A 576716-nucleotide genomic window follows, 5' to 3' on the forward strand; every position below is an offset into this window, starting at 1 on the left:
AACCCTGGCGGTCCAAGACCGCCAGGGCTAAAATGACGGGGGCACCGCCAACAGGCTGGCGGTGCCCCGCTGGGCATTCTGACCGCGGCGGTTTGACCGCGGTCAGAATTGGAAAACCGGCGGTCTCCCACCGGTTTTCCGCTGCCCATTTGAATCCACCATGGCGGCGCAGCTCGCTGCGCCGCCATGGGGATTCTGACAGCCCATACCGCCATCCTGTTCCTGGCGGTTCACCCGCCAGGAACAGGATGGCGGTATGGGTTGTCGTGGGGCCCCTGGGGGCCCCTGCAGTGCCCATGCCAATGGCATGGGCACTGCAGGGGCCCCGTAAGAGGGCCCCACAAAGAATTTCACTGTCTGCATTGCAGACAGTGAAATTTGCGACGGGTGCCACTGCACCCGTCGCACCTTCCCACTCCGCCGGCTCCATTCGGAGCCGGCGTCCTCGTGGGAAGGTAGTTTTGCACTGGGCTGGCGGGCGGCCTTTTGGCGGTCGCCCGCCAGCCCAGTGCAAAACCCAGAATACCCTCAGCGGTCTTCCGACCGCGGAGCGGTATTTTGGAGGGGGAAGTCTGGCGGGCGGCCTCCGCCGCCCGCCAGACTTAGAATCACCCCCTTAGTTCATTGCACCAACTTCAACTAGCAAATCCAGTTAGCCTGCAACACCGACACAACCCACTCAGCATTCTTGAGTAGGAAGTGTTTTCTGGTTCTGATCAGTCCCATAAGATAAATACTTGTACAACAGTGGAACTCTGAACAATCTTTCATTCTAGGCAAGCTTCTTCTTCAACATACTCATCCAGATGCAGGCACAGGTGCTAGTCCAGGAGACATTCGTATTCTTCAGTGATTTTCTTGGACACAAGGAGGTTTTCTCCTCCTTTGACTGACTATCCTCCAACAAGTCTCAACAATCAACAACATTAACACTTTTCAAGATGTACTCATATGAGAAGCTACAAACCTGACATTCCGTTACCAGCTCCCATAACAATGGTAGTGGAGATGCCCGCCCCTCCAGCCACTGCCCCCACTTTTGGCGGCAAGGCTGGAGGAGATAATTAGAAAAACAAGGAGGAGTCACCCACCCACCAGTCAGGACAGCCCCTAAGGTGCCCTGAGCTGAGGTGACCCCTGCCTTTAGAAATCCTCCATATTGAGATTGGAGGATTCCCCCAATAGGATTAGGGATGTGCCCCCCTCCCCTCAGAGAGGAGGCACAAAGAGGGTGTAGCCACCCTCCAGGACAGTAGCCATTGGCTACTGCCCTCCTGACCTAAACACACCCCTAAATCTAGTATTTAGGGGCGACCCAGAACCCAGAAAATCAGATTCCTGCAACCTACACAAAGAAGAAGGACTGCTGACCTGAAAGCCTTGCAGAGACGACAACTGCTTTGGCCCCAGCCCTAATGGCCTGTCTCCAGACTCAAAGAACCTGCACAGCGACGCATCCGACAGGGACCAGCGACCTCTGAAGCCTCAGAGGACTTCCCTGAACCCGAAGGACCAAGAAACTCCAGTGAACAGCTGCACTGTTTCAAAAACAGCAACAACTTTGCAACTTTCTAACAACTTTTAAAGAACTCACTCTTCCCGCCGGAAGCATGAGACTTCACACTCTGCACCCGACGCCCCCGGCTCGAGCTCCAGAGAACTAACACCGCAGAGAGGACTCCCAGGCGACTGCAACTATGTGAGTAACCTGAGACGACCCCCCTGCACCCCCACAGTGATGCACGCAGGAGTGACCATCAGGAGACCCTCTGCCTAGCCCAGTTGGTGGCTGGCCCGAGAAGCCCCCCTGTGCCCTGCCTGCACCTCTAGAGTGACCCCCGGGTCCCTCCATTGACTTCTATTGAAAATCTGACACCTGCTAAGCACACTGCACCCGGCCGCCCCTTTGCCGCTGAGGGTGTATTTTGTGTGCCTACTTGTCCCCCCACCCCCCCCAGTGCTCTACAAAACGCCCCTGGTCTGCCCTCCGAAGACGCAGGTACTTACCGTTGGCAGACTGGAACCGGAGCACCCCTGTTCTCCATAGGCGCCTATGTGTTTTGGGCCCTCTGCACCTGACCGGCCCGGTGTTGCTAGTGCGGTGAATTTGGGGTTGCCATGAACCCCCAACGGTGGGCTGCCTATGCCCAGGAAACTGAACTTGTAAGTGTTTTGCCTGAAAAACAAACCAATACTTACCTCCCACAGGAACTATTGATGTTTGCAGTGTCCACTTTTAAAATAGCTTATTGCCATTTTAACTAAAACTGGGTAAGTTACTGCTCTAATTCAAAGTTCCTTACTTACCTGTGTGGAGTACCTTGCATTTTATGTATTTACTTCAAATCTTGAATATTGTGGTTCTAAAATAAATTAAGAAAATATATTTTTCTATATAAAAACTATTGGCCTGGAGTTAAGTCTTTGAATGTGTGTTTCTCATTTATTGCCTGTGTGTGTACAACAAATGCTTAACACTACTCTCTGGTAAGCCTACTGCTCAACCACACTACCACAAAATAGAGCATTAGAACTATCTAATTTTGCCACTATCAACCTCTAAGGGGAACCCTTGGACTCTGTGCACACTATCTCTCACTTTGAGATAGTATATACAGAGCCAACTTCCTACAGATTCTTCATGTGGAAGAAAACAGAGTTGAGATACTGCTCAGGTTCCTGACATAGTACAAATAATTTACACCAAGGACTGAGACTCCTATCTGTCGCACCTGTCACTGTAGGATCCTGTTTTCACCTTCTTGGTCCACAGAACTGGGTGGTGGGGGGCGTTCCCTCTTGACCCTTGGGTAGGTCGCTTCCCCACCGCTGCAGCTCCGCTTGCTCTGCTCGCTGTAGCCTCGTTTTATTTTCTTTCTGCTCGCTGTAGCCCGTTATTCTGCTGCTCGCTGTAGCCCCGTTTTATTTTCTTTCTGCTCGCTGTAGCCCGTTATTCTGCTGCTCGCTGTAGCCCCGTTCTTTCTTCCCGCCGCTGCCTCCGGTGCGGCCCTGCCCCCCTGCTCCCATCCACTGTCCTTCCCTCCCGCCTCCCGCCTCCCAGCTGACCCCTCCTCCCCTCCTTCCCTCTTATGGCGGCCGCTGCGCAGCGGAGACAGCGACCCTTGACCCTTGGGTAGGTCGCTTCCCCACCGCTGCAGCTCCGCTTGCTCTGCTCGCTGTAGCCCCGTTTTATTTTCTTTCTGCTTGCTGTAGCCCGTTATTCTGCTGCTCGCTGTAGCCCCGTTTTATTTTCTTTCTGCTCGGTGTAGCCCGTTATTCTGCTGCTCGCTGTAGCCCCGTTCTTTCTTCCCGCCGCTGCCTCCCGTGCGGCCCCGCCTCCCTGCCCCCATTCGCTGTCCTTCCCTCCCGCCTCCCAGCTGACCCCTCCTCCCCTCCTTCCCTCTTATGGCGGCCGCTGCGCAGCGGAGACAGCGACCCTTGACCCTTGGGTAGGTCGCTTCCACACCGCTGCAGCTCCGCTTGCTCTGCTCACTGTAGCTCCGTTTTATTTTCTTTCTGCTCACTGTAGCCCGTTATTCTGCTGCTCGCTGTAGCCCTGTTTTATTTTCTTTCTGCTCGCTGTAGCCCGTTATTCTGCTGCTCGCTGTAGCCCCGTTTTTCTTCCCGCCGCTGCCTCCCGTGCGGCCCCGCCCCCCTGCTCCCATCCGCTGTCCTTCCCTCCCGCCTCCCAGCTGACCCCTCCTTCCCTCTTATGGTGGCCGCTGCGTGGCGGAGACAGCGACCCTTGACCAGGTCGCTTCCCCACCGCTGCAGCTCGGCTTGCTCTGCTCGCTGTAGCCCCGTTTTATTTTCTTTATGCTCGCTGTAGCCCGTTATTCTGCTGCTCGCTGTAGCCCTGTTTTAGTTTCTTTCTGCTCGCTGTAGCCCGTTATTCTGCTGCTCGTTGTAGCCCCGTTCTTTCTTCCCGCCGCTGCCTCCCGTGCGGCCCCGCCCCCCTGCTCCCATCCGCTGTCCTTCATTCTCGCCTCCCGCCTCCCAGCTGACCCCTCCTCCCCTCTTATGGCGCCCGCTGCACGGTGGAGACAGCGACCCTTGACCCTTGGGTAGGTCGCTTCCGCACCGCTGCATCTCTGCTTGCTCTGCTCGCTGTAGCGCCGTTTTATTTTCTTTCTGCTCGCTGTAGCCCGTTACTCTGCTGCTCGCTGTAGCCCCGTTTTATTTTCTTTCTGCTCGCTGTAGCCCCGTTCTTTCTTCCCGCCGCTGCCTCCCATGTGGCCCCGCCCCCCTGCTCCCATTCGCTGTCCTTCCCTCCTGCCTCCCAGGTGACCCCTCCTTCCCTCTTATGGCGGCCGCTGCGCGGCGGAGACAGCGACCCTTGACCCTTGGGTAGGTCGCTTCCCCACCGCTGCAGCTCCGCTTGCTCTGCTCGCTGTAGCCCCATTTTATTTTCTTTCTGCTCGCTGTAGCCCGTTATTCTGCTGCTCGCTGTTGCCCCGTTCTATTTTCTTTCTGCTCGCTGTAGCCCGTTATTCTGCTGCTCGCTGTAGCCCCGTTCTTTCTTATAATGCCGCTGCCTCCTGTGCGGCCGCGGCCCCGCCCCCCTGCTCCCATTCGCTGTCCTTCTCTCCCGCCTCCCAGCTGACCCCTCCTCCCCTCCTTCCGTCTTATGGCGGCCGCTGCGTGGCGGAGACAGCGACCCTTGACCCTTGGGTAGGTCGCTACCCCCACGCTGCAGCTCCGCTTGCTCTGCTCGCTGTAGCCCCGTTTTATTTTCTTTCTGCTCGCTGTAGCCCGTTATTCTGCTGCTCGCTGTAGCCCCGTTCTTTCTTCCCGCCACTGCCTCCCGTGCGGCCCCACCCCCTGCTCCCATCCACTGTCCTTCCCTCCGCCTCCCAGCTGATCCCTCCTCCCCTCCTTCCCTCTTATGGTGGCCGCTGCGCGGCGGAGACAGCGACCCTTGACCCTTGGGTAGGTCGCTTCCCCACTGCTGCAGCTCCGCTTGCTCTGCTCGCTGTAGCCCTGTTTTATTTTCTTTCGTCTCGCTGTAGCCCGTTATTCTGCTGCTCGCTGTAGCCCCGTTTTATTTTTCTTTCTGCTTACTGTAGTCCGTTATTCTGCTGCTCGCTGTAGCCCCGTTCTTTCTTCCCGCCGCTGCCTCCCGTGCGGCTCCGCTCCCTGCTCCCATCCGCTGTCCTTCCCTCCCGCCTCCCAGCTGACCCCTCCTCCCCTCCTTCCCTCTTATGGGGGCCGCTGCGCGGCCGCGTGCAGCGGGCGCACCACTGGCGCGCCAAATGTGCACCAAAGGCAAACCCGTCTGCACCTGTCTGCACCTGGCCTGCGCCCAGCGCCAGAACCCCTTGCCCCCACCACACACAAAGCACCCGACTAAGATATGACTTCGCCTCCCTCAACGCCTTCAACACCGGACGAACAGCCACCTGCTACCAAGCCACCCCAAAGCGAACCCATGGACCCTTCACCTGTCAAGCCTGCAAATACACATGCCTCCGAACCTGCAGACTACCCACCGGCCCTCGCAGCAACAACAACTACCTCAAGTGCATCCTCCTCAACGCACGCTCTGTCCACAAGCACACCGTCGAACTATGGGACCTCCTGGACACAACAGCACCAGACGTCGCCTTCATCACAAAAACCTGAATGAACGCTTCCTCGGCCCCAGACATCGCCATAGCCATCCCCGACGGCTACAAGATCGCCCGGAAGGACCGCGTCAACCAAACCAGAGGAAGAATCGCCATCATCTACAGGAACTCCATCAACATCACTACCACCACCGAAGACACACCCCTCGCCGCCGAACACGTACACTTCCAGATTCACACCGACCCCAAGACCACCCTCAGAGGAACACTCATCCACAGACCCCCGGGCCCACGCGCGCAATTCAGCGAAACCATCGCAGACTTCATCAGCCCGCACACCCTAGCCTCACCAGAATACATCCTCCTCGGGAACCTGAACTTCCACCTGGAGAAAAACAACAACAACAACACCACCACCCTGCTCGACAACCTCACCAACCTCGGACTCATGCAACTGGTGAGCACCCCCACCCACACCGCTGGCCACACACTCGACCCCATCTTCTCCGCCAGCAACCACGTCTCCTTCAGCCACTCCTCCGGACTACACTGGACCGACCACAGATGCGTCCACTTCACCTTCAAATGGGAGACTCACCACCATCACACATAACAAATCCCCCGCAGATACTGGAGCAAAATCACCACAGACCAGCTCCTCTCAACACTGAGCCAGAACCCACCAGCCAACATCACTGATGTCAACAACGCAGCCCACAACCTCACAAAGTGGATTACCAACTGTGCCAACAACCTATCACCACTTAAGAGCCCCCAGGCGGGACCAGCAACAGGAAAACCCCATGGTTCACGGACGCCCTCAAAGAATCTAAGAAATCCTGCCGAACCCTCGAAAAAACCTGGCGCAACGACCGAACCACAGAAAACATGACAGCGCTCGAGATCGCCACCTGGGAACACCACCAGCTGATCCGCTCCACCAAAAGAACATCATTCAAAGAGCAACTAGACAACAGCACCCACAACAGCAAGGAACTCTTCAACATCGTCAAAGAGCTCTCCAACCCCAGCGCCAGCTCAAACGACATCACACCGTCACAAGAACTCTGCATCTCCCTCGCCACATTCTTCCACCGAAAGATCGCAGATCTACATGACAGCTTCGGACCCCAGACCCCACCTCCTACCACCGAACCAGCAGCCCCCACCACTACCCTCAGCTCCTGGACCCCTATCAGCTCAGAAGAGACCAGAAGCATCATGAACACCATCCACTCCGGCTCCCCCTCGGACCCTTGCCCCCATCACATCTTCAACAAAGCCGACACCATCATTGCACCCCATCTCCGGAACATCATCAATAGCTAGTTCGCATCAGCCACCTTCCCCGAGAGCTGGAAGCAAGCAGAAATCAACGCCCTCCTGAAAAAACCCACAGCAGACCCCAATGACCTGAAGAACTTCCGCCCCATCTCCCTTCTTCCCTACCCGGTCAAGGTCATCGAGAAGTCTGTCAATAAGCAGCTGACCGCTTTCCTAGAGGCTAACAACTCGCTCGACCCATTCCAGTCTGGATTTCGAGCCAACCACAGCACAGAAACCACCCTCATCGCAGTCACTGACGACATCAGGACCCTGATGGACAACGGAGAAACAACCGCCCTCATCCTCCTGGACCTCTCGGCAGCCTTCGATACCGTATGCCATCGCACCCTAATAACCCACCTCTGCACCACTGGAATCCTAGGAAAGGCCCTGGACTGGGTCATCTCATTCCTCTCCGACACAACCCAGAGAGTCCACCTCCCTCCCTTCCGATCAGAACCCACCGAGATCATCTGCGGCGTACCCCAAGGATCCTCGCTCAGCCCTACCCTCTTCAATATCTACATGAGCCCCCTCGCCGCCATCGCACGCAAACACAACATCAACATCATCTCCTACGCCGACGACACCCAGCTGATACTCTCCCTCACCAAAGACCCAGCCACCGCCAAAACCAACCTACAGGAAGGAATGAAAGACGTCACGGAATGGATGAAGCTCAGCCGCCTAAAACTGAACTCAGACAAGACGGAGGTCCTCATCCTCGGACAATCCCCATCCGCCTGGGATGACTCCTGGAGGCCCACGGCGCTGGGCACCGCACCAATCCCCTCGGATCACGCACGCAACCTCAGGTTCATCCTGGACTCCCGCCTCACGATGACCAAGCAAGTCAACGCCGTCTCTTCAACACCCTAAGCATGCCCCTGAAGATCTTCTGGTGGATCCCCGCTGAAACCAGAAAGACGGTTACCCATGCCCTCGTCACAAGCCGACTGGACTACGGAAACACCCTATACGCAGGAACCACCGCCAAGCTTCAGAAACGACTACAACGCATACAGAACGCCTCTGCACGCCTCATCCTCGACATTCCTCGCCACAGCCACATATCCGCCCACCTGAAACACCTGCACTGGCTCCCCATCAACAAGAGGATCACCTTCATCTATGCTGTATTGGAATGAGGAGCTCCAGCCTGAGATTACTGAGGAACAGTGGGAGTTCTGTTGTGGGCAGCTTGCTGAGCTTTCGCCAAATTACAAGCTCCGTTTAATACATTTTAAGTACTTGCATAGGTTCTATAGAACCCCCATCAGCCTGAGAAAAATGGGGCTTAGAGAGACAGGTGAATGTTGGCGATGTGGGTCGGCCTCTGCCTCTTTTCTACATATAGCGTGGTCCTGCCCAAGGTTAAAGGGTTATTGGTCCCAGATCTTTGTATCGGTAAATCAGATAGTGGGCCGCTCGGATGTCCCCTCCCCTCTGCTTGGGCTTCTGGGATATGTCAGGGACACTCCGCCAACAGTGCGCAGGCTACATTCACTACTACTACTGTTTGCTAAGCGACGGGTGGCAATCCATTGGCGTAGGCAGAGGGTACCTATGGTGAAAGATTGGCTGGCTGATGTAACTTACGGACACACGCAGTTAACTACATTCTGGGAGTTAATGCCGGCTGCTTCTAGGCCCCGTGACATCTGGGATCCGTTTGTGAGTTGGGCTAGGGAACATCGGAGCAGGAGGTTGGAGAATGATGCTCTGAGTGAATGACTCTTGGGAGGGGGGGGCGGTGGGTGTTACATCGCACTTCTCTCCTTTCACATCATGTGAGTGGTGTCCGTATCGCTAGAGTGTGCCTGGTTGCTAACCCTGTTTTCTTCCGCTGCTGACCTCTCCACATGCTAGAACAAAAGGTTGCGGCCCTCCGATCCCTTGAGCCCAGGCTAGAGGCTTGTAATCTCTATTAATATGGACATGATGACTATTGTAACACGTTCTTTTTTTATTCGACACCTAATAGCATATTATATGTAACACACTAATGATGATAACTGGCAAGTTTGTTTGTTGTATTTTTAATATTGTAAAATGCTCAATAAAAAAAAAAAAAAAAAAAAACAAGAGGATCACCTTCAGGCTCCTCACTCACGCACACAAAGCACTCCACGACATGGGCCTGAATACCTCAACAGCCGCCTCTCGTTCTACACGCCCACCCGTCAGCTCCGCTCAGCCACCCTCGCCCTCGCCACGTCCCACGGATCCGCAGACCCACTGCTGGAGGAAGATCATTCTCCTACCTGCCAGCCAAAGCATGGAACTCCCTCCCCACACACCTAAGAACTATCCAGGACCATCTTGCCTTCAGGAAACACCTCAAGACATGGCTCTTCGAGCAGCAGTAACACTCCCCCCTCTCCAGCGCCTTGAGACCCTTACGGGTGAGTAGCGCGCTCTATTAATAGACTGATTGATTGATTGGGCAACTAGGTCCAAATAACAATGTAAAAATATTATGTCCCAGCACCAACATGTATCCCTCAATAAGAATACTCCTAATGTTCAATTTAACTCAGTCAGTTAACATAACACTAGTGTCCATATCGAAAAGCATCAGTAAGTGATTGGAAGTTCAAATTCAGTCACATAAAGAAAAAATAGATTATTTAAAATGTGTCCTTTATTTTTATTTGCATTCCTCTTTCAAATTTCCAAAATAATTCATCCCTCCAAGTAGCCAGCGCATTTCATTTCCCCCCACCACCCTGGGACTTCTTCAGGACTACAAAACACAATATCAGTACCATCAAATATAACATCAAGCATAAAACCAAACATATTCAGGCAAAACATCATAATCTTATTTCCCAAATTTTTTGTTCCATCATCCAGGCATATCCTGTGCCCCCTATGCCGACTGTCCTTAGAGGGCTCATCTAGACCAGTTTATTTATGAACTTTCACGTACATATTCGTGCAATTCCAATCTCAATCCACAGGAGTGTACTGTCCTAAATCGTCTCTCTAGTGCAACAAACTAATTGACTGATGGCCCCATTTTGATTAATAGCTGCATTAGGGTGCCATTTAACATTCTTACTGACATCTAGGCATTAATGTACATCTTATACTACTGAACATGCACACAAGACCATGAGAAAACCTGGCTGACTGCAGAAGCCCCCTAACTTTTTGCCCCCATTTTCCACTTTTTGCTGGTGTTTTTCCACATCTGATTGTGCCCTGGGCACCTCTAACCAGTACCAGGACCTGTGCTCTGATTGAAATGAGTATGCAAATTAGGCTTATTATTATTGGCAGTATCAACCTATCTATAAGTCCCTAGTATGTGGTAGGTCATGTAGGTTTAGGGACCCTAGCATAAGTAGTGCCTCCATAGATGCACTGCTGAGGAGCCCATGGTCATTTTAAAGGCAAGCCTCTCTTGCTGGCTGCTTTTAAATTAAGGTTACATGCAAATTTGACTTTGGAATTAAAAGTACTTCCAAAGTCTTAAACTACCTTATTTTTACATATACGTCACCCCTAAGGTGTGCCCTGTGTGCCCCAAGGTTTGGGTGCAATGTACTATAAGCAAGGACCTTCTAAAAAATGTTTTATAAGCATTGGTTAGGAAAAATAGCCAAATTTGTTTTCCCCTCATTCGTAGTGAACAGGCTTTGTAGGCTAAAATAGGGAGATTTTATTGTAATTAATAAAGTCTCCAAAGGAGCTAGATATGGCAAGTTTGGTCTCAAACTGATTGTTTTAATAAATGCAACAACTTTCTATTTTTGTATTAATATAACTAGTTCAGAGAAAGAGTTTTAGAACTCTTCCTAAAAGTTACCAGCTTCAGCACAGTAGTGCCCTTCTCTGGTTGGCCAGTCTCTGGCAGCCTTGCCAGGCTGCCTTGATGAGGTGTGAAGTGGCCTGGGCTGAACACAAAGGAAGTGCCTGGGGAGGAGATCTGCCTCAGCAGATGGTGAAACAGGATTGGGGAGAGCAGCCAAATTGGTCTTCAAAGGAGGGAAGGGCATTTGGAGCAGCTTAGGACCACCCACAATTCCTTCAAACCCAGACAACCAGTTGCCCTCTTGATTAGATTAGTAGAGGGGTGTGTTAAGGATTGCTGCTCCCTGGGATTGATTTTTGCCACATTTCCCAGGAAGTGGTCATCCAAAAGGGTAGCGGCCTGCCTGTGATTGAACAGTCCCCCCCCCCCCCCCTTTTCACCCCAAGACCAAGGATAAATATGGCAGAGCTGCACCCACACCTCAGATCCCTACAAGGAACAACATCAGAAGAAGGACTGCCCTGCTGGACCCCTGACCTGCACCTGGACGCTGCATTCTGAAGGACTGCAGTTGCTGCACACTTGGGCTTCACCACTGAAAGGACTTAGACTGTCTTCAGCTGGTTCAAGAAGGGACTTCCTGCTTGCTACAGGTGAAAAATAGCTAACCAGAGTCCCCTGCATCAAATCCTGAAGGGCCTAACCAGCTGACCAGTGGCTAGTGGTCATTTTTTTATTTGAACCAGGTGCAGTCTGGGAGTTGGAGTCCTAACCCTCAAGGAGCAACTAAGAGCTTCTGGAACCTTGGGGTGAGCTGTGGACTCCTTAAGGACTTCTGGAAGAAGATCTAAAAGTTTGGAGAACGTTTGGAAAAAAACTCCATAAAGGGACTGACCCGCCATTGTGAGTCAAGCCGGCTTAAGTAGACTACAGCCTGGCCTGACTTGCAGTTTCATCCCCCCTGAAAAGCTCCATAGCCCCAGACTTCCAGAATTTCACCGGGGGCTCCTGGAAAGGCAATCCGACGACCTTGCATCAAAATTAGCTTGCTGAGGAGGGTCGACCCCTGTCGGAAGAAAAAAGCTCCAAAAAAGTGACAAAGTCCGAACATAAAAAGTTGACCGGGACTTCCGCACAGCGTATCCGAGGAGGGCTCCAGGGACGTTGGATCAAGATTCAGCTTTAGCCCGGATAAAGATTTCCATCCTGAAAAATCGTCTAAGTCCGAAGGTAGAATTTTTCACTGAGGTCTCCTGCACTGCATATCCGAAGAGGGCTATAGGGTGGTCGGATCAGATTGGTGACTTTGTCCCACTGAAGAAAATCTTCAGGAAAAAGACTAAGTCAGAAGGTAAACCTTTGGCCGAGGCCTCCTGCTTGCTGTAGCCGAGCAGGGCTCCATTGTGGTCAGCTCCATTGTGGTCAGCCTCAAACTTTGACTTTGCTCCGGTCTAGTGTGACCAGATTGGCGCTTTTGGTGGATATGCGCTAGAAAACATTGATTCTTTAAAAAAGAATATCTCTGGTTCCCCTTATGCATTTTAGTTGTTTTGGTGTCATTTTAAAGATAAAAAATATACCCTATTTTTATAAATTTGTGTTGGATTTTTATTTTGATTTGTGTTTTACTTATCTTCTGTTTTGTGATTTTAAAATGCTTTCCACACCTGTCTTCTAAGTTAAGCCTTGCTGCTCGTTGCCAAGCTACCAAGGGTTGAGCAGGGATTAATATTTTGAGATCTGATTGGACCTAGTGGGGGTTTGTGGCCCATTGCTAAGGGTAGGTTACCAGTAAGCCTCTTTCCAACAGACCCACTCACTGCCAGCTCATTTGCTGGCAGTGAGTGGGTCTGTTGGAAAGAGGATTGTTGGTAATGTGATAATGTGTACCTTCATTGTGTGTACAGAATCCCCCTCATCAATATGGGATCGCTTCCCGAACTCAGTGTCCCTCTTTGTATATCTGTTATGTCAAATTATCACTAACGTACACAACCATCGTCCGGTCCTAAAAGGAAAACAAAAGTCCTGAGATCAAGCCCCCATTATGCCATAACTCCACTCTCATTGGTTCCAACACAGATCATAATCCTATTTTACCTCAAAAGGTGCAATGTTAACAATAAAAGTCTTCCTACCAGCATATCAACGATGTTCTTATCGGTTTCTGTGTTCCCATCCACCCCACATCGTAATCATGGGGCCACAGCCCTCATCGGCCCCTAAAAACATGTACACCTGAATTTTTTACTCAAACTGTACCGTATTTTACAGCTCCTGGGCACTGACTTGTGGCAGCTATTGTGCCGTAAACATGCATCTGTAGCACCAAGCGACACAAATTTGAAGAGAAATCCCGTCACTCAAAAGTCCTTCTCAGCAGGCAGTCCTTTCCCCCATAACACGGTTGCGCAGTACCCTTGTCACAAACCATTCCCGTTCAACCACACTACTTCCAAACACACCACATGGTAAAACTATATCGCTCTAATAAACAATGTTTTACTATACATAAAAATACATTTCTGTATATCTCTATTGGCGTAATACAGATTAAACTATCTAGCGTACGTCCCGCATGTTAGACAATTCCTCACACCAACTCAATCTGATATAACAAAGGAGAATGTCCTCCTACATCCAAGATATCCAACCAACAATTATGTCTAACGTTAAATCCCTATCTCACCTGAGGGCAGTGCTTAATTTGTGCTTGTTGTTTCCGGTGCTGAGCACCGGCACTTATTTTTGAGGGCCGGGCTCAGTCTTTTGACTGAAGCATTTGCTGAGAGCAAAAAACGCATATGGGAAAGAGGGAGGAAGAGAAAAACGAAAAAGCGTCACAAAGGTAGAAAGCTGAAAGTTGCTAGAGTGAGCTGAAGGGGCAGGGAGTGGCTTTAAATGGATTGAGGAGGCCCGAGATGGCCTCAGAATTACGCTGCCTCAGTATTCCGTGCTCGCATATTTAAATGCAGCAGCCGCGTGTGTAAGAGGAGAGATTTGGGCACCGGCACGTTTTTATTTACAAATTAAACACTGCCTGGGGGTCCATTTTGCCAACGCCTCAAGCGCCCCCAGTAGCCACTAACGCCCTAAAGAGTAATCCGCGGCGCCATAACCACGTTTACATTTTCACACAATTAGTTCCTCCCAGTTGCCGAGATCACGTGCTCCACTTCCTGTGCTCAATATTCATTACAAACGGCAGCACTGTGTTAACCAGCCCAGCCTTATATATGTTCCCTTATACGCCAATGGGTTCCTCAGTGCTGTCTCATGTTTTCCTCAACGCAATCATGGTAACATAATCGGCAGTTCCGTCTGTCACTTAATCTTCATAAATTATAGTGTTTACATGAATCCAACTATATTTGCATGGGGCTCGGCATTGATTTACAAGTACCGCCGCGTATACATTTTCAGTCAGTTCCTTCCAGTTGTGGAGAGCACACCTTTACCTCCCCAAACCCAATACAGTTATTCACGACAGCGCCATTTTAAGCAGTACAGCCATATATATGTATCCCAATACAACAATTAATACTTCGTACCGTTTCTCATTTCCCGTAATCTAACCATCTAGTTTTGCGTTTTCCTTACTGGTTCCAGAAAATTCTGTGTACAATTGCGCAAACTGAAAATCGCTATAATCCTAAATTAACATTTTGCACTGACATACGCTTGATAACAGCTCCCCGATTGTTTTAACGTCTTCTTAGCAAAGGAAACCTGATAAGCAGTTAACACAAAAGTGATCTGTCACTGAATATGTTTTCAGAGATTGATGTACCACTAAACCATTGTACTAGAGGACAGTGTTCCCCCCCTAAATTAACCCTCCAACTTTCTACGTCTTAGTACAAAGCCAATGTACCTGTAGACAGCGTACACCCTAAATGATCCTTCCAACCATCTGCTTAGAGGGAGTCCATCTGCGTAGAGGGGTTCAATAACAAGCTGCCCCCAATGTTACCTAGAGCACTACAAAATACCTACCAAACCCAGAGGCAACCATATCAAACCCAGGCATCCTTCCACCATTCATAGAAAATGGTGCAATTCATTGTTCTGCTCAGCCCCATTGGCGCACTTCTCAATCAGCAAATCCATTTGGACTCAGCTCTACATAGAGCAATTTCCCTATTACCAGCCCTTTCATGACTTTCAGATGCTCAAAGGCATGGAACCAGATAACACTGTTCCTCGGATGCATTTCTTGTATGTGTAGCTACTTGGTATCGATCATTTTTTTTGTCGGATAGCCCTCACAATTTCCTCTATTCTCATCTTTAGGGAGCAAACACTAATACCAACATACACTTTATTACACCAGCAACCCAAAATGTATACAATGGAAATGGTCTTACAATAGATGAATGTGGTAACCCCGTCATCTATCTTGGTATTATAACCAAACATTTTTGTCTTGTTATGTCCAAAATTACACATAGTGCATGTCCCACATACATAAAACCCATTTGTTTTTTTGGGAATCCAGGAATTCATGAATTTATACTGCCCTTAATAGTGGTTCCATGTACATAACTAGGACATAAGGTTTGCTTTAGAGTCAGCTCCTGCCATATATAACACAGGGTTTCAGAGGTAGTCACCCTACCAGTAACGTCACGGATTATAATGTGCCATGGTTGCTATAAGCATTATACTGTGTTACAAACAGTACACCCCCACCGTTCTAAGAATCTCCCTAGTACCCATTAGGGTTTGCCTCCAAACCAATGTTAGGGCCTTCTTTTCTGCCTTTTGCAAGCACTGCTCATTATAGCCCCTGTCCCTAAAGTTTTTTTTAAGGTGTTCCAACCCCCTCTCAAAGTCCTTGTCAGACTACAATTCTGACTTGCTCGTTCCCTCTCCCCATAAGGGATAGCCTCTATTGTACTGTGTGTACTTGACGCATGAAGTATACTATTGTATGCAGTAGATTTCACAAAGATATCACTGTGGATAGTACTGTCATGTACAAACAGATGTAAATCCAGGAATTCGATTTCTGTGCTGTGATACTTCAGGACTTGTTTTACATTGAACCAATTCTTATTTAGAAACGCATGTTATGTGAGGAAATCTTCCTCCATACTATACCATAGAATTAAAATGTCATCAATACAACAGCCATATAAAATGACCTTGCCAGTCCAATCCTTAGCAACCCGTTCCCATGCATGTTCCCACTCTAAGAGGCCCATAAAAAGATTTGCATATGACGGGGTGTATCTTTAACCCATCGCTGTACCCTATTTGTGGAGGTACCAGACTCCATCAAGAAGAAAGACATTCCAGGTTAGAGCAATTTCTGACATTTCTAACAACATGCTAATAATTTGTTAATGATGACTAGCATTTCGTTTGAAAAGATAGAATTTGAGAGACTCCAATCCTCATTGTACCTCAATACACGTATAAAGGATCTACATGTCCATTGTAACAAGCATTAACTCACAACTGTCCAATTGGAAATCCTCTAATTTGCACAGGACATCTTTTCTTACTCTTATGTATGAAGGCAAGTTATTCACAAAGGGCTGTAAGAACCCATAAAAGTATTCTGCTGTGTGCTCTGTAGGGAACCCATTGTAGGAAAGTACCATCTTGCCTGGCATGTTACCCCCATTTTTCACTGTATATATGTTGTTTTAGTTGTATGTGTCACTGGGACCCTGGTAACCCAGGGCCCCAGTGCTCATAAGTGTGCCTGAATGTGTTACCTGTGTAGTGACTAACTGTCTCACTGAGGCTCTGCTAATCAGAACCTCAGTGGTTATGCTCTCTCATTTCTTTCTAAATTGTCACTCACAGGCTAGTGACCATTTTTACCAATTTACATTGGCTTACTGGAACACCCTTATAATTCCCTAGTATATGGTACTGAGGTACCCAGGGTATTGGGGTTCCAGGAGATCCCTATGGGCTGCAGCATTTCTTTTGCCACCCATAGGGAGCTCTGACAATTCTTACACAGGCCTGCCACTGCAGCCTGAGTGAAATAACGTCCACGTTATTTCACAGCCATTTTACACTGCACTTAAGTAACTTATAAGTCACCTATATGTCTAACCTTTACCTGGTAAAGGTTAGGTGCAAAGTTACTTAGTGTGAGGGCACCCTGGCACTAGCCAAGGTGCCCCCACATTGTTCAGAGCCAATTCACTGAACTTTGTGAGTGCGGGGACACCATTACACGCGTGCACTACATATAGGTCACTACCTATATGTAGCTTCACCATGGTAACTCCGAATATGGCCATGTAACATGTCTATGATCATGGAATTGCCCCCTCTATGCCATCCTGGCATTGTTGGTACAATTCCATGATCCCAGTGGTCTGTAGCACAGACCCTGGTACTGCCAGACTGCCCTTCCTGGGGTTTCTCTGCAGCTGCTGCTGCTGCCAACCCCTCAGACAGGCAGCTGCCCTCCTGGGGTCCAGCCAGGCCTGGCCCAGGATGGCAGAACAAAGAACTTCCTCTGAGAGAGGGTGTGACACCCTCTCCCTTTGGAAAATGGTGTGAAGACAGGGGAGGAGTAGCCTCCCCCAGCCTCTGGAAATGCTTTGTTGGGCACAGATGTGCCCAATTCTGCATAAGCCAGTCTACACCGGTTCAGGGACCCCTTAGCCCCTGCTCTGGCGCGAAACTGGACAAAGGAAAGGGGAGTGACCACTCCCCTGACCTGCACCTCCCCTGGGAGGTGTCCAGAGCTCCTCCAGTGTGCTCCAGACCTCTGCCATCTTGGAAACAGAGGTGCTGCTGGCACACTGGACTGCTCTGAGTGGCCAGTGCCACCAGGTGACGTCAGAGACTCCTTGTGATAGGCTCCTTCAGGTGTTAGTAGCCTTTCCTCTCTCCTAGGTAGCCAAACCCTCTTTTCTGGCTATTTAGGGTCTCTGTCTCTGGGGAAACTTCAGATAACGAATGCATGAGCTCAGCCGAGTTCCTCTGCATCTCCCTCTTCACCTTCTGATAAGGAATCGACCGCTGACCGCGCTGGAAGCCTGCAAACCTGCAACATAGTAGCAAAGACGACTACTGCAACTCTGTAACGCTGATCCTGCCGCCTTCTCGACTGTTTTCCTGCTTGTGCATGCTGTGGGGGTAGTCTGCCTCCTCTCTGCACCAGAAGCTCCGAAGAAATCTCCCGTGGGTCAACGGAATCTTCCCCCTGCAACAGGAGGCACCAAAAAGCTGCATTACCGGTCCCTTGGGTCTCCTCTCAGCACGACGAGCGAGGTCCCTCGAATCCAGCGACACCGTCCAAGTGACCCCCACAGTCCAGTGACTCTTCAGCCCAAGTTTGGTGGAGGTAAGTCCTTGCCTCACCTCGCTGGGCTGCATTGCTGGGAACCGCGACTTGGCAAGCTACTCCGGCCCCTGTGCACTTCCGGCGGAAATCCTTTGTGCACAGCCAAGCCTGGGTCCACGGCACTCTAACCTGCATTGCACGACTTTCTAAGTTGGTCTCCGGCGACGTGGGACTCCTTTGTGCAACTTCGGCGAGCACCGTTTCACGCATCCTCGTAGTGCCTGTTTCTGGCACTTCTCCGGGTGCTACCTGCTTCAGTGAGGGCTCTTTGTCTTGCTCGACGTCCCCTCTCTCTGCAGGTCCAATTTGCGACCTCCTGGTCCCTCCTGGGCCCCAGCAGCGTCCAAAAACGCCAAACGCACGATTTGCGTGTAGCAAGGCTTGTTGGCGTCCATCCGGCGGGAAAACACTTCTGCACGACTCTCCAAGGCGTGGGGGATCCATCCTCCAAAGGGGAAGTCTCTAGCCCTTGTCGTTCCTGCAGTATTCACAGTTCTTCAGCCTAGTAAGAGCTTCTTTGCACCAACCGCTGGCATTTCTTGGGCATCTGCCCATCTCCGAGTTGCTTGTGACTTTTGGACTTGGTCCCCTTGTTCCACAGGTACCCTCAGTCAGGAATCCATCGTTGTTGCATTGCTGATTTGTGTTTTCTTTGCATTTTCCCTCTAACACGACTATTTTGTCCTTAGGGGAACTTTAGTGCACTTTGCACTCACTTTTCAGGGTCTTGGGGAGGGTTATTTTGCTAACTCTCACTATTTTCTAATAGTCCCAGCGACCCTCTACGAGGTCACATAGGTTTGGGGTCCATTCGTGGTTCGCATTCCACTTCTGGAGTATATGGTTTGTGTTGCCCCTATCCCTATGTTTCCCCATTGCATCCTATTGTAACTATACATTGTTTGCACTGTTTTCTAAGACTATACTGCATATTTTTGCTATTGTGTATATATATCTTGTGTATATTTCCTATCCTCTTACTGAGGGTACACTCTAAGATACTTTGGCATATTGTCATAAAAATAAAGTACCTTTATTTTTAGTATAACTGTGTATTGTGTTTTCTTATGATATTGTGCATATGACACTAGGTGGTACTGTAGTAGCTTCACACGTCTCCTAGTTCAGCCTAAGCTGCTCTGCTAAGCTACCATTATCTATCAGCCTAAGCTGCTAGACACCCTATACACTAATAAGGGATAACTGGGCCTGGTGCAAGGTGCAAGTACCCCTTGGTACTCACTACAAGCCAGTCCAGCCTCCTACATTGGTTGTGCAGCGGTGGGATAAGTGCTTTGAGACTACTTACCACTCTTGTCATTGTACTTTTCATAAGAGAAAAATATACAAAACAAGGTCAGTGTATATACACATAGCCAAAAAGTTTTGCATTTCCTCTTTTCACTCTTTTCTAAGTGCTGAAAAGTACTTCTAAACTTTCAAAAAGTTCTTAAAAGTTTAAAAAGTTTTTTCTGTCTTTCCAAAAAGTTCTGAAAACTTTTTTCTCTTTGTCTATCACTTTAACTCTCTCTAAAAAATGTCTGGCACAGGCCAAAAAGTTGAACTGTCCAAACTTGCATATGATCACCTTAGCTGGAAAGGAGCAAGGAGTCTCTGCATAGAGAGAGGTTTGAGTGTAGGGAAGAATCCTTCCTTAGAACTGTTAATTAATATGCTTAGAGTACAGGATAAGGCCATAAGTGCCCAATCTGTAGAAAAAGTAGCTAATGGTTCTCAATCTGATCCAGGGACTCCCCCAGGAAAAGGTTCAGGAAAGAAACTTCTCAGCCTGCCCATTACTAGACAGTCTAGCATAGTTGGTACAGAGGTTGAATCACATCATACTGATGATGTGCTCTCACATTATGCTGGTAGCCAAGCTGTTAGGGTGCCCTTGGTAAGGGACAGGTCTCCTTCTGTTCATTCCCATCATACCTCTGTATCTAGAAATGTCCCTCCCACCCACCCTGATGACAGATTGTTAGAAAGGGAGCTCAATAGATTGAGAGTGGAGCAAACCAGACTGAAGCTCAAGAAGCAACAGCTGGATTTGGATAGACAGTCTTTAGAAATAGAGAGGGAAAGACAGAAGATGGGTTTAGATACCCATGGTGGCAGCAGCAGTATTCCCCATAGTCATCCTGCAAAAGAGCATGATTCCAGGAATCTGCATAAGATAGTTCCCCCTTACAAGGAGGGGGATGACATTAACAAGTGGTTTGCTGCACTTGAGAGGGCCTGTGCTGTACAGGATGTCCCTCAAAAGCAGTGGGCTGCTATCCTATGGCTATCATTTACTGGAAAAGGTAGGGATAGGCTCCTTACTGTAAAAGAAAATGATGCTAACAATTTCCAAGTTCTTAAGAATGCACTCCTGGATGGTTATGGCTTAACCACTGAACAGTACAGGATAAAGTTCAGAGATACCAAAAAGGAGTCTTCACAAGACTGGGTTGATTTCATTGACCAGGCAGTGAAGGCCTTGGAGGGGTGGTTACATGGCAGTAAAGTGACTGATTATGACAGCCTGTATAACTTGATCCTGAGAGAGCATATTCTTAATAATTGTGTGTCTGATTTGTTGCACCAGTACTTGGTGGACTCTGATCTGACCTCTCCCCAAGAATTGGGAAAGAAGGCAGACAAATGGGTCAGAACAAGAGTGAACAGAAAAGTTCATACATGGGGTGACAAAGATGGCAACAAAAAGAAGGATGGTAAGTCTTCTGACAAGGGTGGGGACAAATCTAAAAATGAGTCTTCATCAGGCCCACAAAAACACTCTGGTGGGGGTGGTGGGCCCAAATCCTCCTTTAATCAGAACAAGGAAAAGAAACCATGGTGCTATTTATGTAAAATAAAAGGCCATTGGACAACAGATCCCAGTTGTCCAAAGAAAGGCACCACAGCTCCTACCACTACAACCCCTACTGCTACACCTAGTGTCCCTACTAATAGCAGTGGTGGTGGGAGCAAACCTACTAATAGCCAATCCAAGGGAGTAGCTGGGCTCACTTTTGGTAATTTAGTTGGGGTTGGTCTGATTAGGGAGACCACATAGGCTACTTTAGTCTCTGAAGGGGCTATTGACTTAGCCACTTTGGTTGCTTGCCCCCATAACTTGGAGAAGTACAAGCAACTAACCCTAATAAATGGTGTTGAGGTCCAGGCCTACAGGGACACAGGTGCCAGTGTCACAATGGTGATTGAGAAACTGGTGCACCCTGAACAACACATACTTGGACACCAGTACCAAGTAACCGATGCTCACAACATAACACAAAGCCACCCCATGGCTGTTGTAAATCTCAACTGGGGGGGGGTATCTGGTCCAAAGAAAGTTGTGGTAGCTTCAGATTTACCTGTAGACTGTCTATTAGGGAACGATTTGGAGACATCAGCTTGGTCAGATGTGGAGTTGGAGGCCCATGCAGCAATGCTGGGCATCCCAGGGCATATTTTTGCTTTGACAAGGGCTCAGGCCAAAAAGCAAAAAGGACAGGGAAGCTTGGATCCTGGAACAATGGACCAAGTGCTCCCTAAAGCTAGGGCTAGTAGAAGCAAACCACTTCCTACTATCCCTCCCTCTACAGTGGATTCTACTTCTGAGGAAGAAGAATTCCCTCCCTGTGCAGAACCTACACCAGAGGAGCTGGAAGCAGACACTGCTGAGCTTTTGGGTGAAGGGGGGCCTGCCAGAGAGGAGCTGAGTGTGGCACAGCAAACCTGTCCCACATTAGAGGGTCTCAGACAGCAAGCTGTCAAACAGGCTAATGGGGATGTCAGTGACTCACACAGAGTTTACTGGGAGGACAACCTCTTGTACACTGAGCATAGGGATCCTAAACCTGGAGCTGCCAGGAGATTAGTGATTCCTCAGGAGTACAGAAAGTTCCTCCTAACACTGGCACATGACATTCCCTTAGCTGGGCACCTGGGTCAAATGAAAACTTGGGACAGATTGGTACCATTGTTTCATTGGCCTAGGATGTCTGAGGACACAAAAGAATTTTGTAAGTCCTGTGAAACCTGTCAAGCCAGTGGCAAGACAGGTGGCACTCCAAAGGCACCCCTTATCCCACTGCCTGTGGTTGGGGTTCCCTTTGAAAGGGTAGGGGTTGACATAGTTGGCCCCCTTGACCCTCCTACTGCTTCAGGCAATAGGTTTATCTTGGTGGTAGTGGACCATGCCACAAGATATCCTGAAGCTATTCCTTTAAGGACCACTACAGCTCCTGCAGTGGCAAAGGCCCTCCTGGGAATATTTTCCAGGGTGGGCTTCCCAAAGGAAGTAGTATCAGACAGAGGAAGCAATTTCATGTCTGCATACTTAAAGGCCATGTGGAAGGAGTGTGGTGTAACTTACAAGTTCACAACACCCTATCATCCACAAACAAATGGACTGGTGGAGAGATTTAATAAAACTCTCAAAGGCATGATTATGGGACTCCCTGAAAAACTCCGCAGGAGATGGGATATCCTTCTACCATGCCTCCTTTTTGCCTACAGGGAGGTACCCCAGAAAGGAGTGGGCTTCAGCCCCTTTGAACTTCTTTTTGGACACCCTGTTAGGGGTCCACTCACACTTGTAAAGGAGGGTTGGGAACAACCTTTAAAAGCTCCTAAGCAAGATATTGTGGATTATGTACTTGGCCTCAGATCAAGGATGGCTGAGTACATGAAAAAGGCCAGTAAAAACCTTCAGGCCAGCCAAGAGCTCCAGAAGCAATGGCATGATCAGAAGGCTGTTTTGGTTCAGTACCAACCAGGGCAGAAAGTGTGGGTCTTGGAGCCTGTGGCCCCAAGAGCACTCCAAGATAAATGGAGTGGACCCCACACAATTGTTGAAAAGAAGGGTGAAGTCACCTACTTGGTTGACTTAGGCACTGCCAGGAGTCCCCTTAGGGTGCTCCATGTCAACCGCCTGAAACCCTACTATGACAGGGCTGATCTCACCCTGCTCATGGCAACAGATGAGGGACAGGAAGAAGACAGTGATCCTCTACCTGATCTCTTCTCTTCCACAGAACAAGATGCTCTTGTGGAAGGTGTAGTTTTGGCTGATTGTCTTACTGCTGAGCAGAAAGATAATTGCATAAATCTCCTAGGACAATTTTCAGAACTCTTCTCCATTGTGCCAGGCACCACTTCTTGGTGTGAGCACACTATAGATACTGGAGACAGTTTACCTGTCAAAAGTAAGATCTATAGGCAGCCTGACCATGTCAGGGACTGCATAAAGCAAGAAGTTCAGAAGATGTTGGAACTAGGAGTGGTTGAGCACTCTGACAGTCCATGGGCTTCTCCTGTGGTACTGGTACCAAAACCCAATTCTAAAGATGGAAAGAAGGAAATGAGGTTTTGTGTCGACTATAGAGGTCTCAACTTGGTAACCAAAACTGATGCTCACCCTATACCCAGGGCAGATGAGCTCATAGATACACTGGCATCTGCCAAGTATCTAAGCACTTTTGATTTGACTGCAGGGTATTGGCAGATCAAATTGTCAGAAGATGCTAAATCTAAGACTGCATTTTCTACCATTGGAGGACATTACCAGTTTACTGTAATGCCTTTTGGTCTGAAAAATGCACCTGCCACTTTTCAGAGGTTGGTGAACACAGTCCTGCAAGGGCTGGAAGCTTTCAGTGCAGCATATTTGGATGATATAGCTGTCTTTAGCTCCAGCTGGGATGATCACCTGGTCCACCTTTGGAAAGTTTTGGAGGCCCTGCAAAAGGCAGGCCTCACTATCAAGGCTTCAAAGTGCCAGATAGGGCAGGGTAAGGTGGTTTATCTGGGACACCTTGTTGGTGGGGAACAGATTGCACCACTTCAGGGGAAAATCCAAACTATTATTGATTGGGTTCCCCCTACCACTCAGACTCAGGTGAGAGCCTTCCTAGGCCTCACTGGGTATTACAGGAGGTTCATTAAGAACTATGGCTCCATTGCAGCCCCTCTTAATGACCTCACATCCAAGAAAATGCCTAAAAAGGTATTATGGACAGCAAACTGTCAGAAAGCTTTTGAGGAGCTGAAGCAGGCCATGTGCTCTGCACCTGTCCTGAAAAGCCCTTGTTACTCTAAAAAATTCTATGTCCAAACTGATGCATCTGAATTAGGAGTAGGGGCAGTCCTATCACAACTTAATTCTGAGGGCCAGGATCAACCTGTTGCTTTTATTAGTAGAAGGTTGACCCCTAGAGAAAAGCGTTGGTCTGCCATTGAGAGGGAGGCCTTTGCTGTGGTCTGGGCTCTGAAGAAGTTGAGGCCATACCTGTTTGGCACTCACTTCATTGTTCAGACAGACCACAAACCTCTACTTTGGCTAAAACAAATGAAAGGTGAAAATCCTAAATTGTTGAGGTGGTCCATATCCCTACAGGGAATGGACTATACAGTGGAACATAGACCTGGGAGTAGCCACTCCAATGCAGATGGACTCTCCAGATATTTCCACTTAGACAATGAAGACTCATCAGGTAATGGCTAGTCTTATTGTCCTTCGTTTGGGGGGGGGTTGTGTAGGAAAGTACCATCTTGCCTGGCATGTTACCCCCATTTTTCACTGTATATATGTTGTTTTAGTTGTATGTGTCACTGGGACCCTGGTAACCCAGGGCCCCAGTGCTCATAAGTGTGCCTGAATGTGTTACCTGTGTAGTGACTAACTGTCTCACTGAGGCTCTGCTAATCAGAACCTCAGTGGTTATGCTCTCTCATTTCTTTCTAAATTGTCACTCACAGGCTAGTGACCATTTTTACCAATTTACATTGGCTTACTGGAACACCCTTATAATTCCCTAGTATATGGTACTGAGGTACCCAGGGCATTTCTTTTGCCACCCATAGGGAGCTCTGACAATTCTTACACAGGCCTGCCACTGCAGCCTGAGTGAAATAACGTCCACGTTATTTCACAGCCATTTTACACTGCACTTAAGTAACTTATAAGTCACCTATATGTCTAACCTTTACCTGGTAAAGGTTAGGTGCAAAGTTACTTAGTGTGAGGGCACCCTGGCACTAGCCAAGGTGCCCCCACATTGTTCAGAGCCAATTCACTGAACTTTGTGAGTGCGGGGACACCATTACACGCGTGCACTACATATAGGTCACTACCTATATGTAGCTTCACCATGGTAACTCCGAATATGGCCATGTAACATGTCTATGATCATGGAATTGCCCCCTCTATGCCATCCTGGCATTGTTGGTACAATTCCATGATCCCAGTGGTCTGTAGCACAGACCCTGGTACTGCCAGACTGCCCTTCCTGGGGTTTCTCTGCAGCTGCTGCTGCTGCCAACCCCTCAGACAGGCAGCTGCCCTCCTGGGGTCCAGCCAGGCCTGGCCCAGGATGGCAGAACAAAGAACTTCCTCTGAGAGAGGGTGTGACACCCTCTCCTTTTGGAAAATGGTGTGAAGGCAGGGGAGGAGTAGCCTCCCCCAGCCTCTGGAAATGCTTTGTTGGGCACAGATGTGCCCAATTCTGCATAAGCCAGTCTACACCGGTTCAGGGACCCCTTAGCCCCTGCTCTGGCGCGAAACTGGACAAAGGAAAGGGGAGTGACCACTCCCCTGACCTGCACCTCCCCTGGGAGGTGTCCAGAGCTCCTCCAGTGTGCTCCAGACCTCTGCCATCTTGGAAACAGAGGTGCTGCTGGCACACTGGACTGCTCTGAGTGGCCAGTGCCACCAGGTGACGTCAGAGACTCCTTGTGATAGGCTCCTTCAGGTGTTAGTAGCCTTTCCTCTCTCCTAGGTAGCCAAACCCTCTTTTCTGGCTATTTAGGGTCTCTGTCTCTGGGGAAACTTCAGATAACGAATGCATGAGCTCAGCCGAGTTCCTCTGCATCTCCCTCTTCACCTTCTGATAAGGAATCGACCGCTGACCGCGCTGGAAGCCTGCAAACCTGCAACATAGTAGCAAAGACGACTACTGCAACTCTGTAACGCTGATCCTGCCGCCTTCTCGACTGTTTTCCTGCTTGTGCATGCTGTGGGGGTAGTCTGCCTCCTCTCTGCACCAGAAGCTCCGAAGAAATCTCCCGTGGGTCAACGGAATCTTCCCCCTGCAACCGCAGGCACCAAAAAGCTGCATTACCGGTCCCTTGGGTCTCCTCTCAGCACGACGAGCGAGGTCCCTCGAATCCAGCGACACCGTCTAAGTGACCCCCACAGTCCAGTGACTCTTCAGCCCAAGTTTGGTGGAGGTAAGTCCTTGCCTCACCTCGCTGGGCTGCATTGCTGGGAACCGCGACTTGGCAAGCTACTCCGGCCCCTGTGCACTTCCGGCGGAAATCCTTTGTGCACAGCCAAGCCTGGGTCCACGGCACTCTAACCTGCATTGCACGACTTTCTAAGTTGGTCTCCGGCGACGTGGGACTCCTTTGTGCAACTTCGGCGAGCACCGTTTCACGCATCCTCGTAGTGCCTGTTTCTGGCACTTCTCCGGGTGCTACCTGCTTCAGTGAGGGCTCTTTGTCTTGCTCGACGTCCCCTCTCTCTGCAGGTCCAATTTGCGACCTCCTGGTCCCTCCTGGGCCCCAGCAGCGTCCAAAAACGCCAAATGCACGATTTGCGTGTAGCAAGGCTTGTTGGCGTCCATCCGGCGGGAAAACACTTCTGCACGACTCTCCAAGGCGTGGGGGATCCATCCTCCAAAGGGGAAGTCTCTAGCCCTTGTCGTTCCTGCAGTATTCACAGTTCTTCAGCCTAGTAAGAGCTTCTTTGCACCAACCGCTGGCATTTCTTGGGCATCTGCCCATCTCCGAGTTGCTTGTGACTTTTGGACTTGGTCCCCTTGTTCCACAGGTACCCTCAGTCAGGAATCCATCGTTGTTGCATTGCTGATTTGTGTTTTCCTTGCATTTTCCCTCTAACACGACTATTTTGTCCTTAGGGGAACTTTAGTGCACTTTGCACTCACTTTTCAGGGTCTTGGGGAGGGTTATTTTGCTAACTCTCACTATTTTCTAATAGTCCCAGCGACCCTCTACGAGGTCACATAGGTTTGGGGTCCATTCGTGGTTCGCATTCCACTTCTGGAGTATATGGTTTGTGTTGCCCCTATCCCTATGTTTCCCCATTGCATCCTATTGTAACTATACATTGTTTGCACTGTTTTCTAAGACTATACTGCATATTTTTGCTATTGTGTATATATATCTTGTGTATATTTCCTATCCTCTTACTGAGGGTACACTCTAAGATACTTTGGCATATTGTCATAAAAATAAAGTACCTTTATTTTTAGTATAACTGTGTATTGTGTTTTCTTATGATATTGTGCATATGACACTAGGTGGTACTGTAGTAGCTTCACACGTCTCCTAGTTCAGCCTAAGCTGCTCTGCTAAGCTACCATTATCTATCAGCCTAAGCTGCTAGACACCCTATACACTAATAAGGGATAACTGGGCCTGGTGCAAGGTGCAAGTACCCCTTGGTACTCACTACAAGCCAGTCCAGCCTCCTACACCCATTACCTGAGATAATTGGTCTACCAGGGGAAAAACACCCAGCCTTATGAATTTTTATTAAGACATAAATACATGGAGAGCGGGAGGCTCCAGCTTTTACATATCTATACTCTAGATCATTTAGTAGACAAGATTCATGCCAGTCTTTCAAATGGGAATTTTTATTTCTCTCTAAATCTGGTATGGAATTTTCTTTTAATCTCTCATAACAAACAGTATCTGACAGTTGTTTCCCAATCTCGTTTATATAGTCAGTCATATTCATAATGACCACATTGCTCCCCTTGTCAGCCTCCCATACCGCAATACTGGAATCGGTTCTTAAACTCATCAGTGCCTTCCTGTCTCTCCTAGATATGTTGAACTTATGTTTACACCCCCAACCTTCCAGTTGTTGGTCCTCTAATTTACACAGATCCAGTGTAGCCCTTTCATAAAACTCACAATTATGTGTAGAAAGTGGCATAAATCTAGACCATGGCTTCAAACCACAATCAACTGAAAGATCCTCACATGCTTCCAGATCCTCCAGGACTTGCATCAAAGTCCCCACACTCTCATGTTCATCCAAGGACATGACCATATGTATATCTCTAATGTCCTCTACTGTAAAGGATGAAATCATTGGCTTGTTTTCTGACAAATCTAAATAGGTCAATATGTATATAAACAAAATTACTTTTTTGTGTAGGGCAAAAACTCAGTCCTTTACTCAGTATATTTTCTTCATCAACTGTAAAAATTCGAGGTGAAAGATTACCAATTCTCAATTTCCCAGAATCATCATTTGTTGTATCCATAAAAAACATGGGCACAGCTAGCTTTGCTATTGTGGCAATGTGTGTATGTGCAGTGATGACTACTAATCTCTGCATGTGTGTATAAATAAAGTGAAAAGTGTATAGATGTGTTCACATTGTGGTAAAGTGAGCCGCAGGTGCAGCTAAGTCAGTGAGGGTTTATTCTGTATCTGCATGCCCCCAGTCAGTCAAGTGTATTAATTGCAGTGTTTTTAGGTCTCACATGAGCACATGCGCTGTTGTCCCTTGTAAGACTTTTGCTTAGCTTAATGTGCCATTGCTTACCATTGGTTGGCTTCATTATCACTCTCATTTGCTTGCTTCCCATTTGCTACTGTGCTGTCTTTATATTCTCTTCTTGTCTTTGGCCCTCACATAGAGCATGGCTGAAGAACTTGTGCCCTTCTACTGCTTATATTTTGGGACCTACAGTTTTCTTTTTGATGAAGGAGTCTATGAGAGTGTATATTTTCCAGCTGTCTCAGTCATGTGCTTCTCTCTATGTCACTCCCTCACCCATGTACTTCTGGCCCCCACCCATGCTCATGTTGCTGTCTCTGACCTGTGTCTCTGTGCCCACCCCAGGTTGCTGTTGTTCATGGGCCTGCTTTTGTCCCATCCCCCATGTCGTTCTCGTTAGCCACGTGCTTCTTTGCATTCTGGATGTCCTCCATTTTGCTCTTCTTCAGATATGTACTTCTCTCTCCTCCCCTTCCGAATTTGCTGCCCCTCACCCTTCCCGGCCGGCTACTCGGACCCCATTGAATATTTTTTTGAAAAAAAAATACCATGACTTGGCTGCTGGGATGCTTCCTTTCGTAGGTGTGAGCATGCATGTTTATAATATGCACGTGCGTATAAAAAATGACAGCCCAGCGGCTGCATCATCATGCTTATTTTTTAATTGCTTCTGTTTTTTTTTTTTTTACTTTTCTTCATGATGTATAGCATCTGTTCTGATGCTGTACAGCATGAAGAAAAGACACTGGCAGAGACCTATTGGGTTTGGCAGTGATTGTTTTGCAATGTCTCTGGGGACACCAGAGCTGACTTGTCTGTTTAATTTGCATCGTGCGTACGACCACATCATACCATGTGATTTAGGTGACTGGACCAGCTATGTCTTCAGTGCTTTCTGAAAGGCTAGGTGGTTGTGGAGATTTCTTGTCTAAGCATGAAGCATTTTCATTTTTGACCAAGCAGGTTTATCCCCCAGTTTAAGATTTTTCTTAATGTAAATCTTTAAGTGGAGACTTTGTCCTGGCGAATACCTGATATTTATTTCTTAGTAGGAAGTATACTCAAACATTTCCTTCCTCATGAGTTTTATCAAATGCACAGATATCGGCTCTCTGTAAATTAGGTAAATCTAGAATTGGCCAAGTGCTAAATGTAATTTACATTTATAGGAGGCTGTAGTGAATCTAACTAACAAGATGTAAAGCTGTTGCCAATTCATTGTTCCACTCATGTCTGGAGATGCAAGTTTTTCGAGGGGTACTCCATTTTTCCAAGACAAGCGGAACCAATATTTATCTTTTAAAAAGTCAGAGCATCTTACTGGTGCTCATAACCTTTGTCGAAATGGTGTCTAACAATAAATCACAGGTTTATTCACTTACTCATTGCATTAAGCATGCAAATTAAAATTAAACATAAAAATATAACTTTTTTATTTAGAGAAGCGAGTTCCCTAGTCTGGAAGAGCACATGTGGTGTGTGTCATGCTACCTTCATATTTTAGAAGTCACACTCGGCAGATTTCCTGAGCAAAAGAAAGAGTTGCAGGTGTCATACACCCTTCCACTGAAATGTGCTCCAGTGCAGAGCAGGTGTAAGGAGTCAGACAAACCTGCTAGATCAACTCTTATATATGCAGGAGATAGAGCAGAGTTCCACTTCATGCCCCAGATGGAGCACACAATTATGGTATTTATAATGGATTGGCATCTATTATGCATTATTCTCGTTTAAATCTGGTGTGCACAAAATATCATCATAGTATTTAACATTTTACCAATAAAAATTGAATTAATACTGAATAAAGGGGGAAAGCAAGACACACTCACATGCCTGCAAGAGATTGGCATCGAAGGACCGGCTCTACGCCAGATCTGCTCCATTTTATTGGGTAGTACACAAGCAGTCAGCTTGGCACTTTATTCCTCAGAAGCCTACAAACTCACCTGCGGAGTGCCTCAACGTTCAGCGCTCAGTTCCACTGTCTGTAACGCATCCATGTTGCTTCCGGCCAACTTCATTGATGCAAATTTCAACATCCTTTCCTATGCTGACAACACCAAATTCATACTCTCTCTAACAAGATTCCCAACAAGGAGGCCGAGGGAAGAGCTCTGGTGGAAGACTGACCTTCCTCTCACTCAGAGGTACCCCTGGCTTCTTGCTGGTATCGTCTCTCTGCTCTCTCTTGAAGGCGAATCTCCCTGTCACACAGGGTACGCCTGGAAAATGACTTACAGATGTTACAGGAGGCAGGAAGGTGTGAAGATGGCAGGCAAATGATAGAGACCTCATGAGAGTCTATTTTGTCCTTTTTTCTGCCACAGAATGGGGATTTGTCAGAGAAGGCATTTTTTCAGGGAAAAATGCCTTAATTCCTGTCAGAAAAAGACACAAATCAACAGGGAAAGGCAAAAGACACCAAGTGAAGCTGTTGTCTCTGAAATCTTTGCTCAATTTTTGCAGAAAAAAACTAAAAAGGTCGAGCTCAATGCTCCATGGTCCTGTCAGCAAGAGCCAGAAAAAAAGAACTGAGGTAACTGCCTCTCACTAGGCATGATGGGATACTGGAGGACCAACTGTTCTTAAAGACACAGTCTCCTTTTAATTTCTTTATAATGACAGCCTATGGGCAACACTGGCCTGCACCACTTCATCCTTATTGTGCATTGAAACATTTTTGTGAATGATTTTTTTTGTTACATTTCCAAATTATTCATGCATTTCAATGCACTTACCTTTGCTATTTGTCCTTTTTAAGGCAAACAAGATGAAGTATTTTGGACATTGTAGCCTTACCTTTGGGTTACATATTGACATTCTTAAGCAGCTTTGCAGGCCTTCCTGAAGTAAGGCGAACATCAACACTTAAGAAGATATATTGGAAAAAGTGCTCCAGGGTCCCAGCTGGTGGGCGAAACTATTCAACATTTATGACTATCATGGAAATACACCTACGAGAGAACTGGAGTTACAGGTAAGAAACTATTCCTTCTCAATTAACCATAGACAGGACTAAGTACACATACCTGCTCAGCATACCCTCATGGTTGATAGTGTGCTTTACAAATACACATAAGTATTGTTCAATACTCACCCTAATCTAATAGTATTGTTCCCAAATAATATATTTAGTTGGCTCACATCTTGATATATTCACCTTGAACAATATTTGCTGTGTCAAGGAAAACATCCTGCACACCTGTTTTCTAGCGGGTTTCAGATCAGAGCCCAGATTTTCAGCATCTCTTCCCAGCAACCAGCCAATCTGATGTCCTGCACGGTTACTGGGAAGCTATTGTGTTAATGTTCTTTGATTCTGCTGGCACGACACAAGCAGAAATTCAGTCTGCAAGATTTCTAGCGATAGTGCAGCAGAGAAAGAAAAAATACTTCTCTATTACATGAGCAAAGAAAATATGTCACAATTTAGCATAGATGAACTTTGTTTGCATTAATCAGAAAAAAGCTAAAAATTTCACAATAACAGATGCCATTACACATTTTTGTTTACTGAATCACACACTGAGATCTTTTCAGTGCACAAACTACTATGATGGCAACACATTATAGTCAACTTTGTTCTCTTTTTGTTCTTTGTCAGTAGTTATCTCACTGTGATTAAAGGAGTGCTGTCTCGCAATGTGTAGGTCTTCTTTTTGCCTTTGGGTTTGTTGCCCGCTTGCCTGTATTTCTGTGCCATGTTGCTTTCCAGCAGACAGCTCGAACTGCATATGTGGTCTTTGTTCTGCTGTATACTCCAACCAACGTAGGAGGTTTTTCAGCCTGGAGATTTGTCTTACTGAATTTGGCACTTTCTTTAAGGAGACTGTCCAACTTTTTAGATTTATATTTCCTGGCTGGGAAGGTAGCTGCAGAGGGACCCTGCCCTTTCCTTCAGATGAAGAAAATAACCAGAAAGGAGTGTCTGTTATGTATAGCACCTGGGAAAACCCTCCAGTGCTAGAGGCAAACTTGCTTAGAAATTGACTGACAGGAGATTAAAGTTTGAAACAGTAGACAGGATAGAGACTAACTAAAAGGTATATATAGGGTTCAATGGGAAAATAAATGAGGTAATAATTGTAGCTCAAACGTATTACTAGAATTAGAGGTCATGGTAAGAATCCGTGGTCATGGAAGTTGGCCAGAGAGTGCTTTAGGCTGTACCAGGTGCCAGCATAAGTGTGGTGCAAAACGACCATGGAAATAAATCAAATCAGAGCCGGTGATATAAAAGAGGTAGTCAAGTAGGCATGCAGTTGTACACCAAGAAGGAACTGTGAATAACGGTATGTGTGCAAATTTGTTGCTGCAATGGTATTACGCCCTAATTTGTCCTTGCTGCGTAACTTTCTTTACCTGCCGCACATTCAAGTGGTGTTCAACAAAAGGAGTTGCGGTTTCTATTCATTTAAAAAGACACACAAAGGCTTTTTAAGTGACTTCAAACAGTTTAATGGAAGTCCAACATCAAGACAACTGTGATTACATCTCTACACATATACAATATGCATATGTGAGCCAGCAGAATGTCCAATTATTAACTCATTTCACCTCCGAGACTAAAACAAAAAAGATTGAAAATAAACAGTGATTAACAAGCTATCGCATGGTTCACACCACGGGAACACCCTCCTTAGTCTCACCCTACAATTATCCATAATACAATTAAAATATCAATATTCTTCTATCATGTAATTCCTGTTAAAGTTGTCTCATAAATATACAATTCTAATTTGTGTTAAGACTAATATAAAATCACTCAATTTTTCTACAACGAAAATGATTACTGATTTGAAGCACATGGACTGAGACAAAGCCTGTTTTGCACCGTGTTTTTGTTTTAATAGTGAAAATGTGATCAACTGCAGTTTATTTTTTGGTTAAAAATACAGGCCTGGATTATTCAGAGGGCATCATGGCTTGGCCATTTCACCTTAAACTCCATACCATTCCCAGCCCAGCAAAGCAAATCGCTGTCAGAATTCAACTGGGCAGTGCAGAAATTACTCATACTCGTGTCTTTGGTGTCAAAGTTTTGATTCTGCCAGTGGGAGAAGTATTACCAATATTGCGAAAAATACTGTTTATGGTCCATATATTTTTCCATAGAGGTTTACAGAATAGCTAGATTTCCAGAAGTAAATGTGTGGTGTCCCAGAATGTACCACAGGAAATAGGCCACACTTCCAAAATCTCTACAGAAAATGTTCTGCATCCTTTAAACTATCAAAAGCATACTTGAATTTTACGACGATTGCGTGGAACGCCCTGAATCAATATTACTAAGAAAAATACTGTGATGTTTGCCTTTCTTCAACAGAAAAAGTCTGGAGATCTACATATTTTCTGCAATAAACCCAGTGGATTCATATGTCTTACATAACTTTTAAGCTATCAGGTAAGAATCTGTGGATATTTCGTACATTCTTTTAAACCTCGCCTTCTTTAATTTGCACATGACCACCCTATCCCTTTAACATGTTTGCATAAACACTATTTCAAATAATTTTGGCAACGCCAAGACATGTTTATTGTGCAGGACAGAACAACCATCAAATACAAAACTTAATATGTGCAACAGTAAATATACGGGAAGCCACCTACATAGGATTTTGGTTGTAATCGGCGCAAGGGTATATTATTGGACATCTTGATGGTGGTAGGGATATTCAGCGTACGTCTGGCAACTTTGTGCTGTCCTAAAGTAAATTTGTTTACTGTGGCATCCACGTAGAGCACACTTTCTCAGATATTGAGCTTTTCTTGCCAATGGCCTTGTCTTACGAATCTTTTTAAAAAAGACAGCACTATAACTTCATATTTATTCACTTTCTAATACCTCAACAAAATCTAATCCAGGCCTGTCCCAAACATATGTAAGTAATAATCTATGGCCAAGCAAAAAGCTGCTATAACAACATACTGAGAACTAGAAGCAAACAAATATCTTTGCTTGTGGTATGATTTTGTTCTCACAAACACTCCTGGACTGATTGCTGAAAGATAAGGATATTATTGCCCAATACTAACTGTACATTATGTGTACTACTTAGACGTGTAAGACATTTACCTTTCTAGAAGATGAAACAAAGAAGGTGCTAACAACCTTTTACCCCAGATGGTGATTTTCAGAATTTTAAAGGAGGTAGAGCATCCTCGAGAGTCAACACACAAAATGCACTCAGTACCTCTAGTTTGAGAGTGCATCTGCATCTCTCCAACTTATATCCTTTAATGAGACTGGGTGTTCCATCCACCCTTGCATGCCGAACTACCGGATCAAATTCGTGGCCTCTTATTTTGTTTGCAATGTTGACTTTTATTGTGTTAACTTCTCTGATTAAGTCACAACAGTTTGAAGTCTGTGGATTTTCATAAACTAATTGCAAGGGTCACGTGTAATTGTACACCTAGAGGAAGGGTACTATGCAGACTTATTTCTTAATGAAAAAATCTCTGGAAAGGCCCAGAATTGTGATATGTCTGACCTTTTTGCCAATGTCAATTAGGCTTTGCTCAGGGAAAATGTAAACATGCTATTTTAATGGTGGGCGAGTTTGAGTAGATAATACCAGTATATATAAGATGAAAATTAGAAGATTTCCTTTACATCTATTGGGTATGCTAGAAAATTTCAAAAATGTACTTCAAACAAACTCTTGTTACAGACAAAGTGAGATCAATCATGACATACCGAAGGGCTTCCTGGTAGTTCCTTGATCAAATGAGGCACTATTCTGGAATCTGCAAGCAGGCCACAAGCACTAGTGGCGTCTGCGTACAAAGAAACATAAAACAACAGAGAGATGGGCAAATAAAAAACCAATAACGGTTATTGGTGTATACAGATTTTACCAAATACAAATGCATGCACCAAAAATGAAAACAGACATAGTTAAACAAATGAAAGAGCAGATGAGAGAGAGCAGAAGGGCATGAATGCAAATTCACTCCATGCCACTTGCTCATCTTCAGTCAACTCTAACCCTTTAGCTGACTTCTTAACTGGCTTCTCTTTCGAGTAAGAAACTTGTATTTTTCCATTTTCAAGTTTAGGCATTTGTACCACTAGATGCACAGTGGTGTTGGGATAAAAACCTGGACCAGCTGAATGACATGACATAGTGCCAAGTCGAAGTTATGTAAGTGTGATTAGAATGATCGGACAGATCTGCTGAGTAGGTATGGCATATTTATTTTACAAAAGTGGGGGTGAAGAGAAATGAATTATTATGTGCTGTTAAAGTATTTCTTTCTATTAGACCCTGCCTCTCTCGTTATAATAATGGATCGTGCTGCCTAATGTAAACGGATATTAGAGCTAAGCCATAATTTTTAAAATAGACGTTATATGGATTAGTTAATTGCTTTTAATGACTGCACCAAGATAAGATAAATCGGAAAGCATAATCCTATCATTCAATTTCTTGACGTGCCCAAGGTAGGATGCTTACGTCCTCTTTACTAGAGGGCTTTGGAAGCATTACCCATATCATAACATGTTGATTATTTGTCCTAGAAGTAGCCATTATGATGTTAAAAAAATACTCTTTTAAGAAAGCAGACACTGAGCATAAATGCAGCAGTTCAAGTTTACCTTGAACTAAGAATCGAAATATTTAAATAGGATACAATCTGATAAATACATCCAGCCGCTGATTCCTTAACTTTGAGTCTTCCCCAGGCGCCAGCCTGGATCTGGAAACCTTTTTCCTTTAGTAAGTCTGGGCGTCAGCAGAGGGCGTTGTGTGACTTCGTAATGAAAATTCTAACACCAATTATGTGCAAAGGCACAACATCTACAGAGCATACAGTACTCAGTGGCCAGACTCATCCTTGACCTCCCTAAGCAGACCCTCATCACCCTTCACCTCAAAAGGCTCCACTGGCTCCTCATTCAGAAGAGATGTCAATTAAAGATGCTGATTCCCCACCTAAAAGCCCTTCACAATCAAGAACAAGCATACGTCAACCACCGTCTGTACTTCCACCATCTCTCCAGGCCCCTTCTGTGCTCCTCCCTCTCCCTCGTGCACACCCCCTGCATCCGCCGATCCAAAAATGGAGGACGCTCCTTCTCCCACCTTGTGATGACCTCCCCCTTCGCCTACAAACCTCATCCTCCTTATGGAATTCAGCAATAGACTCAAAACCTGGCTGTTCAATGGAACCCCTTAGCAGCTCTGCCTTTAGTGCCTGGATATCCTCGTGGGTAGTTATCCACTCTCTATAAACCCTGATTGATTGACATCTGCTGTACTCAAACTGTTATAGCTCACAGAGATGTCAAAAGTAACTGATGTTCTGCTGCGTGGCATGTGGAACCTTATCTTATTGTACACTGACTCAGGAATAAAACTAATGACCATCATCACACGCAGTCACAGTGTATCCAAACAAGCCACAATTATCTAGATTTATATAGGGCCCTGCACATAGGGAGGTTAGGATGAGCTGATAACTATATTACATTGCATTTCTCCACTAAGGAGACCGGTTACAGCCCCTCATGACAAACACAAAACGCTACTGAACTTGAACTCGCAAATCAAGAGATGTCCTGCGTTATGTCAATAACATATATAATTCCTTGGAGGCACAGTGGTAGGGTTTAAATTCATAATGTGTTCAGAGTATAAATGCTCAATTTATATTTTGCACTCTTTTATTCTTATTGCTGTAGATTTCGGAAACTGATTTATCTTTAACATGAATCAAAGGGGTTCAAGATCCTAAGTTACCTCAGCAAGGCCTGGTCCCACCAAGATTTATTACGTGTCGTTAATAAACAATATGCGTAGTTTTTATACTGTGTGTCCCTAAAATTGCTGACTGCCAGAGAATAAGCTTCACTAACTGTACAGTTCCTGCTTCATGAGTGGCAGCCAAAGTATTCCCATCAAAATGGCTTTTAATTGAGCAACGAAAAGAAAGATAGGGACCTGGAGAGCGTGAGTCACCATTAGCTTTACACAATCCTCAGTCTTCTCAAACTCGCTACAACCACAACCTCCTTCACATATGCCCTCCAACAATCCAATATATGTTTTCTATAGAAGGGGAATGGGAATATGTGTTTTTTTTGGGGAGCACCGCAAATTTACAAAATGGATATCATTGCTTTCCTCCAGCATACGGGAGTGCAACAGCATGGCCAGCGGAATCAATCCTCACCTAAAGAAAATCTTGTCTCTGCTAGTCCAGCACTAGGGCCTATTATAGCTGTCAATAGCCTCACATAAATCACCCAGATAATTTAACAACGCATCTCCAGCCTCACCTGAAGCACCTCTATAATTGGACAACCCCTATAATGTTCAATGCATGTCCAGCCTCAACACAAGCACCTGAAGCACCCCTATAATTCCACTGAGACAATCACCAAAGAAAAGGAACAAATGGCTGCTTTACCTGTGCACCTCCAGTGTCCTCCCTGAGCCATCACAAGGGCCTGCTTTAGAAAGGACAGTTTGCCTCAGGCCTTAATCTGCAGTACCTGCTGTGTCAGACTGGTTTCATCACATATGAACCTCTCCCCTCAACTGCGGCACACCGTTCAGTTGCAGAACAAGGAGCCTGCCATAACATTACTCATTGACCTTGAGATTCACCCAAGGTCCCATTGATATGGCAAGAAACAGGCCTGCTTCGTTCAGGTCAATTCACCGTAGACCTCTTCTGCAGCACCGCTTGATGCTGGACTGCTATTTATCACCGTCAACCCGCACCACAGCCTCCTTCTAGTGCGGTATTAGGAGTTCACCACAAATCAATCATCTTAAGTTCCCTCTCATGCAGCCACATGTGGGTTGGCCAAATGTATGTCAGTTCATCTGAGACCTCAACAGCAGCACATTCTCTGTCTGTGCACTGAACTTGTATGGACCTTCGGCTGTACCTGCAGCACCCGCCTTTAACGCTACAGCAAACATCCAACACATCACCATTTCACCTGCAGCACCCTCTTGTAGATAAGCAAAGGAGCCCCCCACATGTCCACCCTCGCAATTCCACAACTGACACAGACCGGCCCTGAGGATGCACCTGTAATGTCACTTGCAGAGCTCCCTTCCAATCAAGTGCACTTGCCCGTCCAGAAATGCCAGTCCCGCTTCAGTCTGACCTGCAGCAGTCCCTCCTTATGTTCACTTTGGCCTTTATACATGAACTGAATTCACCAGCTGTATCGCCCCCTTCTATTTTTTAACAACTTTGCCTCTGTACTTCAGTCGCTACTTGCATTTGTCCATGGTGGCAATACACATGCATTTCATTATTCAACTTCAACACACCATATAATTCCAGTACAACACTTCTGACATCTCAGCCCCTCATAATAAGAAATATTCAAGGGAAACAAGTTGGAAAATGAATAGAGGTAAAATGACAACTGTGCAACTTTGTTTAAGTCAATTGGCGGAAAGTTTAAATTTCTCTTTACTCCCTAGTGGGTGGACCCAATGAGAGAAACTGTAGTGATTTGATACTGAATTTCTAATCAAAAAATTAAATGGAAAGAGGGCTGAAAAGTTACAGGTGGGCTCGAATTTTGTTTTAAGAAGAGGATGTTCTGGCTGTCTCATTTGTCTGCCAAACCAGGTTTTCTATGAAACCTATTTTCTTTTTAAGCACTGCAGAATTGTGTTAAGTATTAAATTACTTTTCTGATGCATGTTTGGTGAGTCATAATGAATTGCTGTGGCTAACTTTCCCGCCAACCAAAGGTGTGGGTTTTGTTTCTTGCAGTGCCCCTTCAGTCACTAAGTCCTGGTGACCTTAGCATACTTGCTGCGCTGTGTCTATGAGGTGGAAGTAGTGTGACCCTCTCCTTCCTTTCAAGATGGCACAAAGCCCTATTGGACATCTGGGCCCTATTACAGAAATGCCCTGGCTGTGTAACAAGTGCCTGCGCCCGCTCTGTGCACCCTTGGGGCACTTTGGTATTACAGAAGTGGCCGCAAATGGTTGTGCAGCCCTTTTTGTATTACACATAGCACTGGCGCACATGTAGCGCCAGCACTATCATGAGAGGGTATTCCCTCATTTGCATGGGGGTTTGGTCAAGCAAATGAGGGAATCTCTTAGCCTCTGCGCCTCTTTACCGACGTGGGTGCAGAGACAAACATGCCTTTAGGAGGCACACTTTAAGTATGCCTCCTCAAGGCAGCTGTCTAGAGGGATGAAAGGAGGCCCCGTGGACCCCCTTAAACATCCCCTTGCTGGCGGGTGCAGTCACTCACTGCACCTGCCTGGAGGGGGATCTTGCTCCCCTTTTAAAAGTGCAGGTAGGTTTCCGCTTGCAGAGAAACATGGAGCAGCTTTTCAATTGTATCTCTCTTGAATGCACTACCCTGGGGACATTGCGAGTTTGCGGCTGCCCTAAGGAGAGAGCATTCAACATAATGTGGTTCACTTTCCCTGGTTGCACCTGGTACACCTGCTTGGAGGTGCACCATGATGCAAACATGGAAAGTGCACCCTATCTGTAATAGGGCCCCTGATGTGGTCTTTAACTATATTTCTTCTCAGGACGTCAGCACAGTCATTGTGTCTCTTCGGTTAATATAAACTGTTGACTATTGTTCATAAAAACGAGGATATTGGGGACCTTGTATGGGATCAAACTTGCCTACAATACAACAGCTAAAATGTGGGTAACCCAAGGTCCAGCCTTCCACAAACAAATGAGTACAGGTGCTGCATGCATTGATGTGTTTGTTTACTTTGAATGAGACAACCCAAAAAAGGTTCTATGTCAATATTCTAGAATTATGAGTGATAAAAGAACTCTGAAAAACTTCGTAGAAAGCTCTGCTTTTGTTCTGAAGTGGCAAGCAACGCCATATTATTGGCTAAATTCAGTATGCCTCCTCTGCTTTCATGATACATGCAATGAACGAGCCAGTGACAGTCGGCTAGTCTCTGCTTCACGGCCACTTGACTTGATCCCTCAGGCACCGGTACCTGGCTATCGCCGTTGACTTAAAGAGATGTAAATACACCTGTTCTGAATGGAAACTATGGAACCTATGATAGGTCAGCCCGCTGAAAAGAGCAGTACAAGATATTCCCAAATACAAGGGCAAGGAATCATACCCGTGCAAGGTAGATCAAATATCAGCAAACAATGGTATCACTGAACGTGGCCTGAAATGTACTAGTGAAAAGTGTTACCCAGTTTTACAAAAAATAAATAGGAGTGAAATTCAGCAGTGAAAAGGAGCGAAAAGGTGAGCAAAGAAAGATACCAATGAAAGGTGGCAGCAAGAGTAGCACTCAAATGTGGAGCTGGGAGATGGCGTGAAGGGGAGCTGTGCATGGAACAGAGAATGAATCTGCGAAGAATGAAAGAAAAGGGAGGAGTGAAAGTTAACTGGAGGGATATCAACAAATGTAGCAGTGTAACCTAGGGGTGAATAAGAGCAGTGAAATGTATTAGTGAGATGAACAGTACTACTAAAAACAGCAGTATTAGCCAGTGCCCTAAACTGTGCCAATCTATCCCCACAGCAGGTTACAGCATTCACCCACCAAAGCCTGGACCCCTGCCACATTCTCATGATAATCACCGACAAAGCAGCATGTCTATGTACTGTATGTAAGCATGTCCCAGGCATGGACCCCCTTTAACATCCCCTTGCTGGCGGGTGCAGTCACTCACTGAACTGATACATATAGCATGCAGCTGTTCCTCATGGACTAGGGTTGGTCAACCCATAAATACTAACCTGTCACAGGTTGGTCATTTTGATTTTCCTTATCTCACAAATGTAATCCTTTCAACCACACAATACTGACATTCCCTAATATTTAATAATTAAATGTATTTAAATAGGAGTGTTAAATGAATAAGGTAGTTAAAGGCAGTGGCTCATTCTTACAATTTAAAATACGACTGGGTGTCGGAAAGACTTTGTCAGTTGCAAAGTTACGTTTTATAGAATGTACAAAACTAATATAAATATGCGTCGTTATTGTGAAAGAAGAAAGCTCAATTCTTCAGTAATGGGCAGGTTAACTGTGCAAGTTTAAACAAATCTGCTTTACAGGGGGACGTAAAATGCCATACGAGTGCTCTTTAATTTGATGCCTTTAACTTGCCTCTGACCACTCAAAAAGAACGCATGCCACATCGGAAGTTATCAGAATACAAAATAGTTAAAGCAGTCCCCTAAAAAAAGACGGAAAAACCCTCGAAAGTAATAAAAAACCAAGATTTTAAAAAGTTGCTGCATGCCTAGAAGGAAAGAAGTATAGGCTTTTAAAAGTTACACTGCAGATTGAAACTAACCTCAACTCTAACAACTCGGGTTTGATTTAAACTACCGATGGTATTGCCAGCTGCAAAATACTCTTATCAACCACAAGAGGACGCTGTTGTTTAAGAAATGTTGATCTATCCGGCTAAACCGTATTCTTCAACGACCCAAAGATTTGTTAGATTTTGCAGCTTCGGGAGCTGCAGGGAGGAGAGGTACGTGACCCGCTGCTTTATAATTCCACAGTACAAAGAGCAAAATCATACATCTTCTGTCAGGGAGAAGGCTGGAGAGTTACTGTCAGAGACCTACTAATAAAATGGAATAGATGCAAATAGCGTACACTAATCAGTATTCCATTTGGGTGTGGTGTTAAACCCCTGTGCACCACTACACTGTTCGACCTATAGATATTCATGAACTTGCCACACTGGGTAAAAATATATTTTTTTAAATCGACTGAAGCCACTGGTCCAATATCCCAAAAAGAGCTACCACTCATGGAGCCAAGAGGGTAAGAGGACCACACAACAAACACGAGCTTTTACATCAATAATTGAACTAAGCTGTCTCGGTAAATTATTGGTTTGTCTTTCACTTTACAGGTGGCAACCTGGCCTGATTTTCAAACGGGGCAGAGATTCCACTTAGAGCAATCACCTCACTCCACGTCATCCTGGGCTCTGTTTCCAATCCTGGGCTTTAATTGGTCACAGAATGCATTTTGGACGTGTAGACCCAGTTTGCTTCCACAGACTTCTACATAGTTAATTCGACTAACACAATTGATACCAATGTTCTGTTGGCTCAAAGTGCCAGGATGGAAAACAGTGCGCATGATGACATAGAGCAAGATAGCAACCATAACCCCCCTGCAGACAGGTGCAGTGAGTGGTAGCTTCTGCCTAGGAGGGCGTGACCAAGGGTTCGATCCAAGGGGTGCTGTCAGGAGATTGGGGGGGGGGGAGTACTTACTTTGCTCCACATCTATGTTGCGCTGTCACTGCACCTCTTTGTCTCTGTGCTCGTGTCTGAAATATGTCGCAGGCGCAAAAGCAAATGACACACGCAAATGAAGTAATGCCCCCTCGAGACTGACCCAGGACATATTTTGCACCAGCGCCATCACTATTACAGAACTGGCTGCACAAACATCTGTGACCCTTTCTGTATTACCAATGTTTTCACAAGAGGCACAAAAGGAGGACGCAAACACCGGCTGCATCCTCAGGGCACTTTCTATAATACAGCTCTAGTCGGTATTACTGCACAAGTGAGTGCTACTCATTTAAAATAACCTCAGGAGAATGACAACCCGAGCTTCTCTGGAGTAAACCTAAAGCAGAGACTGGAATCGTACAATGTGTTTTTGAATTCTTTAGTGTACCGAAGTGACCTCCCCTGATCTTGACTGATGAAAAATGATGCAAACAGATGTACCCTCAATGAGGAATTCATGCCGGATAAAAGTAGGGCACCATCCACATTTCAGGCTCATCATTCCTTCTAGCAATTTCTACTGCTCACCTGCTATTCAGGAAACGGCCAATTCGTCTAATCCTTTGGATTGTGCAGCATGTATTATCCGCGTGAAAAAGCTGGAACGACATGCATGGCAGCTAAAGCACAAGTGCTTCTCACTGCAGAAGATACTGACACAGGCAAACAAAAACTGGATAATGATTAAACACACGACTAGGGCCGACAATGATACTACAAATCATGACAAACACTTTAGATATCAAGGCTGCCGCACTGAAATCACCCACAACAGAATGGACTCCGGAACCATTAGCACTGAAAATGTGGCCATCAGAAGTGAGGTTGTGAGCATTAGCAGCTAAATCATGCCATTAGCATGGCAATCATGGTCTTCAGTATGGAAATCACAAGAATCCACAATGAAATCATGAATACTGGCTTGGTAACCATGCGTACCAGCATGGAAATCTTATCGTAAAATTGAAAACATAAGCATCAGCAAAGAAATAATAAGAATCAGCGTGGAAATAAAGTAAAACTGCACAAAAATCAGGGCCACTAACATCGAAATGGAAATCACACGTTTCACTTGGGTATTTATGTTCATTAGCATGGAAGTCTCACAGTTGGTATCATCCTATATACTGATAATCACATACTCCTTGTACATCTCTACAGTTCTTGAAAACAATTGCTCACTTTTTGCTTGTATAACAGTGCATGTGTGCTACAATTAACCTAACCATCCCATCTGAAACAATGAGATCATATGGCCTACCACGGTGTGCCACAAATGAGGGTCTGGGTGTGAGGAGGTGCAGGTAGATTAACAGGTTTTCATCTGTAAAAACAATTCCTCGAACTTAAAGGGTGAACAAAGTGACAGCTCAAACTCTTGCACATAAGAGGAATGGATTCTTTACATGTTTGATGTGTGGTTTAGGTAAGGGTGTGCCATGTTGGTCAACAAGTGTTGTGCAATTCCAGATATTTAGGATACTGTATGCAACTGATTCCTATTTAGGTCCACTTTATGTAAATTACTCCCGTACTGATACCCTGAAAAATTAGTTGCAGACTGTGTTTCCTCGTGGCCCAACGTTTCCATGTTTGTTTTGATTTCCTTGTCATTTTGAAGAACCTTATTTGAATTCTAATACACCTGCGCCTTATTTTTGATATATGATTGATTGCCGGAAGTAGATAAAAGTTACAAGACAGTGGCAATGCGACTACTTTCTCAATTGAACATTAGTAAGATTGTCCTTTGGAGAGGATGTGGTATGATAGACCAATGTTTGACGTATAATCACAGAAAGAGGTAGGGTCTGCGGTGCAAGGCTCAATGCCCACAACAGCACAATTCAAGTTTGGCTACAAAGAATGGTTTTGATGGTGGTTGGGGGCCTATTTTCTCATTTGAGAGAAACAGACTTATTGATCCAAAGTGAGAATTTAGCCAGTGACTTCTAAGCATACCACACCCAACTGCTTTAAAGACAAATGGCATGCCCTCTCAGGTTTAACTGAACCCTAAGCAAGACCCCATAAACTCATCTCTTGGGGTATACAGTTTAAACTTTTCCAAAACGATCAGCGCATCAGGACCAGCCTCCTGCCTGGTTTCTTGTAGGAAGGCCAAAGCATTCCCCCAACATGGCCCAAAGCCAATGAAAATGTACCACCCAGGAGTCGAGCAAACACCGGCCGAGACACTGTCCTCTTCTGTGCAGCCTCAGCCCGTCTGTTCTAAGAGCACCCAGGAGACATCGGGCCCGCGGGCGACGTCCTTGGGTTCGGTAAGGCACTACAAGAGATGTGAGGCCAGGGCTCTCGCGTCTGGAGGGCCGAACAGAAACAGCACACCCAAACACAGGATCAACAGACACACCTACAAACAAACGTACATCCGTAAAGAACTTAACCCACGTGGAGAGACAACCACAACGTTACATGCCTACGTAATATCACATTTGTTTAGTGTTACTTTTTCATTTTGTGCATTCAACAGTGAGAGGATTAAAAAACGATCCTATTGGTACGAAACTAGATCGAGCACAAGTTTCTGCGTTGGGAGGGTGTGTCCCCGAAACAGTGCTGCATTGAAGGGGAGCTCGGTTGGAAGGAAGCCCGTGTTCATTCCCCTACAGCACTAAAGTGCGTTAGCATTGAATCCTGACGTCACGCCTCCTCACCAGCTAAAACACAGCGCCACTGGAGCACTCCCAAGGACAAGATTTCCCAAAATGTTGCCGTGGTTTTTCAGCTGTTAGAGGAACAACAGCATACTGCTTCTGATAAGACGAAATACGAATCCAGCATTTCACAAGTGTGTGCATTTTTTCCCTCCAAAATGGCGAGAACTTTGACTGAACCTTTATTGAAAAATGCAATATTGGCCCCTCCCTCCCCACTTTTTATTTAAAAACTAGATAAGTAACGGGTTATAGTTACAGCGCTACGGGGGCTCAGCCCTTTTAGAATCTGGATAAATTCCTAAGTTCTTGCAATACCAGATACAATGATTTATTTTCCATTGTTTTCATGTTCCTTTGTGTCTTTGAGCAGGTTGTCAAATTCTGCCATGACTGTTAAATGCTCTATCATTAGAGTCATTTAGATAGGGCCAAACAAGGGCCCAAAATCTGGCCAGCATGGAGCGCAGTGTGGGCTGGGTGTTTCAGAATAATTGTGTATGTCTGTTGACACTTCTTTTTATGAAACCTCCACCATGTCTTCATTGTGTTCTTGCTTTCTTTCGTCCAAGGTGCTTGCCCTTCGGGGATTGCCCGGTCTTCTTTGCCCTGTTTGCTGGTTTGTTCTAGGGTATAAAAAACAGCAGCGCCTCTGCCTTTTTCCCTCCATGGTACCCCATCTTAGGGTCCACATAGCAGCTAGAGGAAAGGATATTGGTTGACCTTGGTGGGGCTGAGCGGAAAGCCCGCATAGACGGCTGACGTTGGAGATGCCCTGATGTAGGTTTGATGGGCAAACTGTGCCTGGTACTGGCTCGGGTGGATGGTTGGCGAAGGGAGGACTCGGTGGGCCATGCTCACAGGCACCTGATGCACGATGCTGGTTGGGTAGGCAGCGTGCCTGGCCGCTCCTTGGGAGGCCACCAGGTGGGCCACTGTGCCTGTGGAGCCCAGGGCAGCAGGTGCGGTGTAGGTGTAGAGGTGGGGCTGACTGGGCAGGTGCGCTGTAGTCAGGTGAGGGTGGACAGCGCCGTGGCTGGGGCTGCTGTGTGGGAAGGAATATGCCGCCTGTGCGATGGTTGGGGCAATATAGGCCTGCTGCCGTCGGGGATTCACAGTGCGATCTGCGGAGAGGTGTGGTGGTGCCTGTTGAGAAAAAACACACATTGAAAAGCTTAGACCAGTGGGCTTCAAACTTTTTAACGCAGCACCCCCACAGTGGGAAATAAATCATCCAACCCCCCTCCGAATGCTTCACAATCATCCTATTAAATTGGCAATGTTTAAATATGTCTACAATTATTTAAATATTGCAATTAAGTTCTGTTACTGTTTTGAAAATATAATCAAATACATGATGCCAAACATACTATTCTAGTCAGGCAGCCCTTACTAATGTCTAAAAGTTTCCACAGTGTGATAATTAGAAGAGTAAGTGGGGGTTTTGAGGAGTATTTGGAGTCCTTTCCTTTTAACACATACCCCAAACTTGGATATAAATGACAAAACATGTTAGAGATGCCCATTACAGAGCTGTTTACTGCTGCTCATTTTTTTTCAGCTTGCAACAAACCCTTTATTAGCATAATGCTTCTTTTGGCCAGATTCTGGCAACCCCCTGAGATTACCTGATCTCTCCACCGCCCCCCCACCCAAAGTTTAAAGACCCATGGCTTAGGCAGTGAAAAAAGTCTTCTTGCAAATGGGAGAGAAGGAACATGCAACATAAGATCAGAGCTAGGCTCCAGCCATTCACAAGACCACAACGAATGGCCTGCCATCTACAACAGAATGCACAAAATACATCCTTAGACTGTTAAGAAGTCCTCTAACATGGGAGCCAGAGAAATTGCAAGGGCAACATTTTCACTCTACACTCTCGTTTTTCAACACAACTAGCTCTTTCTTGGGACACTGTGCTGTCAGCCTATTTGTTGACCTTTTCCTGGCCCCTGGACATAGGACCTTATTTAGACTCGGCTGGTGGTCCACCATGCTAATGAAGGTTTGCGAGTGGACGCCATGTTTAAACTGTTAGCTCAGCAAGCTTCTTTTATTCAGAACTCTCAAAGCAGAAGGTTGTTTTCTCTGAAAAACGTAAGGGGCCCCAATGTGCAGTGAGCATTTTCTCTGCCTTTTGGGGGATAATTTAACATTTACCCAGCCCATTCTTACCATGCCTAGCATGCAGACATGAGCAGGGGAAAGGAGCAACTCTCCCCTGACCGTCATTGTGATCCAGCAGTCCTGTGCAGCAGAGGATCTACCGATAGTAGCGTAGAGGAACTACAAATCTGGCGGGTGGAAGGACCACCAGTTTATGACGTTCTTTCCACTCCGTCAAACCCTTAATGACCAACCCAGATTGTTTTAAGCCTGTCAAAGAGACAGCAATTTCACAACTAAGCTCCAATCCTTTAAATTTCGGCCTGCAGGCTGTGTTTTCCCCTGGATACTTTCTTCTTTGCTGCGTCTTTGCTTCTACCACATCCCCACTGTAGTTTTCTTCCCGTTGTCTATTTGCTTTCAGCACATTTTCCCACACCCCTTCCGTCTTTGCTGCTTCAAGGATTCCCAGTCCGATCGCCCACCTTGCTATAGCATTTCTCTGTTTCTCTTGGTCTACACCACTTATTTTTTACTCACAACTTTCTTCGTAGGTGCTACTTGGTCCATGTGATCTTTTGCCTTCCAGGATCCTTAAGCATTCATCTAGTTTTGCTGACTGCTCCATTCCTCCTCCTGGAAGATGCAGCTTGTTCCAGATTTGTTTTCTGTTACCTCTTTTCACCAGACTTCTCCTTGGGTTGCACTGCCTCTTCACATTCCATCCTTTCTCACCTAGCATGGTTTGCCTAGCATTTGTCGAACCCTTGCTGCCTCTCAGAGCGCATATCCTCTCCCTCTTGCCATTTTCTTTGCTGCCTCTTGGGTGCAGTCACCGCCACCCCCCCATGCTTACTTTTCTGGTGCCTCCAGGACTGTAGACCCTCACACCCGTGGCTGCCTCCTTCTCAAATGTTTCTTGACTTGTGAGATCTACTGATTCTGCCGATTGTCTCCCCCAGGCACTGTGTGCTGTCAGCCCTCAGTGCATAGCCCTCGTGTTTGCAGGTAAAATACCATAATGTTCGAATCAAAGGTTTAGAAACCAAAAGGGCTGCACCTGCATAAACTCTAACTTTCATCTTTTGGTGCTTATGCCGTGCATCACTCAACCTGATTGTTTCCCTTGCTGTTTTACTTTCTGCTGTTTCTTAGTTCTGAAGTCTGTTGATTCCCATTTCGCCTGCCTGTATCACACTCAACTTCTAATTCTTTGACCTCCTAGACCGTGGGTCTCTTTTGCTTTAGCTGATTCTTCTGCTTTCTTATGCAGCCTCTCTCCACACAGCTTATTCATCCTTTCTGAGAGCAAAGTTTTGCAAATAAGCATTGTTCCTTCAGTTTCCAATCCGCTGCTAATCAACTGCAGTTTCTCTATCAGAATACCCAGTATACCTTGTTCTCCCTCCAGCAACTCTACTTTGTGCAACCGGTGGGTTAATGTGTCAGATGCAACTCTGCACTGAAGAAAAGCGTACTTACCTATGTTAACAATATTTCTGGTGGATACACACTTTCTGCAGATTCCTCACTATGAATTATTCTTTCAGGGTTCAGACTGATCTGGAAAACATTTCTATAGCAAAATCTCTCCTGTGCCACCACGTGGTGCTACGTGGCTTCAGCTGTGAAATCAGCACCCAATATAACAACACTAGAGTATATTGTGCACCAACCCGGGCACTCGTGTGCCCCTTCGAGGTGTGCAGTGAGATACTGGGAGAGCATCTTCAACAGCAGCAAATACAGCACAGTACGTTTGCAAGCCATGGAACTCACAAGACACGAGGGAGGGCAGCGAGGTTCCGTAGGAATACTGTTTTCTTCTGACTGATACATCTTTCCGCAGATGTCTCACCAAAACAATGCCCTCCTTGAGGTGGGATTGAGTAGTGACAACTATCCAAAGAAAACAACCAATGCAGCTCGAGCAAAGTACCCGCCAATGTGTACTTAAACTGTGAGGCAGATGTGTGTAACAAAAGTATGCAGGGACAATCGTGTGCACCCATCAAATGTCACCAACCAGGAAACCTCAGATAAGGGTTGTAGAAGCTCCCACAGCCCTAATGGAATGGCCCCAAATGCTCTCCGGTGGATCTTTCTTGACTAAGGCATAAGAGATTTTAATACAGACGATGACCAATCGCGAAATAATGGGTTTGGTCACCACCTAGCTTATTCTTGTGTGCAATGTAAGTGACACCACTCAGGGCCACTCAATGTATCCGTTCCTCTGTCATCGTTGAAAGGGGACGAGGGAAGAAATGTGCAAGGGTAACAGACTGGCCATATCAAATGCAGATATCACCTTTGGGAAGAAGGATCGCCAGGTGCAATGGGCCAACTTATCCAGGTAGAAAAATGAAAAAGGTGGATGAATTCAGAGGGCATGAAGTTATTTAACCCTATAAGCTGAAGTTCTTGTCACTAATAATACTGTCTTCAAGGTGAGAAATCAAACTGAGGAACCTAAGCATCAGTTCAAACTGAGATGCCATAAAGAAAGTTAACACAAGATTCAAATCCTAACCAGTAACAATGAACAGAGGAGGGGAGAAACCAGTAAAGTAAACTTTTGAGAAGATGCACCACTATTAGCAATCTAAAAAGGGATGGCTCTGCCAAAGGAAGACACATGACAAGGCAAGCCAATCCTCTTTACCCATAGCCACTGCCAGACTCTGCTGTGCAGAGAGAACACAGATCAAAGGACATGACAAAAGCGAGTTTTAAAAGGATATAGACCATCCAACTTGCACCACTAAACAAAATTATGAAAGTGTCTTGCGTAGGTGGATTTCATAGCTGACTTTCAACACAAGCTGAATTCGTGGAAATGCGTATAGTTGAAATGATATGAAAAAGATTTGTAGAACACAGCAATTGTCCAAAGGTGTCAGGGCGCTTACAGCAGTTAGTCCAGAGGAGGAAAGGGAAAGTGGAAAATAAATTCCTGGAAATGAGCCCTGGGCACCAGTTAAAGAGTAAAAAGGCAGGTTTTTAAGGCTTTACAGAATTGTTTAGGAGCCTGATGACAGGAGATCGAACGAGGAAGGAAGTTCCATAGTTTGGATGCCGCCACCAAAACGGCTTTACCTCGCCACCTTGCTTTTTGGTATTTAGCAACGATTAGAAGATTTTGACTTGAGGAAGCTGTCTTGAGGGAATATACCTTTGAAACACATTTTTAATTCCCCCAGGCCTGATGTTATTAATGCCTTGTTAATAATACACAGACCTTTGAAGGTAATACGTTTGTTCACAGGAAGCCAATGGAGCTTCTAAATCCCTGCCACAACTGGGCAGAATGAGATTTGGAGACATCAAGAATCCGTCTTGCTGCTGCATTTTGGATCCACTGCAGTTTACCGTCTTGTTGGTGTCCAGGTGTAGACCGCATTACAGTATTCTGAGCTGGATGAGATAAGTGCCAATACCACTTGCAACGTGCCGAAAAGGAAATATTAGAAAACATTTTCCCTAGAGTCTTGATCATCCAGATATAGGTTGAAACCGTCTGGTTTACCTGAAGGCCAAATGATAAAATCAGTATTCCAAGGTTCTTTGCAGAATCTGCTGGATTGGGTAATGTACCCGGCATGTCTGGCCACCAAACACGGTGGACATAAATATTGTATAAAAATATTGTGGTTCACAAATATTGTGTCAAAAATATCGCTGGACTGAATAAGGAAAGTAAGAATGTCATATTTTTCGTAAATACTTCTTTTATATGATATACTTTGTACATAATATCGTTTTACTTAATACAAATGTAAACAATATCTATTTTAATTAGTTTGATAAATATCAGTTATTTTAGTATTATAAGGTATTGTAATAATATTTGTGTTAGCATAGTTTGTAAGTTGATATATTTTCATAGGATTTTTTCTACTTTAATTAGAAATTGTTAATTTATTAGTGGGCTTCTTTCTGGGTTTATAGTAGATTAGGGTAGGGCTTTTTTTTAAATGTAAATTGTTTTTATTTTATAATGTTTTTTTAATTACATTTTTGATTGAGTATTATGTAAATTAATTGATTGCTATTTTATTTATTTGTTTATTTTGAATTAATTACTTGATCATTTATTTAATTAGTAAATTGAGTTAATTAATGTTATATTTATTCATTGCTCTAATTGTTTTGGGATAATCATTTAATATATTATTTTTATTTAATTTTAAGTGTTTTGTAGGTGTTTGTTTTTTAGAGTAGTAAGGAGAGAAGTGTTTACACTTAAATTTTTTTTTTTTTTTATTATTTTACTTTTTTTATTTGCAGCATCAAATTTGTACTTTAAATCTAATTTTGGTTGTTTCATACTTAATGATTACATTTCTGCTTTTGAATATGTTTTACATTTTGTGTCTATATTTACATGCTTTATTTAAAAATTAGGAATGGGAACAAGAAAGCTTTTCCCCTCTAAAGTCCAATACTTTCCTACTGTTGCTTAAATTGGAAGTAGTTAATGTAACCCCTCCAGAGTCTAACACTTTCCCTACTTTTGCTTGGACTAGAGTGGGAATATGAAATCTGACCCCTTCAAAGTCCAACACTTTCCCTATTGTTGCTTAGGCTGGAGTGGGAATAGTAAATCTAACCCATTCAAAGTCCAACACTGTCCCTACTTTTGCTATTATTGGTAACAGAAAATCTAACCCCTTCAAGTTCATCTCTTTCCCAACTTTTGCTAAAGTTGGAGTGGAAATAGTACATTTGACCCCCTCAAAAGTTCAACACTTTCCCTATTTTTGCTTAGATTGAAGTGAGAAAAGTAAATTTGATTGCTACTTTTGCTTACGTTGGGGCAGCAATAGTGATTCTGAAAAGATCCATGTATGGATCCCAAAATCTGTAGAAGATCACCTTCGTCACTGCAGAGTAGTTCCCAGTCATGGCCCTCCAGCAAGAGGTAACGTATAGGGCCTGATTCACAAAGCCACCTTACATTTTTGAGTACGTTTACACTTTTGAATACATTTACTAGTTTTTGGTATTCACAAACTGCATTTTTGTAGTACCTTAAACTTTTGAATAAAATTACTCTTTTGTAGTAGGTCTATCACTACACATGGCCAACCACTACAACACTCTCACACAGAAAATAATGGAGGTAGGGACTTAAAATAACACCTTGTAGGAAAAAATGTTAAATGAAATTATAAAAAATAGTAAAAAATATAAATACATATAAATTAATGGTAAAAAATATATAAATAATACATCTGTATTATTTAAACGTAAACTATTTAATATACTATTTTAAATTTAATACATAATGTAATAATAAACATTCATTGTTAAATATTTTTTAAATTCAAAATAGGTTATAAAACATTTTTACATTATTTTTTATATTAATTAATTATCATCTGCTGTACTTGTTCCTTGACCAACGCAGGGGACTCTGCTTCTGCCACCTAATCATTGGCGTGTGGAAATACATGGCCTCCAACAGTTGTAGTGAAGCTGATACAACCAACTGCACTTTTGTATAGATGGGTCAACTGGCAGTGCTGTGGTCTATCTGTAAACATCAAGGAACATCTGTGGATTGGAAGGTTTGGGAGTTGGAAGTAGACATCCTGGAAATCCTTGGACGTCAACCAATGCCGTGTATTCAGGGCACCAGAACTTGGCTCAGGGACAGCATCTTGAACTTGTCCTGCAAAATTAACAAGTTCATTCCGCAGGACAAGTTCAAGATGCTGTCCCTGAGCCACGTTCTAGTTCAGGATTTGTCTTATTCCTCCTTCTTCTTGGGGATCAAAAAGTAAAAGGAGTAGACTACGTGCCTCTTTCTTACAGATGTGCCACCTTTGTGGCCCAGGAAGCTGGAAGGCCTAGACTTGCACAGGGTCAGCTGATGGAACTGGAAATTCTAGTCTCATCTTTTTTTAATGTCAGAATCTTGGCCAAAGATGAGCATGAGTATACACTGATGGGGAAACTCTGAAAGATTCCTTAAGTGGCATCATTCATTGAGGAGGTAGAACAATTTTTCTTTCTAGGGTACTTTTTGATGGGTTGATTTTTGAGAAATTGTACTTACCTGGAGGTAAAAGGAAGTGCTTTGGTGTATCCATGAAGGCTTTGAACAAAACAACTTTGCTTCCCTCTCCCTGATGGCCTTAGAGTGCAAGGAGGCCCATCTGGAGTCATAGGCCTTGAGATCATGTTCAGAGCCTAAACACTACATGCAGTTTTCATATGGGCTTCACAAAGACATCTTCTTGCGGCATCTGCAACTGGATTTAAGCCCAGAAATATTCAGATGAAACATTTGATCTAGTTGATGTCGAAGTGCTGAGGAATTGCACCAGTGAAAGATGAAGAGAGAGCTCTGGATCTGTTTAGAGGCACATAAAAACAGGAACTGATGTCCTATTCTACGATACAGTCATAGTTAATGCCACCTGGTACCAATTAGCAGAACTGGGAATGTGCTGTGAGGGAAAGGTTTTCTGGACCAGTCTGAAACCAAGAAGGAAAGATAATTCATAAGGTGAGAAATATGTTGTATGATGGATCCATCAGAAATACACTGGGAATACTGCCATACGGTGCATGCTATGTGCCACTCACATCAACAGAAGAGTTGAGTCACTCCACAGAAGGGCAACCCCCCCCATTACATTCTCTTATTAGGAGTAGACCATATACTATTCTCTTTAAGAAGAAAGGAAAAAGTAAAAGGCCATTCTAGCACTTTATATAAGGTATGTCTCCTTTCTCAGAGAAACATACAGACCACTTTCTCATGTTTTGAGATTTCAAGGGGCCAAGGGCAAGATAGCCAAGTGAACCAAATACTCACATCTGACAAAAGTGTTGTTCTGGAAGTCATAAGTTTGATTCCATCTAGACAGAAGCAGTCTTCCATCCTTAGAAAGATCATTAAATTGAGTACCATAAATTGAGTATTCATAACGTCTATTTTCTACAACACTTAGAAATAGGAGAAGCACTATATGAAAAACTAGTACTACTCCTTATGAATGTTTATTTCTTTGCAAGGTTTATTACACATTTGCAGAAAGTTGGGTTTAGGCTGCTCTCAGAGAAACCAAGAAAGAAATAAGCTAGAATGGACACAGAGCGGGTCAATAGGAGTTTGGTGGATGGAAACATCCATCCGCCAAACTCCCGACGAGGAGACCGCCCAGTGCCGGCGATCTCCCCACTGGCCCATTACAACTTTCCCCATCAGCTGACTGGCGGAATGAAAATGTTACTTACCAGTAAACATCTGTTCGTGGCATGTAATTTTGTAGATTCACATGTTCTGCCTAAGCTCGCCATCTAATGTTGGGCTTGGAGTGGTACAACTTGGTTTTCTTTGAAGAATGCTTTCGAGGTACGAGATTGAGTGACTCCTCCTCTTGGTAATAGTGAGCATGGGCATCAAGTCCTTTGTTAGATTGTTTTTCTCTCTGCAGACAGGAGAGTAAAATAGTGTGAAAAGAGTAAGAGAAAAAGATGTCCAGGCAATGTAATTACATGTGTACAATATTTACATGTAACACTGATTGCAACAGCCAGCAAGCATCCGGGGAGGAGGGAGGGCACATGTGAATCTATAGCACTACATGCCACAAACAGATGTCTACTGGTAAGTAACATTTTCTGTTCAATGGCATATGTAGCTGTAGATACACATGTTCTGCATAGACTGTAAAGCAGTAACGCAGTGGCAGGCGTGCAGGAGTTGCAATTGCTTGATAAAGTGTTTTAAGTACTGCTTGACCAACATTAGCTTGTTGGCGTGTGAACAGAAGAATGTTTCTTCCAATGTTAAAGCCTGGAGCTCACTGACATATCTCAGGGAAGTGATGGCCACAAGAAAAGCTACTTTCCATGATAGGAATTGTAAGGGGCATGCATGTAGTGGATCAAAAAGGGGACGCATGAGCCTTGTGAGAACAATGTTAAGGTTCCAGGAGGGTGCCAGAGGGACCTTTGGTGGAATGCCTCTTAAGTCCTTTCAAAAGTGCTTTTATGACTGGAACCCTAACTAAAGAAGTATACTGTCTGTTTTCAAGATATGCAGCTATAGCTGCTAAGTTAAGTCTAATAGATGTGTATGCTAAATTAGCTTTTTGTAAATGCAGTAGGTTACAGATATTTTCTTGGACCGCTTGCTTGAGAGGATCAATGTTTTTTATTTGGTAATATCAGACAAAGTGTTTCCACTTTGCAGAGTAACATTGTCTTGTTCTAGGTCTACGCACCTCTTTAGGAATATCTATAAACTCATTGGGTAATTGTAAGTATCCAAATTCTATGACCTCAGGAGCCATTTTGCTAGGTTGAGTGACTTGGGATCTGGATGGCATATTTGCCCTTGATTCTGTGTTAGAAGGTCCAGCCTCTTGGGGAGCTTTTGGTGTTGAACTAATGAGAGTTCTAGAAGTGTTCTAAACCATGATTGTTGTGCCCATGTGGGAACTACAAGTATCCTGTTGAGTGAAGATTGTTTGAGTTTCCGAACTACAAACAGAATGAGTGGGAGAGGCGGAAAAGTGTAAGCAAATATCCCTGACCAGCTCATCCATAGAGCGCTGCCTTTGGACTAAGGGTGAGGGTATCTGGATGTGAAGTTTTGGCATTTTGGGTTTTAAGCTGTGGCGAAGAGGTCTGTTTGAGGTGTGCCCCATTTTTGGAAGAACCGATGAAGGACTTGAGGGTGAAGTTCCCATTAGTGGACTTGTTGCTGCATCCTGCTGAGCAGGGCTGCAAACTGATTGTTCGTTCCTGGGAGATACTGCGCTACCATGTGAATGTGGTGATGAATTGCCCATTCCCACATTGTTTGTGCCAAATGGGACAGCTGGGATGAACGTGTCCCCCCGTTTTTTAAATTAGTACATGGCAGTCATGTTGTCTGTCCGTACTAGCTCTACTCTGTGTTGCAAGTGTGCAAAGAGCACCTTCATTGCTAGTGTGCAAGGAGCACCTTCATTGCTAGGAAGACTGCTTGAAGCTCCAAGTAGTTGATGTGTAAGGACTGGTGAGTAATATCCCAAAGACCTTCACTGTGAGTAGTAGTAAGAGATGAGCTCCCCAACCTGTGTGTGATGCATCCATGGTGAGAATGACCTGAGGTACAGGGCCTAAGAAGGGCCGCCCTTTCATAAGGTTGGTGGTGGTCCACCATTGCAGAGAGTGATGAGTCTCGCCGTCCAGCAACACTAGATCCTCCAATTGACCCTGTGCCTTAGACGACAGACGAGAGAGACATTGCTGAAGGGGACTCATGTGAAGCCTGGCATGAGGTATAATGGCAATACAGGATGCCATCATGCCTAGGAGGCACATAAATGTTTTCACTGTTTATGAATGGTTCTGTGTTAGTTGAGAGATTAATGACTGTAAGGTTTGTACCTGTGCTGAACTGGGGAACACAAGCCCAATTGTGTATTGAGAACCGCCCCTAGTTAGGTTGCCTCTGGAGAGGTTGAAGATGTAATTTGAGGTAACTGATTGTGAATCCTAGAGTGTGTAGGAGATTGACTGTGAGTTGAGTGTGCTGGTGACATTGTTGAAGTGTGCTGACTTTGATAAGCCATTCATCCAAGTAAGGGAAGACATGAATATGTTGTCTTCTGAGGTGTGCGGTGGCCATTGCAAGATATTTGGTGAATACTCTGGGAGTGGTTGTGATCCCAAAAGTAACACCTTGAACTGATAATGTTTTCCTGCAACTACGACTCTGAGGTATTTGCGGGTATGCTGGATGAATAGGAATGTGAAAATGTGCATTCTATAAATCTAATGCTGTCATAAAATCACCTTGTTGGAAAAGGGGAATGACATCTTCAAGAGTGACTACATGGAAATGTGCAGAGAGAGTGTGTGTGTTCAAGGCTCTGAGATCGAAAACTGGTCTGAGAGATCTATCTTTTTTCATAACAGGAAAGTACAGGGAGTATACTCCCGTGCCTTGATGCTTTAATGGCACTGGCTCTATAGCCTCTTTGAGGAGAAGAGACTGTACTTTCTCTCTGAGAAGTGTGAATTGTTCTTGTGAAAGTTTGTGATTGCAAGGGGGAATGTTTGGGGGATTGGAAATGAGCTCCAGACAGTAACCATTTTAGATAATGGAAAGAACCCATTGGTCAGAGGTGGTGTCTGACCATGGTTTGTAAAAAAGTTGAATTCTTCCCCCTAGTGGTGTGGTGTGTGGCAGTGGAAGCTTGAGAGAGTCATTGTTTAGCAGAAGAGGTAGAGCCTCTGGAAGGTGATGGCTTGTCTCTTCCTTTATTGTTATGTCCTCTGTAGGAAGCTCTATAAAATGTCCTCTGTAGTAACCTCTATAAAGCCCCCCTTTTTTGAAGCTCGAGGGAGGTACTGCAGGAGCTTTTCCATGGCATCCCAGGGCGCCCTGTCATAGCGTGCTAGTAGAGTCTGTGCATTCCCAATGCGCCAGTGGTTCCCTGCTTAAGCTGCCACCCTTTTACCTGCTACATCTATTTTTTTACTTACTTTATCAGGAGGGGGAATGTCTCCTGTAGATTGGCTATTAGCTCTTTTGTGTGCAGTAGATGCGACAATAAAATCCAGTGGAATTTGTGCCTTTATAAACAGAGGATCTGTGAGTGCACCCTCATATTTTTTATTAACTCTGGGAGTGATAATATGTGCTCAAACTGGCTCCTTAAAGATCTCACCAGCATGTCTGGGAGCATTGATAAGAACTGACTTTCTTTATGTGTTGCTGCCATGGAGTCAAATAAAAAATCTTCCTCAAAAGGATCTGTGTGCATTGTCACATTATGTAATGCTGCTGCCCTAGCTATGACTTGTTGATATGAGGTGGAATCCTCAGGTGGTGATGGTCTAGCTGGGTAAAGATTTGGATCATTAGGTGTAATAGGATTTGAATCATATGTATCCCATGGATCTGGGTCATTTAGGATATCTCCCTGTGTTCTTGTGGATGTGAACTTGGTGGTTTAAAACCCTCTGTTTGGTGGCGATGATGGAGCTGGAGAAGGAGGTGGAGGTGGAGAGGATGGAAGAGAAGGCTGAGGAAAAGATGGTGTCCTTTATTTGGTTATTTCTTTGGAGGCGGAGAGCTATCAAGTGCCTCCTGGAAAGTCAATTTTCCTTTTATAGGGACAGGGGGTGATGCAAGAATGCGACCTGTTCCCTCTTGAATATGAAGTTGGCATTGTCGAATGCCCATGAAATTGGCTCCACCGGTGAAGGGCTGGTAGAAGACTGTCCGTAATCTGCTGGAGTGGAAACAGTTTGTGTTTTTTTCGGCTCTGAAGTTATTGGTCGGTGCAGAGTTGTTGGCACCAAAACAGTGGAAGCCAGTTTTTTGGTCGGCACAAAATTTGTGAAAGAGAGAGCACAGTTGGTCGAGTTGGTGCTGAGGTGGTTTTCGAGGCCGAGGTCAATGCCGAAGTGCTAACTTTGGCTTTTTTCATAGCTGAGCCGAAAGGCGGGCATCCAAAACACTCTCTTGGCTCCGACCATGGCCGGAAGGTAGTGACGGACCTGTGACATCTTTAGTTGTGCGTTTTACAGTCTTGGTCGTGGGTGCAGGGGCCTTTGTACTCACAGTCTGGCGACTGCAGCTCCTGGCTCTTGATATCGGACTGAACGTCCGAGTCGGAATCTTGGATTGAAAAAGCCTCTCCTTCCTGTGGTTCCTCCTGTGCGTGCACCTCCCCGAAAATGTCCGGTGTGTTGTCTGGAGTCCGAGACGCCATTTCGAGTGGATGGTCTCTTCTGACGCAAAGCGTCTTTTTGGGCCAAAACAATTGACAAGCGTCACAGGTTTTCTTGTTGTGGTCAGGGGAGAGACATAAATTACACACCTGGTGTTGATTGGTGTGTGGGAATTTTGAATGATATTGCAGGCAAATTCTATATGTGAGATGTAGGCCAGACGGGGGGGCGAATGCCCCGAAGGGTGGAGAGTCGGTTCTGAGATTGAAGATCGAACCAAGGTTACCATATGAGAAAGAACGCGATCTAAAACATACTTTTGCTGAAAGGAAGTCAGAGAGAAAACGGTTTAGGCCTGTATTGAGCTGAGAACTCGGAGCAAGAAGAACACACGTCCAAACCCAGCGGCGGAGAGAAAACAATCTAACAAAGGACTCAATGCCCATGTGCACTATTACTGAGAGGAGGAGTCACTCGATCTCGTAACTCAAAAAGATTCTTCGAAGAAAAACAAGTTGTACCACTCCAAGCCCAACACTAGATAGCAAGCTTATGCAGAGCATGTGTATCTACAGCTACACATGCCATCAAACACCAAGGTTTCCGCCAGTCAGCCCAGTCGAAAAGGTGTGGCAGCATTGTTCCTGGTTCATAATTAAGCCAGTGGCAATGCTGCGGCACCGCTGAAATGTGCACTGTCTGCCACAGGCATGGGCAGTGCAGAGGCTCCCCTGTGGTGAAACTGCCATGAAAAGCTGGCGGAGAACAAGGTTGTAATCAGCAGGGCGGCACTGGGTTCAGCGCTTCTGTGGCTGATTACAATCAGGACCGCTGTCAGTCTGTCGGGATCTTGGATCCTGGTGGGGATGGCGGGAGGTTGGCGGGTCTGCCCGCCAATATTGTAATGTGGCAGTCAGACCGCCATACTCGCGGTGGTCCCAGAGAATGGCATTGTGGGCTTACAGTTGATGTCATTGTAAATTATATTGACTGCACTTATGGTTGTTGGCCAAAGAAAAACATCAACAAAGCCAGTGGGTTTAATGTATTAGCACAAGCAGTTTCAGCACATTTGAGTGAGATACACAGGAGGGAGCCACCAGCAGAAGACCAAGAGCGTTTTAGTTCCAGAGTTGTCCCTTATGAAATTGCAGGACAGCCCTGAGTGGACGAAAAAATATTTGACTCAATAACAAATAACAGTAGGTGATACATCAGTACTCCTCTTGGGCTTGGTCAAGATGTGACTGACAAAGTCTCACGCCAGTGGCTGAAAGAGGCTGGTTGGAGAAAACAAACTGCTAAACGAGGTGGCCCCAAAGTCTAAATAGATCTGGAAAAAATATTTTGCCAACATGTATTTCAAGAATCAACCACTTGATAGAAGAATAATACCAAGCATGTAAATCTAGAATCTTCCTTTGTTGTAAAATTCTAAAACTGAGCCCTTGAATATATATTGCACCAGAACACAAAATACTTGCTGCTTAATGCAGTCCACACCTCCTGAAAATCTAGGCACTAGTATGTATTCAGATTATAGCATCTTAATACTGGAGCCCTAAGTGGAGACGGTATTTTTGGGAGATGGTATTAACAGTATAACAATATCTGAAGCACTCCTAGGGACTCTGGCTCAAGTAGCGCTCTGCAGTGACTAATAACTATGGCCAGATACTGGGCCCGATTTAGAGTCTGGTGGACAGGACCTCCATCACAAATATGATGGATATGTCGTCCATCTTATTACAAGTGGCACTGAATATAATATACTTGCAGTAAGCCAGCCGAGATACCCATCATATTTGTGACGGAGTAACCTGTTCGCCAAATGCTATATCAGGCTCTAATTGGGGCCACTGTCAGAGAAGAAGAGCTCCTGTGTTGCCTACATACCTGAAATTCCATTGTGGATTCTGTGAAGGTTTACTGTGAGTATGAGAGGAATCGTCAGAAGAAAATGGACTGAGAGGGCAATCGCAAAAGAATGAGATCTGTTTGAAGTTGTTGCATTAGGGCATTGATAATGTCACCAAAACAAAGTTTCTGATTTAGAGTTTGGCAGACAGGGTACTCTGTTGCATACATGACCGAGTACCCTGCCACCCAGCCCTCAGTCTGCTCATTTAGAGACAGGTGTACTTTAAGCTGACCAAGTAGCACCGGTTGGCTCTGTCGTCAGAATACTTTCTCCTTTGGCCTAATGCAGTACAGGCCATTGGAGGAAGGAAAGAACACTATCTGCCCTATTTAGGGGTGGATGGTTTAATGCCTTGTTTTTTTCTGTCAGTCATGCCATGAAAACCTTGGTGATGAGGGGCAGAAAGAAAACAATAACGTTCACAGTCTCGCTCGAGGGGAAGATTTTGAAACCGGCCACGGAGTCATCACCACTCGTTGTCCTCCAAATCATCGGGACATTCGGGTAAGAAGAAGAAGTCGGAAGAAAGGTAGGCATTCTTTGACTTCACCCCGTCGGTTGGATGATGTGACGCGGGAAGAGTGTTGACGCTCTAGGCCTCTCTCCGCGGAGCCTGTTTCTGGGCCCGCTACGCACCTCTCCGAAATTCTGGGAGCTGGAGCGACCCAACGTAAAGAATTTTGGGCAGTCCAAGGTCTGCGGCACCTTTGCGACCTGGGAGTTTGGAAGGGGGCCCTTTGGGTTCCGCACCAGCAGCTCCAGCTCCGGCCACCGAGGGGCCCTCCGGATCCGTGTCCAGATCCGCGTCGGCACCAGTCATACCATGGAGACCTTCCCCAGTGCCGGCGAAGTCGTCAACGCTCCCGATGTCGGTTGGGCCCACAGTCGACGTCGACCCGATCCTAATCCCTGACGACCCGGAACGGTGTCAGTCGACGCCAATTCCAACAGGGCCCAGCCACCCCAGATTGGATTCAGACCCTTTTTACTTTGGGTATGAATATGAGGAAGGATTGGAGGGGCCGCTGGACCCTTATGAATACCAGCAAGATGAGCAGAACATGGACTGGGCTCAGGATTTGAGTGACACTAGCGGTCTTGATACCTCCCTAGATACTGACAAGCTGTCTCCTCCTACGGCTGTGGCGGAGGGAGCTTCTTATTCCATGGTGATCAGTAGAGTGGCTGAGGTTCTCTGCCTTGAGCTGCCTACTGTTGCGGTCAGGACAAATCTCCTGACGGAGATGCTTCAGCCCAGAGCCTCTGCTTCGGAACCTCTCCTTCCATTTAACAGAGCCTTCACTACTGTCCTACTAGGCACCTGGTCCAGACCCAGCACAGGGGCTCCTGTGAATAGGACAATCGCTCGTCGCCATCGGCCCGCCCCGAACGACCCTAAATTCCTGATCCAACACCCCACGCCTGAGAGTTTGGTCATTCAGGCATCCTCGTCATCTGGCGGATTCCCTTCCGCTCCACCAGATAGGGAATCAAAAAAGGCTGGGTAATCCTGGAAAGAAGATGTTTTCTTCCTCCAGACTGGTGTTGCGGTCAGTGAAGACCGCATGCCTATTGGGCCGTTATACCCACTCCTCGTGGGACATAGTCGCGCAAGTTTTACCGCAAATCCCAGAGGAGGCCCTTGCGATCATCTCCCAGGCTGTTGCCGACGGGAGAGATGCAGCCAAGTTCACCATAAAATATGGGCTGGAAATGACCACCTCTCTGGGCAGATCGATTGCGTCGACAGTGGCATTATGATGCCAAGCCTGGTTAAGAACTTCTGGTTTTTCAGAGGACCTCCAACAGACCCTCATGGACATGCCCTTTGATGGTGCTCATCTTTTTGGAGATCAGGCAGACTCGGCACTGGAGAGATTCAAGGACTCCCGTGCACCAGCTTGGTCCCTTGGACATTCTGCTGCCCCTCTCCCCCACCGGTCCACCTTTCGTGGACACTGAAGCCATTCCTCGTTGTGTCCCCTCCCTAGCCACCGTGCCATGCATGCTGTACAGCCTCCCTGAGGCCAGGGACGCGGAATCCTACGGGCTCGTGGGACAGGGAACCAAAGGTCTGCCCAGTCCACCCTCGGCTGCAGCCTCCAAACCTTCCTAGTCCACCCCCGCCCACCTCAGACCAGTTGGTGGCAGGATAAGCCATCACCTGCCCCACTTGGAATCCATCACGGTGGACAGGTGGGTTTTGCAGATCGCCCGGAGGGGCTACTCCCTCCCCTTCCAGATTTCCCTTTTGGCCATGCCTCCATCATTTGGCCCTCTAACAGACGATTATTTGGCACTTCTCCGCGAGGAAGTTATGGCTCTTTTGGACAAAGGGGCCACAGAGAGTGTTCCTGCGCCAGAAGTAGGCTGTGGTTGCTATTCCCGATACTTTCTGGTGCCCAAGAAGGGCCTGCGTCCTATCCTCAACGTCAGAACCCTCAATCTCTTCCTTAGGAAGGATAAGTTCAAAATGCTTACCTTGGCTCAGATCCTTTCTGCCTTGGACCCAGGAGACTGGATGGTGGTGTTGTTCTTGCAAGACACTTATTTTCATATCCCCGTCTTGTCTGCCCACAGACGTTACCTACGATTCATGGTAGGTCACAAGCACTTTCAGTTTGCTGTGCTCCCCTTCAGCCTTACAAGCACCCCTCAGGTGTTCACAAAAATGATGGCAGTGGTCGCAGCTCATCTGCGCTGGTCGGGAATTTCAGTCTTTCCCTACCTCGACGACTGGCTGTTGAAGGCAGACACAGCCCAGAAAGTTGTCTCCCACCTACAGACTATGGCAAACCTCATGCATTCGCAATAAACATGTCGAAGTCACACCTGACTCCCTCTCAGATGCTCCCTTTCATCTGAGCTGTTCTGGACACAGTGGAGTTTCGGGCCTATCTCCTGATCAGTGAGTCCGGGATATTCGGGCTATGGTTCCGATGTTTCAGCCTCTATCCCGGGTTTCGGTGAGAATGACTCTGAGGCTGCTGGGCCTCATGGCCTCCTGCATCCTGTTAGTACTAAATGCCAGATGGCATATACAGGCTCTGCAGTGGGACCTGAAGTTCCAGCAGGTGCAGCACCAGGGGAATCTCGCCGACAATGTCCAGATATCAGTGGGGACTGCGAAAGATCTGCAGTGGTGGTTTTTGAATTAGGATTGGGTCAACGACAGATCCCTCTCCCTTCCCCAACCACATCTGACAGACTTGACAGATGGGTAACTTCTGGGATGGGGCAGCCACATGGGAGAGGCGGAGATCAGAGGCCTCTGGTCTCCGGCAGAGTCCGACCTCCACATCAGTCTTTTGGAGCTCAGGGTGATGCTTGCATTGAATGCATTCCTTCCCTCTCTCAAAGGGAAAGTGGTGCAAGTATTCACTTACAACCCCACTGCAATGTGGTACTGCAACAAACAGGGCGGAGTAGGGTTGTGGACCCTTTGTCAAGAGGCTCTTTGCCTTTGGACATGGCTGGAACATCAGGGCATTTCCCTGGTGGCTCAACATCTGGCGGGCTCTCTGAATGCCAGAGCAGACAAACTCAGCCGTCGATGCATAGTCGATTACGAATTGCGTCTCCATCCGGAGGTGGTGCAAGTTCTCTTTCAAAAGTGGGGAGAGTCTTGGTTAGATCTGTTCACCTCCACAGAGAACAGGCAATGTCTGCAGTTTTGCGCGTTGGAGTTTCCAAGGCGGTTCTCGCTCAGCAACGCTTTTCATCTCAAGTGGAGCTCAGGCTTCCTGTACGCCTTTCCACCAATACCACTTCTACCCAGAGTTCTCAAGAAGATCAAGAATGACCGGGCCCAAGCCATTCTTGTGGCTCCAGACTGGGCACGAAGAGTGTGGAACCCAGAGCTACTGAGCATGGTCACGGATTCTCCAATCAGACTGCCTCTTCGGGACGATGTTCTGTCGCAGCAGCAGGGGACGGTTCTTCAAGCGAACCTGTCCAGTCTCTGCCTTCTTGCGTGGAGATTGAGCGGCGGCCATTGATGACTTTTGACCTTCCGACTGAAGTCTGCGATGTTATCTAGGCAGCAAGGCGTCCCTCACCAAAACAGTATATGCCTGTTGTTGGCACAAATTTGTGACATGGTGCATGGACAAGTCCATCTATCCTCTCTCTGCCCCTCTTTCTGAGTTTCTCTTATTCATTCTTTCACTAGCCCATCAAGGTTCTGATTTGGGCACTCTTAAAGGCTACTTATCAGCTATCTTGGCTTTTCTTAGATTGCCAGATCAACCTTCTCTTTTCAAATCCCCTTTTGTAGATAGATTTCTTAAAGGTCTAACCCACTTGTATCCTCCCAATCCATTTATCATGCCTCAGTGGGATCTCAATCTTGTCCTCACTATACTTGATGTCTGCTACCTTTGAGCTGTTACACAATTGTTCCTAGCAGCTCCTTACCCTCAAGACTGACTTCCTGGTGGCTATCACTTCTGCTCGCAGATTGAGTGAGCTTCAGGCTCTTTCTTCCAAGCCTCCATTCTTGTCTGTACATCCTGACAAGGCATTGCTACGCACAAGGGCCTCCTTTCTTCCCAAGGTTGTCACACATTTTCATGTAGGCCAATCCATCACATTGCCTACTTTTTATGCACCCCCACATCCTTCTCATGAGGCGAGACTCCACAGTCTGGATCCAAAAAGAGCTTTGGCATTCTATCTTAATTGCACAAAGGATTATCGGGTGGACGATCAGCTCCTTGTTGGGTATGTGGGTGCAAAAAAGGGAAGGCGGTGTAAAAGCGTACCATCTCACGATGGGTGCTTCTCTGCATCAAAATGTGCTACTGTTTGGTGAAGAAGCAGCCTCCAGAGGGTTTGTGTGCTCATTCAACCAGACCAATTGCTGCTACCACAGTGTTTGCATGCGAAGTTCCTGTCCTGGACATCTGCCAGAGAGCAACGTGGGCATCATTGCACACATTTACTAAACATTACTGCCTGGACAGTCAGGTCTGCAGAGATGGCTACTTTGGTCGTTCAGTCCCGCAGGACTTTTTAGTATGATTTTGGTTCGCAGCCCACGTCCGAGGATGGCATTGCTTGGGTATCTATTCTAAGGTAAGGAATCTGCAATAAGAAGTCTCTATCAGATGAACAAGTTACATATCGTATGTAATGATTTACCTGGTAGAGACATATTCTAGTTACAGATTTTTTACCGACCCCCCATCCTTGTTGCTTGCAAACTGATTTCTAGGGACAGGGATTCCCATTTAAGGGCCGTAGCTCTGGTGCTCCATTTCAGCGATCTTCATGGCTCTGCACTTTGACTGCCTATATTCGACCCCAACGTCATAACCGCGACCACGACGCCAACGATGGATGCGGAGTTGACCGATGCCACCTGACGGTGCGTAGGTGTAATGCTCGAGGAAAAAAAATCTGGATCCAGTGTGATGTCTGGGGAAATTCTAAAGGAAGGAATCTGCAACTAGAATATGCCTCTACCTGATAAATCGTTACCGAAGGTAAGTGACTTGTTCAATAATTTCTTGGGGACTAACTGCCACGCCGAGCACTGTCAAGGTTCCTTGGGAAACGACCTGGGAGGTGACTGATTTTTAGGGGGTGGACAGACAGTGAGCTGCATTTCATACTGGTGGGGCCACCTACAACGAGCAACACTAAAGACCATGAGAGTGTGTTGAGTGTGTGTGTATGTATATATTTGCTTCAAATGCTGAGATCTGACTTTTTATGTTTTATGGATATGTGTATATGTCTAGCTCAATATAGGTATAAAAATAAATATATATATATATGTATATATATATATATATATATATATATATATATATATATATATATATATATATATATATATATATATATCTAGATAGATAGATAGATAGATAGATAGATATGCACATACATAGGAAGTCAGATTTAAACAATTTAAGCAAACATGTAGGCCCATATGCTTCCTTAAACAAGGTCTGCTTTGCAATGAAAGTTACTTAGACAAATGTGTGTGGCAAGGTATAGGCCTATATGTTCCCTTAAACAAGTTCTGCTTTGCACTGAAAGTTACTTAGAAAAATGTGTGTAGCAAGGTGCAGAGTCTGATTTTTTGTTCTGTGTTGCCTCCTGGCACATTTAATAGCAGTCTTGGTGGGGATAAAGGGTGGGGAGGTGGTGGCAGAAGAAATAGAAATGGGACACCATCCTCAACTGGTACCCCCAAGCAACACCACTGGGAAGTGAGCAGCACTGTAGCCAGTCTCTTATGTGCTTTAAATCTGTATTTTCTTTTTGATAATCACTTTTATTAGGTTTTTAGTACAATCACAGCCAATAAGATAAACAAGCAGATACCGGGCCACCAGCCCAAGCCATGAATACAGTATTTCTCTTACAAACATCCGTGCTAGGCATCAGGAAGCAGTCAGCTTTTCTAGGTCCAATCCATAAATATCTGTTTTTGTTTTGTTTGCCTCATATTGTCCCACCACTATCCTTAGGCCAGTAATTTATGAACGCTACCTGTAGGCAACTAGTCACCTGGTATGGTTCGTAGTCTGAGCCACGAAAAATTTCCAAAACACGTGCTGAGATTACAAACATGCATGAAACGTGGTCTTTTTAACTAACGCAATGCCAGATCTAAGACATTTTAGGATGTGGTCCATGATACACTCTGGTTCTTAACTAAGAATGTATGTCACTGACTGAAGTAGAAAAGAAGAAGCAGAAGCAGACTGAATCCCAACTCTTTTGGTAGATTGTGCAGGTGAAGATCTTCTGATGGTCGGTCAATCATAGCTGATGCGCAAACCGTTAATGACATGAAGCTGATACTGTTGAACCTAGAGCAACATGAAGTTAATAGCATAATCACTCTACCCTTCATTCCCCACTCTCAGCAAGTCCCTGGCACCCACGCTGACAATTATACATGTTGTTTAAATATAGCACTTCTTACCAAACGTATTTCTACATGAAAGTCCCTGTGCACACAGAAGACTGATCTTATTCCTTACCTGGCTGAGGTTTAATGGCTGCTGCTGTTGGAAAGTGTGGACCCCAAGCCGCTGCTGCCGGTACGAGATGGCTCCAGATGAGCCTCCTGAAGAGTGGCTGCTTGTTGCACTCACCAGATTGGAGGATGACGTTTTGGACTTGTATGCTGGTGTGGTGTGGCTTGTGGTGGTGTCTGAAATAGTAAAAAGAAGGAAAGTAGTTGGTCAGGCACCTCAATATGCACCCCTTTGCATCAGTACGTACAGGCCGCATTTTAGACCTGTGCATTGGCGCCCACTGGCCCCAGCACAAACCATGCATCATTGCTTGTTGGGCACATCACAGACCTGTGGATCAACACTCATTGAGCATACTGTAGTACAACATTTACATCCTCCTCATGTGTGGTGTTCAATACCATGGCAAAATGACAGAACGGTCCCATTTAGACTACAGATCTCATATTGTCTTCTTTGCTTGGAAGTCAGTTTTCATGCCACTGTGGGACCATTGTTGCTAAGTTGTATAGTGATTTGAGACACATTCAGCTTTAAACCAAAGGCACGATGCAGGCTGTGGTTGGTAACACCCATACCTACACTAGATAGGGCAAAGCTGCAAGTCCCTGAACGCATACTGTTGTCCTAAAGGTCAGGATAAGTTGAATCGGTCAAACATGCCAATGCTTTAAGGGGCAGGTTTTTATACCAGATAAAAAGGGGTGCCAAAGCACATTGTAACTTGAATAATTTTATAGACAAAATTGTTTAGCTAAGGAAATTGATATAAAGACAAGATATCAGGGTCTATTGGGCCAGGACCGAACCGCAACTTACTCAACACCTGGAGGCTGCGGGGAACCAACAGTGAGGACATCTCAACATGTCACCTCAGTGCATCCAATCACCTGCTACATTGATGCGAGGAGATGCAGTAAAACATGTCCAGGTTATTGCTGAGCAGCAAGAGATCATGCAAAGGCTTTACTTTCACTATACTTGACAGCTGTGAGCGGGAGTAAACATTATGTGGAGACAGTGCAGGTGGGCCGTGGTGATAAGCAGAGATTACCTAGAAGCAGTGAATAAACATCCAGGTGATATTTACATTTTTACCTGGTTGGACAGAAAAGGCATCATGAATTTACTAAACACTAGTGAGGAGGGCTCATAAAGACAAGCATAATTTGCATTGAGTCAACTGAGCAACTTCCGACTTATCTCCCTGCTTCTCTATCCAGTCAAAGTGATTGAGAAGGCCATCAACAAGCATCTCTCCATCTATTTCGAACGTCACCATCTTGTAGACAACACTCAATCAGAATTCCAAAAGAACCACAACACCAAAACAGCAGTCATCACGGCAACCAATGACATTCAAATCATCCTGGACCAAGGAGAAACAGCAGCCCTCATCCTCCTTGACCTGTCTGTTTCCTATGACACTGTCTCCAATAACATCCTCTTTAGAAGACTCCACGAGAATGGCACCCAAGGATCCTCTCTCAAATGAATCTGTTGCTTCCTCACAGGAAGAACCCAAAGGGTCAGACTGCCACCCTTCACATCAGAGACCAAGAAACTGTTAAGCGGAGTCCCACAGGGATCATCCCTCAGCCCCACCCTTTTCAACATGAATATGACACCACTCACCAACATCATCTGATCACAAGACATCACCGTCATCTCCTATGCCGATGAGACACAACCACCGCCAGAACCAACTTTACCAACTGCATGACCATGGTAAAAGATTTGAAGCGACCCACCTGCCTGCAGCTCAACTCTGACAAGACAGAAGTACTGGTCTTCAGCAAAAAGTTCTCCCCATGGGACTCCATCTGGTGGCCATCAGAGCCAGGACCAACATCTACACCCATGGACCACGAAGAAACCTAGGGTCATCCTAGACGCAAAGCTCAATATGACGGCTCAAGTCAACGCAGTGTGCACCTCCTGCTTCCATGTCTTACGCATGCTGCAAAAAATCTTCAAATGGTTGTCATAGAACACCAGATGAACACTCATGCAAGCACTCATCATCAGCAGTCTGGACTATGGCAACAGTCTCTAACCTGGAATCTCCAAACAACTCCTATACAGACTCCAGGCCATCCAGAACACCGCTGCAAGTATCATACTTGACATCTCACACCTCATCCACATCACACCACACCTCAGGAAGCTTCACTGGCATAGACAATTCAAACCTCTCACGTATACATACAATGCCCTACACAACACAGGACCAGAATACCTGAACAGCTGCATACACTTTCACCAACCCACCAGACCCCTACGCTCTGCCTCACTCTCACTCACACACAATCCTTGCATCTGCAAAATCAAAACTGGAGGTTGCTGATTGTCCTACATCTTGATGGATTCATATGTAATCCTTGTAAGAAACGGATACTTAAAATGGCACTTCAAAGAGAGCTGTATTTTCAAAAGAAAGACAGATATTTGCCACATTACACATAGAACATGCTTTCCTATTAACTGTGTTTGTCATTGATCTTCAGATTTAGAATTGTACACAACGCAGGCATCAAATAAAGGCTATGCTCGTCCCAAGAAGTATCATCAGTATGGTCCCCCCCAAAGACTTCCATTCTAACATGTTTCAGCCAAGGGGTTTAACTTCAAATGGACTTCTTTGGCTTATCAGTTCTAAAATGTCTATATCATATCAAATAGGAAGACAGAGAAACATATTCTGTCTATTGTAATGTTTAATTGGCAGCAGTGAAATGGTATTATGGGCATATGTATAGTTTATCTGGCAGCAGTGTGTAGGAATGTATTGCCCTACTTAGGCCACCATTTTTACCATTACTTCTCCCCTATATCTACCATTAAAAAGATCATCACTTCAGCCTACCGCCAATTCACCCTCTTATTCTTAATCCCTAAAATTGAAATATAATTTAATTGAACTCCATCATTTTTACACTAAACCTAAACAATGTACAGATTTGATTAACTTCACATTAAATAAAATGGCACCCTTAATCCTAACAAATATGAATGATGTCCTTATATTAATAGTAATTACATCATGTTAAATTAATGTGTGTTATAAGCATAAGCAAACCCTTAAATCTAAACTGAACAAATATTAAAAATGTAATTAAAATGTATTAAGTTAAAATAAATGAAAGGTAAATCCTAATAGTCTAAACGTTCATTATAATGAAACTAATCAATTTAATTTCCAAAACAGTGAACTCTAACTGTAGTAAATGATAAACACATTATTATATTATTTAAATTAAATTCAAACACAACAGGAAACGTTAACCCTATATCTACCCACACCCCCTATAAATGTTAGATCATTATTTATATAGAATTAAATTAACAAAAAAAAAGAAAAACCTGATAAATGTTAAATATTTAATTACATGAATATAAGTTTAGGTAAATTCACTGTCTCTAAATCAATGTAAATATATAGTTATCTTTAGACTACGTATAAGCTTACTTTCAAAGCCAAAGTAATGGTTCATAGGGACTGTTTGTCACTTCGTCTCTCGGATATCAAACGCAGCTACCCTGCCTTTTCCTATTTACAGGATTTGGGCAGAGAGGAGACAATAGAGGCGGTGCTAAATTTTATACATGCTGCTATCTAAATTCGTAATTGCTATTAACTGTTTTAATCTGTTTTTATATGTGACACTGTTATTTATTTTTGTTTATTGAGTTTTTTTATTATAATACTTGTAATTGACTGTCTCTTTTATGGCTCTTTTGAGCCGAATAAAGTGTTTTGATGATGAAGATAATGGCTCATTGAAGAAATGGTATAGGGCGAGGTGATGGAAGGGAAGTAATCTTAAATCAGTGTTAAAGGTAGGACGCATTGGGAAGGACTTGTGTGAGTAGGACTCACTGGGAAGGACTCGGGTATGGTTCAGCAGGCAGTAGTGAGAAGGGGTATGGATTCTGTATGGTTTGACAAGCAGTAGTTGATAGCGCTTAGTAACATATGTATGACGTACCTGGCAGTAGGCTATCACATTCCACCAGCACTTCACTGGGCTGTGTCTTTAGCGGTGGCACGATGATGGTGCGAGGATTCCCGCTTCCATGTGTATCCATGGGGGCTTTGCTGTCCCCATGGTGGTTCACAGGCTGTCGCTGTTGTGCTGCCTTTGGGCTGATGTTGCTGGACGTGTCAGAGTCGGGAGAGTCATGCACAGTGACACAGCTGATGACATTCTTCCTGTGCTTTAGCATGCTGCAGAAAAAACTCCAGTTAGTAAGCCATCATGAACAAATGTGCTTTGACTTTTAATGAGTTAATCTTGTAGCGCATGTGTGTGCTTGGTCATCTCCACGTGATATATGTAGAGTTGGTACTGGAACCTGCCACTGGGCTCAGTCTTCAAGTCAGGCATACTGGGACACACAGTTACTTCTGTGTGTGCAACAGTTACACAGCTCACCCAGCAGCTAACATGAGTTCCTTTGACAGTGGTAAGGCATAATACCTGCCAGGAGTTCACCCTGTTTTCACAATTTGTCTTACTCGTACTCACTCGCTCTCACATTCATACCCGCCTCCTTCACTCTTCCTCACATTCTTTCACTTACTCATTCTAACTGATACTCACCCCCACTTACTGTTACACACAAACATACTCATACTCAATGGTTCTCATTCTCATTTGTATAACACACACGCCTAAACACACTCACCCTTTTACACTTACTGACTCTGAGCACTGGTGCAACTGCACCTGCTGCACCACTGATAGCTACACCCCTGACTCACTTCCACTCCTTCTCACAATCTCCAATCATTCACTCTGAATGCAATCACACTCCTTCATTCACTTCTTCGTACTCACTTTCTCCTATTTATACACACTCAAACTCAGATTCTCACTCATTTTCACTGTTATTGACACTCACAAACACACTTTCACTCAATCTCATTCACTTTCAATCACTCACAAATACCCTTATAAACACATAGTTACATGAACAGAGAAACACATTTTTACTTACCTTGCTTCCTTTGCTGCACAGCAGGACTCTGCTGTTGGACACTGGAGGCTTCCTTTGCTGCACAATGAGGAGTCAGCCATAGCAGCAGAGGCAGGTTTCAAAAGGGAAATACCCACCTCAATTCCTCTCCCAGCTTCTTGAGAGGCACAGCCCTATAAGAAACTGGACAGAGCTGGGAATTCTGCCCCTGCTGCTCTGTTTCGCTTCTCATTGGGCTCCAGGATGCAATGATGTGCCCCAGACAGCCACATTTTAGCAGATTGACTGTGCTGCCTGAGGCAGGCTCAGTTTGTCTGCCAAATAAAATGGATTGTGCGTGTGTGAGGGGACTGTACTTAAACTACTTACTCTTTAGCTGGATCATGCCTCAACCCTCTCAGCCCCCTCTTGTCATTAGGAGCCTGGAGAGGAAGCCGAGAGGGTTGACCAGTGCACTGGCCATAGTAGTGCAAACATTAAATTCGTGTTTTCATGAACACTGCTTAATTAAATACTGTACCGGGTCCTCTGAAGGCAAGGTGCAGAACGTGGGGGCTCACAGGAGACAGGAGAGCTGCGCCATAGAGTCTCGAACAAGGACCCGCTACTGTATGTTGTGTTGCCATGTCAGAATGGGGCATACATTGCTACAAGGAAGAATTTGCACTCAACCGTAATGCACAAGAAACTCCAGTCGTTGCTTTAAAATGACGCAATGGAGTGAACTGCAAAACATCAGGGTCTACACTGCCCCTAAGCTTTCTAACTAGTATAGCAAAAATGGCAATGCTAGGCAAAGAAATGTAGCGGGAGGAGGCATTCACTAAAGTTTTTGCGATTAACCCCACAATGAAAGCAGGAGCCCCAGATAAGATATCGGCACTGAAAGACATGCACTTTTTAATGTTAAGGATTTCAGGGAAAGGATAATAATAATGTCAGTAATATATGTGAGAATAAAGAATATTATAATATTAAAGAAACACAATAATGAGAAACCTCTAATAATGATGAATTGTTTATGGCACAAAATCCGTTTGATATTGCTTTGATGAAAATGAAGTACGTTTTTTTTCTAATTCTAAGACATAGCTGACAATCTTAGAAGTAAGAAAGCGCCTCATGGAACAACGAGTCAACCAAAGGAGGATTACTGGTGACTAATCAGGATAGTAACAAAACCAAGGAAGTGGCTAAAGTCAAACACTTCCCAATTTAAGAAATAGGTCAAGCAAGCTCCATTTCCTCTTGGTTAACATCACCTTGATAGAAAAAATGTTGCTTTGCAAAGCCTCCCTAACGCACAAGGTCCTTCAAGAAACATGTTTTCAATTATCTGGAATTGGAAGCCAGTCCATTAGTCTTTAAGCTCCAGTTTGTTGGTGTTAGTGCAGTTGTCAAATCCATGTGCATTTCAAAGAAAAAAATCCTCTCAGGAAATGTTCTCTCCTGAAGTATCTGCGGCATTCACCTGCTCCCCAGGCCTCATGCATAGGTTAGCTGCTTTCATCTTTCTCTGCGCCTTTTGAGGAAAGGCTTCTACTGGAATCGTCCAAGAAGCAAGTCAAGTGGACCCTTTGCTTTCCCACTTGCATAGCTACAAAGGCTAACACACACAAGCACAACAGTAAAATCAGTAAACAGTCTTGCCAGCACAGATCTGAATACCCGTGTTTGGACACTAATTGATGAATTCTGACCAAATTAAACCAATTAAGCAGAAACTATGGTACTTATGATCTGACTAATTGATGAAACTGGCTAAATCAGTTTGCAATCACCATTATTCCTCCTTAAGTCATTGTTTACTACTACTATGGTAGGAAATCCGCCTAAGATTAAGTTTTATTTCTCTTTAGCGAATCACAAAAAAAACGTTTTCTCTACCTAGTGTTCTATTAGTGACCCACTTAGGAACATAGTTAAGAGAGATCATTAATTTTCTTCTATCAGCCTCTTGGTGGAATAGGCCTCTATTGATGTAGGAGACTCGCCTGTTTGACTCAGTCTGGGGGCCACACATCAGAGAGGGGCTATCAGGGTCTCCTCCCTCGATGCAAAGGCATGCAGGCACCATGCTTCCACTGTCTGGGGAAGGTGGTTGTCAGTCGCAGAATGCTAAATCACAGCTGGGTGATAAAAAACATCATGTGGCTCGGCGCTGGGTGCATTTTTAGGCTAATTTTCCTGCGTTCAGCTCGGCTGAAGACCCTTTGAATTTCAGTGGTGGCATGGATGAAGGCACTGCCATTCTACGAAATTCAGGCAAAACCAAAACAAGCGGGACACACTGGGCAGCGGAGCATGCCTGAGCTAGAGAGACGTATGGAAAGGATTCCGAACAATGCACTTGTCTTTAGGGCATCAGAGAAGAGATTCAGAGAGCCCACGTAGGGCGCTCCTCGGATTAATTCTGACACTTCGGCCTCAGTGCTGGACAGGCTACGCCGGGAATGGGGACACTCACCAGGAGGCTTTAGAGTAGGGGGGCTGAGTTGAAGACTGGAGAGGGACCCTCTGTCCCGCCAATCCTGAAAGCAGTCAGGAAGCAAAAAGATTCTCGACACATACATGCTTCAGAACTGCAGGTAAATCCCATGGCTTAGAAAAATATTGAGTAGAAACAAATATTTGGCCTCATTTAAAAAATAAATCCTGGGGAAAAGACCCCCTGCCCCCCTGGAGAGGATCGGAATGCAGTGCGGGGTGCAACCCAGGGCTTGTACTATGAAACATTTCCGGGGGCAGATTTGAGCTCTAATCCGCCTCCCGTTCCAGGCTCGACGCGGGAGGAGGGGGGGAGGAGGCGGCGGTCGCCTCCGAAGGCTCCAGGCCCCGGGCGGCCCCGGGCGGCCGCGGCAGCGGGCGGGGACTGCGGCGCGGGCTGCTCTCAGTGATCGCATTAGGTTGCTGTGGCAACGCGGGCTCTCCGTGATTGAAAGGAGCAGAGGTCACGGGAAGAGCTGGGTGATTAGAGGAGATGGAGGAGGGCAGGAAGGAAGGCCCCCGTGCCTGGGGACAGGTCTGGCATAGCAATGAAGGAGGGAGCCAAAGATGGAGAAGTGGGGACGGGGAGGTAGGGGAAGAGGGAAGTCAACAGCAAACGAGGGGAAAAAGCCAGAGCGAAGGGAAGGACATGCAGGGTAGGAGGAGAGTGTTATGGAAGTTAGTAAAGATGGACAGAAGGAAGGAACGAAGGAGAAGAAATACGAAGGGGGGACGAACAAGAAAGGAAGAGGCAAACAAAGAAATGACAAGCAAGACAAAAGGAAAAAATAAAACTAGGAGGCAGAAGAAATAGCGAAACTGAGGATTCGAAGGGAAGGACAGACGGCAGGTGGGGATATAGAACTAAACGAAAGGAAATAATGGAAACGAAGGAGGTAGTGAACGAAGCAAAGAAAAGGGTAAAAAAGCAAAGGGAGGAATAAAGGTGTTAAGGAGAAAGAAGTGGAAGGTGAAACGTGTAAGAACAGGCGAGAAGAAGAAGAGAAAATGTGGCAGTCAGGCTAGAAACGAAGGAGTAATAAAAGCATAAGAAATAAGTCAGGAAGGAGGGATTCCACCAGGAATGAGCTGTGGGAGAGAAGAAAGGAACTGAGGAAAGAAGGGAGGAGGACAGTAGAGAGAAGCGAAGAAAGAGAAAAGGGAATGAAAGGAAAGAAGAAAAGAGGCGAGCAAAGGAGAATAATAATAGGAATCAAAGAAGGAGTGTAGGGGAAACAAAACGATCGAAAAAAGAACGGAGGATGGAAGTGGTATAACGAAGGTCGGGAGACTATAATTGAAATGTATAAAATTGTACATCAGTGAGACTGTATATAGGTACTGAAAGAAATGTATTTCGACCTTGCATTTTGCACAGCCCAGCCTCACTGTGGTACCTTTTTAATATAGTCATATTTTCCTTTTAGCTGAATACAAAAAAATAACATTGAGTTGTCTTGTTAGGTGGCTCAGCAACACCACTTTTATTGTAAAATTAAAATCACTGGATTAGCTGGAATATTATTGGATATTATCATTATTGGGAATTATCATTGGAATATTATTGATAAGATGAATTTAATGGTCTGTACATGAAATATGAATGCATATATGCTGTTTTTATTCTGCAATGGTTTTAAGTAACCAAACAAATAAATAAATAATGTTATAGTTATGAGAGAACACCACTTATGCAACCTAATCCAGAAATTACAGGTATAGTGCGGAAAGTGCTTGCGTAGAAACAGATGAGAATCTGGCTCCAAAATCAGCCATGATGCGGATCTGAACAAGTATCTAGGACTGCGCTCTTCTACACTAAACACATTGTCACCCGCTGCACACAAGGGTTTGCAGGAGGCAGCAGAACGACAAAATGTTGCAGCCGTGGAGGGGCATCCAATGGTGCTGTGTGGAAGAAGAATTGTCCACCAGGGACACATACTGAAAGTGGGTAACTTATGCCCCAAGGTGAAGACATAGAATTTAGACATGCTCGTTCTGTGCTCCACAAAGCCCCCCAACTCTCCAAACTTGAGCTAGTGAATCTATGGATAAAGTGACGTGTATCTCAGCCAGGTGATGTGAGGACCAAGCCAACAAGGGCAGCAGTAGGTCGGCAAAATATAGGTGTGGTTGATTAGGGGGCCAAGGCAGGTTGATTGTGGCAAGGAAGACTTGTAGACAGTCAGGGCTTTAAAAAGCCTGAACGCAGGCTTGATGAAGAGCACAGTGATATGGTCACCACTTAAGTCTTCAAACAAGTCCAAGAATTGTGGAATGGGTTCACTAAGGGAACTGTCATCTGCGATCCTAGAAGTGGGACAGAACACAAAATAAGAACAATGGGGGAGTTGAGTGGCCTTCAAAAGCATAGGAGGCAGACACAACTTACCCACCCACAAGTCACACGCAACCATTGAGGTGACAGGAACTCTGCGAGCTGGGGAAGTAGGCAGTTAGAAGCCCACGGGTGCAGTGGAGGTAAGTTTATCTGTTGTGATATTTGTTCATAATTTGTGGGTATTGCTCAATCTCACAATCACCTGCACGAAAGTGGAGTAGCGTCCCACCTGCCGCCCTAACATAGAGGCCATTAAAATTGATATTGTCTTTGCAAAATAAATCAGACTCACAAATGTAACCACATCTTGTCACGTGATGGTATACTAAAAATCTTGCCTGGATCTTGAATGGCCGGAGAAACCAAATTAAACAGGGAATAGTGCTCCAGTACCTTAAGTGATAGTCCTCAGACATAGTCATGCTGCAAGAAACGCACCTGAAAGGTAACAACTGTAAAGAACTAAATAGATATGAATACACAATACTGGCAAACAACTTGTGTTATACCTCTGACTTGAGAAGAGTAGGACTATTCCATAAAAAGTCCACTTCTTTCATCCCTTAAACTGCACACCCAGGCCTACCAGACCTGGAGGCAATGCTCCTGCGCCTTCCCCTGGGCATACTAGTCATGGGAGGCAATTTCAATATGGTAATCAGTGAAGATTGGGAAAGCAAAACCACATAGGACAGTCGAAGGCTGCACAGCACCCTTAGCTGACATTTGGTGATCCCACAGATCTGTAGTACTTAAAGAATAAGGACATAGTGGGACAACTTAAGGAGACAACAGAACTGTGTTTCTGAGAAAACTCTGGAATGGTAGACTCCGCAGCCACGCTGTGGGAGGTCTTCAAAACAATGATAAGGGGACAGGCGATGTCATTTATTATGGGAGACAGCAAGAAAAAATGTGTCCAAATGAAAAATCTTGAGACAGAACTTCTAAACTCAGAGAATCGAGTTTAAAGAAGAAAGGGAACAAACTTAGGCAAAGACTGGACTTGAAACAAAGGAAATACAGGATTGTGGCTGAAAAGAATGCAAGAGCAGTGTACATGTCCCCGCATCGCAAACACTATGATGTGGGGAATAAATCTGGGAAATTGCTGGCCTGGGTAGAGCATAGAGACCAAACCAGTAATTGGGTCCTGGAAATCAAAAATCCGTTGGGGTAGCAGTGAGGGGAAATCCTGAGATAACACAGATGTTTGATGAGCGCTAAGCTAAAATTGATGCACGGGCCACGGCACAGCCGCCATCCAAAATATGAGACTTTCTTAAAGAAATCCAACTTCCTGGTCTGTCAGCAGAAAACTAACACTTTCTAGAGACAGAGGATACAGAGATAGCCGCGGCTAATTGTTGCTGTGCTCAGACAAAGCCGTAGGATCTAATGGCATACCCATTGAACTATACAAAAGCATGCCCATCCCTCTGTTGTAGCACATACTAAGTATGCTGAAAGAGGCCGGAGAGGAGGGGGAGTTGCCACAAAACCAGAGGCTGGCCAATATCGTGGTTATCCCAAAGAAAGAAAAACTGCCTGTTACATGTGGAGGCCAAAATTCTGGCCAAAGTATTGGAAAAGATACTGAAAAGGGTAAACTGACACTGGTACATCCGGACCAATCTGACTTAATGCCCAACAGAGGTACAAACCCAACCTACTCTGCCTATATGGAGTTCTAGAACTGACATGCACAGTGCTGGAAACAATGTCGCTTGATGGCACCATGGCATTTGACACGCTACCTGCTTGAATGTTTGCCTTGCTGGAAAAACTGGGGTTTGACTCCTGCTATGGGTGGGGGGTGGAGGTCTTATACGGACAGCCGCTTGCCAGTGTAAGACGCAATAAGATGGATTCCAGCATATTCAAACTGGACAGGAGAGCTATAGAGGGATGGCCATTATCTCCCGTGATGTTCGCTCTGTCACTACAAACCCTTGCTGCGTGGGTCAGGAAGGACCAGCTCTTCCAAGTACTGAAATGGGCAGACACTTGGGAGGGCAAGATATCGCTGTACACAAACAATATCTTACTTTACAAAGCCAACCCTGAACAAAAGTTCCTAGGTTCTTACAAGTATTTAAAATCTTTGGTAGCTAATCCGTGTACACTATAAACTGGGGTAAATCCCAAATGTACACCCTCATGAGAGAAACGCCACGCCTCCCACCTGACTGTATACTGCACTGGACACTCGAGGGCTTCAAAAAACTTGGTATCAACATAACCAAACGCCGTGACAGATTCCTTACTTAAAGCGAACCTGTACCGTCTGCAATACTGTCATTTAAGCAAGATGTCAATCACTGGCAGACGCGTTCGCTAATGGGCAGAGCAGCCCTACTTCAAATTTTGCCACTGCATAGATTCTTTTATGCCATGCAGAATACCACATACTGGGAACCTGCTGAACTCTTCCATAAACTAGATGGTGAACTGAGGCTGCTCATGTAGAATGGAGGTTCTCTGCACGTAGCGCTCCACAAGCTAACAGGGGGATACATGATCGAGGGATAGCTGTGCCAGACATTAGAAAGTACTACTTGGCTGCATAACTAGGAACAGTCAACACCTGGGTGTTTGCGGCCCAAGATGAGCCTATAATCAGGGCAGGCAGACATGCCATGGCCACTAGTGGGCACCCACCCTACTACAGGGCCCAGCCCCGGGGGAACTTCCATTCTATGAGGACACAGTGGTCTCTGTATGGAGAGAAGCAATGGCATATGTTGGATGGAAAGATACCATTATGGTGAAAATTCCACTTTGGGACCATGACACCCTGAAGGCGGTCGGAAACTCAGAGGGCTTCACGGAAGTGGACACAATAGGAATCTTGAAGCTAGGTGACCGTGGACATGAGGAGATCTGAGCTCCTACAAATCCTTCAGTAGGGATTACCACTCAGCAGCCACAGAACAGTACAAATACTTTCAAATCAGACACCCCCTACACTCTCATATCCTGCAAGGCATAAAACTGGTTGAGTCTTCCCCCTCGAAGACAGGCTGCTGCTGCACCCTCTAACCAGAAAAAAACAGTGTTTCTAGTCTATAAAAAATACTTAACAACGCTCCAGAAGTCCCCCAGAAGCTAAAAGCAAATTGGTAAAAAAGAGCTAGGTACATTTGAAGAAGGGGAATGGGGGGAGGCACTGTGAGTCCCACATGAAATCGCCATCAAAACGGATTCTGAAGGGTCCAATTCTATGTCCTACATATGCATATTATTGCAGATCACACCTATATAAAATGGGGGAAAACTGAACAGGAAGGTGTTTAAGGGACTGTGGCCAAAGGGACCCTACCTTCCACACGCTCTGGACCTGTCCAAAGGATCGAGCTATTAGAGGGCAATAGAGGAAACATGGCACAAGTGACAGAACTGCCGATACATAGAACTGCAAAATGGTTTGTACACAACATATAGGAAGAATAGACAACACCAAAATACTTCAAACTGTGGTTGCACTGGGCGTGGCAGTTGTGAAGCGAAACATCACCAGGTGATCTGGGGTTGTGTGTGTGGGGGGGAGGGGTTGAATGCTGGCATCGATCATGGAATGGATGCCGGATATGGATTGGTGCATGATGGCCGAAAAATGTGGTTAATAGGGGGCATGAAAGGCCTACCAGGGCATATAGAGGAGCACCCAACAACTGCCCAATGCTGGCTTATACACGGCCCTGACCTCGGGCAGGTGGGAAGTCCTAGCTTCACCCCCTTGGCGGGAATGTAAAGGTGTATTACTGTTAGATAATGCATGGATGTTGCTGAAAACCCTTACTGCTTTTATTTATAAAATTAAAAACACAATAAAATGTGTTTATAAAAATAATAATTGTGAAGTGATCTTTTGCAAGCCTCAGGTTTGGGAACTGATGTAGGTGGCAGACAAATCCTTTAGAGGGGTAAATGCAGCGATGACTTCGCTTGATGCATGTACTTCTGGACAAAAAATAAATACATAAAAAACGAAGCTTGAGGTGTCTGTGACCCATGGTCAACAGTCTGGGTGAGATTCAGTGTCATGGACGTCAAAGTCAGCTGCAAAAAGACTGGGCCCAGTTCCAGCCTTGCAACCCAGTGGACGGCTCGCAAAGCCAAGCGGGCCTTGCTACTACTAGGTTTGCTACACTTCATAAATGAAGCTGCAAGTACCAAATACCACCTGCAAACAATAATGAACACAACTGACAAGGTGTTGAGCCCAAGTGTGCAGGGCATCAGCAGAAGATGGGAACCTTGAATGTTTTTTTTTGGGAGAACCACGTTGACCATCGTGAGCATGGACGCGCAAAAGACAGCAGCGAGTATTGAAAAGTTGATTCCACATGAGCGTCAAAGGCAGAGTTCCAGGGCATCACGATTGTCCTAAAAGGCAAGTACAAACTAGACATTCTGAAAGCACGAGCGGCCTGCCGTGGGGTTCTACAGTGCCATGGCTAAGGTGCCAGGGATTGAGGTTCACCACCCACAGGGTGGGAGGGGTAACACACAGGAGGTCACACATCTCAAAATAGCTTTTGAGAGATGATGCAAATCACACGAGTAACAATGGGAAAAAAACGCAAGAAAAATGTTCATTGTGTGGCGGGGACTGGTATGAGGCATACAAGAGGGGGAAAGGGGGAAAAGGGGAGTCCCACATTAGCACTGCACTTGTAGGCAGGCTAGCTGATCCCACAGGACTCAAAAGAGAAGACAAAACACGACGGTAACCGCCCGGTGCCTACCACTGGGCGTTTACTTCTAGGTGGCTACGGGAGACAGGGTAACGTACCTAGAACAGAGACAAAACAGAAGGCGTTTTAGCACAATGCCCAGGCATATAGCGGCCAGAAACTCCCTGCCCTCACTTTGGCCTGAAAATAGCAAGAGTTGGTTGCTGTGTCCTGGGGGCTTGTACGGGAAATGCCCAGGTTTTCAATCAGTGAGTCGTCACCAACTCTACCTCCTCCGCACTCAACTTCTCATTCATCAACAAATGATACTCACTATAGTCTCCTGCCTCATAGTAGCCAACTCTTACCTCAATGCAGCCTGCTCCCACTCACTCCATCAAACCTACTTGCTCACTGCAGCCCGCTCCTCACTGACTGTAGTCCCCCCTCACTCATAGTAGCCTGCTCCTCACTGACTGTAGTCCCCCCTCACTCATAGTCGCCTGCTCCTCACTGACTGTAGTCCCCCCTCACTCATAGTTGCCTGCTCCTCACTGACTGTAGTCTCCCCCTCACTCATAGCCACCTGCTCCTCACTGACTGCAGGCTCCCCCTCACTCATAGCCGCCTGCTCCTCACTGACTGTAGTCTCCACCTCACTCATAGCCGCCTGCTCCTCACTGACTGTAGTCTCCCCCTCACTCATAGCCACCTGCTCCTCACTGACTGCAGGCTCCCCCTCACTCATAGCCGCCTGCTCCTCACTGACTGTAGTCTCCACCTCACTCATAGCCGCCTGCTCCTCACTGACTGTAGTCCCCCCTCTCTCATAGCCGCCTGCTCCTCACTGCCGCCTGCTCCTCACTGACTGTAGTCCCCCCTCTCTCAGAGCCGCCTGCTCCTCACTGACTGTAGGCTCCCCCCACTCATAGTCGACTGCTCCTCACTGACTGTAGGCTCCCCCTCACTCATAGTCGCCTGCTCCTCATAGACTGTAGTCTCCTCCTCACTCATAGTATCCCGCTCCTCACTGACTGTAGTCCCCCCTCACTCATAGTCGCCTGCTCCTCACTGACTGTAGTCTCCCCTCACTCATAGTATCCTGCTCCTCACTGACTGTAGTCTCCCCCTCACTCATAGCCGCCTGCTCCTCACTGACTGCAGGCTCCCCCACACTCATAGCAGCCTGCTCCTCACTGACTGTAGTCCCCCCTCTCTCACAGCCGCCTGCTCCTCACTGACTGTAGTCTCCCCTCATTCATAGTCGCCTGCCCCTCACTGACGGTAGTCTCCCCCATGCTCATAGTAGCCTGCGCCTCATGGACTTTAGTCCCCCCTAACTCATGGTAGCCTGTTCCTCACTGATTGTAGTCCCCCCTCACTCAGTCTCCTGCGCCTCACTGATTGTAGTCTACCCCTCACTCATAGCCGCCTGCTCCTCACTGAATGTAGTCTCCCCCTCACTCAGTCTCCTGCGCCTCACTGACTGTAGTCTCCCCCCTCACTCATAGCCACCTGCTCCTCACTGAACGTAGTCCCCCCTCACTCATAGTAGCCTGCTCCTCACTGAATGTAGCCCTCCCCACTCATAGCCGCCTGCTCCTCACTGAATGTAGTCTCCCCCTCACTCATAGTAGCCTGCTCCTCACTGAATGTAGTCCCCCCTCACTCTTAGTAGCCTGCTCCTCACTGAATGTAGTCCCCCCTCACTCTTAGTAGCCTGCTCCTCACTGAATGTAGTCCCCCCTCACTCTTAGTAGCCTGCTCCTCACTGACTGTAGTCTCCCCTCACTCATAGTCACCTGCTCCTCATGTTTTCTTTTTTCTACTTATGTTAATGCTGCTGTCTAAACAAGGGAGACATATGCTTGCAATAATGAAACCTAACATAGCAGCAGGTGTCCGTCGTGCAGAGGTACTGCAAATAGTAGCTAGTAAACTCAAACTCAACGATGGAAAGACGGATTAATTTTAAGGCCATATGTATGACACATAAAGCTCTGCATAATAAGGGTTCTAGATTCCTTAGGCAATGTATGTCATTTTATATCCCTGCAAGGCCACTCAGATCCTCCGCTGCTTTGTTGGCTTATACTCCCCGTTTCAAGAAAACTATATGGGGAGGCAATTCCTTTTCAGTTAAAGCTGCACACCTTTGGAATTCCCTTCCACTGGAACTCCGCCGAGAACATTCAGAATTCTCCTTTCGTAAGAAATTGAAGACATTCTTATTTTCTGTATAGGCAACCCCCTGGGTTTATGTTTTGTGTTATGACCTACCTTTCAGCGCTGTGAAGCCTTCGGATAGCCATGCGCTCTATACATTCCTTAAACTAAACTAAACTAGTCTATTGTTGCTTTAAAGTTTCAGCATTAGCACCACGTTTAGAACCAAACAAGGATACACTATGGACAGCAGTGTTCCATAATGGTCTCCTGGTTGGGAGGAAGTGGACGCGTGGATGTGGTGCACTGTAAATTAAGTGAGCGGCAAAAAGGTAGCCGGTCAGCACTGCTTGGACAGCTAGAGTAACCTTTTAAGAAACATTTAAATAAAAAGAGCAATGAAAAAGTAACTACAAAAGGAGGAAACTGAAAACTAAAGTAATGGCCAATCAGTCCTGACACAGAAGCACGCTCATTTTCAGGAGTATATACATATGCAATCAGAAAATGCTATTTTTTATGGGGCAAGAGTGCCAATGACTGAAGTCGACTGAGCCATTACCCTGTGTAGTATGCTATCATGGATGGAAGCGGAGTATAAATGACACTCAGAAACACAAATGACAGAATAGAGCAGACCCAAAGGCACTCTGTGTATCTATATGGATATATATTCTGTAAATATGTATTGTTTAATGATTTTTTTAAATAATTACAAGATCCTGGCAGACAGATAAGAGATTGTAGAAAGAATTGTTATGGTGCAAATATTCTCACTGCAAGGTTATCAGAAGTGATAACGAACACTATAATCTTTCCCTACTTTTTGTAGACTTCAATACAGAGAAATAACAATCCACCCTTAGATGCCTATTGACTTTAACATATGACTTTCAGAATAAATATATCAGGTCTACTGGGTTTATCATTACTTTTATAATAAATAGATCAGACCTATGGCACTAGAAATATTTTTCCTAGTGAACTTAGTGTACTGAATTTAAGCTTTCCCACAAGGCAACTATCAGGCATCCAAGTCATACAAATTAGATAGTATACAAACCTACAATTGGCAAAGCAAAATACTATCTTTCTTACATGGGTCTAACAAGAATTCTGACAGTGCAAATCTTTTAAAATCATGGTTTGTCAGAGGGGTAACCAGAATCAAAACCATTGCCTACAATGTTAATCTGCGGTTTCCATGTAACAAAATACCTATCTGTGTTCTTTAACATGGAGATGGAGTAATAACAATCTACTCTTAAATGTGCATTAACTTCAACATATGTGTTTCACAATCAATATATAAGGCCTACTGCCCTTAACATAACTTTTCATAATAAACAATTAAGACTATAACCTTTATATAGCCTTAGAACCCGCCGTAGCGGGCTCTACCGGCTATTAAAGGCCCGCTCCCCGCGTTAAATGCCCGAGCCGAAGGCGAGGGCATTTAACAAGGGAGAGGGACTTTAATAGCCGGTAGAGCCCGCTACGGTGGGTTCTAAGGCTATTAGAACATTCTGCCACACAGTGCAGAATGTTCTATTAAAAAACAAAAATGTTCATGGAGCCCGAGGGGATTTAAATCCCCTCGGGCTCCGTGAGGCTTTGTTCACAGCTGTTGCTGTGAACAAAGCGAACATTGGAATGTTGGCGCTGCGAGCTTTTACCGGCCAGTAAAAGCCCGCAGCACTCCATTGTTTTCAATGGAGCCTCCAGCATTCCAATGTTCTAATCATTGGTGGTTCCCCCAAACTAACTTAGACATACTGTGTTGGTCATAAACCTTCTTACAAGGCAGCTATTGGGTATACAGTAGTAAAATTACAAATATGTACAAAATACAATTGACCAAGAAATAGAAAATCCCCAACAATAGAGCCTAATAAGGATTACCTCCGTGCAAACTGTCTATCCCCATGGTTTGTTTGATAAGGTAATCAGCAACAAAACAGTTGCCTATTATGGTAAATTGCGAGATTCCATGAAACAAAATATATGCTTACAGGCTTTAGCACAGTGTAATCCACGCTTAAAAGCCTACTGCCTTTAACACATGCCTTCCACAGTAAATAAGACTTGCTTGTTTTGTTCATAACAAACAGATCACATCTGAGGAATCTTTTCCCAGAAAACTGAAAAGGCCTCTTGCCTTTACCAATGGCTTGACACTATGTACAACACAGACCTACTGAAAAGCACGTAAAATGGCACCCATCAGGCATACATTTATAAAATTACAAATATGTACACATTTACTGTCAGCAAAACAATATACAACCCTTCTTAACAGGGTCCAAAAAGAATCACAACAGTGAAAGTTTATTCTCAGGTTTGTCAGAGTGGGTGTCAAACGTCAAAGCATTTTGCTGCAATGATAATCTGCGACATTACATGTAACTAAATATCTTTCAGTGGCCTGTAACATAATGTGATAAAGATTCACTGTTAGAGGCTTATTCGCTTTACCATATGCTTTTCAAAATAAAAAGCCAGGCCTACTGCCTTTTTGTTTTCATGTAACAAAAAACCTAACTTTGACAAAATATTTAACAAAATTTAAACAACTAAATCAAAATAAACAAACCAAAACTAAACAAAATGACTTAACTTTTCATAATGAACAGGCCCCAGGCCTATGGCATCTGGTGTAACATTTCTCAGCATTTCAATCAACACCATTAGCTGTTATCACTGGTTTGTCACCATAACCAATTTAGGACTACTGTACTGGGCGTAGGTTTTCCCACCAGGCAACCGTCAAGCATACAGTTGTAAAACTGCACATTCTACAATATTGCAATTGGCAAAGCAAGCTACTATCTCTCCTAACTGGCCCTAACAACGATTCTCACAGTGCAAATCTTCTGTACCCATGGTTTGTCGAAGGTGGTAACCAACACCAAAACCCTTGCCTACTGAGGTAATCTGCGAGATTTCATGTAACTAAAAACTTATCTGTAGGTTGCAGTTCAGAGTAAAAACAATCCACCCTTAAATGCCTATTGACTTTAACCTGTGCTTTTCATAATCAGAATGCCATGTGCCCTGCCTTTACCATCACTTTTCATAATAAACAGTAAGCCTTTATTACTGACTTATCATCATACCCAATTCAAGCCTACTGTACTAAGCCTAAGCTTTCCACAAGCTAACCATCATACATAAAAGTACACATGTATACAAAATAACAATTGGCAAAGCAAAGTACTATCTCTCCTAAGGCAGCCTTACAAGGATTGGTAGTGCATGTCTTCTGTTGCCACAGTTTGTTCAGGTGGATCCCCCAAAACCTTGCCTACTACGGTAAACAGTGAAATTCTATGTGAAAAATACCTGCCTACAGGCTTAAGCACAGTGTAAGAACAATCCATTCTTTAAAGCCTATTGTATTTAACAAATGCTTTTCACAATAACAAGGTCAGTCCTACTGGCTTTGTTGTAACATTTCATAATAAATGAACCAATGAAGCCCTTATCCTTTACCATGGCTTTACACCTTACCCAAAATCGGCCTATGTAAGTACACATAAACTGCCAACCATCCTGCATACAGTTATAAAATTACAAATATGTACACAAATTCAGCTTGCATAACAATATACATCTGCTCTCAGAAGGGCCTATCAAGAATCATCAGAATGAAAAAAAACCTAAGCTTTGTCAGAGTGCCTAGCCAGTGACAAACCCCATGCCCACTAAGGTAGTCTGTGAGATAAAGTATGACAAAATATCTGTTTTTAGCCTGTAACATGATGTGATAACAACCAACTGTTGAAGGCTTACAGCTTTAACAAAAGCTTTTCACAATTAAGCTAGACTAACTTCCTTTGCCACGTTTCATAATAAGCAGACCAGACCCACAGCATGGGACATAAAGTTTCCCAGTAAACCAACCAGACCTATTTCTTGACACCATAACTAACTCAGGCCTAAAGTTTTGAGCGTAAGCTTTCCCACAAAGCAACCATCAAGCACATAGTCATAAAATAAGTAAGGTATACAAAACTACAGTTGGCTAAGCAAAACACCATCTCCCTTAGGGGGGACTAACAAGGATTTTCACAGAGAAAACCTTCTAAACCCCTGGGTTGTCATATAGGATAACTAGAACCTATTAACCCACTACTTCCCTACTATGGTAATCTATGAGACTGTAACAAATACCTATCTGTAGGTTTTAATATAGAGGAATACCAATCCACACTTACATGCCTATTGACCTTAACATATGCTTTCCATGATAAATATATCAGACCTATTTAGTTCATTATCAGGCCTGTAGCCATGATTGCTGGGTTGAAACCATTACCAACTCAGTTCTGCTGTATCGAGTAGAAGTACTGTACAAGCAGCCTTTTTAGTGGAAGCACACAATGTCGACCTAAATAAACCCCGTAATCAGGAGCCAACATGGGGTGGAGTCTAGGCCCCTATTTCAGTAATACTCTGAAATCCCTTTTATGTTGATCAGATAAGGCCAAGCAACAAATGCACTGTCAAGTCAGATGTCAGAATCCAAGTAGATTAGTGTAGTCCTCATCAGCCCATATTGCTATCAAACGCAACACTGCACTGAAGTCTAAAGTTAATGATGGAAGCGGGAGGTAGTGGGACTGCGTTGCATTCCTCATGACTTCCCTCCTCCCAACTGTGCTACTGCTAGAGAAAAACAAGCACATTGGTTTATCTAGTTATCTAAGACACTTTAACACCATTACAATGCCATGTATGTGCTTCTTAAAGTTCAGACTCAGACTCATATTGCTGCTCGCTCAGGCAGCTGGATAAACAAAATAATCAAAGCTGTGTGAAGGGGAAGCACTTTTTTGTGGACTTTAAAAAGCACACAACTTCTGCTCAATCAAATCATGTGCTCCTGGCTATCAGCATGTGGGTGGAGCCAAAGCTCCTTTGTGTAGTGCTCTTGAAAGCTTCTTTTCAGGTTGATCAGATTAATGGCCTGATTTAGAACTTGACGGACGAGTTACTCCTTCACAACGATGATGGATATCGTGTCAGCCGAAATATAAATCCCATAGGAGACAATGGGATTTATAGTTCGGCAGAGAGGAAACCCGTCACCGTTGTGATGGAGTAACTCATCTGCCAGGCTCTAACTCAGGCTCTAAGTCTGATGACAACTGTGCTGTCAAACCAGACCTGGCTCTGCCATAGCTTTAGTACCCTTTCAGCAGCCAGCTTCACTGTGCCCTGACCCTGTGGACATCTCAGTCCCACTGGGTTGTTAATTGTTATGATGTCACTACAGGCAAAGCAACCCTTGTGAACACTAGGCCTGTTTGGTTAGCACATAAGACAAAGGGGAGGTGAAAATTCTGTTCTATGATTCATGAAGCTCTCTCTCCAGAAGTTGGCAGACATTCCTGCAGTTCAAAAGGACAAGCAGCAAATAATTACACTCGTCCAAGGTTCAGTGAATGGACAATCTCACTCAACCCCTGTGAAATCAGTTCACCATGGCAAGTGGTCAATGTTTTGCCTGCTTCTCGGTCGCTGTATTCTGGCTCCCCAGCCACTGCATACTACTCCTCACTCACTGTACATTGTTCACCATTTACTGTAGTGTCCTACTCACTCTGTTTAGTGCATACCAAAAACGTCATTCATGGTTTAATTGGTCACTCTAGTTCTAAGTGCCAGGTAGACCCAACTCAAGACAGTGCTTAATCTGAGCCAGTGGTTTCCAGTGCTCAGCACCAGCACTTCATTGTCCGCACTGGCTCCAGTGACCGTCCACCACAGAGTGCCGCTGTCCGTCAAATTCTGAGACGAGCATAACAACAGTGTTAAACACGTCAACATATATTAAAAAAGGAATCCCTGTTGCTCACACCATTATTATAGCTCTGGGTGGCCTGGAATATTCTGAAGTGTCACACTTGCAGGAGTGCGACGGCTGGTAGTTGTGTTGATTCTGTGACTGGCAGCGCTGGCAGGGGCAATGAGTGATGAGGCTGCAGCGGCCGTCCGAGTAGGGCCCTGGCGCTTCCTTTTATTTATTTTTTACAAATTAAGAGCCGACTCAAAAGCAGTATGGTGGCACAGAAATGTTTTAAACAGATTGAGAAGCAGATGTTGCTAGTAGAAGGGACTTTAGTCTAGGACACCGAGTTCTGAACATTTTCCAACTCGTGTTGCGCAACAGTTATTCCTACGTATAAGTAGTCTGGCCGTCTGTCTGTCACACCGTGAAGGAAATCAAACTAGTGTCTGTCTTGTTTTGCTGTTTCCTCTGGCTCCACTTGGCATCTGATGAATGCATCAATTCAACTCATATCACACAAAGCAAAAGCAAAAAAAATATTAACACGATTAAGTAACTGCATAGAACGGAATCACCTAAAGAAGACCTACTTAAAGACGATGTACTGGTAATGTTGGTTTCAGATTCCAGTGTGTTTGGGTCTCATCAGGTCTCAATATTGTATTCGAACAGTCTTTCTCCTTCTTCAACATTCATAATAACGCATCAGGGAATCACAGGAAAACATGGAAATGTGCACAAAGCCAAGCAAAGGCCTCTTAGAACTGAATAGCTAGAGATTGCAGTTGGTCTTCATACTTAAGACAGGACAGACTACCCTATTAATTTCCAAGCTCAGATGAAGAGCCTCTACTCTAGGGCTACCAGCAACCCACAGTCTCTACAACCACAAGCACAACGAAAAAGGAAAAGGCAGAAATCATTCCAAGCAATACCTGGTCCATCTGGACCATAAATGTTGGACTACTGCTCCACAGCTGACTCAAGCAGAGGGTCAGAAGGCGTGCAATCCCGCTGTGAGGCACTATGCAGTAAAATCTCAAACTCTCGTCTACTCCATGTGAGTGTTGATGGCAGGTTGCAAGACCCCACCCCTAAGGAACAAACCTGGAGGGAAAAACCCACATCCACCTCGTATTTATCCACTGGGATCGGGAGTTTTCTACAGACATCTCCACATAGTTCGCATGGTAGACCCACATCTGCAGATAATCTCTGCACCAAAGCGTTAAAAGGCCTGGTCACTTGCGAAAGTGTCCTCCATTAAATCTTTGTAACATAACAAACAACGTGACATTTGATGACTATTTCAAGATGATGGAAATTCTAACCAGGTTCATGCTAGGATGAATGACACCCTGGTTCGCACAGTTCTATTTGAACATATGCCCATGCCTTTCTAGAGGTGTTTCAGCATCTCAACGATACCCACTCTACTGTGGGGTGCAAGGTCGCAATCGGATGGAAAACATGCCTGGGCACTGAAATAAAAGTGGCCCTAATTAGTGAAGCAGGAAGCTAAAAAGTGGCTCATGTTTACGAACTATGGCAGTTTTGAAATTGTACAGACACCCTTTATAAGTATTTTGCAAGGTATAGAGAACTGTATGGATTTAAGCTTACTGCAGGCAATGTTTTTTTTTAATATCAGGGAAATCAACATAAAAACCGGCCTAGCAGACCATAAAACAGGCCCACAAACAGCCATGAGCACGGTCCACGTGCTGGCCTATCACACCAGCCCATCAGGCACTGCCTGATTGCCCAATAGGCCAGACTGTCATCGTCGGGTGCAAGTTTAGGGATGAGAGGTCTTGGCCAGCAGGGTACAGCGTAGGTACATGGTCATCTGACGGAGGGAAACATACAGCTGATCTGTATGAACACTTGTTTAAAAACCAACTGCAGCTTCCGTGCTTAATTTGAATTTTTACTAAATAAGCTAGCTGTAAGTTAGACACATCTTGTTAGGATATTCTATTTGAGTACAAGTGGACATGTGCTTCCAGTGTAATGAATGGGAAATAAATAACTGCAAGAGAATAAAAAGAAAATAAAACCAAAGAATCTCTAGCAATTCGGTTAAAATTCACAGCTATTTGTGTCTTTTGCCTCGGGCAGTTTTAGAGAAATGTAACGTGGTCTGGATCGACAGTATAACACTTTCCAGGAGGCTGCACAAGCTGACACTCTGCTGTAACACTGCAACCATTTTGCTTGAATTCTGCCAAGCCATGTGCAGCTCGACATCATGTGCAATCAAGGTAAAAGTACCGTCCATCTCGGCAAGGCGCTGCACTGTTCCAACTCCCATCAGACTCCTAGATTTCCTTCTAGAGTCGGGGGCTGCAGAATAAGCATCACCTTTCATTTGAGGACTAACTGGTGATCTGCAGAGATGTCTCACCTCAATACACCAGATTCATAAAAAGGAGTGCATCTACAAAGCAGCGACTTAGTGTTCATATCTGCCATGCTTGTGATGCATTCTGTGCACAGCTCCAATGTGCTCTGCTCAGCCAGTGTGTGATGTCATGGCATTTTGGTGAGTGACTGGAGGAGTTTGACAGAGAGAGTTGGCTGAGCAGAGAGGATGCTGCTCCTGGCGGGGTCTCCTTATTAAGTAACTTGTAACTTATCCGGTAACCTTTTACATAAATCTACAACCTCTATCCTACGTGAACTGGCTACCTGACTCCTACTTACTAAGAAAGGCTCTTTGCTTACAACACTTAGGTTTATGATTTGCATAGAGTCAGGCATTGTTACACCTTTGGATGAAAATCATTTCCAGGTGTATTTGTAGACCTTCATGCGCATTCCAATGCACAGCGGGTAATACTCTGGAGTATGCATTTAGAAATGTGCAAAAGCACATTAAAAGAGAAAGAAAAAGAGTTATTTTTCCCCGTGGAGCAATGCTGTTGCCAAAATCTGCCTGAAACATGGGATGCACCCTTATGTCATCTTTTCTAGTAGTAAAATAAACATTTGTCCTAGAGTGGAAAGCAAGCTGCAAAATGTTTATAGAAATCTGCACACTTGTGAGTTTGTGGGTGTTCACGACATTTTCCCCTTGGATGCCAACATTTCGACCCTTCTTATGTCTCGAAACATCCCACCTCGTTGATGGGCTGTCTCCAATAACATATTCAGGCTGCAGACACAAACATACACTTGTTATGATTCTATAAAAAACAGAAATCCAGCAGTCTAACACTGTGGTGGATGCTTTAACAATGGACGTTTTTTTTTTAGAATAAGTGCAGTCAGAGTCCCACTTGTTTAGTTTTTATACACAAATCACTTCAGTACCGCGTACTGACATCTGGTTAATGACAAGAACTCATTACATATCATTCAGTTAAAATTGGTGTATTTACCCCAATTGTCAGCCCACACGTTGTTCGCCGTTTCTACTGGCACGCAGGCCTGAGATAGCAAATAAGTAAAATTCATTCTAATAGGTTTCAAACATGAGTCCATCACGGGTACAGATTTGGATTCTGGGTTAAATGGGAAACTAAGGGCCAAGTGTTCAGGCTGATAAACAACTAATCCTCACGAGGAATCGGAGCACATGTTTTAAGGAGTCGCGGTCGCCAGGTAATAATCCGTGTGTCAGCAGCGGTCCGGCCTACTGTCAGGTCCAGCATCCTTCATCCAGGACTGATGGGGTCTGAAAGGCTTAATAGTGAACATGACTGTGCGCGAAAATGATGAGACTTGACTTATTACGCACAGCTGCACAAGGTAGCAAGTACGCTTTTACCGATCCCCCCCCCCCAACGGAGAGTGATAAACAACAATCACGATACGTGCATTAATACCCTTTTCTTGGTAGATGGCATTAAGACCACTCATGATTATCCAATTTTCCCTTCGTTGTCTACACCCCAAATACATTTGTTTTCCCTAGATCCTGCTTCATACATTTAACCTTGCTTCCAGTACCCTTAAATCCTTTCTTGCATATTTATAAATCCTTTCTTGCATTTTTATTAATTCTGGCGTTAGCCAAGATCTTGTTGTTTTTAATAAAAATATAAATCCTATGCATGCTTCCAAGGGGCTTTCAGTCAGTCCTCGCCATCCTCGTTCTGCTGCAGTGTCATTCACGTTTTGCTTCTGCCCTACCACAGCATACATGGGGCACGTGGTCAGCCCACTTCACCCACTGGCTTACCTTGCTATGAGTGACAGAATTTTGAATCCTGTACAATGTGCCCATCTGCAGAATAATCAGTCCCCGTTAGTGCCAAGGAGTACTGCTGCACTGTGTGCTTTAATGATTTATTTACATTTCTGCTTTTAAACAAGGCTTTTCATAAAATGCCTGTTTTCATGGAAAAAAACATTTACAAGGAAATAAGCACTGGCAAATCCGAAAGCCCAGTAGCCAACGCCAGACCTATTGATTTGTCAATGCTGGCTGTCTCCTATGTCCTCTGGTTCGGTGCCCAAGCAGGTACCTTAGCGAAATAGCGCTTCTGTTTCAAATACGAGCACGCATATGGGCTGTTTCCATAGGGACGTGCCTTCTGACCTTGTACGTGATCTAAGAATATTCCCAAATCGTAATATTCCCAAACAGTGGAGAGAACTGGGGCGGGATGAACATACTGCAAAAGTCATAATTCAAACGCTAAAGCGAATTGATGGCTCTAGGTGGCGATCTTTCTCTAGGAAAGAACTCACAGCGGAACAATAGTGAGAAGATGTGTTTTTTAGTCTGCAGCTAGTCCTTTCAGACTGATCGCTTCCTTTCTTTAGAGGCACTGGATGCTCGGAACCAGGCATCTCCAAGGAGTAGCGTGAGAGCTACTGGTATCTCTTCAGCTACAGAAAAGGCTGGAGACACCTGCTAAAGGGTGTGCTCCATCCCGCAATAACCGGAAGACGCAGACGAGAAACTTTAAACAATCACCGCGAATAAAGACAGGCCGAGCATGTGGCGGATTTAATACCACACCAAGTACAATAGGAGATTCCACCTCGGCTTCACCGACGGCTGCTGTGTGATCCAGTGGTACGTGCAGGGGATTTCAAGTCACAGGAGCTCACCTGTCGCAGCGGGCAGTGCAGCTGCGCCACCTAGCGGTGCACTACTCATGCGCCTTCCCCCTTTAAACTCCAGATCACTAATCGACCTCATTTTCGGAAAGTTTGGCTCTGTGAACTTCCACACAGACCCCCTCCCCCCACCCACACAGTACACATGTTCAGACGGGTGCCTCGATAGAAGGCCACTCATGTGTGTGCACCCCCTCTTCTAGGCGTGACCCAGACAGTGTAGTCGTTAAGTGTCCGGTTCGGTATCAGGACGATGCTACTTAAATTAGATATCAGGACATGGGATATTGACAGTAGCCCGGAGAATTTCGCTTCCAAATCATTTCTATTAAATGTGTCAAAACTTAATGGAAGCAAACCAGCACCACAACACGGAGTGCACTGCTCTGCCACATAAATGCAGAGGTGGGCGAGGCAACAAGTTACCTGGGAGAGCCGAACCAAGGGTCTGGGTTTGGCTTTAAGAGCCCTTGGACGAGCCGAATCCTTGTTTGCCATGTAAATCATGCAACAAACCTCAAGTAAAATATGACAAAGTCAATTCATTCTTTAAAAGTATTTCTTTAACGTGGCAGCTGTGAGATTAATAAATCACAGTATAAATTCAGTGAGACTATGAAAAACAAGCATTTGCAATGCAACCGGTATCGCGTTTGCCTGAGCTAGAGCAATTAGCATTGTAAACTCCTAACCGGACTTTTCTTGCCACATAAATTGAAAATTAAACTGTTTCACATAACTAACTGGACTTTTCTTGCCACATAAACTGAAAAGTAAAAGTTTCACATAAGCGAGCTGACAGCTGCCATCAGTGCAAAGCAGACACACAAAGGGAAATAAAAGTTCACTCATAGTGAAACCTATAGTCAAAAGTGCAATTATCCATGTAACCGGCAAAAGTGCAATTAACTATGTAAGAGGGTCAATGTTATGCAAAGCGCTCGACTTCTGCCCAGCGAGATCGCGCTGCGAAAAAAGAGAAAAAGTAGTCCAGAAACCAGACGGAAAACGTGGAGCCTCGTATGTTTTCAGTACTTAGTCGCTGCGCTCGAGGAGGGTTAAACACCGGAAAAGACTTATGCATGCCTTTCACTAATGAAAGCAAGCAGATTTTAAAAGGCAAACTCACAAACCAATGAAAGACACTGACGTGACATGGGCGTGGTTTGAAGCCCAAAGAGAGATTACAACACGGGACGGAGCGCTTTGCGCTCGCCCGTAAAAAGGGGGGTTGTTTAAACAAATATTTGCCTAATATTAGAGTTAGGAGGGGAAGCCGAGATTAATCCCAGATATTCTTTGTACAAATTTGCCTTTTTTCAACAAATGTTATGATGCTTTGTTTTTAACTCTGCGCAGGAGGCTAGAGCAAGAGTGCAGGCAGAAGCTACATGAAAGTTCGGCTCGTTTTGGGCTCAAGGTTCCAAGAGACCCTTGAGCTGAGCAAGAGCCAGACATCTGGCTGGAGCTTTAAGCGGCTCGCCCATCTCTACCTAAAAGCAGAGGAATGGAAACATTACTGTGTCTGTGATGATATGGAATAACCCCATCAAGAACAGGTCCTGCTTTATATCTGGTACTGTTCCAATGCAGGGGTGTCAGCGAAGGGATAGAAGGAATAGCTGGTATTGGTGGGGAGTGGAGGGACAACTCGAGATCAAAGGGAGATGCAGTTACTCCTTTTACGGTCACTGACTCTCTGGTCCCCAGAACCCTAAAGAAGGCGTGTCTAAATATCAACCTTTTCTTCTGGGACAGGACTGGGACATTTGTGAGCCTCTCCAATGCTTGTGAATGCCAAGGGATTGACATTAAGTTTTTAATTTTAGCTCACCAATTTACAGCATGTTGCTCAATTTCACATTTGAACTTCCACTGACATATGGACTCTGCTGGCTGAGCAGAGGTTACTGGTTATAATCTAGCACAGGGTCACATGTTTTCAGTGGGCACACACCAGTTTAGCATGTTTTAGTCAATGCTGTTCAGAAATGAAATATTAAATTCTTTGAAATCAAGAATATGTTTTTGAATGCTGTGGTTTCTTCTTTTTAGGTTGAGCCTAGGCAGTGCATGCACCGTCTCTACGAGACATGCAGTTATCTACTCTGTGGGCTTTGCCCACACCAATCGCTTATCATTGGTTCAAGCATCTGCTTTTTGAAATTCCAGTTGCTTATTTGGCAAATAGCTTACATTTGTCCTGCCTTTTGGCTGTTTTGTTCCACTCTGGAGACTGGCCCAGTTACATGGATCAGTTCCCTTCTGGCCATTTATGTTAGTTGCGGAGCACTACTTTTTATTTTGCCTCAGCTACTGTTTCAGGATGTTTGTGTTTATTAGCTTTCTGAGCGTGATCACCCACTTCCCTTCCTGCTCTCCTCGCCTGGGCGTGCTTAATGGTTTTCTCTGATGTGGGCTTCAGTACAGATCGGCATTTGTAATTTTCATTGCCACTACAGATCAGCATTCAATTTTAATTTTGTTTCCCTTCTGAATTTGGTTTAGATTGCCATTGTTTAGTTTTATTTGTTCCCATCCGCATATTTTATGTAGGATCTGGGAGAGCTGATGTCGGGACTCAAACCCAGTTTCCAACTCGAAAGTCAGAAGCTCTGTATGTTACGCCACACCCTCTCAGACTGTAACTTAGCCCCTCATGAGAGGCCTGTCATGACAAAGCATTCTGAAGCAGCTTACCTTAATGCTATTGGTTAAAAAGCTTAACCTTTTTTTTCCAGTGCCCAGAGCACAGTGAAAGTGTTTGACCTCATTAGTGTGAACAAGGTACCTAGTCCTTAATCAGTGGTTCAAAAGGTAGTTGAGGGGCATGCAGATGGCACACATGTGTGGGTACTGCCATTTTACTCACAGGTGAAGACATATCATTGCAAACCATCGCAAGGACCATAAGCTTTCTCAAGGTCATGTGGGAAGTGTAGCAGCCGGAGACATGTTCAATCACAAGGCATTGGTGGGGAGGCTGAACCAAGGAGTTTGTGAAAACATTAATCATTGTAGCACCTTCGGGTGGGCCTCCCGTCTCGTCGGAGGGATCTGAACCCCAATAGGGAACACAGGACAATAGGTGTCCTCAAGATAAATGAACACTTGCTTCCCCTGGGGGGTTGGCAGCCCCATATGTGGGTGACGGCTTTCCCAGCCACTGTATTACCATCTCACCATAGCCTATGAAGATGATCGTAATATAGCGTATGGGATAACCGTCACATTTGTGACAGAGTAACCCACCCGTCAACCTCTAAATCAGGCTCTTAGTGATAACATAAACATTCTACATTACTGAGACTACACTAGGCTCCTATCAAAATTGAAAATACTTGAGCACATCACACAGGCCTTAAAAGCACTCCACTATCTCATGATGAAAACCTTTGTTACAGTTTGTAGTAAAATGAACAAGTCATTCTGGAACAAGCTCACTTGAAACCTAAATATGCTGGCTACTATTAACAAGCATTGGCACAGCTAATAGATCTCGCCTTTTGGCCCTTATAGGTGCTTAGCCATGTAGCACGTTGTGACAATGACGTGATTGAACTTTTACAGGATAAGACAGCATGCGTCAACATTCACTGCTCAGGACGTGCCTTATGTTGCAATAGTTAAGAAGTAGGGAAATACATCTGCCCCAGAGTTTGGTAATAGTGACCAAAAGGCCTCCATGGTCAGATAGTCTGCTGGCTGCTGTGGAAGGCTGTTGTGCATCTCCTGTGTGCTCTGTGCTTAATAAAGACTTCCCATCTCTACTTTGGTGGTGAAATGTACTACAATATCCTCTAATCATCGTAACATAGGTAGGACAAATCAGCACTATATTCATGTTTTTAAAATATAAGAAGCGCACAGTGGCTTGGTTAAGGTAAAGCCAGGTGAGGACGAGGGCAGGTTTTTCGAAATTCAGTGGGCCTTTTGGGGTGGTTGTACTTAAAGGGTTGTAGGCCTGTTAGAAATGGGGTCTCTAGTTGGCAGTGGTTTGCACCCTGTCCAAGTAGGGACCCTCACTCTAATTGGGATATGGGAGGCACACAGCTAACATAACCCCTGCTCACCACCGTCTTGGTAGCTTGGTCCAAGCAGTCCAGCTCATCTCAGAGGCAATGTGTAAAGTATTTGTACACACACACACACACACACACACACACACACACAGTGAAACCACCACAAAAGTACTCCATACCAGTTTAGACAAATAGCCAATAATTATCTGAGTGAAACAAAACCAAAACGACAAAAATCCAACATTCACAAGTAAAGATACGCATTTTTAAAGATTAAATCTTAGTAAAGTGCTTAGAAGCACAATAGCTCCAACTGGGGCTATCACTATGTCTTGACGGAGTCGTTCCCAATAGTCTGACACCACTCGCAAGGGAATGCGGGCCGGTCACGGAGTTGCACGGACCCCAGGTACAGCACCAGAACTCATTCCCAAGGGCTCAGGTACTAGATTTGCACCACTTGGCAAGTCAGGATTGTCAGCAAGAGAACCCAGGATCCGGCAGATGAAGTCTATGATGTTCTTGAAGACTTCTTAACAGGAGGCAAGCTCAGTCCAAGCCCCTGGAGAACCTTTGGAAGCAGGTTGTAGGAAGCAAAATCCAGTCCTTTCACTCCCAGAACAGACGCAGCAAGCAGCAGGCCAGCACAGCGAAGCAACAGGCAGAGTGGCAGTCCCTCCTACAGCATCCAGTTCTTCTTCCTAGCAGAATGTCCTCAGTCCAGAAGAATTCTAACTTTGTGGGGTCAGAGGTTCAGTGCTTATACCCATTTCTGCCTTTGAAGTAGGCAAACTTCTAGGAAAAGTCTTAGAAGTGCACAAGACCATTCATTTCCTGCCCTGGCACCCGACACACTCAGGGGGTTGGAGTCTGCTTTGTGTAAGGACAGGCACAGCCCTATTCAGGTGAAAGTGTCAGCTCCTCCCACCACACTAGCTCAGGAAGACCCATGAGGATAATCCAGGGCACATCTCACCTCCCTTTGTGTGACTGTCTAGAGTGAATTCACAAACAGCCCAACTGTCATCTTGACCCAGACATGTATTCCACAGACAGGCAGAGGCACCGAATGGTTAAGCAAAAAAATGCCCACTTTCTAAAAGTGGCATTTTCAAGCTTACAATTTAAAAAACAACTTCGCCAAAATATGTATTTTTATATTGTGAGTTCAGAGAACACTAACTCCATAGCTCTATCTGCTACCAATGGGAAATTACACTTAAAAAATATTTCAAGGCAATCTCCATGTTACCTTCTGGGGGGCGAGATAGGCAATGCAACAGTGAAAAACGAATATAGCAGTATTTCACTATCAGGGCATGTAAAACACACCAGTACATGTCCTACTTTTTAAATACATTGTACCCTGCCTATACGGCTGCCTGGGCCTACCATAGGGATGACTTCATGCAGTAAAGGGGAAGGTTTCGGCCGGACAAGTGGGTGCACTTGCCAGGTCGAAATGGCAGTTTAAAACTGCCTGCACGGACACTGCAGGGGCAGTTTTGAGATATGTTTACAGAGCTACTCCTGTGGGTAGCACAATCAGTGTTGCAGAACCGCTAGTAGCATTTGATTAATGTCCGTTTTTTTAGGATCTGATGGCTCACAGTACCATAATCCATCATACCATAGTGGTTCCGCTTTTTACCATTAAAGAGACCCCACTGGCGGCATTTAGATGCTTCTGCTTTAAACACCACTAACTTGTAAGATATTCAATAATCCAGCCTCTCACTCCTGCCACCGGAGGGCTCTTATTTTTAATCTACATTGCATTCCTTTCCCAGCTCTCACCTGGCAGGTGCATGCTTTTGCTCTTCTTCCTCATCCGTGTCACTGCTAATGGTGATCACACTGATGGCGGGGCTGGGAGTGTCAGGGATGACGATGGTCTGGCGCTGGCGCTCCCGGGTGGTGCTGGAAGCCCCATCTCCCCAGCCACAGGTCACTGAAGTGGTACAGACTGGGATGGTTTGTGGCACAGCACAGCGTGGTGGCGTGTTCTCCTTCACACGCTTAGACCGTTGTGGAGAGCTGGCACCGCGGGAGGAGGACACTTCGAATGTCGATGTGTTCCTGGGACAAGAGGAAATAAGGAAAAATTAACATCATAGCTGAGAGGAAATCAAGAGATCCAAATCATGTCACTCGAAAACATACTGAAATCTGAATTAGCAGATCAATCCGCTTTTAATTACCTTATAGTGATAAAGCTTGATGTATTTATGCTAGGTTTTCATTTTAGTTTGTGAAATTCAACCCAGCTTACAGGCTTAGGTGGGTTTTACGGAATGTTTAACTATCTAGGCTCCCAAATAATGCAGGAGGCATTATTTTACAACAAGGTCTCTTAGGTTTATCACAAGCATGCTGCCCAAGTCCACAGCCCCATTCCTATGTTGCTCATTTTCCTATACGCCCATGTCAGGTATATGCCACGCGCCTTTACAACCAATCTTTCCTCCACACACCTATCCATCCACCCATCCCACCAATCATGCACCCACTACTCTCCATCCACGTGCCACTTCATCTTTGCATTCACTCATCCCTTTACTAGTTCATACAGATGCCCTTTTACCTCTGCACACAGACCTCTCCATCCACACACAGCCTTCTACAACTCCCTTCACTAATCTCTCCCATTACATCCATCAGATGATCCATCCAACCTCCTGTCAATCCCGGCATGCACATATTGTACTTGTGACTCCTCAATGCATCTGTAGTTATACAAGCCTTCCTTCCTCTTGATCCTAAGAGCACTTGAGTATTATACCAAAAAACCTCTATTGCATCCCAGTATTTGTGCCACTCTGGTAACACCTGAATGCCCCAAGCTTATTGTGATCAATGAATTATGGGCCTGATTCGGAGATTGGCGGAGGGGGTTACTCCATCCCAAACATGAAGGACATCCCACTTGCCATATAACAATTCCATTATAGCCTATGCAACTTGTAATACGTATGGCGGGATATCCATCATGTTTGTGACGAAGTAACCCCTCTGCCAATCTCTAAATCAGGCCCTATGGCTTAAAACGCTGGGAAAGCTATTATTGCAGACAGATTATATTATAGACAGATCTTTGTTGCAACCAGCATATAAGCATATTTCTAATGGATTATCTAAGAGTTTCGATCAATTAAAGCCACATGGGAGGATCCAGTGAGAGGGGCACATTATGAGCCCAGCCATTGTAATAGTCCAGTTAATAAATAGCATGTAAAATGAAAACTGCTGTTTTCATTAGTAGAATCTGGAAAATACTATGGAATTTCCCCTGGTCCATCGTCTCGGCCTATAAATGTTGTAAAGGAGGATTGGCTGCACATGATTTAGGCACATCTTATAATAAAGATTTGGCCCTCATTCACAAGGATTACTTTTTCATAGTGTTTTGGAAAGTGCTACAGCTTAATAGGAAGGAGGAGGGCATCATATAGTGAGGATAGTCTGGCAGTATTAAATGTCCCTGCCTTTGTGCTGCAACAAGTAAAAATATCTGAAAGGCATGATGTACAATACTCTGGGTTCGACCATGATGGTACCCATGAAGAAGCAGACATTTTGTCATTTGCTGCTAAATCCACTCTATGTTTCAACAGTAACAAAATAACAAAAAGAGGTACCCCATTGCAATCAGTGTAGGCTACAATAAGCCTTGGGTCAGACTCTACGGATAAAACTGAGAATTATGTGATTTGTTAGCATCATGTTCTAGGGCAGCGACACACATGGTTTGTCAACTGCTTGGCTGTCTGACAGCATACATAATCACAGGCATGTCTCAAATTTTATACACTGGTTAGTATTGACCCCAGGTAGACTGGCAACTAATAAATGAGCATAAGGCATGACAAAAAGTATGAACAAACACTCTCTTTAAAGCATGCAAAACTAGCATTTAATCTCATAAAAGAGACACACAAGGAGTGATATCAAGAACCCCAAACCACCTACACGAGATGTATAGCGTGGGAAACATCATCTCACGATAACGGGTCTGGTGGGTCATTGGCCATGAAAATGAACCTGGAGGGTATATCGCACAGGGGCACAGTCTAATGGCATCCCGTAGACTGCCCCTGTGCCGCAAGTGGAGGATGCAAACTTTATTACCTTCTTTGTATGAGTACTAGTGCATGCAAACAATGCCTAGGGTAATTACAAAGACCCAGAATGTGTATGTTGCTAAGGAAGTGGTGAAAATTCAATGAATCCATTCCAGGGTAGTAGTTCACACTCATTCATATTTATTTATTATGGATATAAGTGTCTTTGTGAAGTACTGCCTACCACACTTCTGCTGCCTCAGAAAGTGTGAGGTAAGGTTAATGTATAAGGAAGGTGGTAAAGTGCACAACACGGTCTGGCAGCGTGAAGAGGTACTGCCGCGCCACGGTGGAAGCTGGTGCACAAATTCAAAATCATTGGATGCCTTCATGGAATTGTAGTTTTATAGAAAATCTTATGCGTGGGAACCTGAAATGTGAAGGGCCATTTGTATGCATCTGACTGGTTGACTGACAGAAGCTACTGGTTGACCCAGACTATATAGAAGGCCATGTTTGTGTATATGGCCAGAAGGCTAATCTGTCCAGGCTACCGGATCATTAGAAACGGGGTGTTTCAGGCAGTTTTATCAATATACTTCAAGTCTCAAGAGGAAAGGAAGAAGATTCCCAAATGGATTCAGATAGTAATAGTGGTGTATGGTATGCTATTGTAGGAGGCTGGACTGGCTTGTAGTGAGTACCAAGGGGTACTTGCACCTTGCACCAGGCCCAGTTATCCCTTATTAGTGTATAGGGTGTCTAGCAGCTTAGGCTGATAGATAATGGTAGCTTAGCAGAGCAGCTTAGGCTGAACTAGGAGACGAGTGAAGCTCCTACAGTACCACTTAGTGTCATATGCACAATATCATAAGAAAACACAATACACAGATATACTAAAAATAAAGGTACTTTATTTTTATGACAATATGCCAAAAGTATCTCAGTGAGTACCCTCAGTATGAGGATAGCAAATATACACAAGATATATGTACACAATACCAAAATATGCAGTAATAGTATTAGAAAACAGTGCAAACAATGTATAGTTACAATAGGATGCAATGGAGACACATAGGGATGGGGCAACACAAACCATATACTCCAAAAGTGGAATGCGAACCACGAATGGACCCCAAACCTATGTGACCTTGTAGAGGGTCGCTGTGACTATTAGAAAATAGTAGGGGTTAGAAAAATAGCCCACCCCAAGACCCTGAAAAGTGAGTGCAAAGTGCACTAAAGTTCCCCAAAGGACATAGAAGTCGTGATAGGGGAATTCTGCAGGAAAGACACAAACCAGCAATGCAACAACGATGGATTTCCAGTCGAGGGTACCTGTGGAACAAGGGGACCAAGTCCAAAAGTCACAAGCAAGTCGGAGATGGGCAGATGCCCAGGAAATGCCAGCTGTGGGTGCAAAGATGCTGCTACTGGACAGTAGAAGCGTAGGTTTCTGCAAGAACGACAAGGGCTAGAGACTTCCCCTTTGGAGGACGGATCCCTCACGCCGTGGAGAGTCGTGCAGAAGTGTTTTTCTGCCGAAAGACCGCCAACAAGCCTTGCTAGTTGCAAATCGTGCGGTTAGTGTTTTTGGATGCTGCTGTGGCCCAGGAGGGACCAGGATGTCGCCAATTGCGTCTGGGGACAGAGGGGGCGTCGAGCAAGACAAGGAGCCCTCTCAGCAGCAGGCAGCACCCGCAGAAGTGCCAGAAACAGGCACTACGAGGATGCGTGAAACGGTGCTCACCCGAAGTCGCACAAAGGAGTCCCACGTCGCCGGAGAACAACTTAGGAGGTCGTGCAATGCAGGTTGGAGTGCCGTGGACCCCGGCTGGACTGTGCACAAAGGATTTCCGCCGGAAGTGCACGGAGGCCGGAGTAGCTGCAAAAGTCGCGGTTCCCAGCAATGCAGTCTGGCGTGGGGAGGCAAGGACTTACCTCCACCAAACTTGGACTGAAGAGTCACTGGACTGTGGGAGTCACTTGGACAGAGTTGCTGGATTCAAGGGACCTCGCTCGTCGTGCTAAGAGGAGACCCAAGGTACCGGTGATGCAGTTCTTTGGTGCCTGCGGTTGCAGGGGGACGATTCCGTCGACCCACGGGAGATTTCTTCTGAGCTTCTAGTGCAGAGAGGAGGCAGACTACCCCCACAGCATGCACCACCAGGAAAACAGTTGAGAAGGCGGCAGGATCAGCTTTACAGAGTTGCAGTAGTCGTCTTTGCTACTTTGTTGCAGTTTTGCAGGCTTCCAGCGCGGTCAGCAGTCGATTCCTTGGCAGAAGGTGAAGAGAGAGATGCAGAGGAACTCGGATGAGCTCTTGCATTCGTTATCTAGGGAATCCCAAGAGACAGAGACCCTAAATAGCCAGAAAAGAGGGTTTGGCTACCTAGGAGAGAGGATAGGCTAGCAACACCTGAAGAAGCCTATCAGAAGGAGTCTCTGACGTCACCTGATGGCACTGGCCACTCAGAGCAGTCCAGTGTGCCAGCAGCACCTCTGTTTCCAAGATGGCAGAGGTCTGGAGCACACTGGAGGAGCTCTGGGTACCTCCCAGGGGAGGTACAGGTCAGGGGAGTGGTCACTCCCCTTCCCTTTTTCCAGTTTCGCGCCAGAGCAGGGCCAAGGGGTCCCTGAACCGGTGTAGACTGGCTTATGCAGAAATGGGCACCATGTGTGCCCATGAAAGCATTTCCAGAGGCTGGGGGAGGCTACTCCTCCCCTGCCTTCACATCATTTTCCAAAGGGAGAGGGTGTAACACCCTCTCTCAGAGGAAGTCCTTTGTTCTGCCATCCTGGGCCAGGCCTGGCTGGACCCCAGGAGGGCAGATGCCTGTCTGAGGGGTTGGCAGCAGCTGCAGTGAAACCCCGGGAAAGGCAGTTTGGCAGTACCAGGGTCTGTGCTACAGACCACTGGGATCATGGGATTGTGCCAACTATGCCAGGATGGCATAGAGGGGGCAATTCCATGATCATAGACATATTACCTGGCCATATTCGGAGTTACCATTGTGAAGCTACATATAGGTAGTGACCTATATGTAGTGCACGCGTGTAATGGTGTCCCCGCACTCACAAAGTCCGGGGAATTGGCCCTGAACAATGTGGGGGCACCTTGGCTAGTGCCAGGGTGCCCTCACACTAAGTAACTTAGCACCCAACCTTTACTAGGTAAAGGTTAGACATATAGGTGACTTATAAGTTACTTAAGTGCAGTGTAAAATGGCTGTGAAATAACGTGGACGTTATTTCACTCAGGCTGCAGTGGCAGGCCTGTGTAAGAATTGTCAGAGCTCCCTATGGGTGGCAAAAGAAATGCTGCAGCCCATAGGGATCTCCTGGAACCCCAATACCCTGGGTACCTCAGTACCATATACTAGGGAATTATAAGGGTGTTCCAGTAAGCCAATGTAAATTGGTAAAATTGGTCACTAGCCTGTTAGTGACAATTTGAAAAAAATGAGAGAGCATAACCACTGAGGTTCTGGTTAGCAGAGCCTCAGTGAGACAGTTAGTCATAACACAGGTAACACATTCAGGCACACTTATGAGCACTGGGGCCCTGACTAGCAGGGTCCCAGTGACACATACAACTAAAACAACATATATACAGTGAAACATGGGGGTAACATGCCAGGCAAGATGGTACTTTCCTACAGCTATGAGCACAATGTCTGCCCAATACAGTAACCTTAGAGCTAAAGCAAATCACCAACAAGTCCCATAACCATGATAGAGTGAAAAGACACAGAATTGGTCATGGGCACAAGAATAAATTCAGGCGCTTTACGAAACTGTGCAGGCTGTGGTAGGTTTAAAAAGGTGTCCATAGCTAAGGACAGCACTCTTTGCCACAGTTATTTTGGTGGACCTGCAAAATGCTATATAGCGTAATCCGACCTAAACAATACAAGGGCAGGTACTGCTAGTCACTGGGGCTGTTCTAGGCACTACAGGGGTTGTCCGAGTGTTCCTAGATACAGCCAGCAGACGTGCAGATCTGAGGTGGTATGAGGAATAAATAATAGATCCTTATGAAATAAATATAATATAGTATTCGTTTAGCACTGTCACAATAAATTACAGCAACAGATTCTTGCTTACGGAAGGTAAATCAGGACTGTGTTGATGCATCCTTCTCTATGATTGAGCCCAGGGTACCCGAACACCTCACTGGATCCTGTGAATTTAGGGTACACTACCTGAGCTGAGTGCAATCGTGGTCACTGCAGGAAAGGAGGCAAATGGGATGCCAATAAAAAGAAACAAGGGTGAATGACACATCTTAAGAAAAGCCAAGAAGGTATGCTTAGCCAAAGCCACCAGCTTCTTGATAAAGCTAACATTGGCATTTGGATGGGATCATAACCACTTGTCCTGATGGGAAATTCTGAGTACGCGCCCATTATCTAGCCAACAGCAGCATCTTAAATGACTACGCTGTCACATACCACAATCATCTAGGCATCTGAAAAAAGATGCATTATATCCTGAGGCAGTTATATTGCACATAATGCTCAACTTTTACTGCTGGCTGAAGTAAACAAATCCCATAGAAGCATGATTCCTGGCAAGAATGATGAGAATCCAAAATCAATAGAAGGTTGGGTAAAATACGGACTAAAGATGTGGTTAGTGATGTTGTTCCTAGGAAGCATTTAGGTCGACATAGAACCAACACTTCAGTTGTAATAGTTATCACATGACAGGGTCACACTGGAGCAAATTTGATTAAATATGCTGTCTAGCGTTAACGAGGCATGAATGGGAGCAATGGGAACATGATCTAGATGATCTAGAAGGCCCACACAACGCTTTACACAAGGATGGGGTTCAGACTCTTACGCTCTTTACACCATCTGGATCAGACAGCCGCTTGTCCGCGTAACCCTGTGGACCAAAGTGACTTCTTCTTCAAGAAACATCTTATGGAATACAAGTGCAGCAAGTGTCTGGATGGAGACATATGGGTGCTGCTACATAAAACACGTAAATACATATGCATGGTCTGAGTGATATCTGTATTTTAGCACTTGCTAAGAATTACTCAACCGTTGGCACCTGGTTGGTGAATCTGTACTGCCACCATTAGGTGGAATGTTTAATCTTCTTGTTTTTATCAACTCTACTTCCAATATATCTTACACGTGATCTTTTTAACCATTAGCAGCCGACTCTGCAATAATCTTATTTTCAGACACCTGAAGTAGGGTGCAATCATCAGGCATCTTTACAAGTGTGAGCTGCTGAACAAGGCCAACCATGTCCAACTCCCTGTGTCCCCAAGAAAGAACAGACCTAGCAAATCACATTTCTGACAAGACCAATTAAAACTTTTGTTTTGTTTTCTGAAGAGGTGTCCTGTCTCGTTTACTGTCACCGAGATCCATGATAAAAAACCTTTAGGACTCACCTGGTAGATGAATGATGCTGCTTATTCTTCCGGGAAGAGGAAGTGCTGGTAGGCTGTTGCCTCATCACATGTGCTACCCCCACATTTAGTGGCTGAGAGGAGGGAAGAGTGACATGACCTGCCAGCAAAGCAGGCTGCTGCATGATGGGGTTGTAATGTCCAGTGTGGGCATGGGTGTTCCTAGGGAGAAAGAAGCAATAATGTTTGTGTTAGTGTTCTATGACCCTTCTCAGTATGTGAAGCGTTACCCCCACCCTGGCCTGCTGCTCATTCCTCGGTCCACTGTCAAATACTACTCCACATTATTTCCCTGATCTTTGCCAATATAGTAGAAAACATCCTCCTCCTGAGGTTTGAGAATTCCTTACTAAATCAGCAATTTAAATTCTGTTCCAGAAATATAGAACATGCCCATACATTTTCGACAGACCTCCGAGACACAGAAGATTGATCTCTATTGTGAAAGGTGCCCATCTCTCCACTAAAATGTTTCGAGACAACAGAGATTCATTTCCTGTTAACATATACACACAGTACCACCCTAGCCATGCCTAACAGGGCTGCTGTCCCTTGGCACAACCCTATCTTTCTCCATTAATGTCTGTAGAGCAACTGTTACTCTCAGCCCATGATGCGAAAGTATAGCAGGGGCAAGGGCTTGATAGTTATCTGTCCCAAGTCTGTAAACTCTTGGGAGAAGGGTAACTGCTCTCAACAGCTGGGCATCGGTACCTGATATTAATTCGAGGTTGAACCTGTCTCTGAACCTTGGTGATCCATGAACCTGAGGCATATTACGTCAGGCTTGATATTCCAAGTGTAGTGGCCCTTCTCTCTGAGGTTGTCCCACCTGACACGCTCTTGGAAAGTCTGTTCATGAATCGAGCTATATTCATTTTACAACTAGGAACTCAAGTGAACCAGCATGGAAAATGCAGAAGGTACATAAAAGGGACTGCCTCGTGTAACTAAATAACTGAGTCATGCTTTTGCGCTACTGCTACAGCTGGCTTCTACTTCAGTAGCGGATATCCTGTAGGGTGGGCAGGATTCAGAATGTAATGGCAGACAGTAAGGGAAAACAAACTGAATAAACCAGTGTCCTTGGCTGAAGAAGGTTCAAGCATACAGGATACTTAGAGTGCCCCAGTCCACACAAGCGTGAGCTAAAACGCAAAGAGTAATCTTTGCAGAAGGTGGGATCGGCGCTCCAGATATCTGCTTTACACATTTCCAGCAAGGAGGATATTCCAAGTCAGTGTACCTACCTCACTGTTCTCTCTTGTGGTTATAGTAGGGGGCAACTCAGAATGTCTCTATGGAAACACAGACTCAGCTTTAACATTTGCAGGAGCCCAATAGGTAGTATAAAGTTGCCAAGTTGGCATGAAATGTAATCCTTTCAAAAACATTTATATATAATAAATATAATTGACATCCAGTATTTGTAACATCTCTTAAATTTTTTATGAAGATTTGGAAAACAAAACGGGAACAGTGATTTGTTTCCATGAAAATCTGACACAGTCTTAGGGAGAAAAGCTCAACTAATTCTAGAAACAACTATGTTTCTATTAAATATATTTATAGAAGTTATTCAATCTCTATAATTCTCGATTTTGCTAGACTAAGAGTATGTGCAGGATTCGGAAATAGTTTAGGGATTCGTGGACATGTTCTCTTAGTAAACTAAATTTACTTTCATTGTTTACGGATGGCAACCTAGTTAGACACACTTTGATGGGAGGTGTCAGTACCCACTCGACGACGACAGAATAATAGGTTATCACATTTTGCCAAAACATTTCTAACATTTATTTGCCAAGCCTATTGACTTTATTGTGCTAACACATACAAGCACAGGCATGTACAAATACTCAGACTTTTTGTGTTGTGCCTACACGAAGCCTGCCTTTTTCTAATACTCCTATGTCTGTGCCCCAATGCTCAACATAGAAGAATAGTAAACTGCCTGCCTCAATCTCCTACTCAGCCTGGCATGCACTCCTCTGCCACGAGTCCCATGCAATACAGCTAGAGTATGCTTTTTCACCTAACATAAGATCATTAATTGTATTATGTAATGATTCCGTTCCTGGTTTTAATATTCTAGACAAGCGACATGCAATCAGCCAACCCCAACATTTATAAACTAAGAACATATGTGACAACAGTGAGAAAGCATGTGTCTACTCCCACATCCCCATGCAAATCCAACATCCGCAACTCGAGGTGCATTATAATAAGACAGCTGAGCACTTCAGCCCACCATTAGTATGCGTTCCCTCCCAAACAACAAATCAACAAACCTTAATAATACTATACAAAATAGAGTGGGTGAGGTTTCCCTCTTCTACCTTCCAAGAAGAAGAGGAAAGGGGAAGTTCCCAACTGGGACAGGAGGAGAACTAAGGGGTGAAGTCAAGGAGCCCTGGCATTACATCCCTCATCCAAAAGTCACTCCAAATTCTCTCCCCCGGGTTACCATACATGTTAGCGTAGGACACGTCCTTTAACGGTAGAGCTACTGTGACATTACAGCATTGTTTTCATGCAATGTATGACATTGTCTGGATTGGCTACAACATGATCTCTAGCCTAGCCCTTAAGTAGGTGACAACAGGGCCTCTAGTATGCTCTTCTCTATAGCTTCCTTTCCTGTTTGTCATAGGTCCTCCACACAGGAGGACCTATGGCAGTTCAATCCTAAAAGTCAGACAGAAGGAAATCCTATATGTGTTTTACCTGCTTTTACTCTTCTTATGAGTTGTGAAGAGTATTGTCTCCTGTGTAGCCAATCCCAGAGGCTGGTTCTACAAAAGTGTCTTGTGAACCATGAATGCATGCATGCATGCATGTGTGCATATAGGTAAGTATGTATGTGGTATTTCTATCCTGTAAGACCAGCCAAAAGGCAGCACAGCCTGTACAGAGTAAAATATAAACCTAAAGTGAACAAGGAATAGGAGATGTAGCTGGTTTGTGGATGGATAATGCATAGTGATGTAGTGCTCTTTAAAGAGCTTCAACTGTTTCCTAAATTGAGCCGCACTGGGGTAGTCTTGATGGATATGAGATTGTTGTTCCAAATCCAATGATGACCCTACACTTCTAAGTCTTCAATCTGATGCTGTCCTGGCTGACTGTGCAACTAGAACCATCAGAGAGGCGAGTTTACCTACAAGTTAAGTGGGGGTGCTGGTTGTGATGGCTCTATAAATGACGCAGTGGGTTCTGAAGATGGTCTGACAAGGGGAGTTCCATCAGAATAAAGGTGATGCGTTCATATTTCGTGACGCACTGGATGAGACGTACTGCGATGTGTAGGATATTGGTAAGGGATGCTAGTGTGGAGTAGGAGGCCATCGAGCTGGGCATTTCCACCATCCAGATGGGAAAGTATGAGAGCTTGAACAGCAGTTCCGAAGTTGCTTTTTTAAATAAACAGTTTCAGTTTCTTTAGAAGAGAGAGCTGGTACCAGGCTGTGTTTGGTTTCTAACACTCTTTTCCTTGAAGGTAAGGTTGATTCCCAGGATGACTCCAAGTGACTTGGCATTTGGCCAAAGTTGGGGTTTGAATCTGTCAAGGTTCATGTCATTGAGCCAGGTGTATACTATTTATTCTTTGTTGCTCTTGGTAAATAACAGTAATTCTTTATTTGTCTCTTCGAGCATCAGGTAGATGTCTGACATCCAGGTCTGGATAATGTGCAAGCAGTGTTTGAGGCACTGAATGTCTGAAACAGAGGAGACTTTCAAGCAGAGTTGTATATCATCGGCATATTGATGAATCTTAATACTATTTTCTGTTAAGAAGAGCACCAAACAGTTCTATGTAGAGATTAAAGATGATGGAGACATTATGCAACCTTTGGGAACTCTGCAAGTGATGGAGTACATTTGCGACCTTATAGTGCCCATTTGAACAAACTGATAACAGATGGAAATGTAGGAGGAAAACCAGTAAAGGAGATTACTGATGAATCCCATTTGAGACTTTGGGATGCGTATGGGGGTGGAATATTCAACTGTATTGAAGGCAGCTGAGATGTCAACTAATATCAGGAGGCAGGGTCATCTACGTCTGTGGTCAGGATGGCATTGTCTGCTATGTGTAAGTTATCAACCTCTGTGCTGCTGTGTTCTGAATCCAGACTGAGTTACTTGAGTATAATCATTTATTAATGAATGAAAACCATAAATAGTATTAAAATTATACAATTAATATCACAGAATCTGTTAATTAAATTAATTCATTTTGCAAATAATCGGTTTGCAATACAGTTGAATGCAAAGGACGAGCAAAGTGCAATAACGCAGAACTTCTTTCATGACTGATCAAGAGCTGGTGTGATGTCCTCTGTATGAAAGAAGTAGATTTTGCAAATAGTTCACAATACAGTTGCGAGCACAGTGACAAATAAAGTATAATAGTGCAGGTCTTCTGTCATAACTGAACCAGAGCAATGTGGAACGCAGCAGCGATGTGCCCTGATGCAGCCCTGCATCCCACAGTAGCAATGCACAAATATAAGGCACTGTGCTATGTGCAAGATTACATGCAAAGTGCAGTGTACTAATGTTTCAACATGGATGAGCTAGGCCAGATATCCCACACAGCAGGATAGGAAGTCAAAAAGGGAGGATTGTCCCTAGAACCCCATTGAAATCAACAAATACTACGGTTTCTGTTGAGGTCACTATTGACCTTCTTCCTTGTCCCCTTGCTAAGTCTGGCATTTACTTGACAAAGAGAGACAAGGGATTTAAAAGATTCTAAAAATTGTACCAGTCAAATCCAGACTGGCTGTTGTGTAGGGGATGATTAGCATTAATGTTATCTTGGAGTTGAAGACAGACTGCCTTTTCAATAATCTTGCTGAAGAATGGTAAGTGAGTGATGAGCCTGTAGTGAGGTCATCGGCATCTTCTGTGAAGATACCTAGAGTGAGGAAGGCATTGAAAATAATGAGTAAGGGTGCAACAGTGTCTCCAGATAGAGCTGGATGAAGGACTAGGGAAAGACATTATCTTCATAAGTGGCTTTGAGCCAGTTGAGTAGGTTGGCTCGATTAGGAAAAGATAGGGCTTTGACGGCTGACCACTGCAGGAGAAGTGTGGCTCAATGGTTAGAGCGGCAGACCCTGAAGCAGAGATCTGGCTCAAGACCAGGGTTCAAGTCCTGCTTCGGCAGGTCTTGGGCTCAATTCCCCTTGACCAGATAATTCTCGCCTCGGTGCCTAATCTAATTCATGGGTCCCACTCTGCAACTCTGGGCAATAGCTTGCTTAATCTCCACAATGGCCCCAACAGCGCTTGGATGCCTGGCTTCACCCTGGGGGTGCTAAGGAGTGGGCGCCTCACAGGGAAAAGCCAGGAGGGGTTCCATAGCGGTATGAGTACAGCGCCTTGAGACCCTAACGGGTGAGTAGTGCGCTATACAAGTGCTAATTTACATTTACAAGGGGCAGGTGTAAGAAATGAAGCAAGTCTGGTGTTGTCAAGATGCTGTCAGATCTCCTGTATTTTTCTCTGAAGAAGAGGTTGATAGAATTGCACTTTCTGTGGAGTGGGCAATAGCTGTGTCTGAAAGGGGGTCGATACTCTACTTGATGTCTTGAAAATCCTTCTGCTTCTGTTGTTGTCTTCATTCATAGTGTTGGTATACTACTTTGCTTTGTCTGATGTAATGATCTGTCTGCATGTTGCCCACATTGACTTCGGTATCATGAGACCATAAGGAGTTCTGTTTTTCTTCTGTTTTCTTTCCTAAATCAGTTATTGTCAGCAAGATCTTTAGAGTACTCAGGTGCTGAAGGCTTTGGCTTGCACATGGATGTTCACATATTTTTCCCAAAAAGTGCTGTAGTTGTTTAGAAGGATTTTGGAGTCAGACATGGAGTTGATAGGGTGAGAGATGAGCTCAAGCATATGGCTGTCTATGGAGAAGCCTTTGAAGGATCTGAAGTTTTGGGCTTCTCTTTTGTGTTGACTTTTAATTTCTGGGTAGGAGGTTTAGCAGGGAGAGAAGGATGGTAAAGTGAGAGGGCCAGTGTAGGACAAGGGGTGGTTTTCATTGAATTGTTGGTGATGTGGCGAAAACAATATTGCGGTTGTGGCCTTTGGAATGTGCTGGCTGTGTGACATGCTTTTCCACGTTGCGTATATTGACGAGGCTGAAGAGGGTGTCTTGTTTGTGTAAGCTTGTGTTGTGTGGGAGGTAGAAGACACTCATGATGGTGGTGTGGACATGTTGGATGGCTGAGCTGGCAGTGAGAGCTGAGAATTTATCAATGAAATATTTTATATGATGATGCCCTGAACTAAAGAATGAGACACTGAAGAAAGACGCATTAAAAAGCACACAAACATACTCATTACCTCCAGTCTGACAGCTGCTGAGTCCCTGCAATAGACTCTGGGATTACTGCTGCATGCTGGACAGAAGTGTGCGCAGCCACTCCAGTCAGCTGCTGCCAAGTCGGGGGTAGCAGAATCTGCTGGGTACCACTGGGCCATGCCTGCTGTGAAAGAAAATAGGAGGTTAGTAAGTTATAACAATATGAAAAGGTCCATATTATTCTTTCTCAGAAACATTTCTTATAAAATCATATGTGCCTGCATGACTAATGATACGGGACTAAGGGCCAGATGTAGGAGGAAAAGATTTGTGAGTCGGAAATTGCGAGTCATTGCGACTCGCAAAATGGGATCCAACAAAAAAAAGCGACATCAATTTGCGACTCGCACATTTTTGCTACATCTGGCCCTTATTGTAATACAGAATGAGCCAGCTCTACCACCTTCAGACATAAACAAGTGACAGAGAAGATACATGAATCTCTACCACCGAAGAGCTGAACCATCTCTTACAGCAAGGAGGTGGGCCAATTGTAGAACTGAGGAGTTGAATGATCTCTTCAAGTGGGCAGCAAGGCCAAGTCCAACATCTAGGAAGTGGGCTTACAGTGACTACGAGGGACTGGACAAACTCTACCATTGAGAAGTTGCAGAAATTGTCACTGAGGTATTGACCGACTCCACCAACAAGGACCAAGGCTGACTAACTTTGAGGGACCTCATCTTTCGAAGGAAGAGATGCATTAACTATACCACAGAGGAGCTGAGAAACTGTACCATCAAACAAATGGCCGTCTGTAAAACTGGTTATCTACTTCGTCTCTGTTCTTGGTCAGCTCTACCACTGAGGAGCTGGCCAAGCTGATCACAAAATTGTGCTAACTCCATAAATAGAGAGACGGATGACTCCACAACTGAACAGCTGCAGTTTCTTCACCTAGAGGATTTTGGCCAATTCCAACTACAGAGAAACTTGGTCAACTCTGCCATCACAAAGCTGGACTAACACTACCATCAAGAGCTGCCACACTATACCACTGAGGATTTTCATCATCTCTGCCATTAGAGATGAGCTAACCCTGCCACTAAGGAGGCCACCGGGCCTGCAAAGCTGCCGGGTCTGAATATAATCCATCGACTTAGTCCAGTTCTTTCATTAAACGTTTCACTGTGCGAATCAGACTCATTCGTTTGCACTTATCTTTGCAAAGTGGAACCTCCGCATTTGTTTAGTCTCACAATTTTGTTTCTGCTCTAGATGCCCCCTCGATGAGGGTCATATGGCCGTGCTCCATAAAGAACAAGATGATTTCTCTACTACGCGTCCCTTGTTCTCCCCATTACTGTCCCCACCCGTATGCTCATTCAGCTGTCCCAAGGTGAATCACTCTTTCACTCACCACTGCTGGTCCCGTCACATTGCACTTGCAACAACGCCCTCATCTACTGTTGTACCACTGCTGCCCACATCCTTCCCCTACCCACTGCTGCCCACGTCCTTCCCCTGCCCACTGCTGCCCACGTCCTCCCCCTGCCCACTGCTGCCCACGTCCTCCCCCTGCCCACTGCTGCCCACGTCCTCCCCCTGCCCACTGCTGCCCACGTCCTTCCCCTGCCCACGTCCTTCCCCTGCCCACTGCTGCCCACATCCTTCCCCTACCCACTGCTGCCCACATCCTTCCCCTGCCCACTGCTGCCCACGTCCTCCCCCTGCCCACTGCTGCCCACGTCCTTCCCCTGCCCACTGCTGCCCACGTCCTCCCCCTGCCCACTGCTGCCCACGTCCTCCCCCTGCCCACTGCTGCCCACGTCCTCCCCCTGCCCACTGCTGCCCACGTCCTTCCCCTGCCCACGTCCTTCCCCTGCCCACTGCTGCCCACATCCTTCCTCTGCCCACTGCTGCCCACGTCCTTCCCCTACCCACTGCTGCCCACGTCCTCCCCCTGCCCACTGCTGCCCACGTCCTTCCCCTGCCCACTGCTGCCCACGTCCTTCCCCTACCCACTGCTGCCCACGTCCTTCCCCTGCCCACTGCTGCCCACATCCTCCCCTGCCCACATCCTTCCCCTGCCCACTGCTGCCCACATCCTTCCCCTGCCCACTGCTGCCCACATCCTTCCCCTGCCCACTGCTGCCCACATTCCTTCTGCTTACATTGTTGCCATCATTACTCGATATTACCACAGCCTCCCTCATTGCTTCCTTTGGCCAATCGTGCTGTCATTCCTCATTCTTGCCATGGCTGCCGTCATTCGTTCCTAGTACCTCCTCTACATGTATTCCTTCCTCCCTCTGCAACCCTCATTACTTTCACTTTCTACCGCTTCCCTGGCGTTTGCCTGTTGTTTACTATTACCACTGCTGCTCTCACACTTCCCTTTGCCACTGCTACCATCATTCTTTTCTAGTACTGCTGCTGCACTTACTCCTTCTGGGCCTGCTGTCCTCATTCCCTTTATTACCACAACGACACCCATCTTTTCTTATTACATCGGTACACTCATTCCTTCTTGTTAGCACCGCTGCACTCATGCTTTCTTAGTAGCACTGCTTCACTCGTTAACCTTCTTGCCACTGCAGCACCTCCCATTGCTCTCACCACTGCACCCCCCCTGCTGTCAGCACGACACCCCCCGCTCTCACCACTGCACCCCCCCCGCTCTCACCACTGCACCCCCCGCTCTCACCAATGCACCCCCTGCTGTCACCACTGCACCCCCCCCCCGCTCTCACCACTGCACCCCCCGCTCTCACCAATGCACCCCCCTGCTGTCAGCACGACACCCCCCGCTCTCACCACTGCACCCCCCCCGCTCTCACCACTGCACCCCCCGCTCTCACCAATGCACCCCCCTGCTGTCACCACTGCACCCCCCCCGCTCTCACCACTGCAGCCCCCCCGCTCTCACCACTGCAACCCCCCCGCTCTCACCGCTGCACCCCCCCGTCACCACTGTAGCCCCCTCCTTGCTCTCATTTCTGCTGCACCCTTGTTCTCACCACTGCAGCCCCCCCGCTCTCCCCACTGCACCCGCCCTCTCTCACCACTGCACCCCCCCGCTCTCACCACTGTACCCCCCCGCTCCCACCACTGCAGCCCCCTCCTTCCTCTCATTTCTGCTGCACCCTTGTTCTCACCACTGCAGCCCCCCCGCTCTCACCACTGCAGCCCCCTCCTTGCTCTCACCACTGCAGCCCCCCGCTCTCACCACTGCAGCCCCCCGCTCTCACCACTGCAGCCCCCCGCTCTCACCACTGCAGCCCCTCCTTGCTCTCATTATTTCCGCTGCACCCTTGCTATCACCACTGCAGCCCCCCCTCTCACCACTGCAGCCCCCTCCTTGCTCTCATTTCCGCTGCCCCTTTCTCCCACCACTGCAGCCCCCCCTCTCACCACTGCAGCCCCCTCCTTGCTCTCATTATTTCCGCTGCACCCTTGCTATCACCACTGCAGCCCCCCCTCTCACCACTGCAGCTCCCTCCTTGCTCTCATTTCCGCTGCCCCTTTCTCCCACCACTGCAGCCCCCCCTCTCACCACTGCAGCCCCCCGCAGCCCCCTCCTAGCTCGCAACACTGCTGCCCCTCCCCTTGCCATCGCCACTGCAGCCCCCCGCTCTCACCACTGCAGCCCCCCAGCTCTCACCACTGCAGCCCCTCCACTTTCTCTTAGCAGTGCACCCCCTCCCCTTGCTCTCAACACTGCATCCCACCCCCGCGCTCACTTTCGCTGCCCCCCGCTCTCAGCACTGCAGCGACAGCCGCTGGCTCCCCACATCTGCCCCCCCCCCCCTCCCCTGCCCGGCCCGCCGTGTCGTGTGACTGCACCGGCTTCACCGCTGTTCACACCCCCACCTCCCACCCCCTCTCTGCTTCTCTTTCTCCTTAAACCCCTCCGTGCACCCCCCCCCCCCCCCCCCAAGTCTAATTTCCTCCCCACTTCTTCGTGTCCTTTCACTTCTCACGCGTCACCTCTCTCTACCCAACAAAACCTCTTCTCTCGCCCATGACAATCTCTGCGCCCCTCCCAGGGCTGCACATTCACATCCTGGGCAGAAACTTCATTATCTCCTCTGCTTCAAACGAGAAAAACACAAGCAGGGCGCTGCTCTAAAAATACAATTGTCTTGGAATTTTCCGCATTCCTGCATCAGAAGAAAGGCGGCCTGTTTCCCTTCCGTCCCCGCGTCTGAGCCGCCTCTGCAGCGCCTGGCCGAGGGGCCGGCCTTACTCACCGGAGACCCGCACGGACCAGAGGCGCTTTAAATAGTTCCTCTATGTAAAATACGAGGCAAACCTGTGTACGCTTAGGCCGAGGCTCTCTCATAACGCTGGCTTAGGCACAGGCCGAGGGGCACTCGTTCCCCTGAAAGCTGTACACACACAGGCCGAGGGTCACTCGTTTCCATAACGCCAAACAAACACAGTCCGAGGCTCACTCTTTCCTCAGAAAGCTGTGTACACACAGGCCGAGGGTCACTCATTCCCCTGAAAGCTGTGCACGTAGGCCGAGGGTCACTCGTTCCCATAACGCCAAACAAACACAGTCCGAGGCTCACTCGTTCCTCAGAAAGGTGTGTACACTTAGGCCGAGGGTCACCCATTCCCCAGAAAGCTGTGCACGTAGGCCGAGGGTCACTCGTTTCCATAAAGTCAAACAAACACAGTCCGAGGCTCACTCTTTCCCCTGAAAGCTGTGCACACGTAGGCCGAGGGTCACTCGTTTCAATGAAGGCTCTACACACTTAGGCCGAGGCTCACTCGTTTCTATAACGCCATACAAACACAGTCCGAGGCTCACTCATTCCTCAGAAAGCTGAGTACACACAGGCCGAGGGTCACTCGTTTCCATAATGCCAAACAAACACAGTCCGGGTCTCACTCCTTCCTCAGAAAGCTGTGCACACACAGGCCGAGGGTCACTCGTTTCCATAACGCCAAACAAACACAGGCCGAGGGTCACTCATTCCTCAGAAAGCTGTGCACACACAGGCCGAGGGTCACTAGTTTCCATAACGCCAAACAAACACAGTCCGAGGCTCACTCGTTCCCCTGAAAGCTGTGCACACGTAGGCCGAGGGTCACTCGTTTCAATGAAAGCTGTACACACTTAGGCCGAGGCTCACTCGTTCTATAACGACATACAAACGCAGTCCGAGGCTCACTCATTCCTCAGAAAGCTGTGCACACACAGGCCGAGGGTCACTCGTTTCCATAACGCCAAACGAACACAATCCGGTCTCACTCCTTCCTCAGAAAGCTGTGCACACTGGCCGAGGGTCATTCGTTTCCATAACGCCAAACAAACACAGGCCGAGGGTCACTCATTCCTCAGAAAGCTGTGCGCACACAGGCCGAGGGTCACTCGTTTCCATAACGCCATAAAACACAACCCGAGGCTCACTCATTCCGCATATCAGGGGTGCACGCCTCCTCCCTTGCTCCTCACTCGTACTGCTGCCGCCGAAGCTCCCTGATTTCCCATATCCCAGATGTACGCATTGGCTGAGGCTCATTCATTCATAATACCACTGGTATACGCAAGGCAGTAGCCAGAAAATTAAAACACCTCCCACTCTGAACCAAAGCTCTTATGGCACCAAGCAAGCGCAGCAAGTCATCAAGACCCTCCCCAGAACAGCTTGGTTATCTCTTCCATCCAAGTATCGATCCAATCATCCTTTCATCCTCCCACCCACCTGCTGATAGTCACCATTTCACCTTTACATTCTGTCATTCATTCAATCTTTCGTCCATCAGTCTGTCACCATTCAGTCCATCGTCCATCTGTCTGCCCATCCATATCTAAACCTATCTACCCACCGTAAAACCTATCCATCCATCCATCCTTTTGCTTATCCATGCCCCCTTTCATCCATCCACCCATCCTTTTGCTCATTCATCTGTCCTTTCATTCCATAGACCCTTCTACCCTTTCACTCTATCCGTCCATCCTCCCTTATACTTATTCATCTATCCTTCCACTCAGACATCAATACTTTCACTCATCCATCCACACTTTTACCCATCCACTCAGTCATTCATCCATATTCCATTCCATTTCATTCATGAATCCATCGACCCTTTACTCATCTGTCCATCTATTGACCCTTTCACTCCTCCATCTTTCCACTCTTTCATCTAGCCATCCTTTCACTCATCCATCCATCCATCTTTTCCCTCATTCATCCATCCACCCTTTTTACGTAGTCCAGCCACCCATCCAGCCTTTCGCCCCATCCACCATCTATTCATCCATCCATTTACTCTTTCATAGGCATCGTCCAAGACTCACTCACTCTCCTCATTCCTTAAACCTCACACATCGGCCGAGGCTTACTCATTCTTCACACCACTGGTGCACACACCGGCCAAGGCTCACTCATGCTTTGCACTGCTGGTGCATGCACCAGGTGAGGATCACTCTTTCAACAAACTGCCCGCACCTGCATCACTGAGGTTTACTCATTCCTCACTGCTGTTGCATGCAGGGGCTGTCACTCACTTCTTCACACCCCAGATGCACCCCAGATCGGGGCTAAGACTCGCTTATAACTCACAACCGCGGCACATGCATCGGGCAAGGCTTACTCACTGTTACTCAGCCCTGATTCCCGCATCAGCCAAGGCTCTCACTCCTCACACATCGGGAGTTGCTTATTCTCCACACCTCTGATACATGCATCGCTCGTGGCTTCGCTCATTCCTCACTGGTGCATGCACTGGCCAATGCTTTTTCATTCGTCACATTGCTGATTCACACACGGATCTACGCAAAGGCCAAAGATCACATTGGTAACTCGCATCACTCGCACAACTTCAATTCGTGCTCCTCACTCCTGACACCACTGACGCGCACACGTCGGTGGAGGGCAGGGTCTTCACGCGAGGCTGGAGCCATTCGGGTGGGAGGTACTGGTTCATGTTAGGCCCTAAGGTTCAGCCACAGCCTGGTGGCTCTAGTTAGGGCTCCATCCTTCCACCAAGTCACGTTCACTGCCAGGCTGCATCCAGCACACGAGCCCCAGCACTCTGTGCATCATCACCCCCCCCCCCCCCGCAGCTCTACCCTCAACATGCTACAGCATGCACCCTGACCCCTTGCATCACAGATGTCACAACACTGTTCTGTCTCCTGAAACACAGGAAAACACTCATGCCATGTCACCACACCACTCCCTTTCTTACGGATAGATAGATGTCAAGAGAAGCAACAATACACATGCTCACCGTGACCACACACACGTGTGCAGGCCAGCACAACACCACGCCCAACATCCTGTCCTACTGACTGGACAAACCAATGTGACCAAGCGCAAGACGGAAGTAAGCACATGATTCTACATACAGTACCACACCATCTGAACCTGAGTCTATATACAGTATACCTGAGTCTACATACAGTACCACACAATCTGCACCCGATTCTACATACAGTACCACACAATCTGAACCTGAGTCTACATACAGTATACCTGAGTCTACATACAGTACCACACAATCTGCACCTGTGTCTACATACAGTACCACACAATCTGCACATGATTCTACATACAGTACCACACAATCTGCACCTGTGTCTACATACAGTACCACACAATCTGCACCCGATTCTACATACATTACCACACAATCTGCACCCGATTCTGCATACAGTACCACACAATCTGCACCCGATTCTGCATACATTACCACACAATCTGCACCCGATTCTGCATACAGTACCACACAATCTGCACCCGAGTCTACATACAGTACTACGCAATCTTCACCTGATTCTACATACATTACCACACAATCTGCACCTGATTCTACATACATTACCACGCAATCTGCACCTGAGTCTATATACAGTACCACACAATCTGCACGAGTCTACATACAGTACACCTGAGTCTACATACAGTACCACACAATCTGTACCTTATTCTACATACAGTACCACACAATTTGCACATGATTCTACATACATTACCACACAATCTGCACCTGATTCTGCATACAGTACCACACAATCTGCACCGGATTCTGCTTACAGTACCACACAATCTGCACCTGATTCTGCATACATTACCACACAATCTGCACCCGAGTCTGCATACAGTACCACACAATCTTCACCTGATTCTACATACATTACCACACAATCTGCACCTGATTCTGCATACAGTACCACACAATCTGCACCTGATTCTACATACATTACCACACAATCTGCACCTGAGTCTACATACAGTACCACACAATCTGCACAAGTCTACATACAGTACACCCGAGTCTATATACAGTACCACACAATCTGTACCTTATTTTACATACAGTACCACACAATCTGCACATGATTCTACATACAGTACCACACAATCTGCACCTGAGTCTACATACATTACCACACAATTTGTACCTTATTCTCTATACAGTACCCCACAATCTGTACCTTATTCCACATACAGTACCACGCAATCTGTACCTTATTCTACATACAGTACCACACAATCTGCACCTGATTCTACATACAGTACCACGCAAGCTGCACCTGATTCTACATGCAGTACCACGCAATCTGTACCTTATTCTACATACAGTACCACGCAGTCTGCACCTGATTCTACATACAGTACCACTCAATCTGCACATGATTCTACATACAGTACCACACAATCTGTACCTGATTCTACATACAGTACCACACAATCTGCACTTGATTCTACATACAGTACCACGCAATCTGTACCTTATTCTACATACAGTACCAAGCAGTCTGCACCTGATTCTACATACAGTACTACTCAATCTGCACATGATTCTACATATAGTACCACACAATCTGTACCTGATTCTACATACAGTACCACACAATCTGCACCTTATTCTACATACAGTACCACGCAATCTGTACCTTATTCTACATACAGTACCACGCAATCTGCACCTGATTCTACATACAGTACCACGCAAGCTGCACCTGATTCTACATGTAGTACCACGCAAGCTGCACCTGATTCTACATGCAGTACCACGCAATCTGCACCTGAATCGACACACAGTACCACACAATCTGCACCTGATTCTACATACAGTACCACACAATCTGTACCTTATTCTCTATACAGTACCACGCAATCTGCACCTGATTCTACATACAGTACCACACAATCTGTACCTTATTCTCTATACAGTACCACACAACCTGAAGGCAGCAGAAACATCAGACAGAATGTCACCAATACACAGTATGCAAGATTTAGTTTCTGAAAAAAACAACATCCAAACACAGTACTGCCACCCATAATGCCAGTCACCGTCAGTACATCTGAGGAAGCCCTAAGGCAGAGGGTAAATAAGCACCCACATACAACCTACACTTATGCCATCTAAAGGCACACCTACACCAACACACTGGCAGAATCTGTGACTTCCTGCCTTAGGCATCCTCTCACAATAAGATACTTTCCTTCCCCACCTTTACAAATCTAGGGTGCTGCGGGTCCCCATGATGGCATTACCAGAAACTTGAATGAGAGAGTGCTGCTCTTCCACCAGTTCACAACTAAAGAAACACGTGTGACAGGGTATTTCTCTTCCTCATCTTTGCACATACACTATGTACCTCCACAACATCATGCAGAAGAATATTATACAGCACTTCCCCAACCTGCTAACTAGACGCACACAATTACATCACAAACGCACTGAGTCAAAGAAGTAACTGCAACACATTTACAGGTGAGCACTCCCAACTTCCCTCAACCTGCTTTGCAATCTCAAACATGCCTCAAAACACAAAGGGTTCCAATTCACAAACTGCCTCTCTTATCTTTTCTTTGTCTAGATCTCTGCACATGTCAGTTTACTACGTAGCACTGAGTGTGGCAGGGACAGGGGCAGTAATGGGAACATGGGGAATATCTAATACTAAATTGGAGAGTTTTAGGGAAATTTGAGGAGGAGTTTAGGAAGGGACATGCTTATACAAACAAATACACAAACAGACACACAAGACTAAGGTCTTTGCTATTCACAAACTACATTTCTAAGATTATGACAACAATAAAAGTGTCAAAAGAAGCTCAAATGTGCTCCATTCCACCACTGGAGTAAGTCAAACACCAAACATGGCCAATCACTGAAACGGCAAAACATTATTTTAAATATAAGCAGGTTTTAACACTCCAGTAGGATTTATGTCGAAAAAAGACACCCACTGTGACTGAAGCCTGCCTGGCTGGGAGGACCAAAGAAGGGAGCAGGCCAGGGTGCTAGCTACAACTGCTTGAGATAGGATAGGCCTCTTCAAAGTTAATCAAGTTCCTGGGCCCAGCCCACAGACCATCCTGTGATAAGAACAAAACACCACCTCCCTACACTAAAAGCATTTGTCTCAACTCTGGGAGCAAGTTCACATCTCATCAGGGGGGCTATTCAAAGTTTAATTACTAGCTGGCAGAAGTGATAACGCAAAATGCAGATTAGTCTCCAGGATCTTCAAGCAGGGAAAAGTCAACCTTCTAAAAATTACTTTTCATTTATATTTAGTAAAACTCTGACTCCATCACTGAACTTGATTTTTTTAATAACTATTAGAAATATTTAATTGTTTTTCTAGCTTCTCCCATTCCTGAGATACAATATTAACATCTAATATAGCATCCCTGTGTTTTCATATTGAACCATCTTTGCTACAGTGAAAATAGCTTTTGGAGTCCTTTCACAGTAATGACATGTGCAACATTAACATTTACTTGTCCTACTTTTAATTACTATGCACCCTTCATTATGAGCAATAGGACCTACTCAAGCGTATTTATAAGTATTTAAAAAGAATGTTCAGCCGTGTCAAAAGTGCGAATTTGCAGATTAAAACTGGACAGGCCTGGATTTATGTTTACACTGTCACTGTAGTGGATGGCACAGGGGGTGCTGCAGTGCACTAATGGCATTTAACTTACAGGACCTGGGTACACTTTGTAGCAGACAGAAGGGGCTTATAGTAAGTTAAATACATCAATTAGGATAATCACAATTTTACTATGTTGAAAGGAGGAGCACAAGTGCTTTATCAATGGTTAGCAGTGGCTAGGTGCACAGAGCTATACATCCTGCGCACCTAGCCTAGTGAAAAATCTGGTGTTGACATGCAGAAAATCGGATTTCCTACATAAACCTAGAAGCAAGTTATATCTAAATGTGAGTACCGATTGTGAATCAGGCCGAGAGTTTGCAACCATCCTTTGACTTTTGATATCTACCCTAACATCAGACATATGGCAACACAGAAATGCCTAACAAAAGCATTGCTGACATTTTAAATTCACAACAAAGATACCATATTTGTTTTACATATTTACATACATATTTCTCTTACGATATATTTCTAAACAAAAGCAATGCATTTCCATTGACATATTTCCTAAATGCAAGCATGCTGTTTGAATTTTTGAACTTTGGAACAGTCTTAACTGTTCCCATCCATAGTACAGAACTGCAAACCATTTTGTTATCGTGTACGAAGCAATACCATCATGTAGCTTTCTTATCCCATGGCCATGCAGGTAGTCCTTCTTCACTGTCCATTAAAGGCATTCTCAGTCATACCTCACTGTCCTCTAGTGGGATGGCACTGCTTCTCCACAGAATACTCAGGTGAGGGGCAACAAAGGTTTTTTACATTCACACATGGGACAACACTTAGGGCCATACGTACGAACACATTTTCCCATAGACACAGAATGGGCAAAACTGCTTGCTACATCTGGCCCTTAGTTCCAACCAGAGCTACTTTGCAGCAGAATCGACCTTTCCATTGATCTTCTGTGCATCCATTTCAGAGAGAAAATGTCAGCGAACAACAGCCCCCAAGTCTGCACTCCACTGGCATCGTTCAGCTGTGGGCAACGTGCAGCCCCTTAATGCTGTGAAATACTCCTGATTTTAATGCACTTTGCTCCTGCGGGCCACAGGGATTTCAGCACAAATACTCCCTTCCCCGAATAGTGCACTCTGGCTCTCCAGGTCCACGGAGTGCACTCAGTGCCTCACGACTGACTGCAATTGCTCTGGTAGATGACACTCCATCTCCCTCATGTGCCAGCCCTGCCAGCCACTGTTGGCTGAACCACAGCAGCACCAACTGATCATGAAGTGCCAGACAGCAGCGTTGAAGTGTCATGTGCCTTCCACTTCCGCAGCGAGGGTGCAGAACTCACTCTGTGACCAATGGCTGCAGTGGTCCGTTCAAAACACCTCCGAAGACATCTGGATAGTGGAGCGTCGCTCTCTCCTTCCTCGAACACTTTCTGCAGTTTTGCCCACCAACGCATTAATCTAACAAGGTCCCCCAAACTTCTGCTCAATCCCGAAATGTCCAGCAGGATACATTCCTTTGCCCATCAATCTCACCAGGATCCTCCTGCCCAGCAGCGAGTGGATCAGAGCGTGGACGGCTCTCTACTGCTCCTTCAGTCACAGGGTCTCGCTCCATCTTCAGTCAGTCCCCCTCCTCTGCCAGGAACAGGTCCAGGCTGCCGCCAGAGTCCTGCTGCTGCTTTCAACAACTCATCGCCAACATGCTTTAGCTGGAGTGCAGAGTTTTATAGGAGAGTCTTCGGCCGCCCAGGTAGGAGGTAAGTTCTTTATTCCGTGTTAGGCCCTTAGATAACAGCCAGCCTGTCAGGGATCCATCCTGACTCCACCTCTAATTAACTACCCGTTGTCACCCAGCAAAGAGATCCCAGCATTTCATCCATCACACACGCTCTCACCGCTGCGAGTAAAGATTCCGCAGCGCGCGCTCGCGGCCGTGCGTCACAGACACAGCACGTGGCGCCACAGCACGTCGCGCCACAGCACGTCGCGCCAGTCACTCACTCATGTACAGGACAAGCACTCTCAATCCTTATGTCTCATACTATTCAGTAGTCTCATAAGACTGGCCTACACAAGTCTCTTCTTGCACCAGTGACTCAAACTCTGCAAGTCGCGCTCGTTCTTCACTTTGCAGGTACACACGAGTGTCACTCATTCCTCACACCGCTGATGCGCACACATACAGTTTCATTCATGCTTCAAAACTCATGCAGTGAGCCTCATTCATCATGTCACTCAGGCACTTCATGGCCTCAATCCTTCCATACACCAGACCTGGACACTGCAATAGAAGCTCATTCACTCCTCGCACCTTTCATGCTGACACTGCAGATGCCCACACGAACTGAAGCTTCCTCGCTGCCTCACACACCAGCGATGAGCACCAAAGAGTATCACTCTTTCCTGACATTACTGTCACCCAAGCCCTCACACATTACTGGCTCGCACACGCTCCCTCACTCCTTTTATCACTGACCTACACACCCAGCTCCTGGTTCCTCATACCAGTCACACACGCTCTGCAAGAGATTCTCACTCATTCCTCACACCTGACTCATACAAGTCTCAATGATTGCTCCCATCGCAGATACACACAGCAACGAATGCTCACTCATTCTTCCTACCGCTAACTCATGCACCAAGACAACTGAAACGTCCTCGCATTATTTGTGGACTTCACAGTCTGATCCATTCCTCAAAGCAGTTCCTCAACAATGATCTCCTGGCCTGTTACTTAATCCTCACACGTGTCCTGCACCAACACTCAGCCCCAGCCCTCCTGTCACTGGCTCGTGTTCACTACAATGGGTTGTGATTCTTCCTTTCTCATATCACTGACCCATGCCTACAAAGATAGTCTCCCATCACAGCCTCCCATCAGTGCCTCGTGCAGTGGAACGAGACTCTCCCTCCTTCCTCATGTAACTGACTCACATACTGCAATGTCAGCCTCCCCGCTTACTCACATCACTGACTCTCACGCAGCAAAGATAGTCTCCCATCAGTGACAAGTGCATTGCAATGTCTTACTCCTTCCTCACATTACTGACCAGAGCACTGCACTGCCAGGCTTCCTATTTCCTTACACCACTGAGACATGCACTACATTGATAGTCTCCCATCACTCACTCGTGCGCTTTACTAGTCTCCCATCACTAATTCATGCGCTTTACTAGCCTCCCATCACTCACTCATGCGCTTTACTAGTATCCCATCACTAATTCATGCACTTTACTAGCCTCCCATCACTAACTCATGCGCTTTGCTAGTCTCCCATCACTAACTCATGCGCTTTACTAGTCTCCCATCACTCACTCATGCGCTTTACTAGTCTCCCATCACTAATTCATGCGCTTTACTAGCCTCCCATCACTAACTCATGCGCTTTACTAGTCTCCCATCACTAACTCATGAGCTTTCTAGTCTCCCATCACTCACTCATGCGCTTTACCAGTCTCCACTCACTCATGCGCTTTACTAGTCTCCCATCACTAACAGTCTCCCATCACTCACTCATGCGCTTTACTAGCCTCCCATCACTCACTCATGCGCTTTACTAGTCTCCCATCACAAACTCATGCGCTTTACTAGCCTCCCATTACTAACTCATGCGGCTTACTAGTCTCCCGTCACTTACTCATGCACTTTACTAGCCTCCCATCACTAATTCAATCGCTTTCATAGTCGACCCATTAATTCCATAACTGACATCATACACTTCAAGAGGCTCCATCATGCATCCTTTCTGGCTTCTACGTTTGGAGGGACATTTAATTACATCTACTAATTCTACAGTTATCCTTCTTCAGAATGGAAATCAAATGTAACTTTTAGTCTTGATAGCTGTGATGGTGTGGAGGGAGCTGAAACCACTGGGCCTCGACCAGGCCAGACACAGACACAGTATGTCACCTCTGCTGCACTCAGTCACAATGATGATGCAATTCCATTGCCTGGATTTAAAAGGCCGAAACGGACTGTTCTTTCCTAACCAGGACAAAAGAGTGAAAAGCCTGGAACACAATGTTAATTCATGTATGACCGGGTGGACTGTAAAGGTTAATATATGTGGGATTGAATTTGATTGAATTCTGGACTCCTTGCTAGAACTGGTAAGCCAATTACAGGCCCCGAACCCTTCTAAAGACACAGGGCCTGATTTAGATTTGTTACCAACTTAGATGGCAAGTGGCCAAGGCAAAAAAATGCTTCATGAACAGTGGGCCACCAGCAGTCTTAAGTGGCGTTAATGCTGTTGGCAGTACGGCCAATATTGCGTATCCACCACTTCCTGTATCCTGTTTTAGGAACTAAGCCAATCAAAGCTGACCGGTGGAGGCAGTTCTGAACATATTGACAGAAACTGGATCATTAGTTCAATTTCACAAAAGCTTTGACTAAGCGGAATTTGAGATAAATCAATGTAATTTAATGCAACTCCAAGAAAAAACATTTATTGATGCTTTGTCAAAACCTGCTAACACTGTAAGATATTATTTTGGAAAAAGCCCAAAGCCTAGACTTCCACTTGCAATTATAATATTAGACCAGTTATATTTCTAATGACAGATCAGGAGGTCTCTTGTTAATACCAAGACCATATGATCTTTACATGAATGGAATGAAGTTACACAACGTAGGTTAGTGCTGCAATGTCAATCATTTTGAGTAACAACAATAAATACCTGAAATTATGTGAGATGTGGTGCTTTAACGAAAATTTCACCCACGCCTAAACAGGAGCAGACTAAAGAGTACGTCCGTTTTGTGAAACCGTGTTTGGGTTTTGCATTTTCTGATCATTAGGGATGAAATACTATAAGGGTCCTCCTGCTCGTAGTGCGTGCTCGCAAGATGTCACACTCACTAACGCAGATAACAATATTGTTCACATCCTTTGTTCTCACTTGGTTGTGACTCATCGAAGTATTATTAACTTATCAAGGCCGCCTTTTGTTCTAGGCTGAGGCTCCCAGGCACGCGATGACCGCACAGAGCAGGAAGAAAGAAAATGGCCACAGGCCACGAGTTCGGAAATGCAAAAATATGATTCAGTTCCAGTGATTTACAACGCGTGAAAATTAAGATGAGGACTGGCAAAGCCAATAGGTCTCGCCTATGGCAGCTACTGGGTTTGGCATTGTTTTGTAGCCATGCTGTACAGTATGTCTAAAATAAATCTAAAGAAGCTCTATTATGTAGCCAGGGATAATGTGCTTTTTTAAAGTTCATTTGCACTGGATGTATCTCAGTCCCTTTTTTAAGTAACATTTTTATCCTTGCTGCACACCAGCCAGGCTGCTATATAGCATGGCTTCAAATCATTGAGAAAGTGGTAATGTCCATGCTGTACAGCATGAACAAAATGCAGAGGTAGAGCCAAAAATCTCAAAGCAAGACATACTGGCCTAGCCAATGCTTTTAAGGTCTCAGAATAACACCCTTGTGATTAGGAGCAAAACAGTTAACCTCCCCATGTGTGAAAAAGAAAAAAAAACAAGACATTTGGCAAAAGTAATTGTACCCATGTCTTAGTGAATGTACATTTGGAAGCATGTAACATCTCACGTCACAATAAAAGCAGATAACAATAAATATCCATTTCAAAGAAGACAAGCATTTGCAATGCAATGGGTCTCACATTTGCTCAAGTTAGAGCTATTAGCGTTGTAAACTCCTAACTGGACGTTTCTTGCCACATAAACTGAAAGAAAAAAAACAAGTGTGATAGAGCTATGTAAAACCAAGCGCAATCGCGCTGAAATTGAAAGCCCAAAAAACGAGCACCATCGTGCTATGTAACACCCAGCGCGATCATGCTGCGTGGAAAATAAAAAGATAAAGTAGTGCAGAAACTAGGCTGAAAACATGGAACCTCGTATGTTTTCAGTAGATGGCCGGTGCCCTCGAGGAGGGCTAAACACCGGAAAAGGCATGACGTATGCATGCCTTTCACTAATGAAATCAAGCAGATTTTAAAAGGCAAGCCCACGAACCAATGAAAGTGACAGGCGTGACATGGGCGTGGTTAAAAGCCCAAAAAGAGATTATAAAAGGGACAGAGCGCATGTGCCAATATAGTTGCCTATAAGTGTGACGTCGCAAACTACTGCAGTGTCTCTCTATCGGACCGCGGTCGGGCCGGCAATCCGCATTTTGGGACACCGGCACTGCCGCGGCCCGTTTTTCTATGTTCAATTTGCTGCGTGCGGCCCAGGAGGCACATTTCGTGCTCTGGGTCGCGTCGCAGCCCCTGACAGCCTCCATGATTTTCCCTCTACTCACCTCCTTGAGTCTTTCCTCTTCTTTCCTTCTTTTTCTTTTTCTTCTGTCTTCCTTTCTTCTTTGTCTCCATATTGTGTTCTTCCTTGGTGTTCTTCTTCCCAGCATGCCTTTTTTCTTTTCCTTTTCTACTCAGTCTTTTTCCTATTCATTTATATATGATCTTTCCCAATCCAAGATGGTGTCATAATTTCTTCCTGTTGTGTCACTTCCTGTTTTCTGGTATATAAGCATTGCAGTTCCTTTCTTCCTTGCGTTGCAAACACTCCTGTTTTGATGGTGATCCTCGCTCCTGTTTTCCGTTTTTTCCGTGCTCCTGCTTTTTCCTGCAAGATTATATTCAATTTGTTCCCTTTTTTCATAGTTTTTTCCTCTTTTTCAGGAGTTCCAGTGGTAAAGGTTTTTGTCCCAATTTTAGGGTTTTTCCTCTGGGACTCCTTCTGGAGGGTACAGTCTGCCTTGGAGTCTTTTCATATCAGCAGCACCGGTGCTACTAGAAAGGGTCACCCCTATCTTGGCCAGTCCAGAACCAGTAAAAGACCGGGTGTTCCTTCAAGTTCTTCAGCCTATGTTGGTAAGAGACGTGAAGCCATGACAATAAGACAATATTGCCAGCTCCTTATAAAATCATTAGCTTTATTTTGGTTTGACATGCACATTCTGCTTCAGAACCCTCTTTCGAAGACAAGGCATGATCTGAGCGTGGCACCTAGAATGGGCTTGATGTCACAAGCTGCAGCTTCGCTGTTCGCCTAGGCATTCACTCATGCCGTCTGCCGCTGACACTACAGAGCAGGTAACATCTCATATCCTACTTTAACAGATATATCATATTACGCTGTTTCTCCTGCCCCTTTCCTATTACTATGCATTATGAGGACCAATATTTCTACAAGAATATGTAAAAAGCATATAGTAAAACATATGTGACCTCACAAAGCAAATCAGCCACATAGCTCTAAATCAGGAGTGCTCAACATAGGTCTGCGCAAGTCAAATGCACGCAAGGTTGTCATGATACTTGCCCACAACAAATTTATACATTGTGGATACATACAACTTATTTACATAGTCAGTGGTTATCCTGAAAATATGACCCACTTGGACGAACCATGAGATGTTTGTGCACTAAATGTCCCCAAGCTTTCTGCTAGTAAGGATATGGGTTATTGTTGAGTCTCCTGGAACTATAAGAATGTGTGAAAACACTGTTTTTGGGCTTCCCTGAACATCATTCCAAGCAGTTTTGTTCCTTACATGCCCATGGTGCCTGGACCAGATACTACTGCCTCTTCTTTATAGATAACCCTGGCTTCATCATCATGATGAACCCCCCACATCCTCCTTGAGGATAGGGAATGCTCACTATGCCGCCTTATAATCACCCTGACTCTTTATTCAGGGCATAGGATTTGGTGCTTGGCATCCCTTAATGGTCATCTCAATAAATAACTTCAGTTGCAGTCACCCTATAATATCGCCAGATTTGTGGATCAGCAGGTCCTGCATTGAACCAATGTATCCGTGTGCTACCAAATTCGTTGATTTTTCTAAAACTGGGTGTATGAATCTTCAGCAGATCTGGACCCACAAATTAACAGTCAAGATATACAATTGATTTATCCTTTGGAACATGCCAGTCACCTGTTTATAATGCAACCATCTAAAAAATATCTAAACCAATTTATGCTAAATAGCAAAAAGAACCTATTCAGCTGAAAGGTCTAGATCTATGCACATTTACTGTGATTCAGGTAGACAGTTTTTGCTAAGCCCAAATATTCTTATGGAAGCAGGACTGAAAAATACAACTTTTTTGCCCCTCCCTTTAGCTTTTCCACTCAAGAACAGATCTGCATGAGACTGGCCTGCTAAGAATTAGCCAACTGCACCACATTTTATGCAGATTCGTCAAATGTGAACAACATTATAGCACGAAAATCTCAACCCATTGTAGTTTTGGTTGATTATGATGGTCTGCCTTCATCAGTATCCCTGGGCTGGGATCCCTGGGCCTCTTTCGTTCGCAACTGGCCTTCGAACAATGTTTTCCTAGATGTCGTGCTGCCTTATGTAATTTTTTTCTCGGGGATTTTAGTTTTCGAGCGTTTCTGCCTTCTTTCGACCTTCTCAGGTCTCTTTTCGATGTCCATCGCCACCTTCTTTGCCACAGGAGGATTTCTATGTCTGATCCTCCATGGGCTGATTCTGCACCCTGACATTATCCTCCTCATCGCTGGAAAGGCCCAGATCCTTCCGCGACGCCTGTAGTTTTGGGCTGCTCTACATGTCTGCATGGTGTTCCTCTCTCTGTTTCCAGCGAACCCTGAATGTCTTTGGCATGAGCAACGGTGCAGGCCTCTCAGTCCTCTTTCACGTGGTCTTTCCATAGGCTGAGGTTGCAAACTTTGTGGGGGTTGCACTGCTCAAATTTATGGTGGCAGTTTGGGCAAAATTTAAAGGCGATGTTTTCCATGGCCTCATTCTCTAACCATGTGCGAATACCAAAGGCTCTCTACTGTTCTTCTTTCATCTCTCGTTCGGTGATTTGATGTTTTCTTACAAGAATCTTACTTTCTCTAAAACAACTTCAATGCTCCTCCTTTTGCTCCCAGAACCAATGGCAGAAAAAAAGAATCTGAAGAAGGCTATCATGCACAGGAACTTCCAGGGTGCTGTCTGATGTCACAGCGGGGACGGAAACACCAAATGGTGGTCGATAACGTCCACGAAAAAAAAGAAGAAACAAGGAAACAGACAATTCCGGATCCAACCACTAGATGGTGGAATAATGCACAGCATGTGAATCCAGAAACTGATTTATGCTGAAAAACCTTTTGTCTACCAGCAACACTTTCAGATTCTCCATCCGGAGTATTGATTGAAAATGAGTTAGGGTTCACCTTACTGGTAGACTCTGAAGAGGAGGGTACTAGGTGAGAAAATCTGGATCACTGGGCATCAGTCCATTACGTGTGGCCACCTGCCGTCTGACAGACTGGGAAAAACATGGTTTAGATCAAGTAGCCATCAGTTTATCTGTGAGGACATCATTAAATGGGAGCAAATGCTTAGATGTTGCTGGCCCAGGCTGCAGAATTTCCGTCAAAGCTTCAGTTATAGTCTCAAAATATGGCAACTGTAATTCTAGTACATTGGCTGTCGTCTGAAACACTCTGAACCTCTGCTGCCTGCAAATGAGGCACTTTCTCCTGTTGGTGGTCCATGGTAAAGTCTAGCTCTCTCTTAGGGGAGTTATCCAGCCCATTGGAAGTCTGTAAATCAAGGTATAAGGCATCTTCATTATAGCAAGAGGGGATGAAGTCATCCCCCTCACCATCACCAACCTCAATATCCTGGGGTGCACCCTACTCTGGCACAAAATCAGAGTCAGAAACAAAAATATAATGGAGCGTCAGCTAATAATTGTGACACATTAGAGGAATTGGGTTAGAGTCTGGCTGGTTACTCTTGTTTAATTTTGTACCGTGACATCATTGAGCTCAAGCTGCTGTCGGTTTGGGATCTGACATGAGCACCGGCACCAACATCAGGACCCAACATGGGCTGGATTGGAAGTCCTTACTGGAAGTTGGTACAGGAACAGAATTGGGCTGAAGGGGACTGGCAGTGCTGAGGAAGGACCTGCCAGTGGTAACCTAACTCAAGGACCCTGCGGTTTTGTGGGGCCCAAAAGTGATCCTGGGGGAGCTGGAAGCACACTTAAAATTTGCAGCATGGCCTCTTTAAAGGCCTCGATCTGCTGCAAGGTAAATGATCATTCGGGTAACTCAGAGCATATTTGGAGCAATGGAGGAATCAGTTTCATGGCAGATGACCTTGATAGAGTGTGACGTAATCTTGCTCTTTCTTTTTGGAGTCAGAGTGGCGGGATGGAGATGAGCCCACTAAACTTTCTTATGCTTGCTCTTGGATTTGGAATTACCTGAGGATTTTGAATGGGAAGTGAATCAGCTGGAGGAACGGCCCGTGAACAGTTCTAGAGTTAGGACTGGGGCCGCAAGTTGATGCTGGAGCGGAATCTGTGTGAAGACCACAACCCTTTTCTGTATTCAGAGAATTATACCTTCAGTGCATTATGGTGCATTTATCATACTACTTGAAGTCATGTCTCGAGCCCAGACACTAAAGGCACACTTCGTGGGGAGCCATAACCAACATCTACTTTTTGCAGTTGTAGACCAGCTTGACTCCTGTCATTTTCAGTGGGGACATTGTTACCTAGCACACTGTGGAAAAGATTTAAAGTCATCAGACAACCCACAAAGTTGGGAGCAGAGCTTCAGATCCACATCAGAAGGTGCAGGAAAAAAAGGGACTGATAAAAGCACACAGAGGTGGTGCTTCTATATGGCTTCACTCCATCACTTCCATGGCAGTATGGAGTCAGCACTGAACCTCAAAAAACCACCGAATGGTGTGCGTGGCATGTTTGGCATGTGGGAGATATTCTAGTTTGGCATGTGAGGAATCAGCAGTTATAAGTATCCATCTGAAGTTTTGTTTTCAAACATGGAAATGGTTCTTGAAAACAGTAAGTAAAATACTAGAAAATACTGTTTGGTTATTTGTAGAAAAAAGACGACAAAATAATTATGTATTTAAGAGTAAAGAATTTTAGGAAAAAAACACTTTGCTTTGTTAAAAAGTACATTCTACCTTTAGAAGGGAGACATGTTGAAGCTGCACTCTACAAAATGCAGCAAACCCTGGGCACCAATTGGGATTAAAATGTTCAGGTTTTATTTACCTTTTATTAATTGGATTTTGATTAAACAGACAAAGCTGTGCAGAATGGTTGAGAGTCTCCCCTCTTGTTCTAATGTAGCTCATTAATCATGTTATTCTAAGTGATTTTTTTTAACGTTTGTTTTTCTTTAACTAATTTGTTGTTATTTTGGATCCTGACTCTTGATAGCCTATCTGTTTAAATTCATTCTTAGATGTTTGTGCACTTTTACCATAGTTGCGTATGTTTCTATCATATTGGTAGGCAATGGTACTGTACAGTTTTTCAGACAAAATCATACATAAGTTTGCTATCAAACCTATCAGCCAGGGAATTCCAACTAGTAGCGTAGCTTAGTTTCCCAGAATAGGAAACAGTTCCAAAACAACAAGTCTTTCTGGTAAAAACACAATCCAACTGAAGATTCTTGACCTTTGGAATTTCCCCAGGTGCCAGACTGAATCTGGAAGGTTTCCAGCATAGCCCATATGCTCCGGTCGGTGCTATTGTGCTCCTCCACGTCGATGCTGCTCCACCCCAGAAGTGACAGCTGGAGACGCATATAGGCACCACTCTATCATGTTGATGCCAGTTTCTTTCTGGACACCATCTATGCCCTCCTAAACAGAGCCCAAAAGGCAATAGTTTGTGCGAGTTTGCAGATCTCTAATTTGGGTTTGTTTTAGATCAGGTGTCTCCAGCCAGTCGATCAGGAGCTACCAGTAGCTCGCATACATCTTCAGAGTAGCTCTCAGTCTTGAGTTCATTTTTAAGCAAGCACAGGGTCACATTTGCCTTTTAAAATTAAGGGACAACTGTGTTTATTTTACATTATTATCATCAGACAGGGCCTGATAACAAGCAGTGCTCAGTCAGGCTGGGGAACAGAGGTAAAGAACTGAAGCACAAGGGTATTTAATACTGAAATTAAAGTCCTTAATAACGCAATATTGGAGCTTGAGAATAAAATTATGTTTCTGAATGCTTTTCAATACATGAAAAGTTATCTTAATGATTAACTTAACTCTTCATTTTAATTTTCTCCCATTTCAAAGTGTTGCATTTACAAACAGCAGGCCTCTTGTAGAGGCCAAAATACATTGTGCTATATTGATAACTGAAAAATAAAGTCTTTTTTTTTTAATGGGAGACATTTAATGTGAAGAAAAATATTTCTATATAACATTAAGGGGGGTCATTACAACCCTGATGACTGCCAGGGTTGTTTTGGCGGATTTCAGAAATCCTTGGTATTACGACCGCGGCGGAAGCGCCGCGGTCGCACCACCGGGACCGGCGGTTTCCCGCCACTTTAGTCCCGGCGGGAGTAATCCTCCAAGGCAGCGCTGCTTGCAGCGCTGCCCACGGGATTACGAGTCCCCCTCCCGCCAGCCTTTTCATGGCGGTTTGCACCGCCATGAAAAGGCTGGTGGAAAGGGGAGTCGCGGGGCCCCCTGCCACGGCCCCATGCAGCTTTTCATTGTCTGCTATGCAGACAGTGAAAAGTGCGACGGGTGCAACTGCACCCATCGCACGGCCGCAACACCGCCGGCTCCATTTGGAGCCGGCTCCTGTGTTGCGGCCGAGATCCCCTCTGGGCAGGCGGGCGGAAACCAGGTTTCCGCCAGCGGCCCAGCGGGGATCTCATAATGGCCGTTGCGCGAGTGCGGTTCATAGTCTTAATGTGTTTTTCCACTTTTAATTAAGGACAATTATGTTTTACTGTTTTATGGAGAACGTTTCTTCATTTAAAAAAAAAAAAATCCTCTTATTTTAACAGATGACTGTATTTTTCCATTATAAATACAGCGCCATGTCAACAGGCCACTGGGGCAAGATGCCTGCTGTTTGTAAATGTGACTCTTGGAAATGAGAGCAAATCTGAATGATGAGTTTTATGGAATCAATTTAAACACACAGATAACTCCTCAGTTTAATTTTCTCCCATTTCAAAGTGTCTCCTTTACACACAGCAAGCATTTTTCTCCTAGTGGCTGGTAAACACAGTGCCATTTAAACATAAAGGAAAAATACAACCATTATATTAAGTGGGAGAAATTTAAAGTGCAGAAAATTGTTCGATATTATAAACATTTTTGCAGACTATTTTTCTGCATTTTAAATTCTCCCATTTAAAAATAATGGATGTATGTTTGTGTTATACATGTAGCGATGCTACATATGATGAACAGTATGTCCTGTGCCAGAGGTACATACAGCACAAGCTCTCAGTCACCCATACACATATATCCCATTCACAAGCACGTTTACATCCCCAAAGACCACATTCTCATTGACACTCATTGCAGCCCTGTCATACTGCCCCTAGTCAAAGTATTGTGTTCAAACCATAGAATCTGGCTCTATAGACATTAGGTTTAAAGAAAATGAAGCTGGGGGTGGGAATGTCTGGTAACAATGCATGAGTTGCTTGGCCTTCCATAGCTCACAATGATTTTCATTGATCAGAAGAAGCTCCCACTAAAGAAAGAGTTGGAGACCTCTGTTTCAGATAGAAAGCAGTTAATTCTACAGAACAGGGAGGTGGGAGAGGGAAGTGAAGAATCTGCAGTTAGATAGAGTATCCACAAAACAGAGCGTTTTAGAAAGGTTAAGTAACTCGTTCCTCTGATGGATGCTTCTAATCACAGATTACTTGCCTTTAAAATAGATACCAATGCAGTATCTCCATAGGTGGTGAGTCTGTGAAATGACCCACATGTCCTGCAGGACCAACCAGCCAAAATGCCCTTTCTGTCGGATCTGGCCGTCAAGGCAATAATGACTTGTGAAGGTGTGTACTGATACCCAGGTTGCAGCTTGACAAATATCCAGAACAGGCACTCCACATGCTAGCACAGTGGTCGCAGTCTTGGCCCTGAGTAGGCTCTCAGCCTATCGAGAGCTGATATTCAGCCATCTCATACCTGATCTTAATGCAGCGGCCTGTCCGCCTGGATAAGGTCCTCTTCTGCACTGCCTTGCCTTTTTTTTTTACCCCAGAGAACCCCACAAAGAGCTGACCATCCACTTGATGTTCACTGGGACGATTAATGTAGAAGCTGAACTCTGTTTTGGGGTCCAAACAATGGAGTCTCTCTTGCTTTTTTGAGTGAGGAGGTTGGGTGAAGGACATCGGAATAGTGAGGGACTGTGTGATGTGAAAGGGAGTCACAATGTTTGATAGAAAGGCCCTTGAAGCCTTCACCACCATTTGTTTCTGAAAGAAGATGGGTAGGATGGCTGGACTGACAAAGCTTGAAGCTTACTCATGCGACAAGCTAAGGTGACTGCAATGAGAAAGACCATTTTCAGGATCAGAAGACAAAATGAACAGCTATGTAATGGCTCAAAGGGATTAAACATAAGGAAAGTAAGGACCAGATTTAGGCCCCATTGCAGCATCATGAAAAGCTTCGGAGGAAACACGTGGACCAAACATTTGAGAAAATGCATCACAACGGGTGATTTGACCAAGGACAACTGGTCCAGTAAGCGCACAATTGCTGAAAGAGCCAACAGATAACTTTTAACAGTGCCTATTGCAAGCCAAAGACAAAGCAAACAGTAACAATATTTGGCCTGCAACAAGTCTGTGTTATGGGTGCTACACCAAACAGCAAACGTGCCCCATCAACTTGCCTAAAGAGATTTTGAAGAAGGATGTCTGGCTGTCAGGATGACATCCGCTACTTCGAGAGGTAGACTGAATGCAATGACCTGCTGTCGTTCAATCTCCATGCAGGAGGTGGCAAGAAGACACATGCTCATAAGTTCTCTGTACCACACTCTCCAAGCCCAGTCTGGGGTAACTAGGATGACTTAAGACTGGCCGTTCTGGACCTTCTTTAGAACTTGTGGCAGGAGAGGCAGCAGCGGGAAAGCATACAGAAGTCCTTTGTTCCCTCTAGGAAGAACGCGTCTCTGAGAGACAGCCTTCTTGGGAACTCCAGCCCCAAAAAGTGTTGACACTGCACGTTCTTGGCAGTGACAAAAAGATTGAGCCAGGGTTTCCCCACTGCTGGAACACACACTATGCAACCTCTGGGTATAACTGCCATTTGTGATCCACTAGGCAACATCGACTAAGTCTATCTGCCATTAAAGATCCTGCCAGGTAGTGTACTATCAGGGAAATGTCGTCAGAACTCAGCCAGGTCTAGAGGCGCAGGGCCCAAGACCCCACCCCACTACACCTTCCTGGACATTGCCTGCTTGATCCACTACCCTGACCCGCAGGTGCTTGTTGTTGGCATGTTGTGCCTTGATGCTGTCTCTACGTGAAACCCCTAGCAATGCTTTAAAAGGGGCAAAACTGTTGGGAATAATGCCTTGCGAGAGTGGACAAAGGGAACGTGCAGTGGCTCTACCCTCTTTGAAGCACTGGAGAGGGGAGTCTGTCTTTTTGCCAAAGAGGCGAGATCCATCCAAAGTCATATCTGAGAGTGATGCCTGAACATCACCTGGGAACACCAGAGATCGCCTCAATTCCTGGTGCCGGAGTCACATGCTAGTTCCAATTGTTTTGCCTGAACAGATTGGCATGTCAAGGCCGGACAGTATGAGATACTTGGCTGCATCCTGGCCATCCAAAATTGGGCCAAATTGGTGTGAAAGTTATCTGGGATTGGCAAGTAGATTTCAGAGAACGGGTCTCATAATGCATGGGAGAAGCTTACGAGCAAACAGCTGGTGTTACCAGAACTGAGGGCAAGTATAGCAGAAATAAAATCTTCTTCCTAAATGCCTCAATTCTTTGCGACTCTTTCGAGGGGGTGGAGGTAGTAAGAAAAGAATTGGGATTAAGCCTGCTAGTGGAGACTTGCTCTACCAGCCTCTCTGGAATAGGGTGCTTCTTCAGAAAGGCATGGTCGCCCGTAGCGGGTCTGAAATGATGTGCCATCTGTCTATTTACAGGTGGGCATGAGCAGGGTGCAGACCAAGTGCCCATAAAGAGTCACGGCATCGTAGAACATCAGAAGGGGTTCAGATAAGGACTGTCCGGGATGTAACCGTGAGGACGTTGTTTTTTACCTCAACAGAAGGCAACTGCAAATCTATAACTTCAGCCACCTGTCTAATGACCATGGCGAATAAAGTAGACTATTCTATAGTTGAGCAAGAGGGAAAAACCAACCCATTGTCCAAACCACTAACCTCCTGTAGGTCCAGGTAAAAACTGGCATCTTCATAGTGTGGGGAGAACTTGAACCCACCATTACCATCACCACCATCACCAAATGCTGGTTGCCTGTGGTCAGAATACGATCCAAACAACTACTGGAGAACTCGCGGGGAGGGGAGGAGTGGGCATCCACCGTCTTATCAGTGTCAAAGCGTATGGGAGCTGGGCACGTTGGGACGGTGCCAGAACACGGCTTTGGTGACGGTCGAGTTCGGAGTCAGACAGGACAATGGAACTGATGTCCTCCTCTGTCATTGTTGCCGGCATCAATGTGGCAGTAACTGCCATGGATCATAGTCCTGAGCATGGAGATAACTCCAAAGTCAGAGCTGAACCCAAAGCAGGTTCAGGACGCACAGATGGTGCCTAGGCTAGACACACCAGCGATAACTCAACTGGAGGCCTCTGCAGATCTAAGGGGCTCAAAGGTGCACCAGAGGGAGGCAGTAGGGAGCCGAATATATGGACCATTTCCTGCTTAAAAGCAATAATTTACTGTGGTGTCATGATGGACCGAGGAATTCGGATATCAGGAATAGCTGCAGAATCAGCTCCTCAATAGAGGACTGAGAGCGAGACTACAGGGAAATGCGACAACCTTGCGACTTTTGAAACAATGATTGCCGAGACTGGGAGAAGGCCAGACTGGACTTGTGCTTCTTTTTAGATTTGCACTTGACCAAAGACTTGGACTGCAATGACAATCTGTTGCAGGACTGGCCCAGAGAGTGTGAATGGGTCAATGTCTAAGACCCTGAGCGCAAGTCTTTATGTGAATTCCTGCACTGCTCAGTGATCTATAGCTTGGTTTTGTATTCCTGGATTGCATTTGAGTGCATCAGGGTATACTCCTCACACGACTTGAAGTCACTGCCCCAGCCCAACCACCAGAGACACACCTAATGAGGATCTGTTAAAGACATTTCTTTGCAAAAGTCATCACAAGCCTTGAACCTTGTAGTTTTACAAAGTGAAAATGTTCCCTACTGGAGAGAAAGTTTGATAGAAAAAGCTTGTCAACAGATAGGAAAAGGTTAGGAACGAGCTCCAGATCCACATATGAAGGCACAGAAAAAATGGAACGGACATCAATGCGGTGTGGTAGAGCAGAATCAACACAGGGCTGTACAACGCCACATTCTGGTGTGCAGGGGCTATGCTAAAAATCTTCCGGATCCAGTCTGGCACCTGTGGATATTCTAAAGGTGAGCAATCCAGCAGTATCCTTCAGAATCGCAGTGTGCAGAATGTTGAATGCTGTGGGGCTCGTGTGCAGTGACAGAAGAAATGAAAATGTCACTTACCCAGTGTACATCTGTTCGTGGCATCAGTCGCTGGAGATTCACATGTTCTGCATAGCTCGCCATCTGGTGTTGGGTCGGAGTGTTACAAGTTGTTTTTCTTCGAAGAAGTCTTTCGAGTCACGGGACCGAGTGACTCCTCCTTCTGTCTCCATTGCGCATGGGCATCGACTCCATCTTCGATTGTTTTCCCCGCAGAGGGTGAGGTAGGAGTTGTGTTGTAGTAATAGTGCCCATGCAATGGAGTGACTAAGTATGTACCTATTTAAGGTTAAAATAATATATATACAAATGTACAAAGTTGAAGCTAACTTCCGAACTGCTACAGGCTCCCGGGGAGGCGGGTGGGCACATGTGAATCTCCAGCGACTGATGCCACAAACAGATGTACACTGGGTAAGTGACATTTTCAGTTCGATGGCATCTGTCGCTGTAGATACACATGTTCTGCATAGACTAGTAAGCAGTTATCTCCCCAAAAGCGGTGGCTCAGCCTGTAGGAATGGAAGTGGTTTGAAATAATGTTCTTAACACGGCTTGACCTACTGTGGCTTGCTGTGCGGATAGCACGTCTACACAGTAGTGCTTGGTGAACGTGTGTGGCGTAGACCATGTGGCTGCCTTACATATTTCTTGCATTGGGATGTTTCCTAGAAAGGCCATGGTAGCACCTTTTTTTCTGGTTGAGTGTGCCCTTGGTGTAATGGGCAGTTGTCGTTTTGCTTTAAGGTAGCAGATTTGGATGCATTTAACTATCCATCTGGCTATACCTTGTTTTGATATTGGGTTTCCTGCATGAGGTTTTTGGAATGCAATAAATAGTTGTTTAGTCTTTCTGATGTTTTTCGTTCTGTCAATGTAGTACACTAATGCTCTTTTGACATCTAATGTATGTAGTGCCCTCTCAGCTACGGAATCTGGCTGTGGGAAGAACACTGGTAGTTCCACTGTTTGATTTAGGTGGAACGGTGAAATAACCTTTGGTAAAAATTTAGGATTAGTCCTTAGGACGACTTTATTTTTGTGTAGTTGTATAAAAGGTTCTTGTATTGTAAACGCCTGAATTTCGCTTACTCTTCTTAGAGATGTAATGGCGATGAGAAATGCAACCTTCCAGGTTAGGAACTGTATTTCGCAAGAGTGCATGGGTTCAAAAGCTGGACCCATGAGTCTTGTTAAGACAACATTTAAGTTCCATGAAGGAACAGGTGGTGTTCTTGGTGGTATAATTCTTTTAAGGCCTTCCATGAATGCTTTAATGACTGGTATCCTATATAGGGAAGTTGAATAGGTAGTCTGCAGGTATGCAGATATTGCTGCAAGGTGTATTTTAATGGAAGAGAAGGCTAGGTTAGATTTTTGTAAGTGAAGCAAGTAACCCACTACATCCTTTGGAGTTGCGTGTAAAGGTTGGATCTGATTATGATGGCAGTAGCAAACAAACCTCTTCCATTTACTTGCATAGCAGTGCCTAGTGGACGGCCTTCTGGCTTGCTTTATGACTTCCATACATTCTTGGGTAAGTGTCCGAATTCTAGGATTTCAGGAGCCAGATTGCTAGATTCAGCGATGCTGGATCTGGATGTCTGATCTGGTGGTTGTGTTGTGTTAACAGATCCGGCCTGTTGGGCAATTTGATGTGGGGTACTACTGATAGGTCTAGCAGTGTTGTGTACCAGGGTTGCCTTGCCCAAGTTGGTGCTATTAATATGAGTTTGAGTTTGTTTTGACTCAATTTGTTTACCAGATAAGGAAGGAGAGGGAGAGGAGGAAAAGCGTAGGCAAATATCCCTGACCAGTTCATCCATAGGGCATTGCCTTGGGACTGCCTGTGTGGGTATCTGGATGCGAAGTTTTGGCATTTTGCGTTCTCTTTTGTTGCAAACAAGTCTATTTGAGGTGTTCCCCAGAGTCTGAAGTAAGTGTTTAGAATTTGGGGGTGAATTTCCCATTCGTGGACCTGTTGGTGATCTCGAGAGAGATTGTCTGCAAGTTGATTCTGGATCCCTGGAATAAACTGTGCTATTAGGCGAATGTGGTTGTGAATTGCCCATCGCCATATCTTTTGTGCCAGCAGGCTCAACTGCGTTGAGTGTCCCCCCCCTTGTTTGTTTAGATAATACATTGTTGTCATGTTGTCTGTTTTGACAAGAATGTATTTGTGAGTTATAATTGGTTGGAAAGCCCTTAATGCTTGAAAAACTGCTAGCATTTCTAGGTGATTTATATGCAGTTTTGTTTGATGTACGTTCCATTGTCCTTGTATGCTGTGTTGATCGAGGTGTGCTCCCCACCCTGTCATGGAAGCATCTGTTGTTATTACGTATTGTGGCACTGGGTCTTGGAAAGGCCGCCCTTTGTTTAAATTTATACTGTTCCACCATAGAAGCGAGAGGTAAGTTTGGCGGTCTATCAACACCAGATCTAGAAGGTGACCCTGTGCTTGTGACCATTGTGATGCTAGGCACTGTTGTAAGGGCCTCATGTGCAGTCTTGCGTTCGGGACAATGGCTATGCATGAGGACATCATGCCTAGGAGTTGTAATATCATCTTTGCTTGTATTGTTTGTGTTGGATACATGCGTTGTATGATCTTGTTGAAATTTTGAATTCTTTGTGGACTTGGAGTGGCTACTCCTTTTGTTGTGTCTATTATGGCTCCCAGGTATTGTTGTACTTTGCACGGCAAAATGTTGGATTTTGCAAAGTTGACGGTGAAACCTAGTTTGTAGAGGGTTTGTATGATTTGATTTGTGTGGTGTAAGCACTTTGTTAGTGAATTGGTTTTGATTAGCCAGTCGTCTAGATACGGGAATACATGTATTTGCTGCCTTCTGATGTGTGCAGCCACTACTGCTAGACATTTTGTAAAGACTCTTGGTGCGGTTGTTAAACCAAAAGGCAATACTTTGAATTGGTAATGTATTCCTTTGAATACGAACCGTAGGTATTTTCTGTGCGATTGATGTATTGGTATATGGAAATACGCGTCTTTGAGGTCTAAGGTTGTCATGTAGTCCTGTAGTTTTAGCAATGGTAACACTTCTTGTAGCGTGACCATGTGAAAGTGGTCTGATTTGATGTAGGTGTTTAGTATTCTGAGGTCTAGGATTGGTCTCAGTGTTTTGTCCTTTTTTGGTATTAAGAAGTACAGTGAATAGACTCCTGTGTTTGTTTGTGTGTTTGGTACTAATTCGATTGCATTCTTTTGCAATAGTGCTTGAACTTCTATTTCCAGAAGTTCGGAATGTTGTTTTGATAAATTCTGTGCTTTTGGTGGTATGTTTGGAGGGAATTTTAGGAATTCTATGCAATAACCATGTTGGATAATTGCTAAGACCCAAGTGTTTGTAGTTATTTCCTCCCATGCTTTGTAATAATGACCTATTCTTCCCCCCACTGGTGTTGTGTGGAGGGGGTGAGTGACATCTGAGTCACTGCTTGGTTGTAGGGGTTTTGGGGCTTTGAAATTTTCCTCTATTCCTAGGGAATTGCCCTCCTCTGTATTGGCCCCGAAAGCCTCCCCTGTACTGTCCCTGGTAGCTGGACGGTGTTGCCTGCGAGGTGCTGGCTTGTGTGGCCTGACCCCGAAACCCCCCTCTAAAGGGTGTCTTGCGGAAGGTGCTGTAGGTTCCTCTGCTCTGCGGGGAGTAGAGTGCGCCCATGGCTTTAGCAGTGTCAGTGTCTTTTTTTAGTTTTTCGATTGCCGTGTCCACTTCTGGTCCGAACAGTTGTTTTTCGTTGAATGGCATATTGAGCACTGCCTGCTGTATCTCTGGTTTGAACCCAGACGTTCTTAGCCATGCGTGCCTTCTAATGGTCACAGATGTATTAATTGTTCTTGCAGCTGTGTCTGCTGCGTCCATAGAGGATCGTATCTGGTTATTTGATATGTTCTGTCCTTCCTCAACCACCTGCTTTGCCCTCTTTTGTAGTTCCTTGGGTAGATGCTCGATGAGGTGTTGCATCTCATCCCAATGGGCTCTGTCATAGCGCGCAAGTAGTGCTTGAGAGTTAGCGATGCGCCACTGGTTTGCAGCTTGTACTGCGACTCTTTTCCCAGCTGCATCGAACTTGCGGCTCTCTTTATCTGGGGGTGGTGCATCCCCAGATGTGTGGGAGTTGGCTCTTTTCCGAGCTGCTCCTACTACGACGGAATCTGGTGGCAGCTGTGTGGTGATGAAAACAGGGTCTGTAGGAGGTGCCTTATATTTCTTTTCCACCCTTGGCGTTATTGCCCTACTTTTGACCGGCTCCTTGAACATTTCCTTTGCGTGCCGAAGCATACCTGGCAGCATAGGCAGGCTTTGGTAGGAGCTGTGGGTGGAGGAGAGGGTGTTGAATAAAAAGTCATCCTCGACTTGTTCTGAGTGGAGGTTTACGTTGTGGAATTGTGCTGCTCTAGCCACCACTTGAGAATATGCTGTGCTGTCTTCTGGTGGTGAGGGCTTTGTTGGATATGCCTCCGGACTGTTGTCCGACACTGGGGCGTCATATAAGTCCCAAGCGTCTTGATCCTGGTCACCTTGGCTCATGGTGGTGTGAGCCGGGGAATGTGACGGAGTTTGTGCTGGTGAGACGTTAATTACAGGTGGAGGAGAGGGTGGCGGAGTCACCTTTTTCACCCTTTTTGTTTGTGGCGCCTGGTCTGTTTGAAACTCCAGTCTCCTTTTTCTCCTAATAGGGGGAAGGGTGCTTATTTTTCCTGTTCCCTGCTGTATGAAAATACGTTTTTGCGTATGGTCCACTTCGGTGGATTGCAGCTCTTCCTCAAACCTATGCTTTCGCATCTGAGAGGACAGTGATTGCTCCTCTGTATAAGAGCATGGACCTGGGTCGGTTACGGGTTGTTTCGGCACCGAAACCCTGTCTGTATCTTTTTTCGGCTCCGAGGTGGCTTTTTTCTTTTTTGGAGTCGAAACCTCTCGGCGTCGATCTTCGTCGGTGCCGCTGTCTCGGCGTCGAGCCGTTTCTACACCGCTATCTCGGTGTCGTTGCTTTTCTCCAGCACTTTCTCGATCCCGAGAAGGCTGCGTGCCGGTGTCTCGACCGGAGTCGGACGATCTCGGCACTGTTTGGGCCTTTTTCGGTGCCGATGGTCGGTCACCGAATTTATGGGTGGAGCCATGGCCTGGTGGCAGTGGCGTCCCCTGGGCCTTGTCACTTTTCTTATGTGTTGTTTTCGACGTCTTACTCACGGTTCTTTGATCGTCGAATTCCTCGGAGTCCGATTCGTAGATCGAAAAGGTTTCTTCTTCCTCTTGTTCCTCGAACTCTCGGTGCACTGTCGGCGTGGACGCCATCTGAAGTCTCCGGCTCGACGGTCACGTAGTGTCTTTCGGGACCGGAACGCGCGACAAGCCTCGCAAGTCTCCTCACTGTGCTCAGGTGACAGGCACAGGTTACAGACCAAATGTTGGTCTGTATACGGGTATTTGTTGTGGCATTTGGGACAAAAACGGAACGGGGTCCGTTCCATCGGCGTTGTTCTACACGCGGTCGGGCCGAACAGGCCCCGATGGGGGATCGAAAACTACCCCGAAGGGCACCGGGGCGCGTCGATCTTCGATGCGGTGTTGAATCTAACTACGCCGATCCCGAACGCAACAATACCGACGAAAATCTTCCGATATTTACTAACTTTCCGTTCCGAAACTCGGAGCGACAGGAACACGTCCGAACGCGATGGCGGAAAAAAAACAATTGAAGATGGAGTCGACGCCCATGCGCAATGGAGACAGAAGGAGGAGTCACTCGGTCCCATGACTCGAAAGACTTCTTCGAAGAAAAACAACTTGTAACACTCCGACCCAACACCAGATGGCGAGCTATGCAGAACATGTGTATCTACAGCGACAGATGCCATCGAACACACATTTCTGCAGAGGTATACTTGCCTTTAAGGAAATTGTAAAAATGTAATCACAGGCCAAAGCAGTTGCTACAGACTCCATGACTCCACTACAGCCCTACTCAACTTTCAGAGGCACCAGACTGCTGACATTTTCCAACACTTCTATTGGTCAGATCATCATTCGACTTCTACCAAAGTCCTAGGGAGAGAGAGAGCAGAAACAGTACCTGAGTGAGCAGCCCGGGCTGGATCTGAAGGGCCTGAGCCCCGGGAGCCTGTGTTACGATGGGAACGGCATTGTCCATTCGCACTGAGTATCCACCATGCTTTGCGGGGGACGCCTGCAACCCTGGGGAATATATGAAACTGTATGAGTCAAAGGTAGTATTATGACTAGTGAATTCTTCTGAACAGATGATTGCATGATTTGGATATGTATGCAGGGTGTATGTAAGATGGGCATCTCTGACAAAAAGCGGCCACCCCCGTAATCTGGTGGCCACCAATCACAGTTGATGGCTACATCTGACAGTAGTTGGGGGGTAACCCACATAATAGGCAGCCATCAATGGACACTAAATGTGGGCTTCCGAGGCATTATCTGTCCAAGAGGGACAGTCATGAATGTGAATACTAGATTACTTACTATAAAACCAATGGTACTATTATTTGTATTTGAAAATGTATATAAAATCCCATCATCTGCGCCTAATTAGGTATGGCCACTGTTTTGGTTCTACGATTGCCATACCTGTCAAAGAGGAGGTATGGATTCGGGAGTACATGAAAAACTTGCACCCATTGCACTTTAAAATGTAACTTGCTTTCAAAAGCGCACGCTTTCTGCCGCAAAGCTGCAGTGTCTTCCCAAATGAGTAAAATGGATTTATGATTACATAACTTTTGAGAGGGTTCAAATCCCAATGTGTTATCAGAATTAAAGATAATCTATTGAGGAACACTTAGATTTGGAGTACCTCTAAGGGATCATCCAGATTGGGTATATTAAATACAGTCTGCTTAACCTTGGTGAAGTGGTTAATGAAAGTCACCTATCCCATTTACATATGCTTCACACCTTATATAACCACAGCCAGCAGCCCTCACTGCTGAGGAAGAAAGCATAGCGGGCAGGATGGGGAGCAGGTTCAAGGTGCAAGTGAGCACTTTCCCTTTTTACACATATCTTTTTCAATTACATTATTCTCTCTTACAGAAGTTATTAGGAAAATGGGACTCATATTCTTTCAGTGAAGGAATGCACTATTGCCCAGTCCTGCCCTCCACCCTGTGGTCAGTTTGAGAAATGAAGTATTCGTTCAGATTCGGCACAAAGATGAGTTATTTTTCAATAATAATTCCACTTTGCTTTGTAATACTGTTTGATCCCTTCATGAGATTCCCTTCATTTTTTAGGCATTTTACTTATTTTTACTTATTATATTTTTATCTTTTTAAGTACATTAGGTGTAACCTTTTAGATTCTTCATTTCTTAGCTCTATTATTGTTTTTGTTAGCTATTACAAATGAATTATATGCATTACTGGGAGGAAGGCGCTGATACTTTAGCCGATGTACTAACGCGAGTCAGTACTTCCTCACCACTACACCTTTTAACCTTCCCTGGGTCAGATTGTTTGGGTTTGTGGGGGCTCAGCACAGCTCACATGAAGACTGTGGCCTGATTTGGAGTTTGGCAGTCGGGTTACTCCTCACAAACGTGACTGATATCCCATCTGCCGTATCACGATCCCCATAGGATATAATGGAGTCCAGAAACCCCACCCGCCAAACCCTAAATCAGGCCCAGTGCTCTCTCTAGCTCTTAGCTTAACATTCTGATTATTTACCGCTGGCGTTCTAATGCATTTTCAGAAAAATGCAGGGTTGGGTCTGATAAACATTTAAGAGTAATTAACAAAAGAAAAACATACGTACTAATGTCTGAATTAAAAAAGTATTTTTGGCAAACATAAAACAGCATTATTAGAGGGTGAAACTGATATATTCTGAATAATGAAAAGTGATATTTGGGGACAAAGTTAACTAAATTCCAAAAGATATTTAAGACGTATACGAGTGATATTTCATGCTGAGCTGGGGACATACTGCTGATGTCATTTCCTTGATGACGGAGGACATACGTTACTAATGCTGGCGTCTACGGACAGCGGAGGCATGGTATTGTCTATATTGGTAGGATTTATGGTATTATCATAAGTAATCCTGCCTGAGGCCTGTGCCTTTAAAGGAAGTGGTACCTAAGGAACATCCCTGCTATCTGGCAGTGTAAGGGCTCTGTAACATGAGACGTAGGTCTGCAGCCCAGGAATCTAACTTCTGCCTAACCTGAAGCATAGCTTTGCTGTCTATGCCCTAGGATAAGATAAGTGTCATTTGTTAGTTTTCCATTCTGCCCGTTCAAAGTGCTTCTCGTCACTGAATGTGAGGCAATTGGGAGCATCTGAATGGGAAAATGAAAGGAATTTGGAGACCGAACAAAAGACGGGACTATCGACATTTTGAAAAACAATGAGGGTATTTTAAATCGCATATACATATTTTATTAGAACTGCCTTTAAACCCTATTATTTTACTTTAGGGAAGGATACAATGAAAGTGTTGGAATTTGTTGTGCGTGTCCCTTCATCTGCCTGTAAAACTTACACATCAGTGGATTTTTAGTCAGTTTATTTTAGAATTGTTTGATAAAATGTTGTTCTATTTTGTCAATCATCTATTGAGAGTGTTGCCTATCTGTGTAATAATGTGCTGTGATTATCCCCTCCTCCCTGTGACTTCAGGGCTGGGAGTGTTGCCTATCTGTGTAATAATGTGCTGTGATTATCCCCTCCTCCCTGTGACTTCAGGGCTGGGAGTGTTGCCTATCTGTGTAATAATGTGCTGTGATTATCCCCTCCTCCCTGTGACTTCAGGGCTGGGAGTGTTGCCTATCTGTGTAATAATGTGCTGTGATTATCCCCTCCTCCCTGTGACTTCAGGGCTGGGAGTGTTGCTTCCTCTGTGTAATAATGTGCTGTGATTATCCCCTCCTCCCTGTGACTTCAGGGCTGGGAGTGTTGCCTATCTGTGTAATAATGTGCTGTGATTATCCCCTCCTCCCTGTGACTTCAGGGCTGGGAGTGTTGCCTATCTGTGTAATAATGTGCTGTGATTATCCCCTCCTCCCTGTGACTTCAGGGCTGGGAGTGTTGCCTATCTGTGTAATAATGTGCTGTGATTATCCCCTCCTCCCTGTGACTTCAGGGCTGGGAGTGTTGCTTCCTCTGTGTAATAATGTGCTGTGATTATCCCCTCCTCCCTGTGACTTCAGGGCTGGGAGTGTTGCCTATCTGTGTAATAATGTGCTGTGATTATCCCCTCCTCCCTGTGACTTCAGGACTGGGAGTGTTGCTTCCTCGGTGTAATAATGTGCTGTGATTATCCCCTCCTCCCTGTGACTTCAGGGCTGGGAGTGTTGCTTCCTCGGTGTAATAATGTGCTGTGATTATCCCCTCCTCCCTGTGACTTCAGGGCTGGGAGTGTTGCTTCCTCGGTGTAATAATGAGCTGTGATTATCCCCTCCTCCCTGTGACTTCAGGGCTGGGAGTGTTGCTTCCTCGGTGTAATAATGTGCTGTGATTATCCCCTCCTCCCTGTGACTTCAGGGCTGGGAGTGTTGCTTCCTCGGTGTAATAATGTGCTGTGATTATCCCCTCCTGCCTGTGACTTCAGGGCTGGGAGTGTTGCCTATCTGTGTAATAATGTGCTGTGATTATCCCCTCCTCCCTGTGACTTCAGGGCTGGGAGTGTTGCTTCCTCGGTGTAATAATGTGCTGTGATTATCTCCTCCTCCCTTTGACTTCAGGGCTGGGAGTGTTGCTTCCTCGGTGTAATAATGTGCTGTGATTATCCCCTCCTCCCTGTGACTTCAGGGCTGGGAGTGTTGCTTCCTCGGTGTAATAATGTGCTGTGATTATCCCCTCCTCCCTGTGACTTCAGGGCTGGGAGTGTTGCTTCCTCGGTGTAATAATGTGCTGTGATTATCCCCTCCTCCCTGTAACTTCAGGGCTGGGAGTGTTGCTTCCTCTGTGTAATACGGTGCATATGCTGCACTGATTATCCCTTCCCCTGAAAGTCCAGTTCTGGGAGTGTTGCTTCCTCTGTTTAATATGGACTGTGATTATCCCTCCCCCTGAAAATTCAGTACCCGGAGTGTTGCTTTCTTTGTGTAATATGGTGCAGTGTTTACCCCTCCTCCTGAAAGGTCAGTGCTGGGAATGTTGCTTCCTCTGTGTAATATGGTGCAGGGATTACCACTCCCCCCTGAAAGTTCAGTACCGGGAGTGTTTGCTTCCTCTGTGTAATATGGTGCAGGGATTACCACCCCCCCCCCTGAAAGTTCAGTACCGGGAGTGTTTGCTTCCTCTGTGTAATATGGTGCAGGGATTACCACCCCCCCCCCTGAAAGTTCAGTACCGGGAGTGTTGCTTCCTCTGTGTAATATGGTGCAGGGATTACCCCCCCCCCCCCCCTGAAAGTTCAGTACCGGGAGTGTTGCTTCCTCTGTGTAATATGGTGCAGGGATTACCCCCCCCCCCTTGAAAGTTCAGTACCGGGAGTGTTGCTTCCTCTGTGTAATATGGTGCAGGGATTACCCCCCCACCCCCCTCCTCTCGAAAGGTCAGTGCTGGGATGTTGCTTCCTCTGTGTAATATGGTGCAGGGATTACCACCCCCCCATGAAAGTTCAGCACCGGGAGTGTTGCTTCCTCTGTGTAATATGGTGTAGGGATTACCCCCCCCCCCCTGAAAGTTCAGTACCGGGAGTGTTGCTTCCTCTGTGTAATATGGTGCAGGGACTATGACTTATGATGGCACTGCATGATGGAAGTTCTCTCAAGCTGTACCAAACGGAGTGAAAGAATCTTGTGGGAATGAGGTAAACATGTTGGTGTGCACTAATTGTGGGAATGAGATAAACATATTGGTGTGCACTGAACTAACATCAAAACACATGTTTTCAATGACACATAACCAGTTACATATAAAATGCTTTCATTAACATACAAAGAAATGTTCTGTAGCCAAGAAATGAACTCCAAGGCGTGCATGAAACAAAAGGGTGAAATCTCACAATATGGAATCATGGAGACAGAGTGTTAAAAGTCCGACGTCTCTCACCTTGGAAGCCAGGCGGGCACACAATGAGGGCTTGCTGGAAGGGGTCAGGCCGTGTACAGATCTGTGCCGTCCCCGTTGGCAGGGGCATGCTTCGCTGGGCCACCGCAGCCATGGATGCTGCCGAAGGCTGGTAGAGTGCAGATTGGTAATTTAGTATGGAGACTTCAGGATTGGTTAGGGTAAGGGTGGCACTTGTGGTGGTGGGAGCCAGGTTGTTGGCCTAAAGGGATGGTGGGAATCAAGTAACGACAACAAGAACAATGACAACAATAAGGGAAGAGCAACACAAACCAATGAGCCAACGACAACTCAAACATAAGGTGGTGCGAACAAGCAAAGTAAAACCAACGAGCACTAGGGGTAACGGGAAAGAGGCCTAGGGGGTAGAGCTAGAAGAGAGAGTCATGACACTCATCCCTAGTGAATGCAAACCTGCCCCCTGGGAAAGACCCGCTAGGGCACCCACAAAGAGAAGAAGGATGTAGAGGATGTGGGCCAGCAAAACAGACAAACTGAGAGACGAATGTAGGATAATAGATGCAGCCTGAATACAAAAGGGGTTAAAGAGACAGGTGTGTAATGAAATAGATGGGAAAATCACGAGCTATGGAGACATATTGAAAATGTCACTTACCCAGTGTACATCTGTTCGTGGCATCAGTCGCAGTAGATTCGCATGTTCTGCAATAGCTCGCCATCTGGTGTTGGGCCGGAGTGTTACAAGTTGTTTTTCTTCGAAGAAGTCTTTCGAGTCACGGGACCGAGTGACTCCTCCTTTTGTCTCCATTGCGCATGGGCGTCGACTCTATCCTCGATTGTTTTTCCCCGCAGAGGGTGAGGTAGGAGTTGAATTGTAGTAATAGTGCCCATGCAATGGAGTGACTAAGTATGCACCTATTTAAGGTTGAGATGATACATATATAAATAATTGAAGGTAACTTCCAAACTGCTACAGGCTCCCGGGGAGGCGGGTGGGCACATGCGAATCTACTGCGACTGATGCCACGAACAGATGTACACTGGGTAAGTGACATTTTCAGTTCGATGGCATCTGTCGCTGTAGATACGCATGTTCTGCATAGACTAGTAAGCAGTTATTTCCCCAAAAGCGGTGGATCAGCCTGTAGGAGTGGAAGTAGTCTGAAATAATGTCCTTAATACGGCTTGACCTACTGTGGCTTGTTGTGCGGATAACACGTCTACACAGTAGTGCTTGGTGAATGTGTGAGGCGTAGACCATGTGGCTGCCTTACATATTTCTTGCATTGGGATGTTTCCTAGAAAGGCCATGGTAGCACCTTTCTTTCTGGTTGAGTGTGCCCTTGGTGTAATGGGCAGCTGTCGTTTAGCTTTAAGGTAGCAGATTTGGATGCATTTAACTATCCATCTGGCTATACCTTGTTTTGAAATTGGGTTTCCTGCGTGAGGTTTTTGAAATGCAATAAAGAGTTGTTTAGTCTTTCTGATGTTTTTTGTTCTGTCAATGTAATACATTAATGCTCTTTTGACATCTAATGTATGTAGTGCCCTTTCAGCTACGGTATCTGGCTGTGGAAAGAACACTGGAAGTTCCACTGTTTGATTTAGATGGAACGGTGAAATAACCTTTGGCAAAAATTTAGGATTGGTTCTTAGGACGACTTTATTTTTGTGTAGTTGTATAAAAGGTTCCTGTATAGTAAACGCCTGAATCTCGCTTACTCTTCTTAGGGAAGTAATGGCGATGAGAAATGCCACCTTCCAGGTTAGGAACTGTATGTCGCAGGAGTGCATGGGTTCAAAAGGTGGACCCATAAGTCTAGTTAGGACAACATTTAGGTTCCATGAAGGAACAGGTGGTGTTCTTGGTGGTATAATTCTCCTAAGGCCCTCCATGAATGCTTTAATGACTGGTATCCTATATAGGGAAGTTGAATAGGTAGTTTGCAGGTATGCAGATATTGCTGCAAGGTGAATCTTAATGGAAGAGAAAGCTAGGTTAGATTTTTGTAAGTGAAGCAAGTAACCCACTACCTGTTCTGGAGTTGTGTGTAATGGTTGTATTTGATTAATATGGCAGTAGCAAACAAACCTCTTCCATTTACTTGCATAGCAGTGCCTGGTGGATGGCCTTCTGGCTTGTTTTATGACTTCCATACATTCTTGGGTAAGTTGTAAGTGCCCGAATTCTAGGATTTCAGGAGCCAGATTGCTAGATTCAGCGATGCTGGATCTGGGTGTCTGATCTTTTGGTTGTGCTGTGTCAACAGATCTGGCCTGTTGGGCAATTTGATGCAGGGTACCACTGATAGGTCTAGCAGCGTTGTGTACCAGGGTTGCCTTGCCCAAGTTGGTGCTATCAATATGAGTTTGAGTTTGCTTTGACTGAGTTTGTTTACCAGGTAAGGAAGGAGAGGGAGAGGAGGAAAAGCGTAAGCAAATATCCCTGACCAGTTCATCCATAGGGCATTGCCTTGGGATTGTTTGTGTGGGTATCTGGATGCGAAGTTTTGGCATTTTGCGTTCTCCCTTGTCGCAAACAAGTCTATCTGAGGTGTTCCCCAGAGTTTGAAATAAGTGTTCAGAATTTGGGGGTGAATTTCCCATTCGTGGACCTGTTGGTGATCTCGAGAGAGATTGTCTGCGAGTTGATTTTGTATCCCTGGTATAAACTGTGCAATTAGGCGAATTTGGTTGTGAATTGCCCAATGCCAAATTTTTTGTGCTAGCAGGCTTAACTGCGTGGAGTGCGTCCCCCCCTGCTTGTTTAGATAATACATTGTTGTCATGTTGTCTGTTTTGACGAGAATGTATTTGTGAACTATTATTGGTTGGAAAGCTTTTAGTGCTTGAAAAACTGCTAGAAGTTCTAGGTGATTGATATGCAGTTTTGTTTGATGTACGTTCCATTGTCCTTGTATGCTGTGTTGATCGAGGTGTGCTCCCCACCCTGTCATGGAAGCATCTGTTGTTATTACGTATTGTGGCACTGGGTCTTGGAAAGGCCGCCCCTTGTTTAAATTTATGTTGTTCCACCACAGAAGCGAGAGGTAAGTTTGGCGGTCTATTAACACCAGATCTAGAAGGTGACCCTGTGCTTGAGACCACTGTGATGCTAGGCATTGTTGTAGGGGCCTCATGTGCAGTCTTGCGTTTGGGACAATGGCTATGCATGATGACATCATGCCTAGGAGTTGTAATACCATCTTTGCTTGTATCTTTTGTGTTGGATACATGCGTTGTATGATGGTGTTGAAATTTTGAATTCTTTGTGGACTTGGAGTGGCTACTCCTTTTGATGTGTCTATTATGGCTCCTAGGTATTGTTGTACCTTGCGTGGCAGAATTTTGGATTTTGTGAAATTGACGGTGAACCCTAGTTTGAAGAGGGTTTGTATGATATGATTTGTGTGATTTGAGCACTCTATTAACGAATGGGCCTTGATTAGCCAGTCGTCTAGATATGGGAACACATGTATCTGCTGCCTTCTTATGTGTGCTGCGACTACCGCTAGACATTTGGTAAAGACTCTTGGTGCGGTTGTTAATCCGAAAGGCAGTACCTTGAATTGGTAATGTATTCCTTTGAATACAAACCTTAGGTATTTCCTGTGCGATGGGTGTATTGGTATATGGAAATAAGCATCCTTGAGGTCTAAAGTTGCCATGTAATCGTGCAGCTTTAGCAATGGCAATACTTCTTGTAGTGTGACCATGTGGAAGTGGTCTGATTTGATGAAAGTGTTCACTACTCTGAGGTCTAGGATTGGTCTCAGTGTTTTGTCCTTCTTTGGTATCAGAAAGTACAGTGAGTAAACTCCTGTGTTTATTTGTGTGTTTGGCACTAATTCGATTGCATTCTTTTGCAATAGTGCCTGCACTTCTATCTCCAGGAGATTGGAATGGTGTGTTGTTAAATTTTGTGCTTTTGGTGGTATGTTTGGAGGGAATTGTAGAAATTCTATGCAATAACCATGTTGGATAATTGCTAGAACCCAAGTGTCTGTAGTGATTGTCTCCCATGCTCTGTAATAATGACCTATTCGTCCCCCCACTGGTGTTGTGTGGAGGGGGTGAGTGACATGTGAGTCATTGTTTAGTAGTAGGGGTTTTGGGGCTTTGGAATCTTCCTCTATTTCTAGGGAATTGCCCTCCTCTATATTGTCCCCGAAAACCTCCTCTATACTGTCCTTGGTAACTGGACGGTGTGGCTTGTGAGGTGCTGGCTTGTGTGCTTTGACCCCGAAACCCCCCTCGAAAGGGCGTTTTACGGAATGAGCTGTAATTCCCTCTGCTCTGCGGGGAGTAGAGTGCGCCCATGGCTTTGGCAGTGTCCGTATCTTTTTTGAGTTTCTCAATCGCTGTGTCCACTTCTGGACCGAACAGTTCTTTTTCATTAAAAGGCATATTGAGAACTGCTTGTTGAATCTCTGGTTTAAATCCAGACGTTCGGAGCCATGCATGCCTTCTGATAGTTACAGATGTATTAATTGTCCGTGCAGCTGTATCTGCAGCGTCCATGGAGGAGCGGATCTGGTTGTTGGAGATGGCCTGTCCCTCCTCAACCACTTGTTTTGCCCTACTTTGTAAGTCCTTGGGCAGATGTTCAATGAGATGTTGCATCTCGTCCCAGTGGGCTCTGTCATAGCGCGCAAGTAGTGCCTGGGAGTTCGCGATGCGCCACTGGTTTGCAGCTTGTGCTGCGACTCTTTTACCAGCTGCATCAAACTTGCGGCTTTCTTTATCTGGGGGTGGTGCATCTCCAGATGTGTGAGAGTTGGCCCTTTTCCTAGCTGCTCCTACAACGACAGAGTCTGGTGGCAGCTGTGTAGTGATGAAAACCGGGTCCGTAGGAGGCGGCTTATACTTTTTTTCTACCCTTGGTGTGATTGCCCTACTTTTAACCGGCTCCTTAAAGATGTCTTTTGCGTGGCGGAGCATACCAGGGAGCATAGGCAGGCTTTGGTATGAGCTGTGGGTGGAGGAGAGTGTGTTGAATAAGAAATCATCCTCGACCTGTTCTGAGTGGAGGCTTACGTGGTGAAATTGTGCTGCTCTAGCCACCACTTGAGAGTACGCGGTGCTGTCTTCTGGTGGAGATGGCTTCGCAGGGTATGCCTCCGGACTGTTATCTGACACTGGGGCGTCGTATAGGTCCCATGCGTCCTGATCTTGGTCACCCTGGCTCATGGTGGTGTGAGCTGGGGAGTGTGATGGAGTTTGTGCTGGTGAAACGTCAATCACGGGCAGAGGTGAGGGTGGTGGTGTAACTCTTTTCACCACTTTTGGTTGTGGTGTTTGTTCCGTCTGGAACTCCAACCTCCTCTTTCTCCTAATGGGGGGAAGGGTGCTTATTTTTCCTGTCCCCTGCTGAATGAAGATACGCTTTTGCGTATGGTCCACATCAGTTGCTTGTAGCTCTTCCTCAAACCTATGCTTCTGCATTTGGGAGGTTAGCGAGTGCTCTTCTGTATAAGAGCCTGAAGCTGGGTCGCTTGCAGTTTGTTTCGGCATCGAAACTTTGTCTGCGTGTTTTTTCGGCTCCGAGGTGACTTTTTTCCTTTTCGGGGCCGAAACCTCTCGGCGTCGATCTGTTTCTGTGCCGCTGTCTCGGCGTCGAGCCGTGTCCACACCGGCATCACGGTGTCGAGGCTTGTCTCCAGCACTTTCTCGGTCCCGAGAAGGCTGCGTGCCGGTGTCTCGACCGGAGTCGGACGATCTCGGCACTGTTTGGGCCTTTTTCGGTGCCGATGGTCGGTCACCGAATTTATGGGTCGAGCCATGGCCTGGTGGCAGTGGCGTCCCCTGGGCCTTGTAAATGTTTCTCTGTGTGGTTTTCGACGTCTTACTCACGGTTTGTGTATCGTCGAATCCTTCGGAGTCGGAGTCTTGGATCGAGAAGGTACCTTCCTCTTCCTGTTCCTCGAACTCCCGTTGGGCTGTCGGTGCGGACGCCATCTGAAGTCTTCTGGCTCGACGGTCTCGGAGTGTTTTTCGGGACCGGAACGCACGACAGGCCTCACAGGTGTCTTCGCTGTGCTCAGGTGACAGGCACAGGTTGCAGACCAAGTGTTGGTCTGTGTAGGGGTATTTATTGTGGCATTTGGGGCAGAAACGAAACGGGGTCCGTTCCATCGGTGTTCTTCAGCACGCGGTCGGGCCGACCAGGCCCCGACGGAGGATCGAAAAAACTACCCCGAAGGGCACCGGAGCTCTTCGATCTTCGATGCGGTGTTGAATGTAAGTACGCCGATCCCGAACGCAACAATACCGACGAAAATCTTCCGAAATTAGCTAATTTTCCGTTCCGAAACTCGGAGCGACAGGAACACGTCCGAACCCGATGGCGGAAAAAAAACAATCGAGGATAGAGTCGACGCCCATGCGCAATGGAGACAAAAGGAGGAGTCACTCGGTCCCGTGACTCGAAAGACTTCTTCGAAGAAAAACAACTTGTAACACTCCGGCCCAACACCAGATGGCGAGCTATTGCAGAACATGCGTATCTACAGCGACAGATGCCATCGAACATATATATATATATATATATAGATGACACATTTAGTGAAAGCAAAGGGTGGTCAATATAGGTTTAGTAGCTATCATACGGCAAATAGGAGATTAGGAGAAGGATTTTTAAAACAAACATTTGAGAACTGGAACACTTAAAAGGACAAATAAAATTATTGAATTTGAAATTAAAAATATAGGACGAAGCGGAGAATGTAAAGACATAAATGCACGTAAGGTGTAAGAGCTGTTATTTAAGAAGGATGGGCATATGGGCATTTAGGAATGGGGTAGTATGTTTGATCCAAGGGAGCACATTAGGACATGCACAATTTAAGGAGTGAGCTTTTAAAACTGATTACGGTATGCCAGTGATGGTAGCAAGGGAGATGGTAATATTTGTAGGACGCTGGCCCGGTTTGTAGTGGGTACCACAGGTACTTACACTTTATACCAGGTCCAGTTATCCCTTATTAGTGAAATGTAGTCAGTGTCTAGAAGCCAGGCTGTCTAGGGGTAGCTGTAGGCAGAGTAGCCAAGGCCGAACTAGGAGACATGCAAAGCTCTTGCAATACCACTGTAGTTGCACAGTTTTTACACACAAGAAAGACAATACTCAGTGTTACCAAAAATAAAGGTACTTTATTTTAGTGACACAAGGCCAAAAATATCTTAGAGGCAATACTCCTACTGGAGGTAAGTATTATACATAAAATATACACTAGTAACCAAAATCAGGTATGTAAACATTCATAAAATATTGCAAACAGTGAAAATCACAATAGGTTGCAATGGGCCAGGGGGAACACAAACCATATACTAAAATAGTGGAATGCGAAATTCGGTTTCCTACCTAGGCAAGTGTAGTGTAAAGAGGGGTGCTGGGAGTGTAAGAAAACACCTAAGGTAAGTAAAATACCCCACCCCAGGGCCCAGGAAAGCAGGAGTAAAACATAGCAAGTTTCCTAAAACACACTAGAAGTTGTAGTAGAAGACAGTGCAAGAACCAGAAGAGACTGCAAGACACCAACAATAGATTCCTGGACCTGAAGACCTGTGGAAACAGAGGAACAAATCCAAGAAGCACTGAAGAGTCCAGGGAGAACAAGAGCTCCTGTTATCCCGGATGAAGGTGCAAAAGGAGAACCACCGGTGAGAAGACAAAATCAGTATTGCACCAAAGAAGATAGATGCGGGTTCCTGGTGGGTGCAGAAGATGTCCCATGCTGGATGGATGAATTCAGTTTGGTTTGCCTCGCTGGATTCTGCTAACAAGCCTTGGTAAACACAAAACTCGCATTTTGCAAAAAATGGCGCTGCCTGGGCCTAGGAAGGACCAGGTGGACTCTACCCAGGAGGTGGAGACAGAGGGGGCTCTCAGCAACTCAGAGAGCCCTCAGAAGACCAGGCAGCGCACACAGGAGTCCCACAGCACGGGACAAAGGAGTTGCAAATGGTGGTCGTCGCAGCACTACACAAAGGGATCCCACGCAGCGGAGAACAACACAGGGAGCTGAACAATGCAGGATAGAGTGCTGGGGACCTGGGCTGGGCTGTTCACAAAGGAATTCTTGGAAAAGCGCACAGAAGCCCTAGGAGCTGCAAAACAATGCAGGGAACAGGGGTACTGTCTGGCACGGGAAGGTAAGCTCTTACCTCCACCAAATTTGGACAGCTGGACCTTTGGACAGTCAGGGTCACTTTAGTCCACCAACTGTGTTCCAGGATCCCGCTTGTTGTCAGGAGAGGGGACCCAGAGTACTGGTCATCGCTGCAGAGAGGTGCCTGCTGAAGCAGGGAAATGACTCCGTCACTCCTTAGAGGATTCCTTAGGTTCTTCTGGTGCAGGATGAAAACAGGCAGTCCTCGGAGCATGCACAACCTGGAAACTGTTGCAGTTGCTGGCAGGAGCTGAAGTTACAAGGTCACTGAAGTCATCTTTGCTTCTTTGTTGCAGTTTTGTAGAGTTTCTGGAGCAGTCAGCGGTTGATCCGTCAGTAGAAGATAAAGTAAAGGATGCTGAGGATTCCTAGTGGAGTCTTGCAATCCGAATCTGAAGAAAAACCCAGAGGAGAGACCCTATATAGCCCTGAGAGGTGGATTGGTCACCTAACTAGGTAAGCACCTATCAGGAGGGGTCTCTGATGTCACCTGCTGGCACTGGCCGCTCAGATGCTCCCAGAGTTCCCTGACCATCCTTAAAACAAGATCAGAACCCAGGGACACTCTGGAGGAGCTCTGGGCACCAACCCTGGGATGGTGATGGACAGGGGAGTGGTCACTCCCCTTTCTTTTGTCCAGTTTGGCGCCAGAGCAGGGACTGGGGGTCCCTGCTCCGGTGTAGACTGGATTATTCAAGGAGGGCACCATCTGTGCCCTTCAAAGCATTTCCAGAGGCTCTGGGAGGATACTCCTCCCATGCCTGTAACACCCATTTTTAAAGGGATAAAGTGTGACACCCCTTTCCTAAAGGAAGTGCAGTGTTCTGCCTTCCTGGGATTGAGCTGCTCAAGCCCCAGGAGGGCTAAAGCCTGTCTGTGAGGTGGCACCAGCTGGGGCTGCAGTGGAAACCTCAGAGAGCTGATTTGGCAGTACTGGGGGTCCATGGTGGAGCCCCCAGGGTGCATGGAATTGGCCCCCAATACCAGAATCAGTATGGGGTACAATTTCCAGTTCTTAGACACCTTACATAGCCATATTCGGTGTTACCATTGTGAAGCTGCATATATGTATTGATCTATATGTAGTGCACACTTAAAATGGCGTCCCTGCACTCACGATGTCTGGGAAAATGGGCCTGGATAACGTGGGGGCATCTCTGCTAGTGTAGGGGTGCCCTCACACACACACAGGTACTGTGCACCTAGCCTTCAGGGTCTAAAGGTTAGATATATAGGTGACTTTTAAGTGACCTGGTGCTGTGAAAATGGCTGTGAAATAGTGCTTACACTAGTTCACTCAGGCTGCAATGGCAGTCCTGAAGAAGTGCTTGTATGAGCTCCTTATGGGTGGCAAAAGAAATGCTGCAGCCCATAAGGATCTCCTGGAACCCCAATGCCCTGGGTACCTAGGTACCATACACTAGGGACTTATAAGGGGGGTCCAGTATGCCAATCTGGAGGGAAATATGTAGTCATTAGACTATAGTGACACATTTGGAAACAGAGAGGGCATAAACATTGGAGTTCTGATTAGCAGGACTCCAGTGTCACAGTCAAGCATACTGACAAGTAGGCCACAAACCATAAGCTCTGGGGTCCTGGCTAGCAGGATCCCACTGACACAGTCAAACACACCGACAATCAGGCAGGAATTGGGGGTAACATGCTAAGAAAGATGGTACTTTCTTACAATATTTATTTGGGGGGCAATGGAGATAGGACCATTTTAGGGAGGAAGAAAGTACGACTGAGTAGGGGAAGACAGGCTGAGATAAGAATACGAAAGGAGGAAAGATTATTGCGCTGATGAGACAGATTGATTGAAATGCGAATAACATGGAAAGGTAGGAAAATGAAGCAAGTGGCAAGAGGATGTGGAGATAAAAAGGACACCTTAATCAAAAACTTTGTCTGTTTTGTGTTTGTGTAAAAAATCCCGCCCACAATCGCTTTGAGAACAGTGAACCTGAAAATCTAGGATTAGGGTGAGGGAAGGTGCTTCGAAAGACCCGGGGAGTGTATATGAATTCCGAAAGAGTGACAGGGAGATGGAGAATTTAAAGACACAGGAGGTTGCACGAGGAAGAGGTAAAGTCGTGGAGTCAGAGGAAACAACGCTTCATTGGGAACGAAGAGAAAAAAGGAGACTTAAGGGAGAGAGTTTTGGCAAAAGAGATGTGAGAAACAAACAGACACACAGCTGAAGGAAGGAAAAAGAATGACATCTAAACCAGTCAACGAGGGAGAACTAGGGAATATATTTTTATACAAGGGAAACAGTACGAAAAACAACTTATAATTACAAGGCGATAAGTCCGGAAGATCAGAGACTGCATCAGACAGAAACACAGGAATACACAAGACAGTAAAGGGTGTAATACAGAAGGAAAGGAAAGCAGAGGATGTAGAGTTGAACAAAAGAGAAAAAGAAGATGCACCGACGAACTGATAGAAAAAATGCCACCACTGAGATGGCAGGGAGAAAGGACAGTGTTGGACACAGAATGGTGAAGACAAACATAGAAGGGCAAAACCTTTCTAAAAGATCAATGAAAAGAACCATGTGATACCCCACAACCAGAAGAGGTGTGACTACAAATGGGCTGCAGGCGGGACATGGCCCGCTGGAAATATAACACAAAGGCTAGGCCTGGCCCTCGCAGCCCATGAGACCCCATCCCCAGACCCCAAACATTCTTCTGTCTTCTCTCAAGCTAGATAGCATCAGAAACATACAGTCAGCTTGTGGTTTTTTTTAATAAAAGGCAGTACGTGGTCTTACTGAAAGCCTACTATAGAGGCAGAGTTGCTCAGGAATAGAAGCTGTTACACTCAGCTGACCAGTCATCTCAAGTGAGTCAGGTGTGGATTCAAGGCGTTTCCTACTTGGGCCTGTGACAGTTACTTAGCAGTACATAATGAGTGCCTAGAAGCCAGGTACTTTTACATCAACCACAGTACCCAGAAGCTGAATGTTAGTCTGGATTTAATCCGTTTTAGAGACCCAGAATACAGAGGCGTAGAAACTGTAACGACTGAAGTATGTGTGTTTTTTATAGTCAGCATGTTGATTAATTTACATGAGTTACCAGGACATCAAGTGAGTTGGTCAAAATTACAATGAGTGTCAGCTGGAAGTGCACATTCAAACTCAGGGCCCCTGGCAAACAAGCCGAGTCAATCTGCAGCATCCGGGCCTCTTGCAGGAGCTACCATCTTAGGAAACCACACCCACCCATTCTGTGCCTCCAGTTACCCAAATCTGACGCACACTTACAACCCACGACAAGACATCTAACGCTCAGCCGGCGGCGGCACAATACAGATGCTTCCCACTGTCCGCTAACAGGTCACCTGGCTGTGTACAGCGTTTATAGCACGGGCCATTACCTCGTGTCTTATCCTAGCTTCTGCTGCCTGCATCTCCCGAATGCCATTCTGAATCCGCCGCTTCAGGTGAATCAGCAACGCCACGGAGGAAAAGAAATGTCTGGTGTTAGAGGCGGCCAGTGGTGGTACGGCATGAAAACATGGGAGGAGCGGCATCACAGTCTGAGGACCAAGACACTGGGGGGCACGCGCAGCGCTGCAAGCTCGCATCACCTTGGACTTCCGACTTGTGAGTGTTCTACCTCCCATAGCTATGCGACACCTTCAGGTCTTTTTATTCTCTGTGCAGATCACTTGCTGAGGTCCTGTCTCATCTGAGCGATAACTCCTCAGTTATCCCTACACATACCACATGCAGGACCTCCTGAAGTGCTGCAGAACCGCCACACAAGGCCTTCACTTGCTACTTCCCTAATTTCTAACACACTCTGGAGTCTGGTAGCCACATATGCAGCACTCATGGTAACCGCTAGTGTATTGCCAGAAATGTGTGTGTGTGTGTTGTGTGTTTTGTGTGTCTATCTGTATACCTGCTTGATGTATTCCCAGACGTGTGTGTGTGTGTCCATCTGTACACCTGCTTGATGTATTCCCAGACATGTGTGTGTGTGTCCATCTGTACACCTGCTTGATGTATTCCCAGACGTGTGTGTGTGTGTGTCCACCTGCTTGATGTATTCCCAGATATGTGTCTGTGTGTGTGCGGTGTGTGTCCATCTGTACACCTGCTTGATGTATTCCCAGACCTGTGTGTGTGTGTGTGTGGTGTGTGTGTCCATCTGTATACCTGCTTGATGTATTCCCAGATATGTGTATGTCCATCTGTACACCTGCTTGATGTATTCCCAGACGTGTGTGTGTGTGTGTATGTGTCCATCCGTCTGTACACCTGCTTGATGTACTCTATACACCTTGCACCTAGCCCACTGGGTGGCGTATCCCAAAGCAGATGACACCTTGAACTCATGTGCACCTTTAACTCACTGAAGCCACAGACTCTTCCTGAAGTACTGAATCGCCATACCTGTAACTCCTTGAAGCCCTTTGTTTCCCACCTCTATAGCTCCTTGAAGTCCACAGCTGAAGCGGCCCTAGAGGCTGATGCACAGGATGACAATGTAGCACTGAAGTAGGTGCCCCTGTATTCTACGACAGGCAGATCCGCCAATGTCCCACTGGGACCTACTGAGGGTTCTACCTGACCTGACCACCGCCCTGTCTGAGGTGCCACCACCACCGCCCATGCCATGGGGTGGACAAGTCTGGTTGCCGAGCATCGAGCACTGCGACATTCTCCTTTTTTCTGAAAATGAATGTTACTGCAAATAACACAGATTAAAGAATGATTAAAAGCCCGCTCTGTAATTACTGACCACCATGACAACCTCTCATGGACCACTGGGTAATGATGTGCCCTGGCTGTGACAGATCAGAAGGGCTGCACGCCCTTCCCTCCTCCACGGTTACAAATTCTCAGTCCAACAATCTGTGAGGGCCAAACAGAGATAGGAATGCTTAAGTTTTTATAAACTAGGAGGAGGGGCAAGCAATTTCCTCACATTAGTGTAAGAAAATGTGTATAGAAAAATGAGAGGCAAATATTGCTGAAATATATGGGTTTGATGTCAACGTGTCAACGTGTCTCCTGAATGCGCAATATTTATGCATTGAACTGCATGGATAATGCAGAACAATACTGGTGAATTACTCTACAACTCAATGCTACTCATTTTATCATCCGCCAAACAATTAACTTTTGGCCTAGCCCTGCAGGCACTTAAACATACACTTAGCTTGTTACATTCTTACAAGAGGAAGAGGTGAGTAACCCACCGAGGTATTTTACCAGAATTGAAACCTGTTACTCTTTTGATTATATCTGGATATCTGCAGGCAGGCAATGTACAACCCCACTAAACTCTCTTACTAGGATGCAATCCTATAATCTGCAGATTATACACAGTGCTTTGCAGCAGAAACATTAGCCACTTTACCAGCTGTACTAGCACTGAAAAGGGATAGCGGCTAAACAACCATAGCTCTCCACAGAGGCCACCTTACCTCGCAGCGTTATCCTACCATCTGATGCAGTTAGCCAGCAGATACAGCAGTTAAGATCACTCAGTGTGCTAATGCTTCTCCTGCAGGAATATATGGTCAGTGTGAAGGTCGCAGGTTTAAATCTCAATGTCGCGAGCCATTAAATAAATACTGAGATTTGACTTATCGTCGTATCTGATTGGCAAAGTGAAAGCTGCCCCGTAAGATACTTTCTATCTTGTGAATGATACTGTTGTCTTTGGGGGGAGCGCGGAGTGGTGTAGAGGACCGCTGCATGCTTCCTTGGTGTCATTTCCTGAATTACCTTAAAAGGAGAGTAGCCTAACTAAACAAAAAGTTAGCATGCATGCAATGTGAAGGCAGGCATGGAGGTCTGCTGTCCTTGGCAGGTCTCCAACCATGCAGCTATTCCACTTATTGAAAAATGCCTAGTGCCTTATAAAAATCAATGGGTAGGAGGTTTGCAACCTCTTGCAAATGTGCATTTTGAGATGTGATTGATAAGTACATCAGTTGCGTGGCAACGTGAACCCAGGGCAGAACTCATTCAGTGTGCAAAAACACTCAATGGACTGAGACCTGAATGCCATACATCACGCCCTAAGTGATGTCCCAGAATCCTTGTGTAACACGACATAAGCCCTTCTATGTGAAATCCAGTAACCTTTGTGCAACTTGTATCTAACCTGCTGAAATATACCTGGGAAAACTGCGGGGGTGGGGGGCTGTTTATCGCAATTTATCAGGCTGACCATAATCAGGGTATGAGAAATGTTTCTAAATATCTAACAAGTGGGTGCGTTCCACATTTTTATGGGATCTCACACACAAAGACACAAATCTCCAAGGTGGGAAATCTTAATTCACTGACTTGTACAGTTTGTTCATCTCTCTGAATACAGTGAAACATAAGTTCTTCCCATTTCAGGTGTAAGTCAGCCCTAAGGCTGAAATGTGAAAACATTTTGTGGGAATCAGACCCATATTGCCGGCACCGCAGGGTTTGAAATCTCAGATAATTTGTTATCACCCTCAAACTGCACACGGATGAGGGTCTCCACTGCGCTCTCACTGGCTGCGTAAAGGAGAGAGCACCACATTGCGAAGCATGCGCATTTTTTCTATTAAGATACATTCAGGGTAAACTAAATCCAAAGAAGAAATAAGCAACTGGGACCATGGAATTGTCAATGTGTTCAGACACCACAGGAAAATAAAACATGAGCCGTTTGATTGGCATGGAAATCCAACATAACATGTCAGGGTGCCCTTGCGGTGGCTGTAGAAAGCGAGGAGGGTTTTGTCCAAATATTCATTATACGTGTGCTGATCGCTGCCAATGTGGCACAGACATTCAGGGACATCACAGATCTTCTCTCAAACTGTAAAAATGCACTATGCCCAGAACACTACCTTCCCTGTATTTATTTCTTAATATTTTCTTCTGCATTCATCCATATTTATTTTTCTCATTTACTGGTATTTAACCATACTTATATTTTGTGGCCAAGTAAAAATTAAGTTGCGGCTAGTATATTTCCATTTATTTAATTGATAAATATACACTCACACGTTGACATCAACAGAATTTTGTGGGTAAAATGTTTGTATTGGAGTTTTCAACACACATATCATCGCCAACATCTTGAGGCCGGTCACAACCAAAAGTAAACGAAAGTAAATGCTCTCTGTTTGTCGTCCGTCTGCTAAGCAGTCATATAAAATAAAATGCACCAATCACCTTAGAATATTCGGAACACTGTACTAGCATGTGTCCACGTCAACAGTCCTATACGTTCATTTGGAAATCGTCTTTTTAAAGTCTCCATTCTGTCAGTATGCACTCGAATGAAGATCACATTTCTGCATTTTCACATTTTTAAAACTAAAAACACTGTTTTCATTCTGAATCTACTGTAAAATCCGGTCAAAAGAGCCGAATTTGTGGGTATAGCAACAACACGTGCGATGTGGGTACACCCTCGCTGACACCGTGAAACAGAACTCAAGGAGGGAAAGTCCATCTGCCTTCACAACCAGCAGAAGGCTGGTAGTAACTCTGTCAGATCCTGTGCGGGGTGTGGTGGGTGAGGGGTAGAAGGTACAGGGCAGACAGGTGCTACTGAGCCGCCCTGGGGACCTGTCCTACTCCGCTCTACAAACTGGGTGAAGTACACACCTAAAATCTCAGGGCAGCGACTGCGAGCAAAGGCTTCTCAGGGAGGTGGTGTGGGGGGCAGAGACTCAGAAATCAAACAACACACACAATAGATCAGTGCCTACAATAGGCCACTTGTGAGTTCACTAAGCAGTTTCTACACTGGCAATTTGTAGGTGAGTTAAAAGGTTCCTTGAGTCAAAGAGTTCACACTGGCAAAAGATTATCTTCCTAATGGAAGAATCATCTTTGTGCATTCAAGAAGATCTCACAGTCTTTTGAGCTCAGGTCTCATTTCAGCTGCTCAGCAGTGATGCAGCTGTTGTGACACTGCATGGTGAGGACCACAGCACCAGCATCTCCTCCAGTGTCCAGCCGCAGGAGCAGCCTCCCTCAGGCTGCGGAGGGGATCAGCATGGCAGGCCTGTCCTGTGAGTGCTCGCCTTCGGGCCATGGGACAGGTCTTCAGCTTTCGTGGAGGCTCTCTGCGGTATACGTCACACACACGGCAGTGCCAGCACCAGCCCTTTGGCTAAACTGTAGGGGTGCTGGACGGCATACTGTTTTTCTGGCTTTGGCCTCCTCATGTAGTTTGCCACATGAGCCGTGTTCTTGGAGACTGAGTGATCCCCCATGATTCGGGTCAGCATAAGCTTCGCTCCCAATGGTACAACATTTCTTTTGGATGCCTCGCAGGCCGAGAACACAGCTGGGCTACGCTTTCTGGATAGGCTCCCTCCTGCAGGGCCCAGCACTCCCTTGCCTCTCTGAGCATACAGGGACGCTGCTAGGAGATAGGCAGGTTAACAGCTTCGCCATTAAGTCGTGCAGACTTCAGGTGAAGTCTTGTGATCCCTAACAGACTTGATGATACTAGTACTGATCTCACGGCAGCTCTTAGAGTAATCTGTGGAGCACTTCCTTCCATGGTAACGAACTTGTAACTGGAACAAAGTAGCTGGTTTAGGACACAAGTTTGCACTAATTTTTCAGAAATGGCATGACAATGGATTGTCTAAGGTCCTGGACCCTGTTTTTGGGGGTTCCATTCCAAATGTCTTTTTCAGGCTGTATTACAGACAGAACATTTGAGCAAAGTGATGGCTCTTACAGCAGATAGCGATTATACTGGCTGCAAGTAGCAGTATCCAAAACATGGGCACAATCAAGTGCAAAGTCACTACACCAGGCGGTCATCAACCTTGCTGAACTAGGAGTTGGGAACAGCCAAAAGGCAGGGCCTGCTAGAAACCCTTAACAACCAAATCAACTGACTCGTTCATTCTCCTCTACCACCCACCAAAATGGCAATACTCCTAAAATACCAATCGGCAATCCCTTGCTAAAAGGTCCTCATTGAATTTCTCTCACACCTGTGTCTTGTCTTCATCCTCCAGCCACTGGAATGGAGGAATCCCAGTTTTACATGCAGCCGTGTCTTTCAGGGCAGGTGTACAGGCTCCTGTCCCATGCAGGGGATGTTTCTATCGCAATCACCTGCATGGCTCAAAATGTGCAACACTGCATGTTAAGTGTACTACCTTATCTTATATAATCTCAAAATCAAAAGAAAAACACTCGTAAACTGTACTCTTACTCCTGGGGTTTACCGGGCGATTTTGCAAAGTGGCCCAATCGCTTAGATTCTGGATGAACATTGAAACATATAAGAAAGATTTTAAAAAAAAGATTTTTATTTTCTCACTTAATTCTAATGGAGTGGACAAAGTTTTAAAACGGAGAATGGTAACACCTTGTCATGTTTGCCTTTAAAAACAATGAGTAACTGCTCCTGTATGTAGGACTTTATTGAGGATCCTGCTTCAGGGAGTTGGGTTACCTGCCACTATGATTATGACCTAGCTCCTCTTCAATTCATTTTCACAAAATACCCATCCTTCCACCCTTTTCCTGTCCTGCCTTTTACTTCTACGCCTTACGCTGTCAATTTTGCATTTTTGTCAACTGCTAGCCATAGCGCCTTTGTGGATTAAACTCATGCCCAGCACTTGGCATAACCGAACTCAATGACAAAGTATATTTCCCACATTGATTCAGAATTTCCTTTTTCTCTCTTGTGTCTCAACTCTTATAGATATCTGGGGGTTGGAGCTGGTTGGTGAGCGTGTGAAGCCACACTTTCCCAAACCCATTCCTTCCCAAATTTACAGCCCTGCACATTTTGTTACCATATCCCTTCCCATCTCATCTTTGTATTCACCCACCTCATCTTCAAGTCCCTCTCCATATCAATTCCCATCCCTAACTCCCTATTTAATCTCAATCTCTGCATTCTCACACCTCCCGTTCTCTTGGGAGCTGGACATGTCCAGTTTGCAGTGGCCACTAGACCCACATCCTCTACTGCAGGAAGAAGAAACAATCAAGAAACAATTCAACTTTAAGGGTTCTTTTCCTATGTCACTTACCATGTGTAACTTTAAAGGTGTGCCTGGATGCCCTGCTCTAGCGCACTAATTCTATATATTTTTATCCACTTAATTTGCCTCTCATCTTCTGGCTCCTCCTCACCCTATATCCCATACTATTCTGGTAACTCCTCTTTACCCCTCCTCTCATTACCACAATATGAGTCCTTTCTGCCCAAATCCCAGGTCTCGACTATCTAGTCCTTTCTTGGTTGCGGATACTGTTTCTCCCCAACCCTCCTACTCCACTACAACTCATTCATCCTCCTTCCCAGGTGTTTGTCCTATAAAAGTCATGGAAAGTCGGCCTTCACCTACTTTTGGAGACTGCTCCTCTAAAGCCCTGTACCCCTTCTCCCACAATCAGACATTCATTTCTCTTCCCCAGGTCTCTGTTCTCTTATAATCCCACCTCACCTGGTTGTGGACACTGTTGAGTTGGTTGTTGAAGGTCATGGTTAGATTGGTGGACGTGCTTGGTGCCACATGGGTGATGAACGGCGTCTTGCTCTGGTTCACAGTGTCGTATAAATTGACCCTTCGCTTGCAGATCTCCATGTTCTGAAAGCAGGACTTGACACTGGCGAGAGAGAAACCGTGGATTAAGAGAGAGATTCAGAAGGTAGGAAGTGGGAAGAGAACTGAGATCGTAGAGAATCAGATAAGGAAAGTTTCATATGTAGACAATGTGAGGTGAGGTCACCATAAAGGTATCCCCAGAGGGTTTGCGCGCACACAGTTTCTATTAAGCTCTATTTCACAGAGCCAAATAAAAGAGGGTATTACAACCTGTCATGGATCTATTAGGCTAGAGTCCAAACAATGAATAATTAATAGCCATTGTCAATACAGTGCAGTAATTGTTGCATGCACTAAAAACAAAATGCCTGGCAAATGTTGTTCTGCACTAATATTCGTGACTGCTTATGGGGAGTCTAACAAGACAAAGCCTCCAAGAAACTTCTTACCTACTTTCCCTCTCAGGCCCTCTTTTTCCTGGGTGCATGGCCTCAGCATGCTGTCCTTTCCCACACCCCACCTGCCATTCTCACCTTCCAGGAGTGGTCTATCTCGTTTCAACCACTTTCATGGATCCTGCCATTTCCTAGCATTGTCTTCCTAAAAGAAGCTTCTTTGCACACTGCAAATAATAATAAGTGGTACAAAACACACTCCTTGTTACTGGCAGAAAATAACATTAATAGCGAAGGACTCCTATACTGTTGCAATTTATTAAATTGAATTCAGCTCGAAATATTTTCTGCATTGTTTTAATCAAAGTGCCTTCATTTCACTTCATTGCTGTAGAACCTTGGGAAAAATCCATGTGTCAAATAAAGATAAAGCTCCTAAGTAATACAAAAAAGACTACATTATTGCGGAATAACAAACGTTCAAGTCGCAACAAAGTGAAAAAGCATATTGCTCCCTCATAGTGGGCAAAACAGTACTGGGTTGCCTCCATCTTCAGGCACTGGGTTGGAAGGGGCAGACCCATTACACTGCTTTGGTTTCCCACACTGCCCCAGTGCTCTGCTCATTTCTGGCACTGTCCACTGTACAACATTCTAACACCCTCCAGTGATATATTCCTACTAAAGGAAATTGTTGTGAAAAAAAAAACTAAATAAAGACCTCGATAGCTTCTCTCTCTTCATTTACACCGTCCCTTTACCCCCTTGCACTGTCCCTTTTAGGCATTCCCTGTTCGGAAAAGTCCCCGAGTGCTTCCTAATTGAGACAATATCTACCCTGCCCAAAACCCTCCCAGACTGCCCATGTGCTCTGGGCCACCCCAACCACGGTCTGCCCTAGCCTCCTGTCCGCCGCACACTGCCTCCGCTCTCTGCCCCAGCAAAGGCAGCGAGCGGGACAGTGTATGTTGAAGAGTAAGGATCGTGGCCTACATTGACCCAGGCAAAGATGGAGACACTATGCAGCGCAACAAGGGAAGCCGTAGTAGATGTGAAGACTGGACCTATTACAGTTGCTCTGACATGCGTATGTTGAGTCCAACGCAAAATCCTGGAAAAAAAAGATTGGCTGTACTCTAGTATCCCACAGAGTTCAATAGATATCCTTGCTTGGTAAGATGGTGGCTAATAAATCTAGTTTACAATGGGAGCCCACTATTAGTACAGGACTCTGTGTTATAGGGTGACTGCGGCCCATGTGGTCTTAAATAAAGTTATACCCTTGTGGTGGGAACTCCATTGTAATAATTAAGGATACACTCCTGTCTCTAGCTAAATGAATGGATCAGCTGGTTCCTGCAGGTAAGGTGGCTCCTTCCAGCCTCAAAACACGCTTGCACTCGCTCTATGACCTGAGGTTCTCCATCTATCCTCAGAGATTCAAAACACTTATAGACAGAGTCCTAAGAAATGAGACATCCCTAGCACTCAAAGCGCTCTTTGTAGCCCCATCTGTTGCAATAATTCGTGAGGTTTGCTTGGTAAGTCACAAGCCCACTATATAGCCTTGTTTTTTCTCTTCTGCGGCATATAAAAGTGAAAAAGTTGATGAACGGTTTCTTCACGGTGGTTTCAGGAATTACTGTGGTAAAAGCTTAAAACCTGGAGCTTCTCCAGCCCTGAAGAAAGCCTTCCTCTCACCCTAGTGTTTGTATTTTTCCTGCCCCAAGAGCTAACCTCCGCGTTCCAGCAGCATCTTTCTTAGCATTCTCTGAAACCCAGATCTAAGACATAAAAAGAACCTACTGTGTGCTGTGTGGGAAGTCCAGCAGATGTGTCATGGTCACGAAGGGGCTATTCAGTGTTTCTATGGGGGTTATCCTCTTGTCAGCATCAATCGTTAACATCTTCTTTAACAGATCAATAAACTCCCGTCGGTCTGCCTTCTCAATCAACAAATCGCTTCCCTCCAAGTCTGTTGACATATTCACCTATGGATAGCAATGGGAGAAAGTTAAAGTTAACACACTTGAGTTCTAAGCTTTGTACCTGAGTATTTGTGTCCCAGCGTACTCTGCTGCGTAGTGTGATCTGGTCTACACTACGTCTCAGAGTTTAGGCTGCTACTGAACCCAGTTAAGAAAAATCAAGTTTACACTACTCTTCGAAGATAAAGTTACATTTTCACACCTGCACCTCTATCCAATCTGCTAACGGATTCTGCAACTCTACCCATCATACCGTACACTCCAAGGTGTCCACAAGGTGTACACTGGCTTATACATACAGTAATCCCAAAAGAACAGAAGCATCTGACTTGCAAATTTCGATTTACTCAAACATTTGCTTCAGTGGCCCTAAGCTCTGGAACGTCCTGCCACTAACTTTGAGAGCATGTCGCTCCCTCTCGGCCTTCCGTAAATTGCTAAAAACTTGCCTGTTCTAAATCCTCAGACAGAAAATTGATCTGACACATTACCATGATGAGGCTAGTGCTGGTAAAGCTTTGTTAGGTAGCCATGCGCTTCATAATTCGCCTATAATACTAATAACAGTGATGCACTCTTTTGTACAGCTCATTCCCACAACTGTTGACCTCTGGTGCAGTATTCCACAGCTACTCTTACTTACAGTGCACCTGCCCCAATTCCCTCCTAATCATTGTGTAAAGAACCGCCTCAAGTAACGTTCGACAGCCTAGGAGTTCCTGTCCTACTATAGTACTGTTCCTGTTTTGGAACAAAAATACCAAGATAAATTATGCCTATGGATAATAATCAAAAGTTGTATTTCCTTTTGCTGTACTGGCATTTGAATTAATGGTGATTTATTATTATAAAACAGAAAACAAGGTTGAAATTATCAAGTATTTATGATAAATAGTTTGACACTGACTGTACTCACAATGTATTACTGTTTGGATGAGTAAATGCGAGCGTGGCATTTAAAGAATATGCATTGGGACATGTTGGGTAACCCGGTTAATTAACACATCACAGCTACAGACAAAATACACCAGAGTAAAGAAATTAAGTTATATCACAAATCTACTCTAAACTATAAGGGGTGGGTCCAATGTGCTTGTTGGGAAGCATAGGTAAGATCTCTGAAGGTTGGGAAATGTAGTTGGGTTTTAAATAGCTGCACCTTATTGCCGGCAAGATGGCTGGCTGAATTAATCCTTGCTGCTGACGTGTTATGATCACAGGTTTGAATCCCAACAAGTATGACTCAGCCTTCCATCCTCTGGGGATTGATAAGCGGAATACTGTTACCCTGGCTAATAGTACTGCTCCTGTTATTTACAGAGCTTGGAAATGAGAGAAAAAAACAAGTTAGTCTGACGTGAAGTGAAGGCTCTAGTATGTCATTTTTGTAAAAATGTCACCTAACCCTTTACTGTACTGTTCAATTCAACTTACCCTAACTTTCATTACCAAAGCGGGCAACCTGCTTCTACTACTGCCTGGTGCAACCTCCCCTGAATCATCTTAATACTTGGTGCAACCTACCTCTTTTTTAATCACTGTAAAGTACAACTTAACTGAAGTCATGTTTCTGTAGAGTGAAACCTACTACAGCATGTTTGCATTGTGCCTGCTATCCCGGACTCCTCTTCCTTGACAGGGCAACCTACCCAAATTCAATTACTGTAGTTTAGTGGGTAACCTGTAAGAAACTGAATATTGTTTTGGGTGGGTGACCCATCTCAAGGAATAATCACAACCCTGTATCAGGGCAAACGCTTAAAGTCACTAAATTAACTTAATCTCAATCCCCTGGTAGCCATGGCAAAGATAGACAGACTTAACTTAGGGCAATGTGAATTGGTACACTTTTCTTGATTGGACAGCCAGGCCTACCATAGTGAAAAAGACCTTTCGGGTGCTAGTCACTGTAAGGACACGTTAACATTAAATTTCTACTTATAAATACCATGCACCCTGCTTTGTGGGATACAAGGCATACATAGGGGGAGCCTTGTGGGCTACAAGGCCTACGTAGGGGGACCTTTTTTAATATCTAAAAGGGAAGTTTTGACCTGTCAAAAGGGTTTGTCTGCAGGTTTGACACTGCAACAGTCAGTTTACACATGGTAGGCCTGAAGCCATGTTTGCATTGCCAAAGTATTGAATGCCACAATAGGTGCTGCAGTCCATTTGTGAAATTTAACTTCCAGGCCTTGGGCACATTTTATAACATATATTAGGGACTAACAGGCAAGTTATTTATGCCAATTTGATAATGTTAAAAGGAGGAGCACAGACACTTTAACTACTGTTAGCGGGGTAAAGTGCACAGAGTTCTAAATCCAACAACAATGTAGGGTTCAGCAAAAAAGCAGAAAATCCGGAGTGACCATGAAGAAAAGGAGGATTTTCTACATAACCTATTTCTTCTTAGGCAACTGTAGTGTGCAACCTAGTTCAACTCATATTGCAGTACAGTGAAAACTACTGTTGCTCGTTTTACTGTGCAGTTTAACCCACTCAGTCCATCGTACTGAACAGGGCAATCAATCCCAAGTCATTTTTATGAACAGCGACTGACCGCACGTATGACAGGCTTACTACAACCTGGGGTTGTATTGGTGCTAGTCTAAGTGCATCGTATAGCCAAATAAGACTGTCTCGATTTTATTTCTGAACACCATCGGGGAAGAAGGACACCTAACTTGTAATGGGAGGGAGGCTCAGATATGGGAAATTTTACAGCGAAGGAGTCTCTGTCTGTAGCGTTGAGTGGACTGGAGCATATTTGTGTTTTCTCAAGGCAAGAAGTAGTTGGAATTACCACATTTGAGCTCTCTGCAGTTGAAAGATATTTTTTTAAGCAAATCACAATGAAAAGCATTGAAATAGTAGAGGCAGGGTTTATTGCAGCACTAACTATCGTGTGGGAGAAAGGAGGTAAGTTTTCAAAACTCAAAGCAGCAGCAACCTATTACTGAACTTATCTGTGGAGTTACCGTGGCGTCAGCGTTAAAAATACCCGCCCCGATGTCTCATGCTCTCCGTAGCCTCGATGTGAAGCCCAACTGAGGGTAGTCAGCAGAGGCGTGCCTTTGTCCTCAAAAACGGTGGCCTATGTCTTTGGGCTGCCAAATTGTTAGTAGCCTTCGGTCATCCATGAGTAACTATGTAAATATATTTTCTCTAGATCTGATATTTATCCCTAATCATTACTGTAAAGAACTTTATGCTTTACAGTGCAAGCAACCACATCCACTGCACCTCCTCCAAGTTGTCACTGTGGTATTACCTGAACTCATTGTAGCTACCTCAGATAAATCAATGATCAATGCTGTACGTGCACCTAACTTCCCACCATGGAGTCCAACGTTTGCGCCTTTCCCTACTATTACGTTGAGTGTAGCTCAGCTTCTTGGTATGTGTGTTGTCTGCGGAGCACAACCTCCCTGCCTCCTTTAGCAGAACAGAGGCTCTCTTCCTCTGGGGAACTGATGGTCAATGAAAGATTCTTACCTGTGCCATGTCATCCAAACAATTGAAAATGTACTTCCTCGCCTCCTTCGACTTAATCCCGGTTTCTGTCTCATGATCGTCTGGTGTCTAAATAAGACATAAGAGAAAAGGCCGGTATCCCAGCTGTAAACACCACTTATGTTAACACACAGAAAGTACAGACAACACACACACAGACGTGTTTAATTTTCCGCACCACAGACCTAGAATGATGGGAGTATATTTAGCTGATGACTTTTACACTGTACTTAGAATTTCATCCACAATTGTAAGTTTATCAGTTAACCCTGAACTCTAAATCGGACTCTCAGCTTGGTCCTTGACTGTAGCTTTGCTATAAATGTCTCAATAATCTCAGTTAGAAAACTACTCAGAAAAGAGGGGGGACTGTTTCCTCTCATTCTTTTTCTGCTGCCCTGTTTCCTTCCTCTGTGGCCCCTAGACTTCGAAAAAGGTCTTATGGACAGAGGCTGGCCTCCAAGGGGTTGGAACGATCTGATCTCACCAGGTTAGTAGAGTAGGGCACTTCCGAGATGTGCACCAACGCGTTCAGCACAGATGCTATTCTTGGGTACCGGAGACATAAATTCCACGATTAAAGAAGTCAGACAGCAGTGGCAACAAAGGAAGGCTGATGTGACAGCTTATCTTCTAGGCTTCAAGATGCCTTCCTCCTGAAGCCTTCTCAAACACTGAGACCGGAGTGCTAACGATGCTCTACCTTGTGTGTGTCCTTGTTTGCGGGAATGTCAGCTTCACATGTACATTTACCTTTAGCCTCCATAGCGGGTACGGGGAGTCTGTGTCTCTGTTGAAAAACCTGGTGGTCTTCGTCCCAGCACTTAACAGGTACTCAGCTGGCAGCCCCTGCGTCTGCGAGATGTACCGGATCTGAAAGGCAAGGTGGGGGTAGGGTTAGGTTCCAGTATCAAGGCTGTCACTCTTGCAAGGTATGGATTCCTGCACTATTGAGTCAAGCTGCTGGGCAGTACCCTGCGGTGATGCAGTTTCATGCCAGTGTTACACACTGCCCTGCAGCACAGATGTCGTTCATTGTTACCTCTGCAATCGGTATCTGCTTAACTTTACCTATCCTTGTTACCTCAACCATTGATTTCTACTTACCTTTACCTATCTTTTCACCTTAATATGCCCTGATGCTCAAAGCTACCCTAACAAAAAACATGTGGTAACAGCCACTAATAGAGGCCTTGGGGTGACAGTAGTTGTTAGGCCTTCATCAGGTTTTTAGCATGGCAGATGGCTTGTTGTTCCTTTGTTCCAGTCCCCTGTCTACACAATCCCATCCTCCACCACTGCTGTGACTGCTGTACAGCAACCCCTTACAGCTGGATAATGAAGTAGACGATTCCTCTCAGGCAAAGTAATTCAGGGAACAACATTCCTATAGGAGTCACAAGGCAACATTCCTATAGGAGTCACAAGGGAAGTGTAAACTAGAAATCCAGCCAACTGAGGCTCAGGTGCGCTACCTCACTTGCGTAAGAGTCTTCAACAGAAGACCAGGTTTCAGTTCTGTCCCAAACCCACCATGGCAAGAAGAAGCCAGGCAGGAAGAAATGGAAAGAACTGGGATGAAATGTGTTTGCTCCAATCCTAGTGCAATACAGATCAGCTGTGCCAGCTCAGTCAGATTACAGATGTGTTTCACAAGATGCTTCAAAATCTCAGCAACCAAGCTGGCTTATAAACTTTGAAACCTGGGAAACCCACCTCAAAACGTAAGCACCTAAACAAAAAAATGTTGCTCATTTTTTAGAGTGGTGCATATGAGTTCTGTGGGAAACGGGAACACATGCATCAAAGGTCCTCATGAAAGTACTGCTGGAGCTTAACCATTAACAGCCATCCCATCTTGTGACCACATCTGGGGTCTAGAAAAGGAATAGGGATTCTGCATAGTTGTAGAACACAACCAAACTCAACCTTAGCAGCATTCAAATCAATACAGTACATTCCCAAGACTATAGCACTCTCTCTAGGTTTGTCCATAATGCTTTCTCACTGTGCCCCAGACTAATGCTCTTCAAGGGCGTCTGACCCTGGAATACCTACAGCTTTAATTTATTTTTGAGAGAGACCAGGATTCAGAACTTTAAGTTACTGGTACTCTTCACAAATGCATTGCCCACTTGTCCACCACCAACCTGCACGAACAGGCTGACCTTCTCTGGAAACAAAATACATTACTTGGCTACTTTGTATGTTAAGTACCAGTTTCCCCATGGTTCTCAGACCTCAGAGCAGTCTGGGGAACAACTCAACTGGGACTGATCTTTGTAAACTCCACTCGCCATAGTCTTTTCTCCAGTTTCAACTCCATATAACAGTAGTCTCTGATGAATTATACTCAGCCAGGTCATGCTCAGATTCTCGCCCGATTAAGGTCACTTATCTGTGTGCTTAAAAAGTGTAATACTTAAAAAAATGTTTAACTGAAATATAATGTATAAAGGATATAAAGGTCTGGGAGCTATAGAGAGGTTCCGCAAGTCACCCAGGAAGATCCAAAACTAGTACTATTTGGCTGGAGCAGCTAAAGGAGAGGATTGACAACCTAATTCAAATCTGAGCAAACCTACAGAAAATTATGTTAAGAAAACACTGAAACAATTGTGAACTTCTGAGCACTCTCGAGTGGTAAGGGAATTACAACCATCCAGCACACCCCAATCTCAACATGGAATAATCCAAGGTCACCCTAAGAAAAAATATTGTTAGTGGCAGTTATTATGTATCTTAATGGCTGACAGTTTCTCCATTAACTTCATCGTACAGATTGTACACCGTGTTCCACATTTCTAATTAAGTCCTTGGCTAGAATATAAGGAAATCGGTCACAATACCTAGAGATACCCTCAGTTTTGGTAGGTTGCTGGGGTGGTGTGAGCGCATTGGGAAGAGAAAGAGAAGTGATGTTAAATTGTCTCACTGCCATTTCTGAGTCCCAGTGATGTCTGCCACTGAACGGGGGTAGCGGGGCGGGGAATTAAAAAAAGGAAGAAAAAAAAAACACTTACCTCTTTCCTACGGAGACGGGTTAGCCTCCTCCATCCTCTTCCCGGAAGTACACAGGCTTCCAGATTCCCCTCCAATCACAACGCTGCTGTCACCAGCATGGCAGCAGTGCCGTGATTGGTGTGAGCGCCCTGCTTTGACGCTCACTGAGGGAGTGGCACCCTGTGCACTTTCTCCTTACCACTGTTCAATACAGCCGGGTGGGGAAATGCAAAGTTCGCATGCCCGAACACGGCCGGCCAAACACACATGCACACTTATGGTGCACCAACCACTCCTCCCTCCAGCCCCCTCCAAACCTGCCCTGCCCTAACCTAGCTCACGGAAAAATAAAATGATAATAATACCTTGTTATTATCATTTTATTTTTACTTCCCCTGCTGCTGGAAGCAGGGGGCGATGCTCCTCTGCCTTAGCGGAGGAGCCGCCCTTGCTGAGTCTCCTTTTTAAATTTATCACACAAAGTCGTAGTGCTGTGTCTTCCTTGGTGAGTTGAAACTTTCTGCAATGCGGGTTTGGCTTGGAATACTGTCTTGATATTTGTATGAGCTATAAGGAAGCCCTGCTAAGTTACATGACACATCAAAGAGTAGTCTGGGCCAGCACTTCTTTTAGAAACACCTTCTGAGAGCTCGACACGTTTACTTTCATAGTCGTCACTACTGTGCAGGCATTTGCTAAAAAAATACTAATTCTTGGTGCATTTCACAGAGAGGGAGGGCTTGTCATAAGGTCAAAGCACCTTGGTGACAACAGACCAGAAATTGCTACTGGTCATAAAAACATAGTTTTGCAGCTTAAAATCATAGCCTGGGGTTAGTGATAATGTATAAAAAAAATTGTAAATTTATGTAAATTTTGTGCTTCTGCACTGTGAGATGTGTATCTAATACTGCTATGCTGTAAGTGGAACAACGTTCCAACATAGTTGTTATTGAACACTAACATAGTTTGCTGTGATTGTGTAACGTAGTCATGCTGCTTTTTAAAGTAGTGGAAAATGCCAAAAGCAGGGAAAAGGCAAGTTGATGGGCAGCACAAAAACGCAAGATGAGATGGTAAAATAGATGGGCATTTTTGATGCTCAGCAGGTGGGTTGGCAGAGTGACTGGCACCACAGCTGGGCAGACAATGGCGCATGAGTAAGATGGAAGTGAGTGGAGGACAGACAGGTTGGAGTGCAAAGATAGTAAGGGCATGCAACCAAGAGTGGATGGGCAGTGGGTGTGGGCAGAGAAGCCATAGTGGCTGGTCAAGAAGGTGGGCTAAGATGGCTGTGACAGGGCGGGCGTGATCTCAAGAAGGGCTGACGACCATGGCAGGATTTCAGGGTTGATTGAGAGGGTAGATGGGCAATAGATGGACAGGGAAGGGTGGCTGGTGGGCCAGAATGGGCAAGGAACTTGCACATGGCAGAAGAGCAATGAGTATGTACACTGTGAAAACAAAGGGCTCATGGACCAGCAGGGAGCATTGCTATAAAGGACATATAATAGATGCTTGGTCAGTAAATTGAGTTTCAGTGAGACCTGAAATAGCAGAAATGGAGTATGAAGGAGTATACTGAAAACAAGTTCAGAGGTTAGACACAGGACTGGTGATAGGATGCAGGTTAGTCTTCAGTGGGTGTTGTGTTTACTGTTTTTTTTTTTTAATTGAGCAACAATCTGAGTCAGACCTGAAACTCCTGAAATAGAATACGAGTATTGGGATGTGAAACGTTGATGATGCACAAATGCAGCATTGGGGTCTTCAGGCAGTGGAGATTTGAGGGATTTGGGTGGCTAAAGGTCTAAGTAAGCATATCCTGGCTCCTGAGCCAGCGCCTTTGGCACCTGAACTAAGACTGCAGCCCTCCTATTCCAGGCTTAAAATGTGCTAAAAAGACAATTATTTATGTAACTCCATACTCTGGCGACATAACATGCAAAAGGATGTGCACTGCCTTGAGACTCCTGGGTATAGTGCGCTGCACAACTGTTTTGTGAGGAGGAAATCAATCATACTGGTTCTGCAGTGGTTATTAAACTTTCGACTTCTGCGGACCCCAGGGAATCACAACTGGAAGCCAAGGATCCCAAACTACTTCTACAATTTGTATTGCAAACAAATACACAAACAAGATCATAATATATGAACTAAGCACATCTACTTTAATCTTCGAATGCAAGTTAGAATACGGGAAAGTCTACACGCCTGCATAAGACCCAGGTCGTATTCCCAAATCAATAGGTCATCAAGTGAAATCAGAGATCTCAACAGGAACAGAAGCATAGAAGTGGCAAAGGAATTGACAGTGAACTTTGACAGACATTGGGCAGCAATCGTGCATGCTATGTACAAAGTTGAAAACCATGCGCACTCTTTCTGCCAAAAAGTGATAAAACAATGACTGCATAAAAACTAGAAGACCAGGTGCTACGTATACCAAAGAAATGGCTGCCTACTGGGAGGTGGCACTGTGCCGTGGAATTATTTCACCACTGCTGAAAAGTGCAAGCATGTCCCTTTTCCAATACAAGAAGTGTAGGTGTTTGGAGTCTGTCAGTGTCTGACAGTGTAAGGTGGATGGGAGAACTTGGAAGGGCCTTTTGGGCAGTCTACCTGTGCATACATGCATTGATCAATGTGTGCTTAGTACATTGTTCTCTACGTGTGAGATGCGTATGATATTCTAGAGGGTTATAAGCAAATCAAACTTGTTTTCCAGCAGAAGCTGATTGTTAGCTCGTTTCATGAACTAGTAAACAAACAGATTGTTTTTGTTTTCAATAATACATATGTGAAACACACTGGAGAGGCAAAACAGCAGACTTCAAGTAAAGTATTATTGTTAATTGATGAAACTATTAAGCTTGTTAGCTCTAACTGCTTATGGATACTGAGAGAAAAAAATAATTGGAGGTGGTATGTGTCCACAGACCCACCATGAACCACAGGTTAGGAACCACTGATCTAGATGACAGTCATTTTTTAGCATGTTTGGAATTTATCCAGGAGCACTTTTTCTCCGTTCCTCTGTATTGCTGGAATTGGTGCCCCCATCTTGTGACGCAGGATGCAGTCACTTACCTGGTCGTACTCAGAAGCTCCGGGATACAGGGGCCATCCTAAAAAAAGCTCAGCGATGACGCAGCCCAGTGACCACATGTCGATAGCTTCACAGAACGGCAAGCCCAGGATGATCTCGGGAGCCCTGCAGGAAACAGGAGAGGAGAAGTTATTGGCTGAGGCGGTTGGTGTGCAACAGCAGCTGAGGAACGGTTGACGTTCACTTCCATCCTCCGGGAGGTGACAGAAGATGAGAGGTTATGAGCTGAGGAGGTTGGTGTACGACAGCAGCCAAGGAGTGGTTGATGTTCAGAAGAGAGGTCAACGCAGCTTCTCAGCAGCGGGAAGGACAGGGGACCCCGCGGGGTGTTACGCACAGACTACACATCCTTCTATAGACATCGATGGAAACATCCAGACGACCAGAGGGCCTAAGGGTCACTGCAGTGATGTGACAGACCAGTATATAAACACAGTTACCACATCAAAACAAGGTGCTATTATTAATAAATTTGTTTCACAAAAACATTTGCCATATGAAGAGCATCCATTGTACTAAATAAATAGCTGTCAGATGTACTACATATACATAACATGTACTACATACACACATATATATATATATATATATACATAAAACCCTTCCCACCAAGTATTCCCACATCAATATTTTACAATGTATTCAGTTTCTGACCAACATAACATACTCTCTGTGGTTAAAATGTATTTGGTGAACTTCATTGGTGATTTATTGATGATTCAACAGTGCTCATCTGACATGCCATTAATTCCCCAGATCCAGGTTTAATATTAAGTTAATTTAATGGGTCTAATCAAGTCAGTAAATAAACCCTGCTCCTGGCTCCAGACGATGGATGGACCCTCCATTTTTAGCATGAGGTGTAGTTACCTCAGCTTGTCTGTCACCATGGAAAACATAATCTGACATTCTCTGATAAGATTCCATGGGGCTGAGTTGTGAGCACTGCATAGAACAGGAAACAATAATAATTAATAGTGCCTGTGTAGGTGGGCAATTTCGGGGAATTTCACAATCCACCTAAAGTATACACTTTTCAGAGTTTGACCCATCCACGCATAGTTAATCAGGCCTCCAGAAATCTAATCGCCCATTCCCTTGCCCATTCTAGCGAGTTGACAAAAAACAGGTGTTCTGTTCACACAGAAAGTGAGAGAGCATTACAATGCCTTTAAATCTTTTTATCTTGTCACATTTGCCCTGTGTTCAGAGAAAGAGGTCCGTTCAGAGAAAGAGGTCAGGCATCAGTTTACTTCTCTAACTGCAGAGTTCCTGGATTTTGTAGTGAACTATCTGACCTGCTGTACAAAGGTGTGAAATTAAAGTCTGCAGGGTGTCAGATGTTTCCTAACACACAACATTTAAACACCCAACAAGTCAACTGTACAAACATTTCAAAATATGTTTCAGTAGTTGTGAGAGCCCATTTTCTGTACATCTGTGGGATGAAAAACATATTTTATTAGGATGAAAACAAATCATAACATTTTACTTGGTGATGTGCAAATGATCAATGTTTTCCGAAACCCAATATTCACAGATTGTTTTTAATATACTATATAGTTTTATCAGTAAAGCTGCAGGTTTGTGGGAAACGTTTTGGCCATTTCAAAGAGACATTTACTGTCCGTAAATTACAGTGTGCTACCACATCATGCTTTAGTAATGTATTTATTAATAGTGAGTGTTTAAATATGAGCTTAGAAACACCTCTGTCCCTGCCCTAATGGCAATGCTATTAGTAAACTAAGAGGCACGTCAGGGATCATCTGTAACCTATATGTGGGCTAGATTCTTAATATACACGGAGCAAATGTTGGGTCTATTTAATCAAACAAAATAGTTTTCTTGTACAGCAGAACCCACATATTTGAAGGTGCACTTATACGTGAGAATTAAGAAAAATGCACCTCTGTAAAATAAATTTTTGGCCTACGATAACATAATTTGAGACCAGTTTACGGATCATGTACATTTCAGCTTGGTCATGTAGATTATTCAAGTTACTCAACCTGCAGGTCTAGTAACATTTTAAAGATTTTTTAAGGCCTGGTTAAATCTGCTACCTCACTGGCCCTGACATCCTGTTCACAAAGACTACACATTAGCACCACCCTCGGCTAACTTCTGTATTCACCTTTCCGAGGGAAACTTCAAGACCCTGTAAGTCCCCCGGGGTATTGTGTAAGTCTGAAAGTCCCCACGCAGACTTCCAGGATCAGGGAACAGGGAAGCATACACGCCAACATTTCATAACAGGAAAGCAGGAGATTTTAAAATAAAATCAAAGGAATGCATTTTCCCCATTCACTTAAATTAAAGTCATTTTGGGCTTTAAAAATCATCAAGTCTCCCACCTGAGTCGGATCTGTTGGCATCTATGGGGAAGGACTTTGGCTAGCTGACCACAGCAGCACAGGGCACATTACTGCTCATTTCTTGGCTGAGTTCTTGCAAGACATCCCCAGGTATGGCCATAGTGTGGCTGGCAAACTTGAACCAAATCACTGAGAAACTGCAGGCTGGAGGCCTTCGCAACTTCGAATGGTCCCTAGTCTCATATCCAGAGACACACGAGAAATACTCGCAGTCTAAGAGCCGCAAGAAACATAAATATACTGCAGCTGATTCATAAAGGCATTTTTGAGTACATAAAGTAGTACTCACGCAGTACTCTTTTATATACTCTTGCATGCTGTGATGAATTGCCCAAAACCATCTAAAATTGGAATAACATGGGAATATTCAGGGAATATTTATATACAACGCCTATAAATAGAAAGAACTGTGCCCTCTTTGCACTGTTACTAATGGGGAGTTGGACTGATTCACAAAAGCTTGTGTGAGCATTTAAGAAAGTACTCAGAGCCACTGAACAGTCAAAATGTTCTGCAAATGCACTGATTCCCTCTTACATAGTCGGTCAATTCTTAACTGAAGTAACCCTTATTACAGCTCCCTCTCTTTTACACACACTGCCTCTGTCTCTGCTAATGTCACTAAAATACTGCACTACGAATGCAACACCAACTCTGCCATTGTACCTCAATCCTGACCTGTGGTATCCAGCAAATAATGTGATGAAAATTAAAGGCACCTCGGCAAATACACCAAAGTCCTAAACTACAGCACCCTCGGTCCATTGAACTGCTATTAATGTACCTCCACTGTGAGCTACAGCACCCACTGCACCGAGAATTCAACATACCTCTGCCAAAGTGCCTTATCCTGAACTAAAGCACCCATTGATGCTGAACTGAGATCCAACATACCTCTGCCAATGTACCTCATCCTGAACTAAAAACCCACTGATGCTGAACTGAGATCCAACATACCCCTGCCAATGTGCCTCATTCCTGTATTAAAACACCCACTGATGCTGAACTGAGATCCAACATACCCCTGCCAGTGTGCCTCATCCTGTACTAAAGCACCCACTGATGCTGAACTGAGATCCAACACACCCCTGCCAAAATGCCTCATTCCTGTACTAAAACACCCACTGATGCTGAACTGGGAACCAACATACCCCTGCCAATGTGCCTCATTCCTGTATTAAAACACCCACTGATGCTGAACTGAGATCCAACATACCCCTGCCAATGTGCCTCATCCTGTACTAAAGCACCCACTGATGCTGAACTGAGATCCAACACACCCCTGCCAAAATGCCTCATTCCTGTACTAAAACACCCACTGATGCTGAACTGGGAACCAACATACCTCTGCCAATGTGCCTCATTCCTGTACTAAAACACCCACTGATGCTGAACTGAGATCCAACATACCTCTGCCAATGTGCCTCATTCCTGTACTAAAACACCCACTGATGCTGAACTGAGATACAACATACCCCTGCCAAAATGCCTTATCCTGAACTAAAACACCCACTGATGCTGAACTGGGAACCAACATACCTCTGCCAACATGCCTTATCCTGAACTAAAACACCCACTGATGCTGAACTGGGAACCAACATACCTCTGCCAAAATGCCTTATCCTGAACTAAAGCACCCACTGATGCTGAACTGAGATCCAACATACCTCTGCCAATGTGCCTCATCCTGTACTAAAACACCCACTGATGCTGAACTGAGATCCAACATACCTCTGCCAATGTGCCTCATCCTGTACTAAAAGACCCACTGATGCTGAACTGAGATCCAACATACCTCTGCCAATGTGCCTCATCCTGTACTAAAACACCCACTGATGCTGAACTGAGATCCAACATACCTCTGCCAATGTGCCTCATTCCTGTACTAAAACACCCACTGATGCTGAACTGAGATACAACATGCCAATGCGCTTCATCCTGTATTAAAAAACACACACTGATGCCGAACTGAAAACCAACATGCCTCTGCCAATGTGCCTCATCCTGTACTAAAACACCCACTGATGCTGAACTGAGATCTAACACACCTCTGCCAATGTGCCTCATCCTGTACTAAAACACCCACTGGTGCTGAACTGAGATCTAACACACCTCTGCCAATGTGCCTCATCCTGTACTAAAACACCCAGTGATGCTGAAATGTGATCCAACATACCTCTGCCAATGTGCCTCGTTCTGTATTAAAGCACCCACTGATACTGAACTGAGACCTTACACAGCTCTGCCAATGTGCCTCATCCAGCAATAAAACACCCACTAATGCTGAACTGAGATCCAACATACCTCTGCCAATATGCCTCGTCCTCTACTAAAACACCTACTGATACTGAACTGAGACCTAACACAGCTCAGCCAATGTGCCTCACCCATGTACTAAACACCCACTGTTGCTGAACTGAGATGCAACATACCTCTGACCATGCGCCTCGTTCTGTACTAAAACACCCGTTGACTCTGAACTGTGATCCAACATACCTCTGCCAATGTGCCTCATCCTGTACTAAAACACCCACTGATGCTGAAATTAGATCTAACATACCTCCGCCAATGTGCCTCGTTCTGTACTAAAACACCCACTGATGTTGAACAGAGAACTATCACAGCTCTGCCAATGTCCCTCAAACTTAAACCACAGCACCCACTGCTACTGAATTGAGAATCCAACATGTTGTCAATGCACTTCTGTGCGGCAACGCACCAAACCCATGACATTACTAGGAAAGCCTAACACAATGTGGTCCACAACGAACTAAAGCCACATAACTTCATCAATGTACCTCTATCTATGGGATCCCTTGTGCAACCTCCCTACCTGCCCCTCTCCGGAAATGCATGTCCTGAGTGCCAGCCAAGCTCACTCAATGCTCCCCAGTTTTGAGCTGCAGCACATGCTGCCATTCTATGAGTTATGCCAACCTACTTCTCTCAGTGCATGCCAATTACTGTTTGCAGAACCTTGTACTGCGTGTAGTAACTGGACTTCACACAGAACTAAGTGACCAGAACTCCTGTAGTGCTCCTGCCTTTTAACTCTGCATCTCTAGGGTCCTTAATTTGTGGTGGTGTTTGCCTGTGCTCACCACTCGCACTTATTTTTAGACACAGTACTTAACTTTGACAGTATACCACATGGTAGCGTTATTTGACTTATTTGAGATCCGTTTTTATAGCTCCACATACTTTAAAAACATAATGAAAGTAGAGTGTCTATTCCATCCTTACAGCTTGAACTGGCTTGAGATGGATCAAATGCCATGCTTGTATGAGTGCGATAGTGATCAGGTCAAAACTATTGGAAATCCTAACTGACCTTGGAGTCGAGGTTGACCTGGTGCAGTTTTTAAGGGGCCTTCATTATGATACGCCAGCACCTGTGAGGTTTGGTGCATCTGGTGAACGGACGGGGAGCTTCAAGCTTGAGAGGCAGGTACGGCAGGGTTGTGTTTTGGTCCCTATTTTGTTCCTTATTTACATTAATGTTCTTAGCGCAGCCCTTCTTGAACCAGTTTTGGATGCTCAGCTCGTTGGCAGGAAAAGGGTCCCCGCATTGCTATACGCAGACGATGTGGTTCTTTTATCCCGAAGTCCAAACAACCTTCAAACGCTGTTCCAATAATTTGTATCTTCTTTGGGGATCCTGGAGCTGGTCACAAATCAAGCTAAGACCTTTGTTATGATTATATCCATTCTCAATTCACAAAGTTAGTTAGGCTAGCACTTTTTACCAATCCCTCATCAATATGCAAAGCAGATATACTTTGGGTAAAATATGCATTTAAGGAAAGGTTGACAGCTCTTAGAGAGGAAACAGAACTAAAACAGAAAAGGTCCAACAAAGACTATGTGGAGATTCAAACTTCCCCATCTTTGGAACCATATCTAGAGTGGATTGATAGTTCCTGGGACATGTTATTGCTTTCCAGGTTCAAGTTAGGCTTTATAAGGTGGCATCTTGGTTTTCCTCTTGGCTAATTTAAGCCCTCCAAAGTCCTGATAAGCCCCTGTGATGAGTCTTTACTGCAAAGTTTGTTGCATCTTGTTCCTATCTGTAAGGTTTATAATGACCTAACTAGGGGGTTCTTAATCCCGATTTTACACAACCTGGAGACTAGCCCTAGTGTATCTGAAACAGCTTCATTCCCCTTCTAACTATGCCAGTATGCTCCATCCTCTAATGTGCAATTACCAGAAGAAATTCTCTAATGTTTTAATTGAAAGATTAACCTTTCGTCCGATAGTTACAAGTTTTATACTGAATTTTAAATTGCATTTTTGTTAAAATGTTTTGCACTTTACGTGGTTTAACTGGTCATGCAATGTAATAGTCTGCCAGTTTTTAACTGTGCCTTTTAATTTTATGTATGTTTTTGTAACTATGAGGACTGTTTTGTTGTTTACTTTAGCTATTTTGAATGTGTGCTTTTATGGTCACCTTTGTGTCCGAAATAAAGCTTATGATTGATTGCTTGAGTGTGATATTATGTAGGCAGTGGCTGGTGAGCGGGCTGTGGCGGTGGCTGGTGAGCGGGCTGTGGCTGGTGAGCGGGCGGTGGCTGGTGAGCGGGCTGTAGTGGCGGCTGGTGAGCGGGCTGTGGCGGTGGCTGGTGAGCGGGCGGTGGCTGGTGAGCGGGCGGTGGTGGTGGCTGGTGAGCGGGTTGTGGTGGCGGCTGGTGAGCGGGCTGTGGTGGCGGCTGGGGAGCGGGCTGTGGTGGCGGCTGGGGAGCGGGCTGTGGTGGCGGCTGGTGAGCGGGCTGTGGCGGTGGCTGGTGAGCGGGCTGTGGCGGTGGCTGGTGAGTGGGCTGTGGCTGGTGAGTGGGCTGTGGTGGTGGCTGGTGAGCGGGCTGTGGTGGCAGCTGGTGAGCGGGCTGTGGCGGTGGCTGGTGAGCAGGCTGTGGTGGCGGCTGGTGTGCGGGCTGTGGCGGTGGCTGGTGAGCGGGCGGTGGCAGTGGCTGGTGAGCGGGCTGTGGTGGTGGCTGGTGAGCGGGCTGTGGTGGTGGCTGGTGAGCGGGCTGTGGTAGCCTCCAGAGGAAGACACCGGGCGGCAGCTCTTCCAGTAAGCACTGCATCTCTGGGCTCGGCAGGTAATGTGCGGATGAGAGGGAGGACGTGGGATAGTGGATGCCTGCATGCTCCAGTGCCCCTACAAGGCTCCTTGCAGAGATGTGGGTACACCACTGCTGCTGTACCCCAAAACCGGCTCACAGGGCAAACAGCAGAGCTATCCCCCACTTGACACAGTTATTGTTATGCACTCTCATGTGACTTGCCTTACTGCAGTTCCTGTCCTAAGCCCTGTTAACCCCAGGCCCTGCAGCACATGCTCACCCTGACCTAAGACAGGTTCACATTGCCACCATGGAAAGGGTGTTACCTGTGTGAGGAGCACACGGTACCGGGGAGAGTGTGCTAAAGCCATGGGTCCTAACAAAGGCAGGAGCATCCCGATGGGGGCTGCCATGCCTCGACCCACCCTCTGCTCCCCAGAACCTACAGGCCCGTCAGCCGTGCCTCCTTATTGTACCATCCAGGTGACCGTTCGTATGGAGAGACTTCACCTATCCAAGCACTAGAGGTGGGCCGGACAACAAACGAGTAGGAGCCGAGCCATGGTCTGTTTTGGCTTTCAGATCCCTTGCAGGAGCCGAGCCATAAACCTTCTGCCATGTAAATGAAGCAACGTCATGTACGAATATGATGACATCTCTTCAAAAACCAAAACTGCGTATTGCTTTAACATGGAGAGGTGCTGTTCTGGCTTCACATTGTGCAATTCAGCCTCTAAATGGGTATCTCTTCCTCCTGACTCCTATTTTATTTATATCAGAGGATAATAATTTGCCTTAAATTCTTAGTGCAGGAGGTTCGAGCAAATCGCATACAAGATCAGCTTGTTTGAGGCTCGAAACCCCAAAAGGATCCCGAGCCAGGGCCAGGTGTCTGCCTCGAGCCCTCAGTATATGGAACATTTGTTACAGAGGCAGGCGTCTGAAGTAAATCTACATCAGGAGAATTTTCCACAATATCCATTTCAGTTGATTACATTTTTCAGAGCCTGCTGCATGGACAGTCTACTCAGCTGTAGGAAGACAACGGGTTAAACATCCCACCCCTCTGAACTTCAGACATTTACAAAAACAATTTGAAGAAAGGAGGACTTGTCACTCTGACCTTAATCTCATTACTATGGAAATCTCGGTGCTCGCAGCCATCTGCCTCTCAGCCCGTCTGGGGGCTTCAAGGGGGCGCAGACTAATGAGCTTCCGATTAGGCTCCAAGCTCCGCACACTGGGTGACCGTCTCCCCCCCCCCCCCCCCCCCTCCTTCACCCAGCAGCACTGCCTGGGTGCCTGCTTGCCTTCCAGGGAGACCCCTCCTTCCGCCCACTGGGACGTTCAGGCGCACCTCTCACCAGCCGCGATGCCCTTGGAGGGGGTCCCCCCCCACCAGAGGTCTGTCCGTCTCTCCTGTGGTACCCATCAGCTCAGCATTACAGACGGACTCCTGCAGCAGAGCAGGTTCCAGCATTCCTCTCTCTCCCTTCCTCCTTCTCAGCAGTGCATGTCACCCTTCTCTGGTGCTCATTCACTTCCGTTCCAGGGAACCAGGTAGCAAGGGTGCGTGAGGCCCCCAGAGATGTCAACCAGAACACAGCACAGACAGGGTGCAGGCGTTCCTGCCTCTGACCACACTGAGTGGCAGACTCGGAATAAAGGTCGTTCTCCCTGCCACCCAATCTTATCAGAGCGCCTTACCCCTGGAGCGTGGCCTTGCATCCTTACCCCCGAAAAACTGCACAGCACCCAAGACTTGGAAAGGGGTTGTTTGATCCCTAATGTTCATTCGCTCCAGGGCACCTGCAGAATGGTCTTTAATCTCCTCCACTCAATCACTGCAGAGCACAGCCCCTGCAGAGGCGGGTTTCATCCTTATCATTCCATCACTGCAGTGCACAGCTCATGGAGAGGGGTTTCTACCCCTACCACCCACTCACTGCAGAACACAGCCCCTGGAGAGGGGGTTTCTACCCCTACCACCCAATCACTGCAGAGCACAGCCACTGCAGAGGCGGGTTTCTACCCCTACCACCCAATCACTGCAGAGCACAGCCCCTGGAGAGGGGGTTTCATCCTTATCATTCCATCACTGCAGAGCACAGCTCACGGAGAGGGGATTTTCACCCCTACCGCTCAATTACTGCAGACCACAGCCCCTGGAGAAGGGTTTTTCATCCCTACCACCTAATCACTGCAGAACACAGCCCCTGCAGCGGGGGACTTCACCCCTATCCTTCCAACACTGCAGACACAGCTCATGGAGAGGGGGTTTTCATCCCTACCGCGCAATCACTGCAGAGCACAGCCCCTGGAGAAGGGTTTTTCATCCCTACCACCTAATCACTGCAGAACACAGCCCCTGCAGTGGGGGGCTTCACCCCTATCATTCCAACACTGAAGACACAGCTCATGGAGAGGGGGTTTTCATCCCTACCGCGCAATCACTGCAGAGCACAGCCCCTGGAGAAGGGTTTTTCATCCCTACCACCTAATCACTGCAGAACACAGCCCCTGCAGTGGGGGGCTTCACCCCTATCATTCCAACACTGAAGACACAGCTCATGGAGAGGGGGTTTTCATCCCTACTGCGCAATCACTGCAGAGCACAGCCCCTGGAGAAGGGTTTTTCATCCCTACCACTGAATCACTGCAGAGCACAGCCCCTGGAGAAGGTTTTTTTTATCCCTACCACTGAACAGTGTAGAGCACAGCCCTATTGAGAAGGGTTTTTCATCCCTACCAACCAATCACTGCAGAACACAGCCCCTGTAGAGAGGGTTTTCATCCCTACCGTTCCATCACTGCAGAACACGGCCTCTGGATAGGGTATTTTCATTTCTACAGCTCAATTACTACAGAGCACAGCCCCTGGAGAGGGCATTTTGACCCTATCGCTCAATCACTGCAGAGCACAGCCCCTGGAGAAGGTTTTTCCACCCCTACCGCCCAATTACTGCATAGCACAGTCTCTGTAGAGGATGTTTTCATCCCTACCGTTCGATCCCTGCAGAGCACAGCCCTTGGAGAGGGGTTTTCCATCCCTACCACTCACTTACTACAGAGCACAGCCACTTGAGAGGGGGGTTTCATCCGTACCACCCAATCACTGCAGAGCACAAATCCCGGAGAGGTTTTTTTTTATCCCTGCTACCCAATTACTGCAGATCACAGCCTCTGGAGAGGTTTTTTTGCCCCTACCACTCTATTACTACACAGCACAGCCCCTGGAAAAGGGTTTTTCATCCCTACCACCCAATCACTTCGGAGCACAAACCTTGGTGAGGGTTTTTCATCCTTAACTCCCCATTACTGCAGAACAAAGCCCCTGGAGAAGGGCGTTTCATCCCTACCACTGAATCACTGCAGAGCACAGCCCCTGGAGAAGGGCTTTTCATCCCTACCACTGAATCACTGCAGAGCACAGGCCCTGGGAAAAGGGCTTTTCATCCCTACAACCCAATTACTGCAGAGCACAGCCCCTGGAGAAGGTTTTTTATCCCTACCACCGAATCACTGCAGAGCACAGCCCCATTGAGAAGGGTTTGTCACCCCTACCACTCAATCACTGCAGAGCATTGCCCCTGGAGAAGGTTTTTTTTTTATCCCTACCACCCAATCACTGCAGGGCACATCCCTGAATAGCCTGGAGTAGATCAAGATATCACATGTGCATGAGAGTGAAAGTTAATAGGTAGTTCTGGAACTAGCATAGATGGCAGAGGCACTGGGTAGTAAGAAACACAGTGTCTTCCTGAGAGATACACTGGGCCTGGTCACCTTAAGCACTGCATCTATGAGATCTGCATGAAAATGTATTAATCTGTGATTAGGCGCAGGAAAGTGTATGCCTCTCCCTGCAGGCCTCCGGGCAGAGTTCTGGGAATACTGTTTTGTAACCTGAAGAAGCACACACAGAAAGTGTCCTCATAGTAGGTATAGGACCACTGTCCATAACTTGGGTGAATCACATAAAGCAGAGGTGGAAGTGTACCAAGTTTTTGTGAACTGTCAGAGTGCCCAGACCTTTTCTCTGTGTCATGGAGAGTACAGTTTACTGACTATTCTAATTTAAAGTTCTACTGACACAGAGATCCTTACAATGACATTCAGTGTGTGTCTCAAGTAGATGTGCATGAAACATACATAGTGTCAGGACTGCATGCTGTGAGGGTCTGAGTACTTAGACCAGTGGTATCCATTTGGATGGCTCCTGGTTTAGCGAAGCACAATATGGTGGGTGAATACAGTTTCCTGAGGCAAGGGGCGTTTATTGACAGGATGGCAGATAGACACTGAAGTGAAGGAGAGGGAAGGGACTGCAGTTTCTATTGTTCAAGGAGGAAGTTTTTTGGGAGGGCCTGTCCTTCTGTACCTGATGACTGCCTGAAGTTAGCCAGGTGCTGAGGTCTCACTTTTCATTTCCCCTCAATTCGGATATTCCTGCTCGGTGTGAGCATCATTACCAACTGCTGTGAAAGCAATAACCATGCAGGCTGTAAATGAGAAGCATCCAGAATATTATATTTGAAAGAAGATTGGAAATTAACTGGTTCTGAAATCATAGACAGTGCATCCATAGCCCCTATCTAGAAAATGTGTATAACAGTGGGATCCAAACCACCGTACTTTGTTCATAACTGATGAAGGGAGTGCTCCACACTGTACTCCAAGGACTGTTGTCTGACCACGGCTGGTATCTGCATGGTTGCCAGTCTCCCACAGGTGAGGGAACATCACCCAAAATCTGCACTTTCTGGTGGAAGGGGAGAGGTCTGCCTAGAGCCAAGCAGCCTGTCCGCTTGCTGAGAGAGGGAAGGGGTGTCCCTAGCCCTGTCGGAATATTGACTTCCAGGAGGAAAAGCTCAGTGTATAGCATGGGGAAATAACCAGAAAGATTGAGTGACTGCCAGGGAGCAGAGCCAGATGTGACTCATAAAGGGAAGTAGTTACACCGTCTCCCTTTATGATGTGTTCAGGCACTACATCACGCCTCTACAAAATTCATGTCTTGCATATGATCAGCAGTCCTGGTGCTGCTGCTGACGTCAGTCCAAAAACTCAATCAAGGCCAAGGTGAGCACCTTGACTGTCCTGAAGGCCGCAACTGCTGAAGTCATCTATGAGGTTGAGATTGGCTTGGAGCCTGCACCTGCCATACCAATGTCCTGTCGGCACCCAACAAAGGGAAGCTACCGCTGCCAAAGACCAGAGCTTCCGCAGGACTGCCTGGCGTCTTCAGGTTCAATGCAAAGCTGACGCGGCCTCAACTGTATGGACTGCAACTCGCAGACGCAGGACTTGAGAATGGGACTTGAGGAATTACTGTTACAGAGTAACAATATTAGTGGGGGTGGGCACTGAAATGTGTAGCACCTCGAGTTCATGCACAGGCTTTCAGCACTGTGTTACATTTTCCTAATTGTGCTGTTCAGTATTGGGTAACGCTGTGTGAGGAAAGTACTTACTATTCAAAATGCATTGTGGTTAGAAGCTTATGTGAAGTTAAGATTTAGCACTCAGAAAAGGAGGCCAAGTCACTTCAATCCACCCCACACCCACCATGGAAATTCTGAGTGATGCCATACCTGTTAACCCAAACTCTATAGGAAGGGTGGCACCTTTCTCTGACTTGCACCCTTCATGCCATCTAACAATAATTTTACAGTCATCAATTTCAACTGGATCACCATCGAGAAGCACTTGAGCTCTCCACCTCACCTTTCTTGGCGGTGTTAAAGGTTGGTAGTGCTGTGCAGCCCAAAGGTGGCATGAGGAATGCGCACTGACTGATACAGCACAACTCAGCACAACTCAGGAAGGTCATAGTGGCAGTTTAAAATGGTTATGGTTACATTTGTCAAGTGGAAAATAACATAAGATCAAATGACCATGAGATTCAGGGTAGATATATTAAATTGCCACTGTCGTTGATATAATTATAAAAAGGTATGTATTGAAGCATCAAAGCCGGCATTTCTACACCAAATCTCTGGTTTATTTAAGAATAGCCATGCTTAATTATGAAATGATTAGTAGGGTTAAAATAAAATATTGCTTTCATTAAACGCTGATCAGTTTCATATTTACAATGTTTCTTAGACAGCGCACATACTCTATTCAGCAAGCTGTGGATCTCAGTAGAGATTCCCAGCGGGGGAATGGAAAACACTCTGTTTCAAGATGGCGCCCTATTGCAATCTGAGGAGTGACGGGGGAGGGGTCACTGAAATTCCATCCTTCTTCCTATGACAATCTGCATTACCTTGTGTGGAGTCAGTAACATGTGCAATCTCTGTAATGAGGCAGGACAAGCTAAAGCTTCTATGGGAACGAGGTATGGCGCGGAGGAGTTTACTTTTAGGTCAGTAATATATTCTTAGAGCAACACGATATGAGGGAAAGCTCAACTTACTGCTGCATACAGCAAGTGGCTGTTAGCACCTAGGACGGAGACAGGCTAAGCAGCTCAAAGCTACTCAGGTGACAGAACTATTCAATGTGCATGTTACTTCAGTGCTCAACTGAGTAGACAAAGCCTCATATTCAGTCAAATACATGGTACTGAAGAATGAATATTAAAAAAGAAAACTGGGGACAGGGGACCAACTAGGCATTTTAAACTTTAGTCATTACGTTTATAGGAAAACAAAACAATATAAACTCTTTCCTGAGAAAGAAATAATGCGAAATCCATTTAGTGGGCACATGAATTATACAAATACAGTATGGTCGAAGTTAATAGAAAAAACAGCAAGAACAGTTAAAAAGAGTGAATAACAAATATAGAACATAGGTTTAATATTAAAGCAGAACAAGATAAGGAAACACAAGGAGAGAAACGTGTAGAGAAAAGGTTTCAAGATGGGATGAGGGTCACCCACAAAAAGTGATGAGGAGCACGACGGAGAGGAAAAACTAATTTAAAGACTAGATGGGGGTATTTTTTATATTTTCACTGAAGCATGTACCACAAAAAATCAAAAAGACCAAAAAAATGAAATCATGCCACCGTCTATAAGTGGTGGCCATGTGCATGCAATAAAACTTTGAAATTAAAAAAATAACCATGCTTAATAAACTACATAGATGAAGATAAAGATTCCTATGGGTCTGGCAACCAGTGTTAACATATATGGATGATGAGCTTAAGGAGTTGCCATGTCCTCCAAAGTTGTGAACACTATGACTGTTTGATTACTATTTCTGAGCCTCTCCACCACTTGATAAAGAATATGGAGGGATATGATTTCTGTGTGGATGTAGGACATTGAAGGATTTTTTTTTAAGTTGTTGGGTAGAGTACAGGCGGATGTCTGGGTGGGAATCGGGGAAAGGGTGGGATGTTCTTGGGATTTCAAGTTGGATTTTCCAACGTTCCTTGGGATGAATACGATTGATGTAAATGCTGATATTCCATGAAACCAAATAAAATTTATTTTAAAAATATATATATAAATAAAGAATAACCATTGCCTATATTCTTAAAAGGATAATATGTGTGCTTCCAAGCAGACAGGTGTACTTAGAACAGGTAAAGGAACCCATATTATTTTTAATTCCCATCATAAGAAAATATGAATATTATGAATGCAATGAAAAGACAAAATTGGCTATGAATTACTCTAAATGAAGACATAGTGTAAACACAGAAGGATAACAGAAGAATAAAAAAGAATGAAGACTGGAAAGAAAAAAACATTACCAAAGTAAAACATTAGCCAATCCATCCTGGAACTGAAGTGCACTTGTTAGGCAAATGTGCAAAAGTCATCAGACAAAATTCTGTCACTCATAATATAAGATTCTGTCACTCACAATATAGGACAGCCAATGGCTAAAATGGGCTAACCCATTGTCCTGTGCTCTATACTGTGGTTGGTGGAAGCAAAATGTGAATGACAGCCAAATAGACCAGTGGATGAAGAGAGCTGACACAAATCCTTCTATGTATGTATATATTTCTGTTTTTATGTTGTATTTTATTACATGAGTCTGGTAATACAACTAAAGGTATTTCTAGATTAGACCTAAAACCATGAGAAATATTCTCGTAGGAGGAGTTGGAACAGCAGTGGTTGGGGTTAAGGAAAACATATCCATGCAATAGTTGTTGAAAAAACACAAGCAATAGAAAACAATTTCAAGATAAACTGCATTTACACCATGAAAAAAACATGTACCAGGTTTTTTCGAAAAAAGGGCATTCTGTGAATTGGCTTCTACCAAACGGCAAATACCATTCATCTTGAAAAATTCCATTAAACTGTTTTGGTAAAATGATTTCTCAGTGGCAATGTTCTGTGAAGCCTTTTTTCAATGAAATTACGTACAACCTATTAAAACGTATGCCATATTTAGAAGTAAATTAATTTTAGACCTGGAGCTCAGTTACCTAGGTGCAATCATTGCAGAAGGGTGAAGTGATGGAGGACTGGAGCAGGGCACATTTAGTGTTCGACCACAAAATTAAAAGTTCAACGCTGGTGATTAGAAAGGCTACTACAAAGAAGAATTTAGCTGTTCACAATTTCGAAAACGTTTTTTAAACCTACAAATTGCCTTTCAGTTAACATTTCACATGGATGGCAGACAAAAGACTAGAACAATAAAAAAGAAATTATATAGGAGAGCTTGGAAGAAGGCACACAATTAAGCAGAAGCCAACATGGGCTTTTAATATTAAAATGTGCTACACTATTCTAATTCTTGTGTTACCAGAGATGATGATATGTTGATCATAATTCACAAAAAACAAGCTGTTGTTATCGGCGCCTGTTTTGGGGGAAATTCTGGGATGAAAATATAAACACCTTGCACAAGAGGGAATTATCACAAGGATCTGGTCTCCTTCATATAATGAAAATCCTCTTATAAGGAGGGGTGTTTACAAGGATTTTCAACAAAGCAGCAAAGAAAGAGAAGTGCTGGTGCAGGTCTAAGATGACGCTCCTCAGTTGGAACTGAAGATGCTGGACCTGCCACGATCCACCACAATACCTACCTGAGCAACAGCATGAAAATACCCTTTATTAGGTTAGAATAGTTTCAGGACAGGACTAGCCATATGGGAAAATCCCCGTAAACTCAAGACCTTAGAGGATATTTGTAGGGGAGGATGGACAAAGGGATAATTAGCTATCCATCTTTGCAAACAGGCCTGAAGAAACGCATCCACTTCTATTGAACACTTACTACATACACTGCCTACAATATGGGGCTGGTAGGAACACATTCCCCGTGGTTGCTTTTAACTCCCACTTCACCACTGAATAATGCTGTCAAGCGTAGACAGTATTAAGCAGCAGAAAACTGTTCAGTAGTTCTAAAGCTCTGGCGCTTAACACACATATCCATCTTATAACCCAAGTAGGCAATTTTTCAAAATATAACAAAAATAGCACATGTGAAGCCAACAGGGATGGCTAGGATTTTGAGTCCCACCTAAAACATAAGAAAAAATCCTATTAAGTAAAAAAAATAGCTATCAGATTACGTAAAAAATAGCTTTCTGATTATGAAATCTGTAATGCGTCTGTTAAGGCTAACCTAAAACGAAAACAGTAATTGACATATAAGAGCAGAGGGAACGCCATAGCAAAGATAACTCGCCATCAATTACACAAACAAATGTAGGCAAATGTTAGCTACACTGCAAGGATTATTATCATTAGCAAATGCCTGATAAAACCAGTTTGACGGCTAGATCTGGATGTCTGGCCTATTTATTAATGTATTTAAGGAACATTGATTGCTTACTCAGCAGACAATAGCATCTCAAGGATGGAGTGCTCCTGTGGGGGTAGGGAAGCATTTCTAGGGGTCTTAGCACGCGTTTCGGCTACAGAGGCGGTGACTGACGAGGAAGGTGGAAGTATACATGGTCGTAACTGTTGTGTGGAATACATGGTGCAAGGGTGTTTGCTGCACCAGGCATCATAAATAGCATATGAGTGCTGCGATCACTTAGAAAAAAGCTATTTCCCTGGCCCTTTCTTGTTATTTGGCACCATCAACTGCTGACTTCCTAAGGCTACTGTCTCATCTCACCTTATGGGAGAAATCCCCTGGCATGCACCGTCACCTGGCTGTGCAGAAGTGTAAGGCATGTAACTCTTGGATGGAATGAGTGACACGGCACACACAGATACTATACACAGACACCCCTCATTAAAAGGGTTAATAAAAAAAGTGTTCCATCTTTGCAACTTATTTTGAACTGCGTTTCATAAACATTACACATGTGAATGCAGACAAATGATACAAAGGAAACATTGGTTGATGAATTCGTTCTATGCAGAGAGGTTAGCTCAAACTGAGAACAGTGCATCAGAGCGTGTGCAACGCTTCTGGCGTGTGGTTTGATCTCTTGCTGTCTGGATAGGGCACATAGGTGGGCAGTAAAGTTCAGGGGATTAGAGTCTGCAGCAGCAATGTGGGCAAACACGGTGGCTGGGCTCTGCTTATTACCATCCAAGGTTGAATAACTCCCATATGGTTGGGTAAACCTCATATCTATAAGCACAATGTGAGGAATGCTGCATCTGGCTCGGCCAATCGGAATGTTTAGAATGCTGGCGCTGACTGCCAATGAACGAGTGCGTTCTGAGTTCAGTGAGAGAGTGACACGAGGCTGACTGGGACGGTGGGTCCACGTGCCTGCTTGTGATAGGTTAGGAGCGGCAGAGGGTGGGCACGTGCAGGTAGCCATACCACCTAGGTGCTGTCAGCCACAGGCAGCTGTTACCGTCCGCCCAAGCTCATCATAGTGGGGCGGACAATTAATCTCCTGACAGTTAACACCCTGAGCAGAGGGCATTAATGCATAACTAATAAACTGCATCAGAGACTCAAGGCTGGGCTAGTCCTGTTTGCGCACACCTCATTACTGTATTTTATCGAATCGATATTTTTGTCACTGAATACACACGAGAATAGCCCGAGCAAAAGTGGCGGATTCAGTGCAGAGGGAAAAAATTCACTGAACAAACCAGGATGCGAAGGAAGCTCTCCTTACACGAGGGCACACCTCTGAAACATAAATTCAATAGTTTCTCGCTCCTCTTTCACGACCTACCCCCACGTACAAGCTCCCGTTCTCCATTGCTCTCCTTTTTCACCCTCCCACTCTACCCTCGACACTCCCTCTATAAGTCTCTCTCTGCCCCTTTTTTTCCAGCCTCACTCAGTCTCCCTTCTTCCTCATGATACTGTTTCGCCGCCTAACGCTAACTTTCTCTCACTCTATCCCTTCTTGTCTCTGTCCCCACTCATTCTCTTTCTAGCCACCCACTTTGTCTTTCTGTCTTATTGTCATTTTTACACAACACCGGCACTTTCTATGACATTTGGTACTTGATCGTCGGCGCTTCCTATGACGATCAGCAATTCCTATGATCATTGGATCACAATCACCTCTTATGATCATCGGTGCTTCCTATGGTCACTGGCTTCCTATGATCATTGGATCACTGGTACTTCCTATATGACCGTAGGCACTTCCTATCATCACAGGCACTTTCTATGATCATTGGCACTTGCTATGATCATCGGATCACCAGCACCTCCTATGGTCATCAGTGCTTTCTATGATCACCGCCTTATGATCATCGGCACTTCCTTCGATCATCAATCACCAGTGCCTCTTATGATTATCTGCGCTTCCTTTGATCACTGGCTTCCTTTGATCACTGGCTTCCTATGATCACTGGCTTCCTATGATCATCTGCAATTCCTGTGATCATTGGATTACCGACACCTCTTATGATCATCAACGCTTCCTATGGTCGCTGGTTTCTTATAATCAATGGATCACTGGGACTTCCTATATGACCGTAGGCACTTACTATGATCACCAGCACTTTTTATGATCACTGGCACTTCCTATGATCGCCCCCACACAGTTCATATATTCTAAAATGATGCTCTCTCTCTCAAAACCAAGCAAAAAGCAGAATCTGTGGGTCCATCCGTCATAGCTCTTAAGATTCCCAATCCCATTTGTACCCTGCATGTCCAGTTTATGTTTTTTAATGCATTCTGCTTCTTGTACTTCAAATTATCCATTAAAAGTTCACAGAGCATTCACCATCAAGGCAACAAAATAATGTTACTGACAGCTAAAACAAACACAATCAATTAACAGTGGCAGGGAAGGCACACGTGCAAACAAAGGGACTTGCAAGTCTCAAACTGCGATGGGAATTATTTGCAAATACTGATTTACAAATTGAGATGTATGCATCCGAGAAATGTTGGTTTTGCAATATCTAGATTGTCACTATTTCCAAATTACTATTAGTCTGCATGGTGAGGCCAAGCAATTCCTGTAAGTAATAAACAAATGAATATATTTAAAGATATAAAAATGCAACGATCTCTAGAGCGATAATTAAAGCAATATAGTATTCCATGAATTATATTTACATACTCTAAAAGTCAGTCAGACTTAAATTGGATTAATGCCATACGTTTTATAGGTCAGTTGTCATTAATTTGGGGAGTATGAAAGTAAGACTGCAATAATCTACCAAGGCTAGATGCTAAACGGCCATTATGAACACTAATCGCTATTCCTAAATAGTGGCCGAACCCATGGCTCACTCTAATGACATCATAAACAGGAAGTGAGCCACATGTACAACCGAAGAGGGCGTGGTGGTGTTTGGAAATCACCTGTGTTGTTCCAAAAGACTAAAGAAGATTGAAAATGGCCACTGATGCGGAATAAAGAGTGAAGGATGTTAGTAAAGCAAAAGAAAATGTAATCAAGCAGAGCTGGGTAGGCTGGTGGAAGATTGTGTTGCAAACAACAACACACTCTTTGGAAAATCCGTTCCAGAGGCTACCAAGCGACACATCTAGCAAAGGATGCAAGAAAGAATGCAGTGACAGTAGCCAGCCAGACCACTGAAGAAATACACACATGGTTGTGGACATACACAATCCACAAAAGGTAGTATGACGCGCTCCAACACTAAGGAGAAGACTGCCAGCAGAAGACAGGTAGTGGTTCAGGGGTTCTGTCAACAAAACCACCATCCAGAAGGCCAGAGATTCCATCCAACCACCTGAGGCAGTCACTTGAGTAAGTGACACAGTACCATATACAGCACCACCACCGGGTATGTAAGTGTACCTTTTATCCCCAATGCATCATAGGGTAAGTATGACAGTGTGAATGTGATAGCTGGATGCGTGCGTGGTACAACTCCCTATCACTCGTGATGCCTACGCTATTCCTAAATTCTATGTGACTTGAACAGTGCATTATGGGAAGTGAAGTACTGTGAAGTTCAAATTCATGTCAACGGATTGTGAATGTGAGGAAAAACGTTCAGTAGACCAAGACACATCCATATCAGCAAGAGTTGTGTCCCACAATATTAATCTTCTGGTGTCTCTAGAGCTCCAAGTGAAATGCGCTGGACTACTAGCTACAGCCATACACTTACAAATATTCCTCCTACACGGATGTCTTTCATGAGCATGCTGAAGTAGGAAGGGAAGAGGAAGAGATGCGAGAGAGCGCACAGTGAACCAGAGTGGAGAAACATCTGCAACTACCACGCCCACCCAGCACCATTAACATAGATCTTAACAAGAGCATGAACACATACCACACCACACGACAACAACAACCAAGTGGCAGACCCCAATACAGGCAACAGCTCGGAGACGTCTGACTCACCTAGGGTACAGAATGCACACAACTGCAATCCCCATAGGATGGCATCATTGAGGCATGATCCAGGAGTGGGGATCCCCCAAGGAGGAGAGTTTCTCAAATTAGAAAAGTAAACGCTGCAGTGTAGTGCAAACGGTTGTCAGTCATGGGGCATACGGTCCATAGTCTGTAGACTGACATAAAAGAAGGAAGGAGTCATTGTCATTGGCGAAAGGATGGACAGTCTGGCTGATGCCATAAAGGTACACTGTATTGCACCGAACAAGGAAATCAGCAGGAGCAGGCAACAGCAACAACATGTGCTAGCAAGTCCAAGAGTCCCAGAAGGTCTGTAAACAGACTCGCCACAACCACCACCTTCCTATCCCAGCGCACTATCTACATGCAGACTGAGATAGCACACTGCCCCCATGAGAGTGCCAAAGGTATGGCACAAGTGGCTAGTGCCTTAGATGCACTCCAGACCCTTCAAATGGTCTCTAGTTAAATGGATACCCCTGCATAGGATCGCAAGAAGGCATCTCTGGCAGAGATGCATGGCTTACCGCAGGCTCTAGCCCTAGCGCAGTCAGCACGCTAGGGCTTGCAGTGAGGAACAAGCCGACACACGGACAGGCACACAAAGGGACTCAAGCAAAGGTTGAAAGAAACAGCCCTGAACATTATATTTACAAATAGTGCTCTGTTTGTTCAAATTTTGTATACTCAGAGTACTGCTTTGGGAGTTTCGGCCTATCAAAGCTTTAGCTCTCTTACGAGGGCCTGGATGACCTGGCTAGCGAGCCTGTATGTATAGATTTCTTGGTGTGTCTGATTACAGATTGCCATGTTGACCCTATCCTTCCCTGGCACCTTCTCATTCACCCCTGCACTGCCATCAGCCTCACCTTTCCGGCTATCACGGAGAGAGCTGCCATTTTGTACGACAACGAACTTCCTGTTTCTCTTCGTATGATTTCTACGTGATTAACACTTGCTTCCACTTGGTGATAATTTGGAAGTGCAAAACGAGTAAATTGCAATCATTAACAGATTGCGAATGCATGGGACATTTTATGTGTGATTCGTCATTCGGTAATCACATTTAGGAACCCGTTATTCCATGCTGTAAAAACTGTGATTCCCTATTTGTTTGGCTCAGTATCTATATTGTAGAAATAGACCTTATTTAATATTTAGGACATTCCACTTTGAAGCTTTGCCCTCTGCAAACCAATCTGCAACTCACTAAACTAGCATATCTGCCTCCTTGTTATCTGAGTAGCTAATATCAAAAAACATCATTGGTCATGAACCCTACCTACATATTACTTCACCAGAATCCTCAAGAACTCACGTCTTAAAACTCTGGCTTAGAGTGTCACCTACACTCGCTCTTACCATGAAATGGCTCCCAAGTAACCTAAACGCAGGCCTCTGCAACTCTGATCTTTAGGGAAATGCAGGACTCAACCACTGTAATCCAGAAGGGTTAGAAACAATCAGCACTGCATGCCCATCGCTCAACAGCTGTGGCCATAAGAAGGTGGCTACTCTTTCCACTGATTGTGAAGCACAGAGGCAGATGCAATGATGGTACGCCAACAGGCAGACGGCAAGCAGGTTCTTGTACGCTGCGGCCTACATTGCCTCAGCATGGCGGCTCATGAGAAACCAGCCCTTAGGCTAACAAGAGTGACTACTTCTGATGGCAAACCTACGGGTTGCCCTTGACTATACTCTCTGGGCTCTTGATGTGTCCTCTCATTTTAAATGTCTGTGGTGCTTTTTATTTAAATCATATGGCTTTTAGCTGAAACAATACACACTACTGATATGAAAGTAGAAGACTGTAAGTATCAGAACGCAAGGAAACAGAGCTGGACCTCTACGCTGGGACACCTAGGACTTATCTGGGATGGCAGGAACAGAGGGGATACCCACACTCGTTTGTACCAGCAAATCTTTTCATCTTGCCAAGTTTCCAGTTTCTGAAAGTGGTAAAGGTGAGGGTTAGTGCGCCTGAAGGCTGCTCTTAAGGCTCTCTGGGTCCATGATCCATAACTGGCTCTTACTGTTGCTTCAAGAGTACCAGAAAACTAAACTACTCCCTCTTTAATGAAATACAGAAGCTTATTTTGTTCACTCAGCGCCAGTGATCGTCATTTCTAACCCCCCTATTTTCTTTATATGTCGCAGCCATGTATGCGATCAGAAAGATGTTACTGAGCGTTTAAAAACATAACTCGATCACAAATGTCACGAGATGTCACATTTTCTTTATGTATTCCTGGCTACAACTTGATGAGTTTGACATATAAATGACAGCACCATAAGAGTGCGTAGCCTTTTAAAGTAATCGCTCCATTTCTTAGTTGTGATTCATTAAGGCATGGTAGATGGCACACCTGTTCCCTATTCAGACAAGTGTCCATTCCCATCTGCAGCATGGAATGTAAGTAATTCTTCTACAATGCGATGGAGACTCAAGTATTGTCTCAGTCAACAATCAACTACACTGCACAGAAGTGTGGATTCTAAATTAACAGGGCGCACTACGGCCTTGTGTTTAGCCCCACTCTCTAAATCCACATACAGGGATATAAACACAAGAACAAATGCACGGCCTACATGGACAAATAAATAAAAACAAGTATTTATAACATCTACTCCTCAGTGATCATAATGTGACTCTCCAAGGCTCCCCTTCAGTCCAATGCATTCCGAAGGAAGTTTAAGCGGAGCCAGCACGTTCAGGTCAGTACACCTTTAGGTTCCTGGGTAAGCAAGGAAACACGTGAAGATAGTGCTGGTACGGAGGTGGTTTGTGGGCCCGCGGACGTGCTGGTGGGAAGGTGTGGAAGTTGTCCTTTCTGCTGAGGAATTCTTACTGAGGTCCTGCCAGGCCTAGAACTGCTGATGGTTTCAGTTCAGGGTGTACAATGCGAGGTAAACATCATAATGTGTGGTGTGCATAGTGTATCCTTTTGTGCACACGGCGAAGGGAGTGGTGTGGTTGGACGCTCTTTGGTGTAATTCCGAGCCTGAAAAAGACATATTGTCCTGGACGAGCACCTCCCATGTGAATGAGGAACCTTGAGAGCGCTGACATTTTCATTGAGGAACAGACACTTACCACTCATACCGAAACCCTTCGTAATAGCCAATGTAATAAAAAATAACTTGTATTTGTATTTATTAATCATGAAAGTTAATTAAAACCTTTACATGATAAAAGCACACGCTCACCGATGTAAAAAGAATGCAGCCAGTAGAACGGTACAGGGCAGATTTGAGATAAAACAGCACATCAGGAGTTGTCCTTAGTGATTTTAAGCAAGTAGTACCAAAGAATGCCAATGCAAGGGAGAAACAAATGGAGGAGGGGGAACAGTTAGGCGAAACGAATTAGGGGAAGGTGATAAAAATAATTAACAAGTATTAGGAGCAGTTAGAAGAAAGCCCAAAACAAGGACAAATCAAGGATCTCTTCTGTAGTTGCCTTTCATAGAATCAGACCTGCTAAAATTAAGCTACCAGTATTAAGAGCATGCAAACAGGAAGAGAAGCATAAAACAAATTAAAACAGTATAAATCATACAAAGATCAAAGTCTCTACCTCAATAACATTGAATCAGGCATGCCTGCGGCAAAGAGCCAGTGCAAGGAACATGCAAAGAAAACAGTTAGAAATGTTGCACAACACACGAAGGATGAGATCTTTCTGTGATTGCCTTTCGCTGGTCCGACAAACACTTGATCATTACAGGTAATACAGAGCCACAAGAGTCAGGATCTCGACTTGCCGGGGTCAAAGTTAGAGCTACTAAAGTGCCAGGAGCAAGCAAAGAGCGTGCATAGCGTTCAAGAAACAGGGTCCCTTCCATTGTTCCCTTTCCTCCAACGCAACGTCCCAGAGCCAATGCGCCACTGCATGGGAGGAGCGAGAGACTGAAAGCGAGGCGAGGCAAACAAACGTCAGGATCTCTTCCGGGTCTGACATAACAGGGTCAGGGTGCCAGTACATGGGAAATGCAACCGGGGCAAAAGGGCATGTAGAAAAGTTCCTCAGGTGAGCTGAGCACCATCTTCAGTTAGCTTCTCCGCAGTGATGATACATTTTACCAGGCAGGCTATGCTCGTATAATCCACCCTTGCAACCAGAAAAGGAAGGCTTCACGACATGTTCTTATTCCATTGGCATTAAAGAGATTGCGTAGACGTGTGGATTGCAAAATTGGACATACACACATTACGTGCAAAAAAGGTTCTTCTGATCCCAGACACAACCTGCAAGACAGAACGCCCTGCTCCGGGGCCCAAGGTGGCAACTCGTCTTTTGTGGGTAGCTAAGAATCTGGATTTATAGTAACCCTTCATTGGTTCAAAAAAGTACATTTGTGGAGATGGCGATTTACAGGTATTAACGCATAGCCATGCATGCTCACACTTTTGGAAGTGTTTCTTACTTTGCAACGAGGATAGTAACTTTGTTTTTGTTGGGGTAAGTATGCTTACCAGAGGTTTTGCGAGGCCCGTGCCTCTAGGGCCGCACCGCTTGCCTGGGCCTGGCCATTCGTGTGACTGCTGCTCTGAATCTCCATCCACAATAGCGCTTTCAGTGAGTTCGGAAGACTCCTTCTTAAAGATGAGAAATACTTAAGAAGGGCGCTTTGCTGTACTAGCCCCGGCTTTTGCAGCCCGAATTCTAAGCACATGTAGGCAAGAAGAACTTGTACCCGGATTCCTCCACTACTTGGTTACATTTATAAAGCGCCTCGTGCATAAATGATGCTTCGGGGCACGTTAGAACGTGGCGCGATGGGGATCGGCACAATGAAAGCAAAGTGCTCACCAGCTAAGAGCCCAATGGATCTTTGTGTAAGGACACTTTCAGCAGGCCTTGTTAAGAAACAAAATGAGCGTTACAGGCAACAGGAATAGTGCCAACAGTATTTCGTTTATTTCATTAAATTATTTTTATACAGCTCTCATATTGCCTGACGGCTCCAGACGGCTCCAGAAGGCTCACAGAGGGAGGGATAGAACAAATAAAGCAGGCAAGAACGTTTTCCTAGGAAGTGTAAAGGTAAAGCAGGCCTAAATGTTTCACTAAAGAGATTCTTTTTCTGGCCTTTGCGGTGGTAAAAGCAAAACTCATTTTTTTAAATGAGAAATTGCAAATGAGTCATAGCTGGCATTTTGCCTTTTGTTTAGAACGAGGAAGGGTCTGCGCTTAAGAGGAGAGATAGATTGATACATAAGTGTTTCATGCCTCGTGATTATCCAATGCTTCTTTTGCATTCTGTTGTTTGTAATCTAACATTTATAATAGAAATCTAAAAGGACCAGAATTCATTGGAAAGCATGACTAGCTAAGTAAGGCGTGGGTAAGCTTGAGATCTCCCATTTGATCGCTTGGGGTTCTAGACCTGTCTATGTCAGATAGTTGGTTCCATGCTGCCTAAAGCTTAAGTGGGAGGAGCACTGGAATTATATTGGTTCACTGGCCCATCCTGGCTCAAATCAGTCAGCGGTAGGTGACCCACTGACTCTTCCTGCTTGTGGAGGCAGACTGCCCGGGACAGGTCTAGAGTGCCAGTGGAAGAACTGTATTCTTCCTTGGGTAGCACTGCCATTCTTGAAACACATATTAGCAACAGTAGGGCTGGCGTTGGCTGCTTATGGTGAACTTTCGGCCCTGCAAGTGCTTGCTTTGTCTGTGAATATTTTCACTTTATTGCAAAAATCGTCCAGAGATCCCTAAGCATGCATGCACACACAGGCACATGCTCAGACGGTGCTTTTGAAATGGTTTTTGCAATGAAGTTGCCCAAAAACTTTAAAAGGGTAATGGAGTATGACTGTGATGCATGGATATGAAAATACATGAGTGATCCGGTAGCAATGTTGAGGGATCTGCCTGGCGCTTTCCAAAGTAAAAGAAAAAAAATACACAAAGGCCACTTTAGCTCAGTTGTCTCTGCCACTCAATGGGAGTACTTTTTCTGTGGATTTTCACCTGTTACAGAAACAGAATGACTCACTCTCAACCAGGTAAATTTATGGCTGAAGTGGGTGACTCTGTGTCCTATGATGGATGTTGTGATGAATGGAAGCAGCATTTGATGCTATAGGCCAGTGTAGGAAGAGGGCTAAATACTGGAATGCAGTGATGCCTTCAGAATGTTGTGGAAACCTGTTGTATAAGGGAGTACTATTATTTGAAAGGGTAGGTGCCTGAAGCAGAAGGGTGGAGGATGGCTGGGATGAATATCCTGATTTAATAAACTTTGTTTAAAGAAAGCTAACATTCGTCCTTCTTTACTAAGCAAGAAACATACTTTTCAACACTGTGCTTACCAAACTTTTTAGGACCAGAGCCAAATTTTTAGAACAAACTTTCGCAGTCCACCTACCTGTACTTTGAAAGTAACTAAAGCATAGTGTGTGTTGCAAAAAAAACCTGACATACTACAGCTTTTCCTCTCACACTCCCTGTACTCCAACACGATTGTCACATAACTCACTGTAAAAACTCATCCCACTTTACAGTCCTAGAAAGAAAAGTAAACACAAATCCCCATGTTAAAAGAATACGCACCAGTTTGTCAGAAGACAGCCTGACATTTGACCTCTGTCTTTAAAGCACCTCAAATGTGACAAGATAAAAACAGAATTTGAAGGCATCTTTATTTATTGCTCAGACTTTCCAGGCCGACCAAAAATCGGTTTGTGGCCCACAGTCTGTAAAACTCTGACTTGGAAACATTCATGCCTCCACCATTACTGCCCTGACAACAATGCTATTAACCCCTTCCACGCCATGGACGTAATGGTTATGTCCGGTGACGCAGCGCTGAGGCACCACGGTCGTAACCATTATGTCCTAGGACCGGCACATGGGGGGAGCACTAGCTCCCCCCATGTGATGTCTGATGATTTCAGCATGCGATCGCCGGCTGACCTCATCAGAGGTCGCCCCCATCGCACTGGAAGCTCAGCTTCCAGCGTGATCAGAAGATAAATGCTTGCATTTCTCTTCCGATCTGGGTGGGGGTGGAGTCAGGCAGAGAGGCTTGAAAGGAAAGGCCTTTCCTTTCCTTTCATGTCTTTCTGAGCATTTCTGCAACCCAGTCGTAAAGCGATCAGGCTTCAGAAATGCCCACTAGACACCAGGGAGTTTGTTTTTTTAAATATAAACAGCGAAGGGGAGCGACCCATTGGCCAAGGGTCGCTCCCCTGAAGGGCATATTTTGAAGGTCTTTTCTGCCCCCCCCCCCCCCCCCCTCCCCGGGGGAATATCGGCCTATTTTATTAAGGCCAATCTGCCCCAAGGGGAAACCACAAAGCACCCGGATTTTTTTTTGTAATTTTTTTTTTACAGATGTGGAGCGACCCTTCAGGCAAGAGGGGGAGGCAGAAGCCACTAGACACCAGGGATCATTTTTAGGCAAGGGTCACGCCCCTGGGGGGCAAATTGTTTTCAGGCCATTTCTGCCCCTCTTGGGGGCAGATCGGCCTATTTTTATTAGGTCAAACCACTAGGTACCAGGGATTTAAAAAAAACAATTTTTACAGATGTGGAGCGACCCCTCAGGCAAGGGTCGCTCCCCTGGGAGGTAATTTTATTTTAGGCCATTTCTGTCCACCTTGGGGGCAGATCGGCCTATTTTTCTTAGGCCAATCTGCCCCCAAGGGGGTTAGAAACCACCAGACACCAGGGATTTTTTTGTACGGGCCAATTTCACGCAAGGTGCGCAACCCCTTAGGCAAGGGACGCTCACCTGGGGGGGCAAATTTATTTTAGGCCATTTCTGCCGCCTTGGGGGCAGATCTGCCTATTTCTATTAGGCTGATCTGCCCCCAGGGGGGCAAAAACCACTTAGGCACCTGGAATAGGCATGTGTGTGTGTTTTGTTTGGGGAGGCAGGCCCTTGGGCAAGGGTCGCTCCCATTGGGGGCACATTACTGTTGGCCATTTCTGCCCCCTTGGAGGCAGATCAGCCTATTTCTGTAAGGCCCATCTGCCCCCGCGGCAGAAAGCCCACCAGACAAGAATTTTTTTTCAAAAAGAAGAGGGTGGGGGTATGGCTATGCCCCCACCCCAAATAAATGGGGACAAAGTTGTTCTGCCCACCGGTGGGCAGCTGGGGCAATTACCCCCGATCCACTCCCCGGGGGGGGGGGGGGCGCAGAAAGCCTACAAGATGCCAAGGAATAAACAAAAAAAATAGTGGGGTGGTGGCTTCCAACCAGTATCGGCATGGTTATACCCCCACCCCAACTGAAGGGGGAAACAGTCTTTCAGCTCTCCCCAGCACACTAAAAGATCTTATCCTAACGGCATGCAAGAGGACATTTGAATATTTTGGGTTTTGGTTTTACATTTGGGCCATGAGAGCTTGTCTAACTCTCCAAATCTCCCCACTTGGAATGGTGAGGGTTGCAATTTTTAGACTTCGGGACGCTGACATGTAGAAAAATCTACGAGACCTAGACACATCTGAAAACTGAACATCTGGGTGAGTCCAGGGTGGTGTGCTTCACATGCACCCACACCATTTCCTTACCTACAATGCCCTGCAAATCTCCAACTTTGCTTGAAATCACACATTTTTCCCACATTCTTGTGATGGAGCCTTCTGTCACTAACTGGAAGGAGGCTGAAAGCACAAAACATAGTAAAAAGGGGGTATGTCCCAGTAAAATGCCAAAATTGTGTTGAAAAATGTGGTTTTCTGATTCAAGTCTGCCTGTTCCTGAAAGCTGGGAAGATGGTGATTTTAGCACCCCAAATCCTTTGTTGATGCCGTTTTCAGGGGAAAAAACACAAGCTCTCTTCCGCAGCCTTTTTCCTATTTGTTTAAAAAAAAAAAAACATTTTAGCTGTAGTTTGGATAATTTCTTGGTCTCCTTCAGGGGAACCCACAAACTCTGGGAAACTCTAGAATATCTAGTATGTTGGGAAAAAAAGGACGCATATTTGGCGTGGATAGCTTAAGTGGACAAAGCGTTATGAGGGTCTAAGTGCGAACTACCATAAATAGCCAAAACAAGGCTTGGCACAGGAGGGGGAAAAGGCCTGGCAGTGAAGAGGTTAATGAGTCAACATGAAAGCCAGCTGTATGTTGCCCCCATACATGGCCAAGGGTGTTGTCATAGAGGGAATAACATTGTAGTATTTTTCTTAAGTGTAGCACACACCTTGAACTGATGTATTTCAAAGTGCTCTCATGTAATGATAAAGGAAAAGGAGTCACTGTGAAAAAAGTAATCGCTTAGGATCACACAATGTGGTCTACTGGAAGCCAGGACTGATGAAAGGTTTCCTGGTTTTTCATTGTGCAATTCAGCCACTACATGACTATCTCATGGCTCCCTAAGATCAAATCTTAATGCTTTATGTTTAATTCTTTGATGTGTTAAATCAGATCACTGGGTTATTTCTGATTCGCAGTCCCGCCCTGTAGGCCGCTAATCTTTTTACTAGCACCACTAACAGGTGTGGGCCAACAAGATCCAGAACTGAAATTGCTGATGGCTACAAAGCCAGTACTGGCTGGCTCAGGGCATTAGAGCACATATGGAACTGCTTGGAGCTGTGTAGGGTGAACAACAACACTTCTATGACAAACTGTAGTGTTCTAGTTTATTCTTAGAATGCTCGTGATGCTGACTTGGGGAGATTCCACGTTCTAGGTCGTGCAGTCTCCTGAAGTCAGTTGATCCAGAGCCTGTCCCTGAACGGACCTGTTCTTCCGTCCTTATTTCTTAATAAAGGATTGTACCTACCTGGTTTGTGAGAAGCAATTACTTCAATTTGGCGACGAGGATCCAAACCGGCAGCGTTTTTGTCAGCGTTTTCATCTTTTGGATGCTTCTCCACCGTCTTTTTGTACCTTGCTGCTGCCTTGGGGGCTGACGACCTGGGACGGAACGTCGATGTAATTATATTCGTTATATTTGTCTTTGGGGAAATTTGGAAATCCTTCCTCCGTGCGCTTTTGTGCCCTGCCCGGCCGTTGGTGTGCGCGCGTGCAGAGCAGCGCCAGCGTCCTCCTTTCAACAGACGCGCACACACTACGCGCGTCGCCTGGGCAACGCAACGCTTCCCTTCAGCGGGTCTCCTTAGCTACGAGCACGCCAAGGAGACTAACACAGCTTCCGCTAGTGTCTCCTTCGATCTCCAAGGCAGGTTACGTGTAACACATAAAGTGTATTATTTTGAATCTTGTGGATCTCTGCTGACCTCTGCATGTACTGTTTCTTCTGCCATCGTCGGGTTTTCATGGGGTTCTACAAACTGCACATTCAAACATCGTTAGCCTTTGAACATTATTAGCAAAGGAGGAGTCTTGGATATTTAAAAAGATAAAAAAATAAATAAAAAAAATAAAGAGGAATAAATAAAATAAACAGGAAGGAGGGAAGGAAGAAAACAACAATTTTGAAGGCATTTTTCTTTAATTGCAAAACAACATTCTGTTGTAAAGGGTTGGAACAGGTCCGAGAAGGGAAGGTTATTATTATTTTTTTAAAAAAATTAATTAGTATTATTTAGTAGCATTGGAGGTCATTGCGTGTACATTATAATTGGCCACTAACATGGCGCAGGACAATTTTACAATTGTTCCCCCGCAAACTTTTTGGGCAATGGGCAATTCACCACCTATCAAGTGGTTAGAATGGAAAGAATATTTTAAAAATTATTTAGCTGCCATTGATATGGATAACAAAATACCTGCAGAACAGAAAAAGAGGATCCTGTTGCATTCTTTGGGTCCTATGGGTCTAAAAACTTTTAATAAGATGCCCAAAAATGCCATAAGCGGTGATATTTGTGTTTTTAATGCCGCTATGCTGGATCTTGACAAGTATTTTTCTCCAAAAGTTTGTATGGGAATTGTCCGTTATAAATTTTTCCAACAAAAACAGGAAAAAAATGAGCTTGTGGATGACTATGTTGCGGACTTAAAGAAACTTGCTCTGGACTGTAGATTTGGAACAATTCATGATGAACTTATTAGGGATCAAGTAGTCATGCATTGCGGTAATCAATCGATTCAAGAAAGACTTTGGATAAATGGTGATTCCCCTCTGGAAGACATCTTAGCCATAGTAAGGAAAGCAGAGATCTCGGAAAGAAGTTTAAATGAAATAAAATCTACAGGGAATAATGAGGACGGCATTTACAAAGTGTTTAACCGCAAACCTGGAAAAAAAATTCAGAGTGGGGAAACTGAAAGGAAATGTTATAGATGTGATAACAAGGATCATTTGGCTCACTCCAAGTTGTGCCCGGCGTTAAAAGTAAAATGCAATAAATGTGGAATGGTGGCCATTTTGCCAAAGTATGTAGAAGTAAAAAGAAAATAGTTAAGTATATTTATGAAGGTGATTATACGGCAAAGAGTGACACGGAGGAGAAAAATATGGATTCCAGGGTAATGGATGAGGATAAGAGTTTCGTACTCAATATAACGGAAGTACACACTAAGGAAAAACCAATATGTAACATGGAAATTGGTGGAGTACCAGTTACAATGTATGCTGACTCTGGATCACCGTTCACAATTGTGAATGAGGATGTGTGGAACAAGTCCTTTGTAGTGAAGATTGGCAAGCAACTTACTCCCCCAGATATTCAGCCAGAGAGCTACACAGGAGAGAAGATCGACTTGTTAGGTTTTAGATGGTTGGCATTCTCGTTCAAGAACAGGAGTGCCAGAGGAAAGTTATATGTTGCTAAGAGGGGACCGTCTGTTCTAGGGTGGAAGGATCAAGGACAGTTGCAGATGATCCTAGATCCTAACAGTAAAGAAAAAGTGTTAATGGTAAATGAAGAATGCTCAGTGACCGCTGTGATGGAGGTCAAATTTCCCAAGGTTTTTCACAAGGGTTTGGGAAAACTTACCGGTTTCGAGCACAAGATCATTTTAAAGAAGGAAGCTTTACCAAAAATTCATAAGGCCAGAACTGTGCCGATCATGATCAGAGAAGAAGTCTCCAAGGAGCTGGACAAATTGATTTCAATGGATGTGATTGAGCCAATTGAGAGTTCGGAATGGATTTCGCCTGTAGTAATTGCTCGGCGCAGTAACGGGAAAATCCGTTTATGTGTAGACTTAAGATACTTAAATAATAATATCCTGATTGACCGTTTCCCTCTACCCAAGATTACAGAAATGGTTTCTAGTCTTGAGGGAGCGCGTTGGTTTTCTACTATTGACTTGTCATCTGCGTATCACCAGATTCCCTTATCCGAGGGTTCCAAAAGATTAACAGCCTTCATCACACCCTTCGGATGCTTCCAATACAAGAGGATGCCTTTCGGTCTAGCGTCTGCAGCAGCTGTTTTTCAACATCTAATGCATAAACTGTTTGGGAAGGTTAAAGGGGTTATGTGCTTCCAAGATGACATTTTAATTTTTGGAAAGGATAAGTGCATGCATGATGAGCGTTTGGAACATGTATTGGAAGTTTTGGGTGAGAAGGGGTTAACAGTGGAATTAAGTAAATGCAAATTTGCGAAAAGAAGTGTGGAGTATTTGGGACATGAGATTAGTGGTGAGGGTGTTAGACCAAAAACTTCTTTGGTGAATGCTATAATTGAGGTATCTCCTCCTGTGTCTAAAGATGAGGTAAGATCTTTTTTGGGTATGGCTGAGTTTTGTGCAAAATTTATTCTGAACTTTGCCAGTAAGGTTTACAATTTAAGATCTTTGCTAAAAAAGAATTCACCTTTCGCGTGGAGTGAAGCATGTAATCAGGAGTTTGAGTGTATTAAAAGGGAGTTAAGCAAGGCTGCATGTTTAGAAAGTTTTGACCCTAATTTGGATACATTTGTTACCACTGATGCAAGTAATAAAGGTTTAGGTGCTGTTTTGTCTCAAAGGAATTGTAAGGGTAAGGAAAGGATTATACTTTTTGCTTCCAGATCGTTATCTCCTTCAGAAGAGAGATACTCTGTTATAGAGAAGGAAGCCTTAGCCTGCGCTTGGGCTTTAGAGCACTTCCGTGCATTTGTGTGGGGTAAGGACATAACCATTTGCTGTGACCACAAGCCTTTGATTAAACTTCTTACAAGTGAAGGAAGTGTAATGGCTTCTGCTAGAATCTTAAGGTTGTCTATGCGTTTAAAGGACTACACTTATCATATGATGTATGTACCAGGCAAGAGTAATGTATTAGCGGATGGCCTTTCTAGATTACCTAAATTGTTGGAGAAATGTGTTGATGACCCGTGGCATGAATGGAATGTGGCGCTTATACATGACTTTGGCAACCCTGCACTGAATGAGGATAGTTGGAGGAAGGAAATGCAGGTAGATGTTAGTTTACAGTCCGTCTTAAATTTCGTTTTGAATGGATGGCCTAAGAAGGATCTATTACCTGAACTGTGCAGACATTTTTGGGAGGTAAGGAACGAACTTTCTGTTGTGAACAATGTTCTTTGGAGAGGTGATAAGATAGTTCCTCCTTCTGGTATAAGGGAGGTGATCTTAGAATTATGTCATGAGGGACATTTCGGTATCGTTAGAACCAAATCTGTGGTAAAGGAGCTGTTCTGGTGGCCTGGTGTTGATAGATCGGTGGAAAGATTTGTCAGAACCTGTCATATATGTTCTACAGCTGACAAAAGTTTGTGTACCCTTAGGCCTTCCATGCAGCAAACATTCATTCCAAGACAACCATGGGAATATGTCGCTATTGATCTCTTGGGTCCGGTGGGTGATTCTCAAGAGTTTGTAATAGTCCTTATTGATTTGTTTTCCAAATGGCCAGAAGTTGGCATTTTAGAAAAAGCAAACACTCAAGCGTGTTGGAGTTTTTGGATAAGATTTTCCTTGCAGAAGGTATCCCTTCTAAATTGTTGAGTGATAATGGGGTACAGTTTATGTCAGATGCTGCAAGAAACTATTTTAGGAGAGTGGGAATTGAACATAAAACTACTTCTCTGTACAATCCCAGTGGAAATGGAGCGGTTGAAAGATTCAATAGAGTAGTTAAAGGTATAATTCAAGGTGCTTTGAATGGTGGAGAGGATTGGCACATTGCCATCTTTAAAGCTGTGTGGGCGTATAGGATAACAGAGAATGTTACTACGGGTCTCAGCCCTTTCATTATTATGAGGGGAGGAAGACCAAGATGCAAACATAACCCTGCTTGGTTGAGCAAGACTGGTTTTCAACACTGGTATGTGGAGAATGTAAGGGATTGTTTGAATAAATCTCTTGAGAAATCGAAGTCCTATTATGATAAGCTCCATCATGTTAAGTCTGTTGATATTAATATTGGTGATTTTGTTAGAGTTAAGAAACCATACAAGGTTAAGAAGGGCGAGAGCCAATACTTTAATCCTGAACGTGTCATGGAAGTTTTGCATAATGCGGTAAAACTGAGTGATGGCAAGGTGTGGAATCTTAAACGTATTGTTTTACTTCGTAACACACAGGAATTGGGATGTGGTGGAGTTCACACTAACGATAAGAAAGGTGGAAAGGCTGAATGGTTGGAAGATGAAGTTATGAGTCACAATGTGTTTAATAAGGAAGCGCCTCCACCCGTTTTGTGCGAGGAGGAAGATGTGATAAGGGATTCGGTTGTCGAGTCGGAAATTGGGAGTGGTGGTAGATCTGGTGGTGTGCAACAGGGTGAGTCTGTGGAAAGGACAAGGAAAGTGATTCCTCCTGGTTGGTTGAAGGATTACGTGTTAGGATACTTAACTGACGTTTCTGATGACATTTCTGATTTTCATGTTTAAGTTCTTTTTATCTATTGTTATGTTAATTGTTTTTTTTCTTGTTCCATATTTTCTTGTTATAAGAAAAGAAGGAGGATGTGTAGTGTTCTAGTTTATTCTTAGAATGCTCGTGATGCTGACTTGGGGAGATTCCACGTTCTAGGTCGTGCAGTCTCCTGAAGTCAGTTGATCCAGAGCCTGTCCCTGAACGGACCTGTTCTTCCGTCCTTATTTCTTAATAAAGGATTGTACCTACCTGGTTTGTGAGAAGCAATTACTTCACAAACTCAGGTTTGTGAGAAGCAATTACTTCACAAACTCAGTGTTCCACATTTTACCCTGAGCATGGAATTCTGCCCGACGAAAGAACATTCATCAGATGAAAACATGTTTACCGTGCAAAAGGGCCCTTCCAATAAGAAGACATTGCCACAGACTTAAAAAACAAACTGGCAGCTTGAATGAAGAGTGCGAGGCAGCACAATGGGCAACAGTTCTTTAAACAGGGCAGGGGTGTTTGGTATCGCAGTAAGACGTTCAAGGGCAAGAGTCGACTGAAAATAATTGTGTTCTTGAAGCAGGCCGCCTTTCGTGAGGAAGGGAGAGGCGTGTTTCCACCTGGAACGGGTTCCGAGTAGCAAGGCGGACTCCCGCGCGAGAGAGGCTGCACGCGGCCCTTCTACTCAATGGCATTCCGAGAATGGAACTGGCTGTACCCGGGAGCGCCCGCGTGATGCACTTCCTGCCGCTCGCGCTCATCTCCACCCTGGCGCTTCTCGAAGTCAAGCCCAGTTTATTGCATTTCGTAACCGGGAGCCTGCAGAATCGCAACCACCAGGCAGCTTTTAGCTCAGCGAAATCCCATTGACACGAGCCAACAAAAAGTCCTAAAAAACAGTCATGTTTTCCAAATGTTCCAGCTAATCTTTCTCTTTTTTTAAAATTCTGTAGAGCAGGCACAAAAACATCCTGTGCACAAATCATCATTCTTCTGCCTGGTGCAGCTCCAACAGCTGTCCTTTCTCACTTGTTTAACCATCGCTGCTCTCCCTCAGTGAACACTGCCGTACTTCCAAGCGATGCCCCGGGAGACACCCTGGGCCAGCCCTCGCATCTTATCCAGCCACAGTGGTCGAGGTTCCATTTATCATTTTTAAAATGTCTCTATTCTCCGGGCGTACAAAGTGCTGTTGGCTAAAATGCTACATTTTGTTCACTGCGTCACACATGAAGGGCTACTTGACAGAGAGGTAGACAGCTGTGCGTGTGGTTCCTTTTCCATCAGTTATACTTTCCATTGGTGCAGCAGGTGTAGTGGCACTGGGCTCCAGCGGCTCGACGGGCCCACCAAATCCTGAATTCTGGCGAAGTTAGTAGAGTAATATACACTGGGGTTAACGGTGTCGGTCTCCAGTGGTTTTGATGCCCGGTGTCCTGCATCTCATATTTATTCTTAGGTTATACTCACGTCGATTGTGGGAGTCTGACAGAGAGAACCTCTCTGTCAGCGACACCCCTCACTGGGTTTAGGTTTCGAGCTTCAGAATCATTTCCAACATTTAATTGAAACTGAGCTAGATGCACTGCCCCTTGTGTCTGACACTGAAGCGTTTCACAGACTGTGCTCTGCCCCTTCCAGCATGGTTCACCTCGCTCCACGTTACCACATACGCATGTCGGTTCCTATTCTAGTTACTGCAACGGAAGCAAACCAAGACTACAACTCCCAGAACATATTAAGGCATCACTAGAAATCCCACGCCAAGAAACATAGGCTCCATGATGATGACATGGCGTGCGATGGCTACCCACGCTCCTAGGGATCTATACCTTAAATCCCAGCCTCCTGAACTTAAGCGGGCACAACCACTGTATTGGCTGATTAAGTGTTCCAGAGCTCTAAAGGACTATACATCACAGAATGCAAAGGAGAAAACCTGGACTGGGTGAGCTACTTACACATGAGACAGGGAATCTTTATAGATCTGGTTTACTTTTTGGGGCCACTCAATGAAAGCAAGTAAGATCTTACCAGGTGGCGTCAACTCCATATTATCAGGGACACAATATTATATTCAGTATTTCCTCCTACCAACCTAGAAATTTAGATGTGTTGAGATGAGACAGAATACAAATCTCAGAAGTATTGGGTTGTTCAATCAAGCTTCCAGACTGACACTGTTAAGCAGGAGAGGCGGACACGTTGAGGAGTTTGCGGTAAGATTTATTACAAATAAATGCCATCGACGGGAGACACGTCCAGAGTCAGACCGTGTCCAACAGCAACAGCAACTGCCACACCCATCATCTCCTGGAACAGGAGTTCCAATTCCAAAGGTTCTAAGCATAGAACTAAGGAACTTGTGGCCACAGTAAAAACATAACACAACATCATATATATAACCTATTACAACATCTTCGCCCTTATCAATGACACACAAAACAAGCATTTGCAACGCAACAGGTCTCGCGTTTGCTCATGTTAGAGCTGATAGCATTGTAAACTCCTAACCTGACTTTTCACCTATCGGCAAAAGTGCATTTATGTACGTAACCCGAAAAAGTGCAATTAACTATGTAAAGCGCTCGACTTCTGCCAAGCGAAATCGCGCTAGTAAATTAGAGAAAAAGTAGTCCACGAGCCGGACAGAAAACAGCGAGCCTCGCATGTTTTCTGTACTTGGTCGATGCGCTGGAGGAGGGCTAGCCACCGGAAAAGGCATGACGTATGCATGCCTTCGACTAATGAAAGCAAGCAGATTTTATTAGGCAAGCCCACGAACCAATGAAAAACACTGAAGTGACGTCGACAGGGCTCCGAGCCCTTTTCTAAACACTAAAGCGTATTGTTGCGATACGCATGCACAAGCGCATGCAACGCCGGCTCGACCCTAACGATTTCTGAACAGTTGTAAACATATCAAACATTACATCTTAATACATTATGAAATCATTGTAATGGCTTAGTATTTTGATAGTATGTGAAATTAATATTTTTCCATCAGCAATTCACTGACTTTCTGTCATTTCTTGACTCAGTGCATGATGAGGTAAATCTTGAACAATACAATCCAGGTTTTGAACCAAATATTGTTGGGGAACATCTTGATCAACCACATTCTCAGTCTGCAGCCATGCCACCACCCTATTGAGTCATGAACCAATTTATTTCTCTTAATGATGCTTGCTTGTTCAGGAGACACTTTTACTAGTTGTCTTCTATTCCACCAACCTTTGTTCTACACCAAGACAGTCCCTTTCTGACTTTTCCAACTTTCATGGGTAATGACAATTTAGATTCTCCATTTATTACGTTTCTCTGATTTTATTACCAGAACCCAACCTCCCACACTTACGTCTTTATCACATACATTGTGTTTTTGATCATGATGTCTTTTCATCTCTGTTTATTTTAAAGTTACTGTGTCAACCAATTTATACATTTATCTTTAATTATCTCCTCGGAATGAGTACACTTGTCATGTTCTCTAACCAGTTTGGATTTGAACTAGTGGGCTTTTTGCACCCTCTCAACAATGCAAAAGGGGCTTCCTCTGTCGTGCTATGAGGAGTTACATTATAACACCAAACTTTCTTTTTAAAAAATGCCAACACATCCTGACTCAATGGCTGTCTGAGTTCCTTTCTTCATCAATTTATTCGCCCTTTGCACCAGGCCGTTATATGTTGGTGAATACAAGGCAACTTTCACATGTTTCACATCGTGTTGTTTTACAAATGAACATATTTTACTAGACACAAAATTAGTCCCATTATCTGTAACTATCTCTCTTGGAGCTCCCTCTAGGTCAAACACATTCTCTAAAAATCTTATGCTTGTGTTGGTGCTTGGTGACGAACAAAAAATAAATTCACTTCAAATAATAATCAATCATTAATATCAGGTACCTCATGTTGCTAGGGAGCAAAGTGCACGAACCTTCGAAATCTAACCCTACTTTATGAAATGGTACAGGGCATAAAGATGTTTCTCTGCTCTTCCAGTGTTTGTTTGAAATCAAACAACTGAAACACTTATCAATGAACTGCTTTACATTGATGTCTACTGACGTCCACCAATAATATTGTTTCAATTTCTTCAGTTTTTGAGATTCTCAGATGACCTTGGTGTGCCAATTGCAACAACTCATGTCTCAACCAAACAGGCGGTACATATTGCTCACCCCGCATAGGTATCCTGTAAGACCTGGCAGCTTTTGGCATGTCTCCCCTGTTTTTATGGTCTACTGGACTCTGGTTTTGCTGGTTTTATTGACTCTGCGCACCTTACCACTACAGATCAGAGTTAAAGTCCAAGTGCCCTCTATGTAAATTGTATTGGTGATTGGTTTAACCCTAATTGGCATATTTGATTTACTGGTAAGTCCCTAGTAAAGTGCAGCGGGGGGCAGGGCCTGTAAATCAAATGCTACTAGTGGGCCTGCAGCACTGATTGTGCCACCCACATGAGTAGCCTTGTGAACATGTCTCAGACCTGCCACAGTGTGTGCAATCTTGCACTGCCAATTCGACCTAGCAAATGTACCCACTTGCCAAGCCCAAACCCTTCCTTTTACTATCTATAAGGCACCCCTTAAGGTAGGCCCTAGGTAGCCCCATGGGCAGGGTGCAGTATATTTAGAAGGTAGGACATGTACTGGTGTGTTTTACATGTCCTAACAGTAAAATACTGCCAAATTCGGGTTTCACTGTTGCAAGGCCTATCTCTCTCACAGGTTAACATGGGGGCTGCTTTTAAATAACTTTTTTAATGCAGTTTCCCTTTGCGAGCAGATAGAGATCTGGCGTTTAGTGTCTCTGAACTCACAATTTAAAAATACATCTTTTAGTAAAGTTGTTTTTTAAATTGTCTGTTTGAAAATGGCACTTTTAGAAAGTGGGCATTTTCTTGCTTAAACATTTTGTGCCTCTGTGTGCTTGTGTATTCCACATCTGGGTCAGATAGACAGTTGGGCTGTTGAGAATTCTCTCTAGACAGTGACACAAAGGGAGCTGGGGTGTTGCCTGCATATCCTCATAGGCCATCTGGGCTAGAGTGAAGGGAGGAGTGGTTACTTACACCTGAAAGGGCTGTGCCTGCCCTCACACAATGCAGTCTCCAACCCCCTGGAGTGTGTCTGGAGCCAGGCCTGGGCAAGGCAGGATCTTGTCAACAACAGAGACTTTCCTTTAACGTTTGCCTACCTCAAAGACAGAAAGGGGTATAAGTGGTGGACCCCAAACCCCAGACTTTTAGAATCTTTCTGGAATCAAGAGAAACCCCTGCCAAGGAGAAGAGCTGGAGGAGGAGTACTGCCCCTTTGCTGTGTTGCTTTGCTGGGTTGGCCTGCAGTTGCTGTTTCTGCCATAAAAGAGACCAAAGGATGGACTTTGCTGTGTAGCCTGCGTGAGAAAGTTCTCCAAGGGCTTGAAGTAGAGCTTGTTGGAAGTTTCAGGGACACCAAAGACTTCAGTTTCATCTTCCTACAGCACTGGGAACTGTGTGTACTGTGCTGTTCAAGAAGAAAAATTACTGCGACGCTGGCAACAACACTGCTGCTGCACCGTTACCTGCAGACACCACAAAGAGTTGCACTGCCCCGCTTCGCACCGCAACTCTTGTCTCACCGATGCCACGATCTGATGCCACCACCAAGCCGCTGCTTGAACTGTGACCTGTGGGCCTGCACTCCGGCATCGCCTTGCTCACACCGCAGCCTTGACATCCCCGAAGATGCTCCTGCTGACACCAATGCCGCTGCCTGCACTGTAGCCTGTGGACACCACTTGTGAGGAACACAAAGCCCCATCCCGCCCTGCATTGCAGCCCTGGCCCACCGACGCCAGCACCATCAACTCCAGTGTCATCAACAGACGTCCCTGTTTGCACAGCGACCCGGGGATGCTGCATGGAGCCCGTCCCACGCCGGACCACCGACTTGGGCCTTACGACGACAGAGCTTCAGCGATGATGATGCGACTGCCTGAACCGTAACCTGGTGACACCGCACCACCCGGCTTCACACCGCAGCCCTGGTCTCACCGATGCCGCAGGACAGCGTCACTGAGCCACTGCCTGCACTGTGACCTGTGGGCACTGCAAGTCGCATCGTCCCGCTTCGCCTGCAGTCCCGACGCCATCCACGCCAGCACTCCTGACTTCATCAGCCCGGAGTTCAATCCGCAACGCATGTGACTTCAAGGGCCTGATGACCCCTGCACCGACCTTCAGAAGTGACACCACGACACCGCTCTCAAGATCTCACTTCGAGGACGTCCTGCAATTGCAGGGGTAGTGTTTGCGGGTCTTCCCGACACCGTATATGGCCCGCAACACCGCAGCCAGCTTGAACTGTTGGTTTTGTTGAACATGACAGCGTGATATCACCAGGCTGAGCTATCGACTTCAAGGAACTGCACTCTTAAGATAATTCTTGCAAAATTCATATCTTTAATACTGTATGTTGGATTTTTCTCGTTTTGGTCTCGTTTTATAAAGATAAATATTGGCTATTTTTCTAAAACCTGTGTGGTGTCCTTTTGCAGTGTTTTCACTTACTACTGTGTGTTATGTGCAAATGCTTTAAACATTGCTTCTGAGATAAGCCTGACTGCTCGTGCCAAGCTACCAAGGGGGTGAGCAAGGGTTATCTGAGTGGGTATCTCCATTATCCTGACTAGAGTGAGGGTCCCTACTGGGACAGGGTGCAAACCGACTGCCAACTAGAGATCCTATTTTTAACATGTACCATTTAAAACAAACAACTCATCCACCACCTGTGAAAATGTCTTCAATTCACTGGACAAACACCTGGTTTGCGGCCAACCATTAAGTACACATTTCATGACTTCCTGCATGTTCTTGTCTTCACCACATGTTTGCAAACATTCGTTTTTCAGAAATCTTACTTTCACTACCACTCACTACATCCACCACAGCCACTAACTACACAGTCACTATCATCGAAATCATCATCTTCCTCTTCATACTCTAAAGACATGCCCAACAGGCAGTCAGCCCAGAAATGTTTTCCACCAGGCAGATGTTTCACTTCAAAATTGTATTCTTGAAGTTTCAAGACCAATCTTATCAGTCTGGCAGTTACAACATTAGTACCTAGGCCATTCAAAATGTTAAACAGAGGTTTGCGGTCTGTATACAAATCAAACCTGCAGCCCCATATATACATTCTTAATGTATGTTCTGTGCAGACACATGCTAACACTTCCCTCTCAATTCTGTTGTAAAATGTTTCTGATTGCTTGAGTGTTCTTGACACAAAACCTATTACGCGTTCTTTGCCATCAGACCCAGGAAACTTACGTCAAGCCTGTTGTAGAGTAATTTCCAGTGCACAGGCTTGCTTATTGCTCCTGGATCACTCTTCGAGGGCAGGCGTTGGGTGCTGCGTGGGAATGCCACGTGTCTAAGGCATGTGCACGGTGCGTGGGCATCCTCACCTTGCCCTCTGAACCTTTGGTAGTGTGCCAGGCACTGGATAAATGCGACACACCCCGCTCTCCCCATTTTATTATCCCCAAGCCAAGACGTTCCGACACCACTTTTCATGAGAATACTATGTGACATTTTTAAGACCCCCTTTGTGGTGCAGCCTACGTACAGGTATGCAGGTTCCATGGGACGTAAGTGCGCAGTTACGGGGTACAGGAAACATGCTGGCAGGTCTGACTAAAGCACTGGGAGTGTGTGAAGTGGGGGGTTACCGAGCCCCTACTTCACATGTTGTGAAAAACATATTTGCGCGCATCACAAAGTGGAAAGTTCGCCCAGTGCCTACTGCAGGGAAGGCCCGCTGGTTGCCAGCACCACAGGGCAGACATCCTTCATTCACAGCCCTCAGCTCACCTTAGCAACGCTACCCAGGAGTCCTTTGTACCACTAGGCGCTAAACACCAAATGCCAAAGGGCGCTTTTAACAGAGGAGGTCTGAGCACCCCACAACCGTTGACAACGCCCCTTTCCTAAAATAGCACGTATCCCAACACCCTCAACCCTCAGACTGGCCCGTAACCAAAAAACACACATCCTCACCTCACACCAGGTAAACGTATTGAAGTCATTTGAAATTAGATGTCCTACCGTCAAGTCATAGACCCCTCCTGTTGACCCCCTGTTAACCTTGTGTTGTCCCCACCTTTCTTACCAAACACAGTACTCCACCAATCACTCCCCACCCTAACCACATTGAGCTGGGACCTGTGATGCTCCAACCCTCTTAAGATAGAATAAACTGCTTATTCCCTAAAAACTGCTCCTTTAAAACCAACGAACCCTTACCCTTATCATACCCACCCCGGCCGGCAAACCCTACCAGGAAAGCAAGCCATAAAAGGAAGTGGGCGGAGGGCCAAATGTCTTTCCCCACTCCAGGGCTGAATGGACACCTCAACGAAGAGGCTGCCCAGCATCTTTCACCGGTCCTGTCCCCCCTCCCCACTGCCCGAGCAGCGCATGACCTCAAGCAGTGTGGGGTGACACTTCCAGGTGGGCGTGGTCAGGGTATGCGTGGGGCCGGAGCAAAGGGGGAGGATGTGTCAGTCTTGAGCCAAAGTGAAGGCACTCGCTTGGTACTCTGCAGATGACATGGTGAATCCTAAGGTTCCATGCACATAGATGGCTTGAGGTTAAGATTTTGGTTATGTACTGTTATCTGCACCTTAATGATTGTAAAGGGTATGTTCCACTCCCTGGAGTCTGCTGTGCTGTAATAATACACACTCGAGTCTTGCCTCCTTACTAGGCCACCCTGGCATTTTTCTGCTTGGCTGCAAGTTAAGGGAAGGATTTTCGAGCAGGAAGGGTTGTCATAGCCCAACCGTGCTACCACGGTCACATTCTGGTCACAGCTTCCTGCACTGTGGGGCTGGTGTGATTTTTTTTTGCTAGGTTTGGTTTTGATGTCCAGTCCTACCCTGCTCCTAATTCCCCTACACCGTCCGCCTCCAGCCCTCTACAAAAGCACCACATCTATCCACCTTACCTGCACTGTTCCCCATCCGCCTCCAGTGCTCTGTACCTTTTCCCAGCCAGAGGCCAGAAGAATCAAGATTTGATTTTGCAGGATGTCCTGCCCATATGACATCTTGCAGCATAAAATCGTAACTGCTCTTGGATGAGGCATTATGATCACCTCAGATTAATGTGGCTGAAGACGGAAAACTTTGCCTGGCTTCACACTGGCAAAGTATATACCTTACACAAATCTGATACCCTCTGTGACGGGGAAGGGTGGAAGTCTGTTCAAGGTTCAAAAGTTTTGGCCTAGTAGCCCAATGCTTCAAGATGCTAGTCGTATCCACACATGCCAACAGACCCGATTCAGGCAGGAGCCTGCTGACTGTTAAACTTAAAAATAATTTTGCTTTTTGCCTGGCTAAAATTGCCCCCAGTCCAATGCAAGTCAATGTGAAAAATAAACCCCCCACTAATTTGTTTCAAAACCTCCCTTTCCTGTTTCCAAATGTTGACACACATGCATAATCATCACTTCTTACATTTGCAAAGAACAATATGCTGCATAAACAGCTTTAGAGCACTTGACGGAAAAAGGCACCAGGAGGGAGAGGAAGAGAAAGTTCATCGGCACCACGTCAAGCTACGATGACATATATAACAAGCTAATGTTCATCAGCATGTAATGTGAGGAAAGTACAGCCCCGTTTGAAAGTTAAATGTTTAAATTAATCCTTGACTGGAGGCCCTTCAAAATTTCTAACTTGTTGAGAGGCTGCAGCTGGAGATAAGGCGTGCGTGTTATGACAAACCAGATCAAAGGGTGCAGGATGTCCCTTCTGTTACCTCTGGTATTTTGCTATGTCCATGCTCCCCCACAGGTTTCTTGGCAACTACATTGCAAATGCCTAAAAGTAAGTCACTGATACGTCTTTATTTGAATTGCACCAGAAGAATCAGGTTTGTCTCCAACCATAAGATTTAAACCCATTGCTTCTGGAGGGGGCCTTTCTTCCTGACGAGATGCCTCGGTGTTGACTGGTTGCCAGGAAGCAGGCTCAGGCTGTGTTTTAAACCAGGTAAAGACAATAGCAGAAAAACAAAAACCATAGTGTTCCAACTACAAGATGAGGTAATGGGATGATTCCATTATGTGGATAACAAAAACATCAAGGGAGGGGATATATGCCCGTAATCTCCGTGCACTTGTTAGAGGTACCTCTTCTGGTTTAGTAAATGGTCTTGTCATTGTGAGGTACTCCATAATATCAAACTGTCGGGTGGGTGTAGGAATAGCTGGGTGGCCCAAACAAGTGTGTTATTTCCACAAAGGTTGTACTGGCTAAGCTTCCAGGATTTCATTTCGGCCCTAGAGGTTGTATCCATGTCAAGGTTTAAAGATAATCACTATTTAAATTAAGTTCATGGTATGCACATTTTACTCATGTTGATATCCTGAAAATCTGGGTCAGGCTCTCCAAAGCCTACATAGGACATTTTATAGACAGATGTTACCACACAGCCCCAGATACCTGCCCGGTAACATCACCTACTTCTCACTAGTCAAACCCAATAAGTATTTCTATATGTCTGTTCCTATTCTAAACTCCAGTCCAGTGACATTATAGGCCAATCAGAGAGAAGATCTTGAAAAATACTCAAAGTCAGTAATTTAGAAGGTGAACATGATAGGCATCAAAATAATTTCAATAGCTACCATTGGAGCCAACCCTTGACAGAAGGAAGGGGCAGAATTTGCTTCCAGAGGGCAGAAAGGCTCAGGCGTTACACAGACAAATGGGGCAAAGCAAGTCCACTATTACAGACTTTCCATGAGACCTACACTGTTCTTTGTGTGATCAAACTGTGTATATAAATTAGTGCCACAGCTCATCCCTGAGAACGTCTGAAGTATTGAGCCACAAGGAGGCACTTACCTACAAATCTGTTGTACTCTCTGCTTTCAAAAGCAGTAAACTGAAATTTCAATACTTGGTCAGTCTGGCACTCAGAGCTCTACTATGTATCATCTACATATCACATGGATCCGTGTTTGTTTTAAAACCCAAACCTTTATTGGTTGTATGGTATTTACTTGGACACAAGGTGACGTAAATGTTTCAGCACTGACAGCCACCTGCCATGCATGAGCCCCCCGACCGTGAACTGCAACCCACCACAAAGCTATTTCTAGAGGCCGTGTTCAAGCAAATCAGGCATGGCCTGCAGTTACTGCGCCAATGCTATTTTAGTCCAGAGCGCCACTCCGCCATGCTGAGAGCTTCCCTTCAGAGAACCTGATATTAGCCTTCTCCACAGTGTGGCTCAAGCTGCCACTTAGCATAGAGAGAAACTCTATCCTCATGCAGATCATCAAATTAATCCTTCCAGTTGTGCACTGTGTCGGACCCACTCTGTGAGCCCCTTCACCACAAGTGCCAAGAGGTGAGGGGATAGTGGGCAGTCCTGCCAGGTCCCACACTTGATCAAGAAAGGAGGGAGGAGTATGTCATTCACCATGATCTGAGCCCACAAAGGATATTAACATACTTTTTAAACAATAGACCAAAATGCGTATGGTCCAGCACCATAACTATGCACAGCCAGTGGACAGAGTCAAAGGCACTAGGACCAGAGGCGCTAGGTCCCCTAAGACGGCCAGTTCGATCAAGGTCCATGTGTAGGCAGCACAGGGAGTGGCACGCTCCATGCTGTGGCATGAGGTTGCTTTGGTGATGGCAGACGAAAGAGGTGATTACAGCCAGCTAGCGGCTAGCAAAGATCTTGCCTTAAATTTTGGTTTCAATATTAGAGTGACGCCATCAAGTGTTTGCCAGGTTTTATTATTAGAGAGATACTGGCCCTTGTAGATCAGTTAGCAGTGAGCCAGATCGGGCAAAATCATCAGTAGGTGTGGAGCTAAAAGGGAAGCATATTTTTTTTAAGTATTCTACTGAAAAACCATTGGGACCCAGTGCTGCTGGAATAATTCTCAGCGTGGGGATGCTGCCATCAACATTACATCACTGAACTTATGAGGGTTATGAAAAATCCAAGCATCACACAAAGAACAAGTGTCGTAAATCATCCGTGCCCATTGGGCAAGAGAGTGGTAAGTATGTAAATCTATGTAGCGCACAAACAATAACGTGTGGAAAATGCATCTCTGCGGATATTTGTCATTTGCACATCACCAAGAAGTGTCTCGATTTGTTTTGATCGTACTGAAATCTTTGTTTCCATCACACTGTAGAATTACGAAAAAATGTTTCATTTGTGCTTTCCTAACGGTTTATATATTTGTTGTGTGTTAGAAAAAATTACATCCTGCAGTCTTTCATACCAGCAAGATTGTCAAACAGTTCATTTTACAAAATCCTCTCACTGTGCAATCAGAGAAAGAAAGCAAAAGTTTCCATTTTAGACGAATAAGCAGAAATTTGTTAGACATAACCTGACATTTGGCCTCTGTTTTGCAACATGCAGCAAATGTGACAAGATAAAAACACAATATTCAGGCATCTTTATTGCTCATTCACCTTCAGAACTTAGCATGTTTTTTTAGGAGGTGCTGCAGCACCCCCAGCACCTCTATTTCCAGCGCCTATGTTGGGACCCGGTGTTTTCTATGCCAGTATTGCTTGTATGTTTTCCAGAATTTCATCTTCAGATCACGGGAGGTGAAGCGACACTCTATTTTCAGAGGAGGGCCTAAGGACTTTCAGATCCTTTATAATGAGGTTTTATTTACTCCAGTATTGGTATCTTTTATAGATACTCATGCTTGAATCGTTCCTCGTCATCGAGATGGAAGTCCCCGTACCTTATAGTAGCAATGTAATGTAAAACATACTGGATTAAGGCTTCACTTTTGTAGGCTATCTAAGTCGGTTTAGAAAAAAAGACCAAATATAGACCTCAGCCAATTAGGCTGTACCTCCGTTTAGAACACCCCTGTGAGAAGCTCTAGTCCCTCAGATTTTCTTCTGCATGTCGTGCTAGGGAGTCTCCACTGAGCTCTGTTCAGTCACACCTTTACAGAATAATTTCTGGTATTATCTTCCCTCTACCAGTTAGAATCTCCTAAATCATATTTTGGTAAGAAGAATAACTGATTTTGGGCTTCATTCGCTATGCCTGACAAAGAGAAAAAGAGTCTCTTCAGAGCCTGCAAGACACGTGGCAAGAAGAGGCTTTATTATGGAGATCCACACAAAAACGGCATATATTGCCTCTATCCAGCCCATTCAGCAAAGGACTGTAAGGTATGTAGAACATTCTCTAACACGACTCTCAAGGATAGAGAGGGCAGGCTGCTCACTTGGTTCCAGAAGTTAAAATCAAATAAGGATCTTGTTTCTGGATCCAACAGTGAAGAATCTTCTACATCCTCAAGAAAGACTCACAAAAGGGACAAATCATCTCACTCTTGTGCTTCTAGTGAGCAGCCAAAGAATACCTTAAAAAAGACCACTCAAGGGTCTTATAAAGGTCACAGTCCTTCTGGCTCTCCTCACAGGAGATCTTCATCCTCCCACAAAGAACTCCAGTTACAGGTAAGTAACTTATTTTTTTTCTCTTTACACTTTCGGAGAGTCAAGCCTTGTAGAGCTGTTCATAATAACCAGCCACATTCTGCAAGGGGTCTCTGAGTAGCTCTCGACTTCGGCATGCAATAGCAAGTATGAACCTCAGATCGACACCCTGTTAGCGAGCCAGTATAGGAGCTTTCCTGATTGTCATACATTTAGTATGTTCTGAATTGCTTGGCAGCCCAGGTCAGTTTAGCTGAATCTGGTATCTTTTGCCTCAGCAACTATCAACAAACCTTCCCTAGGCGGAAAGTGTCCCTATTGTAAGATGGCATCAGCTTCTTTTTTAAAGCATGAATTTCTTCCTCAAGGTCCACTCCTTCCTTCCTTCTTTTTTTTCTCATGGGCCACCAAGAAGGGCATCACCTGTTCCTTAATTAACACTTTTTGTGACTTCCAGAACGATGTGGCAAAGGATACGGATCCTACATTTATATTGAAGAAATTTCTTCTGCAAATGTCAGTCCCTCAACAAAGAAGGATTCATATGGTAAATCCTTACTCGGGCAACCAATATCAATCTCCACCATGGATTGGTCAGACAACCATCTGGGGAGATTATCAACCATATCATGCAGGTATGCTGCATGGACTACAAAACTGCCACAGCAGGAGAGCCGAGTGGGAAGCATATGGGATGTATGTATAAGTACGCTCCTGGGGGTACTTTGTCCTCTATGGATGGCACAATCCCAAAAAGCGCATTCAATCTGAATCAGAAGATGTCTTATGCGCTGTCCCAGAGCCCTGGGCATCCATGAGAGCATTACGACAGTATTAAAGTTGCTGTAATTTATAATTATTCCTGGATGGTTTGAAAGCAGTATCTATCTCATAGCCTGCTGGGTATCCCCATCAATGATCGGTGGCCAGGGGTGGACTGGCCTATATTACGAGCAGGCAGTGTACCAAGGGCTGGTCTGACAGGTCATGTGTTGGCTGGTTGTTTTTTTTTGCTGCTTGTGGGCCTTTTTTATGATCTGCTGGGCCAATTTCTACTGTTGATTTCCCTGATGTTCAAACAAACGTTGCCTTCAGCAAACTTAAATACATGCAGTCTTCCGTGTCTTGCAAAATACATACTGTGTGTCTTTATAAGTTAAAAACTGCCCCAATTTTCAGTCAAAGGGCACTTTTCTAGCTATCTAATTCACAAATGGGGACCACTTTCTTAGGTCCGAAGTGATGGGTGGTGGTATGTATCTGGGCTTTTAATCACGCCCACTGCACGCCCATCACTATCACTCATTTATGGGCTTGTCTTTCAAAAATCCTATGTTTCCGTTGGAAAATACTTTATATTTTTCCCTCCTTGGGGCGGTTTGGTTACCGCCTTGGACAACGCCCCTGTTACATGGATAATTGGACTTTTGCTGAAATCTTTGTGAGCGAACTTCTTTTTCCTTTTGCGTCTCTCCTTGGCACTCCTGGTGGCAGTGGCACTGAGAATTGGCTCGCTTATGTCAACTATTTTACTTTTTATTTTCAGTTTATATGGCAAGAAAGTCCAGGTAGGAATTTATAACGCTAATAGCTCTAACTCGAGCAAACGTGAGACCGATTGCATTGCAGATGCTTGATTTTGGTGTCCAGTCATATTTTCTGTTGCTGTCTGACCCTGCCAACTGCACATATCTGCAAAGTTTAGACCACGTCTGCTCACCCAGGAGACCCATTAAAGCCACATATCTGTCCATTTTGTCAGTGTGAACTGTGTTACTTTCAGGGGAATTTTTTTGTGTAGGAGTAGAGCTAGCCTCCCGGGGTCCTTAGTAAAGCCCGAGTGGTAAACCTGTGTAAACCCATGCCACCCAGGAAACTGAAGTTGGAGCCAAGTAGATGTGTTTCTTATAGGAGCAATGCTTTTAGGAGCATAACCTTTGATGCACTAACGTATGGAACTTGTGTTAATTTTTTCATTGAGGCCATTCATGCTTACATGATCAACAAAAAAAAAGAAAAATGAAATAGCAACATGGAGAGAGCAGGTGAAGGGGAACGCAGCACACAGGGTTAAGGGCAAGAAAACACATGCATTTTCATGGAGTGTTGGATGCAAAAGAAAAAACATGTTCCATGAATTTAAGCAGTGGGAGGATACAAGTAATCAGATCAAAACGATAGCTAAGAAGCTGTGTTCCAGTGGAGGGACAAAAACAAGATGAGAGAAGGAAAGACATTGAAAAAAAGCAAACAAATGCAAGTGATAAGAAAGCTAACTAGTGATAAGCAATTTCCTGACCCTTGGCGCCCTGGAAGAGGTGAGATTGTACACAATGGGCCTGATTACAACTTTGGAGGAGGTGTTAATCCATCCCCAAAGTGACGGTAAAGTGACCGATATACCACCAGCCGTATTACGAGTCCATTATATCCTATGGAACTCGTAATACGGCTGGTGGTATATCCGTCACATTTTGGACGGATTAACACCTCCTCCAAAGTTGTAATCAGGCCCAATATGTCATTCCACAACAACAATCCAAACCTGACTGCAGGCTAGGCCTAAAAAACATAAGGAGGCCTGAGCAGTGAGAGGTGTTTGGGGGAATTAAGTTCTACAGAATTAGAGATGTTGTGCCGCTTACCCTCCTGCTTGCTAGTCATTATCTAAGGAAAAAAGGGCAATTGCTACTGTCAGAATGCCAGAGGGTCTTAGGGGATGTTCAGTCAAAAGTAAACCAACAATTAGTAAACAGCCATGCAAATTGGGGTGCATCAGCCTTGGCATAGCAGAAGTAAAAATCGTACTGGGACATAAAAAGACCAGGAAAAAGCTAAAAAAAAAAAAAAAAGAAATAGTTTAAAATTGAAGGCACTAAAACACACTGACAAAAAACGTTGCTAGTTATACAAAAATACTTTAGGAAAAAATAAGATATTTATGTATTTTGAGAAATTAATTTTATTGCTTCAATGTTTTCATTTGTCTGTGTAAACAGGAATTACCGTATAAACAGGAATTACCGTATAAACGCATTCAAACTTACTCTTTCAAAAAATCATACTTTCCTACATTTTGAATTGGCATGGTTCATTTTGGCCCCTATTTTTATCGAAGAAATGAAGGGTTCATTGTGAACGTCCTTCTGTGCTCTGCTGTTACCGTTCTGCCTGCACTGCTTTTAACCATACGGGGAGTGGGCTTGCAATTCCGGGGTCTGATGACGTTTTAGCAACACGTTTGAGGCTGTTGGCAGAGGTTGTAAGGTGTCTTTTCCAAAGAGGTCACGTGATTAGTGACCAATAGTCTGCTGCTGACGGACTGCACAGGCATGAAATGAGCACGCGTCGCAAGGCCAGTTTTATTTTTATTTTTTAGTCACATTTTCAGGTCTGGCACGACAGCGCACATGTCTGAACAGCCTATTGTTATGAATTCTTTACAATATCCATAGAATTTGAATACGGCTCCACCCAGAGGAGTATTTCTGTCTCCTTACCTACTATTGTCCGGTGTATCATTCCTCTTCCTGTGGAAGAATTCCACTGCGGTACATGACGGAGTATACCCGCCTCTAAATCTACAGCAACATCTAAATCTATTTCAAATCTACATCAACCTACATCTGAACCCTGTGCATTAAACAGTTTCCTGTTTTGTGTCCCATTCACCCCATGAGATGATCTCACACTCCAAATCTTTTATTCTTCTCCCAATTCCTTGTGCTTTTCTTGCGTTACCTAAGCACCTCTTCACCAGAATCCCTTCTCAAAATCACATAAGCTACCTTTACTCTTACATCATTGATCTTTCTTAAAATTAGATTGCCTACAGCCGATCTCATTACAATATCTGAAAAGTTTCATGTCCTCAATGTTGTTGATGCAGACCTTAACCGTGTTTAATGTACAGCTCCTGACACCATCACATCGAGTGTACTTTATAAGCCATTAATAAAATATCTCAAAAGTACACTAAGTTATCGCACATTATGGGCCAGATGTAGGTAGAAACGGCATTGCGACTCGCAAATTGCAAGTCGGTATTGACTCGCTAAATGGGAATGTGCATCGCGATGCGCATTTTGCATGGCACAAACTGCGAATTTCGCAGTTTGCGCCATGCAAAACGTTACCTACATCTGGCCCTACAATCTTTATCTCACAGATGCATTGCATGCAGAACGTACATTTTTATTTTGTTTTTTCATTGCCACAGTATTGACATTAACGTTTCAGTAGAGACAATTACATCGGATCAATTGGCTTTGCCAATGCTTGTTGTCCATTTGAGGACGCATAAACCAAAACATCTGTGTCCCTAATAAAAATGTAAATATTCCATCAGGGTAGCAACGAAGACCTGCAGTTGCCATCAGAAGACCAAACACCATAAAAATAAGATCTCTGGCCACAATCATACCACAAGTCTTAGGGATTACTGAAAACAGTAGCCAGACTCACAAAACAAACATCCCACCTAGCCCAGGCTTCCCAGCGGATCTTCAAACGACCCACCCTACCGCCGTTCAGAGAATAACTCGGGGCTTCCTCTCCTGACAACTTCAAAGATCATGCCTACAAAGCGCTTGGAAGCTCTGTTTGGAGCTATGTAATTGTCTGCAACATAACACAACAAATGACCTGCCGCCTACTGAGCGCAAGGTATCGTTGGCATGTGCCAGCTAAAGTTCATCTGTTTACAATAAGCACTTGGTGGAAAAGGCGAGAGAAACGCCTTTTCGTGGCAAACTCTGCGTGACCTCGCCTCATAATCGGACATTTAATAAAAACAAAGGAAAAGGAGGGCCCGCGGGGGAGGGTGGTTTCTGAGAATCCGCATTCCAATCTCGCAGAGTAGTGGGAAAGGCGCTTAGAGCTCAAAGCGCCCGGGCAGCGGAAATACGAGCCGGGCTTTGTGCGGCCGGTCCCGCCCCGCGGCGGCGCTGCGGGTGAGACTCCCGTGCCACAGCAGCGGTGGTGCTCTGGGCTAAACTATCCACTAAAGGGGACCTGCGTCTAATCTCTGGTTACAGGGTCGAATCTTAGCGACTGGGTCCCTCTCTCAATGTCCTGAGGTTGATGTATGCGTGACATTTGTATATACATTATGGAGAACGTCCTTGAAACCCCAGAGCCTACTGCTATGGGTGATACGCAGAGGGGCGGACGCGGGCGAAGGATGGATGGAGAGACCAAGTGCATCTTATAGTGTGTGTAAGCCCGTTGGCTCTTCCTGTTACTCAAGTATTACTACCCAGGGCCCAGGAGGTCCATGGGAGAGAGTCGGTGCTGGGAACAGCCCTGCTCCGCATGCAAACAGTGACTTGGAACACACACAGCATATTACCCCATCTGGTGCCTCCAGAGGTCATGCACCAGGATAGGGGGCATGTTTCACAGCTCTTCCAACTGAATGATTAAGTGGGGTGTTGCCTCGAAGAACATGGACGCTTAATTGACATCCAGCGCCTCGCTTCTGGCTTTAGGGCAAAAACTCGAGGTGGGACTCCCCTTATGACAATTTCAACCAGAATGCTGTGAATAAACCAACATAGGCCCACCACAAACATTCATCAGAATGTGAAACTATGATCCAAAACACCACCCAGTGGGAAAGTTAAGCAGCATGGCAAGTGCTTGGATCTCATACTGGGGACCAACATGAATCAAATGACCCGGGTACAGCGGGAGCGAGTTAAGTTCTAGCGCCCCCCACAAAATGTCTGGAGCGCTACTTTGCAGCAAAATCTAGGATCAAATAGCACCATGACATCACTTACACATGCTAACTTTCATTGCTCAAGACCCCCAGAAATTCTTCAATTCATTCCCTTATTATTTTAAAGAACAACACACTTGATCTCATCATCCCATAAATTGTACCCAAACTATATACCACACTGACCTCTGGGAACCTACAAATCGCTTTCAGCGCAGCATTGAGCAGCTGCCTTCCTATATGACCTGCTTCTCCACTCCCCAATCTCCCCTCTGAGACAGAAATGGTGTGGTACAATATTTTGCGACGAGAGGGGTGCTGTTGTGAACTCAGTGATTCCCAACTAGGGGTAGAAAGCAATATACCTGCACCTTAGGGGTGAAAAAACAGAGTACCTGAAATCTAGAGTCTCCTTTTCCAAAAAGGGAGCTGTACCTGGAGATGCGGCACAGCTCTGAAGCACGAGAGCCAGCTGCACACCACGAACTGTGCCTGCCCAGGTTTCAATAAAAGCCTGGGAATTAGAATGGGGTACCCTGCCAACATGGAGGGGCCTAGCAACCCTGTGTGTAAGGTGTTTAATGGTAAAGATTGTGAATATTCTGAAGAATCCAATATAATTATTAAATACAATACTCATAAATCCACCACCCTCCCTTAGGAATTAATTCCTCCTGCAACCATTAAATCCCATCTTAACAATTTCTCATATATAATCAGTCTGCCTAATACCAGAAGCTCTAAAGCTAGGCCAGAGTCGCGTTCATTCAAGAAATCTATGTTAGATTCTGAAATTCAGAGCAGCCACTCGCACGCCCTTTGTTTTCTTAAAAGATGGCATGTTATGGTGGCCACACAAAACTTATAGGTTCTTTCAAATTAACCTGATGATCACCTATCAGTCTGGATAGCACGGCCTAAAACCTGCCAGTCCACATGGGGTGTACGAACTGTCCTGGACTGGTACGCTCCCTTCCTGGCAAAAAAGATGACATGCAATCAAAAACTGGAGAGATCTGTTTTGAACTTTTGACCTTCCTGGGCTGATATGGGATTCCCCAAGGATCAATCGAGCCTGTTGTAAGCTACAACGTTTGTTATCGGACTTCTCTGACGTTGCTGTCCACCAGTAAGCAAATGGTGCACAGGTCTATCTAAAAGTTACTTCTGTGGAGGTTGACGAGCACCTGAGGGGTGCTTGTGAGACACACCGTACTGGATAGTGGATTACTGCCTTAGATTAAACCTTCAAATGGTGAAGTAGCTCCTCCTGACTATCATCTTCAAACTCCACAATGGTTGTAGATGGGATATCTGTGTTACTCTTCTTACTTCACAGTTCACTTCCTTAGAAAACAACCTTGAATCCTTTAAAAATATGTTCCTTCCTTTTGCCCGAATTAACACAGCGCGTTAGCTGATGCATTTATTACTGACGGACGGACTTGATCGTGCCAGTGCTCTCTACTCTGGCCTCCTTGCTGCACCAGCCTCACCGTGCAGCCTACATCTCCTCTGTACACAAGGCCGCTCACTATTACTAGCACGGATCCATATCAAAAATAAGAACCTATGTTCCCCACCACCCCTATATCTCGGAGGCCTTCACTCTATCGGGACAGATTCATTCCTTAATTATTACCTCCTTTGTATACGTCATCTGAAGCCAACTACCTTCAGGTCTGTTCTGTCTCTAAGAGCACCTGAAATCGGAGGACACGCTACTGTATGTGGTGCTTGTCCTCAGGTTATGAAACTACCAGTTCTTCGAAATCTGACTCATTTAACTAAAACTAACTCCAAATTTAGCAAAGCAGTTGAAACCCGCCTCTTCTCTTCATATGATTCTGTCACATGGCTTCTTTTGGCTGGCCCTAATGCCATGATACTGCTTGACAAAAGGAGCACTTTACAATCACCCATTTCCAATCATTTTCTTTAAAGTTGCATTTCATAAGAAAAACAAATTATTTTTTGCAATAGAATCTCTACAGGTAGAAAATAGGGCATTAGCCATTTCTCTCCTAAATGGTGTGAATGCTTCAAAGTGACCTATACTGTCATCTCCAGCTCCTTTTTACTCCATTCTGGGAGCAGAAGTCGATGACCTCACGAAAACAGTGGATGGCAGATCAGAACAACAGCACCAGTTGTGGGAAATTATCCAAGCACTCAAGGAAGGAAAGGAGGTGCTGCACCTCAAACAGGAAGACATGGAAACAGGTCCCTCAGAAACAACTCTCATTAGCAGCGCCTTGAGACCCTACCAGGTGAGTAGTGCGCTTAACAAATGATTGATTGATCGATTAGAGACATTCCATGTGGCACTGAGAAGCAAGTTATACTAAGCAAAGTAAAAAATCTCCTGCAGTCCATCAGGTTACAACAGGAATGCCCCCCTACTGAAACCAGACCATACTTATCAAATTAGATCTGGGGGATCCAACAACAAGGCGCCCCCAGACATAATCATGTGTGTTATTTGAAGAAAAAAAGAGCTAACGTGCCTGGCTCATAAGAAACTTGACTCAATTTTCCAGGGCTACAAGTTCCAACTCTTTCAAGACTTCACACCTTCAACACTTAGAAGGAAATTTAACTCTATCATGGATTTTGTCCACACTCAATTGACCTTGCATCAATAGCGTCAGCCTTTTTGCATCATCTTCACTTAAAAAGAAAATCAAGTCGTCGTCAGTACATTGAAGGCAGCAAGTGATAGTATGATTTCTGATGGAGGAGATGGACTATAGCTCAAATGTTCCTTCTTGACGACAAATGTCTCAGACTCGCAGGTAGGGACTGTGCAAGGTTAGATCCTGCAAGAGACGGAATAAACCTTCCCAAGACCAAGTAGTTGTACCAGGAGCCAGCCTGCTTCAACACATGAGGAGAAACTCTACAGACGTCGAGCCAGAGGAGAAATCTGTGTTGCACAAAGCCTCGGATTTCCCCACTGAACGTCAATAACTTACCACAGCAATATGGGCATGCGTACTCTTCTACCTGGGTAGTCGTGGCGCTAGTGGGGGGCATGCGGGTCTGCGGAGTTTATGCATACAACCTTCATCCCCTGAGGAATTCCACTTCCGATTGGTGGGATAGCCTGGGAAGACTTCACTGGGTGGGCTTCCACCCATAGGTTGATGTATGTCTTTTTTTACATTAATAAGGCACACACCATCACTGAGCCAGTGCTGAGGAGGCCATAAAGAAATACCTGAAAGAGACCAGCATCTTACATCCGGTTGGATCCCCCAAACAGACAGGTGGCCGCGCCCGAGCTTTGGCATACTGTAAAGGGCATTACAATTCATTAACGTCATTTCTATGCTTAGGGAACGATTACAGACATTGTGTAGTTTCTCTGTGGGAGCCCATTATTACACCCATAATACCTCTACCTTTGAGACAGTAATTATATGTATAATCATGTGGCTGAGTCGTGATTACAGACATTATAGCCCTGCTGTCGAGACAGGATGCTCACCCTCGAATTATATAATAAAGTGTTCAAAATGTGTATAACTGACTGAGATTTAGGTAGGACTTACATTCTTGGGAGTGAGCCCACTGGCAGACCACCACGCCCAGAGTCCACGGCTCCACCCTCCTTGCAGTCCTTTATCTTACCACATGCAGATCACACCGCTTTCCAATGATTTCCACTGGTATGTTTGTTACCTTTGCTTGTAAACAGATTCTTGTCTCGTTAATTCCTCCTACAGGACAAAAAGATAAGGCCTGGACACGGTGACGGCGCTTGAGCGAGGGGGGCCAACTGTGGCTGGAAAGGGAAGCTCTGCCTGTCAAAGTTGGCGCTTACGCAATGCCAACCACCACTGCCACAATACTGATCACTGCACTGAGCAGAGTTTGTGATCCGCACAGAAAACCCGCATGACTGACCATTTCCGAGAAAAGACTCGGAAACAGGTCTTGGGCAACAAAAGGTCATGTGCCTTGAAACACAGCGCAAAGAGAATTACTGAAGATTTGCCCAATGTTCAGCCTGCAGCTGTGCAGGACTTAAACCAGTGTTAATTAAACTACTCTGAAGAAAAGGTTTCTATTACTAGTCATGGGTTACTATTACTGGGAACACAGCCCGGTTTTCTACCTTTAGCGAAATGAATAATGATCTTAAATTCTAGGTCTCTACACCAAAGGTCGGCTTCCGGTTCAAGCCCTCCCTCCCCGCATCCTTGACGGACAGTAGAACAGTACAGAAGGAAGGGCAATGGCAGGTTGTAATGTTCTTCCAAGGACAGACCTGAAGTTTCTTCATGAGAAGCTCTGGGCCATGGCGTGAAACTCAAGAAGGGTGGTACGCAGTGCAATCCATTTAATGTGTTCACCCACAGGGATCCAGTAGACGCTACACAAAGGAGCAACCTATTTATGTTTAGGGGTCTCTTTTAGACAGCTTATGTGTCAGCTCATGTATAGAGCCCTGGGCATTACAAGGTAATGACCAGGCCTGTGGAAAAATTGATACCACACAAAAACAACAAAAACAACATTGGTGCGCTTGCCACATAGGGCCATATGTACGAACACATTTTCCGATAGACACAGAATGGGTAAAACCCTTTGCTACATCTGGCCCATAATCTCCTATTTGACTCATATAATATATGCACATATATATATATATATATATATATATATATATATATATATATATATATATATATACCGTACAAAGCTCCTAACAGCACTCTACTCTTCAAAAAATCTTGTAGCAGCCCACAACATATTAGTACCAACACACCATAGTTAGCCAGTGAAGGAACAATACATTCAAGCCTTTCTATTACCTCACAGTCCCACTGACAGCCAGTAGATTTGCATATTAATGTCCAAATAACATCTAAAAGGTGAGAAACAACCTTTTTCATTTCAGCACCCCAGCACACACAAACAGCAGTTTTCAGGTGTAGGCCAACCAAAGCATTCATCTTGACATTGACATGGCCTTCATACAAAATGATCACAGTTTTACTTTCATAAAGATCTCTCATCACGGAATCAAACATTGGCAACTATACCACAAGCACCAACATGTGTTCACACTGGGACAGAGTTGAGTTCTCTAGTTCAGAGGAAGAGCGGCACCACAGGGCCTACTTCCTATGGAAGCACCAAAAAAGCCCGGTCTTCAGCATTGATATGCTGGTGGAGATGGATATTCTGAGAATGCTTGATAAGTGAATTCTTCACAGAGGTAACTACTACTAAATATCCGTGGGTACCAAAACAAGAGCATATGACCAAGTATGTTAGTTAAAACTGACTACCTTGTCTAACTTCAATCTGGGAAACACTGTATTGTTGCTCATAAAAACGTTTCTACATATACAATTAACTGTGGTTTAGTGCATCCTTGTGGTGTGTATCTTGCATACCAAAATCAGACTATCAATGGTACACAATGTCAAGGACAAAATACAGAAAGAGAAATATTGACAGGTAAGTATAGATTTTCTATACCAAACACCACATATATCTACAATGGTGATATATATATATATATATATATATATATATATATTTATATATATATGTGGAAAATGTCAGTTACCCAGTGTACATCTGTTCGTGTCATGTAGTGCTGCAGATTCACATGCTGTGCATATTCCGCTATCTAGTGTTAGGCTCGGAGTGTTACAAGTTGTTTTACTTTGAAGAAGCTTTTTCGATTAACAAGATCAAGTGACTCCTCCTCTCGGTGATAGTTCGCATGGGCATCAAGTCCTTTGCTAGATTGTTTTCCCGCAGGAGGGTAAAGTAAGGAGTGAAGAACTGTATATGTACACATATATAGAAAGTAAAGAAGATGTCCATGCAATGTACATACATATTTACATAAGAAAATACTACAACGGCTACAGGCTTCCAGGGAGGACGCATGTGAATCTGCAGCACTACATGCCACGAACAGATGTACACTGGGTAAGTGACATTTTCCGTTCGATGGCATGTGTAGGTGCAAATACACATACTGTGCATAGACTGAAAAGCATCCCCCTCCTAAGTAAGGTGGCTAGCCTGTAGGAATTGGAGTAGTTTGAAATAGTGTTTTAAGCACTGCTTGACCAACATTTGCTTTGTTGGCGAGATAGCACATCCACACAGTAGTGCTTAGTAAATGTGTGTGGTGTGGACCATGTGGCTGCTTTACATATGCCTGCCATTGGTATATTTTCCAAAAATGCCATTGAAGCCCCTTTCTTTCTGGTGGAATGTGCTTTAGGAGTTACTAATAGTTGCCTTTTAGCTTTAAGATAGCAAGTTTGGATACACTTTACTATCCATCTAGCCAATCCTTGTTTGGAAATATGATTTCCTTTATGAGGCTGTTGAAAAGCCACAAAAAGTTGTTTAGATTTTCTAAAATCTTTTGTTCTGTCTATATAATACACAAGAGCTCTTTTGAGATTAAGAGTCTGGAGAGCTCTTTCAGCAACTGAATCTGGCTGTAGAAAGAAGACTAGCAATTCCACTGACTGATTGAAGTGAAATGGTCAAACCACTTTTGGTAGACATTTTGGATTTGTCCTAAGTACTATTTTGTGTTTGAGAATTTGGAAGAAAGTTTGTTCTAAAGTGAATGCTTGAATTTCACTTACTCTCCTTAAGGAAGTAATTGCTACCAGGAGCTTTCCATGAGAGAAACTGAAAAGCGCAAAAATGCATAGGTACAAACGGTGGACCCATAAGCCTTGTGAGCACAATGTTAAGATTCCAGGCAGGAGCTGGTGGAGCTCTAGGTGGGATAACTCTTTTAAGGCCTTCCATAAATGCTTTTATGACAGGAATTCTAAACAGAGAAGTATGCTGTCTGTTTTGGAGGTAAGCTGATATTGCTGTTAAATTAATTTTAATAGATGAATATGCTAGATTTGCTTTTTGTAAGTGAAGCAAATAACAAACAATATCCTGTACTGATGCTTTAAGTGGATAAATGTTTTTAGGTTGACATTAGTATACAAAACGTTTCCATTTAGCTGCATAGCACTGTCTGGTTGTAGGTTGGCGTGCTTCTTTTAGAATGTCCATACATTCGGATGGAAGCTGTAGATATCCAAATTCTATTACCTTAGGAGCCAAATAGCCAGGTTGAGCACACTGGGATTGGGATGCCTGATTGCTTGATTTGATCTTTATTCTGAGTCAATAGGTCTGGTCTGTTTGGAAGCTTGGAATGTGGTACTACAGACAGATCCAACAGTGTTGTATACCAGTGTTGACGTGCCCACATAGGAGCTATGAGTATCATAGTGAGGGAGGTGTGAGGGATCTTGTTGACCAGAAATGGAATTAGTGGGAAGGGGGAAAAGTGTAAGCACATATTGCTGACCAGTTGATCCATAGAGCATTGCCCTTGGATCGAGGGTTTGGGTACCTGGAAGCGAAGTTTGGGCATTTTGCGTTTTCGCTTGTTGCGAAGAGGTCTATGTTTGGTGTTCCCCACATGTGAAAGAACTGCTGAATTACTTGTGGGTGAATCTCCCATTTGTGTATTTATTGCTGAGTCCTGCTTAAGAGGTCTGCTAGTTGGTTGTGAATCCCTGGGATATACTCTGCTAATAGTTGAATGTGATTGTGAATCAACCATTTCCTAATTGCTTGTGCTAGAAGGGACAATTGAGATGAATGTGTGCCTCCCTGTTTCCGCAGATAATATACTGTTGTCATGTTTATGTGGTAAGTCTGCTGGATTGAGTCCCATTCTCCCTGAATTGTAAGATTGTTGAGATGGGCTCCCCAACATGTCACTGATGCGTCTGTGGTGATTATGGTCTGTGGCACAGGGTCCTGAAATGGCCGCCCCTTTGATACGTAGAGGCCTCTGATGTTTGGGGCTTAAAACCTCCTCTGAAGTGCCCCGAAAAGGTGTTGTGTAAAGGGCACCCATGGCCTTTGCTCTATCGGAGTCCTTTTTTAATTTCTCAATGGTGATATCCACCTCAGGTCCAAATAGTTGCTGTCTATTAAATGACATATTAAGGACCGCTTGTTGTATTTCAGGGTTAAATCCTGAGGGCTGCAAGAAAGCATGCCTTCTGATCATGACACTAGTGCTAATTCCCCTAGCTGCAGTGTCAGCTGCGTCTAGTGCTGATCTAATCTGATTGTTGGTAATAGCTTGTCCTTTTGCCACTACAGCTGTGCTCTTTTTTGTTGATCCCTAGGAAGGTATTGAAGGAACTCTGGCATCTCATCCCAATGTGGCCTATCATACCTGACTAAAACAGCTTGGGAGTTGGCAGTTTTCCACTGATTTGCAGCTTGAGTTGCCACTCTTTTGCTGCATCGACTTTGAGGCTTTCTTTATCAGGGGGAGGAGTATCCCGTAAGGACTGACTGTTTACCCTTTTCCTAGCTGCACTGACCACGATGGAATCAGGTGGCAATTGTTGTGATATAAAAACTGGATCAGATGGTGCAGCTTTATATTTCTTATGCACCCTAGGTATTAATACCTTAGCCTTTGCTGGCTCTTTAAAAATGTCATTAGCATTGGTGTTGCTTATGTGTAGAGGAAAGAGTGTTGAATAAGAAATCCTCCTCTATGGGCTCAGAGTACATCTCTACATTATGGTATGTGGCTGCTCTGGAAATGACCTGGTTATAGGCCATGGTGTCTTCAGGTGAATACAGCCTTGTGGGATACAGATCAGGGCCATCAAATGGAATTGGGTCAGAATCGTACATATCCCTTGGGTCCATGTTACACATGTTGTCACCCATATAATCCCCATGTGAGGAGATAGGAGATTGTGTGGAAAAATGTGTGGGTGAAGGTGGTGGAGTGTGAGGTGGTGGAGAAGAGGGAAGAAAAGGCGAATGCAGTGGAGAAGGCTGAGAAGCTGATGCACTGTCTTTGGCTTCTTCTTGTGCTTAAATATCTTCGCCGGTGAAGGGCCAGTTTCCAAACTTTGTTGGAATGCTAGTTTCCTCTTTGTCATAGGAGGAGGAGAGGCAATAATCTTCCCTGCATAACTTTTGGATCTGTATTCTCATTTGCTTATGGTCCATGACCTCAAGAATTGATCTCATGTCAGTTTCTTCTGTTTCCTGTTCTGGAGATGGAACCTGTTTGCTTCCCATCAATGAATGCTTCGAAAGCTTGGTAATAGGATGCTTTAAATGGGCTGAAAATGTGGTTTCTGCAGTAAATGTAAGTTTTTTTGGCTCCAAAGAGGAGCATGGATGTTTCAGCTCCAAAGAGGAGAGTGGATGTTTCGGCTATGATGTGGTATGTAGCCGTCTCAGTTCCGAGGTGGAAGCCTCCATCTTTTGACTCAATACCGAAATAGGCATGGTAGTCTGTTCGGTGGAGTGAGTTTTGGCCTTTTTCAGCACCGAACACAAGGGTCAGTCGACAATATGTTGTTTTTGGGTCAGACCATGGCCAGCAAGCAGTGGTGGACCCAAGGCCTTTTGTGACTTTTTAATCTGTTTTTGATGGGAAGAGGCTGGCGTACTCACGTGCTGCGTGGCAGGAAAAATGTTGCTGTCCCCTTCTGAGTCACGGTCGGAGTCTGGGATGGAGACTGCAGTCTGTGCCTGTTCCTCACCGAAGATGTCAGGCATTTGTTCCATCGACTTCGATGCCATCTCTAGCCGTCTTTCTCTTCAATCCTGTAAGGTCTTCTTGGATTGGAAGGATCGGCACACCTCACAGGTCTCTTCTTTGTGGTCCGTAAAGAGGCAGAGGCTACACACCGAGAGCTGGTCGGTGTAAAGGAACTTGGCGTGGCACCAAGGGCAGAATCAAAATGGAGTTCGATCCATGAGCCTGTAACGCAGTAGGCCCGAGAAGGGAACGGGTGCCCGAAAGGGCATTTAATCGATCCCGACTCTACAATCAGATTGAGTACAGTCAGAAAAGCATTCAAAAAACAGTACTGAGGTTGAAGGAAAAGATAGAGTTGTTCAGATCGTACTGAACCAAGATCTACTGGAGTGAGAGGGAACACATCCGAACCCGAGGGTGGAAAGAAACAAATCCAACAAAGGACTCGATGCCCATGAACACTATCTCCGAGAGGATGAGTCACTTGATATCGTGACTCGAAAAAACTTCTTCGAGGAAAAACAACTTGTATCACTCCGAGCCCAAATCTAGATGGCAGAATGTGCACAGCATGTGTATCTGAAACTACACATGCCATCAAACATATATATATTTCTTCAAGGTACACAGATGTGGAGTGAGGAATGGTACATCTATACTTCCCTATAGACATTTGCCTTTCGATATTTTGTCCCTTAATATTCTGTTCACATTGTTCTTGTAGGTTGATATTCAGAGGCGTTGGCATTCAGTAGTACAGACCTTCGTGGCAGCCATCTTTAGATACACCTGGTACTAGCATTCCTATGTCTCAGATTGTTCTTCAGTACTGATAAAATTCCTACATGTAAGTGAATGAGTTGATTTTCATGCAGATAATGCTTCCAACTGAATCGTCTCAAGGGAGCACCAAACAATTTAGGGATGCAATCAATACATGGGAAATGTATGTTATTGAAAACACAAGAAAATGAAATATCCCACAATAATGAAAGTTCCTGCATACTGCTCTCCCATATGCATTAAACCTGTTTGTGGGGAGGGGAGTTCAAACGTCATATATGTGACAACCCCCGCCTCCCTCCACTGTGTGTAAAGACACACTGACCAAACTTTACATGCAAACTTGAGGCTCACATTATACCTCTTTTCTTGCTGCCCCTCAGACATCCAAGTTATTTTTTTTTCTGCTTAATGTTGTGCATTTATATATTTGAAATATATCCGTTATAAAAGTATGTACTTTCAGTAGATATTTTTGTGCCTTGTGATTACCTACAATTATGAACAATGTGACCAGGATTCCGATTCTGGGCGTGCTGGCTACACATATTCTCGCCCAAAACCATACTGGCAAGAGAATGGAAAACAATGATAGAAGGGATTCCAAATCTGAATGGCTAGAGCGCCTTGTCTCTGTTCTGCGGAAAGAGAGCGGACGATTGATATCATTTAGATAATCACAATGATTGAGCCAAGGAACACTTGAGTTTGGGTTGCACAAATATCTACCTCTGGGCCCTGGATCACGTGTGACTGTCAAGCCAAACCAAGGACAGCCATCTGGGGCACTAGTTTACTGCGAGAAACCTGACTTTTGGATCAAAGTGACTCAAAAGGCTCAAGGTGCTTTTGCGTTAGGATGTGACACTTCTCCTACAGTAATACCATTCTATATCAGAACCCACTGACATTAGTCTTTATTACATTTGAATTTACTCTGTAGTGAACATTATGGATGTATTTTTAATCTATATAGATTGGTGAATTGTTTTAGGATTCGAGAAAATCATCCAGTTGTCCTTTGGGCCTTTTTAATAATGCTTTTTGCCTAAACTGTTTGGATAACCATTTATTTATTGCCTAGTTCGTCTATCAGGTGATTTGTGCAATTAGCAAGTAAGATATCTGTTTTCACCTTTGAAAGGCAACAATACACATATCATTGTTTCCTATTGTAAGACACTGTGATCTAGAAGCCTGGTGTCAAAACCTAGCCTTCTCGCCTGACCACGGTGCATGCTCCTGGGCGCATCTTGTTACCTTATTTTCAAACGAAGGCAAATATAGGATCACCTAAATGTGATACAATTCAGAGTGTGCTAATGTATAACACATATGGTTAACACACACAGAATAATATTCAGCAGTTAACAGGGACCCCACAAACTGAACTGACTCATGGTTCATTAATGGCAATATCAAACTAGTGACCCACGACTTTCCATCTTGAAACAAGCAATAAATAACATATTACACATACACACACACACAAACACACATATGCCATGTACTGAAAATAAATAAGCAAATAAGTACACATGTATGGTTTAATACTACAGTTCTAATGCCAAACTCAATGTGTTTATCACCGCACTGAAGCTGGCATGAGAGGGGTGTGGTCTCAGGTGTTGCGTGCTCTACAGTGACGTGACACAGAGAAACAACTGTACTGGTAGTCAGGAGGCCTCTTCGATCTGATTTTACTTCAGTACAAACAAAAGAATCCCTTCAATCCTGGCTGTGATTAAATAGAATTTTGGAAAGAAATACACATGAACAAACAGCATGGCATAAACTATACGCGGAGATACACAGAATTTAATATGATAATTGTAACCATTGTTGAGGGAGTGGAGGTGGATCATGGCCGAGGCTTTGCCTCTCGTGCGTCTTGCCCTTTGCCTCTCATGCGTCCTGCCCTTTGCCTCTCATGCGTCTTGCCCTTTGCCTCTCATGCGTCTTGCCCTTTGCCTCTCATGCGTCCTGCCCTTTGCCTCTCATGCGTCTTGCCCTTTGCCTCTCATGCGTCTTGCCCTTTGCCTCTCATGCGTCTTGCCCTTTGCCTCTCATGCGTCTTGCCCTTTGCCTCTCATGTGTCTTGCCCTTTGCCTCTCATCTGGCATGCCCTTTATCCACAATGGGCAATGGTGACAAATACCATATTACACTTGGAGTGCAGGTGCGCATGTGTGTAAAAACTCAAATTCCATACCCACGGGACCACCTTATGTTCAATCAGCCGAAAGGTCACACAGACTTCCTAGTTTTCCTTGCAGCCTTTTACTCTCACTGGGCTATTACAAGGGCTGCAAGCGCACATACCAAAGCTTTATGCGGCATAGTCTCTAAAGCAACACTTTTACCTGTAATATCTTGACTGCAGGTAAGTGGAACACACAGCTTTAGATACGTGGCTGGCAGAGCCGAAGTCGATGACCTTGACCCTGTAAGGTTGTCTTGATGGGTCCACCAGCATGATGTTCTCAGGCTTCAGGTCTGCGTGGATCAGGCCCAGGCTCTTCAGCTTCATCAGTGCCGTGGCTACTTGCTGGAGAATGGGTCGGATGTATTTGAGAGGCAAGGGGCTGAATTTGTTTTGCTTCAGAAAGTCATAGAGGTTCTGCTCTAACATCTCAAAGACCAGGCAAGTGTGGTTCTTGTGCTGGAAGCACTCATAAGCCCGGACAAAGTTGTAGTCATCCGCACTTTCCGTGCTCAGCCGGGCCAGGATGCTCACCTCGATCTGGCCCTGCCTGGCATAGGATGGGTGGTTCTTTAGGATTTTGATAGCCACAATCTCGTTGGTGCCACGTTTCCAGCATTTCACCACCTGCCCAAAGGTCCCTCGACCTAAGAACTCCAAGACCTCATACGTGTTAGTCATTGAACACAGCACCTCGTGCTGCACGAGCTGGTAGTCCCCTTCGCTATTAGACCCACTGTTTTTGGAGGTGGCCGTAGAGGTGGTGGCCGTGGCTACCGTGGCACCGCTGGCATTATTCTGAATCATTGGCGGGTGATCTTCAATGATCTGCACGCTGCTATTGTTCTCAATCTCCTCGCTCTTGCGCTTAAGTCCACATTTTTGGTAGGTGTCCAGGAGGGTCACAGTGCTCCGCCGCATCAGGTTGTGCTGTCCGCCTAGTGCTTGCCCAGTTAAGGCAAGCCCGCCTGTGGTGCTGCTAGCCGAAGTCACTACAATGTGGCCAGTACTGGTGGGGTAGATGACGGCCTGTTCGTAAGGCAGGGCAGGGATTTGGAGGGAAGCGCTGGCGACTGGTTGGACGGCGTGCACGTTCTTTCTTTGGCTCAGCGTGCCGTACCCGGTCATATCCCAGCTCAAGTCAGCTTCAACCTTGAGTTTCTTCACACTACAGAAGGCACTTGACTGAAGTGTGCGAGGAGAGAAGACCTGCACATGTGCAGCCATTCCTGCAGTGGGTGAGAGGAAACAGAACACATCAGACTCATTCTTGGCTGCCTGGTCAATGCACAACATCAACTGATCGGCGAAGTATCATTTTCAGTTATAAAGTCTTAATGGCATGCAGTCATCTGTGGATGTATATCTAAATAACAGCAGCTAAGCTACCAGTGTGCATTTTGGCAGAGCAGCGAGAACAAACTAAAAAACTGGAAAGAGACTTCTTGTACTGTACATTTATTACATTCCTGGGAGGAAACAACGAGTGTGCGTGGTCAGTGCCAGTAATACTGACCGGTTGAACTTTTCGCTCATGGCCCAATTATAAAGAGTAACATTTTCCCATGACCACCACCAACAACATACAAATCAAGATTCCATGCAATGGTTGGGCATTTCCCTTCTCACTGATATGGTGGCACTTTTTGTTTTTCTTGTGATTGTTTTTTTTGTTTTTCTTGTTTCACACTGCTACCCTTTTCTTCTTTTGTTGTGCCCCTTTAGTTTTTGTCCAGAGCCTTTGGTGAAGTGGTACCTCCCAGACAGTTCATGCACGTGGGAGCATTCCCGCAATTCACCCTCATTTAGAAGGTGTCACCAGTTCTGCCTCCTAAAAAGCAACCTGCCCCCTTAAACTCCATTAGGGGCACTCTATACAAACCCACAAAAGTCTCCTAAAATGGTTAAGTCCTTTTTCACTAATAACGGGATCGCCCTCTTAAAGGTCAGGCATCGCCCTCAGTCATGAAGCAAAAGCTTGACAGGTATGTGAGAGGCCAGTAGGGCAGCAGCAAAGTCAGTCACATTTCAAATTGTGTCCTACAGGACCTGCAGTGGCCCTCTTGAAATGTCACAGGTTTTTCCGAAGCGCCGTCCTGCCTAAAAAGCTCCCTTTTTCTGTATGAGCCAGCCCACAGATTTTGTAGGGTTCTCTGTCAGCACCTTGACAAGACAAGGCCCTCCACCACAACTGACTTTTGTACTTGAGAGCTTCCTTTAAGTTGCATTTACACAGTATGATTGCACTTCTGCTATTTGTGTTTCTATTGTCTGTTGTTTCTATTGTCTGTTTACAATTGTGACTTACTCTGTTAGCCAATTACATTTCGGCAAGATCGGACATGCAAATGAACAAATAAATACAGTAATTATATACAACCCAAAAAAGATGTTTTTAAATGTCTACGCCTGCAATAAAAAGCATGCCCTCGTCCTTGTTCAGACCACCAGCCCTCTTGGCTTTCCAGCACATTGTATTGAGTATGGGTACCTTAAGCAGCCTCGCCTCTCCCCGACCGACGGGTAACCTGACACAGCACTAAGACTTGGGATTCCAATGTTGAAGCCCCTCTCTCGGCATGTCGGCCATTTTGGAATGGTTCTCATTCACGTCCGGTGTAAAGGAAAGTACTAAAGACTTCAACAAGTCTTTTAGAAAACCGTGTGGCTTTTAATTATTTTTAAATAAAATGCCTACCGTCATTACATCCAGTAAATATCATAACCTTCTATTTACAAAAGTTTATTTTTTTTACTTAAATGTATGGCAATAGCAGTTCTTTTTCAATTCTTGGAAGCTCTCCAGACTATTGCATGAGTTGTCACCCTAAACTGACTTGGAATCATTCCAGGCTGTTCCGAGGGATACACAATTTTATTGGAAACGACAGGATCAAAGAGACACCAATGAAGAATAGCATATGCTAAAAAGCTTACAACACTTCAGCTGGGCAGATTGTGTAAACGAAAATCAGGGTTCACACTGACACATGGAAACCAGACGAAGCACGCATGTTGTTTCTAGCATACACTGGCAGAAGGCACGATTCCGGTCTGGGAGCAGAAAAAAAAAAATATTCAATGTGCATGTGAGTGTTTGTTGTGTGCGCCCGTAGGTAATCGTTGTATTATTTTAAGCCTTGACATAAACTACTCCTGAAGTAGGAAGACCTGGAGCTATCTGTATCCTATCACTTCCATTATCTTCTGTGCGACAAGTGGAATAATCGCTTCTGGAAACCTCTCTTCTTTGATTGGCAGCGTGTTATGCGCTCAGGAGCAAATTGTTTTTTAAAAAAAATGACATCTAAACACACACATGAAGATTCCAGTTTCTAGGGATAATAGCTGATACCATGGTGACTGACGTGTTTCTATAAATATTAAAATACTAAAAACAAAGGCAACAGAATCCGCTTTCTCATGAGCAGTTTTCTTCCAGCACTGTGTTGAGGAAACTGCGCACCCAGATATTGTATTCCTGGTGTGAACGGTCACATGGCTAAATAAAGGATAGCGTTGAGGGTACAACTAGGCGATGGAGTGGACAAGACTGACACGTGGATGTCAACCATTCTTGAAGCAACTTAGTATCCATTACAGTTCCACATCATTTCCAAAGACACTGAGAAGGACCAGCTGATGGCATCCATTGAGAAGGACCAGCTGATGGCGTCCATTGAGAAGGACCAGCTGATGGAGTCTATTGAGAAGGACCAGCTGATGGCGTCCATTGAGAAGGACCAGCTGATGGCGTCCATGGAGAAGGACCAGCTGATGGCGTCCCATTACCTTCACGGAACCCCCTGACCCAGACACAAGCCTTTACTGCTCACCCACAAGAAATCACAGTGACCTTGGAAAGGCCCGGGAGACAAGGCTGAGATGACCGTCTGCTAGCCACCAATCTGGTGGATGGCTCAGCCGTCAATCCATATGAGAAATGAATTAACAAGTGGAACGCTTCAGGGCAAGAGCCTGGTCCACAACACCTGGATAAAACATAGAAGTTGCTGTCCCAGCCACACTGCGTATGATATGCAGAGGAGCAAAGCTTCTGCACTGACCTTGAAACAATTCTGCTATACTAGCCAAGGCTTCTTTATCACCAAAATTATAATCTGTGGGGCAGACGCCAGAAACTAAAGATGTTTCCTACCTGTATCTCAACCCCTTTCATTGGCCACACTGTAAAGAACATGGTAGCCTGCACATCTTTCATCCTGTGGCCTACACCAATGCTTCTGAAGGAACATTACTTTAACGTAGCCATTTCCACAATGCACTAATTCATGAACTGCTCTTAGAGGGCTACATGCCTTCTGCACCAAATTAAGCCACTGGCTCTCTACCCCTTACAGAACACTGTCCTATAGGTCACCGAAACTTCCAAGCAAAGGGTCGTCATATTTTAAAAGAATTTGAACCCTGATCCAAAAGACAGATGTGGCCCCTCAAAATCATCCAAATAGGGTTTTATGTTTTGCACAGGATTAGGACAGTGAGGATCAGCCTCAATGATGGCCTCATGGTGCAACCAACTGGGGGGAGGCAATGCTGGTTGTGAGGAGCACCTCTTCCCAAAAGACTGCGGAGTGCGGCTGGGATCTAGGCACCTTCCTTGATAGAAACTGCATCACACTTGGAAAAGCAACAGTTTGGGTGACAGCTGGACCCCGCATAGCCAGATTGGACCATCCTGGATTGCACTGTGCAGCAGGACACATCACTTGCCAGATGCTGCTCAACATTTTCATTTCCTCAATGTGTGTTTTTGTTCTGCTTCATTAAGTCTACCACTAGATTGATCTCCGTTTTCACTTACGAAGCACTCTGCGCTTCAAAAATCCCCATATGTCCATGATTTAAAAAGTGGATGGTTGGAGAGGAGCATGCCAGGCATCTATAAAGATGTCTTCTCTAGCATCTCGTGCGGAACTCCCTTTCAGGCGTCCAGCGAGGCAGGAAAAGCTATGCCAAGGACTGAGGTCAAGTGGCACTGCATAGCAAATGTACTACTATATTTATTGGGCGCATTCCCACGGGACTGAAATGGTCCTGGAAAACATTTTGTTCCGGCTTACTCCTCCCCTTTATTCGGCCAATCCGAAATCCACAAAAGCTGTGGCATGGCACTCCTAAGTGTTTCCGTCATGTAGTGTCTCTTCAGCAAACCCAGGGTGATGTATTAGGGAATTCTTGCACAAAATAAGATTTAGGGGGAATCCAGATTCCAAAGCTTGCTAATTCAAACTACGGTGCAGTGTGCATGCTCTGCAGGGTTGGCACACACAAAACAAAAATCCAGTGGCAACAAGAAACACCAGAAGAACAGCTATGCTGACCACCTGTTCACCTTGAGCCAGTGCCTTCCTTAACCTCCATCCTCCATTTTCCCTGTCAGTGGCCACTGCAAGACGGACTCTACTGCAGGTTTCTGGTTAAAGTCTTCAAGATTGCTACCTGTGAGCCAAAATCTCAATTTCTCTATCCAACTCATCATCATATAATAAGCACTTGTAAAGCGCGCAAATGCCAGGAGGCCTCTTGGCGCTGCAACTGTTCAGAAGGATCGTATATTAAAAGGAGCCCACACTAATTAGCACTTGACCAAGTTTCTAAAGCCTTTCTGAAAGAAGGAGATTGCTCATGGATTTCACATTTAAAGGTAGGCTGTTCCACAGTTGCAGTGCAGACAATACAGCTTCTTCCGCCCCAAGAGGAACGCCTGAATTTGGGGACTATAACGTTTTTGGCAGATGCAGAACGGAGCGTTCTGCTAGGAAAATACCATTTATAGTTACCTTTAAGATAGTCTAGGCTAGGGTTCTGAAAAGTTGGTCCTGGAGAGCCGGGTCCATGCCAGGTTTTTAGCATATCCACATTTAGAAAAAAGATGTTTCAGAAATCTACATTTTTCTAAATGTGGATATGCTACAAACCTGGCATGGACCTGGCTCTCCCGGGCCGACTTTGCAGAACCCTGGTCTAGGCCAGGGCCATGAAGAGGTTTGTAGGCGATACACAGGGCTTTAAAGATAATTTGCTTCTTGATTGGTAGCCAGTGCAGCATAGTATAGCCTGGGATGCTGACTAAAGCTGTAGAAGCCTAATTATTCAGCACCCATTCAGGATACAAACGACCGTTAGCCAGCTCTTCTAGATAAACATAAAGGATTTATTAGAGATAGAAATAGAAAGACATGTACATGGAGGATGCTCTGTACTAGTGTACACGAACAGCCTAATACAAGGAAGTGATACACGATCTTTTATAGTATTAAACCACAAACATAATTCAACGTCTTATTGGTTCTTTGGCTTTGACGTATGATTGACGTATGACTACTTCTCCATTATGTCTGAGGTCGTTTTTCCTATCATACCATATATAGTAACAAAAAGCATAGAAAAGGATTTTACACAAGGTGGCCTACGTGCCTAATATCACATGGTCCATCTTGTGACAGAACTTGAGAACATCACGTACTCAGACTGGTACTTCCCAGAAGGGAGATTGCTTCAGCTAGCATGCAATGACGATGATGTTTCATGATGGCTGTTCAGAGAGCAAGTCTTGCAACATAATGCATTCCTAGCAGTAGCGAATTACATTTGTAGGCCTCTTTACTTAATGATAGGCCTGTGCAGAGATTGTCATTGTGTATCACAGGGGCCACTAGGCATAGCATACCTAAGAACTGTAAAATGCGATTCCACAAAGCTTGGGAATTCCTAAGAGCATGCAAGCTGCTGCATTCCGCAGCACCTGAAGTTTATTCTGCAATCGCTGTTGCATGTTCAAATAGAGGGCAATACAGTAGTGTACTTTAGAAAGCACAAGGGTTGTTGCGACAGTCTTCTGTTTTTTCGTAGGGAATGCATGGAAAAAAAATTCTTATTGTTCTTAGAATGTAGAAGTGGGAGATGACTGCACTAATTTGATCTCCAAAGGTGAACTTGTCATCTAATTACATCTAAATTCCTTACCTTCCTACCTAGAGTCAGGGAAGTTCCCAATTCTTGTGGCCACCAGAAGGGGGACCAATAGGAGATGAAAATGCCAAAAGGAGGACCTCAGTCTTCTCAGAACTTACCTTGAGGCAATTATAATTCATCCAGTTGCCCTCTAACTGCATACAGTTGTAAAAACTGATAGCAGTATTGTTATCATTACTAGAAAGCGAAACCACAATTTGTGTGTCCTCTGCGTAAGACACCGAGGAAAAAACAAAGCTTTGTATCAACCTGACTAATGATGTAACGTAAATATTAAATAATGTTGGGCTCAGGGAGGACCCTTGAGAAACCCCACACGGCAGGAAAAAGGTACTGGAGACAAACTCATTCAGGGCAACAAAGTGTTTCCTTCCAGAAAGGAAGGATCTTAATAGAGCCACGGCAGCTCCTCTGATTCAGATACTGTGGAGACGGTCATGCAGCAGGTTATGGTTGAATGTGTCAAATGCTGCCATCAGACACCTCTGTTGGGCAGATCCAGGGCCAAAAAGGTTTAAATATGGAGGCTCCCTGGGCTCTGAGGAAAGATCTCGCTGATCAACCACTGGACCCTCCTAAGTCTTTATTTTCAACTGTTAGGGCTTGTAGGCCATAACTTTTGCAAATTAGGTTCCATGTGAATGCCAGAACTCCCAGGGTATTGCATGAGGTGATTTAAGATTCTCAGCCGGGTCTCTGTTCCTTGAAACTGCAGCTGAAGTACACGTTTTCAGACACCTACCACTGAATGTGGGACTGACATTCACCTGCAATTCAAGATGGTCCAAGCACCATTGTGCAGCAGGGCGCACCACAGTCCCCAATGATGCTCAACATTTTCATTGCCTAAATGTGTTCTTAACATACATGAATGGTGGAAAATTACCTTTACTTTGGGTGAGCCCCGAGCTCACTAGGGGTTATTGGGTTGCCTATTTTTTGCTGGAAATACATGCACTGTAGATACAAAAATGTAGATACAAAACAACTGGAAGCATGCTTGCTGCTAGAGGCAAAACACAAGCATTGTCTCTGTACTAACAGGTGTGGTAGAACAATAACATGAGAGAAACAAGTACAGCCTGGGTGCTGATGGGGGGACACGTGATCCAATGGTAAACAGTACCAGCACCCAAAGAGACAAGGTAAAATAACATGAGGGGAACAATTAGATCCTAGTTAAAAATGGGGTAGCAGAGATGATCCAATAGGAAACACAAGGTCTGGCCCAATACCAGGTATGTATATAGAAACCCACAACAGGAGTGACTGAGGCAAAACAACACGAGAAACACAAGCACTGCTCCAGTAAAGTACAGGAGTGACAGACTGATCCAACAGGGAAGACTAGTACTGTTAAAATACTCCCAAAAGGGATGAGGATGATCCAACAGAAGAAACAGAAGCACTGTTCCTGTCATTATCAGTAGATACGAGTACTGTGTTGATACCAGGCGAATCACGTGATTAAACAGGAAATGCTTGCTGTGTCCGGTACCACGGTGCATGTTGGAGGAGCGCAGCCTCTCTAGCAGGAGAGACACAAGTGATCTTTCTATTACTAACAGGATAAGCTACACATTTACCGGCTCATTCGAAGAGCAGTATTAGCGTACTGAACCTATGTCTCAGTAAAACAGGTACTCTACATGAGACACTAGCTCTACCCAAGTACCAGCGGAAATAACAAGGCTGAACCAACAGGGCAGACACAAGTACCACCAAATATCAGGTGTGAAAGAGGCGGCCCGAAGTAGAGGTACAAGTACTGCCCGAGAGGCAGAACAGAGATGGAAATCAAAGACACCTGTACTGCTTGAGTACCAAAAATAGCAGCAAGGCATGTCCAATATGAGAGACACGAATACTGGCCAAGTACTACAAAGTAATTCAAAGGGAATACATGTACTCTCTAGTACCACCCAGAGTGGCGTGATCTCACACAGATTCGCAAGTACTGCCCCAACATAAGAAGTAACAGCTGACCCAGCAGGAGTGGTAGAGGTGATCCAACAGGTGCAGTCACCATCCCAGTTCCAGAAGTGAGAGAGGCAATCCAAAAAAGACGCACCGGTGCTGCTCCAGCACTAGAAGGGAAAGAGTTCAAAGGAGAGGCACGCATACTGCTCCCAGAGAGGTGATCCTGAGAAGATGGGTTAGCACTGCTCCAGCAGCAGGTACGAGGGCTAGCACTGCCCAAGAGCATTGTGAGAGCTAGCACTGCCCAAGAGCAGGTGTGAGGGCTAGCACTGCTCCAGCAGCAGGTACGAGGGCTAGCACTGTCGAACAGCAGGTGTGAGGGCTAGCACTGCTCCAGCAGCAGGTACGAGGGCTAGCACTGCCCAAGAGCAGTGTGAGAGCTAGCACTGCCCAAGAGCAGGTGTGAGGGCTAGCACTGCTCCAGCAGCAAGTGTGAGGGCTTGCACTGTCCCAGCAGCAGGTGTGAGTGCTAGCACTGTCCCAGCAGCAGGTGTGAGGGCTAGCACTCCCCAAGAGCAGGTGTGAGGGCTAGCCCTGCCCCGGAAGCAGGTGTGAGGGCTAGCACTCCCCAAGAGCAGGTGTGAGAGATAGCACTCCCCAAGAGCCGGTGTGAGGGCTAGCCCTGCCCCGGAAGCAGGTGTGAGGGCTAGCACTGCCCAAGAGCAGGTGTGAGAGCTAGCACTGCCCCAGCAGCAGGTATGAGAGCTAGCACTGTCCCAGCAGCAGGTGTGAGGGCTAGCACTCCCCAAGAGCCAGTGTGAGGGCTAGCCCTGCCCCGGAAGCAGGTGTGAGGGCTAGCACTCCCCAAGAGCAGGTGTGAGAGCTAGCACTGCTCCAGCAGCACGTGTCAGGGCTGGCACTGCCCAAGAGCAGGTGTGAGGGATAGCACTGCCCAAGAGCAGGTGTGAGGGCTAGCACTGCCCCAGCAGCAGGTGTGAGGGCTAGCTCTGCCTTGACAGCAGGTGTGAGAGCTAGCACTGCCCAGGAGCAGGTGTGAGAGCTAGCCCTGCCCAAGAGCAGGTGTGAGACCTAGCCCTGCTCTAGCAGCAGGTATGAGAGCTAGCACTGTCCCAGCAGCAAGTGTGAGGGCTAGCACTCCCCAAGAGCCAGTGTGAGGGCTAGCCCTGCCCCGGAAGCAGGTGTGAGGGCTAGCACTCCCCAAGAGCAGGTGTGAGAGCTAGCACTGCTCCAGCAGCACGTGTCAGGGCTGGCACTGCCCAAGAGCAGGTGTGAGGGATAGCACTGCCCAAGAGCAGGTGTGAGGGCTAGCACTGCCCCAGCAGCAGGTGTGAGGGCTAGCTCTGCCTTGACAGCAGGTGTGAGAGCTAGCACTGCCCAGGAGCAGGTGTGAGAGCTAGCCCTGCCCAAGAGCAGGTGTGAGAGCTAGCCCTGCTCTAGCAGCAGGTGTGAGGGATAGCACTACCCAAGAGCGGATGTGAGGGCTAGCACTGCTCAAGGGCAGGTGTGAGGTCTAGCATTGCTCCAGCAGCAGGTGTGAGGGCTAGCACTGCCCCAGCAGCAGGTGTGAGGGCTAGCACTGCTTCAGCAGCAGGTGAGGGCTAGCACTGCCCAAGAGCAGGTGTGAGGGCTAGCACTGCCCCAGCAGCAGGCATGAGAGGTAGCACTGCTCCAGCAAGAGGCGTGAGAGCTGGCAATGTCCGAGCAGCAGGTGTGAGAGCTAGCACTGCTCCAGCAGCAGGTGTGAGGGCTAGCACTGATCCAGCAGCAGAAGTAAGGGTAAGCACTGCTCCAGCAGCAGGTGCGAGGGCTAGCACTGTCCCAGTAGCAGGTGTGAGTGCTAGCACTGTCCCAGCAACAGGTGTGAGGGCTACCACTGTCCCAGCAGCAGGTGTGAGAACTAGGACTGCCCCAGCAGCAGGTGAGAGCTAGGACTGTCCCAGCAGCAGGTGTGAGAGCTAGGACTGTCCCAGCAGTAGGTGTGGGAGCTAGCACTGCTACAGCAGCAGGTGTGAGGGCTTGCACTGACCCAGCAGCAGGTGTGAGGTAGCACTGTCCCAGCAGCAGGTGTGAAATCTAGGACTGTCCCAGCAGCAGGTGTGAGAGCTAGGACTGTCCCAGCAGCAGGTGTGAGAGCTAGGACTGTCCCAGCAGCAGGTGTGAGGACTAGCACTGTCCCAGCAGCAGGTGTAAGGGCTAGCACTGTCCTAGCAGCAGGTGTGAGAGCTAGCACTGCTCCAAGCAGCAGGTGTGAGGGCTAGCACTGTCCCACCACCAGGTGTGAAAGCTAGCACTGCTCCAAGCAGCAGGTGTGAGGGTTAGCACTGCCTCAGCAGCGGGTGTGACAGTTAGCCGTGCCCCAGCACGAGGTGTGAGAGAGGTGATCCAGTACCACAAGTGACAGCAGTCCAAAAAAGAGGCTAAGTAATGCCCCAATACCACCAAGAGAGTTGATTCAAAGGCGCGACACGTACTCCACCAGTACTAGAAGTCAGAGGTGATTCGAAGGCGAGGCAGAAGAAATCCACCTGTGCTAAAAGCCACAGCTGTCAGCAGAAGGAGACAATTATTCCACCGGTAATAGAAAGAAAAGAGACATTTTCCAAAGTCGAGGCACAAATACTCCACCTCGTACTAGGAGCGAGAGGAGCCGTCCAAAGAGGTGCAAGGGTTCTCCGAGTACCAGCAGTGTAGGATGCGATGGAATAGAGGGGTGCAAGCACTGTCCAAGCACTGGGGCAGCCAAAGGGGCGCGCTGGCTCTGCCCCGTCCCTGCAGCGGACGTGAGTGAGTCTATGCTCCAAGTCCAGGCGGCGGCAGCAGTGACGGGGCCGGTCCCCGCTCCCGGGCTTCGCATGCAGTGTCCGCGAGCCCATGCATGCTGCGCGCGCTATGAATAACCCCGGCTCACTCCCGCCAGACGCACGCGGCTCCCACCATCCCTGACTCAGCTCCCGGGTCCTCGCGTTCACCCTCCGCCCACCGAGGTGCAGACTCACCCCTGAGAGTCACCAACCCGTGTCTCGCGGCCTCTCTGCAGGCGAGTCACGCAGTGACACAGCCGTGCCGGGATGCCCCCCAAGAGTGCTTTCAATGGGCCGGTACTGAGTACCGGCACTTTTTTATTTTGAGAGGTAGAGTACCTGCACTTCTCAAGAAAAACGTAATACTTTTAATTGGAGAGTCCCGGCACTTCTCAGAAACAAGCAGGTACTCACGTACAGAGTACCTGCACTTCTATTTTTCCATTTCAAGTACTGCCAGGGATCGGGGCTAGGCAGAGCAGGGATCGCACACTGGGCTAAATATTTTCATTTGTTTGTGGGGTGTGTTCCATATAGCGCCAAGCGCGACTTCAATGCTCTCAGATATGCTGACGAATAGCCACAGTGGGGTAACAAAGGCCCCCGCGGGAAGGTGGGGGTTCGTAGTGGGGGCGTGAAGCCGTGGGGGCCCTCAGCACAGTGCACGGGCGGCAGGCCCCTGACTGGGTCGAGTGGGGGAGGGGGCTCAAGGTACTTTGCACCCCTCACCCTAAATTTCGTTACGCCACTGAATAGCCAGCGCACCTGGTGTCCCGTGAGGGTCTCTGGGGTTAGGGCACTGGCCCTTCTGCACCTCGTCCCAGACCGGGCTGTAGGGTGCAGCTGATAAGAGGGCCTGAGGATAATTCAAAAGTGTCTTAAAAACTAGGAGATCTCTGGAGATGCGGCTGTCGGGCTTCACACAGGGCCGGGGCAATCATTTCCATGGAAGGGGAGGGGCGTGCCGGGGAAGCAGTTACTTCTCTATAGATCGTAAATATATGTTCAACTGTTGATGCAGCGTAAAACTAAGTGGGCGCAGCAGGGCGCAGTGCAAAACGGCAACAAATCCTAATCCCGTGGTCATTTACCACCGAGTACATGCCAGAGATCGGAGGCACCCAGGAGTAAGGCGGCCAAGTTATTTTGTGTAATGTGAAAAAGGTAAAATTAGCATGCAGTGTGCTAAAAAAAAAACTATCGAATTCACTCTCCAGGTGAACCTGAGAAACATGTGGATTTACGATTTTTGCACTCGCTACAGGCCCCTATCCCCACGGAAAAACTAGGTTCAGGAGAAATACTACACGATCTGCCCACAAACGGGCAGTTCGTGTGGTTCCTAATTGACTTCATTTCGCTACTTAGAACCACACGAAATGCATGAACTAGACAGTTCTCCTCTCGTGAGACTTTTTTTGTTCTATGTAAGGCAGCTGTGAGTTTTGCAGAATCTCATCAGAATTCACATCTATGTACAGCGGGATAAACCCTGATGTCTTGGGTGTTGAACGCCCTTATCGGTGGATTAGGTGCTTCTTGACAAGATGTTTCTTCACATCTGTCTTGGACTGCAGCAGCAATGGATCGAGCCTGATACAAGGAACGCTTGGGCAGCCCCTTCCGGTCATTGGCTCGGGTAGTTCAGATGGTTTTAGGCATTAGCAGGCTTGCCCGTCAGAGCTGATATCAGCCCACAGCATTTCACAGAAGTAAGTCTGAAAGCATTAGGAGTAGTATTGGGAGTACTCACCAACATTGTTCATCTGCTACTCTCTCCATCTTTGCTTGTTTGTTGCTCTCCGGGTGTTCCCACACTCAGCCCCTCCATATTTCACTTCTTATTGAAGAAAAATAAATGTGTGCGTGTGTGTGTGTATATATCTACGCACACATAAGACAGATAGATAAGTAGCTATGAAGTACTACTCAGCACAGTGTTTTTTGAGCTAGTGCACACTTCATTTTCACCTTTATTTTACAATATTGAAACTGCCACAAGCTATGCTGGCATAGTAAAGTGCAGCCAAAATGGCTGCCAGTGTTCTCCTCGCACGTGTAAACACGTGTAAATAAAGCAGCCATCTTTGAATGTTTTTTCTTACCATTCCAAACAGCAACCATGCACACATGCATTGCCATCCATTGGTGACCATTTTGATTTTATTTAACAATTCCAACATTACCAATGGCCATTTCAGAATAGGAGAGTAAAAATAAAGGATGTGTATAGGAGCACCACTGCAAACAAGCACTGTCAAAGCCATGGACTGTCATCAGCCTTTAAAGGGAAAAAACGGTTGACTTTGTCAATGCTTGTTCTGTTTTTCAGTTCTTCAGATTTGGTGAAGTCCAACATTGTGATGCTCTGACTCCAGAAATGTTCAGTTCTTATGCACTGGGCGGGCTCCTGCTGATTTGTAGGTAGTGCAACAGGACTTGATGATGCAGACTCAGGGTGGTAGCCTGTGTACATCTGCCTAGGTGTGTGATAAGTGATTGGATTTCTTAAGTCAAGGATGAGGTGTGTAGCAGCATGGAGGATGTGCATCAGAGGTGACTAAGACCACCGTGGGACTCTAGCTCAATTCATGTCACTAAGATAATTTTGATACATTTGTCTGCTGGTTTGGCAAAAAGGACACATTCTTTCTGAGAACGTCTCTTGACATTCGTGTTTGGATGATGGACAGCTTTTGAGGCAGTTAATGTCTTTCATTGTGGAGAGATTCTAAGTAAGATATATTTGACAGCTGACAGGGTATTTGTGATTCTTGCTTCTCCTTGGTGAGGGAAACTCCATGGGGCTCCATGAGCAGACGGAAGATGACTGGGGAGAGGATGGGGCCTTGAGGGATACACCGGTCACAGTTAAACTTCGAGAGATGTAAGTGCTCATATGAACTAACGGTGATTGACTGGAGTGGAAGTTGCGTAATCCTTGGAGAATAGTTCTGGCGAATCATATGGGTGTTTGGAGGAGGATAGTGAGGACAGACATCAATGGGTTTGGAGGACGCAAAGAAACAGTGGAGAAGGACATGGAGCCAGGCGTTGCCTACAGTTTGCATGGTATCAGTCTCCATTGCTGCTTGAAGGTCTGAAACATGACCGATATTTTTATAGGTAGTGGTTGGAACCCAGAGATGTTCTTGTGGTTGTTGACTGCTTTTTGAATATTATTATTCTGCTTTTGGGAAGATGGGTGATAGGCTAATAGTTTGCTATACAATCAGATCCAAATCTGGCCTTTTATGGAACAGGAAAGATGTGTCCTGCTTGGGGATCTGAAAGATGCCTCCTGTGAGCAATGCACTGATTATGATGGAAAGAGGCGTGAGCACCTCACTGGTGACATTGCACATGTGTGGATGCTTCCCGGTGATGGATTTCAGGATGGTAGAGAGAAGGATGCTGCCCTTGAATTTGATGACATATGTCATTGCCATGAGGCTGAAGATGGTTGCAGTCTGGTTGGTGACGGAGAGTGTTCTGAAATTGGCCTCTGTGATGAGTTGCTGGAGGAAAGGAGTGGTGGGATAGTGATAGTCTCTTTGGTGCTGTCAACGTGCTGTCTGATCTTGAACTTTTTTATCATGCTGTTGATGACATTTTACTTATACATTAAATGACATGCGATAGGGGGTTTCACTGGTTTGAACAGGGCTTTCCTTCTGACGCCGGCATCTGTGGTGGTGGCTGTGTACTACATGGATTTAGTTTCTGGGGAGGGCTCTGTGCATACTGGTCTCAGTTTTTTAGGCCTGTGATGTCATCTTGGAAGAGTGCTATGCATCATTTCATACCTAGTATGGCGCATCTTGCACTGAAAAGTTGGTAAATGTTGGAAGATGTATTTGCAAGTCAGACACTGTCTACTGGAGTAATGGAAAACTCTAACATAATAGTCCACACAAAAGGCGAGTAGATTTCGAGCAGAGTCAGTTGCATGTCAGACAGGGCCTGTAATGAAAATGAGCAACTTCTCAACAAGTGGGCACCGTAGAAAGACCAGTAGAGTTGGTTAAGAGTCAGTTGCATCCAGCATGATAGAGGTGGGCGAGCCACTGGAAGTTCGAGCCTGAAGCCTAGCTCTGCCGCAGCTCGAGGTCCGATTGGCACCTTGAGCCCATAAGAAGCCGCGCTTTCATGCGGCTTCTGCCTGCCTCCCTCCCTCTACCCAGGATGTGGCAAGCTGTGGAGCCGGGGAACCAGGTTTGAGTCTCAGCATCAGCTCAACATCCTGTGATGCTGGGCTCATCACTTAGTTACCTGGTGCCTATAACCAACGCATGCCACCTTGTGTAATGTAGCTGGTGCTCATGTAAAGCGCTTAGCCGCCAGTTGACTTCAAAACCTGCAGAAAATGAACAAAGAGGTAATATCATACCCTTAATATAAGGAAAGACAAATAGAGACCCATTTCCTGGTTGAGGTGTACAAAGTGATTCCAGAAAACCAGGAGAAATTACGGCTTCTCTGCTTAAATTGTGTGATCTTAAGCAACTGCTTTATTTCACCAAAACTCACTCTTCTTCATTATCCCGTATGAAGCACTTTCAAATACGCGAATTCGGGCCACCAGTTGTACATAAATATCACGTTGAATAAGTACTTCTCAGTGTAGTACCAGAATGTGCTGTATTAATGTAAAACTTCCACATGCTAAGGAAATACATTTTTTTTGAACTTTGAAGAGACTTCACCATATTTTATGTGATGTTTGCTGTATGATTACGTAGCAAATGTTTGTCAGCGTTCGTCTCGTGTGAAGGCTCCAACATCCGAGCCAGGCCCTTGGCTCGGCCCTCCCTGTTAATTTGTTGGCTGGCCCTCTCGTTGAGCATGATGGGTCAGTGAGTTATGGCTCACCACTGACGTGCTGTATCTACATGAATGTGAGTCGAAGCGAGGCCAAACCAACGTTCCATCCTTCTGCGGTCGGTAAATCGAGCCCCACTGAGCCCCAGTATAACACCCATTACTAACTGCGCTTAGAAATAGAAGAGATGCCGTAGAGAGCGCTGTATAAAAGGCAAGGCGCTATCATTATCAAGACCTCCAATTTCCCTGTCTCTCGGGATCCCTTTGGATCTCTCTCCCCTCCGGCTCCCCATCCGGCCCAGGCTCCGCCCCCTGCTCTGCTGCGGGTGGGGGTTTGGGGGGGTTGACAGTCCCCGCTTCCCTCCGCCATGAATAATGGAGATGATTTCATTAGGGCAAGCTGTTGTGGCAGCAGAGGCGCTTTAACAAAGCCCGGGCTCTCACCAGCAGGGCACTCAGGAGCGGCTGCTAATGAAAGCGAAGATAAGCGGACGGGGGGGGGGGGGGGGGGAGACACCCCCAGCAGCAGCTGCTGCTGCATGGGCAGTCCGGCCTCGCATGCTGGCCAGCTCCCGCCCACACTCCGCTGTGACCGTGTGCGGACATAGGAAACGCACACCTCACACCTCGCTCTTCATGTACCTCAATATTGGAAGCCCATTTCGAAAGTGATACAGGAGCCTGCTTAAAAGTAAACCTTTCTGTCCTATTAAAGGCAGAAAGTACTTGGGGCTTTTCCGATAAGAAACACGAACCTGCCGTCCATGCAAGACTTAATTCTCCGGCGGACCAGTCCTTGATTTCTCCTCAGACAGGTAGTCAGGGCTCAAGGTAACGTGAAATGAGCTCCATTTATTGGTAATTCTATCATTGGGATCTCCCTGTGGGCCAGTGCTTGATTTATGCCGGGGTTTTCCGATGCTGAGTACCGGCACTTATTTCTATACCAATGTGTACAATCCATCAAGCCTGTTTTTTTTTTTTTTTTATTATTTATTTTTATAAAATCGTAACAGTGGAGCATCTATCATTTAAAAATACTTTAAAAATGCTAAAAGCAGGGCTCCCAGGCAATCCCTACAGTTTGAGATGTCCTGGAATATTCTAAAATGTCACACTTCCTTGAGTGATCGTTAACAGGTAATAATGGCGGCAGCAGCAGCTATAGGTGATGCTAGCTGCAGTGGATTTCTGTGAAATATCTTAGGCCCTGGCACTCATGTTGTTTTTACAAATTAAGCATCCTCCGTTGATGAGAAGTTCAAACACAACAGATCCATAGTAGAACCTCCAGGAAGGGAGATCAGGAGATAGTTGTTCATGTGTCCAGCTAGTTCCTTGTTTCTCCCAGGATGATTACCCCTAGCAGAAGGAGAGATATTCATCCATATATGTCCCCGTTCTAATTTTGCTTCTCCGAGGGTGCACTACCCTCATGGAACTCCCCCATTCAATATTGGGTTCTCCCAGGACGGACCTTCCTTACAGAGGAGACAGCTCTTCTCATCTAATTTTTGCCCATTCTAACTTTCCTTCTCCCAGGATGGCCCACCCTCGTGGAACTCTCCTCTTTCAATCTTTGTTTCTTCCAGGCTGAACCACTCTCACAGAGGAGACAACTCTTCCATCCAATCTTTGCTTCTCCCAAGACACACCACCCTTTCAAAGCAAATAATAGACCTTCCCATTTAATCTTTGGTTCTCCCAGGACAGACCGCTCTCACAGAGGAGACAGCTCTTCCCATCCAATCTTTGCCTGTTCTAACTTTGCTTCTCCCACGATGAACCACCCTTCTGGGGTTCATCACATCGAACCTTCGCTTCTCTCAGAACGGACCCGCACATAGAGGAAGTAGCACCTTCACAGAGGACTCAGCTCTACCAAGTCACGGAGGAAATAGCATCTGCAAGGAGGAGACACTTCTTCTCATCCAATCTTTGCTTCTCCCAGGACGGACTACCATTTATGGAGGACACGCATCCGCCCGGAGGAAGCACTTCTTTCCCCTCCAATCTCTGGTTCTCCCAGGATGGACCACCGTTAACAGAGGGGATAGCATCCGCACAAAGGAGGCACGTCTTCCTATCCAATCTCTGGATCTCCCAGGATGGACAACCCTCTCACAGGAGAAAGCTCTTCTGCATTTCTCTAGCTGTTGTCCGGCACACACATGGCCCCTGAGCCATGCCTAGCAGCTTCCCCTTGGGATACCTGCCTAGCCCTCAGCTGTCCCTATGCTCCCTTATGAGTGAACCACCTTGCTCCTAAGCTGTCCCCAGCATCTGTCCTACAAGATATTCACCTCTCCCCACACGATCTCACCCTGCACTATTGTACAGGAACACCAGTTTTATTCCTAGGGGATAACATCCACCCATTGTATAATGCCAGACAATGTGACTCCTACGGATTGGGCAGCAGTGTTTGAGGAAGACCCAGGGAACAGTTATCCAAGGCTAACTTTCTGCGGTTGAAGCATTACTGCTACCCAGGGACTGTTCTACTACGCACAGAGCCTTGGCTGGCCTCCATGTCTGCCTGAAACCCCAAGAGGTAGAGAGGAGTGGCACCTTATAAATAGGGAAGAGTTCCTGAGGAACAACCCACCAATATGTCTTTGCACCGCACTGGACAGGTGGGGGTCTCAATTCTCAAGAGCCAATAGATGCTGAGTGACAGGAGAAACAGGATGGCAACCACCCAGCAAACCAGTCTAGATGTAGGGCCAAGCATTCAGAGGTGAGTATCTGGGGGTTGCTGACACTCTCCTATTCATCTTATCAAGGGCAGGTTTGAAAATGCAGAAGACCTGCCCTAAAGACAATTTATTATTTAACCCTACGGTGCACTTATTGCCTGGGACCAGACAACATGATGTAGTGCTGTTCTCTATACCCTCATCATTGTTAATACAAATACCTTGACTGACATCCAGGTTCTGTGTGTAGCACTGAAGGCAAAGTGTGACAGAGTGATCCAGGTTGTGTGGACAAATCAGGGCCACAGGCCCTGTAAAAGCCAGAAAGCTGGTACGTGGTTTGAATAGAAACCACACTCATGTCTACATGGGAAAGCAAGTGCTCTAATGTAGCAAGCCCCTAGAGTAAAAGCCTCATTCCTGCGATATGGGTGGAGTCACAGTGCTGCCTCCGATGCAGTCACACACCACATTGATATGGGCCTTCCACAACAAAGCGGGTCTGGAGTGTACACCTTGAGATTGGATGATTATTTCTAAAGAGGTCTGAGAGGCTTGTCCATATGGGTACCAGAAGTACCCATCTTATCTTAGCTGCTGCTCTTTGTCAACCCTTCTCACCCAGGTAACATACAAAAAACGTATAGCCTCTCTGGTATACAGTATTCTCACATCAGGACCAGGAGCACAGTAGGCATACACTTGTTGGCTAACTAAATTAACCAACATCCAAGGTGGCTGTTCTAAAGATGGCTTTGCCTCGATGAGGGAAAGACTGTATTCATGCTGATTTGAAATAATCCAACGAGGAAGGCATGAAAGCCCATTTTAAAGATTATGCTATGTTTTAAGCCCATAAATAAACCACCTCCCGATGTAAGATCTCTATTGGTCATCTTTGAAATTGACCTCAGCTTCAGATCTCGTATATATCGCCCAGTGTTTTTATTCGTTTAAACAACTCAACTGTTGCAATGCCCAGGGATCTCTAACATCCATGCCTGTGTGCTCTCCGATACTACTGCAGTTCGTGTTACATGAGCATCCGTGAGAGTTACTTCCAAACCCTACAAATTGTACTGAAGTTGGTGTGCTCAAATCTCCCCAACATTGACTCAGAGGAGCAGGCTACAATGATATACTGAACTAAAAAATACCTATGCGTTTTCACAAAAAGACAGATTATTTGGCTAATAAGATGATTCTCTCAAGCAAACATTAACCAATAAGAAAACCTAAACCATATTATTGGTGACCCGAGACAGAACCAATAGGGTTCGCCTTTGTTGACCTAATCTTTTTGACAATGCTGTGCAGCATAAAAAAATGCTAAATGTTTTTGCAGATGCTGCACAGCATAGGCAAAAAAGACATGACATGATGCACCAATGAGCGATATGCATCATGATGCTACTGGCGCCCGTGTCATTTGGTACGACGCGCCCATGAGTGATGGTGTATGAGCACGCATGCATGCACACACCTACTGAAAGACGCAGGCAAATTTTTTTATTTTTTTTATTTATTGAATGGTTAAAAAAAACTATTGTGCAACAATGCATTCCTGCAAGCGAGGTGGCCCAGCAGCAAATGGGAGCTACCGGGTGCAAGAGGGTGGGTGAACAGCAAAGCGGGTGGGGAGAAGCAGGTGAGAGAAGCAACGGGGAGTGGGATTAAATAAAAGTAAAGCTAGGTGGGAGGAGAAAGGAAAGGAGAGAGGCAGCAAGTGAAAAAAAGAGGAAGCAGATGTTACAGGCACTGCAACACATGAGGGAGGGAGCAAGTGGGGAGGAGAGGGCAACCTGGATCGTGCAGAGATGGGGACTGGGGAGAAAGAGGGACACGAGGGAGAGAGCTGAAAAACACGCACTTTATGCACTCTCTTACGGTACTTAAAGAAAAAATAGTTCCCTCAATGTGAGCAGTGGAAGGATACAAGTCATCAAAAGGATGGTAAAGAGGGTATGCTCCTCCAGAAACCAAAGGATTTTTAGTTAAGACCTGATCTACAGTTGATACCCTAGTGCTGGCAGACTACTGCCTGGAAGCAAGACTCCAGGTTTCCATTTGCGGCCTCTAATTTAACACATTCTGAGAGCTGTGATCTTTGCTGCCCCAGTCCAACCAGTGGTACTAGCGCACCTGATGATGAAGGAAAGCCTCTGCAGGACAGGAAGTTGGGTGTGTTACTGCCATGCAGGATCTGGCAACCTTTCCTGCTAGTCCACACTGTCTCCAAAATGAATACTGGTTGTTTCCAGGATACATATTTTTTTATTTGTCATTCATGTTTTTTTTCATACTGTCTCTTTCCTTTGAACCCTGGAATCTGTCCTCGATCTTGAGAAGGAAGCAGGGCATCAGCCAGCCCGCCCTGAAGGAGGCTGGATAGGAGGAGAGATTCCAGGAAGCATTGACATGACATGTGAAGAAAGGCCTCTGAGAAATGTTGTTGGTATATGTGTGGGGGTGGAGGAGGAAACCAACCAGAGTCTTCATGGGTGATGGCCAACAGAAACCCTTCAGCTGGAAGACAGAAAGGAAGCCTGGGAAGTGGGTCGAGGAGCTGCAGCCAGACTGGAGGCTGTCAAGCGGATAACATTCATCTCAGACCCAGAAAGTTTTGACAGCACGGAGAGCCTATGTGTGTCTAGAGGGCATCTTTTCTCAATCCTTTCTATCGACTCCATTCTGATAGGCCAAGGAGAGGACGTCCAGGTTAAGGTTGGGTGCCTATGTATAGGTAAAAACTATACCCTAGGGGTGTCTGGCATAGTCCGGGAGGGCCAGACCCAAGCTAGATCCAAAGGATGTTCTCAATCAATGAATCTAAAGGAAATTGTAGACAACTGTATGTTGTGTTGCCACGGTATACATCAGAGGAGTCAGAAATTCGCCTGCTCACCAGTAACACCCAGATTTTTTCGATGTATATCCTTTCTAGAGGCCGATCAGTAAAGAAAAAAAAAATCTCTCAGCGCAGTCCTGCATCTCCGGAAACCACCAGCAATAGGTATCCTAGACGCTTTGTTTGCTTGATGATGTCAGTTTCGGTTCTAGAAGCAGACATTCTCACACCTGTGACTGCTGCTGTCCAGCCGGAGCCAGGGCTGGACTGGGAGACAGACGACGCCATGGCAACAGTCTTCAGGGCAACCCTGTTCCCTCTCTCTCGCTCTCTCTCTTTTCACCTACATCTCCTTCTATCCTCTCTCTCTCCCCCTCACTTTCTCTTTTCATCTCTGTCCCTCTTTCTTGTCCCTCTCTCTCTCTCATTTCATCGCTCTCTTCTTCTGTCTCTCTCTCGCTTTTCATCTCTCTGTTTTTCTGTCTCTCTCTCTTTTCATCTCTTTCTTTCCTTTCTCTCTCTCCCTCTCTGTTCCTCTCTGTGCCTACTGTAATAAACCCCAATGAGCCGGCGAGAGTGGCAGAGGCACCAGCGGACAGCTGCGGCCCTTCAACACGGACACCACTGGCTCCAGCATCTCAGGGCTCCGACCTTAGATGATAACTTTCTTTGTCACTCATTCATAGAATAGGCAGTCACGTCAAATTTCAAGAAAAGCCACCTGAAAAAATGTATTTTTATGAGGGAGCCAGGAACTCTCCAATGAAAGCCAAACATACTCGCAAGATATTTACACAAGTTGAGGCTCGACAACTTTCAAAAGGCCATTGCAAATGAATGGTGGCAGTCACCCCAAGGAAACCAATTTAGAGGGGCCCTCAGGTGAATGACATTACAATAAATCGCGCAGCCCCCACTGACGTCATCACGTACAGCACCACACTAGAAGTCCCACCGTTGGAGAGATGCAGAAGGGCGGGGCTAACCCAAAGGGCAATCCGGCTGTGCCAGAAGGTCTGGCCTGCCCGGTCAGTGTTTGGGACGGTTTTTTTGGCCGGTGTGGGCCTGTCTTATGGGCTGTTGGGCGGGCCTGACCTGTGAGTTCCATAAAATTATCACAAACTGCCCGGAGGAAGCACAAATACAAGCAATCTCCCAAACCTTTCAATGACCTATACAATTACCACAAATTTGCCCCAATTTGCAAATGGGGGGCACTTTTTCAGCTATTTGAGTCACCATGGGGCCACTTTTATTTTGAGGCCCGAGAATATTTTCTGTCCCAGTCTGACCATGGACGCAGGACTGGGAGAAGAGAATTGGTTTTTCTACCTCTAAACTTATGGCCACTTTACTAACAATTTATGGGAAAATCGCGGCGTGATGTTTTTATCTTAAAATGCAGTGGAAGCGAAATCTGCCTTTTAATATCAAATCTTGTGCTGATGTTTATTTTTAAGAGTCTGAAGTGCCCTTTATTTGCATATTCTGGAGGGGGAGGTTACTAAGAAAAACAGGCGCAACTTCCTTGTCCCTCCTTAACAAAGCCCGCCACCTGCGTGTGGAGAAGGGACTGAGCCTTTGTGGGAAGAGAGGAGGGCTGCCTCGAAATAGAGGGGAATGAAGCATGCAGACTTGGATTACAAAACACGGTGTTTGTTGTTGGGAAGGCAAGGTCGATGCAATCCATCTTTCCTGCCCTAAATTAACTGCCTGGCATAAGCTGGCTCACTGTGAGCAATCCACTGTCAACTGTAAACTTCACCATAAATCATGCTCAAACTGTTTAACCCTGCTACAAATACAGAGGCCTCAAGTCTCACGCATTGTGAGTGAGTCTCACACATTTTGAGGCCAGGTTGAGGTTCCCACTCCTAGCAGATTACATGGCAATCCTGCAGAAAAAGCTACGATCTGAATACTAAATGCTCCTCTGTGAAGAGCTTTGCTTTCCCGGGAGCCCCTGGAGCTTCAGGAAGCAACATCACCAGGGAGACCAACTGCAGACTCCTTCATTCTGTGTGTGTGTTTATGTCGTCACTTCCTGTGAGGTGTTCAAAGAGGACAAGTAGTTCTCTCTACCCAAAATATTCAAACCTTAAGAGCTCTGGAGATGCAATAGGAACCCTTCCTTAGAAAAAAAAGTTGTGAGTTTAACATAGTTTTAGATGGGTGAGAGCAGGGTTAGGCGTTGTCAGAGGTCACCTTTGAAGACTGTAAATATGTGCTTTTAGGGGGCACAGTAGATTCTTCTCTCGCGCTTTTGCATTGGTGCCCATTGCCCTCTATACGTGCCATGCAAGCACAGGCCCTCCTTAAATACGTGGAGTCACACAGACTCACACAGCGACCATGTTGTGCTACAGAACAAGCCCTATAAAAAGGAACCCCTACTCAGGTACCCCCGATTCCCTGACAGAACCCTCTTTCACAGCGACGCTGTAATCCATCTGCCCCAGCTTCAGCGAGAGTTAACAGAGTCAGAGCATCAAAGAGATGAGCATCTTAACTCCTGGGTCACATTTGAGTTTTTTTTAACTCCACAGCGAACGAAGGACAAGATCCTTTAGCATGAGGGTGGTGGGTACGAGGTTGGAAGCTCTGGGGCCAGTATTATACAGGTTACGGCCCTCTCCTCTCCTCTGGCAAAACATCAGAAGTGGCGATTGTCTGCGTTCAGTGACTGCCATATTTATTCTCTGTGACCGTGGCTCAGAAGCTTAAGGCGTGGCAATTTGCTCCACGTAAGCAGGTCTAAACTTCCATTTATCGAACCACTGCTGTCCCGGAGCTCTGGTTTCTGTTTCCCTCCCTGGACCCAGGCGGACGGAAACATGAAAAGTGGCCTCCGGGACTGGAGGCAACTGTGGCATCTTGCAGACCTCGTTACTGCTGCGCTTTGCAATCTAGGGTCTTTTGTTCGCGACAAATACGGAAATGGCGCCTTGAAGCGAGGCGAGGAGACCTGGACCTTTTACACACCGTAGCTTACGTAAAAGGGGTGGAAAGATCATCCTGCCAGTACACTTGAGGTCCTCCGTTATTCTGAGTGAGGAGGAGAAAAACAGGCGCTATAAAACCAGGCCGAGCCAGAAAGTATCTGATTTACATAATAATGAGGCTTTTGTGAATCCCGGCATTATAATAACAAAAGGTAGAAAACCTCCCAGACAGAGGGAGGGAGATCAGCCCGAGAAGAGGACATATGAGAGAACCGGTGTGCTTAGGTGCAGGGACACTGGGATTATGCGGCAGGGGTGGGCGAAAGTATGCGGCAGGCTTAATTAATTTGTGTGGCAAGAAAAGGAAAATTATTCAGCGGAATACACACATTTTGTGGCAGCACTAGTTCATTATTTTGTCATTTCTAGATGTTAAGACTGGGCAAAGGTTTCACCTCATTAGTACCAGTTTAACGTCCAAATGCAGCAATAAACAACAACAAGCATTTGCAATGCAATAGGTCTCACATTTGCTTGAGTTAGAGCTATTGGCATTGTAAATTCATAACTAGACATTTTTTGCAACATAAATTGATCAACCTAGCCTCATAATTTCATATTTTCTTGCCATACAATTAATTCCAGTGGCCCTGCATAAAAGTAAAGCACTTCCATTTACCTTCTTCCTCTATTTCAGAGGTCGTCAATCTGGGGGTCGCAACCCCCAGGGGGTTGAGTCCTGGAAAGGGGGTCATGCATTACCCCAGCTGATTGTTAAAATGCCTCAGGTGAACTTTGATTTATTGAGTTTCCAGTGCTGTGAAAGCCCACAGACAGCTAAAGAGGCCTTGATACTAGGGGGCCTGCTTCCTGAATGAAATGCAAATGTGCTCTAGGAGCTGATCTGCAAATGTAAAAGGTAATCTGCAACTGTAAAGGATGCTTGGGAGCTGATTCAATCACTCAAAGCTTTGTGATAACAAACATTTATTCTTTTTTAGGGGTAGTGCAAAGAGTTAAGAAGTGTGTGTGTGTGTGTGCTTTTAATTGTAGTTACACAACACTTACTTCACCTGGAGGTGTTGAAGGGACAGCTATTAAAAAAAGGTATTACTTAAATCTACATTTTGGAAGCACAGTTTTATCTTAAACCTTTATGTAGTGGCCTATCTTATACTGTGTGTAACACAAGTATAAAGTAATGCCTTACATGTTTACAGTGCTTTCTGTCACAGGCTGTGACCTCGTGGCACTAAAAATACACGTCAGTATTCTCCACTGCACCAACCAAGATTTAATTCTGTCGCTCTCCGGTTACACGCAGACCTCTGTGGTGCATTAACTAATATAGGTTTTATAAAGCACTACAGTGCATTTCCCAAAGAGTAACAACTTTCTTTTATTTATTTTTCTTTTAAGCTGGCTGTCATTTTATATGTAGCTACCTGACGGTGAAAGGCTTAAAAACAACGTAGAATATTTTGGGATTTATTTATGAGAGGCTTGTGCTGCTGGAGCATCACTTTTTTTGATGCTGCAGCCGCACAAGCCTCTCAATCATATGTATGAGGTGACGCAAAGCCACCCTGAGTGGCTTTGAATGGCCTCATAGATATGGAGTAAGGCAAAGCAGCGCAAGCCGCTGCATTGCCTTACTTTGTGTCACAGAGGCGCACCATGGGCGTTGTGGTGGGTGTTCCCATGCAACACCAATGGATTTTGATGCTGCCCCAGATTTACAAAATCACGTAAACTGAAGCAGTGCCAAAACCTTACGCCTCCCCAGAGCAAGCATAATGAGGAGATATGTTTTAATTTCTCCTTGTTTTTCCTCTTTCCATGTGTGTTGCTATCTGCCGCACATATAGAAAGAGGTACAGTGCCTCTCTAGATTGTTTTTGCGCACAAAGGTGCCCCTTCCTGCACAAAAACAATCCTGCCTACGTTGGCGCTAGGCAGCAATTTGTGCACCAGCGCAGGGGGAAAGGAAAGAAATGCACTGCATTTCATAAATACGGTCCATTCCTGCCCTTTTGTATTGGCGTAGGGCAGTGTAGCAAGAGGACTTGTGGCACTGTCTTACGCCAAATCCTCATAAATGAGGACCTTTGTTTTTAGCTACACCTTTTACCATGCACCCACACTCACTGACCTTTGGATTACTAAACAGTGTTTAATATTAATATTATTTTCTCGCCGTAAAAATTATTTGCTGTGGGAAATGGTGACATTTATTATTGTCAATGAAGAGGAGTACCAGGTTCTGGACATTTTTATCCAGGGGGGGTCCTTAAATCTAAAAATCTTTGAGAGGGGTCCCGGCATCAAAAAGTCTGAAGACCTCTGCTCTATTTGAAGCAAAAAATAAAAATGTTGCCATTTAGCATCCTAATTTAAATCTGCCATGCTAATTCCAATAGGATACTGCCTTTACCACCCCACCATCAGAGTTGCTGGCTGGCTTACACAATTCCCCTAAAAAAGACACAAGACAGCCACAGAGGAAAAATAAATTAGAAGGGTCACCCAAACATATCAATAGTGTTCAAACAGTCATAGTGTAATAAGGATGTTAGGTTGACCTGAATCGTGGTCATAACAGTAATAAGTAGAGTTTAATAAAACATATACAATTATCATATAAACCTTTATCAGAAATCAACTTTTGGCATTAGACTGTAACGCTCAAAACAGCCCCTAGAAGGCACCATAACAAAAATATCATTTGTAAGAAACATGGTCATGTAACCGTATTGTTAACCCCTAGAGGGCATAACCCCATGAAAAAAAACAGGAGAAAGTAATGCTGTGTAACCATATACTTAGCCCCTAGAGGGTGTTTTCAGGGCTAGCAGGCCTTTTGCAATGATATTACAAACAAGGCTTTTAAAGCAAAACTCTCCCAGCTGTAAAACAAAAGTTCTAGTCATGAGAAAGCTTAAAAGACACCGAATGGTGGGAGGGGTTATTATTTTGCGGTCCCCACTAACCTTGTGTGGGGACCCAGAGATGATGTAGACAGAAAGGGCGTTTTTAAGGTAATCCCATTGTCCTAGGACCACCACAGGCCGAGTTATGAGCAAAAATATTTTGTAAAAATAATGCCCTGCAAAGCAATATAGGGGGAGTTTCCAGAGTGCAAGGAATATTGTAGTATTGGCTCTCCCACTGTGCTGGGAGAGCTGCTTTCACTTTGAGGATTTCTGTTTTACTTAAAGCATTTACAAATTTCAAGTGTTTTAAGGGGAGAGGCACAAGAAACGACTCTGATTAGGTAACTCTGAACAATGTGACCAGCGCTCCAATACCGCTAATCGAGTTCATGTTGTTGTGCCTGTTCACGCTGTGAGCACCATGGCCCCCATGCAAAATGAAGGGGAGAGACAAAATAAAATAAATAGTTTGCCCATGCTGAAGTATAAAGGCAATTGTGCAATAATCCATGTAACAGGTGCAGTGTTTAATTTGCAAATAAAAACGTGCCGGTGCCCAAAGCCCTCCTCTTCCACATGCGGCTGCTGCAATTAAACCTGCAAGCACGGAATACTGAGGCAGCGTAATCCTATCGCCATCTCGGGCCTCTTTAATCCATTTACAGACACTCCCTGTCCCTTCAACTCACTCTTGCAGCCTTCTGCTTTTTCCCATTGTGGCGCTTTTTCGTTTTTCTCTTCCTCATCTTTCCCATGTGTCTTTTGATCACAGTAAATGCTTGAGGCAGAAAAATAAGCGCCGGCCCAAAAAACGAAATGCAGGTTCTCCGCACCGGAAACAACAAGCACAAATTAAGCACTGAACAGGGGCAGTCTGCAAGGCGTGACAAAAACAGCCTTAAGGCGGGACAAACGTAAAGCATTTACCAATGACATCAAGACATTTTTGAAAGGCAAGCACAGAAACTAATATAAGTGATGGGCTTGGTCAAGAGCTCAAACTACTTACAACAGGTCAAAGTACTTTACTTAAAAAGGTAACTGGTCAACCTTTGCAAAGGGCCTTCCCCTACATAGCTACGTGTAACTGCATTCTAGTTAATTTTTGATCCATTTGAGCTAGAATTTTTTTTTGTTTGAGTCTGCAGATTATGCAGCAGATGATGGATTGTGTAGCAATTGAAGTGAATCCATAATGATGCAGAAAACACCGCAGCCCCAAAATCACATAATTTCTGTGGCCCCACATATGTGTATTTATGGGTCGGTGTGTTAATTTGACCAGAAGACCAGGATTTGCTGGGACAGCTGCAGCTTTACAACATCAGCACAATATTTCTTGCAAAAGTTTTACATGTATTGATTCTCTAAAAAAGAAACAATACAAAGGGAGGCGAGCCTTCGTGTGTCTGAGCACCGGATTGGTTAGTAGCAATCACCGGGATGCAAGTTAAGTGACAGATAACAGTGAATTGAATTTGCTTTTCATTTTCATGATGTTCTTACCTCAAAAATACAGATAATGGAACCTTAGACCACACTGCAGTCTATTTACTATGTAGGAGAGTGTTGACAAGTTCATTCTGTGCAGCATAGCTGCAGACAAATTGTAGCACTGCTTCTATGTCTAGCGCACATTAAATTTTTTTGCTTTTCAAAATTGGTCACCAGGAGCCGAATACCCCTAGATGCACTGCCCCTGTTTGCACCGAGGTGCAACTTTATCTGGGTGCTTGCGGCCCACACAGAGGCACGCCATATTACAGTAAATGAGCTGTCCGCATTGCAGCCACAAACTTGTACCTGCACTGGGTATAGTGCAGTGGTGAAAGAAGGACTGCCTATTTGAAGCAATCAGTCCATCTTTCACTGCATCTGGAAGAAGACACTGGGTGGAGTGAGTACCTGCTCCTGCCTGTAGGGCAGTGCTTAATTTGTGCTTGTTGTTTCTGGTGCTGAGCACCGGCGCTTATTTTTGAGGGCCGGCGCTTATTCTTCAGCCTCAAGCATTTACTGCACATATGGGAAAGATGGAGGAAGACAAAAATGAAAAAGCGTCACAATGGGAGAGGGCAGAAAGCTGCAAAAGTGAGCTGAGGGGGCAGGGAGTGCCTTTAAATTGATTCAAGAGGCCCAAGATGGCTTCAGGATTACGCTGCCTCAGTATTCTGTGTTCCCACATTTAATTGCAGCAGCCGCATTTTGAAGAGAAGGCCTTTGAGCACTGGCACGTTTTTATTTACAAATTAAGCACTGCTGCAGGGGGATGTCCGGCGGCCCAAGGGACCCTACTTCACCAATCCAAATGGAGCCCTCGGGAGTGCACTGAGTGAGAGCCGCCTCTATGTGCACCTAATGATGGCCTCTCTGACAGTGTCTGTAATATGGGACGGTGGAGAGTCAAAGTGCGGGACCAGGTCCCATACAAATGAGTCAATACCCCCCTTGTGATCGTGCCAGTGCAATCCGAATTATACAGGGGGCAGCATATACAACTGCGACCCTTTCTATAACACCAAAGTTCTCCTGGTGGGCAAAAATGCCTGTTGTGGCACTTACTTACTTACTGTAATATGGCACAAGATAAGTGCCCATATGGAGCTGCCCATCTACAGGGAGTGCAGAATTATTAGGCAAATGAGTATTTTGACCACATCATCCTCTTTATGCATGTTGTCTTACTTCAAGCTGTATAGGCTCGAAAGCCTACTACCAATTAAGCATATTAGGTGATGTGCATCTCTGTAATGAGAAGGGGTGTGGTCTAATGACATCAACACTCTATATCAGGTGTGCATAATTATTAGGCAACTTCCTTTCCTTTGGCAAAATGGGTCAAAAGAAGGACTTGCCAGGCTCAGAAAAGTCAAAAATAGTGAGATATCTTGCAGAGGGATGCAGCACTCTTAAAATTGCAAAGCTTCGGAAGCGTGATCATTGAACAATCAAGCGTTTCATTCAAAATAGTCAACAGGTTCGCAAGAAGCGTGTGGAAAAACCAAGGCGCAAAATAACTGCCCATGAACTGAGAAAAGTCAAGCGTGCAGCTGCCACGATGCCACTTGCCACCAGTTTGGCCATATTTCAGAGCTGCAACATCACTGGAGTGCCCAAAAGCACAAGGTGTGCAATACTCAGAGACATGGCCAAGGTAAGAAAGGCTGAAAGACGACCACCACTGAACAAGACACACAAGCTGAAACGTCAAGACTGGGCCAAGAAATATCTCAAGACTGATTTTTCTAAGGTTTTATGGACTGATGAAATGAGAGTGAGTCTTGATGGGCCAGATGGATGGGCCCGTGGCTGGATTGGTAAAGGGCAGAGAGCTCCAGTCCGACTCAGACGCCAGCAAGGTGGAGGTGGAGTACTGGTTTGGGCTGGTATCATCAAAGATGAGCTTGTGGGGCCTTTTCGGGTTGAGGATGGAGTCAAGCTCAACTCCCAGTCCTACTGCCAGTTCCTGGAAGACACCTTCTTCAAGCAGTGGTACAGGAAGAAGTCTGCATCCTTCAAGAAAAACATGATTCTCATGCAGGACAATGTTCCATCACACGCGTCCAAGTACTCCACAGCGTGGCTGGCAAGAAAGGGTATAAAAGAAGGAAATCTAATGACATGGCCTTCTTGTTCACCTGATCTGAACCCCATTGAGAACCTGTGGTCCATCATCAAATGTGAGATTTACAAGGAGGGAAAACAGTACACCTCTCTGAACAGTGTCTGGGAGGCTGTGGTTGCTGCTGCACGCAATGTTGATGGTGAACAGATCAAAACACTGACAGAATCCATGGATGGCAGGCTTTTGAGTGTCCTTGCAAAGAAAGGTGGCTATATTGGTCACTGATTTGTTTTTGTTTTGTTTTTGAATGTCAGAAATGTATATTTGTGAATGTTGAGATGTTATATTGGTTTCACTGGTAATAATAAATAATTGAAATGGGTATATATATATTTTTTTGTTAAGTTGCCTAATAATTATGCACAGTAATAGTCACCTGCACACACAGATATCCCCCTAACATAGCTAAAACTAAAAACAAACTAAAAACTACTTCCAAAAATATTCAGCTTTGATATTAATGAGTTTTTTGGGTTCATTGAGAACATGGTTGTTGTTCAATAATAAAATTAATCCTCAAAAATACAACTTGCCTAATAATTCTGCACTCCCTGTATGTGCCTAGGTATTTGTAAGACAAAGGAGGACAATTAAGTCAATACAACTGAGCAGCAAGTGAGCAACTATAATTTTTTTAAATCAGAAATACTCAATTCCTGCAATTTCTTTGGCAGATTATCCAAAATTTGAGACTTGTAATAGCATAGCTAGGCAACTAATGCTAGGGTAAACCAAGATATCCTGGGTAGTCACACAGGACATCGCCTGGGGGACTGCCTCTAGAAGCAGTGAACCTCTTCCCAGCGTCCAGGGTGGCAAACACTTGCAAACCCGTCAATGCACTTACTGTGTTCTAATGACTCACTTGTTTTGCAGCTGTCGCCTGTGCTAAATATTTTGAAGCAAAACCTTTCGCTTGAAAACATGAACTCTTGCTTGTCTGTCATTTTCCTGCTTGTCCCTTAACGTTTCTGTCTTTGCAACAGGACCGCAGCTCGCCATAGACTGAAAATGGTCAGCCCCAAACAGTGGCGTAGCGTGGGTTGTCAGCACCCGGGGCAAGGCAAGTAATTTGCGCCCCCTAACCCGTGGATTTTAGCACTCACGAGTGCGAGCGCGCCCCCCCCCCCCAGATGTTGCGCCCGGTGCGGCGGCCCCCCCCTGCACCCCCCACGCTACGCCACTGGCCCCAAAGAGTGACCTTTTAAAGGCCATATGATTAACTCGCATTTGCTGGGCTGCTTTGGAAAGAAAGTAATTTTTATGTGGTGATTTATTTCAATAATAGGGTACAGTTATCGAAATTATAACACCTGCCACCAGTTGGCCCTCATCAGAAAAGTGATCAAATAGATAGACCTCTCCAATCATCAGTCTTAATGCTGTGCTGACGGGGGTCGCGGATATCTACCGGACACACCTGAAGAGCCGCCTACAGGCAGCAGCTCACCTCACCAAAGATACCTGAAATGCATCAGAATGACAAAGACCTCCATTGGTTCCCTCTTCCTTCTTCACATTCAGGGCCTGCTGCTGCGCCTACAAAGATGCAATGTCAAGCGCTCCACAGTACCTGGCAGCCAAGGATAAAAACTCTGGTGAAACGAGCAGCATCGCTGAACTGAAAATAAGAAAATGGAGGAAGGAAAAAACTAGCCACCAGCCCTTGCCCCGGTCCGCTCTAAGGGAATGGAAATCCACCCAAGATCCACCAGACACAACCTGGCCTCAACTTCTGGAAGGAAATGCAGAATCATCTCTTCATGCAACACCTTGACAGGGTGTCATTGCCCAGTGAAGAAGCATTTTTAAAATATCTAGAAAATAATGCTAAAATAATGTGCAAAGTAATGTTACTTAAAATGTGTGTTAAATACAAAAATTTAGTAGGCAACCATACTTAAACATGGTAGGCCTGTAATGCTGAGATACTGCCATATTAAAGTTAACTGAACTAAGAAAATTGTTAGAATCAGTACAGGACTTGATCTTGACCTTTTAAAAGACTTGGGCGGTCATTCCAACCCTGGCGGTCAATGACCGCCGGGTTGGAGGACCGCGGGAGCACCGCCGACAGGCCGGCGGTGCTCCCAAGGGCATTCCGACCGCGGCGGTAAAGCCGCGGTCGGACCGGCAACACTGGCGGTCTCCCGCCAGTGTACCGCCGCCCTTTGGAATCCTCCAAGGCGGCGCAGCTAGCTGCGCCGCCGAGGGGATTCCGACCCCCCCTACCGCCATCCAGTTCCCGGCGGTCCGCCCGCCGGGAACCGGATGGCGGTAGGGGGGGTCGCGGGGCCACTGGCATGGGCACTGCAGGGGCCCCCGTAAGAGGGCCCCTACAAGTATTATACGCAACAGCACCCGTCGCACCTTCCCACTCCGCCGGCTCGATTACGAGCCGGCATCCTCGTGGGAAGGGAGTTTTTCCCTGGGCTGGCGGGCGGTCTTTTGGGGACCGCCCGCCAGCCCAGGGAAAAACTTAGAATACCCTCCGCGGTCTTTCGACCGCGGAGCGGTATTTCGGAGGGGGGAAGTCTGGCGGGCGGCCTCTGCCGCCCGCCAGACTTGGAATGACCCCCATGTTTTCCACAATGAATAATTGCTACACAAAATGTTTTCTTTCTGTCCATGCAGATGTTTTTACTGTTAGCTAATGAATAGATTTGTTATTTATAAAAACTGATATGAAGGTTCACACACAGGAATGCTGACAAACCAAAAGGATGAATCATGAGAAATTAAGTGAAATGGTTATTTGATAAGACATAGTTGAAGCTTTAGAAGTTGCTTTCTGAGGTCTACTGTGTTCCTGTGAGAAGACAGAAAGTTAACCTGTTCTCATGGACACATCCAACAAAGGCTGGTTGGTAAACTGGAAAAAGAGACAAAGCATTGAATGTGTGTTTCTGATAGTGTGTGTTCATATAGTAGACTATGGCTATGATTCCCACTTACCCAGACACCTTTTATCACTCTTATTTCCCTTTTGCTGGAGACTTTACTAAGTTTCTAGAACCTCTTTCCGTGAAAAGTTCTGCTTTGTTTAGTTTTGAACAACTGAGCTGACCTTCGATATTGAAGCTTTATGCTTTACCGATTTCTCCCAAAAACAGAACTCTTTAAGGGTTTCTGAACCTGACACATTTTATTCTCATTTCTAGAATAGGGATTCTTTCCTTTATGGGACAGACATATTGCCCTTTAGTGTGATTTGTTGATTACTTATTGATTATTGATAATACAAACTAAAATTCTAATAATTGAAATTAATAAGACGTATTTTCTGTGTTCTTAATAGAGATGAATTACTAAAAGATTTGAGGGATAAAACCCTTTAACTTTTTATTTCCTAATATATAACTTAGACATTGTTATGGAAATATTGAAAAACACAGCTCCTGATTAATCTAATCAAAGTCAAAGATCCATCTACCTGAGGAACAGCGGGGATTGATTGTCCTGATGAGTTTGTTTGATTTACTGTAAATCAATTTTAAATAAGATCCCTGCCCAAGCACCTGCTTCCTGACAAAGCAAAACAGATCACCCCCTTTTACTACCTAACCACAGGCTGATGTACTCTAATCACCAGATCCACTCCCCCTCACCCCTTTTGAAATCATGCGCTGTCCTCCCTTCATCACCCCTCTCACCACTATGCATTGAAATTCCCACTCCACTCCAAGGATGGCCCCTCTTTCCAAACTCCCATTCCCCTCAACTTGTTGCTTCCTCCTATGCCACTGTACCCCCTCCTCCTTCCCTACTGTACCCCTGCTCCTTCGCCACTGTACCCATGCTGTACCCCTGCTCCTTCGCCGCTGTACCCCTGCTCCTTCACCACTGTACCCCTGATCCTTCGCCGCTGTACCCCTGATCCTTTGCCTTGTGCCTGTGATCTCCCTGGCTTGTTCGCCCTCTCATTGTTAAACTTCATTCTTACACAGTGCCTCTAAGCTATAATCACAGTATACCAATCAAATACACACTTAGGGGGTTATTCCAACTTTGGAGGAAGTGGTAATCCGTCCCAAAAGTGACGGTAAAGTGACGGATATACCACCAGCCGTATTACGAGTCCATTATATGCTATGGAACTCGTAATACGGCTGGTGGTAAATCCGTCACATTTGGGACGGATTACCACCTCCTCCAAAGTTGGAATAACCCCCTGAATGTTTTAACAATTGTTTTTCCAGACTAAATGATAACGCACTTCAGTTAGGTGATTACTTTTCACCCTAACATTTCTGAGCATAATAAGCCTGAAGGAAAAAGGCACCTATGCTATTGCTAATTTTGGCCATTTTAGTTCACGTAAAAGGGAAATGGGTAATTTTGACCTACCAGCCCAATGACAAATTGAGACCTCTGCCCAGAAAAAATTGGCACAAATGAACCATGAAAAAATTAAAAACAATGTAAAGAATAAATCAATTTGCTGCAAACAAATTGAAAAACACAACCATCTGCCTCTTAAAAATTCAAGTGTCCTAAAAATAATGAACTTTGCAATTCAAAAATAAAAATCTGACAAATAAATGTACTTAACTTACTTTCTGGTATATCAACAAGTATTTCTGATTTTAGCCTGAGTAACAACTTTGTAGGACAAAACATGAAAGATACGAATTAACATACCATCTAACATAGTCCTCAGTCGTCATTTATTTATGATACCCGCAATTTCAATACAAATTTGGTATTTCTTTAAAATGGTGTGTACTGCTTCTTCCACATGCTTAGTTTCTCTTCCCTTTGAATGATTCCACCAATATTATTCCATTAGTAATTTCCTAAGTTTCAGGCACAACCACTTTTCTTTTCTCCATTGGTGTAAGTGCACATCCATCTATCTGTGTTACTTCCAAATAGGGCCACACTTATTTTCTATGCTTTGCCAAGCATGCAAGCCATTTTTAAAAGCACTGTGCCTCACAGGCTCTATATGCCAAACCTTAGACTAACCATGTTGCTGAAGGCAGGTTTCGGCTCAATACTAGGATGTGTATCTATGATGGTTGACTTCGGTGGCGTTTCATAGTGTAACCCAGGTGATCTGCTGAATTTCTGTGGTGTAACTCTAGGTCTGAGGTGTTACACTGTGTACTCAATGATATCCGCATTTCACCATGGTCCTTTGTAGAAGGGATTGAAGTCTTAAAGCCTAACCTATGGCTCCAGAATTTAGAATAAGAACAAGAGAGCAGTTCAAAGTCACATTGATTTGGGCCCACATTTCACATGTTGAGCCAAAGTCCAAATCTATGGCTATCGATGCTGTATTGAATCGTCAGGGTATAGGTTTGGTGGTATGGGCAGAGCTACCAGGGCCTTGTGTCTAGGCCTCAGAGTTTGGACTGTAGTCTCCCACTGTGGATTTGGGTCCCAGTGTTGAGCTCAGGTAATGGATTTTCACCATGAATGAGGGTCCATTGGGCTGCAGTTCTGCCTTTGTCTGAGGTTGTAGTTGCAGGGTGGGCGGTGGATGATTGAGCTGCAGAACAAGAGTGGCGCTTGGGTTTCATGGATTAGACTGAAGTGTCGACTCTGACACCCAGTACCAGGCTGAAATCTCAGTTTTTAAGTCCTGGTTCTGGAGGGTCCAGATTGATTTCTTGGGCCTCAGTAGTTGAGCATTTTCACTTTCACCTACTAGTGGTGTGAGCCTTGCCTGCAACATATAACAGTGTATTCAGCTGCCAATCAGAGAACTAGTTTTGAGATGGTAGGCTGCCTTCACACATTGCTGGTTCTTCAGCTGCATTGGCTGAATGTTCAGCATCCACCACCCCTTACCTGGTGACTAAATACTCATAAGGCTAGTTTCCCAACAGGTCATACCTGGGTATGGTCAAAAGCAGGGTCTTGAGCATGGGGAAGATAAGGGATGTGCCTCTGCGGTACAAGAGTTGATACAGATCCTATATGCCCATGCTTTAGATAAGTTTAATGACTTTGTTATGCTTCTTGTCAATCTGTTGGTCAATCACAAGTGTATGAATTTGTCTGCATGCCTGCAAGTCGTGCTCACACGCCATTTCTTGATGCGAAACAAGGTATCTAAATCTTTTATCTATTCAGCTCTCTTTTGCTCTACCTGTGTGATTATTACTGAATAAGTTTACCTTGTACCTTTTTAGTACTACAGGAACCTCCAGGGAGGGTTGGGCAGGTCTTTTTTGACAGGGCAGGCATAATGGGGGGTTGCGCATGGCAACAAAAACACCCCGCCCACTTGTGAATCAATGTCACACACTGTAGGCTGTGCAAATGAGCATCTTCCTAAACCTGTAGGTTCTTCCTGTAGGGCAAACAGGGCAACATCTCACAGAGTGTATGGCGCGTTAGTACAGGAGATGTGCATCCTCAGGGTGAATGTCAGACCTGTGGAGTGCTCTCAGGTATCACCCAGGATCCCTTTGAAATGTTTGTTTGACCACAGTTCCCTCCCTTATTTATGATTTTAAAATTGTGCATCTTCCCTTTTCTGCCCTGAGAAAATAGGGGTTATGTTTTTGATCAGCTAGTTTCGGGTTGGTCAACACATAAAGTAGAAATATCTTTGTTGTGCTTGGGAAGGAAGAGTGCAGGAAATTTCCTTAGTCGTCAGTGTATTTTTGCCTCCTATGTTTTTGAGAAAGGATGTTTTTGAGCTGGCATAGCAGAACAAATATACACAATCTCCTTGGCATTTTTATGTTTTTATAAGAGCAATTAAGTGATGAGCTTAGATCCCATCACCTAAAAGTCATCCTACCTGGGGTGACCATTGGCACAATCCCCTAGTCCAAGACAGCACTGACCCTCTGGGTAGGGCCCAGAACGGAAATACTGCCTTGAGCATGGGTTAATAAACCAATGCAATGTCTTAAAAATCAGCAACAGTAGTTACACAGTTTCAGATCTTCCACTTGGATTACAAATTGATCAGGTTCAAATTTTAGCATTTGACCCAGAAGATTGCAATGAACTGTTTGATAACGAGCCAACACCAAGTATAATGAATATTTTGTGCAAAATGAACTCATCTCTTCCTTTGCAGAAGAACATAAAACAATGCCACATACCAGCCTGTACCTGTTCGATCTGTATCTGCGACACAGGCACCGCATACAGTATTGCCTTACCGGTCATACGCAGGTGTACTGGAGGACCCAGAATGTCACGGCTCCTCTGTAGCAGACCCCCCTAAATGGCTGCCACTATACTGATCTTCATACAACTTAAACTTTATATCTCCTGGCAAAGAAGGGCACTTAGATCCTGACGGGCTTCACTCCATTCGTTGCGAGCAGTATAGTCAGGCCACTGGACTTATGCAGCAGGGGAAGGCCAAATTATGCAACTGGGTTGAGTAAATTATGCTGCAAAAATAGGCAAATTATGCGGCCTAACACTGCACATTTTGTGATAGTATTACTTCATTATTTTGTCATTTTTGCACTTGTTAACAATGTCTGGGCATTGGTTGCACTTCATTAGTACCAGTTTAACACCCAACTATAGCAATAAGCTACTGATAGGTGACCAGTCAACCTTTGCAAAGGGCCTTCCGCTGTACATGTATTGCTACGTTTTTAGTCACTTTTAAACCATTTAAGGTAGAAACATTTTTTTGTTGTTAAAATCTGCAGACTATGCAGCAGATGATGGATCGTGTGGCAAATGCAAAAAATGCCGCAGCTGCATTACGGCACAATTCAAGCAGCCCCCAAGTATAGTATTCTCTGAACAGCCACTGTAGCTCTGGAACTTGCCCCTGAAGAGCTGTGAAGACCTGGCTGTTCCCAAATAGCAGACCTACCACTTAGGCCCATTCCCAAGCTAGATCTTCATCCACAAAGCAGACAAGAGGAAGATGTCTCTCAACACCTTTCTAACTCACTTTGTGCTACTTTACTGTGAGCCGCACGCACAACACCCAGCACCTCTCCCAGACGCCACACTGCAAACCAACTCTCTATCAACGATGTACAACAGGGTAGGTTCTTACATAAGTGTCCAGAACAGCACTTAGATGCCAAAATAGTGATATAAGCACTACAAATCCTTTTTTTACAATATAATGCAAAACTACAAGATTCCAGAATGTCTGGACTCTGGTATAACAACATAGTACCCTGGGTATCTGGCCTGCTGTACTACAACTAACCAATATCATGTGAGTGTTCCACAGGCTGTCCTGGTTCTTTGTCAAAAGCGCTCAGAATACAGGCACTTGAAGTTCAATTTCCCGCTAAAGTATGAGCCTACAATAGCAGCATTCTTCTTGAAGAAGGCTGAAAAAAATGTGTCTGTCAGAAAGCCAACATGGGGACATGTAGACAGCAATAAAATAAGCATTAGCAAAGTCAATAGGTCTGTCTTGCTTGCTAGCCTCTTGGCTTTGTCAATGCTCATTTAGTTTAAGCAAAACTTTATTGTTGGGGAAACCACCTGATAGTAGCCCTTGATATTGAAGGAAACTACTTTGTTCCTTACTTTGCTCATAATGAAATAGCAGAATGTCGCCACTCACAGTGAAGTAAGCCAATGACTGAAGTGGGCTGACCCTTTGCCCCTTGTAGCAATGGACGGAAACAAAATGCGAATGACACAGTTAAAGGCCAATGGGTGAAGAGGGGTGGCTGAAAGCCCCTACAAGTAAGTATAATATAGATATAATTTTTATGAAATCAAACGGTCTTGGATAACACCAGATTTAAACATTTTGGTGGTCGCACTGGTGAAAAATAATTTTTAATCACAAAAGTCTTGTAGACTTAAGACAACGTTCATAGTTGCCAAAATGCATTGGTAAGTGTGTCCCATTGAACCAGATATCAACTTTTTTATCCAGTACTTTGCATGTAGGTTTACTTAAATCATACCTAAAATATATAAAAATGAAACTACAAGTCCCAGAAAGCAAAGTGCTTTTGAGTAAAGAGTCAGGCCTGCCTGAGGCTGTCACGGGTGACTTGGAGTCACTTGGCCAGGCGTGGCCTGTCCAATGGGGCGAAGGGACACCCCCCCACCTTTTGCCCCTCAAGAAGAGTGTCTGTCAGGCTGAGCAAAGGTCAGCCCGACAAAGACTCTTCATCTTCAGGTCAGACAGCCAGGAGCTAGACTTGCACGATTTGCGCAGGCTCCTACGGGCGTGACCTCCTCAGCTCAGAAAAGATGCCTCAAGGCCCTCCCCTTCAGAGACGAGGGAAGCATCACCCACTGACTCCGACCTGGGCGTTTCAGGTTTAAGCCCTGAAGCGCCCAGGGCGAGTGTCATTCAGTGACACCTCGTCACAGAGTGGGGTGGGGTCAGAAGTCTTACTGACCCCATCCCACTCTTTGACGAAGTTGAGACTACTGCCTTCCCTCATTGGCTGATCTAATGTCAGCCAATGAGGGAAGGCAGCAGTCCCAACCCTTCTGGGACCTCCGAGGCAGAGCTGAAGGTAAGTGTGTGTGTTTTATAAAATGAATGTTTGGCGCGTGCGTGCGCGCATGTATGTTTGCAATATTTGATAATGAGTGCTGTGAATGGATGTGTGTGTGTGCGCGTGCACGTGTGTGTGTGTGTGAATGAATGTAAGAGTGTGGGTGGGCATGTGTGTCCCGCCCCCCTCCCTCCTAAGTTTACCAGCCGCCACTGCACTTGGCAGCTATGAACATTGTTTAAACAGGCTCAGACAGGGTAATATTGTTTAAACAGGCTCAGACAGGGTAATCCTAAGCAGTCAGACGCTGCAATGGCCGCACCCTCAAACTACAATGTAGTGACCACAGATTATCAACCCTGCCGCACTACAAAGGAAGATCCCAAAATTCCAGCCCCTTCCCAGATCACCCCGTCAGAGCTGGAAACATTTCTCAATTTGGGGATTTTATTTAACACGTCTGTGCACTCTGGGTCTGAGATTTGCTGTCTTGGTTATTTCTCTAGAACCGAATGGAATAATACAACTCCTAACAATGGTTTGTTGAAGGAAAGCTACACGGAAGGTGTTGTGGTACCTGCACAAAGTGATCTGACAATTTAACACCTGAATATAGTGGTTAATTTGCCATTTCTAACTCAACTGAGTTTGAAGTAAACCAAGATCAAAACATCCATAATGTTTTAGTGTTTTGTAATGAAACCCAGCACTGGAGCATGGGTTTCATTACATCTGAGCCATCTAGCAAACCTATACTAAACTTTAATTGAAGGAGACCACATATTACTCCTAATCCGAATTACGATAAAGTATCCAGATAAACCTTCATCATGGTTCAAACAGAGGAACTAAATTCATATACACTCTCAATCAAAACATAGAAACCAAAGACCATTACCACCTTTAACCACAACACAGCAATCAATACCATCTCTGAGGAGAACCCGAACAAAATAACCCTGTTGTATTGTGGCGATGTGTTTCTTTATGGAACTCTCAGGGGTTGGAATGCAGGGGATGTAATGTAGAATGTTGGGCGGGGAAGTCATTCGTTGGACGTTTAGACAGGAGATCGGACGTGTATTGAAGAGCTCAATAAACTTCTTTTATTGACGCAACCTGTCTCTTGGCAAAAATTGGGTTTTGACATTGCTGGTCCATTTTTGTTTTTGCCTTACGAGGCCAAGTTTGCTTTGGTATTAGTCGATTATCACTCAAAGTGGCCTGAAGTGAAATTGGTACCACATGTTACGACGGCGGTGGTAATTGAGTTTTTCAAAGAGGTGTTTGCCAGAGAGGGGTATCCGGAGACGATAGTTTCGGACAACGGAGTTCAATTGGTGTCTAAAGAAATGCAAGAATTTCTTAGATATTGTAACATTAAGCATGCCACTACTTCATTATATGAACCACAGGAGAATGGACAAGTGGAGAGATTCAATCGGGTTTTGAAGGAGTGTATTTGTTGGGCACGTGGTTTTGTTGGGTCATGGAAGGAGAAAGTGCGAGAGAAATTATGGTATTATCGGATCACTCCTCATAGTACTACAGGAGTTAGTCCTTTTAGATTACTGAGGGGCAGGGATCCTGTTTCCAAACTCTGTCCATGGTGGTTTAAAAAGAAGCACAGTAAAGAGCGTGAGAGTGTTGATGTTGAAAGGATAAAAGATCATGTGAAGTTGAACCAAGAGAAGAGCAAGGAGGCATATGATAGGAAGTGGAGAGTTAAGGATCCTAACTTTGTTGTGGGAGACTGGGTCAGAGTAAGGAAGCCCGGATTGGTAAGGAAGGGGGTGTCTAGATTTGGTAAGCCTATGAAAGTGGTAAGAATGTACAGGAAAAAAGTGGTTACACAAGATGGCAAAGTTTGGAATGTGAGTAAATTGGCAAAGTGTTTTCCGGAATTTGGTGAAACTCAGGAAGGACACCGTGATGTTCTGGGACCCATTGTATGTAAAAAGGGTGAGGAGCCCATTCTTGAGGAAGGAAGTCTGAATGATGCATGTTCGGGAATAGGCGAGTGTGAGATTTCAGATGGAGTTGATAGTGGAGAGATAGATGAATTTTATAGGGTGATAGACAGTCAGGGTGAGGAAGAAGACTCTATAGCCTCAAGAGTAAAGTCTGATGGTCGTTCCAGGAAAAAGTCTACTCGTTTGGCAGACTATTTATGAATAATAAGTATTGCTTATTAGGTTTTTTTTTTGCTTGTTTTGTTGTTAGTCTGTTTAAGGGGGAAAATGTGTTGTATTGTGGCGATGTGTTCTTTATGGAACTCTCAGGGGTTGAAATGCAGGGGATGTAATGTAGAATGTTGGATGGGGAAGTCATTCGTTGGACGTTTAGACAGGAGATCGGACATGTATTGAAGAGCTCAATAAACTTCTTTTATTGACGCAATCTGTCTCTTGAAGATTGAAGTTCTTACAAACCCCCAGATCATCCACCTTCTGAAACAAAATAGAGGCACCAGAGATGAGTCCCAACATTAGAAACTGGAATAACAGATAATCCATACTGCGAACACAAAACAGAAATGTGTGGGAATCCACACCCTAAATCACAAAGCAGAAACGAACCACCGGTCAGTCCCAGCCTCTGGGTCAAGTCCCAACCAACTGGAAAGCAGGGGTTAAGTCCCTTGGTGAAAAAAGGCAACCAAAAACAGCTCTATTACCGAAAATTACTGGCCTAGCAGTGCACGGTCTGCGTTAGGTTAAACAATGATATATAGTAGAAAAGCAACTCTCTGCATAACTGGAAGAGGCAGATATACTGGGTCTTTGGCTAACGAGATGTTGACCTGATTGGGCCACGCACATCCTTAGCAACTGTAGATGAACCGAAAATAAATCTGGAAGATGTGGACAAGTCGGGAGTAATCCTGCTGCCAGCATACGCTCGTCACCATAGGCCACTCCACCTTAATGACCAGACTCAAAGGAGCTGGTATGCCTCCTACTGTTGATGCCTGGTTTGCCATTTTTCTCAGAAATCGTCTTGTTTATATGTAGGGTGACCAGATTTTGAAAAGGAAAAAACCGGGACAGGTTAGACATAAAAGTAGGACTAAAGCCTTTAGTCTCACTTTTATATCTGGCCTGTCCAGCAGGCAGCAGAATTATTTAAGACTCTTATGGTGCATGTGAAGTCTGAAAGGAGAACATACCTTTCACTTCTGATTCGCAGGTTGAACTTACCGGGACATTTATTTCAAATCAACAAAAGGGTTCGCAGGTTTACCTGACCTTTACCCCCCAAAAACGGGACATTTATGTAAAATGAACAAAAGCGTCGGGACAGTCCTCTGAAAACCGGGAAGTCCGGTCACCCTAACTATTTGGCTACCATAAATTCATTCGAAAACCATACCACTGAGTGTGGGGTCCCTCGGGGCTCCTCGCTGTCTTTCTTGTGCCCTAAGCTAGGTCGGAGGCTTTGCATTTTTCTGACAGATGATGCTCAGTGGTCGTGCAAAAACCGAGTTCGACAAAGACTTGAGCGCCTTTCTGCAAGAGATCCAACAATGGATACGTTATATGTAAAAAAGTGACGCACAACATAAAATGTTCTTGCAGGTTGGCATGAAAATAAAAAGAGCCACTTTCTCGACACGCTCTAGCCATGATCGATGGGAGTCAGCCCCCTTTCCCAAAACACATCAGGTCCTAGATGATGCCTTTTCATTCAAAGCATAATTCAATACAGCTTCATTTAGTTTTTAGGCATTGTACATTTCAGGAAAAATCCAGTGGCGTAACAGCGGTGCGTGGTGGACGTGAGTAAAGGATTCCCATTAACTGGCTCATCTTTTGGGTGCATTAGGCCCCTAATGCCCCTGGGCACCGGTGCCACTGCACCTGCTGCACTATGGATAGCTAGGTCCCTGGGAAAATCCTGTCTTTCCTGCATTCAGAACTTTACGCTATTGTGAGTTACTTAGTTGGGTCTCCGTGAGGACAAGATACAGGAGGTCCTGCATACACATGCTAGGGGGCTACAGGTGGGCAATGAGCTAAGCCTGGCCGAAGATGTCACCACGTGACACGGCGCGCCTGCGCAGACCGCCGCACCGGTCAGCGCCTCCGCGGCGCGTGCAGTGACGGTTGCCCATCTGTTGGCGGCGGGGCGCGCGCCGGGCCCGGCTGGTACCGGGAGGGGAGGGAGGCCTCCCTGAGACCACAACACCAGGTGTCAAGGCCCGAGCCGCCAGCTCATGGAAAAACACAGGGAAACAAACTAACGCGGACGCCGAGGAGCGGCCGGTGATTATTTTTTTCACTTTTTAATGAGCGGCGTTCAGTTATTTCCGTCCGAGCACGATTAGGAAAACTAACATTCTGCACTGCGAAGATCACTGCGCACAGCTGGGGCACGCAGTGGAGGAGGGAGGGCGGCCGCAGAGAGGATAGGGGGAGAGGATGGCGAGGAGAGGGAGGGCGGCGCAGAATAAAGGGAAAGGGCACATGTGAGAGAAGCAAGGTGGGTATGAAACTGCAGGGAACCCGAGACTGCAGCAGATGGGGGCGGGGAGGGCTGCAGAGGGAGAGACGGGGACAGAGAGGATAGCGAGGACCCCCGGGGGACTCTAAGAGAGAGAAGGCAGAGGCCCCAAAATACATAACAGAAGATGTGTTGCACTTAAGTCAGGCAGGTGAAGGAGAGACTGGCGGCACAGGGGCAGAGGTGAAAGGTCATGGAGAGGGGAAGGGTGAGACCCCGAGCTGAGAGCCTGGAGGAGTCAAGCACTGACCAAGGGACTGGAGAAGTGAAAGACTGCAGATGGGGGGAGGCGCGATAACATACAGACTGGCGTTGTGAGAAATATAAGAATGTGTGGGGGAAGAGATTGACTTGGATGGAAAACTGACAAAGGAAGAAACCGCAGAGAGGGCGATGGAAGAGAAGACAGCGTGACGACATGAGAGAACAAGTGGTATTACAGAAGGAGAGAAGGAGTGAGGCGGGATGTTGAAAAGTGGAGAGACCTGAGAGAAGAAAGGGAGAGACTGCAGAGGGGGAGTGGAGACAGATGAGTCAAAAAGCAAGCGACTTGGAAGAGAGAAAAGCAAAAGATGAAGGTGTGAGATGGCCAGTGCTGGAAATGGAAAGAAATAAGCAGAAAAAACATACATTTGGGGCCACGGCGTGGCAGAGGAAAAGTAGTGGACTCATGAGGTCGGCACTTGAAGAGTCTGGCTGTCAACTTAACATTTAGTTTAAAAACATCTCCCACACAGATATTTCCAATAAAGGCATTTTTGACAGTAGATACGTTCTAGATAACTTAATTGGCCACAAAGAGGCTGCTTTTTAAAATATTTTACAGGATTAAAACACCTGTTGCAGGTTTTGAGAGGATTATAATAGAGGTAAAATAACTTTAGTGGGTAACACAGTTCTGGAAAAATTCTGTGTTTTATCCATTCATGGTTTTGACTCCTAAATTAGCACAGAGAGTTAATATGTCTTCTGCAAAGCACATCGTGTAACATGCAAATCACAAATTTGTGTTTTATTTAGATAGCTAAGCAGGCCCCTGTTTTTGACACTGATATTGTTTTGTTGCTTCCAGTTCATGAGATGCAAGCTAAATATAGCATAGTGATGTATTTACTGGCTTCAAGGAGCTGCATGCAAAGTGTAAGCCATGGGTTTAGATCCTCATTTTTTTCTTCAATCTGTTATAAGATTGCAATCAAGGGTTCCCTTGGGAAGTAATGAAGTCTTACTAATATAGACATCCACAATCACCGTGTTTATATCTTGACTTTGTGTTTCTCCCAACCATTCACTCATATACCACAAGCATGGATGATGTATGATTCCTACACCCTGTAACTCTCATTGTCTTGTGTAACATTTCCTGTCCACTGAATTACACACTTGTGTGATATACTGTGCCTTTGTGTGATTTAATGTGCTGTGACACCCTATACTAGGATGAGTTTTTCTATAAACCAGTTACATTTTAAAAAAAAGAAAACAATATTTGTGCAATTACTTTTACAGACAGTTACATCTTACATTTTTACAGTGCAACCATATCTCTTACATGGGGGGTTTGAACAAAGTTGAAAATTTGTCTCAAGTAACTTCTCTTAAGCACTTGTGAACTGATAAAGCTGTGCACTTTTGTTTCCTTACATTTCATTGGCCTCTAGGTGTTAGGCTGTAGTGGCTCCCATCCAAGATGATACAAAAACAAACAAAAGGGGGGTTGATTGCCCTCTAACTAAGCTCTTTGTTTTGAGCCCAGCCCACAAGGGCAGCTCCTTCGCTATGAAGAAGGAGCGTCGCCCCACCAGCTGAGCCAGAAGCAGAAAAATAAAACAGTAGTTTACTATCATTTTATTTTTCTACTTCTGGCACAGCCAGCAGTGCAGAGAGGGGCAGGGCTAGGCCTTGGGAGGGGAGATGAGGGGAGAATACAACTAAGTGCGCATGTGTGTTCGGTCGGTCGCACTTAGGTTTCTCTAGCGTGGCTGTGTTTAACAGCCAGGCTGGAGAAACTACAAAGACCCCAGGGCTGTGTCTGAGAGGCAGTCCGAGCTGCTCAGACCAATCCTGGCGCTGTTTTCAAGCTAAGTTTAGCATGAATGCAGCACCAGGATTGCTGGGGAGCCTGTGCTGGTGTCCCAGCAATGAATGCTGGGACACCAGAAGAGGAACGATGAGCGAAGCGGGAGGGACGAAGGCAAGGTAAATGTTTTTTTTTGTTTTTTTTTTGGTGGGGGGTTTCACCTCATCTCCGTCCCCTGCCCCCTACCCCTCCCCTTCAGTTATGCAGCAGCCACCTCTGCCGGCCGAAGTGAATATAAGCAAGCCCCTTCCCTGCTTGCAGGTTGCTGCTCCAAATGGCATGAAGACAATGTGCCGGCGCTCCTGAATTTATATCCCAGTGTCAGCTGCCGGAATGGGGATCCGGTGGGTGCCACCTGCTTTCCAGCACTAGAGATGGCAGAGAAAAGACGAGAGATGAGTTGGAGAGTGATAGACTGCTGATGAGTGACTAGAACTGTGAGAGATGGCAGAGGGAGGACAGGAGTAAGAGAGGGACAATTAAATAGGCTAGAGAAGCTATGCAGTAAGAAAGACAGGCGAGGTACAGAACATATCAGATGCTGCGGAAAGAAAGATGAGCTGAAAGGGGTGAGTGTCTACAGACAGGAAGATGTGACTGTCACAAAAGATATAGAAGGTAGGAAAGCAAAAGTGGAGGACTGCTACTATATAGGGAGATTGGAAAGGGGAGGAATATGAGATTACAGAGCAAGTTATCTGAGGGGATAGATGTGAGGTTTGAAGATTGAAGTACTCTTTAAGAGGAGGGATATCTGGTTAGAGCGAGAGGGTGGAAGAGGGAGCAACAGGGGTATGGAGCAGAGGATATGGGTTTTAGTGAGGCAACTGAAGAGAAAGAGGTGAATAACAGTATGTATAGAGGGTGCGAAGAGTTGGAGCTTGCAGTGAAAAGGAAAGAAAGGTAGAAGTGGTAGAATATATAGTGAGCATACTGTAGAGAAAGAGAGGTCACAGTTTGTGGTAATGGTACAGAGATGGGGTAGCATATTTAGTGAGTACTGTATACAAAGAGAGTTAGCAGTTTGTATTGATGGTACTTAGGAGGGGTAGAATATGCAGAGCGCGTACTGTAGAGAAAGAGAGATCGCAGTTTGTAGCGATGGTACTGGCGGGGTAGACTTCACTAACTAAGGTACTGGAGAGGACAAAGAATGCTTGGAGTTTTTAGGGACGGTACTTGGGAGGGGTAGAAATATAAACTGAGGGTACTGGGGACGGGTAGGAGTTTAAAACAGAAAAGTGAGAGTTATGAGTTTGTGATCAGGGTACTAAAGAGAATGTAGGGTTTGGGTTGAGGGCACGAGGAAGAAAAAGAAGGAACAGGAATTTGTACAGAAAGTAAAGGGCAGAAAGAGGGAAGGGTATGGTCGTGTAGTGAAGGTACTGGAGAAAAGGAGAAGGCATAGGGCACCAGTAAAGGTACTGGAGGTAAGGAGGAGCAGTAGGAGTCTCGTTAAGGTGCACTGGAGGGAAGGAGGAGCGAGAGGAGACTTGTGAAGGCAGTGGAGAGAGAGAGGAGCGAGAGGAGACTCGTGAAGGTACTGGAGGGAAGGAGGAGCGAGAGGAGACTCGTGGAGGCAGTGGAGGGAAAGAGGAACAATAGGTACTGAGGAAAAGAAGTGTGGTAAGGGATTTTCGTCGAGGTACTAGAGAGAAAGAGGAGTAATAAGAGACTAGTGTGCAATTACTGGAGGGAAAGAAGAGGTATAGGAGACTCGTGAAGGTACCGGAGGGAAAGAGGAGCGAGGGGAGACTCGTGCAGGCACTGGAGGGAAAGAGGAGGGAGAGGAGACTCGTGAAGGCACTGGAGTGAAAGAGGAGCGAGAGGAGACTCGTGAAGGCAGTGGAAACGAGGAGGAGCGAGAGGGAACTCGTGAAGGCAGTGGAGAGAAAGAGGAGCAAGAGGAGACTCGTGAAGGTACTGGAGAGAAAGAGGAGCGAGAGGAGACTCGTGAAGGCAGTGGAGGGTAGGAGGAGCAGTAGGAGACTGGTGAAGGCAGTGGAGGGAAAGAGGAGCGAGAGGAGTCTCGTGAAGGCAGTGGAGCGAAAGAGGAGCGAGAGGAGACTGGTGAAGGCAGTGGAAGGGAAGAGGAGCGAGAGGAGACTCGTGAAGGCAGTGGATGGTAGGAGGAGCAGTAGGAGACTCGTGAAGGTACTGGAGGGAAAGAGGAGCGAGAGAAGACTCGTGGAGGCAGTGGAGGGGAGGTGGAGCGAGAGGAGACTGTGAAGGCAGTGGAGGGAAGGAGGAGCGAGAGGAGGCTCGTGAAGGCAGTGGAGGGAAGGAGGAGCGAGAGGAGACTCGTGAAGGTACTGGAGGGAAAGAGGAGCGAGAGAAGACTCGTGGAGGCAGTGGAGGGGAGGTGGAGCGAGATGAGACTTGTAAAGGCAGTGGAGAGAAATAGGGGCGAGAGGAGACTCGTGAAGGCACTGGAGGGAAGGAGGAGCGAGAGGAGACTCGTGAAGTCACTGGAGGGAAAGAGGAGCGAGAGGAGACTCGTGAAGGCAGTGGAGGGAAGGAGGAGCGAGAGGAGACTCGTGAAGGCAGTGGAGGGAAGGAGGAGCGAGAGAAAACTCGTGAAGGTACCGGAGAGAAAGAGGAGCGAGAGGAAACTCGTGAAGGTACCGGAGAGAAAGAGGAGCGAGAGGAAACTCGTGAAGGCAGTGGAGGGAAGGAGGAGCGAGAGAGACTTGGGAAGGTACCGGAGGGAAAGAGGAGCGAGAGGAGACTCGGGAAGGTACCGGAGGGGAAAGAGGAGCGAGGGAAGACTCAGGAAGGTACCGGAGAGAAAGAGGAGTATAATAATTGCTGGAGGGAAAGAGGAGGGATCGGAGACTACAGCGAGAGTACCAGAGAGAAAGAGACGTGGTGAGTTTGGGGGTGAATGGAGGCAGAGGAAGATAAGCTATGATGGAGGAGAGATATTGTGGAGAGAGAAAGAGCTAACATGAGAAAAGGAACGGCCAAGACGAAGAGTGACAGACAAGTCGGGAGTATGATAACAGAAATGTAGAAGAAAAGATACTGGGGATGACATGTATGATATTAGAGGAGAACAGGAAGAAACTTAGAAACGCTCCCCTGTGGCACTGGATGTTGTATTTTGATTTGTACAAATACAAACTCTGAAATAAAATACATCAGTTAAGGTGCTTTTAAATGAGAAATTATATCATAGCAGTATACAAAAAAACAAATCCTTGATAATTGTCACCCGGTGTTGTTATGCTGTGGTGTGCTGTGATTGTTCTGGGCGAGTTAAATCTGTGAAGCAGCTTGTTGGTTTACATGCAGTATATACTGCAAGTTGTAACAATAAGCAAATATGAATAAACAAGGCTTCAAATGTAGTGGAATGCCAGCATAGGGTGACACTGCAACCTCTGTCTTAAATGTTAACAGTAGGCCCTATCCTATGATTCCTATGGATTATGGTTGCACTCAGTTGCAGGCTGCTTAACAAGTTGTACCGAACATGTGAGAGTGATGAATAAGTTACTTACCTTCGGTAACGCTTTTTCTGGTGGATACAATAACTACCTGTGGATTCCTCACCTAAAGAATTCTCCCCTCGCGCCAGCCTCGACGGAAATTTCTTCTAGCTCTGCACGTCGACGATGACGTCACAATCGCCCGACTCCACGTGACGCCGTATGACGTCATCCAGGCAATAAGAAGCCCTCGTCGACGTGCAGACGGCAGTTATCACCATTTTATACGTGCCATAGAGGCAAACAGGTGAACATTGACCTTGAAGAGAACATAATCACATCAAATGAAATGAAAACACAACATTTATTACAATAAAAATAAAATAAGGTAACAGCAATAACTGCTATATATGAAAACAAATATGTCAGTCAAGTCCAAACATGTTTCCTTGAACTATCTAAATCAGAGAAAGAAATGCATATATACTTGCCACAACTATATACATGATTCAGGTATATATATATATATATATATACAAGACAACGGTGCTCACCCATGGATTTCATGGTACGACCAGTCAGGCAACGGGGAGGCGGGTGGGACCGTGAGGAATCCACAGGTAGTTATTGTATCCACCAGAAAAAGCGTTACAGAAGGTAAGTAACTTATTCTTCTGATGGATACACCTACCTGTGGATTCCTCACCTAAAGAATGGAGTCCCAAAGCAGTACTACCTCCGGAGGTGGGTGCCCGAATGGTCAAACCAAGAAATCCTGCAGCACTGAGCGAGCAAAAAGGCCATCCCTCCTAACCTCAGAGTCCAAACAATAATGTTTGACAAAAGTATGGAGGGATGCCCAAGTCGCCGCCCTGCAGATGTCAACCACAGGAACACCCCTAGCTAAAGCCGAAGAAGCAGCTTTAGCTCTGGTGGAATGGGCACGAAGCCCCACAGGTGGTTCTTTCTTCGCCAAGGAATAACAAAGCTTGATACAGAGAATGACCCACCTGGATAGTGTTCTCTTGTGGACTGCTCTACCTTTCCTCTTCCCCACGTATCCAACGAAGAGCTGATCATCTTGCCTGAACTCCTTCGTCCTGTCGACGTAGAAGCTCAGTGCTCTTCGCGGATCCAGCCGGTGAAGCCTCTCTTCCTCCTTGGATGGATGAGGCGGAGGGTAAAAGGAAGAGAGAGTAATAGACTGCCCCAAGTGAAAGGGTGTAACAACCTTCGGGAGGAAAGCCGCCTTGGTCCTTAACACCACTTTGTCTCTAAAGAAGGAAAGGTATGGAGACTCTACACTAAGAGCCTGAAGCTCACTGACTCTTCTGGCCGATGTTATGGCTACCAGGAATACAGTCTTGAGAACTAGCAAACGCAAAGCACAAGAATGCATTGGTTCAAATGGAGATCCCATTAGAAATGTTAATACTAAATTAAGGCCCCACTGAGGCATAACAAATGGTGATGGTGGAAACTTATTAGTGAGCCCCTTAACAAACCTCAAAACAATAGGAGACTTAAACAAGGAAGGCTGATCAGGGAGGCACAGAAAAGCCGACAGTGCAGATAAATAACCCTTAACTGTGGCAACTGCACAACCCTTCTGCGCCAGGAAAAGAGCAAATGACAATATGTCAGACAAACGAGCCTTTAAGGGATCAATTCTGTTCTCTCCACACCAACATACAAATTTAGCCCAACGACTTGCATAGATTGATTTGGTGGAGTGTCGCCTGGCCGATAAAATAACATCCACCACCTCCGGTGGGAGAGAAAAAGCACTCAGATTGCCCCGTTCAATCTCCAGGCATGAAGGTGCAGACTCTGGAGGTGGGGGTGTAGAATCTGCCCCTGCGACTGCGAGAGGAGGTCCACCCTGTAAGGGAGACGGAGCGGAGGGCACAGAGAGAGTTGAAGAAGGTCTGAGTACCACACCCTTCTTGGCCAATCCAGAGCTATCAAGATCACCTGGGCTCGTTCTTGGCGGATCTTCCTCAGAACTCGAGGAATCAGGGGTATGGGAGGAAACGCGTAAAGCAACTGACCCTTCCAGGACATCTGAAACGCGTCCCCCAAAGCTCCTTGCACCGGATACTGGAGGCTGCAAAATAACGGGCACTGCGCGTTCTCCTGAGTAGCAAACAGATCTATCTGCGGATATCCCCACATCTGGAAGATGTACAGAACCAGATCTGGATGAAGACGCCACTCGTGGTCGACCGAGCTGCGTCGACTGAGAACGTCCGCACGCACGTTCAGAGCTCCGGCCAAATGATGTGCTACCAAGCAAATCTTGTGGTCCTGAAGCCAGGACCAGAGTCGAAGAGCTTCTCTGCAGAGAAGATACGACCCCACTCCTCCCTGCTTGTTTATATACCACATCGCGGTAGTGTTGTCCGTCAGGATCTGGACTGACTTACCGCGAATGGAAGGGAGGAAGGCCTTGAGAGCCAGACGTACTGCCCGCAATTCCAACAGATTGATGTGAAATCTCTGTTCCACTGGAGACCAAAGGCCTTTGACCTCCAGGTCCCCCAGATGAGCTCCCCACTCTAGAGTGGAAGCATCCGTTACCACTGTGGCCACTGGTGGGGGCAGCGAGAACGGCCTTCCTTGCGACAGGTTGCCGACCGCTGGCCACCACTGAAGATCCACCGCAGTGTCTCTGGTGATTGTAATCGAATCTTCGAGATCCCCTTTGTGCTGAAACCACTGCCTGCAGACGCACCACTGAAGAGCCCTCATGTGCCAGCGTGCATGAGTGACCAGCAGAATGCAAGAAGCAAACAGACCGAGCAGACGAAGGACCTTGAGGACTGGAACTACCGCTCCATTTCGAAAAACATCGGAATCAACACCTGAATATCCTGAACCCGCTGGGGCGGAGGAAAGGCCTGATTCAATGTCGTGTCCAGTACTGCCCCTATGAACAGGAGGCGTTGAGAGGGCCCCAGGTGAGATTTGGGCACATTGATTGAAAAACCCAGGTCGTACAACAACTGAGTCGTCGACTGGAGGTGACGCCGCACGAGCTCCGGAGTCTTGGCTTTGATCAACCAATCGTCCAGATAGGGAAACACTGCTACCCCTCTCCTTCTGAGCTCTGCAGCCACCACCGCCATCACCTTCGTGAAAACTCGAGGTGCTGAAGTGAGACCAAATGGGAGGACCGCAAACTGATAATGGTGCGATCCCACCACAAACTGGAGATACTTCCTGTGCGATTTGAGGATCGGAATATGGAAATACGCGTCCTGCAAATCGACAGACACCATCCAGTCTTCTTCGTTCAATGCCAAAAGAACCTGTGAAAGGGTCAGCATTTTGAACTTTTCCTGCCTGAGGAACCAATTCAAAATCCTCAAGTCCAGAATTGGTCGTAATCGACCATCCTTTTTGGGGATCAGGAAGTACCTTGAATAACAACCCTGACCCCTCTCCTGCTCGGGAACCAACTCTACTGCGCCTTTTGCCAATAGGGATAACACCTCCTGTTGCAGCAACAGAAGATGGTCTTCCGAACAGAACGGATGGGCGGGGAGGGAAGGGAGGAGGGAAAACCCGAAAGGGAAGAGCGTACCCCTTCTTTACAATGTCGATGACCCAAGAGTCCGATGTTATAAACTCCCACATTGGAAGAAATTGTGCAAGTCTCCCCCCTACCGGAGACATGTGAACAGGGAGTGGTGGAGGACTATGGCTGCTTTCCCTGCTGCACCCCTCCTGAGGAAGAGGAAGAGGCAGAGTGCTGCTGGGTGGCTCCTCTTGTACATACTCTGCTCCTGCCCCTGAAGGATCTGTATGACAGGGAGCTTGCAGATTGTTGTGGTGCCTGGAACCTGCCACGAAAGGAGGAGCCACGTCCAAAACCCCTAAACCTCCTATAAGACCTAAAGGAGGAGGAGGTAGCCGCCTGAAGACCTAACAACCTCGCTGTGGCCCTGCTGTCTTTGAACCGTTCAAGAGCAGAATCTGCCTTTGTCCCAAAGAGTTTTTAACCATCAAAAGGCAGATCCAGGAGAGTCGCCTGCACATCCGTTGAAAAGCCTGACGAGCGCAGCCAAGCCTGACGTCTCGAAACTATGGATGTGTCCATAGCCCTTGCCACAGAGTCCGAAGTGTCTAACCCAGACTGAATCACCTGGGTCGCCGCCGCCTGAGCGTCCGTCAGCAATTGCAACACTTCCTGCGACAAGTTCGGATGGCCTTTTGCTTCCTCCATAAGGGCATGAATATAACGTCCCAAAATGCAGGTTGCATTGGTTGACTTCAAGGCCATACTACATGATGAAAAGGCCTTCTTTGCAGCATGGTCCATTTTCTTTGACTCCCTGTCCGCAGGGGTCCTGGGGAACGAGCCAGGAGAGGACCGGGAAGAACAGGAAGCCTGAACAACTAAGCTCTCCGGTGTTGGGTGCTTGGAGAGGAAGGCAGGGTCACCTGGAGCCACCTGATAGCGTTGTGCTATCGCCCTGTTGACAGCTGAAGAAGACACAGGTTTCTTCCAAATGTCTTTGCTGGTGTCCAGGAAAGCCTCATTGAAAGGCAAGAGAGGCTCCGCCGCCACAGAAGTCGGATGTAGCACCTCTGTCAAAAGGTTCCTCTTCACCTCAGCAGCCGGAAGAGGAAGATCTAAGAAGTCCGCAGCCTTCCTTATCACTGCATGAAAAGATGCAGCTTCCTCAGTATACTCCCCAGGGGAAGTCAGATCCCACTCAGGGGAAGTATCGATACCACTCGCAGTGGCCAGCCCTTGAAAATCACCCGAAGGCTCCAAGATTTCATCTTCTTCCAGGTGTTGCCTGTTGTACTCTTCTTCCTCCAGAAGGCGCAAAGCCAGACGTCTGGACCGGAGTCTAGACTCGAGACCCAGCGTCGATAAGGCGTCGGCCGACGCCAAAGATCTTCGCCGGCGCTGAGCCTCGGATCCATCCGACGCCGGACCCTCCGGCTCCACAGGAACCTTGACTGTGGACTGGATCCGAGGCGAATCCACCAGCGCCGTAGCAGGTGTCACAGGCCTCCTGGGCGACGTCAAGGGCATTGGCGCCGCTTCGGCTCCAGAAGACAAAAATGGCATGAAGGGTGTCGGCTTGTAAGACGCCGGAACACCCAAATTAAAGGCCAAAGGGCCCGACGGACCTGCATGTCCTCCACCAGGCGCCATGGTGGAAAAAATGTTAAACATGGCATTCAAAAATGCCGCAGGATCCGTATCCGGCGCCGGGAAAGCCGGATATTGCTGCTGTGCCGGCGCCGGCATAGAAGCCGATGATGGGTCAGGCAACTCCTGCTCAGGAGAACCCTCTGGCCTCTGAAGAGGCTCTACCTCAAAAACCGACCCAGGTGAAGTCGGAGTTGCAGGAGGCAGAGGAGTGACGGTCGGGCTAATCTCCCACGTCGGGCGGCGCCCAGCTGACGGAGATGCCGATCTGGACCTGGACCTGGACCGTCCTCTACTTGATCGGCGCCGGGAGTCGTGACGGCGCCAAGAGTCTCCATGGCAATGAGGAGTCCTCGAAGATTTCGAAGAGGACTCTCTCCGATAACGCCTTTCCTTCTTCTTCTTGGAACGGGCCAAGAATAACTTAGCCTCCCTTTCCTTAAGCGCCTTAGGGTTCATGTGCTGGCAGGAACCACATGACTCGACCTCATGGTCGGAACTAAGGCACCAGAGACAATTCTCATGGGGATCAGTAACCGACATTCGACCCCCCGCACTGGTTACAAGGCTTAAAACCAGATTTTCTTGGCTGCGACATTGTAACCACAGATATGCAACTGTAGCTCCCTGTTAGCCTCGAAGAAAAAACGTTACTTGGAGGCTCGGAAAAAAGGGAACTGACGTCTGCACGTCGACGAGGGCTTCTTATTGCCTGGATGACGTCATACGGCGTCGCGTGGAGTCGGGCGATTGTGACGTCATCGTCGACGTGCAGAGCTAGAAGAAATTTCCGTCGAGGCTGGCGCGAGGGGAGAATTCTTTAGGTGAGGAATCCACAGGTAGGTGTATCCATCAGAATTTAATTTTATCTGCCATAACCGAAACCGGTTTGTGCCTACTACACCATATTTGCTGGTGAAGAGATGTGCGGGAGTGGTACAACTGACACAGTCACTTCTCTCAAGTAGAGTCATTTATTTCCTACTATGTCATCTGGATCTAAAGTCACACCAGTCACTGACTGGGATATCGTTACCGCGTGTAATCGCTAGTGATGTAACTTTCCGTGAGGTCATCATTCTGCTAACCGTGCTGCCTCTTTTTGATGACCGAATGTTGGGAAGTGCGTGAAAGTGGGGTGCGTTCTTCTAGCGGGTGTTATCAGGCACAGGCAAGCTGGGGCTGTAGTGCGCAGGATGGTCATCAAGATCAGGAAGTGACCCCAAAAGGGAAGGTGGCAGTAGCCGGGAAGGACGCGCATGCTTGGCGACAGACGGGTGACACCCACGGTTTATGCGTGACTTTACTCACACGGAAGGAACATGGGCTGTGGAGGGAGGTTACTACCCGGGGAGTGTTCAAATGAAAGGATGTGCTTCCATTTGGAGAAAGGCCCTGGCATTGGAGAGATTTTAATTAATAGCAGACTGTCCTTAATCCAATAATTACTTCCACAGGGAGACGACTACAGGAGCAGCTGAGATATGCCCTTCTCGAGGGGGATGTTCGGTTCCAAGCTGGGACTCCAGAAACAGGTTCATATCAAAGGTTTTATTACAGCTGAACATTTTACAGCAAACTTCATTCATTTGTGCGGCCATGCCGAGCGTGTGCATTTTGTTTCATCGTCGTTTGTAGAGAAAAAGAAAGCAGCCAACACGAATAGTTTTCTGGAAGGTTCACTTTCTTGTTAGCAGCATGTCTTGTAACGGTGTCCACCTAGGACAGCGGTTCTTATCTTGGCATCCGCAACGCCTACTCAGGGGGTCCGCGACTGTTTAAACATATAATATTGGCAGATTAATAAACTTTAAATAAAATAAAAATGCAAAAGTTAAAATTGAATATGTTAATAGGTCTGCAGATGTGAGGGACTTTTAAATCGACAGTTTAAGATTAAGTTGGTATACCTAGCTTGATTCGTGGGGGCAGCGAAAGTACAGCAAGCGTACTATTGGTGGACTCAATTGAAACACTGATATGCGCTGACCCAAAAGCTCATACCCTAGGAGTAAAAAAGGCAAAGTGACATGCTAAATCTTAGTATATTGCTTCTTATTTTAAAAATAAAACCAGATTTTGAAAAGCACCAACCTTCCTCTTAAAATTTAAAATTCGATCTTTGTATATTTTGTTGTTTATGAATTAAATAAAATAGTTATTAATTTATGCATTTGTTCTCTGTATCTCTGTATTGTTTTGAGGGTCAAATCATGGAAATTGCTTCAGTCGGAGTTCCAGGCTCCCATTAGTGATTCAGTGATGGGCCACAAAAGTCCAAAGGATAAGAACCGCTGCCCTGGGAGACCTACCCATACTGCAGTGTACTTTAATTTATTAATGTCTGTAGTGAGTGCTGCATTCCATCAAAGCTCACTATAAGGTACTGCAATCTCGTAAATTTTGTCTCAACTGGTACTGCCTGGGGAAGAAAGCGACAAGGTCTATAGGACAGAGGTTCTCGATGTATTCTTTAAGTGCCCTGACCCCGGCCATTCTAGCAAGGGAGAAGTAGTAGTCAGGCAGAGGCTGACCCCCTACCTTCCCCAAACCTAGACCCCTGTAACTAGGTGCACCCCAGCATTTGAGCTGGAACCACTGGACCTGAGGCTGGAAACACCTACAAAGAGGAACTGACACTGTTAGCAGGGTAGAGGCGCCTGCACGAGGAATTGGAATTAACAGTCGGTACATAATGCGATTTCACACCATCCACCACCGAATACACAATTAGATATATCCTGTCACGCAGTGATATTGCCTGTTCCCAGATACGGTGGTGCCCAGGGGCAGTGCTCCATCATCCAGAAACCAAAAGACATTCATGTGGCCTGTAGGCATTGCTCGATCCCTAACTAGAGGCTCCCTCTGCCTCTCCCCCCTCACATCGCTGTGCCCCATTGTTATGCATAGTTATGAGCACAGCCTGCATGGCTCTTCACGAGATAACACTTCTCACTTCATGACCATTCCATGGAGCTTGATGCATATCAAGTTGAGAGAGCCATGTCTGAACAATACTGACCTGGAATATCCGACCACTGATGTCCATGCCTTTGGCTCTCAGGTGCTTATGACGGTCCTTGCATGCCCTACATCTTGGACACACGTATTACAGGGTTTTTGGCACAGTCCAGTCCCAAAGCGAATGGCTTGGGATCATTCTTCCAATTTATTACTGGTTCTTCCATGCTGACCACTCAGTATAATTCAGGTAAAACCTGTTGTGTACTCTTGCCAAAAGGGGCTGAGTCTACTGGAACCCTGTTCAACCCGCTTGGACAACCTGTCCATAACAAAAACAAGGTACCTGGAAGCAAAGCCTATAATTTACCAGTATTCATAAGGAATCACTTGTAAGGTAATATGTCCACTTAAATGTTGCTGTTGAAAGGAATGCTTAACATCTTTTCTAATTCAGGTGAATTCACTGGCTTGGAAGAAGCTCTTCTCTAGAATATAAATATTAATTATCACAGTGGTTTTCAAACGTTTTAATGCCCCGCCCCCACAGTGGAAAAAATAATTATTGGGCCCCCCTCAGAATTTTTCACGATTATCCTTTTAAGTTGGCAATGCTTAAATATGTCTAGACTTATGTAAACATTGCAGTTAAGTTCTGTCACCTTTTTATAAACACAATATTTTTTTTCTGCTTAAAACAAAGCACTGTTACCTGCATAATGCTTCTTTTGGCCAGAGCCAGGTCGCTCAGCACACACTAAGGATCTGATGCCAGAAGAAAGAGTATTCAGGTAATATCTACCTAGATAACTATATGACTATTAAATCTGACTGAGCGACTTCCAGATCCTGCTGAGGTCAGACTGAGCAACGGCCAGATCGTGCCTAATGCTGAAAATTCGGATTAGGAAAAATCCTGAACACAAATAAATGGGCAAATTCCACCAGCTGCATGTGAGAAGGCCTGATGCCCTCAGAGAGGTATCCTCATCTCTGAGCTATTACAGCGCATGTGAACATATGTAGACTAAGTAAGAAAGGGAAGATGAATGGGGAAACAAACTGTGACAATACGACTGTAACCAGCCCCCCATGGCAATGAGGCATCACAAATCTACACAAAGAAGAGTCCCACATACAGACACACCTTTATAGGTAACACATACACTCAAACACATGTAAGGTTAACAAGAGAATTTGGAATAACGTTTCTGCTTTTTGGGGATTCCTAAGAACCTCATTAGTAATTCGGGATTCGTACAATTAGATGCATATTTCTGGTGTTGACTGCCAGCCTTTAGCCTTGTTTTGTCAAGGTTTTTATAACTCTAGGTAAACAAAGCCTGGTATGGCATGATCAATAGATTCATAATACTGCAAACCAAGTCTGATTTATTGCAGTCAGCACCTTCACCTTGCTGCAAGTGAGGCCTGATATCATTCAACACACAGCTTCATATCACAGTGAGCCGCTTGGTCTAATATAATGCACCTAGCAGGAAGACGTAGTATAATACAGTGAACAGTTTCAGGTTACGCCAAACAAGGTATGCTACAATGCAATCAACCGCTTCAAATGACTGTAATCAGTGCTCAATGCAAAGCTTCCTGACTAGGTGGACACAACAACCAGCAGCTCTGTATCACTGTGAATAAGGCCTGATCTGATGTAACAAAAATACATGTAGGTGGACAACTGGCAGCTTCATATCACTGTAGTCAAGTCTTAGTATAATCTAATTAACTCCATGTTCAAGAGGACGCACCCTGACATAATCCAGCCAATAGTTCCATATATAGGCGGACAATACCTTATATAATTCAAGCAACATCTCAATATCACTGTGAACAAGGTCAATTATAGTCCACCCAACAACTCCAGAGATGGATAGAAATGGTCTGATTCAATCCAATCAACAGCTCCTCACCACTGTAAACAAGGCCGCCAGACATTATACAACCGGAAACTCGGTCTACAGAACAAGGCCTAACATAATGCAATCAATGCATGCCTAGTGTGAGCAACAGTTTTATGTTACTGTGATTAAAGTGTGATTTAATGCCATCAAAACCTTCATATCCATCGGAACAAGGTCAGCAACAGTGCTTCAAATGACTGTCAACAAGGCCTACTTTAATGTTATCAGGTGCTTTGAATCACCATAAAGCCTGATATATTGCAATTAAGAGGTTCATAGCGCTCAAGTTAGGCTTGATATAATGCAGCAAGTTGCAAATGCTGATAAAATGGAATTCAACAGTTTCAAATCACTGTGAACAAATCCTGAATTAATACAATCAGGAGCGTTATAAGAGTGAAAAAAACTTTCCATGATGCAACCAGCAGCAAGTTATGATATAATACAATCAACAGCGTTATATCCCTGAAATAAATGATGCTAACTGCTTCACCTTACCAAGATCAGGGCCTTATGTTCTGCACCAAGAACTCCACAGCTAGGTGGACATGATCTGATACAATGAAACCAGCATCTCCAAATCAATGTTGACAAGGACAGATGCAATTTAGACAACAAATCCATATCTAGAGGGACCTGGCCTGACATGAACTTGTTGGTTGCATTATATCACTCTGAGCAAGCGTGGTACAATGCAGTCAAAAGCTCCTTATCACTGTGAGCAAAAAGTAATAATATACAACCAGCAGAAAGTCTGATGTAATGCAATATGCAGTTCCAAATCATCATAATCTGATATAATGCAATCACTGTGATCAGTGCTTAGGAAATTACAATGAAAAGTGTCACATTCGTTACTTAGGCCTGATCTAATGCAATCAACAGTTTCCCATCAATGCAAGTAAAGCCTGATATGATGCAATCAACAGTTTCCTATCAATGCAAGTAAAGCATGATTGTTGGAAATGGCCTCGCTGCTGGGTCACCCTCAAACATTTTGCCTTCCTCCTTCTCTTTTTCTGATCTCATTTTTGCTGGCTTTATGACTCTGCACACCTTACCACTGCTAACCAGTGCTAAAGTACATATGCTCTCTCCCTTAAAACATGGTAACATTGGTTCATATTCAATTGGCATATTTGATCTACTTGTAAATCCCTAGTAAAGTGCACTTCATGTGCCCAGGGCCTTTAGATTGAATGCTACTAGAGAACTTGCAGCACTGATTGTGCCACCCACAGAAGTAGCCCCTTAACCATGTTTCAGGCCTGCCATTGCAAGGCCTGTGTGTGCAGTTTCACTGCCACTTCAACTTGGCAGTTAAAAGTGCTTGCCAAGCCTTAGACTCTCCCTTTTGTACATATAAGTCACCCATAAGGTAGGCCCTAGGTAACCCAGAGCACAGGGTGCTGTATAGGTAAAAGGCAGGACATATATCTGTGTGTTTTATATGTCCTGGTAGTGGAAAACTTCTAAATTTGTTTTCACTGCTGTGTGGCTCGCTCCTCTCATAGGCTAACAATTAGGGCTACCCTCATATACTGTTTGAGTGGTAGATTCTGATCAGAAAGGGGTAAACAGGTCATGTTCAGTATGGCCAGACTGGTAATAGAAAATCCTGCATATTGGTGAGGTTGCATCTTATATTACTGTTTGAGAAATGCCACTTTTAGAAAGTGAGCCTTTCTCTGCACTTAAAATCCATCTGTGCCTTACAGCCTGTCTCCAATCCACACAGGATACTCAGTCATGTCTGCACTCATCTGCATACTGAATGGGTCTCCCTGAGCTGGAAGGATGGAGGGGCCTGACACTTAAATTTCAAAGGCTAGTGGCCTGCCCTCACACAATGGACTGTCAAACCCTCTACTGGGAACCTGGCAGACAGACCTGTACTGAAAGGGGACCTTGTGCACTTCAAAACCACTCTTTGAAATCTCCCCACTTCAAAGGCACTTTTGGGTATATAACCTGGGTCCCTGACCACACCAACTCAGACATTTCCTGGGACAGATACTATGAACCAGATCCTACAACCTGCCAAGAGGAGCTGCCTGGCTGCCCAAAGGACTCACCTGGACTGTTTTACTGTGAAGGACTGCTGCCTTGCTTTTGACCTGCTGCCTTGCTGGGCTCTGGTTCTGCTGAGAAGTCCTCTCTGAGGGCTTGGATTGAGTTGCCTCCTGTTCCTGAAGTCTCAGGGCCAAAAAGACTTCTCTTCAAGGAAACTCCTTTTATGGCAGAAATTGACGCACAGCCTGCCGGAGTCGATGCACAGCCTGCCCAGCAGTGAAAGAATCGCTGCATTGCCGAACCGGAACGACGCAGCACGGCTCCCCGAGTGGAGATAGACGCAGCACCTGCGTTGCGACCAGAACTTTGACGCACAGCCCTATCGGATTGATGCATCGCTGAGCCGGAATGACGCAGCTTGAATTCCTCCATGAGAAATCGACGCAGCACCTGCTGTGCGACAAAAACTCTGAAGCATTGCCACACCGGATCGACACAGCACCTGTGACTTCGTCTTCACGCCCCGGATTTCCACACATCGTCCCTTGGTGTCAATAGATCCTGCATCGCACTGAGGATCCAAGACTGCGAGCCGGAAATCGACAGAAAGCCCTTGTAGCGTGGGAAGAATCGACGCTTTATCTGTGCGCATCTGGAAATCCGAGGCACACCTCCGTTTGTCCACGCATCTCCTCCTCTGTGGTCTTCGTGCGTGTAATTCTGACACATACCAGGTACTTTGTGCAAACAAGAGATATTTGTTGATTCTTAAAGACTTAAGACACTTATCATTGCAAAAGTGATATTTCAACTTGTGCTTATCAAATCTTGATCGTTTTTTACCTTAATTTACTTAGATAAATATCTTATATTTTTCTAAACCTGTGAGGTGTATTTTTGTAGTGTTTTCACTGTGTTATTGCATGATTTATTGTAAAAATACTTTACACATTGCCTTCTAAGTTAAGCCGGACTGCTCAGTGCCAGGCTACCTGAGGGTGGCACAGGATAATTTGGATTTTGTGAGATGTACCCTAACTAGGATTGTGGTCCCTATTTGGATAAGGGTCATACCTCTACCAACTAGAGACCCCATTTCTAACACTGATATAATGCAATCAACAGTTTCATATCACTGCGAGTAAGGCCTGATATAATGCACTCAACTGTTTCCTATCACTGTGAGTAAGGCCTGATATAATGCAATCAACAGTTTCCTATCCTTGTGAGTAAGGCCTGATATAATGCAATCAACACCTTCATATCCCTGTGAGTAACGTCTGTTATAATGCAATCAACCATTTCCTACCACTGCAAGTAAGGCCTGTTCTAATGCAGTCAACAGTTTCCTATTACTGAAAAGCCTGATATAATGCAATCAGCAGCTTCATAGCGCTGTGAGCAAGACTTAATTATTCAACCTGCAGCAAGCCCTGTGATGCATTTAACAGCTTCAGATCACTGAGAACAAGGCCGGTTATAGTTTAATCGACAGTTACACATTTATGTCAGCAAAGTTGGTATATGCATCCATCAGTGTCATATCACTGTGGGGAAGGTCTAATATAACGCTGCGAACAAATGTATGTCTTTAAGAATGTCTTTAATAACATACAAAATAATGAAAGTCAATGACGTGAACCGTAGGTTATTCCTTCTAAAGTCGTGAAGATAAAAACAGCGATGGAAAGCGGCCGGCAGCGGCCGGCAGCGGCCACAGCTCTAGTTGCTTTCCATCTGTTGAGTGTGGCGATTAAATAAACGATTCCGAATGAAAACCAATGACCTGCAGCTCCCGGCCCCGGTGCCAACAAGTGACAGAGGCGCACTCTTCCAAGCAATCCGCGGACATCTGTTCCCTGCGCACATGCTGCTGCAGTGACTTTAAAAAACAGGACAGACGACCACACCTACTTGTGTCAGCTAGCCCTTCGAGTACCAAGCACCCTACTCTCTCGTCCCCCAAGCACCCTACTCCTGCACGCACCTCCTCCATGCTCCCTGCTCCTTTACGCACCAAGTACCCCAGACCATCATGCACCAAGCACCCTACTCCTCCACGCACCCCTACTCCACGCTCCCTGCTTCTTCACACACCAAGCACCCTGCTTCTTCACACACCAAGCACCCTACCCACTCTCGCGCCCAGCACCCTGCTCACTCCCGCGTCAAGCACCCTGCTCACTCCCGCGCCAAGCACCCTGCTCACTCCCGCGCCAAGCACCCTGCTCACTCCCACACCCAGCACCCTGCTCACTCCCGCGCCAGCACCCAGCTCACTCCCGCGCCAGCACCCAGCTCACTCCCGCGCCAGCACCCAGCTCACTCCCGCGCCAAGCTCCCTGCTCCTTCACGCGCCAAGCTCCCTGCTCACTCCCACACCCAGCACCCTGCTCACTCCCGTGCCAGCACACTGCTCAAGCACCCTGCTCACTCACGCGCCAAGCACCCTGCTCACTACCGCGCCAAGCTCCCTGCTCGATCACGCGCCTAGCTCCCTGCTCCTTCACGCGCCATGCTCCCTGCTCCTTCACGCGCCATGCTCCCTGCTCCTTCACGCGCCATGCTCCCTGCTCCTTCACGCGCCATGCTCCCTGCTCCTTCACGCGCCATGCTCACTGCTCCTTCACGCGCCATGCTCCCTGCTCCTTCACGCGCCAAGCTCCCTGCTCCTTCACACCCCAACCACCCTACTCACTCGCACGCCAAAAGCACCCTACTCACTCACCCACCACATACCCACCCACTCCCTCATGCATCAAGTAACCAGGCAAACTACCCCTTCTCCCACCAAGCAGCATACTCCCTTGTGCACAAAACACCACACTACAATGCTAAACAGGCAATATAATCCAAAGGGCTCAAAGCACCTTATTAACGAGTGCATCAAGCAACATATTTCTATCTGCGCCATCCACCCTTCTCCCTCGCACACCAAGCAACCTCCTACCACAGGCACCAAGCACCTTATTGCCATTTGCACAAAATACATTACTATCAAACAGCATCCTCCTGCATACAACAATTAAGAAATTCACTTGCGCACCCTAATTCTTATTGCACCAAAGCAACCTACTTCATCACTCACCAACCACCCTACTCCCTCGTGCATCAAGTATCCTACTGCTTTGTGCTCCAAGTAGTGTACCCTTTTGCTCACTAAGCACAGGTGAATCGAGACCAGTCATATCCCAATCAACACAGACATTATCCTTGATAATCCATTAAGCTGATCCTGCAGAAATGACCCAGCAGTCACTGCTTTGCTTGCGTTGGAGAATATAAACCATTCTCTGGGTGTATTTATTACACATCATAAACACAACATAACCAAAAAGAACAATTTTTATATAATGTTACAATATGTACCGCATTGTGAACGGTGGTTTGGACTTACCACATTCTCGCATTTCTTGAAGATGTCATAGTTGGCCACCCCATGGTCCCTTTTGGCATCAGACAATTGAATTGACCTGGGCTCGGGGAAAACTCCCCATGGGTCCCTATAAGTTGTCCTTTATGAGGCAAATCCACCTGCTCCCCCAATATAGAGGAAGCCTGGGCCAGCATGAAAGCTGCCCCCCCCAAAACAACCATGCCAGAGTCAACCAATTAGAGGGATCCACCCTTGGCACCCAATGGGAGATGGGTCTGGGCAACCAGGGCATACCTTGGTCCCTTGGCATAACCACCACCCCACCCCTCAGCATTCCCAGGGAGATCTAATGGCCAACTCTGTAAGCCCTTTACTAGAGACCATAGTACCCCTACCCATGGTTGAGCCAACGGCTTAAAATCAATTCCATCTTGATTTCGCCTGCCTGCACATGTATTTCTGATGACAAGGTTGTCCGTCTGATTTATGGCCAAACATGACTCCTCCTCTGCCCTCCTCGTCCTCCAACCCATAAAATAAGGAAAGGAAAAACATTTCAAAATTGTGCCAGCTACAGGGATGGGACAGTAGGAAAAATAAGCTCTTGGGCTGGAGTCAGGAAAGAAGCAACTCAAAGGTCCTCGACGGCAGCAAGGTGGCAAAAAGGCGATATTGCCCCTTTTTAAACTTGCCTGGCTGCCCCACCGACCGACCCGGTAACCCTGATAGCCCCATCAGGCAACTAATGGTTGCCACCTGCGAGCGAACAAGCCTGTGAAAATTCAAACAATGAATGGCTGCTACTCTGGAGTGGTCCAATCCGACCCACACCTGTCTCCGGTGCCCATCAGCTTTGCGAGCCCCTCACACGACAATCAGCCTGCACCCCCTGTCTCTGCCACCTTTTGGCACACTTTCTAATTACTGTCTCTACTGAGTTGTCGACTTGCCAAACTAACACTACAAGCATACTCCACTTAATCTAAAGCACTACTGTCCGAAAGTACCTCTCTCGAGCACTTGGAATTATCAGTCTACACACACTAACAGCTAGTGGGTCAATTACCCCTCAATGACCACCTTAGCTCAAGCCCTTAACATCCATTTACTTTCCTTCCATCTCACTCATCGACCACATGCCTTCCCACTCTTTGGCTCCTCCGTCTCACCCTGGTGACCCGCTGACACTGCTCAGGACACCAAGCTAGTTTTAAGCATCTACACATGTATGTTCTGTGCCATGCTGGACCTTCACTGTAGCTAAATATAGAGTCTATTCCAGGTGGTGATCCTGGGAATAACAAAGATGGTCTTCACATTTACTGAATTTTCAAACTAAACATTAGAATTAGGACCATGGATCAATGCTGGTTCCTTGAGGGCAACTTGAAATTGAAGTTTGGGGGGGGGGGGGGTCACCAACTCTTCATGCCTTTCTCAAACGCTCCAAAATTTGGATGAGTCATATCTCAAGGTATCTGTCCCATACCCCAAATAAAAGAGGCGAGGGTTACGTTAGAAAGGTGTCAACCCTTTCATCTGAGAACAAGGCAGACCACCTAATGCCCCCATCTGCCAACTACCCACCAACTGCAAAACCTTTACACTCCCTGCTAGCTCTCTTAGACAAACAGTAGCACTGGCAGTTAAGAAATATATCACAGTGGGCGGAGCTCCTACTGTAATAAATATTTGTTTATATTTAATATTTTTAAAGAAGGTATCTATGCCAAGTAATGGGGAGCAAGAATCTCACTACTCAAATCAGCACTCTTGAATGAGTTGGCCAATCTCAACATTCCCCTATATGTATTTGATTCCATATAAAAAGAAACAAAACTACAACGACATTGTTACTCTAATTTTCTTTTAAACTCCGCTACATTTGGAAGTTAATCAAAGAAAAAGTCACTCGAGGTTTTATAAATCGTAGCTTTTCAGTCACATATGCAAGAAACATTGAAGACAAAATTCAAAGCGTCTTGCCAAAAACTATAAGGTCCAAGTATTTCTAAGTCGTATGCTGTGACCCAGTCAGGGCTATAAGTGAGCTGGGCCCCTCCGGGTCTCAGACCCATCAGTAAATTAAATTACACATTGAAACGGGTCCTATATCATTATCCTTAGTTTTTGTGGTAATGACACTGATCGATTTAATAAAATGTTACGGCAATCCATGTCAGCTCTTTACTTCCTGTGTATATTTTACGTTTTACTTAATCTTGCATTCCCTAAAAGTGTTAGCTATTTTTAGGGCCAGATTAATGTACATGTTTTTTTGTTTAGCCCATTACTCTTGCATAGTACATACTTTGAACTGAGTCACCTTCGGGTGTTTTTAACAGGCCACAATTGAGAGTTCTGCAGTTGAGGCAGTGGAGTTTCTCACAGTCAGTGGGTCAAAAAAGGTTGTCAGAATACATAGTCATGCAATCCTTGGCCTCGCTGCAGAGCGCAGAAAGCAGTGGTCATGTATTCCAGTTGCAATTGTGGTTCTGTGCAAATGTGTGTGAAGGAGGTACACTGTTTTCAAAATATTGACAATGTAAAAGAAAATGCTGCTTACATGTGACTACTTGCATTGTGTGTATGGGGTTGAAGTGAAGATGTGTAAGGAAGTGCATTCAGGAGATACACACAAGAGTGTGTTGAAGAGGAACGAGATGAAGTGTAGGATAGGCAGACAGATTAGGTGTAGAGGGAAAAAGGTGTACATGACTAACAGAGTGAACATCACAGAAGTGATTGAGACACTGAAGACCACTACCCCTTCCACATCCTTAGTAGTATTTAATGTGCAGTCTCGCAATTTCAGAACTAAAAAATGTCCAATAATATTTACAACAAGATCGTTGTTATTACTTATTTTTCTTAAATAGCTTACAAACGGGGACGCTAGAGAGCCCGAAGCAAGATGGCCGCACTGTAGTGCAACTCTGAAAACCACGGCCTGCAATCCAAAAATGATCCTTGTCTTAAAAGCCAAGGCAAACCTGCAGAAGGGCTACATGGCGTAGTGCTGAAGGGGGCGACATTATCTGGAATGCGGCAGGGGCCATATTAGCAGAATAATAATGTCAAAACTGAACGTTGCGGGCCCTGCCGCCAAAGGAGAAAAAATGGTGGTGCTGACAAACTGACATAGAGTCTGCTCGGGCGGCTGAGGACTAGAGCGACTTCCCCGAGGTCAAGAACCCGCAGAATACAGCCCGGTGATCGCAGACAAAAAGGTGGTTGCAGGGTGTATTTTGGAAACAGGGCAGCTCTCCCTGGAGCTGCAGAGCGGGTGAGGCCTGTACACCGGAGTGCACGGACTACTGAACAACGTGCCTGAACAGAGAGACCCGGTGAGTGATGGCGTCAGCACTACTGATCGGGGCTGCTGGCAGACAGCTAGTACTACCGCTGTAGCACAAAGAATTTTGCCGGTGCTGGGCAGCCTGGCTTACTACAAAAAAGACTGTGAGCTGCTGCTCTTGCATGCCACAGGAATCACCTCCAAAAGGCAGATTATACCTCCTGGAGCCACTGACATTTTGAGGCCCTCATGGAGTAGCTAGCAGGCTGAGAGGCAGATCGAAAGGACTGCCCTGGGGACTACAGACCAATTTCGGCAAATTGGCTCGGACTTCCTGATACTGCCTGACAGATGAGAAACCTGTGCTGGAACTTGCCATTGACTGGTGCGGTGGGGGCCCTCTTTGACTGGAAAATATGCCTTGATAGAGGAGAGCTGTGGTGGGGTGGAAGACAGCCAGACCCCTGCTGAAAGACAAAATAGCTGGACCCCCACCCCGCTTTCCTAGGGGTGTTTTTCACAGTCTGAGCCCTAAGGTGCTTGGCCAACCTTGGGATGTGCAAAGGCCATGCATGCCATATATTCTTCGATGCATATGTGACTGGAGCCAGAGGCATGGAGGTGATGAGAAGGCACTGTGACTGGTTCGGGGGCCGAACCTGGTTAGTACCAGTGCTACGCGAGATGAGATGTGGAGGCGGAAGTCAGTGGACAGGCATTAACACCAGCAGCAAACTGGACTACTAAGATCCACATTTGCCTTCAGCTACTGAGTGGCTCGATCATGTTGGTGGGGAACCGAGATTGGACAATAGTTACAGCACCTGCCTGGGGACATAGTACGACGCAGGTGCTGGTGCAACTATTGAGGTACAGTGGGGATGGCGGATAAGCACCAGTCGCGGCTCACCTTTGAAAACAAGCGTACCAGGCCCACGCAAGAATTGTCACTGGGAGTTAAGCAAGAGAATCCGGTGAGAGAAAGCAGGTTATTGGAAACCACACTGCTTGCAGTGCAGCATAGTCTGCAATCGATTGACAGCAAAATAGACACTTTGAATATGGACATGGATCAAATGGCGACCAAACTCTATTGACATGGGACACGCATAACGAAGGCAGAACAATACATATCAGCCTTTGAAAATACGCTACAGGGACACAAGAGAAACTTGTCTGAACATGGAGAAGGTGATAGTCTTCATTTAAGCAAAGAATGAAGATCTCAAAGCGAGATCCCGCAGAAAAAATATCAGAATCTTGGGACTGCTGGAAACTACCAATGTGAGGAAAATAGAACAATTTGTTGAGCAACTGCTTAAAGCTGTATTTGGCGCTGAGCACTTTTCCAATATGAAATCACCTTTTTCCCAGATTTCACCACAGCAGTCCCGACGGCCATACAGAAGTTTGGACCTGTCAAAAAGAAACTGCAGCAAGCTGGAGTGGAATATGCCATGCTGTACCTGGCCCAGCTTCAGGTGCAACTACCAGAGGGTCAGAAGATCTTTGCCACCCCACAGGCCACTATGGAATGTCTTAAGAAAAGAGGATTATGGCATAGACAGACATCAGGCAAAGCCAACTAGCGGACAATGAGCCGTAGTACAGTATGATTGTTGGGAACCCTAGGTACTGCATTCTGCACTATGCCTTGGGGTGGCTACTATATCCTTGACATAACTATTCCAGTTACCATTATTATTGATTGATCAGAGTGGATGGTTACTTTTGGGGTATGTTGATTCCCTCCAGCCGGCTCTCTACTTGGAGGGAATGCCCCGCATGCCATGGAAGGCACATGGTGTGTGAGAGAGCCATGCACATTGGAGTGCTGAATGGTTATCACTGTTGTTGTGGTGGTCGAATGGGTGGGAATGTGCCTTTGGCAGGTTGGAGTCGCTGAAGTGGGTGGAGGGTGGGTTATGTGTGGGGAGTCTTTTGCCCATACAGACTGTATATTGTATACATTGCCTGATATTGACATGCATCATCCTGATGTGCAATTGATGTTGTCCTGGAGATATGAAACCTAGTGGAGCCTCTCTAGGCTTTTTGTCTTGGAATGTAAGGGGGTTAAATAATCTGAAAAGGATTAGACAGTTGTTGGCATATATGGACCGAACTAATGTGCAAATGGCATATTTACAGGAAATGCACCTTTTCAAACATGCCACAGACCTGGTTGGTGCGAAGTGGGCAGGGTTCCGCATGGCCTCTTCATACTCAACATATTCCTGAGGGGTAATTATACTAATTAAGAAGGGGGTCAATTTGAGCTGATGCATTCCGCAACGAATGAGCAAGGACACTATGTCCGGGTGCAGGGCAAGCTTTGTGGTACCATAGTCCCTATGCTTAATACATATGGTCCAAATGTAGATGAAACAGAATTTTTTCTGCACACCTGGAACCGGTTGCACGTTTTGTCAACTATGCCTTTGCTGTGTGTGTGTGGGAGGGAGGGTGATTTTAATCTATGCTTGGATCTAGGGATAGACAGGTCAAGAACACCCAGCAGCCAGGATAAGCGAGCGGCCAAAATTATGAAAGAATACATGTCAGAGTTTGGTGCCATAGATGTGTGATGGCTGTGGCACCCGGGAGTCGAGGAGGGTACTTATGTATTCTTAGTGCATGGCTCATGGTCCCGGCTAGATTACTGGTTACTTACCAGGTGTAGGAGGCTGGACTGGCTTGTAGTGAGTACCAAGGGGTACTTGCACCTTGCACCAGGCCCAGTTATCCCTTATTAGTGTATAGGGTGTCTAGCAGCTTAGGCTGATAGATAATGGTAGCTTAGCAGAGCAGCTTAGGCTGAACTAGGAGACATGTGAAGCTACTACAGTACCACTTAGTGTCATATGCACAATATCATAAGAAAACACAATACACAGTTATACTAAAAATAAAGGTACTTTATTTTTATGACAATATGCCAAAGTATCTTAGAGTGTACCCTCAGTGAGAGGATAGGAAATATACACAAGATATATATACACAATAGCAAAAATATGCAGTATAGTCTTAGAAAACAGTGCAAACAATGTATAGTTACAATAGGATGCAATGGGGAAACATAGGGATAGGGGCAACACAAACCATATACTCCAGAAGTGGAATGCGAACCACGAATGGACCCCAAACCTATGTGACCTTGTAGAGGGTCGCTGGGACTATTGGAAAATAGTGAGAGTTAGAAAAATAACCCTCCCCAAGACCCTGAAAAGTGAGTGCAAAGTGCACCAAAGTTCCCCTAAGGACAAAATAGTCGTGTTAGAGGGAGAATGCAAGGAAAACACAAATCAGTAATGCAACAACGATGGATTCCTGTCTGAAGGTACCTGTGGAACAAGGGGACCAAGTCCAAAAGTCACAAGCAGCTCGGAGATGGGCAGATGCCCAAGAAATGCCAGCGGTTGGTGCGCAGAAGCTCTTACTAGGCTGAAGAACTGTGAATACTGCAGGAACGACAAGGGCTAGAGACTCCCCCTTTGGAGGATGGATCCCCCACGCCTCGGAGAGTCGTGCAGAAGTGTTTTCCCGCCGGATGGACGCCAACAAGCCTTGCTACACGCAAATCGTGCGTTTGGCGTTTTTGGACGCTGCTGGGGCCCAGGAGGGACCAGAAGGTCGCAAATTGGACCTGCAGAGAGAGGGGACGTCGAGCAAGACAAAGAGCCCTCACTGAAGCAGGTAGCACCCGGAGAAGTGCCAGAAACAGGCACTACGAGGATGCGTGAAACGGTGCTCGCCGAAGTTGCACAAAGGAGTCCCACGTCGCCGGAGACCAACTTAGAAAGTCGTGCAATGCAGGTTAGAGTGCCGTGGACCCAGGCTTGGCTGTGCACGAAGGATTTCCGCCGGAAGTGCACAGGGGCCGGAGAAGCTTGCAAAGTCGCGGTTCCCAGCAATGCAGCCCAGCGAGGTGAGGCAAGGACTTACCTCCACCAAACTTGGGCTGAAGAGTCACTGGACTGTGGGGGTCACTTGGACGGTGTCGCTGGATTCGAGGGACCTCGCTCGTCGTGCTGAGAGGAGACCCAAGGGACCGGAGATGCAGCTTTTTGGTGCCTGCGGTTGCAGGGGGAAGATTCCGTCGACCCACGGGAGATTTCTTCGGAGCTTCTGGTGCAGAGAGGAGGCAGGCTACCCCCACAGCATGCACAAGCAGGAAAACAGTCGAGAAGGCGGCAGGATCAGCGTTACAGAGTTGCAGTAGTCGTCTTTGCTACTATGTTGCAGGTTTGCAGGCTTCCAGCGCGGTCAGCGGTCGATTCCTTATCAGAAGGTGAAGAGGGAGATGCAGAGGAACTCGGCTGAGCTCATGCATTCGTTATCTAAAGTTTCCCCAGAGACAGAGACCCTAAATAGCCAGAAAAGAGGGTTTGGCTACCTAGGAGAGAGGAAAGGCTACTAACACCTGAAGGAGCCTATCACAAGGAGTCTCTGACGTCACCTGGTGGCACTGGCCACTCAGAGCAGTCCAGTGTGCCAGCAGCACCTCTGTTTCCAAGATGGCAGAGGTCTGGAGCACACTGGAGGAGCTCTGGACACCTCCCAGGGGAGGTGCAGGTCAGGGGAGTGGTCACTCCCCTTTCCTTTGTCCAGTTTCGCGCCAGAGCAGGGGCTAAGGGGTCCCTGAACCGGTGTAGACTGGCTTATGCAGAATTGGGCACCTCTGTGCCCAACAAAGCATTTCCAGAGGCTGGGGGAGGCTACTCCTCCCCTGCCTTCACACCATTTTCCAAAGGGAGAGGGTGTCACACCCTCTCTCAGAGGAAGTTCTTTGTTCTGCCATCCTGGGCCAGGCCTGGCTGGACCCCAGGAGGGCAGATGCCTGTCTGAGGGGTTGGCAGCAGCAGCAGCTGCAGAGAAACCCCAGGAAGGGCAGTCTGGCAGTACCAGGGTCTGTGCTACAGACCACTGGGATCATGGAATTGTACCAACAATGCCAGGATGGCATAGAGGGGGCAATTCCATGATCATAGACATGTTACATGGCCATATTCGGAGTTACCATGGTGAAGCTACATATAGGTAGTGACCTATATGTAGTGCACGCGTGTAATGGTGTCCCCGCACTCACAAAGTTCAGTGAATTGGCTCTGAACAATGTGGGGGCACCTTGGCTAGTGCCAGGGTGCCCTCACACTAAGTAACTTTGCACCTAACCTTTACCAGGTAAAGGTTAGACATATAGGTGACTTATAAGTTACTTAAGTGCAGTGTAAAATGGCTGTGAAATAACGTGGACGTTATTTCACTCAGGCTGCAGTGGCAGGCCTGTGTAAGAATTGTCAGAGCTCCCCATGGGTGGCAAAAGAAATGCTGCAGCCCATAGGGATCTCCTGGAACCCCAATACCCTGGGTACCTCAGTACCATATACTAGGGGATTATAAGGGTGTTCCAGTAAGCCAATGTAAATTGGTAAAAATGGTCACTAGCCTGTCAGTGACAATTTGGAAAGCAATGAGAGAGCATAACCACTGAGGTTCTGATTAGCAGAGCCTCAGTGAGACAGTTAGGCACCACACAGGGAACATATACATGCACACCTATGAGCACTGGGGCCCTGTGTGACAGGGTCCCAGTGACACATACATATAGGCCACAAACCTATGAGCACTGGGGTCCTGACCAGCAGGATCCCAGTGACACATAACAACCATACTGAAAACATAGTGTTTTCACTATGAGCACTGAGGCCTGGCTATCAGGATCCCAGTGAGACAGTGAAAACAGTGACAAACATCCTGACATACACTCACAAACAGGCCAAAAGTGGGGGTAACAAGGCTAGAAAGAGGCTACCTTCTCACACAACCCCCCCCCAAACGAAGGACAATAAGGCTAACCTTGGCCAGTTGAGACTTTATTGTCTAAGTGGTGATAAGTAGAGAGTAGCTCTGCAATAGACTGGTTACTCCCTTTATCATCCACTATATGGTTACTTCCCTGTGGGGATGTAAACCACCCTGTTTGAAGTTTTTTAGCTAACCAACAATGTGAAGATGTATTTTCAGAGTTTCTATCAGTAAGTTTTAGTTTAGAGCAGTGGGAATTATCCACTGAACCTATTTGTAATGATGGAAATGTCAGACAGGGATGCTGTCTCAGTAAAGCCATAGCTGGGCAAAAACTTTGTCCATTTGGCTGGAAGAGGGAACAGGGATGCTGTTTCTCTTGAGTTGGAGCAGGGCAGGGATGCTGTCCTATGAGCTCCACACTAGGGCAGGGATGCTGTCCTAAGTGTTGTGAGGCAGTACAGGGTTTCTGCACTAAAGTTTCTCTGGGAGGGTTGGAGGGATGCTCCATGTTAACTAAAATGGTGTTCTTTTTGTCACCAATGTTAGTTATCCCACAGAGAGGTACTTCTACCTCAGGGAGTCCAGCTATGCCAGCTGATGATTCCCTTGGAACAGGTGCCACCCCAGGAGAGGTTTCTCCCACCACAGGAATGGTATCCTGAATGGTAGGGTGGTTAGGGGATACTGTGATACCCTTTTTACCTGTTGATGGAGAGGGATCCTGAGTTTTCAGGCCTTCTCTCCTTTGCTTTTTCATTTCAGTAGAAATGAGAGGGAACAATTCCTCAGGGATGCCCAGCATGGCTGCATGGGCATAAAACTCTACATCAGCCCAACCTGAGGCCTCTAGGTCATTACCTAAGAGACAGTCTACAGGTAAGCTAGGTGATACCACCACCTGCTTAGGGCCAGTAACTCCACCCCAACTAAACTGAATTATAGCTAAGGGAAGAAACTTAGTGGAGTTATGGACATCAATAATCTTATACTGTTGTCCAATGATGTGTTGTTCAGGAGGCACTAGGTTTTTAGTCACCAAAGTGAAACTGGCACCTGTGTCCCTGTAGGCCAAGGCCTCAACACCATTTATTGCAACTGTCTGCCTGTACTTATCCATTGTAAGGGGACAAGCAGCCAGTGTGGCAAGGCCAGTGCCACTAGGTGTGACAGAAACTGTCTTGGGACTGATTACATCAGTTTCCACTATGGACCCATAAGTGAACCCAACTACACCCTTTGCTTGACTGTTGCCAGCAGTCCCACCACTAGTACCACTACTGCTAGGGGCACTAGAGCTTGATGTATTAGTGGTGGTAGGCTCAGGGGGTTTACCTGGACAGGACTTATCCCCTGGCCTATGGCCTCTGTTTTTACACACAAAGCACCAAGGCTTTTTAATGTGTGCAGGTTGGGAAGAAGAGGAAGACTTTGTTTTATCCCCACCCTCTGAAGAGTTTTTAAGATTTGAAGTGGGATCTTTGGTTTTACCCTTATCCCCATGCTTATCTTGAGATTTTTCACCATCTTTCTTCTTATTGCCATCTTTGTCACCCCCTGTATGAACTTTTCTGTTCACTCTTGTTCTGACCCATTTGTCTGCCTTCTTTCCCAATTCTTGGGGAGAGGTCAGATCAGAGTCCACCAAGTACTGGTGCAACAAATCAGACACACAATTATTAAGAATATGCTCTCTCAGGATTAAGTTATACAGGCTGTCATAATCAGTAACTTTACTGCCATGTAACCACCCCTCCAAGGCCTTCACTGCCTGGTCAATGAAATCAACCCAGTCTTGTGAAGACTCCTTTTTGGTATCTCTGAACTTGATCCTGTACTGTTCAGTGGTTAAGCCATAACCATCCAGGAGTGCATTCTTAAGAACTTGGAAATTGTTAGCATCATTTTCTTTTACAGTAAGGAGCCTATCCCTACCTTTTCCAGTAAATGATAGCCATAGGATAGCAGCCCACTGCCTTTGAGGGACATCCTGTACAGCACAGGCCCTCTCAAGTGCAGCAAACCACTTGTTAATGTCATCCCCCTCCTTGTAAGGGGGAACTATCTTATGCAGATTCCTGGAATCATGCTCTTTTGCAGGATGACTATGGGGAATACTGCTGCTGCCACCATGGGTATCTAAACCCATTTTCTGTCTTTCCCTCTCTATTTCTAAAGACTGTCTATCCAAATCCAGCTGTTGCTTCTTGAGCTTCAGTCTGGTTTGCTCCACTCTCAATCTATTGAGCTCCCTTTCCAACAATCTGTCATCAGGGTGGGTGGGAGGGACATTTCTAGATACAGAGGTATGATGGGAATGAACAGAAGGAGACCTGTCCCTTACAGAGGGCACCCTAACAGCTTGGCTACCAGCATAATGTGAGAGCACACCATCAGTATGGTGTGATTCAACCTCTGTACCAACTATGCTAGACTGTCTAGTAATGGGCAGGCTGAGAATTTTCTTTCCTGAACCTTTTCCTGGGGGAGTCCCTGGATCAGATTGAGAACCATTAGCTACTTTTTCTACAGATTGGGCACTTATGGCCTTATCCTGTACTCTAAGCATATTAATTAACAGTTCTAAGGAAGGATTCTTCCCTACACTCAAACCTCTCTCTATGCAGAGACTCCTTGCTCCTTTCCAGCTAAGGTGATCATATGCAAGTTTGGACAGTTCAACTTTTTGGCCTGTGCCAGACATTTTTAGAGAGAGTTAAAGTGATAGATAAAGAGAAAAAAGTTTTCAGAACTTTTTGGAAAGACAGAAAAAACTTTTTAAACTTTTAAGAACTTTTTGAAAGTTTAGTAGTACTTTTCAGCACTTAGAAAAGAGTGAAAAGAGGAAATGCAAAACTTTTTGGCTATGTGTATATACACTGACCTTGTTTTGTATATTTTTCTCTTATGAAAAGTACAATGACAAGAGTGGTAAGTAGTCTCAAGCACTTATCCCACCACTGCACAACCAATGTAGGAGGCTGGACTGGCTTGTAGTGAGTACCAAGGGGTACTTGCACCTTGCACCAGGCCCAGTTATCCCTTATTAGTGTATAGGGTGTCTAGCAGCTTAGGCTGATAGATAATGGTAGCTTAGCAGAGCAGCTTAGGCTGAACTAGGAGACATGTGAAGCTACTACAGTACCACTTAGTGTCATATGCACAATATCATAAGAAAACACAATACACAGTTATACTAAAAATAAAGGTACTTTATTTTTATGACAATATGCCAAAGTATCTTAGAGTGTACCCTCAGTGAGAGGATAGGAAATATACACAAGATATATATACACAATAGCAAAAATATGCAGTATAGTCTTAGAAAACAGTGCAAACAATGTATAGTTACAATAGGATGCAATGGGGAAACATAGGGATAGGGGCAACACAAACCATATACTCCAGAAGTGGAATGCGAACCACGAATGGACCCCAAACCTATGTGACCTTGTAGAGGGTCGCTGGGACTATTGGAAAATAGTGAGAGTTAGAAAAATAACCCTCCCCAAGACCCTGAAAAGTGAGTGCAAAGTGCACCAAAGTTCCCCTAAGGACAAAATAGTCGTGTTAGAGGGAGAATGCAAGGAAAACACAAATCAGTAATGCAACAACGATGGATTCCTGTCTGAAGGTACCTGTGGAACAAGGGGACCAAGTCCAAAAGTCACAAGCAGCTCGGAGATGGGCAGATGCCCAAGAAATGCCAGCGGTTGGTGCGCAGAAGCTCTTACTAGGCTGAAGAACTGTGAATACTGCAGGAACGACAAGGGCTAGAGACTCCCCCTTTGGAGGATGGATCCCCCACGCCTCGGAGAGTCGTGCAGAAGTGTTTTCCCGCCGGATGGACGCCAACAAGCCTTGCTACACGCAAATCGTGCGTTTGGCGTTTTTGGACGCTGCTGGGGCCCAGGAGGGACCAGAAGGTCGCAAATTGGACCTGCAGAGAGAGGGGACGTCGAGCAAGACAAAGAGCCCTCACTGAAGCAGGTAGCACCCGGAGAAGTGCCAGAAACAGGCACTACGAGGATGCGTGAAACGGTGCTCGCCGAAGTTGCACAAAGGAGTCCCACGTCGCCGGAGACCAACTTAGAAAGTCGTGCAATGCAGGTTAGAGTGCCGTGGACCCAGGCTTGGCTGTGCACGAAGGATTTCCGCCGGAAGTGCACAGGGGCCGGAGAAGCTTGCAAAGTCGCGGTTCCCAGCAATGCAGCCCAGCGAGGTGAGGCAAGGACTTACCTCCACCAAACTTGGGCTGAAGAGTCACTGGACTGTGGGGGTCACTTGGACGGTGTCGCTGGATTCGAGGGACCTCGCTCGTCGTGCTGAGAGGAGACCCAAGGGACCGGAGATGCAGCTTTTTGGTGCCTGCGGTTGCAGGGGGAAGATTCCGTCGACCCACGGGAGATTTCTTCGGAGCTTCTGGTGCAGAGAGGAGGCAGGCTACCCCCACAGCATGCACAAGCAGGAAAACAGTCGAGAAGGCGGCAGGATCAGCGTTACAGAGTTGCAGTAGTCGTCTTTGCTACTATGTTGCAGGTTTGCAGGCTTCCAGCGCGGTCAGCGGTCGATTCCTTATCAGAAGGTGAAGAGGGAGATGCAGAGGAACTCGGCTGAGCTCATGCATTCGTTATCTAAAGTTTCCCCAGAGACAGAGACCCTAAATAGCCAGAAAAGAGGGTTTGGCTACCTAGGAGAGAGGAAAGGCTACTAACACCTGAAGGAGCCTATCACAAGGAGTCTCTGACGTCACCTGGTGGCACTGGCCACTCAGAGCAGTCCAGTGTGCCAGCAGCACCTCTGTTTCCAAGATGGCAGAGGTCTGGAGCACACTGGAGGAGCTCTGGACACCTCCCAGGGGAGGTGCAGGTCAGGGGAGTGGTCACTCCCCTTTCCTTTGTCCAGTTTCGCGCCAGAGCAGGGGCTAAGGGGTCCCTGAACCGGTGTAGACTGGCTTATGCAGAATTGGGCACCTCTGTGCCCAACAAAGCATTTCCAGAGGCTGGGGGAGGCTACTCCTCCCCTGCCTTCACACCATTTTCCAAAGGGAGAGGGTGTCACACCCTCTCTCAGAGGAAGTTCTTTGTTCTGCCATCCTGGGCCAGGCCTGGCTGGACCCCAGGAGGGCAGATGCCTGTCTGAGGGGTTGGCAGCAGCAGCAGCTGCAGAGAAACCCCAGGAAGGGCAGTCTGGCAGTACCAGGGTCTGTGCTACAGACCACTGGGATCATGGAATTGTACCAACAATGCCAGGATGGCATAGAGGGGGCAATTCCATGATCATAGACATGTTACATGGCCATATTCGGAGTTACCATGGTGAAGCTACATATAGGTAGTGACCTATATGTAGTGCACGCGTGTAATGGTGTCCCCGCACTCACAAAGTTCAGTGAATTGGCTCTGAACAATGTGGGGGCACCTTGGCTAGTGCCAGGGTGCCCTCACACTAAGTAACTTTGCACCTAACCTTTACCAGGTAAAGGTTAGACATATAGGTGACTTATAAGTTACTTAAGTGCAGTGTAAAATGGCTGTGAAATAACGTGGACGTTATTTCACTCAGGCTGCAGTGGCAGGCCTGTGTAAGAATTGTCAGAGCTCCCCATGGGTGGCAAAAGAAATGCTGCAGCCCATAGGGATCTCCTGGAACCCCAATACCCTGGGTACCTCAGTACCATATACTAGGGGATTATAAGGGTGTTCCAGTAAGCCAATGTAAATTGGTAAAAATGGTCACTAGCCTGTCAGTGACAATTTGGAAAGCAATGAGAGAGCATAACCACTGAGGTTCTGATTAGCAGAGCCTCAGTGAGACAGTTAGGCACCACACAGGGAACATATACATGCACACCTATGAGCACTGGGGCCCTGTGTGACAGGGTCCCAGTGACACATACATATAGGCCACAAACCTATGAGCACTGGGGTCCTGACCAGCAGGATCCCAGTGACACATAACAACCATACTGAAAACATAGTGTTTTCACTATGAGCACTGAGGCCTGGCTATCAGGATCCCAGTGAGACAGTGAAAACAGTGACAAACATCCTGACATACACTCACAAACAGGCCAAAAGTGGGGGTAACAAGGCTAGAAAGAGGCTACCTTCTCACACCAGGGACGTACAGGGATGGTTGAGAGAGGTGCGACATCTTACCCACACCTTATCAGATCATGCACCAGTATTTATGACCCTGCATATTCCCACATGTGTACTGTGGCAATATTGTTGGAGGTTGCCCTACGCGGCTTTACTAGATCAAGTGTTCCAAGGGATGGTCCAAGAGGCCGTAGTGAAGTACTTTCTTCTCAATAAAGACATGGTGGAGAGTATTGGTGTATTCTGGGAAGCGTTCAAAGTCACTTTAAGAGGGGTCTGCATAGGGGCACAGGCAGGTATACTGAAAGACATTTGGTCCAGGTTGCGTACTATTGAACATACGTTGCAGGAGTTGGAGCGGGACTATGTAGCCCACCCGTCTCCCGACACTCTAGCACAGATCCAGGAACAAGTGACTAAATATAAAGAGACGGCTGAAAGTGAGGTGTGACACTTGTCAAGGAGACATGTTGCTCATGCATACGTTGAGAGAGGTCGGCCTGGGCGTGCTTTGGCTAATAAACTCAAGACCTCTAGGGCCGTAACCCACATAGAAAGGATAGTTAAATCAGACGGCGAAACATCTTATGACACTAGGTCTATCCCAAGAAGAGTTCTCTGTATTTCATTCTGCATTATACGGATGCAGGGAGACAGCAACGGCGGCTGACGTAGAATGATATCTGGGTGATATCGCACTAGCATGGCTTTCGATGGGGCAACGGGAATATCTCACTCAACCATTTACAGTTGATGAAATAAAAAAAAACAACAAAGGATTATCAAATGGTAAATCCCCTGGACTAGATGGCATACCAGAGGGGTTCTACAAAGGCTATGTAGAACTATTAGCCCTGTAACTCCTGCAGCTGTTTGAGGGGATCACACAGCACGGTGCCACCCCCCAATCCTAAGAGAGGCGCTAATTGTCACACTCTTGAAGACAGGTAAACCACTGAAGCACTGTCAATCATATAGACTGATGTCCCTCATTAATACAGACACTAAAACTCTAGCTAAATTGATAGCTGCACAGTTGCTTCCTTTGATGCCCCACACGGTCCTTCTGGATCAGGTGGGGTTCATCTTCTCCCGATGTACCGCCTGCTGTACATGGAGAAGGTAGCTACGATCCGATCCGTATCAACGGGGTGGTCTCGGACCCTTTTGTGGTGTGCAGGGGAACCCAGCAGGCGTGTCCCTTACCACCGATCCTATTTGCACTGGCTGTGGAACCACTGGCCTGCATCATTAGGCAACAACATGCGGCTGTGTCCCTAAGATTGAAACAACGCCGCAGGCATTATCACTCTGTGCGGAGGATAGGTGCTCTATGTCGGGACCCCAGAGCTCATCTGCTCTCTCTTATACGAGAGTATGTGGGGTTCAAATGGCAGTCGGGCTTGAGTTTTAATTGGAAGAAGTCATATGTATTACCACTAACAGTTGGTACGGAGGGGTTCCCCACAGAGTACCCCCTGCAATGGTATACAAACCCATTAAGGTATTTGGGGGTCTGGGTGCACAGGGATCCCAAATCAGTGACCCGATGAAATTACTGTAGGGCGATCTCCAAGTTAGAGGATCGTGTACAGTGAGTACTACCGCTGTCACTGGCTGATCTGATAGCGGTAATAAAAAGGAACATATTGCCCCAATTTTCATACTATTAGTGAACATACAGATCCCCCTTACACGGGCCTTTTTTAAGGCACTGCAATCCCTGTTACTAAATTTGACTTGGGCCGGGAAACAACTGCAGATTGCATGGGGTACCCTGCACTTCCCTTTGCACAGCGTGGCTTTAATGCCCCAGATTTCTACCTTTACTACTTGTGTGCACAGTCACAACATGCATATCACTGGGCACACCCTGGACGATACATGCGTACCCAATACCGCTGGCCTCATTGCTGTCGCATAAACAGGTGGATAGTAATAATAAATGCACTCAGTGTGCTTGGTACGTTGAGCCCCACTATATGCACCGGTACTACCGATAGCACATCATCCTAATCTGCCTGTTATGCAGGAGCCAAAGGCCCTGAGCCCCCTCAAGGGAACAGGTTTTAGGACGATGAGGGAGTTGTTTCCAGAAGAACGCGTTATCTAATTGGCAGCACCGCCACAGCGACCTCGCAACTCCACACTCGTGCATTTCACATACTTCGACAACAGGCAGTCTTGCGAGAACCCTCTACGACATTCCCACGTCTTCCCTGCCTCCAGGACTTTACAAATAATGCTCACGAGTCCGTCCCGTAAAGGTCTGATCATGAACTGATATGCTTGGTGCAGGCAGAGGGAGTGGGCCTGACACTGCTGTTCTAGATAGGTGGACGGGGTACTCAGGGCTCCACTTACACGGCAGGGTGGGACTTCCGTTGTGCATTTACGGGCAGGCTGACTGCCAGTGGGAATTTAAGTATTATAGATCCTAAGTTCTTGCAGCAAGTATACCAGAGGCGTACACAATTGGCCCGATGTGGGCTGAGGCAGGCCATCAGATGTGGCGGGCGGGGAGCGGATTCTTCTGCATCTTGCATGGGGATGTGGCGGGATATATAAATACTGGGAGTTGTTATGCAGGCACTCACAGGGGTCATCTCTTAGACGGTAGCATGCCTACTGGGGTGTGTTCAGCCCTTGCAGCCGGCGAATCGCACGGTAGCAGGTAAAGATAGCCCTGCTGCTGCCGAAGAGGAGGGTGGCCATCCACTGGGGGGAGAAAACATACCCAACCCTGGCACTTGCTCCGGGACACTGCCTACTGCAGGGATCAGCTGGAGATATGTGCGGAGGAGCCCCCCAGGCGTCCCGCCCTAAAGATTATTGGGCACCCTTGACAGCATACCTCTCTCTTGTCATTGTCGGATGAGGAGTAGTTGGATCGTAACTGTAGAGAACTGCAGAATGTCTTGAACGACAGGACTGTATAAAATACCAGCTTGAATGTTCCCTTGTACATGGCTTACTTGGAGTAACAGCAGGAGCACTGTATGTACTTTGGGCAATGGTTGAATGTTGTCGTTTGTCGCTGTAACATGAAAAATGCTCAATATAAAAAAAAAGTTCAAATACACTGACAGAGGCAATAGTCCTGGCTGGTTTAGCTGTTTATCAGTCGTGTTTCTATATCTTTATGCAGCAACAAAAAGCTAACAGGGGCATCAAAACACGGACTCGGTGGCACAATATAAGAATCGCAGAAAATGAGTTTACATTTTTAAGCAACGCCCTTAATTACAGAGATGACATAGACAGACACATCCACGTTTGTCTTCCCACTTAAAGCCCCGGACCCAGTTCCACATTTAGGAAGAGAGTGACTCAGTGCTAAGAGTACTTCCATTCGCTATTCTTCTGGGTCATTTCCGGGCGGCGTTTCCGGCATCAGCAAGCCTACCACTGTGGGGAAGTGTCCCAGCCTGCTGGAACTGACCCTCTGTCAACCGCGCCTGTCCCCTGACAGGACTGTACCCTGCTCGTGCCTCAGGTAACGCCGCGTTAATCCCTGCCAGCTCTGCCTCGCGCCCCTCTCTGGGGTTTGTCTGGTATTTCTTATAAATCTAAACTTGTGTGTTACCCTTAAAGCCCCCTTCAGATCAGGTGGCTGTATTGCAGGGCGCCTTCACATGGGACTGTCGTCGGCGGCTGCCCTGCTCTGTACCTCTCAGCGGCTCGCGAGCTCCTGTGTATGTTATTCCACATAGAAGGAAGCTACTTGTCTTCTGCGATGAGTCGGTTTTCAAAGAAATGATGCAATCTGCCGTATGACAGCTCAGACCCTTCCATAATGGAGTGATTTCTCATAACTGCACCGAAATGACCTTCTTACGCCTCTACTCATGGTGACGGCCATGCACCCTTCTTGTTCGCCATACGTGCGCCCACCCAAGGGGTCCTATCCACTCAACCACAAAGTAGCCTTCCTTCATAACGAGCTAAGGAGATCCCGGGGCAGTTCTGTGAGCCCACTTTGTATGCCCCAGAGCAATCCTGTCACATCTTCATCGTTAATCCCGACCCCTGGTGGCACCCATCGCTCCCACCACGGCGCCCTGCGCTGGTCCGGGGTTGCCACCACATCGCGAACCGCCATTTACAAGTCACGTGTAGGTATTTATTCAGAAACGCAGTCATGAGAGGCTTATGGGTGGAAAAGAAGGTTGCCACACTCGCATGTGCCTATGCAGTAGAGATTATTCGGAGAGTATCTAGAAGTACTGCTGCTAAAAAAAAACAAATGACCAATCCTGTACTAGAATTACATCCAACCAGATGAAAGTGTTTTTTTTTAAAGCACAGTTTGGATTGAACCAGAATTCCATGGGACGAACAGCCTGGACACCACGACTCCGGTGGCAGAGGTCTAACATGACGGTGAGGCCTAAGTGAGTACTCCATACACTGCAGCATCGCAGACAGACGGGCGAGAATTATGAAGCAGGAAGGATGCATACGTAACGACAATGTATAGAAACAAAGGGAAACGCACAGAATCAACGGAGACACGCCGAAACAAAGAGGTAAGAAAGAAGAAAAAATCTAATCTGTGATTTTATGAGTTAATTAGTGAGCCGCTGCTGAAGAAAATCAATCCTTCCACGACGGCCCTGGTAAAAAGAGCTGCTGATTCCCTCGGAGAACGTGCTGCTGAAAGCCTCGTTCTCCGAGCTTTCATTTTTTTCCATTACAGGGACAAAAACGGAAGAGCTCTCAAGTGGGGAGTTATAATTAGCGAGTGAATGCAGATTAAAAAAAACACCATAGCAGAAATTCTACAGGGAATGAGAATTTTCTATGTGGTTTCTATGTGTTCGGAAAATTCTTCCTTATCAAGTGTCTGGTGGTGGGGTGAGGGGGGCGGAGAAGCACTGAAGCACGAAGCATGGTAGATACAGCGTTTGCTTTCAAGCTCCCTCGGTTTTTATTCTGACTTCCTTTCAGCAAAAAAAGAGATGTATCTCTCGGTAACTCAGAGTGTGGTGTCCAGTGATGTACCAAAACATTTTTCGGTGCCCACCACCAGGTTACAGACCGTTTTTAGGTTTGACATCTATGGTGCTTGCTCCATTCAAGACAACAACGTCGTCCTATTCTAGAAATGATATAAAAGGTTTTGAATCACACTCCTTCAGCCATTGGCTTCTTGTGCTCTTGAACCTTCAGTCATTAGCGTGAGACACTATGAATAACATCTGGGAGCAGCCCACAGGAGTGTTATAGACTTTGCATTTTTCAGTTGGTTATTTGATGGTGTCTATCCACATCATTGGTTATTTGGATATGTCCTTCCACATCCACAGAACTACATAAGGGACTATTTTGCACTCAACAAGTGGCATGATAGCATACAGCAGCAAGTTCTGACAGGACCACTTAAAAAATGGATACTACATAAAAAATATTAAAGGGTTTACTCTATGTGAAAAATAACTATTTCAAATAAGTTGTTTTGGTGCATTTCTGAGGTTTTTCAAAATAAAATTAGCAGTTGGACGCAAGACCACTGCCTGTACTCCCAGCGTTCGCAGTGCATAATGGGAGGGGGTTGGATACAGGGTGAGGCTCTGTGCCCTTCTCTCTGTCCAGAGTTGGGAGGGTGCCTGGCCTTGGTTGTGCCCAGATGGGGGTTGGGTGCACAGCCTAGCATGAAGCCAGGCAGCTCGTGCCAGCGCCTGCCATGCATGGCCTTCCACCATAAGTATCAAACCACAAGATGCTGGATGGAATGCTTAAATTAACCTCATCCACTCGCCATCTTTCTGGCCGCATTCCAATCCACCATTTTTCACCCACCACACTACTCTAGACTGAAGCCTGCCTTATCCAAATCAGTACTGACCCTGTTACTCATGGAAACAGTCCACCCTGAACTGCCTGAGGAACCCTCCCCCAGAAGCCATCCCAGACAAGCTTCATCCTCTCAGGGCCTCATAAGCAGGGTGCAGGTGGAGCTCTATGGCAGAGTGAGCACCTGGGCCACATCTTGGCCTATTACTTAATAATAAGAGCAGGAGCTTCAGAGTACTTACAAGGTGACCATTCTTTTTGCACACTTACTAAAGCTCTTAACACGACAGTGACATATTACATTTTTAGTCAATTACGAGTTTTCCTAATCTCATTGTCTGCTGAAGAATGGAAGGCTGTCAGCTACTCAAAAATGTTACAGCGCAAACCACAGATAATTTATTACGTCCAAAAAACTGATGCTATTATGATGTGATACCAAATATGTAATCCTGCACCATGGATTCTAAAGCTGCCGGTTGTGAGCTGTCACTGAGGAAAGTACGAGGACCAGGAAACAGACCCTAAGCACTTGCTTGATCCAAGAGGCTCAGATTAAAGTTCCCTTTAGGGTGTAAATGAACACAGCCCCAGATGGGGCTGTACCGCTCTTAGTTATAGTTTATGTGCAGTCTAGTAGCCAGAGCCAAAATGATATAATCAGGCATTGTGATTTGATTTACATAGCTCACAAACAATATTTAACAACTCTTTGGAAATGTTACTTGGACCTCAAATGATTTTCGTCTGTTTTAGAGATGCTCAAGCAAAAGTATTGTTTGTTTTCGGAAAATGGCTACCCCATGTGCAGCCATCAGATCCTTTGGCCCACACCACCAGTTTTAAAATCATTAAAGCACAATCCTCAGCCTAGCGGGGATTGTGCAGTTCTAGACCTTTTGGTGACTGTTGACAGTGGGCACAGAATGACCCAAAGACCCCCAAACCACCAGACGCCAGGACATAGTGAGATGGCTTGCACCAACTGTGTCAACTCTTGCTTTCTGCCTCTCTGTATTTTAGGGTGTCTTGAAAAATGTTTTTTCATAGTGATCGCTCCCGCCAGCTGTGGTTAGGGGGCCCAGTGGGCCACATTTGCCACCCTCTGCAGCTCACTTCATGTCTGTGCGGTCTGGGTCTCCAGACTACCCAGCTCCTTTACCATCACCTCAGATGGGCATCCCTGCGGCTGATCTTTTCATTTGTTAACTCTGAGGAATCCTCTTCCAGCAGCACCACTTCAGGGCTTCCATGCAGGCTCCAGAGGCTTCGCCATCTTGATTTTTGCTGCCTTCTGTAGGACTGCAGCTTTGACTGTATGTCTGCTGCTATGCCTGGCAGATAGCCTAGTTGCACTATAAAATCTGCTCTAGTACTCAGTAAATTCTATTCACTGCCTCACCTTCGCTACTAGTTTACGCCATTAACCCAAAACTAGAGCTACCCTAGTCCCTGACTCCAGGTAACCACTCCCAAGAAGCCTGAACTAGGCACACCAGGCTTGCACATATGAGCACAGCCCGGACAAAGAGCCCTACCTAAATCCTAGCTATCTATTTCATCAATCAAGAGTTTTATTTCCCTGTTCCAGAGAAGAAGTCACAAATAAGTCTTTGTGTGGTCTGAAATATAGATTTGCTCAGCCTAGCTCACAAAGTAAAAGCCAATAAGTGGAATGGGAATAATAAATCAAAGGGTTATTTAAAATAACCAGTGTTCCTTTGGGATGTCCACGATATGAAGCATGATCTCAGGTGTGCAAGCCATTTTCACATAATGGCTGCCCAGCTGCAGTGAATCAAAGCTAAGGCTACGCATTAATAGCACTGTTAGTCTGAAAGGCCATCTGGAAAAAAAACAATATGGATACAACACTGAGCTAAAGCAAAGGCTCTAGAGCAGGCTTTTCCAACGAGTAGCGTGTGAGTTACTGATAACTCTCCAGCTGCCTTTGAGTAGCTTTCCTGTCTACGGCCATGCCTACTAAATTAGAAGCTTTTGCACTGCAGAATTAATACGTCTATAACAAAATTGAAAAGTGTGTGTTCGAAATGAAAATCTTTGTATTTTTTGGAACTCATAAGACGTCTGGAAACAATTGTTGAGTTTCCAAGATACTTTTGAAGCTGATAGTTCAGTGATAAAAGTGGCAAATGACACTGAGGAGACTTATTACTCATATTCCTTTGGTACCACGAGCATTGCAGCTATAGCTGTTATGTACTAACCAGGTAAACACATTTCAACCAAACTGTCCTTTTTTAATTACTGCTAGTAAGTAACCTGCCTGATCACTGAGGTGATCGCTGCTTATAATCTTGCAAAGGGTGACCACTATAATAGTCTTATTTGATATGGTCACTGTTACAGCACTAATAATCTTAGTAGCTCAGGATACATTTCCCTGAACAGAAGTAGCTTTTGTTACAGAAAAGGTTGAAGACCCCCGGTCTACAGCCATGGTGTCTGTGGATGAAGTGTTGAACAGCTATCAGTGGGCTGTTTTGGGTTTAGCCTTAGCTAATCATGGGCAGGCACATTTGTCTTCTCATGACCTCTTTCTCCTTTAGACTACCATAAGGCAGCTGAGAAAAGAGAGACCTATGTGGACTTCATTGGCAAAACAGGCTCATATTGCTGCTCGCTCTGCACCACTGGATTGAACAAGCATAGTGAAGCCAACTGGCTTTAATGTGCCAGTTCATGTAAGCACAGGCACTCACAAATGTTGCTTGCATCTGTTTTAGTCACAAATTCTGCACATCACAGTAAAGTCTTCCAAGCTGACTCTATCAATGATGAGAAAAGGAAGCAAAATGGCTTACTTTCTGCATGTGACACAAAGCATGAGAATCCTGTGTTTTTTCAGTTGTTGAATAACCCTACCGGTATCCAGTGACAGTACTTCCTGGAAGGTGCATTGATACATAAAAAAGCCAATAGCATGAGCTGAGAGAGTAATACTCATCTGGATTGTTTAATAACCCTACCGGTATCCGGTGAAAGTACTTCCTGGAAGGTGCATTGATACATAAAAAAGCCAATACCATGAGCTGAGAGTAATACTCATCTGAATTGCAGAAAGCAGAGAAAATAAGAGAAGATGTAACTAGACCCAGACCTCGCCTATGTTGTCATACTCGGGCCTGAAATACTAAGAATACCATGTAATGTCCTGCAGTGCAAGTTCCACAGTGAACCTTAGCTTCCAGTCTGCGGCTGCCGCCAACTACCAATCACTGCTTGATTTTCAAGAAAACAAAGCGGACGGCCTTGCTCAGCAAATTTAAAAAAAAACAATCAGACTAAGGAGAGCTAAAACAGAAAAGTGGAGAAAACTGGATGTGCTGGACAATCGCTCAAAGTGAGCTGTAAATAAGCTGCTGACAATAAGATAATCTGAATCCTTTGAGTTTGGATCCTGGCAAGGGAGACTGGCTTTCATGGAGGACGAAAAAGTGGGTAATAGTGAACTTAGAAACAGCTGCAACCAGGAGTACAAACGATGACAAGTTCATTAATACCAATAGGCCCAACCCAAAGATCCCAAATTGTCCCAAGAGCTGATCTCAGGCAGTAGACTGACTACCCCAGGTTACTTACACGCTCTGACGATAGACTTCAGTCTGATGCACAGGCAGGAGGTCTGTGACGAGAGCACCTCGTGGCACAAAGGGCTGAAATGCTCAGGTCTAACATTAGAAACCTACTCCACATGCCCACACAGTTTAGACATTCCAGGCTTGCTGGAGACTGATGCTTACAAGCTAAGGCCTGAGAAGGCAGCCATTCCACCAGACCTCAGACTCCAGCTTACCATGGTAGATTGTGTTTGCTTAGTACTAAACAGGTAGAGATAATCCTCGCGTTACACAGAATTTACAGGCTCATAAGTAAGTCCTTAGATCTATGCCGTGGGCTACACATAATTTACATTTTCAAACCATGACAGCAAATTGATTCACTGGGTAAGGAAGTTTAGGACCTGGCATAGGGTAACAGCACTACATCAGGAGTGTCACACAATTTACCGTTTAAGAAAATAAAAGTATAGTATTGTGGTGGCAGCAGGCACTGGTGAAACGTAACATATATGGAATCCACCCACGGGTACATTATGTTCCCAGAACAGATTTGCCACTTTTTCATGAATTTGCTCCTCGGGGAAGAATTCTGTGTTTTTCTCCCCAGAATTTCGTGGATTTTACTGAATTCTGGAGGATTTTCGCCCTTCTCCACCACAAACCACTATCAAAATTTGCTCACAGGAAACCAGTTTCTCCGTTTTTCTCCGGATGTAAAAAAATGGAACACAGGTAACCAGTGGCATCAGGATTTTAGTCTCGCACTAAACGTAAAATATCTCTAGGGTTATTCCTCGGACAAACACGACGCTAATGGTGGCCCCATCCCTCAGCCTCCCAGACCTATACTCCGTAGTTTCCCCGAATGACCTCCATGTCCTTGACATGGGCGAAAAATAAATTATGCCGGCGTGAGTTCCATAATTTCAGGAATTTCATATTATGCAAACCATGAATTACGGCATTGTGCCACTGTGCGTACTTATGCACCATTTGCATTTAAAATTTACAGCGACCATTTGGGAACAACAGAACACGAGCGCGGGGCCCAATTTTTTGTTTAAAAGCAAAATGCGTCCTTGCATTTATAATTGACGCAAAACGCACTTCGCACTAATATATTGAGCCAAATGACAGCTTTGCATTTCATATTATTACGTGTAGTTTTGCACAAATTTCTTGTAATCACTCACACAAAAATTAGGCAAATTTCACACACTCCTATCCTATCCCCAATCTTCCGTCCCCCAGAGAGCGCATGCGCAATCTGCTTCAGGTCTAGGGCGAGCTGCGGTCCGCAGCAGCTGCAGCGTGCACGTGCCTCTCCGCAGTGTATGTGAACTGGATGACGTCCAAGTGGCTTAAATTAAATGGAAACAAGATGGAGCTAATTGTGTTTGGGGATTGAAAAGGGCTGCTCGGGTCCATGGTTGTGGGCAGAATGAATAGGCTCCAGCGCAAACTATGCTTTTGTGGTCAGAGGCGCTTTTCTTCTTCAGTGCCTCCTGTCACTCATGCAGCAGGTCAGTGTGGTTGCCCAGGTCTTTTCCTAGCGCCCCAAAGTCCCTAGAGAGCATTTCACGCTACATGAGCCTCTAAATGAGCCTTATAGCTTTAAACGCAAAAGTCTCACCTACGCTAGCTTCCGAAGACTGCGCTTAAGTGCCTTTGAAAACAAATTCCAGTTTATACCGAATACTGTAGTTATATTTCATTTGTCACCTGCCTGACATGATAAACTTTAACCAGTGCTCAAAGCTGTTGCAGTAGCATCCAAACACATAGAGTTCAAAACTTTCCGTATTGCTCCTAAATCTCGCAGCGACGGAGGGTTTAAACTCTCTATTGCAGATTTAAGCCCAGCTCAGAAATGCAGTTGCAGGTGCAATTCGAAAGGAGGTGTGCACATTTTCAGACTGCAGATGGAAATTCACAATCTTGATTCACAGAATCGGAGGCGGTGGAATTTTCCACACACACAAAATATTTGTGAAAACGTAAACTCGAAAAGTGTGGTGGATTTAGCAATCACAAATCGAGCTTTGATCTCAGGTGGGTCCGCTAATCCTGCTGCCACCGTGGGAGCCAGCACACAACCACTGGCACTGCAGGGTGGGCAGTTCCAGGAAGCACGACGAGGGCACAAGTAGTGTCTGGCATGGGGTATGAGCGAATACCCAGGGTAAGGGCCTCTTGAATTAAGAGATCCTGCAGCTGATGCATTTTCCGCAATATTAAGCATTTAAAGCAGTTGACACATCGTCCACCATTCAGTGGAGTAATGCGAAATTATGTCAACGCTCCACTCTCCTGCAGAACGAGTGGAGTGTTGACATACTTTCGCATTACTTCACTGAATAGTGGAAGATGTTTCTCAACACAAATGGTTGAGACCACCTGCAACGGGAAAATCTTGCCGGGTGCTCTACTAGTGCCCGAAAATGGTGCTAGAGGGCACCAGGTTTCGCTCACCAATTTAACATTGCCGAGCCACACGCAAGAAAAAACTCTGCCATGTGGTGGGTGGCCAGAGAAATGTGTCCAGAACTCTGCGTTAGTGGCCAAAACCCTGCCAGCTGAGAGGAATTGATCTCCTACCTCTAAGAGGTAGGTGGCACCTTCGCCACTCTCTGAGCTGCCTACTGCCCTTTTTGCAGCCTCCACCCATGACCTCTTGCCTCTAGTTGAAGTGTGAAGGATGGGGAGGGAGTTCTGGGGGTTGGGTGAGGGTACTTAGGCATCTTGAGAACAGAGGTGGCCTCCACAGCTCGCTGCAGTGGGTTCAGCACTTACCACAGCTCCGGCAGGTTATCAGCGAGCCCAGTGCTGTGTCTGTGATCTCTCCCGGGGGTCCCAGCAGCTAAGGAGGGGCACGAGTACACGAATGAATGAATACGTGTATGAATGAATGAGTGTGCCTACAGGAGCAGTTGGGAGATGAAGAATGAGGCTGCTGCGCCTCTGGGGGCCCGCTCAGTCCTAATCCTTGGACTCCAAGGCCGGCGTCGCTTCTCTGCAGTGCCTCGTGCTCTATAGTGAGAAAGATATTTCTAAAAAGTGCAGCCCGAGCCGCAGTCACGGATTTAATGCAGCTGTGCCCCGGCGTGGCCCAGGCCTCGGTGCGGGCACCGCTGATTCCCCTAGAGGACCGGCAGGTCCCAGGGCGCCGCCATGTGCGGGCAGGATTGTATCCCAGCGAGAACTGCTAGCCCTGGGACAGTGCGGGCCCTCAGTGCGGCGGGCTCCGGCGCCGGCTGCGCGGAAAACATGTGCTCGGGCGCACTTCCGTGCCAGAGTGTCTGCACTGCCACCGACCCCCGCACACCCATGCCGCCAGGAACTGAGGGCAGCAGCTGGGAATGTCCTGGCCTTGCAGTCGCCGGGCTGTCACAGCGAACTAACCTGTCCTCGGTGCATTGTTTTCCATCCATACCATGTATATTCATATACTGCACGTTCACTGCTCACTCCTTGACATTCTTAAGTAGTTTCCCCACACTTTCCGGAGCTCGCCCTCCTTTCCCCTGGCAGTCATGGTCCCACCTTCAAATGTAGCTGCTGTTCCCATCTCTCATACCCGAGCCTCACTTTTAAGCTTAGCTATCGAGTCCAGTCTCGTAGCACTATAATCCAGTTTCATTGCGCTACACACTTTCCAATAGCGAATAGGTTTTTAATCCACAATGCTGTGGATTAGGAAAGGCGAGGCAGCCAAAGTGGGTCATTTAGCATTAAGGGCTGCGTGAAAAGCAGCAGTGCTCTGTGATTAAACATTGTACTGGGAAGGGCAGCGCACACGTATCTTTCTGCTGAGCAGCAATTTATTGAACCAATCCTACCTTTGTGAAGACACATCCCCTCTGTTTACTGTTTCCGGGCATATATTCCCGGGATGCCAGCTACTGCAAATAGTTGGTTTTATTTTTATGCTGGTCTGGTGTCATGTCTGCCCCTCCTGCCGCCCATGTGCAGGTCAGATGTCGTTTTAAACTGAAGGGCCAGTGTCCTGGTTTTACAAACCACTAAATTCTGTTCCCAAAATACCTCAAAGATTAGATAACCTTGCACGGGGCGTGTGGCTTAGTAGTCACCAGCTCGAATGCAAGTGACTGGTTTGAGCCATATATCTTTTCTAGTATTCTATAAATCTGCAGAAAATGAAAGAAGCCATTTCTTTACCAGCTAAACCTGCTTCGGGCCGACAAAAGAAACCAGGAAACTTACGATCGCCTCAGCTTTGTTAGCTCTTTGGCTTGCCAAGGTGCTGCTGGGAAGCCTGGTCGCTCAGTTGGTTAGTGCATCGACTCCCTGAACGAGAATCATGGTGGGGCCACCCAGTTCCTCATCATCCCGAGGTTGGATAACAATAAACATCTATTTAGTGCCAAGCTGTCCCTCGGGGTGAATGTGTGCTTTGCAAATATAAGTTATAACAGTGAATCCAAAACAGAGCTCTGACGGCCTTTGATGCAAAACCAAAATAATACCCACCAAAAGCACCTTCAGGACTTCAGGAGGGCGCAGCCAGTGGAAGAACGCTGGCCACAAACAGGGAGCTGCGCTGGGCCGCACGCTGCAGGAGGAGGGGACCTGCTGGCAGGAAGCAGGAGGCATGGCCAGTAAGAAGCAAGGAAAGGAGAGTGACATGGAAACCAACAATTGTAAGTAACGGGCGGGCTCTAAGCGCACTTTTAAACTTTTTTATTTTTATAAAAATAGCATTCGCTGACAGCGCATGCACGCTGTAGGTGAAACCTAAACACCGTAACAAGGGCTGCAAGGCAGGGGTACAGCCTTTCCCCACTTGCCCTGCCAGGCACAAAAGGGGGTTTAGATAATGCTCCTGCAGCTAACCAACAGCCCCCCCCAACCAGACACTCTCCCCTCCACTTGTTGCACACCTCCTGACCTCCACCACACCCCAACACATATTGGTGGTAAATATCTGTGTTCATCTTCCCAAAATTGGTGAAAACCTGAGCCAAAGAACCAGCAATTCTGGGTTTTACTAGTTATTCCCCATTCCAGGAGTTTAGCCTTCGATCCTATGTTTCTCATGGGGAACCAGTAATGGAGACAAGATGGATTAAAGGTGGCGAAGAGTGAAGAATTTCTGTAATTTATTGAAGTGGCTCCTTGTGAGAGACTGAGTAATGTGTAGATACAAGTACACACCAGTATAAGTAACACCTTGACGAAGATGCATTAACAGTACTAGCTGTTTTGCAAAGCGGTGGGTAAGGGCTGTTCCATGGAACCGGGAAAGAAAATGTTCTTTTGTTTTATTAACTTCACTTTGTGCCGGCCTTTTTGTCTAGTTGGAGATCAGGAAGGCTGGCCGAATGCTGTGTAAAACTAAAGAGAATGGTACAAAGTTTTAACTGAAAGACAATCCAAAGAAAATCCAAATATCCAGTTCCCAAAAAGTCTCTAAAAATGCATTTGCTCAAGCACAGCAAAAGCAGGTTTTCATTTCCGGATCCCTTCTGCTTGTCTGTGAGTCTTCTCTTGTTCTAGCAAACGAGGGTGGAGAAGATGGAACCCTAACCCTGAGGATTTGACCATCTAATGTTTGCTGAGGACACAGTCTCTGGGAGTTGGTTGCTTCCATTTTAGTGCTCACTCTCATTGCCTCCTTCACCTTTTACTTGCTTGCCAGCCTCTGGTGACTTTAAAACAAATCCATACTGATGATCAAAATAGTCTTTAAGGATACTTTTTGAACTCCAGTACCTTTATCTTTTCATGATAATTTTCTGGAAGGAACGACAACTCTTTTCTAATGATGCTCTTAACAAAGCATCTTTAAAGCATCTTGGATTGCCCTGCAAGCGCCTAGTGTTAATGATCCCCGGCTATCGCCGCAGTACGGTGACACCTCCGCACTGCATTACCCTGCACGGCGCCAGCTCCAACAGTGCACAATCTGTAAAAGTGAGGCGCACCAGGACGTGTCTTGCCCACACTTGGTGTACCCCTTGCAGTCTAGACCTGTGGCCCTTTCCTTTAACTTAAGTGAAAAAGAGCCATTTGTACCAGGGTTTGCACCGTAGATCTGACGCCCTCTGCCAAGCAGAGTCCGTGTAAATTCATTACATGTAGGTATGCTGAAACTCTTACACGGATGAAGGCAAGTGCCAGCCAGATAAAGTGATCCACACACGTGGCATTGAGGGGGATTAGTGGGGAAGAAAGACTAGCATGAAGCCGGTGTTGCTGTACAGTTGGGGCGTAGCGGGGGGGTCATGAAAGAGACTGAAAAAGTCACTCGGAAAACTGAATAGACTGCTAATAAGCTGTCAACTTAGTTCGTACTTACTCAGTGCATCCGTTGTCGGTATGCTCTTGACAGTGCCCCTGTCAGACATACATATTTCTTACGATATCCATAGGGTGGGCTTTGGGTCCTGCCCCTTTATACCAGTGGCTTTGGTTTGAGATGTGTCAATAACTTTTTGGCTGAGCCCACTATAGTATTCAAGTCACTTAATGCTGTTGGTTGTTTGGGCGTATCCTTCTACCTCCACCGAGTGCTTTTGGAACTGCATGAGGGACTACTTTACAACTACAGTCTTTTCAGCAGACTTCTGGCTTTAACGGTGTTACACAGCATGCATTAGCACAGACATCTCAGACCTGTTGGCTTTTTCAGTGTTTGTTGTATACATTGGATTCAAGAGCCCAACCCACTAATAAATAATCCATTAGTTTGGCAGTCACAATTTCATAAACAGTCGAAGATTTTGTTCTAGTTAATATTCTGTGCGGTTCAGATCATGTTTGAATGTTAATAATGGCTTTTTGAAAGCAGTTCCTCAGTTGTTCAGATACCTGGAAGGTATACTTACACTTTTGTGCGACTGGTGCATATTCAGACTGCAAAGAAGTACCTATCACTCCAGAATCCACACAGCTCTCACTTTATCAGTTGGTGGACTGGTTACTTCATCACAAACATCTGCCTTATTACAAGTGCATTATATCCTACAACACTCGTAATAATATGGATGTGATATCTGTCTCACTGGGGACAGAGTCACCCATCCACCAAGCTCTAAATCAGTGTTTGTAGCCATGTGTTACTGCAAATCACTCTAGACTTACTAAGCGCAGTCAACAACCAAAATTGGGGAAATGGAGTCAAACTACTTTACAACATAGGTGGTAAAAATCCCCTCAAAACTTGCAAGGTTAAAGTGAAGGTATGGTTAGATTTGTTTATAGATCTGCTTAAACCACCTTACCGTATGTTTAAACATGCACTGGCAAAACCCATATCTTTGACATTGGCTGCCACCCTTTTGTCATGGTTTTTGCAAAACTTTATTGTTGGGAAATATCCAGACCCTTGTCAATCTAAAAAAACGTATTCACTACATGCAGAAATATTTTTTGGTCTCAAAATGCACACATTGCCATGGTAGTCCCTGGAGTAAACTACTTTGTGTGTGGATGAGCTCCGTGTGAAAAGGCAGAATGCGGACACTCACAATAAATTTAGCCAGTTGGCTGGAGTGGCTTGACCCACTGCCCAATGGGTCTATGCTGTAGTGAGCAGAAGAAAAATATGAATGACACAATAACAGACCAATGGATGAAGATGGCTGACCTAAAGCTTCCTTCTGTGTGTGTCTAATGATAGATAGATAGATAGATAGATAGATAGATAGATAGATAGATAGATAGATAGATAGATAGATAGATAGATAGATAGATAGATAGATAAAGGTCGTTCCTAACTCTAGACCTAAAAGAAACCCTCAGAAATTCACTTAAACACAGCTTGAGTACAGTTGCGGTTATGAATTGAAAGAGAAAAAACACAGAAATTTGCCAGTTATAGTTGTCTCTGCAATCTATAACTTGCACAGCAGCCATGCAAACCATAACTTAGACACAAATGCAAACCTTGTGACATCACAATATTTATACAATAAGTAAAACCTAAAAGCACAAAGTAATTAAATAACAACACATACTCAAGCCACTAAATAATACTGCATTCATACTTGTTTCTTTCATATGTAAGATTATTTACTACGTTTGTATTTGCGTCTGTTACATCGAGGGTGAGGTCATGAGCATAGGGGTGGTGTGCAAGTTATGGTGTGCATGGATGTTGCACGAGTTATGTGTTGTGAATTGTTCCATGCTCAGAGGCGTAGCTCCAGGGAGGGTGTGTGGGGTGTTACACCCTTCCTAATAAATGTATTTTGCGATAAGTAGTTGGGTGCAGGTACCTTCTATCGGGTATGGTGAGGTGTCTGTCGGATTTCACCAGGAGTTTTTACACACACAGACAAAAACGAACACACACTCTCGCCCTTTCTATGTTTAGAAAGCCTTCATAAATGTTGGTTATGTCACAGAATAATGCGTTTTCTCTCACTTAGTACGCCTACCAATCCGCATTCCTCTCCCTTTCCACTGCCTCTTATGCCCCTCTCTTGCACCTTGCTTGTCATAGAATGTAGTTTAACATCGTGAGCCAGCGTGTTTGTCATGTGCCAGCGTGTTTGTCGGGAAATCTGAAGCTTACACTTCTCCAATCATACTGAGCAAGCTACGCCCCTGTCCAGTCTGTATGTTTCGGTCCTCCGCAGCATCCAGCATTCAACAATGGGTCAGCCAACCCCACCATCAGCGTTCTTTCATGTTGAGTAAAAGAGTTTGATCACGTACACATCTACCTAAAAAGAAGTGTACTTCAGTGCTACTGCTGGTGGGCCAGTATTTTAATTTTCAAATATTATTTTCTTTGGATTTTTTATCCTTTTCTGGTCTGGTTCGAAAGCATATCTGTCACTAGACCTTATATGATCAATCTAAGAAGAACTTTCAGGACCACTACAGAAAGGGTCTATGTCTCTGTCCACGTGTTGGTAGACAGGAGTACATGTTTTGAATGGACGGGTTTTGTGTGAGTCCACAAAAAAGTGCTTACCCTCTACAAAGCTGTGACTGATTTGTTTAACCATCCGCCTGAGCCAGCAGCACAGTGGCTACCCAGGGAAGGCTCCCTAGTAGGCATAAAGTGTGAAGCTTAAATGGGCTAGAGCTTGACCTCCTTTGGGAGGGGGCACACTCATGGCACTGTAATAATGTGGTAGTGTCTTAAATATACAGATCATGTACAGTGTTTGCTGTTCTCTGGAAGTATGGGAGAAGGGCCCTCCCCTTCCTTTTCCATCATTAACTTGAGATCTTAGAGGTCAGTTGTGTGTTTGTGGGCAGTATGGGATGCCCATAGCTACAATAATCTACATGCATTTGTAGGTTTGCTTTGACAATGCAGGTGTCACCAGAATGTATGTGGTCAACAAAAAGGAGCTTTCAGTGTACTACTGAGAGAGGAGATTACGCTCCTCCCTCATGTGGGTTCACAGAGTACAGGATCTGAAAGGGCAGAAGTTGTGAGCTTCCACTTGAGTGTCTTTGTATTGAACTTTCTGGCTTATGGCAAAGCTTACCCTCAATAGATCATGACTGAGTTGGCTATAGTGGCAACCGAAGGACCATGACTAAGGGCTTGATTTGTTTATTATGAAGGGTAATGGTAGTAGGCCTGATATACTTATTGTGAAAAGCATATGTTAATATCAATTCATTTGTGGGTGCACAGGTATTACTCTGTATGAAAGCTTACTGAAAATGGTTTTGTTACATGGAATCTCATGGATTATTGTAGAAGGCCAGGGTTTGATGCTGTTTACCCACCGTGACAAACTGTGGATGCAGATTTGGTCTGAGAGATCCCTTATTAGGCCATCTTATGAGGAACAGTGTTTTCATTTGCCAGCAGTAATTTTGTATACAAGCCAAAGATAACAGCTCCAGACCTGATTAGTTCACTAGAAAAAGATATTTTATATACCATAGGTCTGCTCTATTTATTATGAAAATTTGAAGCAAATGAAGTAGGCCTGATTTATTTACTTTGTAACACATATATTAAAGCAATTGGGCCTTTAGGGGGGCATTGTTTTTGCACCTTGTTAAAGACTGCTGACTGGTATTTTGTTACATGAAATTGCACAGATTACCTTTGTAGGGAGGGGTTTTGATGTCTGTTACCCTCGTTGACAAACCTTAGGGGTAGACCGTTTGCACTGTAATAATTCTTGGTTGGAATATGTTTGGAAGGCCAGATGGGCTTAGCTGTCTACCAGGATATTGTACTGAAAAAATATTATCAAACAATGCATCCATTCATATGTATAAATATATTTCCATATAGAAATTTTTGAGGACCTTCACTCCAGCCCTCTTCTGCCATTATTCTCTCCGAGCATCCTTTACAGCTAGCTAGCTTCCGTCCATGGCAGAGTACTGCATGGGGTAATGCTTCAGTCCACATCTGTCACTCGCTCTCTTGCCCTGCGAATGACAGCATTATCTGATCACATCAAATCAATTAGTGCGCTTTAGTGTCAGCGCTGGTTGGCCAGTCCTTTAGTTTTCAATTTCCTCATTTTAAAATTACTCTTTCATTTCTTTGCTTCTCCTCTTTTTTTCTTTTTTTCTTGAGGAAATTACAGTTCCCAGGCAGTGTTATTGGGTCGCTTGCCTGCCGCTCATTTAACCCACAGTTCGTTGCATCCAGCGCGGCCGCTTCTCAAACCCAGGCGACCATTATGGAATGCTGCGGCCCATAGCGTACCCTTGTTTTATCATTGTAAGATGGCCAACACGCTGGTTCTAAATGTGGTAATCATGCTGGAACTTTAAAAATGATAGACTTTGTATAGTATTGCTGGAAGACGGACAGCTACTGCTATGTTTAGGTTTGTTATTGCAAGCATATTCCTGGTGTATTTAGATGGGAGAATGTTTTCTATTTGTATTCTTTTAATTTATCTTGAATATGTTGTTGTGATTGTGTGTATTTTGTTGCAATTGTATCAGGCGGTGAAAGCAAGAATGTTAGTGGATGGATGAATGGATACATGTCTGCAAGCATGAGTGACAGACTGTGTATATGATGCAATTATTGAGTGCCTAAACCTATCAATTACACAAAAGGCATTTTAATTCATAAACTGGACCTTTCAGCATTACCAGTGCTTGTTCATTTTTTTAGCCGTCCTCGTGGGCTTAAACTGTTTCTTCAGGGTACAGTGATTCAAACCTAGAAGTATATTTTGTTTGTGCCAATAATAATCATGTTTTACTTTGATGTGCATTATAGCTTAAAAGGATTTCTATATCTTTTCACCTGCTTGCAAGGAAGCTATTGTAAGGCTCTATTAGAATCAGGGCCACTGGAATTATGCGATTATGCAGCGTTTTTCGCATAATTATGGGTTTGCTGCATTTGCCACATAATCCATCATCAACTGCAAAATATGCAGATTATAACAAAAATATTGTTTCTAGTTACAACGGTTTAAACCTTACTAAAAATGCAGCAACACAACACATGTTGCTGTGCATTGGAATTGCATTTGCAAAGGTTTACTGGTCACCTTTCTGTTGCTCATTGGATTACTTGGGCAGTAAACTGGTATTAATGGAGTGCTACCTAAGCCCAGATATTGTTTACAAGTCTAAAAATCGGAGTACAATGACGTAATACTACAGTAAAATGTGCCGAATTATGCCACATAATTAGGCTTTTCTTGCCGCATATATATATTTTTTTTTTTTTACTCGTGGGAGGATGTGGCCCTCCCCTGCCGCACAATTCCAGTAGCCCTGACTAAAAATACATTCACTTGCTGTGAATATCTTTGATAGTGGGAGAAAGTGACGCACATCACCAATGAACATTTAATAAATGAATGAATAAATCAGCATAGGCGCTTCACTTCTCATCCTTCTGAGGCTGATGAAATAAGTGCCACTGAGTGGGGTACGCTGATCTGTGATGCCATTCGAAAACATTATTCTAATGTACGTTGCACACGCATAACACAGCGCTGACGGAGGCCACACACTCTATGACAACACAGTGCTGACGGAGGCCACACGCTGTATGACAACACAGCGCTGAAGGAGGCCACACGCTGTATGACAACACAGCGCTGACGGAGGCCACACACTCTATGACAACACAGCGCTGACGGAGACCACACACTCTATGACAACACAGCGCTGACGGAGACCACACACTCTATGACAACACAGCGCTGAAGGAGGCCACACGCTGTATGACAACACAGCGCTGACGGAGGCCACACACTCTATGACAACACAGCGCTGACGGAGACCACACGCTGTATGACAACACAGCGCTGACGGAGGCCACACACTCTATGACAACAAGTGCTGACGGAGGCCACACACTCTATGACAACACAGTGCTGACGGAGGCCACACGCGGTATGACAACACAGCGCTGAATGAGGCCACACGCTGTATGACAACACAGCGCTGACGGAGGCCACACACTCTATGACAACAAGTGCTGACGGAGGCCACACACTCCACACGAGGCTAGAGCAGTCCATACGTGACACAGGCTGCATAATGACAACACAGCGCTGACGGAGGCCACACACTCTATGACAACACAGTGCTGACGGAGGCCACACACTCTATGACAACACAGTGCTGACGGAGGCCACACACTCCACACGAGGCTAGAGCAGTCCATACGTGACACAGGCTGCATAATGACAACACAGCGCTGACGGAGGCCACACACTCTATGACAACACAGTGCTGACGGAGGCCACACACTGTATGACAACGCAGCGCTGACGGAGGCCACACACTGTATGACAACCCAGTGTTGATGGAGGCCACACACTCACAACACGCAGCTAAAGCAATCCATGCACTAACGCATCTGGGCAAGTTGAATAATGACAACACAGTGCTGACGGAGGCCAAACACTCCACACGAGGCTAGAGCAGTCCATACGTGACGCAGGCTGCATAATGACAACACAGTGCTGATGGAGGCCACACACTGTATGACAACACAGTGCTGACGGAGGCCACACACTCTATGACAACACAGTGCTGACGGAGGCCACACACTCTATGACAACACAGCGCTGACGGAGGCCACACACTCTATGACAACACAGCGCTGACGGAGGCCACACACTCTATGACAACACAGTGCTGACGGAGGCCACAAGCTGTATGACAACACAGTGCTGACGGAGGCCACACGCTGTATGACAACACAGCGCTGACGGAGGCCACACACTCTATGACAACACAGTGCTGACGGAGGCCACACTCTCCACACGAGGCTAGAGCAGTCCATACGTGACACAGGCGCATAATGACAACACAGCGCTGACGGAGGCCACACACTCTATGACAACACAGCGCTGACGGAGGCCACACACTCTATGACAACACAGCGCTGACGGAGGCCACACACTCTATGACAACAAGTGCTGACGGAGGCCACACTCTCCACACGAGGCTAGAGCAGTCCATACGTGACACAGGCGCATAATGACAACACAGCGCTGACGGAGGCCACACACTCTATGACAACACTGTGCTGACGGAGGCCACACGCTGTATGACAACACAGCGCTGACGGAGGCCACACTCTCCACACGAAGCTAGAGCAGTCCATACGTGACACAGGCTGCATAATGACAACACAGCGCTGACGGAGGCCACACTCTCCACACGAAGCTAGAGCAGTCCATACTAACACGTGACACATGCTGCACAATGACAACACAATGCTGACGGAGGTCACACACACTTACAACACGAAGCTAGAGCAGTCCTTTCTAACACGTCAGGCTTAACCACAACACAATGCTTTTGTGGGCCTCACACTGATCGAACAAAGCTTCTTGCTTTGCCGGGTGTTTCTTTTATGAATTCTTACATTTTCTAGAGTTGTGAAGAGTCTTTGAAAGGGGGCAGATGCGCAATCAGTTCGCTGAAAAGTCAAAAGTGCTCTTTGACGGAACTTCACAAAAAACGGCCAGGTGTTTGCCGGACAAAGGCGCCTGTCAGACGCTGTAACCCAGGGCGCGACTCTCGCGGACGCTGCGTGTTGTGCAGCAGCGGGCGCTGTGAGGCAGCGGCCCGGTAAACGCCATAAAGAGAGTTAATGGTTAGCTGGGGCCTGGCACTGCGGTTTCCCCCGGGTACCTGCGTGATGTGGCATGTAGGGGTTACACATGGACAGCAGGGATGTGCTGTGACATCAGCAGACTTAGAAAGAGAACCAGAAAACAGACGTCTCTCCGAGTGACAAACCACACAAGGTAAAAGAAAAAATAACAACAAGAAGTCAGAGTTTGAGAGGGAGGCTGGATTAACATGAATGAAAAAAGTACACACAAAGCAACATGTGACAACATGTAAGGAGTGCTGTGTCTACAAGGACTCATCCCTCGTGTATTGCCCAGTATTGGACATTTGGAGATTGGGAGTGGGGTTTGCGATCTGTCTCCATCCCTTGTGCATTTCCGTTTAAAGACGGGGGGGTTATGTCACCAGCGGGACGGGGAAAGGTCACGGCGCTCCGCAGCCAGAGGTCTGTGAGAAAGGGTGTCAAGGGCAGGGCCAAGAGGCGGGTCTGAGAGAGATGAGGAGCTATCTTTGGGAAAGGCGCGCTCAACAGGAACATTTGCTTGTGAGAGAGGGTATGTGGGAGAGAGGGGGAGGTGAGATCTGTCCAGTCCATTGAAGTGTGTCCCACGAGCAAACATACACCGTGGCCCTAAGGCTCGCACGGATGTGGTCCTAGGAACACCCGTGTTATGTATAGGTCCTGAGAGGCCTGTTGCCCGGAAGGAGATGTGCTCTTGTTACTCTGTCACGTGGCACCAGAACCGTGTCCTGCATGAGATGTGCCCCTGTACAACTGCCCCATTGACACCGAATAGGTCTCCTGCGGGAGATTTGCTCTTGTGCAACTGCAACATGCCATCAGACCCGTGCCCTGCAGGAGATGTTCACCTGTTCAACTGCAACATGCCATCAGGCCCGTGCCCTGCAGGAGATGTTCACCTGTTCAACTGCAACATGCCATCAGGCCCGTGCCCTGCAAGAGATGTCCCCATGTACAACTGCAACAGGTCCCCAGATACATGCTCTGCAGGGGAACTGCCCAGACCTGTGCCCTGCAGGAGATGTGCCCCTGCACAACTGCCCCGTGACACCAGACCTGTGCCCTGCAGGAGACGTGCCCCTGCACAACTGCCCCGTGACACCAGACCTGTGCCCTGCAGGAGACGTGCCCCTGCACAACTGCCCCGTGACACCAGACCTGTGCCCTGCAGGAGATGTGCCCCTGCACAACTGCCACCTGATACATGCCTGGCGGGGGATCTGCATTTGCACAGCTGCCACATGACACCAGACCTGCGCCCCGCAAATGTGCCCCCGTACAACCGCCACATGACCCCAGACCTGTGCAGTACTAGAATTCTGCCCCGTCACAGAACTACTGCGATGTGAGCCCTTGCCCCCGTGAAACCTCTCCCTGCCTGTGTGCCAGACTACATGAGCGCAATGCCCCTTTCATTCCAGATAAAAGTACAGAAGTGTTTTTCGGGGGACTTAGAAATGGCGATCCACTCTCCCAGGGGCCCCAGGAGAGAACCAACCACTCGGTGATTACAGCGGATCATTCCCCGTGCACACCAGCCCATTAAAAACACTGAACGCCTGTCGCAGCTTAGGTGGGGGGGCGTGGGCTGCTTCTTGCCCGCTACGTGATTGGAGTGTGCAGCCTGGCATTGCATAATGTCAGCGCTATATTTGGCGCTATAAAAACGGAAAATATATTCATACATGAGCAGATGTTCTCAACAAAAAGAGACGGGGTGTTGTGGTGGATGAAGGCACCAGCGGTTTAAACTGAGCACTTTAACTGCCCCCAAATTCGCCGCCCCCCCCCTTCACCACCTCTCCAGATAGACCGGAACAGAGACCCCCCACCCAGAGTAACCAGATTTTGAAAGCCAAAAACAGGGACATTTCGCAAAAAACTGACTCATTCAACATGGTCCGAGGGGCAATAACAGCCCCAATCAGTACAGAAACACAGACGAGTCACTGGGGGAATAAATAAAAAGTCGGTTTTAATACATAATATCATACATGTTCTTTAAATAGGTGTCTAATAACGACAGCTGGTAGTTAGTACTGCTTTGTGACACAAAAAAACGGCCTTCGCTGTTAGCAGTCGATCTTCACTGAAAACCGGGAACTGACCCAAAATTGCCTAAATCTGCCGGGACAGCTGGTGAAAACAAACCGGGGCGCCTGGTCGCCCTGCCCCAGCCCCCTGAGCGCGCAGCGCTATAGCCGGGCCCTTACCTCCGTACACAGGGGCCATCGGTGCAGGGCGGGTTGTGCTTCATGGCAGGCGCGGAGCAGAGGGGGCGAGGGACGGTCTCCGCTGCGGCTGCAGCCCCGGGCTCCGGCCTCATCCAGCGCCGCTGCCGTCCGCAGTGGAGCCGCCTCCGGGGCGCGGGGGCCGGTGCATGGGGTACCTCAGGGTCCGGCGGCTGTGCCCGACGCTGCCTCCCCCTGGCGACGCGGCATCCCGGGACCCCGGGACCAGGAGATCTGCCCCCCACTCTGGGAGGGAGGCATCCAGTCGGAAGTGGGATCTACCCAGGGAGGAGGGATCTAGTTGGGGGTGGGGAGAGCCTCCGAAAAAGGACAAGACTCCCTGAAGAGAAAATATAGTCCAGGGATCGAGTCTCCAACTAGAGAGACCGAGACTCAGCTGGGAAGGGAGAAATCCACCAGGGGGGAGGGAGATCTAGCAGCGAAAAAAAGGTCAGGATGGGATCCGAGCAGATGAACCTACCAGGGGAGGAAGGGTGTAAAAAGAAGGGGATTTAATGGGGACACAACCTCTTGCGGGGAACGGCAGGCAGGAATCACCAAGTCCAGAAACAAGTGGGGGAGGTCTGTGCAGGGAACGGAAGAACTGGGGGTGGCATCACGTCCTGCCCGGGGATCCCTCCCCGCAGATCCCGAATAGACCAGCCAGTCCAGTAGGAAATCTGCCCGCAGAGCCGGGAAGGAGGAGCCGATCCTCTGAGAGATCAGCAAATCCAGGCTCAGATCCTTCCTGCAGAGCCCGGAACGAGTACAGCAGGTCCAGCCAGGGGAGAGTAGCAGATCCCGGGAAGAGAGCGCCCGATCGCAGAGATCCTACCAGCGGAGTGGGCGCTGGCGCATAGGGGTTCGTCAGCAGATCCAGAGAGATCCTTCTAGCAGAGGAGGGGGGGCAACGGCAGGTCCGCCCCGCGAGCGGCGATCTGCTCCCGGTAGAGATCAGATAAATCTAGGCTGCGATCGTCTGTGTGGAGTCGATCCCGTGAGACAGGCTCGCTTTTTGGAGATGATGGAAGGGGAGAGAGATTCGGGGACGCAGACAGCAGGTTTTGCCGGGTGGAAGGGGCTCGGATCCCGCGGAGGAAGCGCTTTCCCCGGCAGGGCGATCCCAGCTCAGCCCGGCTGCTTCTAGCCGGGGGATCCCTCACTGCCCCGGCCGGGTCCACAGACTCCCGCGCCCTTAGCTGCCGCAGCCCACCCCTGCCCGGCTCTGGGATCAGATCCGTGGAGGGGGGATGGCGAGAACCAGCCCCCTGCCTGGGAAAAAAAAGAAAGTTGCATTGAAAAGAGGGGCAGGCGAGCTGGGGGAGGGCTCTCCTTTCTCCCTGTTCCCGCAGAGTAATCAAGCGCCCATTGCACGGATGAGGAGGGCAGGCCGGCTGCGCGCACTGTCATGCACACACAGGCAGGCAGCAGGCTGTCATGGCAATGCACGGGCTTCGGATCCACCGCAGGGGCCTTGTTGGGCCAACATTTCAATCAAGTGTAATAGCAGGGCGAGGGGGCTGCCGCCCTGGGGAGTCACTCCTCTGCTGGCATTTAAAGTTGTTTCCACTGTGTTATGACACGTGATGTTTCTGGCCCACGCATGACTTAAAAAAACAGCTGATGGTTGGGTTCTGGTGCCCAGAGGCCCATGCAACAAAAACCAAGCGGTGTGCATTCAGCATCTGACCCAAGGAGGGTGTATATGACGTCACATTCTCTCTAAAATAGGAGAGGTCGTCATTTTGTATTAATTCCTGACCAATTTTTCAATGTGGAAAGATGCAGAGTCGCGCCTGTGCAACCCTGCAGAAGAACTACAAGGGAGCTGACCAAAAAAATACAAATTTTTACCCACCTTGCTCACCGGACTAACTTTAAAGCTCATAACAGGATGAAACAGTGTGTGACCCTACATTTCCCTGTCTGTGTAACCTAGAACTATTTTAGTTCTTTTTTTAAAAAAGATCCCTCACCCTCCAACGTGGTTGGTGGCATGCTTCATCATAGGGATCCCACCCCGGTGCCTAGCGCCTCCAGAGTGTGCTTCCACGCCTGATTACAGTGGACCGTTTGGGGGACCAGTGCATGATGTAGGCGAGAAGTCGGTGGCATCCCTTGACAAATGTGTGAGGACAGGGCTCTGACTTCCATGAAGCGAAGCTGAAATTAGGCACAAGTACTCAAAAGGATGCAAAGAAATCAGTGAGTTAAGGGGATGAGGGGATGGTTGGTACCAGTCTTAGTGAGCTGGTGCGGAAGAGAGTAGGCCCTGAAGAAGGCCATATTGACCCCATTGGGGCACATATAGTATCGTCTGAAACGTGTTGACCTTAAATCAGATGTAGGAGTGCATTAGGTCTCTTTGTACACCAAACACTGTTTTTAATCTTGACAAGGGACACAAAAAACATACACTAGCAAGTGGGTGCCCTTAGGACAATTTTAAATCACACTTTTTTAGTTTATGCACAAAACACCTTCTATGTGCACAAAACCTTGACAATCGACCCGCTCCACTGTAATCAGGTGTGGAAGCACACACCGGATGCGCTAGGCACCCAGGGTGTGCCCCTTCTGATGAAAAATGGTGGGTGAGAGGTCTTTAAAAAAAGTAACTGAAGTAGTTCTAAATCAGACTTAGACAGGTCATTGATGGGATCAAGAGATGACTAGATACCTGCTCTCATTCTTATGGTCTTTATTGAACTTGGGAAGGTGAGCAAGGGTTTTCTCTCTCTCCATTGTTGGTTTATACAATGTGACCTTCACACATAGTGGCAGAAGACTCATACAAGGGTCCAAGTGGGGAGAGTGACCAATGTGAGGCCCGCAGTAGCCAAGGGTTACTGGGTTTCAGTACTGGAGTTGTTATTGTGCAGTTAGGATAACCATTACAAATAAAGGCATGATCACACCAGTGAAACTGAACCCCCTCGAAAGAAGACTGCACACGGCTAGGACACGAAGTTACAGCAACTCAAGCGACATTATCAACAAAAACACAAGACACATAGGGTTCCAATCCTTACAATTATTAACATAAATGCCACGGACGCCACCACTGAAAGAAATGACCAGACAATAGTCATTTGAGCACGAGCTAATTAAATTTGCAGTGGGTATCCAAGTTATTAGTTACATACATATGTCTTCCAGCCACCACCATATCACCGGTCTAAAAGTATATTTTATCTGCCTGCACTTAATGTACTTCCTTATTCTGAAGTTTGAATAGGGCGTGCCGCGCAGTTTCAGAGAAAGACCATCTATAAGTCATCTGTGTGGTCAATCTCTATAGCAAAGATTCCCACAGATTGTTTCTCAGAGGCCAAGAAGCACGGTGTGCAGTGGGAGTGAGGCACCCATCGGTACCAGCGGGTGCTGATAAGCAGGGCCAAATATGCACGGGGGACTACACACTACTCTCTGAGGGGTCAGCGCACATACACTGGGGCCTGGTCAGCAAGGGCCCAATGGCCTCAGAGTCGATAAAGTGACAGCATCAGTCCAAACATTTGGGGGGTGATCATGCAAAAAGATTCCTTTCACTAAAGTGTACTTCTCTGTGAACTGGACATGTGTTGCCACAGTCTGACCAAGCAATCTTGGGTCATAGTTACCTACTATTATTCCATAATGTTCTTCATACAATGTTTGGAAACAGAATTTGTGCCAGAAGAGTGGGAGGGTATTATGAGATCATTGGGGTTTCCTACCACACATATGAGGACAGAGATTGGCATAAATGTCAGTGCAGGGCCACCCTGTAGTTGTATCATCCCCTCACCAGTCCAGGGTGGTGCCAACAGAGTCCAACCCAAGTGCACAGGTACAACTGTTCCCCCGTCCCCTCAGCAAGAAGGCAGCTTCCAGCCAAGAGACCTCAGGTCCAAGTGTACCTCACTCCTTACGCCTCCGTATCTACTCCCATCCTACTCCTTCTCACATCCCAAGAGGCCATGGGACAAACGGGACCACATTTATGCTAGATGGACTGCACTTACAGCTGCCTTTCAAGAAAGTGTTACTGGACCCTGGAAGGCATCCATTAACTGCTAGCTGCTTTGGAGTGAAGCGAATCCAGAGATGGGAGTGCCCTGAATGCAGAAACCTTTCTCCCACCTCTCGCTGTTTCTCCTCGCGCCACTGTGCCACCCTCTCCTCCCACCGTTGATGTCTGTGTTTCCTCCCCCTCTATTCCTGAAGAGCCAAGGGTCCCAGGTTCAGACAACAGTTCCCCTAGACTCTTGAAGATTTGTGGCATGTATTTTTGTTCTATTTTGTACAGCATTCTTATTCACACATGAATATTTGTTAAAAACTGGCAATTTTTTGCTTCTATTTAAAATGATCTCCCTGCCTCAATTACTCTACACATTACAAAGTTACCCATTTGTGTTGCCCCCCCACATTTTACCAAAACCTCCAAACACTACTTACTCTCTTTATGTGGGGAAACAAGACTTCACAAGTCTCCTTTGCCAATTGTAGTCGGTATATATGATGCCAGCCTAGGCTCAGCAGACCTCCAGTTGTATTATTGGGCATCTCACCTGGTCCCAGTCAGTGACTGGCTTTTCAGCGACAGACATGACTCAGCACTGGGGCTGGAGCTGGCATTACTGGAGAAGTGTGATTTGATGGCTCTAATAAATGGCTCTGCCATGCCCCATGCTTTGTCTTATGTCACCAGGATACTGGTAGTGTGCTTGCATGAGCTGCAGAATCACATTATATGGCATGGCACCCCAACTGATATTACCGTACTCTAAAGGGGCTCACAGGTTTACCATACAGGAAGATTACCTGGATTCCGCGAAAGAGGTCTCATGGGTATATCTGCTTTAGTGGATGTCTGGTCCCGCAATCATATTAAATCCTAAGATGAAATATTGAGAACATTTCTGCTTTATAAGTATGAGTTTCAGTTCTTCTACTGCCTACAGATGCATCACTCCCTCAGCCACTACAGATGGAAACTAGAGGCAGTCTGTGAATACAGTCCACTAGAGGCCATATTAATAATTGAAAAACTGCAGAATATGGGTATGTTGAGGATGTATTGTTCGCTTATAGTTAACTTCCTGCACCCATTGGTAGTCCTGAAATCAAGATAGGAGGAGGATACAGGAAAAATGGACGATGAGGCATATCCGTAGGTTCTATTATACGTCCCAGAAAGATTGTGGAAGATGGGACGAGCCCCAGACCCACAATGCCAATGACGCAAACAACACAAGGGTGCTTACCTCCTTAGGAACTGAGTATGTCCAGCGATATCCAGGTACTGGCAAGGAACAGCATGTTTCCTAGGGGAAGTGATAGGCAAGAGGTTGGTCATTAACCAAAGTTAATGTTTCTGGGTATTATAGAGGAATAGGAGGTCATCTCCTGTTGGATGGGGCTGCTGGTGGCCAAGTGGGATATCGCCTGACACTAACGAACTGCAAAGGCTCCTCGGCACAAGAATGGACTAGAGACATAGATTACTGCATGACAATGGAAGAAATGGTGTACAGGGCCAGGGGCCGCCAAAGGAAGCACACCAAGATATGGGACAAATGGCTGGATTATTCACCACACCTTTAATCAGGTGTTTGAGAAAGATTATTCATTAAAGATGGGGGATCATGCTTATTCCCACCCCCGTGTAATGTCAAGAACTTTAATGACTAGGGACACGAGCAACATTTATGGGCAATGTAATGTAATGATATATCTGTGTATGTCAGTTGTTCTATGTAGGAAGCTGGCCTGGTGTGTGGTGAGTACCTATGGTATTATCACCTCATACCAGGTCCAGGTACACCCTATTAGTGAAGTGTAGGCAGTGTCTAGGAAGCCAAGCTCTCAAGGGGTAGCTGTGGATGAGCAGCCAATAATTATCTAGGAGACATGCAAAGCTCATGCAATACCACTGTAGTCACACAGTACTTACACACATGAAAGAAAACACTCAGTGTTACACAAATAACGTTTTTTTTTTACAGTAACACAACCAGTAAAATACTAGATAGGCAATACTCCAATAGGAGGTAAGTAAACACACTATATATGTACAGTAGCAATCAGAATTAGGCATAAAAAGCAATAGAAAACAGTGAAAAGTCATAGGCAGTACTGAGGCCTCAGGGAGACCAAACCATATACTAAGAAAGTGGAGTGCGAAAATCGGGTACCCACCCTAGGAAGTGGAATTGGTAGAGGGGAGCTGGAAGAACTAGGAAACCCCAGAGGTAAGTACCAGAGTGCCCCCAGTGACAAAAGAGGAGGAGAAAAGAGGTAAGTTACTGGATTTTCCCCAACCCACCAAAAGGACTTCAGAGAAGGATATTGCAAGACCCAGACAAGACTGCAAGAAACCAAAGGTGGATCCTGGAAGAGGAAGACCTGAAAAAGAAGGGAACCAAGTCCAATTCACATTGCAATGTCCGATCGTGGCAGGAGCCACTACCCACCCGTCTGTGGATGCAGGAGTTGGTCAACGGTGAGACTAAGATGGTCAGGAATGCAGTACTGAAGCAGATGAAGAGGTCCTGGGTGATACAGTCAATGTCCTACACCAGATGAAGGTTTGCAGTCAGTCTGTGATGTGGAAAAAACACCACAAGCCTTGGCAAAGGCAAATGTTGCAGTAGATGGAAAAGTAGAGCTGCCAGGGACCAAAAAGGTCCAGGGGGACGCAACCCACGGAGGGAGTCCCAGGTGACTCTCAGCAGTGCAGAGAGTCCAAAGAAGAAGAGGCAGCCTCCACAGAAGACCCACAGGCAAGGAGTCCAGGAGTCACAGAGAGATCCATGCAGCACACCTGAGAAGAGGTCCCACGTCGCAGGAGAAGCACACAGAGGCCACCACCCGTGATACAGGATCCATGCAGCCTAGGATGAGAGGAAATTCATGCAGCCGGCCGTTGTAGTTGGTGCCTGCGGATTCAGGGAAGTGACTTCACTCCAAGGGAGATTTTTTCTTGCTTCATATGCAGACTGAAGACTTGCCACCCTCATAGGATGCACAGCCAGGGAAATGTTGCAGTTGCTGGAATGAGTCGGAGAGACAATGTTGCAGGACGAGGTTGTCGCTGGAGCTGCAGATTGTAGGTTCCTGTGAAATTCGGATTGGTCCAGTGTCCTGAAGTCGAAGAAAACATTGCAGAGGAGTCCTGCTGGAATCTTGCACATCAAGGGGCATATTTATACTCCGTTTGCGCCGAATTAGCGTCGTTTTTTTCGACGCAAATTCGGCGCAAAACTAACGCCATATTTATACTTTGGCGTTAGACGCGTCTAGCGCCAAAGTATGGGCAAATAGCGTCATTTTTTTCGTGAACGCCTTCCTTGCGTTAATGAGATGCAAGGAAGGCGTTCCCGTCTAAAAAAATGACGGCGACGCAAATGCGTCGTATTTATACTCCCGGGCAAAAATCACGCCCGGGAGTTGGCGGGGCCGAAAACCCCGCATTTGCGCCACTTTTTAACGCCTGGGTCAGGGCAGGCGTTAAGGGACCTGTGGGCTCAAAATGAGCCCACAGCTGCCCTCCCATGCCCCCAGGGACCCCCCCTGCCACCCTTGCCCACCCCAGGAGGACACCCAAGGATGGAGGGACCCACCCCAGGGACATTCAGGTAAGTATAAACAAATTTTTTTAAATATTTTTTTTTGGCATATGGGGGCCTGATTTGTGCCCCCCTACATGCCACAATGCCCAATGACCATGCCCAGGGGACAGAAGTCCCCTGGGCATGGCCATTGGGCAAGGGGGCATGACTCCTGTCTTTACTAAGACAGGAGTCATGTAAATGGCGTCTGGGCGTCGTTTAAAATGGCGCAAATCGGGTTAAGACGATTTTTTAGTGTCAACCTGACTTGCGCCATTTTTAAGACGCCCTAACGCCATTTTTCCCTACGCCGGCGCTGCCTGGTGTACGTGGTGTTTTTCCACGCACACCAGGCAGCGCCGGTCTGCTTGCGCCGGCTAACGCCATTCAATAAATACGGCGCCCGCATGGTGCTTCAGAATGGCGTTAGCCGGCGCAAAATTTTTTGACGCTAAACTGCGTTAGCGCAGTTTAGCGTCAAAAAGTATAAATACGGGCCCAAATCTGAGGACCCACCTAAGAGGGAGACCCTAAATCGCACAGAAAGGGGAATTGGTCACCTAGCAGGGTGACCACCTATCAGGAGGGGGCTCTGATGTCACCTGCCTGACCTGGCCACTCAGATGCTCCCAGAGGCCTCTGCCCACCTTGGATTCAATATTGCAGAATCAAGTGGCCATCAGGAGGAACTCTGGGCACCACCCTTGGGGTGGTGAAAGACAGGGGAGTGGTTATTCCCGTGTCCATTGTCCAGTTTCGCGCCAGAGCAGGGACAGGAGGTCCTTGAACCGGTGGAGACTGATTTATGCACGGAGGGCACCAAATGTGCCCTTGAAAGCCTACTGGTGGCATGGAGAGGCTACCCCTCCCAAGCAAGGTAACCCCTATTTCCAAAGGGAGAGGGTTTTGCTTCCCTATACCAAAGAAAATCCTTTGTTCTGCCTTCCTGGGCTTGAGCTGTTCAAGCAGCAGGAGGGCAGAAAATTGTCTGAGGAGTGGCAGCAGCATGGGTTGCCCAAAAAACCCCAGAAAGCTGGTAGGAGAAATGCTGGGGGTCCTCTAAGGAGCCCCCAGAGTGCATGGAATCATATAACCAATACTGGCAACAGTATTGGGGTAAGATTCCGACATGTTTGATACCAAACATGCCCAGGTTCGGAGGTACCATTATGTAGCTGGACATAGGTAGTGACCTATGTCCAGAACACATATAAAATGGGCTCCACACACTCACGAAGTCCAGGATAATGGGGTTGGAGTTTGTGGGGGCACATCTGCTCATGCAGGGGTGCCTTCACACACAGGTACCTGTACCCTGCCCTCTGGGCTAGGGGGGCCTACCATAGGGGTCACTTACAGTGACCTGGTGCAGTGACATGAAGTGAAAGGGTATATGCAACTTTTCATGAAGGCTGCAATGGCAGGCCTGCAAACATATTTTACATGGGCTCCCATGGGTGGCATAATACATGCTGCAGCCCATGGTGAACCCTCGGTGTTCCAGTGCCCTGGGTTCCTGGGTACCATATGCTAAGGACTTATAAGGGGGCACCAGTATGCCAAATGTGGGGGGAGGGGTTGGTCCAAGCAACCAAATTTAAAGGGAGAGAGCACAGTCACTGGGGTCCTGGTTAGCAGGAGCCCAGTGAACACAGTCAAAACGTACTGACAACAGGCAAAAAGTGGGGGTAACCATGGCAAAAAGAGGGTACTTTCCTACATTCTAAATATGAATAAAATAGTTTAAAAATATGATGGACTTTATTTTTTGTGGATGAGATATCTTTTTGTTAGATTTGTTCGCTTCAAGTACTATTGCCCCATGTTATGTGGCTTGTATTAGTAAACTTGTTTTAATTCCCTCAATTTTACAGAACCGTCTTTTGAAACTTTATAAATGTTTACTTCAGGTGTGACATAATGCCACAGGTGCCCTTTTAGCAATGTGGTATTTTGTTTAATGCTTGCACACATGCAGTGTTGCTAGGCATATGCATCACAGGCATGTTTGCAGGTGGGTAATTGTGGCTAGAGTATAAGTACATGAAGGGGGATGTTTAGAAAACTGCAGTCGGTGCTGGGTCTTGGGAGGCTTGCAGTTCAGACCGTTTCATCTAAGGTTACTCTTCGGTGTTCTGTCCCACATGACAAAAGTCCCAGGATCCATCCTGTTTCTATAATGACATCAAGGAGTGGAGCGCGTGTGACGTCTTTACCAGGGTGGATTTCAAACACAGTTGTGTTCCAGCGAGTGAAATTTTGGCTGTTGTTGCCAGGGGCGTAACTTGTGAGTGTTTGTGTGGAGGGTGATATTACCCCTCTTCCCCAATCCCCAAAATAAATGTATTTTCTGTTAAATGGTTGTGTGAGGGTGCTTTCAGTTGGGTATGGTGAGGAGTCTATCGGATTTTACCAGGAACATGCACACGGACAGAATAGCACATAAATTATCTCCCTCTCTGTTTTGAAAGCCCTCAAAAATTGTGTTTTTTTTTTTTTTACAAAATGTTGTGTTTCCTCTTATTTAGTACCCCTACCCTGCTCTCCCTTCCCACTGCCCCTTTGGCCCCTCTCATGCACCCCGCTTGTAGTATAATGTACTTGAACATTATATGCCAGTCTGATTGTTGTAAACTCTGAAGATCACACCCCTCTAGCCTTACTGACCGAGCCAGGCCCTTGTTCATTGTGGTTCTCAGTTTCATTGTGTTTTCACTTTGATCTGTCCCTTTGTAATGTTCTTTATCTGACCTCCCATCCCCAGTTCTCATTTCTGGGTACACTGTCACAGGATATTTTTGTGCCCCATTGCCATGATAATTGGGAGTGTTGTTGGTTGAGGTGCAGAGGAACACAAGCTCATCTGCCCACACTTCAGGGCATATTCTAACAGATAATCCATTACAGTTCAACTTGTTGTGCATTATGTTGGAAACATAACTTTTAAGTGTGCCAGTCCCATTGTGAATGCACCAGGAGCAATGTATGTATGCCTCATACACAACATGTAAGTTTCATTTGCATTAGTTCCACTGGTATTTTGGAATGTTTTAGTCAGGGCTATCATGAGAGTTTTTTGAGTGCACATGCACATTTCTTTGACACAATAGCTGTTAGTAACTCGATGGAATTCTGGACTGGTTTGTATGACTGTGTTTTGCAGTTGTGCTGTGGGTCATCTTTTTACAGTAGCCAGTAAGCCATCTCTCCTCATGGTTAGCAGTGGTCTGCCATTTAAGCTTTAGCACTTATATTTCTGTACTTATGTAAGTATTGGCATTTATGTAGCACAAACCTATGTGGAAAGCAAGTCCTAAAATCAACTGGGGATTTACACTGTTCTGTTTGAAATTGAGATTACGTTTCTCCTATCTATAAGTGCAGTACATTTCTTACATATTTATAATTTCAGGCACAGGGCGGCTAAGCAATTTTCTCAGAACCACACAATTCACAGCCAAATGCCCAGCCCATATGTGAACTAAGGTTAAAATGTTTCAAGTCAGCAGCTTAGCCCCTAGATCACATCTCTTCCTCGTGCAGCCACTGCTGGACTTCCCAATCCAAGCGGGGCACAAGGACCATTGTGATTTTGGCTGTAGGACCACCAGGCCCCAGTGATGTGTCGACTGACTTAAAGGGAGAGATGCTGATGGACTTGGTGGGCCACACATGTCTGCTCTACACCAGGTATGTGGAGTTTGCTCAATGCAATTTTTGGCAGGATTTCATCAACGCCCACCTCTTAACGACCCCCTGATTCCTAGCATTACTTCTCCAATTAGTTTTTCTAATCCACGTCATTGCATTGTTAGTAATGTAACATCATGAAGAAGGTAAAGTTGAAACTATGTTACATCTACTTATTCATTTAGATAACTTTGTTAACATTACCATATCTAAATTAAAAAAAAAATGCATTAATTGTAGCTTGTTACAGACATTTGACTTTTGTGAGAGGATTAAAGTAAGAAATGATTCTGTGTTATAAATAGTTGAGGACAAGTGTTTGTGAAACACCTTGTGTTATTTTTTCTAGTTGTATTGAAATCACAATCATAATTTGACCAGGCAGATATGTTACATTTTCACTGCAGAAAGTTAGTAAAATGGGTAGAAATAGTAGTCTACAATAATAATTCTTCTAATCCTTACTATCAGTTAGTACAAGTACTGCCCAGAGTTGCGAAGTTCCTTTCTTTGTACTTATCCCTCGGTTTATTCACATTGGCAACATACTCTGTGATCTCTCACATTCTGCTTCCGATTTGCACATTTTTCCTTTGCTCTAACCCTGAGGACATCACTGTTCTTCCATCATGTTGGATAAGTAAAGCTCACACCAAAATAAGCTTGCCAGCTGTGCACCCTGTCTATCAAAGAGCATCACTTCCTGAACTTGGCCAACATGATCCATGTATGCCACTCCAGGCGAGGGACGTATTGCCCAGGCGTGCACATAAACAGCACTTGCAGTCACTGCGATATGTCACAGCTCGTGCACAGGAACATACATTATTCTGCATACGGCCGCAGAGCCACACCTGTAGTAAATTACGACCTGTGCAGCGTCCACATGTTAACATATTGCAAAACTGGTTCACTTATTCCTGTGTGTACATTTCCAGTCACTCGTAATGCTTGGATAGCAGCACATGCAGGCAGCCCAATATGCTGAGAACGTTTGGTAGGTAGACAATACTGGCACGAGACAGTGTTGTCAAGTGATTGAAGACAGTGGAAAGTGTCATTCTGAGGTACAGTACTCCTCTTCTTCAGTTTACCAAGCCAGTCAGTCTGTGACGTCTGTTAGTGGTGAGATCCCAGTTCTGAGAACACCACTTCTGTCTCTTGCACATTCATAGCTGTCTTCTGGTCAGACAGTTTTCTCCTGAAGAAGTACCCATCATGTAGAAATTAGGACATGTCCATGAAAAAGAAAAAGAGGTCACACCCGTTGATTATGTCTAATTAGCCATAACTTGCAACGTTTACTTCTCCTTCTGGTCTTCACCGCAGCTCCATCCTCGTCACCGGTGAAGTGATGTGGTCGATGACTAAAAGATGAAGCAGTTTATTAGGCAAAGATTACTTGCAAAAGCCCATTAATAGCACCACACCCACTGATGGCTAGTTCCACCTATCCAACCTCATTCCAAATGTATGCACGTTTTCTATTATTTTATTAGTGATAATAATAGAGCCCATTTACAGCCGAACTGGAAGAGTGGCAACAAGAATATGTGAGTAGCATGTGTAGTTAGAGACGAGGTAGAAGCAAGGGTAAGGTAATTTCACCATGAAGGCTGCTGGAAAGGAAGACAAGGCATGTGGGATCAATCTTTAGATCTTTTGATAGCAGAAAGAACAATAGAGGATGATGCTCCGATTGCCTTTTCCTAAACTGTACAGGCAGATAAACATGGTGGAGGGTGAAGTTGATTTAATGTTTTAATTGGGTAGAAAGGAGTGGATCACAGCTATTTACCGATATCAGTGCAGTGATACCCGGGCAGGAGATAGAACTATTGCATCTCAAGTAGAGACCCAGACGTGCTGCTGTGTTCTACAAGAAATGTAGGTGGTCATTACGACCCCAGCAGTCGGTGCTATAGTGGAGGTATTACCGCCAACAGGCTGGCGGTACCTACCTCCACTATTATGACATTGGCGGTTTGGCCAAAGCCAAACATCCAAGTCAACACACTGACCGCCATGGTGGTAAAGACCACCGGGCTGAAAACTTCAGTCTCCAGCCCGGCGGCCGTCACGAGACTGCCCATGGCATTTTGACTCCACCCACCGCCATGGTTTCCGTGGTTTCTGTACCGCCACGGAAACCATGGCGGTGGGCACTATCAGTGCCAGGGAATTCCTTCCCTGGCACTGATAGCCCCCCCTCCTAAGAGTGCTCCCCCACCCTCCCTACTCCCGACCCCCCACATATACACACATACACACTCATACACACAAACATACACACATTCACCCACGCATGCAGTGTTTGTCCACTCCTCGCTTAGCTCACCATCATACATTCACCCACGCATGCATACATTCATACACACTCTCAGCAACATCCATGAACATACATCCAGGCACACACACAAGCACACGACACAACATGCAAGTACACACTCACACCCACTCATGCACACATGCATTATACATGCATGCACGCATTCACACACAGTCACACACCGCCACACGCGCACACAACACTCCCCATCCACCTCTCCTGTTGGAGAACCCGACTTACCTGCTTGCAGGAGGTCCTCCGGCAGGAGACGGGACGTGGCGCTGCCAGTGGCAGTGACCGCCAGAAAAACAATGCCATGCCGTATCATGGAACATGATACGTTAGGCGGTGTTTTGCTGGCGTGGCGCTGCTGCTGGCAGCAGCGCTACCCTACCGCTGTCTGCCGCCATGGCGTAACCAGAATTCGGCCAGCCTTCTGGCAGAATTCTGGCTATGGTCATAATAGCATGGACAGTCGGTAGCCATGGCGACGGTATGTTGGCGGCTGTGGCGGTAGGCTGCATTTGCTGCCAAGGTCCTAATGAGGGCCGTAGTCTTTTGAGAAGATACAAGGGGAGACGGATGTTACTGTCTTGGCCTTGGTGTAGTCAAGGAGAGTACTCTGTGTAACTTCTGAGGGAACCTCTACAGAAGAGATGCTGTTTGTCCACTCCTCGCTTAGCTCACCATCATACATAGGAAACCGCTGCTTCACCAATGAACAGATGTAGGACCAGTTGTCCGTTCTGGTAGACCTATTTTCCAGGATCCAGAACCTGCAGCATCTCCCATTGCAAGTCCATATACCATCTTGAAGTTGTCAGATGCAGTTGTAAAGGAACTGCTGCTTTTAGTTCAGTGAATGGTTTCCTTTGCGTTTTGCTGTGAGTCGGGTGCCTTTAGGCTCAAACATGCCTTGAACAAGAGCCAGGGATGTCGCAGTGACTGGGCGACTTGCCCTTGGATTGAACATCAGTAGCATCAAGTCCCAGACCATTCAAGCCACTACTGGGGAAGCCTCGTGCCAAGACCCCAGCATGTTCCGTCCCCTCTCAAAGAATCACTGATTGGTGGCACAGTAAGTCATGTCCACTCTTTTCCCACAGGAAGATGTCAAGGTTGGATGGCAGAAGAGTCGGCTTCACTAACTTCTCATGTTGGATTTCACACGTTATACTGCAGGTCACACCTATTTTAAGCAAAACACACCATTGTATAATCAATCATACATAAGCACAATACAAGCAAAGATACAATTTGGTACATACGAAAAACAATGACCCAGAAAATATTAACAAATACAAAGCTCCTACGTCCATAAGCTTAATATTAGCACATCACAGGTGGAAAAAACAGTGGCAAATACACTTCAAAGTTATGAATGGTCCCGGATTTGGGGCGATACTCTTAAAAATATGGAGGCTACACAACTGATCAAACAAGAATTCATTATTAAGAGGTTTAATAAAGCAGCTCTAGGCTCAGGGTGACCGGCGATTGTTTGACTCGCCTGATACACCTCTACTCCCCCCAAACATTATAACGAGAACAAGTGCCCACTTGTCAGTACAGAGGCTGCATCACATCACATCACATGAAGGAAATCTCGGCGCTGAATTCACAGGTGTTTATTGTTACACAACTCAGTGGTACTCATTTTTTCGGCCTCAAAAAGATAAAAGGCTGAGTGGATCTGTCAGGATTCGAGCCGTGGTTCTGAGGTGAAGCTCAAATTCCTGGAGCGGATGCATTAATGCAATTAGCCACCAGACCCGACGTTGCAGAAGCACAAAGGCAGAGCTTTCTCAAATTAAGCATCCTAGATGCCACGGATTTCAATAAAAATGAATCATCCTGGGCGCCCAGTCAATGGGTGTCTCTCTGCTGTACTGAAGACTCCGTCTATAGGTGCTTCCCCTTCACAGATTGAATTAATAATGTGGGTTTCACTGATGGTTTCTCTAGCTTAATAACATCACGCTGCTGCTAGGCAATGGCAAACACCATGGCTTCTTTTTTCCTCTTCTGCAAAAACAGACCCCCCATCACAGCAACGCTGTGCACTGACTCCCAGCTAAAGGAAGGGCCCAGTTTCTTCTGAGCTATTTGGTTTTTGAGTGACTTTGTGATGTGCCCTACTATCAGACTAGAAGGATCCTTACTGTCAGGCTAAAAGGATCCCTACTGTCAGGCTAGAAGGATCCTTACTATCAGACTAGAAGGATCCCTACTGTCAGACCAGAAGGATCCCTACTGTCAGACTAGAAGGATCCCTACTGCCAGGCTAGAAGGATCACTGCGTATTCTCCATCTCAGGAGACTAAAAACTCACACCAGCTATGGGTGGGGAAACCACAATCTAAGACCTAAAGGAGGAAGAGCCTTCTCTGCTCAGGGTGCCATTTCCTGGGAAGAACTCTCGTTTCTTTTGCAGCAATCGGATTCCTCAATGTCTTTAAGGAAACACTGAAATTCCACCAAGAAGAGACAGGTGGGTGTAGTGCATATGGTGTAACTGCAGTCAACTACTCAACATTTTGTATTTCATCACATCCCATCTTCACAAATTACATCTGGAAGTGTTTTAGGTAGGACATGGCACATGGTTTTCCCTTGCCGAGAGTATTCAGAATATCAGACTGGTGAGGCCAGCATGTAGGTTGGTTTTAATGACAACCATCAAATTAGGGATGCATCTGTAACCCTGTCCTCCAGGAAGCACACCTCCTGGTGGCCGGAATAGGTCAAGGTTGATTGAGCCAAACTACTTTCAACACACAGCCTGTTTTGTCCCTCTGCATTGGGTAGGTTCTTGTGTACCTTCCCACTCCCACCCAATTGAGTGACTGTATGTGTAACTGTGCACAGTAGATTGTATCATATTACATGTTAAGCTTGAGCGTGCTACGGCTGACATTGGGCTTCTATTACTGGACAGCAGCAGTCTATCTACATGCAGGTGGGGATTTGGGGGAACGCAGACTAAGAATTTGAGGGGAACTTTGGGAATAAGAACATGTAACAGCACTACTGGAGTTAGTTTAGATTGGGAGCTCCCCGGTTAATATCTTTCAAACAAAGTATGGGTGTCATTACGACTCTGGCGGTCGGTGCTATAGTGGAGGTATTACCGTCAACAGGCTGGCGGTACCTTCCTCCACTATTATGACATTGGCGGTTTAGCCAAAGCCAAACCACTAAGTCAACACAACGACTGCCACGGCGGTAGCGACCACTGGGCTGGAGACTCCAGTCTCCAGCCCGGCGGCCGTCACTAGGCCGTCCATGGCATTTTGACCCCGCCCACCACCATGGTTTCTGTGGTTTCTGTACCGCCACAAAAACCATGGCGGTAGGCACCATCAGTGCCAGAGAATTCCTTCCCTGGCACTGATAGGGGTCTCCCCCGCCCTCCTCCCACATATACACACACATACACTCACATACATACACAAACACACATACACACATTCACCCATGCATGCATACATTCATATACACTCACTGCAAAACTCACAAACATACATCAAGGCACACACGCAAGCACACAACACAACATGCACGTACACACACACACTCATGCACGCATGCATTGCACACACATGAACGCATTCAAACACAGTCACACACACACAACACCCCCAACCCCCTCTCCTGTCGGAGAACCCGATTTACCTGCTTGCAGTGGGACCTCCGGCAGGAGACGGGACACGGCGCTGCAGCCAGCAGCAGCGTCCGCCAGCAAAACACCGCCAGGCTGTATCATGGAACATGATACGGTAGGCAGTGTTTTGCTGGCCTGGCGCTGCTGCTGGCAGCAGCACCACCTTACCGCCATCCGCCGCCATGACCGTCGCCGGAATTCCGCCATCCTTCTGGCGGAATTCCGGCTATGGTCATAATTGCATGGGCGGTCGGTAGCCGCGGCGACAGTATGTTGGCGTCGCCGCCGTGGCGGTAGGCAGAATTTGGCGCCAATGTCATACTGAGGGCCTTTGTTTGGAAGTTGTACCACCGTAGGTCCTATACTTTAAAGGGTACACTCTGGCATTTTATACCTCCCTTTCTCTGAGGACACAGCAATCCATGGTCTGTCTCCATTCCTTCTTTGAGAAATAATTTCTAGATCTCCAATTGTGGGCTACGTCTCTCTTTGCAATTAAACAACACAGTACCAACAATGGGAGAGTGGATCTAAAGTCTCCCGTTTCTTCCAACAGACCTACAACAGCTATTTTCGGTGTAAGGGATACACATCTATGTAGGATAGAAGTCAATGTAAAGTTAGTGGTGAACCAAAAGAGTAGAAGGCTGAGACAGGTCAATCTCATGTGGAAGAAGGTGCCCTCTTCCTTCAAACACTGCCTGCACAGCATATTAGTCCCCTTGTCCATCTTCTATAGTCTTTCAGGGGTCCAATATGTTCTATGAAGATAATTAAATTGGAGTAGATGAAGGCAGACTGATATAGCTAACTCTTCTGAGGCCATTATGGCTCAAAGCCACTTCTTGTCATCCGGGGGGCGTGGCCAGACGCCGATGACGGAAGAAGTCTCTCCGTGAGGCTCCCACCTGTAATCCCCCACCCCCTTAAATCCTGCTATCTGGAGGTCCTCTGCCTCCCCCCGGCGCACTGTTGGAAGTGCGAGCGGGGCCCCTGTAGCAGTTGGGGGTGATCGGCCCCCGACTCGCTGGGACGGCGAGGGGCGCGAAGGGCCCAAGATGGTGACCGAGACCCGCAAGCCCAGAATAACACCCCCCAATGCGGGCACTACAGCCTGAGACCACGCGCCCCCTGCGGAGCACTGGTGAGAGCGCGTGGAGCGTGGCTGAGGGCTGAAGACAGCTTGGACTTGTGAGGAGCCCAGCAGAGACCGCAGAGTGCAAAGAGCCAGGATAAGCCTTGCGCATCCCAGCGGCGACGGAGAACGGAGGCGCTCGGCGGGGAGCAGGCCCTAGCCACAGCGACGTCCCTGAGAAACAGCAACCGGCCCTACAGGAGGGGGACCGGGCTCGAAGTCAGTACAGGGCGCGGGAGGGGGCAGGGAGGAGAGGTGGTCTCTGACCCCGGCCTGGACGACGTGCAGCAAGGCTGCCTCAGAGGTGAGGGCAGACCGCAGTGCTTTGGAAGCTGTATAACATGGGAGTCCTCAGCACGTGCGGCGATAGGAGGGCTGCCCGGCTTCACCAGAGCTGCGAGGGTCGCAGGTAGCCTAGGACGATGCTGGGGCCTGGGAGTGGACTGGGCTCCGACCAATATATTGCCCAGTAGAAGGAGTTGTGCGTGGGGAGCTGAGGTGAGCCCCATAGTACCCTACTGTGGTAAACTACAGTGGGAGTGTGCGGGAGGGGGCACTTGAGGTACCCCACACTGGGGGGGATCCCAATACAGTAAAAACCTCAATGCCAAAAATTAAAGGGGATCATTGCAACATCTCGAGCCCGGTGCAGCGCAGTCACAGGAGAGATACTGCAGGTGGAATGATGCGGATGATGCGGATCCCGCACCGCACCTAGGAACGGCGACTCTATAAACCACAAGACAAGTGGAGAAGCGGCCAGTAGGATCTGGAGGGCCTGGAGTATCGCTAACGGGAGAGGAATCCGTTGCTTCCCTTCCCTTTACCCTCCCGGGTGGACTGACTTGGCCTCCATTGTCGAAGAGGACAGCATGGGACGACAGAGACCCAGATATGGGAAAAGTAGACTGCAAGAAAGATCCAGAGGTGGAAGACGACACTACCGTAAACGCCATGGCAGGACCGCAGGGAACCAAGAACACCCACCCCGTGGAAGGGAACGGGGACCCCACCCTTCAGGACATTTTACAAGCCATAACAGCCTCCCATGAAGTATTAGAAGGGAAAATAGATGCCCTGGCCACAGACTTAAATGTACTCCGGGACGACCACCGTTGCTTGGCCAAAAAAGTGTCTACAGCAGAAAAACAAGTAAAAGAGATCCTGCTATAGATTAGTGACACAACCAAGACTATGAGCAAGATGGAGAAGCAAATTCGCGACCTGGAAATACGAGCAGAGGACGCTGAAAATCGTTTCCGACGAAACAATATCCACATGATTAGCTTACCAGAACGCATTGAAAATAATATTAACATGGTGGAGTTTTTAGAGCGCTGGCTTAAAGAGGAAGTGGCAGAGGATGGACTCTCACCCTTCTTTGCACTCAAAAGAGCACATAGAGTTCCAGCTCGCCCCGCCTCCGGGTGCCCCTCCAATGCTGGTTATAACTCGATTGCTGTACTATAGGGACAGGGACTATTAGCTGAGCCAAGTCATGAGGAACGGTGACTGCACAATAGACAATCACACGGTCTGTATTTTTCCAGAATTTTCGCGGGCAGTACAGAAACAGAGGGCCACTTTTCGAGACACTAAACAGAAACTGCGGCAAATGGGCATATAGTATGGAATGATGTTCCCAGCAAAATAGAGGGTGATGGCCAAGGGGGGGCACACATTTCTTTACCACACTGGAAGAAGTATGGCAGTGGATAGACTCTCAGTCTTCGCGAGGAGAGAACCATCTCATGTGGGACCCGCAATCACAGCGCCAAAAGAGAGCCCGACATAGCAGGAACCACAAATTGACAACTCCTTCCAACAAAGAGGTGCAAAGAGAATCCCAAAAGGTAATGGAAGCAGTGGCCTCTCTGAATGGATCAGACCCCGGCTCCCCCCGGGTGGTGGGTGAGGAGCTGGAGCATTCAGGATCGGATCAAGACTCAGATGTATTGCGCACATCAGTTGGGACGGGACCGGAAGTGACTCCAGGTACATTGGACTGCATCATCTCACTCGCTCATCTCTGGATTTATCTGTGAGGTCCTGGTTCGGGGCCGGACGGCCACCAAGAATCATCTGTAAATCATCCTACCGTCATGAGCAGTTGAAAGAAAAGCCAGAGATGACAGAACCTGCAGGAGGGAGGCCAAGCCCAAAAACACAATCACGATTATAAGACGGGGGAGGGGGAAGGGTGGGGGGGGGACTCCTCTAAAAGAACTTGAGGACCGCCCCCAGATTTGATAGACTAGTTGACGTAATTGTTTAGGTTTGGATGAGAGACGAAAACCTTTTTGTCCTGAGGAAGGGGAGTTAGGAAGTTATTTGTTTGGTTAGGTTTATAGGGCAATGTGAGTCACAGAGTTTGGTAGTTCTGGATCTAAAGATGTGGGGCAGGAGGACACAGTTGCAGTTGTCCATGGAGATGTGATGGACGCAGAAGCGGCTGAGGACAAGACAGTGGTATAGCTACAGTGGACTCATATAAATTCATGTCATGGAATGTTCGGGGGTATGCACACGATGGTCAAAAGGTATAAGGTTTTTTCATACTTACAGAGGAGAGGGGTCCAGGTGGCAATGCTTCAGGAAACACACGTAACACAAGCAGAGGGGAAGGCTATACAGAAACGATGGAGGGGCCAAGTATACTACACCACTCACTCTGCCTTTGCCAGAGGGACCCTTATATGGATACGGGCGGGGGTCCCATTCCAATTGCTGGATAGTCTCATTGACCCAGAGGGGCGATTTGTAGCAATTCGGGGGATATTAGAGGGCAGGGAGCTAGCAATGATTAATGTTTATGCACCCAACTCGGAACAGGGCACATTCTTTACATGGCTATCAAGCCACATGGCCTTATTCCTGCAACACTCCCTGGTATTGGGAGGATATTTTAATTGTGTGGCAGACCCCATTAAAGACCGCTCCCACCCCACCTTTGCATGATTCTCCGCTTACTAGAGTGGCACAGCAGTTCACATCCTGGCAATCACATTGGGGCCTGGTTGATGCGTGGCGAAGGTTGTACCCTGACACCAGAGACTACTCGTACTTCTCTTATTTCCATGAATTACATGTTCGGCTGGACGCATTCCTGTGTACACCAGATGTGTTCCCTCATATACATAATGCTAAATACTTGGCTCGCACCATCTCAGATCATAACCCAATATTGTTATCATTGAAGTGTGGTCTGCCCCTCCCCGTATCCCCACGTGCACGTGGAAATGAAAACCGGAATCATTCAAGGATGTACAATATCAGGGGGAGGTGAAACAGCATATTACACACTTTTGCGGATAAATGAGGCCACAACCAGCAATCCTTTGATAGAATGGAATGCCTTTAAATTGGTGATGAGGGGGGTGCATAGCAGGAGAGGTAGGGGTACGTAGAACGCTACTTAGAGACACCATAGTGGCAGAGGGCAAACTGAGAGAGGCTGAAAGGAGTAGACTGGAGAATCCAAACTACCAGCATACAATATTAGAGTTCAAAGAAGCAGTAGCGGAGTACGTTGACCGTCTTCTCTGCTTCGACTATAGGAATTATATAGCAAGAGCCCATGGGGAGAGGGACAAGGCGGGCCGTATGCCGGTGTGGGTGGTATCGCCGACTCAGAGAGGCTCAATTATTTTGGAAATGAAAACGGACATGGGGGATAGCCTCTATGGACTGGAAGAAATTAATGCAGATTTTCTAGCCTTTTATGAGCGGCTATATAAAAGTACCCTCCAGTATGATAGAGAAACCACAGAGGCCTACCTGGCCCAGATGCCACTCACCACACTTACACCTGACACAGCAGAGCAGTTTGGAGGAGCCATCACCCAACAAGAAATCAAGGGGGCCATCAAGGAATTGGCTAGAGGGAAGACAACGAGGACAGACGGCTTCCCATTTGAGTTTTATGCTATGCAAATAGAACTACTGGCCCCAAGGCTGGAGGCCATCTATGTGGCCACCAGAGAGCGGGGAATATTGCCGGCGACAACGAGAGGCGGTTGTGGTACCTTTGCTAAAACCTGGGAAAAATCCTACAGAAGGCGGCTCTTACAGATCATTGTCCATGTTGAATTTGGACTGCAAGATTCTTAGTAAGATCTTGGCGACGAGACTCCTCCCTTACATGCCGAAACTGATACACCCAGACCAGGCATGCTTCGTCCCGGGATGAAACACAGCAGATAAAATACGCTGATTGTTGCCGTTCATGAGGGACCCCCTCCTATGACGACAAGATGGCGGGCATACTAGCTGTGGATATTGAGAAGGCCTTTGATAGCCTAGAGTAGGGTTTCCTTTACGCCGGGATGACCAGGATGGGCTTGGGGCCTGACTATATTGCATGGGTGCGGTTACTTTATACCAAACCTACGGCCAGAGTTCGCACCGGTCAGACAATATCAGAAAGCTATGCGGTGGAGAGGGGCACTAGACAGGGTTGCCCCCTGTCTCTATTGCTGTTTGCATTAGCGATAAAGCCATTGGCAGCTGCAGCTCGAGGGGAAGAGGGAGGCCAGGGAATAAAAGCAGGTGGGGGAAGACAACACATAGCCTTATACGCCAACAACCTGCTGATTGATGGGGAATATGCACAGAGACCTGACGGGGGCCCAGCTGATGCTCTCCAGGTTCAGTACTCTTTCGTACTTGGAGTAAACTGGGACAAGACCCGGTTGTTCCCAGTGGTTTCTGTGGCGACACCCCCTCACGAGCTGAATACGGTAATATGGGAACCGCGCTGTCTTTCTTATTTAGGGGTTAGGGTGTATCACGACCCACAGGACATCCTTAAGGGAAATGTAGGGAGGGCCCTGCAGTCCATCAGGACCAGTATGGCTTTTTGGCAGACCCTGCCATTACCTGTAGCGGGTAGGGTGGCGCTTCTAAAAATGATAGGCCTGCCTAGGCTACTATGTTAATTTACAGTCCTACCGATATGGATACACAGGGCAACCTTTAGGGAATTGGAAGCACTGGTCATATCATTCCCATGGGGCAGTGGACGAAGGGGAGTGGCATTGGCCAAACTTCAAAGACAGTCCACGGATGGAGTGCTGGCTGTCCCCGACTTTAAAGCCTACTATTTGGCGGCACAGCTCCAGTGGCTCACACAATGGATAGCAAGCAGACAGGACCCGGAGGCCTTGGTGAAACCTACACACTCACACCCCTTTTTAAAGTTCTGCTGCTGTGCGCTAAGCTCACCCTTGGCCTACATCAGGTAGATGTGGAGCTCTGTGCAGCACAGGAGTAGTGACTATGTGCTGGTTAGATGAGTGCTTGTGAAAGGGTACAGTACCCAGGTAGAGCAGTACTATGTAGTACATGTGGGATTAGTGCATGTGCTGAATGTATGTATGCCTGTGAGGAATCCATTACATGAGAGATGTACTGCTGGGCAGTGCGTGTGCAATGAAAAGCATGTGCTGGGTGTATTTGTGCTTGTAAGAAGTACAGTATGAAAGGTGAAGTGTTGTGCAGCCTGCACCTAGTTAGTGTGTGTTGGCAGGGTGTGTGTTTGCAACGAGTACACCCCAGTACAATACAGAAAGGATACCATACTGAACAGTGCACACAGATTGTGTGTGCTGACTGTACTTGTGGCTTGTGCTTGTAGTGTTGCAGTGCATGGAGGTAACAGTGCTGGACAGTATGCGTGCTGTGAATGCACACAGAGAGTAAGTGTGTGTGCAATGATACATTACCTGGAGGACACTGGATTCCATTTTGGGAAGCCAAGGCCTTCCTGGTGAACACACGAGGAGTGGAGGAATTCTCCCAGACAGATTTGCATGTTTCTGCATCCTTGTGAGCTGGGTGGGACACACATTGGAGGAAAGGAGGAAGAGACTAATCCTTCAAATTTCAAAAGGGTGCCCGTTGATTCAGTGATAGATCACAAGGAATTGGCCTAAACACATCTTAGGAAGGCGAGGGGGGTAATAAGGGAGCCATAAAGAGTAGGACTGGGAGCCTAGGATTAACCTTATAATGCACATCTCACTGAGGCAGACATCCAGGTGTGTACTCTGATCACTCCCATGAACTGTGTTATGGGACAACTAGCTTCAGAGTCATTCCTGCCTTTCAAGATGGAAGAAGAGAAGGAAAAATGTACACTTCAAAAGAGTAGAACCCCAATGTAAAACTTCAACAACTCAGATCCTAAATCACATTTGCTGTCTGGAAAAGGACCATAAGTAATGGAGGTGAGACCCCAAAATGTATCCTCAGCCAAGCAGCCAGACCGGCTGTGTGAAAAGAGGAAGCTCTGCAAGACGTCTGTCTTTGACCAAGACTCGGGGCAAAACCTTGCCACTTTCCCTGCTGGGTGAGGGGACTTCACCCAGGGAAACTAAGACCACCTGCCCTAGAGCCTGGAGCGCCAGTGCCTGTCTGCTTGTCTTGACCAGTGTGCTCTGTGAGGAAGAGGAGAGCACTGGAGGGTGTAAATTAAAGTGGGGAGCCCTGTAGAGAGGAGACCCTGGGCAGGGTGTGAGGGAATGGCTGTGCACCAATCGGGTCATTGCCTTTGTGCAGTGTTGGCTCACAACCTCCGTATGCCAGGAGAGTGCCGCTGTTGACTGAGCAGTGTACTAGGAGCCGTGTGGGGATTTCCAAGCCCCTACTGCAGGGGTGCGGTGACTCTGTATACTGGAGGGAGCCACCGTTGAAGTTACTGCTGTAACAGTGCTGAGACTGGTAACCACAATGGTGAAGGTAACTGCAACGGAGGAGTCTGCGCTTGATTTGTAAAGCTCCGTGGCAACCCTGTGTGCCAGGAAGGGCAAATGGTACCAACACTGCTAAGAAGAATACGCTGTTGCCCAAAGGGAGACTGAGGCTGAGTTTGGTGGGTTGAGCCCGCACACCAAGGAAACTGTCCCTGTCCAACCCTGAGGCATGCAGATAAAGACGCAGACGTTGTCGTACACTCGCTGGACTCCAGTTGGGAACGGAAGGACCTGATTCTCCCCTCTTCTGTGTGGATAAGATTGACTTACTGCATCTTTGCAGGCTGGGAGCATCAGGAGCATCTCCGATCACTGGTAAGCCAGCAGCGCCACTCAGAAAGAGAGCCCAAGACTGCTGAGTGCTGTTGCATGTACCACAAACAACCTGACTTCTTTGAACAAGATCAGAACTTACAAGTGTCTGCGGATAGTGCACTCATCGCAATGCTGAGCGTTCAATGTTGCATGAGAAACTAAGACTTGCTGTGGGGCTGTGAGCATGGCTGATGGTGCTGCAGCACCATAGACACTTTTGACTAAATCTAAAAAGTCTAAATGGAACTTTTGACTATGGCCTAGGAGTACACATTTGCTAGATGCACCACAGCTGCTTATTGAGATGGAGTTGTAGAAGTACCCCTCAGGCTACCACCTCTCCTATGAGCAAGACTAAAACTGATTTATGCCAATTGACTGTCAAACCGGACGTTGATCCATAAATATCTAGGATCTTCGTAAGTACTTCTCCCATTTACACTGGGTCTTGTGAAAACAGGAGCATTTCATCCACTTGTAAAGATATAGGTCCTCAGTGAAGTCTTGCCACTGGAACCCCTTCACCAGTGTATTTTCCCTCAACCAATCAGTTAGTGGCTCAGTGGCAATCGTGAACAATAATGGGGAGATAGAGCACCGTTGCCTAGTGCCTCTCCCGATGGGGAATGTATTCATATTTCAAGGGCAACTTGAACAATAGCTATAGTTGACAAACTATTGGATTTTGGGACAAGGGTCCTTAGTCTAAAATTGTCCAGAATAGTGACATACTTGCTACCAAATGTTCCAGCCTAATTGTGGTCCTGGAAATAATGACTAGGGTTGCTTGTGTTCCCGTCTAGAGGCCTGGTCCTAGCAGTTCAGCCTGGACTGTTTCTGCTGGAGCATGGCTAAGACTGATTTGCATATGATAGCTCTCTGTGTAGTGTGGCATAACGGGCGAAAGATAATGGTCATGAATGAGACATGAGCAATCACCAGTGTCTGAAATTACTTGAAGCATGAGTTCAATCATCTTGTTGTTATAGTAGACACCCTACGTGCTACAGGTATAACCATAGGTTGTTTTTTTGGGCATAACTATGGATCTGCTGCATTTGCCACATAATCCATAATCTGCCGCATAGTCTGCTGATTTTAACAAAAAAAATAGTTTCTAGCTCAAACAGTTCAAAAGTTACTAAAATCACAGCAACACGTGTTGCAGCTCAGCCGGAGGTCCTTTGCAAAGGTGACTTCTCACCTTTCTATTGCTTTCTGCTATGTCTTAGGCAAGGGTCGCTCCAATGGGGACCAAATTGTGTTTAGGCCATTTCTGCCCCTTCCGGGGGCAGATCGGCCTAATATAATTAGGCTGTTCTGCCCCGGGGGGGGGGGGATGGGGGGGCAGAAATGCCCACTAGACATCAGGGATTTTTTTTGTGTGTTTTCTAATAAAGGGAGCGGCCCTTTGGGCAAGGGTCGCTCCCTAGGGGGCCATATTATTTTTAGACCCTTTCTGCCCCTCTGGGGGCAGATCAGCCTAATAAAACCCCGGGGGGGGGGCATAAATGCTCACTAGACACCAGGGATGTATATATATTTTGATTTACTTTATGTTTTTATGTATGGGGAGCGACCCCTTAGGCAAGGGTCGCTCCCCTGGGGGGCAAATTGGATTTAGGCCATTTCTGCCCCCATTGGGGGCAGATCGGCCTATTTTTGTTAGGCTAATCTGGCCCCAAGGGGGGCAGAAACCACTAGACACCAGGGATTGGTGTGTGTGTATGTGTGTGTTTTGTTTGGGGGGGGCAGCCCCTTGGGCAAGGGTCCCTCCCCATGGGGACACATTACACTTGGCCATATCTGCACCCGTTCGGGGCAGATTGGCCTATTTTTGGAAGGCCCATCTGCCCCAAAGGGAGGGCAGAAAGCTCACCAGAGACCAGGGAAGATTTTTTTTTCAAAATAAGAGGGTGCCATGGCCATACCCCAACTCCAAATAAATGGGGCCAAAGTTGTTCTGCCCACCCGTGGGCAGATGGAGCAATTACCCCGATCCACACCCCGGGGGCAGAAAGTCTACTAGATGCCATGAAATTAAAAAAAAAAAAAATAGTGGGGTGGTGACTACGAACCAGTATGGGCCGGTTATGCCCTCACCCGAACTGAAGGGGCTAACAGTCATTCAGCTCTCCCCCGCACACTAAAACATCTTATCCCATGGCAAGCAAGAGGACATTTGATGTTTTTGGTTTTTGTTTTACAGTTGGGCCATGAGAGCTTGGTAACTCTCAAAATCGTCCCACTTGGAATGGTGAGGGCTGCACTTTTTTTTACTTTGGTACGCTGCCATGTAGAAAAATCCACAAGACCTAGACACATCTGAAAACTAAACATCTAGTTGATTCCAGGGTGGTGTGCTTCACATGCACCTCACACCATTTCCTTACCCACAATGCCCTGCAAACCTGCAACTTTGCTGGAAAGCACACATTTTTCCCACATTTTTGTGATGGAACCTTCCGGAATCTGCAGGAATCCACAAAATTCCTACCACCCTGCATTGTCTCATCTATACCGATAAAATTTCTGCTGCACTTGTCAGCCTAAAAAATGTTTTGTTTCAAACTGCCCTTTTGGACCCACTTTGGTTCCCCCTCAATTTCGACGTATTTTTGGCTCTTCCCTGTCACAAACACTTGGCACACCTACACAAGTGAGGTATCATTTTTAGCGGGAGACTAAGGGGAACGTTGGGTGGTAGGAAATGTGTCCCGGTGCAGTGATCCCACACAGAAATGTGGGAAAAATTTGATTTTTTTAGCTAAATTTGAGGTTTGCTGAGGATTCTGGGTAAGAAAAAATTGGGGGATCCACACAAGTCCCACCTCCCTTGAATCCCTCGGGTGTCTAGTTTTCAGAAATATCTGGGTTTGGTAGGTTTCCCAAGATGGCTGCTGAGCCCAGGACCAAACACGCAGGTGCCCCCCTGCAAAAACAGGTAGTTTTCTATTTGATAATTTTGATGTGTCCAGATAGTGTTTTGGGGCATTTCCTGTTGCGAGCAGAAGGCCTACCCACACAAGTGAGGTGCCATTTTTATTGGGAGACTTGGGGGAACACTGGGTGCAAGGAAATGTGTGGCTCCTCTCAGATTCCAGAACTTTCTGTCACCGAAATGTGAGGAAAAAGTTTAGCCACATTTTGAGGTTTGCAAAGGATTCTGGGTAACAGAACCTGGTGAGAGCCTCACAAGTCACTCCATCTTGGATTCCCCTAGGTCTCTACTTTTTAAAAATGCACAGGTTTGGTAGGTTTCCCTAGGTGCCGGCTGAGCTAGAGGCCAAAATCCACAGGTAGGCACTTTGCAAAAAACACCTGTTTTCTTTGGGAAAATTTGATGTGTCCACGTTGTGTTTTGGGGCATTTCCTTTCGCGGGCGCTAGGCCTACCCACACAAGTGAGGTACTATTTTTTATCAGGAGACTTGGGGGAACATAGAATAGCAAAACAAGTGTTATTGCCCCTTGTCTTTTTCTACATTTTTTCCTTCCAAATATAAGACAGTGTGTAAAAAAGACGTCTATTTGAGAAATGCCCTGTAATTCACATGCTAGTATGGGCACCCCAGAATTCAGAAATATGCATATAACCACTGCTCCTCAACACCTTATCTTGTGCTCATTTTGGAAATACAAAGGTTTTCTTGATACCTATTTTTGACTCTTTATATTTCAGCAAATGAATTGCTGTATACCCAGTATAGAATGAAAACCCACTGCAAGGTACAGGACATTTATTTGCTCTGGGTACCTAGGGTTCTTGATGAACCTACAAGCCCTATATATCCCCGCAACCAGAAGAGTCCAGCAGACCTAACGGTATATTGATTTCAAAAATCTGACATTGCAGGGAAAAGTTACAGAGTAAAACGTAGAGACAAATTGTTGTTTTTTCACCTCAATTTCAATATTTTTTTATTTCAGTTGTTATTTTCTGTAGGAAACCCTTGTAGGATCTACACAAATTACCCATTGCTGAATTCAGAAATGTTTAGGTTTCTGGGATCCAGCATTGGTTTCACACCCATTTCTGTCACTGAGTGGAAGGAGGCTGAAAGCACAAAAAATCGTAAAAATGGGGTATGTCCCAGTAAAATGCCAAAATTGTGTTGAAAAATTGGGTTTTCTGATTCAAGTCTGCCTGTTCCTGAAAGCTGGGAAACTGGTGATTTTAGCACTGCAAACCCTTTGTTGATGCCAATTTCAGGGAAAAAAACACAAGCCTTCTTCTGCAGCCCTTTTTTCCACTTTATTTTTTTTCAAAAACGAACTTTTTACAATATTTTGGCTAATTTCTTGGTCTCCTTCAGGGGAACACCCAAATTCTGGGTACCTCTAGAATCCCTAGGATGTTGGAAAAAAGGGCGCAAATTTGGCGTGGGTAGCTTATGTGGACAAAACGTTACGAGGGCCTAAGCGCGCCCTGCCCCAAATAGCCAAAAAAAGGCCTGGCACCTGAGGGGGGAACGGCCTGGCAGCGAAGGGGTTAATAGTTATTTAAACATACATAGGATGGCCAGGGCTGTACTGGGAACCAAAAGCATCCCTGGCAAAAAGTTCAACCTGTCTCCCTCCCTCCTCTTTCATTCTCTCTCTTTGTGAATCTCTCCTACAGGCCCTGCTGGGCTTGCTGCACTAAACCTGGAGGAGGTGGAGGAACTGGCAATGCGCTAGCATCAGCTTCCTGCCTTCAGAAAACAGCCTCCAAACGCTCCAGCCCACTTGGGAATTGCCCGATGGCAAAAATGGGCAGTCCAGCGCTGAGTATGTTTTTGTCTCCGACTACAGAGTATTTCCCTGTCACTTCATTCTGATGACTGTTTTGTGCATCATTCTGCCTTCTTATGAGTGCTTGCAAAGCATGCAGAACTATTTTATATTCTAAAAAGTACACAGAATCATGACACATTAACGTATTTATCTCATAAATGCATTACAATCTGGAAATGATCTTTTTGTCACTACAGCTGACTTTTTAAAAATATGTTAGCCAAGACTCAAAATACAAGTCGTTTTTTTGAAGTTAAATTACCAGCATGCCATCTGAATGGCTTGCTCGCTGACAGTGGTCTGCTCCAGTTCCAACTGTGTTACTGGAATGTTGACTCTGGCTTTACCTTTGCCATGCGATGTTGTGTGATCATCTAGATCTCCATCCCTTGATGACGTACACCTTTGTGGCATATTCACTGGTGAGTGAACGGAAAACACAGTGGGTCGCTGGTTGGTAGCCGAAGCATCATTTACGGATTGACGCGGTATTTCACTGTGGGTTCTGCGATTTTGAGCTTCTTGTTGGTTTTCATTGTCGGGCTCCTTGTTGGATTTCATGCAGTTTTCTCTCTCACAGCATCCAGATAGTTTTGAAATTTCTAAATGTACATTTCCTGCATTGGCCTAAACCAGTGGTTCCCAACCTGTGGTCCGGGGACCCCTGGGGGTACACAGAGCCTCAGTAATGACTCAGTGGGGGTGGTCCCCAGATTCCAATAATGATTCAGTGGGTGTCCCCGGGTTCCAGTAATGAAAAAGTGGGGGGTCCACAGAAGCCAAAAGGTTGGCAACCACTGACCTAAGCTTTTATGTTTCTGGCTACACCTCTCCCAGTATTGTCCTAACTTGGGATGATCACTGCCCCCGGAGTCCATGAGCGTGGTGCTAGTGACGGCATCTGTTAGACAACTCGCTGTGAAACAGAATAGTGGATGATGAGTACTGTAGTGAGTGTGAGCTTGTCCTTTCCTGGATGGGAGCTTTCCTCAAATAGCAGAGACACCCAACCACACACACACGACAACATACAGAGAGACATATCAACACCTGTAAACTATGACTAACAGCCAAGAACACACAATACCACACACACACACTCCAGCATACAGAGAGACATATCAACACCTGCAAACTATGACAGACAGCCATGGACACACAATACCACACACACACACAAACACACTACAACATACAGAGAGACATATCAACACCTGCAAACTATGACAGACAGCCAAGAACACACAATACCACACACACACACTACAACATACAGAGACATATCAACACCTGCAAACTATGACAGACAGCCAAGAACACACAATACCACACACACACACTACAACATACAGAGAGACATATCAACACCTTCAAACTATGACAGACAGCCATGGACACACCCAACCACACACACACACACGACAACATACAGAGAGACATATCAACACCTGCAAACTATGACAGACAGCCAAGAACACACAATACCACACACACACATTACAACATACAGAGAGACATATCAACACCTGCAAACTATGACAGACAGCTAAGAACACACAATACCACACACAAACACATACACTCTCCACGCAGAGACAATGAAAAGTAATGCAAAAGACATAAACACGCACACTGCCAATCAAAATATTTGTATTATTTGCCTTGAGTTGGGCCTTTACGGAAACCTTTCCCAGCATTGCAAAATTACAACTTTTCAAACTTATTCTTAAAATACATGGGGAATTTTTAAACTTTGCACAGTGTACAACACACATAGACACAGAGATAAACACAACCACACAAAATACACATACACTACAAAGACAACCAAGCACAAGCAATACCACACACGTTCACTAATATATAAACCGCCCCCACACACAAACATATTACCCCAGATATCATCACATACACACAGACACCAAACTACAGCCAAAACACACACATACACACACACACACACACCTTGCAAATACTACACTTCACTTGCAGTTGTCATTCAGCGATTCAGCCAATTCGCCATCATTTGCTTGAAATCCTTTATATCCTGTTCTGTTGGTTAGTAATGTATGTGGTAGACCAAGTGTGTTTACTCTCGTCAGGTGTCCTCCTCGGACCGGCTTCAGCAATCGCTGAAGGACCGGGCCGGACACCTCATCCACAGAGGTACACCCGAGGATGGCATCTCATGCAGTAACTTTTTACTGGTCCCTTACAGCCACCGACGATTTGCAGTTGACTAACCCTCTTTGGAATTACCACCCCAAGAGGGTGGGTGGAGGAAGGGGGTTGTCTTCTTTGGCATCATGGCATGACTAACCCAATGAAAAATCTCTATAGAAAGGTATTATTGTCACCATCTCCCTGGGCAAGGGGTGTGTGACGGCTCACTGCATCTACTGCCTGGATCCAGGCTCACAGGTCCGGCTCCCGTGGGTCCACTCAACATTTCATCCTACCGACGTCAATAAAATAGGTACAAATGAATCGACTCACAATAAATATGTTAAATATAGCGCCAAAAAGCCTCCTTGGATGAAATGCCACTTGACAAAGACGCGTTATATGGTACGTTACGGCTCCAGCAGGAGCTGAGGGCCTGTGATGGGCGCCCCTCCGGCCCCGTGCCTGGCTGGCTCCGACACTCGGGTTTACTCACCCCGATCCCCGCTGTGCGCCTCCTCTCCAGCACCAGTTCCGCCCACCCGCTTGATATTTGCAGGAGGCAGTATAAACATTTACAGACGAGGGCCGCCGTGCCCGCGCACACATCGGCGTCAGCTCGTCACAACTCTCAGAAATAACCAGAGATTCATCCTGTCAGTCGCGCATGAAGGATGCTCGGCGCCCGGCAGGCAGCGTTCAGGGAGCCCACGCGTCCCCTCAGGATAAACATAACATAGGCCCTTCTGCTGCTCTGACGCTTCTCAAGATGACGAGCTGACAGGTTCACGCTTCAGCAAGCGTGACATTGAAAGACTGAGCCGATAATTCAGTACTGAGTTCATAAGTAAGGAATAAGTCCTGTGTAGTCACAGTCTTACACTGATATAGCACCTAGCAGCTCCTCACTCAAGTTTCTATCTCTAATTCTTCTGCTGTTGAGGGATGTTGTTTCCCACCCTGCTGCCCGTATCCAGGGGCGTAGCTTATTCAGTGATATTCACGGGGTGTGGACCTCAAATTTCCCAACGACAAAAGCAATGTGCTGCAGGCAGGGTCGGCCTGGGATCACAATAAGGCCCCGGGCACTCCCCCAACAAGCATTTACAATGCAACGGGTCTCGCGTTTGCTCATGTTAGAGCTGATCGCGTTGTAAACTCGTAACCCGACTTTTCACCTATCAGGCAAAAATGCATTTATGTTCATAACCCGAAAAAGTGAAATCAAGTATGTAAAGCGCTCGACTTCTGCCAAGCGTGATCGGGCTCGTAAATTAGAGAAAAAAAAGTCCACTAGCCCGATGGAAAACAGCGAGCCTCGCATGTTTTCTGTACTTGCTTGCTGCGCTGGAGGAGGGCTAGCTACCGGAAAAGGCATGACATATGCGTGCCTTCGACTAATGAAAGCAAGCAGATTTTATTAGGGAAGCCCACGAACCAATACAAAACACTGACGTGAAGTTGACAGGGCTCCGAGCCCTTTTCTAAATACAAAAGAGTCTTGCTGCGAAACGCATGCGGGAGCGCATGCGACACAGGCTCGACCCTAAAAAGTTCCCACATTCACGCACAGTCCCCTTTCATTGATCGCTATTTGCTTAGTCTCATTGTACTCATTTTTAGAGAAATGTTCAAATAAGCATTTGCAAGCTTATAGAGCCCGAAAAGTTGGTGAAAACTAGAAGTATTGTAATTTGGCCAGGCTGGTGCGGTGAAATAAAACTGCCACAACCATATGTTTGGCGGGGGTTCTCACCTGGCTGTTTTTAACCAGCATGACCAGACGTCCTAGCTGTTGCGAACATGAAGAAAATCACCCAAAGCCATTTCTTTTTTTACTCTGGTCATTTCATACTTTATAAGCAAAGGTAATGCAGAAGCACATTAAAATATTTTCTTAAATGTGAGTTAAGCCTAGACGAAGGCAGAAAATACATTTAAAAAAAGGAATATCGATGTTTTTATATAGAATCCTCAATATTTATCATGTGTTGGGCCTTTCCAGAATTTAGCCGTTTATTTTTTGTTTGTGTAGTTTTATATAGCGTAAACTCAGCTCAAAGGCATTGGAGCGATTTACATGAGCACTACGTACATTACACAAGATCAAATTAAATTTTATTTAGGCCTTGGGAAATGAATCAATTCGCTCACAGTGACAGGATGCTGAGCTGATGCTGGGACTTTAAAGTAGTTTACAGCCTCTCTATTTTTCCTTCTGGGAAAGGTGGACTCAGAGTGACGCCTATGCAAACGAACACCCCTACAACGGCCTGACAGACACTGGGGCTGAGGTGAAAATATCTGAATTCCAGCGAGTGCTCTGCATACTCCCTCCTCCCCTGCTCACCATGGCCACAAAGTGGTGGCCCAGTGGGGAGGTGTTTGGGGAAAAACTGCTGCTGGGCTGGGTCATACACACCAGAATAACACCTGGCCCCCAGCCTGGCTTGGGTGGGTGAAGGCATGGCCAAGATGAATACACATTACAGTGGCCTGGAGGGGGCCTCTGCCAGACTGTAAGTTCTCTGGGGGCCAGTTAAGTTTGGCCCAGGGCCGGAGTGGGAACCCAAAGCAGCCCCGGCAAACTTTGTCAGACATGCCCCCATAGGGTGCATAGCGAGCAAGCCTGACCAACACAATGGGTCTTGGGGAGGTTCTCCACCCCCAAGAAAATTTGGGAAAATGTCAAACAGTATATTCTACAACACATTTGTCACTATATATTCAATTATAATAGTTTTTAAAGCATAGTAAATGATGACCTTACTGTATTAGGTGGACCTCTGTCTAGAGAGGCAGAGTGAGTGAAAAACAGTGGGTTGGAATGGTTTCCTGATCGATTGCCACTGTTTAGACTCTTTGCAAACATTCCATCATGATGAGAGATATTTATTAAAAGTGATAGTTTTTGGAACATTTCATGGGTCGCAGCCAACAACAAAGACGTTTGTGAAGTAAGAGGCAAGTCAGTAGTTGTTAGATATGGGGTCTTTGGTTGGTAGTCAGGTTGCCCCTTGTCCAAGCAAGGACCCTCACTCTAGTCAGGGTAAGTCACACACAATCCAAATTATTCTGTGCCCACCCTCTGGTATCTTGGCACTGAGCAGTCAGGCTTAACTTAGAAGGCAATGTGTAAAGTATTTGTGCAATTAATCATACAATAACACAGTATAGCACCACAAAAATACACCACACAATGTTTAGAAAAATATATAATATTTATCTGGATAAATGCAGGTCAAAACGATCAAAGATGCAATAAGCAAATGTAGAGATATCACTGAAAAGTGTTATAAAGTGTCTTAAGTTTTTAAAAAGCAAACAAAGTCTCTTTCAAGCACAAAGTACCTGGTTTGCGTGAAAAATCTTCGCAAAGAGCGGCAGAGGAGGAGATGCGTGGAAACAAAGGGGTGTGCATCGATTTCTCGGGCCGCACACGACGATGCATCGTTTAGTTTTGACGCAGGGACGGCTGTGTGTTGATTTCTGGCACTCAGTCGTGGATCCTCTTCAGGTTGCAGGATTTTCGGACGCCCCGGGAAAGATGTGTGGATTTCTGGCGCTGCTAGGACGAAATCACAGGTAGGTGTTGCATTGAATTTTCAACCGCACGGCAGGCGCTGCGTTGATTCCTCTCTGGAAGCCGGGCTGCGTCGTTCCGGCTCGGCTATGCGTCGAACTGGTGAGGCCGTGTGTCGAAGTTCCGATCGCTTCACTGGCGCTGCGTCGATCTTCTAGTTGTGAAGTCCGGCTGCGTCATTCTGGTTCGGCGTGCAGTGAAATTTTCACGCTATGCAGGCTGTGCGTCGTTTCTGGCAGGCTGTGTGTCAAATTTCGCTGCACAAGAAGTCCTTCTTGTAGAGATGAAGTCTTTATGGTCCTGAGACTTCAGGGAACAGGAGGAAAGCTCTATCCAAGTCCTTGGAGAGCACATCTTCACCACAGCCAGAGAGCAGCAGGGCAGCAGGGCAACAGCAAGGCAGCAGTCCTTCACAGAAAGCAGACAGGTGAGTCCTTTGAGCAGCCAGGCAGGTCTTCTTGGCAGGATGCAGGTTCTGGTTCAGGTTCCTTTCTCCAGGATGTGTCTGAGTTGGTAGGGACAGAGGCCCTGTTTTTATACCAAATGTGCTTTTGAAGTAGGGGAGACTTCAAAGAGTGGCTTTGAAGTGCACCAGGTCCCCTTTCAGTTCAATCCTATCTGCCAGGGTACCAGTAGGGTGTGTGGCAGTCCTTTGTGTGAGAGCAGGCCCTCCACCCTCCCAGCCCAGGAAGACCCATTCAAAATGCAGATGTATGCAAGTGAGGCTGAGTACCCTGTAGTTGGGGTGTGTCTGAGTGAATGCACAACGAGCTGTCAACTAAACCCAGCCAGACGTGGATTATAAGGCACAGAAAGATTTAAGTGCAGAGAAATACTCACTTTCTAAAAGTGCCATTCCTAAAATAGTAATATAAAATCCAACTTCACCAGTCAGCAGGATTTTGTATCACCATTCTGGCCATACTAAATATGACCTTCATACTCTTTTCAGATCAGCAGCTACCACTCAAGCAATGTATGGGGGCAGCCCCAATGTTAGCCTATGAAGGGAGCAGACCTCACAGCAGTTTAAAAACGAATTTAGGAGTTTTACACTACCAGGACATGTAAACTGCATAGGTACATGTCCTGCGTTTTGCCTACACAGCACCCTGCCCTAGGGGTTACACAGGGCACACCTAAGGGGTGATTTATATGTAGAAAAAGAGGAGTTTTAGGCTTGGCAAGTACTTTTAAATGCCAAGTCAAACTGGCAGTGAAACTGCACACACAGGCCTTGCAATGGCAGGCCTGAGACAAGGTTAAAGGGCTACTTAACTGGATGGCACAAACAGTGCTGCAGGCCCACTAGTAGCTTTTAATCTACAGGCCCTGGGCACATATAGTGCACTCTACCAGGGACTTATAAGTAAATTAAATAGCCCAATTGGGTATGATCCGATGTTACCATGTTCAAAGAGAGAGCATATGCACTTTAGCACTGGTTAGCAGTGGTAAAGTGTGCAGGGTCTAAAAAACAGCAAAAACAGTATATCAAAAGTGGAGGGAGGGAGGCAGGCGAAAAGTTAGGGGTGACCACCCTAAAGCTGTCAGGTCTAACAGTAGTCATGTAAATGTGGTCTGGATTCTTATTATAGAAGGAGCAGCATAGTCTATTAAATAAAATATAAGAGGCGCTTGTACAGCACAAATCGTGAGCGAACGTACTTCAAAGGGCACTCATATGTAGTAATAAAGAAAAAAGAGGTTCTGTGAAATGAAATATGTGTCTAGGATCACACAATTTGCACAAGCAGGGAAGCCAGTATTAATTCTAGTTTATATGATTTCACATTTTGAAATTCAACCACCAGATGAGTATCTCTGTCCCTCGTTCTCCATTACCATAACAATACCAACCCAAGCATGAATTTATTTGGGAGGCTAGCACACCCCAAACCCTTCTCAGAAGCTACACCCCTGCCTGTATTCGTTTTTTTAAAAAAATCCTCCTGTGTCTTTTCCTACTTCCTACCCAGCTTGTGAATGCAGGGTGTGGTGTCCACTGTCCTTGGCTGTGCTCGATAGCCTTAGTTCCTGATAAACACCATGACATCAGGGTAACACTGTGTGCCATGCTGCTGGTCTTGCATATCTTTGGTTTTTGGTTATTAGCTCCATGTTAGACATTTAGGCCCTCATTACAACCGTGGTGGTAAATGCCCCCTACTGCCGCGCTGACGGCCGCCAACATACCATGACTGCGGCGGTAATCCGCCACAGGTATTATGACCCACACATAGAAATTCACCACTATACAGACACCCACACAAGTCCGCCAGACCAAAGGTCAGTGATAAACTGGCAATAGCAAAACCCACACCATTATGCCAACAGGAATACGCCCACAGTATCACGACCCACGAATCACCACGGCGGTCTTTCAATCATAGTAAACCATTGGCGGTACATACCGCCGCGCTCAAAATATACACACACTTACAAAACCACACCACATTGGACAATTCAAACTACACACTTGACACACATACACACACCACACCCACACACCCAACCCAATATAAAACACACACCCACATCACCCACAACACCTTACAGCAAAAAAAAAGATAGCAAGCAGAGAGAGACAAGCAAGGAGCACCCACTCAATCAGAGGCACAGAACACCATCGTTCATACACCATTCACGCACATCCGAGCATACACCACAACACATCACCCCACACATCCTCACACATATCACTTGCACCACATCCATGACACCCCAAAGACACCCCAGGTTTTCTGAGGAGGAGCTAAAGGTCATGGTGGAGGAAATCATCCGGATAGAGCCACAGCTATTCGGATCACAGGTGCAGTAGACGTCCATTGCAAGGAAGATGGAGCTATGGCAGAGAATAGTGGACAGAGTCAATGCCGTGGGACAGCACCCAAGAACCAGGGATGACATCAGAAGAGGTAGAACGACCTACGAGGGAAGGTGCCTTCCGTGGTAGCAAGACACCAGATTGCTGTACAGAGAACTGGCAGCGGACCCCCACCTCCTCCCCCACAACTAACAACATGGGAGGAGCAAGTCCTGGCGATCATGCATCCTGAGGGCCTCGCAGGAGTAGCAGGAGGTCTGGACTCTGGTAAGTCAAATCTTTACTACTTCATCCCCCCACCCTACCTGCCATCACAAAATCCTACCCCTACCCTCAACCCCATTACTCCAACACCTCACATATACCCCACCATCACAACCCACCCATCCCAATACCAAGCCCAGCATGCCACACCAATGCATGGACCCCCATCACAGACCTGCATGGACACCCATCACCACAGCATGTGCAGTAGAGAGACTCACCCAGCCCAAAAAATCACCACTCACACAAGGGCAAGCCGACAGGGAAATCACAATCATAGATGGAAACACACCCATGCACAATATGGCCCACGCAGATACATTAACAATGCATTTGCATCCCAACAGGACCCCTACTCAAAATCATCGGAGAAGAGGTGCCAGCTACATCCAGCCCCCCCCCCTGAAGATGCCCACTGTGACGACAGCAGCTCTGCATGCCTGGATCAGGATGACCAATCTGGCCCATCATGGGCCTCAGGACAGTCGGTTCCCTTGCCACAGTCCCAACCCACCACAGAGCCTCCCCCCTCAGGAAACACCAGCACAGCACCCACCCAGTGGGCCCATGCCACTGTCCCCAGGACATGTCAATCAGCAGTGTGTCCACCACTACAGGGACTGAGGGAACCCCACAAACCCAGGACGATCAGGGACCTGGGGTCAGTGGCAGTGGGCACACGGTTCAGGGGACAGAGGCACAGAACAACAGGGAAGCTGGGAGGACTGCTGTGCGACAGGGGGAGGACAGACCCAGGGAACCCACTCTCCACGAGGCACTCTCAGACATCATGGGAGCATACCACCATTCCCAGAAGACCATGGGCCAGATACTGGCCAAGTTGCAGGAGACCCATCGGCTGCAGGAGAGACAGTACCTGGGATCAGGGGTGACCTAACAAAAATATACACCATCCTGGCCACCATTGCAGGGGTGCTGGCTGACATGGGCAAGACCATGAGGGAGGCAGTGGCACAACAAAGGGCGCCTGACACCAGCCAAACCGAGGAACAGCCTTCCACCTCCACCGGCGCTAGTGGACAGGAGGCCCCGCCACAAGACCGACAGGCCACCAGCACCCCACCCCCTGCAGAAGGAAAACCACCCCGCAAACGGTCCCTGCGATCCAGGCAGAAGACAGAGAACATTGCCAAGACCACCCGCCAGCAAATACGACTCACCTGATAGTCACCCTTCTGTCCTACTCTGTTACCCTGTCCACCTTGAACTGCCATTGCTCCCCTTCCTATGCCCCCTTGGCCAATGCACCTGTGGTACCAGGAGACTTGACTCTACCCTGGACCTTCCTCCACCATCACCCCAGCACCTTGCACATACACCTATACTTATAAGCACCTAAATAAACACCCTTGAAACAAATACCAATCTGGAGTCAGTCTAATGATTCACAAATGTATTAGTACAACATTATCAAAGCATTGCAACGTATATGTACAGTGAAATAGACTACATGATGACCTTTGGTGGGCAGCAGTACATATAGCAGGAGGCAGAATGGGGCACAGAGATCTGAAAATAGAGAATCCAAAGGGAACGGACAGTGGCCATAGGCATAGGGTAAGAGGCTGCCTTGTACAATGTCCAACAGATTACTTAAATGTTAAGTGGGGTTACAGTGTCTTACCTGTGTGTCATTGGAAGTACTGCTGTATTATATTTGTTCTGTTGTCAACATCTTCTTCCTCTGCCTCCTCTTCCTCACTGTCCTGATGCTCCACTGCTGCCACAAGACCATCTCCAGGCACATCCTCCTGCAGAAAAGGCACCTGGTGTCTCAAGGCAAGGTTGTGCAACATGCAGCATGCAACAATGATCTGGCACACCTTCTTGGGTGAGTAGTACAGGGATCCACTTGTCAGATGGAGCCACCGGAACATGGCCTTCAGGAGGTCAAAGGTTCTTTCTATAATCCTCCTTGTATGCCCATGTGCCTCATTGTAACGTTCCTCTGCCCTGGTCCTGGTATTCTTCACTGGGGTCAGTAGCCATGAAAGGTTGGGGTAACCAGAGTCACCTGTAAATATAGGGTAACAACTGTTAAACACACACTAGCCGTTAGGGGCAATCCCATACCCAAACATCAACATATACTGGGTGGGGACCTTTGGCTCACCTATTAGCCACACCCGGTGCCTCTGGAGTTGGCCCATCACATTTGGGATGCTGCTATTCCTCAAGATAAAGGCGTTCCAGGAGCCAATGATGATGTATGCCGGCGGTGACAGTACACACCGCTGCGGACGTGATCGCCATTTTCTAACTATTCACTCACTTGCTACCTGACCTTCAACAGGAGAGGACCTACACTGCATGTGCTGCTGTGATCTGTGTCTGGAAGGGAGAATGGCTCATGTGTCTGGGGAAAGGGCCCCTGCCTTCTCTGCGGAGGAGTTGAAGAAACTGGTGGATGGGGTCCTACCCCAATACACATTACTCTACGGTCCTCCAGACAAACAGGTGAGTACACTGTGACCATGATGGGCGGGCCAAGAATGTATGGAGTGCTGTGGATGTAAGCCACATGTTTGGGGGTGCTGAGGCGTCCTGACCAGAGTGCAGCATGTGAGGTAGTCAGTGTATGTCGTCAGGGCATGAGTGGGAACTGGTGGGCAATGAGCATGACGGTCCGGACGGGTGAGTAATTTCCTTTTCTGCTGTCTTTTCGCTCCAGGTCAGCGCCCACCAGAAAAAGAGTATTTGGCGTGCTATCGCCAAGGAGGTGTGGACCCTGGGGGTCTTTCACAGGCGGAGCACCCACTGCCGCAAGAGATGGGAGGACCTGCGCCACTGGTCAAAGAAGACGGCGGAGGCCCAGCTGGGGCTGGCCTCCCAACGTGGAAGGGGTGCCTATCGTACCATGACCAGCCCATTGCACCATCACCCCCCCAATGTTCTGCATCCTGGCGGTGGCCTATCCGGGCCCTTTAGGGCATCACAGCAGCCAAAAGGGGGTGAGTACAGAGTCAGAATCATGACTTGGCGCACGTTAAGGTGTTCCCTGGGTGGGGGATGTGGGCTGTGGGTGGCCCTAGGCCAGGGCGAACATGGCAGGGTAGGCCCCTTGTTGGGCAGGCTCTGGAGCACTCCTACCCCAATAGTGTAAGTGGCCATCTACTACTGGGCAAGGTCCTGTGGGTGTCTGGTGTGCAGATGCTGGAGTTAGGCATAGTACCCCATGGGCTGGGGACTGTCTTATTAAATGGTTGGGCATGGCCTAGTGCATAGGGCTGCTCCCTGTGTGTAGTGTACGCCAACAGTGGTGTTGTTGCTGGCATTGACCAAGTGTATCCTCTGTCTCCCCCCCCATTTTTGTTTTGTCACCCTGTCCTTTTGTGCAGTAGCATCATCTGGCGGAGGAGCAGAGGCACCGGTGACGGAGGGAGCTGCATCCCACATGGGCCTGGAGGCCGAATCCACCAAGGGTGAAGGCACGAGTGGGACAGAGGGCGAAGGGAGCACCACAACGGCGACTGGAGGGAAGACCACAGACAGCGACTCCTCCTCCAATGGAAGCTCCCTGGTGTTGGCGGACACCTCTGTGCCCACCCCAACAACAGGTACAGTTGCCACCCACCCTACCAGCACCACCCTCCCAGCAGCCCCTCAGCGTGTTTCCCGTGCCCGCTCACCCAGGAGGGTGGGCATCTCCTTCACCCCAGGCACCTCAGGCCCTGCGCCATTCAGCCCTGCTGCCCTCAGTGAGGAGGCTATTGACCTCCTGAGATCCCTCACTGTTGGGCAGTCAACCATTCTGAATGCCACCCAGGGTGTCGAGTGGCATTTGCAGCAAACAAATGCATACCTGGAGGGCACTCACTCTGGCTTGGCAGCCCAACAGAGAGCATTTCAGGCTCTGGCCCCTCAGCACTGATGGCAGCCATTGTCCCTGTGTCTAGCCTCCCCATCCAACTTCCTCTACCCAGTCCCAATCCCCTCAACCTCAGCCTATCCCAAGCACACCTTCAGACCAGCATTCACCCAAATCAACACACAAAAGTGGCTCAGGCACACATAAGCACCACACTTCATCTCACAGGCACTCACACAAGCACCATGCCCATGCAAACACACCAACATCCACTGCCTCCACTGTGTCCCCCTCCTCCTCATCATCCACCTCCCTCCCAGTATCGTCTCCACTCACACCTCCATGCACTATATCCTCATCCACTACCTCCATCACCAGCACCCCAATCACAACACAGCCCTCACTGGCAGTCACCACCCCCACAACCATGCACACATCCCCTGTGTCCTCTCCCAGTGTGTCTGTGACCCCTCCTCCCAAATTACACAAACATAAGCACCCACCCACCCAACGGCCATCCACCTCACAACAGCATCCAGCCCATGCACCTTCACCCAAACTCAGCAGACAGAAACGTCCTACGACCACTCGCTCTTCCTCCACTCCAAACCCTCTCCATCTTCCCGTCCCAGTGTGTCTAAAAAACGTTTCCTGGCTAACGCTGACCTCTTCCCTACCCCTCCCCTCCCCGTCCTTCCCCTTGGGCCAGGGTGTCCAGATCCCAGGCCAGCATCTCAGCCACCAAGTCAGCGTCTGCTTTGGTACCTGCAACTCCCAGAGGATAAAACCAGGCCAGGCCAGGCAGTCTGCCACCGACCCCTGCAAAAGACCAACCCATTCTGCCACCTGCCAAGGTGAAGAAGGAGCCAACATGTAGCACGGCCAAGGAGCACGACCCACCCAGCAAGGTCTCCTCCAAAACTGCATCTGCCATTGCCAAGGTCCCAGCAGCATCTGCTAAGGTGAGGAAGGGGCAGAAAATCCAAGACAAGGCACTTCAGGCCTCAGAGGCTTCAGGTGAGGGCCTGCCCACCATCAGAACCGGCAGCCCCGCCATCTGTACTGCGGCAACCACCGCCGCAAACACCGCCACAACCCCGCCACCTGAACCGCCATCTGCCCCGCCACTGCTACAACAACTGTCAGCAGCAGCATCCCCAGTGGGCAGCCGTCCGAGGCTGCAGGAGACGGCCTTGAGCCTCCCACCACCACTGGAGCACCCCCACCAGCACCGGCACTACCACCAGTTTGCAGCCTTAGTCGCCGCAGGATGGAGTTTGGCCCTCCCTCCATGGAGTATCATGCTACCTGTTCCATGGAAATCTCATGTCTCAGACACCCATGTGAGGGATTGTGAACTGCCACACCCCAAGTGCAGCATCACTAGGCACAAAGCCCCCTCCAGAACCAGTGGAGAAAAGCATCCACTCACCCTATCCTTGGCAGGATGAAGCACACTGGGCACAAAGCCCCCTCCAGAACCAGTGGAGATATGCATCCACTCACCCTATCCTAGGCAGGATGAAGCACACTGGGTACAAAGCCCCCTCCAGAACCAGTGGAGAAAGGCATCCGCTCACCATATCCTTGGCAGGATGAAGCACACTGGGCACAAAGCCCCCTCCAGAACCAGTGGAGATATGCATCCACTCATCCTATCCTTGGCAGGATGAAGCACACTGGGCACATAGCCCCCTCCAGGACCAGTGGAAGAAGCCATCCACTTGAGAGACTGTGGCCTTGCACTCCCCAGGATCAAGCAGTGGGCAAACCACCCACTTGAGAGACTGTGGCCTTGCACTCCCCAGGACCAAGCAGTGGGCAAACCACCCACTAGAGAGACTGTGGTCTTGCACTCCCCAGGACCAAGCAGTGGGCAAACCACCCACTTGAGAGACTGTGGCCTTGCACTCCACAGGAGCAAGCAGTGGGCAAACCACCCACTTGAGAGACTGTGACCTTGCACTCCCCAGGAGCAAGCAGTGGGCAAACCATCCACTAGAGAGACTGTGGCTTTGCACTCCCCAGGACATCGCTGTGGGCATGGAGCCCCCTCGAGGAGTAGTGGTGTAGTACCATCTTCTGGATGAGGTGCCCCCCCTTCCCCATCCCCCTGAGGAGCCTGTGTTTTTTCGACCTGATACCCCTGCAGTGTTCTTTCCGTATTGAGGCAGGAGTCAAGTGTGGGCTTGGCCCATGATTTTTGGCCCAGTGGGCCATGGACATTTGCAAAGGACAGTGTACGGCCTTCTGTACATATTGTAAATATTTGTATATACTGTTTTCCTAATCGTTAAGTATATCTGCCCATTTCTAATATATCACTGATTTAACTCAATTCCTTTTGTCCTTGCGTTCTTCCAGGGGGTAACAGGGTGTAAATGTAACATTGAGGCATGTGTTTGTGTGTATGGTGTTGTGGGTGGGGGTGTTGCGTGTTGTGTGTGTGTGTCACTCTCTTTTTCCTCCCCCGCTCCCCTGTGTGCTAGGTGCAGTACTCACTGTGGTCGTGGCCACAGCCTCCTTTGATATTCCTCATGTATGAGGAGGTAGGCCAGCATCGGCAGGACCTGCAGCTCGGGCTACATGGCATCCTGGTTCTTCGTTGATAGTCGGAAGGTGAGTGGTTTCCCTTCCAAAGACTGTTTCCGCTGTGCTTTTGATGGCATTGGTAACACCCCGGAAAAGCTGGCGGATTGGCGGGTTGTAATAGTGTGGGCGGTACCTTGTCTTCCGCCTGTCTGTTGGCAGTAACCCTTTCTCCAAGAGCTGATTTATGGCCCTAGCTGTGGGCTCCTTGTATTTCCCAAACCAGGAGAGCTGTAAGAATGCAGCTCTCTCTCATAACTCTGATTGGCTGTTCCCAACCAATCAGTGTGAAGGTGTGTTTCACAAAACTGAAAATGTGTTGGTATGACTGAGGGATGAGGAATGAGGAGTAGGGATGATGGATGAGGAGTAGGGATGATGGCTGAGGCATGAGAAGTAGGAATGATGACAGATGGATGAGAAGTAGGGATGAGAAGCAGGGATGAGGGATGAGAAGCAGGGATTAGGGTTTAGAAGTAGGGATGATGGAAGAGAAGTAGGGATGATGGAAGAGATGAGTAGAGAAGTAGGGATGAGAAGCAGGGATGAAGAGTAGGGATGATGGATGAGAAGTTGGGATGATGGATGAGAAGTAGGGATGATGGATGAGAAGTGAGAAGTAGGGATGATGTATGATGGATGAGAAGCAGGGATGATGGAAGAGAAGTAGGGATGATGGATGAGAAGTAGGGGTGATGGATGAGAAGTAGGGATGATGTATGATGGATGAGAAGTAGGGATGATATATGATAGATGAGAAGTAGGGATGATGGATGAGAAGTAGGGATGATGGAAGAGAAGCTGGGATGATGGATGAGAAGTAGAAATGATGGATGAGAAGTAGGGATGAGACGCAGGGATGAGAATTAGGGATGATGGAAGAGAAGTAGGGATGATGGATGAGAAGTATGGATGATGGATGAGAAGTAGGGATGATATATGATGATGAGAAGTAGGGATGATGGATGAGAAGTAGGGATGATAGAAGAGAAGCAGGGATGATGGATGAGAAGTAGGGATGATGTATGATGGATGAGAATTAGGGATGATGGATGAGAAGCAGGGTTGAGAAGTAGGGATGAGGAGTGAGGAATGAAGATGTCCTAAAATGGATGCTGTACACCACGCTGGAATAAAAAACATAATTTAAAAGCCATTGCAGAGCATTATGGGAAGCTCCTGCTGCTCATTTATTATTCCTTTTTTTCTGTCTTTGATTTTTTTGGGTATCCCGCTCCCACCTGGGATGTCCACACTTTAAGAACATTTGGGGGATGATGGGGGAGTCCCAAGGCCCAGTGATCCCTGCTGGCTGTGTGGGAGACCGGGTCGGAAATAAGGTTTCAGAGGCTTGATATGGTGTGAAATTTTGGCTGTTTTTATTTCTTTCAAGTTGTGAAACAATAATGGACAAGTATACTGCAGGATTTTCTTTGCAAGGTTACTGATAGTGACAGTGATGTAAGTTTCTGGAGCTGTTATGATCATTGAAGTTCTAATCTTTCTCTTCTTTCTTTTTCGCTTTTAGGTGCACTGGTGCAGGCCAGGAGTAGTGACTACCACTGGTGTCTCGTCACAAGGGAACCAAGAGGAAAAAACATCCAGTGGTAAGTAAACCAGGAAAGATTATAGGTATTCCCCTTTCACCCAAACACCAGAAGTAATTACCTTAGTGAGTTGAAGTGATATTATAGTCTGATACAACAGATGGGGGTGGGAAAAGAAATCTTACATAATGAAACAGGTGCTCTTTACTTCCCTCAGAGAACCTTGACAAATAAAGGACTGTTCCCTCACCTGCCCACCTTTAATTATTCTCAAGGTTGATAAGCTTTGCAGAGTGCTTCTCGTCACTAGAGAGATTTCAGTCCACACACTCTTATGGAGGAAAATGTACTGACTTTAATTGAGGCCAGCAGCCCTCTCCCGACACCTTTTCACTGTTCTTTATCCGTATTGTGCACAAAAGACCTTGTTAAGATAGTGTTCTCTTTTTTTCATGCTCCTCCCCCTTTGGGCCAGCTCACTTACCGCAAGTGCCACAGTTCTCCAGAACCATGGCGGACGCCTTGGCTTCTCCGGAGGAGTCCCTGGACTCTGCTTCAAACCACTTTTCTCGCTCCTCGTCTTCTTTCTCCTCTCTGCTCTGGCTGTCTGCTTCTTTTCCTGGTGTCGCTCTCCTCTTGTCTGCTTCTCGTCCTTGCTCTACTCTTCCTTTGTCCTCCTCTCACCCTTGCTCTTTCTTTCCCTGGTTTCCTGGTCTTTCTTTGGCTTCATCTATTTTGCCCATTATTTATTCTTGCTCCTCTCTCCTGAAGTCTTTAGCTTTTCCTTCTTCTCCACCTTCTGCGCGCCACCCTCTTCTCTCCTCCCTGTCTTTATTACTCTCTGTCCATCCACTCTTTTCTTCTTCTGGGTCTTCCTTAGAGCTAGCTTCGTTCTGAAAAATAACATCTGGGGTCATGGTTGATGATTCCTCCAATTATTTTGTTTTGTTTTGTTCCACAGATGTGGCACAAGGGATTCCTCCCTGAAAGTCTCAGGTAAGTGTTTGGGATGGGCGGGGGTTACACCACATACCTCTTCCCCTACTTTCTTCCTTGAAAGAAAAGAGAACATGGGGTACTGGGATAGATAGTCAGCATTGCCTCGGTTTTTCCTTTTCTATGGAGGTTAGTAAAATGGAATGGCTGTAAAGCTAAGAACCATCTCTGTATTACTGGATTATTGCCTTTGTTTCTGGCCATCCATTCTAGAGGGGCATGATCGGTATATAACACAAACTCCCTTTCTTCCAGATAATATTGCAATGCTTCTATGGCCCACTTGATAGCAAGAGCTTTTTTTTCTATTGTTGAGTACCCCATATCTCGAGGAAATAGTTTTCAACTTATATATAATAGTTTTTTCTTTCCCTTGTTGGTCTTTCTGGGAGAGAACAGCTCCTGTACCTACTCCTGAAGCATCTGTCTGGAGTTTAAAGGGTTGTGAAAAGTCTGGGCTCTGGAGGACAGGCTCGGATGTAAGGCTACATTGTAAGGTGTGGAAAGCATCCAGCACCACAGGTTCCGGGTGTTTCATCATTAGATCTTTCTGTATGCCTTTTTTTAATAAATCCGTTAAGGGGGCTGTTGCATGGGAGAAATTTGGAATTCATCTTCTATAGTATCCAACCAATCCCAAGAATGCTCTGAGTTCTTTACGTGTCTTAGGGAAGGGTATTTGCATTATAGTCTCTATTTTGTCTTTTTGCAGTTGGATCATTCCTTTTCCTAATACACAGTCCGGGTACTTAACTTTTCGGGCCGCCAGCAGACTCTTTTTTTCGGGTTTACTTTTAATCCGGCTGTGTCATGAGATGTCAAGATTACTTTTAATTGTAGTAAATGTTCTTCCCAGGAAGGACTATATATCACAATGTCATCGATATATACTGCTAAGTATGTTTTGTAAGGTTGTAAAATAATATTCCTGAGGCATTGGAAGGTAGTAGGAGCCCCATGAAGGCCAAAGGGAAGGACTGTGGAGTGGTATAGGCCTCCTGCGGTGGAGAAGGCAGTTTTTTCTTTGTCTTGGTGTCTGAGGGGGCATGCCAATACCCTTTGCAAAGATCCTGGGTACTAATATAGTGAGCTTCCCCAAATTTTTCTATCATTTCGTCTATACGCGGGATTGAATATGTATACAATTTCAATATTTTGTTCATTTACTCCAGTATTGGAACTTTCATAGATTCACATGCTTGAATCATTTTCTGTCGTCGAGATGGGAGTTCCCAGTACATTTAATCAAGTAGTACTAGCATAGGGTTAAACCTAAGGGCCCTAGGCCTCTCAATTTAGCACTGTATCAGAGTCATTTTGAGAAAAAAGGACCAAACTTAAGAGTCCACCAATCAGGTGACACCACCCCTAGAACCTTTCTGAAAGAAGCTCCAGTCCCTCAGATTTTCTACCGATTGTCACGCTAGGGAGTCTCCACAGAGCTCTGCTCTGTTTTTCACTGTTTTTGGTTACCCAAAGAATTCAATTCTTCTCAACTGATTTTGACTTATATCTGACAAGGCCTTCACTGTGTCTGACGAGGAAAGAAAGGGTTTATTCAGATCCTGTAAAACCTGTGGTAAGAAAAGTTTGCACTCTGAAGACGCTCGCCAGAACTATATATACTGCCTTTGTCTGGACCACTCTGCAAAGGATTGCAACGTATGTCATACCTTTTTCTCCAAAACCTTGAAGGCTAGAGAAGGCAGATTGTTAATAGGGCTGCAAAAACTTAAATCAAGAGATAATCCAGTCTCTGATTCTGGGAGTGACGTCTCTTCTACCACTTCCAGGAGATCACAAAAAAAGTGAGGTCTCCTCAGGCAACATCTTCTTCAGAGCAGCTAAGAAAGGACTACAAAAAGACCACCTCAGGCTCTGACAAAGGCCACAGCCCTTCTTCACCTCCTCACAAACTCTCCTCAAAAGGGGGAAAAAGGGCATACTAGCAGTTCATTAGGGGCTAGAAAGTCATCATCTGTGCCTCCTACTCCTCCTTCTAAGTCATCTCACTCTTTCAGGAAGCCGCCTTCTGCTCCTCCAGTCGACAGACCACATATAAAATCACCACCATCGACGATAGCCTCATCAACGACGGCAACGGCAAGATCTGTACCACTGTGGACGACCTTTTCTTCATCGATCCCCATGACGACCTTTCTAAGGACAACGACGTCAATGACGAGTTATCCACCGTTGACGAGGACAGGGCGATGATATCGTCGTCAACGAAGACTTATACTACTACATCATCCACAACAGTAACCATGGTATCTTCATTGCCGTCATCATTGATGACAACCTTGTCAATGGTGGCCTCAACCACGAAGCAGTCGACGGTTAAAATATCTTTGAAATCTTCAACGATGAAGGCAACATCGACAAATATTCCTATTACACCGTTAACAAAGCTTTCTACGACACCATCGAAGAGCTCATCAACGACACCATCAACGAGCGAAAAAATGCACAGAAGGTAGGAAACTACAAGAATTACAACAGAGCATACTTCTCCAAGTAAGATAACCCCTTTGATACCAACCCACCTTCTTGAGGGTAACGATGAATCTGATAACGAGGGTCCATTTGGAACAGCGCACAGTCCCTCACAATCAAACGTAAAGTACCAAGAGGAGGATGACGAGTATAATGAAGCATATGACCCACAATATTATTCAGGGGAGTAACCATACCAAGAGGGATTTTATATGCCGAATACAATAATAACGGACCTGCATGCCATGTTAGCCGACTATAGAAGGCGGTTTCCACCCACAGAGGAAGTACCGCCTCAATCAGTATCATCACAAACATCTCCAGCTCCTCACGTAGCCACTTCGCGTCAGAGGACTACCACTCTACCATTAGCTAACATACTCATGCCTTATATGACCCTTCCTCAAGACACTGACATATCTGAAGGAATACAAGAGGAAGTCAAGCTCCTCGACAACCGATCGGAGTGGAGTGAATATATAATTCTATCCCCACCTTCTCCTTCAAAGGTAGACTCACCTCCAGAGGACATCGGAGGATTCCATAATCTTATGGAAAGGGCTGATAAACTATTTGCACTTCCCATGCCATCCAAGCAAACTGATGGCTTTCTCTGCTTTCAAAGAGCCATTCCAAAAATCACTAAGCTCCATGCCAATAGTCCATTACATATGGGAAGAAGGTTTAAAGGCCATGCAAATCCCAGTGACAGTCACATCTAGACAAGAAATATAAAGCACCTGAAGATGCCCCAGCATGCTAAACTGGTCACCCTCATCCAGCTTTGGTGGTAAAACGAGCAGCCAAGAGGAGGTCCAAAAATCCCTCCACACCAATATCTGCATCTCTGGATAAAGAAGGAAGATGATTGGACAATGTAGGCAAAAGATTCTCTTCAATGTCCTGTCTATCTGTAAGAGCGGATAACTCCCTTGCTGTTTTAGCGAGATACAACAGTCAGTTATGGGCTGACATCGCCCCAAATATTGAACAACTGCCAGAGGACACAAAATCAGAGGCTAAAATGATATTACAGATAGGGGAATGGACATCAGCGGAAATCATTGACTGTGCAATGGACATAGCCACCACTGCATTTCGTCAACTTGCAGGGGCTGTGGTCCTCAGAAGACAAGGTTGACTGAAGGCCAGAGGTCCAAAATAAGATACTAGACCTTCCGTTTGATGGGCAAGCACTTTTTGGGAAGCATATTGATGAGGCATTGCAGTCAATACAATCTGACACAGAGAAGACTAAATCTTTAGGAATGCTGCAATTTTGAAAGTTTTCCTTTCGTGGCATGAGAGGACGTGGGATGCCTTCGTATAGTGGAGTCTATCAGCAGTTTAGATAGCCATCATTCACATCCACCTCTCAACAATTTCGCCAGCAATATTCTCAGAGGCAACCTCCACAAGCAACTTACAATAGGGCTACCTCCAGAAGACGACCAGCTTGTTAAGCAAAGGACTCAACTCGTAGATTATGATACATCCAGGGCTCCGGCTACCTGCAAACATCTGCCTCTAATACTAGGGGGAACATTTTCATTATTTCTTCAGCAATGGCAAACCATAACATCGGACCAGTGGGTCTTACAACTGGTGAAGTTTGGACACACACTGGAGTTTGTCCAAATTCCTCCTCCCAATCCTCCTCACAAGTCTTATCCAAAGTATCTGCACCAACTCAGAATGGAAATCAACAAAATGCTTCTCAAGGGCGCAATTGAAAAGGTGCCACTGTTGCAACGAGGGAAAGGATTTTACTTCAGATTCTTCCTCATTCGCAAGAAATGGAAAGAATGGAGACCGATCCTTGATCTGAGAGAGTTAAACACCTATCTAAAAAAGCAATCTTTCGGCCTGACAACTCTCCAGGACATCCTTCTCCGGTTGAACCATGGATATTTTCTGTCTTCCCTAGACCTGAAGGATGCATACTTCCACATCCCAATCCATCCAGCCCACAGGCAGTATCTAAGATTCATGGTAGCCGGAAGCCATTTTCAATTTCGAGTCCTTCTGTTCGGCCTTAAATCAGCCCCCAGGATATTCACGAAGTGCCTAGCACCTATTTTGGCTTGCCTAAGGAGAAGAAAGCATCAAGTAGTCCCATACTTAGATGACTGGCTGATGAAAGCAAACACCTTCTCAGGAGCACACAAGTCAACCAAAAAGTGCATTGCCTTACTCAACAGCTTAGGTATAATCATAAATCACGTACGATCACTTTTCTAGGGGCAAACCTGAACACTCAATCCAGCATAGCCTTCCCCACTGTAGAAAGACTACAAAGACTAGTATCTTTGGCAAAGTCAGTTCAAAGAAAAAAATCAATTTCAGTACACCTTTACAAGTATTTATTGGGGATGATGTCTTCATGCATCCCTCTAGTTCCATTCTGCAGACTCAAAATGCGCCCCCTCCAGGAACAACTCAGCCTTCAATGGGTTCAAGCCTCAGGGAGCTTCAAAGACCTCATCAAGGTCACTCCAGCTATCACCAAAGCTCTGGGGTGGTGGTCTCAGAAGCATCATCTTTCAATCGGCCTCTCATTCCATCATCGGCCAGCCCTATGGGTTTTCACCACAGGTACCTCATTAGATGGTTGGGGAGGATTTTTGCAGGACCTGCAAATCAGTGGCAAATGGCCACCACCGCTTTGAACACTGCACATCAATCTACTAGAACTAAAAGCAGTTCACCTGGCCCTTGCAGGCGTTCCTTCCAAAGATAGCCAATTAAGAGGTGCTAATAAGAACAGACAATACAACTTCAATGCATTACATAAACAAACAGGGAGGAACAAGATCCCTTCCTCTCTCCAAGGAAGCTCAGGAGATCGGGGATTGGGCCATGCAGCATGGAGTACTACTGCAAGCAGTTCATGTCCCAGGGAATCAGAACAAGATAGCAGACTCTCTCAGCAGACTAAAATCAGTCTGTCACGAATGGGAATTGGACCAGTCCACAGTCAACCACATATTCTCTCAGTGGGGGACACCCAAACTAGACCTTTTCACCAGTCGGTCAAACACCAAATGCTGATACTACGCAAGTTGGCATCACCAACGGGGATCATGGGGGAATGCATTTTCCATAGCATTGTGCGGAAACTTTGCCTATGCTTTTCCACCCATTCCTTTGATCCCGAGGGTGTAAATCAAAATGAAGAGGGAACCACGCACATTGATATTATTAGCCCCAAATTGGCCTCTGCAGCATTGGTTCACGGAGCTTCTTCTGTTCTCAGTGAAACTTTGCATCCCACTGAAAATATCTCTGCATCTGCTGACAATGAACAACAGACAAGTCTTGCATCCAAATCCTCAATTAATGCAATTATCTGCATGGCTCCTGAGCATCATGAGTTCGCACATTTAGACATCCCGCAAGAGTGCAGGTATATACTGTCAAGTGCCAGAGCAATTAGCACCAATAAAACTTATTCTTATAAATGAAAGAGGTTCTGTCTGTAGTGCCAACAGCAACAGATAGATCCTATTTCCACATCACTGGAACAAATATTGCCTTATTTGTTCCATCTGGCACACTCAGGTCTTGCTCACTCCTCCATAAGGGTTCACCTGGTGACTATTTTGTCTTTTAGACGATCAAGCTCTTCACCTTTGTGGTGGTCCTCCAGAATAATTAAGCAATTTCTAAAGGGACTTTTCCGCGTTTTTTCACCTTTCAGACCTCCTCCTCCCTCCTGGAATCTCAACATTGTACTTGAGCAACTCATGAAGCAACCATTTGAGTCAATCCATAGAGCTTCTATGAAATTTCTCTCCTGGAAGGTAGCTCTCCTCATTGCTCTAACGTCAACCAGGCGAGTCACTGAGATCCAGGCACTGTCTATCCAAGGTCCTTTTTTACAGATCTATCAGGATAAAGTAATCTTACGCACAAACCCAGGTTTCATATCAAAAGTCTTCTCAGACTTCCAAATAAACGAGCCACTAGTTTTGAAAACATAATTTCCAAATCCTACAACTGCAGCGGAGGAGGCTTTACACTCATTAGACATTAAAAAATGCATAAAGTTCTGTTTGGACAGGACCAAAGCCTTTCGCAAAACTAGCTAGCTATTTATGGCTTACAGCGCACCCAGACACAGTCACTTGTGTCCAAACAGAGCATCGCAAGGTGGATTTCTTCAGCAATCCATTTTTGCCATCAAGCAGCGGGCAAGCCACTACAAGCCTCTGTTCGTGCTCACTCAACACGTGCAGTGTCCTCATCCACAGCACTGTTTGCAGGTGTGCCGCTCCAAGACATTTGTAGAGCAGCAACATGGAAAAGCTGCCACACATTTACCAGACATTTCTGCCAAGATGAGGTGCCACTGCAGTGTCTGAGTGCAGTTTTAAACTGACAATTCGACTCGGCAAGTGTACCCACTTGCCAGGAGGCCCAAACCCTCCCTTTTCATACATGTAAGGCACCCCTTAGGTAGGACCCAGGTAGCCCCATGGGCAGGGTGCAGTGTATGTTAAAGGTGGGACATGTACTTATGTGTTTTACATGTCCTGACAGTGAAATACTGCCAAATGTGTTTTTCACTGTTGTAACACCTATCTCTCTCATAGGTTAACATGAGGTCTGCCTTTAAATATGATTAAAGTGCAGATTCCCTTTGGGAGAAGATAGGCATGTGGAGTTTGGGGTCTCTGAACTCACAATTTAAACATACATCTTTTAGTGAAGTTGGTTTTTAGATTGTGTGTTTGAAAATGCCACTTTTAGAAAGTAGGTATTTTCTTGCTTAAACCATTCTGTAACTCTGCTTGTTTGTGGATTCCCTGTCTGGGTCTGTTTGACAGTTAGGCTGTTTGCACCTCTCCTCTAGACAGTGACACAAAGGGAGCTAGGGTGTAGCCTGCATATTCTGATGGGCCATCTGGGCTGAGGGGAGGTTACTTAAACCTAAAAGGGCTGTGCCTGCCCTTACACAATGCAGTTTCCAGCCCCCTGGTGTGTGTCTGGGGCCTGGCCTGGGCAAGGCAGGATCTTGAAAACAACAGAGACTTCTCTTTGAAGTAGTCCCAAAGGCAGAAAGGGGTATAAGAAGAGCACCAAAAAACCCTGAAAATCAGATTACTTCTGGAACCAAGAGGAACCTCTGCCAAGGAGAAGAGCTGGAGAAGCTGGAGGAGGAGTACTGTCCCTTTGTCTGTGACTGTGCTTTGCTGGGTTGGCCTGCAGTAGCTGCTTCTGTCTGAGAGAGGACAAAGACTGACTTTTGTGTGACTTCCCACTAGTGAAGACTCTCCAGGGGCTTGAACTGAGCTTGCCTCCTGTTGTTGAAGTCTCAGGGAAGCAAAGGCTTCACTCTGCCAGCACTTGGGCTTTCTGCTAAGAGTTCTGCTTGCCAAGTGGTGCCCTAAACTGTCTCTGGGCCCTTGAAAGGTGCAGCTGGTGGAAAAGGACAGAAATCCACGCAAAGACTGCCGTGCAGGGAAACTTTGACGCACCATGTGCCTCGTGGCTGATAAATGACGTGCCGCCGGCCCCCAGGCTAAAATCGACGCTCCACCTGCAACGCGGCTGGGAGATTGATGCAACGCGGATGGAGAAATGATGCGCAACACCTACAGCGGCTGCTGTTAATGACGCAAGCCCCTCACGCAATGCGGTTTTCTGACACTGTGCAACTGGATTTCAACACAACATCGCTGGGCGTGAAAAATCAACACAAAGCTTGCCCGGACCAAAGGTGCCCATTCGGATCGACGCATCGCTTTCTTGCAGGAAAGAAGAAACTATGCACGCCGACCCGACTGGAGGAGGAATGACGCACGGTCTCGCTTGTGAGTGAGAAGTCGACACAGCACTGTCCTTTTTCAATGCACACTTGCCTGTGCAGCTTTATTTTGACGCTACCCTAGTACTTTAGTGTGCTAACAGCGTTCTCACTGTTTTCTAAAGAATTAAGGGGGTCATTCCGACCCTGGCGGTCCATGACTGCCAGGGCGGAGGGCAGCGGAAGCACCGCCAACAGGCTGGCAGTGCTTCCTGGGCGATTCTGACCGCGGCGGTAAAGCAGTGGTCAGAAAAGGGGAACTGGCGGTTTCCCGCCGGTTTCCCGCTGGCCCAGGGAATCCGCCATGGCGGCGCTGCATGCAGCGCCGCCATGGGGATTCCGACCCCCTTCCCGCCATCCTGTTCCTGGCACTGGATGGCGGGAACGGGCATCGTGGGGCCCCTGGGGGCCCCTGCACTGCCCATGCCACTGGCATGGGCAGTGCAGGGGCCCCCTAACAGGGCCCCATAAAGATTTTCAGTGTCTGCTTTGCAGACACTGAAAATCGCGACGGGTGGCACTGCACCCGTCGCACCCCTTCAACTCCACCGGCTCCATTCGGAGCCGGCTTCATTGTTGAAGGGGCTTTCCCGCTGGGCCGGCCGGCGGTCTTCTGGCGGTCGCCCGCCGGCCCAGCGGGAAAGCCGGAATGGCCGCCGCGGTCTTTCGTCGGGAACCGCTTGGCGGGCGGCGACTGCCGACCGCCGCGGTCAGAATGACCCCCTAAGACTCTTATTCTTTTTTTAATTCACATCTTGACTTGTGTATGTTAGATTTTTGTCGTTTTGGTCTTGTTTTGTTTAGATACATATTACCTATGTTTCTAAACCTGTGTTGTGTCATTTTGTAGTGTTTTCACTGAGTTACTGTGTGTGTTGGTACAAATACTTTACACCTTGCTTCTAAAGTTAAGCCTGCCTGTTCATGCCAAGCACCAAGGGGGTGAGCGAGGGTTAACTGAGGGTGATTCTCCTTTACCAGACACGCGTCTCCGGGTAGGTCCAACACGGAACTACAAGAAGTTCAAATAATTATTCTTTGGTTTGAGACTGATATGTGCCTAAGATGCCTTTTCTCTACCATGGGAGGGGCGACCATTCGACCAATTGATGGTGACAAGTAGTCCTCGGTCAGTAAGTGACTTTTTAGCACTTATTTTTCTTGAGGAGAAGTAGCTGTCTAGGTCCTGATGAATCGCCAAGGGATCAATTTTTTACCGTAGAGGCGTGAAACATGTTGACCACTTTTTGTTAGGATTAGGGTACTCTACCTTCTCTCCTTTCATGGAGTATAATGGGACATTGTTCCCTGTGTCTACTCCTCTAGTGCTTTTTTAATCTTGGCCTGTTCCTTCTCTTCTGGGTTATTAAAAGATGATGTCTAAGGCTCAGAGCCAATTTTAATCACTTGTCTCTCCTACACTTATGTCTGTTGGTCAGTATTTTCCTCAGACTTATTCACACCTGCTGGAAGATCTTCGGTTGAGTACCACCACCTTGATTAGGGTGGTCCGCCAGACATTACAGTGCCGGTCTGACGAGGAGATTGCCCAATGATGATACTCAGCATCCTAGTAGATGCTTGAGGGCTCTCAAGAAAATACTGGTACGCCTCTGTCACACATGCTTTCTGCCTTGGAACAGTGTACTATTTTTTCTATAGGTTCTGGTTTTGGGAGACTGTACACTGGACCATAATTCTCCCGGTCCCTCTCTTTTTTTTTGATAGAGTAAGAAGACCCCACAGCACTTGTGGAAAGAAAATCTGAGAGACTGGAGGTTCTCTCAGGAAGGTTCTAAAGGGTGGTGTCACCGGACTGGTGGACTCTTAAGTTTGGTCCATTTTTCTCAAAATGACTCTGACAGAGTGCTAAATTGAGAGTCTGAAGGCCTTTAGGTTTAACCCCATGTTAATATTCTTGATTAAAGGTACCAGGGCTCCCATCTTGAGTCAAGCATGTGAATCTATGAAAGATTCCAATACTGGAGAGCTATAGTTATAGGTAAGTAACTAATTTTCTTCTCTAAAATCAATACAAAACCAATGGAGCCATTAGGTTTTGGTACCAATATAATAGGAGAATTCCATTCACTCCTGGAGGATTCTATTACCCCATTTGCAACATATTTTGGTTCTACGTCCTTCAGGAATTGTGTATGGCTTTAGCCTAACTTTTTCCCCTGGGGTTAGTTAGGATAGCGTGTTCTATGAGATGAGTTTTCCCGGGAGTTGTAGAAAATGTTTTCCCAAAAGGTTGTAGGGCTTCCTTTAACTCAATTTGCTGTCTTGGTTCTAGATCAGGGTCGAAGCATTCTCTGAAAAGAGAGGGATTGGCTAGTGCCGCAGGAAGAGTGCTTTCCCATTTATTTTTTACCAAGTTGACACCCTACTCTCTTCACATCAATCAACATGCAAACACATTATCAGCAAAGGCATCCAACTCTTGCATCACAAACTGACCTCATACAGATTGCAATGTCTCATCAACCCACACAGAACCCCATATACCACACCTATACATATATCCACCACAACTACAACAGAAAAACACCTTCATTCTCACAGCAAACACTACTCTGTCCTTTCCCGCTAACACAACCTGCCATCACCCACTCAACACAAAACCATATTTCAGCCATCTAGATACACACTCCTGGTTCATACAAACCAACAGCACTATCCTCTATTTGCTCCTGCCAGACACCCTTTTATCATAACAATACCTAAACCTAGCCTTCCAACACACCATCTACAAACACCGTTCCACTCTCTTCACCAATTACACACAACCATAGAATCCTCACACTCCACTCCACCACACATATTACCTCTTCCAGCATCACAACTAACACAAACTCCACTGACACACATCCATCCCCTCTTACACACCTCATACACTCATCTCCAAAACACATCAATACCTCCTGTAATACTCTAATACTACTCACCAGCACTAACTCACATACAAATCCTTCACAGAAAACCACTACATCAATATCCCCTCTCACTATTCCACAAAATCAATACTGACCACACACAACAGCACATCAAAATAACACAAACTTTCATTATACTTTCCTTCACACCCACCCTCATGACTACACAAAGAATACAAATCCTGACCAATCTTTACCCCTACATTCTCACAATTCACAAACATCTACCACAAGCACCCCAACACAGCAATATTCATTCACTCACCTCTCATCCATTGCACAATTTAGAGCCTTACATTATAATCCACATACTCCTCCACCACCCCTAACCCATACTCCTTCCACACTAAACAGACAAACAAAATAAACAAAATGCCACTCTTAACAACTTTGCATCCCCTTGTCTACTACAAAAAAGTACACTCTTCATGTCTCTCTCAGCCACCAAGTCTACCACCGACACACACAGACCCAACAAAATGCCTTCTTAGCCTGCTGGAAGCGGAACACTATATTGAAAAACAGGACTATTGTGACCCTCGCACAGTTAACTAACAACACAACCTGCTTCAAGCTCAAAATATACTGCCCACCCTTCTCCTAAACAAAACAACACCACCACTAACACACTTTTTCTAAACTGCTAGCTCATAAATGCTCAATCACTCTAAAAAAAACAAGCACCACATCTACGACCTTCTCACAGACACACAACCTGACTTACTATTCATAACAGAATCATGGTTGGGAGATGGCATGGCACCCGTGTTGCATTAATCCGTTCCTCTGGGCTACCAAACCATCACATAAAACAGTATAGGCAAGAAAGGAGTTGGACTAGCTATTATATTCAAACAAGCAATAAATCTCAGTAAAACAGGCAACATTTCCCTACAAGGTTGTGAAGCCCTCCTCATCAGATGCCACCCTACTCCAACTTCTTCCTGTAACATTCTCCTCCTTTACAGACCTCCACCTAACAACTCAACATTCCCAGATGTTTTTCAATATACAGTCTCAAACCTTATTACATTATACTCAAACCTATGCATTCTTGCGGACCTAAATATTTGGTTTGACAAACCCAATATGCCCCATCCGAAAGCTATCACCACTGGCCTAGTTGCATTGAACCTACATCAGATTGTACACAATCCCACACACATCGCTGGACACATCCTAGATGTCATTTTTGCTAAGCCTGAACTAGTTACTATTCATAATTTCACACCAATCACATGGTCAGACCACCATTTGATAACTTTCCGACATAAAACACCACAAATCAACACACCCCACAGCTACTTACATACATGCACCTATCAGCCATGAAGCAAACGGAATTTAGATGACTTAGAAACACAACTAACAGCCAACACAGATATAGATACCATTAATTCTGTTCCAAAACTTTATGCGTGGCTACAGGAAACATTTGCTATCCTAATACCACCCAGAAAAACTAAACAGGACAAAAGAAAACCAACACCTTGGAGAAACACAGAACTTAAAAAGATAAAGCAACAAATCAGAAGGTTGCTGCGGACCTGTTTAAAAACGAACAACATTCAAGACAAACTGCAGCTAAACAAACTTAACAGAATATACAAATCATCAATCAAAAAAACTAAAAAAGATACTACTCAGACAGAATTCAAAATGCTAAATCTGCAACCAAAGAATTTTATAAAATTCTCAATGAATTTTGAAAACCTAAATGCATGGAATGAAGTCATCCCACTACTCAAGATTTCACAAACAAACTGGCAACTCATTACACAACCAAGGCAGACACATTGGACTCCTATTTAAAACAGAAGAAAACCATCAGCACCAACCCCTTTTCTAAAATCCCCTCTAGAAATAAACCAACCCAGTGTCTACAGTCCTTCAAACAAATATCACAAGATTAATTTATGGATTTGGTCAAAGCAAGCAGGCCTTCCGGTTACCCTTCTGACCCTTGTCCACCACACACCGTCAAGAACATTCATTTATCTACTTCTGCTGCCACACCTGTAACAAGAATCATCAACAACACTTTAACTACAGGAACTTTCCCTGAAGACCTGAAAAAGGCATACATACGACTGTTAATAAAGAAAATAAACCTAGACCCACAGGACCCCAACAACTACAGAGCAATCACAAATGGACCTTTCCTGGGCAAACTGATAGAAAAAGCATCATTCGCCCAGATGTCACAGTTCAATGAAGACAATTCCATACTTCCAGACTACTAAACTGGATTCTGCCCAGGAAGAGGCACTGAATTGGCACTCATAGCAATCTGGGATGATCTTAAAAACACAGTCGACCACAATGGAGTTGCTGCACTACTTTTCTTGGACCTCTCGGCTGCCTTTGATATAGTTGAACATGACACTCTAATTCAAAGACTCCACGAAGCCGGCATAGAAGGGACTGCTCTCGACTGAATTACATCCTACCTTCAAAACAGAACTAATATGATCTATTCTCCCTCCTTCACGTCCAAACCGTACCTCACAAAAGCAGGGGTACCCCAAGGATCAATCATCTCACCTTTGCTTTTCAATATCTACATGATATCATTACCAGAACTGATCATACATTTTGAACTCACATGCTACAACTATGCAGATGACACACAAATACTCCTTAAATTGGAATGCCCCAAAGACATTGAAAACTCACAAATCTTCAGTTGCCTCAAAGCCGTTGATCAGTGGATGACTTGGAGACATCTCAAACTAAATACCTCCAAAATGATAATACTCATATGTGGTAACTGGAAATATTATAACCCACTGTGCACCTGGCCTGACGATCTTGGACCACCTCCTCAATTATCCGAGGAAGTTCAAAACCTTGGAATTACCATGGACTCCAAGTTAACAATGAATGCCCAAGGGGACAAATTAGCACAAACAAGCTTCATCACCTTGAAGACTCTGCAACGCATCTTCCCCCACTTCGGATTTCCACACAAGGTGCAGGCTACTATCTCTCTTGTACTATACAAACTGGATTATGCCAATGGCCTCTACCATGGATCATCTCTATCTGTTATGAAAAAACTACAATGTATCCAGAATTCCGCAGCCAGGCTACGATTACACGTAAAGCCGCAAGCCCACATCTCCCCTGCCTTGAGAGCACTACACTGGTTACACGTTGCCAGAAGATCCACCTTCAAGCTGCTTTGTATCACCCACAAATCTATACACAGAACATGACCGCTTTTTATCAGAAACAAAATAACCAAATACATTCAACAAAGAAACCTCCACTCAAGATTGGCACCCCGCCTTATAACACCACCATACAAGAAAAATACTATCGGTGATACATACTTCTCCGTTCAAGCAGCCAAACTATGGAATTCATTACCCCCAAATATAAGATCTGTGGACAACTATCTGGTCTTCAGAAGACTACTCAAGAGTTGGCTCTTTTTTCTCATAACCACCATATTCAAACAGCAATGGACTGCATATGACTGTGTTGATAAATATTTTTTATCTGATTATGTGTATATTCTAGATATGTATAGTTCTTTAGGAAATATGTATTGCTACTATGTCACAACAATAAATTACACACATACTCTTTAAACCTGTTTAACAAATGTATATTTACTCATGGTTAAATACCTATATGTATGTATATATATATGTGTGTGTGTATATACATATATATGTGTAGGTTATTCTATACTTAACATGTTCATAGGTCACTCCATAGCTCCTAGATAAGTTGTTATATTAGATACTTATGAATCCCTGCTCTCGTTTTATATCACACTGATCAAATGTTTTATTATCATATGCATTTCGCTCTTCAAAAATTGAGGAAAGATAAATAAATGTTAGAAAAGTACACTTATTAATTAACTCCAAATATTACAAATCTTGAAAGTCTGTGTTTATACAGTACTACTTTTCTTCTCATATTATACCCACTATTATATTCCTTGAGAATATATTCCCTTACTTTGTATTTATATTTCTATTTATTTCTCTAGTCCCACTGTACTAAAGAAAAAAAAAACTATAAATAAAATTCAAATGATAAATAAGTAAATAAAGACATTTTGGAACTGGACACAGAATGCTGGAAGTACTCACCAGGAACCGCCATGGACTGTTGCTGCTGTGCTGACCTGTTACCTGCCTGGTCACTGTAAGGAACTGCCTGCATCCCCCTTACTTTTTGCCTGCTGCTGGGCACTGCCCCCTGTGCTCCTTTTTCATTAACTTTGTTCCCCAGGGGCAGGGTGCTGTGGCCCCTGACCCCTGCAGCCACATTGTTGGACCTGGCCCTTTTTGCAGGGTTATCCCCAAACTTTTTGCCTCCTTCCTCCTATTTTTCCTGACCTGTTTTTGTTGGCTTTTGAACTCTGAGCACTTTACCACTTCTACCCAGTGCTAAAGTGCATATGCTTTCTGTGTAAATTGTACTGTTGATTGGTTTATCCATGATTGACATATTTGATTTACTGGTAAACAACCTGGGAGCAACCTTTGACCCTTCTTGCAGGGCGGTCGCTCCCCGCTCCGCCTTCTGCGCCACCTCCTTGCCCGTTCCCCCTTTGCTTTTGTCCCCGCCGATGCGTCCCTTGCGGCCCCTCCCGCCTCCCCCCTCCTTCTCTCACTGTTTTTCGTTCCCTTTCCCTCTGCTGCGTCCCCTGCGGCCCCTCCCGCCTCCCCCTCCTTCTCTCACCGTTTTTCGTTCCCTTTCCTGCCGCTGTGTCCCATGCGGCCCCTCCCACCTCCCCACTGCTTCTCTCAACATTTTTGGTTCCCTTTCCCACCGCTGCGTCCCCTGCGTCCCCTCTCCCCTCCCCCTCCTTCTCTCTCCGTTTTTCGTTCCCTTTCCCGCCGCTGCGTCCCTTGTGGCCCCCTCCCACCTACCCCCTCCTTCTCGCACCGTTTTTCGTTCCCTTTCCCGCCGCTGCATCCCCTGCGGCCCCACCCCCCAGCCCTCTCATAGGTCAAGCCCTCCCGCCTCCCAGCTGCCACTCCCACCCTCCCCTCCTCTTATGGCAGCTGCGGCGCGCTAGCTGGGAGCAACCTTTGACCCTGCTTGCAGGTATGTCGCTCCGCCATCCGCGCCACCTCCTTGCCCGTTCCCCCTTTGATTTTCTCCCCGCCGCTGCGTCCCTTGCGGCCCCTCCTGCCTCCCCCCTCCTTCTCTCACCGTTTTACGTTCCCTTTCCCACCGCTGCGGCCCCTGCGGCCCCTCCTGCCTTCCCCCTCCTTCTCTCACTGTTTTTCGTTCCCTTTCACGCCGCTGCGTCCCTTGCGGCCCCTGCCGCCTCCCCCCCTCCTTCTCTCACCGTTTTTCGTTCCCTTTCCCGCCGCTGCGGCCCCTGCGGCCCCACCCCTCAGCCCTCTTATAGGACAAGCCCTTCCGCCTCCCAGCTGCCACTCCCACCCTCCCCTCCTCTTATGGCAGCCACGCCGCACCGCTGGCACGCCAAAGGCGCTGCAAAGGCAAGCCCATCTGCGCCCGTCCGTGCCTGGACCGCGCCCAGCACCACCCCCCCTGGTCCGCGAGACCCCTGCACCTCCAGACGCCGCTACACGGCCGACCAACTCAACGCCCTCAATCCCGGCCGCATCACAGCATGCTCCCAGTCCTCACCAAGGAGCACCCACGGACCCTTCGCATGCCGCACCTGCAGATTCACCTGCGACAGAACAACAAAACCAACAAAGACCGAAACTAACCACCTCCACTGCATACTCCTCAACACCCGCTCCGCACGCAAGCACGCCATCGAGCTCTGGGACCTGCTCGACTCCACCGCCCCAGACGTAGCCTTCCTGACCGAAACCTGGTGGAACGACTCCTCGGTGCCCGACATCGCAATAGCCATTCCGGATGGCTACAAGATCATCCTTAGGGACCGCAACAATGGAATCGGTGGAGGCATAGCCATCGCCCACAAATCCTCCCTCAAGGTCGAAACCCACACTGACGACTCCCTCAAGACCGCCAAACACCTACACTTCTGCATCCACACCGACCCCAACACCACTCTCAGAGGTACGCTCATCCACAGACCCCCCCGGACCACAAGCACCATTCAGCGAATCCCTCGCTGACCTCACCAGCACCCACGCACTCACTTCAACGGATTACATCCTCCTCGGGGACCTAAATTTCCACCTGGAGAACAACAACGACACCAACTCCACTACCCTGATCGACAACCTCACCAACCACGGCCTCAGACAACTCGTCAACACACCAACCCACATCGCCGGCCACACGCTTGATCCCATCTTCTCCTCAAGAACCCCCGTCACCTTCAACCATATCACCGTACTCCACTGGACCGACCACCACTGCATCCACTTCACCTACAAGAAACATACCGAGCACTATCGCACCCAACAACCACCCCGCCGATGCTGGAGCAAAGTTACGTAAGACCAGCTTACCAACGCCCTCGCCCAGAACACCCCCCCGACTCCACTGACCCAGACACCTACGCCCACAACCTCACTCTGTGGATCAACGACTGCGCCAACACCCTCGCGCCACTCAAAAAAAACCACCGACAACCAAGCCAGAGGAAAAGCCACCTGGTTCACCGACGAGCTCCTAAACTCCAAACGCGACTGCCGGAAGCTAAAAAAGGAATGGCTCCTCAAACGCACATCTGACAGCCTCACAGCCCACAAGGACGCCACCCCCAAGCACCACCAACTCATCAGACAAGCCAAACGATCCCACTTCAAAGACCTCCTGGACAACAACACACACGACAGTAAAGAGCTCTTCAGCATCGTGAAAGAACTCTCCAACCCCAGCGCCAACGTCAACGACATCCCTCCATCCCAAGAACTCTGCAACGCACTGTCCACCTTCTTCCACCGGAAGATCACCGACATCCACGACAGCTTCGACGCCACTCCCACGCCAGACCCCACCCCCGAACACTCCACCTGTGCAAACCACCTGACCTCCTGGACCAACGTGAACGACACAGAGACACGCAAGATCATGAACTCCATCCACTCAGGATCTCCGTCAGACCCCTGCCCCCACCACATATACAACAAAGCCGACTCCACCATCGCCCCCCAACTACGAAAGGTCATCAACATCTCCTTCGAAACAGCGACTTTTCCTGAAAAATGGAAACACGCCGAAATCCGCGCCCCCCTCAAGAAGCCCAAAGCAGACCCCAATGACCTCAAGAACTTCCGACCCATCTCTCTGCTCCCTTTCCCAGCAAAGGTGATTGAAAAAATCGTCAACACACAACTAACCAGCCACCTTGAAGACAACGGCATCCTAGACCCCTCCCAGTCCGGCTTCAGACGAAACCACAGCACCGAAACCGCCCTTCTCGCCGCCACAGATGACATCAGACGCCAAATGGACAACGGTGAAACATCAGCCCTCATCCTCCTGGACCTATCTGCCGTCCTTCAGCACAGTCTGCCACCGCACCCTGAAATCACGCCTCCACGAAACCGGAATTCAAGGAAAAGCCCTCGACTGGATCGTTTCATTCCTCTCCGGCAGAACCCAGAGAGTCCGCCTCTCCCCCTTCCGCTCCAAAGCCACCGACATCATCTGCGGCGACCCCCAAGGTTCATCCCTCAGCCCGACGCTGTTCAACATCTACATGGCCCCCCTCGCACAAGTGGCCCGACAACACAACCTCAACATTCTCACCTATGCCGACGACACCCAGCTCATCCTCTCACTCACCAAAGACCCGCTCACCGCCAAAACCAACCTCCACGAAGGAATGAAATCCATTGCCGAATGGATGAGAAACAGCCATCTGAAACTGAACTCGGATAAGACAGAGGTCCTCCTCCTTGGACCCACCCCCTCCGCCTGGGACGACTCCTGGTGGCCCACTGCACTAGGAACCCCACCGACACCGTCCGACCACGCTCGCAACCTGGGCTTCATCCTCGACTCCTCCCTCACCTTCTCTAAACAGGTCAACGCAGTTTCCTCCTTCTGCTACAACACACTCCGCATGCTCCGCAGAATCTACAAGTGGACAGAAACAAGAAGAACAGTGACACAGGCCCTCGTCAGCAGCAGGCTGGACTACGGCAACGCACTCTACACAGGCATCCCAGCAAAAGACCTACTACGTCTCCAACGCATCCAAAACGCCTCCGCCCGGCTGATCCACAACGTACCCCGCCACAGCCACATCTCCCACCACCTGAGAAACCTTCACTGGCTCCCCGTGGACAAAAGGATCACTTTCAAGCTTCTTACCCATGCTCACAAAGCGCTCCACGACACCGGACCAGCCTACCTAAACAACAGACTCAGCTTCTACACCCCCACCCGTCACCTCCGCTCCACTAACCTCGCCCTCGCCGTCGTCCCCCGCATCCGAAGAAAGACCTCCGGCGGCAGATCCTTCTCATATCTCGCCGCCAAAACCTGGAACACCCTCCCCACCAACCTGCGACAGACTCAAGACCTACTCACCTTCAGAAGACTACTCAAGACCTGGCTCTTCGACCAGTAACAACAGCTCCCCCCCTCACCCCCCCAGCGCCTTGAAACCCTCACGGGAACGTAGTGTGCTTTATAAATCCAATGATTGATTGATTGATTGATTGAAAGTAAAAATAATAATAATAATAATAATAAATAAATTAAATAAAAATAAAAACAATGATTATATATATATAAATTCTTTTTATAAATAAATACAAATAATATAAATGTACTCTCTTGTAAGCTTTACTTTGTCTACCCATCACCATATGTCATGTCTCTATCAATCTATCCTCCATCCCCACTCTGACTCATCCCAAACCCATTCTACTACTTTCATCTCCAAAATAACCCTGCCTAAGCTCTTCCCTCCCCTTCCACTTCTAGCTCACCCAAACCTCAGTTTACTACCATGATCTCCCAAACAACCCCACTAAATTCTCCCTCATTTATCTCACCTTTGACTCATCCAAAACCCCTCCTGCTACTATGATCTCCCTAACCCTTTCCACAGACTCTTCCCACCTCCATCTCTCCTTTACTCATCCCAAGCCTCATCCTATTACTATAAACTCCAAATTAACACTTCTGGATTCCCTCCATTACTCTAGTCCATTGATACTCAAAGTACGGCCCCTCGGTCAAAAGCAGCACTGGGCTACCATTTTCTTGAATCAGCACTAACAATAACGAACAAGTTAGAGTAAGAAACAAGCCTTTATGTAAAGGTTAACTGAAGTTAAGGAAAAGAAGTAACTAGGTTATCCTGCACTGTTTAACTTCAGAAACACCTTTATTTTTAAAGACCTCTTGCTTCAAAAATGTAAAAATATGATAAAATCTATTTAAAATTCAGAAAGTGTATTTCATTAACACATATTCAGTTTCACCTTCGTACATCACATGTTATCAGAGCCTTGATAACTATTTTTTTTTTTTAGCAGAGTTTTCAAACATGAATTTACATTCATTTTTCCCCACCCTAACAACAGTGTCAATAGTGAGCTAAGATGCAAGTCACTTGTTAAGTGCACTTTTTGGTCTGGGTTCTCTTATACACAAACAACATTATAGCTTATTAAATCGAACACAGGGGAAGGTTTTGCACATCTTGAAGTCATGTATTTCAACATCCTTTTATATGTGATAATGAAGGAGAAAAAAAGGGGAAGTGGAACAAAACAATTGCCTAGGATCACACAATTTGGTAAAGTGGGGAAACTGGGATTAATTCGAAGTGTTCTGGTTTCACATTGTGCAGTTCAGCGGCTGTATATGCTTTGCTTCCAGTACACCCACCTTACTGGCACCACCCCGTGGAACTTTCTCCTCCTGAGTGCCACGCTGCTGGCATTAATGCGGCCCTCGGTCCCATCACAGAGAAAACATTTTGGCCCCCGGGAAAATGTTTGTGAGTACCCATGCTCTAGTCAATCCAAATAACAAACTCACATATCCTCTTCTCAAATTAACTCATAATAATACTAAAACTGTACTCATATTTCCCTATACCAATCCACCACTAATTCCTCTTGGGTTCCGGAGTGGTGTGCTACTCACTGAAAGGAGCTTTGACGCCTTGTCAGGGGTAGTAAGCACTATAAAAATACTATTACGATACAATACAATTCATGATAAACCTGGGATTCCTTTTTTTCACTCTTTATTTCTACTCTGTAGGTAACCAGGCTTACCTTGTCCAGAATGGTGAAGGGACCCTGCCATCTCCCAAGCAATTTGTTTTCTGACGTAGGTGACATTAATAGGACTTGATCAAACTCTCTTAATTGTGTTCTTTATCATACAAGGTTTTCTGATTTTCTTGGGTTTCCTTCTAATGTATAGTTGTTATTTCTCGTAAATGGCTTAGATGGGTTTTTAAGTCCACTACATACTTCAAAAAGGGGTGTGGTGTTGTCTTTCTGTTTCTCCTGCACCTCCTGAGCCATGTCTAAAAAGGTTTGAGGCTTGCGCCCAAAAAGGAGTTCAAATGAAGAAAAACCCTTACTGCTTTGCTCATGACATCTTATTTGAAAAAGGGCAGGAGTTAACATTTGTTCCCAGTTTCTGGCCTCCGTGTCTAGGAGTTTTTTTAGTTTGATTTTGAGTGTGGCGTTATATCTTTTTTACCAAAGCACTAGTTTGTGGGTGGTATGCTGATGTGTGGATTTGTTTTACCCCTAATTGCTGACTGATCTGTTCAATTGCCAGGAGGTAAAAGGAGTACCCTAATCTGTGATGATTTTCTGGGGAAATCCCACTCTTAAAGAGAGTTCTATCATTGCTCTGGCCACCCCTGTGTATTTGGGTGCTGTAAGGGAAAAGCCTCAGTAAAACGAGTGGCAAAGTCAAGCATTACAAGGATGTGAAGGGACCAATAGACCTATAATAGCCATCCCTATTTGTGAGAAAGGTTCTCCTATTATAGGTAAAGGATATAAGGGAGCCTGTTGTCGAGTCATATGATTCTGATGCTGGCACACAGGACATTCTCTAAAATATTTTTGTACTTGACTATGGATACCGGGCCAATAGAATTTCTCCATTATGGTTTCCCCGTCTTTTCTATCCTAAAATGTCCTGCAAGTAAGTGACTGTGAGCTAGATCAAGTACCTTCTCTTTAAAAGGTGAGGGAATCAATAGTTGTTTTGGATGGAAAAGCCCTTCTTTCTTATACAACAACCCATCCAAAGTTAAAAACAAATATGGACATCCCCATTTTGGGTCTTCTTTTGGCCTGGGTCCACGCTTCCTGGAATTGCGCTTCTTCTGCTGTGAAATTTACGTCAGTCTTGATACACTGGAAATACTTCAAAAAATCTATATTTTTCTTCTCTTCTGCTGCTTCTACTCTTCTTGATCTTTGGGCTTGGGTGCTCCATAATATCTTCTTGGGAAAAAAGGTGCAGTGTTTAACCATTCTCTTTCTTCCTCCTTAGCTTGCTGTTCTAGATCATCCAGGTCTGGGTGGTCCGATCCTTTTATGAGGAGCTCAGGAAGTCAGGGTATCAACCCCACTCTAAGATGAATCACATGGTTTTCTTTATGTTGTAGGTTGATGGCTGTAGTAGGGTATTTCCTTTAGTCCTCATGAACACACTGAATGATAACGTCTCCGTGGGGCTGAATAACTGATTGTGGTACCCCTTGATGTCGCATGACACTTTGTCTACACCCTGTATCCAAGAGAGCAGAGACCTGAGTGCCATTGACTTTCATAGTACAGTGATAACTTGGTTTCTTATCTCCAGTTGTATAGTATGTTTTTTGTGTCAGACAAATGTCAATAGGTTCCTCGTTTTGGGGACATAACTTACCTATGTACCCCCATCCTCTACAATGGTAACACTGAGGTCCTGAGGGACCAGATCTGGCACTAGGAGGAATTTCTACTGGTACAAAGTCCTGCTTTCTATGGGGCGGTTGCGACTTTGTAGATCGATTGGGGGGGGGTTCTTTGGCCGTCATCAGCGAAGAGCAACGTGTAGCTGGCGGGGTTGCTTGAAATGCCGCCTTGAAAGTATTCACAGGTTTAAGTACCACTCAAGAAGGCGCACAGGTGCTTCACCCGAGCTCGTCAGCTCAGAGGCTCACGGGAGCCTTAATTACAACAGTCAAAATGGGGAGCACCCTGTCTTCCATTCCAGCATTTGTGACCCCAAGGCATCATGGTAAATGCAGTCATTAGCACAAATTTGAATAGAGTTTTGAATGTTTTTCACCATAAGTTGGTGCGGCGAGTGCCGTATCTTCGGACACGTGTTTCTGGCTATTTGGCCGTCATCAGCGAAGAGCAACGTGTAGCTGGCGGGGTTGCTTGAAATGCCGCCTTGAAAGTATTCACAGGTTTAAGTACCACTCAAGAAGGCGCACAGGTGCTTCACCCGAGCTCGTCAGATCAGAGGCTCACGGGAGCCTTAATTACAACAGTCAAAATGGGGAGCACCCTGTCTTCCATTCCAGCATTTGTGACCCCAAGGCATCATGGTAAATGCAGTCATTAGCACAAATTTGAATAGAGTTTTGAATGTTTTTCACCATAAGTTGGTGCGGCGAGTGCCGTATCTTCGGACACGTGTTTCTGGCTATTTGGCCGTCATCAGCGAAGAGCAACGTGTAGCTGGCGGGGTTGCTTGAAATGCCGCCTTGAAAGTATTCACAGGTTTAAGTACCACTCAAGAAGGCGCACAGGTGCTTCACCCGAGCTCGTCAGCTCAGAGGCTCACGGGAGCCTTAATTACAACAGTCAAAATGGGGAGCACCCTGTCTTCCATTCCAGCATTTGTGACCCCAAGGCATCATGGTAAATGCAGTCATTAGCACAAATTTGAATAGAGTTTTGAATGTTTTTCACCATAAGTTGGTGCGGCGAGTGCCGTATCTTCGGACACGTGTTTCTGGCTATTTGGCCGTCATCAGCGAAGAGCAACGTGTAGCTGGCGGGGTTGCTTGAAATGCCGCCTTGAAAGTATTCACAGGTTTAAGTACCACTCAAGAAGGCGCACAGGTGCTTCACCCGAGCTCGTCAGCTCAGAGGCTCACGGGAGCCTTAATTACAACAGTCAAAATGGGGAGCACCCTGTCTTCCATTCCAGCATTTGTGACCCCAAGGCATCATGGTAAATGCAGTCATTAGCACAAATTTGAATAGAGTTTTGAATGTTTTTCACCATAAGTTGGTGCGGCGAGTGCCGTATCTTCGGACACGTGTTTCTGGCTATTTGGCCGTCATCAGCGAAGAGCAACGTGTAGCTGGCGGGGTTGCTTGAAATGCCGCCTTGAAAGTATTCACAGGTTTAAGTACCACTCAAGAAGGCGCACAGGTGCTTCACCCGAGCTCGTCAGCTCAGAGGCTCACGGGAGCCTTAATTACAACAGTCAAAATGGGGAGCACCCTGTCTTCCATTCCAGCATTTGTGACCCTAAGGCATCATGGTAAATGCAGTCATTAGCACAAATTTGAATAGAGTTTTGAATGTTTTTCACCATAAGTTGGTGCGGCGAGTGCCGTATCTTCGGACACGTGTTTCTGGCTATTTGGCCGTCATCAGCGAAGAGCAACGTGTAGCTGGCGGGGTTGCTTGAAATGCCGCCTTGAAAGTATTCACAGGTTTAAGTACCACTCAAGAAGGCGCACAGGTGCTTCACCCGAGCTCGTCAGCTCAGAGGCTCACGGGAGCCTTAATTACAACAGTCAAAATGGGGAGCACCCTGTCTTCCATTCCAGCATTTGTGACCCCAAGGCATCATGGTAAATGCAGTCATTAGCACAAATTTGAATAGAGTTTTGAATGTTTTTCACCATAAGTTGGTGCGGCGAGTGCCGTATCTTCGGACACGTGTTTCTGGCTATTTGGCCGTCATCAGCGAAGAGCAACGTGTAGCTGGCGGGGTTGCTTGAAATGCCGCCTTGAAAGTATTCACAGGTTTAAGTACCACTCAAGAAGGCGCACAGGTGCTTCACCCGAGCTCGTCAGCTCAGAGGCTCACGGGAGCCTTAATTACAACAGTCAAAATGGGGAGCACCCTGTCTTCCATTCCAGCATTTGTGACCCCAAGGCATCATGGTAAATGCAGTCATTAGCACAAATTTGAATAGAGTTTTGAATGTTTTTCACCATAAGTTGGTGCAGCGAGTGCCGTATCTTCGGACACGTGTTTCTGGCTATTTGGCCGTCATCAGCGAAGAGCAACGTGTAGCTGGCGGGGTTGCTTGAAATGCCGCCTTGAAAGTATTCACAGGTTTAAGTACCACTCAAGAAGGCGCACAGGTGCTTCACCCGAGCTCGTCAGCTCAGAGGCTCACGGGAGCCTTAATTACAACAGTCAAAATGGGGAGCATGGGGAGTGTAGGCAGTGTGCTCCCTTTCTTTGTAATTTTGTCTTTTGACGGCTCCCTTGAGCCACGGCTGACGAGCCTTGGGAGGCACCTGTGCGCCATGAGAGGTACATAAACCTGAGAAAACATTTGGCGGCATTTCAAGCAAGCCCCTATACCATGCTGCTCCCTGCTGATGATGGGCTAGACCCAGAAACACGTGTACAGGGATAAACAGCACTTGCTGCGCCTACAGAGGTGAAAGACTTTATTACTTTCGGAATGGACTACGAATTCGACTGCATTTACCATGATGCATTGGGGTTGGACTTTGTTGCTGGAGTGTAGGCAGTGTGCTCCCTTTCTTTGTAATTTTGTCTTTGGACGGCTCCCTTGAGCCACGGCTGACGAGCCTTGGGAGGCACCTGTGCGCCATGAGAGGTACATAAACCTGAGAAAACATTTGGCGGCATTTCAAGCAAGCCCCTATACCATGCTGCTCCCTGCTGATGATGGGCTAGACCCAGAAACACGTGTACAGGGATAAACAGCACTTGCTGCGCCTACAGAGGTGAAAGACTTTATTACTTTCGGAATGGACTACGAATTCGACTGCATTTACCATGATGCATTGGGGTTGGACTTTGTTGCTGGAGTGTAGGCAGTGTGCTCCCTTTCTTTGTAATTTTGTCTTTGGACGGCTCCCTTGAGCCACGGCTGACGAGCCTTGGGAGGCACCTGTGCGCCATGAGAGGTACATAAACCTGAGAAAACATTTGGCGGCATTTCAAGCAAGCCCCTATACCATGCTGCTCCCTGCTGATGATGGGCTAGACCCAGAAACACGTGTACAGGGATAAACAGCACTTGCTGCGCCTACAGAGGTGAAAGACTTTATTACTTTCGGAATGGACTACGAATTCGACTGCATTTACCATGATGCATTGGGGTTGGACTTTGTTGCTGGAGTGTAGGCAGTGTGCTCCCTTTCTTTGTAATTTTGTCTTTGGACGGCTCCCTTGAGCCACGGCTGACGAGCCTTGGGAGGCACCTGTGCGCCATGAGAGGTACATAAACCTGAGAAAACATTTGGCGGCATTTCAAGCAAGCCCCTATACCATGCTGCTCCCTGCTGATGATGGGCTAGACCCAGAAACACGTGTACAGGGATAAACAGCACTTGCTGCGCCTACAGAGGTGAAAGACTTTATTACTTTCGGAATGGACTACGAATTCGACTGCATTTACCATGATGCATTGGGGTTGGACTTTGTTGCTGGAGTGTAGGCAGTGTGCTCCCTTTCTTTGTAATTTGGTCTTTGGACGGCTCCCTTGAGCCACGGCTGACGAGCCTTGGGAGGCACCTGTGCGCCATGAGAGGTACATAAACCTGAGAAAACATTTGGCGGCATTTCAAGCAAGCCCCTATACCATGCTGCTCCCTGCTGATGATGGGCTAGACCCAGAAACACGTGTACAGGGATAAACAGCACTTGCTGCGCCTACAGAGGTGAAAGACTTTATTACTTTCGGAATGGACTACGAATTCGACTGCATTTACCATGATGCATTGGGGTTGGACTTTGTTGCTGGAGTGTAGGCAGTGTGCTCCCTTTCTTTGTAAGCTTGCAGAGGTGTTCCCACGCAGAAAGACCGCAAACAAGCCTTGCTAGCTGCAAGGGTTGCGGTTAGGGTTTTTGGATGCTGCTGTGGCCCAGGAGGGACCAGGGTGTCACCACTTGGATGAGGAGACAGAGGGGGCGCCCAGCAAGTCAGGGAGCCCTCACAGAAGCAGACAGCACCCGCAGAAGTACTGGAACAGGCACTTAGAAGAGGAGTGAACCGGAGTCCACCCGAAGTCAGAAGTGGGAGTCCCACGACACCAGAGGACAACTCAGATGCACTGCAGGTTAGAGTGTCGGGACCCAGGCTTGGCTGTGCACGAAGGAAATTCTGGAAGAGTCCACAGGAGCCGGAGCAGCTGCAAATCACGCGGTACCCAGCAATGCAGTCTAGCGTGGGGAGGCAAGGACTTCCCTCCACCAAACTTGGACTGAAGAGTCACTGGACTGTGGGAGTCACTTGGACAGAGTTGCTGAGTTCCAGGGGCCACGCTCGTCGTGCTGAGAGGGGACCCAGAGGACCGGTGATGCAGTCTTTTGTTGCCTGCGGTTGCAGGGGGAAGATTCCGTCGACCCACAGGAAATTTTTCAGAGCTCCTGGTGCAAGAAGGAGGCAGGCTACCCCCAGAGCATGCACCACCAGGAAACAGGCGAGAAAGCCGGCAGGATGAAGCAATACAGGGTTGCAGTATTCGTCTTTGCTACTTTGTTGCAGTTTTGCAGGCGTCCTGAGCAGTCAGCGGTCGATCCTTTGGCAGAAGGTGAAGAGGGAGATACAGAGGAACTCTGGTGAGCTCTTGCATTCGGTATCTGAAGAATTCCCCAAAGCAGAGACCCTAAATAGCCAGAAAAGGAGGTTTGGCTACCTAGGAAGGAGGATAGGCTAGTAAGAAAGGTAAGAGCCTATCAGAAGGTGTCTCTGACGTCACCTGCTGGCCCTGGCCACTCAGAGCAGTCCAGTGTGCCAGCACACCTCTGAATCCAAGATGGCAGAGGTCTGGGGCACGCTGGAGGAGCTCTGGGCACCTCCCCTGGGAGGTGCAGGTCAGGGGAGTGGTCACTCCCCTTTCCTTTGTCCAGTTTCGCGCCAGAGCAGGGCTGGGGGATCCCTGAACCGGTGTAGACTGGCTTATGCAGAGATGGGCACCATCTGTGCCATCAAAGCATTTCCAGAGGGTGGGGGAGGCTACTCCTCCCCAGCCCTGACACCTGTTTCCAAAGGGAGAGGGTGTAACACCCTCTCTCTGAGGAAGTCCTTTGTTCTGCCTTCCTGGGCCAGGCCTGGCTGGACCCCAGGAGGGCAGAAACCTGTCTGAGGAGTTGGCAGCAGCAGCAGCTGCAGTGAAACCCCGGGAAAGGCAGTTTGGCAGTACCCGGGTTCTGTGCTAGAGACCCGGGGGATCATGGAATTGTCTCCCCAATGCCGAAATGGCATTGGGGTGACAATTCCATGATCTTAGACATGTTACATGGCCATGTTCGGAGTTACCATTGTGACGCTATACATAGGTAGTGACCTATGTATAGTGCACGTGTGAAATGGTGTCCCCGCACTCACAAAGTCCGGGGAATTTGCCCTGAACGATGTGGGGGCACCTTGGCTAGTGCCAGGGTGCCCACACACTAAGTAACTTTGCACCTAACCTTCACCAGGTGAAGGTTAGACATATAGGTGGCTTATAAGTTAATTAAGTGCAGTGGTAAATGGCTGTGAAATAATGTGGACGTTATTTCACTCAGGCTGCATTGGCAGGCCTGTGTAAGAATTGTCAGAGCTCCCTATGGGTGGCAAAAGAAATGCTGCAGCCCATAGGGATCTCCTGGAACCCCAATACCCTGGGTACCTCAGTACCATATACTAGGGAATTATAAGGGTGTTCCAGTATGCCAATGTGAATTGATGAAATTGGTCACTAGCCTGTTAGTGACAATTTGGAAAGCAGAGAGAGCATACCTACTGAGGTTCTGGTTAGCAGAGCCTCAGTGAGACAGTTAGTCATCACACAGGGAACACATACAGGGCACACTTATGAGCACTGGGGCCCTGGCTGACAGGGTCCCAGTGACCCATACACTAAAACAACATATATACAGTGAAATATGGGGGTAACATGCCAGGCAAGATGGTACTTTCCTACAGGGTCGTGGGGGAGAAATCAGGCCTGGGTAAGGAACACATTCAGGGCATCACCAAGTCCGCCATCCAGTGCTCTGTGCACTGCAGAGGAGCATAGGTAGGGTCATAGAGGAGAAACCGGGCCTGGGTAAGGAAAACATTCAGGGCATCACTAAAGCCACCATCCAGTGATTAGCGCACTGCAGAGGACCATGGGTAGGGTGGTGGAACAGAAACAAGGCTTGGTTAAGGAAAACATTCAGGGCATCACTAAAACTGCCATTCAGTGCTTGGCACACTGCAGTGGAGCATAGGTAGTGTCCTGGGGAAGAAATCAGGCCCAGGTAAGGAAAACATTCAGGGCATCAACAAGGCTGCCATCCAGTGCTTGGCGCACTACAGAGGAGCATAGGTAGGGTCGTGGAGGAGAAACCGTGTCCGGGCACGGAAAACATTCAGGGCATCACCAAGGCTGCCATTTAGCACACCACCGAGGAACATCTGAAGGAAAGGTAGTATAGGAGGAATATAAGGGGAGTCAGGGGACTGCACGCCTGCTTTATCAAGATCTAGATATGCAATCATATGGAGTGCTTAACAAGTAATAAAAAAAACAAAAAAGTAGGACCATAATGTCAGCAGTGGACACCCCAACCAAATGAAAGTGATGGTAAACAGCGCTCCTGACGATTGCAGATGATCTAAAACTCATCCTAGACCACAGAGAATCACCGTCTATAGTCCTTTTGTACCTCTTAGCCACCTTTGATGCTGTTTCACTTGCACCCCTTCTGGAATGAGTTGTGGATGTGGGTACCAAAGGTGTAACTAAAATGGATGAAATCATTCTTTCAGAGAAAGGGCAATGTGTGGCAGTGAAACCATATAACTAATATTCCTTTCCCTTGCAATGTGGGTCCTCACGGGGCTAAGCCTTTAGGCCTGTGCCGTTCAATATATATATGTGTATATATATATATATATATATATATATATATATATATGTGTGTATATATATATATATATATATATATTAGCCACAGTTGTGAGATCCTTTGACCTCTTGCTAGTGTCTTACGCTGATGTCACTCAAATCAGTGTGAAGATGGGCAACAACTCTAGGGATACCAATCAGAATTTCAAGAATTCTTCACAAGTGGTAGTCAAATGGATGAGCAGTAGCTGCCTGAAAGTTAATGGCGTAAAAACCGAGACTTTAATTTTTGCAGGACCAACAGTGAGCTGGTCACCAGACTTGTGGCCAGGGGAACTGGGATCTTCTTTGCAGCCAGTTGAGGCTTCTCAACACCTAAGCTTCCTGTTTGATTCCAAAGTGATGTTTAGTGATCAGGCGACCACAACAGCAGCTACCGGCTGTATGGTGCTTATAATGTTATATAAAATCTCCCATTTACAATCACTGGATGCTCGAAAAAAGGTGATATTGGCCCAATTGTCTCTTGGATTGAGTATTCCCCTCAGAATACCTTCTCAGGTGCCTTCACGTGGTTCAGACTGGAGCTGCTAGGCTCATTCTCTCCATTTCTAAACATTATTTAATCGCTTCACATATTCGATCCTTGGACTGGTTGATTGTAAAAAAGACATGTTTGAGACTTTATGTATCACACCTAAAGCTCTCAGAGGTACCGGACAAATATACCTGACAAAAGAATTCTCTCCATATCAACCCAGCCATCACCTGCGGTCCAGCTCTCAATTATGGGTCCATTTCAAGAATTAAAAGCAGGAGAACCGGGGGAAGGTGCTTTTCATATTTGGCAGCAAAACGATGGAACCACCTCCTTCTCCTGTTATCTTTGCGTTAATTTCTCCCTTATGCTGCTTTTAGAAAGCAAATACAGCGTGGTTGTTCCAAGTAGGATAGCTCCCCGCGCCGAACGCCTCTTCTGCCTTACAGCTCTGGGGTGCCTGATGGTAGCTGTCGTGCTTTATAAACCATGTTTTGATTCGTTCTCTCCGCATCATTTCTCCACATCTATCTCATCTGATTTGTAAACTCTTGTATCACCTTATCATCAGTGCATTCAATACTCCCAAGCAGCCTTCCCGCGCCCTCAAGAGCCGGGGCCATAGAATGGAGGCAACTGGGCATGTTCTGCTGAAAGAGTCCACCTTACCTACAGAAGAGGAATAGATTCCTCGTAAGAATGATTTCAACTCAAAATTGCTTTGTAGGCGGACCACTCTTTACCGAATGATAGTTGATTAGAAGTGCACAGAGTACGTGAACTCAAACAAATACAGTTGTTTAACCTTTTTAGATATGCCAATGACGCCACTAATCAGCTTACTTATTAGAAGTAATCGTTTGGATGTCCACTGACATATTATCTACAGGAATGTGTTACAGGCAATGCGACGGTTTCCTAAATGTTGGTATTTGTAGCTGCCAAAATGAGGAAAAAAACAAATTTCCAATAACTAAATGACGCACACAAGAGGAAGGAAAATAAACAGGCTCTGGTATTTGTGTTGGGTTATGAAGAGGCACTAAGAGTTGTGGAGTCTCTCTCCTTCAGTGCGGGAGCAGGGAACCAGGGCAGCACCAACTAACCGGAACAGGAAATGCCACCAGTTACAAGACAGTACCTTTCTATGCCTGTGGGAGCAGAAAGAGTTTAGCGAGTAAGAAAGAAAGAGTGTGTGTGCCTCTGTGTGTGCCTGTGTGTGTGTGTGCGCCTGTGTGTGTGTGCCTGTGTGTGTGTGTGTGCCTGTGTGTGTGTGCCTCTGTGTGTGCCTCTGTGTGTGTGGTTGTGTGCGCGCGCGCGTCTTACACTGCTGCCGTCCATTTGTATGCTGTACCCAATATGTGTCTGAGGTCGTTAACCTGTGGATGTAATACTATACCTGCTCTGTCTGTGTGGAAAAACGTGAAAAATTTAGTTTTTCAGTTCTCCATGTGATATCTGGTTTTTGACTAAACTGTAGTCATATTTCCCGATACTAATCAATCACTAATTCTTGTTGGGTTACGGAGTAGCGTGCTACTCACCGAAAAGCGCTTTGACACCTCGTCAGGGGTAGTAAGCGCTATATAAATACTATTACAATACAATACAAGGACGCTTGCCCTGCTGCTGTCGGTGTGGCGCTGGCACCCACATTATCTGTACGAGAGAAGACTGAACTGCTGCTGCCAGTGTACGTCGCGGGTACGCGATGGACATGTACTCTTCTTAAATATGACTGTAAATATTGATGTTACCTGAAAGTTTCTGACACTCAACCCCATAGTAAGCTTTATGGGGAGGGGTTCTGGGCCAGATATTGTTAACAACTATACTTTATTAGGTTATTACCTTAAGTATCGATGCCTGTAGGCAGCTGGCTCTGTATATACTATATCAAAATGAGGTATAGTGTGCACAGAGTCCAGGGGTTCCCCAGAGACTTAACAGAGGCTAAAGTAGATAATACTAATGCTCTCCTTTGTTTGGTAGTATGGTCGGGCAGTTAGGCTTATCAGAGGGTAATGCTAAGCATTTGTTGTACATATACAGTCAAGAAATGAGGCACACACTCAATGACTAACTCTAGGCCAATGCACTTATATATGAAAAATATGTTTGTTACTTTAAAGTTGGTGTTGGATTTAGAATGGGATTCTAAGGCAACCGGGGGGCACTCGGAAACAGATCTGCTGGCAGGTAAGTACCCGTGACTTCGGAGGGAAGACCCGGGAATTTAGGTGAGCACTGGAGGGCCACATGTTAGCACCAAACACACACCCTCAGTGGCACAGGGGCGGCGTGGTGCAGGGTGCAAACACAGCTTTGGGCTCCCAATGCTTTTTAATAGGGTATCCCAGAGGGTCACAAAGATGCTGCAAGCTGGGTCCAGGTTGTCGGTTCCGGAAAACCACAGGCTGGAGAAGGAGGAGGGCCGACTGCTGAACATTGCTGGACTGTCACTCGGATTCCCCAAGGCCAGGGGGCTGCCGGTGCAGGGGTACCTTTGGGTGTCAGGTATCTTCGTCCGGTTCTCTCGCGGTCAGGGAGATCTGCAGGCATGGTCGTGTTGGCCAGGAGGGGTCAACCCATGGTGAACAGAAGGTCTGAATCACCTGGGGACCTGCTCTGGACCGGTGGGCCACCTGGACACAGGCCATGGGCGTTGGTGCAGAGTGGAGAGGACTCGCGGATCCGGAGTGGTTCTGGAGTCCTTCTTGGAGTTTCTTATGGACAGGGCTGCTGTCCTTGGGAGTTCTTGGTCCTCTGGTGGGCAGACAGTCCTCTGGGGGTTTGTAGTGGGTGCTGGTCCTCAGGTTGCATCACCTTTTTTGTGGTAGGGCTTCTGAAGCTGCAGACAGGCCGATAGGGCTGGGGCCAAGTCAGTTGGTGTATGGATTCTTCTCTGCTGAGATCTGCTTACCAGTCCTTCTTCTTCCTTCTTTTCTAATTTTCTTCTTGAGGTTGCCAGGAATCTGGTGAGTAAGATTCAGGGGAGCCCTTAAATCCTAGACTTAGGGGAGTTACGGGGTCAGAGGGCAGGAGCCAATGGCTACTGTCCCTGAGGGTGGCTACATCCTTCCTATGCCCACTCCCTTTGGGGGGTGCGGAGCACATTCCTAACCCTATTGGTCACTATACTACAAAACAAGATGGAGGATTCTGCAAGGAGGGGGTCACTTCAGTTCTGGACACCTTAGAGGTGGTGTCAGCTGAAGTGGTCACTCCTTGTTTTTCCTAATTATGCCACCAAACCTGCTGCCAAAAGTGGGGCTTGGTTGGGGCAGGCATCTCCACTAGCCGAAATGCCCTGGGGCACTGCAACAGGAGGCCTAAGCCTTTGGGACTCACAACAAGTGTTACAGTCCCTGCAGGGGGGATGTGTGAAGCACCTCTACCCAGAGCAGGCTTTGTTTCTGACCCCAGAGAGCACAAAGGCCCTCACCACATGGGGTCAGAAACTTTTCTGTTAGTGGCAGGCTGGCACAGACTGGTCAGTCCTGTACTAAAGAGTTGGGTAAAATACAGGGATTTATCTCTAAAATGCCCTCTTTGTGTATTTTGCAATAAATCCAACACTGGCATCAGTGTGGGTTGATGTGCTGAGACATTTGATACCAAACTTGCCAGTCTTCGGTGAAGCCATCATGGAGCTGTGGGGCTGTGGAGCTGGTAATGACAAACACGCAGTCCAGTGCTTAATTTGTGCTTGTTGTTTCTGGTGCAGAGCACCAGCACTTATTTTTGAGGGCCGGCAGTTATTTTTCTGCCTCAAGCATTTACTACGAGCAAAAGACATAAATGGGAGAGACGGAGGAAGATAGAAGATGAAAAAGCGTCAGAAAGGGGAAAACCAGGAAGCTGCAAGAGTGAACTGAAAGTGGATTAAGGAGGCCCGAGATGGCTTCAGGATTACACTGCCTCAGTATTACGTGCTCGCACATTTAATTGCAGCAGCCACGTGTTTCAGAGGAGAACTTTGAGCACTGGCATGTTTTTATTTACAAATTAAGGACTGTCCCAGCCCATGTATTTAATATGGCCACACTGCAGTTACAATGTCTAAGAATGGTCTTAGACACTGTAGGGGCGTATTGCTCATGCAGCTATGCCCTCACCTGTGTTATAATTCACCCTGCCTTAGGGCTATAAGGCCTGCTAGAAGGGTGACTTACCTATGCCACAAGCAGTGGTTTGTGGGCATGATACCCTGAGAGGAATGCCATGCCAGCTTTGCCTTTTTCTCACCACCAGCACACACCAGCTGCAATGGCAGTGTGCATGTTATTGGTGAGGGGTCCCTTAGGGTGGCACAATACATGCAGTATCCCTTAGGGGCCCACCCTGGTCACAGAGCCCTTGGTACCACTGTTACCTTTTATAATGGACGTAACTGTGTGCCAGCGGTGTGCCAATTGTGGAAAGAATGGTACAGTTTAAGGAAAGAACACTGGTGCTGGGGCCTGGTTAGCAGGATCTCAGCACACACTCAGTCAAGTTAGCATCAATATCAGGCAAAAAAGTGTGGAGAGGGGGAAGCTACTGCAAACAAGGACCCAGTTTCCTACAATGCCTACTTCAGCCTAGTTTAATTGGAAGTGTGGACAGTTTGCACTTTTTACATTTTGTTAGCTTTCTATCTTGGTAATCTGTTTATATGAGGATTCTATGCAGAAATATGGTTGAGAGGCCTAGGTGGAGGAAGGGAGGCTTACGCCTCATCCCTAGGTTGCTGCCTTTGGTGTGAAACATGGAACAGTCGTCTTGATGTTGAAGGATGGAAACGTTTTTAGCTAGCTATGTGACAGTAACATTGCTGTCAAAGAGCTCAAATGGAAATCATGATCTCAGAGGCCATCTGGGTCATGGGGAATTTGCAGCCCTCATGTACAACAGCTGCCACTGGTGGCAGGGACACGAACGAGGGGTGTGTCAGATGCCACAGCATGGAGGGGATCTTAGGAGTAAACTGGAGCAATGAAATGGCCCAGGAAAAGGATATACCATGGAATTAGTGACAATGACGGACCACAAGACGAATATGCAAATAAGATGAGGAAGGTAAGTGACGATGTGTGGAGGAACAGCTGAAGCATTCATAAGCCCTCACAAGCATATCAAAGTGTAGGAAAAGTCACGGTGGGGCACCCTAACGCTCTCGCTGAACCCCATATCTGTTCATCATGCCCAGTGGTGGACTAGTTGATGGCACAAAGGTAGCTCGCTGCGGAAGAAGACACTATGCATGTGCAAATGGGCTGGGTGTTCACTACAGGTGCATATACAGTCGAGAGCTGCCACCCTGTTGTCGCCGGGCAGTTGGCGGCTTTGGGAAGCATCTACTAGCAGCGCCATCAAGGGAGTGGAGTGCAGAGCATCTTACGCCACTTGGTGCCTGTGCAAGTTGAGCTGACACTGGTGTAGCCTATGGCTTATGGCCTGCGGCCTTTGCAGTGGCAGAAGAGGACTCACATACAAAAGCCATCAGTGTCTCCAGAGAGCTGTATTGTTAGCAGGAACAAGAGAGTGTGAGACTATGATCCTCTGACAGCGTCCTGCTCCCCTCCTCCTGTATACCCCCAGCAACAGCTACAGACTAATTTTGGTCCTGGCCTTAGCTCCAGTCTTGCTCGCTGCTTCACAGCTCCGTAGCCTCAGCAAGGGCTCAAGGAAGGTGACGCTGGTAAGATACTACAGATAAAGTCCTGAGCGCATAAGAAGAGGGCATTGAGGGATATGGCCGCAGGCTCAGGTTCATGCTTCATTGGATGTGTGTGGCAGAGACTTTCCAGGCCCACCTTCTTGGCATACCTCATAGTGGCTGCGTGGGGCGTGAGAAGGTGTGGAGGTGGAGCCCGCCGGATTATGCTGGAGGAGGCAACCATAGAGGGGACAGATACAGACCCCTGGGGATGAGCAAGACAGGTTTGTTGGGTGATCTGCGGCTGGGTTGGTGGTGGCCCTCAACGCCACTGATACAAAGGCACTGTAGCTGGATTCTGAGTGCTGTGTGCTGAGATCCCGACCGCACCCTGTCAATCAGTTGTGTGATGGATGTTACAATATGTGTAAAAATCTGTACCGCAGCCTAAGTTTTGGTGCACTTTTGACTGACTCCTCAAAGTAGCGAGCTGCTTGACCACTTTGGCTGCAAATACAGGCTTCCGCCTTGCATGACCCATGATGAAATAGCAGTATGAACACAAGGTTATGAACTACACTATAACTGACCTCTGTTCGACCTCCATTCCACTATCCTATGCCCCAAAAATGGTTAAGAGCCTATGAACACCCCACCTGTCAGTGGTATCGGAGCCTTTTCTGCAGTGCGCCCTCTGCACCTTGCTATGACAAAGGGAGGCTCATCTCCACCTGAAAGCCGTATGGAGCGGGAACGTACAGATCCCCACTTGCTGTGCCCGTGGAGCTCCTACTGTTACTGATTACGTGTTCCTCAGGTTTGAGGATCGGTCAAGATTTGAAACTCCCACAATCATTTGGAGAATTGAACGTGATGATAATGCTTTATGACTTGACGCTAAAGGAAAGGTATCTGACAAAGGGAGGGAAATTCAAGAGCCTAATAGGACCTGGGGTTTGGGCGGCCACAGAAGGATGAGATGGAATAAATATGTGGAAAGCAAGATCGAGGAATGGAAAGAGGGGACAGACACACAGGAACTTGTAATACAAATAAGGCATGAAACTTCCACCAAGAAAATAGTGTGTCAGACTACCAAGAGCTCATACCGTAATCAAACCCGATGGTTTCAAAGAGCTTCTGCAACAGCATAAGGCGTGGAAGAAGAACAAGCGTAGGCTTATTCAACCAGGACTGTAAAAAGCTGAAAGAAGATCTGAAAATACTTATTCACACAGTAGGGAGCCCACGAGCAAATTAAGAAAGACAGAAGTAAATATAAACTCATGGTGAAACAAAGGAAACAAAAGAATTGAACTGTCTTGTTGAACAAACGTATAATGCTCAAAAAATCCACCCTGGTGAAAGATGCACGCTCTGTTTGGCCGACCTTTGGTGTCAAAAAGTGGCCACCTAGAGGCCAATATTTCTGAGGAAGATCGGATAAGGCACTTTTCTGCAACATTCCATCAGCAGAATGAGTTGTGTAGGGACGATTCATAAGCAGAGAGGTGAGAGTGAAAGGTAGAGAAACTGAAATAGCTGCCAGGAGGGACTTTTTTAAAAAGTGTACTAAAAAAGGAACAAGCGTTTGCAATGCAACGGGTCCCGCGTTTGCTTGAGTTAGAGCTATTAGCGTTGTAAATTCCTAACTGGGTTTTTCTTACCACATAAATTGACAATGAAAAGTAAAACAGTTGACATAGAAGAGCTGATTCAAAGTCCTGCGACCTCCACGAGCATGTGCGCGAAGGAGAGACACAAAAGGAAAAAGAAGTTCGCACGCAGTCAAACTTATCGGCAAAAGTGCAATTATCCATGTAACAGGGTCGATGGCCAAGGCGGTAACAAAACCGCGCTAAGGAGGGACAAACATAAAGCATTTACCACTGAGAACAAAGGACTTTTGAAAGGCTAGCCCACGAACGAGTGATAGTGATGGGCGTGGTTAAAAGCCCACAGATATATAAAAGATCAAAGTGCTTGCGCGCCTGACCGAAAAATTAACAGCAGTCTTACGTGATCTATCAAAAGGCAAAGTTCCTGGCCCAGCGTGGTACCAGTGGACATGTTTAAGTGGAGTCAACAACAAAAAGTACACTGTTCCTGGAACTAGGGGGACAGTTTAAGTTTCAGGAGCAAGAGCCCTCACACACCCAGATGGGTGTCATGCTTCATCATCGGGAAGCTCCTCGTCAGACCGGCGGTGCAATATCTGACGGGCTCCCCTTTCGGGGGCTCTTTACCGGAGATCTTTTGATATTTAAGGGTGGCTGCCATTAAGATCATGGAGGTCAGACACTCGTTATGGCGGGAGAGTAAATATTAAAATTGATTAGGAACTCCTACGTAATCTACTTTACTGGTTAATCTCAAGGAGTTACGATCAAGATTAAAAACATACAAAAAGTGGAAAATGAGGATAATGCTCAACCACTTTAAAAAAAGCCTGGAGATCTGGGAAATTGTCACCTGACCCCTAAGGTCTGGTCAACATGTTTCACGTAGTGTGGTCATGAAAGATCCTTTAACGCTTCATCAGGACCTACAATCAACTGAGCTTCTCCTGACTGTATAGAAAACAAACAAGACACTATCTATTATATATGTGAAAAGAAGTAGCAGTCACTTACATTTGTGTGTACTGTCTCGTCAAAAATCTGAATCAAAAAAAGGTCGCCCATCCCTCATCGTGTGGGGGGCCCCTTGGGGAATGGCACGGTCCAGCCAGTCGCTTTTGCGCCTCGGCGTTTGCTGTCGCAGTAACCTACCCGCGGTGTGCTGTCCCCGAAATACTGTTTAAGTGGAGCCTAGCCTAGTGGTGAGATATTCTCGGTGGAATCATACGCCAAAGATTTCATTCTAATACCAAGAACCGCCCCACAGGCCTAATAGTACAGTTGACTAAAATGGAAATATATTGCCAAGAAAATGGATTGAAATAAACATCCAAAAGACAAAATAAGTGGTCAACAGAAAAAAACTGCAATTCCTTCAAAATAAATGGCACAGTGCTGGAAAATGAAAAGAACGTCGCCTGCTTAGGACTGTCGTTAACAGACAACCTTAAGTGGAATAACCATATTCAAATAGGCAATAGAAAAATCTGAAGCATCCTTACATGCAATTCGCACGATGGTACCCAGACACAGCCATCATTTTTCACCACATATAGCCGGAGTGGTTATGGCCAAAGTAGGAAGCCAAATAGCTTACAGTAGTGCAGTGTGGGATTTGGACAAAAAGACTGGGAAAATAGAAGACGAAAGAAACTTCTGGAGGTCACTCCTGATGCTTCCACAGAGATTTCCCTCTTTTGTGCAGAAATGTGGTGTTGGCTGTACTTCTATTCAAAGCAGAGGCCAAGCTGCAACAATAAAATACTGTCTGAAAAGACTGAACACAACAGAGGAAAATCTGGTCGATAAAGCCTGGAGAGAGCATTTTCATTCTAAGTCATAGGTCACATTTTCCACCAACAGGGAAAATTAATCAAAGACGCTAGGACTAGTCCCAACATCTGAAAATGTGGCAGTAGGATCACTGACCAATACAAAATTGAATTCTCTCATGTGGAACCAGTTTGACAAGCTACAAATGGAGGAAACATACAAAGTCCTAGAGACAGTTTGCCTGACAGGACAAGATAAGATGGGTTGTTTGATCCCACTCAGCAAATATATTGTTACCTGGTTATGCCAACTAACTTCTGGGAAAGAAGTTTGTTTGCACTAGCCTTGAGTTGAGTCTTGTCACTAAAGGCATTGTTGCAGAAGGGAAATCAAGTAAACTCTAATGTTTGCCAAGGCGGATAGACTGAAGACCTCACCAACTTTGTGCTAAAATGTCCACTTTCTAACTGGACCAGAGATCACACCATTAAAGAGAGTTTGGAAAATGAACATCTGAACAATGACCAAGATCATCTTTTCTTTCTGCTTAGTGACCTCTCAGAAGAAGTAACTCAATGCATGGGAAGTTTCTGGTGCAAAGCTATAATGCAAGAGAAAGATACATAAAATGACTTAAAAACTGATGTACACACTGATACCCCGGGCGCAGCTGAGAGGATGTGATGGTAACATGTATGAGCTGCCGGCAAGAAAGGACTATTCATCCATTGATTTAAACTGTAGATAATGGAGGCAGGATTAAAATACAGGATATGTAGTGCACATCTCAAGAAAGCGAGATTATTGATTCGTGACAAACTGGACTGAGAAGAAAGGGGATCCTGCCACGAATGGCTTGTCTTGAGGGTTTTTTCTTGTCTTTCTAATTTATTTCCTCCTTCTTGAATGGTATTATTTTATTTTGTATGGTAGATAATAATCTAAATAAAAATAAAACAACTTCAAAGTGGGGCTAACACTATGGTAAACAGTATGGCAAGATCCACATGGGGAAGAAGGATGGAAGATGTGAAATACATGTGGAGAATTTGCAACATGCCACTTTTCCTTTGGGATGTGTGGAATAGGTACCAGGGAAGCAAGGGCAGAGCATGTGGGCTGACACTATAATTGAGAGTCCAAGACCAGCTCAAGTCCAGTGACCTGATGAAGGGCTAGTCTGTAAAGCTACGGCTGACTGAATTCCTCGAAATGAGTTTTTGCACCAATTCACACTCTACGACAAAGCACGCCCTGCTTGTCTTCTATGGGCACCAAGTCCACCTTTCCAGCACATGCATTCTGGACTTCAAGCATCATAGAACCATTATTCAATAAGCGCCAGAGGAATAAGGCGTACATGAGCATGCAGAGAAGCGAGACAAACCCAAGGTGACTCTAGATGGCATCATGCTGGTGTGGATCCGATCATCCTGTGGAAAGCTAAGTACGCCATTTGAATGAATATACGATGGAACAACGCATGCTGGAACAACGCATGCCTGAACAACCCGGTCAGAACAACAACTGCATTGTTACCACGAATGCCTTAACCACGAATGCCTTTACAACGATTTTTCATTGTAAAGGCATGCCTGGTAAAGGCATATGTGACATGGCATGCGTGGTTCCAGCATGTGACCCCCGACCTCCCAACCCCTCCCCAAAACAAAACTACCCCGACCTCCCACCCTTGCCCCTAAAAACAAACCTACCCCATCCCCTCACCCTGACCCTAAAAACTAAAACTACCCTGACCTCCCAGCCCCACCCCTAAAAACAAACCTACCCCATTCCCCCACTCCCCCTAAAAACTAAAACTACCCTGACCCGCCACCCCCACCCCTAAAAACGAAAACTACTCCCCCACGTACCCCTAAAACAAAACTACCCGACCCCCATCCCGCCCCTAAAACTACTGCGACACCCCACCCCTAAAAACTAAAACTACCCCAATCCCACTCCTGTGCCCCTCAAAACTAAAACTACTCGACCCCCCGCCCCTAAAACTATAACTTCCCCGACCCCCCACCCTGCCCCTAAAAACTAAAACTACCACAACCCCTCACCCCCACCCCTAAAACTACGCCGACCCCCCACCCCATCCCTAAAACAAAACTACCCGACCCCCCACCCCTGCCCCCAAAAATATTGCGACCCCTGCCACTAAAAACTAAAACTACCCTATCCCTCCCCTAAAACAAAACTACCCCCACCCCACTGCTAAAATTACCCTGACCCCCCGCCCTGCCCCTAAACCTAAAACTACCTCGACCCTCACCCCACCCCTAAAACTACCGTGACCCCCAACCCCTGCCCCTAAAAACGAAACTACCTGACCCATCACCCAGCCCCTAAAACTACCCCCACCCCCTGCTTCAGCCCCAGCCCTACTTACCTGACCGCGTCCTCTCCCGATCCTGACTCCCATTTTCTGTGAATTAACCACGCACATGCGTTGTTCAGCACATGCGTGGTTAAAGCAGAGAAATAGAGAGTCATTGTTCACGTAAGCGCTGTCCCGCTTTCGTGAACAACGCAGTCGTTGTTCCAGAGTCGTGGTTCAGGCTGTTTCCCCATTTGAATAAACACGTTTAGAAAGGATGCACTAGAAGAGGGCTTGTGTTATTGTTGCCTGATGAGTAAAAGTAGTTCCACAAAATTCACTGTTCTTAAAAAAAACCCTAGCTACAGTGGGGAGGTGATGGGCGACCACAACCAGGCTACGCACAAGATACTCAGCTCCTTCAGAAACGCATCAACCTCACTATATTTTTGTCTACCCTGCCAATTCAGTAGAATGATTGAAAGCCTTGACATTTTGCACTGTTCCCCTTGTTGATTGCCAAAGATCTTATCCTGAAGATCCATACTCACCCCATTAACCAAGACCCCCAGTAATACCCACTCAGATGAGCCAGTCTACTAGTTACCATCTCAGGCAAAACCCTCAATTATCTGCTAAGTTGAAAGGCCACCCTTGCATTGCACAGATTAAGGTCTCTGTCTAAAGGCATGTGTACCCCACCGAGGAAATAAAATTGAGACATTTAAACTGATTTTCTTCCAACATAATACAGTTTTTCCAGCTCTGACTCACTTTCTTTACTAATTCGCTGATGTCATCAGGTGGAACACCATTTCGGGATGACTAGGAGGAAAGGTGAGGAGCAGGAAACAGGTGCACATGGAGGGAAATCTGCAATTCATGGACATGATATTTTTCCAAAACCAGATACAAAGTGGAAGGATATTTGGAGGTAGGAACTTGGCAGGTACGCCAGGGACTTGACACTTATTGGGTAGGTTGTGTTCTGACCTTGTGGCCATCAGTGCAACCTTATCACCCATCAGAGGGAAAGACATCCCTCTCTAATAGACACAGAGAAGCAGAATCACACTGGGAGCAGGGCCACAACCATATAGCTAACAAAACCATTTTTGAAAACAGTGACAGTGGAGATGAAATCAAGTTTCATCTAGCACTTCCTCCCCAATTACATAAATCCATGAGATACCAAAAGATGGCGGTGCTGCAGGAGAAAAACAACCATGAAGAATTCACAAAACTAAACTCGAAATAAACTGTACCAATAATTGTGGCCCGTGCATCCAGAAAAAGATAAAGCTTTTTGAGAAGAAAAGATGCATCATGCATATCTGCCCTTTTTTCAAAGATAGGATAACGCTCAGAGCAGAAAGTAAGATTGTCTGGAATTTTGAGGGCATACTTCTGAAGTCTTATCTTAGTTTCTGGTACAGGTGACCACTGTCATAATGTGGGCCACTCCTCAGTGTGTGGTGTTACCCTTCTTATTTTCTCCATGTTCTTGTTGAACCTACAGACAATCTCACAGGTGGAGAACAGGCGAGAAGCAGAGTTCTGCTGTGAGGGTAACACCGCCCACCCACAATAGTGACACAAAGATAGAGGTGAATGCAGCAGAAGCACGTGCTCCATGATGGGCCCTGCTGTGGTACCAGCATCCTCCCTTTACTGGATGATATAAGGACTCAGACCTAGGAACATCGGGATAGATGTTAGGTTCTGTTGGGGATGGGGAAGTTGAGGTGCTGCGTCAAGCTTGATCTCATGAAGATTGCTTTCAGCAACCCTACTGCTGTCCGTCCCTGTACTATGTTTGCTGCTGACCTTCTGGTAGGTGAATGGAGGTCATAGGATTGTTTATCTTCTTGAATAGTGTTTCATTCCAAGATACCTCTTTCACATGGCAGGGAAAGGGGTTCCAATGTGTGCTGTGACAACTCATGCCTCTGGTTTGAAAGGCGTCCCCAGTTTGGTTCCCGAGTGAGGATCCCGCACCAGAAGTAAAACTCTAATTTGGAGATATTACTGATGGAAGTTATGGCTGTCATTATTTCTATCACTGAGCTTTTATCTGTGGCATTTTATTGTCTCACAATTTGCTAAAACAAGTCCCGGGATTTATGATAAAGGATCCAAACTTGTCTCAGTGAGGTTCTTGCTCCTACAAGCTAGCTGAGATGCAACTGGTGGTCATGTGTGCTATGTTCCTATATTCTCACAGAAATTTGTGTATGGTCCTTCCATTTCTAGCTCTGGACTCCTAAGATGTGGATGATACTGTTTAGCGTGCACGTAAAATGCCTGACCTCACCATTCACTTGCCATCATCAGGCTGTGAAGAAAGCATTTGCTTCCTAAAAATTTCAGACACTCTGTGAATTCCCAGTTTTTGGATGGTGTGTCTTTTTCAGTCTGGGGCTCCTTGACAAGACATTGGGTGGTGTCAGGTTTTTTTCCCCAATTCGTGCAGACAACGAAGCTCTGCGAGAGCTGGTGTTCATCAGTGCGCTAGATACTTGGTCTGCGAATGAGTATCGGCATCCATGGCTTCCTTAACCTTTAGGGAAGGCAGTCAGGGCCCAGCTGCTAGGAGCCACTCTACTGTGAACTCCAGATACAGAACACTTTGATGGACTCATCACTTTCTTATTTAGTATGCCAGAGCAGGAAACACTGATAAGGGACTCTAAAGTGTTAGTGGTCACCAGAGCCATTTTGTACCTGTCTGGAGTTCCTGTAGCTCTGAGTGACTGAATTAATTACTTGGACCAGAATGCAAAGAGAAAATCTGGACTGAATGAGCTACTCATGATAGGAAACTTGAGAGTTCCGATAGTGAGGACTACGAATCCCAGAATGGAAATTAAGAAAGCCTGGGCTGGATGAACTATTCACACACAAACTTGGAAACCTGAGAGCTAGGGGGCTTGACAGCTTTGTAAAAGTTTGTTTTTATCCTCGCGGTCACCAGAGGTCTAAGTAGGAGGGATCTACTGGGCTTTGTCTTCTGATACATTTTGTATTGCCGCAAATCAGTTCTTACATTTAAAAAAAGCTTTCCCGAACAGGGCATTAGCACAGCTGCTCGACCTTGTCTTTTCTGCTTTTTCTGCTGACTGTATGGCAGCTGGACTGCGACTTCAAGGAGTTGTTATCTCATCGCACCAACTCTTGGAGGCTCTCAACGAGCTAGGCACGGCGGCATAACAAAACTGACGCCCCCCACCGAAAAACACATGGAGGGGGCCCCCTCCGGATCCACTCAGGCCAGGTGCTGTCCTGAGGATGCGCCCCGGAGCTGGCCAACTCCAGCAACACCCCCACCACCACCTCCGGCCAACGGGGGCCTTTGTTACGCCACTGGCTAGGCATACAGCTTGTTAACAAGCCCTTTGTTCCAGACGAGTGTAAATGACCTAGGATCAGAAAGTCTGCGCCTGAAAGGCCCCTCTGCCATCTCTGTTGCCAGGACTCACTTACAATTGCCTGCATTTCGAACACTGTGACTGCAATGTAAGCTTCATAAGTTGCCATGTCTTCGTTGGCACCTTAATCCTACAACACTTCGCATCCTAAAACGTGTAGTTTTTGTTGTTTCTTTACTTTATATCTAGCAATTGATGGATATGTAAACTCATTGTTCCTACTTTCCACAGCGCCCAAGCTGTTGTCATCACATTCTCTCCAGACTCTAAGCCCCACCACACACAACTTTCAGTTCCACATCACATTTCCATAGCTGCCAAGTTTCGGTTTGCTTATGTGTGGCATTTCTATGTCTCCAGTCTTCCTATGTGTGACATTTGAGTGCCTTTTGTGACACTTTATCCGGGGGTGAACAAAGCAGTGATCCCCACGAAATGAGATGCATTTCAGAAATGGACACCTCGCTTGCAATAAAACGTTGGCAATGTTCCTGGAGTGCTTACGCTAGGTCGGTTAACAAGGTTAGGTTTCTGGCATGATCAGCCCTCATGCATTCTGGAGCTCATGAGCCCATTTATTAAGGCAAAAGTCAGGAGTGAAGTGAGGTGGTCTGAACCACTGACACAATGGAAATTGCTCTTGGCTAAAAGGATGGGCTGGCCAAAGATCTTGGTCAAAGAAGACACAGCCACTTGGCACCCATCCCATAAGCCCTGACAAGAGCCCGCCACCCCCCATAGACACTGCATACAAGTATTCCAGAGGAACACTTCAAACATGGTTTTGCCTATTCAGTCTTTTGGACAAACTCTCATATCCTATCCGTGGCTCAAATTAACTCATAATAATACTAAAACTGTACTCATTATTTAACGATACTAATCTATCACTAATTCTTGTTGGGTTCCGGAGTAGCGTGCTACTCATCGAAAAGCGCTTCGACGCCTCGTCAGGGGTAGTAAGCGCTATATAAATACGATTACAATACAATACAATACATGTGAACTACAATGTAGCATATTTCAGTGAAGGCATGACGCATGATTCACTTGTACTACAAAACGCTGAAAGCTCTGTGATGTTGGCTGCTGCCAGTGGAGATGTGATAATTTATGACCAAGAGGGAGACCTGCTACTCCTTATACATACCAAAATTAACCGCATTGTGTCTGACACCTCGAGGCATTAGTGATTTTTTTTTGCCCATGGCATGTTGCATTCTGGGACTTGGCATTTTTCTTTTTATGTGGGTTATTGCTGAAGAAATTGCTGAAGAAGTCACACATGACAGACACGTCTGTGCTGCTTAAATGTTTCAGAATTCTAGTTTAAAACAAGCAGAATTTGGTTGGAGGGTTGAAGCAGCTCTAGTACATTTTAAAATGGGCCTGTATTTAAAAATCAGATAAGGACACTGCTAGGTTTTGTGACATGAATGCAGGCAAATAGGCTCCTTGGCCCCATTCCAAAATCATGAGAAGTAAGAATCAAGTCTAAAACAGCTCCAAAAAAGCCCCAGGACCCAGGTCAAATGCCAGCTACCATACCTCAACCCTGACCTGCACAAATCTCTAGCATGTTAACAACTAGGTATGTTATGTTATCTTGTGTTATGGCGATTTGTATAGCATACTAATCACCTGTGAGGGTAACCAAGCACCTGAGTAGGTGTGTAGGAGTGTGGCCCCAGTGGTGCTATTCGAAGAGCCAGGTCTTCAGCTTCTTTCGGAACCTGAGAAGTGACAAGGAGGCTCTGATGTGTTGTGGGAGGTTGCTCCATCTTTTGGGTGCGATGTAGGAGATTGAGTGACCTTCTGCTCTGCTCTGCTTCTGTGAATGTGAATTCAGGCGTTGTCATGGAGGGGTGGAGAGGTCAACCCAGGGTCGGCACTTGCTCAGACTGGCCTGGGGGTTCTCTCTAGCTGGTTGGGCCACCTAGTCACGGGCAGTGGGCGTCGGGTGAAGAGTGGTTAGGACTCACGCTTTCGGAGTGAGGTTGGAGTCCTTAGTTGTTGTTTCTTCTTGGACAGGGCCGCTGCCCACAGGAGTTCTTGGTCCTTTCACGTGCAGGGCAGTCCTCTGGAGCTTGGCAGAGGTCGCTGGTCCCGCTGGATACATTGTTGTTCTTTTGCAGGTTCTTTGAAGCAGGTTGGTAGGGCTGGTGCCAAATCAGTTGTTGTCTTCCTTCTTCTCTGCTGGGGGTTTCAGCTATGCAGTCCTTCCTCTTCTTGTCAGGTCGCCAGGAATCTGGTGACCTGGTTTCAGGGAAGCCCTTAAATACAAGAGTTTGGGGCGTTTCAGGGGTCAGAGGGCAGTAACCAATGGCTACTTTCCCTGAAGGTGGCTACATGCTTCCTGTGCCCACTCCCTTGGGGAAGGGGGGCACTTCCTAACCCTATTGGTGCCTGTCCTCCAAATCAAGATGGAGGGTTCTGCAGGGAGGGGGTCACTTCACCTCTGGACATTATGGGGCTGTGGAGTTTGAAATTACAAACCCCCAGACCATTTACTTAATATGGCCACACTGCACTTACACTGTCTAAGAATTGACTTAAACACTGTAGGGGCATATTGCTCATGCAGCTATGCCCTCACCTGTGGTATAGTGCACCCTGCCTTAGGGCTGTAAGGCCTGCTAGAGAGGTGACTTACCTATGCCTCAGGCATTGTTTTGTGGGCATGATACCCTGAGAGGAATGCCATGTCGTCTTTACCTTTTTCTCCCCACCAACACACACAATCTGAAATGGCAGTGTGCATGTGTTTGGTGAGGGATCCCTTAGGGTGGCATAACACATGCTGCAGCTCTTAGGGACCCTCCCTGGTCATATGGCCCTTGGTACCACTGGGACCTCTTACAAGGGACTTATCTGTGCACCAGAGGTGTGCCAATTGTGGAGACAACCGTACATTTTTAGAGAAAGAACACTGGTGCTGGGGCCTGGTTAGCAGGATCCCAGCACACTCTCAGACAAGTCAGCATCAATATCAGGCAAAAGGTGTGGGGTAACTGCAACAAGGGCCATTTTCCTACAGGGAGGTACTCCCTGCATTGATTTGCACCATCATGTTGAGCAAGTGCACCTCAATCTTGACCTGAAATACACCAGCTATTCCAGTAATGAACAGTAACATAGCACTGTCATGATATGTCTGTCTTGATCTTCATCCCCTGCTATTCCTGTACTGGAACCAACTCACAGCTCTGACAATGTGTCTCAATTCTGACCCCCACCACTGCGTTTCATTCAAATAGTAACCCACTTCATAGCTCTGCTAGTGCACCACAATCCTGTCAAGCAGCACTATTTGCTTTTCATGTACTGGGATCCCCTCATAACTTTGTCAGTGCAGTTCAACCCTCACCCACTGGCATCCTCCTATTCGTGCCCGGAGGCAAACTATCATATCTCCAGTACGCCTTGGTCCCAGTCTGTTCAGTACTGTCAGGCTGGTGTTCCTCTGCAACAGCCTGTTGATTCTCTCAAATTCCTATCCTTTGTTTAACCCCTATCATCCCAACAGCCTATTTGCCATTGGATACCTGAGGAAGAAGAGAAGGGAACTTTGGAAATTAATCTTGACTCATACAGATCCCTATTTACTTTTTTTCCCTTGAGGCTGCTTTGCAAACATCAGCCAGAAGTAGTTGAGGCAGCTGTAGTAAATAGTAATCATAATTAACCCTTTCGCTGCTAGGCATTCCCACGCCCCAGTGCTAAGCCTTTTTTTGACTATTTATGGTAGTTCACGCGTAGGCCTCCATAACTTTTTGTCTACATAAGCTAGCCATGCCAAATTTCTGTACTTTTTTTTTCCAACATCTTGGGGATTCTAAAGGTACCCTGGGTCTGCATACTCTCCTAGAGGGGACCGCAAAACTATCCAAAATATAACTACATTTTGCGTTTTTGGGAACAATTGGAAAAAAGTGCTCTAGATAAAAGTGTCAGATTTCTTTTTCATATAAATGTCATCAACGAATGTCTCGATGTGCTGAAATCATCATCTTCTCAGCTTTCAGGAACATGCAGAGCTGAACCAAAAAAAACAAATTTTTATCACAGTTTTGGCATTATTGAAAGAGGTAGCTTTAAACCTACTTCTAGTTTGTGGCACAAACCAATATGAAACCCATGGGTGATCTGGGAAAGCTATACATTTCTGAAAAGTAGACAACATTCCAAATTCAGGGAGGTCAGATGTGTAGATCCCTCAACTTTTTGGCAAACAAACTAACTGTTGAAATAAATAAATATTGAAAATGAGTAGGGTAAAACAGTAATTTGTGACAATGTTTTCATCTGTAACTTTTTGTCATGATGGACGATTTACAAAACCAATGTGCCATTACGTTTGCTAGGCCCTTATGGTTGTGTGGGTATATTGGGTTTGTAGGCTCTCCAAGAACCCGAGGTACCCTGAGCTAACAACTGAGCTGCACTGTACAGTGGTTTTAAATTGTGCATTGGGTATAGACCAAAGCATATGGTGAAATATGTAGAGTGAAACATAGGTATCAAGGTAACCTATCTGTTCCTGAAAGGAGCACAAGATATCGAGTTTAGGAGCAGTGGTCATTTGAACATCTCTGTATTTGTGGATACCCTATCAAGTATATGACTTAGAGGATATTTTTCAAAGTGTTTTCTTTCTTACACACTGGCTTACATTTAAAAGGCACAAAGCAGCAAACTCCTACTAGTAATGATACATATCCTATTATTCTATGCTCCCACATGTCTTCTGATACAAATGGCACATCACTTGTGTGGGTAGGCCAGGTGCCTGCGACAGGAAACGGTTCAAAACGCAACATGGATTTATCACATTTTTCCACTCAAAACTGACCCGTTTTTTGCAAAATGGGTAGCTGTGGATTTTGGGCTTTAGCTCAGCCGGCACCTAGGGAATCCTAGCAAATCTGTACATTTTCGAAAGCTAGACACCTAGGGAAATCCAGGATGTGGTAATCTGCATGGCTCTCACCTGGTGGTTTTACCCAGAATCCCTTGCAGCCCTAAAACTTTGGCTAAAAAAACACATTTTCCTCACATTTCTGGGATGGAATGTTCTGGAATCTGCAGGGAGTCACACACCTCCTTCCACCCAGCGTTCCCCTAAGTCTTCTGATAAAAATGCTACCTCACTTGTGTAGCTGGGCCTAGTACGCACGACAGATAAGCATCAAACCAAGGTCAATGGGAGTCTCATGAAGCGACTCTCATTGACTATGATTTGATCTGTACCTGTCGAGGGCACTAGGCAAAGTCGCACTAGGTGGGTAGCATTTTTATTGCGACAAGTGGAGGAATGCTGGGTGTTAGGAATTCTGTGAATTCCTGCTGATTTCAAAAGTTAATATCAAAGAAATGCAAGGAAAATGTGCAATTTTAAGCAAAGTTTGTGGTTTGCAGGGCATTGTGGGTAAGAAACCTTTGTGCGATCCACGTGAGGCTCAACACCCTGGACTCCCCCAGATGCACAGTTTTCAGATATGTCAGGGTTTGTAGGTTTCCCCAGGTGGCAGCTGACTCAAGCCTGAAAAGTCCAGCCATTCGGCTTAGAAGTAGGACGATATTGAGACTTACCCCAACTCTCCTACCCATATGTATTAAAAAAGGCATCCAAATTCAAAATTTCCCTTCTTGCCATAAGAATGGGGGCTTTAGTCCCCAGGGGGGCAGAAAGACTGCTGGGGTAGTATGGGAACTGGAAGCTAGGCCTGATGTGTGGGTGGGGGCAGGCCACCCCTCACTCTATAATAATTTAAAAAAAGACTGTTGTGATGCATTTGAAGGGTGGGGTTAGGCACAATCCCTAGACAGGCTGCCTTGTTGATCAATGATTAAAAATACACATTTATTTTTCTTGAATTATTTTGCTATTGTGAATAAATATTTGATTACTATTAAAGATAGTCTTATTTCAGTGTCCGTTCATTATTGGATTGAACTGACTGTACAAAAGATCTAGGGAGAGTGATATTTTTCTTTCTTGGTGCCCCACCCATTTCTCCACAAAAAAGTCCCTAGTGTCTAGTGGACTTTCTGTGGGGGTGGGGAGGCAAAAAAAATCTTTGGGCCCAGGGGATGAAGGGAGCATTAGTCCATTGTCAGGTGGGGGCCCCCTTCCAAATATATTACCTGAGATATGCCCCCGAGCACAAATGTAAGTGAAAGTAAATTAGCTGATTGGCTCATTTCACTGTCTGTGTAATTACGTAGGCGTCTTCTGCACCAAAGAGGTTAACTTCCTTGCACAACTAGCTTGGTACCTCCACACTCCCTATGCTATGTAAGGAAGGGACCAGTGCTTAATTTGATCTGATGGTTTCCAGTGCTCAGCACCAACACATAATTGTAATCACCGTCATTTATGACAGTCTGCCACATGGTGGCGATGTCTATCTAATTTAGAGATGGGGACTACAAGAGTTGTTTATTTATTCAATATACATTACAAATGACTAACATCTGCTGCCTAGGCCATCTGTATAGCTTTGGGGGCCTGGAATAGTTTGAATTGTCACACCTGTAAGATTGTGATGGTTAGTAGTTATGTTGGGACTGTAAGTCTTCTGCATGTCTCTGGAAAGCGTGCTTCCCCTACCTTAGGGTGATTTACAGGCAAGTCACTTAAAAGTTACTGTATAGTTTCAGGATCCCTACCTCAGTGAACATGCAAACAAGTATGTCCACTGAGGATCTCCCTGTTTACATGGACTGAGACCCGAGAGCTTAGCTCTGAGGTTGAGGAGGCATGCATAGTGCACCGCTATTTCACAGAGAGCGGCTACTGCCCTCTCTACCAAGGCAGTGGTAGGCTGACAGAGGTGGCAGCAATTAATCTATAATTAGGGATACCGGTATCCTTGTACCTATGGAGGGGGCGGGGGCTACTAGCCACCCTCCTGATCAAGTCTTTGAAGTCTTCTTTACCTGTGGTCCTGTTGCCTTTGTCTACCTGGGATGTGTGTTTGAGAGACAGTAGGTTCCCTAAGGGAGAATTGTGAGGTGAACCATTGTGTTTAATGTGAGCTGTTGTGCATGACATTGCAGATTCCCCGTGCCCCTCCCTATTCCTTGGAGAATCCTGGTGGGCTGGGGTAGATACTGGCTCTTATCTATGTTTAGTTGCAGTAACTGCTAGGGGAGACCCTCCTCCCCTTTTCTTTTTGGTGATGGTCAGTGCCTTCTGGTAATTAAAATTATTCTCTGGGGAATAGCCCAGGCTGTTACCAAGAGCCTTCCCTGAAGCACAGTAACTCATCCTGTACATGCCTTGGACATGCAGTGAGCATGACACACATATCCCTTGTGATTGGAGGGGCACCCAGGATTCAAAAGTAGCAGATCCTCTGATTGCATCAGCCTATCAATTAGAGGTGATAAAAGTCTGGCTTCGGTGGTTGTTCAAGACTGGTTTTCGGTTCTAACAAGCATCTACTGAAGCCAGCTGTGGGCCCGTGGTGCAAAGGCAAGGAAGCTTGCTCACGGCGTCTGAACTGAAGAGTGTTTTCTCTGTGATGGATGGATTCTGCTGTGAAGGTATTTGCTAGCTGTGAAAGAGCAAAATGATCAATCAGCAACCTGAATGCAGATGCAGAGGACCAGCTCTCTGTGAGACTTGTGGAGCATCAGCTTGGAACAAGGAAATTGAAGACAGTTGCTCAACATAAGGAAGCTTGCAGCACATCAACAGAGACAGAAGGAGATGGGGAAGTCTGATTCCACCAGTCCTTTGAAGGGGAAATCACTTTGCCCAGATCCCTCGTCTGTGCTGCTGGAGCCTGGGATACTTACATTTACGATCTGTAGCTGGAGAAGAGTGTCCTGTGTTACAGGCCCCTACCTCTCTCTTTGTGATACATGGGGGTACCAGGGTGTACTGGCACTCTGGCCAGCTAATACTCTCCTACACCTAGCCAGTGGCTAATGGTCTAGTGGGACTTCAGTAAACTGTGCCAAGACATCAGGCACCTGTGATCAGATCCCGGACGCCACCAGAGCGGTGCCCTTGCTAAGGACGGAGACCACTTCTGTTCTTTGAGTGGTGGGTTCTGGAGATGATCTTGACGTTTGACTTGCAACACAAGGATTGGTATCTTGGCTCTAGCGGATTAGAGCAAACCTGTGCAACATTGTCTGTAATAAACAGTGCTAATTGTGTGTCTACATGCTAACTGTGTTTGTTTAGTGCTTATCGTCTAGGCGCTATAATACTGTTTGGGGTCAGGTCTCTGGCCCAGAGGGTTGTAGAGATGTCTGGTTTTCACTGTTTAGCGTAGTTGTATGTGTAATATATTTCTCTTATGTGTATTAAAGTAGTTTTATTTTAAAAAAGTAAAGCACTGACTGGGCATTGATCTTATTGGCTGGTAGTACAGTGTACCTTGTATTCTGAATGTCTAAACCCACCTCACCTCCTTGAGTAAGCCTTGGACTGCTCTGCCTCTCTAACCCGAGAGAGTCAAGTGCTGGAGAGGAGTACTTGGTTATCCAGTTGTGGGTCCACTAGTAGCGAGGCCCCAGGACACCAGCAGGGAACACTCCAGTTGATGCGATTGGAGCAGGGCAGCCCCTGAGTGCCCTGCTATGTTGTTACTGTTACTGGCAGTGCCGGCAGGAGCAATAGGTGGCACAACTGCAGTGGCTTCCTGAGGAGGCACTTTTTTTTCTTTTTTTTTTTAACAAAAAAAGTACTGGAAGGGAGTATCCAGGAAAACAGCACAACCCATTGGGGGTGCCATGACATAAACAAGGCATTGCCTTTCACCTGTAAACCAGATTGACTGCTGCGCACGTCAACTTTATTACATTTTCTCAACTGACAGTGATAGCCCAACCAAGTGCTCCACATTGTGTGGACAGGCTGTAGTGCCCATATTTTTGCACTTGGGCCACTCATTGCAGCCTCCTCCCTCGCAGAACAATTGTGGTAGTTTTGTAAAGAAGTCAAATGCAGATTTGTAGCCTCCGCCCCTCGCAGCAACACTCGAAGAAACGCTGTTAGTCTTGGGGCTGAGTAAAACTGTGATTAAGCGATGACTCGGCATTCGTTACGTTGGGCCTGGAGGCGAAGCAGTCCGCGGTGACGCCAATGGATTAGCAAATTAGGGCTGCCTCGTATTACACCATGACTCAAATGAGAACTCAGGCTAAATACATTAATAATTACTGACAGGGAGGAACAGAGAATGAAACGCGCTCGAGGACGAGACAGCAGTGGATGCGCAGAGAAAACAAAAAAGAGAAGGGGGAAGGATGAAATACAGTAGCGAGAAGAGGTTATTTGAGTACAAGGACGGAGGGCAGGTGAAGGCGAGACCTGGATCAGGAAGGGGATAGTGAGACAGAAGGGACATCAGTTTACCTATTCTATGCATCAAGGCGGAGGAAGAGAAGAGAATAGTGTGGAGAATTCGGGAACGATGAACGGACTGCAAGTGGCTCAGAAAAAAGCAAGAGAACGGGAGGGAGCGTGGAAAGAGAACGAGGCAAGAAAGAAACAGGCTCTCAAGTTAAGAGACAGGAGAAAAACGGAAGTAAAAGAGGGGAAAAAAGAGTTGGGGTGGGGAGAGGCTTGTGAGACAGAAAAGAAGGATCGGATGAGAGGGAGACATCGCTGTGGGGAGGCAAGAGAAACGCAGAGAGGGCTTTGCTAAAGGGGAAACGCAGAGAAATGAGAGAATGGGAGTGGAACTAAGAGACCCCCAGAAGACTGTTTCAGAATCCAAGGGGAATCAATTCATGGTATATTGCAGATGCAGTGAACGGGTGCGGGGAGAGCAGAGACGGGGTAAAAGAATTCAAGGTGTCGGGGTAGTGGGTGTGGGGAGAGGAGTAAGGAAGACAGCAGGAGCCACAGAGAGGTGCGAGTGACCAGAAACTGGTTCAGAGAGCAAGAAGATGCCATGGATTAGGAAAACCAGTGAGGTAGTGGGGGAAAAGAACAGAGTAGCGCCGAGGAGTGCGAAAAAGACCGGGAAGCAGGGGGGTAGCTACCGTTAGCGCAGGAGGTGCAGTGGCACACCGAGGCCTAGAGCACTCAGGAGCCCTTTGAACCCTGATAGTTGCTACCCCAGCAGAAGTCAAAGGGGCCATTTCCCTTTCTTGCCCCAGGGCCCATCGCATCCTTGCTACTACCAGGAAAAAAAACTGAAAATAGGGGGGAAATACTGAATGGTGTATATTTGCCTTTCTACTTTCACCAGATCCCGTTGAAGATAAAATAATAAGACTCAATCATTACATTAAACACCTTTTTTCATTCAGAAAACGTAGAGGGAGACCCTTTTAAAGCAGCAAACCAAAATCAAGTCGCCTTTTTATGAATGAATGAATGAATAATCTTTATTTCCATGATTATTTAAAACCTTTGCAAAGAGCACCATAGTAGAAAATACGATAAAACAACGACCAAGCTAAAATTACACTTCACAACATCTATCGTCGTGCCATTACCTAAAGTTCTCTTGGACTAAAGTGGGCTTAAATCACCAAACTTGATTGTAGTTATAGAATGCTAAATGACATGTAGATGATCTTTAAAAATGTAACATATCCACATCTTGCGATGCATATTAGTTACTTGTTACATAAGAATAATTCCCTGCGCCTATTAAAATTGTAGAATCTGGGTGCACTCATGAGATCTTATTAGAGGAAATTATGTAAGAGCCACCACAATGTGTATGGGGTGTACAAATCTGCATGACATAAATAAAACAAACTTGTTATAAGCATGCAAATAAAATTATTGCCTAAAAAGAGTATAATAAAATACCACAAATATGTGAAATAGGCCAAATCTATAACAGTAGGTATAAAAGTTCACTAAAGGACGTTTAAAACAGAGATACAGATTTCCTGCAATGCATAATGCACTTCCATTTGGGTCCTGCCCCCTGTGGCAGTGTACTAATGTACAGGGTCTATGTTGGGTCTCATATAGAGTGCCGATGGAGCCCTTTTTGAAACTATTCCTAGTCAACATTTGGGGGGTGCGTCAGCCACTTAGTTAACAACGTGGCTTTAGGCGCTACCGCCCGCTTTTGAATTCCTGTAAGTTGTTGGGCATGTGCTCGCAGTAGGTTTTTCCTCATGATGATGAAGAATTTCCGAAGACGAGCCAACTCCATGGGAATCCCTGCAGTAAATATGTATTTAACGGCTTCTTTAAATGTCCTTAGACCATATTTCAGAAAAAGAGGTTTTAAAAGTCGATGTCTCTCTGAGGCCAAACCAGGGCAGCAGCATATTAAATGACAGATGGATTCAGTGTGATAATTACATATGATACATTCCTGAGAGTGCTGCCGCATTGATTTCCAACTGTATCTAAACTCCCAATCCGGTAATGTTCGGAGTCACATATGTAAAATGCTTTGAAAAGTTCGAGCTCCCAGGGCTGCTGTCATATACGGCTGAAGGTTAGCGATACTGTGCGACACGGCTAAACCCTCTGCCCCCCTGATTTCCCTAATTATGGGAATGTCCTGTTCTCTGGAAATTTACCTGCCGTGATCTTTCAGTATCTTTTTCAAGAGGGCATTTGATATTAGGGGATCCGATGAATACGTGGGGACTAGATAAAAAAAAACCTCGGCATGCCTGAGATAGGTGGCCCAGCTGCTGGAAACACGTTCAAACATTACTTTCAGCTAACCCCTCAAACTGTCGGTATTGGCCCTGGAGACAGCATGAAATAACTTAATTATTTCCATTTTACAAATTATATCCATACTTGTTATGTTAAATTCTAGGCATATCCCTTCGTGTCAGGTGGATTTAGGGATTTGAAAAATTGTATTGTATGCTCTCATTTGACATTTCTCCAGAGTTATTGTTATCCTGTCTAGGTATGCTAAATGGCCATAAGTAATAGTGGGTAGAAGTTTAGCTTTTATAACTCTCCTAATTGATTCGGATGTAGGGGCTTGGAGCTGGAGATAGAGTTTAGCTAAAGCGTAGGTGGTTCTCTCTGCCTTTGTCCTTAGTGCTGTTGCGTGGTGTAATATTTTACCGGCATTGGATAGCCATACCCTGAGGTACTGGTATTTTTCTTCCGTGTCTATTCGTAAAGCGCCAAGCTTCCATGCTCTTGGATATTTCTGAGACTGGCATCCAAACACCAATACCTTGGTTTTCACTGCATTAACCTTCAGAGCATTTGTTTCGTTGTAATGATGCAGGATGGCCAAGCCCCTTTTCAAGCCCAGTTGAGTCTGGGCAAGCAGGACTAGATCATCTGCATATTGTATTATTGGAAGCACTGTCTTTCCCAGTTTCAGGGGAAATGTATTTCCTCTGAGTAGGTCCTTACCAAGGTCGGCCGTATAAAGATTGAAAAGGGTGGGAGCAATGACACAGCCTTGTTTTAGGCCTTTGTTAGTATATATTCTTTTGGTCACATGCATGTTCGAAACCTTTACTCTCACCCATGTTTCAAAGTAGAGTGCCATTATTGCAGCCAATAAATTCCCTGGTATCCCCAGCAGGCCAACTTCTCCCAGAGTATGTGGCGTATTTCGCCATCAAAAGCTGCACTGTAATCGATGAAGCATGCCAAGAGTGGTTGAGCAGCTGGTTTCAAAGTTTTCTATTCTAAATATGCGAGAGCCAGCGCATTGTCTAGGATGGATGAGCATGGTCTAAATCCTGTTTGGTACATTGGTATAATGTTGTTTTCTGTAATCCAGTGTTCCAATTCCCAAAGCAGGACCCTTGCATAGGCTTTGCCGTCCACATCCAATAGGGCTATTAACCTATAATTTCCTGGGAGGGTAGAGTCACCCGTTTTAAAAATGGGATGCAATAATGAGCCTTTCCAAGCTCCAGGAACGTCTGATTGGCGTAGGCAGTTGTTGAAGAGGGTGGTCAAGGAGGATGCCCAAAAATCTTGGTCATCCTTAAATATGCTTCCGGGTAGACAATTTGGGCTTGGAGCTCGGTCCCACCTAATACTATTTAGGATCATTTTAGTCGACTTGGCTGTGACTGTTAATGTAGTGTTTTCTAGACCTTCAAGATCGCATTGCCCCCCCCCACCCCCATAGAACCCTGGGTTTCAATGCGTCCTGGATCTACATAAAGGGAGCCCACGTGTTTTTCCCAGACACTGGTTGCTATTGCGTTAGCCTTACTTGCTGGCCCATGTTCTGGGCCGTTTATGTAATTCCAGAACTCTCTACTTTTGTTAGGGGGCAACAAAGCTTGTAGGTGGATCCAGCGTTCTTCAAACTGCTTCTGCTTCAGTTTCCATACCTTCCCCTTAAGATCTTTGCTCACCTGTCTCCTAAGGGTTTCTATTGCAGAGGATTTGTTCCGTCTGTATCTTTTTTCTAGCTGCCTGCATTTTCATTTGCTCTGAACATATTCTCTTGTTGAATTGGGCAGCCATAGCTTTTGTCTGTTGGTGTCTATGAGCCCTTGTTGAGCTGGGCTGCTTTTATGAGGAACGTAAGGTTTTTATCCTATGTGCCCACTGTTTACCAATATTGCTAATCTCTCCTTCTAAGGTTGGGAGTCCATACGCCTCTTTCCAAAGCTCATATTTTACCTTATCCTTCTCACTCCATTTGATTCTCTTTCCCAATGGACACAGGTTAGTTATGAGTTGCTGGCCGCTAGCTATGTACGACGGCAGACTTGCTGCTTCCAAGTTGATTTCTGTTGTAATGTGGTTGTGATCATTCTCAGATCTTTGGATCACCTATTAGTTTAGGCATCTATGCCATAGGGCCGGACTCAGGAAGATATAATCTAATGTAGAGATATTTTTAAATGTTGTAATAGATGGGCCCTGCTTCGTCGTCCAAACATGTGATGATCTCAGTTGGTGTTCTGTAAAAAAGGTCTCTAGGGCAGATCTCAAAGAATCTCCGGGGAGACACGCACCCTGCCCAAGTTGTTGAGTGTTGAAATCACCTGCGATTAGAAGTTTATGATCCGGGTACTCATAAGCATATTCCTTTAGTGTAGACAGGATTGACGTAAGTTTTGTCTGTTTAGTTTCTCGGTTAGGATTTAAGTATAAATTTATGATTGCGATTAGCGTTGTTTTTTTAGTCAGGGCAAAGCCATATGTGGTTATTACATGAACCTCGTGGGTTGATTTCTCCCACAGGACTGATTTCACTGCTCGTTCTAAATTAACATATGTTGCAAGACCGCCCATATGTCTTCCAAACAAGTTTTTCTTTTTTTGCGGGGGTATGAGTGGTTGCGAAACCGGCAATGGTTCGTGGTTCCTTCGTCCAGGTTTCCTGGAAGCAAAGAATATCTGCATTTTTTAGGAAGTCCTGAATGTTGGGGCTAGCAATGAGAGAGGCTAGCCCCCCCACAGTGCAACTGATGACCTTAATCATATTGTCTATGTTGCTTTGTGGGGGACCAAGCTAGTTAAAGACACATTTTTTAATTGATGTTCAAAGCTGTAGGGAGCCAGTCCCAGGTCCACGTACCCGAGATACAATAATCTGTTCTTGCGCTCTCCAGTTGGGGCTTTCCAGCGTGCTTTATTAGCTGTACAGAGATCTTCTTGTCTTTTATCAATGGTTCTACCGCTGGAGTGCCTCTCAAGGCGCTGAATGTTTTTTTTATCGGGTGTATGGCCTGAATTTCCCTGGTCAGCACTTGCAGCTTTCTTGGTTTGGTAATTTTTACACCCCAGTCTTCCAGGAGTCCCTTGTTTTCGAAGATTTTACCAACCAAGGCCTGGTTAGCCCAAGATGTTAATGTAGATTCACCTGGGCAGATCCATGGGTATTCATTAAAATTTACTGTTAGGAGGTCCCCTGATGTCAGAATCAGTAGTGATGGTATGTGATGCAATAATCTCAGGATGTTTGACCTGTTTAGTATATCCCAGGAATCCTGTGATGCGTATGGGGGGAGAATATTATTGTCGGCTGTTCGCCAATTTCCTTCCAATTTATGCTATTTGTATTTAAAGACCCCGGTACACCCGCTCTTTCTCTGGTTTATTTATGATGGGGTGTTCAGATTGGACAGTGTATGTGAATATTTGCTGTCTATGTTCTCCGCTCCAGGTGTCCCCCTGAGCAATCTCCATTACGTCTGTACATGCAGGAAATTCTTCGATGAGCTTCCAATCGACTCTTTTTTTGCTTGGGCTAGATTCCTGGAGGTATTCCTCCTGTCTCCCTTCCTGTTCCATTCCATTCGGTTGGTTGCTGCGACCTTGTGTGAGTGGTTCCTGTAATTGGTATTGAGTTGCGGGACTCGTCGTGACCTTTCTATTATATGTTTCATACCATTTGAGAGCGCCATTGTTAATATATGAGGGAATTTCTGTTTCCTTATCCCGTACAATGCTCCTTCTATCGACTGGGTCCGGCTGACCGGTCATGGGGGGCTGCTTCTTGTTGACTGCCCCTTCTATGACGGCCGCGCCTCCCTCCGCTGTGGCCAGTTGTTCTAGGGCCGTCACAAGTCTCCTTTTCAGCATTATGAAGAGAAAATTACTATATAGCTGTCAAGTAATCCATGTCACTTTTGGCCATTTATGGCTTTTTGAATTACATGACCTTGCATTCTGGGACTTGTAGTTTTGCTCTTACTAGTCACTCTGTGTGTTTTCTGTGTAAATGTGCGAACACAAAGCAATTTGTTTTAATTGTGGTGTCAAACCGCAAATAACACCCTGTTGTTGTAAACAAATAACTTAGATGCATTATAAAGAAATGGTTACAAATGGTCCTTTGGTCTTCAAAAACGTTGTACCTCAGTAACTTAAGCTTCCTAATCTTTTTTCTTTACATTCTTGAAGTCTTCTATTTATAATGGCTACAATACTACAAGTCCAATAATGGAAAAAGTCATTGAGCCTGAACTGGGACAACTTGAGACGCGTCTTTTTTAAGTTTAAAATATTTGTATTGATATTCATATAACACACTGAAATATTTAGAAATTAGTTGAAAATACATCACTAGCAAGGATTGGCAAAGCCAATAGGTCTCATCTTTGAGATCTGTTGGCTCTGTGAATGCTTTTTGTTCATGCGATGCAAAAGTGCTGATGCTGTACAGCATGAAAAAGGAAGAAAAAAAAGGTGCAATAACGCAGTCACTGTCAGCCGTGCCATTTTGTATGCATGTGATTGCATGATAATGTCTGCTTGCTAGAGGTGGGCTAGCCACTGAAAGCTCAAACCAGGCTCAAGCTTAAAGCCTGGCTCTTGCTTATGGTCCTGCTGGAACCTCGAGCCTATGTTGGCTGGAGGTTTTTCTTGGCTTCTGCCTGCTTCCCTCCCACTTCCCAGGGTGTGGCATTAGGGCCAAAGCTGCAGACTTTGAAACTGGGGAACCAGGTTTGAGTCTCTGCATCAGCACAAAAGCCTAGGATTCTGGGAAAATTGCTTAATCTCCCCATGACCGTAAGTAGTGAATGTGACCTTGTGTAATGTAACTGGTGCTCAAATAAAGCGTTCCAATTTGCCTTTTGGTTTGAGTTTACACTGTATAAAAACAAATGCACAAAAACGTAAAAACAAATCCTTAACATAAGAAAAGACAAAAACTAATCATTTACTGGCTGATCTATACAAAGTGAAACCAGAAAACCTGGATAAATTGCAGAGCTTAGATTGTGTGATCTTGGGAAAATATTTTATTTCACCAAAACTATGAATGCACTTTCACATAAGTGAGTTCAAAATACTAGCTGTAAAAGAACCAATTTTGCTTGATTTAATACACTACACTATTTGTCTGTAGTAATCTGGACCATGTACAGGATTTACATGACAATTGTCTTGCCTCTTATTGCACTAATTGTTTATGTTTAAAAACTGTTATTTTTAGTAAGTACTTATCAGTGCAGTGCTATAATGTGATGAATCAATTTCAAAGCTTCACTTGTTATTGAAATACTCATTTTTGAATTTTGAAGCAAATTTATCATATTGTATATGATGTTTGCTGTGTAATTTACTTAGGAAACATGTTTAAGGCTCAGCTTGTGCATGGGCTCTAAGATCCGAGCCAGATCAGTGGCTCGAATGTGGCTTAGCTCTCCTTTTTAATTTATTGGCTCACCCACTGCTGATGCTCGTGCATGCATCACGCAAGCACGCATTATCATCAAAATGCACAAGTACATTTTTTTGCCATTTTAAAACAGATTCGTAAATAAAGAAAATGTAGCGCAAAAGAGATTTTTTTCAGCATAATTTTTTTAGTTTTTTTTTTAAAGTAGGACTTTGGAAGTGGGAAGCAACAGAGAAGTAGATGGGGATGGAAAACAAAAATGACTGGTTGGGAAATAGGAAAGACAGCACACGATGGACAGGTACACAGAGATGGGGGAGAAACAAACAAGTGAAAGAGACCAACATGGTGTTTGGGTGCAGTAAGGGGAGAGAATTTCTGTACACAGGAGAGAGCGACATGTAGCGTAGGGATGGGAAGCACGCAGATGAGAGACAACCACATTGAGTGCATGGGGCTAGGAGGACATATGGGAGACAATTGGAAAACACATGCACTCTCATGGAGTGCTTAAGTAAAAAGAAAAAAAGTAGTTCCCTAAAAGTGAACAGTAGAAGCATAGAAGTAAAGAGGATATGCTCCAGGTGAAGGACAAACAAAAGATGGACAAGGCAATCCAAATGAGAGTGACAACAGAGACACTCAATGGCAAACAATGGGCGAGGTTTCAGCCCACTCTAACTTCTCGTAAGCAGACTATAGGTGTTATTCGACCAGACAGCTGCGCTATCTCTTAGGCTCGACCTAAAAATAAATTACTGAAGTACACCACCCCTAGGGGCGTAGCTTCAGGGGTGGTGTTTGGGGTGCTACACCCCCCTAATAAATGTATTTTGTGATAAATAGTTGGGTACAAGTATTTTCAGTCAGGTGTGGTGCGGTGTCTGTCAGACTTCACCAGGAATTTTTACACACACACACTCCCACTCGCTTGGTTTGGAAAGACTTCAAAAATGTTGGTTATTTTACAAAATAATGTGCTTTCTCTCACTTATTACCCTTACCAGTCCACATTCCTCTTCCTTTCCGCTGGCCCTTAAGCCCCACTTGCGCCCATGAATGCACTATACAAAAGTAAGTCCCATACTTTGGTTTGGTTTGGTTTAGCCAGTGGTTTATGTAGTGGATACTGCAGGCTGAAGCACCTATGGGTGTATTTGAAGTTAAGTTGAAAATAGAGTGCAGTTGAAAGCTACAAGTGGCTACAGTGACACCTAGTGATTCAGAGAACAAACGGCACTAGCAGTCTACCCTGTGGTAATCTACTGATTTTATAATGGTCTAGCAAAACAAGGATTTTTTTTTCTTCGACACTGTGGCAGAAACATCCAAAGGGAAAGGATATGCAATGTGAAGAATAACTGAGCTTTAAATAAAACCTGGTGATCTCGCTAATGGCCCCAAGAACCCAGACTTCATATCTGTGCAGCGGTGTAGCCAGCATGTGGATTGTGGGTGCTAGGAGAGGAGGTCAAACTAACAGAAAATTGTGGTTCTGTCCAAGGTTAGGTAGGCTGCTGTGAGCTGGCCTGGGGGGCATCAGGTGGGTGAGTGCACAGTAGCAGTGGCAAGGCAAAAGCAAATGGAGCTTAAAATATTGAATTCCAGTAACATTGGAAAGAAAACTGTAGCATAGAGACAAAGTGAGAGGCAGAGAATGCAGCCTGATGCTACAGGTTCATTAGTAGAGCTGCCTCTGCAGTATCTCTGACCCATCCGGGATTTAGGTAGGGAGACCACCTCCCCCTCGGTCCCTAGGGACACTGTATCTTGTCATGGACTTTTATGTGGTAGCCATATGCATTCTTGGTCTTGTAGTCGTACTTTTATTACATTAAACTAATTTTATTAACACACATGAAATCAATGATTTGTAGGTGAAAGGTTCAGGCCTGGAAACAGTGACTGCAAGGACCTAGTTATCCTAGCCTGAAGTATTCTGCTGTTGCCCCCTAACATCCCATGTGCATGTTTTTCTGTAACATGGGGTTTACGCTGTTTGACAACCATTTTGCATCATTTAACGGAACAAAAGTTCCAAATAGCTATTCAGAGTTTGCTGTTTGCATACATCACGGTGTTCACTAAGTGGCTGATAAGAAAAACAGCTGTTTCAGGCCACCAGATTAATTGTAATTTTAAATGTTATCATGGACAGAATAATCTGTTTTCAATGTAGCCCTTTGCCCCTAACTTCTGTTTCTAAACACTGTTGCTATTACGCAACTTATTGGTATTCATTTTACCAGCCTCCGAAGGATAGAAGACTAAGGGCCTACTTATGAATTTGGTGGTCTTGAGACGGTCAAACTTGCGGTGGCAGTCAAACCGCCGCACTCCTAGCATTCTGACCTCCAGATGATGATCCTGGCGGTCACACCACCACCTCCGCCGGGATCAGGTGGTTGGCGGCAGTCGAAGTAATGGTTAGCCACGCGGGGTCGAGTTTGGCCATGCTGATCACGACTTCTCTTTCCGCCAGCATTTTCATGGCGGGGTCCCCGCCATGAAAGGGCAGGTTGAAAGACAGTGCTGAGGGCTACAGGAGTGCCCCTGCACTGCCCATGACCATGTTGTGGGTGGTGCTGGGGCACTCCTGTCAGCACCCTCAGAATGCGCACTGTCTATATAACATTGGCATTGGTGTCGGCTCCCTAGGCCAATGCCACTGCGCTGTTTCCACCAGGCTGACCGGTGGAAATGTTGTAATATGACAGGTTCTACCAGTCAGCCCAGTGGAAACACCGTAATACAGCAATGGTGAGGCCACCGGCTTGACTGCCGCCTCACCACTGCCGTATTGGAGTTGTGGCAGTTCAACCGCCCAACTCATAATCAGGCTCTAAGTCAGCTTTGCTAGGATGCAGTCTTATGACCTGCATTTAACTGTATTTGCCAGCAGTGAATATTAACCTCAGTAAGCAATCACAATCGTCAGATATACATAAAATTGACCTCTTGAAGGTGCTTGATACATAGATAAACTTACTAATTTCTAAAAAATTGCTGAACCGATTTACACCAAATGTAAGAGAAAACCACACATATAAAACTTAGTGTCATTCCATCCAGTAGTTTCAACGGTGTCTGGTGGCAAATAGAGCACTCTTATTTTATAAATACGTTATCATTTTGTAAACCTCCAATTTGCCTGAAAATTTCAAGAATCAGACAAAAATAAAATATATTTTGTATGTTTCTTGGAGATTACTAGAAACACTGTCAAAGATATTAGCTAAACAAAAACGGTTCTTCCTGTGGGAAGTTAACCATGAGTTCAGACAGGCAGAGGGGCTATTGCATCCCTAAGGACAGGCCTCTGTAGTATATGTAGAGAGCCACTCAGGCTCTCCAATACAATGTTGCCTGGTGAGGGCAAGAAGGCGGGCTTTGGCCCGACGTTATAAAAATAAAGGCGTTGCTGCTGACCCGGCAGTCGACGGAGCATATCAGACTGGTGTGGTGTTGGTTACTTGGGAAGAGGGTCACGCCGCACCACATTGGCGATGAGGACCAAGAACCCCGTTGTGCCCGGGAGAGTCCCGACGGTGCACTGTGCTCAGTCGTCAGACACGGCCCCTCAACCCCGTCAAGCTGTTTCCCGGTGGGCTTACCTGTGCCCGGCCCATCCTGGTGTTCACGCGCTGGTGCCTCGGTGCGTAGGGAGATGAACGACTGCAAGGCCCACCTCCTTTTTGTTCATCTCCATCTCCGTCTCTGTGCTGCTACTCTCGCCTGGAAGTATGGGTGGAGTCCTGGGCAGGTGGTGACGGTCTGTCGGGCGGCTGTGGTGAGTCGCGTAGTGCTGAAGCAGCGAGGGCCCGACTGCAAGAAGGCAGCATTGGTTCTCCACATCGTGGAGAGGACCCAAGAGGCGACTGCCCCTGTACCGGTCTGGATGAGGTCGGAGCGAGAACAATGCTCCTGACTGGCAGAGGCGGCACCCTGAAGACTGGGAGCACAATCATCGTGTTTGGCCTCACCTATTTCCACACGAGGCAAGTAAAAAATAAATAAATAAATAAAGCAGAAACATCAGTCCTGCACGTATAAAGGAACAGACACAAAAGGGGAGAGCAATATTGTGCGCCTGTTTGTGATTTTACAGGGCAATAAAGACAAACGGATAAACGACTTAAGAAGGGCATACAAAAAAAAGAGAAATATATTCATATAATCTTTCTCAATGGTTGTTTACGAAAGAGGCAGCGCGCAGTGGACACTGAAAACAAAATGAGTGCACCGCAGCAGGATCGCGGGCAGCAGCCCCCAAACAGCCATGCAGGGGGCCATTCATTGGTGGCTGCGCTGCCGTCGCTCAGTCAGCTGGCGCCACTGGCTTGGCCGCCTTGATAACTATTTCTGTGCGACCAGAGAAACGGATGGGGCTGTACGCAGGTCGCTCATGCTACACATGAGAGGAGATGAGCTTTATGAACTCTTTGCGACCCTTCCCAACACAGGGGAGGCTGGGGATTTTGGTGCTGCGGTGGTGGCGCTTAATAGGTGTTTTGATCCCCAGCTTAACCCTGATTAGGAGAGATTCAAACTGCGTCAAGCCCAACAGACAGATGTAGAATCCGTGGACATGTTTTACGCCAGGCTGAGGAAGCTGGCACGCAAATGCGTAAGCCTAAATCAGCACAAGGAGATTCGCGCACAAATTATCCAGGGGTGCCGCTCAAACATGCTCCGGAAACTCATCTTGCAGAAACCAGGCATCTCCCTGGATGACATCTTAATTTTGGCCCGATCTCATGAACTATCGGCTCTCCGTGCTGACGCTATGGCCACTGTGAGGGGACAATCTATGGCAGAAGCTAATACCCCTCGCAACCGATCGTGAAGGAGGAACAGGTAGACACAATACAAGCTCTTCAGACTCCCCTGCAGTCTACAAGCACTCAGAAACTAGGGAAGAATGTCTGCGGCAGCTGCGGATATAAACACAAGACGACTGGCGGCTGCCCGGCAAGAGAGTAGACTTGCAATAGGTGTGGAAAAAGTGAACCATTTTGCCAAAATTTGCCGAGTGCCAAGAGTCCGGCAGAGAGAATTCAAAGGGAAGACAGCCACGGTGAAAAATATAAGACCTGGTGAAAATATGCTGGGAGGGCAGATGGACAAGAAGACACAAGCGTATGAGGAGGAGGACGAGGAAGACATCTTCGTCATCTCATTCACTGGAGGGCGACGGCAGAAGAGGCGCCCCCCCTCATGAGCACAGTAGAGATCAACGGCACCCCTGCGACAGTGTTGATTGATACAGACGCATCAGTCAATGTTATGGACAATGTTTTGTATCAACAGCTCTCACCGATGGGGGACCACATTTGCAGCAGATTAAATGGTTCAAACGTTATGAGGTGGAGGGGTCACCAACGACATGCTCTTTCCTGTAGAATTTTTTCTATGCGCATATTCACGAAACCACTGAACAGAGGAGGCATTTTTATGGCACTACGGTATTTTGGTCATTAGATGCCTGTTCATGGTTTGGTGAAAATCCTTTCTGCACTTTTGAAGATACAAGGCAAAAAATGAGAGTCAAGTGTGCATGTCAGCTAACAGATATATTCAAGGAAATTTGCAAACATCTTTTTTTTTTAGAGTTTCAAAAGTTTGTGAACAGTACTGAAATGTAAAGAGTTAAGAAAAGTAAAAAAATATATATTGAGTTTAGAAACATCACCAATAGCAAAATAGTTCATGCACACTCCTATACGAGACACACACCCAGATCTCAAAGGTTATACACGATACACGCACCTGACACACTTGTCTGATACATTAACTTCGTGACCCCCATTACATATACACTAATCGAGATACACAATACGGTACACATGATCGATAGACACACTACATGACACTCGATACACACAATGCAAGCAATACACATATGTATCACAAACACACCTAATGTGATATGTATGTTTGTATGCACTCTTGAAAGACACACACTCCTGAAGTCTGACACATACTCATAAAACACACGCACTTCTGACTATACACACACAGACTGACACAGATGCGTGACACACAACAAATTTACACACTCTGACACCCTCTACAGATCAACAATATGCGATTATGACTTTATAAACACTCTAATAACACACTTGCCTCAACTCTTAAAATACACACATTCCTGACTCCTTAAACGTTCTGAATACACGCTCCTGTCTCCATGTACATACTTCAGGCACAAACATTTCTGGCTTATTTTTAAGAAACAAAAGCATTTTTATATGGTCAGATTACTGTACAAAAGTGACAAACTGTATTGCAGGTCTGTGCACCCCAACATGCATATAGATGTCATATTAAAAAAAAAGCTACCAGAGTGTTAGGCATTTGTGATCTTGTACTTTAAAACAATTACATAAATATTTACTTATAACATTTGAGTACATTTACCACTTAAATGACAAAATAAGATTAAAAAAGTTAAAATTTCTGTGAACACTATTGTTAGAAATGGGGTTTTTGGTTGGCAGTCAGGTTACCCCCTGTCCAAGCAAAAGCCCTCACTCTAGTCAGGGTAAGTCACACACAATCCAAGATTATCCTGTGCCCACCCTCTGGTAGCTTGGCACGAGCAGTCAGGCTTAACTTAGAAGGCAATGTGTAAAGTATTTGTGCAATAAACCATGCAATACCACCATATAGCACCACAAAAATACACCACACAGTGTTTAGAAAAATATATAATATTTATCAGGATAATTGTAGGTCAAAAAGAATAAAGTTGCAATGTGAAATTGTAGAGATATCACTGAAAAGTGATATAAAGGGCCTGATTCTAACTTTGGAGGACGGTGTTAAACCGTCCCAAAAGTGGCGGATATACCACCTACCGTATTACAAGTCCATTATATCCTATGGAACTCGTAATACGGTAGGTGGTATATCCGCCACTTTTGGGACGGTTTAACACCGTCCTCCAAAGTTAGAATCAGGCCCATAGTGTCTTAAGTCTTTAAAATATGAACAAAGTCTCTTTCAAGCACAAGTACCTGGTTTGGAGTGGAAAAATCTCCTCAGAGGGCCGCAAAGGAAGAGGTGCATGGAAAAAGGGTGTGTGCGTCGATTTCTCCCCAGCACACACGGACTCGCGTTGTTATTTTCCACGCGGGGAAGTCGTGCGTCGTTTTCCGGCGCGCGGACAGTCTCTTTCTGTGGATCGCGGGGATTACCAGATGTTCCGGGTCTGTGCGTGGATTTTCCTGCTTGTTCTCCGGCTGCGCGTCGGTCTGCGGGGCTGCGCGTCGAAATTACGATCTCACGGCAGGCGTCGCGTCGATTTCTCCTCTAGAGGTCAGTCTGCGGGGCCCCGCATCGAAATTACGATCTCACAGCAGGCGTCGCGTCGATTTCTCCTCTAGAGGTCGGGCGGCGTTGTCCTTGCGAAGCCGTGCGTCGGATTTTCGTCGTCCCAAGAGCGTCGCGTCGATCAGCGTCGGTGTGCGCGTTTTTCTCGCCGCGGAACAAGCTGTGCGTCGCAATTTTCGGCGCACGGAGCGTCCAAGTGAAAAAGAGAAGTCTTTTTGGTCCTGAGACTTCGGGAACAGGAGGCAAGCTCTATCCAAGCCCTTGGAGAGCACTTTCACAGCCAGACAAGAGTTCAGCAAGGCAGCAGGGCAACATCAAGGCAGCAGTCCTTTGTAGAAAGCAGACAGGTGAGTCCTTTGAGCAGCCAGGCAGTTCTTCTTGGCAGGATGTAGTTTCTGGTTCAGGTTTCTTCTCCAGCAAGTGTCTGATGAGGTAGGGCAGAGGCCCTGTTTTATACTAAGTTGTGCCTTTGAAGTGGGGGTGACTTCAAAGAGTGTCTAAGAAATGCACCAAGCCCCCTTTCAGTTCAATCCTGTCTGCCAGAGTCCCAGTAGGGGGTGTGGCAGTCCTTTGTGTGAGGGCAGGCCCTCCACCCTCCCAGCCCAGGAAGACCCATTCAAAATGCAGATGTATGCAAGTGAGGCTGAGTACCCTGTGTTTGGGGTGTGTCTGAGTGAATGCACAAGGAGCTGTCAACTAAACCTAGCCAGACGTGGATTGAAGGGCACAACAAGATTTTAGTGCAAAGAAATGCTCACTTTCTAAAAGTGGCATTTCTAGAATAGTAATATTAAATCCGACTTCACCAGTCAGCAGGATTTTATATTACCATTCTGGCCATACTAAATATGACCTTCCTGCTCCTTTCAGATCAGCAGCTGCCACTTCAACAATGTTTGAGAGCAGCCCCAATGTTAGCCTATGAAGGGAGCAGGCCTCACAGTAGTGTAAAAACGAATTTAGGAGTTTTACACTACCAGGACATATAACCACACAAGTACATGTCCTGCCTTTTACCCACACAGCACCCTGCTCCAGGGGTTACCTAAGGCACACATTAGGGGTGACTTATGTATTGAAAAAGGGGAGTTCTAGGCTTGGCAAGTACCTTTAAATGCCAAGTCGAAGTGGCAGTGAAACTGCACACACAGGCCTTGCAATGGCAGGCCTGAGACAAGGTTAAGGGGCTACTGAGGTGGGTGGCACAACCAGTGCTGCAGGCCCACTAGTAGCATTTAATCTACCTGCCCTAGGCACATGTAGTGCACTCTACCAGGGACTTACAAGTAAACTAAATAGTCAATCATGGATAAACCAATCAGTAGTACAATTTACACAGGGAGCATATGCACTTTAGCACTGGTTAGCAGTGGTAAAGTGCCCAGAGGTCAAAAGCCAACAACAACAGGTCACAAAAAATAGGAGGAAGGAGGCAAAAAGTTTGGGGATGTCCCTGTCAAAAAGCCAGGTCCAACATGACCCCCTACCAGCCTAAAGCCAGGGGAGAACAATCACTATCCTGATGTACTTCCCTGTTTGAGGCGACAGAACAAGGACCCAGGCCCACAACAGCAGGGGCATGCTTCAGTTCTTCGCCTTCCTGTCTCCAATTGGATCCCTCTGTCCATACTCTCAGGGCGCACTAAGCCAACCCATGGGGAACCTTTCTCCTTACCTGCGGATCCCATCTGTGCAGCACCTAACCTTACTTTGCTCACAGATGTATCCCAGGAGCAGGATAGTACCACCATGACCAACACAGTGGTGTTGCCCACTCTACCCCCTGGGTGTGACACTTGTCCCCTCCCCAGGGATAACTCTGTCCACCCGGACAGCAAGCCACAGTGATCACTGACAGCTGCCAGGGATGAGAGCCAGGCCCCAGGCCTCTCAAAGCTCTCCAACCACTGTGGCTGTGGAGAGTGGGGGCGGTAGCCCCAGGTGCTGGGCACCCTTTAACCACTCTCCCTTCCACCAGGTCAGGGATAACAGCCTGAACCTGGTCCTCCCCTCTGGGGCTCTGTACCCTCCCTCCTGGAGCGGTACCCCCAGAGTCCAACATGGTCAGGGTGCTTACAGAAGTCGCCCTGTACCATTCCTCCACCAGTGCAGGGCTGTTAACCTGCAACTGGCCCTCCAACCTGGGGTCTGTACCTTCAGGTTGGACTAGGGCCCGGGGTGAGGCTTCCCTCCCCCTGCCCTCCCTTCTGGGGTCCAGCACCCTCCAACTAGGAGTGGCCTCCTCAGAAGACAACATGGTAGGGGCACTGTTATCAGTAGCCCCTCCCTCCAGGTCCGGGGGGACACCCTGAACCTGGTCTTCCAGCCAAGGGTCTGTACCCTCAGACTGGATCACTGCCTGGAAAACCAGGACTTTCTGGGAGGCACACCTACCCCCCACCAGGTCAGAGTTTAACCTCTGCACCTGACCATTCAACTCGGAGTCACCACCCTGAAGTTGAACAATTGCCTGGCACGGCAGGACTTCCTGGAGGGCACACTGACCCTCCATCAGGTCAGAGTTTAACCTCTGAACCTGGTTTTCCAACCTAGGGTCACCACCCTGAGGTTGGGTGACTGCCTGGCACACCAGGACTTTCTGGGAGGCACACCTACCGCCCACCAGGTCAGAGGTTAACCTCTGAACCTGGTTCTCCAACCCAGGGTCACCACCCTGAGGTTGAACAATTGCCTGGCACACCAGGACTTTCTGGGGGGCACACCTACCCCCCACCAGGTCAGAGTTTAACCTCTGAACCCGGTTATACAACCCAGAGTCAGCACCCTGAGGTTGGACAACTGCCTGGTACACCAGGACTTTCTGGGGGGCACTAGTACCCCCCACCAGGTCAGAGTTTAACCTCTGAACCCGGTTATCCAACCCAGAGTCAACACCCTGAGGTTTAACCATTGCCTGGCAGGCCAGGACTTCCAGGGAGGCACACCTACCTCCCACCACGTCAGAGTTTAACCTCTGAGCCTGGTTCCCCAACCCAGGGTCACCACCCTGAGGTTGGGCAATTGCCTGGCACGCCAGGACTTCCTGGGGGGCACACCTACCCCCCACCAGGTCAGAGTTTAACCTCTGAACCTGGTCATCCAACCCAGAGTCAACACCCTGAGGTTGGACAATTGCCTGGCACAGCAGGACTTCTTGGGAGGCACACCTACCTCCCACCAGGTCAGAGTTTAACCTCTGAACCTGGGTATCCAACCCAGAGTCACCACCCTGAGGTTGAACAATTGCCTGGCACGCCAGGACTTTCTGGGGGGCACACCTACCCCCCACCAGGTCAGAGTTTATCCCCTGAACCTGGTTAGCCAACCCAGAGTCACCACACTGAGGTTGAACCATTGCCTGGCAGGCCAGGACTTCCAGGGAGGCACACCTCCCTCCCACCAGGTCAGAGTTTAACCTCTGAGCCTGGTTCCCCAACCCAGGGTCACCACCCTGAGGTTGGGCAATTGCCTGGCACGCCAGGACTTCCTGGGGGGCACATCTACCTCCCACCAGGTCAGAGTTTATCCCCTGAACCTGGTCATCCAACCCAGAGTCAACACCCTGAGGTTGGACAATTGCCTGGCACAGCAGGACTTCTTGGGAGGCACATCTACCTCCCACCAGGTCAGAGTTTAACCTCTGAACCTGGGTATCCAACCCAGAGTCACCACCCTGAGGTTGAATCTTTGCCTGGCATGCCAGGACTTCCTGGGGGGCACTCTCACCCCCCACAAGGGACACACCGTCCACAAGGGCCACCCAAGAGTCTGGTTGGCGCAGGTCTCCCGACCTCTGCCCATCCGGCAGAGTCTGGGTTTCCCCCAAACCAGAAACGGTTTCACCTGGGTCATTCCTGGGGGCTCTGCTCTCAGAGCTGTCCCCTGACTCTCAAGGTCCTCCACTGGGGTCTGCAATCCCCTCTCAACCCTATGTCTGGACTTCTGCACCCCCTCACTAGGAGGGGTACTGCCAGACACCAGAACTGTTAGGATGCTGGCTACAGTCACCCCCCCAAGTTCTTCTGACACTGCGGGGCTTCCCTCAAAAGGTGACCCTACGGTACAGGCTAGGCTTCCCTCCTGGTGTTCCCTCATGGAACCCTCTAGGACCTGGGACCTACCTGGGACACTACAATCCTTTCCCACCTCACTCGGTTGGGAACCACCTAGACCACTCCCTTCAGGAGCACCCCCAAATGCCTCTTCAGACTCTCTGGTACTCACCCAGAAGTCTGCCTCCATTGTAAGTTCCCTGGGGTCAGAGAACTCACACTCCACCTGGTGTTGGCGTAGCTCTGGAAAATAAGGACCAGACATATGCTCTCCAGCAATTACATCATTCTGCCCTTCACGTGTATTAACCACAGTACCCTTCACCCAACCACCCAGTAACTCAGCCTTGGAAAAGCACTCTACCTCACCCTCCTGAGACTGGTGAGACAATATCTGTCTGTCCCTGACACTCAACCCATACTCTTCTGGGATGTCTCTACACTCTATATCCAGGACGTCCACCATGGGGGAACCCTTTTCTCTGTCACTCTCTGCTAGAGTCAGTAAAGTGTCCCTCCCCCCAGTAGGAATATGACTCCCTGTGCCAGTTCCCCAATCCTTCTCAGGGACCCTGTGCATAACGGGAACTACCTCATACCCTTGAACCGCCTGGGGTGTGTCAACTCCCTTCTTCAAGTTGGGCACCACATCTCTGGGCTTGTGCCCTTCTTCAGCAGTACTAGATGCAAGATTTTTGCTGCCACCATCTGAACTGGACTCAGCCCTTCCGGCCTCCAGTTTCAGCTCTTTACAGCTCAGCTCTTGAGCTGCAATCTTTTCTTCTTCCAGGGCTAAGAGTCTTCTTGCCTCAACCTCTGCAAGATACTCCTCTAATTGTTGCTCCTGTCGCCTTTGACCTCGGAGCCATTCATCTATTTCTGGGTCACTGTCCCCATCTGAGTAGGCTTCCTCCTCATTTGAGCAGTCTTCCTCCTCATGTGCGTAGTCCTCCTCCTCATCTGAGGGGTACTTAGTCATTTGGTTTCTTGCTGCCTCTCTCTCTGCCCATCTTTCCTCCCCCCAGACTATGTAGTTATGTAGCATCTCCGCCTTAGTAGATCTCCTTGCTACAGGAAGGCCCCATTTTCTGCAAAGCTTCCTTAGGTCAGCCTTAGTGAGGTGGTCAGTACGAACAAAGAATGAGTAGGTACACAATCCCATTCTGATAAGATCTTACCAGCAAAAACCAAAATCCAAAGTCCAAAAATATCAATAGTATATCCAGGAGGACATCAGAGAACCAAAAGCCAAAAAAGATGAAAAATCAAGTTGACCTTCAACTGTGGGTAGGTAGTGAAATACTTAGCTACTGTATGTCACTGCACAAACACAAGTCCTATCCTCACCGCTGATCACCAATGTTAGAAATGGGGTTTTTGGTTGGCAGTCAGGTTACCCCCTGTCCAAGCAAAAGCCCTCACTCTAGTCAGGGTAAGTCACACACAATCCAAATTATTCTGTGCCCACCCTCTGGTATCTTGGCACTGAGCAGTCAGGCTTAATTTAGAAGGCAATGTGTAAAGTATTTGTGCAATAAATCATACAATACCACCATATAGCACCACAAAAATACACCACACAGTGTTTAGAAAAATACATAATATTTATCAGGATAATTGTAGGTCAAAAAGAATAAAGTTGCAATGTGAAATTGTAGAGATATCACTGAAAAGTGATATAAAGGCCCTCATTCTGACCCTGGCGGTCTTTGACCGCCAGGGCGGAGGACCGCGGGAGCACCGCCGACAGGCCGGCGGTGCTCCAATGGGGATTCCGACCGCGGCGGTAAAGCCGCGGTCGGACCGGCACCACTGGCGGGGTCTCGCCAGTGTACCGCGGCCCCATTGAATCCTCCGCGGCGGCGCAGCTTGCTGCACCGCCGCGGGGATTCCGACCCCCACTACCGCCATCCAGATCCCGGCGGTCGGACCGCCGAGATCCGGATGGCGGTAGGGGGGGTCGCGGGGCCCCTGGGGGCCCCTGCAGTGCCCATGCCACTGGCATGGGCATTGCAGGGGCCCCCGTAAGAGGGCCCCTACATGTATTTCACTGTCTGCTGCGCAGACAGTGAAATACGCGACGGGTGCAACTGCACCCGTCGCACAGCTTCCACTCCGCCGGCTCGATTCCGAGCCGGCTTCATCGTGGAAGCCTCTTTCCCGCTGGGCTGGCTGGCGGTCTGAAGGCGACCGCCCGCCAGCCCAGCGGGAAAGTCAGAATTACCGCCGCGGTCTTTCGACCGCGGAACGGTAACCTGACGGCGGGACTTTGGCGGGCGGCCTCCGCCGCCCGCCAAGGTCAGAATGAGGGCCAAAGTGTCTTAAGTCTTTAAAATATGAACAAAGTCTCTTTCAAGCACAAGTACCTGGTTTGGAGTGGAAAAATCTCCTCAGAGGGCCACAAAGGAAGAGGTGCGTGGAAAAAGGGTGTGTGCGTCGATTTCTCCCCAGCACACACGGACTCGCGTCGTTATTTTCCACACGGGGAAGTCGTGCGTCGTTTTCCGGCGTGCGGACAGTCTCTTTCTGTGGATCGCGGGGATTACCAGATGTCCCGGGTCTGTGCGTGGATTTTCCTGCTTGTTCTCCGGCTGCGCGTCGGTCTGCGGGGCTGCGCGTCGAAATTACGATCTCACGGCAGGCGTCGCGTCGATTTCTCCTCTAGAGGTCGGTCTGCGGGGCTGCGTGTCGAAATTACGAGCTCACGGCAGGCGTCGCCTCGATTTCTCCTCTAGAGGTCGGGCTGCGTTGTCCTTGCGAAGCCGTGCGTCGGATTTTCGGTCGTCCCAAGAGCGTCACGTCGATCAGCGTCGGTGTGCGGCGTTTTTCTCGCCGCGGAACAAGCTGTGCGTCGAAATTTTCGGCGCACGGAGCGTCCAAGTGAAAAAGAGAAGTCTTTTTGGTCCTGAGACTTCAGGGAACAGGGGGCAAGCTCTATCCAAGCCCTTGGAGAGCACTTTCACAGCCAGACAAGAGTTCAGCAAGGCAGCAGGGCAACAGCAAGGCAGCAGTCCTTTGTAGAAAGCAGACAGGTGAGTCCTTTGAGCAGCCAGGCAGTTCTTCTTGGCAGGATGTAGTTTCTGGTTCAGGTTTCTTCTCCAGCAAGTGTCTGATGAGGTAGGGCAGAGGCCCTGTTTTATACTAAGTTGTGCCTTTGAAGTGGGGGTGACTTCAATGAGTGTCTAAGAAATGCACCAAGCCCCCTTTCAGTTCAATCCTGTCTGCCAGAGTCCCAGTAGGGGGTGTGGCAGTCCTTTGTGTGAGGGCAGGCCCTCCACCCTCCCAGCCCAGGAAGACCCATTCAAAATGCAGATGTATGCAAGTGAGGCTGAGTACCCTGTGTTTGGGGTGTGTCTGAGTGAATGCACAAGGAGCTGTCAACTAAACCTAGCCAGACGTGGATTGAAGGGCACAACAAGATTTTAGTGCAAAGAAATGCTCGCTTTCTAAAAGTGGCATTTCTAGAATAGTAATATTAAATCCGACTTCACCAGTCAGCAGGATTTTATATTACCATTCTGGCCATACTAAATATGACCTTCCTGCTCCTTTCAGATCAGCAGCTGCCACTTCAACAATGTTTGAGAGCAGCCCCAATGTTAGCCTATGAAGGGAGCAGGCCTCACAGTAGTGTAAAAACGAATTTAGGAGTTTTACACTACCAGGACATATAACCACACAAGTACATGTCCTGCCTTTTACCCACACAGCACCCTGCTCCAGGGGTTACCTAGGGCACACATTAGGGGTGACTTATGTATAGAAAAAGGGGAGTTCTAGGCTTGGCAAGTACCTTTAAATGCCAAATCGAAGTGGCAGTGAAACTGCACACACAGGCCTTGCAATGGCAGGCCTGAGACAAGGTTAAGGGGCTACTGAGGTGGGTGGCACAACCAGTGCTGCAGGCCCACTAGTAGCATTTAATCTACCTGCCCTAGGCACATGTAGTGCACTCTACCAGGGACTTACAAGTAAACTAAATAGTCAATCATGGATAAACCAATGAGTAGTACAATTTACACAGAGAGCATATGCACTTTAGCACTGGTTAGCAGTGGTAAAGTGCCCAGAGGTCAAAAGCCAACAACAACAGGTCAGAAAGAATAGGAGGAAGGAGGCAAAAAGTTTGGGGATGTCCCTGTCAAAAAGCCAGGTCCAACAACTATTTAGAAGGCCAGTAACACAGTGTATACATGAATATTTAATAAAATGTACATTTATCTAAAAAACGAATGAATCTTTAGAAAAGCTAAAGTTGAAAGAAAGCTAAGGTATCTTATGATGTACTTAATTTTCAGTCCGCATTGTGCACAGCTTTTGGCTGAGCTCAATGGGGATTGGGTGCTGAGCCTGTGCTCAATCCCCCTTCCATCAGCAAACTCCCCGACATGTGCTGCAAAGGTTTGGCACAAGGCCTGAATTTTGGAAGCTCCTGCTATCAGCCAGTTCTCTAAGAGACTCAATATATTGTCTCGCTTTGCTTGTGCTATAATCTATTAACACTCACAGAAACTCGCAAGCGAGAATTTATTCATGAGTCAATCATAAAATGTTGGCTGTTTCCTTTTGGCTTGCAAACCATGTGCTGTTTTGAATGTTTTTTTTGTTTTGGTCCTGAAGTTTTCCGCACCTCTTGGAACCCCTGATCACACCCTTGTACGTTTCAAAGCGGTGGAATTGTTTTTCAGAGCATTACTCAACCAATCAAATTCTTAAACAAAAATCATAATGTGGATTCATGAGTCATGACATGCAAGTTAAAAGTGGCCCAGATATTCAAAAGTTTAATCTTACTCCTTTAAATCATGCTCAGCAACTTTTTTAAACACTAATATCTCCAAAACTACTGAATGGGTTTACACCAAACAAACAAAACCACAATGTCATAGTCAAGTTCTACTGACATTAGAAATTATGGTGTAAATACTTTCAGTGATTTAGGCTGTAAGCTGGACCTTATCTGACTACGCTAGTGAATTACTACATTTGCACAAATCTGTGAAGATATAATATATAATAATATATAAAATTCACTAAAAAAAACAAAGGTTACAGGGACATTAAATAGGTTCTGAATTTACTTGTACAAAACCATAGAAATTCAGCAGTTATACTTAGGTATTTCAAGTGACTATAACTTGCACCCTAAAGTCACTGTAACTCGCGCCCTCACCCTGCACAGCTTTTTCCTCAAAAATTTGACTGCAAATATTTCATTTATAGTTTTAAGGACATTATAGAAGTTGTCATGATTGTTAAGATGTTTAGGGGTAATTAGCAGTGCATGGCGAGGGAGTGAGTTACAGTTACCTTAATGTGCGAGTTATAGTTACTTGAAAGAAGTCTACGTGGGTCTGTAAGTGGGTGCATGAGGGTCTGAGTGGGTCTGTGTGTGGGTCCATCGGCGTCTGAGTGTGTCTGTGAGTGGGTGCGTTAATGTCCGAGTGGGTCCGTGAGTGGGTGCATCAGTGTCTGAGTGGGTCTGTGAGTGGGTGCATGAGGGTCTGAGTGAGTCTGTGACTGGGTGCGTGAGGGTCTGAGTGGATCTGTGACTGGGTGCATCAGTGTATAGGTCTATGAGTGGGTGCATGAGGGCCTGAGTGGGTTTGTGAGTGGGTGCAGAAGTGTCTGAGTGGGTCTGTGAGTGGGTGCATCAGTGTCTGAGTGGGTCTGTGAATGGGTGCATGACGGTCTGAGTGGGTTTGTGAGTGGGTGCATGAGTGTCTGAGTGAGTCTGTGAGTGGGTGTGTGAGGGTCTGAGTGGGTCTGTGAGTGAGTGCATGAGTGTCTGAGTAGGTCTGAAAGTGGGTGCATGAGTGTCTGGTTGGGTCTGAGTGGGTGCATGAGTGGGTGTGTGAGTGGGTGCATGAGTCTCGGAGGGCAGAGAAACAGATGAAAACTCTGCTTTCTGCAAATAGGAGCTGTTTGACAGCTCCAGCTTGCAGAAAGCAGAGTGTTTGCTCTGACTTGGCGGGACGTGTCAAAGCTCCTGCCAAGTGAGAGCAAACAGCTATGTAGCAGAGGTGGGTACCCTGGGACATAGCAGGAGCTGGCCCTGAAAGTGGCTATCCCCAGGGGCCATTAGAGGCTTCTCGAGGGTGCATCTCGCCCCCCAAACATGAAGTAGCCCTGGGGAGGGGCTGAGGGTCCGCAACAGACCCCTTCATTCTTTTATTGTAGCCCTGGGGAGGTGGCGGTCCCTGGGGCTGTAGGGGAGCGGGGGGCAAGGGTGGAACCCCACATTCAATTGAAAAAAATTTCCCCGGGGGTATGGCGGCCCTCTGGGCTTGCGTGGGAAGATGGGCGTCCCCCGCATTTCATTACGAATTCTGCCCCAGAGATGTGGTGGTTCCTGGGGCTGCATGAGGGCTGGGGGGGGAGTGACGGGGCCTTCATTTCATTAGAAATTCTGCCCCGGGGAGGTAGGGGTCCCTGGGGCTGGATCCCCCCCCATTCAAAATTTTAATGCCCCCGGAATCTGGCCCACCTGGGGGCTTCATTTAAACACGTGCTGGAGTCCACACTTGTATTTAAAAAAAATAAATCAACAGATCCACTCCCACTGAAAATATTTGTAAAACTGTTTTTTAGTTCTGGGTGGTCCCTCTGGGACCACAGCACCAGAGCTAAGGGGTCAGGTGTCCCTACCCTGGCCCTTTTTCTTTTTAAAAAATCTTTTTTTCAGGCACTCGGCTGAAGCCGAGTCCCAAGATGGCTGCCAACACTTCCTTGTTGAAGTGTTGGCAGCCAATTAGATCTCAGCACGAGATCAGGAGGGTCCGCAAAGCTTTCCGTCCCTATATATACATATTTGGATTTTCTTTAATTTCTCAAAAACTTACGGAATGGATTTACACCGAATAACAAAAAGTTTGCTTTCTGGACCAACAATTACCTTTCTGCCAAATTTGGTGTAATACCGTCTAGTAGTTCGGGTGCTATTGTTCTTCAAAATCCTTATGGAAGAATGTATGGAAAAAAAGTGTTTTTTGGGACCCCCCTTTTTTCTCAGTCCCCGCATGATGGATCACCATGAAACTTTTCAAAGAGGTGCTGAAGTGAGCATTGTATTTTTGGGGTAAATTTCATGAAGAGTCATCAAACGGCGCCAAAGTTATTAGCAAAAACAACACTTTTTCTATAGAAACTAGATCCTAACTGTAACTACCTACTTCTCACCGCCACTCAGTAATGTATATATATATTATATATATATATATATATATGTATATATATATATATATACAAAATACCTCAAATCACATATTGTAAGAAAAGATCATTGAAAGGTATGTTCATAACCACTTCCAAACGTCAAGGGAACTAACATGGTTAAATGCGCAAAGGTGTTTTTACATCTGCTCCAATTGTAAAATATGCAGGCATAACAGCAGACAAGAATATTCATATGTATATAAATATATATATATATACATGTGTGTGTTTGTGTGTGGTTATATTACCTACTGGTGGCCCATCCTACCATGTATGGCCAAAGACGATAGCCAATAAGTAGTTATAGTTAGTACCAACTTTTCTCATAGACAAAGCATCTTTTACTTTGCCAATAACTTTGTTGTCATTTAATGAAACTTCACAAATTTTCAAAAATAGTTTGCCACTAACTTTAGCTAGTGTGTGGGAAGTTTTGGGGTGATTCATCAAGCGGGGCAGAGAAAAAGGGATGAGGGGGTCTGTTGTAGGGTCCCTGCGGTATCCGTACTCTACACGTCTTAAATGGGTTACAAAGAGGCCAGGTAGTCGATCTGCTAGGGCAATTAAGTTTATTGTGTCCTCCGGGTTGGTCACCCTTCCAGTGCTGTTCTTAGTCTCACAACACAGAAACAGAAAAAAAAACAAATAACAAAAATTGAAATAACTAGAAACAATTATAGAATTTCCTGTGTCTCAGTTCAGTATGTGTTCTTTCTTTCTTTTGTTATTGTCTTTGTTCCAGGTTCTCTGTAGGTAATTCTCACTGATGTTTTTCTTGTTTTCTCCTTTTCTTTCTTTAGGGATTTTGTTTTCTCCAGTCCTCGCTGTGTCTCCTTGACCCAGGAACATGCGGAATAAGAAAACAAAGGAACCACTCAGTTAAGTGTTTTCTTTCTTTTAGGTTGCTTTCATGCAAAAAGGGGAGGGTCGTGAAGGGGGTATTTCACACCGAGTGATCTGACATCTATGTGTCTCCTATGCCCGACCACAAACAAATAGCATGTGCCCGATACTTATTTTTATGCTTCTGTGCTCTGAATGGGTTTTCTGTGATTCCCGGTGCCCGACCCCTGGTGATTGTGATCCCCTTCTGGCTTCCCCACCTCGTTTGCCAACCCAGCCCTCTCTAAACTAAAGGACAACTTGTCCCACAACCAGGACCGTTTCTGATGAAGCCACGTCCCTCCTGGGGCCTGGCGGGTCTCTAGGCTTTTCTCCACTCTGGGTTTCTATCCCTGACTCCTTCTTGATGATCCGCAGCTCCTTTGGTTGGAAGGTGGGTGGTTCGCCTTCCAATTTGCTCGCCTTCTGCTGTTCTCGCCGTGGTCTTCCTCTTCTCCCTCCACCTCTCCAAGACGTCGCCTCGGTCTCTTCTCCATTTTCTTCCTCATCGCTCCCGACTTCCGCTCGCAACTCCCTCTCTGTGTGTCTCCTCCTTTTTACTGAGGTCACTCTCTTCCGGCTTCTCTGGTGTTCTGCTTACTGTAGTCCCCTTGGGGGACTCGCTGTGCGGCCTGGGGTGCTGAATGTCCTCTGTAGACCCGGGAAGGGTCGGTGCCTGGTCACATGGTCCCAAATCACTTTTTTCCTATGTGATGTCTGTTGGGATTTTGCACTTTTTAGACATGGCAAAGGCCTGAACCATTGAACAACCAAATATGTGTGTAGGGAAACAGATGCATATATTGCTCCTGCAAGCAGGGAGCTGCTATTTGAAGCAGCTCCCTGCTTGTGGGAGCAATGCTGCCTCCCGCAGCATGTGGAGAGCCAGCTAGGACTGCTGGGGCCCTGAGGCTCCCCCTGTGGTCCTGTTACTCCTTCTTTCTCTCTCTCTCTCTTCCATCCCATAGTGGAATCGAAGAGAGAGAGATTTTTTTGCAATGGTCACTCCATGCAATGACTTCAAAGCCTCACTCTAGCAAGATGTTTGGTTAGAATGTTATTCTTACATTTTGAGGCACAGCAGAACAGGGTCACTTCTGGCCTAATGGTAAAGCTTTTGGACTGTCAGTAGGCAGAAGGTTCAAATCATTATATCTCATGGCAGTGTGTCTGTTTATCTTCCAGTGTTTTGACTGTTAAACATTCCTAATGATGTAACAATGAAGTCTTTTTTCACTCAAAATCTTTGGGTTAGGTGTTATAGTTAAGACTGGACACCACATGCTAAGGTGTCACTTTTGGCCTGGTGGTTAAGGCCTCAGATCCGTACACTGAAGGTGGAGGGTTCAAGGTTATGTGTGTCTGTTAATTTCCCTGGGTCCCCGGGGCCAAAATTGTCCGGGATAGGAGAGCTGCGTGCCCCATTCACCCCAAAAATAAACATTTTAGAAGTTTGGGCCACAGAGGATGTGGCCAAAATAGGCTAGGGGATGGGGCTCAAGCAGACCTGCGGCCAAATCCTGCTGAGCATGGCCAAAGGCTGTGCACAGTGTGGGGTTGGGTGGTTAGGGGGGCTGGCCTCAGAGTCTGGCCACAGGCCAGGCCCTGCTGCCAATCCCACCACTCATGGCAAAAAGCTGTGCACGGCACAAGGTTGGGCGGTTATGAGGGGTTAACCGCAGGGCCTGTGGCCGTGCAGTCCTGTGGTTGGATTAACGTATAGTAATGAAAATTACTTTACGTTAAAAAAAAACAGAAATTCACTGAAAACACCAAAGGTTACAGGGACGTTATAGGACATAGAACTAAAAAAAACATAGAAATTCACCTAAAAAAACAAAGGTTACAGTGACTGTAGGGAGTACCCTCTTTCTTGCCATGGTTACCCCCATTTTCTGTCTGTTGTCAGTGTGTTTGACTTTGTCCACTGGGAGCCTGCTAACCAGGACCCCAGTGGTTATGCTCTCTCCCTTCCCTTATTATTCCCATAATCAGCATACTGGTCCCCCCCATGTAAGTCCCTAGTATATGGTACCTTGGTACCCAGAGCATTGGGGTACCAGGGGATCCCTATGGGCTGCAGCAGTTATTCTGCCACCCACAGGGAGCCCATGCAAAGGGTTCTACAGGCCTGCCACTGCAGTCTGCGTGAAATGGGTGCATGCACCCATTTTCACTATAGGTCACTGCACCAGGTCACTATAAGTCACCCCTATAGTAGGCCCTCTCAGCCCAGAGGGCAGGGTACAGGTACCTGTGTGTGAGGGCACCCCTTCACTAGCAGAGGTGCCCCCACAAGCTCCAGGACCATTTTCCTGGACTTTGTCAGTGCAGGGATGCCATTTTACATGTGTACTGGACATAGGCCACTACATATGTCCAGCTACATAATGGTAACTTCGAACCTCGGCATGTTTGGTATCAAACATGTTAGAATCATACCTCAATTACTGTTGCAAGTATTGGAAGTATGATTCCACACACTCTGGGGGCTCCTTAGAGACCCCCAGCATTGCTACCACCAGTCTTACAGGGTTTTTCGGGCAGCCCAACTGCTGCCACCCCTCAGACAGGCTTCTGCCCTCCTGCTTGGGAGGTAACGCCCTGTCCCTTTGGAAATAGGTGTGACTGGCTTGGGAGGGGTAGCCTCCCCAAGCCATTGGTTTGCTTTGAAGGGCACATTTGGTGCCCTTCTTGCATAAACCAGTCTACATCTGTTCAGGGGCCCCCAGTCCCTGATGCAAAACTGAACAATGGAAAGGGGAGTGACCACTCCCCTGTCCATCACCCCCCCAGGGGTGGTGCTCAGAGCTCCTCCAAAGTGTCCCTGGGTTCTGCCATCTTGTTTCCAAGTTTGGCAGGGAACACTGGGAGCATCTGAGTGGCCAGGCCAGGCAGGTGACATCAGAGCCCCCACCTGGCTAGGTGACCAATCCCTCTTTCAGGGCTATTTATGGTCTCTATTTTGGGTGGGTCCTCAGATTCGATGTGCAAGACTCGAGTAGGAATCCTCTGCAATGTTTATTTCGTGTTCTGGTCACTGGGACCGCAACTGGACTTCACAGGAACCTACAATCTGCAGCTAAAGCGACGACTCTGCTCTGCAAATTGGCTCCTTCCAGCAACTGCAACATTTCCCCGGCTGTGCATCTTCTGAAGGCGGCAAGTCTTAGTCTGCACCAAGAAGCAAGAAGGAATCTCCCTTGGAGTGAAGGAGTCACTCCCCTGTATCCGCAGGCACCTGCTGCAACAACGACCAACTGCTTGTATCTCCCCTCATCTTGAGCTGCGTGGATCCTGCATCACGGGTGATGGTCCATAGTAGTCCCCTTGGACCTCTCTGTCAGCTGTCCAACTTTGGTGGAGGTAAGCCTTTGCCTTCCCACGTAGGACAGTATCCCCATGCACTGCGTCCCTTGCAGCTGCCAAGGTTTGTTTGCATCTCCTCCAAGGAATCTTCAGGCGACGTGTAGCACCAGTCCACAGCAGTCCTTCATGTGACGCACAGCCCTCTGCGTGGTTCTCCTGCGGCTTAGGATCCCTTCCTGTAGTGATGCATGGGCTCCTTCTATGACTTCTGTGTCCCCGTCCTGTGGGACTCCTGTGGGTGCTGCCTCTACTTCTGTGGACTCTCTGCGACGCTGGGGGTCTCCTATGACTCCCCCTCCTGGTTTGAGTCCTCCTGGGCCTTACTGGTCCTCAGCAGCACCACTTTTCCACTAAGCGCAAGTTTGCCTTTGCCAAGGCTTGTTGGTGGAATTCCTGCACCAACACCCGTCTGCAATCTTCACTCCAGCGTGGGACATCTTCATCCATCAGAAACTCTTCGTTGACTCCAGGGCTGCAGTGCTGACCTGTTCTTCATCACCGTCGACCAACTCCTGCAAGTACAGCTGGGTGGGTAGTAGCTCCTATTCCTCCTGGACTCCACTGTGACTTTTGGACTTGGTACCCTTTCTTTTTTGGGGTTTGGGGAATTTCCAGTGATTTACTCCTGTTTTCCTGGTTGCTGGGGGGGTACTGTGTTACTTACCTCTGTGGTTTTCTAGTACTCCTAGCTCCCCTCTACACATTCCACTTACCTAGGTGGGAGTCCTCTGTTTGCATTCCATTTTTTTTAGTATATAGTTTGGGCTTCCCCGAGGGTCACCATTGCTTATTGTTATTTGCACTGTTTTCTAACCTTTTCTATGCCTATTTCTGATTGCTAGTGTACATATTTTGTGTGTTTACGTACTTCCTAAGGGAATATTGCTTTTTTACAAATGTTGGTATTGTGTCACTGAAATAAAGTACCTCTGTTTTTGTAACACTGTGTGGTTTCTTTCATGTGTGTAAGTGCTGTGTGACTACGGTGGTATTGCAGGAGCTTTGCATGTCTCCTAGATAAGCATTGGCTGCTCATCCACATCTACCTTTAGAGAGCCTGACTTCTAGACACTGCCGACACTTCACTAAGAGGGGATACCTGGACCTGGAATAAGGTGTAAGTACCTTGAGTACCCACCACACACCAGGTCATCTTCCTACAAGGACATTACAGTTAGGTGCACATTTTAAACGTACACAACCATAGATATTCAGCAGTTATAGGTAGAGTTATCTCAAGCAACTATAGCTCGTGCCCTAACGTAACCATAACTGAGGCCCTCACCATGCACTGCTATTTACCGCACATATTACAGCACTCATGACAACTTCTGTAACCTCATTAAAAATATAAATGAAACAGCAATCAAATTATTGAAGAAACAAATGTGTGTGGCGGGGGCGCGATGTGTTATGTGTTCCAGTATTGCAGTCGAGGGATTCTAGTTGCATCATAAGTGACGAGGCTAAAGGCTGAACTGTTTGCAAATGCCACCAGAACCACAAGATGGCAATATAGAACCAAATTACACATGATAACCATTATGTTTTGTTTAATATTACATGTTGCTTTGGGATAGTTAGATTTAAAAAGTTTTTTTTTCGAAGTGCAGCTAACAATGGGGATTGATTGAAATTAGACTGTTTAGGTTTTGTTTACCTTCACTGAATAAACTGTTGATGAAACTATGAGCAATGGTGAAGGTCAGCAGATGTATGCAATTCTGTGACTGCAGCATTTACAGCATACTTATAGATTTACAGCATTTGCCACATAATTTGCAGATTTCAACCAAAAATTGTTTATTTCAAATGGATGTAAATGCTGCCAGAGAATTTGCTGTATAGTTTGCATTTTTGCAATACATGTAAGATAACCCTGGTGTTTATCCCTGACAATATTTAAACTCTCCATTGTGGCTTGGGGGCTGTCATGATGAAATCAGTATTTCCCAGCCAACCATGACATTTTGGGCCTCATTCCGACCCCGGCGGTCCTTGACCGCCGGGGCCGGTGTCGGCGGGAGCACCGCCAACAGGCTGGCGGTGCTCCTGAGGGCATTCTGACCGCTGCGGTTTGGCCGCGGTCAGAAAGGGAAAACCGGCGGTCTCCCGCCGGTTTTCCGCTGCTGCGCCGCCATGGGGATTCCGACACCCCATACCGCCATCCTGTTCCTGGCGGTTCGGCCGCCAGGAACAGGATGGCGGTATGGGGTGTCGTGGGGCCCCTGGGGGCCCCTGCAGTGCCCATGCCAGTGGCATGGGCACTGCAGGGGCCCCCGTAAGAGGGCCCCACTTTGAATTTCAGTGTCTGCTTAGCAGACACTGAAATTTGCGACGGGTGCTACTGCACCCGTCGCACACCTCCCACTCCGCCGGCTCCATTCGGAGCCGGCTTCATCGTGGGAGGGTGTTTCCCACTGGGCTGGCGGGCGGCCACGGTCTTCTGGCGGTCCCAGCCAGGCCAGCGGCTACCGCCGCCGGCCAGGGTCAGAATGACCCCCTTTATCCTTAATTCACAGCTCTTTGTGATACATGCGTTTTATACCACTGCATTGTGTGTACTAAAGGCACTAAAACAGGTTATTTATAGATGTATGGATAGGTCCTATCCTTGTTATGACCCAGTGGTTCCTGCATATGTAGACTAATAATGTATTTTGATTCCAGTTTTTTCTGTATCCCTCTTCTACTGGTGCTTCTACTCTACCTCTTTTAAAGTAGTTTTCCAACTTGGGATCACAGTTATGAAAGTCTGTAAAATAGTTTTGTCTTTAATTTTTATTGCTCTCAGTCATTCCATAATATGTTTTTTAATTGGGACGATTGTGCTTCCTACACAAAAAATAGTGGTAAATCTGACATAAAAATAATGAAACTAACTGACTGGCTACTGACATTGCTTTTAGTGAGCAGTGTTCAGTTGTAATCCACAGAATGCCCACTTTAGCCTTTCCTTTCTTTTTTCCAGATAGGACACAAGAATCTTGTCTTCGTGTTCATGTTAATGAACTAGGAGAGCAGATGATTGTGACCACCGAAGCAAGTAAGAGGAAGATTAAATAGTACTACTATAAATTATGGGATAGCATCTTTGAATGTATCAATGAATGTGTAGAGCCTACTATCTAAAAAGAAAGGACCCTTTCTAGCTTTCGTGACACTCCTCCTTGGCTGGGTGCTGAAAGTGTATTAATACTTACATGCAAATGCAAACATGGTTTAAATAGTTTGCCCAACTGAGCATGATTCATGATATTTATTGTGAAAGTAGTAAATTACATAGAGAGTCTTTCTTTCATAGTTGTGAAAGGACATGGAAAGTCCTGCACTTTTTTGAACTTTACTGTTGCACTTTAGAAATGAGCCTTTCCTTTATTTTCATGCTAGAACAGGAAAGATAATTATATCATACAAATGTAAAAATATTATCAAAGTCCAGTAGGAATAAGATTACAGTAATCTTCTACAGTCAAAAGCAATTAATAGAATAGCAACTTGAGCTGGTTAAATGAGTTACATCTTTGAGATGAATATACAATACGGAAAGTATTTTATGTCTGAGACGTTTTAGAAGAATGGTCATTTCATAATGCTGTATCAAGTAAATGAATGTTAGAAATACTGGTTACGTATACATAGACTGACAGTGAAAAAATAGTAAAGGAAATTGATAATATTGAAAAAGAACTAGCAGACAGGAGAATATCACTGAATTTGGGAAGCAAAAGAGTATTCGATTAAAGAAATTTGAGGAGGAAATTGCAGTATGTAAACAAAAAAGTTCCTATGAGGCAATAATGGCTATGCAGTAGGGTATTAACGTATACAAAAAAAATGACAACCCATGTAAAGTGATTTAACAGAACAAAAACTTACAAAAGCAACAATAGACAAACAAGGAGTTTAAAAATCTGGGAGCACCTGTTAATAAGGTAACATTTTTAAACAGAATGTGACTATTGAGTCAGGGTAGAAACCTCAGCAGTCAGGAAAATGAAGGGGAAAATGTGGAGAAGAAAACAACGGAAAAAAGAAAAGTACATCAGAAAAGAAAAATATGGCAAAAAGAAAACAAGCTTGTAACCCCTTACAAGAGACACAGAGTTGCCGGATTTGAGGAGAACAAACTCAAGTACTGTTGTTAACTTATCACATAGAACACAGTCTTAAGAGGAGATTGATGAAGTCAGCTTGACCTATCATCCTGTCACATCTAGGCTTTGAGGAAACCAAAATAGATCTTTTTTAATTTACAAGGAAGTTGAAACAATTAAAAGCCTACAAAATGAATAAAGAAAAACTGATTATAAAAATAAATATAACTCTAGTGTACCCAGTGAATCACATTTATTGAATAGTGATATTGAAGTTCTGGATACTCCACATGAGTGCAACAAGTAAACATGGATAGAGATCCTTGCTCTACCATTGAAAGTATAAAGAGAGTCCAGTGGGGAGCGGAGGGGTGGGTAATGGTTTCAAAACAGAGTCATGGTATTACCAAATATTCTTATGGGCGCAAATGATGCTTTTTAGGATACAGTCACTAAAGAGCTAAAGAAATTAAGGGCCTCATTATGAGTGTGGTGGTAGTCAGACCACCATACCTGGCGGTGGTGGTCAGGACAACCGCTGTTGCAGAAGTCCGATCACCACAATAAAACCCAGGCAGTCAGACGACCATGATCCATGATCCAGCCGGCCTGGCGGTGGCGGAGATCGTAATCCGGTTTACGATCTTGTTCTCTGCCAGCCTTTCCATGGCGGTAAAACTGCCATGAAAAGGCTGGTGAAGGACAGGTGCAGGGGGCCACAGGGGAGCCCCTGCACTGCCCATGCACTTTGCAAGGGCTATGCAGCCCCCCCGCCCAGCACCGTCGCAATATTTACTCTCTGGTTTGCAGAGAGTGAACATTGCAAGGGTGCTGGTGCATCATGCGGGCTACAGCATTGCCGCTGGCTTGATAACGAGCCAGAGATAATGCTGTAGCCTGTTTCTCACTAGGCCAGCGGCAGAAACTGAGGTTTCTGCCCATCGACCTAGCAGGAAACTCTTAATAACTCCGGCGGATCGGCCACCATAAAGGCAGCGGCCACCCTGTATGGAGTATGGCGGACGGGCTTTCCTGTTCGCCAAACTCGTAATGAAGGCCTAAGAAACAGACTGAAACTAAAAGATTACAATTTTTCATGGTCACAATGGAAAGATTAAAAGATTTGGAAAAGACACAACCATAGTAGTTAAACCCCCTAACAAAGGAGGTAATGTGTTTGTTTGGGACAGAGATCTCTATGTGGAAAATGTTTTATATCAAGTGAATGACCATGAATGTTACAAACTAACCACAAGAGATATGTATAAAAACCGATACATGGGTATCAGGATCTGTTAACTGAATAAAGAGACGGGGTATACCAGATATGGAGGAATACAAATACAAATGTGCAAATATTTAAAACAAGACCATCCAATAATTCCAATATTTTATGTTCTGCCAAAAATACAAAAAGAGAGACAGAATCCAATACGGCGTCTTACTGTCTATGCCATAGGCAGTCTGTTAAAAAATACTTTAAGATACTTACACTACTTTCTACTCCCATTTGTAGAGAGGATACCACCATTTGAACAGAACAGTAAGGAGTTTTTCAAAAAGATTCTTGACATAGAATGGAAAAGGGACTTTATATTGCTTAGCACGGATATGGGCAATCCATTAATAAGTTTTCAACATGAGAAAGGAATACAGGCTTGTAAACATCTTCGAAACGCCTAGTCTAAAAACTGCTTAGAGTACACTGAAATGCTAATGATTATCACTCGGTTTTGCATGGGAGAGAGCATCTACAAATTTGTCAATAACATCTATAACCAACAATGGTGACTCGCAGTGTAAACAAACAAAACTTGATGGGTTTTACAATTTACATCGTAAAATTGCAAAAACCTAACAAGTTTGATTTATTTGCACTGCTATTCTTTCTCTTTCATACTACTGCACAGCTCCATTCTAAAGCCTTTTTATGTTTAGAATGGAACCATACAGTAGTTAGTATGAAAAAGAAAGAGTTACAGTGCAAATAAATCAAACTTGTTAGGTTTGTGCAATGTTATTTTGTAAATTGTAAAACCCATCAAGTCAGTGCTTAATTTGTAAATACAAATATGTTAGTGCTGAAAGCTCTCCTCTGAAATATGCGTCTGCTGCAATTAAATGTGCGAGCACAGAATACCGAGGCAGCGTAATCCGAAAGCGATCTTGGGCCTCTTTAATCCATTTACAGCCTCTCCCTGCCCCTTTAGCTCACTCTTGCAGCTTTCTGATTTCTTCCAATGTGGAGCTCTTCCCTCCTTCTCTTCCTTTGTCTTTTGATTGCAGTAAATGCTTGATGCAGAAAAGTAAGTGCTGGTGCCCTCCACTGGAAACCACTGTCCCAAATTAAGCACTGCTTCTACTGTGAGTATTTCTCTTTCATACTACCGTACAGCTAATAAAGCCGCACAGTAGTATGAAAGAGAAGGACTTGCAGTGGAAACAAACCAAACATGGGTTTTACAATTTAGTTCGTAGCACTGCAAAAACCTAACAAGCTTAATTTATTTGCACTGCAATTCTTTCTCTTTCATACTACCATACGGCTCCACTGTAGCATGCTGTACGATAGCATGATAAATAAAGAATCACAGTGCAAATAAATCAAACTTGTTAGGTTTTTGTAATGTGTATTTGTGGCCCTGAGTAACCCATGTTGGAATGCCATGTGGGGGAGTTATGGAAGACGCACCTGTCGCAGAAGCCTTTTACTGGCTTCATCACAGTTATTTTCAGGGAGAGAAAAATGGAAGTGCTCCAGAGACCTGGCTTACATCTCCTCACCCATAAAAAAATAAAAAGTGACATAATTGGGAGCCGCAGGCCAAAAATGTTTGGGAACCACTGTACTAAATGTATATGTAATTAACACATTGAGAGGGGAACATTACAATCTCTTCTTTATTTGTTACTTTACTATTTTATATTTTACATCAGTTAATTTCATTTTTATTAATAACAGGACCCCCAAAATATGCAATCCAATTTAAATGAATGTAAATGTATTTTTATTAATCACCCAGAGCTCAAAATAAATCATTTTACTTACCTTTGGTGATTTAGTTGTCAAGTATATAGTGGTGCACTGTAATTGTCAGGTGATGTAGTGGAGGCGATGTAGTTTGAGTATACCTGTACCAGTTTTCCCCCAGAGATTTCCTGCTCGTAGGTCCTGCTGGTAGGTCCTCTAGGTTGCATATGATGTGTTAAGCTTCTATGCTCCTGGTGGAAGCTTGAAAAATTGCCACACAGATCCTGCAGAGTTGGGTAGAAGGTAATCAGCTACTTGAACGTTTCTGCTGCCTAGGGATTCTTCAGCTTCTGACACTAATTCCATAGCCTGGCAGGTTTCATCCCTACAGGAAGTGACATCACTGCAGTTCGCAGCATCCAGCTGTACAGGATGTTCCATCACAGGTTTCCCATCCGAGTCATCGTTAAAAGAACAAATAAGACAACTGGATGCTCTTGAGGGGAGTCCTGTCTTGCATGCCTGTTCTTTCAGTGTTGTCAGTTAACTGTTCCCATGTTTTGCGTAACATAAATGCAAATAAAACTATTAAAGTTCAGCCCAGTACTACAGCATTTCCCTTACCCAGTCACACGAGCTGGCCAAACCAACATGACTTAACACCAGGCCGTAGAAAGAACTTAATCTGCACCCAGCACAGCGTCCTCTGGAAATTGTATAAAAAATAATTGGTACATTATTGTAACACAATTATAACCTACAGTAGACGTGTAATGAAAAACTATTGACAAAACACAACAATCATGCACCAGATCAGTCAGCAGTACAACCACTGACAACTGACCACATCAGCAGGTAAAATACTACTCAAACACAACATCAACCAACTCCGTTATACACAAACGGAATAAAATGCGGCCCAAAACAATCATAAATGTACTATGCCTCCTCTGCCACAAAGCTGTTGAATCTTCCCATTTGTACAGAATGATGACTGGTCCCAAAGCACACTCAGATGAAACTTGTGTCATCAACCACAACACCACGAGAAAATTCACTTCCCCACATATTCATCAGATGGGGTACTTCACCTTGCAAACCTCTCGTAACATGGTACTTCTCTTCTCCCACACTGCACACCACAGGTACTCCCCTATGCAACTTCTCATGACTGAGGGCTACTCTTCCCCAACTTAGCTTTTCCCCCATGCAACCACTCAAGACAGGGTACTACATATCACTACAATTTCACTCCATGGGATACTTCCCCTATACAGCCTCTCACAACAGGTTGCTACTCTTCCCCGACTTAGTACACCATGGGGTAGGGTATTCTCCCGTACAATTTCTCACAACAGGGCACTAGTCTTCTCCAACAGCACATATCATGGAATGCTCCCTATGTGCTTCCTCTACCAACCAGCTTCTGCTGATTCTCCGGTTCACCCAACACACTCTGCACTTGTACCTCTCATGACGGGGAACTCCCCTTCCCCCTATCCATGGTACTTGGATATGCACAGCCAGCACGTATCTATTCAACAGCACAGAGATAAGTACTACACTGTTTTTCCCAACCAGCTAGTTAGATTTCATAAGGAGTTGAATTTAAATGTTCACACAGTACTCCCAAAATAACCCACTTTCCAACTTGTCTAGCAGCGCCAACTACTCAGCACAGCACAACCATAACATAAACTGTAATTTCTAAACAACACTACCCCAACATATGCATTACCAATAAAGTGAATATGCCACATCTAAATACATACACTTGAATCACCAACAACATGGTTTCCCAACATAGAGAACCTCAAAGTAGTGAGAAACAAGGTACATTCCTTAACCAAAGCACCTAGAATAATATGAATTCTATGGATGCTATATAATTCCACTGAATATTTTAACTGCCTGTCATATTTTAACATCTCAATTGTGACAAATCCCAGGCAGATGATATTTCGACTTCCCATGACTTAAGGACACGGTATATTCTTTAGCAAAACAGTCTAATTTATTTCTCCTACTATCCAAGGAGATAGTTCTACTTCTTTAAATTGACCAGGAATTATTGGGTAATCTTTCTTCAATGTCTCCAGACATGTCCCAATCCACCCAAACACTCCATTCTTATCTTCCAGAGCTGTCTGACTCATGCTGGAGAGAAAAGTCCCTATTTCTCCAGTATTTGAGTATCTTTCATAGATTCACATGCTAGAGTCATTCCCCGTCGTCAAAGTAGAGTCCCATGGTACATAGAAAGCAGTAAATTAAAATTTTACATTGAAGTTAATGCAAAAGAGATTCACTTTAATAGCTTATCAGTGTTATTAGAAATGACCCAAAGTCCAGCCAGGCAGGTGAGAGCACCCTACATAACCTCACCACAGAGGCTCCAGTCTCTCAGATTTTCTATGGCATGTTGTATGAAGGGAGTCTCCCTGAGCTCTGCTCAGTTTACAAATTTCCTGACAGGAATCCTTCTGAATACTGTTATTTACTTCTAAGACTGGGACTTCTATATCATGTCTACAGCCGGGAAAGGTTTACTTGGACCCTGCAGCACCTGTAGAAAGCTAAGGCTCCACTGTGAAGACCCTCACAAAGACTGCAAATACTGTCTTCACCCAGAACACAAGGCGAAAGACTGTAAAATATGTCGAACCTTTCCTCACAAGACCTTGAGAGACAAAGAGGCTAGGCTCCTGCTTTGGCTTCAAAAGCTTAAATCTAAGGAAGACCCTCTCCCTGATGATGATGACAGCGACACCTCACAGAGATCTGTGGCATCGAAGAAAAGGAAAAGATCTGTGGAGAGTTTCTCTTCAAAACGAAGTAAGGCAGCCAAGAAAACTAATTCTGTGAGACAAAAAGCGGAGGAAGTTCCTTCCACCTCAAAGGAAGAGAAGGGAAAGGGTAATTTTGAATCTTCCACATCAGCCTCCAGTATTGTTAAAATGAAAAAAACATCCAGATCTCTGACACCGTAGACTGCAAAAAGTTCAGTCTTGTCGACGAGGCCGTTGATGAGTGCAACAGCTTTGATCACCACTGCTACCACAGCGATGGCAATGTTTACAGCACTGCCTTCACCCATGGTAAAGACATTGTTGCCGTTATCATCGACGACAATAACATCAATGAGTATGAAGCATAAACCTGCTTTACCGTCGACTATGCTCCAAGGTAAGAAAGCTTTGACAAAATCCTCCTAAATAGACCCATCGACGAAGATATATTGCACTCCTCAACATCAAGCCTGTCAATGTCGGTAAAGAAATTGACTACTCCAAAGACTTTTAAATTGTCAATGCTGATGCCGTTGATGGCTCTATCGACGACGTCAACATTCATACTGCTGACCCGAGCTCCGTCAACACCAGCTAAATTGATGAAAACACCATCAATGACAATACCGTTGACGACAGCACCGTCAACGATCCATTTGTATCCTGCAGGAACACCGTCAACGCCTACAAAGTTGATGGCACTTCATTCAGCAAAACCGTCTTTTCTGCCCTTATCATTAATAACTATAAGGCATAAATCTGCTCAAGAGACATTACTACTGTCACATACGTCACCCAGTAAAGTATGACCTGCACCTACAACAAATCTTCTTGATGAGGAGGAAGATGAAGAGGATTATGGAGATGAATATTCTGATAATGGGTTGTTTGCAGTGGCTCGTAGTCCTTCAGAAGAATTAAATGTCAGGAAGGTGATGAGGAAGATCAACAGTATGAACATTTGTATGTGCATGAATCATTTGATGACCAACGTAAAGCAGTTTCACAACAATAACAAGAAGAACCAACAGTGCAGATGCCAGTGTCACTGATTGCCAATTTGCAGCATATGATGCAAGATTACTACAATAGATTCCCACCACCGGGATTAACAACTCCACTACCACAACGACCACTGCCATTAGGTCCTTCTACCAGGGATCAGTCAGAGTTCCGGGTACCTGCAACACCGTTGCCACCTCCATCTTCCCCTCCCGAAAATGATCCGCCTTCCTCGGACGAGGATCAGGAAGAAGGGGAGATCCAGGACACTGCCTCACTCCCCAATGAATATGATGACTACCAAACACAGACACCATCTGTAGGAGGCTGCCCTGGCTTGTAGTGGGTACTAGAGGTACTTACACCTTGTGCCAGGTCCAGTTATCCCTTATTAGTGTAGAAGAGGTGTTTCTAGCAGCTTAGGCTGATAGAAGGTAGCTATGTCAAAGCAGCTTAGGCTGAACTAGGAGACATGTAAAGCTCCTACTATACCACTGGTGTCATATGCACAATATCATAAGAAAACACTATACACAGAAGTACTAAAAATAAAGGTACTTTATTTTTATGACAATATGCAAAAAGTATCTCAGTGAGTACCCTCAGTATGAGGATAAGATATATACACAAGATATATATACACAAACCAAAATTATGCAGATAATAGCAAAAGGAAGTAATGCAAGCAATGTAAAGTTACAGTAGATTGCAACAGGTGCACAGAGGTATAGGGGCAACACAAACCATATACTCCAAAAGTGGATTGCGAACCACGAATAGACCCCAAACCTATGTGAGCTTGTAGAGTAGCATCACTTTCTCTAACAGTAAGGAGCCTATCCCTACTCTTTCCATTGAAAGATAGCCACAATATAGCAGCCCACTGCCTTTGAGGGACCCCCTGTACCATACAGGCCCTCTCAAGTGCAGCAAACCACTTGTTGATGTCATCCCCCTCCTTGTAAGGGGGGACTATCTTGTGCAGATTCCTGGAATCATGCTCTCTAACAGGATTACTATCAGGAATACTGCTATTGCTGCCACCATGGGGTCCTAACCCCAATCTCTGTCTCTTCTTCTCCAGGTCTAGGGATTTCCTATCTAGAGCCAGCTGTTGCTGTTTAAGCTTCAGTCTGGTCTCTTCCACTCTCAACTTTTTGAGTTCCCTTTCTAACATGTTGTCTTCAGGGTAGGTGGGTTGGGAATGCTTGGACACAGAGGATAAATTGGAAACAACAGTGGGAGATCTGTCCCTAACTGACTGGACTCTAATAACCTGGCCTCCAGGAATAAAAACACCCCTACTATGATGGGAGTCTCTATTAATACCAGCATTACTAAGTGGTCTGCTAAGGGGCAGATTTGGAACAGAACCCTCCCACCTCCCTCAAGGTGATCCCCTGAGTCAGAATGGGAGCCATCTATTAACTTCTCATTTGAAGTGCCTGCTTGGGACTCATCATTCACAATAAGCATGTTATATAGAAACTCTTTTGTGGGGTTCTTTCCTATCACTAAACCTCTACCTAAGCAGAGACTCCTTAGACTCTTGTAATTCAAATTGTCATAGGTAGTATTGACCATTTTAAGAGCAGACTCTACATCAGACATGATAGAAGAAGGTTTAGAGACATTGATAAGAGAGAAAAAGTTTCAGAACTTTTTAAAGAACAGAGAAAAAACGTTTTCAAACTTTTAGAAACTTTTAGAAGTTTAGAGAAACTTTTCAGAACTTTGTAAAAAGTTTAAGAGGAGAAAAGCAAAACCTTTTTGTTAGGTGTACATACACTGAACTTGTTTTGTAAATTATTATCTTATGAAAAGTACACAATGACAAAGTGGTAAGTAGTTACAAGTACTTATCCCACTGCTGCACAACCAATGTAGGAGGCTGGCCTGGCTTGTACTGGGTACTAGAGGTACTTACACCTTGTGCCAGGTCCAGTTATCCCTTATTAGTGTAGAAGAGGTGTTTCTAGCAGCTTAGGCTGATAGAAGATAGCTATGGCAAAGCAGCTTAGGCTGAACTAGGAGACATGTAAAGCTCCTACTATACCACTGGTGTCATATGCACAATATCATAAGAAAACACAATACACAGAAGTACTAAAAATAAAGGTACTTTATTTTTATGACAATATGCCAAAAGTATCTCAGTGAGTACCCTCAGTATGAGGATAAGATATACACAAGATATATTATTCTCTTATGAAAAGTACACAATGACAAAGTGGTAAGCCGTTACAAGTACTTATCCCATCGCTGCTTCCAATGTAGGAGGCTGGCCTGGCTTGTAGTGGGTACTAGAGATACTTACAACTTGTGCCAGGTCCAGTTATCCCTTATTAGTGTAGAAGAGGTGTTTCTAGCAGCTTAGGCTGATAGAAGGTAGCTATGGCAAAGCAGCTTAGGCTGAACTAGGAGACATGTAAAGCTCCTACTATACCACTGGTGTCATATGCACAATATCATAAGAAAACACAATACACAGAAGTACTAAAAATAAAGGTACTTTATTTTTATGACAATATGCCAAAAGTATCTCAGTGAGTACCCTCAGTATGAGGATAAATATATACACAAGATATATGTACACAAACCAAAATTATGCAGATAATAGCACAAGGAAGTAATGCAAGCAATGTAAAGTTACAGTAGATTGCAATAGGTGCACATAGGTATAGGGGCAACACAAACCATATACTCCAAAAGTGGAATGCGAACCACGAATGGACCCCAAACCTATGTGAGCTTGTAGAGGGTCGCTGGGATTGTAAGAAAATAGTGAGGGTTAGAAAAATAGCCACCCCAAGACCCTGAAAGGTAGGTGTAAAGTGCACCTACTACCCCCAGGGAGCACAGAAGTCGTGATAGGGGGAATCTGCAGGAAGAACAAACACCAGCAATGCAACAACAGTGGATTTCCAGACCTGAGTACCTGTAAGACAAGGGGACCAAGTCCAATAGTCGCGACAGTTTCGAGATTGGGCAGGAGCCCAGGAAATGCCAGCTGAGGGTGCAAGGAAGCTGCCACCTGTTGGAAGAAGCTTGGAGTTCTGCAAGAAAGAAGAGGACTAGGAACTTCCCCTTTGGAGGATGGATTTCCCACGTCGTGAAGAAGCTTGCAGAGGTGTTCCCATGCAGAAAGACCGCAAACAAGCCTTGTTAGCTGCAAGGGTTGCGGTTAGGGTTTTTGGGTGCTGCTGTGGCCCAGGAGGGACCAGGATGTCGCCACTTGGATGAGGAGACAGAGGGGGTGCCCAGCAACGTAGGGAGCCCTCACAGAAGCAGGCAGCACCCGCAGAAGTACCTGAACAGGCACTTAGAAGAAAAGGGAACCGGAGTCCACCCGAAGTCACAAAAGGGAGTCCCACGACGCCAGAGGACAACTCAGAAGGTTGTGCACTGCAGGTTAGAGTGTCGGGGACCCAGGCTTGGCTGTGCATGAAGGAAATCCTGTAAGAGTGCACAGGAGCCGGAGCAGCTGCAAATCACGCTGTACCCAGAAATGCAGTCTAGCGTGGGGAGGCAAGGACTTGCCTCCACCAAACTTGGACTGAAGAGTCACTGGACTGTGGGAGTCACTTGGACAGAGTTGCTGAGTTCCAGGGACCACGCTCGTCGTGCTGAGAGGGGACCCAGAGGACCAGTGATGCAGTCTTTTGGTGCCTGCGGTTGCAGGGGGAAGATTCCGTCGACCCACGGGAGATTTCTTCAGAGCTCCTGGTGCAGAAAGGAGGCAGGTTACCCCCAGAGCATGCACCACCTGGAAACAGTCGAGAAAGCCGGCAGGATGAAGCGATACAAGGTTTCTAGTAGTTGTCTTGCTACTTTGTTGTGGTTTTGCAGGCGTCCTGAGCAGTCAGCGGTCGATCCTTTGGCAGAAGGTGAAGAGGGAGATGCAGAGGAACTCTGATGAGCTCTTGCATTCGTCATCTGCTGAGATCCCCAAAGCAGAGACCCTAAATAGACAGAAAAGGAGGTTTGGCTACCTAGGAAGGAGGATTGGCTACCAAGAGAGGTAAGAGCCTATCAGAAGGAGCCTCTGATGTCACCTGCTGGCACTGGCCACTCAGAGCAGTCCAGTGTGCCACAAACACCTCTGTTTCCAAGATGGCAGAGGTCTGGGACACACTGGAGGAGCTCTGGGCGCAGGTCAGGGGAGTGGTCACTCCCCTTTCCTTTGTCCAGTTTCGTGCCAGAGCAGGGCTGGGGGATCCCTGAACCGGTGTAGACTGGCTTATGCGCCCATCAAAGCATTTCCAGAGGCTGGGGGAGGCTACTCCTCCCCAGCCTTCACACCTATTTCCAAAGGGAGAGGGTGTTACACCCTCTCTCAGAGGAAGTCCTTTGTTCTGCCTTCCTGGGCCAGGGCTGCCTGGACCCCAGGAGGGCAGAAACCTGTCTGAGGGGTTGGCAGTAGCAGCAGCTGCAGTGGAGACCCCCGAAAGGCAGTTTGGCAGTACCCGGGTTCTGTGCTAGACAATTCCATGATCTTAGACATGTTACATGGCCATGTTCGGAGTTACCATTGTGACGCTGTACATAGGTAGTGACCTATGTACAGTGCACTCGTGTAATGGTGTCCCCGCACTCACAAAGTCTGGGGAATTTGCCCTTAACGATGTGGGGGCACCTTGGCTAGTGCCAGGGTGCCCTCATACTAAGTAACTTTGCACCCAACCTTCACCAAGTGTCATTGGGGTGACAATTCCATGATCTTAGACATGTTACATGGCCATGTTCGGAGTTACCATTGTGACGCTGTACATAGGTAGTGACCTATGTACAGTGCACACGTGTAATGGTGTCCCCGCACTCACAAAGTCCGGGGAATTTGCCCTGAATGATGTGGGGGCACCTTGGCTAGTGCCAGGGTGCCCTCACACTAAGTAACTTTGCACCCAACCTTCACCAGGTGAAGGTTAGACATATAGGTGACTTATAAGTTACTTAAGTGCAGTGGTAAATGGCTGTGAAATAACGTGGACGTTATTTCACTCAGGCTGCACTGGCAGGCCTGTGTAAGAATTTTCAGAGCTCCTTATGGGTGGCAAACGAAATGCTGCAGCCCATAGGGATCTCCTGGAACCCCAATACCCTGGGTACCTCAGTACCATATACTAAGGAATTATATGGGTGTACCAGTATGCCAATGTGAATTGGTAAATTTAGTCACTAGCCTGTTAGTGACAAATTTGGAAAGCAGAGAGAGCATAACCACTGAGGTTCTGGTTAGCAGAGCCTCAGTGAGACAGTTAGGCATCACACAGGGAACACATACAGGGCACATACGTATGAGCACTGGGGCCCTGCCTGGCAGGGTCCCAGTGACACATAGACTAAAACAACATATATACAGTGAAATATGGGGGTAACATGCCAGGCAAGATGGTACTTTCCTACACCACCCCCCTCTACTCCACCACCAGTAGATTCTCCGCCACAAGACATAGGAGGGTTCCATATTATTATGGAAGGAGAAGCCAAGAGGTTCCAGCTTCCCATTGTCACAAAACAATCAGATTGCTTCCTTTATGCCTTATAAGGGAATACTGGAAAGTCAGTTTGTGCTATCCTGATTGTAGATTTTATCTGGGAAGAGGGCATTAAAGTTATGCAGACTCCATCTCAATACCAGCTGTACTTCTGAGATTGGATAAAAATGACAAGGCTCCAGAAAACTCACCAGCTTGTTTGACTGGTCAGCCCAAACCCGACTCTGTGATAACTCAGGCAACCCAACACAGGTCCAGAAACCTATCCTCTCCTCTTTCCATGCCCCCCGATAAGGAAGGAAGGCGCCTGGATAACATAGGAAAGAAATTCTCCACAATAGCAGCTACAACGGTCAAGGCAGCAAATTCATTGGCGTTCCTAGGATGATACGACCACCAGATGATGTCGGACATCTCCCAATATATCCATCTCCTTCTTGAGGATGCTAGATCTGAAGCGCAGAAGATCCTACAAGAAGGAGAGAAGATCTCCACTGAGATCATAAATTGTGCCATAGATGACTTGTCCACAGGCTTTCGACAGATAGCTGGGGCTGCAGTACTGAGGCGCCAGGGATGGCTAAAAGCCACTTTGTCCACCCGGAAGTTCAGATGAGGGTTATAGACATGCCATACAATCGAGAACTCCTGTTCGGGAAGCATGTCGATGAGGCACTACAATCGATAAAGACAGAGACAGCCAGACCTTTGTGTACCCTACCCTGCTATGGCAGCCCTGTTGAGGGGCAAGACGTAGGGGACTTTACTCCTACAGAGGCAGCCTCCACCAATACCAGCCATATCAAGCCAGTTTCGTACAGCCACCACGCAAAAACAGCAATAACAACCCTATAGGTAATCACCATTGGCAGCCTCCAGACAACCCAACAGAGGAAAGTGTTTCTATAGGGGCAAGAAAACATCCAGAAAGCACTGACCTCCATAAGGTGCCGGCCACCAACCCCTATTGCAATACTCAGATAGGGGGCCGAATTTCCAGTTTCTCCCACCAACGGTCCCAGATCACTTCAGACCGATGTGTTCTCGATATTATCACCAGAAGGCATACCCTGGAATTCCAACAAACTCATCCATATGTACCACCGCGAGGACCCCTACCGGCTCACCTGAAGGAGCTCCTTTTACATATTACCACAATGATGGACAAGGGAGCAATAGAGATCGTATCGAAGTCTCAGAGGGGAACCGGTTTCTACTCTCGCTTCTTCCTCATTCGGAAAAAGACAGGACACTGGCGCCTCATTTTAGATCTTCGGCCACTAAACAAATTCCTGAAAAAACAATCATTCCGTATGGTCACTCTTCAGGATGTATTACGATAGCTCAATCAAGGGGATCACATGATGGCCTTAGATCTCCAAGATGCCTATTTTCATATCCCTATTCACCCCAGCCACAGGAAATTCTTACGCTTCAAGGTAGCCGGCACCCCCTACCAATTTAGAGTGTTACCATTCGGCCAGAGATGAGCTCCTTGAGTGTTCACCAAGGTCTTGGCTCCGCTGGCAGTGTATCTTAGACAAAGGGACAAAGTTCAAGTGTTTCCGTACTTGGACGATTGGCTCATAAAGGTTAACACACCGTGCGAAGCAGCCAGAGACACAGCCTATCTCTCTTCCAAACCTTAGGCCTCTCAGTAAGTTACCAAAAGTCACACCTAACTCCTACAACCATCATCACCTTTCTAGAAGCCGTATTAGATACGGAACAAGCAAAAGCCTTCACCTCTCAGGAGAGGCAGAAAAATTCTAAATTTAGCGCTACGCCTCAACAAAAGAAAGTCCACTTCGTCTGAATTTACAGATCTTCTCTGGGAATGCTCTCTCCCGCATTCCGTTGATAACCAAATTGCCATCTCCACATGAGATCACTTCAAGAACAGTTAGACAGTCAGTAAGTGCAAATCAATAGATTTTTCGACGATATTGCAACCAATGAAGCAGGCCATGAAATGGTGGTCGAAGAAATCTCATATCTCTGAGAGTATCTCCTTCCTGAATCAAAGCCCGGAAAATGTAATGACCACAGACGTGTCCCTAGAGGGATGGGGCACACATCTCCCCGACCCGCCAGTGAGAGGGAAATAGACCACCCAGGAAGCAATGCTCCACATCAACTTGCTAGAGTTAATAGTCCTCTTCCTAGCACTCAAATCCTTCCTAACCAAGATCAATGACTCATCGGTTTTGATCCGAACTGACAACACCACAAGCATGCAATACCTCAACAAGCAAGGCGGTACACCCTCACCAGCGCTATCTCTCCAGGTGCAAGAGATTAAGGATTGGGCACTTCGACCTCACATAACCCTCGGGGTGGAGCACATTCCAGGAGTGTCCAACACCCTTGCGGACTCATTAGCAGGACCACAACAACTTGCCGCGAGTAGGAGCTCAACCAGACAACCCTCAATCATCTTTTTCTTGGCTGGGGCAAGACCAGTTTAGACCTCTTCGCGACAGGGGAAAACAAGAAATGCCAGTGCTACGCAAGCTGGCACCCGCAGTGAGGGTGATGGGGGAATGAATTTTTGATCAAATTGTCAGGAATCTATGCTTATGCTTTTCCCCCGCTTCCACTGATCCCAAAAGTTCTAAAGAAAATGAAGAGGGAACCTTGCCAGCTGTTACTTATAGCTCCCAAGTGGCCTCGCCAGTTTTGGTTCACGGAACTCCTACTCTTCTGGGAGCAGCCTCACATTCTGTTGGAACCAATACTGAACTTACTAACGATGAATCGAGACCAAGTCTGTCATCCCAGCCCGACCTTTCTTCAGTTGTCGGCCTGGCTCCTGAATTCAATGAATTTGCTGAGCTAAATATTCCAAATGATTGACGAGAAGTGCTTGCTAATGCTAGAGCCCAAACTATAAATAAAACATACAAACTCAAATGAAAAAGATTCTATATCTGGTGTAAGGATTCCGACATCTACCCTCTGACATCTGCTCCAGAACAGATCCTTCCATATCTTCTTCACTTGGCAAAATCGGGTCTTTCCCACTCATCCATCAAGTTACACCTGGCAGGCATTTTTAGATTTCGCCATACTGCGAATTCTCATCTTTATGGGCCTCCAGAATAGTAAAACAATTCCTTAAGGGGCTATACAGGTTGTTTCCTCCAGTAAAAATCCCTCCTCACTGGCATCTCAATGTTGTACTTTCACAAATGATGAAGCATCCATTTGAGCCTATACACAAGGTGGAGTTGAAATACATTTCCTGGAAGATAGCACTTCTCCTAGCACTTACTTCAGCAAAGAGGGTCAGTGACATTCAGGCATTTACAATCACTCAGCCTTTTCTCCAACTTAAATCGTAAACCGTCTTCCTCAGAACTAATCCTTAATGTATCCCCAAAGTTCCCTCGTACTTTCATCTGAATGAACCAGTAATATTGAAAACCTTTTTCCCAAATCCTCAAACTCCAGCAGAAAGAGCACTACATTCCCTAGACATCAAGCAATGTCTCAAATTCTACATACAAAAGACTATCAGCTTTCGCAAAGCAGATCAATTGTTTGTAGGCTATGGACAACTAAAAAATGGATATCCTGTTACTAAACAAACTATAGCTTGGTGGATTGCTGCCGCCAAACAATTGAGTCATCAGCTAGCAGGAAAACCATTGACAAACAAGGTCATGGCCCACTCCACCAGAGCTATCTCCACCTCCACAGCCCTCTTTGCAGGAGTGCCTATACAACAAATATGTAAAGCGGCAGCTTGGTATAGCAGACACACTTTCACTCCGCACTACTGCCTCAATACTGCAGATATTTATTTGGATAAGAGGAGCAGTTATTCTTTTTTCCCACTGTCCACAATTTGCATGTCATTTTATATATATATTATAAGGTTTACTGCTAATTGTTCTGATTCAAGCTTGTGAGTCTATGAACGATACCCCAATACTGGAGAAGATAATAAGTTACTTACCTTTAACTGTGATTCTCCAGTATTGGTATCTTTTACAGATTCACATGCGAGCCATCCTCCTCCACATAGAGGCTCACCTCATGACTTGTTGTTCTATGCATCACTTGTGCTAGAAAATCTGAGAGACGGGAGCCTCTGTGGTGAGGGTTCTAAAGGGTGTTCTCTCCTGATTGGCTGGACTTTGGGTCATTTCTAACAACACTGATAAGCTATTAAAGTGAATGTATTTTGAATTAACTTCAATGGAAATTTTAATTTACTGCTTTCTATGTACCGTGGGACTCCACTTTGACGACGGGGAGTGATTCAAGCATGTGAATCTTTGAAAGATACCAATACTTGAGAACCACAGTTAGAGGTAAGTAACTTATTTTCTTACCTGCTGCTGTATATTGCCTCTATCAACTGCCTTGACCACAACACTAGCAGTAGCAGTGCTGTAGGAAGATGGCTCTTTATGTGGTAAATCAAATAGCTAGATACACTATGTAAAGAGTTCAGGGATTTCCCAATGAGTGGGCAGGACTTGCTAAGCAATCCCAAAGTGCTCTATTTAGGGGCAGTTTGGCTTAACACAGACAAGTGCAAGACATCCACAAATACACACAATGGTCAAGAAATGAGACACATGACTCAAAAAGGAGATCCACACTAATTCATAAAAATAACAAGTATCTTTATATATGTTTAGGCATCAGAGACAAATCATTCAGGTAAGTACATTTTCAGATATAAATCCTTTTGACTTTAAAAAGGGGACAGTGAATTTTAGAGTTCTGTAATGTTATCCTAAGTGAGTAAGTTCTGCAAACAGGTATTCCACTCTCACTCTTGCCACACAGGTGCTGTATAACTACTGCATCCATTTTATGTATTTCTCTACTATGCCTACTTTTCACAGGACCCTGGACAAGAATTCCCACAACAATTAATCGAGTGTTGTTCAATATCAAGTAACGCTAGCCTACACTGGTCTTCCTCTAAAGCAGGTGTGTGCATAAGGACAACCTCCCTAAATTACACAGGGTATTTCTATGCAGTATTAATCCACATTGGTCCTAGTGTACCAGTTGTGGCAAATGTTCCAGCGGTGGAGATGACAATATCTTACTGAGGATTTTCACATCAACATTGAGCATCGACGGGGGTCGGTAGGATGTCACCTACCACAATAAGCACCTTCTTCATAGAGGCTGGAAGCAATCCCCTCCTGTATGCTTTATTATAAACCTTCCGAAGGTGGTCCACCATTCTCCCTGCCCTGCGCTGGCAAAAGTTTGCCAGCAGGCTATCCCCTCCTGGGGCTTTATGTTTGTACTGCTACCGTTATTTCTTCCCTAGTTATTGGGGCGTCCAAGCTGTCCCTCTCCTTCTTTGATAAGGAGGCCATCTGCAAACCAGCCAGGTAGTTATCAACTGCCAGCGATACACAGTCAGGTGGTGCCGCTTAAACCTTCTGAATGTGCATTGCAAAGACATCCATTATACCTTGTTGTGTATTCCTCATCAGCCCCTGGGCGTCCCATATCTCCACCATTGAAGGGCATTGCATTTTGCTACGGAGGAGCATGGCATGTATTCTACTAGCCTTGTCACATTCCATGTGGAGTCGCAGTCTATAACTGGAGTGGGTAAACTTATCTAGCAACTCATGCTTACACTCTTTCCATTCAGGTAATCGCAGTGGTTGCTCAATCACCATGTTCTTCAGGATGCTAATTTGCTTTTCTAGTAGTCCAAGGACCTGGTTAGTCATTGGTTCACACCATATGATACTTTCAAGCACTCTCCACCCATCACTACCTTCATAGCATCCTACTCAACAGCTCTCACAATTGCACTACCCCAATTCTCATTATAATAGTGATCAGGTACCGCAGCCACTGCATTTGCATACACCAGGTCCTATAATGGCTCAACCTGCATCCTCTACAAAGGCACATCAAGGGCCTCCCTACTCACTCACAAAGAGACCAGCAGAGGCGAATGGTCTGATAGGTAACATGTCATATAGCAGGCATCTTTCACAAACTGAAACAGGGCACCTGACAGTAAACAATAGTCTAGGTGACTATGAGTCCCCATAGCAGGAACAAGGCAGGAATATGCTCTGCCCTGTGTGAAATGTGCCATCTATAAATCTTGCAATCCCAAACTCACCATAATCTCCCTGAGTGCACTCGTCATTGCGGGCTTGGGGCCATATGTACGAACACATTTCCCCATTGACACAGAATGGGAAAAACCCTTTGGTACATCTGGCCCTTGGTGTCTAGCCATGGCAGGAGTCTGTCCAGACCACCATCCAGAACACAATTCAGATCTCCAACTATCAGTACCTAAGGGCCAACATGTTCGCACTGAACACTGACCCAAAGAGTTCAGTGCTATCCATACTAGGGGCATACACATTCACCAAACATAAATCTCTAGCAACTAATGCTTCTGAGACAATCGCATAGCATCCCTCAAGGTCAAGTTAAGCTCCCCTAGCCACAAAGGGATCTCCAGGAGCCCCTGGCATAGCTGGAGTAGGAGGTTGCAAAGATTTGACCCTGCCCCCATTGTTGAAGTTGTTTAATGCATTCCCCCCAAGTGTGAGGCTCCTGCAAGAATGCCATGGAGACACCATAACACCTGAGGTAGTAGTAAACTCTGCCTTTTATTGGGTTGACCCAAGTTCCATGTTAACATTTTCAAAGCAGTAGCCATAGCGCCCTGAAAATTAGCACACCCCTGCCTCACCGTGGTCCACACACACACTGCTCCCTCCTCTCCTCAGACATACCGTGCATCATATATCTGGATCTAGTATTGTAGAGACAAGAACCCTCACCTACCTATACAGCCTCTCTTAACAAAAACAACTTGTAACTCCCCCATCCAGAGGCAGTAAGTCCAAACAACTATGACCCCAAACAGTGAGGCCAACACTGAGGCCCCACCGCCCTTTCCCCACCAGAGGCAACAGCCTCAACTTTGTTGGATGCATTGAGCTGAGGGCATAGCATCCCACCAGGGCGGCAAGGCCAGAGGTGCTCAAACCACCTCAACAGGATGGCGAACCACCTGAGCCTCATGCCAACAATTACTTTGCTGCCCAAATGCAATAGTCAAAAGGTGCAATCATGAAATCACTAACATCGATCATTATCCCCAATAGCTTACTTTCACATAGAGTTTAGAGTAACAGTCTCTGGACCAGTTTTTACTATCAAGGGGAGCAGAGCTGCAAAGTAAAGTAAATGTTATGGTACATGCACAACCAACGTAACAGGAACTGCGGATCCACCAATTTCTCAAGGTCACTCCACCTCCTGATCTATGCAGTCACTCTGGTAGTCTCTGGATGATTCACGAGTATCAGGCACACAGTTAGAAGTTACATCGGGGCATACAAGGATTTTCCCAGTATGGTGGACACCTGATTGTGGCAGCGAATCCACTGAATGTAAACAAAAGTAAAACTGTAAACTTCGCACTTGTATAGCGCACTACTCACCCATTAGGGTCTCAAAGCGATGTACGCATACCGCTGAGGAACCCCTCCTGGCTTTTCCCTGTGAGGCGCCCACTCCTGGACAGCCCCAGATTGAAGCCAGGCATCCAAGCACTGTGAGGGCCGTTGTGGAGGTTAAGCAAGCCATTGCCCAGAGTTACAGAGTGGGACCCATTAATTAGATTAGGCACAGAAGCGAGAATTATCTGGTCCAAGGGAATTGAGCCCAAGACCCACCGAGGTGGGAATTTAACCCTGGTCCCGGGCCAGATCTCTGCATCAGGGTCTGCCACTCTAACCATTGTGCCACACTTCTCCAATGTCTGTGAGAACTAGTTATCCGTCGGCTGGTGCCACCCCCAAATGACTGGCAGTTCAAGTGTGTCTTATACTGCACCCGCCCAGTGAATCTAGCCAGTCATTTGCTTCCTCTGGGGTGACAAAGAAATACACCTTCCCCTTGTATTGTGCTTTGAATTTCACAGGAAACATGAGGCTGTAGCGAAGCTCCCGCTCCTGCAGATGCTTCTTGGTAGGCATAAAGTTCCTACGCAGGTCCTGCACCTTTCGGGTGTAGTCTGGAAAGATCATGATGTTTCTGCCTTCAAACAGGGAGACGCAATGCAAACATGTTGCAGGATACCATCTCTATCCCTGAATTAAACAGCCCGGCGAAAATGGTGCATGGCAGTGCCCTTTGATTAGCCATCATCGACAATGCATGATGGGCCTGTTCTATTGTGAAGAATTTGGAGAGATGTCTTGGTTTTAGGATCGTCATGATCCATTCCTCTAGAAGCAACTCTACAGATTGCTCCTCTGCCTGCTCGGGGAAGCCTACAAATCGGAGGTTGTTTCATTTGCAGTGCCCTTCCGCATCTTCACTTCGGTCTTCTATGCACGCCAAGAGTGTTTGAAGCATAGACACTGTCTTTTTTAGGACTGCCACTTCCTGTTGAAATACTGCGACATCGGAGACCCTTTCTGATATTTTACAGAAGTCTGCACGGAGCAAACCCACCTCAAGGGCCATTGTGTATATCTTCAGGCCTCACGCGAGCCTTTAGCTTCCGCCATGATGTCTGCCATCGTAGGAGACCCTTGTTCCAGTGGGGGGGCTGGTTTCAACTGTTCCCCTACAGCACCCTCCAGGGGTATTGGGTGGGCATGATTGTCAATTTTGTTGGCCTGTATGGAGTTTGTGGGCATATCTTTTCTCACTTGTGGAAACAGTCACTGCCCAGCACTGTGTATGGGGGGAGCTCAGGTCGCTGGTCCTTCACCACTACGTCCAACTGGCAGCCACCTACATGGTCAGTACCCTGGCACCCACGGGGGGACCCTCCACTCTAACACCAGCAAAATGCAAGCCCTTCCCCTCTGCTACAGCCATCAGGCAGTTGAGGGGCATGCCCCCTCTCTATTTCGGGGACCTCAGCCACTCATCCCAATGTGCGTAGGCTTGAAGGGAACTACACAGGATCTTCATGGACTCAAAGGGCTCCCACTCGTGGATACCAATCTTCGGGGCAGGGCCACTGACATCGATCTTATCTGTCCCCTCAGGTACCGGATCCAGCAGCTGGGCCTGCCTTCCGCATTCAGGGTCTCATCCCTGTACTTAGGTTCAATCAGGATGTCTCTGGGGCAGCAGCACCCCGCACTTCAGGCCATGCAGCCGTATTGTGTATTTCTCCTGGTGCCCGGGCGAGTCTTCTGTGTTGCACATCCAGGCCTCTCAGGTCTGTGCGGTCTGCCAATCTGTGGTCAAAATAGGGATCTCCTGGGGCCTGCCAAACAGGGCAATCAGCAGGCGCAGAACAATGTAGTCAGCAGCCGCCAGCCTACTTTACAGAGCTGCAGCATCTACATTTGTTGACCAGAACTACACAGTCAACAGCCTGGGTCACACTTGAGCCCCAGGTCCGCTCAGTGGTCCTCCGGCTAGGGGAGATCGCAACGGCACCGCCTTGGGGGAGAGCACGAGCCTCCAGTTTCTCCCACTAACAGGTCTCCTCTCGGCAAGGGCCGTCAGCCCAGAACAAAAGTGGCTGCCCCACCTCTCCCACCGGGTCTCCACGACTCTGGGATTTGGATGCCAACAAAATCACCAACTGTGGCCAGGGATGAGTTGTGGGGATCAGCCCCGGCTAGTGGGAGGCAATTACAGGCAGTGACAGACGAGGAGTAATATGGATTTTTAGGTCCCGGCAGGCGCTCTGGTGAAACTCATCTAGGGGGCTATCTTGCCCGGCCATGCCTCCATACAAGAGTCTTTATTTCAGTTCTTTATTTCATGTTAGGCCCTTAGGTCACAGAAACAGCAGGTAAGTCCTGTCTGGGCTCCATTCTCCCTCCAGCTGTCTATCTCCCAGTTTCTACTGCACACCACACACCAACATTCTATGGTATCATTGACTCTCGGCGTTCAAGACACCAGCTCAGACGTATGGGAATGGGGACATAAGATACTATAGCTACTCCACTCAAACCTCCATAAGCACCTACAAGGTAAAATGTCATTATATACCTAGTCCAGCACACCTCACTATTCAATCCATCCCAGCTACTACACCCAGATCTGGACCATATAAAAACACACCTCATTTTCAGAAAACATAGACCAAACCTCATATACATACCACTAAGCACCACACACTCTCAAATTACCAAATACACAATCCAACTCCTTGCATGCTCTGCAGTAGTCCATGCTCAAGACATCACAGACCTCATCATGTGCCACAAGGTTGAAACACAACTCAAGCATGAAAAAACAGCAAGGCACCCTCATCAACTTTATCAACATGGTACAGAATGTTAACCAACTAAGAAACTCCTAAGGCCAAATCCTTAACTTCATCTTCTTGATATCACCTGCCATCTAATGCAAGCCTCTTATACCCTTTGGCTGGACTGACTACCTTGCCATTTGCATCACCCTTCTCAGCTTCCAGCCAACACACTAATATCAATCCAAAATGCAACAGCAAACTTTCTGATCTAACAAAGATTTTTACATTAATGACCTAATGCTTAAATTCACCTCTCACACTGCCGCATCAATATTAATGCCAATCCCCTTCTAATAAAGGAAACCATGGAAAACCATGTGAACACCACGACTCCATCTAAAACACAAATGTTCAAGTCACATCAATGAGCCCCTAGGACTCTGAAGACCTCACCAACAACAACAGTCCATCTGCAAACGTGAAAGAAAATGAAAGAAAATGAAAGAAAAGCAGAACCTTTGATGAATGGACGGAGGTCCCTCTGCAGAATGCACAAACAGCCCATCACATCAGTCATAGTCACGTACTACACCAACTCATCAATGAAGCTGCCAGTATAGGCAAAAATCTCAGTCACACACTGCATGCCTGACACTCCAATCTCACATCTCACACTCCACAAACGAGTGAAAAAATTACAGAAGATCTAGCAGAACATCAACAGTAGCAAGCTTTCTTCCCATCCACGCAACATCCCACAGTGGTCAATTTTCAAACGACTGTCCTAAAGACTGTGTCTTGCATACATCACCAATACCCTCAACTCTTTCAAACCATCTATGATTTAGATGATGTCTTTCACTTGTCCTTCCACAAATCCCTCTCTGGAGTAACTCTCTTACCTCTACTCACCATTGCCAACCCCTCCCTTATTTAGGACGTCTTTCCAGAAGCACTCAGGACAAGCTAGATCATTCCCTTCCTGAACCCACACTAGACCCTGGTGACTTTGATAACTATTGGCCCATTATACCTCCACAACTCATTGGCAAAATCATTGAGAAAACAGTCTTTTCACAACTCCAAGCTCACATCAATTCAAACCATCTCTTGAATGACTATTAATGCAGCTTCAGATCATGATGAAGCATAGATGGAGCAATGTTACAAATCATAGGTGATGCCCTCATAACTACAGATAAAAGTGACCCCTGCATCCTTATTTTGAGGCAACCCTAAGCTGCCTTTCATGCCATCTAACACTGGGCCCTCATCCAGACCCTGAAGTCTTGAATGTGATTTTATAGAATCATCATTCATTGATTCTCCTCTTACCTGTGCAATCAAAATCATGTTGGTTATTTGGGCACCACAAGGTCCCTAATGATCCCTATCACTTGTAGAGTCCCACAGGGTTCCATCTGGTCTCCCATCATTTCCAACCCCTATGTTTGGGAACATAGAGCCCCTCTGGACTCTGCTTGCCAACATGCACCTCTACTTGAAAGTCTTCACTGATCAAGATATCCAGAACTGAATGTCCAGCACGTATCTGATACTCAACAGCGTCGAACTGCTATTTGCCAAGAACAACAAATAAATAAAAAGTAGCCCAAATCTGCCTGCCCAACAGCAACCTGGATGCATTCAAACTCCACGTTTTCTCCGAATGTCAAATCATTTTGATTCAACCTTAACACCTACCTCACAACCACCTCCCCCTCAAAAAAGACATCGGCAAGAAAACCAAGATGGCCTGATGCCAGATATCTCTACTGGTGAAGGTGAAACCATTATAACAAGAGAGCTAATACCAACCTACTGCCGAAGCCCTTTGACTCTTACATTTTGATGGTGGTAACACCGAGACGGAACTTCGCTGGCTACCCTTGCTAGTCCTAGCTTCCTTAAAACAAGCTACACCATCTACAAGACCATCTTCACTGACACCACACTCATGCCCATCTAGCTGAGAAGCTCACCACACCCGCAGGCAGAATACCATGAGACTGGAAAGAAATGCCAAAAAGACAAACAAGGAAGCAGGCCTTCTCAATTTATGCTCCCGTGATTTGTAATGACATCCCTGTATCTATCAGGATCACCTTAACCCATCTCCAGTTTAGGAAAGAGCTTAAGACAGGCCACTTTAACCCGTCTACTGAAGTGAATGATTCGTTGATGTCCACCATACCACCTCCGCAGTGTGGAGCATATCAGCGAGTCGTCCACGCCATTAGAAGAGGAAATTCTCTGTGAGAGAGCCACAACCATTTTCAGTTTAAAAAAAAGTTGAGCTGCTAACAACGAACTTCCTTCACATTTCGAGCTTTTTTTGTTTGATGTGTTGCACAGTAAGCACAGCGCGCTGATGCCATATAAAGCAACATGAAAGTAGACTACAGAATTAGGCACAGACTGCTTTCACTTTTGATATGTGATGGGAGCATAATTCTGCCCCTTGAGCACTGATCTCTGTAGGAGAAGAAGCACTGGAAAGGTTTTAATGTCTCTTCTTACTGGATCCCTGCTTGGTAATTGTCATCAGAGGGTGATACCCAAGCATGGATCCACCGTACTAGAAACAAAGATAAAATAGTTAACAGAGAGAGCAGTCAACCTAGAACCTAGGCATGGACTAGTGAACTTCACGCAGGGCACAACACTCTTTCTGCTCACCCTGGGAGTTGATAGGAGGAGTTTCCCCCAAATCCACTAGACACCAGGAAATAAATGTAAAAAAACAGAAGTGGTATGGCGTCCACCCAGCATTAGGCTGTGCCTCCACCACAGAGCAAGCACAGCAGTCTTTCTGACCCCTGGGGCTTGCTAGAGGATATTCACCCCCAATCTGCCCCTCTGCCAGCTGGGCAGAAAGCCCACTGCCCATTAGCATTTTTTTAAATCATGTTGTACCCCCAGAATGCAGAGTCACAACTCCATCCCACCATCCTGCTCAAACTTCATGACATACACCTTGGCTCAACCAGTCTGAGGAGAATAAGCAAAATTGCAGAACTGCCCAGAACTGATCTTGGAACTGACAGTTAAAATACAAAATTAAACTCTTCCACTTTCGTGTAAATATGGAGCAGAAACATCTAGCTAAGATGCCAAGATTTCTCTACCATGAACACACAAGTTGCGACTGAGAAATTTTGGGCTACAACCCTAGCATCGGACAAAAAATGTTTATTTGTATCTTATGCTTGAAACTCAAATGGGTATACGTCAACCGTTACTATTGGTCAATCCAGTAGTATTCTACTTGAGGATTTTATTGTCCTATGTTAGGTATTTTTAACAGTTTAGTATCTCTGTATCAGAGGTGGCATTATCTATCTCCATCCCTAGCCTGCTGGCTTCCCCCACTGCACCCCTTCATCGTAGGCAGACTACCCCAAAAACCATCCAGAAGAGATTCCCTGTTCCTCAGGGTTGTGGCTCACGCTTGTGGCAGGTGTCACCGGCCTGAGGAGGTACCCTATACTGAAGCACCCCGCCACATGGTGGATGAGGGTAGCTGCCCTTAATAGAGGGGACCCCTCCACAGACTGGTAGACTGCATTCCCCCAGTGGTGGCTTATTCCCCATTGGGTACTCTTGAAGTGGATCTGTGGTACCTACTGCCAATTCCCCTTGCCAGGTTTGTGACCAGAAACCTGGAGAACTTCTAAAGGCTGCCTGGGAGGGCTGCCTGAACACTGCTTGAAGGAGAGAGCTCCCGACTGCTCAGGAGAAACACTGGAAGAGCCCTTGCAAGAGGAAGGTTCTGCCAGACGAGAAGGACACCTCTGGAGCCCGGGCTGGATGAAATGAAACCACTATTGTAACTGAAGAGGACATGCACCACTCACCCCGACAGGTGAGATCCAGGAGTCACGAGTATCCTAAAGCAGGCGTTTTGCTTCAGAATTGCACATGGGTGTAGTCCTTCCTGAAGGTTGTGTGCCGTGAGAGGCGCCTACTTGACGTACTACAAACTATCACTACTAACACAGTGATACATTATGGTCTGTATGGTTCCTTAATTTCTCAAACCTTGCCAAGATCACTTCCGACATGCAGAATGAGCTCTGTGTGGTTCCTGGTTCCATCAGATTCATTGCTGCTTATTTATGTAATTTCTGGAGCTTCCTCTATCTAGTTGTCGATCTGTACTCTCTTTCTGGCTTTCCTGTTTGCCGTCTAGTGCTTTCTGGCTTCTTTATTCTTCCCTCTTCCGGTCCCGGGGCTGCCTTCCCTCTGTTGGTGAGCTCTGATTTTAGCACCTGGCTAAGGGCTCTCTCCTTGCACCGGTTCTCCTCCCTTGAGCTGCCAGTTGCATCTTCCTTTTGAGTTCACTGTCCATGCGCCCGTCGTACTGCTGAGTGTCTGCTTGAAGCTCTGCTCCTACCTCCTGTGTGGTTGCTTTTTTCTGAATTCCCATATCTTGCCTTGATGATATAACGCCTCTGCCCGATCGCTTATCCCTTGGCCAGTTCTCCAGGGTTCCTTGTTCTATTTCTATACTGTCCATCCTTCCTCCTCGTACTGGTCTGTCCTAATTTCATGTGTATGTCTGGTTTACCCAGTGGTCTATCTGTGCCTTGTTTCTGAATTCTGTTTCTCTTGCCCCTTTCCATTCGCCCTCTCTTGTCTTTGTGTTCAAAGCGTTGTTGTTATTACTAGTTGGGCCAGTGGGTTCTGAGTCCTAGCGCCTCGTGCAGAGATGCACTGTGTGCTCTTCGTCCATGAGGGCTGCTGGGTTTGCGTCATGGCTGCTCTTTTCCTTTATGGTGACCTCTTTAAGTTACAGGCAGATGGTTCCCTATGGTGCACACATGCTCTCCTTTGTGATAGTTAACTGTTCCCTGTTGTACTTTCCTGGTGCTTTTCCGTTCGTTGTATATGGCACATGCGCTGTCCATATAGTTGTGTCTCGTACAGACAGCGCCCAGCCTTTGGCCAGTGCTCAGATTCCAGTCCACACCGACCTGCTCGAGCCCTCAGCTGCTGCCCTGTCCTTCTTGCAGGTTCCAGGCACTGTCTGGATATGCTAACCCCTCCCTCCGCAACCCTTCTTCCGGTGGAGACTCATCTTTCCCTCTATTTTAGCCGGGACTCAGCAGGTTTTCAGACACGATTACTAGAAGTGCCCTGTGGTGCATCCATTGAGTGAATGCTTGGTGCTGAAGAACTCCTGACCACACCCCAAGGTCACCCCTGTTCAGGATCCGGCATTCCTTAAGATGAAACCTATTCCAGAGACCAGCTCTGCTGCTGGGATGGCTTCCTAGCTTTCTTTTCGACAGGGAGATTTTGTCAGGACCTAAGAAGAAAGTGCAACGCCAAGGACCACCAAAGTGTGAACAGTGCAACTTAAACAGAGCCGGCCCATCACTAGTGCTATTGACTTTCACTTGACCAGGCATGCACCGGAGTTGACAGGGCCGGGCCAAGCCACCTTGACCGGTAAGCACACCAAACATTGAGAGAAGCTTAGGACAGGCCTACACTGCATCAGAGACAGAGACCAAAGGTACTGTACAACTCAGGGTGTATAGCCCCAAAGAGGGGACCTTTCATTATTCAACATACCAGTGAGGGTTTGACCTGATCCCATGAGAAGGAAGGGGGAACCAGTCAAAGACCAGATCCTTCCCTGGAGAAAACCATTGAAAGGTAGACTTGAACTTCACATTGTGCAATCCCCACACGAACGCTGTCTGGTAGGGAACAGCAGGGGCTGTTCCAAAGTGCACCCATAAAACACACCAGTAAAAACTAAGCGGTGCATAGCTTATGTATAGCGTTGTGTTTGAGGTGTAGAAGTAAAGCACTTCTCCTTTTAAGTAAAAGCACTTACTGGACCTTGATTTATTTATCACCATTAGATGGTTTATTTAATTCTAAGTTTCTAATTTTCCACCTCCTCTCTGAGTATGTCATGTAACTCCACTGTCAAGAAGGTCTAGTGCTAAAGGGGTGTACGTGGTGCTTGGTGTGGTGCGCAACAGTAAAGTTAACGCCCAGGACACCAGTGGTAAAAAGCTTTGTCTGTCAGAAACCTATCATAGAAAACCCTGTCTGCCCTAGACTCCTTGAATGTTTACACACCCCAACAATATGCATACATGCAAATAGACCCGATTTAGGCGGGAGACTCCTGATTTTTTAAGCAAGAAATTGCTATAGTTTTGCTGTCTCCCACCTGACATTGCCTGTGGTTCAATAGGAGTCAATGGGGGAAATACATTCTCTCGATTATTATTTTTTATGTCCCACTTTCCTCTTCGAAAATGTTGGCATGTGTGCTGTATTCGAGGACTGAAGGAGGGGCAAAGTTGGGGAGCCCCACCTGCCTTAAATATAAAATATATATATGGATTTGCAAAGCAAAATTCTATTAAAGACATTCTCAGACTTTTGTGGTACTCCCTTTAGCATATCACATTGGAAATGTATCTGTTATTTTGTGGCACTCCCATGCTAGCTATAGGTTCTGTAATCTGCTCATCTGATGTGAAGAAACCAACACCACACATCCTTAGATTACGGAATATATAGGAGGGTAATTTAGAAAAATAAATCCTGGATCACTTAATTTCGCCATTAACATGCACGTGGAAGAAGTTCTAAGTGGAAGAAAGCTACATTGAATCGTTTTTCTTCTTCAAACATTGTGAGTCTACCACCTAAATGGAGTGCTGCATGTATACTGCATTCTCCTTGACAAAACACTAGAGGGGGAGCAAGCGCTTGGCCTGTACTCTCAGCTTACAGGGCAAGCTAAGCATTGGAGTATCTTCAAGTATAACTATCTGTATGGTATTTGCCTCTTTCCCTACACCTACTGCTACATGTGCATCATCAAATCCACGTCTAATGTGATAGCACCACGCTACTGAACCAGCACTTGCATTTGATGAGGCACGTGTAGGAAATTGCAGCAGTCATGTCGCCCGCCACACAATTTGAGGAGGAAAGGTAGTTGTGGATGGTGGCCTCTGGGTAGAAAAGTTACTTGTGTGCCTCAAGGAACTCCATTCCCAGGATCTTCAGAGGTCACACATTGTGTCTTTTCCAGGCAGGCACATGCAGACCGGAAGCTTCTGAATCCCATTCACCTTTTTAGTGGAGTGTGACCAGCAACGCAGTGCTGGGCAACTCTGGTCCTAGAACACTCTATTGTGGTGTGGACACTCTTCCTTACCGGCTCCTATATGAAAGACATTTGTAAAAGTTGGGCATTTGCAGGACTGATAAGCTTTATGAGAATCAAAGAAGTCTCCTTTGCAAATTTGTCATTAAATTTAGACAGGGAAAGTTAGTATATTACAGTTGTTTGCTTGTCGACCATTAATCTTATGGAGCTTTTTAGTTCTAAACGAATTTGGCTTGGCGCCTTTGATGAAAGCTCTTTATTTGAAGAGTCATATTTTTTCTCACTAAATCTTGAAAGTTTCCTTTGCAAATTTGCCAGTAAATTTAGACGTGGAAAGTTGTCTATTACAGTTATTTGCTTTTCGACCATAATCTTATGGAGACTTTTAAGTTCTAAACGAATTTGGCTTGGCGCCTTTAACCAAAACTCTTTATTTGAAGAGTCCTATTTTTTCTTTCTAAATCTTTCAGTCTTGGTGAAGTTAACCTGAGTATTTTTTGACAATTCTTTGCTGCCTTCTTGCAAATCAGTTGAGGTATGATGTTATGAACCTCCTTCACATAAATAGCTCATCACATAAAATACATTTAGCAGTTAGTGATCATTATTTTGTCATCATTATCAACAAGTACAGAAGTCGACATAGTTAAATCTTCAGGCAAACTAAAGACTATGGGGGTCATTCTGACCTCGGCGGTAAAAGGCGCTTACCGCCGGTCAGAAGACCGCCATAACACCGCTGCGGCCGCGGTAAACCGCCACGGTCATTCTGACCCGCAACTGGCAAACCGCCGAAAACCCGACATCCACAAAAGTCCGCCACACCAACGGCCAGCGAAAAACTGGCGATGACCAAACCTCCACCGTCACGCCAACAGAAATACACCCATGCCATTCCGACCCACGAATCCACGCGGCGGTCTTTCAACCGCGGTATTCCATTGGCGGTACACACCGCCGCGGTCAAAATACACACACCCTTACAAAACACAACCACATTGGACAATTTGAAATACACACACCTGATACACATACAAACAACACACCCACACACCCAATACAATATAAAACACACACCCACATCACCCACAAACCCCTACGACAAAAAAAAAACGACAGAAAGCCAGAGATAGACAGCACTGCTTAGACAACACCATCACACAGAGGCAAACCACACCATCACCCACACAATATCCACGCACAAAACACCACACATCACCACACTCACCACACTCTACAACACATACACCACCCCACACCTCATCCACACCACCCTATGGCACCCCAAAGACACCCCCGGTTCTCAGACGCCGAACTCCGGGTCATGGTGGAGGAAATAGTTCGGGTAGAGCCCCAGCTCTTTGGGACACAGGTGCAGCACACCACAATTGCCAGGAAGATGGAGCTATGGCAAAGGATAGTCGACAGGGTCAACGCTGTGGGACAGCATCCACGAAATCGGGATGACATCAGGAAGCGGTGGAACGACCTACGGGGGAAGGTGCGTTCCATGGTATCAAGGCACAACATCGCGGTGCAGAAGACTGGCGGCGGACCCCCACCTACTCCCCCAGAATTTACAGCATGGGAGGAGGAAGTCTTGCACATCCTGCATCCTGAAGGCCTCGCAGGAGTATCTGGAGAAATGGACTCTGGTAAGTCAAATCTTAACTACTTCTTCCCACCCCCACCCCACCTGCATCCCAAATCATACCCCCACCCTCACCCCCCCATCACACACACTCCCTACAAATGTCTCACCATCACAACCCACCCATCCCAACACCTAGACCTGCATGCGTCCACAAAGCATGGACACCCATCACCAAAGCATGCCCACTGCACATACAAATCTCCCCCACAAGCCACCCTCACAAAAGCCCACACACAGGAATGCCAGCCCTGGGGTACACGGGCACCCACCCATTGACCGATATGGCACACACTGAAGCAATAACCATACCTCTATACCCCTGCAGGACCCGAACGCCACCACACCGCCCAGGAGGGTCCAGAAATGTCCATCCCACCCCCAGAAGAGGCCACCAGTGATCACAGCAGCTCTGTCTCCCTGGACCCAGATGACCAGCCCGGACCAACGGGGACCTCTGGACAGTCAGTTCCCCTCACACAGCCACTGGCCACAGCAGACCCAACCTCCTCTGGGAACACCAGCACAGCTCCCACCCAGCGGGCCCATGCCTCTGTCTCCAGGACACGTCAATCAGCGGTGTGTCCACCACTACAGGGCACCCAGGTTTACTCACCACCCCAACAACAACAGGGACCTGGGGGCAGTGGTAGTGGGCAGACGGTCCAGGGGACAGATGCCCAGGGAAACAGGGGAACTGGGAGGGCTGCTGTGCGACAGGGGGGGGGACAGGCCCAGGGAACCCACTCTCCACGAGGCCCTCTCCTCCATCATGGGAGCATACCACCACTCCCAGGAGACGATGGCGACGGTACTGGCCAGGTTCCAGGAGATCCAGGTCATGCAGGAGCAACAGTACATGGGGTTCAGGGAAGAACTTAGAACCATCAGTTCCGCAATGGGCACCATCGTAGGGGCACTCAACCAGATTGTCACCACATTGCGGGACCATGTGGCACCACAAAGGGCCCCTGTCACTAGCATGGACCAAGAACAGGCAACCACCTCCGCCGGCGCTAGTGGACAGGAGGCCCTCACACAACAACAGGCCACCAGAACCCCACCTCCTGCAGAAGAAGAACCACCCCGCAAGCGGGGCCTGAGATCTCGTAAGAAGACAGAGTAGGATGTCAAGACCCCCGCCAGCAAAGGATACCCCCTGATGTTATCCCACTGTCCCACATTGTCACCCTGTCCAACCTTGAACTGCCCCTGCTCCACCTTCCACAGGCATATGGACAATGCACCTGTGAGACTGAAAAGCTGGACTCTGCTATGGACATTCCTCCACCATCACCCATCACCGATTTCCCACCATGTCCCTAAATTCAGCATTTTAATAAAAACACGTATTGCACAAAAACAATCTGGAGTCTGCCTGTATTGTGAACAAATGTATTAAACATAATGCTGCCAAAATGTCCAGTTACACAGTGATGAAAACATACCACTGTCACACAGCTGTAGTCCATGGGGAAACAAAGCAGAGGTCACGCAGTGGGGGCCCCATCTCTGAAATTTGAAGGGAAAGTCACAACTCAGTTAACATACACTGGGGGAATAGGACAGACAGTAGAGAGGCAGGAGACTGTAAGTAATTGTAAAATGCCGGTGTTGATTCTTACCTGTGTGTTATTGAAAATACTGTAGTATCACTCTGTCCCTGTTGTCTGTGTCGTCCCCGTCGTCTTCCTCCTCTTCACTCTCCACAGGTTCCACAGCTGCCACAACACCACCATCTGGACCATCCTACTGCAGGAAAGGCACCTGGCGTCGCAAAGCCAGGTTGTGAAGCATACAGCAGGCCACGATGATATGACACACCTTCTTTGGTGAGTACATTAGGGATCCACCTGTCATATGCAGGCACCTAAACCTGGCCTTCAAGAGGCCGAAGGTCCGCTCGATCACCCTCCTAGTACGCCCATGGGCCTCATTGTACCGTTCCTCTGCCCTGGTCCTGGGATTCCTCATTGGGGTCAGTAGCCATGACAGGTTGGTGTAACCAGAGTCACCTATTAGCCACACACAGTGTCTCTGTAGCTATTCCATCACATAAGGGATGCTGCTATTTCGCATGATGTACGCGTCATGCACTGACCCAGGGAATTTGGCATTTACATGGTAGATGTACTGGTCTGCCAAACAGACCACCTGGACATTCATCGAATGATAACTTTTTCTGTTCCTGTACACCTGTTCACTTCCTCTGGGGGGAACCAAAGCCACATGGGTCCCATCAATGGCACCAATGATGTTGGGAATATGTCCAAGGGCATAGAAATCACCCTTCACTGTAGCCAAATCCTCCACCTCAGGGAAAACAATGTAGCTCCGCATGTATTTCATCAGGGCAGACAACACTCTGGACAAAACCTTAGAAAACATAGGCTGAGACATCCCAGATGAAATGGCCACTGTTGTTTGGAATGATCCACTTGCCAAAAAATGGAGTACTGACAGAACCTGCACTAGAGGGGGAATCCCTGTGGGTTGGCGGATGGGTGACATCAGGTCTGGCTCCAGCTGGGCACACAGTTCCTGTATAGTGGCACGGTCAAGTCTGTATGTGAGTATGACATGTCGTTCTTCCATTGTCGACAGGTCCACCAGCGGTCTGTACACGGGAACAGCCCTCCATCTCCTCACAAGTCCCAGCGGACGGTGTCTAGGAAGGACAACATGGAGCACAGAGTCAATCAACCCACAGGTGCGTTCACACAGCTTGCACAGTACACGATTCTCTATGCATTGAATGGCTTGTATGAGTGGCAATGCAAGGCCTAGGCCTGTGTGACGCAGTAGAAATTAAGCCATGTGGGCCTTTGAAATGGCGGCTGCCTGACCTGTGAAGTGTGACAATGGGATGTGAGCTCATTGCGATGGCGTGGCACACCGTGGCGGTAGGCGGTGGAAGACCGCGGTGCAAAGCCGCATTGGTTAACATTGAACCCTATGGGTTTCAGGAGCCAATGAGGAAGTGCGCCGGCGGTCGCGGTACGCACCGCCACGGGCGTGACCGCCATTTTCTATCTGCTTAATCACTCGAGACCTGATCATCCACAGGAGAGGACCTATACTGCAAGTGCTGCTGTGACCTCGGTCTGGAAGTGACAATGGCTGCTGCGACTGGGGAAAGGGCCCCTGCCTTCACTTCAGAAGAGTTGGAGACACTCGTGGATGGGGTCCTCCCCCAGTATGCGCTACTCTACGGTCCTCCAGACCAACAGGTAAGTACACTGGGACCATGCTTAGTGGGCAATGCCTGGGTTGAGTGGGGTGAATGAACGATGGTGGTGAGGGGAGCGAATGAGGAATGCATCGCACGACAGATGAGAGCATGTGCCACATGGCAAGGTTGGGGAGGGGGGGCCACTCACATCGACCATGCAGAAAAGTGATGATATTTCTTTTCCCACCCTGTACATGTCACATAGGTCAGCGCCCATCAGAAGATCGACATTTGGCGTGCCATCGCCAAGGACGTCCGGGCCCTGGGGTGTCCACAACAGACGGGGTACCCTCTGCCTCAAGAGGTGGGAGGACATCCGCCGCGGGAGCAGAAAGACCGCCGAGGCTCTGCTGGGGATGGCCTCCCAACCTAGGAGGGGTGCCACACGGCAATTGACCCCCCTGATGTCCCGGATCCTGGCGGTGGCCTACCCCGATTTGGATGGGCGCGTGAGGACATCACAGCAGACACAAGGGGCTGAGTATCAGCACATTCTGCTATATTAGCGCACAGTGGAGGTGTCTGGTTGGGGGAGGAGGGCTGTGGCTATCTCTAGGCCAGGGCGGTTTCTGTAGGCTAGGCCCCTCCGTAAGGCATGGCCCTGTGCCCCCGCCCCCCACCTCTGTAGGGTGCTAAGTACAGCTATCCATGGCTCGGGCTCACCTATGTGTGCATTTGTCGTCCATAGACTTGTAGGCCAAGTCACAATAATTGAGTAGTGTACCCCGAGTGCGCGGCGTAGTGCAGGGGGCTTCTGTATCTGTCCTCTCCGCCAACGGTGTCGCCAATGCATGCACTCAACATGTCTTTCTTTCTTCCCCCCCCCTTTTTTTGGTCTTACTGTTCATGTGTGCATTAGCATCATCAGGCGGAGGAGAAGTGGCATCGGCGCACAAGGGAGCTGCATCTCACATGGCCCCGGAGGGCCATGCAACCGACTCCGAGTTCACCAGTGAGACGGAGGGCGAGGGGAGCTCCACAACGGGGACCCGTGGAGACGTCAGCGACACAGACAAGTCCTCGGAAGGGAGCTCCCTTGTGGTGGCGGCAACATCCGTGCCCACCGCAACAACAGGTACAGCCGCCACCCAGCGCACCAACTCCACCCTCCCAGCAGCCCCTCAGCGTTCGCCCCGTGCCCGCTCGGCCAGGAAGCCGGGCATCTCCTTCGCCCCAGGCACCTCAGGCCCTGCCCCAGTTACCCCTGCTGCCCTCAGTGCGGAGATCATTGACCTCCTCCAGATGCTCATTGCTGGGCAGTCTACCCTTTTGAATGCCATCCAGGGTGTAGAAAGGGAGGTGCACCGGAGCAATGCATACCTGGAGGGCATTCATTCGGGTCAGGCTGCCCATCAGCGATCGTTCAATGCTCTGGCCTCAGCACTGATGGCAGCCATTGTCCCTGTCTCCAGCCTCCCTCCTCCAACTCCCTCCACCCAGTCCCACTCCCCTGTTCCTCTGCCTATCCCAGACACACCTACAGACCAGCCTGCACACACATCAACACCCAAGGGCAGCTCATCCAGACATAAGCACCACAGATCACACAAGCATTCACCCAAGCAACATCCACATGCAGACATGCCAACAGCCACTGCCTCCTCTGTGTCCCCCTCCTCCTCGTCTCCCTCCTCCCTCCCTGTGACGTCTCCACTCACACCTGCATGCACACCACCATCAGCCAGTACGTCCATCACCAGCACACCTACCAGAACACTCCGCACACGTGCAGTCACCACCCCCACTGCCATTTACACGTCCCCTGTGTCCTCTCCCAGTGTGTCTGTCACCCCCTCTTCCAAACCACACAAACGCAGGCAGCCACCCACCCAACAGCCATCCACCTCACGACAGCCTCCGTCACAAGCACCTGCACCCAAAGACAGCACACTTGACTCTCCTACAACCACATCCTCTTCCTCCACTCCCATACCCACTGCACCTACCCTTCCCATTGCTCCTAAAAAGTTTTTCCTCTCCAAAATTAACCTCTTTGCATCACCTGACCCACCCCCTCCATCTCGTAAGAGTCCAAACAGCACCTCAGCCACCACAAGCCCTGCACCTACTAGGACCATAGTTCAGGGCTATTGGAGTCCACCAGCTTCTAGGGCAGGAACATCGGCCAGCAGCAAGAGGACAGCCAGCCCACCCCCTGGGAAAAGAACCAAAAAAGGGAAGGGCCGGCGTGACAGGCCTGAGACGGCTGCCCCCAAGGACACTACCCTTGCACCGTCACCTGGCACATCCACAATGGGAGGCAAGGGCCCCAGAGATTCGGCGAAGGAGGGCAAGGGCAGCAGGGCGGACAAGTCCGGCAGCAGGCGAGCTGCCCAGGAGGGCCCCACCAGCCCCATTTCTGGTGTGACGGAGGACACCCACGGGCCCACGACTCCAGCACAGGAGTGCCCCGCAAGCGAAAGGTCGGATGGCGACTGAGCGGGAAATATTGGCCAGATCTGCTTCCCTAGGAACACAAGACAAGCACCGCTGCAAAGGCCCCGTCAAGACAGGCACCGCTGAACAGGGCCCCGCCGTGACAAGCACTGCTGAACAGGCCCCGCCAAGACAGGCACCGCTGAACAGGGTCCCCCCGTGACAAGCACCGCTGAACAGGGCCCCGCCATGACAAGCACCGCTGAACAGGGCCCTTCAAGACAGGCACCGCTCCGCTGGGCCCTTCATCTCAAGCACCGCTCCGCTGGGCCCTTCCTGTCAAGCACCGCTCCGCTGGGCACCGCCGTCTCTGAACTGCTCCGCTGGGCCCTTCCTGTCAAGCACCGCTCCGCTGGGCCCTTCCTGTCAAGCACCGCTCCGCTGGGTACCGCCGTCTCTGAACTGCTCCGCTGGGCCCTTCCTGTCAAGCACCGCTCCGCTGGGCCCTTCCTGTCAAGCACCGCTCCGCTGGGCACCGCCGTCTCTGAACTGCTCCGCTGGGCCCTTCCTGTCAAGCACCGCTCCGCTGGGCCCTTCCTGTCAAGCACCGCTCCGCTGGGCACCGCCGTCTCTGAACTGCTCCGCTGGGCCCTTCCTGTCAAGCACCGCTCCGCTGGGCCCTTCCTGTCAAGCACCGCTCCGCTGGGCACCGTCGTCTCTGAACTGCTCCGCTGGGCCCTTCCTGTCAAGCACCGCTCCGCTGGGCACCGCCGTCTCTGAACTGCTCCGCTGGGCCCTTCCTGTCAAGCACCGCTCCGCTGGGCCCTTCCTGTCAAGCACCGCTCCGCTGGGCAACACCGTCTCTGAACTGCTCCGCTGGGCCCTTCCGGTCAAGCACCGCTCCGCTGGGCCCTTCATCTCAAGCACCGCTCCGCTGGGCCCTTCCTGTCAAGCACCGCTCCGCTGGGCACCGCCGTCTCTGAACTGCTCCGCTGGGCCCTTCCTGTCAAGCACCGCTCCGCTGGGCCCTTCCTGTCAAGCACCGCTCTGCTGGGCACCGCCGTCTCTGAACTGCTCCTCTGGGCCCTTCCTGTCAAGCACCGCTCCGCTGGGCCCTTCCTGTCAAGCACCGCTCCGCTGGGCCCTTCCTGTCAAGCACCGCTCCGCTGGGCACTGCCGTCTCTGAACTGCTCCGCTGGGCCCTTCCTGTCAAGCACCGCTCCGCTGGGCACCGCCGTCTCTGAACTGCTCCGCTGGGCCCTTCCTGTCAAGCACCGCTCCGCTGGGCACCGCCGTCTCTGAACTGCTCCGCTGGGCCCTTCATCTCAAGCACCGCTCCGCTGGGCCCTTCATCTCAAGCACCGCTGGCCCATTGGCAGGGCCAGATCTGTGTCGGGCAGGGCTTCACGAAGCACTCTGGCCAACATGCCTCCTCCATAACCAGTGGAGTCTGTAATCCACCTGATGGACTGTGGCTTTGCACTTCCCAGAATGTAACAGTGGGCAATCCACCCACTGTAGAGACTTGAGAGACTGTGGCTTTGCACTCCCCAGGATGCAGCAGTGGGCAATCCACCCACTGTAGAGACTTGAGAGACTGTGGCTTTGCACTCCCCAGGATGCAGCAGTGGGCAATCCACCCACTGTCGAGACTTGAGAGACTGTGGCTTTGCACTCCCCTGGATGGTACAGTGGGCATGGAGGCCCCTCGTGGATCTGGCGTCATGGACTCATGTGGCTGAGGTGCACCCCCTTCCCTTCCCCCTGAGGTGCCTGTAGTTTTATTATCTGATGCCCCAGCAGTGTTCTCTCCAATGGAATCGGGTCTCGTGTGTGGGCTTTGCCCATGTGTTTATGCACATTGGCCCACGAACAATGGAAGGTAGCCAATATGTGCCGGACTTTTGGGCTATGTATATATTGTTCATGTTGTAATATATTTTATTTATATATTTCATATTTCACTTAACTTCAAATATGCTATAATATACTTCAATTTTAATGATCATTTTATTTTGTCTTTGCATTATTCCGGGGGGTTTGGGGGGTGTCACTCTGACTTGTTGCTCTGCATTGGTGAGTAGAGATTTGGGGGGGGTGGGAGGGTGGGTGTGTCGCGTATGTGTGTGCCCGTAACCTTTTCTCCTTCCCCCTCCCCTGTGTCGTAGGTGCAGTACTCACCGTTGTCGTCTGCGCCGGCGTTCGTGCTCCTGGTAGAGGAGCAGGTAGACAATAGCTGGTAGGATGTTTAATTCGGGTTCCATGCTGTCCAGATTCCTCGTGGAGTGTATAGAGGTGAGAGTTTTCCCGTTCGTAGTCTGTTTCCGCCGTGTTTTTATCGGCGGGGCTCCCGCCCCGGAAAAGGTGGCGGATTGGTGAGTTGTGATAGGGTGGGCGGTACATTGTCTGCCGCCTGCCTGTTGGCGGTGACCGCCGCGCTGTTTGTTTGTCCCGCCGTGGCGGTCGGAGTGTTAAAGTGGCGGGCTGTGTTGGCGGTTCCCGCCAGGGTCAGAATTCCATTTTTTTTACCGCCTGCCTGTTGGCGGGTTGGCCGCCGCTTTAACACCGACCGCCAGGGTTGGAATGACCACCTATATCTCATATTCCTCTCCACATAGTGCTGCCATTGATAAGCTGTCATCAGCATCAGTGATGGCACTACAATGGATAGGAATCTGAGCTGCAGACCCACTCTGCTACATAGAAGGTGTCAGACCCTGCACAGAGTAGAGAGGGGCTTCTGGGCCCCAATTGTGGTGGTTGAGGCAGTTTCCCACTACTGTCCTAAGGCCCGACATACTATGATTCTGCAAAATTGGTCACGCACAACCCCTTCTGCACTGAACTGTCATGGTAGCAAGAGCGGGCAGTCACATGATTCTCAAGAAGGTTGTGTGGGGGTCAAGAGCTCAGAACATTCAACACTATACCTCAGTGTCAAATGCATTGTTTGTCTTGCTGTAAAAGAAAATATTTTTTATCACGCAGGAGAACAAAATACTACACAGTACCATGTCAACTGACTGTATTAAAGTTGTTGGCAGTGCTTAATTGGAGATGGTGGGAGCCACCAGCACTTATTAAAACACAAAACAGAAAGACTGGGTAAGAGAAAGACAGAAAATCTGTCACCAAGGGAGAAAGCAGAAATCTGTAAGAGAGAGATAACAAGGCAGACCATACCTGGTAGCGAATTAAAGAGGCCTGAGGTGAATTTAGGAGTACACACCCTTTGTAGTCGGCATGCTGACAATTTAAAGTGCTAGCAGTGGCTGTCTGAGCAACGATTTGGGCTCAGGTCCTTATTATTTTACAATGAAATATATACCTTCATTTCATAATTAACAAAAAATAATTGCAGTCAGCAAAGTACATAAAACCATTACCAACTAAAATAGAAAAAACAAAAACGACCTACTCGGATTTCTAATTCTCATAGAATTGAAGCACTGAAACCAAGATAAGTTATTGGAACTCCAATTGACTAGAGTTGTGTGTTTTCTCACATGGGCAATAGCATGAACTGTCCACTCCAACTCCATGCTGTCCTTAAGGTTCTGCATCTAGGCTGAGTGTGTAAATGGCACTAACAATGTTGCTTAGTCATAAGCTGAATAGCTCCATCAGCTTTCACAGTTATGTGGCGAATGCTTTAAAAGGTGTTCCGCTTTTATTATGAATTTTGCCATGCATGCCATGTGTTGTGGTGTCAGTCATTTGAGACAAAATAGGATAGCTTGTAGGCACGATCTAATGCCATTGGAGATAAATATGTTTTTGAGGTACAGTTTCCGCCAGGGTAACAGTTCAGGGCATATGCATAGAAGGTGTAAGGCGTCTTCCTGATGGTATGTACATAGCCTGCATTTCCCGTTGTTTGAGTGTTTGAGCCATTTTGGAACTGCATCCAATGAGGGGCGAAGACCAAACCTGGCGTTCTGCACCTTTATTTTTAGCAATTGTTTTTAGTATTTCTGCCAGGTATGGCTGTGCTGTTGGAGCATTGTACAAGTTAATAGTCATCCATGAATGCGATCATAGTCTGAACTTGTCATTGTCCTTGCTCCATGATAGCTGCTTGATTTGCTTATTTATTAGTCACTTAAATGATATAAACGGTAAGGTCTTTTTCCATAGTTCTTCTCCCTGTAGTTGCTTGATTGCCAGGACAACTTTGTCAGACCATGAATTTGAGTCATCTGGCGTGTTCAGGCCTGTTTCCTCCCAGATAAGTGCTTTTAATGTGTTTATGGGTTCCTGTCTTAGTAGAGAGGCATATTTGAGGATAGCTCTGCTCTGAGCCAAGGCTTGGTCCTGTAGCCTGAATTCCAATCTGACTTGTGCTGGTGAAGAACTGTATGGCAGGTGGAAAAAAGCAGAAAACTTTACTCTGGGCAATATTCAAGAAATCATTAAACTTGCCAGGATAATTTTCTAGACCATATACCAGGGAGGGCAGAAACCTTGCCTTGATCACTGTGAGGAGCGGGGTCCTTTGGGCCCCTTGCCTTATGATTCCTTCAAACTATCACTTGTGCTGTTGTGTGTGTTGTTCCAATGGTTTTGGGCATATATGGTGGCTTCTTAAAAGACCTGCTGTGACCTCCCACATTTGATTTAAGGGCTTTCACTGCTGGTGATAATAGGACTCAGGCACGCTTCAGTCAAGTGGAGTGAGGCTCAATGAATCCCAGGCCTTCCTGCGTGTACAGGCCTCAGTTTAGCTGCCGAGTGGCGCGTGTCCGTGTAACACCCGGGAGCACCGCTGTCGTTCTTATACCAGTCTCTTTGGTCGGGGAAATGTAGTTCCATAGGTATCATGAGAAAAGCAAATCTACAGAACGCAGAGTGGTGCTTTTACAAAACAAAACAACAACACAAAAGATAGGCTGGATCGATGGTGTCCCACATGAATGTGGCACGGGGTCACTTGGTGGCAGGGTGACCTCTTCCTAGTTCTCAGCAAGTATTAAACATTTATTTTGAAGTGGCACTTGATCTGCCCCGGGCACTGCGATTCTTCCCTTTCTGAAAATCTGTCTAGTCCTCAGAAGATTGTATAGAATTGCCATTGGTAGGAGTACTGAAATCACACATGGCGACGTACCAGCAGGGTGCGCGGGAATTTCTTCCTCATTTCTCATCCATTACAGTACTGCTGCGAAATGCGAGTGATCTCTCATCCAGGGCTTCAGCACTGCTGGAAAGTGTTAAGACTGCGTCACAGTCGGGTGGCAGTCCTGCTGAGAAGGGCTGATATTGCTTCACAATGAGGCTGCCCTCCTGTTTGGAAGTGCTGGAACTAGCCGGTAGCATCGCAGTGCTGCTGAGAAGTGCTGGTAGCATCGCAGGGCTGCTGAGAAGTGCTGGTACTAGCTGGTAACATTGCAGTCCTGCTGTCAAAAGTCGAGTGTCTGGCTGCTGCCCACTAAACCTAACTTTATTCCTTCTTTTGTGTTTCAGGTTTGATGACCTTTAAAACATCACCCGGAGCCAGTGTCCTCTCCACCACCCTCCAATTATTGTGTCTTCAAGTCATAGGATTTCTGTTCTCCACAAAAGTGGTGGAGGTGCTGGGGTAGGGGCCAGGAGCAGAGGAGTTGTGGTGGAGATGCTGTGGTGGAGGTGCTGGGGCGGGGGTGCTGTGGTGGAGGTGCTGGGGCGGGGGTGCTGTGGTGGAGGTACTGTAGCATGGGTGCTCTGGTGGCGGTGCTGTGGTATGGTGGAGGTGCTGTGGTAGAGGTGCTAGGGCGGGGGTCAGGGGTGGAGGTGGAGATGCTGTGGTGGAGGTGCTGTGGCGGGGGTGCTGTGGTGGAGTTACTGGAGCGTGGGTGCTGTGGTGGAGGTGCTGTTGTATGGTGGAGGTGCTCTGATATGGTGGATGTGCTCTGATAGAGGTGTTTTGGTGAAGGTGTTGTAGTGGAGGGGCTGAGGTGGGGGTGCTGTGCAGGAGGTGCTGGAACCGGAGTGGAGGGGCTTGCACGTTAACACCAAGTACTAAAGCGACACCTAAACATTAAGGCTGTATTGTTCTTTGTACCTTTTAGGCTTCTGTTTCTTTCATTCTGCTTTGTTGTTTGACTTGTCATCAGCTCTAACTTCCTTTCTGGGATCAAAGTCAGTTTACCATGATCCCAGTGTTGGGAGACCCCAGCCCAGGACTCTAGTGCAGCGGCGGCTTGTACCCTTTGAAAATGGTGGGGCCCCACCTCTTTGCAAAACAAAAAAAAAAAACTCCCTCAAAAACCTCAAAGTAAACGACCCCTCCTTCCAAAAGTCCAACTAACACCAACACTAACTATAGAATAAACACAACCACTACACTGACACGCATTACACACACATGCATTATACATTTAAAATAAAAAACAACACTTACCCACGGGCTCCGCTTCCTCCTCCTTATTCTTCTGCTCTCCGATAGAGGAAGAGCCCTCCTAATCAATACAGGCACTGCTCTCATGCTGTTGATCAGCATGAGAGCAGCTCCTGGATTGGATGGAGCGGCCTGGCTGGATGCTCTTTCAGGCCCTAGAGGCCTGTGCTTGATCTCCACCCAGCTGTCTCAGGACAGCCGAGTGGGGAGCATCAAAGTGCGCATGTCACTTTGGCTGGGACGAAACAGCCCACCAAAGTGACATGCACACTTTGGCGCGTGCAGGCAAAATAAAATGGCAATCAAATCTTTTTATTGGCATTTTATTTTTGCCTGCAGGGCTTGCAGCTGGTTGGGGGGAGGCGGGGTAGACACTACCCCGCCCCTGAGAAGAAACCGCCGCTCCTGTAGTGTCTCAATGAAAAGGGAGGCTGTGCCTCTGTGCTTCCTTGTGCGGTGCGGGCTCAGACGCTTTATGCTACTATACATACAACTCTTAAAACCACAAACTTGCATTACGGTACACCCAATGTTAACACAACACACTGAGGTCTTTTTTTCTTCCTGCGTGTACTTGTGCTGCCTAGTTATTGATACACATATAATTGTGTTACTGTACAAAAATGTGTGCCATAATATGCAAAGGTTTTTACTACACACATGAGTCATATCTCACAATATTTTATTGTGCAAACACAGGAATACAAAACATAGACAAATTATCTGTGTCATGTCTGTGCAATCTGTCCCCTTCTGTGCCTCCTATGTCTGTGCCATGGTTTGCATTCTCCAAGCTTTCTGTGCTGATGTTCTTTATTTCTTAAGTTTTCTTCCTGGTGTCGTGCTGCCCTGCAAACTTGGTAAACAAAAAATATGGCACAAACATAGGAGGCTTAGAAAAATGGAAGATGCACAGACACCCTACATAAATAGTCTTTCGGCATTGAAGCATACCTGTATTTGCATGCATTGACAATAGTAAAGGCAGATATATTGGCTTTGCCAATGCTGTTGTACCTAGCAGCTCAACCTATGGACGTTGTTCCAGCTCCTACCAGCAGTTTTTTCAGTCATATGCCATTTTCAAATAGGAAAAGAGGTGGCCTTATCCGGCTTAAGTGCTTTCTGGCTGTGTTACTGAAGGGTTAGGGAGTGTCAGTGCCTAGAAATGACCCGGTGAATGTAGCGCTTTCAGTTTCTTTTCCATGCCAAAACCATGCCATGCCTAGCCCTTCATTACCACTTTTGATGGCCTAGAGTTATATATCATCATCAGAAAAGGTAGAGATGCTGGCACAAATCAATTTGAGAATTATGGGTGTTGCATAGGACCGTCACAGTATTGTTCATGATATTAAAGTCCATTCCATTTTCACCATTTGCTCATGTGCATTTTGTAGACTTTTCTTAGATTGCACATGAATCTCCCCACTTTGCTGTGGTAACTGAGACATGATTTGGAAATGCTGGATGCCATCGAATTTAGATTCATCTGGAATTCCCTTCCTCCCACGGTTGCTCCAATGTCTGTGCTCTACATCTGCTTTTTGTCTAGGCAAGCATGTGTGACCAGCTTCTGACTATCTGAGGTATCGCAGGCTTTGCTTGTGTTGACTGTAGCCCTTCAACCCTGGGAGAACCTAAGCACCAGTGGTGCTGCAGACGTCTGCCCTGACTGTTTCACAGCTTCCCAGATAGTTCTTCTGTAATAGGAGGTGTTGACTTGCCTGGCTGCCTCCTAAGCAAGACAGCTAGTGAATACTTATTCCACCATGCTACTCACCAACCTCTCCCACCCTAAAGGCTAGAATTAGACTTTCTCTTGGGTTCCGCCACAGGATGTATTTGCACCTCTCTTCACAGCGCTATCCACCTGCCCCTGGACGTGTTTAGTTTGGCTTCTGGCCTGATTCACTACATCCAGCGTGGTTGCATAGGGCATGAACCTTCAGTTTCTGACTTCATCTGATCTTCAGCTTTCCTCAGTCTCTGAAGCTTTGGCACTTCCAGTGTGCATAGCCCGTCTGGGATGGGGAGACACTTAGGGCCTGATGTAGAGTTTGGCGGAGGGGGTTACTCTGTCTGAAACGTGACAAATATCCCACCCGCCGATTTACAGTTCCATCATAGCCTATGGAAACTGTAATATGGTGGTCGGGATGTCCCTCACGTTTGTGACAGAGTAACTCCCTCCGCAAAACTCTAAATCAAGGCCTTAATGTCATTGTCTTCTCGCTGGTATTCCATCTCAGGCTGATACTCGTGTATCTGGAGTAGCTGCTTCTCAGTTTGCGGGTGAGGATGATGCCTAGAGCCTTTGAACAACGGTACTAGTCGCTTGTGATCTGTGATAATTCGGAATGGATATCCATGTAGGTATCAACAAAAGTGGCAACAATTTCCAGAAGATTGCAATTGACTTTTTTTTTAGACTTGTTTTGTGAAAGCGTTAGTCATCTGCCAGAGCTGATGTTATCAACACCAAAATCATTCATAAAGAGGAGCTTTGGGTTAGACCCCTTTAGCCATATGTTTATTTGGGTGAGTTCCATTCAGCCATTGTTTGTTTGATTCTCATGTTTGATCAGCTTAGAGGAGTATTTTACTCTTATTGTTGGTACATGAGTATCTTAGGGGGTCATTACAACCTCGGCGGTCTTTTTTGAAGACCGCTGAGGGACCGCCGTGCGGAAGACCGCCAGTGGTGGCGGTTTTCGGCTCGGCCTATTATGACCGTTGGCAGCTCTCCGTCCTTTTACCGACAGAGAGCCGCCAACAGCCATACTGGCGGGAGGCGGGGAAGTGGAGGTTGCTCCACCGCCACGCCAACAGAACACCGCCCAGCGAATCACGTCCTGTGATTCGCCGTGGCGGTGTTCTGTTGGCGGTGTGGTGTCGGTGGAGCTGCCCCCATGGCTCCCGTCCCCTCCCGGAGGATCGTCGGACCAGGTAAGTCGATCGTCCGTGAGGGTGCATGGGGGTGTGCGTATGTGTATGTAGAGGGGGTGTGTGAGTGCGTGTATGCTTGCGGGGGTGTTATGTGTATGGGAATGAGTGGGTGTATGTCTGTGGGTATGTCTGTATGGATGTGTGCGTGTATGTTTGAATGTGGGTGTGCGTGTCTGACTGTGTGGATGTAGGCATGTATGTCGGCGTGTGTGCGTGTAAGTGTGTAGGTGGTGCCTGCGTGCATGTCGTGTGGGTATGGGTGATGTGATGTTGGGGGTCGGGTGGGGAGGGGGGCCCGCCCACCTTTGGGGGGTGGCAGGGGTGGTGGGGGGTGTAGGGGAGGGAGTCGGGGTGGGGGTGGGGGGTGGGGAGACCCCTATCAGTGCCAGGGAAAGAATTCCCTGCCACTGATAGTGCTTACCGCCATGGATTTCATGGCGGTTCAAACCGCTGGAAATCTACGGCGGTAAGCCGGGTCCAAATACCGCCGGCGGTATAGTGACGGCTGCTGGGCTGGAGACCCAGGTCTCCAGCCCAGCGGTCGTCTCCGCCCTGGCGGGCGGAACGGAGAACCGGCGGATGACCATGGCGGTAACCGCCATGGTCATAATTCCCCAAAGTAAGACCGCCAGCCTGTTGGCGGTCTTACCGCCGGTACCGACCGCCAGGGCTGTAATGACCCCCTTAGTCAGCCTGCCTTCAGTGAACTTCTAAAGGTAGTGCATGGAGATGCATCTGTGCATCTTAGTGTGATTTTGCATATAACATGATTTGACACGTAAATGTACTTCGTGGACCAATTCATTTTTAACAGTGGTGCTGATCGTGGACTACTTTTTCTCTATTTTATTAGCGCGATTTCGCTTGGCAGAAGTCGAGCGCTTTACACAGTTAATTTCACTTTTTTGGTTTAGGTACATAAAAGCACTTTTGCCAATAGATGAAAAGTCGGTTTAGGAGTTTACAACGCGATCAGCTCTAACATGAGCAAATGCGAGACCCGTTGCATTGCAAATGCTTGTTTATCTTGAAATACAGCCTTTGTTATGTTTAGGTGTAGCTACAGGCGATAGTTTGGTGGGGCCAAGAGCTCAGAACTAACAATCAACCCAGAGATACTATAACTAGTGTGGCTATACACACACCCCACAATGCACATCTAACATGCAACATATATACACATTGACATAAAAAAATGGGCATTTGTACAGGCCCGTTTAGCCATTGGCTTGTTTAGGAAAGCCCCCTTCAGGCCTTGGCTCCAGGAGCTGTCACATTTTGAAGTAGCCCACAGCATTTCACTGTTGCTTACCTTTAATAACGTTCCATTTTGCATGGTAAGGATGGCAGTTAGTAGTCCGGGAAGAGGAAAAACGGTTTCCTACACGAGGCTCCACACCCCCTCACAGTTTCTGATCTGCGGTTGGACACTTTCAGTGGCCCAGGTGTTGATTGGTCAAATGAGCTGCAGGAATTATCATGGAATATCACCCTTCATGGTGGACGGCGTTCCTCGCCGGCAGCTCATGGCCACTAGCACAAGAAGGACCATGTTAGCATTTAGTGGGCATCATACTTGGCTGTCCCTCCATCACGGGGGCTCTATGCCGGGCCCTCCACATACATCCCATGGCACGCTGTATGGATCTCCTGGAGGGACCTCTGTGGGGAAGTTTCCCAGGGTCATGTGTGAGTAACTGCTCCAGTTTAGGTTTTTTCTTTGAACCTCTCGTCCACATAGTGTACCAGGTTCTGCAGCCGCGTCCTGCTGTCTGAGACTGAAAAACCGACTGTTAAGAGTACTAGACCCACAGAGCTATAGCCGGCACTGGGCTTTTGTGCTAAAAAACAATGTTATTGGTGAAAAGACCACAGCTCCCAGGATGCCTTGTCATCAGCTAGGAGCCAAGCATTGAAGCAGTGTCCATGTGACGTATTGCGAGGTGGAACAGTAGAGCCTAACCTGGATGAAGTGGGCTGTTGTATCACGCACTCCATGGCAGAGATGATGCACTTGTGTTTTTTTGGGGGGGGGCGAAAACCCTCACCCTCAACCTCTGTGACTGCGAGGCACCAGACTCTTGTCACTTGAACATGCTAAACTGTCATGACGCCCGCACACTACCACAGAAAGCTGCATATATATTGTGCCTTTAGTGTGTAAAGTAAAAATTACTCTGTGGGCCCCTTGCCTTATGATTCCTTCAAACTATCACTTGTGCTGTTGTGTGTGTTGTTCCAATGGTTTTGGGCATAGATGGTGGCTTCCTAAAAGACCTACTGTGACCTCCCACATTTGATTTAAGGGCTATCACTGCGGGTGATAATAGGACTCAGGCACGCTTCAGTCAAGTGGAGTGAGGCTCAATGAATCCCAGGCCTTCCTGCGTGTACAGGCCTCAGTTTAGCTGCCGAGTGGCGCGTGTCCGTGTAACACCCGGGAGCACCGCTGTCGTTCTTATACCAGTCTCTTTGGCCGGGGAAGTGTAGTTCCATAGGTATAATGAGAAAAGCAAATCTACAGAACGCAGAGTGGTGCGTTTACAAAACAAAACAACAACACAAAAGATAGGCTGGATCGATGGTGTCCCACATGAATGTGGCACGGGGTCACTTGGTGGCAGGGTGACCTCTTCCTAGTTCTCAGCAAGTATTAAACATTTATTTTGAAGTGGCACTTCATCTGCCCCGGGCACTGCGATTCTTCCCTTTCTGAAAATCTGTCTAGTCCTCAGAAGATTGTATAGAATCGCCATTGGTAGGAGTACTGAAATCACACATGGCGACGTACCAGCAGGGTGCGCGGGAATTTCTTCCTCATTTCTCATCCATTACAGTACTGCTGCGAAATGCGAGTGATCTCTCATCCAGGGCTTCAGCACTGCTGGAAAGTGTTAAGACTGCGTCACAGTCGGGTGGCAGTCCTGCTGAGAAGGGCTGATATTGCTTCACAATGAGGCTGCCCTCCTGTTTGGAAGTGCTGGAACTAGCCGGTAGCATCGCAGTGCTGCTGAGAAGTGCTGGTAGCATCGCAGTGCTGCTGAGAAGTGCTGGTACTAGCTGGTAGCATTGCAGTCCTGCTGTCAAAAGTCGAGTGTCTGGCTGCTGCCCACTAAACCTAACTTTATTCCTTCTTTTGTGTTTCAGGTTTGATGACCTTTAAAACATCACCCGGAGCCAGTGTCCTCTCCACCACCCTCCAATTATTGTGTCTTCAAGTCATAGGATTTCTGTTCTCCACAAAAGTGGTGGAGGTGCTGGGGTAGGGGTCAGGAGCAGAGGAGTTGTGGTGGAGATGCTGTGGTGGAGGTGCTGGGGCGGGGGTGCTGTGGTGGAGGTGCTGGGGCGGGGGTGCTGTGGTGGAGGTACTGTAGCATGGGTGCTCTGGTGGCGGTGCTGTGGTATGGTGGAGGTGCTGTGGTAGAGGTGCTAGGGCGGGGGTCAGGGGTGGAGGTGGAGATGCTGTGGTGGAGGTGCTGTGGCGGGGGTGCTGTGGTGGAGTTACTGGAGCGTGGGTGCTGTGGTGGAGGTGCTGTTGTATGGTGGAAGTGCTCTGATATGGTGGATGTGCTCTGATAGAGGTGTTTTGGTGAAGGTGTTGTAGTGGAGGGGCTGAGGTGGGGGTGCTGTGCAGGAGGTGCTGGAACCGGAGTGGAGGGGCTTGCACGTTAACACCAAGTACTAAAGCGACACCTACACATTAAGGCTGTATTGTTCTTTGTACCTTTTAGGCTTTTGTTTCTTTCATTCTGCTTTGTTGTTTGACTTGTCATCAGCTCTAACTTCCTTTCTGGGATCAAAGTCAGTTTACCATGATCCCAGTGTTGGGAGACCCCAGCCCAGGGCTCTAGTGCAGCGGCGGCTTGTACCCTTTGAAAATGGTGGGGCCCCACCTCTTTGCAAAAAAAAAAAAAAAACCCTCCCTCAAAAACCTCAAAGTAAACGACCCCTCCTTCCAAAAGTCCAAATAACACCAACACTAACTATAGAATAAACACAACCACTACACTGACCCGCATTACACACACATGCATTATACATTTAAAATAAAAAACAACACTTACCCACGGGCTCCGCTTCCTCCTCCTTATTCTTCTGCTCTCCGATAGAGGAAGAGCCCTCCTAATCAATACAGGCACTGCTCTCGTGCTGTTGATCAGCATGAGAGCAGCTCCTGGATTGGATGGAGCGGCCTGGCTGGATGCTCTTTCAGGCCCTAGAGGCCTGTGCTTGATCTCCACCCAGCTGTCTCAGGACAGCCGAGTGGAGAGCATCAAAGTGCGCATGTCACTTTGGCTGGGACGAAACAGCCCACCAAAGTGACATGCACACTTTGGCGCGTCCAGGCAAAATAAAATGGCAATCAAATCTTTTTATTGGCATTTTATTTTTGCCTGCAGGGCTTGCAGCTGGTTGGGGGGAGGCGGGGTAGACACTATCCCGCCCCTGAGAAGAAACCGCCGCTCCTGTAGTGTCTCAGTGAAAAGGGAGGCTGTGCCTCTGTGCTTCCTTGTGCGGTGCGGGCTCAGACGCTTTATGCTACTATACATACAACTCTTAAAACCACAAACTTGCATTACGGTACACCCAATGTTAACACAACACACTGAGGTCTTTTTTTCTTCCTGCGTGTACTTGTGCTGCCTAGTTATTGATACACATATAATTGTGTTACTGTACAAAAATGTTTGCCATAATATGCAAAGGTTTTTACTACACACATGAGTCATATCTCACAATATTTTATTGTGCAAACGCAGGAATACAAAACATAGACAAATTATCTGTGTCATGTCTGTGCAATCTGTCCCCTTCTGTGCCTCCTATGTCTGTGCCATGGTTTGCATTCTCCAAGCTTTCTGTGCTGATGTTCTTTATTTCTTAAGTTTTCTTCCTGGTGTCGTGCTGCCCTGCAAACTTGGTAAACAAAAAATATGGCACAAACATAGGAGGCTTAGAAAAATGGAAGATGCACAGACACCCTACATAAATAGTCTTTCGGCATTGAAGCATACCTGTATTTGCATGCATTGACAATAGTAAAGGCAGATATATTGGCTTTGCCAATGCTGTTGTACCTAGCAGCTCAACCTATGGACGTTGTTCCAGCTCCTACCAGCAGTTTTTTCAGTCATATGCCATTTTCAAATAGGAAAAGAGGTGGCCTTATCCGGCTTAAGTGCTTGCTGGCTGTGTTACTGAAGGGTTAGGGAGTGTCAGTGCCTAGAAATGACCCGGTGAATGTAGCGCTTTCAGTTTCTTTTCCATGCCAACACCATGCCATGCCTAGCCCTTCATTACCACTTTTGATGGCCTAGAGTTATATATCATCATCAGAAAAGGTAGAGATGCTGGCACAAATCAATTTGAGAATTATGGGTGTTGCATAGGACCGTCACAGTATTGTTCATGATATTAAAGTCCATTCCATTTTCACCATTTGCTCATGTGCATTTTGTAGACTTTTCTTAGATTGCACATGAATCTCCCCACTTTGCTGTGGTAACTGAGACATGATTTGGAAATGCTGGATGCCATCGAATTTAGATTCATCTGGAATTCCCTTCCTCCCTCGGTTGCTCCAATGTCTGTGCTCTACATCTGCTTTTTGTCTAGGCAAGCATGTGTGACCAGCTTCTGACTATCTGAGGTATCGCAGGCTTTGCTTGTGTTGACTGTAGCCCTTCAACCCTGGGAGAACCTAAGCACCAGTGGTGCTGCAGACGTCTGCCCTGACTGTTTCACAGCTTCCCAGATAGTTCTTCTGTAATAGGAGGTGTTGACTTGCCTGGCTGCCTCCTAAGCAAGACAGCTAGTGAATACTTATTCCACCATGGTACTCACCAACCTCTCCCACCCTAAAGGCTAGAATTAGACTTTCTCTTGGGTTCCGCCACAGGATGTATTTGCACCTCTCTTCACAGCGCTATCCACCTGCCCCTGGACGTGTTTAGTTTGGCTTCTGGCCTGATTCACTACATCCAGCGTGGTTGCATAGGGCATGAACCTTCAGTTGTTTCTGACTTCATCTGATCTTCAGCTTTCCTCAGTCTCTGAAGCTTTGGCACTTCCAGTGTGCATAGCCCGTCTGGGATGGGGAGACACTTAGGGCCTGATGTAGAGTTTGGCGGAGGGGGTTACTCTGTCTCAAACGTGACAAATATCCCACCCGCCGATTTACAGTTCCATCATAGCCTATGGAAACTGTAATATGGTGGTCGGGATGTCCCTCACGTTTGTGACAGAGTAACTGCCTCCGCAAAACTCTAAATCAAGGCCTTAATGTCATTGTCTTCTCGCTGGTATTCCATCTCAGGCTGATACTCGTGTATCTGGAGTAGCTGCTTCTCAGTTTGCGGGTGAGGATGATGCCTAGAGCCTTTGAACAACGGTACTAGTCGCTTGTGATCTGTGATAATTCGGAATGGATATCCATGTAGGTATCAACAAAAGTGGCAACAATTTCCAGAAAATTGCAATTGACTTTTTTTTTAGACTTGTTTTGTGAAAGCGTTAGTCATCTGCCAGAGCTGATGTTATCAACACCAAAATCATTCATAAAGAGGAGCTTTGGGTTAGACCCCTTTAGCCATATGTTTATTTGGGTGAGTTCCATTCAGCCATTGTTTGTTTGATTCTCATGTTTGATCAGCTTAGAGGAGTATTTTACTCTTATTGTTGGTACATGAGTATCTTAGGGGGTCATTACAACCTCGGCAGTCTTTTTTGAAGACCACCGAGGGACCGCCGTGCGGAAGACCGCCAGTGGTGGCGGTTTTCGGCTCGGCCTATTATGACCGTTGGCAGCTCTCCGTCCTTTTACCGACGGAGAGCCGCCAACAGCCATACTGGCGGGAGGCGGGGAAGTGGAGGTTGCTCCACCGCCACGCCAACAGAACACCGCCCAGCGAATCACGTCCTGTGATTCGCCGTGGCGGTGTTCTGTTGGCGGTGTGGTGTCGGTGGAGCTGCCCCCATTGCTCCCGTCCCCTCCCGGAGGATCGTCGGACCAGGTAAGTCGATCGTCCGTGAGGGTGCATGGGGGTGTGCGTATGTGTATGTAGAGGGGGTGTGTGAGTGCGTGTATGCTTGCGGGGGTGTTATGTGTATGGGAATGAGTGCGTGTATGTCTGTGGGTATGTCTGTATGGATGTGTGCGTGTATGTTTGAATGTGGGTGTGCGTGTCTGACTGTGTGGATGTAGGCATGTATGTCGGCGTGTGTGCGTGTAAGTGTGTAGGTGGTGCCTGCGTGCATGTCGTGTGGGTATGGGTGATGTGATGTTGGGGGTCTGGTGGGGAGGGGGGCCCGCCCACCTTTGGGGGGTGGCAGGGGTGGTGGGGGGTGTAGGCGAGGGAGTCGGGGTGGGGGTGGGGGGTGGGGAGACCCCTATCAGTGCCAGGGAAAGAATTCCCTGCCACTGATAGTGCTTACCGCCATGGATTTCATGGCGGTTCAAACCGCTGGAAATCTACGGCGGTAAGCCGGGTCCAAATACCGCCGGCGGTATAGTGACGGCTGCTGGGCTGGAGACCCAGGTCTCCAGCCCAGCGGTCGTCTCCGCCCTGGCGGGCGGAACGGAGAACCGGCGGATGACCATGGCGGTAACCGCCATGGTCATAATTCCCCAAAGTAAGACCGCCAGCCTGTTGGCGGTCTTACCGCCGGTACCGACCGCCAGGGCTGTAATGACCCCCTTAGTCAGCCTGCCTTCAGTGAACTTCTAAAGGTAGTGCATGGAGATGCATCTGTGCATCTTAGTGTGATTTTGCATATAACATGATTTGACACGTAAATGTACTTCGTGGACCAATTCATTTTTAACAGTGGTGCTGATCGTGGACTACTTTTTCTCTATTTTATTAGCGCGATTTCGCTTGGCAGAAGTCGAGCGCTTTACACAGTTAATTTCACTTTTTTGGTTTAGGTACATAAAAGCACTTTTGCCAATAGATGAAAAGTCGGTTTAGGAGTTTACAACGCGATCAGCTCTAACATGAGCAAATGCGAGACCCGTTGCATTGCAAATGCTTGTTTATCTTGAAATACAGCCTTTGTTATGTTTAGGTGTAGCTACAGGCGATAGTTTGGTGGGGCCAAGAGCTCAGAACTAACAATCAACCCAGAGATACTATAACTAGTGTGGCTATACACACACCCCACAATGCACATCTAACATGCAACATATATACACATTGACATAAAAAAATGGGCATTTGTACAGGCCCGTTTAGCCATTGGCTTGTTTAAGAAAGCCCCCTTCAGGCCTTGGCTCCAGGAGCTGTCACATTTTGAAGTAGCCCACAGCATTTCACTGTTGCTTACCTTTAATAACGTTCCATTTTGCATGGTAAGGATGGCAGTTAGTAGTCCGGGAAGAGGAAAGACGGTTTCCTACACGAGGCTCCACACCCCCTCACAGTTTCTGATCTGCGGTTGGACACTTTCAGTGGCCCAGGTGTTGATTGGTCAAATGAGCTGCAGGAATTATCATGGAATATCACCCTTCATGGTGGACGGCGTTCCTCGCCGACAGCTCATGGCCACTAGCACAAGAAGGACCATGTTAGCATTTAGTGGGCATCATACATGGCTGTCCCTCCATCACGGGGGCTCTATGCCGGGCCCTCCACATACATCCCATGGCACGCTGTATGGATCTCCTGGAGGGACCTCTGTGGGGAAGTTTCCCAGGGTCATGTGTGAGTAACTGCTCCAGTTTAGGTTTTTTCTTTGAACCTCTTGTCCACATAGTGTACCAGGTTCTGCAGCCGCGTCCTGCTGTCTGAGACTGAAAAACCGACTGTTAAGAGTACTAGACCCACAGAGCTATAGCACTGGGCTTTTGTGCTAAAAACCAATGTTATTGGTGAAAAGACCACAGCTCCCAGGATGCCTTGTCATCAGCTAGGAGCCAAGCATTGAAGCAGTGTCCATGTGACGTATTGCGAGGTGGAACAGTAGAGCCTAACCTGGATGAAGTGGGCTGTTGTATCACGCACTCCATGGCAGAGATGATGCACTTGTGTTTTTTTTGGGGGGGGGGAAAACCCTCACCCTCAACCTCTGTGACTGCGAGGCACCAGACTCTTGTCACTTGAACATGCTAAACTGTCATGACGCCCGCACACTACCACAGAAAGCTGCATATATATTGTGCCTTTAGTGTGTAAAGTAAAAATTACTCTGTGGGCCCCTTGCCTTATGATTCCTTCAAACTATCACTTGTGCTGTTGTGTGTGTTGTTCCAATGGTTTTGGGCATCGATGGTGGCTTCCTAAAAGACCTACTGTGACCTCCCACATTTGATTTAAGGGCTATCACTGCGGGTGATAATAGGACTCAGGCACGCTTCAGTCAAGTGGAGTGAGGCTCAATGAATCCCAGGCCTTCCTGCGTGTACAGGCCTCAGTTTAGCTGCCGAGTGGCGCGTGTCCGTGTAACACCCGGGAGCACCGCTGTCGTTCTTATACCAGTCTCTTTGGCCGGGGAAGTGTAGTTCCATAGGTATAATGAGAAAAGCAAATCTACAGAACGCAGAGTGGTGCGTTTACAAAACAAAACAACAACACAAAAGATAGGCTGGATCGATGGTGTCCCACATGAATGTGGCACGGGGTCACTTGGTGGCAGGGTGACCTCTTCCTAGTTCTCAGCAAGTATTAAACATTTATTTTGAAGTGGCACTTCATCTGCCCCGGGCACTGCGATTCTTCCCTTTCTGAAAATCTGTCTAGTCCTCAGAAGATTGTATAGAATCGCCATTGGTAGGAGTACTGAAATCACACATGGCGATGTACCAGCAGGGTGCGCGGGAATTTCTTCCTCATTTCTCATCCATTACAGTACTGCTGCGAAATGCGAGTGATCTCTCATCCAGGGCTTCAGCACTGCTGGAAAGTGTTAAGACTGCGTCACAGTCGGGTGGCAGTCCTGCTGAGAAGGGCTGATATTGCTTCACAATGAGGCTGCCCTCCTGTTTGGAAGTGCTGGAACTAGCCGGTAGCATCGCAGTGCTGCTGAGAAGTGCTGGTAGCATCGCAGTGCTGCTGAGAAGTGCTGGTACTAGCTGGTAGCATTGCAGTCCTGCTGTCAAAAGTCGAGTGTCTGGCTGCTGCCCACTAAACCTAACTTTATTCCTTCTTTTGTGTTTCAGGTTTGATGACCTTTAAAACATCACCCGGAGCCAGTGTCCTCTCCACCACCCTCCAATTATTGTGTCTTCAAGTCATAGGATTTCTGTTCTCCACAAAAGTGGTGGAGGTGCTGGGGTAGGGGTCAGGAGCAGAGGAGTTGTGGTGGAGATGCTGTGGTGGAGGTGCTGGGGCGGGGGTGCTGTGGTGGAGGTGCTGGGGCGGGGGTGCTGTGGTGGAGGTACTGGAGCATGGGTGCTCTGGTGGCGGTGCTGTGGTATGGTGGAGGTGCTGTGGTAGAGGTGCTAGGGCGGGGGTCAGGGGTGGAGGTGGAGATGCTGTGGTGGAGGTGCTGTGGCGGGGGTGCTGTGGTGGAGTTACTGGAGCGTGGGTGCTGTGGTGGAGGTGCTGTTGTATGGTGGAGGTGCTCTGATATGGTGGATGTGCTCTGATAGAGGTGTTTTGGTGAAGGTGTTGTAGTGGAGGGGCTGAGGTGGGGGTGCTGTGCAGGAGGTGCTGGAACCGGAGTGGAGGGGCTTGCACGTTAACACCAAGTACTAAAGCGACACCTAAACATTAAGGCTGTATTGTTCTTTGTACCTTTTAGGCTTCTGTTTCTTTCATTCTGCTTTGTTGTTTGACTTGTCATCAGCTCTAACTTCCTTTCTGGGATCAAAGTCAGTTTACCATGATCCCAGTGTTGGGAGACCCCAGCCCAGGACTCTAGTGCAGCGGCGGCTTGTACCCTTTGAAAATGGTGGGGCCCCACCTCTTTGCAAAAAAAAAAAAAAAACCTCCCTCAAAAACCTCAAAGTAAACGACCCCTCCTTCCAAAAGTCCAAATAACACCAACACTAACTATAGAATAAACACAACCACTACACTGACACGCATTACACACACATGCATTATACATTTAAAATAAAAAACAACACTTACCCACGGGCTCCGCTTCCTCCTCCTTATTCTTCTGCTCTCCGATAGAGGAAGAGCCCTCCTAATCAATACAGGCACTGCTCTCATGCTGTTGATCAGCATGAGAGCAGCTCCTGGATTGGATGGAGCGGCCTGGCTGGATGCTCTTTCAGGCCCTAGAGGCCTGTGCTTGATCTCCACCCAGCTGTCTCAGGACAGCCGAGTGGAGAGCATCAAAGTGCGCATGTCACTTTGGCTGGGACGAAACAGCCCACCAAAGTGACATGCACACTTTGGCGCGTCCAGGCAAAATAAAATGGCAATCAAATCTTTTTATTGGCATTTTATTTTTGCCTGCAGGGCTTGCAGCTGGTTGGGGGGAGGCGGGGTAGACACTATCCCGCCCCTGAGAAGAAACCGCCGGTCCTGTAGTGTCTCAGTGAAAAGGGAGGCTGTGCCTCTGTGCTTCCTTGTGCGGTGCGGGCTCAGACGCTTTATGCTACTATACATACAACTCTTAAAACCACAAACTTGCATTACGGTACACCCAATGTTAACACAACACACTGAGGTCTTTTTTTCTTCCTGCGTGTACTTGTGCTGCCTAGTTATTGATACACATATAATTGTGTTACTGTACAAAAATGTGTGCCATAATATGCAAAGGTTTTTACTACACACATGAGTCATATCTCACAATATTTTATTGTGCAAACGCAGGAATACAAAACATAGACAAATTATCTGTGTCATGTCTGTGCAATCTGTCCTCTTCTGTGCCTCCTATGTCTGTGCCATGGTTTGCATTCTCCAAGCTTTCTGTGCTGATGTTCTTTATTTCTTAAGTTTTCTTCCTGGTGTCATGCTGCCATGCAAACTTGGTAAACAAAAAATATGGCACAAACATAGGAGGCTTAGAAAAATGGAAGATGCACAGACACCCTACATAAATAGTCTTTCGGCATTGAAGCATACCTGTATTTGCATGCATTGACAATAGTAAAGGCAGATATATTGGCTTTGCCAATGCTGTTGTACCTAGCAGCTCAACCTATGGACGTTGTTCCAGCTCCTACCATCAGTTTTTTCAGTCATATGCCATTTTCAAATAGGAAAAGAGGTGGCCTTATCCGGCTTAAGTGCTTGCTGGCTGTGTTACTGAAGGGTTAGGGAGTGTCAGTGCCTAGAAATGACCCGGTGAATGTAGCGCTTTCAGTTTCTTTTCCATGCCAACACCATGCCATGCCTAGCCCTTCATTACCACTTTTGATGGCCTAGAGTTATATATCATCATCAGAAAAGGTAGAGATGCTGGCACAAATCAATTTGAGAATTATGGGTGTTGCATAGGACCGTCACAGTATTGTTCATGATATTAAAGTCCATTCCATTTTCACCATTTGCTCATGTGCATTTTGTAGACTTTTCTTAGATTGCACATGAATCTCCCCACTTTGCTGTGGTAACTGAGACATGATTTGGAAATGCTGGATGCCATCGAATTTAGATTCATCTGGAATTCCCTTCCTCCCACGGTTGCTCCAATGTCTGTGCTCTACATCTGCTTTTCGTCTAGGCAAGCATGTGTGACCAGCTTCTGACTATCTGAGGTATCGCAGGCTTTGCTTGTGTTGACTGTAGCCCTTCATCCCTGGGAGAACCTAAGCACCAGTGGTGCTGCAGACGTCTGCCCTGACTGTTTCACAGCTTCCCAGATAGTTCTTCTGTAATAGGAGGTGTTGACTTGCCTGGCTGCCTCCTAAGCAAGACAGCTAGTGAATACTTATTCCACCATGGTACTCACCAACCTCTCCCACCCTAAAGGCTAGAATTAGACTTTCTCTTGGGTTCCGCCACAGGATGTATTTGCACCTCTCTTCACAGCGCTATCCACCTGCCCCTGGACGTGTTTAGTTTGGCTTCTGGCCTGATTCACTACATCCAGCGTGGTTGCATAGGGCATGAACCTTCAGTTGTTTCTGACTTCATCTGATCTTCAGCTTTCCTCAGTCTCTGAAGCTTTGGCACTTCCAGTGTGCATAGCCCGTCTGGGATGGGGAGACACTTAGGGCCTGATGTAGAGTTTGGCGGAGGGGGTTACTCTGTCTCAAACGTGACAAATATCCCACCCGCCGATTTACAGTTCCATCATAGCCTATGGAAACTGTAATATGGTGGTCGGGATGTCCCTCACGTTTGTGACAGAGTAACTCCCTCCGCAAAACTCTAAATCAAGGCCTTAATGTCATTGTCTTCTCACTGGTATTCCATCTCAGGCTGATACTTGTGTATCTGGAGTAGCTGCTTCTCAGTTTGCGGGTGAGGATGATGCCTAGAGCCTTTGAACAACGGTACTAGTCGCTTGTGATCTGTGATAATTCGGAATGGATATCCATGTAGGTATAAACAAAAGTGGCAACAATTTCCAGAAGATTGCAATTGACTTTTTTTTTAGACTTGTTTTGTGAAAGCATTAGTCATCTGCCAGAGCTGATGTTATCAACACCAAAATCATTCATAAATAGGAGCTTTGGGTTAGATCCCTTTAGCCATATGTTTATTTGGGTGAGTTCCATTCAGCCATTGTTTGTTTGATTCTCATGTTTGATCAGCTTAGAGGAGTATTTTACTCTTATTGTTGGTACATGAGTATCTTAGGGGGTCATTACAACCTCAGCGGTCTTTTTTGAAGACCGCCGAGGGACCGCCGTGCGGAAGACCGCCAGTGGTGGCGGTTTTCGGCTCGGCCTATTATGACCGTTGGCAGCTCTCCGTCCTTTTACCGACGGAGAGCCGCCAACAGCCATACTGGCGGGAGGCGGGGAAGTGGAGGTTGCTCCACCGCCACGCCAACAGAACACCGCCCAGCGAATCACGTCCTGTGATTCGCCGTGGCAGTGTTCTGTTGGCGGTGTTGTGTCGGCGGAGCTGCCCCCATGGCTCCCGTCCCCTCCCGGAGGATCGTCGGACCAGGTAAGTCGATCGTCCGTGAGGGGCAGGGGGGCGTTGTGTGGGTGCATGGGGGTGTGCGTATGTGTATGCAGAGGGGGTGTGTGAGTGCGTGTATGCTTGCGGGGGTGTTATGTGTATGGGAATGAGTGCATGTATGTCTGTGGGTATGTCTGTATGGATGTGTGCGTGTATGTTTGAATGTGGGTGTGCGTGTCTGACTGTGTGGATGTAGGCATGTATGTCGGCGTGTGTGCGTGTAAGTGTGTAGGTGGTGCCTGCGTGCATGTCGTGTGGGTATGGGTGATGTGATGTTGGGGGTCGAGTGGGGAGGGGGGCCCGCCCACCTTTGGGGGGTGGCAGGGGTGGTGGGGGGTGTAGGGGAGGGAGTCGGGGTGGGGGTGGGGGGTGGGGGAGACCCCTATCAGTGCCAGGGAAAGAATTCCCTGCCACTGATAGTGCTTACCGCCATGGATTTCATGGCGGTTCAAACCGCTGGAAATCTACGGCGGTAAGCCGGGTCCAAATACCGCCGGCGGTATAGTGACGGCTGCTGGGCTGGAGACCCAGGTCTCCAGCCCAGCGGTCGTCTCCGCCCTGGCGGGCGGAACGGAGAACCGGCGGATGACCATGGCGGTAACCGCCATGGTCATAATTCCCCAAAGTAAGACCGCCAGCCTGTTGGCGGTCTTACCGCCGGTACCGACCGCCAGGGCTGTAATGACCCCCTTAGTCAGCCTGCCTTCAGTGAACTTCTAAAGGTAGTGCATGGAGATGCATCTGTGCATCTTAGTGTGATTTTGCATATAACATGATTTGACACGTAAATGTACTTCGTGGACCAATTCATTTTTAACAGTGGTGCTGATCGTGGACTACTTTTTCTCTATTTTATTAGCGCGATTTCGCTTGGCAGAAGTCGAGCGCTTTACACAGTTAATTTCACTTTTTTGGTTTAGGTACATAAAAGCACTTTTGCCAATAGATGAAAAGTCGGTTTAGGAGTTTACAACGCGATCAGCTCTAACATGAGCAAATGCGAGACCCGTTGCATTGCAAATGCTTGTTTATCTTGAAATACAGCCTTTGTTATGTTTAGGTGTAGCTACAGGCGATAGTTTGGTGGGGCCAAGAGCTCAGAACTAACAATCAACCCAGAGATACTATAACTAGTGTGGCTATACACACACCCCACAATGCACATCTAACATGCAACATATATACACATTGACATAAAAAAATGGGCATTTGTACAGGCCCGTTTAGCCATTGGCTTGTTTAAGAAAGCCCCCTTCAGGCCTTGGCTCCAGGAGCTGTCACATTTTGAAGTAGCCCACAGCATTTCACTGTTGCTTACCTTTAATAACGTTCCATTTTGCATGGTAAGGATGGCAGTTAGTAGTCCGGGAAGAGGAAAGACGGTTTCCTACACGAGGCTCCACACCCCCTCACAGTTTCTGATCTGCGGTTGGACACTTTCAGTGGCCCAGGTGTTGATTGGTCAAATGAGCTGCAGGAATTATCATGGAATATCACCCTTCATGGTGGACGGCGTTCCTCGCCGACAGCTCATGGCCACTAGCACAAGAAGGACCATGTTAGCATTTAGTGGGCATCATACATGGCTGTCCCTCCATCACGGGGGCTCTATGCCGGGCCCTCCACATACATCCCATGGCACGCTGTATGGATCTCCTGGAGGGACCTCTGTGGGGAAGTTTCCCAGGGTCATGTGTGAGTAACTGCTCCAGTTTAGGTTTTTTCTTTGAACCTCTTGTCCACATAGTGTACCAGGTTCTGCAGCCGCGTCCTGCGGTCTGAGACTGAAAAACCGACTGTTAAGAGTACTAAACCCACAGAGCTATAGCCAGCACTGGGCTTTTGTGCTAAAAACCAATGTTATTGGTGAAAAGACCACAGCTCCCAGGATGCCTTGTCATCAGCTAGGAGCCAAGCATTGAAGCAGTGTCCATGTGACGTATTGCGAGGTGGAACAGTAGAGCCTAACCTGGATGAAGTGGGCTGTTGTATCACGCACTCCATGGCAGAGATGATGCACTTGTGTTTTTTTGGGGGGGGGGCGAAAACCCTCACCCTCAACCTCTGTGACTGCGAGGCACCAGACTCTTGTCACTTGAACATGCTAAACTGTCATGACGCCCGCACACTACCACAGAAAGCTGCATATATATTGTGCCTTTAGTGTGTAAAGTAAAAATTACTCTGTGGGCCCCTTGCCTTATGATTCCTTCAAACTATCACTTGTGCTGTTGTGTGTGTTGTTCCAATGGTTTTGGGCATAGATGGTGGCTTCCTAAAAGACCTACTGTGACCTCCCACATTTGATTTAAGGGCTATCACTGCGGGTGATAATAGGACTCAGGCACGCTTCAGTCAAGTGGAGTGAGGCTCAATGAATCCCAGGCCTTCCTGCGTGTACAGGCCTCAGTTTAGCTGCCGAGTGGCGCGTGTCCGTGTAACACCCGGGAGCACCGCTGTCGTTCTTATACCAGTCTCTTTGGCCGGGGAAGTGTAGTTCCATAGGTATAATGAGAAAAGCAAATCTACAGAACGCAGAGTGGTGCGTTTACAAAACAAAACAACAACACAAAAGATAGGCTGGATCGATGGTGTCCCACATGAATGTGGCACGGGGTCACTTGGTGGCAGGGTGACCTCTTCCTAGTTCTCAGCAAGTATTAAACATTTATTTTGAAGTGGCACTTCATCTGCCCCGGGCACTGCGATTCTTCCCTTTCTGAAAATCTGTCTAGTCCTCAGAAGATTGTATAGAATCGCCATTGGTAGGAGTACTGAAATCACACATGGCGACGTACCAGCAGGGTGCGCGGGAATTTCTTCCTCATTTCTCATCCATTACAGTACTGCTGCGAAATGCGAGTGATCTCTCATCCAGGGCTTCAGCACTGCTGGAAAGTGTTAAGACTGCGTCACAGTCGGGTGGCAGTCCTGCTGAGAAGGGCTGATATTGCTTCACAATGAGGCTGCCCTCCTGTTTGGAAGTGCTGGAACTAGCCGGTAGCATCGCAGTGCTGCTGAGAAGTGCTGGTAGCATCGCAGTGCTGCTGAGAAGTGCTGGTACTAGCTGGTAGCATTGCAGTCCTGCTGTCAAAAGTCGAGTGTCTGGCTGCTGCCCACTAAACCTAACTTTATTCCTTCTTTTGTGTTTCAGGTTTGATGACCTTTAAAACATCACCCGGAGCCAGTGTCCTCTCCACCACCCTCCAATTATTGTGTCTTCAAGTCATAGGATTTCTGTTCTCCACAAAAGTGGTGGAGGTGCTGGGGCAGGGGTCAGGAGCAGAGGAGTTGTGGTGGAGATGCTGTGGTGGAGGTGCTGGGGCGGGGGTGCTGTGGTGGAGGTGCTGGGGCGGGGGTGCTGTTGTGGAGGTACTGGAGCATGGGTGCTCTGGTGGCGGTGCTGTGGTATGGTGGAGGTGCTGTGGTAGAGGTGCTAGGGCGGGGGTCAGGGGTGGAGGTGGAGATGCTGTGGTGGAGGTGCTGTGGCGGGGGTGCTGTGGTGGAGTTACTGGAGCGTGGGTGCTGTGGTGGAGGTGCTGTTGTATGGTGGAGGTGCTCTGATATGGTGGATGTGCTCTGATAGAGGTGTTTTGGTGAAGGTGTTGTAGTGGAGGGGCTGAGGTGGGGGTGCTGTGCAGGAGGTGCTGGAACCGGAGTGGAGGGGCTTGCACGTTAACACCAAGTACTAAAGCGACACCTAAACATTAAGGCTGTATTGTTCTTTGTACCTTTTAGGCTTCTGTTTCTTTCATTCTGCTTTGTTGTTTGACTTGTCATCAGCTCTAACTTCCTTTCTGGGATCAAAGTCAGTTTACCATGATCCCAGTGTTGGGAGACCCCAGCCCAGGACTCTAGTGCAGCGGCGGCTTGTACCCTTTGAAAATGGTGGGGCCCCACCTCTTTGCAAAAAAAAAAAAAAAAACTCCCTCAAAAACCTCAAAGCAAACGACCCCTCCTTCCAAAAGTCCAAATAACACCAACACTAACTATAGAATAAACACAACCACTACACTGACACGCATTACACACACATGCATTATACATTTAAAATAAAAAACAACACTTACCCACGGGCTCCGCTTCCTCCTCCTTATTCTTCTGCTCTCCGATAGAGGAAGAGCCCTCCTAATCAATACAGGCACTGCTCTCATGCTGTTGATCAGCATGAGAGCAGCTCCTGGATTGGATGGAGCGGCCTGGCTGGATGCTCTTTCAGGCCCTAGAGGCCTGTGCTTGATCTCCACCCAGCTGTCTCAGGACAGCCGAGTGGAGAGCATCAAAGTGCGCATGTCACTTTGGCTGGGACGAAACAGCCCACCATAGTGACATGCACACGTTGGCGCGTCCAGGCAAAATGAAATGGCAATCAAATCTTTTTATTTGCATTTTATTTTTGCCTGCAGGGCTTGCAGCTGGTTGGGGGGAGGCGGGGTAGACACTATCCCGCCCCTGAGAAGAAATCGCCGGTCCTGTAGTGTCTCAGTGAAAAGGGAGGCTGTGCCTCTGTGCTTCCTTGTGCGGTGCGGGCTCAGACGCTTTTTGCTACTATACATACAACTCTTAAAACCACAAACTTGCATTACGGTACACCCAATGTTAACACAACACACTGAGGTCTTTTTTTCTTCCTGCGTGTACTTGTGCTGCCTAGTTATTGATACACATATAATTGTGTTACTGTACAAAAATGTGTGCCATAATATGCAAAGGTTTTTACTACACACATGAGTCATATCTCACAATATTTTATTGTGCAAACGCAGGAATACAAAACATAGACAAATTATCTGTGTCATGTCTGTGCAATCTGTCCCCTTCTGTGCCTCCTATGTCTGTGCCATGGTTTGCATTCTCCAAGCTTTCTGTGCTGATGTTCTTTATTTCTTAAGTTTTCTTCCTGGTGTCATGCTGCCCTGCAAACTTGGTAAACAAAAAATATGGCACAAACATAGGAGGCTTAGAAAAATGGAAGATGCACAGACACCCTACATAAATAGTCTTTCGGCATTGAAGCATACCTGTATTTGCATGCATTGACAATAGTAAAGGCAGATATATTGGCTTTGCCAATGCTGTTGTACCTAGCAGCTCAACCTATGGACGTTGTTCCAGCTCCTACCATCAGTTTTTTCAGTCATATGCCATTTTCAAATAGGAAAAGAGGTGGCCTTATCCGGCTTAAGTGCTTGCTGGCTGTGTTACTGAAGGGTTAGGGAGTGTCAGTGCCTAGAAATGACCCGGTGAATGTAGCGCTTTCAGTTTCTTTTCCATGCCAACACCATGCCATGCCTAGCCCTTCATTACCACTTTTGATGGCCTAGAGTTATATATCATCATCAGAAAAGGTAGAGATGCTGGCACAAATCAATTTGAGAATTATGGGTGTTGCATAGGACCGTCACAGTATTGTTCATGATATTAAAGTCCATTCCATTTTCACCATTTGCTCATGTGCATTTTGTAGACTTTTCTTAGATTGCACATGAATCTCCCCACTTTGCTGTGGTAACTGAGACATGATTTGGAAATGCTGGATGCCATCGAATTTAGATTCATCTGGAATTCCCTTCCTCCCACGGTTGCTCCAATGTCTGTGCTCTACATCTGCTTTTCGTCTAGGCAAGCATGTGTGACCAGCTTCTGACTATCTGAGGTATCGCAGGCTTTGCTTGTGTTGACTGTAGCCCTTCAACCCTGGGAGAACCTAAGCACCAGTGGTGCTGCAGACGTCTGCCCTGACTGTTTCACAGCTTCCCAGATAGTTCTTCTGTAATAGGAGGTGTTGACTTGCCTGGCTGCCTCCTAAGCAAGACAGCTAGTGAATACTTATTCCACCATGGTACTCACCAACCTCTCCCACCCTAAAGGCTAGAATTAGACTTTCTCTTGGGTTCCGCCACAGGATGTATTTGCACCTCTCTTCACTGCGCTATCCACCTGCCCCTGGACGTGTTTAGTTTGGCTTCTGGCCTGATTCACTACATCCAGCGTGGTTGCATAGGGCATGAACCTTCAGTTTCTGACTTCATCTGATCTTCAGCTTTCCTCAGTCTCTGAAGCTTTGGCACTTCCAGTGTGCATAGCCCGTCTGGGATGGGGAGACACTTAGGGCCTGATGTAGAGTTTGGCGGAGGGGGTTACTCTGTCTCAAACGTGACAAATATCCCACCCGCCGATTTACAGTTCCATCATAGCCTATGGAAACTGTAATATGGTGGTCGGGATGTCCCTCACGTTTGTGACAGAGTAACTCCCTCCGCAAAACTCTAAATCAAGGCCTTAATGTCATTGTCTTCTCACTGGTATTCCATCTCAGGCTGATACTTGTGTATCTGGAGTAGCTGCTTCTCAGTTTGCGGGTGAGGATGATGCCTAGAGCCTTTGAACAACGGTACTAGTCGCTTGTGATCTGTGATAATTCGGAATGGATATCCATGTAGGTATGAACAAAAGTGGCAACAATTTCCAGAAGATTGCAATTGACTTTTTTTTTAGACTTGTTTTGTGAAAGCGTTAGTCATCTGCCAGAGCTGATGTTATCAACACCAAAATCATTCATAAAGAGGAGCTTTGGGTTAGACCCCTTTAGCCATATGTTTATTTGGGTGAGTTCCATTCAGCCATTGTTTGTTTGATTCTCATGTTTGATCAGCTTAGAGGAGTATTTTACTCTTATTGTTGGTACATGAGTATCTTAGGGGGTCATTACAACCTCGGCGGTCTTTTTTGAAGACCGCCGAGGGACCGCCGTGCGGAAGACCGCCAGTGGTGGCGGTTTTCGGCTCGGCCTATTATGACCGTTGGCAGCTCTCCGTCCTTTTACCGACGGAGAGCCGCCAACAGCCATACTGGCGGGAGGCGGGGAAGTGGAGGTTGCTCCACCGCCACGCCAACAGAACACCGCCCAGCGAATCACGTCCTGTGATTCGCTGTGGCGGTGTTCTGTTGGCGGTGTGGTGTCGGCGGAGCTGCCCCCATGGCTCCCGTCCCCTCCCGGAGGATCGTCGGACCAGGTAAGTCGATCGTCCGTGAGGGGCAGGGGGGCGTTGTGTGGGTGCATGGGGGTGTGCGTATGTGTATGTAGAGGGGGTGTGTGAGTGCGTGTCTGCTTGCGGGGGTGTTATGTGTATGGGAATGAGTGCATGTATGTCTGTGGGTATGTCTGTATGGATGTGTGCGTGTATGTTTGAATGTGGGTGTGCGTGTCTGACTGTGTGGATGTAGGCATGTATGTCGGCGTGTGTGCGTGTAAGTGTGTAGGTGGTGCCTGCGTGCATGTCGTGTGGGTATGGGTGATGTGATGTTGGGGGTCGGGTGGGGAGGGGGGCCCGCCCACCTTTCGGGGGTGGCAGGGGTGGTGGGGGGTGTAGGGGAGGGAGTCGGGGTGGGGGTAGGAAAGAATTCCCTGCCACTGATAGTGCTTACCGCCATGGATTTCATGGCGGTTCAAACCGCTGGAAATCTACGGCGGTAAGCCGGGTCCAAATACCGCCGGCGGTATAGTGACGGCTGCTGGGCTGGAGACCCAGGTCTCCAGCCCAGCGGTCGTCTCCGCCCTGGCGGGCGGAACGGAGAACCGGCGGATGACCATGGCGGTAACCGCCATGGTCATAATTCCCCAAAGTAAGACCGCCAGCCTGTTGGCGGTCTTACCGCCGGTACCGACCGCCAGGGCTGTAATGACCCCCTTAGTCAGCCTGCCTTCAGTGAACTTCTAAAGGTAGTGCATGGAGATGCATCTGTGCATCTTAGTGTGATTTTGCATATAACATGATTTGACACGTAAATGTACTTCGTGGACCAATTCATTTTTAACAGTGGTGCTGATCGTGGACTACTTTTTCTCTATTTTATTAGCGCGATTTCGCTTGGCAGAAGTCGAGCGCTTTACACAGTTAATTTCACTTCTTTGGTTTAGGTACATAAAAGCACTTTTGCCAATAGATGAAAAGTCGGTTTAGGAGTTTACAACGCGATCAGCTCTAACATGAGCAAATGCGAGACCCGTTGCATTGCAAATGCTTGTTTATCTTGAAATACAGCCTTTGTTATGTTTAGGTGTAGCTACAGGCGATAGTTTGGTGGGGCCAAGAGCTCAGAACTAACAATCAACCCAGAGATACTATAACTAGTGTGGCTATACACACACCCCACAATGCACATCTAACATGCAACATATATACACATTGACATAAAAAAATGGGCATTTGTACAGGCCCGTTTAGCCATTGGCTTGTTTAGGAAAGACCCCTTCAGGCCTTGGCTCCAGGAGCTGTCACATTTTGAAGTAGCCCACAGCATTTCACTGTTGCTTACCTTTAATAACGTTCCATTTTGCATGGTAAGGATGGCAGTTAGTAGTCCGGGAAGAGGAAAGACGGTTTCCTACACGAGGCTCCACACCCCCTCACAGTTTCTGATCTGCGGTTGGACACTTTCAGTGGCCCAGGTGTTGATTGGTCAAATGAGCTGCAGGAATTATCATGGAATATCACCCTTCATGGTGGACGGCGTTCCTCGCCGGCAGCTCATGGCCACTAGCACAAGAAGGACCATGTTAGCATTTAGTGGGCATCATACATGGCTGTCCCTCCATCACGGGGGCTCTATGCCGGGCCCTCCACATACATCCCATGGCAGCTGTATGGATCTCCTGGAGGGACCTCTGTGGGGAAGTTTCCCAGGGTCATGTGTGAGTAACTGCTCCAGTTTAGGTTTTTTCTTTGAACCTCTCGTCCACATAGTGTACCAGGTTCTGCAGCCGCGTCCTGCTGTCTGAGACTGAAAAACCGACTGTTAAGAGTACTAGACCCACAGAGCTATAGCCGGCACTGGGCTTTTGTGCTAAAAACCAATGTTATTGGTGAAAAGACCACAGCTCCCAGGATGCCTTGTCATCAGCTAGGAGCCAAGCATTGAAGCAGTGTCCATGTGACGTATTGCGAGGTGGAACAGTAGAGCCTAACCTGGATGAAGTGGGCTGTTGTATCACGCACTCCATGGCAGAGATGATGCACTTGTGTTTTTTTTGGGGGGGGCGAAAACCCTCACCCTCAACCTCTGTGACTGCGAGGCACCAGACTCTTGTCACTTGAACATGCTAAACTGTCATGACGCCCGCACACTACCACAGAAAGCTGCATATATATTGTGCCTTTAGTGTGTAAAGTAAAAATTACTCTGTGGGCCCCTTGCCTTATGATTCCTTCAAACTATCACTTGTGCTGTTGTGTGTGTTGTTCCAATGGTTTTGGGCATAGATGGTGGCTTCCTAAAAGACCTACTGTGACCACCCACATTTGATTTAAGGGCTATCACTGCGGGTGATAATAGGACTCAGGCACGCTTCAGTCAAGTGGAGTGAGGCTCAATGAATCCCAGGCCTTCCTGCGTGTACAGGCCTCAGTTTAGCTGCCGAGTGGCGCGTGTCCGTGTAACACCCGGGAGCACCGCTGTCGTTCTTATACTAGTCTCTTTGGCCGGGGAAGTGTAGTTCCATAGGTATAATGAGAAAAGCAAATCTACAGAACGCAGAGTGGTGCGTTTACAAAACAAAACAACAACACAAAAGATAGGCTGGATCGATGGTGTCCAACAAGAATGTGGCACGGGGTCACTTGGTGGCAGGGTGACCTCTTCCTAGTTCTCAGCAAGTATTAAACATTTATTTTGAAGTGGCACTTCATCTGCCCCGGGCACTGCGATTGTTCCCTTTCTGAAAATCTGTCTAGTCCTCAGAAGATTGTATAGAATCGCCATTGGTAGGAGTACTGAAATCACACATGGCGACGTACCAGCAGGGTGCGCGGGAATTTCTTCCTCATTTCTCATCCATTACAGTACTGGTGCGAAATGCGAGTGATCTCTCATCCAGGGCTTCAGCACTGCTGGAAAGTGTTAAGACTGCGTCACAGTCGGGTGGCAGTCCTGCTGAGAAGGGCTGATATTGCTTCACAATGAGGCTGCCCTCCTGTTTGGAAGTGCTGGAACTACCCGGTAGCATCGCAGTGCTGCTGAGAAGTGCTGGTAGCATCGCAGTGCTGCTGAGAAGTGCTGGTACTAGCTGGTAGCATTGCAGTCCTGCTGTCAAAAGTCGAGTGTCTGGCTGCTGCCCACTAAACCTAACTTTATTCCTTCTTTTGTGTTTCAGGTTTGATGACCTTTAAAACATCACCCGGAGCCAGTGTCCTCTCCACCACCCTCCAATTATTGTGTCTTCAAGTCATAGGATTTCTGTTCTCCACAAAAGTGGTGGAGGTGCTGGGGTAGGGGTCAGGAGCAGAGGAGTTGTGGTGGAGATGCTGTGGTGGAGGTGCTGGGGCGGGGGTGCTTTGGTGGAGGTGCTGGGGCGGGGGTGCTGTGGTGGAGGTACTGGAGCATGGGTGCTCTGGTGGCGGTGCTGTGGTATGGTGGAGGTGCTGTGGTAGAGGTGCTAGGGCGGGGGTCAGGGGTGGAGGTGGAGATGCTGTGGTGGAGGTGCTGTGGCGGGGGTGCTGTGGTGGAGTTACTGGAGCGTGGGTGCTGTGGTGGAGGTGCTGTTGTATGGTGGAGGTGCTCTGATATGGTGGATGTGCTCTGATAGAGGTGTTTTGGTGAAGGTGTTGTAGTGGAGGGGCTGAGGTGGGGGTGCTGTGCAGGAGGTGCTGGAACCGGAGTGGAGGGGCTTGCACGTTAACACCAAGTACTAAAGCGACACCTAAACATTAAGGCTGTATTGTTCTTTGTACCTTTTAGGCTTCTGTTTCTTTCATTCTGCTTTGTTGTTTGACTTGTCATCAGCTCTAACTTCCTTTCTGGGATCAAAGTCAGTTTACCATGATCCCAGTGTTGGGAGACCCTAGCCCAGGACTCTAGTGCAGCGGCGGCTTGTACCCTTTGAAAATGGTGGGGCCCCACCTCTTTGCAAAAAAAAAAAAAAAAAAAACCCTCAAAAACCTCAAAGTAAACGACCCCTCCTTCCAAAAGTCCAAATAACACCAACACTAACTATAGAATAAACACAACCACTACACTGACACGCATTACACACACATGCATTATACATTTAAAATAAAAAACAACACTTACCCACGGGCTCCGCTTCCTCCTCCTTATTCTTCTGCTCTCCGATAGAGGAAGAGCCCTCCTAATCAATACAGGCACTGCTCTCATGCTGTTGATCAGCATGAGAGCAGCTCCTGGATTGGATGGAGCGGCCTGGCTGGATGCTCTTTCAGGCCCTAGAGGCCTGTGCTTGATCTCCACCCAGCTGTCTCAGGACAGCCGAGTGGAGAGCATCAAAGTGCGCATGTCACTTTGGCTGGGACGAAAAAGCCCACCAAAGTGACATGCACACTTTGGTGCGTCCAGGCAAAATAAAATGGCAATCAAATCTTTTTATTGGCATTTTATTTTTGCCTGCAGGGCTTGCAGCTGGTTTGGGGGAGGCGGGGTAGACACTATCCCGCCCCTGAGAAGAAACCGCCGGTCCTGTAGTGTCTCAGTGAAAAGGGAGGCTGTGCCTCTGTGCTTCCTTGTGCGGTGCGGGCTCAGACGCTTTATGCTACTATACATACAACTCTTAAAACCACAAACTTGCATTACGGTACACCCAATGTTAACACAACACACTGAGGTCTTTTTTTCTTCCTGCGTGTACTTGTGCTGCCTAGTTATTGATACACATATAATTGTATTACTGTACAAAAATGTGTGCCATAATATGCAAAGGTTTTTACTACACACATGAGTCATATCTCACAATATTTTATTGTGCAAACGCAGGAATACAAAACATAGACAAATTATCTGTGTCATGTCTGTGCAATCTGTCCCCTTCTGTGCCTCCTATGTCTGTGCCATGGTTTGCATTCTCCAAGCTTTCTGTGCTGATGTTCTTTATTTCTTAAGTTTTCTTCCTGGTGTCATGCTGCCCTGCAAACTTGGTAAACAAAAAATATGGCACAAACATAGGAGGCTTAGAAAAATGGAAGATGCACAGACACCCTACATAAATAGTCTTTCGGCATTGAAGCATACCTGTATTTGCATGCATTGACAATAGTAAAGGCAGATATATTGGCTTTGCCAATGCTGTTGTACCTAGCAGCTCAACCTATGGACGTTGTTCCAGCTCCTACCATCAGTTTTTTCAGTCATATGCCATTTTCAAATAGGAAAAGAGGTGGCCTTATCCGGCTTAAGTGCTTGCTGGCTGTGTTACTGAAGGGTTAGGGAGTGTCAGTGCCTAGAAATGACCCGGTGAATGTAGCGCTTTCAGTTTCTTTTCCATGCCAACACCATGCCATGCCTAGCCCTTCATTACCACTTTTGATGGCCTAGAGTTATATATCATCATCAGAAAAGGTAGAGATGCTGGCACAAATCAATTTGAGAATTATGGGTGTTGCATAGGACCGTCACAGTATTGTTCATGATATTAAAGTCCATTCCATTTTCACCATTTGCTCATGTGCATTTTGTAGACTTTTCTTAGATTGCACATGAATCTCCCCACTTTGCTGTGGTAACTGAGACATGATTTGGAAATGCTGGATGCCATCGAATTTAGATTCATCTGGAATTCCCTTCCTCCCACGGTTGCTCCAATGTCTGTGCTCTACATCTGCTTTTTGTCTAGGCAAGCATGTGTGACCAGCTTCTGACAATCTGAGGTATCGCAGGCTTTGCTTGTGTTGAGTGTAGCCCTTCAACCCTGGGAGAACCTAAGCACCAGTGGTGCTGCAGACGTCTGCCCTGACTGTTTCACAGCTTCCCAGATAGTTCTTCTGTAATAGGAGGTGTTGACTTGCCTGGCTGCCTCCTAAGCAAGACAGCTAGTGAATACTTATTCCACCATGCTACTCACCAACCTCTCCCACCCTAAAGGCTAGAATTAGACTTTCTCTTGGGTTCCGCCACAGGATGTATTTGCACCTCTCTTCACAGCGCTATCCACCTGCCCCTGGACGTGTTTAGTTTGGCTTCTGGCCTGATTCACTACATCCAGCGTGGTTGCATAGGGCATGAACCTTCAGTTTCTGACTTCATCTGATCTTCAGCTTTCCTCAGTCTCTGAAGCTTTGGCACTTCCAGTGTGCATAGCCCGTCTGGGATGGGGAGACACTTAGGGCCTGATGTAGAGTTTGGCGGAGGGGGTTACTCTGTCTCAAACGTGACAAATATCCCACCCGCCGATTTACAGTTCCATCATAGCCTATGGAAACGGTAATATGGTGGTCGGGATGTCCCTCACGTTTGTGACAGAGTAACCCCCTCCGCAAAACTCTAAATCAAGGCCTTAATGTCATTGTCTTCTCGCTGGTATTCCATCTCAGGCTGATACTCGTGTATCTGGAGTAGCTGCTTCTCAGTTTGCGGGTGAGGATGATGCCTAGAGCCTTTGAACAACGGTACTAGTCCCTTGTGATCGGTGATAATTCGGAAAGGATATCCATGTAGGTATCAACAGAAGTGGCAACAATTTCCAGAAGATTGCAATTGACTTTTTTTTAGACTTGTCTGGTGAAAGCATTAGTCATCTGCCAGAGCTGATGTTATCAACACCAAAATAATTCATAAAGAGGAGCTTTGGGTTAGACCCCTTCAGCCATATGTTTATTTGGTGAGTTCCATTCAGCCGTTGTTTGTTCAATTCTCATGTTTCATCAGCCTAGAGGAGTATTTTACTCTTATTGTTGGTACATGAGTATCTTAGTCAGCCTGCCTTCAGTGAACTTCTAAAGGGAGTGCATGGAGATGCATCTGTGCTCTAACATTTGCTGCAACAGGGATGATTGTGCATCTTAGTGTGATATTGCATATAACATGATTTGACACGTAAATGTACTTCGTGGACCAATTAATTTTTAACAGTCATGCTGATTGTTAGACCTGACAGCCTTAGGGTGGTCACCCCTAACTTTTTGCCTGCCTTCCTCCACTTTTTGGACACTGTTTTTGCTGGCTTTTAAACTCTGCGCACTTTACCACTGCTAACCAGTGCTAAAGTGCATATGCTCTCTCCCTTTAAACATGGTTATCTTGGATCATACCTGATTGGACTATTTAATTTACTTATAAGTCCCTAGTAATGTGCACTATATGTGCCTAGGGCCGGTAGATTAAATGCTACTAGTGGGCCTGCAGCACTGGTTGTGCCACCCACTTAAGTAGCCTCTTTTCCTTGTCTCAGGCCTGCCATTGCATGGCCTGTGTGTGCAGTTTCACTGACACCTCAACTTGGCATTTAAAAGTACTTGCCAAGCCTAAACCTCCCCTTTCTCCACATATAAGTCACCTCTAATGTGTGCCCTAGGTAACCCCTAGAGCAGGGTGCTGTGTGGGGGAAAGGTAGGACATGTACCTGTGTAGTTTACATGTCCTGGTAGTGTAAAACTCCTAAATTCGTTTTGCACTACTGTGAGGGCTGCTCCCTTCATAGGCTAACATTGGGGCTGACCTCATACAGTATTGAAGTGGTAGCTGCTGATCTGAAAGGAGTAGGAAGGTCATATTTAGTATGGCCAGAATAGTATTACCAAATCCTGCTGACTGGTGAAGTTGGATTTAATATTACTATTCTAGAAATGCCACTTTTAGAAAGTGAGCATTTCTTTGCACTTAAATCTTTCTGTGCCTTACAATCCACGTCTGGCTGGGCTTGGTTGACAGCTCCTTGTGCATTCACTCAGACACACCCCAAACACAGGGTACTCAGCCTCACTTGCATACATCTGCATTTTGAATGGGTCTTCCTGGGCTGGGAGGGTGGAGGGCCTGCTCTCACACAAAGGACTGCCACACCCCCTACTGGGACCCTGGCAGACAGGATTGGACTGAAAGGGGACCTGGTGCACTTCTTAGCCACTCTTTGAAGTCTCCCCCACTTCAAAGGCACATTTGGGTATAAAACAGGGCCTCTGCCCTACCTCATCAGACACTTGCTGGAGAAGAAACCTGAACCAGAAACTACATCCTGCCAAGAACTGCCTGGCTGCTCAAAGGACTCACCTGTCTGCTTTCTACAAAGGACTGCTGCCTTGCTGTTGGCCTGCTGCCTTGCTGAACTCTTGTCTGGCTGTAAGAGTGCTCTCCAAGGGCTTGGATAGAGCTTGCCTCCTGTTCCCTGAAGTCTCAGGACCAAAAAGACTTCTCTTTTTCACTTGGACGCTTCGTGCTCCGAAATTTTCGACGCACAGCCTGTTCCGCGGCGAGAAAAACGCAGCACACCGACGCTGATTGACGCAACGCCTTCAGGACGACCGGAACTTCGACGCACGGCCTTGCAAGGACAACGCCGCCCGACCTCCAGAGGAGAAATCGACGAAATCGACACGACTCCTGCAGTGAGAGCAAAACTTCAACGCGCAGCCCCACAAAACGACGCGCAGCTGGAAAACAGGCAGGAGAATCCACACACAGACCCGGGACATCTGGTAAACCCCGCGACCCACAGAAAGAGACTGTCCGCGTGCCGGAAAACGACGCACAACTTCCCCGCGTGAAAAATAACGAGGCAAGTCCGTGTGTGCTGGGGAGAAATCGACGCGCACACCATTTTTCCACGTATCTCTTCTTCTGCGGCCCTTTGCGGAGATTTTCCACTCCAAACCAGGTACTTTGTGCTTGAAAGAGACTTTGTTTGCTTTTTAAAGACTTAAGACACATTATATCACTTTCCAGTGATAGCCCTACAATTTCACATTGCATCTTTATTCGCTTTTGACCTGCAATTATCCTGATAAATATTATATATTTTTCTAAACACTGTGTGGTGTATTTTTGTGGTGTTATATTGTGGTATTGTATGATTTCTTGCACAAATTACTTTACACATTGCCTTCTAAGATAAGCCTGACTGCTCGTGCCAAGCTACCAGAGGGTGAGCACAGGATAATCTTGGATTGTGTGTGACTTACCCTGACTAGAGTGAGGGTTCTTGCTTGGACGGAGGGTAACCTGACTGCCAACCAAAAACCCCATTTCTAACACTGATGTTGCACCTAAATGTGTTTGTGCACAGAAATATAGGTTTAGCTCTCAAATGTGTTTTTGCACCTATAAGTGCCTCCATGCTCCTGTTGATATTGCACTGTCAGGCGGGACAGATTCTATGGCAGGACCGGAGGCTCTGATTATGCTTTCTCTATTTTTACTACTCCAAATACAGCAGCCAGTCAAAAACAGTAAAACAGGCTTTGATTTATGCCTCTATCACATTCCATCAATAGTATATAGACATAACCTACAAAACAGTGAAGCACTATCTTGACTGCCTCTTTCTTTGCTGCTGTGCAGTCAAGCTAAGTTCCTTTCTATTTTGTGTGCTATGCTTATGATAGTATACTGTTAGGCCTTTTTTATTATGGCGCTTCTAGCATGTTACCGCTTCTAACTATACTTTCCTTTCACAGCTGCAACGAGCGCTCTACACGCATTATTCTCCCCATGACCAGTATTTGGTACGCTCTTTTTTTAACCCCCTAAAGGTGCATGTTGTGCCTTCAAGTTTAAATTTCTAATAAAAAAATGTAAAGTCTGTATTCTATTGGTTGTCCCTGTTGCTTTGTGTGGGACCTGCATGCAGTTTCAGTTTTTTTTACTGTTGCGCAGCCGCACTTGCAACAAAAAAAACCTCCTGTGAGCACGGACATGTGCGTAGCTCGCCTGGGCTACGCACGTGTGCCTCCTGGACGTTTGCTAATGCATCTTTCTCTCGCGTTTGCAACTTCAAGAGTAACATCACGCTGGTGCCTCCTCCCCAGGGCTGAAATAATAGGGTGACGTGCAAGCATTGGAAGAATTTGGAGCAAGTGAAGATTGCAGAATCTTGTGGTTTTTTTCCTGGATTTGGAGTTATCCTTCTATATATAGGATAAGTTTTGGAATATTTATCCATTCCTGAACTTGGCCTGCTTCCAGCTTTTGCTCCCACAGACACTCAGTATATGAGAGTACCACTGGGCTGTAATAATTAATATTTGAGTCTGTTTTTTCTCTTATCTCCACAATTGTTTACCCTTGCTTCCCACTGGAGACCTGAGAGAGAGAGACGCTTCATCCTCTTGTGACCATGTCTGATTATGAGTCCTTTGAACAGGGCCTAGAGGCTATAGGGTTATTACTATGATGATGGTTTTGTTGAGGTCATTGACCAATCTGTCCAGTGCTCTATTGACAAGGCCCTTTTGTCAGCCCATCTCAAAAAGACTTGAAGAACTCTCTGGACGGTCTGAGGCTCCCTCTCCTTCTCCCCCACAAGGCTCCTCCCAACCATCAGATTCTGCTGCTGATCCCTCCTGGCCACATTCTGAAGTCTATACTAAGTTATCCCAAGGGGTGTTAGGTAAACACACACCTACAGTACCAAGAAATATACAAGATCTCCTCCTCCTATGTCACCCCAAACCACTGAAATGGATACTGATATTTCTTCGTCCCATCAGTCCAAATCCTCTAAAAGCTCTAATAAATGGGAATGGTTCTCTTACTGTCCCATTTTCCTCCCTCCCAACCCCTTCACTTTTGAGCCATCTGATATCATTCATCCCAGATCTTCTGACAGGGCTCCAGCTCCTGCTGTAGCAGAATACATGCAACATCATCTATGCAAAAGTTTTGAAAAAGAAGTCCAAGACAACTCAGAGCAGAGTGCCCTAGACCTGATCTTTCACATAAGATGGCTCAAACTCCCTTCACTGACATGCTGACTTTTTAAAAGAAATTTTCTAGAGATCCCAAAAAGGGAAAAGACCAATCTCTCCGAACTTGTCAAGATCAGCTTTTCGATGTTTCGGGCCCACTGGCAAAAATGTTTGAATTAGTTCTCCATGCTCAAGACACTGGCGCCCCCATTGACCCTGAGGTGTTAGCAGGGTGGACCCAAAGAGCAATCTGTCTTCTGGGCAACGCAAATCGGGCCCTGGCATCAGAAAGGTGCAAGTCAGTGCTTCTCAGGATTGACCTTACCCCCCTCTTTGGTGGAATTGGCCATAGCTGAACCGGGTTCTTTAGCTGAAGGACAGCTTTTTGGAGATTGATTTGTCAGGGACATCTGCAAATTTGTAAATACCTTTGCTTCACTTGATAAAGCACAATCTTCTCCAAAAATGGTTTTCAACCCCTTTTTGGCTGGGCCAGCAGAGGACGTCTGACCAGCCACTTCAACCAACAAAGTTCCCAAAAAGGTTTAATTTACAAACGCAGAGGTTACTGGCACAATCCCTCACCGGTGGGCTTCTTCCTCTCCAGGTCCAAAGGCTTCAG

General features: G+C 46.4%; 1 protein-coding gene across 6 annotated transcripts; it reads right to left on the minus strand.

Annotated features, from left to right (window-relative positions):
* Positions 1-32945: 32945 nt before the first annotated feature.
* Positions 32946-362037, minus strand: HIPK2 (homeodomain interacting protein kinase 2). Of its 6 annotated transcripts, none has more exons than XM_069227995.1 (16): positions 360672-362037; positions 253504-254572; positions 185660-185783; positions 180320-180439; positions 179549-179635; positions 175869-176053; positions 173566-173728; positions 166501-166560; positions 154961-155087; positions 150004-150125; positions 115562-115701; positions 109181-109360; positions 101501-101782; positions 72148-72386; positions 68162-68334; positions 32946-46591 (listed from the first exon to the last, which is right to left on the minus strand). In XM_069227995.1, exons 1-16 carry the CDS (start codon positions 360688-360690, stop codon positions 46145-46147), a joined length of 3537 nt encoding a protein of 1178 aa, XP_069084096.1. In that variant the 5' UTR covers positions 360691-362037; the 3' UTR covers positions 32946-46144. The 6 variants fall into 6 exon arrangements, with proteins under 6 accessions (XP_069084096.1, XP_069084094.1, XP_069084095.1 ...); XM_069227993.1 differs by having other exon boundaries at positions 115562-115704; positions 154961-155180; XM_069227994.1 differs by having other exon boundaries at positions 154961-155180; positions 360672-362036.
* Between the last annotated feature and the right edge of the window lie 214679 nt (positions 362038-576716).

This window comes from Pleurodeles waltl, chromosome 4_1, assembly GCF_031143425.1.
Source record: "Pleurodeles waltl isolate 20211129_DDA chromosome 4_1, aPleWal1.hap1.20221129, whole genome shotgun sequence".
Classification (NCBI taxonomy): domain Eukaryota; kingdom Metazoa; phylum Chordata; class Amphibia; order Caudata; family Salamandridae; genus Pleurodeles; species Pleurodeles waltl.

Bases quoted from the DNA above. Each gene is read 5' to 3' on its own strand.
- HIPK2 (XM_069227990.1), bottom strand. From the start codon at position 265,137: ATGCGAAGCCCGGGAGCGGGGACCGGCCCCGTCACTGCTGCCGCCGCC. The intron at 173,729-175,868 runs GTAGGTTCTTTT...CTCTCTCGCCAG, and splicing joins GACTTCCCACACAGCACACA to TGTCAAGTCCTGCTTTCAGA. The intron at 68,335-72,147 runs GTACGTCATACA...TTACTATTTCAG, and splicing joins ATGTGATAGCCTACTGCCAG to ACACCACCACAAGCCACACC.